The sequence below is a fragment of the Corythoichthys intestinalis genome, chromosome 3 (genome assembly GCF_030265065.1).
Source record: "Corythoichthys intestinalis isolate RoL2023-P3 chromosome 3, ASM3026506v1, whole genome shotgun sequence".
Lineage (NCBI taxonomy): Eukaryota > Metazoa > Chordata > Actinopteri > Syngnathiformes > Syngnathidae > Corythoichthys > Corythoichthys intestinalis.
This window is the reverse complement of record NC_080397.1, coordinates 12,359,659-12,829,560: the sequence shown is the minus strand read 5'-3', so window position 1 is coordinate 12,829,560 and position 469,902 is coordinate 12,359,659. Positions and strand designations below refer to the sequence as shown.

At 39.7% G+C, this 469,902-nt stretch overlaps 4 protein-coding genes across 7 annotated transcripts; 1 reads left to right on the top strand and 3 right to left on the bottom strand.

Annotated features, from left to right (window-relative positions):
• Nucleotides 1-23,050: 23,050 nt before the first annotated feature.
• On the bottom strand, nt 23,051-85,484 carry lzts1 (leucine zipper, putative tumor suppressor 1). Of its 4 annotated transcripts, none has more exons than XM_057831972.1 (9): nt 85,312-85,484; nt 50,160-50,394; nt 49,942-50,058; nt 38,913-39,075; nt 38,472-38,827; nt 33,213-33,386; nt 33,008-33,139; nt 30,020-30,214; nt 23,051-23,765 (listed from the first exon to the last, which is right to left on the bottom strand). In XM_057831972.1, exons 2-9 carry the CDS (start codon nt 50,388-50,390, stop codon nt 23,313-23,315), a joined length of 1,821 nt encoding a protein of 606 aa, XP_057687955.1. In that variant the 5' UTR covers nt 50,391-50,394; nt 85,312-85,484; the 3' UTR covers nt 23,051-23,312. The 4 variants fall into 4 exon arrangements, with proteins under 4 accessions (XP_057687955.1, XP_057687956.1, XP_057687954.1 ...); XM_057831973.1 differs by having other exon boundaries at nt 85,318-85,484; XM_057831971.1 differs by lacking the exon at nt 85,312-85,484 and adding an exon at nt 71,066-71,909 and having other exon boundaries at nt 38,472-38,815.
• A 121,860-nt stretch (nt 85,485-207,344) lies between these two features.
• LOC130913080 (GDNF family receptor alpha-2-like) lies at nt 207,345-387,733 on the bottom strand. Its single transcript, XM_057831387.1, has 8 exons — nt 387,220-387,733; nt 386,181-386,516; nt 352,428-352,514; nt 303,465-303,843; nt 247,857-247,969; nt 246,910-247,050; nt 230,147-230,292; nt 207,345-208,720 (listed from the first exon to the last, which is right to left on the bottom strand). Exons 1-8 carry the CDS (start codon nt 387,269-387,271, stop codon nt 208,583-208,585), a joined length of 1,392 nt encoding a protein of 463 aa, XP_057687370.1. The 5' UTR covers nt 387,272-387,733; the 3' UTR covers nt 207,345-208,582.
• A 13,661-nt stretch (nt 387,734-401,394) lies between these two features.
• Nucleotides 401,395-440,730, bottom strand: bco2l (beta-carotene 15, 15-dioxygenase 2, like). Its single transcript, XM_057831954.1, has 12 exons — nt 440,693-440,730; nt 432,821-432,998; nt 432,448-432,659; nt 428,375-428,490; nt 428,203-428,305; nt 423,085-423,225; nt 420,959-421,119; nt 417,194-417,364; nt 416,810-416,947; nt 414,206-414,388; nt 413,945-414,055; nt 401,395-402,404 (listed from the first exon to the last, which is right to left on the bottom strand). Exons 1-12 carry the CDS (start codon nt 440,718-440,720, stop codon nt 402,288-402,290), a joined length of 1,659 nt encoding a protein of 552 aa, XP_057687937.1. The 5' UTR covers nt 440,721-440,730; the 3' UTR covers nt 401,395-402,287.
• Nucleotides 440,731-451,970: 11,240 nt separating this feature from the next.
• On the top strand, nt 451,971-463,938 carry ela3l (elastase 3 like). Its single transcript, XM_057831895.1, has 8 exons — nt 451,971-452,015; nt 453,489-453,577; nt 453,752-453,849; nt 453,972-454,100; nt 455,523-455,659; nt 455,751-455,896; nt 463,654-463,806; nt 463,884-463,938. The coding sequence occupies exons 1-8, from the start codon at nt 451,976-451,978 to the stop codon at nt 463,899-463,901; spliced, it is 810 nt and encodes a 269-aa protein (XP_057687878.1). The 5' UTR covers nt 451,971-451,975; the 3' UTR covers nt 463,902-463,938.
• Nucleotides 463,939-469,902: the final 5,964 nt, after the last annotated feature.

Sequence of the window (469,902 nt, the reverse complement as noted above, 5' to 3'; positions counted from 1 at the left end):
TCAATTAGCATTAAGAACAATAGTAATAGCACTTATAGGCCCATTGTCAATGAAACATTATTATTTAGTAAGGCGACACCACCCTCTGGTGTACAAAAAATGAAAAAAAAAAAAATTACAAACTGCGTGAAGGCGCTTGAGGTTTTTATTCACGGCCAACGTGCAGCCAAGCTTGGCATTGAAGAGACAGGACATAAGAGTGTACTCTCCTTTGTTTCTTTGAAATAAGGCAATGTTTTGGACACTCTGGTGCGCTTTTTTTGGGCTTTGTGCCGCTTTCCCCGCTTGCAAACAGAGCATCCGACATTCTAACTTTCCACGCATATATTTTTTTAACCCTTCATTAACCGTCGACGGGATGTTGTGCTCGTCGACGGATTTACGTCATCGATGACGTCGACTATGTCGACTAGTCGGGACAGCTCTATTAATAATGTTAATGCCATCTTGTTGATTTACTGTTATAATAAACAAATACAGTACTTATGTACAGTATGTTGAATGTATATGCCTGTCTTGTGTCTTATCTTTCCATTCCAACAACAATTTACAGAAAAATATGGCATATTTTGTTGATGTCTTGAATTGCGATTAATTACAATCAATTTTTAAGCTGTGATTATCTCGATTAAAAATTTTAATCGTTTGACAGCCCTATTATTAATACCGGTGCAAAAATGACATTTCAATACGATCACCTTAGTACTGATTTGCAATGAAACTGTTTTGTATAAAAATTTTGTATTCTTTTCGTTTCAGAGCAACAAATTTTCGTTAAACAATTCGTTTGAACGAATCTTTTTACTGAATGAATTGTAATGGATTCGTTCCCTCAAGTGAACTGTTTACTGTCAGTAGTGTGTGTCGAGTAATGAAGCGACGTTTCCGCAAAGTGCGTACCGAGTAGTGTTGCACCGATACCATTTTTTGGCGAGTAGTGTTGCACCAATACGATTTTTTAGCCCCGATACCTGGCTGTACAGTATCGGCCGATACCGATACCATTACGATACCACTCAGTTTGAAAAAAAAAAAGATATATATATATATATATATATTTATATATATATATGTGTATATAAATTGTTTATATGAAGAGCTATATACTTGGAGGTGAAATCATTGCCATCATGGCTTTGTCAGGCTGCTGCTTACCTTTGTGAAACAGGAAAAAGACTAATACAAAGTGAATCCAGTTGAAATTTTTGTTGCATACCTGGTTTGGGTGACAAATAATATTAATAATAATTGATCACAGCATCCTGTCTCTCTATCATACACCTCTCCTCATACAGATTTTATATTTATATTTATCTAGATTTTATACTTAATACTTGCAAGTCACTTTTGAGATTTGAACTAATGCACACCGTAAAGGGAGATGCCCCACAATTTCAATGGACAACTGTATGAGAATAAAGAGCTATTCTATTCTATTCTATTCTAAGTGTACTTAGAATAGAATAGAATCACTTGTACTTGCTCACGCGAAGAAGAGCGTGCTTACACGCCAGAAGAAGATGCGCAGATGGAGCATCCGAGCGATTGAGCGAGCTAGTGAGAAAGGAAAACAGCTGCGAGCCTACGTGCATTTTTGATGCTTGTAAAATATCTACAGAGGCAACGCCTGTATGTGTCGTCTTTTGTATTATTGTTGTGTGTTTCCACTCACGATCGATCACTTAAAGTCAGTTGTGTAGTTGTTTGGATGATCATTTGGGAGTTTAGCTTGCTGTATACTCCCAAATGACGATTCAGGAAATTGGTATGATTTTTTTTTTTTACTTTATTTTGCTGTTGATCCTAACGTCATCACTTGAGGAATGAAACTAAAAATAGAAATGAAACAATCAACTTCGTCCTCAGTAACAAACATGTTCGCAACAACGCAAATCCGCGATGATTAGCTGCTATTACCGTTATGACATTCACAAACGGTTAGCATGCGTTCGCTAGCGTCCGCACATCATCCAAACAACTATACAACTGGCTTTAAGTGTCCGATCGCGAGTGAAAACACACAACAACAATACAAAAGACTAGACATTCAGGCGTTGCCGATGTAGATAGCATCCGAGAGTGAGAGAGGAAAACACAGCTGCGAGACTATGTGCATTTTTGATGCTTGCAAAATATCTAATATCAAATTTGCGTTGTTTCGAACATCTTTTTTTAATGAGGACGAAGTTGTTTGTTTCATTTCGATTTTTAGTTTAATTCTTTGGCAAAATAAAGTCAAATAATCATAGTGATGTCCTGCATCATCATTTGGGAGTTTAGCTCGCTGTATAGCCAGGACTGAGCCGTAGCGTCTTGGTGAGGACAGTACAGCTGCATTCAAGTGATTCCAGTATATGATATCGGCACGCTCTTTGTTGATACTCGCAGATACCAATACCACCATTACGGGCCGGATCAGCGCCTCCTGCAGATAATGGTATCGGTGCAACATTAGTACCGAGGCACGCTTTATTTAGGGCAGGTTCCCAAAACGATGACGTCCGAAGACTCACAGCCCAACTGTACCACGTGATTACTTCAGGGAGTGCTTTAGATTTTGCCGCGCAGTTTGACAGATCGCTACAGTATATAAACATTTCTGGCTACATTCAAAATGTGGGTGGTTGAGGGAGAGTTGTGATCAGGTGAGATTTAGTTAGTTGTAGTTTGGAGATTGAAAGATTTAGAAGTGAGGAGAGAAATAGTAGTACAGCAGTTGATAGGATGGAGCCAGCAAGAAAGAGGACTTCCTCTGTGTGGAAAAACCTGTTTTTGAATAAAACTAAATGAAAACCCCCACCATTATGTAGCTACATCAATGTCCAAATTACACAAGCATAATCTGTGTCCTTTTTCAATTTACACAAAAAAATTTACTGTCCTCTCCCTGATTACGCTCACACCATTTTCAGAAAAACATTGCACAACCTGCCATATTACAATAATACCATTTGAGAAATAATTTTCATGCATACACACACTACATTTAAAAAATATATATATCGTAGGTTTTACTTCATGAGTGACATACCTGTACTTTATGTGGCCGCTCCTCCTACTGTACCCAAAGTTCATAAGGTTATATGTTGATTTTTGGGGAGCTGCTTGGCACTGCTAACTTACAGGAGACATCGCCATATCATATATTTTTATGAATGTTGATGAGGTACTGTTTGTGTGTGGCATTTGTTTTGTACGTATAGGTCCTTATGTTTTTGTTTTTTTTGCTTCAGGGTGTACTGTCCCCTTATACATTAGGGTCACACAGGTTATGAGTTTGAGCCCTCTGCTGACGATGTATGCCAAATTTAACGTCTGTGACTGGAAAGCAATAAAAAGATGGAGAAAAAATATATATACATATGTGATCATCTACTGTATGTACATAGAGGATTTGGTCAGACAATATTTGGCAAAATTAATTCCCTCCCAACAGACACACAAAAATCAACGAATCACTCGTACTTGTGAGAGAAATGACTGTGATTATACACTTGGCCAGTAGGTGGTATTGTGCACACATGAAGCTCAGAGAAATTAACCCTTTCTCGAACCAATTTGCTCAAGTGGTTCAATGCCTTATTAGGCTTCATCTTTGTCAGAGGACGATGACACTGGCACAAAACAAAGTAGACGTTGACTATTTATACAAAGAAGGTAACAGAAAAAAGGTGGAAACAATTGGTGGTCAGTGAGAACATAAGGAAAGGCAAGTGCTCTGAAATGAGTAGGGTAACACCTTCAAAATAAAGCAGGTAATGACACCACAACACAACAGACCTCACCATGGTGTAACAATCATCAAGTAAGAACAATTTCATGACGTCTCACCTGTAGTGTTTCATCACACCAAAAGGACTTTCAAGTTGTTTTTGATATTGTAAAGTATGATTCAATTTGTTCAATGTTTCCCACTCGACATCATTGTTGCCTAGTCATTATGGAGTGGGGATCCCCTATCGGTGGCCTTTCCAAAGGTTGCCTATTTTCCCCTGTTGGAGTTTATGAGGTTTTCCTTGCTCTTTTTGGGTTACAATAAATGTCATTATTGTCTGTCAACTGTGGGACTCTTTCAGATATTTATTGTGATTAACGTCTGTCAAAAAAAAAAACGTCTTGTCTTGATTTGACCTAAGACCCTCTTTCCTTCCTCTCCCGGTTGATTTTCACGAAGGTCTAGCCTTTGAAGATTGTAGGGTTTTGACTTGAAAGCCTCGCCCAATGAAACGCATCCTTTCTCTGTGATCCTGCAGTCTGTCAGCCTGCAACAAAAGAGATAATTGCCTGAAATCAGGACATCTTTTTATCAGTCTTTTCCTTGGCTAATAACGGCCATGATTATTTGAATGGCCGATTGGAACCATAGATTTCTAGCTGGATGAGCTCCATACTCAAGAACTTGTATGGTGCAGTCTGGACTGGCTAGTCCGGCCGAGAGGATCAAGACCCCATCACGCAGTTTGTTGTAGCTCAGGTTAAGCTCTTGAAGATGGGAGGGGTTTAACTTGAGAGCTTTGCCCAATGAAACACATTCTTTCTCCATGATCCCACAGGATGACAGCCTGCAGTAAGGGAGAGAATTATCTGAAGTCAGCACGGGAACAAGATTGAAGCCATGAAGGTTCCACTGAGAGTGACATTTTGTCTGCCCTTTCCTGGGCTAATCACAGTGATTCTTTTGATTAGTTGACCGGAACCACAGATTTCTAACTGGAGAAGCTCCTTACCCGAGGATTCGCAAGTTGCAGAGTGGGCTGGCTAGTGCAGCCGACAGGCTCAAGACCCCATCCCGCAGGTTGATGTAGCTCAGCTCCAGTTCTTGAAGATGGGAGGGGTTTAACTTGAGAGCTTCGGCCAATGCAACACATCCTTGCTTCATGATCTTACAGTATGGTAGCCTGCAAGGAGATCATTGCCTGAAGTCAACACAGGAACATTGTTAAAGCTATGAAAGTTCCACCCAAAGTAGCTTTTTGTCTGCCTTTTCCTGGGCTAATTACAGTGATTCTTTTGATTGGTCGACCCGAACCACTGATTTCTAACTGGAGGAACCCCATACCTGAGGATTTTAAAGATGCAGTCTGGACTGGCCAGTCCAGCAGAGAGGAGCTCGATGCCCTCATCCATTAGGTCATTGCCGGTCAGGTCCATTTTTTGAAGATGGGAGGGGTTTGACTTGAGAGCCTCAGCCAATGAAAAACATCCTTTTTTTGTGATGCTGCAGTGTGACAGCCTGCAACAAAGGAGATCATTGGCTGAGGTCAGGACAGTGACATTGCTCAAGCTATCAGGATTTTACTAAAAGTAACTTTTTGTCTGTCTTTTCCTGGGGTAATATCAATGATTCATTTGATTGGTCCATCGGAACCACTAATTTCTAACTGTAAAATCACCTTACTTGAGGTCTTGTAAGATGCAGTCTGGCCTGGCCAGTCCTATTGAGAGCTTCTCGATTCCCTCGTCCATCAGCACATTGTTGCTGAGGTCCAGCTTTTGAAGACGGGAGGGGTTTAACTTAAGCGCCTCCGCCAATGAAACGCATCCTTCTTTCGTGATCCTGCAGTGTTTCAGCCTGCAACAAAGGGAATAATTGCCTGAAGTCAGGTCATTAACATTGCTAAAGCGGTGAAGGTTCCATTGGAAGTAACTTTTCGTCTCTTTTCCTGGGCTAATAACAGTTATTCTTTTGATTGGTAAATCAGAACCACATATTTTGTAACTGTAAAAGCGCCTTACATGAGGTCTTGTAAGTTGCACTCTGGGCTGGCCAGTGCTTTTGAAAGGGTCTCGACCCCCTCGTCCATCAGGACATTGCCGCTCAGGTCCATCGTTTGAAGTTGGGAGAGGTTTGACTTTAGAGCCTGCGCCAATGAAACGCATCCTTTCTTTGTGATCCTGCAATCTATCAGCCTGCAAAAAAAGGGGAAAATTGCCTGAAGTCAGCACAGGAACATGGTTAAAGCTACAAAGGTTCCACTAAAAGCATTGTATTATCTGCCTTTCCTTGGTTAATAACAGTGACTCTTTTGACACAACCGGAGCCACAAATTTATAAGTGTAAAAGCTCCTCACTCGAGAACATGTAAGATGCAGTGTGGGCTGGCCAACAGGATCAAGACCCCATCCCGCAGGTTGTTGTGGTTCAGGTGCAGCGCTTGAGATGGGAGGGGTTTAACTTGAGAGCCTCGATCAATGAAACGCATCCTTCCTCTGTGATCTTGCAGCGTGACAGACTGCAACAAAGGAGAAAAATTGCCTGAATTAAGGACAGCAACCTGGTTAAAGCTAAGACGTTTCCACTAAAAGTAATTTTTTTCCCGCCTGTTCCCTGGCTAATAACAGTGATTGTTTTGATTGGTCGACTGGAACTGTAGATTTCTAATTGGAGTAGCTCCATACTCAAGAACTTGTAAGATGCAGTGTGGACTGGCCAGTCCCTCGGATAGTATCTCAACCCCCTCATCGAACAGGTTGTTGTTGCGCAAATATAGCTTTTGAAGATGGGAAGCATTTGACTTGAGAGCCTTGGCCAATGAAATGCATCCTTTCTCTGTGATTCTGCAGTTTGACAGGCTGTAACAAAGGAGATAATTTCTTGAAGTCAGCAAAAGAACATGGTTAAAACTATCACTATTAACTAACTAATTAACTTATAAACTAAACTATTCAACTAAAAAGTATCTTTTTGTCTGACTTTTTCTGTGCTAATAACAATAATTCTTTTGATTGGTCGACTGAAACCACAGATTTCTAATTAGAGGAGCGCCATACTCAAGAACTTGTAAGATGCAGTGTGGGCTGGCCAGTCCTTCCAAGAGGATCTCGACTCCCTCGTCCAACAGGTTGTTGTTGCTCAGGTCCAGATGCCTCAGGTTTGATCGGGAGTTGAGAATGGAGGCCAGCAGGTGACAGCTGTTTTAATTTAGGTGACATCTGTTTAGCCTGGAACACAAACAGGAGGATGTTGTCATGCTGAGCTCAACATACTACCTGCTGACTTTAGAGCACATACAATGATTTTTGAGAACCCTTGACCACAGACTGTAGCATCTCAAGCCCCACCGCTGTTGCAGAGTACTTCTGAAGGTCAAAGGAATTCATGGCTTCATCGGAGGTTAGTAAGAAGAAGGCCAGGGCTGACCACATGACCACTGGCTTGTTGCGCCAGTTCAGATTTCCTTTACTTAGTTTCTGCTGGATCCGCTTTAGCAAGGAATTGTCATTCAGCTCGTTTAGACAATAGAACAAGTTGATGTTCTCTTCTGGAGATTTAAATGCCATACAATGCTTGATAAACCTTACTGTGTCCAAGTTGCTTTGACAACAGTTCTCTGGAGGCTTCAGCAGTTCCCTCACTATTTTCTGGTTGCACTGCAAGGAAAGGCCAATGAGGAAGCGGAGGAACAGGTCCAGGTTTCCTTCATTCTCCCAAGCTTTTTGAATAGCTAACTCATGGACCTGAGTGATTGGCATGAAAACACCTTCCAGTGATAGTTCTAAATAAGCCAGAATGTTTTTCTTGTCGTGGAAGAGGCTTATCATCACGTACAGTGCAGCCAAATATTCTTGGATGGTCAGATGGATAAACTGAAACATCTTGCCTTGTTGTTTTCTTACCTGACGCACCTCATTAAAAACCTCGGTGAACAAACCACAGTGTTTTGCGGCTTGGCGGTAATCAAACCCGCTCTTCTTCAGGTCTTCTTCGTAGAAGATCTGATGCTTTTTCATCGTGTGGTGAAAAGCCAGCTCTGCTAGCACTTTCATGTAATGGATGCTTTCAGAAGGAAGTCTCTCCTTGAACCTTTCCAGGTTGTAGGACAAGAGCACTGTGCATATCTCAGTCAGTGTTATGGGAAGCTCACCCTCCTCATCTTTGTCCAAATAACCCTGAATAACTCTGGTGGTGATCCAAGAGAAGATGGGAATGTGGCACATGGTGAATATGGTAGGAGATTTTTGGATGGCCATAATGACGCGCTTCTCATTTGGGAACCTTTTTTTGAAGTACTCCAGCGTCTGGGAATCGCTAAATACTCTCACCTCAGTTTTGCTGTCGATAAGAAGATAAATTTTCTACGCAACCCACTGCTTTACAAGACAAACAGGCTTTACAAATGCCGGTGCGCCTGGAGTAGTACTCCAGAAAAGAGGTTCAACAAAATCAATCCAACCTGAGTTTCATGAAGAGTGGCTCACTGTTGCGTGTACCTGTGCATGTTGAACATTTCCCTCATTACATAGTTTACTTTTATAGAGTGACCAAGGAGTTTGCATTCTAAAATATCTCCGGAAGCTACTTCAGTGTCCTGCGAGGTTGGACTAACCTTTTATTTCCAGCATGTTGCTGCGCAGCTGGTCGGCCAAGTTGTGGTTTCCGATCTTCTCCAGAACCTTGGTGGTCTCAACCAGAGCCTTCTTTCCATGCTTCTTCATCAGTTCATTGACGATGTCCTCCAGACTGGCATTTTGAAGTACACTTTGAAATATGTGCATATGGAACTTGAAGGCCTGGAACTCTTCCTCCTCCAGGTCCATCAGCGTTTTCCACAACAGCTCCTTCCGCTCGGCGTCCAGAGCCATCCTTCCCGCTTGTAAAAGCGTGGGTGAGGCAACTGATGATAGTGGATCTATTTACGACAACTTCGTTGACTTATTGGGACTTGAGATCGTAAACCCATTTGATTGACATGATGAAGATGTAAAGCAGATTTCCCATGAAAGCGTCACTACTGTTGAGGCACAACATGACCTGTTTTGATATAGAAAATATTTGAAATGAACAAAATACAAAATAACAGCACGGTTATACCATATATATTTTCTTTGTAAAGAAGTCAGATAGCATACAGAGTGAACAATCGCAATCACACCACTTGATAAAGGCTGTTGTATCATCAGCTCACACTTGGCACACCCTTCGCGCTCACGACAAAGGTCAACATGGTGACTATCGACTGTGTTTGTGAACACTCCAAGGTCATGGCTGTGTATGACCGAGCAGGTTTAGGTTTTCTACTGTAAGAAACCAACCAAGCAACTCGCCAGCCAAGTGAACTGACTGACCAAAACGTGACACTTTGTAGGACATTAATTTAAATACTATGAATTTAAAATAAAGTGAAAATAAAATGAAGAGTGTTCTTGGGAGGCATAATTAAGTTAATTTCTAACGTAAATGCCCCTAAATCAACGGGAAGTGACCTGGAAATAGCCAAAAATGAACAGGAAGTGACCTAAGTCTAACAGTAAGTGGTAATAGAAGTATTCGAAAATGCCCCGAAATGAACAGGAAGTCATCCAAAATCAGCAAGAGGTGACCTGGAAATGTCTCAAAATCACCAGGAAGTGATCTAAATAAACAGGAAGTTGACCAGGAATGGCACCAAAGCAACAGGAAATGACTCAGAAATACCCCAAACGCAATAGAAGTAGTTCACCAATGAGTGGAAAAAAGCATCGTCAGGCAGTTGTTTAAGAAATGCTATTTTCTAATTTAAAAAAAAATTTTTTTTTAATAAATTCATTAATGTATGTATTGTTTAGAAAAATTAAAAAATACAATATTTTTTGTCACGAAAAATAATGTAATAGTTAATGAGAAATATTTTTTTTTAATCACAAAACTTAAACATAGACGGTTAGAGAAGCAACCAAAATACACCTACTTGATGAACCAAATAATTGACTATACAACTGATCGACTAACAAACCAATTGAACTAAACTAAGTCAATTATCAGCTCAGCAACCAACAGCGCAACTGACCGACAAACTTATGAACAAACTGTCAAATTGCTACCCGACTCACTAACTATCCAACAACTGACAATGCACATTGTGCTTACCTGAACTTCTCGTCCTTGTAGTCGTCGTCATCTCTTTGCCATGTGAGTGAGTTAAATACTTTACGTTACTGGCCAGTCCTCAATGACCCAGCAACTGAAGGACACACCCACACCGTGCGCGTTTGAGTCATAAACATGTCCGCATGCAAATGTACAAACGGCTAAAGGCTGATTTAGGCTTCTGCGACGGACCTACTCTGAGGCAGACCCGACTTACGACCCTCCGCCGTAGCCTGACATGCAACTCCACAAAATCCTGACTGGGCGTCACGTCAACGCATGGTGACGTGACGCAAATGGACGGTGATTGGTCCGCTCAGACTGTTGTTTCCGGTTCAGCACGAAATCACCGCCATTTACAAACATTTTTGTGCTACACTAAAAAAATGGACCAAGCTCACGAGAGGATCATCGATGAGGTCCGCAAGTACGGCTACCTGTACAATGTTTCATCAAGGCATTATAAGGATTGCCAAATGGCAATCAATTTGAGGAAGGAGATTGCTGAAAATACGGAGCTGGAGGTCAGTGAAAGCATAAAAAAAAAAGAAAAATTCAAAAAAAAAAAAAAAAAAATGGAAGAACCTCCGAGACAAGTATTCGGAAGCAAACGAAGTGGTGACCCAACTGCCCAAAAACTGCCAGCTTTTCATCACTTTTTGTCATATTTTTGGTTGGTACACTTTATCATTCATTTTGTACACGTTTGCTGTGAGTCTGTAACTTATTTACATTGTACACTTCAAATATATGAAGAATAAAGCACAGGTTTGGTGTCAAAAAGAGTTGTTTTGATGTTTAATTTTCAACAACAGACAGTTTACACACTTGATACATTACATTATGATAACGTGTTTACCATCAAGGCTTCCAATGCAGTTTGGGAAGTTCCACAGCCGCCAGAAATCTGCTATGGCTTCCCACTGGCTGGCTGTAAGACACGGCAAAGAGCAAAACGCTAGACACTTTGCTCGACGCCAATTTGTAGCTAGCCGCCACAGCTTGCTGGGTTCCACCCGATGCTAGAATTCGTAGTGTGACTGCCAGTCTCAGACCAGACCACTTCCGCAACCGTCTTATGCGTCGCGTGCGCCTTAACATTTGTATGATTAACATTTGTTGTTCAATGTTGATGAGCTGAAGATCCACATTCCGTTGCCATTGTTGTCTAACTGGAAGAAAACTCAAGAAATTCGACAAGAGTCCCCCAAAACCTCACAAAGACAACGCAACACCCCTCTTGTGGCTTGGCGGTGAATTACAGAGCAATGCGTTCACTTGACGCAGAACTTCGAATGCAAACATTTGACGACGTAGGGTCTACGCCGTCGCTACTCCGTCACCGCAACGCAGAAGCCGAAATTAGGCTTGAGAAGGGTTCTGGTCCGAGCCCTGCCACCTATTGTGAAAATACCCGAATAGTTGATGCCCGGCTAAAATGATTTAAAGTTGACTGGAAGGTGCTAGTTTTGTCAAATGAAACTCCTCAACTCAATTCAACACTTAATCAGTAATACTTGCTTTGGTCTTAACACAAAAACGGCAAACTTGTGAGCACATTTTCAGCAAATATCTGAGCATGTGGGTATAAAACATACCAAAAGGCAAAGTTGTTATTTCTCATATCAGAAATTGTTTGATAACTAATATCGAACAGAGGAAATTATAATAAATACTATGTTGAATTGCGCTTAGGAGCTCATAATGACCAACAAAATACAATTTCTGTACAAATTGCATGGGGATGCGTTGCTCTTTCATGGGTTACTTCCTATGAGTTTGGGGTATTTATTGGTCACTTCCTTGTTAACCCATTGCTGGCACTAGACTTCTAAGCTTTAAATGAACAAATGTTTGGGGCAATTCGGGGTTATTTACTGTACAATTTGGGTCACTTTTTGTTTTGTCTTTTTAGTAAAAAAAATAATAATGATAATATAGAGATTTTTTAATTTTGCAGGTCTGAGTTGAAAATCAATAGGACTGCATGGTAGTGAAAGTTGAATGTGCTGTTGGAAATTAATGGGGCCATTGAAAATGTGTTTTTTCTTTGCCAAATTTAAATGGAACTGTACAAAAACTGACTGATTACTTGCTAAATAACAACAGGTTCCAGGTCTCACCCCTGAAATTTGACGCTGAGCAAGCCAATTTTAATCAGAATTGTACACCTCCAACTTTTGTTTGTGGCAAAAATGCTTTTTTTTTTTTTTTTTTGCAAAATAAGCCCCATTTATTTCCAGTGGCAAAAAAACCCATTCACATTAATTATATATATATCAGATTCACTTAAATAAAAAAAAAATCAGGAAATCAAGGCACAAAAAGGTGTTAGGTTTTTGCCAAAAATGTATTGGTCCACCAAAATCTGACAAAAACATCCTCATTTCCATTACGAAAAAAAAAGGTCACATATCAACATGAAGTGACATAAAAAAAAGCCCCAAAAGTAACAGGAAATGATCCGAAACGTACATGAAGTGACCTTGGAATGCTAAAAATATGCAGGTGGTGCCACAAAATAAAAGGAAGTTACCTGTAAGTACCCTAAAATAGTGGTCTCCAACCCGGTCCTCAAAGGCCCGCTGTGGGTGCAGGATTTAATTCCAACCAGACCAACGACAAAACCTTTTCATAAATCTGGTGTTTTACAAGTGCAATCAGTTGATTGCAATCAGGTGCTGCTTGTTTTAGCAGAAACCTCATTGGTTCAAGTATCAGTGCTGGATCGGCAGGAACAAAAACCACGAGGACCAGATTAGAGACCACTGCCCTAAAATTTACAAGGAAGTGACCAAAAAACTTAACTCATTGTCTGCCATTGACAATGATTGCGGTCGAATTAATTTTAAATGGGATGACTAGCTGTGAATGCTCATCTTTCAGTGCCACTGGCAGATTGGACATCTACCGTCGTCAATGGCAGCCGATGAGTTAACAAGGAAGTGACCCAAAATGAATAAGAAGATACCCATGGGAAAGCAAACTTCAGCACTGCACTTAAACACTGTTGCTGGCAAAAATCCGAAAACTATCATCGGCTAGTATTATACAATTTTTTGAGTGTACAAATACACAGAATTGGAAATACATATGACAGTTGACCATTGACGGTTATAGACGTCCAATCCATTTAAACTGGGAGCAAATGACGAATGTTCGTTCTCTATGTGGCATATCCATTTTCCACCTCCGCCAACCCAAATTAATTAAAAATATGGACTCACTAAAGAGACTTTTCATCGCGTTTTCATCTGTTTCTGCTAATTTGGCAAAGCTTCAGATAAAGAGCTGGCTTACATTGAATGGCACAAATACAAAGGGCATTTCTTTCTCACTCTCTCTAAGAGACACAGTTAATTAACTAATTTTCAGCTGGGGGGGCTTCGAATTGGCATGTGGACAGCCCCCTTCCCCATATTGACATCCCTATAGAAAAGGGGGCACCCCGGGTGATGCAACTGGAGGGATCCAGATGGTTTCCCAGCCAACCAGTAAGTCTCTAAAGACGGCAAAGCTATTCTCTTTAGCGCATGCATGCATGGACTCCCATCCTCCACACAGCCACACTCTACTCGCTCCTATCTCCCTCCGCCGCCATGTCATCTTATCAGGTTGAACATTGCGCGCGGACCCTTTGGGACTCCCTCCCCAATTACTTTGCTGACTGCAGAGGAGCTCAGGGATTTGCCGTAGCACAGCTCTTGGAATAAACCAATAAAAGTATAAAATACAAGACTAAATAACAAGCCCCCTGATATTTTAGGAGCAACTAATTGCTCAAGGGTATGGCCGCGATACAGCGCGTTGGAGTATGTGAGTGTAATGAGTAATGAGGGGAAGCTAGCGACTGATACACGGTTATTGACTCATCTATTATTTAGCACTATTTACAGTCACGGTAGGGCTTTGGTCATAAAATAGATAAGGATATTCTGCTTTACCGCTCTTGAAAATATGATTATGTTGCAGTGAATATGGTTTGCAAATGCACCGCCCCTCCGCTAATGAATTCAGGCTTCCACTTTTGTTCTTGACCGGCAGCCGATGAAGGGAATCACAGCAGGATATGAGTGTCATTATCATGTCACTGCAGGGCAGGCTTCAGTTATCAGCCGGTGTCTTCTCTGGGTTTTCTTAACGGCCGGCCAATGACACAAAGACGAGATCGATGGACCAAGACTAGTTCTAACACTAAGCATTATTAGCGGGGCGTATCCTGCTAAACCTTTGTAGGGTATTCATCGGCTCCCATTGATGGCACTAGACGTCGAATACATTTTTGACTGGGAGAGACCAGAGGGAGGTGACCATTCGTTACGCCTTAAATGGCGCTAAAATGTGATCATTTAAAGTTCCACGCCTCCTTATTTCGATAAATTGGACGTCTATCCTTGTCAATGGCAGCCAATGAGCTAACTTTTTAAGGGACAGTAGTCACCACACCCATTCAAAAGTTGGCACTTTAAAGTGCGTATGACACCAAAAAGCATGTTTATTTCATATTTCACGCGGTGTTTTATGCTCCTGAATGAAATGGACCGCTTGGATGTGTGTGGAAGCGATCGTTTTTTTATATTCAATTTTTGAATCCCGCGCCATGAATATGAGTGACTTCCGGCTTCAGTCTCGGGTTTAGGAGGAATGCGAATGTGACGTCACCCGGGTCAGCATCTCACAATACAGCATTGCAAATGGACTGCGGATTCAGCTGATTTTGCGGATTAATTCGTTTATTTTTTGCATCACGCCAGCCAAACGGCTGCAGAAAATTGTTGCTGCACCAGGGAGAGGTGTGTGAGCCTTTTTGGGTTTTGAAAGGTTCCCATTCACCGCGGATATTGGCCAAAACAAGCCCTACTACTGTGGGACCATTGGACTTACGAGGAAGTGAGTAACATCGTATTTTGTATTGTCAAATACTGGGATCATGGCACACTTTTTAATACGGAGGTGGCTTGCATTTTGTGGCTGACATTCTCCTTGTCCACCCGAGAATGCCACTCTGCCGACGACCGGTGGCTTGTCCCACATCCCCCCCGCTGGGAGAATGCTATACTCGGCTTATTGCCCTCCTCGTGTGCGCGGTGTTCTGTCAAATTTTCAAACCCATCAGAAATTGCAACTTTGTGTTAAAAATGGCCGCGATCATAGCGATTACAAAGTAAACACTACAAACTTTCTTTAATAAAGGACTATTTGCTTACGTTTGATCATGGACATGTAGAAAAGTTTTCAGGAGCATCCTGCGATGTTAGCTGCACAATAACTGCACGCCGCTCTCACACTGTTTACGTCCTTTGCCGTGTAGTAAAGCATTATTTTTCCCCATATTCGTGTTGACATTGTGGCAGCTACGCGCTCCTCCGACATCGGCCGGTTTGCCTTGCGGTACTCTCCAGCTGCTTCCCTGGCAAACTCTCCTGTCCGTAGCAAGGGAACGAGCTGTAACTTGCCCGCTGCCGGGCGGGTTGCCAATCGGCAAAGACAATCGACAACCCTGCCGCCTTGTGAAATGACCCGGGCTAGTTTTGTGTGATTTTTCATTTCGAAAAGCGAAAATAAGACTTTGAGATGTCACTCGGTTGAGGTTAGCATGTCAGCTAGCTGTCACGCCTCTTGGTTTGTTTACATTCTCTGAAGCTGGGGGGCAGGGAAATGACAAAAGCATGACTAACTATGGTGGCATAAAATATTGTTCGGGAGGTGCAACAGTAAAGGTGAAGTCGACAGTTTTGACCATTATGGAGTAATTTTGCCATGTCGTACTGAATAAATGCATTTTTATTATTTCATATTCCATTAAGCACAAGATTGTTAATTGTCATGACCATACCATTTATTTAGCAATTGGGGAAAAAAATACTTTGATAAAAATAATATCCTGTAAAAAAAATATTGGAGAAGAGAGACTGAAATGATGACATTCTGCGGCTCTCTTTGTCACATTTTCCTCTTTCTGAATCATTACCCCTCAATAGGCAGAATTCTAAATCAGATGAAACCATGACCCTCCTCCTGTTGGGGATGCTAGAGCCCTATAATGGTAGGCGTGGCTAAACGGCGCATTTAAAGACTAATTTATCGTCATCTGCACTTTGCCAAATTGTTGTATATATTCAAATCGTCTCAAAATATGATTCTAATTCACATAATAATACTATTTAAGATTTTTTTTTATCCTGTCGTACGCACTTTAAGACCTGTAACACTTCATAAGGCAAGTGATTTTTGATTATTTAAAAACAAATGTTCATATAATAATATATATTTTTTTTTTACAAAGATTAATCTTTATTATGTTTTTATAGTTCTAAATAACATTTTTAAATCAATACAATGTTAATAAAAACTACAAAATGGAGAAATTGCCATGTCTTTGCTGTGATGGTATTGGGTCACTTCCTTTAGATTTTGAAGCATTTCGGTGTCACTTCCTGTTAATATCACTTCCTTTTGATTTTGGGCATTTCAGGGTCTCTTGCTAATTGTGAAAATTGAATTAATGTGTCCAAAGATTTCATATGGTGAGTCAAAATCCATGTCATGTGCTAATGGCCGCCACTGGCACATAGGAACAATAGTCCATGCTGAATTTCTTCCGCTTACCGGTTACCTCTCTGGTTCTGGCAAGTGTCAAGAGGGGTGTCCCAGCAACAAGCGCAAATGTAGCACAAACGAATGGCACCACTTTGAGTACATTTTGCAGTAAATGGGGTGCTGCGAGTGCCCATTGCAGCAAAAACAAAATTTTTTACAGCACAAACCAGCACAAACGATTGACACAATTTTTAGCCATTTTTAATCAAAATGGGGGAAAAACGACAGCAGCATAAACTAAAGTTTTTACAGCACAAACATAGCACAAATGATTGACCTCATTTTTATATGAATTTGTGTGGGGCCAACCTTACGCAGGTGATCTTCCTATCCATCCAGATATTAGTGCACTCACTTTTTTATTGATGTTTATTTTTCTAAGTGACTTTACAGTAGGACCGGTTGTAGGCAGGCATGTATGAGGGGCCAGTTGGAAATGTGTAGGGGGCATCTTATGTACGCATCATGCTCGAGACCACCCCAACCCCTGTGCTTATAGTAACAGTGCTCTCTTAATTGAATTGGGATGTTAGCTGTGTCCTATCCCAACCTAGAGAAGTGAATTGCACTTAGGCAGGCCCCTACCTTCAGACCTGTCCAATTTGGTTGTCCCACCTGAGGACTACAGTAAGCTCCTGCTGGTATACTGTAGCTCTTAAGGTCACAGGGGCACGCAAACTCTCTGACCACAATAAGGTTGCAATCCCTCAAGGAAGGAAGCTGAAAAATAAAATAAATAAAATGTCCTTCATTCAGATTTTATAAACTATCAACATACCATATCTTAATTGGATGACTTAATTCTCAAAGAAATTGTAACCTGAGAACTGAAATGTAGTCTTATTAATAATAATGAAAAAAATACTTCTCATACTAATTTATGAAACACAACAAATAAAGAACAGAACATTTTATCTTTTTTTTGGGGCTTATTTACATTTTTAGCAACCAAACAGTTGAAAATCTCCCTTTACTCCACTCCACTCGACAACAACAGTCTCCTACTTCCCTTTGCAAAAACTGAAAAATTCATCCATGTCCAAGTTGTTATGGACTTCTCATGGGCCAAGATCATCATTTGTCTTCAGTCTGTCATGTGAAGTGGACGTGGATTTATTTCTGTGCTTGTTGTGACTGAGAAAACGCAGCTGCTTCTTCAAAGTCTTCTTACTGGGGGCTGTGCACGCTTTACTGTGCAAAGGGAGATGAAAGAGAACTGACACTATATGGTCTTCATGTCCCCTTTTTGGCGGATTATTTCCACTACTACAGATTAATCTTTTAACTTGTAATGTATCAATTTTGTGAATATATCAAAATGTGCTTTGTCAACTGCTAAAATTATGATTTGAAGGGGCATTGCCCCCTCTTGCCCCTGCGTAGAGCTGGCGTCACTTTACAGCATGAATGAACTACAACGTGCCTGTCGGCACTACAGCCCATGGGCCGGATTGGACCACCTGGCGGGCCATTTATAGCCCACGGACCGTACATCAGTTTCCCCTGCAGTAAAGCGTTAAGATTTAAAAATCTTTTGAACACACACTTGGGTTTGATTATTCCAACATCTCAACTAATTCTCTGCCAGTAAGAATGAATTGGACGTCCATATCGCGATCAATTGCAGTGAATGTGTCAAACAGACTTTAAATGTGGCCTTATCAGTGTTGAGTCGTCTTACATGCATGCTATTAACACAAGGGCAGCATGCTAGCAATGAGCCTTAATTTGATTTCACTACTGATTTTGTTCCAATCACCTCATTTCAAGACGATGATTCAACAAGAGGAAAACAATCTCATTTTGTCAAATCCAGGAAAAGAGGAGAATGATAATGAGAATTCGACAAAGGATTTGAGCTGAAACTTGTAATGTAAATCAATTTTTTTTTCATGATAAAATATCTATGAAGTAGTGCTTTTCTTATTTTTGTATTAAAATAATGTACAACGGTGGCTCAAAGTCAAGAGTTTAACTCATTTTTACACTTCTACGACAGATTGCTTAAAATGACATAATTAATGTTGAGTTTACTCAAAAGTTTAGTTTTAGTATAAGACTCATTAACTTTACACTTGAATGGTTTCCATTTTTATGTGTACCACAAGAAGAGTAGCATTGAATTTGAAAACAAAAAAGGTGTTAATAGAACCAAAGCTGGGATAAAACCGTAGCAAGGAAAAAAAACACATAATGGTAAAGCGTTTTTGTATATGAATAGTGTGGAATGAGATATATTTAATTCAATGAAACCGCAATTTAAATTTGACCCTGAGAAAGCACAAAAAAAATAAAAAAAATCCTTATGACTCTGGTATGCAGTAATGATGTGAGTCAACATTTTGTAATCAGAATAAACAGATTTTGCTTCTGTTTATATATTCCCTTTTGGCAATTATTATTTTTTTTCCATAAATGGAACTTTTAAAGAAGCAACAATAGCAGATGCATTTGAATTTGCCAACAAAGGTTTGGCAAACAGAATATGCCAGATTTTTACTGGCCCCCTGTTATGTTTTCCGTTTTTTTTTTTTTTTTTTTTTTTTACCAGCCATATCAGCTAATCGCTCTCCCTGTCGGCAAGCATCTCAAGTAACCTCAGAAAACATTTGAAAATATCCGCTTTTGCATATGACACACAGTCGTTCCCAAATTGAAACTGGTTTTTCATCATGTTTTTTTTTTTTTCTTCGTCCACAAATGATCCAAATGGAATCATTCCAAATAAGTTGAACCATAGACTTGGTTGAACAAAGTTGAATGTACAATATAGGAAAGGTTGAAGAGAATGGAGATGTAGGGAAAGATAGCACTTTTTCCATTTCTTCTCCACCACATCTCGAGAAGTTATTTCTTTTTATTCTCACTGGAACCCATTAATCAATTCTTTTACTCCCACACACACGCGCTCGCACACCTACACACACAGTATTTTATTGAAAATCCCTCTAAATTTGCATTATATACTGTACTATACTGCTATTCCATGCCACACCGCGTAGACATCGGGGACTGTGCCTCTGGATTGGAAGACCGCGGTGGTGGTGCTTGTTTTTAAAAAGAGGGATTGGAGGGTGAGTTCCGATTATAGGGGGATCACACTCCTCAGCCTCCCTGGGAAGATCTACTCGGGGGTACTGGAGAGGACGGTCTGCCGGGAAGTCGAATCTTGGATTCAGGAGGACTAGTGTGGTTTTCATCCAGGCTGCGGAACAGAGTATCAGCTCTATACCCTAAGCAAGGGTTCTCAGGGTGTCATGGGAGTTCGCCTGGAAAGTCTACATGTGTTTTGTGGACTTGGAGAAGGCGTTTGACCGTGTCCCCATATATTAAAGTTAAGTTAAATGATTTTTTTTTTTTTTTTTTAATTTATTTTAATTCCCGAGATTGGGGGGTGTGGGGGACAATATTGTTCAGGTAGTGCTCGAGGAACTTAATTCAGTTAAGGTAGATCTAGAATCTAAGAAAAATCTATTTTCATTAATTGGACATCTACAATAACATTTTCACTGTAAAGGCTAAGTCATGCTTCTGTGGCAGACCTATGCCGTCAAGGCAGACCCGATTTTCGACCCTCTGCCGTAGCCTGACGTGCACCGCCGCAAAGTCCTGACTAGGCGTCACGTCATGCAAATGGACTGTGATTGGTCCACTCAGACTGTTGTTTCAGGTTCAGCGCGAGACCACCGCCATATTCAAGAATTGTTGAGCTACATGCACACGAGAGTATCATCGAAGAGGTCCGCAAGTACGACAACCTCTACAATGTCTCGTCAAGACATTATAAAGATTGCCAAAAGGCAATCAATTTGTGGAAGGAGATTGCTGAAATTATGGGGCTGGAGGTCAGCGAATGCATAAAAAATGGAAGAACCTCCGAGACAAGTATCTGTGTGTTCGGAAGCGAATGGCCACACAAAGCGGTGACCCAGCCGGCCAAAAACTGCCATCTTTTTTATCACTTTGTTATATTTTTGGTTGGTGCACTTTATCATTTATTGTGTACATATGTTTGCTGTGAGTCTGTGACTTATTTACATTTTACACTTAAAGTACAGGAAGAATAAAGCACAGGTTTGGTGTCAAAAGAGTTGTTTTGATGTTTAATTTTCAAAGACAGTTCACAGACTTGATACATCATCACTGATGAGTGATGAGAGTGCCTCAGTGCTTTTATGATAATGTGTTTACCATCTAGGCTTCCAACGCAGTTTGGGAAGTTCCAAAGCTGCTATGGCTTCCCACTGGTTTTCCACCCGATGCTAGAATTCGTAATTTGACTGCCAGTCTATGTGCGGCATCAACAGTCGGACAGACCACCTCCGCAACAGTCTTCTGCAACGCCTGCACCTCAACATTTATATGATCAACATTTGTTGTTCAATGTTGATGAGATGAAGATCCGCATTCTCTGTTGGCATTGTTGTCTAACTGGAAGAAAACTCAAGGAATTCGACAAGAGTCCCCCAAAACCGCACAAACATGACATTCCCCTAGTGGCTTGGCGGTGCATTACAGAGCAACACATTCACTTGCCGCAGAACTATCTAATGCTCATTGATTCCGTAGGGTCTACATCGTTACTACGCCATCACCGCACTGCAGAAGCATAACTTAGGCTTAAATGTATATACTACAATAACAGTAATAAACAAGAAAGCGGGCTGTTGAAGATCACATCACTCGAATGTGTCTTCAGCCTCAAACTTGGAAGTTATCATTACGTTTGCTCCATTTCCAGACATCTTGAGGTGACCAGAACCTTCCTTCATGACTCCCAACACCGGTTTGCTTAAAATGGGGCTATTACAACCCGCATCATTTTTTTGCGAATAGGTGAAAATGTGTTGCCCAATATGAATTTGTAAATGAAGCTACAATCTAGCCCTGTCCATCTCAAAGACTAATGACAAAAATAAGAATTGTGAAGTGGGCAAACTGCATGCACATACTGGATTCTTTCCAATTGAATAGCTTAATCATGTCGGTTTATAATAATAAAGCCTAAATGATTAAGAGAAATTAGAAGCTAAAACCTAGTAGAGGGCTGTGACAGCACCAACAAACCTAATACTGTATATAGAAAAAAAGACAATACAGGATTCAAAAACAACTTTAATAATCACAAATGCTTATAAAATTTCTCATAGGCCTCTATTTCCTCATGCATTATCATCCACCAGTACCCCCTACTGAAAGATTTTCGTCACTTTAATCAATGTGTCCCCCAGGGAGTCCTGTGGGGGGTGCTACGGGAGTATGGGGCATCAAAATCCCTGAAACGGGGTGTCTGGTCCCTGAATGACCGGTATCAAGAATTTGGTCCGTGTTGTCGGTAGGAAGTCGGATCCGTTTCCAATGAAGGTTGGACTAAACCAAGGCCTCCCGGATCAGTTCATACCTTTTACGGACATGATATCAAGGCGCAGCCAAGGCGTTGAGAGGGTCCGGTTTGGTGGCCTCGGTATTGCATCTCTGCTTTTTGCAGATGACGTAGTTCTGTTGACTTTATCAAGCCACTAACTTCAACTCTCAGTGGAACGGGTCGGAACAAAGTAAAGCGGTCGGGATAAGAATCAGCACCTCCAAATCTAAGACCACGGTCCTTAGTCGAGAAAAGGTGGAATGCCCTCACCGTGTCAGGGATGAGGCCGTTCCCAAATTGGAAGAGTTCAAGTATCTTGGTGTCTTGTTCATGAGTGAAGGAAAAATGGAACGGGAGATCGACAGGCGGATCAGTGCAGGGTCTGCAGTGATATGACTTTGCATCGGTCTGTCGAGGTGAAGAGAGAGCTGAACCGAAAGGCGAAGCCTTTTATTTACCGGTCAGTCTACGTTCTTACCCTCACCTATGGTCACGAACTATGGGTCGTGACCGATAGAACAAGATCTCGGACATAAAATTACTAGTAGTTTCCTTGGGTTTCCAGGCTCCCCCTTAGGGATAAGGTTAGAAGCTCGGTCATCCAGGAGGGGCTCGCAGTAGCGCTGCTGCTCGTACGCATCGAGAGGAGCCAGATGAGGAGGCTCGGGCATCTGATTCAGATACCTCCTGGACGCCTCTCTGGTGAAGTGATCTGGGCACATTCCATTTGGAGGAGGCCGCGGGGCCCACCCAGGAAATGCCGGCTGGCCTGGAAAGGCCTTGGGATCATTCAAGAAGAGCTGAATGAAGCGCCTGGGGAGAGGGAAGTCTGGGCTTCTCTGCTGAAGCTGCTGCCCTATCGACCTGACCTCGGATAAGTGGGAGAAAATGGATGGATCAATGGAGTTGAATGAAAGAATTAATAAAACTCTGAATTGGACTGATTAACATTAAAACAATTAAGAAATGCATGTTAATCTTAATACAAGTAAAATACTGTCAAAATGCCTTTCAATGTAAAAAGAGATTATACTAAATTATGTAAATTAATGAAATTGACAGGGAATCTTGTCATTACTCATTGGCTGGCATTGATGGTGATAAGGCATCCAATCCAATCTGAATGGGAGTGCTGACAGCGATCTTTCGCTGGCAGCCTCTTCCAATCAAAATGGATTGGACGTCTATCCCCGTCAGTGGCACTGAAACACGAATCAAACACAAAATGTGCATTTCAATCATATTGTTCACACTTTTAATGATGAAAGATTCTGCAGAGTACAAAAACAAGTATTAAAAACACAACCTTCAATAAATTACCTTCAATAAATTAACATTTTTAGAGCACAAAATGACAAATTTTGTATGTTTGATTCCTTTAACTAAATGTCACAAAAACCCAAACCTTCTATTTGAAATGTTCAGTGCTACACTAACAGTAATTATCATTGGCAATGACCTCCCATGTCTGCATTGAATGCTTTTGTATTAAGTGGGCAATCATATTTCAGTAGCTATGACATCATCGTATGTCTTTAACCCTGAGCTGTACTTGAGATCCAAGCCCAGTTCCGCCCGGGCCTCCAGTTCAGCGGTCAACTTCTTCATGAGCCGCTCCAAGTCCTGGTTCTTCTTATGCACCTGCAGGTAGTTGATCTGGAGTTGCTTCTGGTACTTGATGACCTTGTCCTTCTCCTTGTTCCAAGTGCGTCTCTCCTGGTCAAAGCTTGACGCTAGCTTCGCCTGAGCTGCCTTTTCCTCGCTGAGTTGCTGACGTAGTCTCTCCACCTCTTTCTGGAGGAGATCTGTGGAGGTTTGTCTCTCGTGTTCCTCCTTTGTGGATCCGTAAGGTTCAAGTTGTGAAGTGCCGTCGATGTGTTTGGCCAGTTTGCCCACTTTTTCTCGGAGGAGGTTAGCTTCATTCATCTTGCGCTGGAGTTCATTTTGGCACACCTAAATTGGGGCAGAGGGAGAAAAAGCAGACTGGTAATAAATTATCATATATGACAATAATAAACGTCCGATCGATCTAAGATGTCTATTGCTGTCAATGGCAGAGAATGAGTTAAAATGTTGTTATCAATCGCTGTTTCCACTTTTTGCATAAACACTGTGTCACCTTCTTAAAATAATTGCCTAAGTTTTTTTTACAAACGTTATCAAAATTGTTTGTAAATATGAAAAAAAAAATCAAATGGGAGATGTTTCTGTTTCTTAAAACATAAAAAAAAAAATTACACGGGTTATTTTTTTTAAGAAGACGTCAATATGACCCAATCAGTTAAATAATCTGTCACTTTAAATGTATTGCCAATAAAATGTAAAAAATGACAACCTACTTGATACCCTCAGCATCACCATAGTTCTGACCTCTGTGACCTTTGACCTTTTCTCACCATATCACCTACCCTACAATTTTGAGTCAAATAGCCTAACCCATTACTAAATTATGGTAAAATTAACTGTCTGAACTCTTTGACCTTATGACCTCAAAATTTAATCACCTCTTCCATTTCATATTTCAAACATATCTTGCAAGTTGGATAAAAATCCCTTTATTCATTCTTGAGTTATCATGAACACAAACATATAAACAGACATATATATTAGGGCTGTCAAAATTATCGCGTTAACGCGCGTTAATTAATTTTTTAAATTAATCACGTTAAAATATTTGACGCAATTAACGCACTAGGCCCGCTCAGACAGATTTAAATGTCAGTACAGTGAAAGGCCAACTTGTTAATTGTGTTTTATGGAGTTTTTCCCGCCCTCTGCTGGCGCTTGGGTGTGACTTGCATATGTTATCTGGCGTAAAGTCGCCCTCTGCTGGCGATTCAGTGCAGCTGATTATTTGGGTTTCGGCGCGCTTTTCTGACGTGATTATATGTCGACGCGAACTCACACTAATAGACAGTGCTATTCAGACCAGCTAACGTCCGCATCCAGTATTCAGTGGCAGTTCTCATAGCCCCATCACACTGTTTCTGTCTAATACATGCATCGCTTGTGAGTTATATTCCTCCTTTGTTTATATTCATGAGCATTAGATAGTTATTGATGATGTGTATTTGAATTTGTTCACATATATGGTGAAATGCAGTTACATTGTTAGATGCTTGTGAGCTAATTGGCTAGTGCTACTGCTCAAATGGACACGTGTGTGTACATTTTATGTTATTTTGTGATTTATGCAAGTTATTGACACATTGCCTTGTTATTTTCAGTTTTACAAAAATACAAGAAACGTGCTCCTGTCAAAAAGAGATGACTTCAGTAAAGCCCATGCAACTTTGCCACACCGTCTGATTTCTTTTTGGAACTTATGTTCGCTATCTGTCAATTTGTGTACTCACACACATTGAGGACAGAATAGGGCTACTAGTTTATTTTTTGATTTGAAAATTTTACAAATTTTATTAAAACGAAAACATTAAGAGGCGTTTTAATATAACATTTCTATAACTTGTGCTAATATTCATCTTTTAAGAACTACAAGTCTTTCTATCCATGGATCACTTTACCAGAATGTTAATAATGTTAATGCCATCTTGTTGATTTATTGTTATAATAAACAAATACAGTCCTTATGTACTGTATGTTGAATGTATATATCCATCTTGTCTTATCTTTCCATTCCAACAATAATTTACAGAAAAATATGGCATATTTTATAGATGGTTTCAATTGCGATTAATTGCGATTAATTGCGATTAATTACGATTAATTAATTTTTAAGCTGTAATTAACTCGATTAAAAAATTTTAATCGTTTGACAGCCCTAATATATATATATGAAACGATAGGTTTCACCTACTAGTGGAGGTCAAAACCTAATTTGTCCCAGTGGGGTGATTAAGGAAATAATAAAATGATGCATCATTCCATGGCTTTGTTCACACTGGCAGCAGATTGAAACTAGAAGGCTTTGTAGTCTGAACAGTCACAAAGCACAGAAATAAAATTTTTACAAGACAGATTGAAACCACATATGGGAGGTAGTTTCATATCACATATGCACAAGATGGTTCTCCGTCTGAACAGCTCAGATGGGTTTTTACTGTCACTTTAAGATAGACCAAAGACGGTGATATGATATTGATGGGTCAGATTCGACCTTCACTGCGCCACGCCTTCAAGTAGAGGCTATCCCACAATCCGCTTCACTTATCCGCAGTCGGTCGCAGCTACTTATGCAGCAATCCAACGCCGGATTTATGTTGAAAAAGTATAAAAGCTATACCGCATACAAACCTGAAGGATTGTCTAAGGAGTGATTTGTTCGAGGATTTAAGGTAAATATTATATTTTTCGTTTTTTCACAAACGTTTTCAACGTAAAAAGCTCTTTGTTGTAAGGCTGCTGCCACATTGTCTAACAGACTAGCATAATTCTTTGACATATTTACGTAAAATAAATGCTAACTGCACGTTTTTTTTCTGCTTTGACCAAGAATCGAGACTGTTTTACGTAATATCTATAAAGAATTCAAGGATTTAAGCATTTATTCACAAGAATTTTCACCGGAAAAGCTCTGTTTACACAAGGCGGCTGCCACATTGACTAACAGACAAGCATCATACTTTGACATGTTGATGTCAAATAAATGCTAACTGCACGATTTTTTTTCTTTTAACCAAGAATAGAGACTGTCTTACATCCATATCTATAAAGAATTCAGGGATTTAAGCATTTATTCACAAGAATTTTCACCGGAAAGCTCTGTTTACATAAGGCGGCCGCTAGCTACATTGACTAACAGACTAGCATCATACTTCTGACAAATTTATGTAAAATAAATGCTAACTGCACGTTTTTTTTCCCTTTTAACCAAGAATAGAAAATGTCTTACGTCCATATCTACAAAGACTTCAGGGATTTAAGCATTTATTTACAAGTTTTCACCCGAAAAGCTCTGTTTACATAAGGCGGCCGCCACATTGACTAAAAGACAAGCATCATACTTTGACATGTTGATGTCAAATAAATGCTAACTGCACGATTTTTTTTCTTTTAACCAAGAATAGAGACTGTCTTACATCCATATCTATAAAGAATTCAGGGATTAAAGCATTTATTCACAAGAATTTTCAACGAAGAAAGCTCTTTGTCTGCTATTCCACTCGGTCAGCTTTGACGGCCACGCCAACAATGCAGGCTCCAAATTAATCGGCTCCGCGTCCCGTCAATATCATTATGAAGTCTATGGACGGATGATGCCTTTTTTGCAACAACAAATTGTCAGGTGTGTCAATAATGTGGCCCAGTCTGAACAGAACAAGATCTGATTCGGACAGTTGAACCACTGAAACCACTTAAAAAATCAGATTTGGGGAGGAATCTGATTGGAATCAGATATGCCTGCAGTCTGAACGCAGCCTTATTCATTCTTGAGTTATCTTGAACATAACCCTCTGTAACAGGGGTAGCTCATGTAAGCAAATATTTAATCTTTATGCTGTTACAATTACACAAAACATGGTTAATTTCTTATTTTCTCACATTTCGTTGCAGCACTATTTGCATATTGTTTATTTCCCCTATGTCATTTTTAATATGACACATTCTCCTTTAAGTTGGGTCCACTTTGTTATTCCTCCCCTTTTTTTTCTGTGGATGTTGATAGGGAGCTAGGCGCCGATTAACAACAGCAAAAAAAAAAAAAAAAAAAAAAAAAAAAAAAAAAAAAAGCCGAACAAAAAGGATTTTGATTAGGCATCTGTGTGGGCAACCCTGGCCACCGCTAACTGATGGTGCTACAGGAATCTTCAAGCTCGCCTGTTTTGTAAATACAGTGGTACTTCGACATACGACCGCTTCGACAAACGATCTTTTCGACATCCGACGTAAAATTTGACTCGCCATTTGTTACTACATCCGACGACATGCTCGAAATACCCTGATTTCTGACGGCACCACAGTTTTTTTGTTTTCCCGCAAGACGGACGCGTGGAGGATTTTCTTGTGAGAGAAATCAACACGGTTTCCAAAGAAGGGTAGTGCAAGTGGTGAAAAAAAGGAAAAAGGTGATGTTTACTATTGAAATAAAGATTGAAATAATAGAAAAATATGAGCGTGGTGTGTGCATCCATGAACTAGCGCGACAATACGGCCATAGAATGTCTACGATCTTGACGGTCCTCCACCGACCTCTGTTAGCCAGTCTTTATAAGTTAAGGTGAAAATCATTATTGTGTTAACATCGCCAAATAAATCGCCAGCTTTGTCAAATTTTCAATTATTTATTTCAGAACTTGTGCATTACAACGTACCTACAGTCCGCCGCAGTTGACGCCAGCAACAACAGAACGTTAAAAGAGAAAGTAAAATCTCAACCACACCTTTCTCTCTGTCACGTTAGCCACGCGGTGCGTTCAGGTACAGCACACAAAAGACGTCCGCCACATTAGAATGTGATTCGTTACATTATTACAGGAATTATTATTATTTTTTTATTATTATTATTCCAATTTTTATTTATAATTTATTTGTTTCGCTATGTGTTATTGCTAGTTGTAATAGCACCAGCAGTATTTATCAAGTGTAAGTTTTTGGGCTTTCGAACGAATTAATGGAACTATAATGTATTGTTAAGAGAAAATCCTGCTCGGCAAACAACCATTTCGACTTCCAAAGAAGGTCCTGGAACGAATTAACTTTGTATGTAGAGGTACCAATGTTTTGTAAGATTTAAAAAAAAAAAAAAAATCTTGCATGAGAGAATATGCAATGTTTCCTTAGCCTTTTAAGGTGTGAGTGATCCTTACACACTAACTTAACTCGTAGTGTTAGCATTAGCATTAGCGTTAGCATGGAAGCATTCTCTTAAACTCTTAGTCTCACTTGTTTACATCTTGTCGTGACATGTTGACATCATCATCAAATTAATCATTTTGTCTCTATGTGCTAAAAAAAAGTATATCGGACACAAATATCGGCTTACAAAATCTGCTTTGGATATCAGAAATCAGCAAATTTTTTTTTTTTTTTTTTTTTGATATCTGGATCGGTGTTTGAAAATCCTAAATCGGTCGACCTCTAGTCAGAACAATTAAAAGCTCATCGCAACAGCAGTCCTGGCCCCTTTCATTACTAATACACAACGCAGACGAACACCACCGGTTACTCGAGTTGTTTGATAATGACTTTTTAACGGATAACCGATATCCCGATATTGTCGATCTCCAGAAATTTGATACCGATATGAAAGCGATACCGATATATGCAGTCATGAACTTAACATATTCATTATTTTTTTAATCATTTAATTTTGCACCATCAATGCAAAAGGTCTATTCACACAACAAATCCCAAGCATCTTAGTTTGGAGACATCTAATGGTCAAAAAGCATAACTGCTATGCTATGTTGTGACCAGTCCTTTGACAAGGGCAGAAGGCAGAATGCTACATTCACTTTGAAGGCAACATGCATAATGGCCCAAAAACAATAATGAAAAACCGATGTTATTATTATCCGATATCATTTTAAAATGCTTTTATTGGCCGATATCGGGAAACTACTGGTTACACATATAAACAGACATACACAGACAACGAGACGCATGACTGTTTAAGTCGTAAAGGTCACAGCCAAGGAAAAGTAAAGCGGCTTATAGAGCAGAATTTATAGTAAATGCAAACATATCGAACGACTTCACTGTAGCAATACAATGTATTGTATTAGATGCTAGTGAATTCTACAAAAAAAAAACAAAAAAAACATTTGACATGCACACATGAGTGAATAGAAATTTCACAGTGCGGCTCCCATTTGAGTCTATGTAATGCTTTAAAATCACCTCTAGTGCCTCGTCTTACCTTTGTTTTCTAACTTTGCTAGAGTGCTCATGCCTGTCTAGTGTAGCAGCGCAGCTGACACTTCTGTCAGAAGTGATTTCAACTAAAAGGAAGGAAACTAGAAAACAATCAATTCTGCTTGAAAATGCAAGAACTCAGAATGTCAAATAATTCCAGCACAAATGGCCAACTTCTGATGTATTTAGGCATAATCCAGCTGCGGGGATTGTTTTGCTAAAGCACAGTCATGCAAATTAGCATTGTGACTTCAAGTGAACCTTTATATTAACAGCAAACTGGGCATTATTTTGAAGTTCTGTACAGTGCTTTCATCTTAAATTGTAATATGAGTACGTAGTGATTTTGTGTTTGATCCCGAGCGTGTAATGGGATTGGGTAGGAACCTCACCTCCACTTGGATGGTGCGGGAGCGTAGCCTGTCGCCGTTGTCTTTGTTCTCCTTGGCTAGCTTTTCTGCTTTCGCTGCGATTTCCTTCAGCTGTGCCCTGAGGCTGACTATTTCATTGAGCTTGTGGCTGACGTCCTCGTGGCTGTCTCGTAGCTGCTGCTTCAGAAGGGAGATCTCGCCCGCTTTCTGGCACACCTACATCGGGATGCAAAGATCACAGTCTTGAGTGTCTTCTAACCTACTGGGGTCTGTTCAAGCATTTTAGAAGTAAATGCTCCACTTTTGGGGAGAAAAACATTTTTTATTCACTGCTTGCTTTTCATTCTTTATATTTTACATTGATGGATTTTGCTGAGGGCTAATACGTGTCCTCTAATAATGACGGTGATGGAGGAAATGACCTTTCATTTCCCATTTGGAGCATATAGTGTCTCACGAATTCAAATAAATGTAGAATATCATTTATTTATGATGGAGGTAAATAAACTGTTACGTGATATTAAACGTTTTTTGAATGTCTGGCAACCAGTTCAGGGTGTACCCTGCTACTTCCCTTAGTTAGCTGGAATAGGCTCCAGCACCTCCGCGACCCCAAAATAGAACAGCATGATAATGTTGTATTTATTATGGCAAGGATATATTTGCACATATTTCTGTAGTAATAATAATAGTAAGCAATAGTAAGTAATAAATACACCTTTCATGAATTTCTAGAAAATAAACATGTAATAAACCATTTACAGGATATTATAAGATTAAAAAAAAAAAAATCAAATTAAAATAAGGAACAAATGTTTTATTAGTTGAGTGAATATGTCTTTCCATATTACTTTTTCTCAATATTATGATTTTTTGAAATCCTCCATTCTATTTTTATTTTTTTATAATCGAGTATAAGAGTATACATTTACAGTAGAAATTTTCAAATTATTGGAAATTCTAATGTTTTGGAGAGAGTTTATATATATACAGTGCTCTCCATAATTATTGGTACCCCTGAAAAAGATGTGTTTTTTAGCTTCAAAAAAAATTTTTTTATTCAAATAATATGGGACCTTAATTGAAAAAAAGAGAAAAATCCAACCTTCAATACAAGTGCATTCATTCAGTGGGGAAAAAATCCCACATAAAGAAAAACTATTTGACATCAAATATTGTGTGTCACAATTATTAGCACCCCTGGTGTTAATACTTTGTACAACCCCCTTTTGCCAACAAAACAAGGTCTGGGGACTGAGATGGCCATGGGAGGAGCTTGATTTTGTGTCTGGTGAACCATTTCTGTGTAGATTTGGCCAGATGTTTAGGGTCATTGTCTTGCTAAAAGACCTAGTGACGACCCATCTTCAGCTTTCGGGCAGAGGGCAACAGATTTTGATTTAAAATGTTCTGGTATTTCAAGCATTCATGATGCCATGCACCCTAACAAGGTTCCCAGGGCCTTTGGAAGCGAAACAGCCCCACAGCATCACTGACCCACTCCCATACTTCACAGTAGGTATGAGGTGCTTTTCAGCATGCACATCTTTCGTGTCACGCCAGACCCACTTAGATTGTTTGTTGCCAAAAAGCTTAATCTTGGTCTCATCTGACCAAAGCACACGGTCCAAGATGAAGCCTGGGACAGTGTGTATTTTTGTGTGAGTATGGGGGTGGGTCAGTGATGCTGTGGGGCTGTTTCGCTTCCAAAGGCCATGGGAACCTTGTTAGGGTTAAATAGAAAAAAACCCCACCAGAAATAGAACCTTGATTTTTCTAATTTATAATTGGACACACTAATAAACTACCTTCAAGTCAAACTGAATTGCGAGCTGAAGTGTCATGAAGTGCAGCCATCAAAAGACATGATAGAAATTGCCAAAAGTGCTGCATGCAATTATAACAAAAGTCACTGTTAAATTTTAGTAATCATGGTGTAGCTGAAGATATTGTTCTTTGATTGCATCAGTATATATGTTACAGTATTACTATTCTAAAAATTGAGTTTTATTTTTGTTTCATATTGCATGCTTTATACAATTTTGTAAGATTAGTCACCAATTTTTAAAGGCATACGTCACTATTTGTAAGATTGCCAACGGCCTTGGGGTGACAGGTATGGAGGGGCGTCCCAACAACTAGCACGATCATAACACAAACAAATTCGGGTCCATTTTGCAGTCGGGTGCTTGACATTTTAATTTCGAGTGATAAAGTCACTCTAACCCCATCATTTCCTGCAAAATAGTCCCGAAATGGTGCCATTCGTTTGTGCTATGTTCGCGCTAGTTGTTAGGACACCCCTCTGTTATTGAGAGAGCTGGTACGCTCCATTAGCCACAGGGAGCTAAACTAAGGAAAAGCTACGAGTGACGTCACCACTCGAAATTAATATCTTAATGAAAGCATAATACTCTCTACAAAACCTAGCTGACCTCAGATTTACTTATAAAAGAATTGTAAATATCTCTAAAACAAAAGCAGCACAAACAAAACTTTTACAGCACAAACGATTGACATCATTTTTATATGAATTTGCGTCTGATTGAGAGGTGATGGGGAGGGGGGTCAACTTCCCGGAAGTCCGTAGAGATGGTCACAAAGCACATATAGAAATATATGTAATATATAATGAAATATATATAAGTGTCGTCTTTTTTTTTTTTTCTTTTTCTTTTTTAACTTCCGGGTCATCCTCTTGCCGTCGTGCTGCGAGCCATTTGCTGTTGTGTTGTGGCAATTGGGGTTCGTGCTTTTGCCAATTCGCAATGGCGCTATATGAATTGGTGATCATGTTGTGGCAGTTTGCATTCGTGCTTTTTTCTTTTGCAAAGCGTTTGCAATTGGGGTTTGTTCTTTTTTCTATATGTAAAGTGTTTGGATTTTGCATTTCGCCTGAAACCTCTCGGCCACCGTAACAATGGCACTGAAACATGATCATTCTTTATAACCATTTAAATTTGACAACAAAATTTGATGTTTAGTATTGATGACCTCATAGTATCTCACCTCCCACTGAGTTTCCTCAAGCGTCGGAGCGAGTTGCGTACTCTCCTCTTCATAGGCCTTCAATTTCCGCTCCATGAGATCCCTTTCTCGGCTCAGATTGGCAAGGTCCTCCTTTAGCCTGGCGTTTTCTGCCTGCATAAAACAAATCCTTGTTTAGATTGCGCCATTAGATGAGTCATTGGAGAGGGGGCGGAGATGTTCTGACCTGGAGTTGGCCGACCTGAAGGTGCAGCGCTTGCTGGGTACTCGCCGCCATCTGCGAGGCTTGTTGTAACGTCGCGGAGCATCGCTGCTTCAGCGCTTGCATTTCGTTGGCGCAATTCTTTTGCCGTTCTTCGAATAACTGGCAAGTTGCTGCTTCTTTTACGTCATAGCTCACCTGTTGTTTCATAAAGAGGGATGTGGAAGTGTTTTTACATGATTTCTCAAGAAACAACAATTGAATGTACCATATTTTACGGATTAAGTCGCACCAGCCAAAAAAATGCACAGTGATGAGGACAAAACTAACAACATGTACACTGGAGTATAAATCGCATATTTGGGGCAATTTTATTTGATCAAAGTTGTATGATCAACATTTTGCACAATAATAATGTTATAAAGTAGAGAACAACATGCTAAACAGGCATCTGTTAACGTAATAGGGCACACATTAATACTATATCCAGTAGTCCCTCACTTATAGTTGTTAATGGGAACCAGAACCAACTGCCTAAAGCAAAAAAACCGCAAAGTAGTGTCCCGCCCCCTGCATTTTTAACATACATATTTTGTATATATGTATATAATATCAATAAGTTTACATAAAACCCTGTAAATGCATATGTTTTCCTTAGAACTTTATAGAATAGCTTGAAACATGAAAATAAAATATTAATATCAGAAAATACATAAAATAATGTGTTAATAATACATTCATTCTCTCACGCTCATATCATTGTGTGTGTGTGTGTGCAGGTATACAAAAATATGTAGATGTAAATAAAGTTTACATAAATATGTTTTCAGAACTCTTTTCTTTTTAAAACAAGATACAAACAACAAGATTAAAAAGGCCGCTATGAAATGAGGGCCCCAGAGTTGAGCCGCAAGCAGTGGCGGACTTGGCAATTTTGGGGCCTAAGGCGAACATATCCAGGGGCCCTCCTTCTGGGCCAGGGGTTAAAAGGTGAGAAGGGCGTAGAGGAAATATGGAAATATGTTCTGGGCTATCCTAAACGACAAATTTTCTCCTGATTAGTCAGCCGACTAGTTTTACGATTAATCGACTAATCTAATAATTTTCTTTTTCTTTTTTTTTTGCTAATTTAGCAATGAAATTTTTGTTGACGCTTATCAATTCACAAAACTATTTTGGAACACTTAAATTCCAAAGTCCAAAAAATCATGTACATAACAATAATTAATCACAAATAAACAATGAGGTTAAATGCTGATAGCATTTACTAGTGCAAAAGAATGGAAAGTAAACAGATTCAGAACACTGAAAAAAAATTCTAGCGATATTATTATAGTATACTACTATATATTATAGTAGTATAATAATTATAATAATTATTCATTGCCAATCATATTTGTCATGAAGAGCGTCATTTGTAAGCTATTCTTAGTGTAGAATCTGTATTATGTAGTATTTACTCAACATATTATAATATTAATTCTGAAGTATGTGAGATTAACTCCAGAAATCATTATTTATATGACAAACATGTCGTGCTTTTGCTGTTAACCGGCTGTTGAGTGTTACTGTATGACTGATTGGAACTGTACGACATTGTTTAGCCACAGGGTGTGCTGTCGTGTATTTTATGTTCGGGTGAAGAAGAAGAAAGTTAAAAGAGGCATTAGAGGCCTGTTCTCAACTTCTCCCTCACTGCACTTTGGCTCTCATGGAAAGCACGTTCGCTCATATGTTCGAAATAAATGATAGCCGACGTGCAAAGTAGCAAGTGAGCTGTAAAAATAGCGAGCTTAGTGGCGTGAAAACCACGGAAGAGCTAAGTGAAGCTAACGAACAGCTAAGCGGAGCTCAGTGATGCTAAACGGCGCTAAATGAAGTTAAGCGACTGATACTCTGTCCGTCGTCGAGGAACAGTCCATTGTAGTGCGTGTGTGGGGGGGAGAGATAATATAAATGCAGCATTCAAATGGCTTTCTTTTTTGTTTTGTTATTTGTTTGTTTGGTATGCTGACATAATTATACATGACGAATAGTTGGGGGTGCTGCTGGCTCCGGTGGCCCAAGCCGTTGCTCGTCGGGGCAAGGGCAGCTGGTTTGGGGCCCCCTACTGGTTGAGGGCCTAGGGTGATCGTCTACTTAGCCTGAATAGTGGCAGCATGGTGGCTGAGTGGTTAGCACGTCTGCCTTACAGTTCTGAGATCAAGGGTTCAATCACGGGCTTTGGCCTTCCTGTGTGGAGTTTGCATGTTCTCCCTGTGCCTGCGTGGGTTTCCTCCAGGAACTCTGGTTTCTTCCCAAAAACATGCATGGTAGGCTGATTGAACACTCTAAATCAGAGGTCACAGAACCGCGGACCTCGGGCTGGTTCTGGACCCCCAAGCCGTCTGGACCGGATCTCAAGCTGTCGCGACTAATAAACGTTGCAACAACCAAAATCATTTTTGTCTGCGGGTTTGCAGAGCGGAGGTGGGCAACAAAAAAAAAACCTTAGCCGTGACGCGTGTGAGCCAGCCAATGGGAGTGAAGCATTTGAAAGTTATTTTTAGAACAGCATGTCTCACACTCGCTTTCCAGACTCCGCGGAATGACAGCCAAATACTGAGCCGAATGAAGTTGGAGGAAGAGGCGAAAAAGGTACGGCAAATGGCGTGCTCAAAACTACGCAAGATTGATGCAGAAAACAGTGTTTAAGGAAGAGTGGACCAACACATTTTTGTTCATTTTACCTGGCGGCAGCACAAGACCGCTGTGGCTCATCTGTTCAGAGACGGTAGCGCTTGTAAAGAGCAGCAATTTCATTCATTCATTCACTGCACAGCAATGCGCAAATGAATGCTCCCTCAGAATAGCGTGGATATTGGGTCAAAACAAAAAGTCTTTCAGTGACGCACCGATTGTCAAAGATTGTATGAGTGCAGTTGCTGAAACTTTGCTTCATGGAAAGCAAAAAGAAGAGGTCTGTCAAAAAATAAAGCAAGTCCCCCTGTCAGCATCCACAATTTAAAAAAAAAGTCTTGAACATGCTTTTATGTTGCTATTTAATGATTCAATTAAAGCACTTTTTTAGTTTTATGCACCTTTTATATATTATTTACATTTTTGAATGTTGTAATGATCAGCATGGCCACGAAAAGATACGTTTGTATTTTTTGAAAAAAAAAGAAGCAATAAAAATATTTCCAGACCCGAGATTGCTGTAATTTTTAAATTTCGGACCCAGAGGATTTTTAATTCATGACCCCTGCTCTAAATTATCCGTAGGTATTAGTGTGTGCGTAAATAGTTGTATGTCTCCTTGTGCCCTGCTAGTGGCTGGCAACCAGTTCAGGGTGTCCCCTGCCTACTGCCCCTAGTGAGCTGGGATAGGCTCCAGCACCTCCGCGAGCCTCGTGAGGAAAAGCGGCATGGAAAATGAATGAATTAAAAAAAAAAAAAAATATATATATATATATATATATATATATATATATGTATATGTACATATGTGCGTGTGTCCTGATCACATATTTTTGCACCCGGAGAATCTGCCGATACAGAGTCCCGATTCGATACCGAAAAAAAAAGTTTTTTCAAATTTTGTTTTTATTTGAACAAAAGTTCCAAACATGTTTCAGTGCTGTACTTTTTACAGTACTTCCTCTTCCGCTTTTTCCAGGATTGTTGCGGAGTATATAGTATATAAACTAGGGCTGTCAAAATTATCGCGTTAACGGGCGTAAATTAATTTTTTAAATTAATCACGTTAAAATATTTGACGCAATTAACGCATGCAATGAATGACCCGCTGGCATATTGCCTCAAACAGATTACAATGAGGCCGTTTATGGACATTAAGAGTGAAGAGAATGCCACCGTCCGCTTGGGGGCAGCGCCGTTCCATACTCATGTTATTTCTTCTAAACGTGGGAGAATTAGTAGTTGTGAGACGTTTATGCTGTATTCACAATGCAATGCAAATTGCTATTTGTGCTCCACACGTATTTCGGTAAGTTTTCTTTCTTTAAGTGGCAGTTATGTGTCTCTTGTTGTATTTTGGGTAAGATATGTACAGATACAGTGGGGAGAACAAGTATTTGATACACTGCCAATGGGTTTTCCCATTATACAGTGGGGAGAACAAGTAGTTGATACACTGCCAATAGGAAAACCCATTGGCAGTGTATCAAATACTTGTTCTCCCCACTGTATGTTATACAGTAAAGGTGAGTGGACACAGGCGTTCTTTGGACCGCGCCGTTTATTGGCATAAGCTTCGGCAACTCCTTCACAACAAACATAAGTATCGTTTAGTGAAAGCACAACAAAAATAATATTCTTATCTCTCAAAAAAAAAAAATGTTCACAAAAAGAAAAGCACTTCAGTCTATAGTAATGAGGCCCTATTCTGACACACAGTTAAACAACAATGCAAAATGAACTGGCATTCCATATCAAAATAGCTATGCAAACACGTAAAACTTTTCACTCTATTTTTATTATTGTTATTTTTATTCTTCTTATTATTATATTATCTCTACTTTTGATTGAAAATTTAAAAATTTTATTAAAACGAAAACATGAGGGGTTTTAATATAAAATTACTCTAACTTGTAACTATAACATTTATCGTTTAAGAACTACAAGTCTTTCTATCCGTGGATCACTTTAACAGAAAGAATGTTAATAATGCCATTTGTGGATTTATTGTTACAATAAACAAATACAGTACTGATGTACAGTATGTTGTATGTATATATCTGTCGTGTGTCTTATCTTTCCATTCCAACAATAATTTACATAAAAATATGGCATATTTTAGAGATGGTTTGAATTGCGATTAATTACGATTAATTAATTTTTAAGCTGTAATTAACTCAATTAAAATTTTTAATCGTTTGACAGCCCTAATATAAACACATATTTTTGTATCTTTCAGCTTTGCCATTGCATTTCTGGATAATTTTTAATTATTTTTGGCCCTTAACACAAAAAAAAATATATATATACACACATAAATTAGGCCTGAATTATACTGGCAATAATAACACTGCGATATATATACAGTATTTCCAAGAACAAATTTTTTTGGCTGCCATAATGGATTAGACGCTTAGCGCCGTCAGTGACACTGAAAGATGAGTAAAATTTCAGACCCATTCCTCCATATTAAATGATTGTTGTAAAGAAGTTGAAGTTCTGGTCTTGACGAGAACCGCAAAAGCTAGTCTCGAAACCAAATTAAAAATCTAGCTGAAGTTGCACAGCGATGAGGTAGATAAGGTGACATGACAGTGAAGTTACCTGTAAGTCCTGCAGTTCATTCTCTCTTTCTAGCAGTCTCTGTTCCAACGTTTCAATCAGAGACTCATCTGTGGTCAGAGGGGTCCGACTGCCCCCTGCAGTTTCAGGAAAATGTTTGGACCCATCTGAAGATAGCGGGGAGCCGCCCTCACCGTGAGTCTTTGATGACAACCCCCCTGGGCTCAAACCAGCCCTGTAGCCGCTGTCTCGACCGCCGCTGTTCACCCAGGGGGACAAATTGGACTCATCTCCCTTGCGGGGATCGTTGTGACTGACGGGGCCAGTGGAAACACTTCCGCTGGTGCTGTGGGTGGGGAGGCTTGACATGGAGTTGCGTCCGGAGTCTGACAGATTCCCTGAAAGCAAAGGTGAGGATGAATCCTTTGAGGGTAACTTGGCATTCAACCCAAATGATAACATTTTTCAAGTTTAGATATAGACCAGGGGGGGTGTCTTGCTTGTGTCGAATATCTGGACTCTTTGGTTTGTCCAGCTGGCTGAGGATGTTGTCCAGGCTGTTGCGTTGTGCCTCTGTTGAGGACACACTCTTGGGAATTAAAGGCTTATATGCAGTGGATCGGACCAGCGACTTCTCAGCAGTAGTCTAGAAGAGTGAAATGACACGCTGTCAGAACTGCTCTCGCCACTTTCCGCCCCTCCTCCACCCCCACCAATACTCACTAACTCCCTTTAGCTGACAGTCGTACTAAAAGCAAGTCATCCTATGCCTCACTGAGTCGAGGACATGTCACACTGAAAAACTTGGGTATCACGGCAACTAACTTTAAAGGTGCTATGAAATGGTGACAATGTCAAAAAATGAAAATGTCTGCACTAATGTGATTTAAAATTGTACATGTATTGTATAAAACAAACTTGGCACTCAAATCTGCCAAAGTATTTATTTTTTCTCCAATAATGAATAACCCGATATTGTCCAACTCCAAAAATCTGATACCGATATCAAACCAATACCGATATATGCGGCCGTGGACTTATTATGGCTAATTGTATTGTGATGTCCCACTAGATCCTTTAATAATGATAAATGTAACAACTTCAAAGTCTTCCAAATAAAATAAACATTCTGTGAAAAAAAAAAGAGAAGAAAATGTCTATATTGCACCACTGGAAATGATGTCGAAATCGGAACAGTGCAAACATCAGATCAAGTGCAAGTGAAAGTGCCAATAAGACACTGCTATATCACAAATGGCTCACACAGTGTTTCTGGCTCAAAGTAAGAACAAAAAACACAGAGCTTCAGTCCAGTGAATGAGGTAAAAGGTTGGCATATGAAAAACAACTGGCAATAACTTTTCAAATAAGTGCAATAGCTTTATCGTGAACTGAAATCAATCAGCCCTGATCTCCTGAACCGAGCATCTTAGTTTGGAGACATCTAAAGGTTAATAAGCATAACTGCTGTGCTAAGCTGTGACCAGATCTTGTACAAAGCCAGAAGCCTTCTACATTCACTTTGAAGGAAATATGCATATTGGGCCAAAATTGACAATGAAAAACTGATGTCGACATTAACCGATATCATTTTAAAATGCTTTTGTCGCTGATATTATCAGCTACCTGACATTATCGGCTACCCGATATTATCGAACAACTCTAATTTTTTCTATTAAAAAACAATATGTATTGTAGCAATGGTGTACAGCACGCATGCTATTTTTAGACCGTGACGTCGCATCGTAAAGCGGAAGTAAAGCCGAAGTGGGACATTATAGACCCGCCCTCACATAGAAACAATGTTATTTGTGCTACTTTTACTCCGGTAATCTTTCAAAAACGAACATGCCGATCACACATTGCTTTTTTGGAACTTGTAGAAACGACTCTAGACTTTACGACATATGAAGGATGATTTCTTCATGCGTTTTCCGAAGCCAAAAACTCAGGAAAAAATGTGAAGAATGAATCAACTTGCGTGGACTTTAACACCAGCTTGGTGAATCCATTCACATTTCACATGCAGTAAAAATTTTGTTGGGTTGGCATGGTCTTTCAGAGGAAAAAGAGGTTAGCCATTTTTATATTTTAACTTATTTAACTTAATTTAACTTTTTTAGCATGACGGTGTGCCGTAATGCTTCTGTCTGACAATGAATGACCTGAAAAGAATTACAGTGGTATCTGACTGCCACTGTTACAGTTTCTGTTGTAAAAAAACTTTAGTAAGGGGGAAGTGTAAATAAATTATAGAATCAAGATTTGTTAATAACAAAAAAATTAAAAGTGTTCGTTCGCTGTCACTGAGTAGCATTTGCGATCGCTATACAAAATATAAATCCCCCCCAAACGGTCAAAGACGTAGGACAACCAGAGGATATAATGTATAGGAAAGACGGGGCTGGTGGTAAAGGATAGCTTGTTGAAAAAGGAGAATGTCATTGTCAGTCGCGTAAGAAAAAGGTGTTGATAAAAAAGCTAAGGCTATGCTAAGGTCGGCTCGTTTTTTTCATCTTTTCCAGCGCTCGACACTCAAGCCATCTCTTTAACTGAACATTTTTATGTACTTTCACATCTTTGCAAGTGAATTTGGCACCAGGGACATCATTTTCCGAGAGAATTAGTAGGTTTAGCTTTGTAAACATCTCTTTCGTACACGATTTCCATTCATTTCCTATTGGGGACAAACGGTGGCGTGTCCTCCCTTAGCTACAGTAGCTAACATCATGAATATTAATGAGCGGAAGTGACGTGTTGCTTGCGGTATGCCATTTTGGTTGTGACATCACAACCAGAAGTGAGGGTCATATATAGCTTTCTAGTGCTGTGTACATGTTGACAAAAAAATTAGTACATTCACACGGCAACAAAAAAATACTATATGGCTAGAATGCTTGTAAATTGCAAAAACCACTTACTATATTACAGTATTTCATAGCACTTTTGATGGATATTCTGGCACAATGCATCCTTTGCTCTTACCAGTCAAAATAAATTACACGAAATGGGTGGTTTTAAAATTTTATTGAGCAATCTTTGAAATACGAGACCTGGAAATCCCCCCAAAATTAACAGGAAGTGACATATCAACAGGCGGTCACCCAAAAATCCCTCAAAATTAACTAATTTTTGACAGGAAAAGACATCCGATCCATTTAAATTAGGAGGCCTGGCAGAAAATAATCAATTGTTCTTTCGCTGCCAGCCCTCCTAGTTGAAACAGATTAGATGTCTACAAGTGACAACCTCATTTCAATTCACAGCAGAAGGATGAAAACAAGCCACATGATTGGACGGTCTCATCCAATCGCTGTCAGCCCTTCCCAGTCAAAAGGGATTGGCCGTCTATAGACCCCAATCACGTGACGTCACAAAACCGGCCCCCCTGTCTGGTGCCGCCATATTGTCCGTCAGCTCATCGCGTTTACATATTACCGCTACATACATTCCTCCTATTACTGCGTGTTTTTCTGCTTGTCTAAGGAATCACCGCCTAGTAAACGACCCAAAAACCTTCCTGACAATCGTTAACATTGAATAATCAAAATGGTGAAGGGATGTGTGGCGGTTGGTTGCAGTAACAGAGAAGATAAACGGTCATTTTAGTAGTTGCTGTGTGCCCATTGTTAAAAAGGCAAATCTCGAAAGCAGCACGGTTTGTTTATCTCGTCCATGATGCGTTTGTGTCGACAGCCGTTAGACAGCGGTGAAAACATCAATATGATGCCAACATGATCGCAGACATCATCAGACGGAGACTACGAAGCTCGTCGCCACGGTCGCGCAGCAAGAAGGTGAGCGCAACAACAGGTGTTGTGCCGAAAAATAGCCGCCCTGCGTGAAATGTCCCCCCTGACGGGAGCGCCCAGACGGAAACGACTTTCTTGTACCGTGAATATGTATTATTTTACTCTGCTTGAACTAATAAATGTCATACCTGTGTGATTGTCATTGGGATATGGTCATGAAAACCTGTAGACTAATGCATTTCTGTTCAAAGATGGTTATGTGGCCCAGTCCACGATTTGTTACTAAAATACATTACTAATATTTTGTGTAATTTAATTATTTAAAACTGATCTTACAGTCGTAAATCCATTACTGTAATGCGTCCATGAAAACATTTGACGTTTTCACGTGAATAAAGTGTTATTAATAAGCGCTCCCGGCAGGGGGAACATTTCACGCGGGGCAGCTATTTTTCGGCACACACCGGCCCGTTGTCGATCAAATTTCATTTTACAATCGTGACAACGGTGACGCTCAGCTGACCAAATGTCGGTTTATATTCGGGCCGGTGCTGATTTTGGGTACCCGACTCCTCATCGTGACATAAACAGGAGTATGATTGGAAATTTTGTGATCTCAGGACGATCTCTGACCCACGGGACGGGACCGGACGGGAGGAAACATCGGTTTGGGCATCAAATATGGACCTGGCGACTGGACCGACCAAAGCTTTTCCAAATAACGGCTTTTATGCAACTCATCCAATGCGTTTACAGCGTCTGAAAGCACCGGGGCTTCCATAATTTGCAAGTGAATCCACCTTTACAAACTACGGTCATTGACAATACGACACACAATGACGGACAAAATCGCGGCACAATACAGCGATCACGTGATTGTGTGACGTTGGTGATTGGGGTCTAATGCAGTCAGCAGTTGTTTTTAAAATAAATTACCTTAACTTATACTATTTTAATAATATACATATACCTACACTTACCTGCATATATTTAACAAAATAAATCTTGAACAATGTATAACTTAACACCACATTTCCTCAAGTGGTACCGTTGAGTACCTCCTGTTCTTTTTCTGTCCTCTTCTCCTATAATCTGTATCCCACACCGCCCACTACTCATATGCTGCCACAGGGAAGATGAATAGCCCTTTACTGTGTGGTTAATAATATGGGATGCTTGTGAACTCGGCATTTCTTCTCACCGATTACATGACTGGGATATGGGATGCCTTTTTTGATTTCAGAAATATAAATCTCCCTGTTCCATCCCCCGTTTCTGCTTCCCATGCCCTCCACTTAAGGAACTATTGGCCCCCGAGGCATATAGAGCTTTTATAGAAGGTCATTTCACCTCCTTATTGTAGGCATTCTCGAATCACTTCCCTGAGTAGATCAAGGTATTTGTAGGTCATTCATTTGGAAAGAGGTAATTATGAAGACAGAGAAGTTCACAAGTGCCGATGAGAAATGGCTACTACCTGCTGAGAGACTTCTATCCTAACGTTGCGGGAAGTAATTTATTTATTTTTTTGAGTGCACTCTGAAGTCTGACTCATTAATGGAGCATAATGGAGCACTGGGATGTCACATCCAGAGGCAAGGCTACTTCCTGTCAATCCAGAGACACGCCAAAGCCAATTCTACATAGAACGTCACAAACACGGTAAAAATTAGCACAAACTAGGGGTGGGACAAAATATGGATATGGTGATTATATTACGGGGAAAAAATTAAGGAACCAAGAAGTTGCTTCTTCCACTAGAATAGTATTTCTGGTAACTCGATGGCTGCCATTGACGGCGCTAGACACTCAATTCATTTAGACTGGGACGGGCGAATGAATGTTTGTTCATTCGAAACCAGAGCATTCGCAGCGAGTCTTTCCATTTTTAGGGGCATTCATAGGTCACTCTGTTTATTTTAAGACAATTACAGGTATTTGATGAATATGCCTATTTATTTCCAGGTCACTTCCTGTTCAGTAACCCAACAGCACTTAACAGGAAGTGACTGAAAATCTACAGAAAATGACCTGAAATGCCCCCATCATTGCCCGATCGTGACGGGCTCCCTCATCGCGACGGATTGCTACTGCACACGCGCAAACCAACGCCTTTCTCTCCCGAAGGATGATGGGAGATATAGGCATTTACGTGATGGATTCAACAATCGAAATACATTTAATATATATTTTTTATTATTATTAACGTTTAAAGTTTTTCTTTTTAATTTTTACTAGTGTGAATGGTCTCTGAAGGGGTTACTTAGGGTTAGGGGAAAGGAAGACATTTAGGTATGTAAGGAAAGCACTTTTTAAATTCTTTAAAGATGCAATATTGATGTACAGACGCGTAGAGGAACAGGTGATGTACATTTCTGTACAGTAGATGGCAGTATGCACAAAAAGTTGTTTGCAATCCGCCATTATTAAAAATAAAACATTTGGCACGCATGCGCAAATAGCTACCCAATTGCGACGGTCTGTCACGTGACTGCGCTGCGTCACTTCCTTTGAAGGCTTTATGCTTATAAACAGGAGAGATACGGACATATAAAGTAATTATTCTTCGAATAGTCTGGCGTGTGGGTTGATTAATATTGTTTTTATACCTCTGAATCTACCACATAAATCACTCTTGGGCATCGCGGCTCCAGTGGGGTTGGTCCATTATGTGCATGCGCAGAGCCAATCCAGGCCTCTCTAAGATTTATTAATGATGAAATAAAGTCTTACGGTTTTCTTTTAATGTATAAACATGCGTTGTTTGGATCAGGGTGTACCTTAGATGCCCTAAAAATTTAAAAAATATACATTAAATGCATTTTGATCGTTGAATCTATGACGTATATGCATGCCTATATCTCGCGTCATCCTTTGGGAGAAAATGGCGTCGGTTTGCTCGTGTGCAGGAGCAATCCGTCGCAATGAGTCAGCCCATCACGATCGGGCTTTGACGCCCCCAAATTAAACTCATTGGTTGCCCATAAACGCCATAGATGTCCAATCTGTTTGAAGTGGGAGGGATGGCTTCAAAAAAAAAAAAAAAAGAATGGGGACGACAGATTGCTACCAAAATATTCCATTAAAATAGTGTTTACGCTAGCTCACTGGCTGCTATTGGCAGCGCTAGACATCCAATTATGACTGAATTTGACGTCTAGCTCCGTAAATGGCACTGAAACCAGAGTATTCATAGCCAGAATACGTCCTGTTGATATTCATTTGGGAACATTCTTGAGTCACTTCCTTTTCAGTAACGCAAAATCTACAGGAAGTGACAGGTAAATGCCCCCAGAATGAAAAGGAAGTGATCGAAAATCAACATGAAATGACGTGAAATGCCCCAAAATGGTATTGGCTACCACTGACGGCCATAGACGTCCAACCCATTTGAAGTGGGAGGGATGGAATGTTCATCCGCTGCCACTAGGCATGTGCCAGTATGAGATAACGATAACCTTGAAGAAAAATACAGCGGTTTCACGGTATTTGCCTGGTACACCAGACTCACCGCTGTTCCAGCTATTGAGTCTGGCCACCATTCAGCGGATACAATTTCCAGGGCGGAGCAAGCCACAGCAAACAGACAGCGGAGTGGACCAATCAGCGACGGGCAGACGTGACATTAGTAAAACGACGAGGGCAGGACGAGGGACTTGCGCGCGGAAGTAAACATACGAGGAGAGCGGAGTTTATTCAACATGGCTAGCGCAACACAGACTGCTGTCAATGACTCGTGTCGATGTGTTTTTGGTAATTTAAAACTGATTTTACCGTGGATTGGAACATATTCTCGGCTCTCCTGTCACCATCTGTGTTGTTGTGGAGTCGACTTCCGACGCGCAAGAGTGACCTTGCTCGTTAAGAACACGCCACGCAAATAAACGAATCTGATTTGTCGATTGATTTTGTACCTCCTCTAGAGGCCGTTTATGGGCTGGTTCCCAGACTTTTCTCTCGGTGTTTGAAAAATACAGGGAGAACGGTCTGGCCGTGCCAGGCAATCACGGTATTGCAATTATAGCTATGAAATGTGTTATTTTGAGATGTATGGGTTTAAAAAAAATATTTTTTCCGGAATTTTTAAATTTTTCAGAACATATTTGCAACTTGGAACATGAATATAATGTTAAAATAAATAAACAATAAAATAAATATTTTAAATAAAATTAAAATCAATAGAACTTATAGACTACCCACTGCCACAGCTCAGGTTGCTCAAAATAAGAGCAAAAACAAAAAGAATTGCTATAAAAAAGTAAAAACACTACTAAATAAAATACAAAAAAATATGTACTGTACGACTTTTTTTTTTGAGGTGGCAAAAAGCTAAAGTGGAGTTTTGCCATTTTCAGCCACTGTGTCAACTCTAGTCTACATGTCATGCCTTTGTGTTAAAAAGATATAAAGAATTTATAAGTTATTAGGTTAAAAATGTATAAGTTAAAATGTAAATATTGTTGTGTAAAGGTTTCATATAAAAAAAAAATTGGGAGTGAGACTTCTCCTTGCCCAGCGAACGTGCATTTGTGCTTAGAGTAGTACTTCTCAAATAGTGGGGCGCGCCCCCGATGCCAGGGGTGGCGCATGTGACCTCGGGCAACATGCTTTTTTTTTTTTTTTTTTTTGCCGTACTAGAATAAAGTGTACTTGCACACCCACTCAGTGGGTGGCTGTGGCGCTCACATTTTCAAAGTGCGCGCTGTATTTTTGAAGTAAGCAAGAGCACACAGAAGAGAGATATGAAGAGCTGTGCGCCGTTTTCGAAAGCCGTTTTCCGGCCGGACTCACGCAGCGACCCACTGTCTTCTCCGGTTCTCTCGTGTCCACCCGAGAAGTGCCATTTTCTTTGCCATTTGACTTCCAATCTGCTCGATCCTAGCTACCGGTAGTAGTCCTGACGCAGGAGGGTTGTGTCTCACGTCAAATAATAAACTCTGCAGTTCTTTTCGCGTGCGTCGTGTTAAGCCGCTTCTGGGACGCGTCTAACATGCGGCCGCGCTGCGACTGGTGTGCATTGGCTGATTGACTTTAATGCTTGCGTTTCACTGCGTTCTCGCGGCGGCCACATTGTCGCGCCGTTGACGTTTCTGGGTTATACTGTCCACATTTATTCACAAAAAATAATATTTCCACCTTGACCACTCTTCACTCGGGAGCTCAGCAGTACGCAAACACGCATTCCCTGACTAACTCCAACATTGTTGTAAGGTCCATGTCAGAGTCACTGTCATCACTGTAGCGTGCCATAGTGCTTTAATTATTTAGTATGATTTGGGGAAAACTCCCACGAAGAATAGTCAACTAAAAAGATAGCAATACTAATCCAAATCCGCGTTTTTTACTCACTCGAAGATCCAGGAATTAGACCGATCCCATGGCAATATCGCAGCTGCGATTAAGCCGTCAATTCCATAAAATAGACTGATCCAAAAAGCCGCTGTGGGACCGACGAATAGAAATAAATGGACAGATCCAAAACCATTATTGCAGACGCGATGGGACCCTTACTTGACTGAGGATCCAGGAAAATGTTCGGGCGCCAGTTGTAACGCGTGGTGGGTAGGATACATGCATACAGGAACCAGAAAGGGGGAGAAGCTTCCACTTATGCACATTTATTCACTAAAAATAATAATTCCACCTTGACCACTCACTTCACTCCCCTTTTTTCCATTTGACTGGAAATTGCATCCAAAAGCAGCACATCGTGGCATTTTACTTTGCGAGTTTAGGCAGCAATAAGCAATTGTTGAACACGCTACACATTCGGAAAGATACCAATTACGTCATCACTGCGAGCCCGCAAACCATGGCGCCAACTAACGGTCAAAATATGGACTAAATATTATAAAATATTGTCTCTGATTTAACATTTTATGTGTTTCTAACAACATATTTTAGTACAAGAGAACAATTGTGGTTTATTAGAGCCTACATGTATTTAAATCAGAGGATCACTTTAAAGAATTTATTTGCAAATCATGGTGGTAAATAGAATTTATTTGCAAATCATGGTGGAAAATAAGTATTTGGTCAATACCAAAAGTTCATCTTAATACATTGTTATGTACCCTTTGTTGGCAATAACGGAGGCCAAACGTTTTCTGTAACTCTTCACAAGCTTCTCACACACTCTTGCTGGTATTTTGGCCCATTCCTCCATGCAGCTCTCCTCTAGAGCAGTGATGTTTTGTGGCTGTCGTTGGGCAACACGGACTTTCACCTCCCTCCACAGATTTTATATGGGGTTGAGATCTGGAGACTGGCTAGGCCACTCCAGGACCTTAAAATGCTTCTTATAAAGCCACTCCTTTGTTGCCCGGGCTGTGTGTTTGGGATCATTGTCATGCTGAAAGACCCAGCCACGTCTCATCTTCAAGGCCCTTGCTGATGGAAGGAGATTTTCACTCAAAATCTCTCGATACATGGCCCCATTCATTCTTTCCTTTACACAGATCAGTCGTCCTGGTCTCTTTGCAGAAAAAAACAGCCCCAAAGCATGATGTTTCCACCTCCATGCTTCAGAGTGGGTATGGTGCAATTCAGTATTCTTACAACCTGTGTTTCTACCAAAAAGTTCTATTTTGGTTTCATCTGACAATACACCATTCTCCCAGTCCTCTTCTGGATCATTCAAATGCTCTCTAGTGAACTGCAGACGGGCCTGGACGTGTACTTTCTTCAGCAGGGAGACACGTCTGGCAGTGCAGGATTTGAGTCCCTGGCGGCGCATTGTGTACTGATAGTAGCTGTGTTACTGTGGTCCCAGCTCTCTGTAGGTCATTCACTAGGTCCCCCCGTGTGGTTCTGGGGTTGTTGGTCACCGTTCTTGTTATCATTTTGACGCCACGGGGTGAGGAGGGAGTTGAAAGTCCGTGTTGCCCAACGACAGCCCAAAAACATCACTGCTCTAGAGGAGATCTGCATGGAGGAATGGGCCAAAATACCAGCAACAGTGTGTGAAAAGCTTGTGAAGAGTACAGAAAACGCTTGGTCTCCGTTATTGCTAACAGAGGGTACATAACAAAGTATTGAGTTTAACTTTTGGTATTGACCAAATACTTATTTTCCACCATGATTTGCAAATACATTTTTTAAAAATCAAACAATGTGATTTTCTGTTTTTTTTTTTTCTTCCACATTCTGTCTCTCATGGTTGAGGTTTACCCATGTTGATAATTACAGCCCTCTCTAATATTTTCAAGTGAAAGAATTTGCCCCACTGTATAATCTACACAAAGAAACTATAACCCGATCGACTCACAGCCTCAAAAAGTAAGGGTTACATTACGTCAGAAACTCGTTCGGTACGCCTCCGTTTCGAACCGAGCACCATGTACCGAAACGGTTCAATACAAATACATGTACCGTTACACCCTTAATAGTAATATATTGCAGAATGATTTCCTGAAACACGTATCGATAATTGTTATATCGGCATATTGTGAGATAAGCGTTATTGCAGCCTTGTATTGCAAATCGTAACGATCATGAGGTACGCAGAGGTTCCTACCCGTAGCACAAACGTCTTCTGTTTGTAATTCCTATCTTTGAATGTTTCCATTAATCTGGATATGCTTTGGCACCATGCTGCCTCTAATAGATCAGTCTTGGTACGATGACAGACGTGACCTATCACAGCATTATGGGTTACGGTAACTGATCAAACGATCGTCGCTTTGGAAGCCAATGAGTAAATGCTAATGGAGCGATTGTAAACCTAACACTTCTTTTATTATAAAAAACACTAGTCTTACCCCATCAGTCCCGGACATCAGCATCAGTTTCGGCCGCTCGTCAGATTTCACCTCCACGCTCATGCTGTCTTCCATTGATCCTCTTCTGTGATGCACTGTCCTTGGTTTATGGCTCACCTGTAGAGCAAATCCAGCTTTCACTCCACAAGTGCATTCATTTCGATATTTTTATCTGACAATATCATGTATTCGTAATGGAATGCCGCATTTCAACCCACCTTAATGTAAAAAAAGTCCTCACTTCGCCCTGACGGGGAGTGAGAAAGGCCTTTGGCGGGATGGACGGGGGAGGAGGAAGCCTGAGTGAAGCTGCACTTTAGCAAGCCATCAAGGCTGCAACCTCCATTGCGTCTAGGCTGATTTGTTCTGTTTTTCAGCATCAACTCTGATGCCTTGCAGTGTTTACTGTTGAGTTGGTCGTTGGCAATGAGGCTGCTGACGCTCCCCATGTTCCTGCGGGCAAGTGAAGGGGTGATTCAGCTCACGACATAGAGAAGTTCATCTGGAACATAGCGCTTTCAAGTTGAGTAGTGAAGTCGTTTTTTTCTCTCCCCCTCATAAAATTCACGCCAGTTCTGCCGTTAAAGTAATTTTAACTGTTGTTTATTTAACTTCATTTCTTCCCGTTAGGTAAAGAGGCGACATATGGTGCAGGTGTGCTTTCATTTGCAAAATAAACACAGTGGAATAAAAAAGAAAAAAGGAAAAAGCTAATCTTGGCTCCGTGCCTTACTTTGTATGTCAAGATTTATGGCTTAACCGTCAGATTGGACTCAATAGGCCGTTGCACTCCAATTTTTGTACAAATTAGGATGTTGACTGACCACTTGTCAATGTTTGACTTCATTTTACTGGAAAAACATGCTTCTCTTCTCCATGTTTACACCTCATTTGTCATTTGCTAGGAATAATTCCACAGAGGTTGTTCAGCCACAGTGAAAGACAATGAGGCCCCAGATGTAGTGTGACATAATTTGGAGAGTGGTGGAGATCGGGCTCAGGGGCAAGCGGCCCCCTAACCAGCTGGTCCTCAGCCCCTCACCACTTTATAATGACCACAGCAACAAAGGCTCAGCCTAAAGTGTATTTAATCACATAGCATTTGACTTAAAAGGGTCATTTAGGATTACCGGATGCATGGTTGTGCTTGTATAGTTTGCACGGCCCAGACGCATATGTACACCTACACAATCGCTTCTGTGCCAATTCGTAATTAAAAAAAAAAAAAACTCTTTCAATACCATTGACGATGATAGACATCCAGTCATGTGGCTTTTTTTCTCCTTCTGTCTTTAATTTAAATTCATTTGTCACTAGTTTACATCCAGTCCATTTGAAATGGGAACGCTGGCAATGAATGAAGGAGTGAGAAGGATGTCTATCGCAGTCAGAATTAAAATCCTTTGAATACTTTTTCGATATCACCATTTACAAACCTCCATAGAATTTTTTTCTTTTAATGATTTTAGTCTGCGATTGGCAGGCAACCAATTCTGGGTGTACCCTGCCTACTGCCCATAGTTAGCTGGGATAGGCTCCAGCACCTCCGCGACCCTCGTGAGGAAAAGCGGCATGGAAAATGAATGAATGAATGAATGATTTTAGTCAAATAATTTGAATTGTGTGGGATAATTTTGACAAAAACGTGACTTGCCTTATTATTATTATTACTGTTTCTCAAAATATTTTTTTCTTATATTTTCTATTTTAAACCATTTCAAAACGAACCACAATGAAAGCTCATCTCTTGGCATTAGCACAGTCGAAAAACCATACTTTCTACTATACTTAGTAATATATACTTCTTGTTATTTTTATTAAAAAAATGAACAAGCCTTTATTAGAATATATTTTGTTTAATCTTAGTAAGGACTCTGTATATAAGTAAACGGATTACGTGTTATTACCACTGATGTTAACTTATTTTATAAATCTACTTTTTTGTTAATTTTATAAACATATTGAACGTACACTTATTGGAATATATTTATGAGGTATGTTTACATATAAATGAATGGATTATGTACAGTGGGGAGAACAAGTATTTGATACACTGCCGATTTTGCTGGTTTTCCCACTTGCAAGCCATGTAGAGGTCTGTAATTTGTATCATAAGTTCTCTTTAACTGTGAGGGATGGAATCTAATACAAAAATCCAGAAAATCGCATTGTATAATTTTTAAATAATAAATTTGTATTTAACTGCATGAAATAAGTATTTGATACAGTACCAACTAGTGAATATTTCGGCTCTTAGTTCTTTTTTAAGAACCCCTCCTGTTCTCCACTCATTACCGGAAGTAACTGCACCTGTTTGAACTTGTTACCTGTATAAAAGACACCTGTTGACATGCTCAAACAAACAAACTCCAACCTCTCCACAATGGCCAAGACCAAAGAGCTGTGTAAGGACATCAGGGATAAAATAATAGACCTGCACAAGGCTGGGATGGGCTACAGGAAAATAAGCAAGCAGCTTGGTGAGAAGGTTACAACTGTTGGAGCGATTATTAGAAAATGGAAGAAGTTCAAGTTGACGGTCAATCTGTCTCGTTCTGGGGCTCCATGAAAGATCTCACCTCGTGGGGCATCACTGATCATGAGGAAGGTGAGGGATCAGCCCAGAACTACACGGCAGGACCTGGTCAATGACCTGAAGAGAGCTGAAACCACAGTCTCGAAGAAAACCATCGGAAACACATTACGCCGTCATGGATTTAAATCCTACAGCGCACGCAAGGTCCCGCTGCTGAAGCCAGTGCATGTCCAGACACGTCTGAAGTTTGGGTACAGGACGACTGCACCGTATTGAGGGAAGGATGGATGGGGCTATGTATCGCCAGATCTTGGCTGACAACCTCCTTCCTTCAGTGAGAGCCCTGAAGATGGGTTGTGGCTGGGTCTTCCAGCATGACAACGACCCAAAGCACACAGCCAAGGCAACTAAAGAGTGGCTCTGTAAGAAGCATCTTAAGGTCCTAGAGTGGCCTAGCCAGTCACCAGATCTGAACCCGATAGAAAATCTATGGAGGGAGCTGAAAGTCCGTGTTGCCCGGCAGCAGTCCCGAAACCTGAAGGCTCTGGAGAAGATCTGCATGGAGGAGTGGGCCAAAATCCCTGCTGCAGTGTGTGCAAACCTTGTCAAGGACTACAGGGAACGTTTGGTATCTGTAATAGCAAACAAAGGTTTCTGTACCAAATATTAAGTTCGATTTTTGTGAAAATGCAAATTTATTATTTGAAAATCATACAACGTGATTTTCTGTTTTTTGTATTAGATTCCGTCCCTCACAGTTGAAGAAAACTTATGATACAAATTACAGACCTCTACATGCTTTGCAAGTGGGAAAACCAGCAAAATCGGCAGTGTATCAAATACTTGTTCTCCCCACTGTATCATCACCATAGAACTCATTCAATCGCTGCCACCCCTCCCAGTTCAAATGGATTGGACGTCTATCGCCGTCAATGGCACGGAAGCTTGATCATTCATTGCCAGCCTTCCTTTTCAAATGGACTGGACGTCTATCACTATCAATGAGTGCAAGTATACTTCTGTGACAATAGGTGAAAAATCGCTAGCCCAAAAGGTTATTGATATGCTCCGGCTAAGAATCGATATATCATTTTAAAAAGGTGTCACTGTTTAAAAAAAACAAAAAAACGAACAAACAAGTTGCTACCAAAATATTCCATTCGAATAGTGTTGACAATTCACTCACTACAATTGACTGTCAAGCGCCGTCAATGTAACTGAAACAGCCTGTCTTTTGTGGGCATTTACAGGGCACTTCAGCCAGTTTCATACTGCAGGTCTTAATGCACAATTCAGATTTTTTGTCATTTTTGTTTTCTGGCGTGCCTGTTCCGACAGCCTTTGTCTATAGACCCTACCCACGTGACGTCACAACTCCGCTCTCCTGACTGGTACCGCCCAATTGTCCGTCAACACATCGTGTTTACCTGTTACGGCTCCTATTTACGGCGTGTTTTTCTGCTCGTTAACATTAATAATCAAAATGGTGAAGGCGTGTGTGGCGGTCGGTTGCAATAACAGAGAAGATAGACGGAGAGACTTGAAGTTCTACCGGATTCCGAGAGACCCGGAGAGGAGAGAGCGAGATGTGCTGCTGCAATTCGACGAGAAAACTGGGCTCCAAACGATTACCACAGATTATGTAGTAGTCATTTTATATCTGGTAAGATGCATTTAATATATATTTAGAGGGTTTTGGGCTGACAACCACAATTAAGATCATTGCTAGGCTAATCGCCGACAACATACACGTATGTATGTAGTAAGAGTGCTATCGCTAAACCATATAAACATTAAAAGCCCTAGCTCCATTGACAAATGACATGAAATACATTAGACTTGAAAGCTGATGTTAGCAAGAACAAAAGATTTTGAATTGAAAATTTCGTAACTCACCTTTCCAAGCACAAGATAGATTCCTGCCGAATTTTCGTGGACGAGGACCTGTTTCACCCAACCAGCAACGAAGTATTTATAAGTATTTATAAGCCTCCAAGCTCTTAACGTTTTTTCAAACGTTTTTTCGTGAGAATAGGCTGATTTTGTGTGGACAAGGTAGTTGTACATATCAGGGTAGCTAGCAGATGTCAGGCAAATACGGCGGAGACAGTGGGTCGAAAAACATCGATTTAGGCATCAATTATGGATCTGGCGAATGGATAAACTGAAGCTTTTCCACATAACGCCTTTTATGCAACGCATCAAGTGAGTTTACGGCATCCGAAAGCACCGGGTCTTCCATGAAATGCATTATAAATTGCTCGATCAATTGAGACCATTGATAATACAGACACAAAATGATGGACAAGGGGGCGGAACAATACAGCGATCACGTAATTTTGTGACGTCGGTGGGTAGGGTCTATTGAGCCCGTTCAATTATAATGCATGCGCACTAATTCGCAATCCGACACACGCTGAGCAAACTGACCCGCATGCGCAAAAGCAACAAAACAAATGACTACACATGCTGACTGCACGTCATTCCAGGGTGATCTTATTTTGACCACACAAAAAACAGACATTAATAATCCCCGTTTAGTCTAATATTAAAAGTTTATATGGATTGATAAGCCCTACGTGTGTGCATCAGTTTGCCCTAACTCTGAAACATTGCTTATTTGGCGCACAGAGAGAAAACCGAGCATTATAGGGCTTATCTTTTTCTTCATTAAAATTTTTTATTTATTTATTTTTTTTTATGACAGAGTACATGCTAAGCCACAGACTTCATAATGATATTGACGGGACACATTCCCCAGACCACGCTTTCAAGTAGAGGGCTGTCCCACACTAAGCTTCTGTCGGTCGAAGTTGTTCTCAAACACGTGCAGCGATCCAACACCGGATTTAGGTTGAAAAAGTACGAAAGCTGTACCGCATACAAACAGGAAGGATTGTCTCAGGAGTGATTTGTTCGAGGATTCAAGGTAATTTTTATACTTTTTGTAACATGCATGGATTTTGAAATGTTGTGACAAAAATCAATGGGGGAAATTAACCGCTACGGCATTGACGTTATAATTCGCAATATTTACTTAAAATAGATGCTAACTGCCCGGTTCTTTGCTCTTTAACAAAGACTCGAGACTGTTTTACGTCCATATTTATAAAGACTTCAGGGATTTACGTATTTATTCACAAGAATTTTCAACGTAATAAGCTCTCTGTCTGTGTTTCCACTCGGTCAGCTTTGACGGATATAGGCCACCAATTAATCGGCCCCGCATCCTGTCAATATGAAGTCTATGGCTAGGTGCTAACGCTAATGCACAGCTATCGCTGCCGTAATTGCTGCATGAATTCCGATTTGAGAGACTTGACAGGTGAGACTGCCGCCACATTCTGGAGAAATGTGGCTCGGATGGAATTTAAACCACAAACGAAAGTGACCGAGATAGCATTTGAAATGGTCCACTTGTATGCGACTTGTCCCATTCGGACCGTTAACTTAATGCCTAACTCCAGCCGGAAAAACACGAAAAAAATCGGGATTCGTGTATTAAGACCTGCGGTGTGAACCTAGCCTTTTTGTTCATTTTAGGGCATTTAGAGGTTACTTCCTTATAATTTTGAGTCACTTCCTATTATTTGGGGAAATTCTTGAGCCACTTCTCTTTCAGTCACCCAATATCAACAGGAAGCGGCCTGCAAATGCCCCAAAATGAACAGGAAGAGACCCATAAATACCCCAAAAGGAAAAGGAAGTGGCTAAAAAAATTAACAGGATATGATGTGAAATGCCCCAAAATGAACTCATTGCCTGGCATTGACTACCATTGATGGCCATAGACGTCTAATCCATTTGAAGTGGGAGGAATGGAATGGACCTCCCAGTTCAAATGGATTGGAGGTCTATTCGTGATAAACTTATTCCAATTGATGGCAGAAGGATGAAAATAGTTTGTTTTTACGGTTATTAGTTTTGCAGAACATCGTAGAATGATTTCCTGACCCACGTAACGATAATTGCTCTATCGCCATCGTGAGATCATCGTTATCGTGAGCCTTGTATCGCAAATCGTATGTATCATATCTAGAGGTACCCCTTAGGTTTCCTCCCCAGTCGCAAGTGTCATTTAATTGTACTGTTTGATTATAAGCCAAAATCATGAATAGTGGTGTAATCGCTGATCGATTTTCATCATCCAATCCAAAGCAATTGAATGCCACGATGAAGAAAATAATGGGAACATCACAACAACTGGCATTGAAACCGTTACACTGAAAGAAAAAAAAAGTCTGATTGTTACAAAAATAAAAGGATTATCTTCAATTTCATCATCTAATCCATGAAAACAAGCGGACGTACGAAAAAAAAAGCATTGTTATAACCACGTTGCTCCCATTGTCTTCATCCAGCTTTCACTATCACACTGCCAACACTCCCATAGAAAGTGAAATAGCATTCTACTTACTAAGCATCCATCTCTAAGTAGGCCTCTCAAGAGTGACCATCCAGTCCTGCACGTGGAGTCCCAACCCTCACTCCCATGTACACGTATTACGCTCTTGAACACTAAAATGCTACTAGGCCAAAAGGGTCTGTTAAAGTGCGGTTGAAGGGTGGGGTCAGCTTTGCATTATAACTGACATGTAAATGGAAATTTGGTGTGTTTGCTTTGGGACCTCCCTCTTTTCACCCCCCCCGGCAACCCCGGGGGAGTAGGTGTACAACATGCGCACCCTCAGAATGGACGTGTGCCGCTCAAGAGATTAACTGGAGGCCTTGACAAAAGATCCGCCTCCCCACTGTCACCCAGACACCTCCTGCTCCCGCATCAACCTTGTATGTGATAAGCGCCCCTCCTTCGTGTATCCTGCCGATCACTCTTTGCCCTGCACCCACACCGAGCAAACAAGCCTTCTCTTCTTTGTGTGTTGAAGTGTGCCGCTCTTTGTGTTGGACTCCCGTTGACGTATTCTCCCCAAACGGCCCCCGTATTTGAGTGTTAAATAAAAGACTCCACCTCACAATGGAGAAAGGTTTGGAGAGCTTTACTTTTACTGTGATTTACCACCTCGCTGCCACAAGTATTCAAACGTGTTAGGTGTTCACACACACACACAAAAAACTAAATTGAAGATATACTGTATTTGATGGTCCCCGAGCGTTGCCGACAAAGCAGGTGTAAATCTAACAAGTCGTAGACGTCGCCAGCGGGCTTATATTTTCTCCCTAATGTGAAGAAAACAGACAGCTTTGCAACACATCTGCTGATTCAATGTCATGGCCACACATAAGAAAATCAATGATGAGTACATTTTGTGACATCATCTTATCTGAAAAGAACATTTTTATTTCACACTCCAACAATAAGGCACGCTATCTTGCCATGACTTCATTCTGTTAATGTTTTTCGCTTGATTACAGGCACACCTGCAGAATCTCATATCTGTACCATCAAAAAAGCTATCCAATACAATCTAAAATCAACCTATTTCACTTGAATTTTCAAATTCTTTTGGAATCCTTCCAAGTCATCGTGATAATGCAAAAAGTAAATCGGAATTAAGTGTTAAAGGGAACCTCGGATAGAAAGATTTGTAGTTCTTAAAAGATGAATGTTATCTTGATGTTTTCGTTTTCATACAATTTGTAAAATTAGTTTAACTAGTAGGTCGCCATCGTTGTTGACGTCGCAGGGCGGTGACGCCACTGGGTTCGCCGTCGGGCTTCCAGAGTATGACTCTAGCGACATAAAAATGTCATCTGTTCAGCCCTTTCAATTTGAACCCGAGAGGAACATTAATGAGCATGACAGCACTGACTATATATTTAACAAAACCAGCAGCAAAAGTAAAATGAACAGGAAAGACGGGATGAGACAAGAGTAAACAAAATGTGCTACACCGGCGAAACGTCCTACAAGAGACGAATTTGACGCCCAAAGTTCTACCGTGCGCTTTTAGCTTGTTTTGTTTAGAAGCATACAGACAGAACATACTAAGGATGCCTTAACGAAATACTTAAACGTAGTAATATCAAATAAGTGTGGTTTAAATACGCTACATGACTAATGTGGTCAACAGATCAACAATCTGCTCCAAAGCTACTACAAGAAAACACAGTCCTTAAAAGTATGAGAGGGTGACACATGCAAAAAGTATTTTGAAGCGATGAAAAGGTAATAAGACTAAATGAAAACACAAACTGTAAGTTCTCGCCGCTTTTAACTGATGTGCGCATGTGTTGGACGTCTCGCCGCATAGGAAGGAATGGCAGAACACCGGTAGTGTTCATCTATTGACAGTGACGAACTACATCATCACCCCGAGCGTCCATTGGGCACATAAAACATGGCGCCCTCCGTAGGTCAAAACATGTACTAAATATTATAGATTGTTAAATCAATGGCAATATTTTATGTGTTTCTAATAACATATTTTAGTAAAAGAGAACAATTGTGGCACAGACACAGACAAGGCTGAAACAGCAGTTTATGCTCTTGCACCCCTCTTTAAAATAAACTGCTGTATTTTAAGCCAAAAGAACTGTTGTGTTTGATCAAACAATATGTCATAGCAGATTCATGGCGCAATAAGCCCCCAAACTATTTTTAATTTGTCCGTTTTACCCTGGAAATCCCTGTTTACAGACATAGCGCAGCCGCTTTTGTTTCAACGTAGCCATAAAAAGAAGGTAATCATATTTATCATTCGAAATGTCTGTCATTTTTAGCTTAGAATCATTCATTGATGTCTAATATTTAGTTTTAAAAAAAAAACATTTTAAACTTTTAAACAAATTACGTCACAATGAAAAAATTGGTGTCTGTAAAAAAGTCACGGATATCTACCACATAACTATAGCCTAGTTGTATTTTTTTCCGTTACTGTCGCATTCTCCCCAATATTTTAGATGATAAATAATTGGTCAAAACAAAGAAAAATCGGCAAAAAAACGTTTAAAAGGGTAAATATATGGAAATGAAAATCTCGACCACTCCTTGATGTCTACGATTTCTGCATCGAGACCCTTGTTATATTACCAGGTTTCACCCATAAAATCCCCCCAAAATCCGGCTGTGGCCATTCACAGCTGTGTCTTGACACTCGGTGATACATGCTACATGGAGGTTTTGTATCGAAAAGAACTACGCCATAATATCTCGTTAAAATTATGACGTCTTAAATTATGTTATTGCATGTTCTCACCTCCACTTAAGGTTTTGCTGTTTAAAAAAAAAAAAATTTTTTCAAAAATGCCCTCCTGTTCAAAAATTTTCTTCCCCCAGAAAATTGAGATTTTAAGCTTTCCAATGATGTACCACACATGCATATTGGACAATTTTGAAAGTTGGGTAAATTGGGGGTCTCAGAGCAAGAGACTTCAAGTCACCTGAGTGTTTTCCGTCATATACATAACTAGAGGAGCACTCTTTTGGGCCGTTTACATAGTGACCCCGCGACACCAAGACACAACAATTGTGTTGCGGAATGGCGTCGCATTTACATGTTGACAGCGAAAACGGAAGGCGTTGACGCAAACTTTTGATCTGGGCCTCCAAAGCAGAAGGATTCGGTTTCAGGGATTGCCCCGCAACCATATGCTCTCACATTGATGACGTCAGCACTCGCACACGTCACTTTGGGCATGCGCAGTTGGTCCTAGCAAACGTGGCGGAACGGCGACTTAAATGGACTGTTTTTATAATATTTTTAATTTAAATATAATCTATTTTTGTGTTTTTGTGACTTTTAAAGCAAAAGAAAAAAAGTGCATGGATGCCATTGCTCGAGTTTATTTATTCATTGACAAGCAATGTTATACAATCATTTAAACTTGTAAAGGACGGCAAACATACAAGAAATACAAAAGAAAATTTAATTATACAGAAAAACCGTGGATAAAACTGCAAAATGAAATGTAGGTTGGAAAAAGAAAAGAGAGAGAAAAACAAAAGCCATTGTGGGAGTGGGCGGGGTATGTTGTCTTTAGGGCTGAGGAGGTTGTTGTCACGGAAATGCATCATTGGCTGTCGCCTTGTAAAACTGAACTGCCCTCTAGGGCCTGGCATGAATACTGCATCGTTTTCACGTGGAATTGCAACATTGTTCGAATGGAGACCGAACCATGTAAATGCAAACATGAAATTTGTCGTATTCTTGGAGCGTTACCATTCAAATGGCCCCTTAAAAGCCAAATTCAATTTGGCCCGGTGACCTTTGATCTCGTGACACCAAATTTTATTGTTTCATATTACAAACAATGGCTGTTTGTAATAGACATATATATATATATATATATATATATATATATATATATATATATATATATATATATATATATGTGTATATAATATGTAATATACAGTGGGGAGAACAAGTATTTGATACACTGCCAGTGGGTTTTCCCATTGACTGTGTATCAAATACTTGTTCTCCCCACTGTATATATACACAGGTATTTGTAATATATCGTAATATAGTTTGATAACCCTTTTCTTTGTTCTTGAGTTATTGAGTCTTCAAATAGACACAATAAATTTGTTCCTGTGACTTTTGACTCCAAAAGTTAACCGCCTCTTCCGTTTCATATTACAAACAGTTTGATAATAATCCCTTTCATCGTTCTTGAGTTATCCAACATATACATAATCAATCCAATAATCTTTGCTCCGTAGGTTTCACCTAGTAGTGGATGTAATAACTTGATCCAAGTAGAATTCGGACCTGGGCTATTTCAATGACAGCACAACACATAGACAACTGAGCTAGATAGCCTGGCTGACTTTACTAATGCCAACACACTCCTTTGAAGGCATCTATTCTAAAGTAAGGGCTAAGTTCACACAATTTACAGTAATATTTTAAGTTCAGAAAAAAAATCTTATTCAGAAATATAGGTTTTGTTCCAAAACTTGATAATTCATGTTTACCCACTCATTTTAGCAAGTTAAGCATTAACTTGATAAATTGAGCTAGTGAAGAAAACTTATAAATTTGAGTTGTCTTGTTAAAAATCTGAATTTTGCTGAGTTTTTAACCGAGCAAATCTTTGAGATTGAAGGAAAAAGCTTACTTTGCAATGTGAAACAACATCAAAGTGAATGTCCCAATGAAAGAGGCTGAATTTTAAAACGGTACTTCCTTTCTGATCAATGTTAGCAAAAGCTAATTTGAGTATGTTTATTTAAATACATAATTTGGACTTTTCCCCAAAATAAGCGCTACAACCCAATGACACCCCCCAAAATCCTTACATTTGCCGTGTAAAATTAGAACACAAGTGTGAATTAAAATGTGTCAAATACTTGGACTGGAGTTCATGAAATTGTGCAGTATTAACTAATTGCTTACCATTGACGGCGATAGCCGTCCAATACCTTTGGACTGTCCGAATGGATTGGACATCTATCACCGTCAATGACATTGAACAATTAACACTCACTGCCGACTTTCCCAGTTCAAATGAATTTGACGTCTTTAGTTATCTGTGACCAATCAGCCAACGAAGAATGATAGAAACATGTGTTCCTCCATTATCTGCTCAAAGTATTTGCGCTTCTTTTTCACATTTGTGGGGGGCATCTTAGCTTTTGAGCCCCCGCTGACCCGCCTGACACAAAGAAAGTCTCGGTCACAATGCACCCCCTCTCAACACCCTCCCGATCTCACAGCATAACCAATCGTTTTTAGCACAGCCAGTGGAAGGCAGCATTGTGCTACCATGTTGTGAGATTTATACCTGCTTCTCTTCCACAATAAGCATGAAACTTTGCACTGTACCTCAAAAATGCCAGATGGCACCGCTTTAATTCTCAATGTCTTTATGTTAATTTTGAACAGATGCATGTATAATCTATCTGGTTCACGCTGTCTGTTTTTTTAGGTCACTCTCGGCCGCCATATTGTTCTGAGGGTCGTCAGGGGTTTAGCAACTTACCATTGTGGCTGCTGCACTTTTACTGAATTATGATTTTATCAATGCTAGAAAAGGTATGGGTGTCTGTTTCTTATTTATTTGCGGTAATTCCATGGAGACTTATAGGAATTGAACGACTTCAGTTTTTTACTAGGAGCACTGTAGAATCTAACCTGAAATTTTAATCAAGTTTAAAATGTATTAAATGTAAATCATTTTTGCTACATTCATGATAAATACAGTAATTTAGCAGCTATTTTTTGCATTATTGCCATCAACAGGACTATTTTATGAAGCAGGTGTTTATCAGACAACAACAACAACAAATCAATAACAATAATAATGAACTCAAAAAAATGTAAAACAAATAAATCTGTTGAGTTTATAACTAGCAGATCCAATTCATTTGAACATCCCTCCCACTTCAAACGGATTGGATGTCTACGGCAGTCAATGGCAGCCAATGAGTTAGTTTTGGGGCATTTCAGGTCAATTGCTGTTGATTTTTTGTCACTTCCTGGGGTTTTTGTGGCATTTCTGGATCCCTTCATGTTTATTTGGGGCATTTATGGGTCCCTTTCTGTTGGTTTTGAGTGACAGTATAGAGAGTGACCCGGGAATCTCCCAAAATGCATAGGCAGTGACTCAAACTCAACAGAAAGTGTAAATATAATGTTGTAAATGCCCTAAAATGAACAAAAAGTGACCTGGTTTTTGTTGATCCAGAGCACTTCGGATGAATATTCATTCGCCCATCCTTGCCTAAATTGATTGGGCGTCTAGAGCCATCAATGGCAGCCATTGAGTTAGCAAAGACGCTATTTTAGTGGAAAATGTTTGTAGTAACTTGTTGGATCTTTTTGTCTTTTTCTAAAACAGTGACACCTTTTTAAAATGATATATCGATTCTTGGCAGGAGAATATCAATTACCTTTTGGGATACAAAGTAACACGATATATCAGCATTTCGATATTTTGTCAGACCTGTACTTTCGTGCATTTGCTAGCTTGTTCGTCTGCCACCCTTGTTTTGAAGTCCCCTACGTTGTGCTGGTATTTGAATGTATTTGTTTTGTTGTCTTATAGGCTCTCTGCCTACCGCTTAGGTTAGTACTATTGACCTCTGTCGACCTACTGTCATGGACCCATTGTGTTATTCCCCCTTTTCCGCAATCGTGTGTATTTTTGTTTGTATTTAATTCATTTGCTCCCACAAATGTATAAATACGTTTTATTTTTAAATGTTTCAGTGTCCCAAAGACGTATTTATGTCTTTTACGTTTAAAAATTTTTTTTTTTTTTTTACAAGCGACATCTCTGGGTTCTGATTCAATTTAGTGCCAATGCACAAAGCTGAAAATCCATTTTAAAGCAATAAAACTGGCCACTGGAGGGCAGTAGCTCATTTGATAAGACCCGCAACCCGAGTCAACGGCAACGAACGGCCGGGCTGCATGGCTGGGGCGCCGGCGGAAGACGACAGAATGGAGAACAACCTAGAGGACGCCCGGGATGCCAGGTGTTGGACAACCGGGCAGAACGACCAGGACCACCAGCGCAGTGGACGATGCCGTTGAGTCCGTGCTGTTCCCCCCGCAGAGACTCAAAAAATTCCATCTTTATGAGACAGGCGGCGATAAGGTAAATGTTTACACTGCTGTCGCGGCCACAACAGCGTCATCTCTCAGTTAGTTATGTGTAAATAAATTGTTACTTTGCTCTCAAAAGCTCTATTTGTCTTGTTGTTTATGTTATTTTGTAAAAGGAAATACATTATTCAGATGTTTGGGATATAACTAAAGCAAAAAATAGCTGTGTTAAAGTCAAAGTTATGTTTAAAACGTAAGCTTCCACAAAAAGCTCAATTTCTCTGTTTTTTCATCAGAAAATCTTCGCGTAATCTTCGTGTCAGTCGACCTGGGAAATTGCTTTCACACACAACGGCTACCCGTTTAAATCCCGGGATTTTGACGGTGTTCAGGTATATGTGAAAGGGGCTTCAGAGTGCTCCTCCAGTTCGGTTAGTTCAAGGTTTCTCTTTATCAGACATTATGATTCCATTTCTGAACAGCAGAACTACAGTATTTCAACTTTCCCTACATGCATATGAATGTATTCGGTGCATTCGATATGATGCAAAATGTGAACATACTGCTGCTAGTAATTTATGTAACATATTAGATAACCGGAATCAATCTGTGTTTCACGCAAAGTAACTGATGATGACTCCCGTGTAATGAAGCGGCCACTTCCCCTTATCACAGCCATGACACGGGGGAAATTAAACTCACAAATTAAAGCAGGAGCAAGAGGAAGACGAAGAGGAGGAGGACGGGGGAAACTCCCAATGATAGGTTGAATTATTGAGAAGTAATACTCCATCACTTTCTCTGTCATCCACTGTAGCCTGTCAGACACAGCCGGTGTGCGGATGACTAATGTGACCTCCGGCGGAAAATCAAACGGGAATGAAGCGTGCGGGACAGACAGCCATCAATCTTTCAGTCTCACCGCTAACACTGACCACGCACGCTCGTGCACTCACAATGACACCAAATAGCGTCTAATTGGCTAATCCTTTTAGCGCATTGTAAAAGGAGATTGAGCATGAATGGGCGCTTCAGCGCTGGAGAGCAGAATGGCAGAGAGTCATTACGGGCCCCACAGCTCGGACTGAAAGAGAAAGACGTGCGCCGGGTGCCTATGAGGCAGCTTTATGGCGCAAGAGTCTAACACTGCATAATCAGCTGATGACTGCTACATTGTCCCGCACGCAGTTCTTGTCTGTGGAAGGATTTTCGAAGCATAGGATGGGTGTTCTATTTTAATCAAATGCTTATCACATCATCTGCGCTCATTGTTGGCCTCCTCTTTGATAGTGGCCCAGCTTTTCATGACGTACCCCCTCTGGTGAAATGAGATTGCCTTCAGATGACGCATCCAAATGAGACTGCGGGTCAACCAAACAATCAAGCGCTTCACATATTAACAGATAAGGAAGTCGACTGGGTTTGTGTGGCTGGTTAAATACTAATAAGGCGCAATGCACATTTGCATATGATGAACAGCTGGGGATATAGAGAGGTAAATGTGTCTTTAATAGTTTCTAAACGGGAGCGTTTAGCACTAAATTGATGCTCAGTGTGACAATGAAATCATTGAAATTTCCTTTTGCTGCATCAACTCATGCCAATTACCATGAATTATGTCATTAAACTTTTTGCTGTGCTTTTTCAAATATTGTCACTGTCGAGATGCTGTAAAGACTAACAGTACACCTAAATACAACCAAACTTTAACCTTTAAAATAAGGATGATTAAAATGTTTGTAGTAGTAACTCAGATTGGCGGGTAGTGAATGAACATGTTTAGGGTGCCATTGACGGCGATAGACGTCCGATCCATTTCAACTGGGAGGGAGCAGGTTTAAATGGATCAGATGTCTATTACCGTGAATGGCAGTCATCGGTTTAAAGACAAGCTTTTTTCAAGAAACCAGGTTGGCTAAAAATACACCTGTTGAACTGAAATTCACAAGCAGTGTCTGATTATTCATTCATTCATTTTCCATGCCGCTTTTCCCCACGATTTTTACTTATTATTTTTTATTTAGAAAACACTTCAGAGAATGTTTTCGTCAAATAATTTCTTAACATTTAAATTGTTCAACTGCCATTGAAAGTGATAGACATCTAATCAAGGACGTAGGTTTGGTCTCAACATTGGTAGGGATGCTCTAACAGCAAAACCTGCATAACACTTTCTGCTGGGGACAGGACATTAATAAGAACAAATGGATTAGGTGAACAGAGGTCAGGGCTACATTTCCCACGAATATGCTGATGTGTTTCCTATGTAAAAATGAAAAAAGTTTAAATTAAATATTTTTCATATAAAGGAAATTTACAGTGTTTTTAGGGGGGGGCGGGGGGGGGGGGGGTTACTACTTAACCTGTACATGGAACTACATGATATCCTACATTGTCCTTTACCACAAGAGTAATACGTTGCTTCAATTGGTAGTCTCTTTCATCTTCTTTTCCCTTATTTTCATCTCTTTCATCTCATCAGTGGTTTCAGCAATTACGGTAAAAAAAAATTCTCAATCGGGATTATTCTATTGTATTCTAATTTATGATTACCTGTAAATAATGTCTGTATAAGCTGCAAATAAAAATATTTTAAAATAAATAATAGAAAATAAATGAATACATTTTAATTCATTAATGAATGCATTAATAGGTATTTGGTTTCAAAACTGTGAAGTCACAACATGCTCGAGCCTTCTTTCCTTCTAAACCAGGCCGTTTACAAGAAGAAGAGAAGCAGCATATGTTTTTTTTTTTGACTGTCAACAATTTCCTGTGAAACACAGACTGGATCCTGGGACCCCTCTCACTAAGTAGCTTCTTCCTTACGTTTTGCTGGTTCTATAGTTTCCAGCAGAGTTCACTACATTTCTTACAGAACAATTAAAGATAACAGTAGAAAACACACTGCAAATTTTTAATTAGCTTTCAAAAAAAAAATAGCTAGCTGAAAGCTAGCTATTTTTCTCATTTCAAGAAATCAGAGTAAAATTTACTTGAAGCACTGGCAGATAATTTCAATTATTTCTAATAGATTTACACTGAAAACAAGGGAATTTAACTAGTTTTAAGAAGATGTATTTTTGCAGTGTACTCGAGTTTTGCAGGTTAACAAGTTCATACAGTTTAATGCTATGCTAACTGTGAGGCAGGTCAGACTGTCAGTAGCAAAAATTAGTGGCGTGGTCACCACCGTCCACAACATTGACGTCATTTTACATTACTTACAGTGGCTGCTGCTGCTAGTGGGGGCCGAAAATAACTTCTAAAATAAGGAGGCGGCATGTATTTCTGTCGAGGTTGTGTGAGTGCGTTTGTGCTGGGAGGAGGAGTGTGGGGGGGGGGGTCTAGTCATCAGCCAATCAAACGTATGTTTGACGGGGAAAAATGGACCGGCACATTCAGCAAGAAAAAGGGGTAAATGTAAGTCTGGACGTAATGAGAATAATTCACTTAATAATGGTAGGGTCAGTTCTATCCATACAAAATATGGAAAGACAATCTAAATGACCTATATTGCTGAAGCCATTATATAATGCAAATAAGGTTGCGTAAAAGTTGGTGGGTACAATTTGAGAATCCTGAAAAGTTTGTAGTATTTTGTCCCTTCTACCGTCCCCATGCAAACCCACGCCCTTGCATCAAATCCAATTAAACGGGGATGGCTGGCATTGAGATATCATGTTTCACTGCCATTGACGGAGAGAGCCGTCCATTTATATTTGACTCCTTGAAAGGTGGAAAAGCGCTGTATAACACCATTTACCATTCCTAGCCATAAGCGGATTTTAAGGGGGGGGCGGGCCGCCCTGTTGGCCGAAAAGTGTCATTGCATGTAATTGACTTTCGCATGCATAAAAGTTGTAGAGCAATAAAGCTGCAACAAAAATGAATGAAATGAACAAAAAAATATATTTTTATAATGGGTCAAAATTATTTTTTGAACAGATCAGGTGACTAGCAACTTAGACGATCATTTGCTCTGCATATAATTTTCAAAAAAAAATAAAATTTTTTTTAATTAGGGGAGGGTCACTTTATTTTTCAAAAGATTTTTTTCTTTGAGAATTTTTTTTTTCGATTGAAGCAACTTTTTTGTGGATTAAATGATTTAGACACAAATGTCCTACCCATAATATGCCCCAAACACAAAAAGGATTGCTTCAAATTTAGAAAACTTTTTCAATGAAAAATTAACTGTTCAAATGCTAATTTTTCAATCTCAAATATTTTTTCGCATTCAAAAACTTTTTCCATGATTGAAATTTTTCTTTTTTTGATTGAATTGATTTTTCTTTTTGAAAATATATATTTTTAAGCTACTTATTTTTTGATTGAATAATAAAGACACAAATTTCCTAGCCAAAATGTGGCCCGAACACAAATCAACATTACTTCAATCAAAAAAACTGAAAGAACTTGACTTCAATCATAAAAAAAAAAAAAGGAAAAGAAAATCAAAGAAAAATAGCTTTCACATGCATTTTTTTGCGTTTCAAATTTATTTTTGCATTTAAACACATTTTTTTTGATTGAAGCGATCTTTTTTTGGTTGAAAATATATATTTTGATTGAAGCAACTTTTTTTTATTTTTATTGAAGCACCTTTTTTTGATTAAATAATAAAGAAACAAATCTATCTCCATCTGGCTCCGCCCAGCGGATACAATTTTTGACTGCGGTAACTACATTGGTGCGACACCGTTGGGCGTGCCATATTCAATGGATGACGATCTTGGCGAAAAGTATTGCCTAAGTAGCTTGATTTAGAATTCCCCTCAAGAATGATGGGAAATAAAAAAACGCTCATTGTTAACTTATTATTACAAATATTCTTGTAAGTTATTTTTATTGCTGACGCTGCGTTTCGGGGTCGTCAACATGTTGTGCCCCCCACTGCCCCAAAAGTCAAACTCCGCCTATGCTACCAGCCCTCCCAATCAAAATGGATTAGACATTTAGGGTCGTCAATGGCAGCCAACGAGTTAAATTACATTGTTCAACTTAAATCAATAGTTGTAATCCATTTCCTAAAACCATTTTAGTCAATCCTCATTTGGGTATACTGTACAGCAGGGGTCCCCAACGACTGGGCCGCGGACTGTCTGTCTGTGGGGCATTTTGAACCGGGCCGCGCAAAAATAATAAATAATTTATTAACCACTGCATTCTGCCAGATTGACTTTGGTCTGTGCCGCTTAACACACCAATATCCCTGTCTACTCTAGATATACAACTACAGAATGGGAGGTCGTCATAGAAATGCATTGATTGGACTGTTAGCAGTACATCTTGTTTTGTATATCTATGTGCGCTTGGCCTCAATAATAACGTATGACCTTGGTCATTTGTTCCCGGAAATAATTAGCCCCCACACGAGAATGACTGAAAAACATGTCTTTGGACAGATTTTTTACGGGGAAAAGGGAACCTCACGAGCCAGAAGATGAGCCTACAACCTCGACGAAAACAAAATATATGCTACTTCCCAGTCACTAAAGACACACGAACAGCGAAGGAGTGGATTCGTGACCCGTATGTGATTAAAACGAGTGATTCGAGCATGTCTGTACAACAGGAATATCAGCTTGTAGAGATCGCAAATCACGGCGACCTTAAACGTACATTTGAGACAACAACTCTACCGAGGTTCTGGATTAAAGTCATTTAGGAATATCCTGACATCGCTAGGAGAGCACTGAAACAAACGAAAGAAGCTCAGGCCTCCCACTGATTCAGCGGGTGAGTTGTATTTAACAAGCTTTTAACACAACAGGGCTAAAAAAAAATGTTATTTTTTTCTGCCGCACATTGCTGGTGTTCTGACAAATTTGGCATGCGTGTAACGTCAAAAATGACCGCGAATGCAGCTATTCCAAAGTGCACACTACAAACTTTCTTTAAAGAAAGAAATATTAACTTACGTTTGCCATGTTAGTTGCACACAACAACTGCACGGAGCTCTCTCACTTAAAAACTTCGCCGTGTCGTTAAGCAATCATTTACACCATTTTCGTGTTAAACATGTATATTTGTGATGTAAATAGTTTTTTAGCACACCAATGGATAACATTGAGGGTCCAACTGAATATAAAAGAGGGCTTTTTTCACCGCCACAAAAGCTTTGGGAGCAAAATTTATAAGGGTGCAAAATTTGACAGAACGCCGGTCCGTGAAAAAAAGACCCAAATCACATCAGTCCGTGGTGCAAAAAACGGTTGGGGACCTCTGCTGTACAGTATATCTTAATTATGGTTGTTATTTTGACATATTGTACTGTAGACCAAAACCTTAAAAGCCCCCCCACACACTTTCAGTGATAGTTCACCAGACATGATTGGGTACATCTGCACATTAAAATCACATCCATTACAAATGTTTTATCATAAAAACTGGCTCTGCAGTGATGGTCACTTTTTTTTTTTTTTAACATAACGACCCTCGTGAGGAAAAGCGGCATGGAAAATGAATGAATGAATATTCCGTTTTCAGGATAAGCGGTTCAGAAGATGAATGAAAGAATATTGTTTCATGTGCTAAGAAGAAAATTCAAATCCAACTCCTATGATAAAAGACATGAAACACTTTTTCTTTGCGTTTTGCTGCTTCAGTGAATCGAAGGCTGATTGGTCGCGACGAATTTCCAAGCATCCCGTCTTGTGGAATGCAACTAGCGTACGCACGTACGTACATAAGTCTCTGTTGTTGTTGTTATTCATTATTATTAATTTACCGTGCTATACAACGTCCTCGTTCAAAATCGTCCGCTGAACCAATTAGGAAGCAGAAGGTGATGACAATGGAAGAGAAAGCGAAATTTTTAGACATGTCTACCGTCCTCGCTAAGACGTTGGTGTTTGGTCTTAACAAGACAGCGAACTCAACTCCGAAAAGGATGATGGCAGCCAGCCGTCCGTGTTTTTCGAAATGAATCAGTCCCGTCTTCAATAACACAAACAAATACACGGCAACGAGATTTAAATTAGCTGTTATTAAAGCAGTAGCACCTACAAACGGTCCTAACCCTATGTAGCTATAAATCGGCGCTCACACATCGTAAAAAATAAGTCCAAAAAGTGTCTGATTACGAGTGCAAACATACAAGCAATATTAAAAAAAACAATGTACGTACCGGCGTTGCCTCTGTAGAAATTCCTCAAGCATCAAAAGGGTACTGGGTACTAATCAGCAAACAAAACTGAAGCTTCGAAGTTTGTCACTCTATTGAACCTGCGAGCTTGCTTCAAACGACAGCTATCACCTGACTGATGACATCCGAAGCTTCTTTCGTCCCGAAAATGCTTCGGACGTCATCAATCACGTAACAGTTTTTCCTCCTTGATGATGAAAGTTATAGACCCTACTCACGTGACGTCACAGCCACGCCCCCGCGCCATGTTGTCCGGATACTCGTCATGTTAATGCATTAGCGCTTCGTAAATTCCTCCTATTATGGCGTGTTTTTCTGCTCGTTAACATTAATAATCAAAATGGTGAAGTCGTGTGTGGCGGTCGGTTGCAAAAACAGAGAAGATAGACGGAGAGACTTGAATTTTTACCGTATTCCGAGAGACCCGAAGAGGAGACCGAGATTGACTGCTGCAATGCGACGAGAAAACTGGGCTCCAAACGACTACCACAGATTATGTAGTAGTCATTTTATATCTGGTAAGATGCATTTAATATATATTTAGAGGGTTTTGGGCTGACAACCACAATTAAGATCATTGCTAGGCTAATCGCCGACAACATACACTCAGACGTTGTGAATGAACTACTTGAAAATATATAATTATAAGGGGATAATCAGACAGTTGTCATACAATTAATTTACAATTTCACTATTGAGGTCAAAAGCCAAAAAATAAATTCAACTAGGGACAATGTGGAGTAGTGCTATCGCACTTCATATTTATTACATATTATATATGTATATAGTGAGAGTGCTATCGCTAAACCATATAAACATTAAAAGCCCTAGCTCCATTGACAAATGATATGAAATACATTAGACTTGACAGTGGATGTTAGCAAGGACAAAAGATTTTGAATTAAAAATTTCGTAACTCACCTTCCGAGCACAAGATTCCTGCCGAATTTTCGTGTACGAGGACCTGTTTCACCCAACCAGCAACGTAGCATTTATAAGCCTCCAAGCTCTTAAAGTTTTTCAAACTTTCTTGAGAATAGGCTGATTTTGTGTGGACAAGATAGTTGTAAATATCAGGATATCAGATGTCAGGCGAAGCCAGCGGGTCGAAAAACATCGATTTAGGCATCAAATACGGATCTGGCGAATGGATAAACGGAAGCTTTTCCACGTAACGCCTTTTATGCAACGCATCCAATGAGTTTACAGCGTCAGATAACACCGGGGCTTCCATGAATTGCTCTATAACTTGCTCGACTAATTGAAAACAATGAGAATAGGTCTAAAAAAAAAGGTACAATATGGCGGCCGGAAACAGCGACACGCCCATTTTGTGACGTAGGTGAGTAGGGTCTATAGCAGGGGTGTCCAAACTTTTTGCAAAGGGGGCCAGATTTGGTGTCGTAAAAATTTGGGGGGCCGACCTTGGCTGACGTTTTTTACGTAGAACAATTAGGGCTGTCAAAATCATTGCGTTAACGGGCGTTAATTAATTTCTTTAAATTAATCAAGTTAAAATATTTGACGCATTTAACGCACATGCCCCGCTCAATCAGATTAAAATGACAGCAAAGTGTCATTTTCACTTGTTACTTGTGTTTTTTGGTGTTTTTCCGCCCTCTGCTGGCGCTTGGGTGCGACTGATTTTATGGGTTTCAGCACTTTTAGGCTTCAGCACCATAATTATTATTGACATCAACAACTGCGAGCTACTAGTTTATTTTTTGATTGAAAATTTTACAAACTTTATTAAAACGAAAACATTAAGAGGGGTTTTAATATAAAATTTCTATGACTTGTACTAACATTTATATTTTAAGAACTACAAGTCTTTCTATCCCTGGATCGCTTTAACAGAATGTTAATAATGTTAATGCCATCTTGTTGATTTATTGTTATAATAAACAAATACAGTACTTATGTACAATATGTTGAATGTACTGTATGTGTCCGTCTTGTGTCTTAACTTTCCATTCCAACAATAATTTACATAAAAATATGGCATATTTTATAGATGGTTTGAATTGCGATTAATTACGATTAATTAATTTTTAAGCTGTGATTAACTCGATTAAAAATTTTAATCATTTGACAGCCCTAAGAACAATATATTTAAGCAAATTTTAGCAAGCCATTCCGTGCGTCACATTTGCTTCATTATTTTTTTTAATTATTTAATGAATAATTTCAACAATCTCACAACTAGCCTTTGTGGCGTTCTCTTTCGACTCTCAGACTCTTGCGAAATACTACAGTGAAATAAACTAGCTTCAAGTTGCTTCAATTTCTCACAACGTATCTTCCCTGTAATCTTGTCGTACATTTCAGCGTGTCTTGTTTGGTAATATCGCCTCACATTGAACTCTTTAAAAACAGTGACTGTCTCTTTGCAAATGAGGCGGACACAGTTGTTGCGTATTTTAGTGTAGAAATAGTCCAATTTCCACCTATCCTTGAAGCGTCGGCCGTCACAGTCAACTTTCTTTTTTTTTTTTTGTTGATTGTCGTCATTTTAGAAAATTGGGAGTAAAGGGACACATGGGGTAATGTTGCTTAGAGTGCTGCTGCCTTTTAGTGGGTAAATGATGACTAGCATTTAGTGTGTAAGCTACTTCATATGCTGGTAGCAGTACTGCTGACCAACTTATTAAGTCTGTGTGCGGGCCAGACGTTATTGATTTTAGGACAGAGGCTGGGGGCCGGATGAAATTTGACCACGGGCCGCATTTGGCCCCCGGGCCGGACTTTGGACATGTCTGGTCTATAGTATAGTAAAGTATAGCAGAATTCGAATTTGGTCAGAGGTGGGTAGAGAAGCCAAACATTTTACTCAAGTAAGATTAGCGTTACTTCAAAATAATATTACTCAAGTAAAAATTAAAGTAGTCATCCAAAAAATGTATTCAAGTGCAAGTAAAAAAGTATTTGGTGAAAATAATGCTCAGGTAATAAGCCAGATAGCAGACCGACATTGAATAAACGTTGATTTTCCATCAAAATCATCAGTATAGTTGACATCGAAATTTTCGATGTCAAGTGTCGTTGAAGCAACGTTGTTCGATGGTATGTCAGGCGATGTTTGGGTTAACATTGTTTTATAGTTGATGAATTAATGTTGACAATTAGTTGATTTACGATTGACCGGGAAACATGATTGAAAAGTCAGTGAATTATGGATGAGCGGGCATTTTGGTCGAAAACATAACATTGATTCAGCGTTGTTCCAATATTATTAATAATCAAAATGACGGTTAGGTTTTGTAAGGATTTCAACTTTGAAACAACAATAACTGAGGGTGCAAAAGTGACGTTTATTCAACGAAATAGCAGAATGCTGATCCAACATCTTTTCAATGTCGGTCTGCTATCTGGGAAGTAACATTGTGAGTAACAGCTTAAGACGTTAATGGTAGTTTTTTTTCAGCACAAAATTATCTATATGAACTGTTATTAGTATGCTGTGCTATATTACATAACCACATTAATTCAAAGAAATAAAAAACAAAAACAAAAAAGCATTGCTTTCCGGCGAGAGAAAACAAAAATCTATCGAAATTAAGCATTACTTGTCCAAAGAGCATGAAAGCCCTCTACTGGAGAAAACATTTCCTATTATGAAACTGAAGGGGCTTTGACATTAGCACCGTTTGGTCTGTTTTAAACGGACCAGATTTTTTTTTCTCAGATAGTGCGCTTTGTTCTGTTAATGTGAATGTGCATCTGAACTCTAGTTCGGACAAACAAACGCACGCTGGTCCGCTCCAAAATCGTGGGTTTCGGGCTGCACCCTGCTTCGCTTGTGAATGGAAGCGGACCAGGGTGCACTTACGTGGAGTGTTATGCTCCCTCCCCTCCGCTCCGCTCCAAGGGAGGTATTTCCCCTTCTATATTTGTCCAATCCATTCCTTTCGTCCACATGATGCTACTTTGAATGTTCAGTGCAGTGTGAATACTGAACCTTTTCAACAAGTCATTTGCAAGTGTTGTTGCGAGGAAGCTCTCCAATTGGACCCTGGTCCTCTTCGGCTAATGTGAAAGTAGTCCTAAAAGGATCATATCTCTGGTTTTCCGTGGTCAATTGGTGCAAATAAAAACTGAGACCTCGCTTTCAAGTCATGTTGACGGCTATGTCGAATACTTAATTTTTTTACGGTGCTTTAAAGACGCCATATGATTGAACAGGCTGGTGTGATCATATAACTGTAAGCTTGATTGTAAGCAAGATTGGTATATGGAGTCATGTGATTATTGTTGCGACATCTCATTGGTGAAACTCGTAGAGCCACTGTTGATGTCTCTGGCAAAAAAAAAAAAAGGAAAATCTAATATGTAGAATAAAGGCTGAGTTATGCTTCTGCGACAGACCTACGCCGTCAAGGCAGACCCGATTTACGACCCTTTGCCGTAGCCTGACATGCACCTTCACAGAATCCTGACTGGGCGTCACGTCAACACTTGGTGACGTGATGCAAATGGACTGTGACTGGTCAGCTCAGACTGTTGTTTTCGGTTCAGCAGGAAATCACCGCCCTTTTCACACATTGTTGTGTTACACGCAAAAATGGACCAAGCCGATGAGAGTGTCATCGAAGAGGTCCGCAAGTACGACAACCTCTACAATGTCTCGTGAAGACATTATAAAGATTGCCAAATGGCAAGCAATTCGTGGAAGGAGATTGCTGAAAATACGGGGGTTGAGGTCAGCGATTGCATAAAAGGCTTGGCTTTCACCCGATGCTAGAATTCGTAATGTGACTGCCTGTCTCTGTGCGACATTAACAGTCGGACAGACCACCTCTGCAACCGTCTTCTGCGTCGCCTGCGCCTTTGTATGATAACCATTTGTTGTTCAATATTGATGAGCTGAAGATCCACACTCAAGCGTTCCATCTCCGTTGGCATTGTTGTGTAACCAGAAGAAAACTAGAGAAAGTCGACAAGAGTCCTCCAAAACCGTACAAACACAACGCCACACCCCTCTAGAGGCTTGGCGGTGAATTACAGAGCAACGCGTTCCCTTGCGGCAGAACTATCGAATGCTCATTGACGCCGTAGGGTCGTCACTACGCCGTCACCGAAATAATGAAGCATAATTTATTTCTACCATAAGATGTCGCTGTTACTTTCCGCAGTGAAGTAAATAATTTTTGATACAAAAAGAAAGCCACAGTGTTTCAAAAGGCTTCATTCGCCCATCACTAATGTTGGGCTAAATGACACAGGGCTTGAAAGCTCAAATGTCCAGCAAAAGTGGGAATGTACAAGTGTTGTGTCATGGTTTGTGATGACAAATGAAGGCAGGGCGTGTCAACGCAGGAAAGGTCACGTGACCAGTGACCATGAAGCTTCGGTTTCAAACAATGTGTCCATGACGTACAAAAGGATGTCAATCTATCTGGCGCCCAAATTGTTGGGAGTCACAGTGTTTTCGTGGAGGCAGTTGACTGTTCGACAGTTAATTATCTAATATCTATTCAGTTTGGCAGACAGAGCAGTCAGTTTGCTCAACATAATAGTGTCTCACACGGTCAACATCGCACTCACAGGAAAACGAGTGAGAGAAAGCCAGCCGTGAAATAAAATTGGTCAATAATTAGCAACAAATCACAAGAGAACGTAAAACATGACGCACTATGTGGCACAACAACAAGAAGTTCTGACACGCCAAATGTTAACATGCAGCGAATCAGGATTTACTTCAGGCCTGTTTACTTTTTCAGATTACCCTGAAGAAGTATTTATTTACTATACCAATCGGGCCCATTTATCTGGAAGAGACCAGACTGAACAACAACACGTCCTCAATCATTTTTTTTTTTTTAATAATAATAATTTGCAGAAAATACATTACAGCCTTTGCTCAGCAACAGATGATGTTGGACCAACAGTGGTATGAAAATTTATCTGAACCTTTTGAAATTTCTCACATTTCCCGCATTAAATTGATCTGATCTTTGTCAAAATCACACAGATGTAAAAACAGTGTCTGCTTTAACTAAAACCACCCAAACATTTATAGGTTTTACTATTTTAATGAGGATATCATGGAAACAATGACAGAAGGGGGAAAAATGAGTAAGAGAACCCTCTGCCTAAGGAGAGTTAAAGAGCAATTGAAACCAATTTTTAGCCAACAAATAAGGTTAGGTGGGTGCCCAACCACTGATGAGTGGTTTAAAGTTTTCCTTCCCACTATAAAACACATACCTGGTAAGAATTGTCATGATGAGAAGCATTGTCTGATGTGCATCATGGCTCGGTCAAAAGAGCTGTCTGAAGACCTGCGATCAAGGATTGTTGATTTGGACAAAGCTGGGAAAGGATACAAAACCATCTCTAAACGTCTGGATCTGTCATCAATCGACAGTCAGAGAAGTTGTCTACAAATGGAGAGAGTCATTAAACCTTTGCTTCTCTCCCAAGGAGTGGCCGTCCACCAAAGATGACACCAAGAGTTCAGTGCAGAATACTCAGAGAGGTGAAAAAGAACCTTAGAGTGTCTGCTAAAGACTTACAGAAATCACTGGCACATTCCAGTGTCTCTGAACACGCATCATCTATACTGTATGTAAAATAATGGCCAAGAATGGTGTTCATGGGAGGACTCCAGGGAGGAAGCCACTACTGTCTAAAAAAACATTGTTGCTCGTTTAATGATTGCAAACAGGCACTTGGACATTCCACAGACGTTTTGGCTAAATATTTTGTGGACTGATGAAACCAAAGTTGAATTGTTTGGGAGTAACACACAACGTCTTGTGTGGAGGAAAAATGGAACAGCTCACCAACATCAACACCTCATTCCCACCGTGAAGCATGGTGGAGGGAGCATTATGATTTGGGGCGCTTTTGCTGCTTCAGGGCCTGGACAACTTGCAATCATTAATGGAAGAATGAATTCGAAAACCTGTCAGACAGTTGAAGCTAAAAACAGGATGGATGCTGCAACAAGACAATGATCCAAAACACAGAAGTAAAACAGGATGGATGCTGCAACAAGACAAAGATCCAAAACACAGAAGTAAATCAACTTCAGAATGGTTTCAGAAGAACAAAATGCACGTTCTGGAGTGGCAAAGTCAAAGTCCAGACTTGAACCCCATTGAGATGCTATGGCATGACCTAATGACAGCGATTCATGCCAGATATCCCAGGAATATGACTGAACTACAGCAGCTTTGTAGAGAAGAATGGACCAGGATTAGTCCTGATGGATGTGTCAGACTGATCTGCAGCTACAGGAAGCGTCTGATTGAAGTTGTTGCTGCCAAAGAGTAGGGGCACAAAATATTAAATGTGAATGTTCACTTACTTATTTTTCCCCTTTTTGTCATTGTTTGCATACTATCCTCATTAAAATATAATATAATATACTTAGTTAAAGCAGACAGTTTTTTCATTTGTGTGATTTTGACAAAGATCAGATAACATTTGATGGTGATTTTATGCAGAAATGTGAGAAATTCCAAAAGGTTCAGATACTTTTTCATACCACTGTAGGTTTGTTGTTTGTCAAATATTATTTCGTTTCAGGGTAAAGAAAATGAGGATTGTAGTGCAGCGGGCTGGCATTACATGATACCTACGTCATTAACCTCTGTTCCCTGAAGTGGAACATTGCCTGCTGCATTCAGACATAGCTCGAGCAGGTAATGTTCCGGACTTGTGACTACTGCAAGGCGACAATGTTCTAGCAAGTGTCCGTGTCAGCTGAGCTTTTACACTTTTAGCAGGGTAAATACCAGTACATTACCAGACTTCTTCATATGTCTATAAGTTTCTTGTTACATTATTCAAGGCGATCGGCTCGTCTGACCTCGAGGCATCAGCTATGGCAGTCAACATATCTCTACAATGCGTTTATCGGGCCAAAAATGGATTGCAAAAGTGTGGTCTGAAAAAATTGTACATCCAAATAAAAATCCATAACATGACACAACCATCTTTAATTTCACATGATGTGCCAACATGTATCTATTGAAGGTATGTACAGTATGTACGTATGTATTTACAGGTTGTGGAAGTAAATACAGTGGTACCTCTACATACGAATTTAATTCTGGTTTGTAAGTCAAAATGGTTCAATAGCGAGCAGGAGTTTCCCATAAGTATACATTCTAATTCGATAAATTTCTTCCACAGCCAAAAAAACCTAAGCTAAATCCTTCATAAATACTGCAGGTAAAATTACAAATACCTATTATACATAACAAAACAAATAATTATAAATACAAATCATGATATAATAATAATGTAACGAATCAGGTTTTAATGTTTTAATGTAATGTGTGGTTGTGTTTTGCATGCTGTTTCTGAACGCACTGTGTGTCTTGACGACAGAGTGAAAGAGGTGTGTTAGAGTGGGAAGCTTTTCCTCTCTCTTTTCATGTTCTGTTGTTATTGGCGTCAGATATGGCAGACAGTGTTGTGTTGCACAAGTTCTGAAAGGAATGATTAAAAACATGATGAATCTGACGACTTTCTTGCCGACGTTACAATAATAGTAATATTAATGAGAGTTGTCCTCGATATCGTAGTAGACATATTCAGCCGTATTTTTGAGCCAGTTCTCTGACGCGCACGCCACGCTCATATTTTTCTATCATTTCATTCTTAATTTCAATGGTAAGCATCACCGTTTTCCTTTTTTGCACTGCACTAAACTTCTTGGGAGCCATGCTGATTTCTCTCACAAGAAAATCAGCCGTGTGTCAGTCTTGCGGGAAAATGACGAAACTGCGACGCTGTCATAAACCGTTGTATTTCGTGCATGTCGTCATGCGTATGTCGAGACAAATGACGCATTGAATAATGAACATTAAACTAAAGCAAAATCCTAGGAGTTCAGGAGGTTTCATTTTGCCCATCACGAATGAAAAGGGACATGTACTGTAGATTTTGAAACAGTTTCTTTCTTTTTAGCGTTCTTGGTGTGTAAATTTGTTCTTCGCGTGTAAACACCTAAAGCACGTCGTGTTGTACACTGCTGTGTCATAATAAAAGCTTACATCGTAATAGACAACTTTATTAACAAATGCATATCGCGGCCAAAAGATAGAACAATATGATTACGGAAGGCTGCAGCTATGAGGGAATAGATAGTTTGCTACGTACATTTTTTATAGATATATTTTACTAGAGATACTAAGCGTCTTTACCGTAATGGATCATGGATCCCAGCTGAGGAAGACGATGAAGAAATCGAAACGCATAGCATTGAATATATAATTATTGATGTTATATACATATATGTACGTATAGTCAATGGCACTTGCAGAAATATTTCAGAGGGGTAGCCAGATGGGGCCGCTTAAAATCTTGGCGTGGCACACTACAACTAAAAGCTATAATTTCAGGTTTTTATGATGTTTTGGTAGTAAACAGGCCAGTAGGAAACAAATCAAAACACGCCTACAAATATACTTTGATCTGTTGTGTTATATTTCATGTCACTAATGATTTAATGTGCATAGAAATGCATAACACTATACATACACAACAAACACATACACAACACAATACAAGCTAACGTTTCACTGGTGTATATATTGCATCAGTCAGGCAGGGGTCATTCGTTTTTTTTTTTTTTTTGGTGGTGGTGGAGGGGTTTCACTTTTTTCCCACCTTTTGCTATCTTTTGCTTCCCATTAACTAGGATAAAAAAGGGGTTACTTTAGTTAATGGCTATAGTACAGTGATATGAAAAAGTATCTGAACCTTTTGGAATTTTTCACATTTCTGCATAAAATCACAATCAAATGTGATCTGAGCTTTGTCAAAATCACACAGATGAAAAGACTGTCTGCTTTAACTAAAACCATCTAAATATTTATAGAGCTTCATATTTTAATGAGGATAATATGCAAACAATGACAGAAAAGGGAAAAATAACTAGGTGAACCATCACATTTAATATTTTGTGCCCCCCATTTGCAGCAGTTACTTCAAGCAGACACTTCCTGTAGCTGCAGATCAGTCTGGCACATCAATCAGGACTAGTCTTCGCCCATTCTTCTCTACAAAACTACTGTAGTTCAGTCAGATTCCTGGGATGTCTGGCATGAATCGTTGTCTTTAGGTCATGCCACAGCATCTCAAGGGGGATCATGTCCGGACTTTGACTTGGCCACTCCAGATCGTGTATTTTGTTCTTCTGAAATTATTCTGAAGTTGATTTACTTCTGTGTTTTGGATCATTGTCTTGTTGCAGCATCCATCCTCTTTTTAGTTCCAAATGTCTGACAGACGGCCTCAGGTTTTCCTGCAAAACATCCTGATAAACGTCTGAATTAATTCTTCCATTAATGATTGCAAGTTGTCCAGGTCCTGAGGCAGCAAAACAGCCCCAAATCATGATGTTCCCTCCACCATGCTTCACGGTGGGGATGAGGTATTGATGTTGGTGAGCTGTTCCATTTTTCCTCCACACATGACGTTGTGTGTTACTCCCAAACAATTCAACTTTGGTTTCATCAGTCCACAAAATATTTTGCCAAAACTTCTTTGGAGTGCCCAAGTGCCTGTTTGCGAATATTAAACAATCAACAATGTTTTTTTTGGACAGCAGTGGCTTCCTCCGTGGAGTCCTCCCATAAACACCATTTTTGGCCATAGTTTTAGATATAGTTGATATATTGGGATATTGGACTGTGCCAGTGATTTCTTTAGCAGACACTCTATGGTTCTTTTTTTTTTTTTTTTTTTTACCTCTCTGAGTATTCTGCGCTAGACTCTTGACGTCATCTTTGGTGGACGGCCACTCCTTGGGAGAGAAGCCACAGTGCCAAACTCTCTCCATTTGTAGACAACTTTTCTGACTGTTGATTGATGAACATCCAGACTTTTACAGATGGTTTTGTATCCTTTCCCAGCCTTATACAAATTAACAATCCTTGATTGCAGGTCTTCAGACAGTTGTTTGAACGAGCCATGATACACATCAAACAATGCTTCTCATCAAGACAATTCTTACCACAGGTGTGTGTTTTATTGTGGGTAGGGCAGCTTTAAACTACTCATCAGTGATTGGGCACACACCCAACTTAAATTGTTTAGTAAAAATTGGTTTCAATTGCTCTTTATGTCTCCTTAGGCAGAGGGTTCACTTACTTATTTTTCCCTTTTCTGTCATTGTTTACATGCTATCCTCATTAAAATATGAAAATCTATAAATATTTGGGTGGTTTTAGTTAAAGCAGACACTGTTTTCACATCTGTGTGATTTTGACAGATGAGATCACATTTGATGGTGATTATATGCAAAAATGTAAGAAATTCCAAAAGGTTCAGATACTTTTTCATACCATTGTATATTGTCTTTAGTTACTATGATAACAAATGGAAGTAACCAATTACATCACATCACATCACATCACTACACATTACATGTAGGCCAGAACAATAACATTTTTAAGCCCTACATGGCCCCAAAATGTGATGTCCACGTTACTGTATGTGAATGACGAGTCTAAATTATCATTATATTATTTTTTTCATTCTTAATGAGTTTTAATGAATAATTACAAATATAAATTGATGTAACTGAAATGAATAAAATTAGTATATAATAGTTATGGCCGTTAATATTACTATTACTTATTAAGTTGATTTTTTTCTTTTCATGTTTTCGTGTTTAACTAATTTTCTGACACTGACAGCCATAGAAGTCCAATTCATTTAAACTGGGAGAACAGGCAGTAAATATTGATATTTCAATGCCACTGACGGCGCTAGACATCCAATCAATTTTGATAGTCAAACTAAATTGGACTTCTAGCACTGTTATTGACAACCAATGAGTTAAATGAGTGCAGTATAAAGGGTTAAGAAAGCACCGATCTAGTTCCAAAATCCCAAATAATTTTGATTATGATAGCTAAGCCTTGTTACCTAGGGGAATGCCGCCAGTCCCGCTATGTACATACTAGCTACATTCACGAATTAATCGTTAATTGTCGGAGGTAGAAGAAAAATGTCCACAGTTTTTCCATCTTTGAGGACTTGATTTGTAGTAGGTCACTGTGACCGAATGTAAAACTGGCAAATAGTTGGTGAAACGATGCTTGTTGTATGAGTACACAAAATACGCAAGCAAGTGTGAGTTGCATTTCCCATGGAGGAATATAAATGAGTATAACACATCATTTTTTAATTTATTAAGCTTAATGTTAACTCTCTTGTTTTGGATCTAATTTGATTGTTAATGGCTAATGCTTTGGCCAGTTGGTGTCCAAAGGGAGTTTTGTTCAATTCTTTTTAAGTCGTTCACTCCATAAAATATAATATTCAGCTTCCAGGCTTTTATCGCAGAGTAAATACAGATAAGTGGATTTTTTAGATGTGGATGTTTTTGGGACTTTTAATGTTATTACCCATCTCTTATCCTTTTAAAACCACCTTTCATGGCTTGTTTAATGCAGGCTGTCTTGCATGATTGTCCCTTTGAGGCACAAATTACACATTAAAATAAAAATATCCCCAAAAAAGCATGTAATACACACATTCGTGCGCACACACAGCGAGCCAGCCAGTCTTTTTGAAGCATTATATGTGCATAGCGAGGTAGAAAAGAATGAGGCCTTTCCTGGCACTGGGGCCCATTGACCCTGCAAGCTGAACAGCGAGTGATAAGGTTGTCATTCTGGAGCATAACCATCCTCCCACCTCTTAATCTGCTCGCGCTCCGTGTGTGTGCGTGTAGTAATGTGGGAGGAAAAGGACGAACAATGAGCTCACTTTTCGTGGGGGTCAAGATTTTACTTTCTTTTAAAGCTGCCCCAGGCGATACCTGTGCTCGACTCCAAAATAAAATCCGTTTGACCTTGTAGCGCTCGATAGATGACTACGAGGGGGAAGGCCGCATGTTTGATGGAGTAAGACGTACGAATGGAATGGCTCTGGTAATGGCTAGTTTGTTAAGATGAAAATCAAGAGATGGAGTAAAACTGCATGTCACTGACTCATAGGCTTCACTCACGAGGGGGATGCTCTATTTGGGACGGTTATTTTAAGATGTGTCTTCCTCAGTAGGTCGTAACAGCTCCAATGGTGCATCCTACATTTAGGGAGTGAGCTGGATTCAAAATAAAAAGGAATTATGTTTAAGGAGAGTTAACAGAAGCATAATCAGGTTTAATTTGAGCGCTACCAATGTCTTTAACTAATGAGTACAAGTAAAAAAAGAACTTTACTTCCTCAGTCTGCTTAAAAATGGACAGTAATAGGAATGTATATCACCAATTTCGTGACGGCTCAATTCTTTGGACAACAATATGTTATTTGCTGACAAAATCTGCCAGATTTCGATTTTTGATTAGATTCAAGGGACTTTAATCAGTTTACTACGAAATTCTGTACTCATTCAACTTTCAGTGCCATTGACGATGATAGATGTGCGACCATGTGGCTCTTTTCGTTCTTCTGCCGTGAATTTAAATGAGTTTGTCAATTGTAGATCTTCAATCCATTTGAACTATGAGGGCTGACGTTGAATGAACGTCCTCTACAATATCACAAATTTTTGCTTCTGGTGAACACAAACTTTGTTTCTTTTGAGATGTCTTCAAAATCATTCGCTACAATAGAAATGTTATCAATCTAGTGACCATGTGACACTGTGCTCAAAGTTTGGCCTTGGAACAACTACAGATCTGACTTATGTGTGCTGGCCTGTTGGGCATCTATAGTATACCTCACGCATACCAATTTTTGGGTCTCCCACATTTCTAAATCCATTCGTTTCCTGTTTCTTATCCTGTATATCATTCCAAAATCTGCCAAACATCTCATGTTCAGTTAGCTACGATGCACAGCAATGTTGTGCATGTTTGGACATGCCTGTTAGCCTTGTCACACCCCAAAAACGTCTTCATAATGTCTGTCACATAGGCTGCCTATTTCACTCCACAATGTTTGACCAGTAAAAAACTCTAGTGTAAACTATATTTGTTCCTTTTCTCCTTTACCCAGTGAAATTTTAAATTAATTTAATAAGGAACTTAGAATAATTGGTACTAGATGGATACCTTTAGGTCACTACTACAGCACCTTCATGCTAAAAACAGGTTTGTCCAGTAACGGTACATCCCGGTGGAAAAAAGCTGTACTTGTATAAAATTTGTATTTAAATTAACAACTTATGACAGATAAGGAATGCTGAAGTTGAAAGTTGCCAGATCAAACAGTGGACAAACTTGGACATGTAAAATTAGAGGAGAGTGAAAACTTACCTGTACCTCAGTCATGGACAGTTCTTCCCCAAAACGGTGTTTTGGATGACCGTTACTAAAGATGATAAAGATTTTGGTGTCTTTTTTTGTTGCCCCTCTCACCTCCTGTCAACAGCGGGCTATGGTGTTATCAGTCCATCCACTGAACACTCACATTCCTCCATAAAGTCGCTTCAGCTCTCTCTGCCCGCCCCCTCTTTACAGTGCGTCTTTGTAGCCTCCCCCCTGAATTCCCATCTCACTCCGCTCCGTCACTCATCGTCCAAACACCGCTCGACTAAATCCTCTTCCAGCATGCACTTCGCCTCTCTTCTACTCTCTTTCGACTTGGAGCTTTTTAGGAGGAAAAAGCTCATTGCTGTCTGGAGTGGCTGTTTGTGATTACACTAAAGTCGCACAAATCTATCAAGCTCAACCGAATATGTAGTCAGGAAACTTCAGAATTGGAATGTTCATACTGCATGACAATGTCTAAAATGTCAACATATGAGCAAAAAATTTTGAATTGACCTGCGATATAAACGCAACTATAGTTTCACTTGTGGTCCAGCATGACTGCGGACCCATTTAAATGTATAATATGTCTATTTTTAGATCAACATAACACAATCAAATAATAGCATGTTTTGAAATAAGAAGCCAATAGTAACCTTTTGTTAAAAAAATATTCAATTTATTCTAAAAAGAGGGTTGGTAACAACTTTCTTGTGATAGCTCAGTGTCTTTAAGTTACAACTCATGTCTTTTTAATACAGTATATGCTCGCGTATTGGTTGGCAATTTTTTAAATCAAAATGTTCGTCCTAAAATGCAGGTGCGACCTATACGCCCGATATGCTGTCCTCACTCTGAGCATTGCCCAATTTAGACCTTCGTAAATCAGAAAACGTATACAAGTTAGCATTAGCTACGTAAGCATATAAAAATACAACATCTCGTACAACAACAAAAATATGCACTGTAATTTAGACACACAGTAGTTACGAACAAAACTTTCCCAAGGAAGAAAGAAAGACCAACATCACGGCTGAAGCTGCAACTGTCTTTGCTTTCACAACGTCGATAAATGGCCTCAAAAGGGTTCTCTATGAGTATGCAAAAAAGAAATGAGAAAAATGTTTGAACGTGATAGCGATGATGAAGAGGAATATGAGGGCTTCCATCTTTGATGATGAGGAAGAGTTACTGTAAGACAGTTATGAAAGTTAAGACCGTTAAGAAACAAACACTAGAAACTTAATATATTTACCCTATTGGCATTGTTTGTGTTGTGTACTTAGTTGTTACTATGTATGTAAGTTGTTACAAAATAAAAACTAAGTCAATAAGTAATAAAATGTACCAAGGTTTACTTATTTCAGTCATATTGGTATTGAAAATTGGTCCAAAAATCTCCCATATTGTGATGCGACCTATACGAGGGTCAACATAAAATACCTACTTTTTAAACCGCAAACTAAGTGTGTGACCTATCTGCCGGAGCCACCTATACGTGAGTATATACGGTATGCATATTTTATTTGTTACAGTTAGGGTTGTTCTGATCATGTTTTTTTGCTCCTGATCCGATCGTTTTAGTTTGAGTATCTGTTGATCCCGATATTTCCTGATCCGATTGTTTTTTTTTTTTTTTGCTCCCGATTCAATTCCAATCATTCCCGATAATTTTTCCAGATCACATACATTTTGGCAATGCATTAAGAAAAAAATGAATAAAACTCGGACAAATATATACATTCAACATACAGTACATAAGTACTGTATTTGTTTATTATGACAATAAATCCTCAAGATGGCATTTACATTATTAACATTCTTTCTGTGAGAGGGATCCACGGATAGAAAGACTTGTGACTTTGTATATTGTGACTAAATATTGCCATCTAGTGTATTTGTTGAGCTTTCAGTAAATGATACTGTAGCCATGCCCAAATGCATGATGGGAAGTGGAACCATGACTGTGCGTAGTGCTACCAATTGATATATCTTCTCTGCGTTGGGAAATAACATATGGTGTTAAGAAAAAGATCATTTGCTACCTTGTTTCCCCACATTGCTTCCCATGATATTTCTAATCATAGGGAGAGGGATTGTAAGGCTTTAGCCAATTAAAAAAAAAGCTCCAAAGGCTGCCAAAATTCACTCTACTCATTTTACGCTGCCTTTTATCTGTCTATATAGGTAAAACGGTACCATTACAGATTGAGCGCGACAATGCGTGAGTGGGTCGTGCAGCGTATGCATTACATTTAAAAAAGAATGAATTACTGCCGTTATTTGGATACATTTGATAACCCTACCTTAAGCCTAAACTAAAGACTCTGGATGAGTGTAACATATTATGTCTGTAATGTTAAATACAATTAGAAAACGATTTAATTTAAAAAAAAATATATATTAAAAAAAAGGCATGGCCGATATTTTTTTGCCGATTCGGATACTTTGAAAATGACGTGATCGGACCCGGATGCCGATCGATCGGGACATCTCTAGTTACAATTTATATTTCTGATATTATTGTTATTAGTATGTTCTATTATTATTCATTTATTAACATTTTAATGTCAACTGTGGGTTTATGAAACCATTTAAGACCTTGTTGCAATTAACTCAACGACTGCCATTGACAGCAATACACTTTTGTTCATTCGCTACCAGGCCTCCCAGTTCAAATGAAACTGATGTCTACAAGTGACAAATTAGTTTAAAATTCACAGTACAAGGATAAAAACAGCCAAATAATTGGGCATTAGGCCTGAACGATATTAGAAAAAACTATTGTTGCAATTTTTTAGGGTTTGTGATACATTGCGATATTATATTGCGTAATTTTATATATATATAATATATATATATATATATAGACACTATATATATATATATATATATATATATATATATATATATAGACTATATATATCCTTTGGATGACTCACCGTGTCACCGTGACCACAGTGTACAGTGATTGACAGGCATGTGTGAAGTCCACTCTCCTGGCAAGATCAAACACAACCATCTGTCAACATCGTTAACTTTAATAAGCATGTGCTGGAGTGAATGAGGAAAAAAGAGCTGGGAGAGGGAGGGAGGGAGGCTGTGTGGAGAGCATGAAGTTTGTGGATAAAAAAAAAACAAAAAAAAAAAACAATCGCACATCCTTGCGATGGGCCTGTCGCGCATGTGCACATTGCAATGGCGATGTTTATACAATATATCGTTCAGGCTTATTGGACATCTATCATCGTCCCTGGCAATGAAAGCGATAGGGCTTAAGGGTGCAAAAAAATAAATGCTAATTTGGTATTTTTAGCAGAAACATGAAGTCGATGCACATAATTTGGATTTACGAGCCACACAAAATTATGTGGCGGGCCAAATCTGGCCCACAGGCCTTGAGTTTGAAACCTGTGCTCGATTTGTTGTCGTTAGGGATGTCCCGATCGCATATTTAAACACCAGAGTCCGAGTCACCTGATTTTGAGAATCTGCCGATGTCGAGTTCCGATTCAATACCGAGAAAAAGTTGTCCAAAAAAAGTTTGTTACATGTACAATATGAAGCAGAAAAACATAAATATATTTTTTAAAGCTAAAAACCCAATCTTTTTTGCACAATTCCGATCCTCTGAAAAAGGGGGTGATCGGCCCAATTTCTAATCACGTGATCGGATCGGGAGATCCCTAGTTCTAGTTCTCGTTACAGTAAAACATTTTCAACTGATCTAGCTCTTCTGTGTTAGTCAAGCAACTTCCCTTTTGTACAGTTGACCCTTTTGTGTGTGTGTGTTTTTTTTTTTTTTTTTTGTCGAAGTTTTTTAATATTTATACTGTAAATTTTTCTTTTTAAACCTCATCGGAATAAAACTTTTGGATGTTTTCTGAGCCTGCGCTTGGCTGCTTTGGATTCACCGGCTTTTGATGTCAATTCAGTCTTTCACTATTCAGTACCACAAATGTAAGTAGCCAAAACAACATGTTTTCATGTTCTTGCATTACAAGTTCAATAATCATATCTGAAATGGCAGCATAATAGACTGAACAAAGCAGTTTTACTGTCTGACACAAAGGCACACATATACCCTTTTTAATGGAGTTTGTACATTTTTTAAAAGTCTATTCATGAAAAACAATCACACTTTTATTGCTGGACTAAGCTTGGTTTTCTTGTCGAAGTTGCTAAACTACAAACTACTTTACAAAACAATATATTAATGAATTGAAATCTAGGACATAGGTTTGGTCTCAATATTGGTAGGGATAATATAACTGCATAACCTACATGTACACTTTTTGCTGGGGACGGGACATTAATAAGACCAAACAGATTGTGTGAACGGGGGTCAGGGCTACATTTGTCATGAATATGAATCTAATCATAGGCTAAATGATAAATGCAAAATGAATGTAGTAACTTATTCTAGCTTTCACTCTGCAGATTTATATCGTCTTAATCTGATAATTTTTCTTAAATCTAGTCAAATAATTTTCCCCATTTTGTTTTGAGTGTTAAAGACTATTCACCAGATTAGTACATAAGATTATTCCACTAAAATTAAGTAAATATTACTATTTCCCTCTTATCAAGCCCATAAATCCAAAAGTCATGCGAAAAGGTCACTTTTCACCTAAATCCAGAAAAATTAGCTTTAAAATAATGTTTTGAACAATGTTTGTTCTTGAATTAAGAACATTTCTAACAAGCAAACTTTTTTTTTTTTTTTTTAAGATTAAATATACTAACATTTCGCTTCAAATAAGTGTGATAAACTTATTTTCATTTTATTTTTGGTATTTCAAGAAATCTGAGTAAAATTTACATGAAGCACTGGCAGATCATTTCACTTATTTCTAATAGAATTACACTGAAAACAACGAATTTAATTAGTTTTAAGGAGGTGTGTTTTTGCAGTGCATGCAGTATGTATTGGTTCAGGTGATACACTGTTCGATTCCAACCTTTGTTTTGAAAAACTACTTAAGAAACCTTTTGAGAGCTTAACAGAATAAATGTCTGGATTGTATAAGCAAATTTAAATTGCAATATTTTAACACAAAGTATATTAAAATACACAATAAATACAAACTTGCTGATAAGCCTTCCTTCAGGTAAAACACTACTGCTTTTGTCGAAAGCACAGCAACAAAAAAATGAAAGCTGCTTTAAGACGACATCAGTAAAATAAAAAGGAAAATTGGGGAGAAAGGGGTAAACTTTGGTTCACTACATTTCTCACCATTAATTAACATCTACATTAGAAAACACATAAAGGGGGATATTTCTTTCAAAGCAGCTTCTTACTCGAGTTCGGGAAATTCACACGGATTAATGTTATGCTAACTCTGATGCAGGTCGGACTTTCAGTAGCAAAATTAGCGCGTGTATCCCACCTCCACAACATTTTTACATTACTTACAGTGATTGCTGCTGGCGGAAAACATCTTATATTTTCTCGCCTTCAAAGGGGGCGGAGGAGGCGGCAATTTGTGTCGGGGCTGTGATTCCGTATGTGTGTGGAGGGGGTCAAGTCATCAGTCAACCAAACGTCCAAAAAAGGGACTGGCACATTCAGCAAGTGAAAAGGGATCAATGTAAATCTGAACATAATATACAGTAAGTAAGTCACTCAATAATGGTAGAGTCAGTTCTATCCTTACAACATATGGGAAAGACATTCTAAATGACCTATATAACTGAAGTCATTATACAATGCAAATAAGGTTGCTTAAAAGTTGGTGGGGACAATTTGAGCATCCTGAAAAGTTGGTAGTGTTATTTCCCTACCGTCCCTATGCAAACCTACGCCCTTGATTGAAATCAAAGGATCTTACTACTGTCTTTTCAGTCACATACTGTTTATGTTCTCCACAATATAATTTCCACGAGTTGCAATAAAAGACTTGTCATTATACCTTGGCATGCATGGAAGAGAATAACTGATCTGTTTAAATACCTTTTAGCTTGATTTATTTAATATCTGTATGCAAGAGCCGGAAAAAGTAAATCATTTTTCGACATTTTAATGATTGTATAATGGTAGCAGAAATGTCAGACTTTTTTCCATTTCAATCAGGCACTATTTAGAATGAGCAGGATGTAGTTCTTTGTGACATTTGCGTGCGACTGACAATAATAAGGTAGGAGGAGGTCGGCTGTGCCTTGGTGTTTACTCAAGAAGCCCATGGGAATGAATGGCAGAGCATTTTTAAACCCCAGCGGAAAACCTTGGGCGGAAAATGATTTGAAACGTGACTACATCCTTTTTTTTCTTTTGTGTGCCCATCATTTTGCCTGTGCGCCTGCATATCTGTCTTGTTTATGTCACCTCTTTTCAACCGTCTATCCTCTTCAGCAGTCTCCCCTCCTCAATTCCCACTGCTAATCTTTCTCCCTAAAACGCTACACACAAGACTCCTGCATTGCAATTAGAAGTATCAAAGTTTGACTGCTGTCTCGCAGTGAATATCAAGCTTGGAATTAGTCAAATTTTCTGCTTGAAAAGTTTTCTTTTTCGCTTTTTTTTCTTGAAGGTCTTTGCTGTCTGGGCACGTTCGGGGTAATTGTTGCAGACTTCCTTCCATCATTGAACTCTGCCAATTTGCTTCAAAAATTACACGTAGCTCTTTTATTCTGGGGAGTGTTGAGCCTTAAAATTTGCAGTCGGGAATGTAGTGACAGGAATGCGTGACTGTATACTAATTGAGTATATCATGTGGTTCACCTACATGATCATCTGAAGTCCCACGTGAAAACTGTAACATAAATGCTGCCCACAGCTCACAATTTAACTCAATTTTTATCAAGCTAGCCCCTTTAATACGGGACATTTTTGACGATTTTGACTTCTTTCAAGGTCGAAAAAATATCGTGTTGAAGCTGAAACCTGCTAAAAATAAGGATTACACTCTCATCTTTGATCATATACTTTAGTCATCGGCAGTAGAACATGGTTAAAATTTACAGAGCTCTCAATCAAAGGCAAAAAACTGGGAAACAAGATACTAATATTTTATTTTTGTTGTATTTATGACCACCCTAAAATATACACAATTAAAGGCGCTTCACTCAAATTGGGGCCAATCACATAAATCATTGGGTTCTGTTGACCACTAAAAATAACCAGATTTTTCCCACCGATTGCGTTTAGGGTGATTTAGCCACATTAGCTTGCTAGAATTCAAATTTCATCATGTAAGTGCACTTGGTTAGTGTCATACCACCATGTTTTGATTGTAACTTTCTGCCGCTCTCTGCTACATTGTGTGAAGAATTGGAATTTGTATTGACCAGTGTTGGGAGTAACGCCGTTATAAATAACGCCGTTATGTAACGGCGTTATTTTTTTCAGTAACGGGGTAATCTAACTAATTACTTTTTCCGCCGTTACAACGCCGTTACCGTTACTGACGGTCAGAAGCGGTGCGTTATTTACTCTGAATAAATTGAAGAAACTACCAGCCGTGTCGAGTCGACTCTCTGCTCTGTTGATTTGTCATCCAAGACTTCGGGTCTGTTCAGGTTCGAGAATAGCGCACGTACTTCTGACTCCAAGCTGTTTGTCCCTGCTCATTCAATTAGACAATGCTTTCCAAAGTTTGGTAACGTTTCTGTGTTTGCTACACCTGATGCTAGCCTCGTTCCCATCTCCCACTGTCAGCCAGCAATAATTCTGCTTCCATCTTGAGGACGTCAGACGCTTTGAAGGTGACGTGAATTGTCGGGAAACTGGCCTACCTGAATAGATCCCCTCGAGAGATGCGATGGAAGTGATTGTGATTGGCTGAGGGTTAGAGTCATGTGTCGTGGTAAGCCAATCAGAGCCGGTGATTTCACAAGCAAACCGGAACAGCGCGTGCGGCAAACACACACACGCAAATCAGATGCACAGGGTCGGGATGGCAGAGCATTCAGAATAAAAACTGTCCTTTAAGAGGTGGCTATATAGACACTATTTCAAGTTTGTTGAAATTAAAGGAAAGAACCTGCATGTAATGTGTAATTTATGTCCCGGGGCAAAGCTTTTATCGACATCTGTGGTAAGCAATTCAAATCTGCTGAAGCACCTAACAAGTTAACTACCTGTCTGTTCTTCTCTATTCCACTGACTCGAATACTGCTCAGAAAATTTCTAATTCTTTGACATACAACAAGTTCTTTTTAAAGTAACGGAAATAGTTACTTTCCCTGGTAACTAATTACTTTTACTATAGAGTAATTCAGTTACTAACTCAGTTACTTTTTGGAAGAAGTAGTGAGTAATGTAACTAATTACTTTTTTAAAGTAACGTGCCCAACAGTGGTATTGACATACCATAGAGTCATTATGTTTTATTACTTTTAGGCCGCTAGATGGCCTCATTACGCTTACCTTAGTGAGTGAATTCAGTGAGATAATACCTGTTTAGTGAAGGCTCACATCTGGGTTACATTCAAAGTATTCCACTATTTAAAGATATTTATATGCTAAGTAAAAGACTACACAAATCTGATATAATTTAGCTATGCTATTTTTCAGAAAATTAATTGATTAATATCCCTAAACCTTGTGATTTTCATTTTGTAAAGCAAAAATGTTATTGGTGAATTAAATTATCATTTAGTAGTTTGGCAAGAAGGGGTTTTGACTTTTTTTTTTTAGTGGTGCATGTGCAGTTTAAAAAGTCTTTTTTAAGAGATAATGGTTAATTTTATTTCTATTTTTACAACAAAAGAAAAATTGATCGGAATATTGAAAGTGCATGCTGTTCATGGGGGGTCAGAAATAGCAGGTCAGGCTTTTCAGAAACAAGTAGGGATGTAACGATACATCAATCTAGATCAATACATTGATTTGGTTAAAAATGACCTAATCCAAAAATATGGATTAGCAGTGTCATCTTTAACATCTTGAACTCCTTGAGAGTGTCTCCTTTACACTCTACTGACAGTACTCTAGGTATTACATAGGTGCATTGGAATAATTGCTTATTTAAAAACGTGGCATCTTCTGCAGTTTTTGACTGTCTGCTGCTGAATGAACATCTGTTGTCAAAGCAGCATGCATACAACATGACTGTGTGTTTTCTTTTTGAAACCTCCGGATCTTGTGGGAAAGTATTTCAATGTGGCCAGTATGTAATTGCATGTTTTATGAATGCTTTGAATGTTTTGCTATTCCTCCTCACTTTAAAAATGTGCTGCACATTATGGTGAAGCTTTAAATATTGTGGTACTATGTATAATGACAAGAAACGCTTTCTATTGTATGTTAATTTATTCATGATTTAAAGATTGTTGTGAAGAAAAAGCAATTAATAGATTTATTTATCTGGGACCTGATTAAATAAGTAGGATTGTTTTTAACTACACTCCCCTTGACAGCAATATACATCCAATCTAATCTGACGATCGCTGCCAACCCTCCTTGTAAAAATACATTTGAAGTCTCCTGTCGTCAGTGGCAGCCACTAAGAGACTAGAAATTAACTGCATTTTTTTCATTGACTTATATGTCAAAGTGAGTAAACCAGAACATGCCTGTTATTCTTGGTCCAGTCTTGCCTTTCCCCATCAAGTAGGCGCTCACAGCCAATTGATCAATATCTCACTGAGTAAAAGAATCATGCATAATTTTGTTGAACCTGCCGGCCCAAGAAACTGCTCCACTCGATACGGATGCACACTCATGGGCAGCTGTAATCAAATATGACCTGATCTTAAACTAAAAAAATTCTGACTAGAATCAGTAATCGTGATTTTATACTGATGATGATGTCACATGAAGCTGTGTCTGTAATATACTTTTCGCCCTATAATTCACTTTGATACTGTTGAGTAGCTAACGTTATAAGCTTTTTTAGTTGGGAAGGTTCGACATGAGGACGTCTAAAACGTTCCATAAAACATTTATGAATATTTAGTAGGGCTGTCAAAATTATCACGTTAACGGGCGGTAATTAATTGTTTAAATTAATCACGTTAAATTATTTGACACATTTAACGCACATGCCCCGCTCAAACAGATTAAAATGACAGCACAGTGTCATTTCCACTTGTTACTTGTGTTTTTTGGTGTTTTGTCGCCCTCTGCTGGCGCTTGGGTGCGACTGATGGGTTTCAGCACCATGAGCATTGTGTAATTATTGACATCAACAATGACGAGCTACTAGTTTATTTTTTGATTGAAAATTTTAAAATTTTTATTAAAACGGAAACATTAAGAGGGGTTTTAATATAAAATTTCTATAACTTGTACTAACATTTATCTTTTAAGAACTACAAGTCTTTCTATCCATGGATCGCTTTAACAGAATGTTAATGTTAATGCCATCTTGTTGATTTATTGTTATAATAAACAAATACAGTACTTAGGTACAGTATGTTGAATGTATATATCCGTCTTGTGTCTTATCTTTCCATTCCAACAATAATTTACAGAAAAATATGGCATATTTTATAGATGGTTTGAATTGCGATTAATTATGATTAATTAATTTTTTAAGCTGTGATTAACTCGATTAAAAGTTTTATCGTTTGACAGCCCTAATATTTAGTTTTGTTGATTTTGTGCGTTTTACAACTACACGAGTTCTTTATTATCAGTTTTACTAATAAAAAATAATGTTTATTAGTAGGCCTATGCCAGGGGTCAGTTATATTGGACCAAACAAAAAACAAAAGTAAATAAAAGTCTAAAATAAACCTAATAATGAAGGCAACACATGCTGTATATATCTGTATTAGCTATATTAGCCTACCATCAAAATGACTAAGTCGGCTAAAAATACATAATGAGCCTTCGGGATTTAATGTTTATTTTCCCTGCAGTGCATCCAATGCACCACGTGACTACTCTGTTATATGATGCCACCTCAAGTTTGGCTTGATTACAATATTAATGAATTGCTTCATTGCTTTTATGAAATTATAGAAATGCAATAAAGAATGTCTGTGGCCATTCACAGCAGTGGCTTGACTCTCAGTGATACATGCTACATGGAGTTTTTGGATTGAAACAAGGTAAGTACGTGATAATATCTCGTTTAAAGTCATGGCGTCTTTAATTCTGCTCTTTCATGCTCTCACCTTCAGATAGGGTTTTGCTGTTTATTATTATAATAATTTAAAAAAAAAAGCCCACCTGTTCAAAATTTTTCTTCACCCAGAAAATTGAGATTTTAAGCTTTCCAATGATGTATCACACATGCGGATCGGACAATTTTGAAAGTTGGCCAAATTGGGGGTCTCAGAGCGGAACTTCAAGTCACTTGTGTTAGGAAAAGGGGAATCGTATAATATGGATCCAAACACAGACTTTGAAATTATAAGTATTTATTACAAAATACGAGAACAAAGGGAGCACGCAAAAACATGCGAGAGAAACAAAGGGAGCACGCAAAAACACGCGAGGTAAATGCAACGCAAAATGGGCACGAACCGAGTCGGCGAGAGAACTAAGGGGAAGGCAATAATGGCCAGAAAAAGCTGAATCAAATGACAGCAAAGTCCAACAAAAATACTACTAGCAATGAGATAACAAAAGATACAACCGTAACAGGCAAAAGATCTCCAGAAGACGCAAGCAAGCATGTAGAATGTAATAGTCCGACACTTGCAGGTGGTGACGGACTTCCTTAAATATTGCGCTTTCCTAATCAAGCAAAGGTGTGTCGCATTACCCTGCCAATCTGGCTCAATCAGGTGCTGCATAAAGAAAGAAGAACTGAGAACACACTCAAAACATGAAAACTTGAGTGTTTTCTGTCATGTATATATATATGTATGTATGTATACATATATCAGGGGTCGTGTTAACCGGAAATTTTCCGTCGTTGACCGGTTTTTTAAAACGGTGACGGAAAAAACTGAAGTCCGTCAGTCATTTTGACAGGTTGCAATTCACACCCCAGACCACAGGGTGGCGAGTTAGCATATTAATTAGCTATTGTCTCTCTTAATGCATGACGTCGTTGGCTATTCTGTCAGAATATTGTAGTGTAACCGGGGTCTGGCGGCGGCACCGTGATTGACACATCAACGCGAGGTTCTTATTGGTGCACCCGGTGTGCCAGCGCGTCATCCAATTGATGGACAAGATTGCCGCCTGTGTATAGACCCCAATCACATGACGTCACAACTCCGCCCCCCTGACCGGAGCCGCCATATTGTGTGTCAGCCCGTCATGTTTATACATTACCGCTACGTACATGCCTCCTATTACGGCGTGTTTTTCTGCTCGTTAATATTAATAATCAAAATGGTGAAGGCGTGTGTGGCGGTTGGTTGCTGTAACAGAGAAGATAGACGGAGAGACTTGAAGTTCTACCGTATTCTGAGAGACGCGAAGATGAGAGCGAGATGGACTCCTGTAATTCGACAAGAAATCTGGGCACCAAACGATCACCGCAGACTATGTAGTAGTCTTTTTATATCTGGTAAGATGCATTTAATATATATTTAGAAGATTTTGGGCTGACAACCACAATTAAGATCATTGTGTGACGTTGGTGATTGGGGTCTATATTTTTCTTTGGGGGCGGAGTTGTTGGCGGTAAGCAGAGTAAAAAGGGAGAAAAATACCACGACTTCCGTGTCTAATTTTTCGCCGCCAAGCAAGCGTTACAATATTAATTAAAAATGAATGAAAACTAAATACTATTGAATATGTCATCATTATCATTTTGAAAATTTAAGTGACGGGTAAAAATAGACTATGACCGGATTTTTATGACCCTGTCAGTCAAAATGACAGACAACGAAAATGTCTAGCGCAACCTCTGACATATATACACACATATGTATATATGTATATGTGTATATACACAGTACTGTATATATTTTTTTTTAATTATTAAATTTATTAGGATCATGGAAGCTTCCACTTGGGAAAAAAATATACATACAGTATATCCTGTATATACATAATATAAAAATATACAGTACTGTGCAAAAGTTATAGGCAGGTGTCCCGCCTAAAACTTTTGCACAGTACTGTATATGTATACAGTATGTATATATATATATATATATATATATATATGTATATATATACACTGTATTGTAATAAATGATTTTTAAGCACTTGAAATGCAATAATCATGATAAGTTTTAAACATGTTACTGTCCCACCGAATTATTTTTAAACAACAATAAAGTACTGTACTGTAGTCGAAAAATGCTTGGCTTTATGCTTCTGTTACCTTCCTTGCTCTGACTCTTGGAGTGACCTGTGGAAATTACAAACTACACAAAATCACTTTTAACATTTGGTGGCGTTAATTGTCGCGATCACAACACGTCCAGCTGCCTCGAACATCGCCACACACACTCATTCATTCCTACGCCCGCCCCCCGCAATGCGCACACAGCCTCGCATCAAATCCTCTCACATACACACAATGAGTTACCAAAATAAGTGTTTAACAAGTTCAACAATGATTGATGAGTGCGGTGCTTCAGAAGCGCGTGACTCTGAAAAGATCAAGCACAATCATCTGTCAATATCGTTAACTTTAATAAGCAACTCCAGTGCACGTGCACTGCTTTCCTGGGGAAACAAAGAGTAGGGAGAGAGAGGGAGGGAGGGAGATGGGAGCGAGAATGTTGCTGACTACACGGTCGGCGCTGGACAGCTCATCTGTATTTTCTTGTTTTTTTTTAATTGAAAAAAATCCACGATAGACTGAGGGCGTGAAGTTTGAAGCGCGAAGTAGCAAGGGATCACTGTATTGCTCGCTCAGAATAGAGGCAGCTCAGGTGTGCAGAAATTGAGCGATAGTTTCTGTGCTCAAATCCATCATTGCTTTCTCAGAATAGAGCCAGCAATATAACGCCATAGCATCCTGCTGATAGAAACGTGTCGCAGGCTATGACGCAAATCTTCGTTGACAGAAATGTTGAAATTTAAAATTTATTCTACACATTTTTACAGCATTGGAAAACATTGAGAATGTGTCATTTTTGTCCTACAGAAACCATATCAAAACAAAAAAAAATATTTCCCTCCCCTCTGTTTGTCCATTTTCAAACATTTTTGAAAATGCTCCAGGGAGCCACTAGGGCAGCGCTAAAGAGCCGCATGCGGCTCTCAGAACACGGGTTCCCAACCCTCGGCCTATACCAGTATTTCTCAAATAGTGCGGCGCGCCCCCCCAGGAGGGCGCAGAGCGATGCCAGGGGTGGCGCGTGTGACCTCGGGGAACATGCTTTTTTTGTTTTTTTTGCCGTACTAGAATAAAGTGTACTTGCACATCCACTCAGTGGGTGGCAGTGGCGCTCTCATTTTCAAAGTGCGCGCAGTATTTTTGAAGTAAGCAAGAGCACACGGAAGAGACTCATGAAGAGCTGGAGAGCTGTGCGCCATTTTCGAAAGCCGTTGTCCGGCCGGACTCACGCAGCGACCCACTGTCTTCTCCGGTTCCCACGTGTCCGCCCGAGAAGTGCCATTTTCGGGTTGGGATCGTCACGACGACCGCCCTCACCAACGGTTCTCCCTCGGCCGCCGAGAATGCGCTTTTTATGGGCCGTTTGCCTTCTGGCTTTGACATTTAATACAGCGGTAGATGAGGAAAGACCTCTGTTTACTGTGTCTAAAAATGATTATAGCGGACAGCCGGAAGCCAAATAAATTAAGACGCCACTTAAAGACATTAGACTCCAATCTCATTGATAAGCCGCTTGGTTGTTTTTCAGCAAAAACGTGCCGAATATTGCCAACAATCGTCCCGCTTTGTCAGTGTTACAGTATATCAGTAAACCAGTGAGCACCATTAGCATGCTAGTGCTAAATAACCCCACACCATTGCAAACTGGAGGTGATATTGTGAGCACCGCGCAGCGAAAATAAAAACTGTCCTTCTGTCCAAAGACACTATTTTTTCTTCTATTCAGTTTTGTTTTTTCAGTCAAATTTTTTGGCATATTGTCCTCATGAGTTAATGTTTCTAATCAATTTGAATTTGTTATTATTTACTGATTTTATTTTTCAGTATCAAATGGTAAAAAATACCTTGAGTGTATTTTTACAGTTTGGATGTGACTTTTTTTTTTTTTTAATTCAGGCAAAATGATGCGCATGAAGTCTTTTCTGTTACAAACAAAACAATGTTAATAAAGTTATACTTTACAAGTTGATCTCTGTTATTTTCTCTAATAGAAAAAAAAGGATACATGTGAGGCAGAGGCGTACTTATAATAGTAATATAGACAAATGATACTATTTACAGTGGCGGCAGAGTTTGGGGGGTGCGAAACATTTATGTCTTCCTTGGGGGGGCGTAACAGAAAATAACTGAGAAGCACTGGCCTATGCAAAGAGTTAGCCATGATAGCACTATGAGCTAATCTGGTAATATCTTGTCTTTACTCTTTGAGACATTTGATGCGATTAAGGGCCATAAAGATAAATGTGACTTGACTTGTGTCACCAAGTTGGCCTTTTTCCCTTTTATGCCGAAATAGTTGTTAACCTAAACATGATAATTATCAGGAAAGACGTGATATTTCCCAGGGAAATGTTTTCATGAGCATCTGTTTTTCTATATAAAAATCCAAAGCCTTTGTAAGTGAACTTCATGCTGTTAATCGACACTAATAAGTGAAAGGCGAGCCTCTGCGCCACACGAAAGTGCTTCTCTTTAGACTCGTAAACAGGTAGCAGTGACATTGATGCCCCAGTTTAATTACTTGCAACTACTCCCTGGTGCTTCCTCCGTCTCTCTAATAGCGTTCGTACCACTGTTCGAAGACTCTACGTCATTTCAACTGTATATTTGGCCAAAGCTCAGCCTTCCGCAGCGGGTAGCGCTCAGATGCTGTGAAAACAAAAAAGTATGCATTGGTGCGATAAAGGTGCGGCTTCACTAACAAGCTCAACGGCCTTCAGTAATCCTCACTCCACTGTTGTTTCTTTAGGTCTAAAGTGGGTCTTCTCCACTTTTTCAGTCAAGGCTGACAGCTCAGGCGTGGATCTTCACATTCACCCGAGACCGACTTTGGGCCCACTGAGATAACACCGCACAAGTTGGATGGAGATGAATGCATTACGGCAGGGGTGTCAAATATTTTGTTTGCCAATACTGGCTGCCACAATTACGTGACTCTTCGACGACAAATCGATTCTCAAACGAATTGTTTCGATAGCCGATTAATCATTTAGAGATTGACCTTTTTTAACCCTTTAACACCTAAGCTTATTTTGGCCGAATTAGCATGCATTTGATGTTGCCTTTATATTTCAAAGAAAAAAATGTTTACAGTGGCCAAATTGGGTCCCTTTTTTTCAGGACACCTTGAACTTCATGTCTAAACTGTTGTTTTCTTCACTGACCAATTATAATCCACATTTTGGACCCAAAAAGACAAAAAAAATCCCAAAATCTTTTTTCAAAATTTGTTATGTTGACGTCCCATTGACAACCAAACATGCTCGACCAACCATTTTGAAGCTTGATTATATTTATTCAACTTGTTAGGATAAACATTCAATAGAAAAAAATAAGATTGAATAGTTTTATGTTTGACAATTCAACACAAACAGCAGGTATGGTCATAAGCGTTTTTGGCCTTTACACATACTATTATCAAAACAGGTTATATACTCTGCAAAATAGTGAGAAAAAAATGTATATATATCATCTAACACAAAAAGGGTTTGGAAGATATCTCTTTGTGAAGTTAGGTGTTGTACCCATCACCTTATCAAAAGTATATACGTACATGCAATCAAGCTTCTCGAACACACATCTACATAAAAATTGAAAAGATTATAGTGAAGAAAAAAAAAATATAACATTGAAAAAAAAATTTTTTTTTAAAATATTGACAAGTAGTTCAATTCAAAATTTTCAGCCATGCGACCCAATAAAGTTTTTTTTTCTGCGCACTCAATAAAGCTTCTTGAACAGGTCACAGAGCTGCATCACACACAACGACACACAGCCTACTCTTTCGCCGTTTGCGCTCTACTGTCACTTCTACTTGCCGAGACGCCGATTCATCAGAGGAAAACAACGACAAATACGACTCATCTTCTTCCTTGAGTTAATGAAATAATGCATTAGCTTGTGCTAAATGTAGTTTTAGATTCATTCTGCACGTTTCAAAGTCGCTCGCTCAAACCAACCGATGTTGTGCATTTTTCGGCACAACACAGGCCGTTGCTTGCTTCGCATGCCTCCCTTTCGATAGTTGGCGCCTCGCTCGGAAATGTATTAAAAATGATCACATTCCGTTCGTCCTTCCTGACATCACAAGGACTCTTGGGATAAGTAGTCTTTTGTGCTGCTTTCGGTTTTGAAAAAGGACAAGAAATGATGGAAATATGGAGATGGATACATGATCCATGCAGCGTTTTAATGCATATTTATGAGTGCAATAAAACTATAAAACTCAAATGACATTATCTCCCGTTTTTCTTGGCCGATTGACTTCAAATAAAAACTGGTGTGGACATCAACTTCCGCACTTTCTAACGAGACCAACCAGCAGCACGTGGGTGATGTAATTACAGCGTGACGAAGCTTCAAAGACGATATGCGTAAACGCGTCGCTGCCGACAAGTTCGGTGTTAAAGGGTTAATAAAGATAAAAAAATATATATTTTTTTTAATTTTCAATTTTAAAAGGTGAATGTTCTCCCCTTGCTTGCATGGGTATTCCCTGGGTACTCCGGTTTACTCCTACATCCCAAAAACATGCATGCTATGTAATGAGTGTGTGCATGGATGGTTGTTCGTCTCTTTGTGCGCTGGCAACCAATTCAGGGTGAACCCCGCCTACTGCCCATTGTTAGCTGGGATATGCTGCGGCACCCACGCGACACTAGTGAGCATTGCGCCTCTGAAGATGAATGCATGACTGAATCTTAAATGGAAAAATATACAGTATTCTCATTTTCATTTTTAAAAAAAACATTGATTAGCATTTTTTTTAAATAAAAAAGGAGGAAAAAAAGATGTCTTAAAAAAAAAAAAAAAAAAGCTTTGTTTTTTAAATACCGTAAAACACTAAATGATATTTGTTTTTATCATATATTTGCGGTCCACACAAAATGATATGGCATGACGTATCTGGTGCCCCAAAATTTGAGTTAGACACTCATGCATTAAGGCTTACCAATGGCTTACTGGAAAGGTGATGCAGAATAGATGAGGAGTCATTAGGAGTGAGAAAAGGTCACGGAAGTGGCACTAAGACTGCTTTCGGTGGGCGGAGGTCGGCCTCTAGTTAAGACTTCATTGATTGTGTTAGCTTTTGTCTGTCACTGCCTCAGAGGAAACACTTGGCCCGATGATGTATGGCTGCTGTTGCCTCGGAGGGACACGAGTCATGGACTTGCACACTACAGAGACCTTCTGTTTGGCTGCCGCGAAATGAATGGGACTGCATTGCTGAGAGTACGTTCGTTTACAATAGCGCATAATATAGCAAGAGGCATTCACCTGCTTGTTGACCTCTAAGGACACTCGTTTTGCAGTGAGCACTTTCTATGTATGTGCTATTGACAAGAATAGCGCTCAGTACAGCTGTTTTGTAGTAGAAACATCTCAAAGCACAACATAAAATGTAAATGTTACGAACATATACACTAATTAACAATGCAACCTATAATTTTACAGCATTGCATTGATGAGCAAGGACTGCATTGTTGGTAGGAAATACATCATTTTTCAAACCAAATAATGAACAACCACAGCTCACCTGATGATTCCCCTCCGTGAAGGTCAAACTGTAAACAAATGCTGAGTATATATTGTAGACTGTTTGCCCAAACACACTATGGCATGCGGTGTTTTATGAAATTAAGAATAAGGTAGTAGACAGTAGTAGTACTTTGTAGATTAGATCATAGTGAAAGTCGAGACAGAGTTGGGACAAAGATCCTGAATAAAAAAAAAAAAAAACTTTTTTAGAAACTGTTAAAGCAACAGACAACAGCTAATATAAATGACCCTCATGTGAAAGAAGGTAATTCAAAGCAAAAAGACCTGATTATGGAGAAGATGTTTAATCATGAGTACAGCCATTTTATGACATTCGTTACTGTATCGACAAGTTTCCAGAGAGAAACATGGGCGGCACCATCTTTGAAATTTTCTGCTACGGACTTCGGGTTTAGACAAAACAACATGAAGTGCGGTTGAAGTAACTGGTGTGTTGATGGTGTAGTTAAACTGCAAAATGTAACCAGAGGGAACCCATGGAATCTCCAAAAAATTGATCCAGCACGACGTAGATGAGGCTCCGTGACTTTCTGTGCTGTGTGTGGTTGTGTGAAATCCTGGAAGCGCCTTCATAGACAGTATATATACATATGGTTGGAAGTGGAATGTTTTGACCAGCTACAGGATGTGGCTCGCTGATTGTATGTTTGTTCTTATCACTTCATTGATCATTCGTGGACAAAATACTAACAATCTGTGCAGCCAGTGTTAACATGAGTTGTAGGTTGGAATGCCGGCCACGTGAGTGACCAAAATGAGGCGAAATTACAAATAATATTACAGTAGCCGAATGCAGAAGTGCTGACATGGATTTTGTTGTTACAATGGAATACTACAAGGTATTTTTCACCTGGTTGTAGTTATGGTATTATGAGGTCATCACACATGTACATATAATCACAAATAGTATGTCATATATAGATATTGATGGCAATAAAACCTTTGGACAACATGATTCAGTTTCTTTTTTTTTATTTAAAACATTTGGTGCATGTGCAAAACATGTCAATAAATAATAATAATAATAATTGATAAAATTATTACAAAAATATTACCGAAGGTGGAGCATAAATCGAGCCTTTCATCATCAAAGTAGAATGCATGCAATCTTGGTATATGCCCATCAATAGGATTGGGCAGTGTTTGAAATTGAACGATTCCGATACCACGTTTCGATTCCGAACGATTCTCGATTCCGATTCTTTTAAGAGGCAGGGTTAAAAAAAAAAAAGGGGGGGGGGGGCAGGGTAAAAAAAAAAAAAAACATAGTTTATATTAATGTCTTCGCTTCTCGATGATTTTTTTGAATTATATGAACTTCTCACAGGGCTATTTTTGACTTGTATATAAACATTAAACGTATTTGAACTTGAATGTGATGAAGTTTCTTTCCACAGGAGTGCACTTTCACAAAGATGTTTATTTTTCAAAAGCTCACGGAGAATACATTTACATGTATTCTTTGGCCATAATTGTACCTCAGCTGGGAGCTACGACGAAGTATTAGTATAAATTCTTCTATTGATTGTAATTTGATGATCTTTTAACACTGTTCAATTTAACGGAGGCGGCAACGCGCTACATAAAGTACATAGCTGCTTAAATAGGTTTTATAGACTGAAAAGTCTACTGCTTTAAGATGGCGGCTGTTTAGTAATGCCGGCGAGTCTGTCATTTCGCATGTAGTTCTATATACATGTGATATCTGGCCCGACGTAATAATACGACTTATTCTCGTACTATTCCATTCATCCATCCATCATCTACTGCTTCATTCGGGATCGGGTCGCGGGACAGCAGAAGACAGACGTAATTTATTGTTTTTACTTACCTGGTTCTGACGGCGCAGCGTGTCAAATACACGGCACTCAGCTATGCATTTGGCACTCGGCACTTGTATTCCATGAAGCCGGAGGTGTTTAATCATATTGGTAGTACAGCCACTGTTGCATGATATACAGTGGGGCAAATAAGTATTTAGTCAACCACTAATTGTGCAAGTTCTCCCACTTCAAAATATTTGAGAAGCCTGTAATTGTCAACATGGGTAAACCTCAACCATGAGAGACAGAATGTGGACCCCCCCCCCCCCCCCCAAAAAAAAAAAATTACAGTTTGATTTTTAAAGAATTTATTTGCAAATCATGGTGGAAAATAAGTATTAGGTCAATACCAAAAGTTAATCTCAATACTTTGTTATGTACCCTTTGTTGGCAATAACAGAGGTTGTCGTTGGGCAACATGGACTTTCAACTCCCTCCACAGATTTTCTATGGGGTTGAGATCTGGAGACTGGCTAGGCCACCCCAGGACCTTGAAATGCTTCTTACAAAGCCACTCCTTTGTTGCCCTGGCTGTGTGTTTGGGGTCATTGTCATGCTGAAAGACCCAGCCAGGTCTCATCTTCAATGCCCCTGCGGATGGAAGGAGATTTTCACTCAAAATCTCTCGATACATGGCCCTATTAATTCTTTCCTTTACACAGATCAGTTGTCCTGGTCCCTTTGAAGAAAAACAGCTCCAAAGCATGATGTTTCCACCCCCATGCTTCACAGTGGGTATGGTGTTCTTCGGATGCAATTCAGTTTTCTTTCGGCTCCAAATACGAGAACCTGTGTTTCTACCAAAAAGTTCTATTTTAGTTTCATCTGACCATACCACATTCTCCCAGTCCTATTCTGGATCATCCAAATGCTCTCTAGCGAATGCTTCGACAGCTCTTTGGTCTTGGCCTTGGTGGAGTTTGTAGTGTGACTGACTGAGGTTATGGACAGATGTCTTTTGTACCGATTATGAGTTAAAACAGGTCCCGTTAACACAAGTAACGAGTGGAGCCTCGTTATACCTCGTTAGAAGAAGTTAGAGCTCTTTGACAGCCAGAAATCTTGCTTGTTTGTAGGTAACCACATACTTATCTTCCACTCTAATTTGGAAATAAATTCTTTAAAAATCAAACAATGTGTTTTTTTTTCACATTCTCTCTCTCATGGTTGAGGTTTAGCCATGGTGACAATTACAGGCCTCCCTAATCTTTTCAAGTAGGAGGACTTGCACAATTGGTGGTTGACTAAATACTTATTTGCCCCACTGTAGTTGTGTTGCAAATGTTACACTGAGCTAACTGGTCACTTTTTTTTGTAATGATGAGCCAAACTTTCGAGAGCTGCCGCACTGTGTCCATTGTTGTAATCAAGTTGCAACGCACAAACACACACTTCATGTGGCTTCTTCTTCAAAGTTTTTGGCAGCAATTTTTTTCCCGCTTGGCGGCCAAGGCATTGAAACATGGAATCGAAATTTAAAAATTCGAACGGTTCCCTAAGCATCGGAGTGTTAGAACCGGATCCCATTGATGCTCGATGCCCATCATAAATTACCTATAACATAAATTGTTGTGAGGCACATCAAGTTGTCTTCCCTTGCCTAACAGTGTTTCCACCTGTAAACAAACGAACAATTATTAGAGCATACAAGTCCGAGGTTCCCTTCAGACTTCATGTATGCAGATCAAACCCTATTCACTCTATATGGTTGATTTCAATCGGATTGAGGAAAACCGAAACACTGATGGCGATAGACTACCGATTAATCGTTGCCGGTCCAAACGGAGCGGACATCTATCGCCGTCAATGGTGGCCAACGAACAATTTTTCCCAGTTATATTGTAAAGTAGCAGCACTCTTACGCTCGTCCAATTTTTGGCTCCTCTCCCCACCTGTGTCAGGCACACAGATGCTCTCACTTCAAAGCAGCGATGGCTGTCTCTCTCTGTGCAAAGCCAATTTGCTCTCACTAAGTTGCTTCTCACCCCCAGCATATAAATAAGACCGGCCGCAAGCGGTCAGGGAGAGCAGCAAGCGCCTGTCAGATCGCATGAGGACAATGGAGTCGTCGGCCTGGCAAACAGTGTAACACCTCGCCAAGTACAAAGACACTGATGTTGACGAGACCCTGAGACTGATAGGAATACAAACATTTGGCTTGTAGTATTGATTCAACACGCTCGACTCCTTTAAGCCGCAGTTTGACGAGGCTTCCGCTCGTCAACATACGAGCATTGTCTTCAATGGTATAAGAGGATTAGGCCTGTCTTCACTTAATGCACGAACGTGATCATCAATGCTCATCTTGACCCCTCCAAGACGTCTTTGATTGCAGCTCCCAGCTACTGTTTCACCCTCGTTTTACCTCTCAGACTGGATTTTCCTCATAATCCTATTAAAGTCTCGCAGTTAATAGGGGAAGTGGTGAGCGGATGATTTAAGTTTTTGATGTGGGAGTGCACGGGCGTGGATTGAGGAGCGCCAAAGTCACCCTGATCTCGCCGCCTTGTCCTCCAGGTGTTGTCTGTCTCGCTGCGTGCGTGTGCGTGATGTAAATTTGACAAATAAAGCCATTCATCTCGCCATGTGGTTGGAACATCAGAGGCTAACAACAGCTAACTGCTTTGAGGAGTCTTAACATCTGTTAATAGGGATTATATGGAGTGTAGCTGAGCTATAAAGTGAAGTAGCGTGGATGGAATACAACGTAAACATCTCCTCTCTGCCTTGGAGGGGCGCAGTCGGGCAATGATGATCTTATTAGTTTCTGCTCAAGATGATTTGTGTACTATTTGGACTCGGACATACCAGCGTTTTCAACAAGTGCCCCCGTTTGAATAATGATGAGGTCCATAATCCACAAGTTATTATGTTCCGAAGGGGCCAGGTTGGTGAAAAATGACTATGATATAATTAAGCTGGTGTGAGCACTATGGTAACAGGCCAAACAAATGTGTTAATACCCGCAAAGCTAATTAAAACTCAGCCTCTGTTGCACTAATGCACTTTAAAAAAAAAAAAGGGGGGAAAAATCCCGCACCAGCTCGTGATTGCACTTTAATCGGGCCTGCTATTTTACCCATCTTCTAATTCCTTTACCGAACACGCTCATGAGCTGCTTCCATGAGATAACCTCGCTCTCTCCGCATGACCTCATTTTCTTTGACCGACCTCTCTCCCCACTTGCCCGCATGCAGCTTTTGACTGTGTGAACATGTCCAATGGGCTTTGGACAATTAGAATATTGCACTATCCTTCAATAAGCATGCAGATGAGTTGCATGTGGACTTCACAAGGGGGCACTGTTGACATTTCCATCACCTGACTCCAATTCCCCATTCATTTTTCTATAAAATGACTTCTTCTGGTGCTTATCGATCACATCACACATGCAATGAAATTATGTTATTCCTGGCAAGCAGGAGGAAAGTATTAACAACAACCTCCCCACTCCCCTCCCCTTGGTTAGAATTAGCTGAGCACTGACACTGGGGGCACCAGCTCCATTGTGGTCTAAGCGTGGAAGGGTCCCTGTTAATTTCCTAGCTCTGGAGCGAAGCTGTCATTATCTGTGGATGGGCATCTACAATGGATAATAACGCTGGGAAAAGAAAGGATTTCAAACTGTGCTGAAAATATTGCTTTCATCAAAATCACTTCATCATAGTCGCTTCTTTAAAAAAACAAACAAAAAACAAATATCCAATGTCCAGGTGTGTTTGCAACCAACTGCTAGCAAAACAATTAAAAGACAAAAACACCCTAGTATTAATTTAGTCTGTCGCACAATTTTTATATTAATTATTCATTGTAGATGTCATTACTAAAATGAGCTGGCTGACTGGGGAGACAAGATAATTGCGTGTTATTTGATTGTAGCACTAGGAAAAAAACAAGCGTGGACAAAAACACACTTTGGCACTGAGAAGTTGGAACGGTGCACAAATGCGACTTGTCTCACTCACCGTTGACTTGATAACAGTAATTACTTTCTTTGCAGCTTCTTTGGAGGTGCATTGCTTGCTTTAAATTGTTCTAGTTGGAGAAAAAAACATGACTTGGCCCAACTCAAACACGGAAAGTGTTGTCGACTTATCAGCTGATTCACATCGAACGAGGCACTTGGAATTTTTTGGGAAGGCGACGTAACCCGATAGGAATCATATTCAACTGTCAGTCACTTTCTCGTGCACTGAAAGGTAATTTTGCAGAAATAATGCTAGTATTATCTGTACCTCATGTGTGTGGATCAATGCAGCAGTCAATTTTCTGTTTTGCTTTAAAACTGGGGCCAAAGGTTCCATTGGATTCAGTATCAGGAGCAATCTAACTTATGAAGCATGAACCAGATGGGAATTTTATTTTTTGGTCTTTTGTCATACTGTAAAACGATGTTGCCTCAATTAACTAATTCACTGCCATGATGGCCATAGAAGTGCAATCCATTTGAACTGGGAGAAGCTGGCAGTGAATGATCGCTGCCAGCTTTTCCCAGTTAAAGGGCAGCTGAAGATCTTTTCGGATGAGCGTTTAACTCAGTTACCCTATTTTTCGGACTATAAGTCGCACCTGAGTATAAGTCGCACCAACCATAAAATGCACAACGAAGAGGAAAAAAACATATATAAGTCGCACCTGAGTTTAAGTCGCATTTTTGGGGGAAATTTACTTGCTAAAATCCAACACATAGAACAGATATTTCATCTTGAAAGGCAATTTAAAATAAAAATACAATAGAGAACAACATGCTGAATAAGTGTACAGTATGATAATGTTCCATGATGCATGAACAACGAAATGCGAACGTGGCCAGTACGTTAACGTAACACAGCTATTAAGAGTCATTCAGATAACTATAGCATTAAGAACATGCTAATAAGTTTACCAAACCATCAGTGTCACTCTAAAACACCAAAATAACATGTGAAATGATATAATAATTTGTGTTAACAATTTCACACATAAGTCGCTCCAGAGTATAAGTCGCACCCCCAGCCAAACTATGAAAAAAAACTGCGACTTATAGTCCGAAAAATACGGTAAATTGGCCTGAATGCATCATTCGCTCTCTCAAAATTCACTTTGCCAAAACATTTTTTGAATTGACAGTAGTTTTTGACTTACTGCCATAGTAACACCTTAGCAACGAGGGACGCGCTTTGCTGCAACCTGCTACCTGATGACGTCTTTTCCCCAAGACCTCGCAAACGCTCCATATGAATACCATGCTATCCCCGCCATATATTGCAAAAATTTTCTGGGTTTTACTCACAAGATTCGTCATGCCATCTCGATGTGTAGCCATAAATTGCTCACACGAAGTCACGAGACTCTTATGAGTGGCCCAAAAATTTCTTCTGCAAGGATTTGGACATCTTTTGTGAGAGTCAAGCGGAAGAACTTCTTTCCCGGATCCTCCATCGCGTCTTTGTTCACAACATTTCAGCGACGATGTTAGGGTGCGCTGGGAAGTGGACACCAAAGCAGACAAAGAGAATAACTGTGCTAGTATGCAACGTTCAGCGCACGTGCACGCCGGGTCATAGCTGTCAAAAGTTGCCGGGCGGTCAATCAGGCAACGGTACAGCTCGGAATCAGGCACAGGAGATTCTGGGATGGAACAAGAAGTCCAATTAGCCAGGTGTGATACAATATGAGAAATACCTGAATGCTGGACGTGACTGATGGGTATGCTGAAGGTGTTGGTCTGGTGACAAGCAGCAACGATGAGCAGGCTTATGAAGGCGGCTGATTGTGATAGGTCGCAGTTGTCATAGTTCCCCTGTCTGGCCTCCAGCCTGCAATCAGAGAGCCCTAACAGACTAGTCTAGGAGGATACAACCTAAGTAGACCCTTACTGACAATTTGATACGTTTATTACTTGATCGCGAACTGTTTTTTTTTTTTTTATGTTGTTGTTGCTTGCCTTTCATAAGACAGCTGACAGGTTGTCTATTCATGTAAATTTGATATAATTATTACTAGATCTATATAACTACTCGTCTTTTTTGCAATTACTGATAATTATATCACACAATGACTGGGGAAAGAAAGGCTCAGAGAGAAATCACGCTGCTAGATGCCTACCACTCTTTCGTGATGAGTGTCGACCTCCCAACCGGCGTCATCACCATTGTCTACTCTGCCAAATAAAACGTCATCATCTGAAGCCTTTAGGTTCAAACATGTAGGGATTAATTGTAGATCAACTTTACTGGGAGCCTTTGCCATCTTTAGCCTCAAGAAAGAGCGATCCTGAATGGTTACTTTTGGTGGAAATATCACTGATATCGTTGCTGCTGCTATGCTCGCTGTGGTTACTCTTCTGTTGTGTTGGTGAATTTAGGCCACATTTCCAGGTTTGGGAAGGGACTATTAACGGAGTGCACGAAACCTAAAAAAACGCAAATTTTCCTTGCAGTTACGCCTTAAAAATGACATGGTTGTTTTGACGAACTTGTCCAAAGTATATATCCGTAAAATTTCACAGAAATCCGAAACGCTCTTCAGCTGCTCTTTAAATTATAACGGAGGTCTATCACCTCGAATGGCAGCCTATGAGTTGTTCGGCAGGTCCGCTTGTGACTGGAAAATTACAAGGTGTAACGTGTGAGACGTGCATTCAATAGGCCAAAACAAGCATATGACTACATGCTTGATAACACACCCACTCATCTCAGGTTGAATGGCTTCAGTTTATTTTGGGAGAAAATCCTTACATTTGGGCCCATATAGCAAAGATTTCTTCATGAACTGTAGATTTTACACGGCATTTCCCGATTTAACCAAGCTGTACAAATATGACACAAATTTGCATACTTTGTAACTGTGGATTAAACAGCAATTTTTTAGTCATTGACACAAAATTATGCGCAAGAGATGAACATTGTTAAGCGATTAAATGTGAGCACTTTTCATATATCAATTTCAGTGATGTGCCCTCTGTTGGCTTATGTGTGGTGGTTGTAAGACTGCTACAACTTAATTAAACAAACGCAACTTTGTAAACTTTTGCCAACCAAGAACTTGCTAACAGCCAATCAGCGATAAGCAGTGTCTCGTATTTTAAAGGGATTCACGGATAGAAAGACTTGTAGTTCCTAAAAGATAAACGTTATTACGAGTTAAAACATTTTGACATTGAAACCCCTGTTGATGATTTTTGTTTTATACAATTTGTAATTTTAGTTTAACTAGTGGGTCGCCATTGTTGTTGACGTCGCAGGGCTGTGACGTCACATGGTTACACTGCCGGGTTCCAGAGTATGACTGTAGCGACATAAACATGTCATAGGTTCAACCCTTTCAATTTGAACCCGAGAGGAACATTAATGAGCATGACAGCACTGTCGATATTTCACAAAACGAGATGCAAAAGCAAAATGAACAGGAAAGACGGGATGAGACGAGGCAAAAGTAGACAAAACCGGTGTTTTGCCAAAATATGCGACACCGGCGAAACATCCAACAAGAAGCGAATTTAACACCCAAAGTACTACTGTGTGCTTCAAGCTTGTTTTGTTTTGATGCATAAGAGACAGGACATACTAAAGATATCTTAATACTTAAACTTAGTAATATCAAATAAGGGTGGTTTAAATATGCTACATGACTAATGTGGTCAACAGATCCACAATGTGCTTTAAAGTTACAACAATGCTTAAAGCACAATGCTTAAAAGTAGTGATGCACGATAATACATTTTTCAACCGATACCGATAACGGATAATTTCCTCCTCATTCCAACCGATAACCGATAATGTCAAGCCGATAATTCTATTAAACGATTTATGTAAAATTTTAAAGTATACACAAAAGAAAATATTATTGTGCAAAAATATAATTTATTGCTCTTTTTTTCAACATAAAATATGAGCAAGTCGTCAATTCAAATATCTAAATAATGACAGATTGTCTGACATTGTGTAATGGTAAACCTTTGGCAACAATTACTTACAGAGTAAATACCTAAGTTGCACAAAAATGCCTTTAAAAGTAAGCCATTCCTAACATATATAGCATTAATACTGTTAGGGCCTCTGCCCCTCCTTCCTAATTACAGGTCAGACGGGTGGAGTGGCCGCAGCTGTGAGCAGTTACAATCAGCCAGCTTTAAAAGCCCAGCGGACGCACCACCACGTCGCCAGATCAACTTGTCTTTCTTCTCAGTCAGTTGTATCCCGCACCCCTATTGTACACATTGATTTTGACTCTCGGCTCATGACCTCTTTATCTCGCTTCCAGGACCTGATCAGCGCGCCCCTCGTCGGATACCTCAGCTTATCTTCTGACCCGCTCAAGCCGACAGCCGCCGACATCTCACGTTGGCTTCAACTTGCAACAACTCCTCCTTCCGTCTGAGTAATCATCGTGTGTTCAATAAACTTGTCATCTCCCCACTCACGTTCCCTGTTGTCTGCGTTGGGATCCCCCACCACTTCCGCGATCCTTAACAGTTTGATCTGGCCAAATGGATCCCGCGGACAACGCCAGCTTCCCGCCCGCATGGCTGGACGGACACCATCAAGCCATCCAGCACCTCTACGAAATGGTAACGAATATCGGGCACACACTCCAAACAGTGCAGGCACGGCTTACGCCGCTCCCTCAACCGGATCGCCCGGTCGAACCACGCACACGCCTGTCAAACTTTCCTCCCGCCACAGCCGATCTCCGCGAGCCTTTCGTTCCCGCCCCGGCTCCCTATAGCGGCGACCTCGGAACCTGCCGGGCATTTCTCGTGCAATGTAGCTTGGTATTTGAACAACAGCCGTCTACTTACCGGGATGAAAAGGCGAGAATAGCCTATCTTATAGGCTGCCTTCGTGGTGTAGCTTTGGAATGGGCTTCCTCTGTCTGGGAGCAGGATTCCCCCGTGTGTAATTCCTACGTCGAGTTCACCGAGGAAATGAAGAAAGTTTTCGACCACCCCGTTCGTGGCAAGGAAGCTGCTAAGCGACTCATGTCGGTACGCCAGGGAGCCCGGAGCGTCGCCGAGTTTGCCATTGAATTCCGAACACTGGCGGCTGAAAGCCGTTTTAATGACCAGGCTCTACAGGAAGTGTTTACGCGTGCTCTCAGCGAGTCTCTCAAAGACGAACTGGCCACACAAGATGATTCCCTCTCGCTGGATCGTTTGATCGAGCTGTCGATCAAATTGGACAATCGGATTCGGGAACGCCAGCGACAGCGTCGGGAGCCTCCTCACGCCCGTGTCTCTTCCCCCCAGCCGTTTCCGCCTCTCGGCCAGGCACCCAGCACTGCGTGTGTGCGCGCAGGCGCACCTCCTGCTGACAACCCGGAGCCCATGCAACTGGGCCGAACCAGACTAACACCTGGAGAACGTCAGCGAAGATTCAATGGCAGATTATGCATCTACTGTGGAACTGGGGGACATTTCCTTCGCGATTGCCCAATACGCCCGGAAAGACCAACTGACTCACCAGTAGTCGAGGGGCGACTCATGAGCCATATGAATAATATTCCCTCTCGCCGACTTCAACTCTCAGCTACCCTCTCCTGGAAGAGCCAGTCACGCACAGTCACCGCCTTGGTGGACTGTGGCTCAGATGAGAACTTCATCGATGGGGAACTGGTCCATCAATTGGGGCTTGTGACACACCTTCTCTCGGCTCCTTTACATACCACCGCTTTGGACGGCCGAGTCCTGTTCCAGGTGACTCATCAGACGGAAGCCATCAACCTCCTCACATCAGGTAATCACCAGGAGGTGAGCTCTTTCCTCATTTTCAAGAGCCCTCGAACCCCCCTCGTCCTTGGGCTGCCGTGGTTGAAGAGACACAATCCGTCCATTGACTGGTCCCACCCCAAAATAACCGCCTGGAGCCCGTATTGCCATGCACACTGTCTCAAATCCTCCCTGACGCCGTCCTGCCCTGTCTGGAAAGTTGAACAACCGGACCTCTCCGCGGTACCCGAGTGTTACCATGATCTCGGACAGGTCTTCAGTAAGGAGCACGCAGCTTCGCTCCCTCCACACCGCCCATACGACTGCGCTATCGACCTCCTACCAGGAGCAGCCCTCCCCAGGGGGCGCCTGTTTTCCATCTCTCAACCTGAGAGGGAGGCGATGGAACAGTACATCAAGGAATCCCTGGCAACGGGAGTTATACGGCCGTCCTCTTCTCCGGTGGGTGCGGGGTTCTTCTTCGTGCCGAAAAAAGATGGCGGCTTACGTCCCTGCATCGATTACCGATCCCTGAACGATATCACTGTAAAGAATAAATATCCCCTACCGCTCCTCGATTCCGCCTTTACCCCCCTCCAGGGGGCCACTGTATTCTCCAAACTCGATCTCCGCAGCGCCTACCATCTTGTCCGCATTCGAGAGGGGGATGAGTGGAAGACTGCGTTTAACACACCCCTAGGTCACTACGAATACCTAGTCATGCCATTTGGTCTCACTAACGCCCCCGCGATCTTCCAGAACCTTGTGAATGATGTTCTCGGTGACATGATCAATCAGTTTGTGGTAGTCTACCTAGATGACATCCTGGTCTACTCTAACACCCAACTCGATCACGAGCGTCATGTCCGCCAGGTGCTCCAGCGTCTACTCGAGAATAAACTCTTCGTAAAGGCAGAAAAATGCGAATTCCACGTCCCCGAAACCACCTTTCTCGGCTACATAATCGGCAAAGGCCAGTTACGCATGGACCCAGCTAAGGTCTCAGCGGTTCAGGATTGGCCTCTTCCCACAGACCGTAAACAGCTCCAGCGCTTCTTGGGCTTTGCAAATTACTACCGTCGGTTCATTCGTAACTACAGTCGGATTGCTGCTCCTCTCACTGCCCTCACTTCCACAGCCACACCATTCCGCTGGTCTCACTCTGCCAGTATGGCTTTTCATGAACTCAAGACCCGTTTCACCTCAGCTCCTGTGTTAGCCAATCCTGACCCAGCACTTCAATTCATAGTGGAAGTGGATGCCTCTGAGGTAGGAGTTGGTGCTGTGCTGTCCCAGCGCGGGGCCGACGGCAAGGTGCATCCTTGCGCCTTTTTCTCCCGTAGGCTGTCTCCCGCCGAACGTAATTACACCATTGGCGATAGGGAACTCCTTGCGGTGAAGCTGGCCCTGGAGGAATGGCGCCATCACCTGGAGGGGGCATCATTACCGTTTGTCGTACTCACTGATCATAAAAACCTAGAGTACCTAAAATCCGCCAAACGCCTCAACCCACGTCAAGCACGGTGGGCCTTGTATTTTTCCCGGTTCAATTTCACCTTGTCCTATATTCCAGGTTCCAAGAACACAAAACCAGACGCCCTGTCCCGGCAATTCCAAAAGAACCAGTCCCAAGAAGAACCTCCGACTATCCTCCCGCCAACCTGCTTCCTCGCCTCGGTCGAGTGGGAAATCGAGGCTAAAGTTAAAGAAGCGCACGGAGCACACCCAGACCCTCGTGAGGGGGACCAGCCAAACCTCTTTGTGCCTCCAGACCTTCGTTCACAGGTACTGGACTGGGCGCATTCTTCACGCTTGTTTTGTCATCCTGGCATTAGGAGAACACTGGCGGTGCTACGCCAGCGGTTTTGGTGGCCCACCATGGCAACGGACACCCGAGCGTTCGTCCTTGCATGCACTGTCTGCGCCCGTAGCAAGACGACAACCAGACCCAGCGCTGGACTCCTACGCCCATTACCCATCCCGAGCCGCCCTTGGTCCCACATCGCCCTGGACTTTGTAACCGGTCTCCCGTCGTCCAAAGGCAACACGGTAATCCTCACAGTGGTAGACAGGTTTTCCAAAGCAGCCCACTTCATTCCTCTCCGCAAGCTTCCTACCGCCTCAGAGACTGCTGACCTCCTCACACAAAACGTCCTCCGTCTGCATGGCATTCCAGCAGATATAGTTTCAGACCGGGGACCGCAGTTCACCTCCCAGGTGTGGAAGGCCTTTTGCTCAGCATTGGGCATTGAGGTGAGTCTTTCCTCCGGTTATCACCCACAGTCAAATGGACAGTGCGAGCGCACCAACCAACAACTAGAAGCTGCCCTCCGATGCACCACGCAGGCCGATCCTGCCTCCTGGAGCGACCATTTGCCATGGATTGAGTACGCTCACAACTCCCTTCCGAACGCCTCATCCGGTATGTCCCCGTTCCTCTGCTCCCTTGGCTACCAGCCCCCGTTGTTCCCCACACAGGAACAGGACATCGCCGTGCCCTCGGTCCAGGCTCATGTCAACCGGTGCTCCCAGGTCTGGAACACGGCTCGCACTGCACTTCTACGTGCCTCACAGGATTCCTGCACCCAGTCTAACCGTCGCCGCACAGCAGCGCCAGTCTACACTGTGGGCCAGAAGGTTTGGCTCGCGTCAAAGTCTCTACCGGTGAAGTCGGGTACAGCTAAACTCACCCCCCGTTTTGTGGGCCCATATGAGATTGTTAAGGTGGTGAACCCGGCAGCCGTACGTCTCAGGCTCCCTCGGCATTTCCGCGTCCATCCCACATTCCACGTCTCCCAGGTCAAACCTGTTTCCTCGTGTCCTTTGTCCCCCCCTGTTCCGCCCCCTCCTCCTCCTCTGTCGGTCGATGGGGGCCCTGCGTACCAAGTGAGGCGGCTGTTGGACGTCCGCCGCCGCGGCAGGGGGCTTCAGTACCTCGTGGACTGGGAGGGCTATGGTCCTGAGGAACGCTCCTGGGTCCCGTCCCGGTGGGTGCTGTCTCGGGCCCTCATCCGGGATTTCCACCGCGCCCATCCCGATGCTCTCCGTCGGTCGCCAGGTGGCGCCCGTGGGAGGGGGGGTCCTGTTAGGGCCTCTGCCCCTCCTTCCTAATTACAGGTCAGACGGGTGGAGTGGCCGCAGCTGTGAGCAGTTACAATCAGCCAGCTTTAAAAGCCCAGCGGACGCACCACCACGTCGCCAGATCAACTTGTCTTTCTTCTCAGTCAGTTGTATCCCGCACCCCTATTGTACACATTGATTTTGACTCTCGGCTCATGACCTCTTTATCTCGCTTCCAGGACCTGATCAGCGCGCCCCTCGTCGGATACCTCAGCTTATCTTCTGACCCGCTCAAGCCGACAGCCGCCGACATCTCACGTTGGCTTCAACTTGCAACAACTCCTCCTTCCGTCTGAGTAATCATCGTGTGTTCAATAAACTTGTCATCTCCCCACTCACGTTCCCTGTTGTCTGCGTTGGGATCCCCCACCACTTCCGCGATCCTTAACAAATACATTGCAAAACACACCTCCTTAAAACTAGTCAGTTTTAAGTGTAAATCTATTGGCAATAAGTGAAATTATCTGCCATCGCTTCAAGTGTATTTCTCTCAGATTTCTTGGACGAAAAATAGCTAGCTGAAAATAATCTTACCAGCCTTGTTTTAAGCAATACATTATTATACTTAATCCTAAAAAAAAAAAAAAAAACTTGGAAGGAAAGATTTTGAATAATATTTGTGGCTACAGAATATTGATTTAAGAATTTGATTATCTACTGTGACTGTAATTGAGCAGAGAAATAAGTTAAATAATTTGAAAAGTGATTGCTAATGTTATATGCTTTGTTGCACACTGTGAAAATGATTAACTCAAAAGAGCGAGATGTCATGAACCCATTCTGCAGCGCTTTGTTTACATTTGCGGCTTTCACGACATTTGCTTTACAGCAGCTAAACTGCTACACGGCAGTACTATTTGGACGGAGTTGGAGCTCGCATCCGCGTGCGTGTTGTTTTGTGCCTGAGTTTTGTTAAGCCGAAAATAAAGGCAGCGTTACAAAGTCATCTGACCGCTCATCATTTTACATACTGAATGCATTATTGACTGGCTGACTTCATTTTCTCCATGTTTAAATTATCATCTAACCACTGTGCCGTCATGATAAGCATGCTTTCTGGACATCACTTTTTCATGAAGAATGGTGGTCGTATAAACTGCATCATTTTTTTATCCAGGGCTTTGGTTCTCGGGTCATTTAGGTAAAAAAAAAACCGTGTCTTGTCTTGGCGGCGGCGGCAGCTACGTTCATACCGGATAATCCGGCCGCCCCGGCCGGTTCGCCGCGGCGTATTCGGGTCCTGGCTCTGCTTGCACGCCGTGGGGGAACGCTCGAGAAACCGGGGTGTTCGCCGGAGGTCCCGAGGCCGGGGAACCGGGCTCGGCCAGTGGGGCGGCCTGCTGGACCGGCCAGAGTGGCGGGCTCCGTCGGAAGACGGCTACTTGGCAACTATCGGTCTCCAGTCGTTTAGCCTTAGATGCGACTTTACCACCCGCCTTGGGCTGCTTTCCCAAACAGCCCGACTCTGTATCGTCACGAGCCCTGTAGTTTAACTTAGCTAGTGTTTACAATAGCTTTAGCATTCCCGCTAGCAGCAGCCTCGTTTTCGTTCCAAAAATCTTTGTGATGCAGTTTTAAATGGCTGCTAGGTTAGTGGTTTTGAATCAGGACGCTTTCTTTCTGCCTCGTGGAACTTCTACGGTACATGTTTCGCAGATGGCGAGAGCGTCGTTTTTTTCAGGAACAGCCGCCATAATATTCAACTACTTCTTGTCGTGTCCTTCTCAACCCGTCCTCCCTCAGGGGCTTCAGAGAGGGGAGGGGTTGAGGAGGCGGCGTGCTGAATTCTTCGGTTGCGCACATTTGGAGGCTAAATCAAGTATATAATTATCGGATTGCATTATCGGTTGAATTTTTTTATTATCTGGATTATCTGTGTGACGTCATAATTGCCATTATCGGCCGATAATTATCGGCGACCGATATTATCGTGTATCTTTACTTAAAAGTATGAGAGGGAAACATGCAAAAAACATTTTTAGGCAATGAAAAGGTAAAGCACAAATAGTAAGTACTCGCCACTTTTAACCAATGAGCGCATTTGTTGGACGTCTCGCCGTTATGGAGGAATTGCAGTAACCCGGTAGTATTCGTCGAGTGCATTGTTATCACAGATTACTTGAAAAAGTAACTTAATTTCTGACTTCTGACTACACCTCAAAAAAGTAATCTAGTTACTTTACTGATTACTTTATTAGCAAACAAAGTTACTTTAAAAGTAACTTATCAGTTACTTTTTAACAATTCTCCTCCTTTTGCTGCCTCAACATAAAAAGGACAACAGAAAAATGTCATCGCATGTATTTGAATTTTTCACATAGGGCTTAATCTTCTTTCAACCACCATTGACTCGCGCTAGCTTAGCCACTTCGGAGCCCTGAAACTAAAAAATAACTGACAGACTGCACAGAATTTGTTCAAATGAACTCCAACGACTAAGTAAACCCTCGCAAACTCGAAGATTATGCCTATTGTCAAAAATTCTGCACTTCCCCTTTAAAATAAAAACCTAGCCGTTAAAATGATGTCTATAAAAGTGAGAGGAGTCTGGCTGCAGCCCGCCTCTCTCAGTACCCTGCGCCGCTCTTCTCAGTACCCATCCCGCAGACAGGAAATGACGCAATACCGCCGCTCTCAGTCCCCTCAGACCGGAAATGTCGTCAACCCTTGCGACGAAAACAAGTTACGTTATTTCACCTCTCGCGAAGAAAACACGGTAAGTGGCCGCACTGAAAAAAAGTTTTTAAAAGCGTATGCATGTTTAATAATGTTAAATAGTTAAACAACACTTGCGGTGAAAATATGAAGTGTTTATTCTGAGTTGAAAAGACCGTACTTATATCTAGTATTCTTAATGTAATTTAAATAATGTATTCCTTTACTAACTGCATGTGACTTTGCTCTACTTATATTGTTTAATACGTACTGATGAATTCAGCAGCGAATTGGCTAATGCTGCTAATGCTTTTTACATTTTTTTTTTCACAATGAACAGTCTTCTTTGTGTAGTTTTCATTATATTGCACTCTTATTTTTCATTATGTACATGCCTGCAATTCGCAGCTCGCTGTTTTTGTTGTTGTATGGTGTTGTTGTTTTGCCTTCATTTGTTTTGTCTGGTCCTTTGTCGTTTGAATGTTGTCACATGATCCAAATAGGACAAGGTTGTAATTTTTTCTTGATATTGTTACTCTGCTTAGCTATATATTTTTTCATTATTATTATTATTTTTTTTACTAGCTCCAAGATCACCACCCCATTGGGAAGAAACTAAATCACGACCCCCAAATGGTAGTCTTCCCATGCAGATACAGGGATGTCACACAGATCCAAATGGAAGTAAGTAGCATAAGTAGTAATGTACTTTAGATTTTGGACTGTGCTTAACACTTTTTTTTTGATAGACATCGAACACAGTAAAACCCACGTGGCAGACAGGACCAATGGTGACAATATAAGACCATGCCGAGCTTCATGGACGGTTCAAACTCATCCTGCCCAGGAACGGCTGGTATGTTTTTATGTCTGAGACAAATGTTGTGCTCAGTGGAAATCTGGATAGGCTTATTATTCCTTATATTAGTTAACAATTGGACATAATTGATTATTTACTCTTTGTTTATTTAACCAATCAACATTCTCATTAGCTTATGCAAATCTTGAATATAAAGAGGCCAGAAATGGTGTTGATTGTCTAAAAAAAGAAAGTTTGATTGACACGTGCTGACTTTTGGAACGTTGGCCTGAACAATGAAATGGAATCAACTGTGAATTTTGAGGATTTAGTTTCTCTAAAGAACATAATGTCACTTGTACAATTAAGTAAAATGTAACTTTTTGTGTTTGTTTTTTGCAGATATGAAATGCATATTTATAACTTGTCTAACAAGTAGCTCATTCAAAGGTATAAAAAAGTATTTTTTGGCGTGTATAGGGTATTTTAACTATGTAGCCTACAGAATGCTTGTATGGGCTCATGTAGGTGTCTGCGTACGTTTGTATTTATATAACATATGTCCGTGTGTATAGATTATGTATTTTTCAGGGAAGGACCATATTTGTGGCTGACCCCTATGTTGTTGCAACATGGTGAAAGCCTACAGGATGTGACCCACACATGCATTTGCCTGTAAGGCTGATTAGTAACAACTACAACTTGGAGCATTGGTTCATTTTCAAAGAACAGTCAAATCATAACAAATTAAATGATCCAAATTCCAATTATTTGTGGGAAGAAAAACAGATCCAATCATGAGATCAGGGAACTATTGTTATCTCTAATGAAATTCAGTATCCATTCATATTGGCATGGCGTTTCCATGATGATCCAGAATGGCCTTGTTTGGTTTTGAAGGTATGTTCCAGTCGATCCTTTTATGTTGCCCCTTCAATTAAAGCAGAATTGCACTCCAGATGATTCATCCAATCATTTGAAGCAAATTTCTAAAATGCCACTATAAAATTGCGAATGTTTTGTTTCAAGGGCGTTGGCCCGGTCTCAACATCGGTAGGGACGAATATAATGCAAGTAAGGTTGCTCAAAAGTTGGTGGGGACAACTTTAGCATCCTGAAAAGTTGGTCGTGTTATGTCCCTACCGTCCCTATGCAAACCTACGCCCTGGTTTTGTTTGCATGAATCATTTAAACCTGACTGGTTGGTGTTCTTATGCATGGAAACACGTTTGTAATTGTTTTAACTACTGTATTTAATATGAACCTATATTTTCAATTGCAGAAAACGTTGACAGTCAATCAACAGGGGGACATGGAAAGAGAGGATTGGAAGTGAAATAGAGGTATTTGTAAAAGTGTGTATATTCATTGATTCAAAACTTGAAGGAAGTGACTCGGTTAAATTCTTACGTTAGGGTTTTCCGGGACAGCCATAGGGGAAGGACTGTGGCATCTTCATGTTGATGGTAGGTGAGTTTAACTGTCCAATTTTGTCCTCTGTGATATTTGTATTCATTTATCCATTTGTAGTATGCTCTTTGCACTGTTCTGGATGCTCTCTTTGAGTTTACCCATTGTAAAATGAAGTTCACCGAATCATTCAAATTGGGCTACAAAATATCCTTGTCGTTATTCTTTATTTACACTTGTTTTTAATTTTTGTTAGACTGATATGCCAACTATGAGGAAGTGGTGGTGTATATTGCTAGCGGACAATTTCAAACTTGGGTGCATGGTAAGTCTTTGAAACTGTTGATATGGCATTCATAGGAAAGTAGGTGCACAGCACCTTAATTCTTTGTTGGAAAATGTGGAATACTTATTTTTGTATTTTTTCAACTTATGTGAGCCACAGGAAAGAGTTTGCCCATTGGACAGATGAGGCAAAAGCATTACTGCAGGGTGAAGTGCCACCAGTCCATCAGTTACAGAAGTGAAATTTGAATATAATTGCTGAGGTCAGCTTTTAAAGACTTTTTAGTGTCCATTACTCTGACGCACTTTTGAACATGCCCCCCTTTATTCACTGATTTATTTTTAGGAAGAGGTGCAACCACAGCTCCTTCAAGTTAGTGGTGGCCCACTCCAAAAAGATATGGCGGGAAAAAATGGTAAGATTGTTTATATACCTAGTTTAATGCAATGCCTGAAAAGAAAAATCAAGTATAAAATTAACAAAGCATCATTTTTATTTTACTTATGTAATATTCAAATAGCTCTTTTCTTTCTCTTTTCCAATGAACAGTTTTGGTAAAAGGATTGTGCAAGACAGCACAAAAGCCTCGGACAGGGCTAGGGGGGGGGGAAATCAATGCAGTAGGAGTTCCCAAGCATCCTGCAGATGGAAGAGGATGAGCACGAACTACAATGTCTTGGAGCCATTCAAGTTCTGTTTCAACCATCTGGAAGATGGATTTACCTTTTTTGAGGAGATTGTTGACTAAAGAAAATATCTATTCTCTCAATAATAATAAAAAATAATAAAACTAAAAAAATAAAGTTTACCACATCAGAACTGGTTGTATTGAGTTCATTTTTCTACACTTATAAATTAGTTGTTTTTTTTCTTTTATCCCAGATGTTAGTTGTAGGTAGTTTTAATTACCTGTGATGAAGGCGGGAGTGCTTGCCGAAAAAATGTCAGGTAATTAAAACAACCTACAACTATTGTCTGGGATAAAAGAAAAAAACAACTAACACATGACAACTTTTGTCATTTCTGTTTGAAATAAAGGTGCCTTTCCTGGAGCAGAAAGTTTAATATAGTTTCTGAATTAGTTAATTAGGATCTTCACCCACATGAATGAATTTAAGTAGCAAAATGAAAGACAAAATTGGTTTGGTTGCAACATTGAGAGAATATTACGTTTTTGATACATTAAATTGTAATGAAGCTATATTAATGTGTCCGTTCATAAAAATGTAAGGATGACAGCAATTTTGTAATAATTCTCAATTGGAGTATATTTTACAATTGACAAACTAAAGTACACACTGTGATAGGTCACAGGCGATCTTTCAGTCACTAATTAAACCTTTATTGCAGTAGTGTGTATTTTAATTTTGATGTACTGTAACCGTGTTTTTCATTTTGGTAAAATCAGCAGGCTTTAACAAACTGACCGCGCTTAAAGAGTTAATCTCCCGATTACACCAAATCAATTTAAGGAGCATGTAAATAAATTATTATTTAAATAATAATGAGTGATGCTGAAACCGAAAATAAAAGACGTGCGAAAAGAAAAGTAAACTAGTATTTACGTTCGAATGGACGCTAACTATTACGATAAAACCGGAAGGTCGGAGCTCGAGCGCTGCTTCATGTTGTCATTTCCGGTCTGAGAGCTGCGATATTGCGTCACTTCCTGTCTGCGGGATGGGTACTGAGACGAGCGGCGCAGGGTACTGAGAGAGGCGGGCTGCAGCCAGACTCTCTTGATAAAAGTTGTAAAGCAATAAAATAATAAAAATGAATGAAATGAACAAGAATCCTCCAAAGTATTTCAAATGGGTCCAAACTTTTGACTTTTGTTTTAGTCATCAACATGCCCCCCCCCCCCCAAAGTAAAACTCTGCCTATAGTTATAAACTGTAACGATAAAATGTACGTACAGGCTGGTTACAAACTGTAGAAATGCTGGCTGTCTCGGCACCTGTATGCTTTGTTTAGAGTTTTTTTTTCGTTTTGCTGTAATTCCAAATGGTTCCTTCAACTGGATGTCTAGTTTTTAGCAGTCTTTTTGATCCAGCACAAAGTTTGCAGTGTACGGAGGTATTTTTGTCATCTTTACTGGGCAGAAATGTTAAGTAATGGCTGTATTTCCAGTGAGAAAATGAAGCCGTTTGTGTCATCTCCTGCTTTTCAGTGCTAGCATCCTGACGATGTAGCCGGACTATGTTGTTGGCCTCACCGCAGACAGCGCTCACGATCGCACAGCATGGTAATACACGTGACCCGTTTTTTTTTTTCCGACGAGAAAATATGAGATGTGATGTCACTCCCAAACTCAAGAGCAACGTTTTCTATTTGAAATGCTCTTCGTACATGACTACAGTATTCTTCATTCTACAGACATTATGAGGCAACAACAAAATAGTAATGCAGAGGCACTAAGGAAACTAACTTTAATCAGATTACTGGTTTAGAAAAATGAACTTGTTAGATTACTCGTTACTGAAAAAAGTAATCAGATTACAGTAACGCCTTACTAAGTAACGCGTTATTGACAATACTGGTCACGTGACAGTGACAATCTACGTCGTCACCCCGAACGTCCATCGCGCGCTTAAAACATGCCGCCCTCCGTCGGTCATAACATGGAGTAAATATTATAGATTTTTAAATCAATGGCAATATTTCATGTGTTTCTAATAACATATTTTAGTAAAAGAGAACAATTGTGGCTTATAAGAAACTAAAGTCTTTAAGTCCGAGGTTCCCTTTAAATGTGATCCATTTAGGGCAAAGCTTATTGTTGACACTAGGGGTGGGAACCTCTTGGTACCTCACGATACGATACGATTTGCGATACAAAGCTCATGATAACGATGATCTGACGATATGGCGATACAACATTTATCGATATATTGGTCATGAAATCATTCTAGGATATTCTAGAAACAACTAATAAACAGAAAAACTAAGCTTCTGTTGTGAATTGGAATGAGTTTATCACAAGTAGACGTCCAGTTAATTTGAACTGGGAGGGTGGCAGCGAATGAACATTCATTCATTCGTTGCCATCCCTCCCACTTCAAACGGATTGAACGTCTATGGCCGTCAGTGGCAGCCAGTGCTAGGCAATGAGGTAATTTTGGCCCATTTAAGGTCACTTACCTGTTGATTTTCAGTTACTTCCTGTTGATATAGCGGTATTTTATGGGTCACTTCCTGTTTATTTTGAGTTACAGAACAGCAAGTGACATGGGAATCAGCCAAATGAATAGGCAGTGACTCAAACTCAACAGGAAATGACCTGTAAATACCCAAAAATGAACAGCAAGTGACCTGTAAATTCCCTGAAAATCGGACAGAATGACTGAATGCTCTGGTTTTGAATGACTGAATGTTCCCAGTCTAAATGGATTGGGCGTCGAGCATCATCAATGCAGCCTTAGAGTTAACTGAGACACTATTAAGATTTTGGTAGCAACTTGTTGGTTCCTTTTTATTTCATTTTATTTTTTAGACATTGACACCTTTTTAAAACGATATTTCCATTCTTGGCAGGAGCATATCGATAACCTTTTGGGATACAAACAGGGGTGAAAGTGGGCCAGAACGGTCAGGAACGCAGTTCCGGTATAAGATTCAGGGCCAGAACGCAGTTCCGGTATGAGAATCAGGGCCGGAATGCTATTCCGGTACACGGTGCTTTGATTCCGAAAATAGGATAACTGTCAAAACGCTATGTAAAAAAAAAAAAATTAAAAAAAAAAATTAAAAAATGCTAAGCTGCCACACATACATTTCATCTCCAAGAAGAAAACAATCTACCATTATTAGATTTAGATACACAAGTGTTAACAACAAGCATAATAAAGTGCTTATGTAGCGTAATCCGTTTCCACCAGTATTTATTATTTAATTAGTCCACGGACGGCACGGAGGTTTCCCCATCTAATGCAGTTATCTGAGTCTGACGATGAAGAGTCACGTCAATGTGCGAATGCACGCAGCAAAGAAAAACGCCTGGACTCATTTATCCGTTCAATTGGCTGACATACTGACATGTGATCAGCAGAGATAGTTAGCTCTGATTGGTTCAAATGTGCGTGTTTTCTGGAACAGCAAAAAAAAAACCCCAAAAAAGTTGTTGAATTAATGTGACAAAAAAAGGAAAATGTAACATAAAATGGATCAAATCTTTAAGAGCAACGGAAGAGTTGAGGAGGCTTATTTATCATATTTAGTTTTATTTGCTCTGATCGTGAGATTCAGAACATCCGAGCAGTCAACGTGCACTTTGGACTTATATTTGTTCATTTATGTTAGGCTACTTATTCATTTCTTTATAATTTAAAAAAGTCAAAGTTTGCGCGATCTTCAAAATATATTCCATTTCACCCTGCATAATATAAATCATTTGTACTTATTTTTCTGAATGTTACTTATATCTTTAAAAAAAAAAAAAAAAAAAAAAAAAAAAAAAAAGGTAAATAAGGGGAAATAAAAATTAGGAGATGGAGATTGAGGTTATTGCTGTTTTTGTTTTGTTAACTTTTATTTTGCAAATCATTAAAAAAAATACTATTTTGAATGAAAATCAGTTTTAGCATGTGTTATGGAAATAACTGTGCTAAAACAGTTTACTTTGCACTTTAGTAGTTTAAGAGGGTTGACCCCCCCAAAATGAAAGAATAAATAAATAAATACATACAATTTCTGGCTCTGTGGTGACCTTCACGTCGTGGAGTTCCGGCAAGAAATTCTCGCCACTTTCACCCCTGGATACGAAGTATCACGATATATATCACCATTTCGATATTTTTTCACACCCCTAGTTGGCACAATCTAGAAGAGCTTGAAAATGGACATTTTGTAAATTTGTAATGCAAATCAGCTTGCTAATATTAGGGAAAGGTATGCGAAGCCAATGCAGACCGAAGTGCGACCGGGAAGCAGATGGACAGTAAAGTGATTTTTATTGAACAATGACAATGTTTTTGGTGGCTGGCGGGGGAGATGTGTCGGTAGGTGGCTGTGGCAGGTGACTTCTTCAAAACAGGTGGCTTTGCTGAGTGGGTGTCCTGAAGGCAAAAACAGAATTAGTCGAAGGTAAAAAAACAAGAGAGTCAAAACCCGCAGGCTTAGTTGGCCAATGAACCAACGGTGACTGGCAGAATCATCTGGCACCCGCTTGCTGCCCAGGCCGCTCCTTAAAAGCAGTGATTACTGACGAGCTGCAGGTGCATTCCCAGGTATACACCACATCCAGCCTGCCAAGGTTGAACTAACCCCGAATTCACACCGTCTGTGGCTGCCACACAATTGCATGACGGCTATGTAAACATCGCAGGTCAATTTCTACTGGTTGCGTTTGCGCTACGAATGTCTGGGGCAATCAGAGACGAAATCATGAGGGCTCCCACGAGAATGCACAAATTCAGGCACAATATGTACTATGTACGTCCCAACATCAGACACTTGAGAAAAGTCGATGGATAATAAGTGCAACCTTTTTTAAAAATTGTTTTATCACGACACAAATAATAAAGTATAAATTATCAAATGAGTTTATTTTTTTTCTGCATGAGGACATTACAAGCTCGTGAAAAAAGCAAATAAATATTTTTTATGTTTATGATGATGAAAAGAACGGAAAATAAAATAGCTTTACAGAACATTTCACCTCGAAGTGAACATAATAACCATGATCCTCATTGACAAAAGTGCTTTATTTTGAACGGAAACTGGTAATTTTATTTTGTATCGGTGCTAAAGGTCCTTTCCAGCACGGTGGTATTGTTGTAACTTCATGCGGTCCGGCTACGCCGTTTGGAAAAAAAGACTTCTGTGTCAAGCCTACGATCACCTGCGGCACGTCGTAGACGATTCCGCAGTCGGTGGAAATTGTCATATTTATTACTATGCTTGCGAATTCCTACGACGTCGTGAACGCAGCCAATCTTGTCGCAGCCACAGGCGGTGTGAATTCGGGGTAAGGCCACAAATCAAAACAGGAAGTGTTACCAAAGTAAAAGTAAAGGTATAGGGGAGTCTGGGCAAGGACTGCCACAGCCAACTCTATAAAAGTACATTAAAAAAATACTCATAAATTATAAACTATTAAAGAAAAAAATGAATGAGGCTCTATAAGCCTTTATTGGGCAAGTGAATATTCATTATTGAATTGTTCATTATTGTATTTTATTACATACAATGCTGGCCAAAAATATTAGCACTCTTGAAATTCTGTCAGATAATGTTCAATTTCTCCCAGAAAATGATTGCAATTACAAATGCTTTGGTCGTAATATCTTCATTTATTTGCTTGCAATTTAAAAACACAAAAGAGAATGAACATTTTTTTGAATCATTATCATTTTACACAACACCACAAAAGTGGGCCGGACAAAAGTATTGGCACCCTCAGCCTAATACTTGGTCGCACAACTTTTCGACAAAATAACTGCGAACAACCGCTTCCGGTACCCGGCAGTGAGTTTCTTACAATGCTCTGCTCGAATTTTAGACCATTCTTCTTTGGGTAACTGCTCCAGTTCTCTGAGATTTGAAGGGTGCCTTTTCCAAACTGCCACTTTCAGATCTCTCCACAGGTGTTCTATTGGATTCAGGTCTGGACTCATTGTTGGCCACTTTAGAAGTCTCTAGTGCTTTCTCTCAAAACCATTGTGTAGTGCTTTTTGAAGTGTGTTATGGGTCTGTGTCCTGCTGGAAGACCCATGACCTCTGAGGGAGACCCAGCTTTCACACACTGGGCCCTACATTATGCTGCAAAATTTGTTGGTAGTCTTCAGACTTCATAATGCCATGCACAAGGTCAAGCAGTCCAGTGCCAGAGGTAGCAAAGCAACCCCAAAACATCAGGGAACCGCCATGTTTGACTCTGGTGACCGTGTTCTTTTCTTTGAAGACCCTGTTTTTTTTTTTCCTGTTCCTTAACTCTATGTTGATGCCTTTTCCCAAAAGATCTACTTTTGTCTCATCTGACAAGAGAACATTCTTCCAAAACGTTTTTGGGGTTTCTCGGTTTTTTGCAAACTCCAGGCTGGCTTTTTTATGTCTCTGGGTCAAAAGCGGGGTCTTCCTGGGTATCCTATCATAAAGTCCCTTTTCATTCAGACGCTGACGGATAGTACGGGTTGACACTGTTGTAACCTCGGACTGCAGGACAGTTTGAGCTTGTTTGGATGTTAGTCGAGGGTCTTTATCCACCATACGCACAATCTTTCATTGAAATCACTTGTCAATTTTTCTTTTCCGTCCACATCTAGGGAGGTTAGCCACAGTGCCATGGGCTTTACACTTATTGTCGACACTGTGCACGGTAGACACAGGAACATTCAGGAGATGGACTTGTAGCCTTGAGATTACCCATGCTTCCTCACAATTTTGCTTCTCAAGTCCTCAGACAGTTTTTTGGTCTTCTTTCTTTTATCCATGCTCAATGTGGTACATACAAGGACACAGGACAGAGGTTGAGTCAACTTTAATCCATTTTAACTGGCTGCACATGTGATTAAGTTATTGTCACCACCTGTTATGTGCCACAGGTAAGTAACAGGTACTGTTAATTACACAAATTAGAGAAGCATCACATGATTTTTCAAATGTGCCAATACTTTTGTCCGGGCCAATTCTGGAGTTTTGTGTAAAATGATAATGATTAAATTTTTTTCCCATTCTCTTTCGTGTTTTTTCATTGCAAACAAAATAAATGAAGGTATTACTTCCAAAGTATTTGTATATACAGTGGGGAACATAAGTATTTAGTCAACCACCAATTGCGCAAGTTCTTCTACTTGAAAAGATTAGAGAGGCCTGTAATTGTCAACATGGGTAAACCTCAACCATGAAAGACAGAATGTGGAAAAAAAACCTAGAAAATCACATTGTTTGATTTTTAAAGAATTTATTTCGAAATTAGAGTGGAAAATAAGTATTTGGTCGCCTACAAACAAGCAAGATTTCTGGCTGTCAAAGAGGTCTAACTTCTTCTAACAAGGTCTAACGAGGTCTACCGAGGCTCCACTCGTTACCTGTATTAATGGCACCTGTTTTAACTCATTATCGGTATAAAAGACACCTGTCCAGAATCTCAGTCAGTCACACTCCAAACTCCACTATGGCCAAGACCAAAGAGCTGTCCAAGGACACCAGAGACAAAATTGTAGACCTGCACCAGGCTGGGAAGACTGAATCTGCAATAGGTAAAACGCTTGGTGTAAAGAAATCAGCTGTGGGAGCAATTATTAGAAAATGGAAGACATACAAGACCACTGATAATCTTCCTCGATCCGGGGCTCCATGCAAGATCTCACCCCGCAGCGTCAAAATGATAACAAGAACGGTGAGCAAAAATCCCAGAACCATACGGGGGGACCTAGTGAATGACCTACAGAGAGCTGGGACCACAGTAGCAAAGGCTATTATCAGTAACACAATGCGCCGCCAGGGACTCAAATCCTGCACTGCCAGACGTGTCCCCCTGCTGAAGAAAGTACACGTCCAGGCCAGTCTGCGGTTCGCTAGAGAGCATTTGGCCCCCTGCTGAAGAAAGTACACGTCCAGGCCAGTCTGCGGTTCGCTAGAGAGCATTTGGATGATCCAGAAGAGGACTGGGAGAATGTGTTATGGTCAGATGAAACCAAAATAGAACTTTTTGGTAGAAACACAGGTTCTCGTGTTTGGAGGAGCAAGAATACTGCATTGCATCTGAAGAACACCATACCCACTGTGAAGCATGGGGGTGGAAACATCGTACTTTAGGGCTGTTTTTCTGCAAAGGGACCAGGATGACTGATCTGTGTAAAGGAAAGAATGAATGGGGCCATGTATCGAGAGATTTTGAGTGAAAATCTCCTTCCATCAGCAAGGGCATTGAAGATGAGACACGGCTGGGTCTTTCAGCATGACAATGATCCCAAACACACAGCCAGGGCAACAAAGGAGTGGCTTCGTAAGAAGCATTTCAAGGTCCTGGAGTGGCCTAGACAGTCTCCAGATCTCAACCCCTTAGAAAATCTGTGGAGGGAGTTGAAAGTCCATGTTGCCCAACGACAGCCCCAAAACATCAGTGCTCTAGAGGAGATCTGCATGGAGGAATGGGCCAAAATACCAGCAAGAGTGTGTGAAAAGCTTGTGAAGAGTTACAGAAAACGTTTGGCCTCCGTTATTGCCAACAAAGGATATATAACAAAGTATTGAGATGAACTTTTGGTATTGACCAAATACTTATTTTTCACCATGATTTGCAAATAAATTCTTTAAAAATCAAACAATGTGATTTTCTGTTTTTTTCCCCCCCACAATCTGTCTCTCATGGTTGAGGTTTACCCATGTTGACAATTACAGGCTTCTCTAATATTTTCAAGTGGGAGAACTTGCAGAATTAGTGGTTGACTAAATACTTATTTGCCCCACTGTATATATATACCGGTATATATAACTCCATGTTAATTAAATTATTTAATCAAATTAAAATGATTTTGGCAATTAAAAAAAAATAATAATCATTTAAAATTCAAAATGTTCAACTCATTGCCTTCCAATGACTCCCAATTCATTTAAACTGTGAGGTTTGGCTGTGAATGTTCATGTTTCAGTGCCATTGCCATTGACGACGCTTGATGAATGATTGCCGTCAGACCTCCCAGTCAAAATGGACTGGACATCTAGCTCCATCAAGGACTGTCAATAAATTCAATGAGTGCCCTATAAAGGCTTGAACTGATGATACCATGCAGTGTGCATGCAAACCGAAAATGAGTTAAATCACATTAGACCAAAAAGACCATGATTATAGATTTGGTTCAAAATACAGACAAGCACTTTGTTTCCTCTTTCGCAGCCTCAGTGGTTATTGACCCTGGTGGGTTCGTGATGAAGGAGGCACATCTTGTAAAATGCATTACATCCTAATGAGATTATCCCATAAACAGATAAAAGTTCAATAAAAGAACATCATTTCTTCCTAGTTCAGGAATAAGCAGATGACAGAGCTGATTTGTTTCTGCTGCTGGTTTAGCTCAACAGAAGCAGGGCCATTCACAGATAAGTGAGCCTGCGAGGCGGTCTGGTCCGGGCTAATGCTCATACACTAACATCAGTAGTTTACATCTGTGTGCTATGGGGTGTGAGTGCTAGGAATTGAAGAGGTGCAACTCATGGAGCCTCTTTTGCAAGTCTGCCGGTTCCCGGGGGTCTCTGTTCCGTCAGCTTTTATGCTCTGAGCCCTTGGAATAGCCTTCCTGATCACTCCAAAGCCAGCTGGAAACAGCACTTGGTAACTTTTTGACATCTTGTTTGATGTTCATTTATTTTAACATGAACAAATGTGTTTCATACAAAGTTGAAAAAGAAGAAATGTGTGTCCTCACAGCTGCATAATGGAAACAGAGAGCTGTTAAAATGATCCCTTTACAAAAATAATTCTCAGTTCTTTGCGATAGAGTTATTAGGGTATGTTTTTTATAGAAAAATGGTATCAATGAATTAAACATCACCACTTTTGTCAACCACAATTAGATTTCTTTTTTCTTAACTCGTTGGCTGCCATTGACGGTGATAGATGTCCAATGCATTTAAATTGGTAGGGTAGCAGTGGCTCATGACTGAACATCTATTGCCGTTCACATATATACTGTATATTTTTATTATATTATGTATATACAGGATATACTGTATGTATATATTTTCCCCAAGTGGAAGCTTCCATGATCCTAATAAATTTAATAATTAAAAAAATATATATACAGTACTATGCAAAAGTTTTAGGCAGGTGTCCTGCCTAAAACTTTTGCACAGTACTGTATATATATATATATATATATATATATATATATATATATATAATTTTAACCTTTTGGAATTTCTCACATTTCTGCATAAAATCCCCATCAAATGTGATCAGATCTTTGTCAAAATCACACAGATGTTAAAACAGTGTTTGCTTTAACTAATGTGAGAAAAATGTGAAAAAAAGCCTTTTTTTCTTTCCTGTTCTACTGAACCCGCACCAAACCATGATCTCCGTACCGAGGTACGTACTGAACCATGACTTTTGTTCATCGTAACACCCCTAATGCACACAGATATATTTTTCAATATGCAGGTGAGGCTCTGAATCTCCTGCCTCTCTTGTCTTTGCTCTAGTTGTTTTGATTAAAAAAACATCACACAAGGTTCACGGGTACGTCATCCAAGAAAAGTTTAGGGCAGGTCACTATTTTTGGAAATAAAAGAAACTATTATATTACAGAGTCTACAAGGACAACGACAATTTGGTGATGATAATGCACTCTCAGCAGGAAAACAGTACATTATTTTCAATTTCAATAAATTGTACCCAACTGGATGCCATAAACTGACAAAAAAAAAAAAAAGAGTTGCCTTTGTTTAGGTGAGTTGAGTTTATGATGACGCTCGCCATGCTAAATGCTAATGCTAATGAGAACGCAAATGCTATGCTAACGCTCATAGCCATTTAGCCATTCTTCATCGCATTTGCAATGGCAACACCACTCCTTTCTCTCCTCCCCCCTCCTGTTCTGCACTCTCCAGGGCAGGCAGGCAAGCAGATGTGTGACAAAATTAGACAACTTGCGCTTCATTCAACCAAATTGTAGTAACGCGCACCTTCACATCGTCAGTAACGGTAACACCATTGCAACGATGGTAAAAGTAACGAATTAGATTCCTCACGACAGAAAAAAAATTACGCTGCTAGAAACTGCGTTATTAACAACATTTTAATGAATGCTTATAACAAATGTCATTATGTGTCATCCGGCAAATTATTTCTCTTTTGACTGAATGTAAAAGTTGCGGACTGGAAATAAATGGATTTACTGACAAAATTTGCCAGATGACACTTAGGGCGCTTTCAAACTACCAATGTTTGGTCCATTTTAAACAGACCAAAGTTCTTTTTCTCGGATAGTTTTGTTTGTTGTTTGTTCGTTTTGTAAATGTGAACGCTCATCCGTAGTCTAGTCCGGACCAAACAAACGGACAAAAATCGTGGGTCTTGGTCCGCATTAAGCGCACCCGGCGTCGCTTGTAAATGTTACCGGAGCAGGGTGCACTTTTGCTAATAATGTGCAGCGTCACAGCCTGGAGCTGTGGTGCTCCAAGCTGTGATGCTACACGCAGGGGATCCTTTGAACCGGAGGTACAGCCGGCACGCTATTCAAAATCAACAATGGCAAGAAGACAGACTTGATTAACGATGGCTAAATAATGTTGTGCTGAGCTAGGCAGTTGCATTTGATACTCAGAATCGGGTTGCAATGTGGTCATTTTGTGTTTTGCATGCTGTTCTTGAACGGAGAGTGTGAGAATGACGGTGGCCGAGCCAGGCGGAGCCTCTCAGGGCGGCCGTTTCTTGAGTCTTGCTCTCCTGAAAGTGGCGAAAATTTGACAGTCCAAAAAGTCAAGAAAGTTAAAGCGATCATCCACCTGTGTGACTTGGGGTACCGCGCAGTGCCCTTTCATGGTTTAGTTTTCCCCATGCATGTTTTTATCTACTCCAGTTCGCTCTGCATCGAGTCAGGAAGGATAGACCCCGCTGCTGGCCGAGCGGCGACTTAATTTATGGTACATTACGTCCACGCTCTGTCCCCTCTCAGAGGGAGGTATTTCCCTCTTCTATTTGTCCAATCAATCTACGTGATGCTACTCGTAAAGTTTGGTTGGCGCAGTGTGAATGCTGAACCTTTTCAAGAAGTCATTTGCGAGGTAGCTCTCCAACTGGACCCTGGTCCTCTTGGTCTAATGTGAAAGCGCCCGTAATGACATCTGTCATAAGCAATCATTAATGCTTATGACAGTGTTGTGTCATAATTATGATGGTCTTCAAATGCCACTGTCTAAGTGTTACCTCAGATATTGTTTAGTATTTTTTTTTTTTTTAATAATTACATTTTTTTAATGTACTTTCTATTCCTCCAATGCTTTATGATATTTCTTAATTCTTTGGCTACCATCGATATTGCTAGAGCTCCAATCCATTTGTAGAGGGAGGATTGGTAGCGAATGAATCCATGTCCTATTTATTAGTAGAGGGAGTGTTGGTAGCGAATGAACGAATGTCACCCTCCCACTTTAAATGGATTGGACGTCTACTTGTAACAAACTCAATTCAAGTCACATGATTGGATGTCTAGCATCGTCAATGGCACTGAAAGAGTTAAATGTAAACTAGGGCATCAAGGTGTTAGCACTTAAGAAATCTGTTCTAAAATCTAAATCCTATTGCCGTTGAAATTTAGATGAATATTAAATCTGTCAACATTTTTGATTCCATTTGGCCAGGACTCGTACTAACATATTTGCATTTCAAATGATGTCACATTTTCGAAACTCAGCACAGTATCTATGTCTTGTAACGGAGGACCTAACTTCTAACTTGTATTTTGAAAGAGGCCCTCAGCTGTACTCACATGAGGCAAGTAGATACGAATTGAAAAATGAGAGAAGACAGTTAGTGGGAATGAATATTATATTGAATTTAAAGCTCTGTCACACAGAGCATGTCGCTGTCATTTGAATACACTACTTTGGGATTTTTGGATTTTCTCACCTTACTCACCCACATTCTTTCTGTTTACTTCCATTCAGTCTTGAGTTGCTTCACATAGTCTATCAATGGCGTGTCCCAGTTGTCTAAAGATGAAAGAAGATAGCCAAAAGAAACAACACTTCAGAATGTATACCCCAAATAGTATAGACACAGTGTTGCCTCCTACATGGGGTAAATCTTCCCTTCTGTGCATTCTGCTTATATCTAGAGGCTGTTTAGCTTTTAAAATGAATAATTGAGATCGGGAACCGACCAGGATTTGGGTGTTTGAAGGCCACGTGCTTTGATTGTTTGCTCCTTAAAGTACTATCTTGAAAACGCTTGAACGATACAAGATGGAGCCTTAATCCAACCCTCTGGTCAGAGCTTTAAAAGCAAACTCCCATGTAAAAAAAGCTCTCCTGTTGATAGCAAGCATTTGGCCATCTGCAGAACCAATCAAGTTTGTCCATTATGGTCTTATTAGCTTCCTCCATTAGCTGCAGCCATCAACAAGCAGTCCTCTTTTCTCTCAACATACTTGACCTCATCAATTAATCATATTTTCCATGACATGTTCACTCCTCTCCATGTGTTTCCTTTCCATCTTACGGATATTTCCGCTGATGTCTTTTTGATAACATGCACTCATCATGATGCGGAGATAGTCATTTCTGATAAATGCATCACTTGGTGACGTACAGTACATTGTGCATTTACTTTAAAGTGCCTGTGACATGAAAAAGCATGTTTATTTCATAATACACGTGGTATTTTATGCCCCTGAATGATATGGACCGCTTGGATGTGTGTGGAAGCGATCGCTATATTTATTTAGTTTTTTGAATCCCGCGCCAGGAAAATGAGTGACTTCCGGCTTCGGTCTTGCATTAAGGAGGAGGGCGCTGTGACGTGTACGGTAGAAGACGTCCTCTTCACGCTACAGTGTACTTGTTAGAACCCACTGCAGGCCTGTATGCTTTTTCCTTTTTTTTTCCCTCCCAGTCATCAACACTAATTCCACACACCTGTCCTGCACACCTGGTCATTACCTCAGCCTCCCTACATAAACACCCTCAGTCCTCTAAGCCATTGCGAGTTTGTTAGCCCTCACTGCAACTTACGAGCGTTCCTAGTTACCTTGTCTTGCCGGTTTTTTTGATACACTTTTTGACCTTGTGGATTTTTGCCTCTAGCCTGCTCCTCGTCTGTGCCTCTGCCTTTGATACAATTTTTGACCTTGTGGATTTTTGCCTCTAGCCTGCTCCTCGTCTGTGCCTCTGCCTTTTCTCTGTGACCTGAACCTTGCTACAGGACCGGCTCTAGACGCATCCTGCCTGGGCCTTCGCCTTGCTCGTCCCCCCCTGCTCGAACAGCCTTCCGTGCCTCTCCAAGGGCCAAGACTTCTTCCTCTCCGAACCCTTGTTAATAAATCTGCTCTGAGCACTGCATTATTGGGTCCGTTTGTTCTCTGATCCGTGTCAGAACAAACTCGCCATAACATGGACCCAGCAGGCTCTTCCCTGTATGAACAGGCAGTCAAAAACCAGGGCCAGCGTTTAGACGAGCATGAGCAGCTCCTGTCTCTTCTGACCCAGAGCGTGTCACAGCTTTCCCACATGGCTACTTCAATTCACAACCGACCTGCTGCCGAAGGGGAAACACCCGTGTGGCCTGAGCCAAATATCCCACCACCCACGAAATACTCAGGTGACCCGACAACATGCAGAATGTTTTTTAACCAGCTAAAGCTTATTTTTGTGTCTCAGCCCCGTCGCTTTTCCCAGGAAACAGCCAAGATTGCCTTTCTGGCCACTCTCCTGGAGGGGGCACCGTTGGGCTACTTCAACGCCCTAATGGAACAGAATTCCCCCCTTCTGGCCTCGTTTGATCATGTTGCAGCCAAGCTGAAAAAGATCTACGACCACCCACTACGCGAGCAGGAAGCCGGAACTCTCCTCCTTCAGATGAGGCAAGGTGGCGAATCCATCAGAGAGTACGTCAGCCGGTTTCGCTCCTTGGCGGTGGAATCCGGCTGGGAAAGCAAGGCCCTAATTTCATCATTTAAGACTGGGCTCAACCCAGAGATCGGCAGGGAGATAGCGCTCAGGTGCCGTTTTTCGACGCTGGACGAGGTCATTAGCACGGCCATAGAAGTGTCGGACCAATACAACCAGTGGAGGCCCCATTCCATCGGCCGATCCATTGGGCCCTCAGCCCACCGCGGTATCGCCGAAGCTGCTTCTCCCACCCAGGGAGAACCAATGCAGATCGGCAGAGCTAAGTTGTCTGCAGAGGAGCGCAGTCGCCGGGTTTCAGGAGGACTCTGTCTTTACTGTGGGGAGCCTGGGCATTTTGCTGTCAAATGCCCCAACAAGAGGCAAGGTTACGCACAAAAACATAAAGTGTCTGTCAGTCGAACCATCTCTCTCGGCATAGCCTCTCGGGTCCAACCCACCGTGGTCTTAAGTTCACCTGTCTTCTCTCTCCAGCAGAAAGCATTGATCGACTCGGGGTCAGACACCAATCTGTTGAACATAGACCTGGCTAATCGACTTGGATTGCAGCTCATCAAAATGCCCTCACCTTTGGAAGCCGTAGCCCTGGATGGAAGTCCACTATGGCGGGTAACACACCGCACACCTATTATCCAAATGGAATTCCCTGGTCGTCATACTGAGAGTATCAGTTTTCATGTTTACGCCTCACCCCACGAACCACTCGTTCTCGGATTGCCATGGCTGAAAAGGCACAACCCCCACATCAACTGGGACACCGGGAGGGTGGTCTCCTGGAGTCCGTCATGTGACTCAAAGTGTATAACGCACGACTTGGCGAAAACTCAAAGGACCCAGATTGCATCCACCACGTTAGTCACACCGAAAGACGAACAAGCGGAGTTTCCAGCCCTTGATAAGGTTCCAGTCTGCTACCATGACCTCAGACAGGTGTTCAACAAATCCAAAGCCACTAGCCTGCCTCCTCATCGCCCACACGATTGCGCCATAAACCTACACCCGGGCTCAATACCCCCCAGGGGTCGTCTGTACTCTCTATCAGGCCCGGAAACCCAGGCCATGACAAACTATGTAAATGAATCATTGGCATCAGGACTCATAAGGAGGTCCTCCTCTCCGGCAGGCGCAGGATTTTTCTTTGTCGAGAAGAAGGACAAGTCTCTCCGGCCTTGCATTGATTATAGGGGGCTTAACGAAATAACCGTCCGGGATCGGTACCCGCTTCCGTTAATGTCCTCTGCCTTTGAGATGCTCCAGGGAGCGCGGGTCTTCACGAAGCTTGACTTGCGCAATGCGTACCACCTTATCCGCATAAGGGAGGGGGATGAGTGGAAAACCGCATTTAATACTCCCATAGGCCATTTCGAATATCTGGTCATGCCTTTCGGCTTGACGAATGCCCCGGCTGTCTTCCAAGCATTGGTCAACGACGTTTTGAGGGAATTCCTGAACGTGTTTGTTTTTGTCTATTTGGATGACATTCTAATTTATTCGCCCGACCTGGAGACCCATATAAGTCATGTCCGCTCAGTCCTAGAAAAGTTACTTCAAAACAGCCTGTTCGTCAAAGCTGAGAAATGTGTTTTTCACCAACCATCTGTTCAGTTCCTAGGTTTTGTCATCGCTGAAGGAGAGATACGCATGGACCCAGAAAAGGTTCGAGCCGTCAAAGAATGGCCCAGGCCCAGTTCGCGAAAAGAGGTACAGCGCTTTTTGGGGTTCGCAAACTTCTACAGAAAATTCATAAGGGGATTCAGTTCAGTGGCGTCACCGCTGCACTCCTTGACCTCTCTCAAGTGTTGTTTTCAGTGGGATCCTAAGGCTGAGGCGGCCTTCTGCAGGCTCAAGCATCTTTTCACCTCCTCTCCGATCCTCCGCTTCCCTGATCCGACACTTCAGTTCATAGTCGAGGTTGACGCTTCCGACTCAGGAGTAGGTGCAGTCTTATCCCAACGATCTCCCCTCACCGGTAAGGTGCACCCATGTGCCTTCCTGTCAAAGAAACTCACATCCGCAGAAAGAAATTATGACATTGGAAACCGTGAACTTTTGGCCATCAAAGTAGCCCTAGAAGAATGGAGACATTGGCTGGAGGGAGCGGAACAGCAGTTTGTGGTGTGGACCGACCACCGGAATTTGGAGCATCTCAGAACCGCTAAGAGGCTCAACGCCCGACAAGCCAGGTGGTCCTTGTTTTTTACCCGCTTTGATTTTGTCGTGTCATACAGACCCGGCGCCAAGAACGCCAAACCGGACGCCCTTTCCCGGGTCTTTCCCTCAGAGGGATGTGCGGAGGACCCAGAACCCATCCTTCCGAAATCATGCTTGGCGGGGGGCTTCCAGTGGCAGATCATCAAGAAGGTCCAGGATGCCACCCAGGGAATGACCAGCCCACCTGGTACCCCGGCGGGGTTGCTGTTTGTGCCGCAAGGCCTCCGAGGGGAAGTCATTCACTGGATCCACACTTCCCGTTTTTCAGGCCATCCGGGGAGTAAACGCACCCTTGCACTCCTGGCTCAGAAATTTTGGTGGCCGCGCATGAGGAGTGACGTCAGAGATTACGTGGCAGCTTGTGTGGTTTGCTCCACCAACAAGACGCCTAGGAGGCCACCTGCAGGCAAGCTGCTTCCCTTGACGGTTCCAACGCGACCCTGGTCTCACATCTCTTTAGACTTTGTCACCGGACTGCCATCCTCACAGGGAAAGACCACCGTATTGACGGTGGTGGACAGGTTTTCGAAGATGGTCCGGTTCGTCACCTTCCCAAAACTGCCCACCGCTAAAGAAACGGCCAGCGCTCTGCTCACCGAGGTGTTTAAAGTCCACGGCTTTCCGTCAGATATAGTGTCCGATAGAGGGCCACAATTCGTGGCTTGTTTTTGGAAGGCGTTCTGTGGACTCATCGGTGCGACTGTCAGCCTATCGTCAGGGTACCATCCTCAGAGCAATGGGCAAGCGGAGAGGATGAACCAAGAGCTGGAAACAACTCTGCGCTGCTTGTGTTCCAAACGACCCACCACATGGGCGCAAAACATCATGTGGGTCGAGGTCGCCCACAACTGTCTGCCGTGCTCTTCCTCTGGATTTTCCCCGTTTCATGTTGTGTTTGGGTATCCAGCCCCTCTATTCCCACAGACGGAGACGCCCACCCAAGTACCCTCTGCTTTGTTGTGGATCCGCCGCAAGAAGAGGGTGTGGAACCAAGCCAGAGCCAGTCTCGTCAGAAGCGCTGCCCGTATGAAGAAGTTGGCAGATCGCCATCGGTCGAGCAACCCGACATACAAGGTGGGTCAAAAGGTGTGGCTGTCAACAAAACATCTCCCTCTCAAGGTCGGGAGCCGCAAACTGGCTCCCCGGTTCGTTGGCCCCTTCCCAGTCTCCAAGGTCGTCAACCCAGTGGCCGTACGGTTGCGACTCCCCAGGACCATGAGGGTCCATCCGACCTTCCATGTGGGACAACTCAAGCCGGTCTGTGTGAGCCCACTGGTTCCCCCCACGCCGCCTCCTCCACCTCCTCGATTGATTGACGGCGGTCCGGCCTATACGGTGAGGAGACTCATGAAATCCAGACCACGGGGTCGCGGGTTCCAGTACCTCGTGGACTGGGAGGGCTATAGCCCAGAGGAACGTTCGTGGGTTCCTTCCTTTCACATCCTGGACCCGGACCTCATTCGGGATTTCCATCGGCTCCACCCCGATGCGCCTGGTCCGTCCGGAGTCCGTCCCTAGGGGGGGGGTTCTGTTAGAACCCACTGCAGGCCTGTATGCTTTTTCCTTTTTTTTCCCTCCCAGTCATCAACACTAATTCCACACACCTGTCCTGCACACCTGGTCATTACCTCAGCCTCCCTACATAAACACCCACAGTCCTCTAAGCCATTGCGAGTTTGTTAGCCCTCACTGCAACTTACGAGCGTTCCTAGTTACCTTGTCTTGCCGGTTTTTTGATACACTTTTTGACCTTGTGGATTTTTGCCTCTAGCCTGCTCCTCGTCTGTGCCTCTGCCTTTGATACAATTTTTGACCTTGTGGATTTTTGCCTCTAGCCTGCTCCTCGTCTGTGCCTCTGCCTTTTCTCTGTGACCTGAACCTTGCTACAGGACCGGCTCTAGACGCATCCTGCCTGGGCCTTCGCCTTGCTCGTCCCCCCCTGCTCGAACAGCCTTCCGTGCCTCTCCAAGGGCCAAGACTTCTTCCTCTCCGAACCCTTGTTAATAAATCTGCTCTGAGCACTGCATTATTGGGTCCGTTTGTTCTCTGATCCGTGTCAGTACTGTTGTGTATGAGCACGAAGGATTCAGCTGATTTTGCGGATTAATACGTTTATTTTTCGCATCACGCCAGCCCAACGGCTGCAGAAAAATCATTCTGTATGAGGGAGAGGCGTATGCGCCTTTTTGGAGTTTCAAAAGGTTCCCATTCACCGTGGATATTTACTGTGGGACCATTGGACTTACGAGGAAGTGAGTAAACATCTTGTTTTGTATTATGTCAAATACGAATACAGCGATTACAAAGTAAACACTACAAACTTCCTTTAAATGAAGGGCTACTTACGTTTGATCATTGATAGGCATGTAAAAAGCTCTCCTAATGCATTAGCAGCAGCATGTTAGCTGCGTTAGCTCCAGCCACCATCCTCCGGGGAACGAACTGTAAATTGCTCTCCGCCGGGCGGTTTGCCGATCCGCTAAGACATTCGATAACCGGGTCGTCATGTCAAATAATCCAGGATAGCTATGTGTGATTTTCCGCTTTGAAGACTTTGAAACATCACTCGGTTTGGGTTAGCATGTCGGCTAGCTGTCACACCTTCTGGTTTGTTTACGTTCTCCGAAGCCAGGGAAAGGAAATGACATATGTCCGATTTAGGTGTCATAAAATATCGTTCGGGAGGTGCGACAGTAAAGGTGAAGTCGACAGTTTTGACCATTATGGAGCAATTTTGCCATGTCCTGAATAAATGCATTTTTATTATTTCATATTCCATTCAGCACAAGACTGTTATTTGTCATGACCATGCCATTTATTTAGAAATTGGGGAAAATACTTGGATAAAAAGAGTATCTTGTAAAAATATTGAAGTAAAGAGACAGAAACAATGACATTTTGCCGCTCTCTTCGTCGCGTTTTCCTCGTTGTGAATAGTTCCCCCTCAACGGGCTGACTGGTCCTTCTCAAGCCATTTATATAGCTATTGGGGAAAAATACTTGGGTAAAAAGAATATCCTGTAAAAATATTGGAGTAGAGAGACTGAAACAATGACATTTTGCGGCTCTCTTCGTCGCGTTTTCCTCGTTCTGAATAATTTCCCCTCAATGGGCTGAATAGTAAAATCGATGAGCCAAGTCTACCGCTGACGTCATCCACCTGTTGGGGACGCTAAAGCCCTATAATGGTAGGCGTGGCTAACCGGCAGATTAAAAGACTAATTTTTCGTCATCTGTGCTTTGCTAAATTGTTGTATATAGTCGAATCGTCTCAATATATGATTCTAATTCACATAATAATGACATTTTAGACTTTTTTTCTCGTGTCATATGCTCTTTTAATGAGAAGCTAGCTCTCATCTACAGCCTTTTTCAAGAATGTTATCACCGCTCCTAAGACAAAATGTGATCTGTTTTATTTTTATTTTGTTTATGCTTCCTCAAAAACTATTAATAGTAAATTCCTACCTTGTTTAATTTTAATTGTTGAAAAAAATTAAATTTATAAACATGGACTCCACTTCTTTTTTGGGATCTGTTGGAGTCTTTCACCTATATGTTACCTCAAGATTAACTCTTTAGCTGCCACACTGTAAAAATAGTGTTCCACCGATACCATTAATTTGGCCACTGATACCAATTCCGATACTCGGCTGTCTTGTATCAGCTGTATGTTTTTTTTTTCTTTTCTTTTTTTAAATATACTACATATTTATATAGTTTACCTTAATACACAGCAAAAACACACCTCCTTAGAGCTAGTTAAATTCCCTTGTTTTCAGCGTGCGACTTATAGTCTGGAAAAATCCGGTACTACATTTCTACATACTCACTTGAATGCAAAGTAATTCTATCATGGCTTGGTCAGACACTGCTTACAGTGCTGGCCAAAAGTACTGGCACCCCTGCATTTCTGTCAGCTAATGCTCAATTTCTCCCGGAATATGATTGCAATTACAAATGCTTTGGGAGTAATATCTTCATTTATTTTGCTTGTAATGAAAAACACAAAAGAGAATGGGAAAAAAAATTAAATCATGATCATTTTACACAAAACTCCAAAAATGGGCCGGACAAAAGTATCTGCACCCTTTGAAATATCATATGATGCTTCTCTAATTTGTGTAATTAACAGCACCTGTTACTTACCTGTGGCACATAACAGGTTTTAGAAATACTCTTGCAGCCAGTTAAAATGGATTAAAGTTGACTCAACCTCTGTCCTTGTGTGTACCACATTGAGAATGGAGAAAAGAAAGAAGACCAAAGAACTGTCTGAGCACTTGAGAAGCAAAATTGTGAGGAAGCATGGGCAATCTCAAGGCTACAAGTCCATCTCCAAACACCTGAATGTTCATGTGTCTACCATGCGCAGTCATCTATAAGTATAAAGCCCATGGCACTGTGGCTAACCTCCCTAAATGTGGACGGAAAAGAAAAGTTCACGAGAGATTTCAAAGAAAGATTGTGCGGATGGTGGCTAAAGAACCACGACTAACATCCAAACAAGTTCAAGCTGTCCTGCAATCCGAAGCTACAACAGTGTCGACCCGTACTATCCGTCGGCTTCTGAATGAAAGGGGACTCCATGGTAGGATACCCAGGAAGACCCCACTTCTGACCCAGAGACATAAAAAAGTCAGGCTAGAGTTTGCCAAAACTTACCTGAGAAAGTCAAAAACGTTTTGAAAGAAGGTTCTCTGGTCAGATGAGACAAAAGTAGAGCTTTTAGGGAAAAGGCATCAACATGGAGTTTACAGAAAAAAAACCTGAGGCCAGTCAAAATTGGCGGAGGTTCCCTGAGGTTTTGGGGTTTCTTTGCTGCCTCTGGCACTGGACTGCTTGACTGTGTGCATGGCATTATGAAGTCTGAGGACTACCAACAAATTTTGCATCATAATGTAAGAACCAGTGTGACAAAGCTGGGTCTCCCTCAGAGGTAACTGAAAGGTAAGTGAAATGGAGAATCGTCTTTGTGGATGTGGTCAATGCTTTAGCAAATAAAATATAATTTCCCTGTATGCTGATATGTTGCTGAGAAAACTACGATACTTCCCCTCCCGTTATGACAAAAGGAAGTTGCTCAAACTAATCCTCGACAGGTGATGAATGTACTTTTGAGGTTTCCTATATCACTTTCATGCATGGTAAATTGACATTTGAAATATGAGCAATGATAGGATGCACCTTGAAATGCCTGGTGGAGAGGTATGGAAATTAATCATAATTAGCCCCCTGTAAATTTTCACCAATCTGGCACAACCCAGACTTTGGAGTTAATAAAACTATTTATTTTAGCACATGGGATGATACGGGAATAAACCAGTTACAGCATTTGTTTAAACATAATACGTTCATGTCATCAAAAAAATACTACAAGATTTCCAAATCAAAGGGGTCAATTGCCTTCAATACAATAAAATCAGGGCAGCCATCAGAAGCAAATTCTTATCACTAACCGGTACGTTAGACCCACCACATTTCGTAAATAAAATAATAAACATCCAGCCTCAACAACAACAAAAAAAACCTTTCAAAAGAATATAAAGCTTTCCCATGTGGCAAATCTGCTTGTCTACCAATCGAAAAATGGAATAACGAACTTTCGGTAACATTAGATAATAACTATTGGTCCAAAATCTGTAAAAGTACATTCACAATGACAAAGAATAAGAACCTTCAACTTATACAGTTCAAATTACTGCACAGATGGCATAATACTCAATCTAAAATGTACAAAATGGGGCGCTCCCAATCAGATAAATGTACAAGCTGCAACGAAGATATTTCAGACACATACTTTCAATCCCTTTGGCAATGTAAACCAGTTCAAGAGTTTTGGTCACAGGTAACGAAGAAACTCTCTTCCCTATTGAACTGCAGGATGGCACATTCAATGGCAGCCAATGAATTAAAGGTCTATAATTTATGTGAGTCGTATGAATCTCTTGAAGGCGAAAGCTGAGTTATTAGTAAGATGTAAAATTTTGCCGCCATGCTCAAAATTTAGCGTTTTCTGTCTGTGTTAAATTGACTTCAATATCTTTGGACAGCAATTCCCTGCCAGGCTGCCGTGGCACATTAGTGTACTGTGAGAGATCATCAGGGGTGCCATGGGAAATTATTTAATTTCACTTTACAAAGTTCTCTATCTACAGGAGTGACAACTGCAGCCACATGCTGCCATTAGTGCAAAAAAAGCCGTGGATTTGTGAGTTTATCAAATTTGTGTTCAATTAAAAAAGGCCCAAATTTCACCCCCAGTTAGTCAATATGAGTTGATTGAGGTGAAAATATTAGTGATAAGATTATTGTAATGTTAAATAGGTACCCAAATCACCCTCCTAAAAGTCCATGCTCGTTTTAGATATTTAGCACTCATTTTCTCATTTGATTCCCTACTAAATTCCGAAAGTTCCAGTATTCAATTTTAGTACCAGAAAAGAGCTGTCCTCCCAGAGGGCATTCACTATTATGAAAATCGTATCTAAAAGTCAAGGCGGAATCCATTTTATTGGTTCTTTTTGGACTATTAAAATTCATCACTGTGAGCACTAAACAATGGCCCAGGTTTTGTTTTGACTTATCCTGATTGCCGCTTCTGAGGAGGATGTTAATTCAACATTTTTATTGTAGATATGATCAATTTTCAGTTCTGACAAATCCAACCCTAAAAGACTTGCTTTGAAGTGGTGCTTGTCATTTATACTCAACTTTATTTATATGATGGTTATGAAATGGAATGAATGAATGAATTGCATTGAATGATTACATTTCAATGCCATTAATGGTGAAAAACATCCATTGCATTTTGACTGGAAGAAGCTGGTAGATTCATCACTGCATCCAATGCATTTTGACTGGAAGAAGCAGGTAGATTCATCACTGCCAGGCTTCCCTGGCAAAATGAATTGGGTGTCTAGTGTCGTCAATGGCAGCTAGTTGCTGATTTATGACAGTTGGAAGGTTGTTGATAGGTTTCCTTAGGTTGAGTGTTTTAAAATTACTATGTGGTCAAGGCGGAAAAAAAATTGTGGAGCAACTGTAGTTTGTCCATCCACGTCAATGGCAGCCATTTTGTTAAACAATATATTTATTAACTCATTGGCTGCCAATGACCGCATTTGAGCTGGACGGGGCTTATGATGATTGAATACTTTTTTTTTCTCCAAAGATTAAAAAATATCAGACAAAAAAATAAATAACTGAAGAATACTTACATTGTGTGAACAAAATGAAAACTAAAATAAAAACTTTTGAAATTATATTAAAATAAATTTAGAAGCGATTTATATTTTTAGTAAAATAAAAAATGTGGATATAAAATTAAATAAAATAATTGTGGAAGTGATGTTTTTTTTAATTAAATAAAAAGTCAGGGAGAAATACTATTTTTAAAAATGATCCGAAAAATTAAGTGATTTAAAATAACAATACATCCAAAACCATTTAAAAATTGGAATTTGGTGTTTAGAATTCTTACTATGATTGCACAAAATTTCTCCTCATACAGTATGTTGATTTATTGTGACCATTTAAAAATTTAAGGAATGTGATAAAAGGTTCCCAAGATTTTAAAAATGAGCTGAACATTTCGAAATTTGAATGATTCGTTTTAAAACATGGGAGGAGTTTTATGAGATAAAACCTTTTTTGAGAATTTGACCGATATTTGTTAATTTTTCAAATATATACTCTCAAATTTCTAACTCATGGTTTGCCTTTGACAGCAATAGAGAGCAATAGAGATTGCTGCCAGTTCTCCCAGTCCAAATGAATTGGATGTCTGTTGCTGTCAGTGTTAGCGAATGAGTAAGTGAATGAGCCTGTTATTCACAAAACGACTTGTATGTTTTGGGATAAATGGGTCTTCTAAAAATTCTGATCAAATTGTGCAGGTGTACGTAATGTTGCGTCTCCGGAAAACGGCAATGAGAGAAGCAGAGCTCTGCAGACTGCTTTAGTGAAAAACAAAAACAAAAAAATAATGTGCAGGCCGGCTGTTATTTTTCACTTGTCGATTTCCTTATTGTCTTCTCTTTTAAATATACACATTATCTGCCTTGTGCTCCTAATAATCACACACACGCATACAAGCCCGTTTTAAGGCATCTCAATCACTGCAGCTAAAACAATCCACCCCCCACCCCCGTTCTTGTTTTCCTTTTCCACAGTTTTCACAATTCTCATTATGTCTCAGTATTCACATCTCCTCCTCCACCTGTCCTTTGTGCCTCCCTCATCTTTTATATTCTCCCTCCCTCTCGCTCTTTCCGTTTCCTCCCCCCATCACCTCGAGTGCTCGTAAGAGGAGATGTTTGGACCAGACATTGGATTTTTTTCAGCCCGCAAGTGCTGGGGAGGCCTGAGGGGTCCTGCGGGGTTGGCCCTTGTTGCTTGTGTGCATTGCAGTTCTCCTGCTAACAAGCTCATTGCACATACAAACCTGGAGCTTCACTCCGAGTAGGTTTGAGGTGAAAGGGGGCTTTGCTGCTGTTGTTTTTCTTTTGTACTCCCTTCATTCATCCAAACATTAGGTCCCTGGTTGCACAAACCCACACCCCTTCGCTGATCCCCCTCCTTGTTCTTCCATGCTTCAGTGCTTGTACAATGTACACAAGCTTGGGATCGTCCAAACGACACACGCTACGTGCGGCAACACACAAGTGGAAACAGATTAGCTTCTGCCTTATATTGCAGGTGGATCAGAGGTGATTGCTCTAAGACTTCAGGGGAAGCTGAGCTTCCCTCAAAATGTCAAACAATAAATGTATGCTGTTGTGTGTAGGGGAGACTGGGGTAGTGTGAGACACCCCCTGTATCTAAGTGTGGAGCATATCATGCAACCATCATGTTTTCAAGCCCCTAACAATTCACCTTGTCCATGAAGAAGCGATCGTCCTCCTACTTAAGAAATTAATTGGTTCTGGAAGTCTCGTAACCTGAAAATTCCTTAAGTAGAGACATGTTTTCCATGTAAATGCCCTAATCAGTTCCAAGCCCCTCAAAATTCAGACATAAATCTTTTATAAAGAATGAAAACTCCAAATAACACGATCGATCGCTGCCAACCCTCCCAGTCAAGATTGGATGTCCATCGCCACCAATGGTAGTGAATGTGACATGGATCAGCGTATTTTCTTCAAAACTATTTCAAAACGTTCATACTTCTAGTCAGCATAGATTTCACTAAAACATTACATCTGCATTTTGAGATCATAACTTAATAGCCACTCATTCATATCAATATAATATCCATTGCTGTGATGCCATTCAATCAATAACGTTTGATTTGCGTTGCTGTCATCTCAAACTTGTTCTCAGGAGACTCTCGGATGTATGTACAAATAATTCATTTGATTTTCACTTAGCCCTGATAGGACTGTTAACGGCAGCGAATAAATATGAGCACCCGTACAGTTGCAGCAAATGTGCTTGGACAGCAAAAAACTCAGTTTTAGAGTAATTGATATAGCACTGCATTAAACAGTATTTCATATGTGGGGGTAATTTTCTAATTGGTGGGGGGATGCAAGTTATTGTACGGCATTCACTGTGAGGGAAAGCTCTCTCTCACTGGAGTGGAGGTACATTGTGATTAAATTCTGAACCTCTCAAAACTCTGCACAACTTGAATTTATGAATTTTTGTGCCTAGCGCTGGCATCGGAATATCTGCTTCTCCAAAATTATCACTTTAAAAAATGATGGTGAGTTAGCATTTTGGCAAAAGTGGCTGTTTTCATTCTAAAGATTGGTGATTAAATTGTAAAAAATAATACATCAAAACAAAACATGCAGCTAAATTCAACTCTCATTATCAACATGTTGCCCACCTGTAGTGTACATTCATGACCTCTTTTATCTTGGACCTCATACCCTAAAATGTCGTCAATCGTTCTCTTCTCATAGGCTCATCAAAGTTATCGCGAGAATGCCTTGAACTCATGACCTCCATATTTAGGGGCCGTTTACATGGTGACGCTCCAAGAAAACGAGACATTTAATGTTTGCATTTACATGGTTCCGTCCATTCAAACGATGTCGCAATTCCGCATGAAAACGATGCAGTATTCATGCTAGGCCCGAGGGGGCAGTAGTTTTACAAGGCACCAGCTACCTTCACAACAACCTCCTCAGCACTGAAGACAACATACCCGCCAACTCGAAGCAATGGCGTCCACACGTTTTTTCTTGTTTTGCATCAAAAGGCACAAAAACGCGAACATAATATATATTTAAAATAAAAATATTATAAAAACAGTAAATTAAAACCGATATTCCACCGTGTTTGCTGTTTTTAATGTTTAGTAGCAGTGACTGCGAAGCCCAAAGTGACGTTTGCGAGTGCTGACATCATCAGAGCAAGAGCATTCTATTCATATACTGTAGTTGCGGACCAATTGCCGCAATCGAAACGTTCCGCTTTTGGAGGCCGGAATCAAAAGTTTGCATCTTCCCCTTCTGTTTTCGCCATCACGTTGTAAAGGCGAGGCCATTTCGCAACACAGACGTTGCGTCTTGGTGTCACAGTGTCACCATGTAAACGGCCCCTTAATCACCCTTTCAGTTTAATATTACAAAACATATCCTGCAAGATAATAATCCGTTATCGTTCTTGAACTATCTTGAAAACAAACATACAGACAGACGTACGGAACCAAATACATAATTTACATAACGCGCGCTTTTGTAGGTTTCGCCTGCTGTTAATAACGCACATGTGAGATCCAACTAATATATTTTTATGAAACAATATGAAATTGATCAAATTTTGACAGGATAAGTTTTACAACTTTGATTTATTTTTTTTCCTGCCGATACTCATCAATGCTCACTTTAGACTCGATTCGCCTGAATGTTTTTTTTTTTTTTTTAAACAAACATTGTTACTAAGATTTTAAATACACACATTCCACGCATACATGTATAGCAAGCGGGGCTGGGTATTACGATAAATATCCACTATTGCAATATGCATAGCAACATACTGGGCAATGCTTATTATTATTATTATTATTATTATTATTTAATGTTAACAGAATCACAAACCTAAAACAATGTTTAAGTAATTTTATTTGTTATATGCTACCGCAAACAATTTTCAGGGATTCTACGTAGCTAGCTAGAGCCATACAGCTAGGCCTAAATACAGTATATGACGTAACAACTACCGTATTTTCCACACGTTCAATGAATGGCCTATTAAAACTGTTTTCATATAGAGGGTGCACCGCATTATTAAAGCGAAGTAGTAATAGTAGTGGTTGGGTTCGTGTTATGTATCCACTAGATAGAGCTGTGCTAAAGGAAATGTCATGCCGTGATTAGCCAATATTGAGCTATATATGGTGCACCTTTTATTGCCGAAAATAAGGTATGTAACAATCAGTTTTATTGATAGATGATGATTGTAGCTGATGATACAGTGATCCCTTGCTATATTATGCTTCAAACTTTGCGCCGTCAGTCCATCACAGATTGTTTTCCATTAAAAAATAAAAATAAATAAATACAGCATTTTATTTAATAATGTTCAGATATATTTACAGTATGTATACGTGTACAAATCATTGTTATCTTTAATACATATATCATTTATATCGTAATTATTACATTTGCAGTGCTTAAAATATACATGTTATAAAAGAAAACACTCCTCCTTGAGTCATCACCTTATCGTGGTGGAGGGGTTTGCGTGTCCCAATGTTCCTAGGAGCTATGTTGTCTGGGGGCTTTAAGCCCCTGGCAGGGTCACCCATGGCAAACAGGTCCTAGGTGAGGGGCCAGACAAAGAATGGCTCACAAGACCCCTTATGATGGAAAAAATTACAGGATCCAAGTTTCCCTTGCCCGGACGCGGGTTACCGGGGCCCCCCTCTGGAGCCAGGCCTGGGGGTTGGGCTCGATGGCGAGCGTCTGGTGGCCGGGCCTTTTCCCATGGGGTCCGGCCGGGCACAGCCCGAATAGGCAACGTGGGTCCGCCTTCCCATGGGCTCACCACCTGTGGGAAGGGCCAAAGGGGTTGGGTGCGTAGCAATTTGGCAGTCCGACCCCCGGCTACAGAAGCTAACTCTTGGGACATGGAATGTCACCTCTCTGGCGGGGAAGGAGCCTGAGCTGGTGTGTGAGGCAGAGAAGTTCCAACTAGATATAGTTGGACTCTCCTCCACACACAGTTTGGGTTCTGATACTAGTCCTCTCGAGAGGGGTTGGACCCTCTTCCACTCTGGAATTGCCCACGGTGAGAGGCGCCGAGCAGGTGTGGGCATGCTTATTGCCCCCAGGCTTGGTGCCTGTACGCTGGGGTTTACCCCAGTAGACGAGAGGGTAGCCTCCCTCCGCCTTCGGGTGGGGGGACGGGTCCTGACTGTTGTTTGTGCTTATGCACCAAACAGCAGTTCAGAGTACCCACCCTTTTTGGAGTCCTTGGAGGGTGTGCTGGAGAGTGCCCCCTCTGGGGACTCCCTCGTTCTGCTGGGGGACTTCAACGCTCATGTGGGCAATGACAGTGAGACCTGGAGGGGCGTGATTGGGAGGAACGGCCCCCCCGATCAGAACCCGAGCGGTGTTCTGTTATTGGACTTCTGTGCTCGTCACAGATTGTCCATAACGAACACCATGTTCAAACATAAGGGTGTCCATATGTAGGGTGTCCATATGTGCACTTGGCACCAGGACACCCTAGGCCGCAGTTCGATGATCGACTTTGTGATCGTGTCATCGGACTTGCGACCGCATGTTTTGGACACTCGGGTGAAGAGAGGGGCGGAGCTGTCAACTGATCACCACCTGGTGGTGTGTTGGCTCCGATGGTGGGGGAAGATGCTGGTCAGACCTGGCAGGCCCAAACGTATTTTGAGGGTCTGCTGGGAACGTCTGGCAGAATCCCCTGTCAGAAAGGGCTTCAACACCCACCTCCGGCAGAACTTCTCCCTTGTCCCGGGGGAGGTGGGGGACATTGAGTCCGAGTGGACCATGTTCCGCACCTCCATTGTTGAGGCGGCCGATCGGAGCTGTGGCCGTAAGGTGGTTGGTGCCTGTCGTGGCGGCAATCCCCGAACCCGCTGGTGGACACCAGCGGTAAGGGATGCTGTCAAGCTGAAGAAGGAGGCCTATCGGGCCTTTTTGGCCTGTGGGACTCTGGAGGCAGCTGACAGGTACCGGCTGGCCAAGCGGACTGCGGCTTCGGCGGTCGCTGGGGCAAAAACTCGGACATGGGAGGAGTTCAGCGAGGCCATGGAAAACGACTTCCAGACGGCTTCGAGGAAATTCTGGTCCACCATCCGGCGTCTGAGGAGAGGAAAGCAGTGCACCATTAACACTGTGTATAGTGAAGATGGCGTACTGCTGACCTCGACTCCGGACATCGTGAGTCGGTGGGGAGAATACTTCGAAGCCCTCCTCAATTCCACCAACACGCCTTCCTTTGAGGAAGCAGAGTCTGGCGACTCTGAGGTGGGCTCTTCAATCTCTGGGGTTGAAGTCACTGAGGCGGTTGGTAAGCTCCTCGGTGGCAAGGCCCCGGGGGTAGATGAGATCCGCCCGGAGTTCCTGAAGCCTCTGGATGTTGTAGGGCTGTCATGGCTGACACGCCTCTACAACATTGCGTGGACATCGGGGACAGTGCCTCTGGATTGGCAGACCAGGGTGGTGGTCCCCCTTTTTAAAAAGGGGGACCGGAGGGTGTGTTCCAATTATAGAGGGATCACACTCCTCAGCCTCCCCAGGAAAGTCTATTCAGGGGTGCTGGAGAGGAGGGTCCGTCGGGAAGTCGAATCTCGGATTCAGGAGGAGCAGTGTGGTTTTCGTCCCGGCCGTGGAACAGTGGACCACTCTACACCCTTGGCAGGGTCCTCGAGGGTGCATGGGAGTTCGCCCAACCAGTCTACATGTGTTTTGTGGATTTGGAGAAGGCGTTCGACCGTGTGCCTAGGGGAGTCCTGTGGAGGGTGCTCCGGGAGTACAGGGTACTGAGCCCCTTGGTAAGGGCTGTTCGGTCCCTGTATGACCGGTGTCAGAGTCTGGTCCGCATTGCCGGCAGTAAGTCGAATTCGTTCCCAGTGAGGATTGGACTCCGCCAAGGCTGCCCTTTGTCACCGATTCTGTTCATAATTTATATGGATAGAATTTCTAGGCGCAGCCGAAGCGTTGAGGGTGTCCGGTTTGGTGGTCTCAGCATTGCATCTCTGCTTTTTTCAGATGATGTGGTGCTGTTGGCTTCATCAAGCCGTGACCTTCAACTCTCACTGGGGCGGTTTGCAGCCGAGTGTGAAGCGGTTGGGATGAAGATCAGCACCTCCAAATCCGAGACCATGGTCCTCAGCCGGAAAAGGGTGGCATGCCCTCTCCGGGTCGGGGATGAGATCCTGCCCCAAGTGGAGGAGTTCAAGTATCTTGGGGTCATGTTCACGAGTGAGGGTAGGAGGCAGCGGGAGATTGATAGGCGGATCGGTGCAGCGTCTGCAGTGATGCGGACTCTGCACCGGTCCGTTGTGGTGAAGAAGGAGCTGAGCCAAAAGGCGAAGTTCTCGATTTACCGGTCAATCTACGTTCCTACCCTCACCTATGGTCACGAGCTGTGGGTCGTGACCGAAAGAACAAGATCCCGGATACAAGCGGCCGAAATGAGTTTCCTCCGCAGGGTGTCCGGGCTCTCCCTTAGAGATCGGGTGAGAAGCTCGGTCATCCGGGAGGGGCTTGGTGTCGAGCTGCTACTCCTCCGCGTTGAGAGGAGCCAGTTGAGGTGGCTCGGGCATCTGGTTCGGATGCCTCCTGGACGCCTCCCTGGAGAGGTGTTCCGGGCATGTCCCACCGGCGGGAGGCCCCGGGGTCGACCCAGGACACACTGGAGAGACTATGTCGCTCGGCTGGCCTGGGAACGCCTTGGAATCCCGCCAGAGGAGCTGGCTGAAGTGGCTGGGGAGAGGGAAGTCTGGGCTTCCCTGCTAAAGCTGCTGCCCCCGCGACCCGACCCCGGAATAAGCGGAAGATAATGGATGGATGGATAAAAGAAAACATGAAAGAAACAAAGCATGTCTTATATACTGTATATCTCTTTCAATGCTCTTAAATCTGAATAAATACTTTGAACGCGCCCAAAAAAATTACATCAACATTTTCTATGTAAATAAGCTGCTCCTCTACTTCGCGGATTTTCGATTTTCGCAAGGGGGCGTCCCCATTAACTGCGAAAAACGAGGGATCACTGTAATAGTAGTTGCAACTGAGACCCCCAATTCAATGAGGCATCTAGTAACCATTGTCTCTGGTTGTGGCTTGTTGCAAATGAGAATCACGCATGTGTGTGACCATGACCTGTAATGGTAAGACGGCATCTGTAAAAAAATATTGACAAAGAAAATAAATGGAAAAATATTAAGTATTTCTCAAAACGATATTTACACAATTGACTGGAAACTCATTGTATTGCGATTTGTGAAGTGTGCCACTCCATATCACAATATTTTGATCCATCGATAATATTGCCCTGCTGCAATAGTCTTGTCACTACTATAAGAATCAGCCGTGCTTGAGTTTCAAGAACATCAACATGATACCAAAAAAAAAACAAACAAGCGTGGGGGCAAAAAAACAACTTTTCCTTAATTTTTGTTCCTGGAGTTGCTCTTTTAGATTCCTCCCAGATAATTTTTTGTCATGTGTTTTATTCACTTTAGGCAGAATCAAATTTTATCAAAGAAAATCATGTTAAAATGTAACCTAAAACAACGCACATTCAGTTAATGATAATTTTATGATGGAATCAATCACAAACTATCTACAATATGATTTTAACATATTTTTGTTAGCATTTCAAACAGTTTCTTCAAATTTAACTCATTGGCTTCCACTGACGGCAGGGGCGCTGCCAGGGATTTTAAGCCCCATGAAAAGATATCAGTTTGGGCCCCAACAAAAGTGACAGGACACACACACACATTTAGAGTATCAACTATGTAATTTCCTGCATTCTGGTGAATCTTTACACACTAATTTGTGCATTTTCTGCATAAATTTAAGATGGAAATATATTCATGTAAACATACAGCATATAGAACAAGAATGAATCGATTGATATCATCTATAAGAAATGTACTGAAGGCCATCTTTTACAATTTAAATATATTTTTATTAGAAATATTCTCAAAGCAAATACCATAATGAATGACTTAGAATAAATGTTTTGTTTGAACTTAACTACACTACAGTCAAGGGCGTAGGTTTGCGTAGGGACGGTTGGGACAAAACACTACCAACTTTTCAGTATGCTTAAATTGTCCCCACTAACTTTTAAGCAACCTTATTTGCGTTATGTAATGACTTCAGTTATATAGGTTATTTATATTGTCTTCCCATATGTTTTAATTGTTGTAATTGACCCCACCATTATTAAGTGAATAATTTTTATTATGTTTAGATTTACATGTACATCTTTTTACTTGCTGAATGTGCCGGTCCATTTTTTCATCCTAAACGCACATTTGATTGGCTGATGATCAAACCCTTACACACACCAACATTACACATTAGAGTTATGAGAAGTTTTTTTTTTCAGCCAGCAGCAGCCACTGTTAGAAATGTAAAAAGTAGGGCTGTCAAAATTATCGCGTTAACGGGCGTTAATTAATTTTTTAAATTAATCACGTTAAAATATTTGACGCAATTAACGCACTAGGCCCGCTCAGACAGATTTAAATGTCAGTACAGTGAAAGGCCAACTTGTTAATTGTGTTTTATGGAGTTTTTCCGCCCTCTGCTGGCGCTCGGGTGTGACTTGCATATGTTATATGGCGTAATGTCGCCCTCTGCTGGCGATTCAGTGCAGCTGATTATTTGGGTTTCGGCGCGCTTTTCTGACGTGATTATATGTAGACGCGAACTCACACTAATAGACAGTGCTATTCAGACCAGCTAACGTCCGCATCCAGTATTCAGTGGCAGTTCTCATAGCCCCATCACACTGTTTGTGTCTAATACATGCATCGCTTGTGAGTTATATTCCTCCTTTGTTTATATTCATGAGCATTAGATAGTTATTGATGATGTGTATTTGAATTTGTTCACATATATGGTGAAATGCAGTTACATTGTTAGATGCTTGTGAGCTAATTGGCTAGTGCTACTGCTCAAATGGACACGTGTGTGTACATTTTATGTTATTTTGTGATTTATGCAAGTTATTGACACATTGCCTTGTTATTTTCTGTTTTACAAAAATACAAGAAATGTGCTCCTGTCAAAAAGAGATGACTTCAGTAAAGCCCTTGCAACTTTGCCACACCGTCTGATTTCTTTTAGGAACTTATGTTCACTATCTGTCAATTTGTGTACTCACACACATTGAGGACAGAATAGGGCTACTAGTTTATTTTTTGATTGAAAATTTTACAAATTTTATTAAAACGAAAACATTAAGAGGCGTTTTAATATAACATTTCTATAACTTGTACTAATATTCATCTTTTAAGAACTACAAGTCTTTCTATTCATGGATCACTTTAACAGAATGTTAATAATGTTAATGCCATCTTGTTGATTTATTGTTATAATAAACAAATACAGTCCTTATGTACCGTATGTTGAATGCATATATCCATCTTGTCTTATCTTTCCATTCCAACAATAATTTACAGAAAAATATGGCATATTTTATAGATGGTTTGAATTGCGATTAATTGCGATTAATTACGATTAATTAATTTTGAAGCTGTAATTAACTCGATTAAAAATTTTAATCGTTTGACAGCCCTAGTAAAAAGACATCATTGTTTTGGAAGTGGGGAACACACCATTAATTTTGCTACTGTAGGTCCAACATGCATCAGTGTTAGCATAACATTAAACTGTGTGAACTTGCTAACCTGCAAAACTCAAGTAGGAAGCTGCTTCGAAAGAAATGTCCTTCTCTGTGTTTTCTACTGTTTACATTAAATAAACTGTGAGAAATGTAGTAACCTCTGCTGGCAACTATGGAACTAGAAAAATGTTAGCGAGAAGCTGCTTAGAGAGAGAGGTGCTGCACAACCTCGTACGTAGCTCACACAACACAACATTCACACAACAATCATAATTAATTATGTACATAAAAAATAAAAAATTTTGGGCGCGAGCTACCCACACTAGCTTTGTGATTGACTGGTCAATCGTGTTCAACGTTATGAGCACCCTGTATTTAGTATATCAATTAATTAGGTTCATATTCGTGAGAAATGTAGCCCTGACCCCCGTTCACCCAATCTGTTTGGTATTATTAATGTCCCATCCTGAGCAAAAAGTGTGCATGCAGGTTATGCTGTAATATCATCCCTACCAATGTTGAAACCAAACCTACGCCCTTGACTACAGTATTCATTACAGTATACAGTAGGCCTGAACGATATATCGTTTAAACATCGCCATCGCGATGTGCGCATGCGCAATAGTCCCATTGCAAGGACGTGCGATAGTTTTTTCATTTCATTTTTTTAAATCCACAAACGTTTGTTTTGAGGAAGGAGCGGGAAGGAGAGCGCACAGCCTCTCATCTCATTCCCTCCAACTCGCAGTCATCGGCTCCTCCCCCTCCCCTGCTACAGCGGAGTGGAGGGAGGAGGGGCCGAACAGCAGAGCGGAGGGAGGAGGGGCCGTTTTCAAAGTGAAAGCAAGCAACACGTTGAATAGGGAAGACTGTCTCCAAAAGGAGTTTTGGAAGTGTTTTGGCTATCGACAAGAATATAAGGAACAAAAAACGCCACGCCTCGCCATGGTTGCCTCAACAAGAAGTAATCCGTCGAACATGTGGGACCATTTAAAACGCAGGTATCTATGCATTCCTGCTACGAGCTTCCCATCAGAGGCTTTTTAGTACAGGTGGGAACATTGTTACGTGCCAACGTTGTTGTCTCAAGCCTGCAATGGTGGATAAACTAGTAGTCTTGGCCAAAAACCTATGAGACCCAGTTGAGAATTGCTGAGCAAGGAAGGTGGACGATATGCAGACAAATACATAACACAGCTGCAGGAATGTCTTTTCTTCTTTTTATTCATGTGACAGCTATCAGGAAGGCAGGAAATTTGGGAGTTAAAATGGTTCTGTTATTCATCAGTTATTTGTTGTTATTCAGTTCAATTATTTACAAGTTCAATTGAGTTTCTGTTTCTTTTATATTTAAATTAATTGTAAATCGTATTTTTCAAATAACTATAGTACAGCTGCACATAAAGTTTTGATACGTAATATTTTTTAAATATTTTTACAACTTTGTTGCAGTTTTGCAGTTTTATATTGTTATATTTTGTGTAAACAACTCAGGGGACTAATGCACTTGCACTTTTATTTGACAGATTTAATATTTAAGTTCAAATATGTTGACAACTTTATTGTTTTACTGAGGTTTTTATTTATTGTTATAGTTTGTGAACAACTCTTATTTGTCATATTTAATATTTTTGTTCAACTATGTTTACAACTTTGTTGTTATTTTACAGAAGTTTTTATTTATTGTTATATTTTGTCAAAAACTTAGGGGACGAATGCACCTGCTCTTTTATTTGTCATTTAATGTATTTGCTGCTGTTGAAGTGTCAAATATTGTGTTAAATAAATTATCTATTTTGTGCAGACATTGCTTCCTGGATCCCTTCATAATAATACAGCAATCTTAATCATTCACAAATGAAACGGTATTATATGAATACACTGTGGTCACGGTGTGTCATGCAAAGTATTTCCAAACAGCTACTCAAGTCATCTAGTGAAAATTTCTTTTTTTTTTTTACTATCGCAATATAATATCGCAATATATTGCACACCTCAAAAAAATCGCAACAATAGTTTTTTCCAATATCGTTCAGGCCTAGCATACAGTATACAACCGTTTTAGTATGAAGAGATTGCTAAGGATTGGCCTGCTGTACGGATTAAATGTAAGCTAAAAGTGGAGCAAACACTAGCTAGCAAACAGTTACAGTATTACATAATGGAGTAGGCTTAGCATCATCTGGAAACTCGCGATCTCCACTATAGGCTTCAGCTCCTAAGCGAGGTCCCTTGTTAACAAACTAAATTCAATTGATGACAAACTAAATTCAGTAAATTCTTGACAAACTGGATTCAAGCCGATTTAAAAAAAAGAAAATTTCCACACCAACTTTCAACATCTGTAGGATACCAAAAAAATGCCATCATGATTCGGAATTCATGTTTTTGAATATATGCATGTTGCTCATTGAGGCTGGGAAAATCCCATATTTCTACGGAGTGAGCTGGGACCTCGCTTCAAAGCTAAGATAACAGGTTAATTTTCAGCCTTACACTGTCACAAGACACCTATACTTCCTTTGTGAAGTACTTTGTCATATCCTGTTGGCCTTTTCTACCCATCTCCTGTTTTGCTTTCTCTTTTTTTTTCCTCTTTTGAAAACCCGATTTCTGTTTTGAAAACATTTCTGCACTACCGCGCTCTGCGCGCTTCGATTCATTGACTGGTGTAAGTGCGCATCGCTGCTCCCGTTTTGATCGAAAGAAGGGCGGACTAAACCATTTAATGAAAATACGGCGGTTGCGGGGGGGGGGGGGGGGGTGGCTGGCTGGCAATACATATGCTCTCTGGGTGTTTACTTTTTGCCAAAAACAAAGCAAGAAAACGAAACCCTTCGTTTTATTCCTATTAAAATTATAATGATGAATATTTGATTTGCAAATGATTAACCAATGTTCTAATTTTCTTTGTGGGCCCCCATCTGGGCATGAGCCCTTAGAATCAGTCTCACTTTTCCCCCCTATACGGCGCCAAATAGATTTGATTTCTATCACCGTCAATTTGACGGTGATAGAAATCAAATCTATTTGGACAGTGAGAGGGTGGGAGTGATCGAATGAATGCCGCCAGGCCCTCCCAATCCAAATGGATTCGACATGTATCGCCATCAATTGTGCTGAAACATTCACATACAGTCAACAAACTAAAAGTACAGTATTGGTCTTGACAAGCTCTTCTATAAAACTTTTGAAAATCAGATACAGAGTCAAACATCGCTTCTGCTCTGTGTTGTATTTAAAGCAGGCAACCTGATGGGTCACCCATTCTAAATTCAAATATTCGGACTTGCCAAGTTTTGCAAAGCTCCTGCACACTGGAAAAAAAATCCGCCCACAACATTTGAAGTCACCACAGGCTACATGAATGATGATTCTTTCACTCTGTATATATCATAAACATGCAAACGTGATGGCCCACGAGATTAATGTGACGTAAGACCAAAAAGTCAGTCTTGATCAGGAGCGCTTCCTTTAGCCAGGTTCCTGCAAAGTGTATGCACGTGTGATAATATAGCCTAGTTCTGCTCCATTTATCAATTAAAAAAAAAGCCATGTGTCACTCCAGCCAGCACACAGCCTGCATTAGCATGCAAGATAACCCAACCTGTCATGTGAATTTTCTACTCTGTCTCTGCTTTCTCGCTCTCTTGCTTTTCAGTTTTCCTCTTTTGGAAATTTGGATCTGTGCTCCTCCCGTGTCCACGGAGAATGTTCATGAACCCGAGTGCAATGAAATATTCAGTGACCGTCCTATATTTACAATAAATAATGCAGATATTTGTGTTGGATTATACACATTCTCGATTCTGTTTTATTAACTCACAGGCCTATTTTCCTGCCCCTTAGTAATATACTGCCTGCAGCAAGCAATTGCGGGTATGCACTTGTGGCCTTTTTGTTTGGGAACCCGTGTTCGTGTTTGACTCTGGGTCTCACTTTCTGAAGAATGTGAGTATTTTCAAAAAGTGTAAACAAAATTCACCTTCTGATCAAATTGACGGCCTTGACGGTTAAAACAAACAAAAAAAAAACTTATGGGAAAATATGGCTGCTGTGGTTGCCAGAATTGAATTGTTAAAAAGATGAGAAAGTCGTCAAATATTTACTGTTAATGTCAAATTAACAAACCATTGTAAAAAGAGCAAACAGCCGTCAAAACTACGTATGTGTAGTAAGTGTGGGGCCAGACAATCATGGATCAACCACATGTTGTTGAGGTGGCGCTATACTACTTATTCTAAATCACACAAACTATACGGAAACTGTAGACTTCATTACGTATTGACGTGGCACTTCGTCATTCTTTGCATAACGCCTTATAAGAGGGGGTAATAGCCGAAGACAGCACACGTTCATGTCGGATTTAAGCTCAGAATTTTGAATAACTACAAAGGCTGTACCGCATACAAACAGGAAGAATTGTCTCAGGAGTGATTTGTTCGAGTATTCAAGGTAAATATTATATTTTTCGCACCATGCATGCGTGATTGAAGCATTTATTCGCAGGGATTTTCTTCTTTGCTTACACATGGAGGCAGCTAATTTTTGTAACTGACTAGCCTCATAGCTGGCAATATTTATGTGAAATAAATGCTACCTTCGCATATTTTTGCTTTTAACCAAGAATCAAGACTGTTTTCTGTCCATATCTATAAAGAATTTAGGGATTGAAGCATTTATTCACAAGCATTTTTGCCAGAAAAGCTGTTCACACCAGACGGCCACTAGCCTCATTCACTAACAGAGTAGCATTTTACTTCGACAATATATGTAAAATAAACGCTAACTGCGCGTTAAGCATTTATTCACTTGAATTTTCGCCAGAAAAGCTCTGTTTATGTCAGGCGGCAGCTAGCCTTATTCGCTAACAGTATATAGTGTACAATGATTGTAAAGGGCTATTCTATTCTATAATAAGTTGTGATTGTATATAGAATTAATTGATAATCTATTTACATATTATTTATAATTCTGCATGTTTTCCTCAAGTATTAAGTTTCTGATGTTAAATTGAGTGATTTATTAGCTGTTGAAAACTTGCAGTGAATAATAAAAAATTAAGTTGCTATTTTGGTCAAAAACTTATATGATATGTTAAATATTGCTATTGATCCTGAAAATATAGGTAATCTCTGCATTTGGTGATTTTTGTGCATCTAGTGTAAAATTAGAGACTTTTGTAGCCATATTTAGTTGTACTTATATAAAAAATAATTAATCGGGATTTAATAAGGGAACGACTTTGAATTTTTTTATGCCGCTGCTCATGGAGACTCATATACAGTATGGCTAAGGTAGGTGCCTGTTTTGGTTTTAGGTTGTTAGCAGCTTTGGTTTTGAAAATATTTGAATTTGAAGTTTTTGAAAATACGCCCGCTACAAATCGGCCCCGTTTCCCGTGTCATGTCAGTAGGTTATGAAGTCTATGCGGAGACTCATGTCAATAAGACTGAGACATATTCCACGCTTGATGGCAATATGTCGGTACCTGATGCTCATCAGAATTATCAGTTTTGTATCCAATTTTTATTTGGGCAATTCATTATTTATTTATTTGTCTTGACCTTATGATTTAGTTGACATTAGTTTAAGTTTCAGTCCCTCCCAACGCCATTTGATTGACAGACCATTCCTTTCGTTAAAAGCACAATAGAAAAGGGAAGCGAAATGGAAAAGTCAATGACAAAGATTGTCAATGTTTTTCCCTTTCATGATATTTAATGGCAAAAGTGAAAGTCAATAACAAAATATACTTTTATATTTTCATTTATCCATTTATTTCTCTTTATATATTTATTTATTCATGTATATTTATATTTTGGCTCACACAGTGATTCCATAGGTCCTGCCATAAATAAATTAAAAATTGATTTATAATTTTTTTTTTTTTTTTTTCAGCTTAATTATCACTACCGAATGGACATATTTTCCGTGCACCACTGCAATGCATTGTGGGATAAAGGGAGCTCAGAAGTGACCATTGTTGTTGACTTGATCACTAAGCCCTCAAAGGGTCGATCTCACCAAGTTCACTTCAGCTGTTTAGAGAAATGGAACAGCCCTTAAAGGGATCCTCGACCTTAAATACATGTAGGCTCTAATAAACCACAATTGTTCTGTTGTACTAAAATATGTTGTTAGAAACACATAAAATGTTAAATCAATGGCAATATTTTCTAATATTTAGTACATATTTTGACCAATAGTTGGCGCCATGTTTTGCGGGCTCAGAATGATGACGTACCATATTTTTCGGATTGTAAGTTGCACTTTTTTTTCATAATTTGGCTGGGGGTGCGACTTATACTCTGGAGCGACTTATGTGTGAAATTATTAACACATTATTATATCATTTCACATGTTATTTTGGTGTTTTGGAGTGCCACTGATGGTTTGGTAAACTTGTTAGCATGTTGTTTATGCTAAAGTTATCTGAATAACTCTTAATAGCTATGTTACGTTAACATACCGGCCATGTTCGCATTTCATTGTTCATGCATCATGTAACATGATACTGTACACTAATTCAATATGTTGTTCTCTATTGTATTTTTATTTTAAATTGCCTTTCAAGATGACATATCTGTTCAATGTGTTGGATTTTATCAAGTAAATTTTCCCCAAACTGCGACTTATATTCCGGTGCGACTTATATGTTTTTTTCCTCTTTATTTTTTCCTCATTTTATGCCTGGTGCGACTTATACTCAGGTGCGACTTATAGTCAGAAAAATACCGTAAATGGGATGTTTCCAAATGTGTAGCGTGTACAACAATTGCATATTGCTGCCTAAACTCGCGAAGTAAAATGCCACAATGTGTTGCTTTTGGATGCAATTTCCAGTCAAATGGAAACAAGGGGAATGACGTGAGTCTCCACAGATTTCCTGTTAACATGAAGAGGAGAAAGGTTTGGGAAAATGCCAGCAGACTAGCAAAACTTTCCAAGGACCCAAGGCTTTGTTCTCGCCATTTTTCTCCTACCGCGTTCGAGGTTTTCAGTCGACGACAACTTATGAAAGAGCTCACCAGAGCGGCTGGATATAAGCGCAGACTAAAACCAAATGCTGTTCCAAGTTACTATTTTCCCTCACAAAAAGCCTCAACGTGCCTCGGATATCGAGTGAAATGCGTGCAAAAAAGCGCGAAAGAGAAAATACTCTGGCCGCACTCTTAACCAGCCAAGCTGCTCGTTTCGCTACAGCGGTAGGCGAACCTTCGAGCGTACCGCTAGTCACAGAGGAAGCTAATAATTCACTTCTACTGTCAGTTCATCAGGCAGTAAGTGTGTCTGTTCAGTATTCACCTAATATGAGTGATGCTGCTACTCAAACTGATCCAAACACATCTGATGCAATGGTACAGTGGCTAGTCGATGCTCGCCGAGCACTTAATATGGACCACACTCACGTAGCTAAACGTGAGTTGGATGTACAAGACATGGAGGACACTTGATCCCAGGATGACAATGACGTCAGATGACGAATTTAATGAGGACCTGACTATCACACGTGTGCATTCATAGTTTTATTACCTTCAATGAGAGTTTATGTTGTCAATAGACATGAAAATAAAAATGCACGAATGACAAGGTGCGTTCAAACTTTTGGCCTGTACTGTATTTAAAGCACACAACAAGTCCGGATGCTAACAATCAATATAATTTAAGTAAGTTAAGTTTGAAAGTTTGAAAATGCAATAGAAGATAAAGAATTGAAGATCTGCTTACAAAAACCGGAGTTCTCAACAGCATACACTCTCTCGCTCCGTTGTCATTGAGACGCATTTGCCGCGAGTACATCACCAGTTTTGCCCAACTCTTGTCTTATCAGGTACTGTATTTCCTGCTCTGCATTTGCCTTTGCTGCTCGTCTTGTGAAAGACCGACAGTGCTGTCCTGCTCTAACTTTTCCGATCTGGTTCAAATTGGAAGGGCAGGACCGACGACATGTTGGGGTAGCTAACGAGTGACACGCTGGAAGTTCGGCAACGGGCCCGGTGACATCACGTACTGCGACGTAACAAGATTGGCAACCTATCACTTGAAATAATTTTACAAACTTTATTAAAATGAAAACATTAAAAGGGGTTTTGATATCAAATTATAATAACTCATACTAACATTTATCTTTTAAGAATTACTTGTCTTAAAGATCGAGGATCCCTTAAATAATGGAGGCAGGGATTCCCCCAAGTGTAAGTGCCTAGGGCAAGTGAGCGAGGGCGCATAAAACCATTATTGGAAACGCAACCAGTGACCCAAACTCAATAGGAAGTGACCTGTAAATGCCCGAAAATGAACAGAAAGTGACCTGTAAATCGTCAAGACATGATGTGGATTGCCAAATGGCAAGCAGTTCGTGGGAGGAGATCGCTGAAAATGCAGGGCTGGAGGTCAACCAGCAATTGAATAAAAAAATGGAACCACCGAGAGAAGTATGTGTGTGTTCAAAATCGAATTGCCACACGAAGCGGTGACCCAGTCAGCCAAAAACTGCTGGCTTTTTATGACTATGTCGTATTTTTGGTTGGTGCACTTCATCATTTATTGTGTACATATAGTATGCTTGCTGTGAGTCTGTGACTTATTTACATGTCACACTTCAAATATATGAAGAATAAAGCACAGGTTTGGTGTCAAAAGAGTTGTTTTGATGTTTAATTTTCAACAACATACAGTTCACACTCGATACATGATCACTGATTGAGAGCGCCTCGGTGCTTTTATGATAACGTTGACATCAAGGCTTTAACGCAGTTCGGGAAGTTCCATAGCTGCCAGAAATATGCTATGGCTTCTCACTGGCTGGTTGTAGGACACGGCAAACAAATCGGGCTGGAGGGTTTTGCAGACCTCGGACAAAACGCTGGACGCATTGCTCGACGCTAGTTTGAAACTAGCCACCACAGCTTGCTGGTTTCCACCCGAGGCTAGAACTCTCTGTGCAGCATCAAAAGTCGGACAGAGCGCCTCAAAACCGTATTCTGCGTCGTCTGCGCCTCAACATTTGTATGATCAACATTTATTCAATGTTGATGAGCTGAAGATCCACATTCAAGCGTTCCATCTTGCATTGTTTATTTATTTTTTTTCTCCGTAAAACTAGACTAGAGGAAGTCAACAAGCATGCCCCAAACCGTACAAACACAACGCCACACCCCCCTAGTGGCTTGGCGGTAAATTACAGAGCAACGTGTTCCCTCACCACAGAACTATCGAATGCTCATTGACGCCGTAGTCACTTCGCCGTCACCGCAACGCAGGAGCATAACTCAGGCTTTACCGAATCTGCATTGTCACTGTGGCAGTTGAGTGTGCCACAAAAAGTGTATTCTAGTTTCAGTCGTCGGAACAATTGTGTTTTTTCTAAAGAAGTAAGTGTTTTCTCAACTTTTAATACACACAGTATTTCCTCCTACCGGTCTTCAGTAGTCTGGTGGTCAGCACGATCGCCTGCCAAGATAACAGTGTGGGTTTGAATTCCAGTTGGTATTAAATGATTACAAAATAAAGCAAAAAATAACCATAATTTTCAGTTTAAAAAAAAGCTATCATAAATTTTACTGTTATTGAAACACTATAGTTTCTATATGTGTATTTTATGATTTTTCACGTACTTTGTGCTTATGTTTTTTTAAACGTTAATATTCTATCAACCACAGCTGCCAGCATTTTATAATATTTTTTTTATGTGAGTTAACCCTTTACGAGGGTGAACCTTCATTCGCACCTCCCAGTCAAAATGGACTGGGCGTCTAGCCCTGTCAATGGCAGCCAATGAGTTAAGTGAGTGCCTTATCAAGGGTTAAATTAGGATGGAATGAAAACGCACTGTTGCTAAGTCTGTAAGTCTAATCGGCAAGAGCTGCATCCGTGGTGAGTAACGCATAGCATACATATAGTACCAATGTGCACGCACCATTTAATGGAGGGCTTGGATTTATGCGCAAAAACTGCGCATACTCACCATAGGGCATCCATGGTGGCTGTCCAATAAAGACCAGACTGCAGTAGCGCAAGAGACGGGATCCCATTGCCAAATTCAATAAGAAGAGAAGAATTTCATTACAGATGTTCAGACTGGATATGATGTCTCCATCTATAACCACAACATGAGCACGGCCCAGTCAAAGTCGCGCAGTCGCGGCCAAATCCGTATCGGATTGTTTGGCAGTTGCGGCAGCAAGTCTTGCTCTTCTCCAATGCTGCTTTGTTCCTGCCATTCCTCTTTTCTTTCATCACTCTGTCTGTTGTTTGCACCTTCACTTTTTCCCGACAATTGAAATGTCCGGCCTTGCCTCAATGGAGCAAGGAATTACATCTCAAGTGGTCTGCTGTCCTCTCTGCAGGCAGCACAAGCAAAACTGTTGCTTAAAAATATACATTTTGTCCCTCCCTTCGTTCTTCCCCATTTCCAATTATGGTGTCTTTCTGTGACTATTGCTCTCCATTTTAGTCTTCAATGATGTAACAGCATGTCAGGCCTACAACTGTTTGAGACAATAAAAGAGGAACATTATCCATCTATCTTGGGCAGCATGACTCAGTGGTGGAGTAGTCATTCCTCAACCCAAAGGTTGTGGGTTCGATTCCCTCAATCTGGCAGCTGTGTTGAATTGAGCAAGACACTGTGTGTTGCGGTTTGAGTACTGCATTGTCTTCACTATAAGGTGCACCTAAAAGCCTTCAATTTCAACTCAAAAGCTGACAGTGCGCCTTTTAATCTGACAGGCCTTATATATAAAGAAATATTGGTTAATCATGGAATGACATTCCCTTTAGCGCAGGTTTATCTAATGCAGTACTTCTCAAATAGTGGGGCGTGCCCCCCTAGGGGGGCATAGAGCGATGCTGGGGGTGGCGCATGTGACCTTGGGGAACATACTTTTTTGCTGTACCAGAATAAAGTGTAATTGCACATCCACTCAGTGGGTGGCAGTGCCGCTCTCGGTTTTTTTTTTTCTTTTTTTCGTGTGTGCACAGTATTTTTGAACCAAACAAGAGCACACAGCAAAGAGCACTTGACATATGAACAGCCAAGACAAGGAAATATGGCGAAGCGTAAGAGCATTTAGCTTTTAGCTTTGACTTTTAGTACATTGAGAGACGAGGAAAGACCAGTCTGTTTACTTTGTCTAAAAATGCGGACAGCAGGATTTTTTTTTTTTTAGCGAGTGCCAAATATTGCCAACAATCCTCCCGCTTTGTCAGTGTTACATCAGTAAACCAGCGAGCACTGTCAGCATCATATAAGGTGGCATACCAAGTTGCTCAGTGCAAAATAACCCCACACCATAGCAAAGGAGCTAAAATTCCCTGCAGCAAAAAAACGGTCCTTCTGTCCAATGACACTGTCGTTTTGTTCTATTAATTTTAGTTTTTTCGGTCTAATTGTTCGACATATTGTCCTCATGAGTTAATGTTGCTTATCAATTTGAATTTATTATTATTTATTGCTTTTATTAAATTTTATTTTTCAGTATCAAACAGTCAAAAAATGTATCTTGAGTGTATTTTTACAGAATGGATTTTTTTTTTACACTTTATACAATTTTTCTTTGATATTAAAAAGAACACAATGTTGTGCAGAGGTGTACTACTAATAACAATTTTATATATAAATGATACTACACTATATTTACAGTGGCGGCAGAGAATTGGGGGGGCACGGAACGTTTACAATCAGCTTCTAGTGGGCGTTTCAAAGCTCACTAGAAGCTGATTGTGATGATGTCCTCAATTATGGACATTATCATGGTTTCGGGGACACAGCAGAGGAGATATCTTACAGAGGCCACATTGGTCTCAAGTCCTCTCAAAATGCAGAAGCTGCCATGGATATGTCCCAGGACTCATAAGCCCAAGGCTGTAATTTATTATTTTTTTCCCCATATACTGTACATTTCATTAGGGTCATGATATGCAAGTTTTTTTGTTTTTTTTTTTAATTAAAAAAAAATCATTTGGGGGGCATAAAAAAATAATAATTGAGAAGCACTGATCTAGTGGATGCCTAACACAACCTAAATCACTATTACTACTACTACTATTGCGGCTTATAATGTGGTGCGCCCTATATGTGAAAACAGTTTTAAGCTACGTCTACACAAGGATGGATAATGGCCTTAAACGTGTAGTAGGCATGTCGGCTACACTAGTATGCCTATTATCCCGGATTAGTTAGACGGATAATGGAGGACGGAACTAATACTAGCCGCTTAATATGGACTGCTGTCTCCGTACGACAATCGGATACTAAAGGAAGTGACGTCAAGCCGTCGCCATTTTATGTGCAGCATGACGGCATCGTAAACAATGGAGGCGGACAATCACGATGTGGCAGTTCTGCTTCTCTTTTCATTTCCACACATTTTTCTTAAACCTTCAAACTACGTTGCAATAATATGTTTCAATTCAGTGCCCATTTGTGGTCCCCCCATCATGGATAATGCGGGGATGAGCGTTTTACAGAGCTCGTCTCCCACATTGTCTCCGATCAGCCTGCTGCGGGGCTGGCCCCTCCCAACTCAATGCCGACCGAACATGAGTATATAAAAATGCATAGAGGAAATTTAAAGTGACCTGCGTGGTACCCCAAGTCAAAGAGGCGCACGGTCAGTTTTTTTCCATGACATGTATTTCTGTCTAAACTTTCGCCACTTCCAGGATCGCCATTGTTATGCACAAGCACTCCTGGTTGCTTCTTCCAGGAAATATATGCAGCGCCACACCATATGCTTCAATCTGTTATCTTCCAAGTGGTGAGAGCGCAACTGATTGTAACATCCGAAGTAACGATGTCAGGCTTATTTCAATCACAACTCGGCAACTGCTCGTAAAAGCCGAGCGAGCTCTCCCTTCACTCTTGCTCTTGCGTGATGCGTTCAATTTTGTTCACAAAAAAAAAAAAAAAAACAGTGATCACAAAATAATGAGTCTAGAAGGTGTAGTAATTTCGAAATTTGCCGCCGGCGAGTAATGAGTTTCCGGTTCAGAGGTAAACTGCGCGGGCAATGACGTAACATATGAGGCTGCTCCTTTCTACGCAAGCGTAGTTTGCGCAAATGCAGGCGTACCTTGCAGAAGCGGGGGGGGCCTTAAACGCTCCTTAAACGTAAGTGTGTCCTAGTGTATATGTAGCCTTAAAATATGCCATTCATTGAAGGTGTGCCTTAAACTCCACTGTGCCTTATAGTGTGGAAAATATGGTACCTCGAAGGAAGAAAAGCATTAAACATACTGTACATAAGCTCATTTACAGTTTACTGTACAGGCTAAACTAATATTTTTGGCAATTTAAAATCAAACCTAATTTGATTACGGTATCACATTTTTTAATTATAATATTTTTATTGTGTTTTATGAATAAATACTCATCTAAATAAAATGTTAACAAAAACTAAATCAACTAGAGAATGTCATTTATGCAGGGTATTGCTTTGCTCTGCTGGTTGATAAACTCCCTCGGTTCTGTTAATTTTGAGGCATTTACAAGTCATTTGCTGTTGATTTTTCTACGCACCACAGTGATCCCTCGTTTTTTGCGGTCCGGCAAAAATCGAAATCCCGCAAAGTAGAAGCGGAGCATTTACAGTTAAAAATTGGTGTGTTCATTGTATTATTCTGATTTAACAGCATTGGAAAGAGATACATATAAGACAAAAACAAACAAACAAAAACCCATACATGTATATGTACTGTATATATTTATGCTTTTTAAGCATTGCAAATGTAAAAATTATGATATAGATATGATATGTATAAAAGAAGATAATGATTTGTATAGTATACATGCATATAGTTTAACATTTTTAAATAAAATAATGTATTTTTTATTTTTTTTTTTTTAATTGAAAAAAATCCGCGATGGACTGAGGGCATGACGTTTGAAGCGTGAAGTAGCAAGGGATCACTGCATTAATTTTGGTGCAGCTACAGGTCACTCTCTGTTGATTTTGTGTAACTTCCTATTGATTCTAGGTCATTCCAGTGTCCCTTTTGGTTTATTTCATGTAACTTCCTACTGATTTTAGAGCATTTTCATGATAAATAAACTCAGGGTATGTTGCCCATTACACTGTAATGCAGATTTTTATTTTATAAAACCTCAGTTTACTGTCGACTATTCCTAATTACCGGAATTATTAACTGTAACTCTTTTACCTAGCTTTTACCTGAACCCTTTGGCTTATAGTCCAGTGTAATTTATTTATGGAGTTTTACGGGCTAATTTCTTTTGATGTAAATATACCATAATACCATATGGAAACCTGCGCTTTATAGCTGAGTGTGGCTTAAATGTGAAAAAAAAGTTATCTTGTAAAATTTGGTGGGTGAGGTTTAAAGTCTGGTGTGCATTAAAAATTACAGTAAATTATTTTGTAATTTATAGTATTTAAATCAGTGCCCTGTTAAAGGGTGAGTCGGCAATAGTTATTAAATCATACAAATAGGTTAGAAATTAAAATTGGAATCGTGAACATGTTTAAAAAGAGCACTTATTGTTATGTGTACGTCACTGAGTTCAGTATCAGTGTCACTTTGTCTCAACACAAGGCTGTGACATCATTGCACAGCAGTTCAATCTACACACGCACTAATGTGCATTTAGGTTCATGGCTGGCAAGGCACTGACATTTATTAGATTGAAAAAATTATGAGCCAAACGGGCGTAGCATTAATTTAGTAGCCTGACATAAAACTGCTCCCCCTAAAACAATAAAGAAAAACAAAACATGTAGATTGGTAACTGAAAGAGCCTCGGGCAATTGCCTGTTTGCCTAATGGTAGTCTGAATAATGTCTACCTCATCTCGTTTACAAACGGCAAAACTATATATGTAACTGACTAATAGTAGATAATCAAGCCTGGCAGTGGAAAATCAGACTGCATATGAAAATTGTCTGTAAACATGAAGACTTGCCAATTACAAGCCTTTTAAATCTACTTTTTCTCTAGTACGCTGCAACACTGTACACCGATTTAAATCATGGACATTTTTTTCATTAATAAAAATAATTAAGTCATACTTTTTTTTTCTTTCAATATGCGGGTGAGGCTCTCCTGCCTCTCCTTCTTTGCTCTCGTTGTTCTGATTTAAAAAAAAAAAAAAAACACGCAAGGTCAATGAGTACGCCCTTCAAGAAAAGTTTAGGGTAAGTTACTATTTTTGGTATTAAAAAAAAGAAAGAAAAATAACTGCAATATTAACTCTTTCAGTGCCATCGACAATGATACAGTTTATCGCAAAAGTGAGTACACCCCTCGCATTTCTGCAGATATTCAAGTATATCTTTCTTTGGGACAACACTGACAAAATGTCACTTCAAGTAGTGGGCCGTCCCACAATCTGCTTCTGTCGGTCAAAGTCCGTCCGTCCGTTGGACCCGCTTTCTCCGGGGTCGGGTTGTGGGGGCAGTCGCAGATATTCTGAAGCATATGCAGCGATCCAACTCCGAATTTAGGTTGAAAAAGTATGAAAGCTGTACCGCATACAAACAGGAAAGATTGTCTCAGGAGTGATTTGTTCGAGAATTCAAGGTAATTATTATATTTTTTTGTACCATGCATGCATTTTAAAACATTGTGAAAAGAATCAATGGGAGAAATTAACCGCTACGGTATTGGCGTCATAATTCGCAATATTTACGTAAAATAAATGCTAACTGCCGTTTTTTTTGGCTTTTAACCAAGAATCGAGACTGTTTTACTGTCAGGTTTGCTGGCAGGCAGGTGGTGTGCGTACTCAAGTGCAGGGAAAGGGAAGTGAGGCAAAAAAGGCGGTGCAATAATGTTTTAATTAGTACCAACAAAATGACCGAGGAATCCACAAAGTCTTAACAAACAAAAGTCAGGCTAACAAATCAACTTACTTTAGAAGCAGGACGAGGAACACGAGGAACTGGGGGAAAATGAAATTGAAAGTGAAAGTGAAGTGACATTGAAAATGTCGCGACAAGACTCAACAAAACCGGGAGCTTATATAGACACAGAAAGGGTAACGAGTGAATGAGGAACAGGTGGGTGACACAGTAGGATGCAGGTTGGAGGATCACTAGGAGCAGGCACAACAGGTGAAATCAATGTGCAATCACAGGGACAAGTCACACTGGGAGAAAACAAACACAAAGCCTAACATTTACTTTCATATCTGTAAAGAATTCAGGGATTTAAGCATTTATTCACAATAATTTTCAACGGTAAAAGCTCTTTGTGGTGATATGGCAGCGCCACAGTGGCTTAAAGACTAGCAGCACATTCAAACTATTTATGTAAAAAAAAAGCTAACTGCCCGTTTTCTTGCTTTTAACCAAGAATCAAGACTGTTTTAGGTCCATATCTATAAAGAATTCAGGTATGAAAAGCGGTAAACATCGCAGTTATAAACATAGCAAGCTGGTAATAGCTAAGTTAAACTGAAAACATAACGAAATTAAAATGTCAATTATTACGTTCGGGTCGGACCGGGCCAGGGTTCTCGCTCGCTAACTTTTTAAAACAAATATATATTTCTGTATCTATACTAAAACGATGTATGGATGTTAAACTAAGGAATGCTTGTTATAAAATAAAAAATTTGGATAAAAAGAGTGGGCGCTTTATGGTCATTGCAGATCCAGAGCGTGCCGTGCGCCCTCTTTTTAATCTTCCCTTCTGCGAGTCCGCAAAACCGCATCTGGTAATTTATATTTAACAAACTTTTCCAGCTTTATTTCATCGAGCAAATGCATTTATAATGATCATAAAAATAAGTAGACTATGTAAACATTAAGAAACCTCGTTACAAAAGACAGGCTTTTATGCACAGGCATTATCACAAATGTGATCACACAAAACGCAACCAGTCCGTGTTCTCAGGCAACAAGCAGTGCTCTGTCCAGGTCTGACTGGCGCATCCCCTTCCTTTCCTCTGTCTACTGAGTCATCACAAATTAAACATAAAATTTTGGTGTGGTGGTGGTGGGGGGATTGGTGTTTGGGCCCACAAATAAAATATAGAATTTCGTTTTTCTTTTTTCGGGCTCGGGCCTACAAATAAAACAAAATTTGGGGGGGGTTTTCACTCTCGGGCCTGCAAAAAGTTAATTGATCGCGCCGGGCTGGATTTTTTAGGCCCAATCTTACCTCTAGCTTAAATACAGTCTTGAGTTTAAAATGGCTGCAGTTACGACATCGGGAAAGCTCCCTCTGGAACAAAACACGATTCAACCAACATTGTGACAGCCCATGCCGACCCAAAAAAATCCGGGTTATAAAACAGCCAGCAGCCCTCCCCGCACCGAGAGCGCCAGTAGGCAACACGGGTCAAGTCTGTGAAAGCCCCAACCCGCTTCATTCTCGGGACATCTTTTTGTGCGTGAAAGCAATGACGCGGGTAAATCCCGCGTCCCCTTACACGGGAATTTCCCTGGATATGTGTGTGAAAAGGGCTAATGACTCATTGTGTTGACACTGTGTTGATATTGTTTCTTTGAATACTGACAGGTGCTGGACATCAAACTTCTTTGCAGGCAACCCACTTGACAGACAGACACTGATTTGATGACCTGGCATGTAAAATAACAAAATTTAAGTCTTTGCATTCATATTGTATTATTACATATATTTAAATAAATAATAAGTTAATCTAAGTAATAATAAATGAATGAATAAGGATGCTTGTGGACTTTTTGTCCTTATGCATTTTTATTCAAAATTAAGTTTTTTGAAAGTAAAAAGTTTTTTTTTTTTTTCTTTTTTTTTATTTTTTATGAGCAATATTCCCTGCTGTGAAGAACATGTACTCGCATGGTACCAATGATGTTGGCGTGCACAAGAATTCCTTAGCCAGTTGAAAGGGGTTTGGATACCTCCAGTATTGAAGAGGATCTGCATTGCGTGCCATGTTCGGCTCAGCCATGTACAGTATTGCTGCATTACTGCAATTGCATTTGTTGCATTACCTTCTTGACTCCCCACTTTGTCATCTAAGTGACAATAAATAAATTATAGCTTAATTACCGATTTCTAATAAATTATCAACAAAGCTGCTGTGAGAAAGTAAGACAATGTCTATATACCTTGTTTATCTCGGATGTTGCATTGAGGTGGCTACTGTTTGTGTATGACAATTTGGAAGAACAAATGCGACATTTCACCTGCAAAAAATTGTGAATTAAAACTTTCCATGTTACCATGAAGTTAATTTTAATTTGAATGGAACATGACAAGTCGAAAATCTGAGACAAACTGGGTGAAGATTGAAATGAATATCAAAATGGTCCCACTCGGCAGACAAGTTGCATTTTCCCTGTGTTTGGTCCATTTCCACAACACGAAGACAACGAAGAAAGAACCCTGAGATATGGAGGGTTACAGCAGCTTCATTGCGTTGACAGATGCGCTTCCTTTTAAACACAATTTTCCGCTTCTCGGCTGGGTCGACGCAGTTCATGCATTGGTCACATGATTTTCTCAAAGTGGTACTCGCACCGACGCGGAGATTTCCCCATGAGCTCGACGTGCATTGGTGTTGCGGGACCCATCACTAGTATACATTGCCAAAGATCTTTTGTTGTTACTTTTGTTTTCTTTTGGACTTTGAAGCTGGCCTGTGTTACATGCCAGGAAAATAAAATTGTCATTGAAACCTTCATCTCTAACATCGTCTCGTGCATTTGGGTCCAGCTGTGTGCACCCCATCATGACAGAATAACTTAGCATTTTGTATACAACTGTGGACTACATAACCCAAAATTTGATGTCCACATACAGTACAGTCTGTATTATAATGTCTATTTTTATTTGTATTTTTACGATAATTCTTTATTATTTTTTTATTTTAAATTATATTCTTTAATAAATGTATAATTATATTGTTATTAATAATAATAATTATTGTACTTTTGTTCTTTCTAAATATTTTTTTATTTCTAAATAAATAAATTATGAATGAAATGAAATATTAAAAACTAAATTAATTATGACCTCCAATAACACTCTAAAGCTGATTATTTATTAATTTCTTTTTATATTTCATATTACAGTGATCCCCTGCTCGTTTGCGGCCCAACTTTTGTGCCCTCAGTGCATCGCAGATTTTAAAAAAATGTATGAGTTCTAAAAACATATTTATGCACACTTTATTTACATCTGCATTAGGGGCTGCAGCTAACGATTATTTTTTGTAATCGATTAATCCGATGATTAATTGGATTAATGTCGCTTTTTTCCAATACCTTCACATTTTAACTTGAAATTGTTTTAGCACTAGAAGACCCATGGGTTTTGGTGCTCCCTAATCCTTACCAATGGTGTCCCTTTTTGGGACGTTAGTCCAATGGGTTTTGGTGCTCCCTAATATTACTAATGGTGTCCCACTGTGGGATAGAGGGTAGCCTTTGTTTTGTAAATGGGGCCATTACTGATGCACTGCAGGGGGGCACGTGAGGAAGGCCCAATCCCATTTCTATTTTTCTACACCTCCCCCTCCCCCTTGCCCCTACCCTTTGGCCCTTCAAACGGAGCAATATGGGGTAGGGCTTGAAACGTCAGCCCTACGAATTGGTGCACCCCTTCACACTCATGTACGTCATAAGTCCATTCGGCCAGTTGTTACGTTACCAAAAGCGACGATAAAAAGTGCACAAGTGCACTTGTTCGTTTAACAAAATTGAAAAACAAAACAAACATTACAAATGAAGGAACACAATGAACTAACATTACAATTAATGGTGTCGATTTTTTATTTATTACACCCCTAATAAGTGCACTTTTTTATCATGATTAATCTTTTTTAACTATTACTTTTCTGACTGAAGAAAACACATTGAGAGTAGATAATACTGGTCATCAGCTGTTAGAATATTATTTGGATGTATCAAGCTTGTTTCATTTAATTCAAGCAAAGCAAACAAAACAAACACTTGTAACTAACGGAAGGGTCCACAACACATGCACATACTGTAGATGTGGAGCACTAGTTCAGTTTAATTTAATTTGGTTTCAAATTAAATGTAATATTTACACCATTGTATGAAACTTGAACTATAGTTTGTTTCTGAACCAGGAGTGATATTTACTAATCATGTGATGTGCTTTTCTTGTTAACACTACTCATACAATGGTGTAAATATTAGATTTAATTTGAAACCAAATTAAACTAAACTGAACTTCAAGACGGTTTAAAGCTTTAAAAATCTGAAAATAAGAAAAATACATATAACAATCGCAAAAAGGTGTGTCCTATCATATTTTTGCCAAATTTAAACAAGAGTGGTAAAATCCTGTACGAGCAATGCACTTGAGTGCATTATTTTTTGAATGCCCCTTGTATATATGTGTATACATACATACATACATATATACATAAAAGTTCTTTATTAAATTATACTTTGGGAAAAAGTGAGAAAAAAAAACATGTTTTATATGTGTCTTTCCAATGCTAAATCTATAAATACATTGAACACACAAAAACATTGCAGTTTTTCACTTATTGCAGCGGGCTCTGGTCCCCATTAAGCGCGAAAAACGAGGGACCACTATACTGTATACACAAAAAAAATGTATGTTAAAAATGGGGGGTGTGACACGACTTAACTGTTACTTCACTTTACAGGGTTGGCCCATTAACAGCGATAATTTAGGGATCACTGTATTTAACTCATTGGCTGCCATTGACAATGATATACATCCAATTTCTTTAAACTGGGAAGACTGGTTTTGAAACTGCCATTGGCGGCAGTTGACGGCCAATTCATTTTGACATGGAAAATGGATTGGAAGTTTCGCGCCGTCAATGAAGGACAATAATTTGAAGGGGTAAGGGAAGGATTATGAAAAGTTGTGGTAATTTGATAGAAATACCCCCAAAAAGACAAGTCTTTCACTGTTTGATAGAATTTGACGGTTATCATTTTATCTATTGGATGATTTGTTGCTTTAGTTGACATACTGACTTGTCAGCCACAAGATAATAGGCAATTCGTCTCGATGTGATAATAGTAACTGAACCTCGCGTTTGATAAATATGCCTGTGTTACCTTGCACCGTTTTAAGGGATAGTCAATCATACTCATTCTCTCAAAGGTTAACGCGACCTCCCTGGACAACAAAAAGGGGATTTTCTCGAAGAGGTGCAAACCACTCAGCATCTGTTTTGATTTATTTAATCAAACAAGCAAATCAAAAAACAGTACACATTTAAGAACAACTCTTGAACCATTTCATTTAAGGTTTTTCAAACCAATTCAGACATGTGAAGGATTATTGTTTTTTCTCTCCAAAGTAATGTTACTAAAACTTTTACGTTCTGAAGAATTCAAAGGCTTCAAGAACACCAATGTCAGAGATTTAACCTGCAATCCTGGAGTCTTGCTGTGAAGAGGCACCTTTTTTTATTTTTTTATTATATCATGGTATTTTTTCTTTATGCCACGAATGACCTCCAACCAGAGACCATTTATCAGATTTTGATTAAAATGTTGCTCAGGAGTGACAAGGACAACTGAATCATGAGTGCAGCTTCAGAGATGTTTCACCAATAAAACAGGCTTGTTAATGTGAAAATGAAATGAAAAAAATAAAGCAGCTTGAATGTATCATTTGCATTCATCAAATGCTTATTTTCACTGGGAATGTGTTGATTGCTTTGCATTGAATGAACCTCACCCTGTCACCTGTAACTATGATTTTTTGCTGCTTTGGCCAAATGTAGTGGGGTTCTCTAAGCTGTTAATTGAGCTAATTATTCTGAAAAGCCAATAAACCACATGTGCACTTTTTTAAAAGGTTACGTTTAATTTCCTTCCGGGCTGCCCCTGCTGTCATGAAGTGAGTTTGTATTTAAGTAAAAGTGGTACGAGTGGCAAATGTGTGCTAATTATGCTGACCATGAATAAAACTTTGCTGATCAAGTTTATTCAAAAAGTGCACAAAACTCAAAATTGTGGCTATTAAATCCTCGTGTGTTGTGGCGCACTTAAAGCAACACTAGGTAACTTTTCAACCTTTATAAAATGCAGTGGTACCTTGACATACGATCGCATCGATACGTGATCTTTTCGACATCTGACGTAAAATTTGACTCTCCATTCGTTTCTACATCCGACAACATGCTCTAAATACGACGATCTATGACAGCACCGCAGTTTCTTTTTTTTCCCGCAAGACAGACGCATAGCAGATTTTCTTGTGAGAGGAATCAACATGGGTTCGAACAATGCTAGTGCAGGTATTGAAAAAAAAGGAAAAAAAGGTGATGCTTACAGTTACCATTGACATGGAAATAGATATGATAGAAAAATATGAGTGTCCTGTGCGCATCCGTGATATGGCTCGCTCAACAATACAGCCGTAGACGGTCTATGACGGTCCTCCTCCGTTCGCCAGTCTTTACAAGTTAAGTTGGCAATTATTATTGTGGTGACATCACCAAAGAAATCGCCAGCTTCGTCAGGGTTCTAATAATTTATTCAGTCAACTTGTGCCTAGTGTCCCCCGCCCGCAGCAAGTAAACAAAGTTAAAGTGAAACTAAAAAGTCTCACTATCAAGTCAGTCATGCGATGCGTTCAGGTACACCACGCAAACACATTCGTCACTTTAGAACCCGGTTTGTTACATTATGACAGGCATTATTAGTATAACTGCTATTATTATATTATTATTCCGATTTTTATTCATAATGTATTTGTTTTGCTCTTTGTAATTCAAATTTGCAATAGTAACATCAATTTTTAATGTAGAATTCAGTGTAGGTTTTCGGGCTGTGGAACGAATTAATGAAATTATAATGTATTCTTATGGGAAAATCCTGCTCGACATATGACCATTTCGACTTACAAACAAGGTCCTGGAAAGAATTAGCTTCGTATGTTGAGGTACCACTGTATTTTCATATCATTTTGATAACATGTCAACTGACAACGAGTTGAATGACACCATTTTTATATCTGGAGGGGGCAACATCATACAGTATATACATCGCGAATGTATAAAAGCCATAATGCGCATACATAAACACATAAGCGACCACCCACGATAGTGACCCGTGGTAACATGCTAACGATGCTAAATGGTTCATGAGCGTAAGGCAAGGAAGGTTTATCACTTAATAGGGCTTTAGCTAACTCACTAACTGTAGTTGTGCCACAGCAAACATAGCAGGAAACACATGGAAAACAGCAGAATTATTTGCCAGAATTTAAAAAAATAATATCCGCGCCCCTCTCAAGGAAAAAGCGGCAAGGAAAATGAATGAATGAATGAATTAAAAAAAAAATATATATGCATTCTTGCTGTCAAATAACGAAAAAGGCTGTGCCTTTATTACATAAATATGCGGGGGGGAAAAAACACTTATACGGTTGAGTGTGAATAATATTTTTGGACGGGTAGGGCAAAATACTCATTTTTAAAAAGCCCTGCTACATGGCCTTAAGTGTTGTCAAGTAGGGTTTTTAGTTGGTGTTAAACCTGGGTTTGAGTTTCAAATAATGTAGGCTTTCAAACTAAGGTAAGGGTTTTAAACTAGGGTTAAATTTTATGATTAGGGTTTAGGGTTAGTGCTGTCAAGTAGGGTTTTTAGCTGGGTTAGGCTTTCAAAGTTGAGTTTAATACCAGCGTTTCAATGTAGGGTTTCAAACTTAGGTTAAGTTAAGGTTTTAAGGAGAGTTTCAACTCCTCCCTGGTATTCTGCCAAAATGTCTACATCGGCAAAACGTCTACAAGAGGCGAATTTGACACCTAGAGTACTCCTGTGTGCTTTCAACTTGTTCTGTTTAGATGCATACTGGTTTAGATGCATACTGGCAGAACTTACTAAAAAATGCCTGCAGAAAATACTTAAATGTAGTTATATCAAATAAAGATGGTTTAAATATGCTACGTAACGAATGTGGTCGACAAATCAACACTGCTTTAAAGCTACCACTAGAAAACACAATGGTTAAAAGTATGAGAGAGAAATGCAGTACATGAAAAAAGCATTTTTGAGGCAATCAAAAGGTAATAAAAAACTCAATAAAATCAAAAATAGTGAGAACAAGCGCACCGAGCATTGTGTAGGACGTCTCGCCGCGGAAAAGAATTGCAGAACAGCGGTCCAAATGGATTTGAAGTCTATCACCGTCAGTGGCAACCAATGTCTTAACCTTTTTATTTTTTTTTTGGTGATTAAAAAAAACAAAAACAAAACCTTTGATATCAGTTTTTATTACATAGATATGTTTTTATTTATAATATTCATGATTACTAGGGATGCAACGATACAGGTAAGTCACGGTTCGGTATTCACGATTTTCGATTCGATTCAATACATTTAATGCTCTGAAACAAAAAAATACAAGCGTTTTTTTGTTTTTTTGTTTTTTTTAATTTGCTAACAAGCAAAAATAACAATGCCATCATATAAACGTATTACAGTGCATAGTATTTATGTGGTTACTTCTTACTGATCGGAAGAACTTTTGTATAAAAGCTCTGAGAACAATCTTAAATGTTCGTAAAGTGAGTCGGGGCACACTGTTGTTTGCTATTACTCTCTTAGTCAAAGTCAAAGTCAAAGTTTGCTTTATTGTCAATTCTACCACATGTGCAAGGACAGACAGAGAATTGAAATTGCGTGACTCTCTAACCTCAGTGGCAGTAAAGATGAAATAAAAGAAATAAATATATATAAAAATAGACAACTGTACAATCTGACAATGTGAAACACACGAAATAAAAACAGGTACTGGAAAAGTAGCAGACTGCAATAGTGCAAATGTTTTGTCCTATACACACACACGCGCGCACACACACACACGTATACATACATACATACATACCAACATGTATGATTGTGCAAAAAGGGTTATATAAAGTGACTAGATGACTATTTATAAATGACTATTATAAAGTGAGTATAAAGTAACTGTTTTAAGGTGCCTATTGTAAAGTGACTGCGTGCAAAATGACTGTTGCTTGTGAAGTGGGACTGGGAAGTCAGAGTCCAGATGGAGCGGATGTGAGGAGCGAGGGCAGAGCAGGGAGAGAGTTGAGAATCCTGACAGCCTGGTGGATGAAACTGTCCCTCAGTCTGCTGGTTCTGGCTCGCAGACTCCGCAGTCTCCTGCCTGATGGCAGCAGGCTGAAGAGGCTGTGTGATGGATGGGTGGAGTCTCTCGCAATGCAGAGGGCTTTGCGGGTGAGGCGAGAGGTATACAGTTCTCCAAGAGAGGGGAGAGAGGTACCCATGATCTTTTCAGCGGCTCTCACCATGCGCTGGAGGACCTTCTTACAGGAGCTGGAACAGGCTCCGTACCACACGGTGATGCCGCTGGTCAGGATGCTCTCAATAGTACCTCTGTAGAAGGTCCGCATGATGTGGGCCGGGGCCCTGGCTCTCCTCAATTTGCGGAGGAAGTAGAGGCGCTGGTTGGCTTTCTTGGCCAGTGATGCGGTGTTGGTGGTCCAGGAGAGGTCTTCAGTGACATGCACCCCCAGAAACTTGGTGCTGCTCACCCTCTCGACCACCGCACCGTTGATGGTCAGGGGTGCATGCTGAGGGCGTGTTCTCCTGAAGTCCACAACAATCTCTTTTGTCTTCTCCACGTTTAGAGAGAGATTGTTGCGGTCACACCACAGGGCCAGGCGGCTCACCTCGCTCCGATATTTGGTCTCGTCGTTGTTGCTGATGAGGCCCGCCACAGTCGTGTCATCTGCGAACTTGACGAGAAGGTTGGAGCTGTGCAGTGCTGTGCAGTCGTGTGTCAGCAAGGTGAAGAGGAGGGGGCTTAGCACACACCCTTGGGGTGCCCCAGTGTTCAATATGGTGGTGCTGGATGTGTTCCTGCCGACCCGGACTGCCTGAGGTCTCCCAGTCAGGAAGTCCAGCAGCCAGTTGCAAAGTGAGGTGTGGATCCCCAGCTGGTCCAGTTTAATGATGAGCTGTTGGGGAATGATTGTGTTGAATGCTGAACTGAAATCAATGAACAGCATTCTGACGTAGGCATTCTTATTGTCCAGATGGGTGAGGGCTGAGTGGAGGGTGGTGGTGATGGTGTCGTCGGTCGAGCGGTTTGACCGATACGCGAACTGGAGGGGGTCCATGGAAGGTGGGAGGACAGTTTTGATGTGTTTCAGCACTAGCCGTTCAAAGCACTTCATAAGGATGGGAGTAAGTGCTACCGGACGGTAGTCGTTGAAACTTGAGGGCGATGACTTCTTCGGCACCGGGATGATAGTGGTGGTTTTGAGGCAGGTGGGAACAACAGCTTGGCTCAGGGAGATGTTAAAAATGTCTGTGAAGACATCTGTGAGCTCACCAGCACAGTCCCTCAGAACACGTCCCGGGATGTTGTCAGGACCAGAGGCTTTGCGGGCGTTGACTCTGCTAAGTGTCCTTCTCACGGCGTCAGGGCACAGTGTTAACACCTGTTCGCCAGGAGGAGTTGGTGTTTTCTGTGCCGGCGTGTTGTTTTGTGCCTCAAAGCGAGCGAAGAAGTCATTTAGAGCATTTAGCAGAGAAGTGGAGCTGTCACAGGTCTGTGATGGGGGCTTGTAGTCCGTGATCATCTGTATCCCCTGCCACAGGCTCCGTGCATCCCTGCTTTCACTGAAGTGATGAGCTATCCTCCTGGCATACTGTTTCTTGGCTTCTCTGATTCCACGTGACAGGTTAGCCCTAGTTGTCCTCAGGCCTTCCTCGTCCCCTCCTCTGAAGGCAGCATTACGAGCCTTCAGCAGCCTGTGGACCGCTCCTGTCAGCCATGGTTTTTGATTGGCCCGAACAGAGATGGTCTTTGTCACTGTCACATCGTCAATGCATTTTGTGATGTAAGCAGTGACAACGTCAGTGTACTCCTGGAGGTCTGTGATGTTGTTGTAAGTGGCACCCTGTTTAAACACATCCCAGTCTGTGGTGTTAAAACAGTCCTGGAGCTCCTCCACTGCCTCCTCTGGCCAGACACGCACCGCTTTCCGGACTGGTTTGGTGATTTTAACCAGTGGTCTGTATGCTGGAATTAGCATCACAGTTATGTGGTCAGAGGCACCGAGGTGGGGGAGGGGGAGGGCCTTGTAAGCTCCTTTCTGGGTGGTGTAAACCTGGTCCAAGATGTTATTGCCACGAGTTGGAAAGTCTATGTTTTTGTGTATTTTCGGAAATACACTCTTGGGGTTCACGTGGTTGAAATCCCCGGCCAGGATGAGGAAGGCATCTGGGTGTGCTGTCTGCTGCTCACTGATGTGATGATAGAGTTCATTCAATGCCTCGCTCCTGATGTTCTCGCTTGAGCTGGGAGGGATATAGACAGCCACAAGCAGTATGGCTGTTATCTCTCTTGGCAGATAGAAGGGTCGGCATTTAATGATCATAAACTCCACGGACAGAGAGCAGTGTTTAAAGACCACAGCAACGTCACGGCACCAGTTCTTATTGATGTAAACGCAGAGCCCGCTGCCGCGCGTCTTCCCCTCCTCAGCGAGGGCTCTGTCTGCTCGATAGCATGTTAGCCCCTCGAGCTGAATGGCGTGATCCGCTACGCCGCTGTTGAGCCAGGTCTCGGTAAACACGTACGTGCAGCACTCACCAGCGGTCTTCTGTGTTGTCCGCAGAAGGCGTATATAGTCCAGTTTATTGTCTAACGAGCGTACGTTGGCCAGCAAGATGGTGGGGATAGCCGGCCTGTGCGGGCTAGCTGCTAGCCTAGCTCGGATACCTCCGCGCTTCCCCCGCCGTTGTTTACGCCGGCGGCGCTTATGTCGCTTCCACTGTGGGCGAGCAGCAGTACTGGGGGGCGGTGATGAAACAGGCCTCCGTAGCAGACCGCAGCCTCGTAGCTCTTCTTCGTGCACGGGATTTAATTGATGAAAACGAGTCCTGGCGAGACTCAGAAGAAACTCCCGATTGTATTTGCGTTTAGAGACGGGAAAACGCAAGGAAGACGTACAAAAACACTGTGACAAACATGACGAAAGACACGACAACGTAGCCACACTCGGAGAGAGAGAAGCCGCAGCGTGTGCACGCGCCGCCATAGCAGATATGTTTACCACATTAGCAAAAAATCCTATTTGTGGTCCGAGTCCATCTGTGTTACGTACCGAATTAACAATATTTGCAGCATTATCTATAGTCGCTGGTATGGATTGATTTGGCCAGCTTAACTTCCATTCAGTCATGGCGGTTTTTAATTCATTGATGTAGTATTTGGACTGCTCGTCCTATGATCACCTGTCTTTTGTCAAAGTGAGGTTATTTGTAGCAGCAAAGTCGGCAACAGTTTATAGGCGGACTTTGTTGTACGTATCCGTAACAGCAGTCTTTGTTTAATATGTACGAGTGGGGATAGCATATCAGCTCATCCAAAATGCTGCCAAACAACGGATCAGTACAATATAGAAGTCGACAAGCCGCCTCCTTACGTATCTGTCTTTCCTCACAAACAATGATCCTTGTGCGCCACAGCTCCAAACTTTTATGCAGTTTGGGGGAGGAGTGGAGGAGGGGGGTGTTAGCGGCAGAGTTTGTTTTTTCAAGGCAAAGCTGCGCCGCACATTTTAGCAAGAGAGACGACAAAAATTAATTTGGAAAATACATTTTGCGAGCTTTTCATTTGGAGCGAATGTTTTTGCGTATTGAGTCAAAGAGGGCGTATCAAACGGTTTAATATGAAACCAAGTATTGTTGCATCCTTAATAATTACTATATATTTTTTTTTTATTAAATACATTTATAAGTATTATTAATATTATATTATAAATATTGTTAATTTAATATAAAATGCGTGGGGAATAATTACTCGACTCGTTAACTTCCTGTTTATTTGGAGTATAGTTAACTTTCTGTTAATTATGGAGCATTTGCGGGTCAGTTCCCGTTGACTTTGGAGCTTATCCAGGTCACTTCCGGTTCATTTTAGGCCATTTCCTACTGATTTAGGTTGAGTTATAAGTCAGTTCCTGTTGACTTTGAGGCATTTCCTGTTGAACCCTGTTCAATTAAGGCTACATGTTAATTTAGCTTCAGTCATAGGTTACTTCCTGTTGATTTTGGAACTCTTCCTAGTGACTTCCTATTTTGGATTATTTCCTGTTTATTTTGGAGCGATTTTGAGCCACTTCACGTTGTTTTTGGGACACTTCCTGTTGATTTTTTGTCATTTCCCGGTTTCTGCCTATTTTCTGACATTCCTAGGTCACTCCCAGCTCATTTCAGGCCACTTTGAATTTAAGTTGAATTACTTTCTGTTGATTTTAGGGCAACTTCGTGTTGATTTTGTGTAAATTGTTGTTGATATTGGGGCATTTCTGGGTCACTTCCTATTGATCTTGGGGCTTTACCGTTTCACTTCGTATTTATTTTGGGGTATTTCCATTTCACTTTTTGTTGATATTTGGTCATTTTTTTTTTTTTTTTTTTTTTGGGGGGGGGGGGTCATTTTCAGTCCATTCCTGTTAATTTTGTGTCACTTTCTATTGATTTTTAAGCATTTCTGGTTCACCTGTTAATTCGGGGGCATTTCCATGAGAAATGAACTCTTATGGCGGCTCATAAATAGTAAATGTTTATTTTAAATTAGAGTTAGTTTTTCAAATTCATAGTATTTAAATGAGTGCCCTATAAAGGGTTAAAGACAAGCCCATCTTCAGGAAACTGGCAGAAAATTAGTTGTTTAATTTCACACCTGCTGGGAGGAAGGCGCTCAAGTGTCACCACTATTTTTATACAAGCAAATTACTAAGCCAATTTTTCATAATACGTCCTATTAACAACTATTGTCACTTTTGCTATGGAACTGCTTGTTGGTAAGCCACAAATCCTACCCAAAACTGCTCCCTGTCGTGCAATAAATCCAACCATTCTCTAGTGGGTGCTTCATGTTCACGATGATGATGGAACTACAGAAAACACATTTTGTTAATAGTGGGAATTAATGACAATGAAAATTATGATTCTTTTACTGTCATGCCATGCTCGTGTCACAGTGGTTAAGCGAGCCAATGAAGCAAGGCATCCATATTTATTAAAAAGCAACATATCCACATAGCGTATCAAACTGGATCAATCTAAGCTGCTCTCAAACATTCAGCTGTGTCCGCTGTGAATGGGATGTATTTTTAAGCACATCCATCACTAAATATTTTAGCCAGGATGTTTGCCAGCTGTCAACATGCATGCGGCACTTTCCCGCCATGAGAACTTAATAATTATTGAATAATTATTAAAGTGCTCGTGACACAAAAAAAGGATTACGTGAATGAAATGGACAGCTTGGATGTGTGTGAAAGTGATCGATATATTTAGTCAATTTTTTAAATCCCGCGCCATGTAAATGAGTGACTTCCGGCCGGAGTCTGGATTGAGGAAGAATGTGAATGTGACGTCAGAGGAGTAATCATTTTCATAATACAGCTGTTACTATAGTATGCAGAAGGACTGTGGATCCAGCTGATTTTGCAGATTAATTTGTTCATTTTTTGCGTCACGCCAGCCAAATGTGCTGCAGGCTTTTGTTGCTACACCAGGGAGAGTGGTGTGAGGCTTTTTGGATTTCCAAAGGATCCTGTTCATCGTAAAGAATGGGCATAACAAGTCCGACAATCTAGAGACCATTGGACGGATGACGAAGTGAGTAAGCTACGTGTTTTATGTTATGTCAAAATACTGCGGTCATGCCAAACGTTTTAATAAGGAGATGGCTTACATTTTGTGGGTGACAATGCTCCCTGTCCATCGAGAAGTCCACTCGACCGGCGGCTTGTCACACACTATGGTCGCCGGCAGATAAAGGCGTGCCCGCCTAAACAGCACTATCCTCGGCTTGGGCCTGGGGAGCACCCCGCTCTTGTCTCCGGTTCTCGGTTGTGTAGACTTCCACCCCCTCGGTTCTCTTTGCGTGCCCGCCCATAGAGCGCTATACTCGGCTTGGGCTCGGGCAGCCACGCGCTCCGACGTCGGCTGGTTTGTACATCAAGAATGCGCTATTTTCGGAATTCATTCCCTTCTGCGTTCCCGCCGACGAACACTGCCTGCCTGCCGGGGCCGCAGCAGAACAACAAGCCGAAACCAAGCTTGCCGCTTGGGGCTGGCCGATCGGTGAAGACAATCACCCCCGCTGCCGTGTGTAACATTAGTTGGGGTAGTTTTGTGTGATTTTTTTGTTTTTGATTTCGAAAGGCGAGAAAGAGACTTGGAAGAGCCGCTCGGTTCGGGTTAGCATATACAGTAGCATAGCTCTCACTCTTTTATTTACACTCTTTCCTTGTCTCCGAGTACCCGCAGGGAAATAGCAAGAGTCGACTAACTCCGGTGGCATGAAATACCGTTCAGGAGGTTTAAGAAGTCAGCAGTTTTGACCACTATGCAGTAATTTAGCCCCGTTGTACTGAATAAATGCATTTGTAATATTTCTTATTCCATTTAGGACAAGACTATTACTTGTCATGACCATACAATTTATTTACCAATTGGGGAAAAATACTTGGATAAAAAAAAAAAAAAAAAAAATCAAAAAATATCCTGTAAAAATATTAGCCAAATCGTTGTATATAGTCGAATCAAAATATGATTTTAATTCACATAATAATACTATTTCATTTTTTTTATGGTGTCAAAGGCACTTTAACGTCTCATTAGGAGTGTTTCCATCATTTCCGGTGCTAATTTAAAAAAACAACAACAACAACAGCAAAAATCAGATTTGCCATTCAGCTAGAGAAGTTTCATGATCTGTCAAACGTTTTCCAGACAAAACTATTTGGCGCTCCATTCGACCCGGGGTAGAGGGCTCAATTGCATCAGGGTAAAAGCAGTTACTGTGGCATTTAAAGACGACGAGAAACCCCACTGTGAGAAACCCCACAAAAAAAAAAAAAAAAAAAACAGAATGCAATGATGGGATTTCCGATGGAAGCCGCGTGTGATTGCAGTATTCCCAGCCTTGGTGAACCACCTCTCACCAGCATGTGCAGAATGTTGATAAGCGACATTATCCCACTGACTCATTAATCAATTGTGAAGCTACAGCTACCTGACGCTTATTCTTATTCCCAAAATAATCCCCTCCCCCCGACTTCTTTCTCCCACCAGTCAGTGTTTGGAAATGGGAGAAAAAAAAACTCCACGAGGAGTTTAACATAGGGCAAGATGTCAGGGTAAGCCAATCAGAGACAGTCTGACAGAGTAGGGTCTTACTAGTATGGCTGTCCTAAACACGAATTTTCGGTGGAGGCTTTCAGGCTGGAAATACAAGCATTTAAAATTTTTAAAAATCCTTTTTTATATCATTATCTTTTAAAAGTAAAGTAACTTAAAGTGTTACTTTCATAACAGAATAACTGTTAAATTGCATTAATACAATGAATGAATGATTTGAATAATTACTTTTTCAGAGAAGTAATGACAGTGGTGCCTCTACTGACGAACGTCTCTACAAACGGAATTTTCAGGTTACGACACGCCTCAACGGGAAATTATTGCCTTTTTGAAATTTCTGGATACGAGAGGCAAAAATACATTACAGTAAGTAAAAGATACGTATGCACTCCCAGCTTTCTGCTTTTCAATGTCGCGCCATAAGATCCTGCTGCCCTATTGGTCATATTAACACCGAGCTTCATTATCGCGATTCTACTTTCCTATTGGCTTATTGTTGATGACGTTTAAATTTGGGTGTCGAAGTAAAATGATGTGCACAACTGCGATGGTGTTGTTGTTGGTATAGCGGGCTCGACGTCTTCGCCAAATGGGCACAATTCACCTCGCGTTTTTGTCTCATTAAGAGTTTTTGATTGACTTGATTTTACTTGGGGTTAGCCCACGTTAACCCTCGTCGTTCAGGTATAAAATTCGGGGAGGAGCGGTGCATTGATCCCGAAAATGTGACGGCAACTGTCAAGCCTCCTTATTAAAAAACAAAAAACAAACAAACAAAAAAAAAAATACTACCAGGCTGCCACACAAGCATCTCCAAGAAGAAAACAATCTATTGTGATAAAAAAGGCAATGCAACAGAAAACTGATCAAATCTTTAAGGGAAAGGAACACATTGAAGAGGCTTATTTTATTTTATATAAATTTAATTTTATTTTATTTGCTGTTATGGGGAGGTTCAGAACATCTTCCATATTATAATCCCTGACCTCAGAAATAATGAAGAGAAGTTTTGTTTTAGAGGCATTATGTGGTCTTTAAACATAATATAATAATTAAAAAAAAAAAAATCAAACAATTAATAAAATAATATACATATTCTCTAATTTGTATCATTAAGCATTACATGCAGTTTTTATGGTAAAACAAATATTTTTTTTACTGCAATGAGGTTCGGAAATGCTTGTGTCAAATGTGATACATTTGGCAATATAGTTAATGTGCACATTAGATCTATTTTTGTTCATTTACCTATGTTAGGCTCCTTATTTCTTTATAATATAAAAAAAGTCAATTTTTGCGTTATCTTCAAAATATATTCAATTTCACTGTGCATAGTGTTAATCATTTGTACTTATTTTTGTTAATGTATGTTATTATTTTTTTGACAATATATCGTATACTTCAATGTTTACATATCTTCCATTTAATGTACTGTACATCCTGTGTTCTTATGTAGTTAAAATTGAGGTTTTGCATTTAGATGTGAGGAAATTAGGGAAAATAAAAATGAGGAGATGGAGGTTGGGGTTACTGTATGGTGTTTTGATAACTGTTATTTTGCACATCATTGAAAAAAATACCAATTTTGAATGAAAATCAGTTTCTCATGTATACCTTGTTACGGTAAGTGTAACATAGTAGCCTAATGCATGTTTAAAACCTGTTATGTTTTATTTTGTGTTATAGGTATAACTGCCAGTTTTTTAAAATTCATTTCTGTGGTTTTAGGAGGTTTGACCCCTCCCTCCACTCCCAATAAGATGTCGCAACAACAACCACATGACTCCATCAGAGGTAACAATGTTTTATTCTCCACTGGAGGGCACTCATGGTCTTAGAATGGGTGATGTTTCATTCATAGTACAGTATAATAATAACAATTTATATAGATGAAGTGTGTTGAGAAAACCAATTTTACCATTATCTCAGTGCTGCAGCTATCGGATATTTTAGTAATCTTTAGTAATCTACTGAAAATTCCATCGAATAATCGAGTAATCGGATAAAACATATATTTAGGTAAAGAGCAATTATAAATATGCATTAGAAAACAAGACATTTAGCCTAATATTGAACCAATTGTGGACAATCAATGTCTTTATTTTAGATGTGCATTGTTGACAACAGCCAACAATTGCATCTCAGATGTGACAAAAAAAAAAAAAAAAAAAATCACTGCTCTTAGTCAAAGAAACATAAGATTTTATATAAAAAAAAAATTCATTTCTTATCTGAAAATGTCATTATGCTTAAAAACACACATCACTTAAAAATTATGGCAGGTGTTTTCCCCACGTGTTTACTGCAAAGTTGCATGGGCTGTTCGGTACCTGTACAACCAGTGTCAGAGTTTGGTCCGCATTGCCGGCAGTAAGTCGAATTCATTCCCAGTGAGGCTTGGACAAGGCTGCCCTTTGTCACCGATTCTGTTTATAATTTTTATTTTACAGAATTTTTAGACGCAGCCGAAGCATTGAGAGGGTTGGGTTTGGTGACCTCAGCATTGCATCTCTGCCTTTTGCAGATGATGTGGTGCTGTTGGCTTCATCAGGCCATGACCTCCAACTCTCACTGGAACGGTTCGCAGCCGAGTGTGTTGCGGTTGGGATGAAGATCAGCAGCTCCAAATCCGAGACCATGGTCCTCAGTCGGAAAAGCGTGAAGTGCCCTCTCCGGGTCGGGGATGAGATCCTGCCCCAAGTGGAGGAGTTCAAGTATCTTGGGGTCTTGTTCACGAGTAAGGGTGGGAGGGAGTGGGATATCGACAGGCGGATCGGTGCAGCGCCTGCAGTAATGCGGACTCTGCACCGGTCCGTAGTGGTGAAGAAGGAGCTGAGCCGAAAGGCGAAGCTCTCGATTTACCATTCGATCTACATTTCTACCCATACCTATGGTCACGAGCTGTGGGTCGTGAACGAAAGAACAAGATCCCGGATACAAACGGTTGAAATTAGTTTTCTCCGCAGGGTGTCCGGGCTCTCCCTTAGAGATAGGGTGAAAAGCTCGGTCATCCGGGAGTGACTCCGCGTCGAGCTGCTACTCCTCTGCGTTGAGAGGAGCCAGCTGAGGTGGCTCGAGCATCTGGTTTGGATGCTTCCTGGATGCCTCCCTGGTGAGGTGTTCCGGGCATGTCCCACCAGCGGGAGGCCCCAGGTGTGACCCAGGACACGCTGGAGAGACCATGTCTCTTGGCTGGCCTGGGAAGAGGAGGAGCTGGTTGAAGTGGCTGGGGAGAGGGAAGTCTGGGCTTCCCTGCTAAAGCTGCTGCCCCCACGATCTGAGCTCGGAGCAAGCGGAAAAATGATTGTACGGTACGGTACGGTATGGTATGGTGTGGTACGGTATGCATGGGATCACTGTATATGTACTGTATAATTTAATTACTATACATATCATATTATTATGATAATTATTCTATAATTATACTGATGATTTACCCTTCATGGGCTGAACAAAAACACGAGGCAAGCTGTATCTGGGTCCTGCGTTTTACCCACGTGCTTTTACCGGTATAAAGAAGTTGAAATGAATTAAATTCCCTTACAAATTGCCTGTTTCAAGATCCCCTTTTCAATCGTATCCACATGCGCAGCTGTTTCCACACAAGAGATCACGTGCCGGGAGAAGAGCGTAAACAGTGGCTTGGAGTTTGAACAGAGGAAGCGATGCAAGGACAGTTCCACAAAAAGAGCGTCCACAAGTTTGTGCTTTAAAGTTTATGCGCACCAGCCACAAACGCAGATGCATGTCCTACGCATTTCTATCTGGGGAGCTTAAATCGTGCAGACGTGCAACGCTATCACTTTGGCTGTACATCTAACAAGCATAGCCAGCCGCCACCGAGCACTTCTCTCTGCTATAAAAGCACTTTACTTGCCTTTTCAAGCCGTCTCACCACTGCGTTGCCGCGCGGTGTTAAAATGTCGGAAATGTGCCTAAATTGTATTGCTTGTTGTGTAACTCCTTCTGCATAAGAACCCTCTTGAGTCGTGTTAAGGAAGTGCTGATCCGCAATGTTTTTCACCTCCAACTTAGGCAGAGGAGAAGGCCGCCATGAATATTTGATTAATTTGTTTTCCGAAGGTCGGGACCCTTAATTCAGCTGCTATTTTAATTGCCTGTTTTTAAAGGTGAGACAAACAAATGTATTGTTCCCAAAATTAGGATTCATGGTTAGTGGCATAGAGTCAAACAAAGTCAGAGTGTGTAGACATCTTAGACTGAAGTGGTGAGCACACTTTTTTCTTCGTAAACTTCTTTTCAAGCGACCAACCCAAAATGATCTACCTACAGTTTATGTGTAGTTTATATGCAGGTATGAATTTTGGCTCACTGAACGCTCATTTTTGGTCATTACCTTACTCTGACAACTTGCTTTTTAGAAACTTACTCTGAATGTAGCCCTTTTAAAAAAGCCAGCCCAGGAAAAAAGATTGATTTCTGTCAGGAACTGTGGAATATTCACTCCCTCACCTTTCATTTATTTAATATTTATTTATTTAACATCTAATAGTTAGTAGTTAGTGTCGTAGTAGGGATGAATAACTTTAAATATATTAAATTGGGATTTTTCTGGTTGACACTGTAATTTTGAGTCGATTCATGTTTCTTTTTTCTTCAAATAAAGCTGGGATTTTTCTGGTTGACACTGTAATTTTGAGTCGATTCATGTTTCTTTTTTCTTCAAATAAAGCTTCAGTGCAAAAGTAATGAAAGAAAAATGACATCTTACGATCAAAACATTAGAAGCTCTGACTAATAATGCACGTGTTATGCAGTGCTTTTTAAGCAAAAGACAACACCTAGTATAAATGGTGAGCACCTACTAGTATATACAGGTCTCGTGAGAGTCATTAAAAAGCATAAAAAGTCATTAAATGGATTTTGTCAAAATTCGGCCTTAAAAAGCATTAAATATAGGAAGTTTTTCCTTAACTTCACTTCAAGCTGTTATCTTATTTTTCACAGAATTTTTGCAAAACCTTAATGTTGTCACATTTACCATTATTAAGGTATGGCGGAAAACACACATACGGCTGAAATTGCAGTTTCTGCTTGTGCAACCGACTTTTAAATAAACTACTGTATTTTAAGACAAAACATTTGTTGTGTTTGATGGAACAATATGTCTAGATGCTGTCATAGCATTTTCTTCGCGCAATATGCCCCCTGACTATCTTTACTTTGTCCATTTATCCGCTGAGACCCTGTTTAAGGACACATCGCAACTGCTTTTGTTTCGACCAAGCTATAAAAACAAGATAAGTACTTACATTTACTATTCCATTTTCTATCATTTTTAGAATGTGAAAGTGAAGATGAGTCAGTCGTAACAATAATAATGTTATTCACTCTCATGTCTTTAACTTAACAAATCTTGTCACAATGAAAAAAAATTGTGTCTGTAAATAGGTCACAGATATCTACCTCATAACTAGCGCATTATTGGATTTTTTTGTTTTTGTTTGTTTCTGTCACATTTTCCTGATATTTTAGGTAATTCATCGATCCAAACAATTAAAATAATATGTAGTAAAAATAATATAAATAACAAAACTTTTAAAAGCAGAAAATATTTGAAAAGGAAAATCTCGACCACTCATTTTGGCTGCGCTCCATGCAAAATAACCGTTTTTAAGATATAAAAGACAAAGCTCAGTTGTGCCCATTCACAGCTGTGACTTTACACTTGGTGATACATGCTACACAGAGTTTTTGGATCGAAACAAGTTAAGTACACGATAATATCCAGTTAAAATCAGTGTGCCTTTAGTTTGTACTGCTTATTATGGGATGATATCGATGTATTAGATACATTATATGCTTAAATTATAACACCTAGGTCCAAGGCTTCGCGGCTAAACACAATAGATGGCTGGATCAATCTTTTTTATTGGGAATTCTCCATTCAAGTTCACATTATTGACTGCATTACTTTTCAGAAGTCACCATGCCACATAGCAACAGAGTAAAGAAATGAAGCAGATTTACCCGGATAAATATGAGATGCTGAGGGATGCTATTATACAGTGGGGCAAATAAATATTTAGTCAACCACTAATTGTGCAAGTTCTCCCACTTGAAAATATTAGAGAGGCCTGTAATTGTCAACATGGGTAAACCTCAACCATGAGAGACAGATTGTGTGGGGGGGGAAAAACAGAAAATCACATTGTTTGATTTTTAAAGGATTTATTTGCAAATCATGGTGGAAAATAAGTATTTGGTCTATCTCAATACTTTGTTATGTACCCTTTGTTGGCAATAACTGAGGCCAAACGTTTTCTGTAACTCTTCACAAGCTTTTCACACACTGTTGCTGGTATTTTGGCCCATTCCTCCATGCAGATCTCTAGAGCAGTGATGTTTTGGGGATGTCGGTGGGCAACACGGACTTTCAACTCCCTCCATACCCTGTGGTGTCAAAATGATTAAAGGAACGGTGAGCAAAAATCCCAGAACCACACAGGGTGACCTAGTAAATGACCTACAGAGAGCTGGGACCACAGTAACAAAGGCTACTATCAGTAACACAATGCGCCGCCTGGGGCTCAAATCTTGCACTGCCAGACATGTCCCCCTGATGAAGAAAGTACATGTCCAGGCCATAACACATTCTCCCAGTCCTCTTCTGGAACATCCAAATGCTCTCTAGCGAACCGGTGGACGGGCCTGGACGTGTACTTTCTTCAGCAGGGGGACGCATCTGGCAGTGCAGGATTTGAGTCCCTGGCGGCGCATTGTGTTACTAATAGCAAAATTGCCCAATATGCATGTATCACACATGCAAATTGGCCAGTTTTGAAATTTGGAAATATTGGGGGTCTCATAGCGGAACTTCAAGCACCTGAATGTTGTCCGCCGTATGCCGTGGGGCATCACAATACAATTAGAGATAACATGTTAAGTTCACGACCACATATATCGGTATCGGTTTAATATTGGTATCATACTCTTGGAGTTGAACAATATCGGGGTACAGGTTATCAGTTAAAAAGTCCTTGTCGGACTTAAAAATCTTGTGTGTGAAACTATCTGCAGTTGAGCATGGGCATTAAGAAGCATTAAATGAGATGTGCTGATACCTGTGGAAACCCTGTATATAGTAGATTTATCTACACACTTTTCACATGCCCTAAGTGCCTTACATTAGCTCACATTCACACACCAATGTTTTGCTGCCATGCTAGGACCTGCCAACCCACTGAGGGTAAATTGGGGTTCAGTGCTTTGGCCAAGGGCACTTGTAGTAGGGAATCGAGCCGCTGACCTTTCGGTCCCAGGACAAAGCGTGCTACCAACTGTGCCATTGCCACCCTCATAAATAATCTTATATACAGGTTTTGCCATAAGTAACACTATATCTTCTATTGCTTGTAATTTGTTCACATTTTCTCTTTAATGTCCTTTGAAAGATGAAATCTTATTTATTGAAGATATACCATTATATTGATGTCCAGCCAATTGACAAAAGAGCAAAAGATTGCCGTTTTGAAGGGGTTCTGAAAAGCCAAGCATGTGACATCTGTCCAATGAGAATTTCGATATCAATTTCAATCCACACCTCAAACCTATCCATCTAGTATGTGTCTTCTGGAAAAAGTTTGACAAGGTCGATATGATGGCTGAGCATCGAACTGAACTGTTGGCTTATACAGCCACTCAAAGATTAGCAAAGTATGTTGAGCTCCATGGAGAGAAAACTGAGCTTTGACAAACACAACATTTTATGTTGCAAAAGATAAAGGATTTCAGCTTTCAAATGACATATAAAAGAGAGGAATTGAATAAGTATCAGCAAAATTACAAGAGAAAATATGTACCGTAGTTAGTTAAGGTGGACATTAATGACCTTCATATGAAACACGGTTGCACAAGGTATGTAAAGATGCTTAAAGTTACCTAAGCAAATAGGCACACACTCTTTATAGTTTCTGTACCTTTTAAATCTGTCACTGTCTTTCACCTTTCTCTGTTTGAGATTGAGAAAATGCTTCACTTCCCGGGTGCATTAAAGCTTATTACTCCAATAGTTGTAAATACTACAGTGGGTAGCCAATGAACAATGTAAAACGAATGATAACTGCCTGTTTTGGTTTTTTTGCTTTTAACCAAGAATCTAGACTGTTCTATGTTCATATCTATGGAAATTCCGGGATGTACGAATCTATTTACAAGAAACAACTAACTTAAAAAGCTTTTTGTTTTGTGATGGCTGTCATGTTGTATCCATTCACAGTAGTGTAACTTTAAATTCAAATGATAGGTAATTTTTGGCCAAGTGCCCATTTTTTGGCAAAAGAAAAGTAGTAATTTAGACATTTCTGCGTCCACACAAAAACAAATTCGCTTTTTAATTTTTTTTTTTTTTAATGTAACATTTCAATCTAAAAACGACGAGGGCCAGATAGCCGGCAAGACGTGCCTCCGTGCTGAGGCAACAGTAACATCAGAATTCCACCTAAATAAGTTGTAATTGTATATAGACAAATGCAAATTTAGCTTTTGTTGTGTAAAATTATGATGATTTGCATGCTTTTCTCAAGTATTAAGTTTCTGATGTGAAAACTGTGTTTATTTATTAGCCGTTGAAGACTTATAAAAAACATTTAAGTTGCTATTTTGGGCAAAAACTTATATGATATGTAAGCTATTGTTATTGATCCTGAAAATATAAGTGATTATCTCTGCATTTGGTTATTTTTGTGCATCTAGCTTAAAATTTGAGAATTTTATAGTCATTTAAATTTTGTTATACTTGTATAAAAAAATAATTAATCGGGATTTTATTAGGGAACGACTTTGAACTTTTTGACATTGCTGCTCATGGAGACTCATATATGCCAAAGTGAGGGGCCTGTTTTGGTTTTAGGTTACTAGCGGCTTTGTTTTGAAAATATTTGAATTTTAAGTTTTTGAAAATAGGCCCCTTACAGATCGGCCCAGTGTCCCCTCAACTGATAGTAAAGTCTATGGCTTGCTGCTATGTATATCTTATTGAAGTTATTCTGAATGTAGAAACTATTTCTAACCAAGCGTTGTAATTTTTTTTTTAAGGTAAACATGGTTTTACAGTTGTTCTAATGTGCAGTAGCTGTTTATTGTACACAAATTTTATGTAAATATACATACATTTTTCATAATTACTGCATTAAACATAAACTGGAGGCTGAACATATGAGCAATATGGCATACCATTATTATTATAGGATAAATTTAAATCCTTCAAGGTAACGTTAGTGTGATTTTGTGTATTGTACAGTGTGAATTTTGAATTAAGCATGTAAATATTTCTTGTTAAGAGGACCATAAATAAACAGATTTATTAGTTAGTACAACAGATCTTTGGTTTGTCAAGCGCACATGAAATTGTGATGTCTAAATTCATGATTTTCATTTAAAATCGATCTATCTTTCAACCCTGCCACAGTGTTATGAAAGTCGAAAAGTGCTCCTATGATATCCATAAGTCTGGATCCCTCACATTTGGGAAACGTTCAGGGAAAATGACGCTTCTCCAAAGCTTAACTAGTTTACGTGTATGTCATATACAATATATATGATTTTTTCCCTTTTTTTTAAAAAAAAAAATAACAATGCAATCGACCAACACCAACTTTTAGGCACCTATGTTAGACCATATATTTTATGAACTCACTGGGTGCTGTTTGAACCGGGAGGAGCGGCCTCTCTGAGTTCAAATGGATTGGACGTTTATGGCCGCCAATGGCACTGCAACATGTTAATCCACTGCCATCCGTCTCAGTTCAAACGCACTAAACACTTATCAGTCTGAATCCACTGTTTATGAACAATAAGAATCGATAATTTCCAGAGACGGAGCTAGACACAGCCAGAAAAGCAATTATTTTCACGACTGCAATATTGGAAAATCAAAAGCAGGAATATAAATAATAATCACAAGCAGTTAAAAGCACATAATTTATGAATTCCTGAACAGACACTCATCCAAAGCACCGCCATGCATCAGATACTTGTGTACAAGAAAGCTTTTTGCTTCTGTACGAGATGCAGCAGGCTGTTAATTAACTCCAATTTAATTCGGATGCGAGTCGCTCGCAGCCACTGTGTGAGCGCAGTTGAGCTCCAATGTTTATAAACTATGACTATTTAACAGTTGGCCACAGCGTTCAAATTGGAATCAAACACCGGAGCCTGTTTAGGTTGCCTCAGCACGCAACTTGCACTGTATGTTGACATCAAAACTCAAATTCTTCTTAAGCAGACATAAAACGATGAAGTTGAAAGCGTCCTGCAAAGGATGTGCATTGCCAGCACATGCGGGCACTGTGAGAAAGGGAGGCTGTTGGACGACTGAGCAGCATCATTAGTTGGTGTCGTGAGATGAGTGTGGCCACAACAACCCTCATGGGGAAACAGCCATTACTTGGCTTTAAACAGCAATTCTTTCCTCCCACGTGTTTCAACCCTTGTCTTTGAATGACCGTGCCGTTAACGGGAACTTTAGCAAGCGTGCGCCTTTCTCTTTCCACATCCTTATTAAGATGTTAGGTATGAAAGTGCAAATCTTTTAATGTATAGTTAGCTTTCATACATAATGGAGGGGGGTCTATATAATGATTTGCAGCTATCACAGCTCGTTATTACTGGATTACTAGGAATTTTTATAATGTGCCTACAGAGATACAGCAATGTTCATTTTGTGAATATATAGGACATTTTAGAACACATACAGTATAAGGGATTGTTGGTTTTCTGAGCTATTTTCTTGTGGTGGCAATGTAATCTGAATTTGCACACAAGCCTGAACATGATTACACTGGTCAACAAAAAATGTGTTACATTGATACAAACACTGAAGTTCTGAAGTTATTTTGGGGTACTGAATGCAATTATGATGTGTGTTAATTAATTCATTTTTTGGGCAATTTCAAATTATTGCAAAGCAATATTTTTAACAGAGTGGGTATATTGCTGGCCCTTAAAGTGCATGTGACACGAAAAAGCATGTTTATTTCATAATTCACGCGGTATTTTATGCTCCTGAATGATATGGACCGCTTGGATGCGTGTGCAAGCGATCGCTATATTTATTTAGTTTTTTAAAATCCTGCGCCATGAAAATGAGTGACTTCCGGCTTCGGTCTTGCATTGAGGAGGAGGGCGCTGTGACGTGTAGGGGCGAAGGCGTCCTCTTCGCTATACAGCCGTACTGTTGTGTATGAGGACTAAGGATTCAGCTGATTTTGCGGATTAATACGTTTATTTTTCGCATCACGCCAGCCAAACGGCTGCAGAAAAATCTTGCTGTATGAGGGAGAGGCGTGTGCGCCTTTTTAGAGTTTCAAAAGGTTCCCATTCACCGTGGATATTGGCCAAAACAAGCCCTACTACTGTGGGAACATTGGACTTAAGAGGAAGTGAGTAAACATTGTATTTTGTATTATGTCAAATACTGGGATCATTTTAATATGTAGTTGGCTTGCATTTTGTGGCTGACATGCATGCGGGGCGGCTATTTTTCGGCACAACACCGGCGGCTTGTTGCACATCCATCCGCCGGGAGAGCACTATATTCGGCTTATTGTGCTCATGTGCCCGGTGTTCTGTCAAATTTTCCGACCGATCAGAAATTGCAACTTTGAGTTAAAAATAGCCGCGAATACAGCGATTACAAAGTAAACACTACAAACTTTCTTTAAATTAAGGACTACTTACGTTTGATCATTGATAGGCATGTAAAAAGCTCTCCTCATGCACATTAGCTGCACGTTAGCTGAACAACAACTGCAGCCACCCTCCTCCGGGGAACGAGCTGTAAATTGCTCTCCGGCGAATACAATCGACAACCCAGTCGTCATGTCAAAACATCCGAGCAAGTTATGTGTGATTTTCCGCTTCGAAGACTTTGAAACATCACTCGGTTCGGGTTAGCATGTCGGCTAGCTGTCACGCCTCTTGGTTTGTTTACATTCTCTGAAGCCGGGGCAGGGAAATGACATATGTTCGATTTAGGTGTCATAAAATATCGTTCGGGAGGTGTGACAGTGAAGGTGAAGTCGACAGTTTTGACCATTATGGAGTAATTTTGCCATGTTGTCCTGAATAAGTGCATTTTTATTATTTCATATTCCATTTAGCACAAGACTGTTATTTGTCATGACCATGTCATTTATTTAGCAATTGGGGAAAATACTTGGATAAAAAGAATATCCTGTGAAAATAATGAAGTAAAGAGACTAAAACAATGACATTTTGCAGCTCTCTTCGTCGCGTTTTCCTCGTTGTGAATAGTTCCCCCTCGACGGGCTGACTGGTCCTTCTCAAGCCATTTATTTAGCTATTGGGGAAAAATACTTGGATAAAAAGAATATCCTGTAAAAATATTGAGTAAAGAGACTGAAACAATAAAATTTTGCGGGTCTCTTCGTCGCGTTTTCCTCGTTCTGAATAATTCCCCCTGAATAGTAAAACCGATTAGCCCAGTCTCCCGCTGACGTCATCCACCTGTTGGGGACGCTGGAGCCCTATAATGGTAGGCGTGGCTAACCGGCAGATTAAAAGACTAATTTCTCGTCATCTGCGCTTTGCTAAATTGTCTTCTGTGCTTTGCTAAATTGTTGTATATAGTCGAATCGTCTCAAAATATGATTCTAATTCACATAATAATGCTATTTAAAACTTTTTTTCTCCTGTCGTATGCTCTTTAAAGAACGGCCCAAAAGTAACTATGTGACTACTAAACACATGAGACCAACAATAGGAGCAGTGTATCATGTGTTATACTGCGCTGCTGTCAAGGTGCTGCAATATGTAAAAATCAGTCTACTATAACCAGTGTTGTTAATCTTGCTTCAAAAAAGTAATTAGTTACAGTTACATATTACTTCTCCTATAAAAGTAATTGAGTTAGTAACTCAGTTACCTCAATGTAAGAGTAATTAGTTACTCAGCAAAATAACTGACATTATGTTTCATATTCTACACGTTATTACATTATACTTTCTATAACATCTTTCAGTGAGGCTCTGAATCTCTCATGCCTCTCCTGTATTTGCTCTAGTTGTTTTGATTAAAAAGCATCACACAAGGTTCATGGATAAGTCATTCAAAAAAAGTTTAGAGCAAGTGACTATTTTTGGTAATATATAAAAAAATATATATTTTATGGTTGCATTTACAAGGACAATGCCAACTTGGTGATGATAATGCTCACTCAGTAGGAAAACAGTACATTATTTGCGCCACGAACTCTATGTAAAAGGTAGTTTCCCGAGAGTTTGATATAATGCTCACCCTGCTAAATTCTAATGCTAACCAGAACGCGAACGCTATGCTAACGCTCTGAGCCACCTAGCCAATCATCATCGCGTTTGCAACGGCATCACCACCCCCTTCCCTCCTCCCCCCTCCCGCTCTGCGCTCTTCAGGGCAGGCAGGCAGGCATGCGGATGTGTGACAAAATCAGACAACTTACGCTTTATTCAACCAAATTGTGGTAATGCGCCCCTTCACATCCTGAGTAACGGTATGCGTTGCAAAAATGAAAAAGTAATTAATTAGATTACTCACTACTGAAAAAATAACACCGTTAGAAAACACAGTTATACTCTAACGCCGTTATAAACAATGCTGGCTATAACAAGCATTTTTGACAATGATTAAAAAAAATCAGGGCCATGAATATTTAGAGCAATTAATTTAGACACAACGAAGAGATTTAAAAAATATATGTGCCCTTTTACAAAAAACAAACAAACAATCAAACAAAAAAACACCCTATACCTTTAAAAAACCAATAATGCTAAGCTGGCAAGCTATAATCTAATCGAATTCCCGTTCAAATTTCTTCTTATTTTAACAGCTTGTTAAATGTAATAAAGCCTATAAAATTCAGGCAAACCAGTCCATAAACTGGTCTAAAACGGCACTTTGGGTAGATTTAGAGGTCGTTTGTGTTGCGGCATGTCCTCGCCTTTGCACAGTGAAGACGAAGGCGAAGACGCAAACTTTTGATTCGGGCCTCCAAAGCGGAATGATTCATTTGCGGGGATTGCTACGCAACTATAGACCCTACCCACGTGACGTCACAACTCCGCTCTCCTGAATGGTACCGCCCACTTGTCCGTCAAAACATAGTGTTAACCTGTTACGGCTACGTACATTTCTCCTATTTACGGCGTGTTTTTCTGCTCCTTAACATTAATAATCAAAATGGTGAAGGCGTGTGTGGCTGTTGGTTGCACTAACAGAGAAGATGGAAGGAGAGACTTGAAGTTTTACCGTATTCCGAGGGATCCAAAGAGGAGAGCGAAATGGACGGCTGCAATTCGACGTGAAAACTGGGCACCAAAAAATCACCACAGACTATGTAGTAGTCATTTTATATCCGGTAAGATGCATTTAAGATATACTTAGAGGGTTTTGGGCTGACAAATAACCACAATTAAGATCATTGCGAGGCTAATCGCCGACAACATACGACGTAGTACGACATAGTTTCAAATTCAAGATGTTTGTGACTTCCCTTTCTTCCACCATCGTTATTTTTTGAATAATATTTAGCTGGTACCAAGTGAAAGAAACTGGCCTCGTCTACGAAGCTGACAAAAACCACAATTAAGATCATTGCGAGGCTAATCGCCGACAACATACGACGTAGTACGACATAGTTTCAAATTCAAGATGTTTGTGACTTCCCTTTCTTCCACCATCGTTATTTTTTGAATAATATTTAGCTGGTACCAAGTGAAAGAAACTGGCCTCGTCTACGGGGCTGACAAATAACCACAATTAAGATCATTGCTAGGCTAATCGCCGACAACATACACATATGTATGTAGTGAGAGTGCTATCGCTAAACCATATAAACATTAAAAGCCTTAACTCCATTGACAAACGACATGAAATACATTAGACTTGACAGTGGATGTTAGCAATAACAAAAGATTTTGAATTGAAAATTTCGTAACTCACCTTTCCAAGCACAAGATAGATTCCTGCCGAACGAGGACCTGTTTCACTCAACCAGCAACGAAGTATTTATAAGCCTCCAAGCTCTTGAAGTTTTTCAAATTTTCGTGGGAATAGGCTGATTTTGTGTGGACAAGATAATTGTAAATATCAGCGTAGCAGATGTCAGGCAGACAGGGCGAAGACAGTGGGTCGAAAAACATCGATTTGGGCATCAAATATGGATCTGGCGACTGTATAGAACGAAGCTTTTCCACATAACGCCTTTTTTGCAACACATCCAGTGAGTTTACGGCATCAGAAAGCACCGGGTCTTCCATGAAATGCATTTTAAATTCCTCGATCAATTGAAAACAATGCTAATACAGAGACAAAATGACGGACAAGTGGGCGGAACCACACAGCGAGCACGTGGTTTTGTGACGTCGGTGGGTAGGGTATATATGAATGGAAAGCTCTTGCTCCGATGACGTCAACACTCGCACATGTCACTTTGAGCATCCGCAGTCGCTGCAACTAAACATTCAAAACAGCAAACATGTCGGAACATCAGCTTTACTTGACTGTTTTTATGATATTTTTAATTTAAATATGTTTGATGTTCGTGTTTTTGTGCCTTTTGAAGCAAAATAACAAACACGTGGACGCCATTGCTTCGAGTGGGCAGGTATGTTGTCTTCCGGGCTGAGAGGGTCGATGTCGAGGAAATGCATCATTGGCTGTCTTGTAAAACTACTGCACCGCAGGGCCTGGCATGAGTACTACAACCAAGATGGAACCATGTAGATGCAAACATAAAATGTGTTATAATGTCGGAGCAACACCAGGTAAACAGCCAGGTAAACGCTGCGTCTCAACTATCAACGAACCCCTGGGGTTCAAGCGAACCCAAGTTAAGAACTGCTGTGCTGAAGTTAGTTGTGTATGACCAGCTGTTGAGTTCAAATACAAAACAAAAAAAAAAAAAAATAAATAAAGTGGACATTTTAGAGATTGACGTGAAAAAACAGACAAACAATTTTCTCATTTCCAATCTTTATACGCAGCTAAGATCAGTAGCAACTACACTTTGCAGTTTAGCATAGAGATAAAACAGTCCATCAAACTGGGCAAATAAAACTACTTTTTGCAAAATACTTTACTACCCTTAGCAATAAAATTCTGCACAAACAGATTGAAGTGGACAGAGAAAAATAGATCCGATTCTGCCTTAGAGATGAAAAGCCTACACAAGCCAGCGACTGATCCCATTGACATTTTATCCACTTTGAACACACTGCGATGATTGTCTTGATGAACTCATGAAGTCAAGCACACATTTTGTAGCTTTCTAAGCAGACGTAGTTCATTTAATCTCATTCCATTCCAGTGTACATTCTTTGTCATCATTCCTTATACAGACACAAACACAGATAAAGGCTTTCCATAAGTAGCAAATCCAAAGTTAATATACGGTCATCAGAGTTTGACGGTACTGCAGATATCATTTTGGCTGACAGAAGGAAAGCAATGTGTTTGTTTTCTTCCATTTTTTTTCATGTAATACATAGAGACAGATATTCATATGTCCAAGTGGATGTCAACACCAACATCTCAAATGAGTAAAGAACCACGAACAAAGTTTGACCGACTTCATCAAACTGCACTGGAGCACCCGAAATGAATCAGCCTCTTGTTTTTTTGTTTTTTAATTCTTCATTTTTTTTTTAATGTTCACGGATACGGATACTATACCAACACATAGAACACTGAGTAAATTTTACAGATTAGAGTTTATAATAGACACGCTGTAATCATCATGTTTGTGATCCCCTCAAGTCAAGAACCCATTCAAACACGATAAAAAGCAGACCGATAGCAGAAATGCGTTTGTTTCTAAACCTCTGTCAGTCTTTGATCATCTTTGTAGAAGGTTGGCCCTCATGTTAGCGAAGGTCCTTTTGTAAAGCCATGTGTTCCATCCGTGTGGTAAAATTCAAGCATTACAGCTTTTATTTTTTTGTTGCGTTCTCCTGTTGGATGTTTTGTTCATGTCAGATGTCCAGCATTCTGCCTTCCTAATATCAGTCAGAGAAATAACACCTTCTGCTTTTGGGTTCAGCTCATGGGAGGGTGACCTCTTTTCCCCCTCCTGGCACTTCTATAAGGCATGTTGAGCCCGGAGCAGAGCCAAAGCCAGGCCGGGAAGCAAAGCCCAGACGTTGGCACGCACACAGGCGCAGTGATCCTCTGGCAGGCCCTGGGGTTTGCCGGGTCCGCCGTCTCTCGGTTCGGGATACTGACACACACACACGGAAAGAGAGAGAGTTAGACGCGTAAAAGGTTAGACGTGACTCACTCTCTGTCTCATCTAGTGGCATTTGATCCGGGCAGGAGGTGACAGCGTCCGAAGTAGAGAAAGATGGTTAAAAAAAATGATTAGTCAGACAGTTAAAATCTTCACTTTGGCACAAACTTGAAATCTTTGCTGGAGCAAATGTGTTGATGCATGCATATTTGTAGCCTGCGCCGCTTTGTGTGTCGTCTCTTTCAGGACGAGCCAACTCGTTTTTTTCTTTTTTTTCTTTTTAAAGCTATCATTATAGAGTTTATTTACAAGAAAAACACTCTAGCATGCCAAGCTAGTGAAGTTCGTAGCGACCGGGGATTCGCTTCAATATTTCATTTGGAATAAATTACCACGGGAGGAGGTCAGAATGACACTCTTGAAAGGGGACTCGTCATTTGTGGTTTTGAAAACAAAAGGAAAACAATACTCACACAACTTTTGCATAGTGTGCAAAATGAGAAAAATGTACCACATTGATTCCATTAGCAGTCCAGATATGAACCCATTCACTGCAATTGACAGCAATAGGATTCCATTTGAACGGGGCCGGCAGACATTGATCGAGTTTCACTTTTAACTAGGAGCAAATGATAACTGCCAACTTCTCCCAGTTAAAAATTAAAAACACAATTTTATTTATTTATTTTTTTTAAACTAAACCTTTATCACTATTTGTGCAAATCCCGGTATACTAATTACACTGTCAGACATCTGAAAAAAAAAAAAACTATTGACTCAAGATGTTTATTACACTCCACTTGGTGTAGTTCAACTCGAAAAACACTTGGCATGGCGACACAGAGAGTTTAAATTCAAAATATGTTTCATTTTCAGGACGTGCCAGCTAGCTTAATGCCAATATACAATGGATTACGCTAGTCAAGTGCTAACGAAACGCATCGATTTGTCTTATTTTGCTCAAAAAAATAAACACATAAAGAAATGTCACCACATCTCTTGTCAAAGACAAGAAATATAACTCTAGGAATATGCTCTTTATAATTTTTTATTAAAAAGAAATAAAAATTAAGAACATGTTCTTCTTCCACTAGTAAAACAATACAGACACTGTGCTGGATAGTGCTGCATCCCAGTGGCCATAGTGGACACACAAAGCTTTTCCCTTAATACCTTTATAACAATTTTTATTAGGGCTGCCAAACGATTAAAAATTTTAATCGAGTTAATCACAGATTAAAAATGAATTAATCGTAATTAATTGCAATTCAAACCATCTCTAAAATATGCCTTATTTTTCTGTAAAATATTGTTGGAATGGAAAGATAAGACACAACACGGATATATACATTCAATATACTGTACATAAGTACTGTAGTTGTTTATTATAACAATAAATCCTCAAGATGGCATTAACATTCTTTCTGTTAAAATGATCCACGGATAGAAAGACTTATAGATCTTCAAAGATCAACGTTAGTGCAAGTTATAGTAATTTTATATTAAAACCCCTCTTAATGTTTTCGTTTGAATAAAATTTGTAAAATTTTCAATCCAAAAAATAAACTAGTAGTTCACCATTGTTGACGTCGTCGAGTGATGACGTCAGATTGGCTCCCTGCCGTTCTTCCACAGTGTCTTTAACTACGTAAATTAGCTATTGAAATATACCACAAGGTGTCAATGGCGAGTTTTAAATTACTTAGAAATCAAGCCAATGAGTGTGTTTTGTCCCTCGACTGACGCCATAGTTCTCTGTTTACTGGTCCATACATTGCACACGGTCATTTGAGTGCTGGCTTCACAACGTACGAGACCTCTGATAGTTTGTATATTGTGACTAAATACTGCTATCCAATGTATTTGTTGAGCCAAACGAAATGTTTGAATAGAGTTTGACCAAAGTCGGAGAAAGTTTTATGTGTATTTTGCATAGCTATTTTGATTGGGAATGAACATTTTTTTTGAGAGATAGGAATATTATTTTTGTTGTGCTTTCACTAAATGATACTCATGTTTGTTGTGAAGGAGTTGCCGAAGCTTATGCCAATATACGGTGCGGTTCAATGAACGCCTGCGTCCACTCGCCTTTCTCTGCCTCTTAGCTCTCAATGTGCAAAAAACAGCGTCACTGTAATCTGTTTGAGGCAATGCAGGAGCGGGTCATTCCACGCATGCGTTAAATGCGTCAAATATTTTAACGTAATTAATAAAAAAATAATAATACTGCCTGTTAACGCGATAAATTTGACAGCACTAATTTTTGTTATTATTATTTTAATTTATACCACTTAGCAATAATATTCTGTGAGAAAAAAGGGTACTGCAATTTAGCAAGGGATATTTTGTTTATTTTTTATTTTTATGGCTGTATATCTGATAAAATGCATTTTTGATATTTATAATATTCACACCTCCATGTGTATTGATTCAGTATAGTATTCAGCTAGTGTTGTCCGATTAAAACATGACTAATCCAAAACAAACCCAAAGTCGTTAATTCTTTATATATTTTTTTCGAGTACCCGGTAAAATCGGCTGATAAAACCAATTTAAAATGATATCGGATATTTTTTTATTTTTATTGGTTTGGACCAATATATGCATGTTGCCTTCAAAATGAATGTAGAAGCCTTCTGCCTTTGTACAAGGGTTTGTCACAACTTAGCATAGCAGTTATGGTTGGGATTTGTTATGTGAGTGGAGCATTTGCATTCACTGTGCAAACATTAAATGAACAATAAATGATTGAAAAATAATGAAACTTTTCTCCATAAGTTCAATTGACGTTGTTTTTTATTTTCACAGAATGTTAATTTGGAAAACCTTGAAGTTGTTACATTTATCATTATTAAAGGGGGCATGAGAACACAATTAGCCATAATCTGTTGAGACCACGACTGCATACGGCGGAAAACACAGACAAAACTGAAAAATCAGTTTCTGCTCTTGCACTCCTCTTTAACATAAACTGCTGTATTTTAAGCCAAAACAACTGTTGTTTGATAGAACAATATGTCTATATGCTGCCATAGCAGATTCATAGTGCATTAAGCCCCCGAACTATTTTTAATTTGTCAGTTTTACCCTGAAAACCCACGTTTACAGACGTCGCACAACTGCTTTTGTTTCAACCCAGCCTTAAAAGGAAGGTAATAAATTATATTTATTATTCAAAATGTGTGCCGTTTTTAGCTTAAAATCATTCATTGATCTCATATTTCATTAAAAAAAAAAGAAAAAAAAACTCTTTAAAAAATTATTCACTCACATATTTTAAAATTTTAAACAAATTATGTCACAATGAAAGAAATGGTGTCTGTAAAAAAGTCACAGATATCTACCTCATATCTATCGCTTAATTGTATTTTTTTGCTACTGCCGCATTTTGTCCGATATGTTAGATGATAAATAATCGATCAAAACAAAGAAAAATATTTTAAAAAATGTTTAAAAGGGTAAATATATGAAAAAGAAAATCTCGACCACTCCTTAATGTCTGCGATTTCTGCATCGCGACCCTTGTTATATTACCATGTTTCACCTATAAAATCCCCCAAAAATCCAGCTGTGGCCATTCACAGCTGTGTCTTGACACTCAGTGATACATGCTACATGGAGTATTTGGACCGAAACAAGGTAATTACGCGATAATATCTCATTAAAGTGGGATAACACTTTGGTGCTCAACCATGCAAGTTCTTCCATGTTGCGGATTACACTTTTGTTTAGGAATAATTTATTTATTCGGAACTTTAAGTCACCTGAGTGTTTTCCGCCATATAACGGTATCGGTTATCGATTAAAATGTCATTATCGGTCAATCTTTTTTTTTTTTTTTTTTTTAAATCGAGTCACACCCCGAGAAATAACATTTAAAGTGCGTATGACACCAAAAAGCATGTTTATTTCATATTTCATGCGGTGATTTATGCTCCTGACTGATATGTACCGCTTGGATGTGAGTGGAAGCGAGCGTTTTACATATTCAATTTTTGAATCCTGCGCCATAAAAATGAGTTACTTCTGGCTCCAGTCCCGGGTTTAGGATGAATGCAAATGTGACGTCACACGGGTCAGCATCTCACAATACAGCACTGCTTTATAGCATGCAGATGGACTGCAGATTCAGCTGATTTGCAGATTCATTCGTTTATTTTTCGCATCACGCCAGCCAATCGGCTGCAGGCTTTTGTAGCTACACCAGGAAGAGGCGTGTGAGCCTTTTTGGGTTTCTGAAAGTTCCCGTTCATCCCGAGATCGGCCAAAACAAGTGTGAGACAGCTGTGGGACCAATGGACTTACAAGGAAGTAAGTAAACATCGTGTTTTGTATTATGTCAAATACTGGGATCATGGCACACGTTTAAATACGGAAGTAGCTTGCATTTTGTGGCTGAAATGCTCCTTGTCCACCGAAAATGTCACTTGGCTGACAACCTGTGCTTGTCGCACATCCCCCCGCCGGGAAAGCGCCATACTTGGTTTATTGCCCTCTTCGTGTGCCCAGGGTTCTGTCAAATTTTCCACCTGATCAGAAATTGCAACTTTGTGTTAAAAATGGCAGCGAATACAGCAATTACAAAGTAAACACTACAAATGTTGGTAACACTTTATAATAACTATCCATTTTACTAGTCAATAGATCATTAGTAAACTGTTGATAAATTATTTATTGTTGATTTGTGAAGTATTTGTTAACAGTTTATTAAGCATTTACAGGGTGTTCCAATATGGTTGACCCCATTCTAAATGACCATGCTAGTTGATGGATCTTAATAAAACTATATGCACTTTATGTTGAATGTCATAAGTTTTATTGGTTAAATATACAAAGAAAAGTACAAATATTTGTTGGTTCTATGGCAGATTTTCATAAATGTGCAACATGAGCGCTGCCTGCAAAATGCCTTATCAAAATGCCTTGTCTTTTGAAGTGAACGGCATTTTTTAAACTAAAAAGATAGAAATGCCAAATGTTACACACAAAACTTGAAACGTTTCTACACAAAATGTGTTTCATTTAGAATGGCATTTAGAATGTGGTCAACTATATTGGAACACCCTGTAAATGCTTAACAAACTGTTAACAAATATTTCACAAATCAACAATGAATCATTTATCAACAGTTTACTAATGATCTATTAACTAGTAAAACGGATAGTTATTATAAAGTGTTACCGAAACTTTCTTTAAATAAAGGACTATTTACTTACATTAGATCAAGGACGGACATGGAGAAAAGCTCTCCTCAGACACATCCTGCCATGTTACTGTAGCTGTACTGTAGATATTCGTGTTGACCATGTGGCAGCTACGCTGTCTTCCGACATCGGCCAGTTTGTCCAACAGTAATTCTTCAGCTGTTTCCCCGACAAACATGCGCTCCTACCCGCAGCAGGGGATGAGCCGTAACTTGCCTGTCGCCGGGAGGGTTGCTGATCGGCGAAGACAATCGACAACCCCGCCGCCGTGTGATATGATGCCGGGTAGTTTTGAGTGATTTTTCGCTTCGAAAGCCGAGAATAGACTTTGAAACATCACTCGGTTCTGGTTAACTGTCACGCCTCCTGGTTTGTTTATGCTCTCCTAATCCGGGGCTGGGAAATGACGAATAACTCCGGTGGCATAAAATATAATTTGGGAAGTGCAAGAAGCTGACAGTTTTGACCATTATGAAGTAATTTTTCCACGTTGTACTGAATAAATGCATTTTTAATATTTCATATTACATTTAAGCACAAGACTGTTATTTGTCTCGACCATACCATTTATTTAGCAACTGTGGACAAATACTTAGATAAAAAAAATATCCTGTAAAATAATGGAGTAGAGCGACTGAAACAATGACATTTTGCGGCTCTCTTCGTCGCATTTTCCTCGTTCTGAATATTTCCCCCTCAATGGGCTGAATTGTAAATCAGATGAAACCGTGACCCTGCCGACGTCATCCTCCTGTTAGGGACACGAGAGCCCTATAATGGTAGGCGTGGCTAAACGGCAAATTAAAAGACTAATTTCTCGTCATATGCTCTTTGCCAAATTGTTGTATATGTGGAATCGTTTCAAAATATGATTCTAATTCACATAATAATGCTATTTAAGACTTTTTTTTATCCTGTCATACACACTTTAAGCCGTTAGAACAGTAGGAAGGTTGTTGATTAAAAAAACGGCTCATTATTAAGCAACCCTGGTTGGTTTATCACTGTCAATTGCGGCCAATGAGCTCAAATGTGTAGCTTCTAGAATTGCAGTTACTGCTACACAGTACACCACAATGGCCTTATGTGTTTTTTTTCCTTTTAGAATCCTGAACAATTGTTGGCATTTGGAGAACTTTTTCAATTTTCTTCCCTCCTCTTAGTACAAAAGCGTAACAGTTTGCCTCCAAGTTAAAACAGTCACGCTCAATTTGCAGGAGGCATCATTTTCAGTGTGGCGCTGCCGTACAGAAACATTTTCTACTCCACCGTCCTCTCGACTCATCTCCTTCAATGTAACCTTTGCAGAAATTGCACTTCATGCCATTTTCCCAAATGTAGAGTGGAAAAAAGGTTATCTCCTAGCAATTCATCTCTCATTGAATGAAGTATGAGGAAAATATAAATAATGGAAAAATTGTAGTGAATTATCATTGCAGGTGATGGAAAAAAAAATGTTTTTCGAGAAAGGACCGACAGCCTGCCACCCAAAAATAAATGGTACACTAAAGACTGCCAAAAAATGAAGAGCGTGTGGAGAAAAAAACAGCCATTGGTAGCTTTGACAATGCACCAGACACATCTGCAACTAAAAGCCAATTAATTAGCAGGGGCAGCGATGTGTGGCAGCAGCCTGTTGACATGAGTCCAGATCTGCGGCGGCAGCCAATAGCCACACATACACCGAGGCCTTTGAGGAGGCACAAACACACCCACGCATTTAGACACCGTGACGGAGCCGACAATGTCCAAACGCGCACTTGTTTACTCAAGCTACCGCACCAACGTGAGCATGGGCAAAGCTCGCCAACTTTGGCCAGGAAATAAATTGATGACAAAGGCGCGTCCTCCTTGTTTTTCAGCAGGTCACTACACAGATAGACGATGGCGCTTTTTCGGAATTAATCACGACATTGGAATTGTGATACTATTTATTTCGAGCAAGTCTGTCACGGGCCACATCCTAGTTTTGGTTTTCCGTCTGACAATTACAGCTGCCGTGATGAATTGGCTATTTTGATAGTCAATCGTTTAATAGTGACATTGCTAACCGAAAAAATTGTCACATTTTTTGACCAAATAGGAAAAAGCGGCATGGAAAATGAATGAATGTATTCTTTTATTTTTCTTTTAAAAAATATGTTTTAATTATGAACAAAAATTCCCCCCCCCATTATTTTTTTCTTTTAATTAAAAAATGCTAAATTATTTTATTTAAATTTGTATTTAGTTTTCAATTATTTACTTAAAAATTATTTGTTTCATTTTAAAAAAAAAATAAAACCATATTACAGAAGCATATTGCTGACACCCCAAAAAAGACCAGTATCTCATTTTTACATTTTACTTCTATGATGTACCATGATGCTTATGAATCATGCAAAAGTATCATGGTACATTATAGTATCATATAAAATTATGATAGTACTATCATGTATCATGACGCTTTTACACCATGTAGAAGTATCATGATACATTATAATAGTACTTTATACAATACATGATAGGATCATGTAAAAACGAGATACCGGACTTTTTGGGGTGGGGGTGGGGGGGTGGGGGTCAGCTTTAGGCAATACAGTGGTACCTCTACATACAAGTTTAATGCGTTCTAGGACTTGGCTTGTAAGTCGAAATGGTTATATGTCGAGTGGGATTTTCCAATAAAAAAACATTATAATTCGATTAATTCGTTCCACAGCCCAAAAACCTATGCTAAATTTTTCATGAATAATGTAGGTACAATTCTGAATAGCAATTACACCTAGCAACACAAATGAATTATAAATACAAATCGGAATAATGATAAGATAATAAATTTAAATTTTGAAAAGCGTTTTCATTGTCACCTTAACTTATAGAGAGTGGCGAACAGAGGTGGGACGAGACGGCAGGTGCATGCGGATACTGTGAGCCGTGTTCTGTTTTCATTTAACAAATGCATTCAATAAGAAACATGTAGAAAAAATAAATTACGAAAAAATAAATAACAATAGCGTTTTTATTGTCACCTTAACTTGCTGGCAAACAGAGGTCTGAGGGAGGAGACAGTTGATCACTTTAAAAAACAACTTTTGTGGGTAGTAATTATTATTCATATAAATTGTATAAATTATACTAAAGGCATTTATGTGAGCAAGTGAACTGTATTAAATTGGTTACAATTTTCTCTCTTTACTTAATTTTGATCAGTAAAAAAATCAACTGGAACAAACAAGATAATATCTACCCAAAAACATTAGGTGTGAGTGCTCAAGGATGCGCATGCACCAACACCTTCTTTGAAACTGAAAGGAGTACCGTTTCATTTGGTGGACACTCCAACTTGGATGGCATCATAGAGTAGCAGCTGTGTTTGAACTTAGTGTTTCTTTTAAAATTGACAATGCGAAATTATTAACAAGCCTGGTATGCGGTGTGTCAAATTAAGAAGCCCCTATAGTAAAAGTTTTTACATTTTACTCCTGGCTTTCGACAGTCATTCCTGAAAGCTAGCTAACAACAATGAGTTGCCGGTAATAATGTGGCTTAATTTGAACAATTAACCTCATTTTTTTAAATTAACTTTTCAGTTACGGCGTGCAGTACTTTTCTGAGTGGGTCCTCACAGTCCCCTCTTCCTGGTCTGTTTTTTTTTTTTTCTTTTCTTTTTAAAGTCTGACATGGGAGGTGGGGTGAGTCCATGTAATACCTTGTACATTAGAAAAGCCATGTTAATATATATATATATTTGTTTTTAATTCTCAAGGCTCAATAAGTAGTACATTTTTAAAATGTTACAAACATGGAATGACATTGTTTTTTGTTAGCAAAGACCTTTAAACATTTTTTTTTTTTTTTAAATAGAGTGATTCTATGTTACTGCATGTATTGACACCTGCTAGTTGCCAACATTCATTCCTTCATTCATTCATTTTCCAAGCCGCTCATCCTCACTGGCGCCTCTCCCAGCTAACTATGGGCAGTAGGCAGGGTACACCCTGAATCGGTTGCCAGCCAATCACAGGGTACAAGGAGACGAACAATCAATCATGCACACACTCACACCTATGGACAATTTAGAGTGTTCAATCAGCCTACAATGCATGTTTTTGGGATGTGGAAGTAAACCAGAGTACCCGGAGAAAACCCACACAGGCAAGGGGAGAACATGCAAACTCCACACAGGTAGGCCAGAGCCCGGGATTGAACCCTTGATCTCAGAACTGTGAGGCGGATGTGCTAACCACTCGACCACCATGCTGTCCATTTGCCAGCATTTATGCAATATTTAATGTGTGATAGAAACATTCTAGAAGCCCCAAGTGTTATGAAAGATAGTATTTGTTTAAAATTGTTCAGGTTGATTATCACTGTATTACATATTATTTTAATATGGCTTTTAAAATACAGTGTGTAATCAAGTGTCACTCCACAGATACTTGAATTCAGAGACAATTTGTAGTTCCTGTCCTCCCAAAAATACATCTGAACATTTGATGTCCAAAGGTTTCTTTGTGAACACCATACAAACAGTTTTAGTTGAGTTTTGTAGAAGGCAAGATTTGTGGAGCCATTCATTTATAGGAACATTTATAGAATAATTGACTGCCACATCCCCTAGCCCAACGGTGTTCTGTGGGGCACATATACATGATGCACAACAGTTTGATTGAATGCGTTGCATGTCATGGAAAGGAGAACGATGGGAGGAGCCTTTAAATAGATATTTATTGACTAATTTGAGCAAAACGACTGGAAGTACCCCGTCTGCCATTGCTGAGGTGGGCTGCCCGCAGCAGCTAACGGCTGCCGTTACTGTTTATATTGACTGACGTTGGGCTGCTCCTGAGGTGTGTAAACACCCAGTAATGGCGGCAACCACCAGGGACCACCACAACTTATTGAGATTAGTCAATATGTAATAAGAATCAACTCATCACCAAGTTATCCTATAGCCTGAAAATGATCCTGATGATTTGATTCAGTTGTGTTGGAGAAGTGAGAGATGGAAAACTGACTGGACAGCATGGGGGATGGCGTGGCTCAGTGGTAGAGTAGTTGTCCCCCCAACCCAGAGGTTGTGGGTTCGATTCTCTGCCCTGATGAACTTGCCTAAGTATCCTTGAGCAAGATACTGAACCCCACATTGCTCCTGGTGCTGCGTCACCAGTGGGTAGATGCTAATGTAGTATAAAGCGCTTTGAGCACCTTGATAGGTGGAAAAGCGCTATACAAGTATAACACCATTTACCATAGGTGCCCTCAAGAACGAATTGGTGACCCCTGCTGTAGGGAGTCTTTTCTGCTAATAATGTATTTCATTTACATTTATTTCTTACATTTGCACACTAATTTCATGAAATTATTTTGCACTGTAGTTTAACATGTTACAACATAACACTCCTGTGGGGTTCAAACATCCATGTTACAGCATTTTTGTCTTATTTGTATCTCAAACTGAAAGATGATTGATGTATTTATGTTGTTCACTGGTCAGTTAAAACTGTTCTTAAACTCATGCTGTTTGCATATTACTTATTTTGGACTGATGCCCTCGTGTTAATACTGTATTTGGATTCATACTATGAGGGAAAAGTGCATGCAATTTATACTGGGCAAACAATTTGTTAAATGTCATACTTAATGAGCAATTTGTCAATAAAAACAGTTGACAATCAAATGTTTCTCTTTTGTGTGCAAGGGCTTAAAGGTAAAAAAACATATTTACAATAGCAACAATTAAGTTGATATTTAAATTAATATTTATTAAAGAGCATTTAGTAAAATATACAATACAAATACACTACTACTCAATTTTAATAGGTATTAAGTGATATAATCTGTTTCAAAAGGTTAGGCAAACCTTGCCCAAATTATTTGAGTATATTATTGTTGACACATTTAGTTAATGTTTACTCAGTAAAATTGGCTAAACTTTACACAATCAAACTGAATGTAAATTGTTACCTCAATTTTATTAGGTAAATTGTATAGGTTGTTTTTATAGTGTAGGTAGGTAAGGCGGGGGGCCGGGTGAACGGACCAGTGAGCCGTATTGTCGAGCCAGTTCACTCACACGCACACCATGCTCATATTTTTCCGTCATTTTCTTCTAAATTTCAATGGTGAGTGTCACCCTTTTTCCTTTTCACCACTTGCACTGACCTTCTTTTGACCTATGTTGATTTCTCAAGAAAATCCAACGTGTGTCCGTCCGTTGTGACGCTGTCATAAATCGTCGTATTTCGAGCATGTCTTCATATATCGAAACAAATGACGGGTCACGTTTTACGTCGAATGTCGAAAGGATCGACTGTCGAGGTACCATTGTATAGTTTTATCTTTAAAAGAAAATGAAACAAATACCAATAAAAATAAATAAAATCATGATACATAATATTATTTATCAAGTAAAAATGTCATAACTATCAGGTACTGTAAAAATGTGATAGTGAACAATTTTTTTTGGTGGCAGTAATACACTTCCGTAGTAATATACTGTATATCATTAAATCCAAAAGAGAGAAAAAAACAGCATATATAGTCCCTTAAAAAAAAAAAGAAAAAAAAAAAGCAAACACCTTCATCGAGAACTACAGACATTTTATTTAAATGTAAATACTGTTTTAGCATGAAACATGAAGTCAATGTACATGATTTACCTTTGTGGGCCACACATGATCTGAAGTGAGTGTTTGTAAGTTTTGTGGTGAGTTGCCAACCTGTGACTTAGCAGCTCGAACTTGCATAGTGTCTGTTCATGATAATTAAAATTCAATTGAGCATTGTGGATTAAAGTAGCAAATAAAAAGTCTCCACAACCTTGTTCAAATGTCAAGGTTTTGTGATATAAAAAATGGAGACACAGATAAATTATTAAGACACTTTTTCAAAGCAAGCCTCCAGCTGGAGAAAGTTATTTTGCGTCAAATACCTTTTGGAATGAGGGCCAAAAAGTGCAATATTTTCAACCCAACACCCACAGAGTCCCCAATAGCATGTGACTGTGCACCAGATCCGGCGTCAGCTTGCCAGATCTGCATAGGAATCATGCCCGCTGAACGCCTCAGTGCACCAGATGCGGTGGGGATCATCAATCTGACTGTCCAAACCCAATAGCAGGTGACTGTGCGCCAGATCCGGCGTCAGCTCGCCAGGTTCACATAGCAATCACATCTGCTGAACGCCTCAGTTGCGCCAGGATCATCAATCTGACAGTCCAAATGATAGGTTACGTAATGGTCTGGGCAGACCGTGCAGACCGGACACGCTAAAAACCTGAAATTTAACGTTCGGCGTGTGACGTCACAACAAAGGCGCTGCGATACGGAGAAGCTACGGCGTAGACCCGACCCTACTCCATCATGGAGCATTCAAAGTTCTGCGTCAAAGGAACGCGTTGCTCTTTAATTCACCGCCATGCCACAAGAGGGGTGTGGCTCTTTGTATGATTTTGGGGGACTCTTGTTGAATTCCTTTAGTTTGCCACCGGTCATTGACAGCAATGGCAACTAAGATGAAACGTGTGTATTTGCAGCTGCAGCTAATCAATATTGAACAAACAAATGTTGTTAATACCAATTCTGAAGCGTAAGCGAAACAGAAAACGTTTGCAAATGTTTGAAAACGGCGGTGTTGTTGTCCTGAACCAGAAATGTTCTGAGCGGACCAATCACAGCCCTTTGATGTTCCCGTTACGCACATTCAGGATTTTTTGGAAGTGCACGTCAAGCATGTAGGGTCGTAATCGGGTCTGCGGTAAAGGTGTAGGTCCACCATCACCGCAGAAGCATAAATCAGTCTTAACTCATTTGCTCCCAAAAACTTATAAATACGTTCTATTTTTAATTGTTTCAGTGTCCCAAAAAAGTATTTATACGCCTTTTACGTTTTTTTTTCGCAAGAGACATCCCTAGGTTCTGATGCAACTTCGCTCCAAAGCACAATGCTGAAAATCCATTTTAAAGCAATACAACTGGCAAATGGAGGGCAGTAGCGCATTTGGTAAGACCCGCAACCCGATTCAATGGAACGAATGGCCGGGCCGGGCCGCATGGCGGAAGGGGACCGAATGAACGTCCGGGAGGATGTACGGGACGCCAGGCGACAAACGACCAACTGCGATGACCAGGAGAATGTTCAGGATGCCAGGCGGTGGACGACCGAACAGAACAAGTGGGAGGACGCCCGGGATGCCAGGCGCTGGATGACCGAGCGTCAGGACTGAAATGGAGCCATTCCATTTTTTTTTTAATATTAAAGAACAAATTAAATCAAACAAAACCATAATTTTGCTGGTAGTTCATGATTTCCTTTTCTCATAAAAACGCGTGATGAGAGGGCATAAAACACATGATTGCTTATAACGTCTACCCCTGAGAGTTGCAAAGCTCACAGGACCGAGTTTTTCCGCCCACACGTTTACTCACTGAGCCCGGGATAAAGCACACAGTCAGAAGTGGAAGTGACGTGTGGAATAATTACGCATCTAAATGAGCTGTAAGGACTCTGTATGACTGACCTGAGTGGGCTTAGTCACACACGCTTTGTGTAGTCGACCGCACCTTGCATCATCGGTTATCAATTCTCTCCATATGTACACACAATGCATTTAAACGTGCATCAATCCATTCGTCAGTCAATTCTTCCAGCCGTGACTGCACGCGCACAATCATTCATGTATTGATTTATACCCGTAGCTATCCTTTGGCTCATGCAGTGCTGTGCAAGTATTAAGCTACCGGTGGTGGTTTGTCTATTTTTTTCCTTTTTAAATTTGTCAAATAAGACAGTTTGCTCGACTTAATACCTGTAACTGAGACCGATATTTGACAATAACAAAGCATTGTGAAAATTTAAATAGTTAAATAATGACTCATTGGTACCATTAATGGCAATAGATTTCCAGTCAAAATGGTCTGGATGTCTGTCACCGTAAATGATTATACTTGATATGAATTTTTACTAACTACCACAACACATATTCTGTGAAGACTACATTTACCTGGTCCGACAGTGACTTAAGTTTTGACTCGGCTCAGGCATTGTTTTAATATGTCAAAATGATAAGTTATCTAAGCCACAAAAATGAGACCAACACAATGATTCAGATCTTCCAAATTGCTTTTCATTCGTCAAATGCCACTTAAATAAAAAGAGTGCTTTATTTTGAGGAGAAAATTACATGTGCTACATATTTGTTGTTGTTTTTTTGGGGGGGGATGGGGCAGATTGCTTCCAGAAGTGCTCGTATTGTTTTTTTTTTTTTTTTCCCTTAAGTGAAATAGACTCTCAACTACATAAATAAAAGAAATCTGTTTTTCTGTTAACATTGGTTGAGCATATCAATATGAACAATTACACTTAATGCACTCATGTAGGCCTATGTCTTTTTTTTTTCTTTCTTTTTTTTCTAAAAAGTCCTAAAAGCAATTATGGGTGACCGGGCCACTTAAAAAACAAAACATTTATTAATCTAGTAAGTGGATTTCAAATCTTTTCACAATTAAAAAAAACAAAACAAAACATTTATTAATCTAGTAAGTGGATTTCAAATCTTTTCACATTTAAAAACAAACAAAAAAAAAACCATTTAAATGTTTTTTTTTTTTACCCTCATCTGATAGTGTTCATACAATGGCCTTACGATAGCGTGCGTGCAAAAAAATATGCATTGCATTTTGTATTTTTTAGTGGACAATTACAGTATATGCAATTTTCTTTTTATGTTTATCTTAGTGCAGACATGTCCAAAATCCAGCCCGGGGGCCAAATGCGGCCCGTGGTCAAATTTCATCCGGACCTCAGCCTCTGTCATAAAATCAATAAAGTCTGGCCCGCACACAGACTTAATAAATTGGTCAGCAGTACTGCTACCAGCATATGAGGTAGCTTACACACTAAATGCTGCTCCTCATTTACCCACTAAAAAGCAACATTACTCTAAGCAACATTACCCCGTGTGACCTTTTACTACCAATTTTCTAAAATGGAGACAATAAACAAAAGAAAAGAAAGTTGACCTTGACGGCCGACGCTTCAAGGATAGGTGGAAATGGACTATTTCTTCACTAAAATACGCAACAACTGTGTCTGCCTCATTTGCAAAGAGACAGTCGCTGTTTTTAAAGAGTTCAATATATGGCGATTTTACCAAACAAGACACATGTACGACAAGATTACAGGGAAGATACATAGCGAGAAATTGAAGCAACTTGAAGCTAGTTTAATGTTACAGCAGCAGTGTTTCCTAAGAGCCCGAGTGTCGAAGGTTTAGCCACAAAGGCTAGTTGCGAGATTGTTGAAATTATTAATTAAAAAAAAAATAATAAAGCAAATGTGACACACATAATGGCTGCTAAAATTTGCTTAAATATATTGTTCAACATAAAGGATGTCAGCTAAGGTCGGCCCCCCACATGTTTACCACACCAAATCTGGCCCCCTTTGCAAAAAGTTTGGACACCCCTGTCTTAGTGTGATCTGCCCCCCCCCCCCAAAAAAAAAGACAGATCAAACAGTGCTAGTGTGAAAGGTCCCTAAAATTATTTTTATATTGTTGTTTAATTGGTAGTTTTTATATAATGGCCATAATACATTACCATTAAGATGGCGTATTTGCAAAAAATGAAATGTATTGTGCATTTTAGTGTACAATATGTGTAGTTTTCCTTTTTTTCCCTCGATTTTTTTCATGATTTATTTTCATCTTTGGTTTTAAAGTTGTTGTTTTTATACAGTGCAACGTCCATTGTATATTATCATTAGGCTAGCAAATACAAAAACAATTAAAGGTATTTTCGTGCACAATATGTGCAATTTAGTTAGGAGCTAGGCAATCTGGCCAGACCGAAAGGAACACAATTTTTTTCCTCCATATTGTCCATTTTCGAATGTTCTCCCTTTTTTTTAGTTTGTTTTTATTTTGTTTGTTTTTAACTTGTAGTTTTTATACAATCGCCTTTGCTTATTAGCATTCAGCAAAAAATAGAATGCATTTTTTATTTTAGTCCACAATGACTAATTTTCTTTGCGTGTTTAGTTTTAAGTACACAGCGTTCAGACCAGATGCGTTTGTCGTGTGACATTGCATAACTCGCCCTATCTCCGTTGCCAAATGCTGTTTTGTGTTCACATCGACCTTTACGTCACCAAAAGTTGGAAGTCCCCGTACCCTGAACAACTCTTGGTTCATGTACCGTCAACGTAAGTGAAATAATGACTTTAATCACAGAGTTTACTACTTTTTCTCTTAATATTACTTATATCTCCTAATATTACGCCAAAATCACTTTTGTGTTAATAAAAACCTTGCGTTGGTTTGAGTTTCAGCCTGTTACACCAAACAACTTCTTGTTCATGTCAAGTTAAAATCAGCAACAAAACGACTTACTTCTCGTAATATAACGACAATCTAATAATTTGCCTACTTTTTTCTTATAATAATATTTCAGTCTCCTAATATTACGGCAAAAGCAGATTTGCGTTGATGAAAACCTTATGTTGGTAAAAGTGTCAGACCATGGAACAAAACAACTTCTTGTTCACGTAACGTTAAAATGAGCAAGAAAACGACTTTAACCTCATAACATTATAATTTTAATCCTTTAATTATAAAATGTATAATTTCATTCTTGTAGTATGGCGACTTTGATCTCCTAATACTTTGGATGTTGAGGAATTTTCCGGGCCGGCTCTTGCAACTGAAGACACGTGAAAGAGAAAGCGCATTTGATTGGCTACTTCCTCATTGTCATTGAAATATGCGGTGCAAAACTGGACCGTGTGACACTGCGGGGCGCGGCCCATCTGGTCGAAATGGCGCCTGTCGCCTATTGCTTGACTGTGTTTCGGACTGCAACGTGCAATTACATTGACTTTGAATGGGAATCCATCATGCAACAAGGAAAGAATACATCCGGTCAGCACGCAGCTTTACAGTTATCTCACCTGGAGTGAAATAAATCACCTGAAAATGATCAATATTAATCTTTTTGAAGGACTTCTCAAAATCTGTCGAACTTGTCAGTTTGCATCTGCACATGCATGTACTCAATTAATCTAAAAATGTTTGCGATCCTAAAATCGCCAGGCCCTAATCAATGACTATACGCTGGTACGGATTTAATTCCTTCCAGGACCAGGTTTGCAAGTCAAATTGGTCTTATGTCGAGCTGGATTTTCCCATAAGAATACATTATAATTTGATTAATTCATTCCACAGCCCAAAAACCTACGCTAAATCCTTAATAAATACTGCAGGTACAATTACTAATAGCAATTGCACATAGCAAAACAGATAAGTTATTAATACAAATTGGAATAATATTATAATAATATAACGCATCTGGTTTTAATGTGGTAGTTGTGTTTTGCAAGCTGTTCCTGAACACACCGTGTGACTGACGAAAGTGACAGAGGTGTGGAAGAGTGGAAAGTTTTAACTTTCTCTTTTCATGTTCTGTTGTTGTTTGGCGGGGGTGGGGGGGACCAGTGAGCTGCGTTGTCTGGACAATTCATTCACACGGACACGACGCTCATAATTTTCAATTATTTCCCCTCTAAATTTCAATGTTAAGCATCAGCTTTTTCCTTTTTTCACCACCTGCACTAAGCTTCTTAGGACCCATGTTGATTTCTCTCACAAGATAATCCGCCGGGCGTACGTCTCACGGGAAAACAATGAAATTGCGATGCTGTCATAAATCGTCATACTTCGGGAATGTCGTCGTATGTCCAGATGAATGACGAGCAGGGGCGGACTGGTAATCTGTGGCTTCTGGAGGATCACAGAACGGCCGGTACCCTGGACGGCCGGCGGCCGTCATTCATTATACATCATTGTTTTTATCCCCACTATCCTCTGATTAGCTACAGTTCGCATCCAATCCGACAGGTAGCAGCAATGCGCCTTGCTGTTCACTGCCAATCTGATAGAAGAACTAAGAAAGCACAGAGTAGCCTTCATTGGTTCCTTGTGGAAGCAAAATAACTAAGAGCGTTAATGCACATTATGGATGGTGGTGGGGAAAAAAAAGAAAAGAGATGGGTGGCGTGGAGAAGGTTAGGGAGAAAAAAATTAAAGAAAATGGAGAGCGAAGCATTAAAATGTCATAAGTTGACAAATATTTTCGCAAGCAGCAGTCTGGCTGCAACGGCCACGTCGGGTATCAACTGCCCAACCCCCAGCGACGGTGAGAGTGGGAGCGGCAGCCGCTCTGACGTGCAGACGGTGCAGGGAGAGAGAAAAGAAGAGGGAGGGGGTAATGATAAGTTGGTGGAAGTTCCCCAGACAAGCGCAGAGCAAGTAAGTGATGAAGAGGGTTACTTGCTCGGTATACTGGCAATTGTTATCCACCAGGTAGCTACATTTTAAATGAAATAAATGACAGTTACAGGGTTAGTGCCAGCTAGTCCATGTACCCGTTTGAAAAGCATGTCAAGTTACAGTATGCTAGTCCTACTATCCCTCTCCTAAGAAAAAAATATTTTAGCTGTAAAACAATGTATGCACACGCAGCAGCAATATTAATTCAGAAGAAATATAAAATATTAATAAAATTAATGGTTTTACTTTAAAGTTTAGGTAGCTAAATTGATATATTTTTTTTAATCATGTACATATCGTTTTATTTTCTGGTTAATCCTTTCCTATGAAGGTTATATATAAAGCATTTGTCTTGAAATGTTTATTGTATTTTCATTGACATTTATTATTTGTGTGGCAAGATTAATTATGGCATGAACAATGAAGTCATTTTATAGACAGTGGGGATAGGTGCTATTATAATTAATTGGATACATAAAATTTGTTTTAAAAAATAAATTCTTTAATGTGTTTATTCAGGTTGATCATAGAGCTAGGGCAGAAGATGAATCCAATTCCAGTTCAGCCTTGCAGTACTTTGAGCGCCCCAAGTCAGACAGTCACAGTCTAGACATATTTTTTACTTACCACCCTCAGAAGACAAAACACCTGACTGTACAAAGAGTATTCATACGCAAAGATGGCACAGATAGAAAATGGCTAACATACTGCGAAGAAAATCATAAACTATATTGTACATGTGTAATAATGCAATGTGTAGTTCTTCATAGCCGCATCATTTCTCTCTTTCTCTAAGTGCACGAAATTGATGCATTTTACAATAAAATTTAAGAAAAACAAATTCTCCCAGGCGGCATGGTGGCTGAGTGGATAGCACGTCTGCCTCACAGTTCTGAGATCAAGGGTTCAATCCCGGGCTTCTCCCCGTGCCTACGTGGGTTTCCTCCGGGAACTCCGGTTTCCTCCCACATCCCAAAAACATGCATGGTAGGCTGATTGCACACTCTAAATTGTCCGTAGGTATGAGTGTGTGCGTGAATGGTTGTATGTCTCCTTGTGCCCTGCGATTGGCTGGCAACCAGTTCAGGGTGTCCCCTGCCTACTGCCCGTAGTTAGCTGGGATAGGCTCCAGCACCTCCGCGACCCTCGTGAGGAAAAGCGGCATGGAAAATGAATGAATGAATGAAAATTCTCCCCGGGGGGCATGCCCCCGGACCCCCCTAGAGGGTCTGTGTTTCCCTTCGTACAGCGATTCTTGTGAGCTGGGCTGAGTCAAAGTCCAGGGCTGCTTTTTGGTCCCAGTCCGCCCCTGATGACGAGTCAATTTATACGCCGGATGTCAATAGGGTCGATGTGATCCTATATCGAGGTACCACTGTACATGGTTTTCATACCATTTTTATTTTAGTTATGAAATCAGGACTGTGGTAATGATATGTTTTGTTATGTACCGTATTGGTTCATTAGCATTTTGAAAACAACAAATCTAAGACTTTTGCTCTGTAACGGACCAAGCATCCATGCATGTCATGTAAGTATCCATTCAAGCATGCACGCATCCGTCCCCTAGGATGCCCTCCATGTTACGCGCTAGCTTGGACGTTTATTACCAAGCTCTGCCAACAATAGTCAAACAACCTTCTCCCAATTTATCTGTCATTGGAGTTTGACAAGTTTTAATTGCCGGGTGTGGAACGCGGGGCCGCCCAAAATGTCCCTGTAGCTCGCTCACTAATTATAGACTTCCTGCTTGAGTAATCACATGTCTTATTGTTTCCTAATTACCATTTTTACAATAAATTAAATGCCCCACTGCTGTTCAACAGCCATGGATCGGCACATCGATACTGTCATGTATACACAAATGTAAAAGAGAAACCAATTCTTCCCGTCCATACACGTTTTTCACCGATGGAGCTCATTATTTTTATTAGTCCTCATTACAACCATAGCTCAGGTTAAAATGCCTTCTCTGAGTGGCAGCTGAATACAATACCGCTTGACTCTAAAGTCTCAAAATAGATGATAATAATGGACATTCGTTGCGCGTGCAAATTTGCGATCCGAAACACTGCATACACATAATCAGAATTAACATCACAATCAGCAGCAGAATTATTGAACTCAAATTTAGCCAAGATTTGTAAGCAGGTCTCCTGCAAAGGTGAGAAGACATCATTAGTCTTTTCGTAGAAGGCTGCAAGGATGGGAAAAAAAGAGAAAAATGCAGCCCAGCCAAAACCACAGCGTGAAATATTTCTTCCCTCTACCAGAGAGACAGAGGAGGAGTTTTTGGCAGTACGCTTCTGTCATTTCTGTCACACTTTATTTGAACACGGGAACTGATGCGTCGTCCTATTAAAAGACAAACATTTGTGCATTTTTCCCGCACCAGACGTTGAACCCAGTTCCAGTCGACTTGACTGTGGTGTTCCGATGAGACGGTATTCAGCGGGAAAGGCCCTGGGCCAGTATTTTAGAATCTTTAATCCAGATTAAATCCCCCACCTTCAATTTTCTTTCACCGTTCCATTCTGTGCCGGAGAAATATATAATTTCAACAAATGTCATCAGCTTGGGTGTTGCCCAAAATGTCTTATCACCAAGCGTCGGATCTGATGTGCCAATTGCTTTAAGAGGCGTAGAGATTGAATTTGATGTGAATTTGGACGGCCGCAAAATCCTCCTTTCATGCTTTCCGAGTTGAGGGGTGATTTTGTGGTTCTTCAAGTAATAGGCCTATTTCAACAAATGTATGCAAAGACTACTGGGATGTACCCACTGATACGCACACAGACTAACCTTTATTTTACCCGTTTGTGACAAGATAAACTCTGCACAATACATCTTGCATATGAATGCGAGGCTTAAATGCTTGTGGCGCTTTAGAAAGAAGTGTTTTACCTTCACAATGGTCACAAAGGGAGGCTCGGTGGTCGATTCCGCCAACTGATCCAGCCCAGTCTTCGGCGTGGCGGCCGGGTCGGCGAGGGACCCGTTCTTACCGACCATGTAGTCCAGCCCGTAACCGAACGCCTGGATGGCATTTCCTGTAAGAAAAGCATAGTTTGCAAGTGGTGGTTCAGCAAAAAAGCTATTGATAGACATCCATTGTTGCTCTTTTCATTCTTCTCTCGCAAATTTTGAATTAGTTTCTCACTAATAGATGTCCAATACATTTGTATTGGAAGGATTCTTTGTCAATTCTTTGTCAATGGCAGCCAATGAGTTAATCGACGCATTAATTGCCATGGTGATAGATGAAGCAGATCTGATTTTCGAATTAACTGTTTAACTCTGAAATGTAATTTTTTAATTAAGATTAAGAAGAATTTAAGATAGCCTAATTATTATTATTGTTATTATTAGTTTTTTTTTTTTTTTTTTTTTTTTAAACCTGTCCTGTTCAGCTGTTTGACACGGAGAGTGGAAGTCTGAGTGTCCGGTTGGTTTGAACAGTTTAAATGTTTCACATTGGAGTATGACCTACTCCCATTGTGGTCATTCAAAGAGGTGAACAGGAAGGGGTTATGGGGGAACAGAAGAAAAGAAGGGGAGAGAGAGACAGAAGAAACACAAACAACAACAAGAAATACATTGAACGCCTACACTAACTATGAATATGTTGGTGCTATTGTCAGCTAGATGTATTTCCGGTTGACACCATGAGTGGGGCCTGTTAACCAGGGAAAGAGAGGGGGGGAAGGTCTAGAAGATAAGTGATTGGGAGAGGTGGAGTGTTCTGTACACAAATCAGCCCTGTGATCTAGAACCCAGTAAGATAGCCTAACTAATAATATTACATGAATTACATGAACTACGACTGAATTAAGGTATTAAGTTGAAGCTAATTTACCAAGTTAAATACTTTGAAAATTGTTAAAGGCTAAATACAAAAAAATGTGACTGTTCTTGTTACTTCCCTTTAATGATGTCCCCAATCTGATCCCATGATCAGAAATCGGGCCGATCCTTTTTCAGAGGATCGGAATCGGGTGAATAGGATAAGTGTTTTCATTAAATACAAAAAAAATGTTTTATACTCCGCAACACTCCCGGAAGTACACAGTAAACAGTACAGTAGTTCAAATAATACTAAAAAAATATATATATCGGACATCCCTGCTTCTAGTTTTGGTGAGAAGGTGAATTATTACTAATATTAGTGAACTACTGTCCACACAAATGTACACCGAGATATCGTTTAGTTTAGCAAGGAGAGGTTTGAGAGTCCCAGAGCTAGCTAAACTTAAAAAAAAAAAGGACCTTAACAAAGTTTCCTCTGCTTCCTCATGATGTGTCTGCCAAAACAGCCAGATAGCACAGATATTAATACGCCTGCCACTCTGCTATTGGATACATTGTTGACCTCAACGTGGCAACGCTGTAAAAATAGAACACATTTCTATTTTGCGAAAATTCACTCAAGACTTGCCGCTCCATCCAAAACGGCCACCAAAACTTTTGCCTAGAAGCCCCTTCCCACATACACAATGAATGGATTGCCGCTAGTGTAAAACACCAGCGCTTTCTTTACGCATGCCATCTTACATGTCTGTAACTTTGTGATGACATCACTCATGCATTTGCGGTACCCCTCATTCGAAAGTGCGTTAGTGGAACTTCAACTTGGGTTTTACTAGAATTCAATAGAGCAAGTAAAACGGGAGATAATGCCCTTTATTTTATTGCCCTCAAAAATAAGGGTTACAACACTGCATGGACCATGTGTCTATGTCCATAATTTTGTCATTTCTTGTCCTTTTTCCAATCGCAAAGGACCATAGAGGACCACATATTCCATAATTCGATTCTGACGTCACACCGAACATGACTATTATTACACGTGAGATAGAGGGCGAGTGTTGAGAGAAGGAAGAAGAGAAGGCTCGCGAATCACCAACTTTGGAGAGTTTATTTGGAGATGATCTGTAAACTGATTTTTTCTTTATTTCAACAACTTGATGAAAAGGACGACTCAATTGTAACTTCTTCTTTGGATGAGTCAGAGAGTGCTGATGTTTATATAAATATGCGTGTGTTCGAGAAGCTTGATTGTATGTATATACTTTTGAATTGAATAGAAAAGAACCTCCAAACAATTTTTGTGTTAGATTTTATATTGTTTTATTATATTATATGTTCACTGTTTTGCACTATTTTGCATACAGTAATTGCTCTACTGTGTATAACCTGTTTTGACCATAGTGCAGTCATGGAAGAAATTATTGGCACCCCTGGAATTTTTTCAGAAAATACAGCATTTCTCACAGAAATTAATGCAATGACAAATGTTTTCAGTATGAATGTTTTATTTCTTGGATGTGCATTGGAAAAACACAAAAAAGCTGAAGAGAAAAGCCAAAATGTACACATTTTTACACAGAATGCAAAAAATGGGCTGGACAAAATTGTTGGCACACTCAACTCAATATTTGGTTGCGTATCCTTTAGAAGAAATGACAGAAAGGAATCACTTCATATAACCATGAACAAGTTTCGTGCACCTCACAGATGGAATTTTGGACCACTCATCTTTTGCGAACTGTTACAGGTCTCTCAGACTTGAAGGGTACCTTCTTGCAACAGCAATTTTGAGATTTCTCAATATGATTTAGATCCGGACTCATCGATGGCCACATCAGAATTCTCCAGCGCTTTGTATCCAATCATTTGTTGGTGCTATTGGAGGTATGTTTTGGGTCATTGTCCTGTTGGAACACCCATGACCTCTGATGCAGACCCAGTTTTCTGACACGACACCCTACATTCCAGCCCAAAACATTTTGATAGTCTCCGTATTTTATGACTCCTTGCACACTATCAGGGCACCCAGTGCCAGAGGCAACAAAACATCCCAAAAACTTTGTTGGACCTCCACCATGTTTGACTATAGGCGCTGTGTTCTTTTCTTGGTAGGCCTCATTGCTTTTTCTGGGACTGGGCACAGGTCTGCAACCATTTCTTGGTGCTATTTGAGGTGTGTTTTGGGTCAATGTCCTGTTGGAACACCCATGACAAGCCCAAAAATACTTTGATAGTCTCCATATTTCATGACTCCTTGCACACTGTCAAGGCACCCAGGCCCAAAGGATGTGCAACCAAATACTGAGTTGAGGGTGCCAACAATTTTGGTCCAGCCCATTTTTTGCATTCTGTGTAAAATTGTATACATTTTGGCTTGTCTTTTCAGCTTTTTCATGTTTTTTCCAATGTACATCCAAGAAATAAACACATTCATGCTGAAAACATTTGTAATTGCATTAATTTCAGTGAAAAATGCTGGATTTTCTGGAAAGATTCCTGGGGTGCCAGTTATTTTGTCCATGACTGCATGTAAAAAGACCAATAAAGCCTATGAGCATAAATGCTCTTTCTGTGGAATTCTCCAATATAAAACTATTCAGTCTCATTTTTCCTGTTGAATGTTCATCCTCGCAAGTTGATTAAATATTATCAAGCTTTAAAACAGTTTGTTGAGCATGTTTGGTTGTCAATCGGACATCAAGAAGAAATTTTGACTACCGATGATTTTTTTGTCTTTATGGGCCCAAAGTGTTGATATAATTCATCGGACTGAAGAAAACAACAGTTTGCACATGAAGGTTATTTTGTTGTGGAAAAAAGGGACCAAAACAGGTCATTGTGAACAATTCTTTCTTTGCAGGCAACATCAAAGGCATGTGAAATGGGACAAAACCTGCCCAGACCTTAACAATGATAACATTTTTCAGTGGTGTCAAACCGATTCCACAAAGGGCCGCAGTGGGTCCTGGTCTTTGTTCCAACAGATCCAGCATAGACTGTTCAACCAATGAGGTTTCTGCTAAAATAAGCAGCACCTGACAGGAATCAACTGATTAAACTTGTAAAACACCAGATTGGTGAAAAGGTATTCATCTCGTTTGGTTGGAATGAAATCCAGTACCCACTGCGGCCCTTTGAGGACCGGTTTGACACCTGTGATTTAAATAAATGGCCACTGCAGTAACCACTGTCCCTGAAAGGGTTAATGTTATTTATAAATAATGACTGCCACTGACGTTTGTTATTAACAATGGCACTGAAACATGACCAATGCAACACATTTCAGTTTTATGCCTTTGACGTGTATCACTGTCTAAGCCGGTGAATGAGTTATCGCGCAAGCCAACCGCTTGGTCGCCCGCCCAATCTTTGGCAAGCGTAGCAACGAGGGAGGCGTTGGACTAGGAAGCCACGAGCCAAAACGTTTTGATTCGTCGGTGGGATTAAGAGACGTATGCCAAACTAATCAAAAACAATCTGAGATTTGTGTTTTAAAATCTGTCACCAGGGAGGCCGCTCGGGATTTTCGTCTCGCAGAATAGCAAGCGTTGGCCTGTCTTCAATAATCAAAGATGGGCTCCTTATGGAAGTGCCGCTTGTTCATGTAGTCAATTTAACTTTCTGCAAGAAAATCCTCAGGGATTCAATAGACATCCTCATCAAATCTTTGCTTCGTGTCCTCCGCTCAATAAGAGAGCTTTCATATCCCCCTTTAGACAGCAAACGGACACAATCGCGACAACGCGCCCACACTTTGAGATGATGAACCCCAATTTGCTTTTGCGATCAATGCGCGCGCCGAGAAATTGGATCTTTTAAAACAATCCCGTCATTCGTCTCTAACGGGGCAGCATTAGTGCGTGAATACATATGAGCCGCTTCACTTCGCTTTGGGTGCATTTGTTGTGTCTAAGCACATGTGCGAGCCTCTGCAGAAATGTGATAAACCCCCGTTCAGTCGGCTTTTCAGACACGTGGCAAAATAGTGGCGGCATACCTTTTTGCTTCTCTAAAACACGAGCCTTGTGTCTCTTTGCTCAACCCGGGAGGAGAGAAGCCTGATAATTGCTTGGCAACCATCTCCATTATAAAATCAGCATACAGCGATGACTGAATAGATTTTATACCACTGGCCAAATTCAGTTTACACCTACGCAGTACCGTATAGCTGCGTACTTCACATCTTTACGTGCAATAAAAACATGACCAATGAAGGCCGGTGCAAGAGTTGCATAGCAAAAATATGCGTTTCATAATGGATATCACGCAAAGCTATTTTAATGTTAACTCAATGGCTGACATTGATGGCCATAGTCCAATCCATTTGAAGTAGGAGGCTGGCCTCAGGGGTGGATCCACAACGGTGGCATGGGGTGGCACTTACCACTAGGGGTGTGACAAAATATCGAAATGGTGATATATTGATGGTGCACAATGCCCAATCCTTTTAGACTGGGGGTTTTCAGGGCATTTACAGGTCACTTGCGGTTCATTTTAGGGCATTTATAGGTCATTTCCTGTTGAGTTTGAGTCACTGCCTATTCATTTGGGTGATTCCCAGGTCATTTCCTGTTCTGTAACTCAAACAGTAAGTGACCCATAAAATACTCCAAAATCAACAGGAAGTAACTGAAGATCGACAGGGAAATGACCTTAAATGGCCCAAAATTACCTCACTGCCTGGCATTGGCTGCCACTGACGGCCATAACCGTTCAATCCGTTTGAAGTGGGAGGGATGGCAGCGAAAGTACGATTCGTTCATTCGCTGCCATCCCTCCCATTTTAAATCGATTGGGCGTCCACTAGTGATAAACTCATTCCAATTCACAGCAGAAGCTTGTTTTTCGGTTTATTAGTTGTTGGTTAGAAAATCATTCTAGAATATCGTTGTATCGCCATATCGTCAGATCATCGTTATCGTGAGCTTTGCATCGCAAATCGTATCGTATCGTGAGGTACCAAGAGGTTCCCACTCCTACTTGCCACCCCTAAGAGACAGGCTTGCCAGTTAAGTTGAACGATATTTTCGGCCGATAAAAGCATATTAAAATGATATCAGATAATATCCACATTGGTTTTTCATGATCAGTTTTAGGCCAATATGCATATGGTAGTGCTGTCATGCCCACTTATTTTTTTGCCTGTGTTTCTTGTGTTTTGACGTACCAGGTGGCACTTGGATGTAATAGTTTTAAGAACTTCCAGCACTTTATGCTGACATAATCATATGTCAACAAGCTCATTGTGATGGACAAGCTAACATCTGCAGCCAATGTACCATAGCAGTTCTTGGCATGTCACCACATTCTTTGTGCTTTATGCAAGCATCGCTTGTAAGTTATGTTCTTCCGAAGATAAGTACATTTAGTTTTGTTTCCATTTGTGGTAAAATGAGATTACATTATTTTATTGCTTGCAGCTGTACTACCACTTGCTATTAAAATTGACATGCGGTGTGTACTTTGCTTTATTTTTTTACGTCATTTCATTCTACTGACACAATGTTTTGTTGTTTTTAGTTTTACAAAAAGTGCTCAGTGCTCCTGTCAAGAGAAAGATGACCACAAGTTATTGTCAGACAACTCTATTTGACACCTAGTTGCCACCCAAATCAGTACCAAAGAAAAAAAAAACCGCTCCAGTCAATTTGGCATTTAATGCCATCAATTAAGTGGTGGTGTCAGTGATGATCTTTACAATACTAATACAGTGGTACCTCTACATACGAAGTTAATTCGTTTCGTGAGCTTGTTTGTAACTCGAAATGGTTGTATGTCGAGCAGGATTTTCCCATAAGAATACATTATAATTCTATTAATTCATTCCACAGCCCAAAAACCTACACTAAATCCTTAATAAATACTGCTGTTACTATTGCAAATAGCAATTACAAGGAGCAAAACAAAAAAATTATGAATAAAAATCAGAATAACAATAATATAATAATAGCAATAATAACAATACTAATAATAATACCTCTAATAATGTAACGAATCGGGTTCTAATTTGGCAGACTTTTTTCTTTCTGTACCTGAACGCACCGCGGGGCTGACGTGACGGTGAGCAAGAGAGCGCTATTTTACTTTCTGTTTCAATCGTGGCGTCAACAGCAGCGGACACTGGGTGAGTTAATAGAATGAATGATTTGAAACCTGATGAAGCTGGCGAATTCTTTGGCGATGTTACCACAATAAGAATTGTCACCTTAACTTATAAAGACTGGCGAACGGAGGAGGACCGCCGCCCGAGATCGACATTCACTATTGTCGACTCAGTTCATGGATGCACACACCATGCCTATACTTCGCTATCATTCACATCTTCATTTCAATGGTAAGCTTTTTTTTTTTTCTCCACCTGCACTAACCTTTTTTGCTCCAGTGTTGATTTCTCTCACAAGAGAAATCTCGTTGCCGTCTTCCGGCAACAAACAAACAAACAAACAAACTGCGGCACAGTCAAAAATTGTCGTATTTCAAGCATGTCGTCGGATGTAGAAACAAATTGTGACTCAAATATTACGTCGGTTGTCGAAAAGATCGTATGTCGAAGCGATCGTATGTCGAGGTACCACTGTATAAATAAACATTGTATGAAGCTAAGTTTCTCTATATGAGCCTTTTTTATAGTGTCTATATATGATGTTTTTAGCAGACTGATTCAATACGTGTACACCTGTGCCATATGTGACACTAGGAGTGTAACAATCGATGGGGAGCAAATATCAAATTGAATGTAGTTCGATCAAAGTTCAAAATGATTATACTGTAATTATGATAGGCCGTTTTGTAAAAAAAAATGTTTTTTATAAAAAAATGTTTCCTCAACAAAATTGTCATGCACATCAATATTGATTTGTATTTTTTATTGCTTTAGGTAAATTGGAACTGATAGTGTTAAATGTTTTCATAATTTTGTATAAAATCGATCGAAGGCCCTTGAATCAAATCATTGCAGAATATCATATTATCGTCCAAAGAATCGATGATGTATTATACAATCATGTAATATTTGCCACCTTCAAAAAGTCCCTGTGCCCCCCACCACCCAATAAGTATTTTTCAAGATTTGCCCCTGGCTGGCGTTCATATTTGTAGTGGACATATGGAACAATCAATCTGACAATCCAAGTTATTATTGCCCAGCACTTTGTGCAAATATACAGTGGGGAGAACAAGTATTTGATACACTGCCGATTTTGCTGGTTTTCCCACTTGCAAGCCATGTAGAGGTCTGTAATTTGTATCATAAGTTCTCTTCAACTGTGAGGGATGGAATCTAATACAAAAATCCAGAAAATCACATTGTATAATTTTTAAATAATAAATTTGTATTTAACTGCATGAAATAAGTATTTGATACATTATCAACTATATTTTGGCTCTCAGTTCTTTTTCAAGAACCCCTCCTGTTCTCCACTCATTACCGGAAGTAACTGCACCTGTTTAACTTGTTACCTGTATAAAAGACACCTGTTCACATGCTCAAACAAACAAACTCCAACTCTCCACAATAGCCAAGACCAAAGAGCTGTGTAAGGACATCAGGGATAAAATAATAGACCTGCACAAGGCTGGGATGGGCTACAGGAAAATAAGCAAGCAGCTTGGTGAGAAAGTAACAACTGTTGGAGCGATTATTAGAAAATGGAAGAAGTTCAAGTTGACGGTCTATCTGCCTCGTTCTGGGGCTCCATGCAAGATCTCACCTCGTGGGGCATCATTGATCATGAGGAAGGTGAGGGATCAGCCCAGAACTACACGGCAGGACCTGGTCAATGACCTGAAGAGAGCTGGAACCACAGTCTCGAAGAAAACCATCGGACCCACATTACGCCGTCATGGATTAAAATCCTACAGCACACGCAAAGTCCCGCTGCTGAAGCCAGTGCATGTCCAGACACGTCTGAAGTTTGCCACTGAACATCTGGATGATCCAGAGGAGCAATGGGAGAAGGTCATGTGGTCGGATGAGACCAAAATTGAACTTTTTGGTCTAAACTCGGCTCGTCGTGTTTGGAGGAAAAACAAGGATGAGTACAACCCCAAGAACACCATCCCAACTGTGAAACATGGAGGAGGAAACATCATTTTTTGGGGCTGCTTCTCTGCCAAGGGTAAAGGACGACTGCACCGTATTGAGGGGAGGATGGATGGGACTATGTACCGCCAGATCTTGGCTGACAACCTTCTTCCTTCAGTGAGGGCCCTGAAGATGGGTCGTGGCTGGGTCTTCCAGCATGACAACGACCCAAAGCACACAGCCAAGAAAACTAAAGAGTAGCTCCGTAAGAAGCATCTTAAGGTGCTGGAGTGGCCTAGCCAGTCACCAGATCTGAACCCGATAGAAAATCTATGGAGGGAGCTGAAAGTCCGTGTTGCCCGGCAGCAGCCCCGAAACCTGAAGGCTCTGGAGAAGATCTGCATGGAGGAGTGGGCCAAAATCCCTGCTGCAGTGTGTGCAAACCTTATCAAGGACTACAGGAAACGTTTGGTATCTGGAATAGCAAAGTTTTCTGTACCAAATATTAAGTTCGATTTTTGTGATGTATCAAATACTTATTTCATGCAATAAATGCAAATGTATTATTTAAAAATCATACAGCGTGATTTTCTGTTTTTTTGTATTAGATTCCGTCCCTCACAGTTGAAGAGAACTTATGATGCAACTTACAGACCTCTACATGCTTTGCAAGTGGGAAAACCAGCAAAATCGGCAGTGTATCAAATACTTGTTCTCCCCACTGTATGTATACTGGAAGTGGGAATCTTTGGGCACGTAACGATTCGATTACGATTATGATTCAGAGGCTACGATTCGATTATAAAACAATTATTGATGAACCCCCCCCCCCAACTATTAGTTGTTTTGAATGTTTCGTACATTACTTAAAAAAATTGTACAAAAATCCTCTCAGGCTTAAATAAACGACTATTTCAGTATCAAGTTAACAGTTGGAAAGAGTAAAAAAAAAATACTCAAGTCCCCATTCTGTATCAGCAGCTTTAAACTACATTCGATTCATTTAATGTTGAGAATCAACCGTTAAAGTTGTTAAAATTGCTCCCGTAATTCCATAATTTCCCTTCTGTCTACTTTCGAAATGTGAAAGTTTTAAAACCGTTTCATCATTTAAAAATAGATTCAAGTCAAGATTTTGCCGATTTAGAAGTATTTTACATAAATAGTTAATTAAGTTTGCTCTGAAGGTTCTGTACAACAGCCTTCCATAGAAGTCCACTGCTTTAAGATGGCGGCAGTTTACTAACGCTGGCAAGTCTGTAATTTCGCATCTAGTTCTTTCTACATGTGATATCTATCGTAGCATTATGTGGCCGTTACCCAGGTAATGACAACATTGATGTTTGCTTTTGGTCCGTTCCTCATTGCGTACCGAAGACGGCGCTGACTATGTTTTAGTTCCGCTTCATTTGGCATATTTCAATCATCGGAATTTGGATGTTTTTTGGGAATCGTTCTCGAATCTTCCACGGCCGAATTGAGAATAATCCAAGAATCGGAAATTTCTCACACCTCCAATGTATACTACTGTGCTGACTGACATTTCACATTTGTCACAGGTCTCTCTGTCACGTCAAAATAAATTTAGGAAGGGACAATCTCACAATTGTTGTATAATTTTTGTACAATGTACAATACATGATAAATATTTTCCCAATACTACCCAGCACTGTGCAGAGATACGTAAATTTGTGACATCATTTAGTCAAATATTCACCCTTTAAAGGGAAAGTGAATTTTTTTGTAATTAAAAAACAAAACAAAAAAAACCTAACCCTGCTCATCTGTCAGTGCGATTGACGACGCTAGATTTTTTATCAAATAACATTCCCTGACAGATCTCACAGTCAAAAAGCAATCGACGTCTCGTGCAGTTAATGGGTTGGCAGCCAATGAGTGCCCTAGAAAGGGTTAAGAGCTCCTTCTGTTACACAATTAATTCTATTCTACACCATCCCCAACAAGCGCATAAATACACATTTTGAATTAATATTTCTTCAGAGTAACTGTGTTTTATTGCATGTGCATGCAAATATTTTAGTTTTAAATCACAACCTCCTTAATAAACAAGAGCATTACTATCACGGTTAAAGCAGTTTTTTATTTTTATAATGACGTACCTAATGAATTATCCAATGTGTTTGTCCTTGGACTATGTAAATATACATGTGGCATTGATGCACGTTTCAAAAAAAAAAAAAAAAAAAAAAAAAAAAAAAAACATCAACTATATATTGGATAGTAGCATATCCCTGCTTGATTAATTCACCACTATTGACGACGAAAGACGTCTAATCAATTTGCAAAGGGAGGTCACAGCCCTTCTCTGTCCAAATGAATTGGACGTCTATCGCTGTCAATGGCAGCCAATGAGTCAAAGATTCAGCATTCTGGATTACTACTTCTTTAAAATTCACCCTCTCCTCCCCAGTGTGTGGAAGTTTATCACCCTCGACTGCAGAGCAGAGAGAAGCTGCATTTTGGTTATTTTTCAAGACGCCTCTTCAGCTCCGAGCCTCATCCCTCATCCTGCACATTCAGCTAAAACAGAACCCCTGCAATCTATTGAAATGGTCTGAAAGCATTTATCCACACGGTGGAACATGTTAAAGGCGTAGCGTAGTACGAAAGAAGGATTTTCCGCTTGCGATTTAAGGAAAAACCAGAATGTTTTAACAGCAGCTTCCGTCTACTTGAGCAAGAGATGTCCAGAAGATATGCATTATTTAATTTTGCGGCAGATTTTTATGACACTCAATAAGCCTGAGATTACTGGTGAAAATGACATGCAAATGGTTTCTTTTGTGTTAAGGTCTGGGCAGACGTGGCCCGAAGGAAGGATGAACGCAGAAAATAAATGTCTCATTTCTGACAAATTTAATTCACTAATTCCGACTTCATAAGCTGGCAGGTCTGTTGAAGTTGAATAAAAGTGTAGAGCTGACAAATTTTATTACAGTTTGATGTTACGTTAATCCTTTCCTAGACTTTATTTTCACTTAGCCTTTTCAACGTTCTGAATGGTTGTTCGTCTATACTGTATGTGACTTGGCAGAGCAAAGAGATCAAACGTTAAAATGGTTCACTTAGCGAAAATATTTGAAATCAACATTTTTATAAGTACCTTTTTTTTTTTATCAATTCAAAGTCCGTTATCATGAAAAAAAAAGTAAAGTTTGAAGAATCATATTATGTAAAAACTACTCCACTAAAATGTCAGAAATTCTCTTGAAATTGCCCATTTTCTAACAAATTTGGTAAATATCCAAAGATGGAATCCCTAATTTACAGTTATCAATATATAGATGAAGATTCCCTCTTGCAAGTTTTGTATACTGTATATACTAATAATTCTGTTACTGTTAGCTCAAATTTGCCGATACAGTACTTAATTCCAAGGGCTGACAGGCCTAAAGCCATGCCCCAACGTGGAACTACGGTTAAAAAATGTCATCAAAACAGTGTATTTCAAGACGATCCCCGAATCATAGAAGAGAAGGACTAATTCACTAACCAGGCCAGGAGTGGCTAATTAGGAGGATGTTGTTTGAGCCGTGAGGGCTGGTCTTAAATGACATTTCAAATGAAGCTGTCACTTAAACTCATTAATAACGTCATCAACGCCGTCCTTTTTTTTTTTTTAAACGCACAACAAATTATGGCCCTTCCCGCACCCGTAGTTTGTAATTCAAGACCCCATGGCGTGCTACCATTGCCGGCATTGCTGAGAGAGACTATCATTCTCTCTGGGGATCTTGGTCAAACTTCATTTTGGGTTTTAATGGCCAAAATAGGGCACATTTAGGCAGCATGACAAGCGTCAACCCGCCTGGCTGCTTGGCATACCCATTTTGGCTGTTTTCAGGAACGTTTGGATGAAAATACAGTGATGAACCTACCGCCGCTTTGGACAGCGGTCGTGGCCGCTCCAGATGCACTATAGGTGGGCAAAAGCACATGGAGACTTGAAGTGAAATCCCCTTGTCATGCAAAACTTTAGCCCAAAATGTGGCACTCTTGTAATCTATTACCGCAATGCACAGATAAACTGTGAATGAACGTGTGGAATAAAACAATATGAAGGCTTTTGAGCACCACTAGAACCTCCAGTATGGAGGCTCCAGGGACTTTGCGCCTATGTCGCGGCCGCCCAGAGCTCACTATTTTTGGGCACAAAGACACGGAGGATTGGGGTGAAATCCACGTTCTCAGGCAAAACGTAACTTTTCACGTTTAAACCCAAAATATGGCACTCTCATGCGGCTTGATGGGCGCGAACTCTGAAATGCACAGATGTTCTAATTGTATATCTGATTTGGGAGACAGTGGTTGTGGTGAGTTCAATCATTTTGTCTTTCACACTTCATTTTTTCGGGTAATTTTATGTCATAAATAATATGAATCCATGATGATGATACACAGTAAACCGTGCTACGTACGTAGGTACGTAAATACCCAAAGATTTAGATTGTCAAGTAAAAGTTGTTTCATTTTTGCAATTTAACATAAAAGATTAAACCCACAAAATTGTATTGAGCCATTATCTGCAAATCGACATATTTCAAGCAGTTCCTTGTAACTTTTCTGATTAAAGATTTGAAATGAATATGGTGAAAAGCTTCAGTTTTGTACACAGTTGCCATATTTGTTCAAATTCAAAACACCTGCAAAAGGTTCCTGAGCCTTAAAAAAGTCAGTCTAAGGTTGGCTCAGAAGAGATCAGACATCAATGGGGAATACTGCTGATCTACATACAGTGGGGAGAACAAGTATTTGATACACTGCCAATTTTGCTGGTTTTCCCACTTACAAAGCATGTAGAGGTCTGTAATTTGTATCATAAGTTCTCTTCAACTGTGAGGGACGGAATCTAATACAAAAAAACAGAAAATCACGTTGTATGATTTTTAAATCATAAATTTGCATTTAATTGCATGAAATAAGTATTTGATACATCACAAAAATGGAAGTTACTATTTGGTACAGAAACCTTTGTTTGCTATTACAGATACCAAACGTTTCCTGTAGTCCTTGTTAAGGTTTGCACACACTGTAGCAGGGATTTTGGCCCACTACTCCATGCAGATCTTCTCTAGCGCCTTCAGGTTTCGGGGCTGCTGCTGGGCAACACGGACTTTCAGCTCCCTCCATAGATTTTCTATCGGGTTCAGATCTGGTGACTGGCTAGGCCACTCCAGGACCTTAAGATGCTTCTTACGAAGCCACTCTTTAGTTGCCTTGGCTGTGTGCTTTGGGTCGTTGTCATGCTGGAAGACCCAGCCATGACCCATCTTCAGGGCTCTCACTGAAGGAAGGAGGTTGTCAGCCAAGATCTGGCGATACATAGCTCCATCCATCCTCCCCTCAATACGGTGCAGTCGTCCTGTTTCCCCTGGCAGAGAAGCAGCCCCAAAAAATTATGTTTCCTCCTCCATGTTTCACGGTTGGGATGGTGTTCTTGGGGTTGTAGTCATCCTTCTTTTTCCTCCAAACACGACGAGCCGAGTTTAGACCAAAAAGTTCAATTTTGGTCTCATCCGACCACACGACCTTCTCCCATTGCTCCTCTGGATCATCCAGATGGTTAGTGGCAAACTTCAGACGTGTCTGGACATGCACTGGCTTCAGCAGCGGGACCTTGCGTGCGCTGTATGATTTTAATTCATGACGGCGTAATGTGTTTCCAATGGTTTTCTTCGAGACTGTGGTTCCAGCTCTCTTCAGGTCATTGACCAGGTCCTGCCGTGTAGTTCTGGGCTGATCCCTCACCTTCCTCATGATCAGTGATGCCCCACGAGGTGAGATCTTGCATGGAGCACCAGAACGAGGCTGATTGACCGTCAACTTGAACTTCTTCCATTTTCTAATAATCGCTCCAACAGTTGTTACCTTCTCACCAAGTTGCTTGGTTATTTTGCTGTAGCCCATCCCAGCCTTGTGCAGGTCTATTATGTTATCCCTGATGTCCTTACACAGCTCTTTGGTCTTGGCCATTGTGGAGAGGTTGGAGTTTGTTTGTTTGAGCATGTGAACAGGTGTCTTTTATACAGGTAACAAGTTCAAACAGGTGCAGTTACTTCCGGTAATGAGTGGAGAACAGCAGGGGTTCTTAAAAAAGAACTAAGAGCCGAAATATTTACTAGTTGGTAATGTATCATCTGGATTTTTGTATTAGATTCTGTCCCTCACAGTTGAAGAGAACTTATGATACAAATTACAGACCTGTATACCAGGGGTCGTGTTAACCGGATATTGTTCGTCGTTGACCAGTTTTTTAAAACGGTGACGGAAAAAACTGAAGTCCGTCCGTCATTTTGACAGGTTGCAATTCACACCCCAGACCACAGGGTGGCGAGTTAGCATATTAATTAGCTATTGTCTTTCTCAATGCATGACGTCGTTGGCTTTTCTGTCAGAGTATTGTAGCGTCACCGGGGTCTGGCGGCGGCACAGTGATTGACACATCAACGCGAGGTTCTTATTGGTGCACCCGGTGTGCCAGCGCGTCATCCAATTGATGGACAAGATTGTCGCCTGTGTATAGACCCCAATCACATGACGTCACAACTCCGCCCCCCTGACTGGAGCCGCCATATTGTGTGTCAGCTCGTCATGTTTACACATTACCGCTACGTACATGCCTCCTATTACGGCGTGTTTTTCTGCTCGTTAATATTAATAATCAAAATGGTGAAGGCGTGTGTGGCGGTTGGTTGCTGTAACAGAGAAGATAGACGAAGAGACTTGAAGTTCTACCGTATTCTGAGAGACCCGAAGATGAGAGCGAGATGGACTGCTGTAATTCGACAAGAAATCTGGGCACCAAACAATCACCACAGACTATGTAGTAGTCATTTTATATCTGGTAAGATGCATTTAATATATATTTAGAAGATTTTGGGCTGACAACCACAATTAAGATCATTGTGTGACGTTGGTGATTGGGGTCTATATCGTTGCCTCTTTTTCTTTGGGGGCGGAGTTGTTGGCGGTAAGCAGAGTAAAAAGGGAGAAAAATACCACGACTTCCGTGTCTAATTTTTCGCCGCCAAGCAAGCGTTACAATATTGATTAAAAATGAATGAAAACTAAATACTATTGAATATGTCATCATTATCATTTTAAAAATTTAAGTGACGTGTAAAAATAGGCTATGACCGTATTTTTATGACCCTGTCAGTCAAAATGACAGACAACAAAAATGTCTAGCGCAACCTCTGCTGTATACAGTATAAAATGGGGGGCCAGTTGATCTCCGATTAACCTATGAAAGAATTGTAAATATCTCAAAAACAATAGCAGCAAAAACAGAATTTTTACAGCACAAACCGGCTCAAACGTAGCACAAATGAATGAAATTATTTTTTAATATAAATTTGCGTCTGATTGGGGGGGCAACTTCACAGAGGTTAAAAACATTCCCGTTTTTTCGGGTCACCTTGTAAATTTTTAATTATTATCTTAAAAATTATTTTTACATAATTTTAAATGAATAAATAAATGCATTATGTTATGGTCCCAAGTAACAATCAAGTTTTTTTTTGTTTGTTCATAGTATTTAATTCATTGCATGCCATTGACGGAGATAGACGCCAAATTCTTTTAAACTGGGAGAACTGGCCATGAATGCTCATCTTTAAGTGTCACTGACAGCAATAGACGTCCAATCCATTTTGACTAGGGGGGCGAGTGAAGGAACGTTCATTTTAGCACCATCAAAGGCAGCCAATGATTTTGAATGAGTCCCCACTAAGGGTAAAAAAAAATGAAAGGGTTAATTTTCCCATTTACTACATTACTATAGTACTAATAAAAAATCCATTAGAACGTGGCTCACTCAGGCAAGTGTTGTCGGTGAAGCTCCCCAGAAAGTTGGTACATTCCTCTTCCTGATTTCCGCTGCCTTTACAGGTGCACCAGGGCGAGACGGTCCAGTGAGTGAAGCTGCTGTCCACATAGTTGGGCGTCATGTCCGTCCCTGCGAGGACATCCACAGGCACATTATAAAGAGCATCTACGGGTCACTAATGGACAGCATTTATTCCAAATAGTTTCTCGAAAACACTGCAACGCGGGAATGACATTGCACTGTTTTAGTTTTTATGGGAGGCGAGCGCTCGTCATAATACTTCATTTTCCTTGTAAAGAGGCCATTATGCTTATGAATATTTTCGCAAAGCAGGCGCTTTAGGATGTCGGCCTAGAACGGCGGCGCGGCAAAACACTTCACTTTTTGAAAGGTCTGTCAGCTGGAGTCAGCCATGTCATCCACTTTGTGTGAGCAGCGTGACTTATCTCCTCGCTGTGTGCAATCTATGCAACTCGCGTGCGAAAAATGAATTCCAATTTCGCACCGCGTATAATCTCCGACGAGGCCGGACGTCGACGCCGAGGTGCCGTTATCAAAATATGTATGCATTAGCCTGTGCACATTGTTGGAGCAACATTTAATATGAGCAAACAGATGGTCATCAAGTCTTTTAATTAAGTAAACACTCTCTCCGTGCCTCCCTAATTACTTCTAGTAGTAAACCGATGGCCAGGCCGCTGGGGGAGATATCTGAGCCGCCGGGGAAAAGCTGACAGCCTTACTCCACAGGATAAAAAAAAATTAAATAAACCCAAGGCTAGAAGACTGCAGCACTGTTACTTCCTCTCTTGACCACGAACCATCTTCTGTAATCTTGCAGTGCTGCTGACATTTGTGAAAAACATTGTGAGATGTCCTACCAGGTCCCCCCCTCCCTCTTTCAAACACTCTTGCGCCGCGGCGGTGATACTGACCGATGAGCCTTGTGTAGGAGGCCAGGCAGGCTTGGTGATTGTCTTGGTTGGGACAGGTGCTCACCGTGGGTGGCATGCTGCGGCAGTTTGCCATGAAATCGGCCAGCCTGGACCTGCGCAACAAGCGTATCAAGCGGACAAGCCATAAGAAAGACAGCGAGGGGTGACAAAATGGCATAAAAAAAAAAAGAAGCGTAAACATACAGTATCTTGAATCACAAAGACAGAAGCCAAAAATGTCAGTTGATTCTGTTTTTTTTCCATCAAGTGACATCTCAACAATTTGTCCTGTATTTAGAAAAGTATCATATAAAACACTATTTTTGTTGTTTTTGTTATTTTCCGCAAGACAACACCCTTCAGTACCCGCCAATTACAATTTTGACGGATCTTTCAAGACCCACAGAATATTGTTTTCCAAGGCTATTACAGTAGGGGTGTGACAATATATCGAAAAGGTGATACAGTGCCTTGCAAAAGTATTCGGCCCCCTTGAATCTTGCAACCTTTCGCCACATTACAGGCTTCAAACATAAAGATAGGAAATTTAATTTTTTTGTCAAGAATCAACAACAAGTGGGACACAATCGTGAAGTGGAACAACATTTATTGGATAATTTAAACTTTTTTAACAAATAAAAAACTGAAAAGTGGGGCGTGCAATATTATTCGGCCCCTTTACTTTCAGTGCAGCAAACTCACTCCAGAAGTTCAGTGAGGATCTCTGAATGATCCAATGTTGTCCTAAATGACCGATGATGATAAATAGAATCCACCTGTGTGTAATCAAGTCTCCGTATAAATGCACCTGCTCTGTGATAGTCTCAGGGTTCTGTTTAAAGTGCAGAGAGCATTATGAAAACCAAGGAACACACCAGGCAGGTCCGAGATACTGTTGTGGAGAAGTTTAAAGCCGGATTTGGATACAAAAAGATTTCCCAAGCTTTAAACATCTCAAGGAGCACTGTGCAAGCCATCATTTTGAAATGGAAGGAGCATCAGACCACTGCAAATCTACCAAGACCCGGCCGTCCTTCCAAACTTTCTTCTCAAACAAAGAGAAAACTGATCAGAGATGCAGCCAAGAGGCCCATGATCACTCTGGATGAACTGCAGAGATCTACAGCTGAGGTGGGAGAGTCTGTCCATAGGACAACAATCAGTCGTGCACTGCACAAATCTGGCCTTTATGGAAGAGTGGCAAGAAGAAAGCCATTTCTCAAAGATATCCATAAAAAGCCTCATTTAAAGTTTGCCACAAGCCACCTGGGAGACACACCAAACATGTGGAAGAAGGTGCTCTGGTCAGATGAAACCAAAATTGAACTTTTTGGCCACAATGCAAAACGATATGTTTGGCGTAAAAGCAACACAGCTCATCACCCTGAACACACCATCCCCACTGTCAAACATGGTGGTGGCAGCATCATGGTTTGGGCCTGCTTTTCTTCAGCAGGGACAGGGAAGATGGTTCAAATTGACGGGAAGATGGATGCAGCCAAATACAGGAACATTCTGGAAGAAAACCTGTTGGTATTCGCACAAGACCTTAGACTGGGACGGAGATTTATCTTCCAACAGGACAATGATCCAAAACATAAAGCCAAATCTACAATGGAATGGTTCAAAAATAAACGTATCCAGGTGTTAGAATGGCCAAGTCAAAGTCCAGACTTGAATCCAATTGAGAATATGTGGAAAGAGCTGAAGACTGCTGTTCACAAACACTCTCCATCCAACCTCACTGAGCCCGAGCTGTTTTGCAAGGAAGAATGGGCAAGAACGTCAGTCTCTCGATGTGCAAAACTGATAGAAACATACCCCAAGCGACTTGCAGCTGTAATTGGAGCAAAAGGTGGCGCTACAAAGTATTAACGCAAGGGGGCCGAATAATATTGCACGCCCCACTTTTCAGTTTTTTATTTGTTAATAAAGTTTAAATTATGCAATAAATTTTGTTCCACTTCACGATTGTGTTCCACTTGTTGTTGATTCTTGACAAAAAACTAAAATTTTATATCTTTATGTTTGAAGCCTGAAATGTGGCGAAAGGTTGCAAGGTTCAAGGGGGCCGAATACTTTTGCAAGGCACTGTATATCGCGATACTTTGTAGCCCAAAAGGTCATTGACATGCTCCCACCAAGAATTGATATATAGTTTTAAAATGGTCCCCAATAGCAGGCGACTGCATGCTGGAGCCGGCCTCAGCACGCCAGATCCACATAGCAATCGGACCCGCTTAACGTCAGTGCACCAGATGCGACCCGGATCAGCACTGTGACAGTCCAAATGATAGGTTACGCACTGTTCCGGGGCGGACCTTGCAGACCGGACGTGGTCAAACTCCCGCTTAACTACAGTGCGCCAGATGTGGCCCGGATCAGCACTATGACACTTTTGCCTTAATTGTCGCCTTGATTGCACAGATGGGTGAGCCTAGGACCGGGTGCCGCTGATCATCGTCAGCAGCTTACTTAAACCGGTCCTTGGCCTCACATCATTGCCAGATCAACAACTCACCTACTGGTATGTGACTTTCAGCTAACAAAGAATCTTGTAATCCTGAAACTGAGCTCATTTTTGTGTTTTTCCCTCCAAGATCCTGCGCTGCTTGCCTGGCAAAACGCCTGCCTGCCCGTTCACCTGTTCTATCACCAAACTGCCCACCGGATTCTTCGGGCACTATCTACCACTCACTCTCATCGTCAATGGATTAGGTCCCCCGTTACCTCAGAACCTTGACAAATATAATATGTTGGTTAAAGTCTAAAAATTGGTCATCTTTAATGTGGAGTCGCTTGTTCCAATTAAAATATTTTGTGAAAAAACAATGTTGTATTGTTGTATGTTGCATTAATATGTCAGCTTTAATACATGGCATGAAAAAGAAGTGTTGTCATTATTGCTTTTAATACATTTGCAATATAAACACATTAAAGTATGATACATTGCAAAATGGACCCAAAATTTTAATACTGAAAACGGTTTTGATACAAATCTGGCCCAGATTGGGTAACGTGTGCCATATCCGGGCCATACATTAATGTAGTGTCTGCTACTTTGGACCAGTTCTGGCCCCAAACTGTTGCTGATCCGGCAAGTGACTCCTTACTGAATTTGGGCCATATCTCAAAAAGACACGGATCTGTTTTACGAAGTTGAGCCGAAATTTGCAGTACATCTGGCCCATGTCCTATCAGTTATATTTTGCTATCTGGGGTGTCACTGTTCCAAAAACAAAAACTAAAAGGAAGCTGCCGGTTACTGCCAAAATCTTTCATAGAATAGTTTGTACGTTTGCTCACTGTTTGCCCTTGATGGCGCTAGACATACAATTCATTTTGATTGGATTGTACTTCTAGCGCCGTCAATGGAACTGAAACCAGAGCATTCACAGTCAGTCTTGTTGGCATTTACAGGTCACTTCCTGTTCAGTTAAAGGCATTTACAGGTTACTTTCTGCTCATTTTAGTCACTTCCTTTTCATTTGGGGATATTCTTGAGTAACATCCTTTTCAATAACCCCAAATCAACAGGATGTGAAATGTAAATTCCCCAAAATCAACGGGAAGTGACCTGTAAATGCTCCAAAGGGAAAAGGAAGTGACCGAAAATCAACAGGAATTGACCTGAAATGCCCCAGAATGAACTCATTGCATGGCATTGGCTGCCACTGACGTCCATTCAGTTTGCAGTAAGAGGAATTAACAATATGATTGAACATTCGTTCATTCGCTGCCACAATCCCAGTTCAGATTGATTGGACGTCTTCTAGTGATGAAATCATTCCAATTCACAGCAGAAGGATGAAAATGAAAGCTTGTTTTTCTGTTCATTAGTTGTTATGAAGAATATCCTATAGGATGATTTCCTAATAATTGTTTTATCACCATATTGAGAGATCATCGTTATCAGGGTCTTTTTTTTTTTTTTCCCCGCAAATTGTATTGTATCTTGAGGTACCCAGAGGTTTCCACCCCTAATGGCTATATCTACATACAACCTGCCCAAATAAAAATGACTCCCATTTTTCATCAGGAAAGTTTGTTCATATTATTTTTACGTTCTTTAGTTATCAGCAATAGAATAGGGGTAAGTCCTACAAAAATCCCGATCTTTGGCCATAAAACACAACACATTTCAAACATAATTTGACTTTGAAACTTTTGTGAATTCATGGTTTGCTTCATTTATTTATATTTAATTAAAAAACGCAAATAATATTAATAATAATAATAAATAAATAAATAAATAAATAAAATAAAAATAAGCGAATTTTAATTAGAAAAAAATATTTTTTAAATTAAAAAAAAAGTATGTTATTAAAAGGAATGTTTACAGCATATTCCTTAGTATTGTTTTTAAAGAAATGTATAAAGAAATATTGAAATTAAATAATTACTGTTTAGAGACACACAGAATAGGATTTTGACATTTTGGTCAAATCAAAAATCTCTCTATTAATACTTGATTCATCATAGCTATGCTGGTGCGATCAAAAAATATTAGCAGTACTAAACATTGCAAAATGAAACTGTAATTTGGTATTTTAGCAAGGAACATGAATTCGATTCAAATGATTTGCCTTTCTTGGTAAAAAAAATTGCAGATTGGGCCCACAAGCCTTGAGTTTGATACCTACAATCTAAAGAATTTTACAAAAAGGGCGTTAGACATCACAAAGATGTTTCCTATTGTTTTTATTGTTTTTTTTTTTCATTCAAATATAACCACCTATTCACAAATTTTACATTTGGAACTCAATAACATGAGTTTGAACTTAAATATGTGCATGTGTATGTGCATGCCTGCTTGTTAAAATGTCTCGATATCACATTAGAGGAACATTAACTCTTTGGCTACCATTGAGTGCAGAAGACATCAAATCCATTTGAACCAGGGAGCCCCTCCTAGTTCAATTGGATTGGATGTCTATCAATGGTGGTCAATGGTGCTGAAACATGATTCGATGGAATTCATATAAAAGATTATATCCAACTGAATCTTTGTTGACAGATGGCACCATTTTTCCAGCATCAAAAGCAGACATATGCAATATGGACATCTGTTTTGTGGCAGTCAAACAGGTGGACTGAATGGACTCGGAACCCGCTTTCATTTTCCTTTTTTCTTTTCGCTATCTTGACAACATGCACAACAAACCCAGCCGTAATTAATTAATGTAGCATGAGAGCGTCATGCTCCTTTTGACCTATTCTTCCACGATTATCCCTCACATCTCAGCCGTTACCCAAAATTCACTTTGGGCGCCAACCTTGGGTGCCGATGAAAGTGGTGTGTTTTTTTTTTTGTTTTTCACTGTGTTTGCGATAAGAGCTTTAAGTTTGCCGAGGCCCCCAGGGTGGCATTGCTAATCCACTTAAGTAGGTTTATTGGGAGGAGCGTGTGCAAAGTTACTCTGTCTGTGCTGTTCACATCATTGGTGCCCACTATGTGAATCACATTTAACTCTCCTCGCACAGGCTCCTTCGGACCACTTTGTCAAGGCTCCAAAGTAGAGTTTAAGCTGCTGTTAATATCACAGGTGGTTAAGTTGAATTTTGAAGTATTTAACCCCCCCACCCCCAAAATGTCTGATTAATTATGGTGAAATATGATTGTGTAGCCAAATTTTGCAAGGCTAATTCAATATTACAGAAAGGGTTTCGGGACACATTTTTGGGTGAACATTGCCGTGGGTTTGTGTATGCAAAAGGAAGTTCACGCAAGCACAGAGTAGCTTTGGGGAAGAGTCCAGTTTGAATTTTATTTAGCGCTCAAAAATGGATTCACATGCATCAAAACTTGAAATAGCCTGTGTGCGTGACATCGGATAATCTTGAGAGATTTTTTAAAATGTCATGAGACTCAAGTCAGTCTGTGTCTAAAATAGATAAACTTCACTAGTGAATTGTTTTTCTTCATTGACTTTGAAAAAAGGCTGGCAAAGATGACAAAGAATAAAGATCACTTTGGACTTTTACAGCAAGTTTCAACTCATAAAAAATGTCACACCAGCCCTCCAAGTCCAAATGGTTTGAACATCTAGCGGTGTAAATGGTCGGGTTAGTGTTTTAGGTCAAAATATTCCGAAAAAAGGCTGAGGTTTATTTCATTTTTAAAGCCACCATTACAATTTCTTTGCACACATACTAGTATGACATTTATCCACTATTTTCATGCAGTATGAAAAGTCCAATTACGATCTTTTCACATCCGACCTGAGTCTCTTTCTTATGACGATATACATGGATTGTAGGGGTGAAACAAAATATCGAAATGGTGATATATCGTGATACTCTGTATCCCAAAAGGTTATCGATATGCTCCTGTCAAGAATCGAGATATCATTTTGAAAAGGTGTCAATGTCTAAAAAAAAATAAATAAAAATGAACCGACAAGTTGCTACCAAAATTTTCCACCATAATAGTGTCTCAGTTAATTCTAAGGCTGCATTGACGGTGCTCGACGCCCAATCCATTTAGACTGGGAACGTTCGTTCATTTGAAACCAGAGCATTCACAGTCATTCTGTCTGATTTTCAGGGCATTTACAGGTCACCTGTTGTTCATTTTAGGGCATTTACAGGTCATTTTCTGTTGAGTTTGAGTCACTGCCTATTCATTTGGGTGATTCCCAGGTCATTTCCTGTTCTGTAACTCAAAATAAACAGGAAGAGATCCATAAAATACCCCCAAATCAACAGGAAGTAACTGAAAATCAACAGGTAAATGACCTTAAATGGCCCAAAATTGCCTAATTGCCTGGCTGCCACTACTGGCCATAGACGTTCAATCTGTTTGAAGTGGGAGGGATGGCAGCGAATGAACGAATGTTCATTCGCTGACACCCTCCCAGTTCAAATGGATTGGATGTCTACTAATGATAAACTCATTCCAATTCACAGCAGAAGCTTGCTTTTCTGTTTATTAGTTGTTTGTAGAATATCCTAGAATGATTTCCTGACCGTTGTATCGTCAGATCATCGTTATCGTGAGCTTTGTATCGCAAATCGTATCGTATCGTGAGGTACCAAGAGTTTCCCACTCATAATGGATTGGACAAAATAATGGAAACACCCAACATTTTGGAATCATGATCAATGAACAAAATTTTGAAGGAATGGCATGAGGAACATTTTAATGAAGTTTAGCATCTCGTATGGCCGGCACAATCCCCAGACCTCAAAATTATTGAGCATTTATGGTCAGTTTTAGAGATTCAATTAAGATGTCGATTGCCATCGCCATCATCTCTAAAAGAATTTAAGGGTATTCTAACTGAGGAATGGCTTAAAATTCCTTTGGAAACAATGCACAAGTTGTATGAAACAATACGTTACAGAAGTGAGACTATAATGGCCGTAAAAGGCGGACCAACGCCATATTAAATTAGTTTTAGTTAATTTTTTAAGACGTTTACATTATTTTGTCCAACCCCTGTAAATCAGATATATAACCGATACCTCTGCATCCGGGGCGGAACTTAGAGGGTGCTGGGGGTGCACCCGGGCCCAGGCTTCTAAGGGCCTGTTTTGTAGGTGTTGTAAAGTTGGTCGAGGGGAGGGTCCAACGGAAAGGCAAGAAGAAGCGCGGAGCTGAGGGGTCCACTAGCTTTCCACTAGCACCCCCCTGCCGAACGGTCCCCTCAGGGGGTCCCATTCATGCCCTGTTCACGTTTGTTCCGTCACTGATCTGCACTATAAACGCTCATCCAAACCGTACATCAATAAGTGAAATACGTCACCACAGTTCGACAAAAATAAAACAGCAGATGCGAAGGAGCAATGGAGGATAATGCCTAAAAAATACCTTTTGTTGCTTGATATCGCATGTGAAGATATCAGGCTAAAATAATGTTGGCTCCGAACCAGGGGCATAAAGTCCGCAAAAACTTCCACCAAGGTGTAACAGCCGAGACCTCCCGGAGGGACCGTATTTATTATTTACTTCCGTAAACACTGCGACACGTGATGACATGTCACAATGTGCATTTGTGTGACGTCACGGAAGTGTTCACTGCGAGTCATGTATGTTTGTACAATATGAATGGCTACACCAGGGGCGTCACTAGGTTTTAAGAACGAGGGGGGGGGGCTTAGCCCCCAGGAGTTGCACAGGATGTAAGTGAACGTAGCGTGCAAGCACAATATTTGTAAATTGCACATATTACATTTTGGCCACATACAGGGTGACCCAAAAAAAAGTTTACACTGCCATAATACAACTTAAATGCCATGTTTATTCAGCTTAGAATTAGAATGTAATCACAAATTATACATTATTGTAAAGAACATGTACAGTACACTCTATTTTTCAATGTGTCCTCCCTTAAGTGTCACAACAGCCTCCAGGCGCCTGCGGAACGCTTGACAGGTCTTCTTTATGTAGGATGCTGTCATCTTTTCCCAAGATCTAACAATGGACTTCTCCAAGGCTGCCACAGAAGTTTGTGGCTTCTTACAGGCACTGTCCTCCACAGTTGCCCATATGCTATAATCCAGGGGATTGAGATCTGGACTCTGGGTGGCCACATATCACCTTGTCAATCAACTTTTTGGTCCCCACAGATCGGGCACTTCCAGACCCAGGTTTTCGTGAGGCTGTTCCAGTATCTTTCAGCTTCTTTTTAACTTTGTAGACTGCACATCTGGATATTCTCAGATTTGCTGCAATCTCAGTAGGTGTCAGACCGGCACGCAGCAATTCAGGTACAGCTAAAGTTTTCTTCATTTTCAGCAGAAGCACAGGAATTGTAGAGACGAGAGATTACCAGCTGCATTGAGTGACCTTAATGAATCACTTAAGCATGACAACCTATTTAGATATGTTTAAGTGGCTTTTAAACAAGCAGTCAACTGAGTGTAAACTTTTTTTGGGTCACCCTGTATGTGACAAAAACGGCTGTAATTTCAAACCCTGAAAAATACTACTAATTACTTGAATTTAGGTAATATCTGGGTCAGGCTAATTTGCCTTACACATACACACGCACACGAACGTATATCCAAACACTATACATACATACAGTACAGGCCAAAAGTTTGGACACATGTTCTCATGCATGGGTTTTCTTTATTTTCAGACCTTTTACATTGTAAATTCTCAATGAAGGTAATAAAACTATGAATGAATATGTGTGGAATTATGTACTCAAGCAAAAAAAAAAAAAAAAAAGTTAAATAACTAAGAACATGTATAATATTAAAGTAGCCACCCTTTGCTCTGATTACTTTTTTGCACACTCTTGCCATTTGGGGTTGGGACCATCATTTGTGATGCATTAAATGAGGTGTGTCAAATATTTTGGCCTGTACTGTACGTGAATGAACTAAGCTCCTGTACTCATCTATGCGTAAAGTGAGAAAAACAGTTGATGCTCCATAAGGAAATCACCCCAAAGATAGTGGTAAAAAGACTGAACGCTATAAACAACCTGGACCTTCACAATGCAATTCAGACTAACTAGCTAGCAGCAGTTAAGTAGCAGCGTTATTTTAGAGCTGGAATGTAACATTTGACCGCAAAACACAGAGCATTTGCTTAATTACTGGGGACTTTCTGCTGTTAGCTGGGGGCTGGAGCTAACTAACTGTTATTACCAGCAAAAAATATATATAATTACATAATATAATATAATATAATATAATATAATATAATATAATATAATATAATATAATATAATATAATATAATATAATATAATATAATATAATAATGGCATGTTCAGAGGTTGCGCTAGACTTTTTCGTTGTCTGTCATTTTGACTGACAGGGTCATAAAAATCCGGTCATAATCTATTTTTACCCGTCACTTAAATTTTTAAAATGATGATAATGACATTGTGGTGACGCTTTGTTTGGCATAATTCACCTTCCGTACTTGTGTGTCCATTTGGCCGAGCGCGTTAGCGGCTACGACACAGTCACGTAACAGTGACACTTAAGAGCCGCGCGCGTTTCGGCTTGAATAGAGAGTTCACAGAGAGCAGCAGAGCTACAGCGGCTGGACACAGCAATTCGAGCTAACAAGACTCTTAACATTGCATACCGCTTCAACATATTCAATAGTATTTAGTTTTCATTCATTTTAAATTAATATTCTGTCCGAACAAGCTTAACAGAGAATCCACACCGTGCCATCACACATCAAGCAGATGAATAAGTAACTTTTTCTCCGCAGTGACAAAAACAGTTCACAGTTCATCTGCTGTGGCCTGAACGGAGTCTTACACCTTCCTCCTGGTGCACATGGACTTGAATTGTGTGCCCGCTTGTGCAGTCCCTGTTTTTTCACCTCTTTTATCAACACCATCATCGTTTTGGGGCTTTTTGAAGAAACTTCGGATACTCAGTTTCCTTGACATTTTTCAGAGTAAGGCCAACGACGTCATGCATCAAGAGAGACAATAGCTAATTAATATGCTCACTCGCCACCCTGTGGTCTGGGGTGTGAATTGCAACCTGTCAAAATGACAGATGGACTTCAGTTTTTTCCGTCACCGTTTTAAAAAATCGGTCAACGATGGAAAATATTTGGTTAACGCGACCCCTGGGCATGTTATATGATTATTGATTTCAACTAATATTCTGGCAAGTTCATAGTGAATATGTCAGTTTTTGTGTGTGTATTTATTTTGATAAAACAGCACCAAATTATTTAGGGGCGGCTTTTGAATATTTTAGGGGGGCCTAAAATAGGCCTGACAACCACTGGGCTACACAAAAAAAAAAAAAAAAAAAAAAAAAAAAAAGAAATAATTTGAATTGGGTATCGCACCAGGCAGTGTGAACGTAGCATATGTTGTTCCAAAATATTTGAAAAGAAACACCTCTAAAGCATTGAATCTTTTTTTAGTTTAAGTTTAATACAATTTATCTCCACTTGATCTATGCACTGTCGTAGACTAAAAAAAAGAAACATTTCAGTCAATCTTTCACATATCATTGATGATACGCATGCCAAATCACTTGTGTGACAGTAAGAAAAAAATGAGACAATTGCTCCCGCTTACATTTCCCAGTTAAGAGGCGAGCATCAGAATATTGGATCAAAAATAATTATTTAAATAATCAAGTGAAGACGAAATTTCTGTAAATGTTAAATTGAGTGGTTGTATATTACAGTATATGTGTGCTGCTGTTGCCGGACAAAAACTGTATTCATGGTCAGCTCCTGTGGGATAGGCTCCATCTGACATGCGAACATAATCAGGACAAGCGCTACCGGAAATTGATGGATGGGCTATTTCCTTCCTTATATTGTTCCTGAAATATGACCAATTTGAAGAAAAACAACATGCTGATTGTGTTTGACTTGTATTTTCTGCTAAATTATCATGAGATCATGCTGTTCGCTTCGATTACCAAAATACAAATGACTTTTTTCGTTACAAAACCCTGCTGTCTTTACTGAGCTTTTTAACTAGCACGGCCATCCGAGCCGAACGTTTTATGCTCTACTTATGGATGATTTTTTATTTTCTGCAGGCTCATTTGTTTTGCTGTGCAGCCAGTGTACGCAAATTGAGCCTCATGTGTGTTGAGGGGACAATATCTTCTTTGTTGATGTATTTTACCAAGCCTTCAATGAAGCTCACCTCACAAAAGGGAAATCTTATCATGATGATGGTCTTCTTCGGGGCGCTTAATCATCTTAATGCCTCAAAACGAATGTGAAAATAATCACCTCGTGTGCAGATACTGTTTCTACCCCCTGCAGATACCTTGCTTTTTAACAAATGTGATGAGTTCATTAGCAAAAGCGAATAAAGGAGATGAACAAACTAAATGATGTGTTTCAACATCCTGACCACACTGTGTGATCTATTTGTGGGATCATACAATCCCATAATCTTGTGAGACTCAGAGGCCATGTTTACATGCCGCAGATAACCCTTTTTAGTTTTATTTGGCAATTATGCAAGGCCACATAATGCTCAAAAATCCGAAAATGCTCATATTTTATGTTTTTAAAACCTGAATACTCCCGAGTTAACCCTCTTTTAACCAGAATGTCTGGACATGTGAACCCGCTATCGGCATGGCTTCTGCACGTGCTACATTTGCAAAGGATCTTGGTCTATAAGTATAGCAAGTAGTTGTTGCTCTCCAATACAATAGGTTAAAGGCTTTTGGAGTGAAGAGGAAAATCATGGCTTCATGAGTGTAGCGAAAGACTTGACCATTGTATTTTGTTGGCAGTAAAAAGTACCGGGATAGCAAAATTTACAGGAAAGGTGCATTTATTTATGTTCTGCACATGTCCATTGGCAAAAAAAAAAATTCTGTCTTTTGTAGAGTTAGCCAATAATGACTTTTTAACCGATAACTGATAACACTTGTCTATCAGATAGATTTCTGAACCTGAAAGACCTGTTAGTCCACCTATTAAAAGTCCACCTCCATGTATTATTCTGAATCAGATGCTCCTGTTTGAGGTCGTTAGAACCTGTCCACCCCATATGATCAGTAAGACGCAAACTTGTAACATGGCCAAGACCAAAGAGCTGTCCAAAGACACTAGAGACAAAATTGTACACCTCCACAAGGCTGGAAAGGGCTACGAAGCAATTGCCAAGCAGCTTGGTGAAAAAAGTTCCACTGTTGGAGCAATCATTAGAAAATGGAAGAATCTAAATATGAGAGTCAATCTCATTTGGAGTGGAAATGCAAAATATCCCCTCGTGGGGTCTCAATGATCCTTAGAAAGGTTAGGAATCAGCCCAAAACTACACGACAGGAGTTAATCAATGACCTTAAAAGAGCTGGGACCACCGTTTCCAAGGTTACCGTTGCTAATACACTAAGACGTTTTGGTTTGAAATCATGCATGGCACGGAAGGTTCCCCTGCTTAAATCAGCACATGTCAAGGCCGTCTTAACTTTGCTATTATATAGGACAACTCTCATCTTTTGAGTAGCCTAAAGGAAGTAGTTCTTACTAATGATGTCTACATCGCAGTTCTTTGCGACCGAGTCACCTGATTTTGAGGATCTTCAGTTACCAGAGACCAGATTCAAGACCTCGGGAACATATTGAGGGAAAGAAAAGCACATCTAAATGTAAAATAATTCTATCTGCAGACATTATCACTCTTGCATGACGTTATCTTAATGTTAGCATTCTACGATAGGTATTGGAATGTTGTATTGGTTTGGAACGTTCTATTTTTCTTTCTTATTGCAGTATCTTTGTATTTGTGGATTTATTTTGCTGCTTGGTAGCCTTGAAAAATTAGATTGGATTTTTAGGACTTATTCATTTATGATTTTTTACCCATTCCAATCCTCGGAAAATGACCTGATCAAAGTCTACAACATAGTTTATTATTGGCTGTAGGAGTTTGCAGATTAGCAAGATTTACAAAAAAATGAATGAAAATGTTCTCGATTTAATGGAATGCAAAAATGACAATTTGCATCTTCACATTCTCTGTGCGTGATGAAAGACATATGCTAATTGATTTACAACTGTAGCGCATGTAAATCGATAGTTCTGAATCGGTACATTGAATTTAACTCTAATATTGGCTGCATGACACTGACAGATGAAGTTGGACACAAACAAATCAAATCAGGATCTTAGAACCCACTCGACACTCGCTCCGTCACCTTTTTAAATATGCACAGTCTCTCTATCACCTTCACGCAGTGCCAAAGTGCTACTCGATCACGAATGCATTACCGTGTGGCTTTTCTGTACATTTCTGAAGCAGCTGGACTTGCTTTGATGAATAATGAGTGTTCTTGTGCTGACAGTGAGGCTGCTGCCATCAGCGCAGGGAATATTGTCATTCATGGAAGTCTGACAGGAGGATTCAAGCAGAAATACGGCGGGGCATTTAAAGGTAAAGCCAATGTGTTGTGTTCAAGACAAAGTGTATGCAGTATTATGCCATATCCTGTGGGTAGAGTGGACACAGATGGATTTGTTTAGGAGGGATTATGAGGGTGAGGACGTGAAAGTCTGTTCTTCTGGCCTTTCACCAGAGTGTGACATGATGACATTGATGTCGGAAAGCTACAAAAATCAAAGGAAAAAAAATTACTCCAATACCTCCATTACGACTGAAGGAGAGGAGGGTCTGCCAGTCAAAATGGATTGGACGTCTATTGCCATTAACAGTAGTGAATGAATTAAAATAACGCTAAAATAATTAGAGTTGTCTGATAATGACTTTTTAAACGATATCCCAGTATTGTCCAACTCCAAAAATCAGATCCTGATATCAAACCAATATCGATATACGCGGTCGTGGACTTAACATATTATGGCTGATTCATGAGTTAATTCATTATTTTTCAATTATTTATTGTTCATTTTATTTTTGCACCATGAAAGCAAATGGTCTGCTAACATAACAAAGCCCAACCATCTTAGGCTACGTCTACACTAGGACGGATAATGGCCTTAAACGTGTAAATTAGTTAGACTATATGGCATTTTGGCTACACTAGTATGCCTATTATCCGGATTAGTTGTTACACCGATAATGTAGGTAATGTCGCCATTTTTAGTGCGGCATGACGGCATCGTAAACAATGGAGGCGGAGGATCAAGACGTGGCATTCCCGCTACTCTTTTCTTTTTCACGTTTTTCTGGAACCTTCAAACTACGTCGCAATAATATGCTTCAATTCAGCGCCCATTTGTGGTCCTTCCATCGCGGATGACGCAGAGATGAGCGTTTTTTACAGAGCTCGACTCCCGCATTGTCTCCAATCAGCCAGCAGTGGGGCTGGCCTCTCCCAACTCAATGCCGACCGAACAAGAGTATGTGTATAAAAATGCGTAGAGGAAAATAAAACCCTGAAAAAAAAAACTGTGTGTACCCCCAGTCAAAGAGACACACAAACAGTTTTTTCCATGACATTTCTGCCTGTCAAAACTGTCGCCACTTCCAGGATCGCCACTGTTATGCACAAGCATTCCTGGTTGCGGCTTCCAGGAAATATATGCAGCGCCAAACCATATGTTTCTATTTGTTATTTTCCAAGTGGTGAGAGCAAAACTGAGCATCGATTGTAACATCCCAAGTAACGATGTCAGACTTTCGTTGTTTTCTAAATATTTAAGTCGCAACTCGGCGACTGCTCGTAAAAGCCGAGAGTGCTCTCCCTTCAGTCTTGCTCCCGCGTGATGCGTTCAATTGCGTTCACGACAAAGACAGTGATCACAAAACAGAGTTCCCGACCCCTGGTCTAAAAGGTGTAGTAATTTCGAAATTTCACGCTGGCGAGTAACGAGTTTCCGGTTCAGAGGTAAAGCGTGCGGGCGATGACGTAACATATGAGGCAGCTCCTTTCAATGCATGCGTAGTTTGCGCATATGCAGGCCTTGAAGAAGCGCGGGGGTGGCTTAAACGCACCTTAAACGTAAGTGCGCACAGGTATAAGAATAGTTGGCAAAATACCCTTGAGAAAATTAGCAGTCTAGTGTAGTCCTAGCCTTAGTTTGGAGACATCTAATAGTCGTTGAGCATAACTGCTGTGCTAAGCTGTGACCAGCCCTTGCACAAAGACAGAGGGCTTTTACATTCACTTTAACGTCAACATGCATATTGGCCCAAAACCGATAATGAAAACCCGGTGTCGATATTATCCAATATCATTTTAAAATGTTTTCATCTGCTGATATTATCGGCTACCTGATAATATCTGACATCTCTAGTAATAAATTAACATTACTGTGTGGTCAATATAAAAACACTGCCAATGACCTAGATTAGTTTCAAAGATTTTACATTAAAATGGAGTGTGAGGGCATATTAATTTGTGTTGGAAAAAATAAAGTTATGTTTGTGTAAATGCTGACATCATGAGAGCACAAAAACATCAATGGTGTTTGTTTTATGTTTGTACTTAACACTTATTCAGCTAAGTGTACATGGACTGTTTTTCACCTCATTTTAAATGCAAATAATCCCTCATAAAGGGTATTCAAATAATGCTTTTGTTGGTCTATTTGCAGGGGCTGGTTTGAAAACCTTCTGTTCTGCTTGTGATACAAAAAACACAAAGAGGAATCCTTCCTTAATTAAGTGCTTGATACACCACATCTTTCTATTCAAAAACACACTTGCTGTTTGTTTTGTCGCCTTAAGTCACCTGCGTTTTTAAAAAAATTTTTAAAAAACCCTTTAATGCCAAACATATCACATTTGATACACTAGTATTTAAGTTTATCTTTTCATGGGACAACACTGACAAAATGACACTTTGACACAATGAAAAGTAGTCTGTGTGCAGCTTATATAAAAGAGTTAATTTATTTTCCCCTCAAAATAACTCAAAATATAACCAGTAATATCTAAACCCCTGGCAACAAAAGTGAGTACACCCCATAGAAACTACGTACATCCCTAAATGTCCAAATTGAGTACTGCTTGTCATTTTCCCTCCAAAATGCCATGTGACTTGTTACAGAAGTGCTGTCAGCATTGCTGCAGAGATTGAAGAGGTGGGGTGGGGGGTGGGTGGGGGGATCAGCCTGTTATTGCTCAGACCATACGCCGCACTCTACATCAACTTGGTGTGCATGGCTGTCATCCCAGGAGGAAGCCTGAAGACGGTACACAATTTCGTTTTTTTGATTCGTAATACTGGAGAAAAACGATATGTGGGCAGACATTTTCATATATACTGGTAATATTTTAGCCAATCAAATGAGTATTCCTAATTCCTTGTTGTCATTCCTACCCATTATCACATGCACTTTTGCTCGAATCTTTAAGTATGTGTGCGGGTATAACTGACATCCCAAAATGGCGGCGCCCACAAGCCATTTTTTAGGGTGTCCAAACACATTTTCCCCATAGTAGGTGATGGTGTTTTTTTGTTCTTAAACTGAATTTTCATGTTTCATTACCACTGACGGTGCCAAACGTCCCATGTTGACTGGGAGAACTGGTAGCGATCAAATGAGTCAACATGAATTGGACGTCTGACGTCGTCAATGGCAGCCAGTGAGTTAAATGACTTTGCTATAAAGGGTTATTGGTTTGGGCTTTAAATAATAATAATAATAATAATACATTTTATTTCTAGAGCGCTTTTCAGATACACAAAGACGCTTCACAAGAGGCATGGAATTACAGTACGATAAAAAGGTATAAAAGGATTAAAAACTTAAAAGCACAATAAAAAGAGGTAAAAAATATGACAGCTAGGGGTTATGGTGGGTAAGATAGAGTGAAAAGGTGTGTTTTCAGTCGAGATTTGAAAAGTGATAGAGTAGATATGTTGCGGAGATCAGGGGGTAGGGAGTTCCAGAGCTGGGGGGGCGCAATGACTAAAAGCTCTGGAACCAAAGGTGGAGAGGCGGACACGGGGGACGGAGAGGGGGGGAAAAGTGATAGGGCGAAGTGAACGGGTTGGATTGTTTGGATGGAGAAGATCGCAAAGGTAGGGAGGGGCCAAGGCATGGAGTATTTTGAAGGTGATGATGAGGATTTTGTAATTGATTCTTTGTTTGACGGGAAGCCAGTGAAGTTGACGGAGGATGGGGGTAATGTGGTGTGTTGCGGGGGTTCGTGTGATGAGGCGTGCTGCTGAGTTCTGGAGGAGCTGCAGTTTCTGGAGGGACTTATTAGGGAGACCGAAGAGCAGTGAGTTACAATAATCGAGCCGGGAGGTTATTAGATTACAGACCAGGGTGGAAGCGGTATGGCGGGTGAGAGAAGGGAGGAGGCGAGAAATGTTGCGAAAGTGGAGATAGGCTGATCTGGTGATGCTGTTGATATGTGACTGGAAGGAAAGTGTGCTGTCGAGGATGACACCCAGACTCTTAACCTGAGATGAAGGAGAGATCGGTAAATTGTTGATTGTAATAGAGAACTTATGGACATTAGAGAGTGTTGCGGTGGTACCAACCAAGAGGACTTCTGTTTTGGAGCTGTTAAGTAGGAGGAAGTTGGAGGAGAACCAGGAGTTAATGTCATCTAAGCAGAGGGTGAGGGAGGAAGGTGGGAGGGAGGCGGTTGGTTTTGAGGATATGTAGAGCTGGGTGTCATCCGCGTAACAGTGAAAGTGAATGTTGTGTTTGCAGAAAATGGAACCGAGGGGTAGAATGTAGATGATGAAGAGAAGCGGCCCCAGGACCGAGCCCTGGGGCACGCCAGAGGAGACAGGGAGGGAACTGGATTGATGGGGGCCAAGTTTGACGAATTGTGTGCGGTTGGACAGGTAGGAAGTGAACCAGGAAAGGGGTGTGTGGGTGATACCAATGGAGGAGAGTCGGTCGAGAAGGATTGTATGGGAAATTGTGTCGAAGGCGGCAGTGAGGTCGAGGAAGACGAGAATTGATAATAAACTGGAGTCGGATGCTGTGAGGAGGTCGTTTGTAATTCTAAGTAGGGCTGTTTCGGTGCTATGGAGGGGGCGGAAACCGGATTGAAAGTGCTCGTAAATGTCATTGGTAATTAGGTGGTTATGAAGTTGGGATGCAACAGTTTTTTCAAGAATTTTTGAAATGAAAGGTAGGTTGGAGATTGGGCGGAGGTTATTGAAATTGGTGGGATCCAGGTTAGGTTTCTTTAGAATGGGTGTGATGGAAGCAGTTTTGAGGGATGGAGGGACTACACCGGATGTAAGTGAAGAGTGAATGATGGTGGTGATGAGGGGGGCTATTGAGGGAAGACAAGTTTTTATGAGGGCAGTGGGAAGAGGATCAAGGTGACAGGTAGTGGATTTGGATTTGGTGATGATGTCAGAGATAGCCGGGATTGAAGGAAGGATAAATGAAGAGAGGGTGCTAATGAGGGGAACATGAAAGGGAACAGGGTCAGTCCCAGAAACTGCAGCTCCGGAGTGGGTCAGGGATTGGTGAATGTCAGTGATTTTCGTGGAGAAGAATGTCAGGATGGCTTCACAAAAATTAGCAGAAAATATGTGACGAGGGAGTGGATCGGGAGGCTTAGTGAGTTTGGCTAGAAGTGAGTACAGGCCTTTAGAGTTGTGTTGATTAGCTGAGATGAGACTGGAATAGTAAGTTGATTTGGCTGCATTGATTTGGTCCTTGTATAAACTGAGTTGTGCACAGTACATTTCTTTGTGTATTGATAGTCCAGTTTTCTTGTACAGGCGTTCGAGCTGACGGTTTCGTGACTTAAACAGGCGGAGAGCAGGGGTGAACCAGGGCGCGGATTGGGTGAAAGAAACAGAACGGGTTTTTAGGGGGGCGTGTTAGTTCAGGAGTGAGTGGAGATGGGTATTGTAGTGGGACACTAAATCGGCAGGTGAAATGGTGGAGTTTGTGGGAGGGAGGTTGTCAATGTCACAAGAGAGTGCTTGCGAAATGAAATTGATCTGGGGAGGATAATTTTTGAATAGGGGATCTTGAGACTGAAAGTAACTAGGGAGTGGTCAGAGTATAGTAATGGGTGGGGGGTGCAGTCAGAAGGGGTGGAGCCAGAGCAGCAAACCAAGTCCAAAATGTGTCCTTTGTTGTGAGTGGGAAAGTTGATGCATTGTGTTAAACCGAGGCTGTCAAGGCAAGAGATGAAATCTTTTGTGAAGGGATTATTTTGATTGTCAAGATGAATGTTGAAGTCGCCAAGGATGATAATAGTTTGACAGAGGGAAAAAAGATGGATGACCAGTTGTGAAAAATCAAGTAGAAAATCCTTGTTAGGTTTAGGCGGCCGGTATATAGTGGTAATTGTTGTGGGAGAACGACCAGGCAAGAGTGAGGCGGAGTATTCAAAAGATGTGAGAATGGGGCTATCAGGTACAGGTAGCAACCTCCAGTTATCACGGTAGATGGATGCAATACCGCCACCACGACCAAAGTGACGTGGTTGACACGTGTAGGTGAATCCAGGTGGAGTAGACTGATTTAGTGGGGTGAAATCCTTGGGCTGCTGCCATGTTTCGGTTAGACAGAGAATATCCAGTTTATGGTCACTTATGAGGTCATGAATAAGATGGTCTTTATTTGAGAGAGAGCGAATGTTGAGCAAGCCGAATTTAATACTGGTATCAGTGTGCTTATGAGGAAGGATCGGAGGCATTAATTTAATATGGGATAGGTTGTTGATGTTTGCTCTTTTGCGGGTAGGATGGGCACGCGTGGGTCTTACACTAATAATGGTTGGAATTGGAAAAACAATAGTGTGGGAGTGTAATGGCGAAAAGTTCCAGGTGGGGGAGCTAGGGCCAGTGGTATGCTGTGACGGTGCAGCGAAAGAGAGAGAGGGAGAATTCGAAGGCAATGGGGTCGGAAAGGGAGGGGCAGGGGCAGCAGCGCATTGAGAGGAGAGAGGAGGAGAGCGAGTGGGAGAAAAGCCGCAAAAATGGGTGGGGCAGTGGAGCGCACAGTTGGCCAATTGTCATGCATGGTCGGGATGGGATTTCTGATTAGCGGTCTGAACGAAGTAGTGAAAGTTAGCTGCGAGCACGCCGGTGCCCAGCGTACTCAAATGTAGGCCATCGGAAAGATAAAAAGAAGGGCGGTTTTGAAATGTATTAAAATTGTCAATAAAAATAAAGTCATAAAAAGTGCAAGCGGCTAGCAGCCATGAGTGCAGCTGTAAAAGACTGTTAAAACGCTGCACGCCGAGTCCAAGAGTGGGGATAGGTCCGCTAATATAGATAGATTTACCGCAGTTTTTAAGGTTATTGAACAGCTCGATAAAGTCACGCCGGAGCGAATCGAACGCGCCCCGAGCTGTGTCGTTGCTTCCGACGTGTAGGATGAGGCGACTGATGGATTGAGGGAGACTACAAATTAAATTTGGCATGACGTCGTTGATTTTTGCGATCTTTGCGCCGGGGTAGCAGTAAGTCGTGGAGTTTAGAAAACGGGTATGTTTAATAAGAGAGTCTCCAATGATAGCAGTGGTTGGCGGAAAAAGTGTGCGGGGTCGAGAGGGAGGCGAGCGCTGTTTCTCTAGGTGGGGTAGCCGTCGTGGGGGCGAGGGGCGAGGAGATGTCGCGTCAGAGGACGTTATCAACTGAGTGTTGTGAGGGTTTGGAGGTTGGTAAGTAATATTGGAAGTAGGAATTTCAGTGCGGCGTGGAGAACGGCAGATTGGAGTAATGGAAAGCGGGGGGAAATCGACGGAGCTGAGGATGTCGAATCTATTTTTTAGTTCAATCGTGGGTGCAGGTCGGTTTGGCTGGACTGGGGACCGAGATTTTTGGGAAGGGGTAGAACTTTTTGTGGTTTTATGGTTTGGGTTGCGGATAAGTGTGGGCTTCTTGGTCGCTCGTTTTGGCCTGGCCCCACGCACTAGCCAAAAGTCGTCGTCTGGGGGGTAGAGCGGAGCCGGGTGAGGCAAAGGTAGCCGAGAAGCAGTTGAGACGGATGGAGCAGTCAGGGGTTTAGGAGAAATGCAGGGCTGCTGGATCGGAGCTGGGGGGGAGGTGGGATGGATGGCGGAGATCACCGGGCCGGAGACGACGTATTGTTTTGCGGTTGCTGGTGGGGTTACATGGATGGTGGAGCTGACAGTAGAAAGGCGAGGCAGTGGGATCGTGGAGTTTAGGTCGACAGAAGATCCGGGGGGACCAGGGCCGAACGCGATCACCGAATCAAGGCGATCCTCTTCTTTCCTGATCCAGTGAAGATCGGAGATACGGCGTTCGAGTTCGGCGATCATCTTGGATTTCAGAAGACAGTTGCTGCAATCGGGAGGCGAGGTAAGCGGACCCATTGGAGAGATGAGATCTGAGGAGAGGGGAAAAACAGGCTCCGGCAGAAACGACGTAGAGGATGACGCAGAGTGACGTAAGCTAGCAGTGTGGTTGCTAGCTAAGTGGGAAGGGGCAAAACTTACGCGCGAGGACCCCAAACAAGGGGTCCACGGCGCCGAGAGGGTGAACGCCGCTGGGGCTAACTCGGGTCGACAGGAGACAGCACTTACCGGCGTGGGCCCATAAAAGATGGGCCCGATGAGATTGGAAAGGCGTCTGGAGGATTGAAGCTAGCAGCCGGGTGGGCTAGCCGGGCAAGCTAGCAGCTTGGCTTAGCCGCAGGGGCTAGGGTTTGGATGAGTGTTTTTGGGCACAAAGGAGAAAACCACTTTGCCAGTTTAATGTTAAAAGTAGATTACGTCGGTAATGTATCGCAGGTAGATGGGGATTTGGTTCGTGGGAGGGCGACTGGATAAAAATAAATAAAGTCAGGCGGGAGCGGGAGCAGCACACACATCGGCAATGCATTAAGAAAGAATTTAGAAAGAAAGAATTTAGAAAGAATTTAGAAAGAATTTTTTTTTTACAGGGTTTAAAAAAAAAAACAACCACATTCCAGGCAGAAAACGAAAAAGTAAGTTTTCTACTTCTTACAGGCAAAGGTTCTTTTAAAGTGGCGATGCTGTGTTTATATAAGGTAAAGCAAGATTAGAGAAAGCTCCGTGTTTCTTTTTAGAAGCAGAATTGTTTGAGACAATGATGGCTTAAAGACAGTAATTTAACGTTTATAGAGGTGTGCTGAGTGTTCACACAATGGTGTTTCAACAACGGGATGCGGCACATCTCAAGGTTTCCACAGGATTTCCATTACAGCGCCAGCCAACGCCACTCGCTTCTGAAATTACAGGCTGTCTAGCTCAACAGAGTTTTTCTGGTCATTTCAAACACTCAGCCCCCCATGGAAGTGGCAGGGGAGCCCCCACAGAGGTAGACTTTTCACAGCCAACCTGACACTTTAAACACAGTCATTCAGCCCGCCGCCGAGTGCATGTCCGTCCAGCATGACAGTAAGAGAAAACTAATGGCTTTTTATATAGATTCTTATTCCGATCACTTGACGGTGGTGACAAACAATGCGAGTCCAATCAGATGAGTGTCAGTCTGAAAAACTATTTCCTGACGGAAGAAACAAAATAGCTATCACACTCCCCAAATCCTCTAATAGCATGGAAAGGATGATTATTTCTCTTCAAATGAGAAATAAGCGCTCTTCTCCCTTATCACTCGTCTTCAGCATATTGAGGCTGTCAGCGTTATCTCTCGATCATCCACACAAAGCATAACAACAGCTACGACAATGGCGGCCACTTAATGGGACAGCATAATAGCACTTGGATGAGGCAAATGAAAAAACAAAGGAGGTGCTTTCTGTCCTTTATCTCTTTCATATCCTCCGCACTCAACCTCGAGCGTGCCGATTTGCAAAGTCACCATTAAGGAATTCGGAATTCAAAGCAAAATCCGCAGTCCTGCATGTGCGACAATGTCGCTTTGATTAAAATCGGCGGCAAACAATGGGCAACATTCATCACGGATGCTCACCCGCATTGTGATGCTTGGCTCATTACGTCAACTATTATTAAAAAGGCAAACAAAGCACGGTGACCTTGCGTGGGGAGCTGAAACGCTATGTTGATAGAAAGCCCTCGCGTCCGTGTGGTTTCATTCGACTCATTTTCACTTTTCAATGTGCTTTCATTTAGTCTGCTGCCTCACTTTCTTCAGTGACCTTGAGGGAAGTTCTTTGCTTTGGTCCATAAGTGGTAGGCCACAAGTTTAGATAAACTTGTGGATGCTAAGGCTAGGTTCATAACACAGGTATTAATGCGCAAATCCCATGTTTTGTCATATCTGGTGTTTTTGTATAACCGTTCAGACAACCATTTTAAATGTGTCGTGAAAAGTGTTACGCATGCGTAGAAGACCAATAATAGACACATCACAAAATCACGCGAAGTGACCCGCATGCACAGATGTAGAGAAATACGTCAAAAGAAAGAAGCTCCAACATATGCCAGCATAATTAACATGGATGTCCATGGATTTATGTTGAAACTCTTCAGCTATGGATGTAGCTGAATGCTTACTTCACTCTCCCTCCACTACACATCACCGTCCATCCATTCTGTCTCCATATTTGTTTTTATTTCCCACGCTACTTCATTGCGCGAATTCACCTGTTGTTTAGCAATCCAAATTAACGTCATCAGGAAGGCGCCCAAAGTCTGATTTGGGAGACTTGAGAGTTCAGACCACAGCAACATTCTGGAAAAAGTGGCCTAGATCAGATTGAAAACCACATACATGTGAAAGTGAGCTGTCCCATTCAGACACTCAAGTTAATGCCTCACTCGAGTCAGAAAAAAAAAAATAAAAATAATAATTTGTGCATTAAGACCTGCGGTATAAACCTAGCTAAAGGCTACTAGGTTCACACTGCAGGGTGTGATGCCTATAGAGATATGTATTTTTCCCTTATATTTGTTCATTTTACTGAATATATTAATTTCTATATTCTTTTATCTTCTTTCTGACTTCTGACTTTATAAGAGCTATCAGCTTCTTCTCTGAAGCAATGTCAAAGCACAAAACATAATATAGCCGCTAGTAAAATTCCACTCTCTTGTAAGCCACTTTATGGGTTAACATGGAGGCCTGCCTATTTGCATTTGGAATAACAAAAAGTGTACACATTGGAAGGTCGAACAGTACTCGAAAGCACCTGGGGAACTCGAGGACATTTTTCCTGGCTGGCAAGCTTTTAATTGTTCTTATTTAACCCTTGAGAGTCGAAGGACGCACCGGCGCGTCCTCAGCGCACGTCGTCTTTGAAGCGCCCTCGCGTTTTAATTACGTCACCCACATGCCGTTGGTTGGTCTCGTTTTAAAGTGCGGAAGTTGCGGTTTACTCTCGTTGTTATTTGAAGTCAATCGACCAACTAAAACGTGAGATATTGTCATTTAAGTTTTATAGTTTTATTGTCCTCTCAAAAAAACATTAAAACGCTGCATGGATAATTTGTTTATGTCTATATTTCCATCATTTCTTGTCCTTTTTCAAAACGGAAGCTCCATGAAAAAAACACAAATCAAACGAACCCTTTCGAAGTCACAGTGGAAGCACAACATGCGTTTTTTTTATTTTTTTTTAAAAAATAAATATAACTGCCGTGCGAGGTTCCACCGAACGAGAGGGAGGGGTGTTCTGAAGCAGCGAGGTGGCGTTTGAATCGAGCGAGCGAGCGACTTTGTGTGACTTTGAGAATGAACGGATAACTAAATTTAGCGCAAGCAATTGTGCTTTTTGATCAACGTGAGGAAGAGGATGGTCCAAATTCGTCATCATCGTCTTCTTCGGAAGAGTCCTCGAGTGAAGATAGTGACGGATTTGAACACGTGGGTGACGCCATCGACGAGCAGAGGTAAGCCAACCCACTTTTTTTTTTTTTTATGCTGCTGAAAAAGTTTCTTTTGAAAGTTTCTTTTGATATTGCAAGACAAAGTTAATTTTGATGCAATATAAGTGTGTGTTTGTGTATATAATAATAAAATGTGCATATCGGATCAAAGTATAATTTGTGGTCTTCCTTCTATATGAAGATTAGGGATGTAGCACATATTCAGCTATGGTATTCTTTCTATTGTCATACATATAGATTTCCATTATTATTTATTTCTGTATATATTTTTATTTTATACTTTATTATTTTCATAAATACTGACTTTTTTTTCATGTACATTCATAAAATTATAGACCAATATCACTATTACCACAATTTTCTAAAATCTTGGAAAAACTATTTACCTGCCGATTTAATAATTTTCTTGATAAACATAACATAATTAACCAGGGCCAGTATGGATTTAGAACAAAAACAACCACCTCAATGGCAATTACAGATGCAGTAGAAGAAATCACAAATGCATTGGATGAAAAAAAACATGCAGTTGGAATTTTTATTGATCTAAAGAAAGCTTTTGACACAATTGATCACACAATTTTACTCAAGAAACTACATCTGTATGGTATCAGGGGGGTTGCTGGGGAGTGGTTGAGAAGTTATTTAACAGGAAGGGTACAATATGTGAAAATGGGGAAATGGTCATCAGAACATCTCAGTATCTCTCATGGGGTCCCTCAGGGGTCTGTTTTGGGACCAAAATTATTTAATATTTATATCAACGATATATATACTGTATCTCAGTTATTGAAATTTATACTTTTTGCAGATGACACAAACATATTCTATAGTAGTGAAAACCAAAATGAATTGGTAACTACCGTTAATGAGGAATTAAGTAAATTAAAGAGGTGGATGGATATAAATAAATTATCACTTAACTTAAATAAGACAAAGGTAATGATATTTAGTAACCTAAAATATAACGCAGAACTACAAATAAAGATTGATGGGGTCCCAATCGGGAATGTAAATGAATTCAAATTTCTAGGAGTTATTGTAGATAGTAAATTATCATGGAAACCCCACATCAGACATATCAAAACCAAGATCTCCAAAAGCCTGTCACTAATAAACAAAGTGAAATCATACCTTGATGACAGTGCACTCCGCACTTTGTACTGTTCTCTAGTGCTCCCATATTTCACATATTGCATTGAAGTGTGGGGAAACACTTACAAATCTACCATCAATTCATTAGTCACATTGCAGAAACGTGCGGTACGAATCATACATAAGGTTGGATTTCTCGATCACACCCACCGTTTATTTGCTCTCTCAAAACTATTAAAAATCAAAGATCTTGTAAACTATCATACAGCTATAATGCTATTTAAAGCAAAAAATGAATTACTGCCCCAAAATTTACAAAACCTATTTAAGGTTCGTGAGAATATCCATAGTCTGCGAGGCTCTGGAGATTTTATGTTGCCAAGATTTCGAACCACTTGCAAACGTTTTCGTGTGTCTGTATGTGGAGTGAAACTCTGGAACAATTTAGACAATCATTTCAAGCAGTGTCAGAATATGCAAAAATTTAAATCGCTGTATAAAAATATGGTCTGGTCACAATATAATGACATTTGCTGACAATGTGTGTTGCTGTTTATGTCAGTTGGTGTAAATATTGTAATTTTTGGGAATGAGCCAACATTAGTTGGTTGTCTGTTGGTTTAGTTGTTTTTGTCTGTTTTTCCTTTTTTCTTCTTTTCATTGTGTGGACATGAGTATCCCACAAGTAAGGATGCCGGACAATGAGATCAGGGGTGGGACAAAATAAGTTTTTTTCTTCTTCCCACTCCCTTTCGAGTACAATTATTTTTGTTGAATTATATTGTATGTTTTTTGTTTCTTTTGTGTGTGCATGCTCGAAATAAAAAAGTATCATCATCATCATCATAGTGACAATGAAAGTAAAGTGAAATGAAAATGGAAGGGTGGAAAGAGGACCGACACCCCATGGAAGTGTGGGCTGTTTGATGTAGCCCTGTGTCTAATTCCAGGACGAAACTGCTTTTCGGAGTGGCATGCCTGAAAAAAATTTAACTTATTTATTGTAAATATTTTTGAAAATACTTTTTTTCCCAATGTTATATATATTTTTTTTCCCACAATCAGTCTTCTCAATTTGTGTATATAAATGTGTGTTCAAGAAGCTTGATTGTGTGTACATAGTTTTCATCAGGTGATGGGCCGCAATACCTAAACTCATATAGAGATGGCCTCTAAACACTTTTTGTGTTAGATGGTATATTTTTTTACTGTTCTTCACTGTTTGGTCTGCTGTATATAACCTGTTTTGACTCGAGCATGTATAAAGGCAAAAAACGCCTATGGCTATACCTGTTGTTTATGTTGAATTGTCAAATATAAGACTATTTATTCTAAGTTTTTTTGGTTGAATGTTCATCCTAACATGTTGAATAAATATTACAAAGTTTCAAAACGGTTCGTTACGCATGTTTGGTTGTCAATTGGACATCAATATTAAAAATTTTGACAAAACGATTTTGGAATTTTTGGTCTTTTTGGGCCCAAAATTATGATTTATAATTGGTCAGTGAAGGAAACAACAATTTGGACATGAAGTTCAAGGTGTCACAAAAAAAGGGACCAAACCAGGCCATCGTAAACAATTCTTTCTTTGAAATGTAAAGGCAACTTCAAAGGCATGCAAAATAAGACAAAATAGGCCCAGACCTTAAAGGGTTAATAAATGTATTTAGCTTAGTTTATGACTGCTTTCTTTTTGATCCTGAGTTGTGTGTCGTCATCTTCTGTTCATTAAGAGAATTAAGAACACGTGAAAAGAGAAAATCAACTTTTTTGTTCATGCTTATTTGGGATTTTTTTATTCATCCTGATATTCTGATTCGTGTAGCTGCTCAAATTGCATAAACAGATGCAACGTCCATCACGTGCATGAGCACTGTGACATATATGATACTTTTGTGTCAATTATCAAGGATTTTATGCTACTGGAGCTGACTTTCTTTTCAAACCTGATATCTAAACGTTTAGTATCAAGAAGCTCTTTGTTTACCATTGCTCGTTAGCGTGCGTTGTTCATTTTATCGAACAGTTGTGACCATTTTCAGTTGTTGATGATGTATCTAGATCACATGTGTTCGGTTGATCGTTCATCATGCAGAGGCATCGGATACGTATGGAGTTTATATGCACATCTGGAAAGGCTGACGTTGGATTTGAAATTATTGGAATTTGACTTTTTGTACTGCATGGGAATTTCAGGTACTGTATAGGCAAAAAAAGGCCTATGGTGTGAATGACCTAAATGAATACAAAATTTACTGTTTAAGCAACGCATTTTGAAAAAATTTAACAAAAGAGTCAGACCGCATGAAAGCCTCGTGGTTAGCAGATCAACCTCACTGCTCTGAGGTTCTGGGTTCGAATCTCTGCTCTGACTTTTCGGCTACAATGCTTACTTTCATGCGGTTGGCCTTTACTACCAATTGTTTATATTACTGTTTTCCTTATACTTTGTATTTTGTAGGAGCATAACTGTACTATACTGCTTCAGTAAAGTGGTCAAGATCCACATTCATCATTCACCAAACCCATAAATACAGCATTAAAACAAATAATTCATAAATTAATAAATAAAAGTAATACAACGTTAAAAGATAAAGAACAAATGACAAATGCACGTCTACTAGAGATAAAGTCATTTAGAGAGTTTTAATTTAGTTTTTAAGATCCACACGATTGTACGTCTGTCTGCACTGAAAGAGTTAATAAATAATACAAATATTAAATTTGGGTTTTTTACTTATGTACTGGTACTATCAAAAATAGTATTGAGTATTTTGTCCATAATTGATATTGCGTTTATTATCGTGACAACATTGTTGCAATATGGTGTTCTCAGTTGTTGTGTGTTCAGTGTGCCAAAATTCATTATATTTTTGTGTCTACTCTGTGGGTTTGAGCAGAACTCATACATAAGGCAAACTGTCAATTCTTAGGAAAAATAAAAGGATTTTAAATGCACCTTCTAGTCTGAAAAATATGATATTTTTGATCATGACCTTGCGCTGACAACTTGAACTGAATATTACTCACTCTGAATGAAGCTTTTTCTTTAGCCCTTTTCCTGGGTGACGTTTAAAGGCGGCGGGTGACATGGTTGACTGCACATGTATTGTGACTCATGCAAAAACATGATCTGACTTGCTTTCATGAGTGTCAGTCAAAGGCAAGACGCTTGGGAGGATGGTTGATAGGCTAAAGAGGTTCTGACATTAGTCCCTCTGCTAAACTAAACTGATTTACTTGTATGTTTATAGAAAGACAAATCAATAGAAAGGAAAGAATAACTAGCACTGATTTTTTTTTTTCTTTAAAAAAATTGGAATGAATTTTGAGATCTACCAGTCAATTGGATTTGTCCCTTATTAAGAAACAAAAGTACGCATCCCGCATTGAGCTTTCAAAGGACGCTCTTAGTCCCGTATTGTCATGAAACTCGAAAATAGTGTCTTATTTGTAGAAAGAACGAATACTGGTATTGTACTTTACAAGAATATGCAGGGAAATGCATACCGCAAATGCATACCTCCTGCTATTTTTGACCAATACGAAATCCCACTCTTCTCATTGGTTGAGGTACTGTTGCTTGCCATGATGATAACGGAAGACAACATAAGAGTGTGGGAGATAAAAGTTTTGAGTGAAGCTTGAAAAGAAAAACATTTGTTTTCGTGTTCTTCTCTGTGTACTTTATTTTCACTAATTGTATTATATATATGTGTTCTGTCAATTTCATTTGTATTTTCACATTATACTTGGAGTGATCATTTTTCAAAAAATGTTACAGCTGAGGGTACATTGAACGCACCTGTTTTTTTTTTTTTTTTTTTTTTTTTTTTTTTTTTTTGTTAAATACAAAAACTTCAGAGTTTGTTTGCATTTTTAGAAAAGGTATCTTAAACCCCCCCCCACCCCCCCCCCCCAACACACACACAAAAAGGCTCTGGACCATCCATCCATCATCTTCCGTTTGCTCCGGTGTCGGGTCGTGGGGGCAGCGGCTTTAACAGGGAAGCCCAGACTTCCCTCTCCCCAGCTACTTCAAACAGCTCCTCCGGTGGGATCCCATGGCATTCTCAGGCCAGCTGAGAGACATAGTCTCTCCAGCGTGTCCTGGGTCATCCTCGGGGCCTCCCGCCGGTGGGAAATGCCCGAAACACCTCTCCGGGGAGGCGTCCAGGAGGCATCCGAACCAGGTGCCCGAGCCACCTCGCTGGCTCCTCTCGACACGGAGGAGTAGCGGCTCGACGCAGAGTTCCTCCCGGATGACCGAATTTCTCACCCTATCTCTAAGGGAGAGCCCAGACACCCTGCGGAGGAAACTCATTTCGTCTGCTTGTATCCGGGATCCTGTTCTTTCGGTCACGACCCACAGCTCATAAGGTAGGTAGGTAAGGTAGGTAGCTCGTAAGGTGAGGGTAGGAATGTAGATCGAGAGCTTCACCTTACGGCTCAGCTCCTTCTTCACCACTACGGACCAATGCAGAGTCCGCATTACTGCAGACGCTGCACTGATCCGTCTGTCTATCTCCCGCTCCCTCCTACCCTCGCTCGTGAACAAGACCCCAAGATACTTGAACTCCTCCACTTGGGGCAGGAGCTCATCCCCAACCCGGAGAGGGCACTCCACCCTTTTCCGACTGAGGACCATGGTCTCGGATTCAGAGGTGCTGATCTTCATCCCAAACGCTTCACACTCGGCTGCAAACCACTCGAGTGAGAGTTGGAGGTCACGTCTTGATGAAGCCAACAGCACCACATCATCTGCAAAAAGCAGAGATTCATTGCTGAGGTCACCAAACCGGACCCCCTCAACGCTTCGGCTGCGCCTAGAAATTTTGTCCATAAAAATTATGAACAGAATTGGTGACAAAGGGCAGACTTGGTGGAGTCCAACCCTCACTGGGAATGAATTTAACTTACTGCCGGCAATGCAGACCAAACTCTGACACTGATCGTACAGGAACCGAACAGCCCTTACCAAGGGGCTCGGTACCCCGTACTCCCGGAGCACTCCCAACAGGATCCCCGAGGCAAACGGTGGAACGCTTTCTCCAGATCCACAAAACACATGAAGACTGGTTGGGCAAACTCCCATGCATCCTTGAGGACTCTGCCGAGGGTGTAGAGCTGGTCCAGTGTTCCACAGTCGGGACGAAACCCACACTGCTCCTCCTGAATCTGAGATTCGCGACGGACCCTCCTCTCCAGCACCCCTGAATAGACTTTACCGGGGAGGCTGATGAGTGCGATCCCTCTATAATTGGAACACACCCTCATAACACATGTAGACTGGTTGGGCGAACTCCCATGCACCCTCAAGGACCCTGTCGAAGGTATAGAGCTGGTAGGCTCTGGACCTCAAGGGTTAATTGTATATAGTTTTACATTTAGCAGGAACTATGTTAATTTTATTCCAGTATGTTTTACATTAAAAATATTGACCTGATAATTTTTTTCCCCATGTGCTTATATAACTCAAATTTGTACCTACCGTAATTTCCCGAATATAAGGTGCACCCGTGTAAACGCGCACCCCAAATTTACTTGTAAAATCTAGGGAAAATTATTGTACCCGTGTATAACGCCGACCCAAATTTTAGCACCAATAAATAGAAGAATACAAGAAAACAAAGCTCGTGTACAGATACAGAAATGTCATTTTAGTGACTGGTGAAACACAGCACAAGCATAGCACATTGGTAGTTCAAACATTACCGTAAACTTACAATATGTATAGTAATAATTAGCGCTGTCAAAATTATCGTGTTAACGAGCGGTAATTAATTTTTTAAATTAATCCCGTTAAAATATTTGACGCAATTAACGCACAAATGCACCGCTCAAACAGATTAAAATGACAGCACAGTGAAAGGTGTACTTGTTGTGTTTTTCGGAGTTTTGCCGCCCTCTGCTGGCGCTTGGGTGCGACTGATTTTATAGGCTTTAGCACCCATGAGCATTGTGTAAGTAATTATTGACATCAACAATGGCGGGCTAGTAGTTTATTTTTTGATTGAACATTTTACAAATGTTATTAAAACGAAAATATGAAGAGGGGTTTTGTGGTGGCTTCCACTACCACCACAATTTAGTGTTTTAAGATTTAATTAATTATTTATGTGATATTTTTTTTGGGACATGTATTTTCTAATGGGTGCACACTTTAGTTAATATGTCTGAATGCCTATTAGATTTTATTTGCCAATTTGAGTTAATGACCACAGCTGTGTAAGATCTGGCACCTACCATACTGAAGGGGGTTAAGTTGATTTAGTTTTCATTGTTTGGAGTAAAGTTTACACTGTTTGTTTAAATGCACATTAGTTAATTATTGTTTGAATATATGTATATTTTCTATCTGTTGTTGTTTAGTAAGTTGGAAATGTTTGGTTAATTTGTCATACCTCCTTCAGGTGGTCGTTAGTGGAGTCCGCCCTGATTTAAACAGCCACACGGATGTGTCTAGAGGTCAGGTCGGGTTTTGGTTGAAGACTTTTTGTTATGTTGGGCCCAAGATATTTTGTTAAACTGTTTGTTTTATGACTTTATTTAATTGAATTTTTACCTATGTTGAAACACCAGTGTCCATGTGTATGTTGTTCCGCTACATTTGGTGGCAGTGGTGGGACCTTTCTAGTTGGACACTGGTGTATTTTTTTTCCCTCTGTTTTTCCCTTTTTTGATGATTTTTGTGCCATTCACCCTCAACTATGCCCGTAAGAGGAAGAGGACGCAATGACTGTACCAGCCCAGAACCAGGGTCATCTGGAAGTGGGAGAAATGGCCATGACGAGGAAGGGGCTGTTGGTGGACTACCGGTTATGGAAGAGGAGGCAAGTGAACCCACATTAACCGAATTCTCCAACCTTCTCAAAGCCCATATAGGCCAACAGAAAGCAATTGAGGCCCATTGGGACGGGGAGGCGGTTGGACTGGTGGTAACTCTGGAGAGCTAGAAGAGCAGGTTACGTTACTCAAAATGGAGGTCCGGACTCGAACCACGCCCAGAGTGCGGCGGTCATCGTCATCAGAACCTGAATTGGCCACACCGGTGCGGAGGCAATCTGATGACTTCCCTCCTGCTTCCTCATCTTTGCCTCAGTTGCCGAAGCTGCAGAAGCTGAGTGAGGACGATGGTCAAAGTAGCTGTTTTGCTGAAATATGAGAGCAACAGCGGAACTGACAGGCAGAGGTCCTGCTCGCTGCGGGTAGGCCCAGAGGAAACTCAGAGCTTTACTTCAGGCTGGAGGAGCTGGATGGGAGATGGGTCCAACCAAGAGCACTTCAGGTATGGATCAGGGAACATGATCCGGGGTTTGGCAGATGAGGCTGCCACATTGGCGACTGTGTGTGTAGCTGCAAGAGGGAAGAACCAGCCATGGGCACATAAAAGCTGGAGTAAGGATGGCTTTGGGCAGGCCCCCCCCAGGTACCAAGTGTTGCAAGGGAAAAGGGGCACTCATCCAAACGACACGGAGGTGAGAGAAGTTTCGTGGGACGGTGGTGACCCACCCTGGCGTTGTCCAGGAGTGCCAGATAACATCAGCCGGATGTCCTTGCGAAGCTCCCCTCCACCCTCTGCCAGTTGTGAGTACACCATTTCGGCAACTTGGTATGGATATGGTGGGACCTGTGGAACCGGACTTTCCGACGAGGGGGAGTGTGTGGTGGCTTCCACTACCACCACAATTTAGTGTTTTAAGATTTAATTAATTATTTATGTGATATTTTTTTTGGGACATGTATTTTCTAATGGGTGCACACTTTAGTTAATATGTCTGAATGCCTATTAGATTTTATTTGCCAATTTGAGTTAATGACCACAGCTGTGTAAGATCTGGCACCTACCATACTGAAGGGGGTTAAGTTGATTTAGTTTTCATTGTTTGGAGTAAAGTTTACACTGTTTGTTTAAATGCACATTAGTTAATTATTGTTTGAATATATGTATATTTTCTATCTGTTGTTGTTTAGTAAGTTGGAAATGTTTGGTTAATTTGTCATACCTCCTTCAGGTGGTCGTTAGTGGAGTCCGCCCTGATTTAAACAGCCACACGGATGTGTCTAGAGGTCAGGTCGGGTTTTGGTTGAAGACTTTCTTTTATGTTGGGCCCAAGGTTTGTGTTAACTGTTTATTTTGTGACTTTATTAAATTGAATTTTTACCTAAGTTGAAACACCAGTGTCCGCGTGTATGTCGGTCCACTACAGGTTTTAATATAAAATGTCTATAACTTGTACTAACATTTATCTTTTAAGAACTACAAGTCTTTCTATCCATGGATCGCTTTAACAGAATGTTAATAATGGTAATGCCATCTTGTTGATTTATTGTTATAATAAAGAAATGCAGTACTTATGTACCGTATGTTGAATGTATATATCCATCTTGTGTCTTATCTTTCCATTCCAACAATAATTTACAGAAAAATATGGCATATTTTACAGATGGTTTGAATTATTACGATTAATGAATTAATGAATTATGATTAATTAATTTTTAAGCTGTAATTAACTCGATTAAAAATTTTAATCGTTTGACACCCCTAGTAATAATATGATCTGATAACTTCTTGAACTTACCAGAATCCAGGAGAAAACAAAACAGATGTGACTTTTCTTTTAAAGGCTGCTGTATAACTTGCTCGTTTCATCATGATGAATAAATATTTCGTCCATGGATTGATACGGTAAACTGAAAGTGAGAACGTAAGTCGGAAATCTGAGAGAGCTCATCGCTGTCGACACGACAGTAACAATAGGAACTATTGTTATTTGGGTTTGAGTTTCCCAAGGGACAGATATAGTTGACGGACACAGGAAGTCTGTGTTGTGTTATGTTTGTTATGTTCCGAGTTGCGGAGCTGCAATAAACGTTGACTCAAATGAGTTCAAAAAACTAAATTCTGTGCTTTATGAAGAGTGAAAAAAGCAGAATTTAACACAGAGAAATCATTCGGCCGATCAGAGTGAAGTATGACCGAAACAAAATGGTGACGTCACGTACCGTAATGGTCAGCAACAGATCGCTGCATACGTTTCTTCAACACAACATGGCCGTGTCAAAAAAAAAAAAAAAAAAAAATCGTTAACTTCTGATAACTGATTTTTTTTTGTCTCCATCCATGTAACCGTGTATGATGCGTACCATGATTTTACAAGTTGATTTTGGGGGAAAAAAAGTGTGCATTATATTTGGGAAATTACGATAATTAATTTACACTTTTCACATACAAAAATAATAATAATAATAATAATAATTCAAGGGTGTCGGTTATCGGGCCGGCCGGCTCTACCATTGAAGGGTCCCTAATTTTTTTTTTTCAGGGTGTTGGCAACACTAAGAGAACCCAGAACCGGTGCTCTGCCAAAATGTGCTACATCGGCGAAACGTCTACATGAGGTGAATTTGACACCCAAAGTACTACCGTGCGTTTTCAAGTTGTTGTTTTTTTAGATATATACAGGAAGAACATATTTAAAAAATGCCTTAAGAAAATACTTAAATGTAGTTATGTCAATTAAGGATAGTTTAAATATGCTACATGACTAATGTGGATAATAGATCAACGCTGATTACAAGAAAATCCAAGGGTTACAAGTATGAAAGGGAAATACATGCAAAAAGTATTTTTAAAACAAAGAAAAGGTAATAAAAAACTCACTAAAAAACAAAATAGTGAGTACTTGCTGCTTTTAACCGATATGCCCATGCGTCTCGCAGCCCAGGAAGGAACTGCAGGACACCGGCTCACAACGCACCGCAGCACAACTTTACATATAATGCACACAATTTGCATTGTTGTTGTGTGTTTTTTTTTTTTTTAATCTCTGTAGAAGCAGACTTTTCATATTTCACTTGCTTGTGCAGGTATTTCTCATTGTGTGGCTTGTAGATTTTTTTTCTATTGACTGTGCTAGCACCTGCTATTTTTGGCCACTCCACACTCATCGGGATTCCCAGTCGATCTGAAACGAGCCATGTGGACAGATGGTATTCAATAAAAACACAGGGAAGAGTCGCCACCGCATTTTTCTTGCCCATTTTGTTTGATTTTTTAATGGTTTATTTTGAAAACATTTACCACAACTTAGTGGTCGCATTACTTGCAGTGAATTCTACACCAGTAGCTGCAAAATTACTTCGAACCCCATACTGAGTGTTATGTCATTAGGAAGAATGCTAAATCAAGCACTAAGAAGTGAGCAGATTATTCAAGGTTATCTTAACTCTCTAAATATTGTCTAAACATTGCAACAAGACCTCCCTCATGCCAACAAATGTGCTTGAAAAAAAGTGAGAGTGAGTTAATAGTGCGCTACAGAGTTCTTATCACCAGTAATTAAATAACCATTAGCTGCACATTAAAGCTACACATTTTTTAGAAGGTCTAGGACAAACTAATGCTTCATATTTTATACACAAAATTAGGAAACACCCAATTAGGAAGTACAGTGGAAGCTTAACGGTTGAACAAAATTTCATCATGGATTTTGGAATATTTTTTAAAGGGGAAGTTCAGAATGTTGGACATTAGGCTTAATTGTTCCAGTTAGTGTGGGTTTAATTAGTCGGTGGAGTTGTTTTCAACAAATTCTGTGCGGTTTGTTAGTTATTTGTTAGTTGCAGGGCTCCAGATTGGCTAAACTAGTGCAAGTCAATGGCGTTTGCTAGCATGCCAATATAAAATGATATTAAAAGATCCAAAATAGTCAAATAAATTCAAAATGCAGATCATTGCTCAAAATACCCATGCGGCCAAAACAATGTCACACCAAACTGCTGTAATTAATTTAATTCTAAACTAGTGTGATATCACTCCGCACTGCTTGCCTAGACAGCTTGTTCCCTGCAAAGATGCTGAACTAAAAATTTTGCTGTGCATACTACAATTATTGACATGCAATGGGAAATTTTAATCACTTCATCCTTAAAACATAGCCAACACTCAGGGGTGCCCTATAGGGGTGAAAACTGAGACTGATTCTAAGGGCCCATGCCCTGATGGGGGCCCACAAAGAAACTTTGAACATTAGTTAATCGTTTGCAACTTTAAATATTTATCATTATAATTTTAATAGGAATAAAACAAAGGGTTTCGTTTTCTTGTTTTGTTTTTGGCAAAAAGTAAACACCCAGAGGGCATATGTATTGCCAGCCACCCCTACCAAAACCCCCGTATTTTCATTAAATGGTTTGGTCCGCCCTTCCTTTGATCAGAACGTGAGCACCAGTCAATGACTTGAAGCGCGCAGAGCACGGTAGAGCAGAAATGTTTTCAAAACAAAAATCGGGTTTTCAAAAGAGGAAAGAAAATAAAGCAAAACAGGAGATGGGTAGCCCAACAGGATGTGACAAAGTACTTCACAAAGGAAGGTTGGTGTCTTGTGTCAGTGTAGTGCTGAAAATTAATGTGTTATTTTAGCTCCGAAGCGAAGTCCCAGCTCACTCCGCAAGAAATATGGGATTTTCCCGGTCTCAATGTGCGACATGCACCTATTCAAAAATATAAATTTCAAATAATGACGAAATTTTTTTGTTATCCTACAGATGTCGAAAATTGGTGTGGAAATTTTCTTTTTTAAAATCGGCTTGAATCCAGTTTGTCAAGAATTTATTGAATTTAGTTTGTTATCAATTGAATTTAGTTTGTTAACAAGGGACGTCGCTTCGGAGCAGTAGCCTATAGTGGAGATCGCGAGTTTCCAGATGAGGCTAAGCCTACTCCATAATGAAATACTGTAATTGTTAGCTAGTGTTTGCTCAACTTTTAGCTTACATTTAATCAGTACAGCAGGCAAATCCTTAGAAATCTCTTCATACTAAAACAGTTATATACTTACACTGTAATGTATACTGTAGTCAAGGGCGTAGGTTTGGTCTTAACATTGGTAGGGATGATATTACAGCATAACCTGTGTGTACACTTTTTGCTCAGGATGGGACATTAATAATACCAAACAGATTGGGTGAACGGGGGTCAGGGCTACATTTATCACGAATACAAACCTAATTAATTGATATACTAAATCAGGGGTGCTCATGACGTTGATCACGATCGACCAGTCAATCACAAAGCTAGTGTAGGTAGCTCGAGGCACCCCCACCAAAATACTTTTTTAAAAAATGTACATAATTAATTATGATTGTTGTGTGGATGTTGTGCTGGGTGAGCTACGTACGAGGTTATGCAGCACCCCTCTCTCTTTAAGCAGCTTATTGTTAACGTTTTTCTAGTTCCATAGCTGCCAGTAGAGGTCACTACATTTCTCACAGTTTATTTAATGTTAACAGAAGGACACTTCTCTCGAAGCAGCTTCCTACTTGAGTTTTGTAGGTTAGTTCACAGAGTTTAATGTTATGCTAACACTGATGCAGGTTGGACCTACAGTAGCAAAATTAATGGTGTGTTCCCCACTTCCAAAACAATGATGTCTTTTTACATCTCTAACAATGGCTGCTGCTGGCTGAAAAAAAAACTTCTCATATCTCTAATATCTAATGTGTGTGTGTGTGTGTGAGTTTAAATCATCAGCCAATCAAATGTGCGTTTAGGAGGAAAAAATGGACCGGCACATTCAGGAAGTGAAAAGATGTACATGTAAATCTAAACATAATAAAAATAATCCACTTAATAATGGTGGTGTCAATTACAACAATTAAAACATATGGGAAGACAATATAAATAACCTATGTAACTCAAGTCATTACATAACGCAAATAAGGTTGCTTAAAAGTTGGTGGGGACAATTTAAGCATCCGTAAAAGTTGGTAGAGTTTTGTCCCAACCGTCCCTATGCAAACTTAAGCCCTTGACAGTAGAATAGTTAAGTTCAAACAAAACATTTATTCTAAGTCATTAATTATGGTATTTGCTTTGAGAATATTTCAAATAAAAATATATTTAGATTGTAAAAGATGGCCTTCAGTACATTTCTTATAGATGATATCAGTGTATTCATTATTGCTCTATACGCTGTATGTTTTCATAAATATATTTTCATCTTCAATTAATGCAGAAAATGCACAAATTAGTGTGTAAAGATCCACCAGAATGCAGTAAATTATTTAGTTGATACTCTAAATGTGTGTGCGTCCCCCGGCACTAGTGGTGGGGCCCAAAGTGATATATTTTCATGGGGCCCAAAATCCCTGGCAGCGCCCCTGCCAACACTATTGATTTCATGGGTCATCGGTGATTCTCATGTCTGCGTATGTTAGGGTGACATATTTTGATTTCTAAAAAATGAACACACTCGGCCCGGCCTCGTGATACACAAATTTCACTCAAAGATGCCTTATCACTTTGATACATGTAAAGTGTGCCTCCTCCGTCTGGATAGAAAATTCAGTTTTATAACAAAATAATCGCTATATAACTTATGACATCAATTCAGATTCTCAGAGGTTACTCAACAGGCTATATTATTCCTAAAATAATAGAACAATAATAACGTTTAAAAAAAAAAAAAAAACTGGAACGTAATATTGATTAAAAAAAAAAAAGCCTCTTCTATATTAGCGAATCATCCTTGAACAAAATAATAGCTGTCTTTTCAATTCTTACTGTACAAATAATTAATGTGAAGTAATGTTCTAATAATACGTCTTCTGTAGAAAATCATGCTTTAACAATAATGTAAATCAAACCGGAGCCTCACAACAATACTAATTTAATTAAAAAAAAAAAACCTTCACTTTAGTCTTTAGTTGTTTTTTTTTTCTTAGCACTTTGGGGGACAATGGAAACTTGCTTCGGCGTCTGTTTTCTCTGTTGGTGAGCACAGCAGAACCAACCAATGGGCAGGCTCTCTGGGAACACGTCACAGACAGCACAGTACCATAGTATTCTTTACAAAGCATCAGTCAATTTTAACACGCCCTAATATTGGTCCCGTGAAAAATAATGAAAACCGAACATTTTCATGAATTTATAAAACCCTGCCGGACGCCCTGGACAGGATGTAAAATGTGGCAAAAGAGGACGTTTGATCACCCTAGCATATGTTGTTTTTTATCAGCATGCCAGCAAGCCCCATTGACTCGCAGTAGCTTAGCCACTCCAGAGCCCTGCAACGAACAAATAACTAACAAACTGCACGGAATATGTTGAAACCAACTCCACCGAATAAATAAACCCCGGCTACCACAAAAATTGAGCCTACATCAAAAATTCTGAACTTCCCTTTAGAATCCTTGAATTTGTGTAACAGAGACTATAATTTGAGTGCCGGTGAAAATCCATTTGGATTGGGAGGGCTATCAGCGATTGAATGACGGCGAAGGACTAATGTGACTGTAAAGCTGCGAAAAAAACGTTTGCACTCCAGCTCATTTAGTTTAGATGAACACAAAATATTTTTGGTGTCTCATTTTACTCGTAGTCATTCTTATCTTTTTTTATACTAACACCTAGAAGCCTGAATTTATATTTAACAAATATACATAAAAAAAACATTGGGTGAATACATAAGTACATAATCATAATAACAAATAAAAAATATATATTGAAAATTCAACTGAATAATACAACTAGAAATAGGAAAATCTTAATCAAAAATAGATAAATTAAAAGAAAAATATATTGAAAATTTATAAAAAACAAAAATAATTCAAATAATTCTTAAAAAATTAGAAGGAAATTAAAGAAAATATAGAAAATTAATTCAAAAATATTTTTTTAGATAAAACATTTTTTTTAAATATAAAAGATTAACAATAATGAAAAAATATCTATAAATTCCTTTAAAAATACATATCATTTAAAAATTTTTAATTACATTTTCTATATTTACTTTTTGTATATATTTTGAATTTTTTGATATTTCGACATTCTTATTTTTAGCTGTATTGTTCAATTAAATTTCCAATATTTAGCATTCATATTTTTATCAATACGAGAAGAAAGATGAAGACTATTTCTATGTACTTATGTATTCCTCCAATGCTTTATGATCTTTTTACCTGCCATTGACAGAACTAGTCCAATCCATTTGAAGTGGGAGAATTGGCAGTTAATTCTCTGCCAACCTTACCACTTAAATGGATTGGACGTCTACAAGGGAAAAACTGTTTTCAGTTCTTCCACCATTACCTCGTTGTGTGCCATTGATGAGGATGGCTGTGAGTGGGCTGACAGCGATAGTTTAGTCATTTGATCGCTCGCTGCCTCCCACTCAAAAGGTATTGGACGTCTATCACCGTCAGTGGCAGTCAATGAGATAAATTTAAGAAGTAAGATGGTTAAATATCAGGCATGTTCCAAAACACACACATACGCACGTACTGTACATAAAAAAAGATGATGCGTCCTTTTTGCATTAATAATAAATATGATACCGCCAGAGGAAGCGAATGTGAAAGAAATAGCGATGCGTCATCAGTAATGCCCGCAGTTTACATCTATCCATATTTCTTTTGATAGCGCAGTTAAAACCGTCAGTCTTACTCACGCAGCCGTATCCCATGAATTGGAAGAGCTTCCTCTGTTTTCGTCCCTCTTGCTTGACTTTCATCGTGTTTGCAAGCCTCTTGTGCAGCCAGCATGTCTCACACAGCCAAAAGCAAAGGCCTGATCACTACAAAACATCACTCAAAAACTCTACACACCAGGCAAAGGTCACCAGTTGACACATGATTCACTTTCAAAATCTGAACTTTCCACTTCTGGAATATAGATTTGACTTGATAGTTTAGGGAGAAAAATAGTATTTTTTTTTTCATATAAAAGGAAGACCTTCAGCAACTCACCAAAGGAGAAAATCTATGCTAGGATCTGGTTGGATAAATTGATTTGATAAATTTCAAATCCTTTGCCCTTTAGGTCCAGGCCTATTTTGTCAGATTTTGCATGCCTTTGATGTTGCCTTTATATTTCAAAGAAAGAATTGTTTTCTAATATTGATGTCTTATTGACAACCAACAAACTGTTTTGGAGCCTGATAATATTTATTCATCTTATTAGGATAAACATTCAACAGAAACAAATGAGACAATAGTTTTATATTTGATAATTCAACAGGCATTTTTGGCCTTTATACATACTATGGTCAAAACAAGTTATATACAGTAGACCAAACGTGCAAAAGAGTGAAAGTATATATATTTATATATACACCATCTAATAGAAAATGAGTTAGGATGATATCTCTCTCTGAGGTCTAGCATTGCACCCATAACCTTATCAATCAGGCTTCTCGTACACACACATCCATATACAAATTAAAAATATTGATTGTGGGAAAAGTATAAATTCAAATATTGGAGAAAAAAAAAAAGGATTTTCAAAAATATTAAAAACAAACCAGTTCAGTTCAAGTTTTTTCAGGCATGCCACTCAGTTTCGTCCAGGAACAAGAGACAGCCCACACTTCCCGGGGGGGGTTTGTTTCTCCTTCCGCTCTTTGCACACTGCTGTCAATCTTCTCACTCGCCAACTCATCCGGAAAAATAAACGAGGACAAATCTGGCCTATCCTCTTCATTGAGTTGATGAAATAACGAAATTCCTTGTGCTAAATCTTCCACAGATTTCACAAAGTCGCTCGCTCAATCCCTCCGGCCGTCGCTCACTACCTCGCCTCCCTCTCGTTAGGTATATTAAAATTTTTCGCATTACTTCCTTCCTTTGCGACCTAACAATGGCTCCTGGTAGTAGTTTTTCGGAGTGCTTTCCATTTTGAAAAAGGATAAGAAATGATGGAAATTTGAGCCTAAACACATGGTACATGCAGCGTTTTAAGGTTTATTTATGAGGGCAATAAAACTATAAAACTCATGACATAATCTCCCGTTTTACGTGGTCGATTGACTTAAAGTTAAAACGAGTGCAGACGTCAACTTCTGCACTTTCAAACGAGACCAACCAGTGGCACACGGGCAACGTAATTACAACATGCCAAGGCTTCAAAGATGATATGCACTCAGGATGCTCTTTTAAGGGTCAATAAGGCTGCAACAACTAGACGATTAAATATATAAATTGATTAATACATTTGTTGCCCAAAAATTTTATTAGCGATTTTTTGCCAGCACCTATGAGCAGTCCCGTCTGGGTCCTTATTTGGGAGGGTGTGCGCAAGCAGTGATTAGACCACGAGAGAAAGTTCACTTCTACATCCAGGTTGAGTTGCTGAATAATAATATTTACTGCGTGTCCAGAGTTATATTATCTTCAGTCGTGTGTGTTGTTAGATCCAGTGTGCCTCCTTCAGGGGTGAGTAAATGAAGCCAATTTTATCGTTTGCATTCTTTATTGAGAAGACTTTACTACTTAGCATGAAGCGCTAAGCAGAGGTGTGTATACTAGTAACGTGTTACATGTACTCAGTTACATTTACTTGAGTAACTTTTTGAGAAAAATGTACTTCTAATAGTAGTTTTACTAAGCCATACTTTTATTTTGTGAAGAAAAAACGCTGCTCTTACTCCGCTACTTTGGGCTACACAAGAGTCGTTACATTTTTACTCTTTATTCTACATATTAGATTCATTTTTTTTTTTTTTTTGCCCGGGATGCTATTGCCAAGATAGCGCTACTAATTTCACCAATGAAATGTCGCAACAGTAATCACATGACTCCATTACACCAATCAGACGCAAGCTTGCCGTTCTATGATCACGCAAGGCTGTTCAATCACACGTCTTTAAAGCATCGTAACAAAAGAAGTATTTGGCACAAAGCGCTGCCCTCACCATGAATTGAAACCGCGGATATATAACTCTCTCCCAGTTGTAACATGACACCGATTGACCAGAGATATGATCCTTTTAATTTCATAATAGTAACTATGAAGGAACAAAAGTATTCACAACTCAAACTAGGAAGTATTTTCTCCACTAGAGGGCAGGGCACCCATGCTCTTTGGATGAATAATGCTTCATTATTGTTTCTTTTGTTTTTTTCCTCTTTAATATTTTTTTTGTTAAATTTCATTGGCTTAATGTGGTTATGCAATGGGTTTTTGTACAGTATCATTATAACAATAGTTCATATAGATAAGTTTGTGCTGAGAGAGAGAGAGAGAGAAAAAAAAACATTGTTTCAAAAAAAAAAAAAAAAAAAAAATCACAAAAATAAGCAGTTACTCAAAATGTTACTCATTACTAGTATTCTTTTCACTAGATAATTTTTACTTGTACTTGAGTACATTTTTTAGAAGAATACTTTTATTCTTACTTGAGTAGTATTATTTTGAAGTAACACTACTCTTACTTGAGTAAAATTTTTGGCTACTCAACCCACCTCTTGTGGTAAGCTAGTTAGCTATCATGCTAATCAGTATCTTAAGTGTCCGTTTTGTCTTGGTGAAGCATGTTAGCACTTAAGTAATTGTTAGATAGTAAAGTTGAATCATTTCTCTTCATAAAGAAACCACACACATAAACCGATTCATATAACAACTTAGTCTCCTTTCGACACAAACTCCTATTCAAACTGTAACTTGTCATACAAGAGAGTGGGCTTTGAAACTGGATTTGGATTGTACTTATGAACAACTGTTGGGTAAAGAAAATTGATTCATTACAGCCTGCCTCCTCCTTATTTGATTTTGTTGCTTAGTTTTTTTCAAGAAAATAAACGAGTCACTGACACAATATATACAGTGGGGACAAAACATTTTTAGTCAACCACTAACTGTGCAAGTTCTCCCACTTGAAAATATTAGAGAGGCCTGTAATTGCCACCATGGGTAAACCTCAACCATGAGAGACAGAATATGTAATTAAAAAACAAAAAACAAACAGAAAATCACATTGTTTGATTTTTAAAGAATTTATTTGCAAATCATGGTGGAAAATAAGTATTTGGTTAATACCAAAAGTTAATCTCAATACTTTGTTATGTACCCTTTGTTGGCAATAACGGAGGCCAAAAGTTTTCTGTAACTCTTCACAAGCTTTTCACACACTGTTGCTGGTATTTTGGCCCATTCCTCCACGCAGATCTCCTCTTGAGCAGTGATGTTTTGGGGCTGTCGTTGGGCAACACAGACTTTCAAGTCCCTCCACAGATTTTCTATGGGGTTGAGATCTGGACACTGGCTAGGCCACTCCAGGACCTTGAAATGCGTCTTAAGAAGCCACTCCTTTGTTGCCCTGGCTGTGTGTTTTGGATCATTGTCATGCTGAAAGACCCAGCCACGTCTCATCTTCAATGCCCTTGCTGATGGAAGGAGATTTTCACTCAAAATCTCTCGATACATGGCCACATTCATTCTTTCCTTTACACAGATCAGTCGTCCTGGTCCCTTTGCAGAAAAACAGCCCCAAAGCATGATGTTTCCACCCCCATGCTTCACAGTGGGGTGCAATTCAGTATTCTTGCTCCTCCAAACACGAGAACCTGTGTTTCTACCAAAAAGTTCTATATTTGGTTTCATCTGACCATAACACATTCTTCCAGTCCTCTTCTGGATCATCCAAATGCTCTCTAGCGAACCGCAGACGGGCCTGGACGTGTACTTTCTTCAGCAGGGGGACACGTCTGGCAGTGCAGGATTTGAGTCCCTGGCGGCGCATTGTGTTACTGATAGCAGCCTTTGTTACTGTGGTCCCAGCTCTCTGTAGGTCATTCACTAGGTCCCTCCGTGTGGTTCTGGAATTTTTGCTCACCGTTCTTGCTATCATTTTGACGCCACGGGGTGAGATCTTGCATGGAGCCCAGTTCGAGGGAGATTATCAGTGGTCTAATATGTCTTCCATTTTCTAATAATTGTTCCAACAGTTGATTTCTTTACACTAAGCATTTTACCTATTGCAGATTCAGTCTTCGCAGCCTGGTGCAGGTCTGCAATTTTGTCTCTGGTGTCCTTTGACAGCTCTTTGGTCTTGGCCATAGTGAAGTTTGGAGTGTGACTGACTGAGGTTGTGGACAGGTTTCTTTTATACCGATAATGAGTTAAAACAGGTGCCATTAATACAGGTAACGAGTGGAGCCTCGTTAGACCTCGTTAGAAGAAGTTAGACCTGACAGCCAGAAATCTTGCTTGTTTGTAGGCGACCAAATACTTATTTTCCACCATGATTTGCAAATAAATTCTTTTAAAATCAAACAATGTGATTTTCTGTTTTTTTTTTTTTTTTTTTTTCACATTCTGTCTCTCATTGTTGAGGTTTACCCATGTTGACAATTACAGGCCTCTCTAATCTTTTCAATTAGGAGAACTTGCACAATTGCTGGTTGACTAAATACGTATTTGCCCCACTGTATCAGCACATTACCTTCATGAAAATTGTCCTGTAGGTAGCTAGTAGGATGTACGTTTAACGATGCATGGAATTTCCATTTGGGTTGGTCACTCTGTCCACTGTTGTTTATCATGAAGCTCCTTGTGCATGTGCCCGTTTATCTTTACCTGTTGGGTGATCGATTGTCGCTAAGCGCTCCGCTCCAAAAAGCAGTAGGCAAAGCATTCAATGAACAAGCGGCCCCCAGTGAACGTGGCGATGGCTGGGATTTAATCAAATGCAAAAGTGTTGCATTGATCCTACCGCCTATCAATACACTTCATATTCACTGTAGACTCAAAGCTCCCTGGATTCAGGCCAACATAGAAATGGATTGGGACTTTCTTTGGTTAGAAACATGCACGCAGCTCTCGGGCAGACACAATAGGACGTCCAAATTGAGCCTGCTGTCACCGTTGGACTCTGCGGTTCTCAAAGGAGCGCATTCATTTGAAGGTTGAAAAGCAAAGGGCGAGAGGGATGTGTGTTTTTGTTTTTTTGTGCTGGATTATGGAACAAAATAACATCGTTGCAAAGTGCGGCAGAAGTACAGCCGAGTGGAAGAAATGAGTGCTGCTCCATTTAACGCGTGCCCGTCGTCCAGTCCCCAGATCTCCACTGAATATCAACAATTGGCTCCACAGAGAGCAGGTAGAGAATGAAATCTTTGTGCACAATGCCACCACAAACACAGCCAATATTATATGTTTGAACTTTTCTCAAATATCTATTTTCTGTTTGGAAGGACTCTGGGCTCCTCATGGAAACACTACCAATATGAATTGACATGAAATAAAGAAAAAAACAGGGATTGTCACACTGCAAAGTTCCAACTCCTGAAGAGAATCGGGATTTTTACATAACTTTTGACTTGTGTAACTTTGAACTAGAGCTGTTGGTTTTTTGCAAGCCAATCAAAATATAAAACTACAACTGCCATTAAGGGCAAAATTGGAGGTCACCTTTTGACTTTACCTGACATTTACTTACATTGCTACATGACTTTAAACTTCAAGTTTGGTTTTGTTTGCCTTATTTTAGGTTTTCCGTCACCATACAAGAGTGATGAAAAGGTGTAATGATACAACTGAGGTAACACTTTATTTGAACTATCTACTATCAATAGCTATGACACTGTCATGAACATTAATGAATGCTTATGAGTGACAGATATCATTAGGTGTTCTAACCCTAACACAGTTCCTAAACTCTAATCCCAACCCAAAGATGTTTGAAAAAAAAAAAAAATCTCAATATTGCATCAAAAGTGCCATAAAGTACTAAATGACACATCTGTCATAAGCCCTCATTCATCTTCATGACAGATGTCATGTCGTCAGTATGACAGTCTTATGACACTGAGTTAAAATAAATAAAGTGTAACCTACAACTGACAATATTGCAGTACAGGAAAATGGTACACGTTTGACATCGATGGGCGTCTCATCCTTTTTAACGCAATGGCTGCCATTAACAGTGATAGACAAACCAGATCTAATCTAATAATAAACTGTTTTTATATTGGCCAAACAGTAACATTGGCAAATGACACCTTACAACTCTCAAACTAAAGAAATACTACTGTGACTGATTTCATTTCATTTCATAAATTAACTCATTGGCTGGTGATAGACAGCTAAATCACTGGTGTCAAACTCAGGGCCAGTTCCAGCTCACCACACCATTTATGCTCCTGTGTTGCAGTGACAGCGGACTTAAGCCATTAAAACAGACCCGGTTTACGACACTAGGCCCTAGCCTTACATGCGCCTCCAAAACATCCTGACTGAATAGTCTGCTCAGAACATTGTTTCCGGTTTAGCACAACAACACTGGCATTTTCAAACATTCGCAAACGTCTTCTGTGTCGCAAACGCTTCAATATTTTTATCAACAACATTTGTTGTTCAACATTGATTAGCTGCAGCTGCAAATACACACATTCCATCTCCATTACCATTTCCATCTATGACTGAAGAAAAACTAAGGGAATTCGACAAGAGTCCCACAAAACCGTACAAAGACAAAGCCACACTCCTCTAGTGGCTTGGCGGTGAATTACAGAGCAACGCGTTCCCTTGACGCAGAACTTCGAATGCCTAATAACGACTTAGGTCAACGGAAGAGAGAAACATAACTCAGGCCTTAGTCTGGCCTGCATAGACTTCATAATTATATATTGATGGGACAGATTCCCCAGACACTGCGCCACGCCTTCAAGTAGGGGGCCGTCGTACACTCCGCTTCAGTCGGTCGCATTATTCTCAAAACACATGCAGCGATCCAACACCGGATTATCGTTGAAAAAAGGAAGGATTCTTTCAGGAGTGGTTTGTTCAAGGATTCAAGGTAATTATTATATTTTTCGTATCATGCATGCATTTTGAAACGTTATGAAAAAAAAATCAATGGGAGAAATTAGCCGCTACGGCATTGGCGTCGTAGTTCACAATATTTATGTCAAATAAAAGCTGACTGCACTTTTTTTTTCTAATTTGCTTTTAACCAAGAATCGAGACTGTTTTACGTCCAAATCTATAAAGAATTCAGGGATTTAAGCATTTATTCACAAGAATTTTCAACGGAAAAAGCTCTTTGTTTACATAAGGCGGCCGCTACATTTGCTTGCTGACTAGCATCATAGTTCGCAATATTTACATAAAATAAATGCTGCACATTTTTTTTGTTTTTAACCATTAATCAAGACTGTTTTACATCCATATCTATAAAGAATTCACGGATTTAAGCATTTATTCACAATAATTTTCAATGGAAAAAGCTCTTTGTCTGTGATTCCACACAGTCAGCTTTGACGAATACACCATCAATGCAGGCCCCCTATTAATCGGCCCCATGTCCTGTGTCCCGTCAATATATTATGAAGTCTATGGTTTTTGTTTTGTTTTTTTCGCTAAGAGGAAATTTTGATTAACTTTCTGTTGTCCTCAATGAAAGATTGTAGACATCAAAGAAAATTTTGATTTTATGTCTTAAAAAATAATAATAACAATAATTCAACATTTTTATATAAAATTATGAGATTTTCCATTTCCCTTTTTTTATTTTAATAAAAAGAATAAAAATTAAATACAAATGGAATATTTCGTGTCGTTTCATTTTCTAAATTAAAAACAACATAAAATAAACAGAATATTTGTTGTTCATTCCCCTTTTTGTTTTTGTTTTTTTAAATAATAATAATTATTATTTACATGTTACATAATGTAATGTTCTGGCTCCATCACACAGAGACCTCCAGTTCTCGCTGGGACAGTTCGCAGCCGAGTGTCAAGCGGCTGGGATGAGAATCAGCACCTCCAAGTCTGAGGCCATGGTTCTCAGCCGGAAAAGGGTGGATTGCTCGCTCCAGGTCAGGGGAGAGGTCCTGCCCCAGGTGGAGGAGTTTAATTATTAAGTATCTCGGAATCTTGTTCACGAGTGAGGGTAGGTCAGAGCGTGAGGCGGATTGGGGCGGGGTCCGCAGTGTTGCGGGCGCTTAACCAGTTTGTCGTGGTGAAGAGGGAGCTGAGCAGGAAGGCGAAGCTCTCGATTTACCGGTCAATCTACGTTCCCACCCTCACCTATGGCCATGAACTTTGGGTAATGACCGAAAGAACAAGTTCGCGGATACAAGCGGCTGAAATGAGTTTCCTTCTGAGAGTGGCCCGGCTCAGCCTTTGAGATAGGGTGAGGAGCTCGGTCATCCGGGAGGGATTCGGAGTAGAGCCGCTGCTGCTCCATGTCGAGTGGAGCCAGTTGAGCTCTGGGAGCTAGGAGGAGACCCTGGCGCTGACCCAGGACCCGCTGGAGAGATTATATCTCTCGGCTGGCCTGGGAACACCTTGGGATTCTCCCAGACGAGCTGGTGGAAGTGGCTAGGGAGAGGGCTGTCTGGGCTTCTTTGCTGAGGCTGCTGCGCCCACGACCCGGATCGAATAAGCCGGAGACGACGACGATAATGTGATATAAATAGATTTTAAAAAACAACAACAACAACACCAAGCATGAAAGTGCCACAGCAGGCTGGAGGCTGTGTGCAGATGCCCTCTACTGGCTCATATACAGTATATATATATGTATATATATATTCGGGGCACTGAGGATCGACATATACTGACCCATGCCACATACTGTTGCTACCAAGTTTCAAGACAATCTGTTCATGAATGACGGAGGAGTAGGACTTCAAGGTTAGATTCCACAAGATGAAGAACTACTTGAGTGGTGCCTTGACAGGCCTGCAGCATGTAAAATATATCAAAATTATGAAAATATTTGCTATCAAGAAGCTCAAAAGGAGGACTCTTACCGTATTTTTCGGACTATAAGTCGCAGTTTTTTTTCATAGTTTGGCTGGGGGTGCGACTTATACTCTGGCGTGACTTATGTGTGAAATCATTAACACAATATTATATCATTTCACATGTTATTTTGGTGTTTTGGAGTGACACTGATGATTTGGTAAACATGTTAGCATCTTCTTTATGCTATAGTTATCTGAATAACTCTTAATAGCTATGTTATGTTAACATACCGGCCATGTTCGCATTTCGTTTTTCTTGCATCATGTAACATTATCATACTGTACACTTATTCAGCGTGTTGTTCTCTATTGTATTTTTATTTTAAATTGCCTTTCAAGATGACATATTTGTTCTATGTGTTGGATTTTATCATGTAAAATTTCTCCCAAAAATGCGACTTATACTCCGGTGCGACTTATATATATTTTTTTTCCTCTTCGTTTGGCATTTTATGGCTGGTGCGACTTATAATCAGGTGCGACTTATAGTCCGAAAAATACGGTACTCTTTTTAGGTAAATAATTTCAACAAAGTACTGACTCGATGTAAAATCGACTCAAAAAATAGTTTCAATTGATCATTGATTAGTTTTTCATTAGTCAATCAGGGGTGGCAGCCCTAGTTGGCATTTGTAATCACACTTTGAAGACAAACTACAATGTCGCCCGCGACAAAGATGACTTGGACACCCCCAGTTCAAATGGTTTTAACGTCAATCGCTGTCAATGGTGCTGAAGCACTTCCAGCTATCGCCATCCATCTCAGGAAGGCCGCCATTTTTTCCAATCATAAAAATAAATAACATCTAATTGAATCCCCTTTGGAATGGCAATTATAACTTCCCTTTTCCTAGTTTGTCCTTTGTTTGCTACTCCATCGTCAAAGTTTGATGGATCTCAAGAGACTTTCTTCATTCTTTTCCTTGTCTTTCTGTCACATTATCAACACATTCCCTCTCCTCTCCAAAGCTAGCCCCGTATTTGGAATAAAAGAGGCTCGGGCGGGTGAGCTGTGTATCCTGTTTGGAGGTGGATGTCCCCAAGGGGAGACAGGCCTGTCGTTGAATGATCATCCCTTGCTTTAATCAAAACATCTCCCAGAGGGAAGAGCAAGAAAAAATAGTTTCCCCTGGCATTTTTCTGATGTGTATTGTTGAGAGTTAACTTTTTTTTTTTTTTTTTTTTTTAAGTTGAGATAGTGTTGGCTCTAATTTTAAGGTTTCTTGGCAGGGTTTTTTCGCATGGAGCCACAAAATAACACTCTTATGCCTCTTTATTAGCATGACAAATGAGTTAAAATTCAATTTCCGTCTAGAATATAGTGGGGGTAAAGCACAGATTAAACCCAATGCTGCAGCGTCAATAAACGATTCGATTAAATTAAATCAATTTTGATGTTTTCATGGACATATATTCTTTTGGTAATGCTTCATGTCACATTGAGGACATCATCGCACAGGTCTGCCATTTTGTCGAATGTGTGCAAAGGTAAGGGACTGTAAGGCTGAGTGCCAGCAAGTGAGTGGAGCGTACAATTACGTGTAGCTACGTGCTCATCAAGCTGCTGACCTTGCGTGGCCACAGATAATAAGCTTTTATGTTCTATTACATCTCTTTCAATGCGCAGGTGAACCCCTGACACCGATGGGTCATCAGGTCAAAGAAATAATCTCGGTCTGAAAACAGATTACACTCTTCACACACACACACATGCAATTATCAGGACAATCGTAAATTGGGAGAAGGTTTCGCAACTTTGGATGGCTTGAATGTGAAAAAGTGGCTTTTGAGATTTAGTTTCTTTAAAATGATGAAGAGTAGACTAAGAAAAGGTCCCAAAACTGTAGCATGGTGTGTGTCACATTTTCTTCTATTTATTTTGCACTATAATGGGAGCGGCTATTTAGTTTTAGCCATCAGAACAAACTTAACTTTCAAAGGCTGTGATTGAAAAAAAGCCTTGTTTTCCCTGTTGTACTGAACTCATACTGAACCGTGATCAAGGCACGTACCGAACCGTGATTTGTGTGTACATAACACTCCTAATGGTTACCATTTCATACCACCTTTAATTAATAAAGTTTATCAAGATAATGTGGCGCCACACTTTAAAACATTTGTTTCCTGTTAACTTTCTTTTGCTGCTTCAATGAGTTCCAGGCAATTGTCCAGTTCATTTGAGTTCAGTTGTGTGGGCCCAAGATTACTGTGATTTCACAAAAAGAATGTTACAGAGTGTTCAAAGAGCGCTGCAAAATGTAATTACACATGGATTATGTTGTTCATATGGTACAAGATGTAATCCATTTAAAGTGCAGGAGAAATGAGACTGTTGGGAGTTTGCAGTTGCAGCTCCCACAACTAACCATTTGAAAATCGCTACATGAAAGGCAAGGGCAAGGCAAGATATACCGGGGGGAATGGGTGGGACACGTTCCCCTCCTCAACTAAGCTTTCCCCCCCAATAATTCCAATAATTTCCATCTATCCATCCATCCATCCATCCATGCTGCTTTTTCCTCAGGAGGGTTAGGGAGGTGCTGGAACCAATCCCAGCTAACTTTGGCCAATAGGCGGGGTACACCCTGAATTGGTTGCCAGCCAATCGCAGGGCACAATGAGATGTACAACCATTCACGCACACACTCATACCTACGGACAATTTAGAGTGTTATATCAGCCTACCACACATGTTTTTGGGATGTGGGAGGAAACCAGAGTCCCCGGAGAAAACCCACGCAGGCACGGGGAGAATATGCAAACTCCACACAGGACGGCCAAAGCCTGTGATTGATGGCAGGCGTGCTAACCACTTGGCCACGGCCCCCACCCCCCCAAATAATTTGCGACACAATAAGTATTTTTGGAGCTGTAGTCTAAATTTAAAGTAAAATTGATCAAGTTCTCATTTTAGTCACGGAATAATGTACCATTTAAATATTAGAATCTTTCACCCCTTCCTTTTCTGAAAATAGTTTAGCCCACTCCACATGGTAGAGGCTGAACTCTGTATCGTCTGCCTCTGCGTAAGTGTCTGTAGCGCACTGATGCAGGATCGGGTGAGGCATTCACTCACAAATGCACAGTCAAGCAAGTTCTAAAACATCCCATGAAGTAAAACCTCGAGATTCAGACTATCTGCATCATTTCTCCAGCCTTGTTGCAAGTTCTAGTCGCCATTACTGATTGCTGTTAAACAAATCTAATAGTTAATAATAGCTAATCATAAGGTGACAGTCACAGAAAGAGAGGAGCTGCCAGTAATAATTTATTTCTGTCACTTTAAACGGATAACTGTCCGGATATCGATATCAGAAATATTTCAGATTTTAAAGACAATATAGATTTATTTCCAGGAAGAATTTATTATTATCGGTGGTTTTTGTCTCCAATATAGCTATAGTGAATACTAATACAATATAATGAAAGTATATTTTTTTATTATCATAACACTGCAAGAGAGGATTAGAGTGAGTGAGAAACAACAGCATAATATGATACTATTCTTTGAGAAAAAGAGTTATTTACTTATGAGAAATTGATAAACGAACTTAGATTTGGCGTGATAATTAGTTGATTTATTGCATGTTTACATGTTCATTTGATTTCAAACATTTGGTTCTAAATCTGGACTCAGCTAGTGCTAACATACTAGTATCCCTGTTCAAAGATTAATGCAACACAAGATGTTGTAGGCTATAACTCAAACGTTTATCATTGCCCCCTTCAATAATTATTCTCTAAAATCTTTTTATTGCTCCTCCCCCAGCTTTGAAATCTGATCTTCGCTCCTGATGAAATTTGTCTCTTGTGGAGTTTAGTCAATATTTAAACATTAAAAAAATAAATAAAAATAAAAATGCTGTCATTAGTAGTATGTGGACATTTTGAGGCTACTTGAAACATATTTTTATTGGTGTTCTGTAGGTTTTAAGTTTATTCAGCTAATTTTACAAAATTTTAGAGAGGAATGCCTTGCTCGGAAATCAATTGTATATTTTTCAGTAAAAAGCTTTGGTTGCTCACCCCAACTTGCTGTATTCAACATATACTGTAAATACTGCCGAAACACTGCACTAATAGTCGTATAAGCTGCCTAATCATCTGTCACAGTGGGAAAATGGGAAATTAGCCGATAACCGTTTTTTCCCTCCCCCTTCTTCTTATGCTTCTCACTGAGTGGATTTTTATTTTTAGCGATGGACGTTGAAGGGTCTAGCGCTCGGTCGAACTTCATTAGGCCTTCAAATGAGCTTTTAAATACTTGAAATTATTCAAATGTCCCACAGTTTTTATGCTATTAGTCTAATGAACTGGCTGGACACACACAGTTCGGAAAAGTATGAAGATTCTTACAGTTGATTAGGTGAACAGCATATTGAGCGTGTTTTGCCTGTTCTGGGCACAAGTAGACATGTCACGGCTGGCTAGGTGTGAATTGAACGTGGCCGTCTGGATCCAACAGAGTTACCGTGGACTCAAAGTGAGCCACTAATGTTTTTTTTCTGCTTAATTAAGCACCATCTCATCAAGTTTGCTTTACAAGTTCGTCTTGTAATGAGGACTAAGTGATATTTTTGGCTCTCTATACCAATTCAGACCAGACCACTTTGAGAATTTTCATCTTTCCTCTCAATTATATATTTTTTTAGATTTATTTTTACGTTGCCAGAAGCAAAAAAAAATATATTTTTGCAAAATGATTTTAAAGGGTTTAATTAATCCTGCTCTGGAACTAGGGAGCATCCATTGATTAGAGGACGTTAATACCAGACTGGCTGCAGGCCCTGACAAGCCGCGCAAACCACTGCTTCAGACATTAAAAGAGATCATTTCCTATTGGCATTTGCTTAATTCGCACACACCTGCAGAGAGAGTCTTGGCGGCAGAGCGTCCTCAGCTCCAGGCAGTTGGGTTTTTCTCTCTCTTTATAGGAGCAATCGGGCACGATGGTCTGGCGGCGTCGCTCGGCGCAGCCCTCCGTCTGGCAGGGGCAGAAAAGCAGGCGGTGGCTGAACTCAGTGGGGACGCGGTCCAGGAAGAGCCGCAGCGCTTTGTGGCAGCGTTTTTTGCTGCAGGTTTCCCCCTTGTTGGGGTCCTCCTTGCTGCAGGTGGCGATGTAGGCCGAGCGGTGTCTCTTGCAGGTGCCATTTAGATTGCAGGCTTTGGCCGCGTCAAGGCAAGGGTTGCACGTTCGCTCGGCGTCGGCACAGTGGAAACCCTTCGGGGCCACTGTCAGCATCCCTAGGCAAAGAGAGACATATTTTATTAGTTTAACTATTTCAGACGTCCAATCGTGTGGCTTGTTTCATCCTTCTGCTGTGAATTAGAGTTGTCAGATTTTTTTTTAACCAATAATCGATATTCCGGTATTGTCCGACTCCAAAAATCTGATATGATATCGGCCAAATCATTACAAATACAGGTAAGCAAACGTAGGACATGCTAATGCATTGAAATTTCCTACGATGCATTTTGCTGGGCTATTGCACAAATTTTGTATTTTATTGTTTTTCTACTAGGTGACAATTTCTTTCTGGTTACGTGGTATTTATATGTAATGAGTTTATAATACCGTATTTTTCTGACTATAAGTCTCACCTGTGAATACGTTGCACCAGCCCAAAAATGCACAATGAAGAGGAAAAAAAATACATATAAGTCTCACCGGAGTATAAGTCACATTTTCGGGGGAAATTTACTTGATTAAATCCAACACATAGAATAGATATGTCATCTTGAAAGGCAATTTAAGATAAAAATACAATAGAGAACAACATGCTCAATAAGTGTACAGTATGATAATGTTACATGATGCATGAACAATGAAATGTGAACGTGGCCGGTATGTTAACGAAATATGCTATTAAGAGTTATTCACATAACTATAGCATAAAGAACATGCTAACAAGTTTACCAAACCATCAGTGTGACTCCAAAACAACATATGAAATGATATCATAATGTGTTAATAATTTCACACATAAGTCGCTCTTGAGTATAAGTCGCACCTCCAGCCAAACTATTAAAAAAACAGACTTATAGTTCGAAAAATACGGTACATTATTTTTCAGTCATTTATTGTTCATTTAATTTTTACACCGTGAATGCAAATGGTTACGGTGGCCGAGAGGTGTCAGGCGAAATGCAAAGTCCAAACACTTTGCAAATTGGCAAAAGCACGAACCCCAATTGCCACAAGACCGCAGCAAATGGCTCGCTGCACGAATGCAAATTGCCACAACACAATCCCCAATTCCTAAAGCACGATTGCAAATTGGCAAAAGCACGAACACCAATTGCCACAACACGACATCAAATGGCTCGCAGCACGACAGCAAAAGACTCGCAAGACAATTGCAAAGACGACGACGCAGAAGTTAAAAAATAATAATAATAATAAAAAAGACGTCACTTTGTATATTGCTATACATATTATGTTAATGGAGCGTACCAACTCTCTCCCTCTGTTATTTTAATGATGCGTACCAACTCTCTCAATAACAGAGGGGTGTCCTAACAACTAGAACAAACGAATGGCACCAATTCGGAACCATTTTTCTTTTGCAGTAAATGAGGGGCTTAGAGGGACGTCATCACTTGAAATACATACAATATACTAAGTGAGGTCTTTTTTATTATTATTATTATTATTTTTTTAAACTTCTGGGTCATCGTTTTTGCAATTGTCTTGCGAGCCTTTTGCGGTCGTGCTGCGAGCCATTTGCTGCGGTGTTGTGGCAATTGCGGTTCGTGATTTTGCCAATTTGCGATCGCGCTTTAGGAATTGGGGATCGTGTTGTGGCAGTTTGCATTCGTGCTTTTTTTCTTTTACAAAGCGTTTGCAATTGGGGTTCGTGCTTTTTCTATTTGCAAAGTGTTTGGATTTTGCATTTCGCCTGACACCTCTCGGGCACCTTAAATGGTCAGCTCACATAACAATCCCAGGTGACAACTAACGGTCAGTAAGCCTAACTGCTGTGTTAAGATGTTTTTAGTTGACTTCTTTGAACAGAACATACACATTTTGAAGAAAAAATACAGTAAAAGTTTTTAAACAATGAAAAAAATGTTTAAAATTTTAAAAATACGTGGAAAACATTATTGAATATTTGAAAATAACGTTTGATGTGTAGACTTTAAAAACAAATTTTTTCAAATGAGGGCGTGCTTAAAAGGACATATTTTTTACCAAAACATTTGACAATTTCAAAACTGAAATTGTGCTACCATTTTTTTTGCACAAACCCATGTCATTCACTGCCATTGAACGCAATAGACGTCAAATTCATTTCAACTGAGATGGTTGGGATTTAATGATCATGTTTCAGTGCCATTGACGGTCATTGATTTCAATCCATCCATAGAAATCTGTCACACTTAATGGCAGCCAATTAGTTTACCATTATGATTTCATAGAGAAAAGTGGCTCATTATTTATTAGTGAAATCTCTCAGCACACAACCAAATAAGGATATCACCAAAAGTATAAATCGTGAAATAATGATAATTTTGATTTACTTAGTGGAATATCTAGTCCTTTTTAGTCCTGTTTTGAGCAAAAAGCTATTTTTCAGCTGTGCCAATGGCATCAAGGGAATACCAGGTATTAACTGTACAGGCAACCATCTTTAAGAACAGCGTTTCATTGTTCTGGCTTAAACAATATTTTGACTGCATAAATACCGTAGATAATGACACATTATTTGAATCCTTAAAAAATTTTCAACCAATGCAAAAACCTGAAAAACTCAAGGGAAATTTCTGATCAGTCCATCATTCGTCCGGCTCCACTACAGTCTGGTCAATCTCACTTTAGCTGATTATATCATGAATTTCAAGTGGAATTGATCGCACTTCACATGCATAAGCCACAATGCTTGTGATTTTGTCCATCCATTATCTAATTGCGCGATTCTGAGACAGATCATTAAAATCACATTAAACTACTTCAGTGAACATGACGTGCATGTACATGTTTTTAAACTGTGGAAGGAAATTGAAATATTGGGAACCCCGCAGTGAATGCCAGAAATGATTCAAGGTGGATTTTCAATAACAGCATGGTTGACTTGCAGTTAGCACATCTGGCTGACAGTCCTTCCTGTGTCGACTTTGCATGCTCTCCCCATGTTTAAAATGGCTGTTTTAAGGCCCTTCGGCTTGCCAAAAAAAAAAACAAAAAAAAACAACAACAAAAAAAAACAACGCTTTTTTTCAGTTGATTGAAGACTCCAAACCATCCATAATCTTTTTGTATTCTGCAATTGAACGTGGTCACTTCCAGGTATACGTAAAATCAGAAGGCTCCCTGCAACCCTAATGGGCAGGGGCGGAACTAGAAAAATATTGATGGCGTGGCGAGAGGGGCGCAGTATCTTTTTGAAGGTTGCAAATATTTCATGACGATATAATACATCATCGATACTTTTGTCAATGATACGATATTCTGCAACGATTGAAGAGCCTTCGATCGGTTTATTACAAAATTATAAAGACATTTTACACAATCAGTTCCAAGTTACCTAAAGCAATAAAAAATGCAAATCAGTTTTGATGTGTAGAACAAATTTGTTGATGAAACATCAGACTTTTTTTAAAATGGACAAAAATATATTTAACAAAACAGCATATCGAAGTTTGCATTTTGGTCAAATTACATTCAATTGTGCTTAAGAAATCGATATATTGAGCCACCTCCTTTGTTACACCCCTAGAGTCGACATCTGGCAGATGTGTATACATATTGAATTAGAGTTTGTTAAGAAACTGTATGTAGACACAACAAAAAAAGCACACGTTCGTTCCATACAATATTATTATTTTTTTCTTAAATTACTATTATAAGGATCCTCACTGACACCACTAGTTTTGACATCAATTGATGGCAGTAAATGTTAAATTGACTAGAGCTATTATTATTTTTCATCCATGCCGACAAGGGTGGCAACTGGTTTGGCAATTTTTTTCAGGTGGCAGTTGATACCCCAGCTACCCTGGTGGATCCGCCCCTGCCTTTGAGAACAAGCAATAAAGAAACTGGCTAAGATTGTCAGTTTAAATACGTACAATACATGTTTTCCTCCACTGCTACAAAACAAAAGAAAGCCTGTCCAAAACATCTATAATAACAAACAAGAGATACACATCGATACTGGGTCAACATCAACAAATCTATATTGCTCACACGAGGCTTGGCACTAAAGTATGATCAACAAACAAAGCACTGATCCTTGCGGTTCTGGTCAACAGGAAGTTCATTCCTCAATATCATCTGAGATTGTCTCTGAGAGTCACTGGAGAAGCAACTTGCTGTACATCCGTTCCAGCTGAAATATCGATTTCATGTGTGGAAAGCCTTGATTAATTTCATCTACATTTGAAATGAGATGTTCATCAACAACTTATTAAAAAAAAAAAAAAAAAAAAAAAAAACGTACATAAATACTTCAAACACTGTGTATATTTGATCATTTTAAAAAATATTTTCTTTAAGAAAAAACTCTAACCTCAGAAAATTTCATGCCAAGATCCACAAACAAGAGCAGTGGAGAAACTAGAGCAAATGTGAACACTGCCCGGGTGCGATGAGTATAAACAGAAGCCCTCCAAGTGGACCATCCAACAGGGGTGCTAGTGGACAATTATTAATTGGCCTCTCCACACTTTCGCAGGCCCCTCAACACGATCGTCCAGTGTGTGTGGGGTGCAATAGCTTACCGCACGAATGCTATTTTTAGACCATGACGACGCCCTCGCATACAATTCATGTTATTATTGCTTGTTAATCTTTCAAAAAAGAACATGCCCATTAAACACTGCTGCTATGGAACTTGTAGAAATGACTCTAGACATTACGACATATGAAGGACGTTTTCTTCATATGTTTCCCGAAGCCAAAAACTCAGAGGAAAAAATGTGAAAAATGGATCAACATGTGCGCGGACGTCCAATAGACCAGTTTAACACCAGCAAGGTAAAGCCATTCACCTTCAAATGCAGTAAACATTTTTTTGGGGGCCATGGTCCTACAGAGGATGATGAGGTAAGCCATTTTGATATTTTTACTTTTTTTTTTTTTGGCATGGCATTTTTGCGTGCTGCTACTGTCTGTCAATGAATGACCTGAAAAAAATGTAAATGCTATCTGACTGCCACTGTTGTTTCCTTTTCTGTTGTAAAAAAAAACAACTTTAGTAAGGGGAATGTGTAAATAAATTATCAAATTAAGATTTGTTATTAACGAAAAAATTGAAAGTGTTCGTTGGCTGTCACTGACTAGCATTTGCGATCGCAACACAAAAATAGCAATGTAAATTACCCCCAAGAATGGTCAGTGACGTAACACAACAAAAGGATACAATATATTAGAAAGATAGGGCATACGGTGGTAGAGGATAGATTGTTGAAACGGGAGAATGTCATTGTCAGTGGCGTAAGGCAATGCACAAAAGAAAAAGGTGTCGATAAAAAAGCTACCTCTGCATCAGGTTGGCTCTTTTTCAAGTCTTTATCAGCTTTCGGCACTCAAGCCATCTCTTTAACCGAACATTTGTATGTTCTGCCACATCTTTACCAGTGACTTTGGCACCAGGGACATAATTTTCGGACAGAATTGATAGGTTTAGCTCGTTAAACATCTTATTCTACATTAGTGACAAACGTGAGCCTGACCCGCCTAGCAACAATTGCTAACGTCATGAATATTAATGAGCAAAAGTGAAGTGTTGCGTGCGGCACGCCATTAGAATTTTTTTTTGCGTGCCCCTCCCGACAACCGGCCAAGCGACTGGCAGAGATATTTTAACGCTGAAACCCTATATTACAGCTCCGCAGCAAGTTTCACCCCTGGGTTTGAGTGTGTTTTTCTAAGTGGACCAATCATTAGTGTTGAGAAAACAGTGAAACCCCCACTAATTTTACCCGTTTTTTTCCCAAAAGCACAATTCTTTTTGGATGACCCCTTTGACGGAGTTATTGTGAGTTCGGCATAAAAAAAGTTTGAACTAGCACTCCGTTATTAGCCTCTTGTAGCTTTTCATTTAAATGTCCTATGTTGACATGCTAAATGAAGACTCGAGATAACTAAATATCACAGTACTCAAAATACCAGCCTCAAACCCCCATATTTTAATTTTAATCTCCTGCTTTGTTGTCAACCTTTGAATGGTAAACGATTAAACTCCTCGCCGTTTTTCAAGTGTAATGACAGGCCGAAACACTGTAATTAACCCCGATATTTGTAGATAACAGACGATGCCATTAGGTGTGCTGCATCCTAGCACAGGGCAGTCAGAAAAAAAGATACACCTTTTGTACCCCATTCACTTGCATTCAAGCAATATTAGAGAATTTAACCTCCCTCCCCTGTAGATAATGATATTTCGGAGGTCACAGCGCCATGGCGACACCCAGAGAGATTCATCTCTTATTCAACACAACCAATCTCACACTGTGTCTATCAGACAGCCTGCAGCAGGAAGAAGACCATTTGTTTTTGGAGGGGTGCGCCATGGATGCCACATTGTTTCTAAGCGGCGTATCACGCAATATCAATCCCGCAAATGGGGTTACATACAACGCCAGTTCATTGCAACGGGAAAGCGAAAAGGAAGACACTCAAAATTAATTATTTTCTGGTTTCAGATCCAGAGTAGATAAAAACCAACCCTTTTCTCTTGAGAAACTGCAAAAGGGCGTCTGAGTATTTCATCACAGGCAGTGGAACATTGTAAATCTTTCTTTCTATTAACTAACTTTCATTTAGAAGTATCAAGGTTAAATAGAGAAGGTAGTCTAGAGATCCAAAACGTTACAGTATGCGGCTCGCTCTGAGTCACCATTGAGGGCCATTAAACTACTTTGACACCAGGAGACGTCCAATCCATTTGAACTGGGAGGGCTCACAGCAAATGAACATTCTGCTAGCCCTCTCACTTCAAATGGACGTCTATCATCGTCAGTGGCACCCGATGAGTTACAGTAAATCGACTATTTGTCTGACTTTTAGCCTTAACTTCTACATTTGAAAACAAATGACTAAGGCTTGGAAAAAAGTTGGAAAAAATTACCTACCGTAATTTTCGAATTATAAGCCGCTACTTTTTTCCCCTCATTTTGAATCCTGTGGCTTATTTCTTGATTTATTTAAGTATTAGTCATAAGACTGTCATTAGACCGTCATAATTATTACATGACACTGTCATTGCAATTAATGAATGCTTATGACAGATATCAATAAGTGTCATCGGGCAAATGTTGTCAATAACTCCATTAATGTCCCGTCCAGAGACTCGACTCGCTTGAATCAACAAGCTGACTCGAAAAACTGGACTGGTTCCTCTCTGCCAGTGATCCGCTTGGTCGCCTTGGCTTCTCTTGCCATATCCTCATAGAACATCATGGCAATAAAAAAAAATTATCAAATAATCTGCAGATTTGTTTACAGATTTGTTTTGTGGGTGAGCTAGGGGACAATGGTGAAGGCCTTGACTGAGACCTGTGACTCGATCTGTGACTCGACTTGACTCGACTCGACAACCTTTGACTTGATACAGCTCATCTTTACAACCGTGTGACTTGGGTTGACTGGACATTACCTTATGACTCTACTCGACTTGACTCTATATAACCTTGTGACTCAACTCAACTTGACTCGACATAACCTTGTCATAGGCAGAGTTTGACTTTTGGGGCGGGGGGGCACAACATGTTGATGACCCCGAAACGCAGGGTCAGCAATAAAATTAACTTACAAGAATATTCATAAAAATAAGTTGAAGATGAGCATTTTTTGTCTCCCATCATTTTTGAGGGGAATTCTAAATCAGGCTGGACAGCTATAATTTTTGCCAAGATCGTCATCCGTTGAATATGGTACGCCCGCTGGTGGTGGCTCTGTTGAACAATTAGCGTCTTTAGTGGCGCAAATTGAAACTCTGCTCACCATTTGGGCGTCGCTTTCTGGCGTTTCATGGTCCACATTTTCAATCCTTGGTTCTTGCTCAATAGTTGTTGTCGCTTTTGAAAGCTTAGGTTTGAAAAAATTATGTATATCCATCTTGCCTCTTCGGTCCTCAGGTGGTTTTGGCTAACCAAAGCAAATGACCGTCTAAGGTGCTAGTCACATGATCTGTTCGAAAAATAATTTTAACCCATCAAAGACAATATTTTAACGGAGAACTCTTAATTTTAAAATCATATATAGGAAATTCAGTTACATGCAATGAAACTTTTCGGCCACCAGGCGGGGGGGGTTGGGGGGAGCATGCCCTCTGCATATGAACCTCGTGACCCGACTCACCTTGACTTGCCCACAACAGGTAAGACTCGGGGCTTACTTGTGTCTTCGATCATAGTGACTCGTGCAATTGTCTGCTACATAGTACAGTGGTACCTGGACATACGATCGCTTCAACAAACGGTCTTTTCGACATCCGGCATAAAATTTGACTCGTCATTTGTTTCTACATCCGGCGATGTGCTCGAAGTATGATGATTTTTGACAGCGCCGCAGCTTCTTTGTTTTGCCAGAAGACGGACGCACGGCTGATTAACTTGTGAGAGAAATCGACACTGGATCCAAAAAGGTTAGTGCAGGTGGAGAAAAAAAGAAAAGGTGAAGCTTACCATTGAAATGAAATGTAAATGATAGCAAAATATAAGCATGGTCTGTCCATCAATGAACTGGGTCGACAATAGGGCCGTAGGAGGTCGATCTCGGCCGGCGGTTCTCCTCCGTTCACCAGTCTTCATAAGTTAAGGTGACAATTGTTATTGTGGTAACATCGCCAAAGAAATCGCCAGCTTCGCCAGGTTTCTAGTCATTTATTCCATCAACTTGTGCAACACAACATCCTAGTGTCGGCTGTTGACGCCAGCATCAAAACAGATAGTAAAATAGAACAGCACTCTCCGTCACATCAGCCCCGCGGTGCATTCAGGTACAGCAAAAAAAGTGTGCCACATTAGAACCCGATTTGTTACATTATTACAGGTATTATTATTATTACTATTATTATTATTATCATTATTATTATTATTATTATGTTGTTGTTTTTCATTCATAATTTATTTGTTTTGCTCTTTGTAATTGCTATAGACCCTACCCACGTGACGTCACAACTCCGTCCTCCTGACTGGTACCGCCCAATTGTCCGTCAACACATCGTGTTTACCTGTTACGGCTACGTACATTCCTCCTATTTACGGCGTGTTTTTCTGCTCGTTAACATTAATAATCAAAATGGTGAAGGCGTGTGTGGCGGTCGGTTGCAATAACAGAGAAGATAGACGGAGAGACTTGAAGTTCTACCGGATTCCGAGAGACCCGGAGAGGAGAGAGCGAAATGTGCTGCTGCAATTCGACGAGAAAACTGGGCTCCAAACGATTACCACAGATTATGTAGTAGTCATTTTATATCTGGTAAGATGCATTTAATATATATTTAGAGGGTTTTGGGCTGACAACCACAATTAAGATCATTGCTAGGCTAATCGCCGACAACATACACGTACGTATGTAGTGAGAGTGCTATCGCTAAACCATATAAACATTAAAAGCCCTAGCTCCATTGACAAATGACATGAAATACATTAAACTTGACAGTGGATGTTAGCAAGAACAAAAGATTTTGAATTGAAAATTTCGTAACTCACCTTTCCAAGCACAAGATAGATTCCTGCCGAATTTTCGTGGACGAGGACCTGTTTCACCCAACCAGCAACGAAGTATTTATAAGCCTCCAAGCTCTTAAAGTTTTTCAAACTTTCGTGAGAATAGGCTGATTTTGTGTGGACAAGATAGTTGTACATATCAGGGTAGCTAGCAGATGTCAGGCAAATACGGCGGAGACAGCGGGTCGAAAAACATCGATTTAGGCATCAAATATGGATCTGGCGAATGGATAAACTGAAGCTTTTCCACATAACGCCTTTTATGCAACGCATCAAGTGAGTTTACGGCATCCGAAAGCACCGGGTCTTCCATGAAATGCATTATAAGTTGCTCGATCAATTGGGATCATTGATAATACAGACACAAAATGACGGACAAGGGGGCGGAACAATACAGCGATCGCGTGATTTTGTGACGTCGGTGGGTAGGGTCTATTTGCAATAGTAACAGCAGTATTTATTAAGGATTTAGTGAAGGTTTTGGGGCTGTGGAACAAATTAATGGAATTATAATGTATTCTTATGGGAAAATCCTGCTCGACATACGACCATTTCAACTTAGAAACAAGGTCATGGAACGAATTATGTAAGTCCGTATGTAGAGGTACCACTGTACTTTTTCTAATTGATTATTAGTTTGTTTGTATGACAATCCGAATTATGGCAATAAACATGATTGCCATAATTATTACTAATTATTAAAAAAAAAATGAATCATTGCACAGCCCCACTAATTCCACAAAAAGTATTGTCTCATTGACACTACAAGAGCTAGCTGTACTATGCGCTAGCTAGGAAATATGCTGGTTCAGACCTCAGTCACAGGGCAAAGTAGGGTTTAGTAACATCATTTAGATTTAACCTGTACTCAGGGTTTTAGTGCAAATTTCAAGAAAGTTGAACATTCAGCACCAACCTAACTTTGGTATTGTAATAGGAAGAGGTGGGAAGAAAAGAGCAACTTTTTCTCTATTTGCTGCAAGGCAGCTTCATCCAGTACAGTATGTACAGTATGCATTTAGCACATTTCTTACACAAGGTAAACTTAAGTGAAACATTGTGATAAGTTGTACTTGTCATAGTAGTTTTTTTTTCAACTTGAGCAGTGTATTTTTTTTGTATGTACATGCTGTACCTTCAGCAGACAACTAGTAAAAAACGAGGAGAGATTGTTCCACAGACTGTTGGTTCGTCTTCAGGGTGTGTTTCAGCTGCAGGGCTGACTTGTCATTGGGCTGCTTTAACGTGTTGACATGCTCATTTTTGTCAATAAGAGTCAAGTAAGTTAAGTTTAGAGAAACTGAGTGTGAAGAGTAACAGCTTCTCAAACTTGCTGTTCCAAGTTCGTACCCTGGCTGTCTGAGCTCTATATGTACTGTCGACATATACTATACTGGACAGTGCTAACACTGTATTTAAAAAAAATAAAAATAAAAATAAAAAAAATAAAAAATGTTCTACTAGTCAATGCTCACTAAGGATTTTAAGTAGACATACAGTACTTCAAATTCTTTAGTTCTCAAAAGTAACTTATTCAGACTATTCATAACTTATTTAGTCAAGTTAATGTCGTGAAATTCCTTAAATGAGTTTAATTAATTTGCATGATCAAGTGTGTAGGTCATACTTAAATTTCTGAGTAAAATGAATGAGGACATTACATTACATTAAACTCAAATTCAGTTTACTTCAAACATTGAGTTCCGCATACTCAACTGGGGTCCATTTTACGTATTGTATTGTGTTTACGATACTTTTTGTTTGTTTGTTTGTTTGTTTTCCATCAAACTTTAACATTGCTTGAAATTCCAAGTTCATTTTTTAAACTGTGCAGTAAGAATACATATGCTGGAAAGTGTTGGTTCAAATCTGGTGATGGAAACAAATTCAAAATAAGCTAGGACTGCCTGGCTCGCTCTCAAAATGTTTCATCAGCCCACAGATACTGAAAAGCACTACTGGAAAGCACGCATGCCTTTTTCTGGCTAACAAGTGACCTACAGGCAATAATAAATCAAAGATTAGTTAATGGAATTAATCGGTGCTGAGACAAAAAACTTAAAAATTCAGTTTCCAAAGATCACTGCTTATACTGTACAGTAGAATATACCTATCAATCTTCATCATGATCCATCTATTAATAACTGAGGTGTAGGAATTTTAGTGAGTGTCCTCTCTAAGAAGAAGAAGAAGAACAACAACAAAAGCACAACAGTGGTTAGAGAAACAGACTAGAATTGCGAGGGTTTCGAGAGCACATTTTGAGGCTCTTGGTCTTGTTTCGCGTTTTGGTCTCAGATAGTGTGTATTATAACATTAACTGATACAGTTGTTTCCTCAGATTCCTGATCAAGAAATCTTCCAAAAGTTCCATCCCTAGTCCAGTCAAAAGGCAAACAAAATAAGGTAATCAGACAGTATATGACACCCAAAAAGTATCGGGGAGGGGGGGGGGGGCAGAGAGAAGCCAGGCTGAGTGAGGTGCGCCCACGGGGGACAGTGGTCCAGCTGGACGAAAGCTTTCCAGGGCCCTTGTCCAGTTACATTGATGAATTGCGGCTCCTAAATCTCCACTGACCATCTGCAGGCTCTAATGTTGGCCACTGGGGGTCCAGGAGGAGACGGATGAACTACAAAGATTATTCCGGGTTGAAGCCGCTTCAACTTGTTTTTCTTCCGCGACTACCGCTGACTGCCGAGCCCAGATTGAATTTGGTGCTCAAATGAAAAAAATGTCCTGGGGTGAACATAAGACACAAAGCTCACTTCCTGGCAGTGTTGTGGCTTCGCACACTCCCAAATACACACGCAGGATGCACTGGAAACAACAGGAGGGAAAAGGGAAGGAAGCAAAGACTGCATATGGGAGGGGAAAAGTGCAGTATTGTGTTACTAATTGATTTTCTGAGTGCATTTCAAAGAAGGTTTGTTTTGCTCTAGCGCAAGAGGGAAGCGGTTGATAAGCTAATGATAAAAGACATATAAAATGGAAAAAGCTTTCAGTAGGAAGATGGTGGTTGGTCATGACAGATGAGGAATGTGATGAGAGGATTGCCACTTAGGCGCACACACATGGTGGGGAGAGCGTTCAATTAATCCCGACTAATTCAGGAAAGATGTGCGACTCCTGCTCCTAGTAATTAACCCGGCCCATCAGCAGTGCAATCAACAGCTCTCATCGCTACACTCTACACATACCTATTAACTTACCTAGCTGGCAGCGCTACTAAACATTAGTCAGAAAGTGTGTGAAGCTGCCGGAATAAATGAACGGCAGCTTGACGTGCTGAATCGTTAATGAATGCTCTCATTACTCCTCCATACAAAAAAGCCTCCATAACCATTTCTAGGGCACTCATTTGAAAAGCAACCATATGCTCAAGCTATACCTAAAAGCGATCAGCTTCTCAGATATACAGTGATAAACCGCAAAGTAATGTCAACACTCCCCATTTTTAATATTTCTTTGTGTATACAGGTAGTCCCCGTGTTACAACGAACCTGACTAATGTGATTTTGACTTTCCGACGCCTGAGTCTCGCCTGCCGTTTTGTCTCTAGTGTTTTTTCTAAAGTCACGTAACAGTGTCTCCTCCGCCAACACCACGCATTGATGGTGAGTACCGTGTTTTATTTGTCATTTAATGTCGTTTAATTTCGTTTCATTTAATGCTTGATTTCTAATTGCTATACATATCTGGTATTTCAACATTTTATTTTAGTGCGGTCCACTTTCCTTTTTTGCTCTCTGATTTGTTTGGCGTCACACCAGAGCTACTTTCTGTTCGTTTTGAGCTTTGCTTTCAAGTTGGGAAGTGGGGGTGGATTCCATTTAACATTTCAAGAAGGCAGAGGAACGGTAAAAGGCATAGGCATGGCGATGTAACCACATTAGCTCGCCATTAGCATTGGAATTCCAGGTTGTTGTTTTTTTACTATAATGAAAGACCAGAAGGGCGTCAGATGACCCCGATACCAAACTGACTACTTGGATTTGTCAAACAATAGACCACTCAAACAAGCAATCAAGCAGACAAACCCCTCCGCACTCTCCTGTGGAGTCCCTGCCTAGGTGTGAAGGCGGGAGGGGGTTCACTCTGGATAGCTGCAATTAGCATCTTGAATATTTGCAAATCCAGGGCTCCCTTGGCTTTGTCAAACACAGAGGAACACGGAGATGGCCAGTCACCGTTCTACAATGTGATTGACATGGCATCACTGAATGCATATGTGTTGTATCAGGCATGCACCGGAAAGCAAGAGAGACGTGTGGACTTCTTGGTGGGTCTTGCAAAGGAATTGGTTCACTCTCATGTGTGCGCAAAGAAGGTGCAGAAGGAAATATTGCTTCAGCAACAACCTCCAACACCTAGCCCCGGGAAAAGGGCGAAGTATCATATGTCACCACATAAAAATGTTTTGTTTTGTTTTTTATTACACCATCCCTTGTATATACTTTCTTTTGTTGTCTTTTTCACATATGTTTCTTTATTGAATAAAAAGCTTTTTTTTATTATTATTATTATTATTATTTTTTTTTTTGCAAAAAATGACTTGTGTTGTGCATCATCAGCAATATGACAATTATAGCTCCCTACACAAAAGAAACAGTGCAACTAAATTAGGGCTGGAGCTATCGAATATTTTAGTAATCGAGTAATCAACTGAAAATTCTATCGATTAATGGAGTAATCGGATAAAACTTTTTTTTTTTTTTTTTTTTTTTTTTTAAGTAAAGAGCAATTATAAATATACATGACAAAAAAAAAGACATTTAATCCAATATTGAACCATTTTCAGTCAATCAATGTCTTTATTTTCGATGTACATTGTTGAAAACAGCCAACAATTGCATCTCAGATGTGACTAGAAAAAAAAAATCACTGCTTTCACTCAAAAATCTTCTAGATCTTATATAAAACAAAAAAACAAAAAAACATATTTCTTACCTAAAAATGTAATTACGCTTGATAACACACAACACTTGAAAGCTACGTGTTTTCCCCACGTGTTTCAATTTAATTTCCATTTGTTTCAAGCTATTTTTAAGTTCTTGTTAAGTTTTAGGTTTGTCTAAACTGTAAGTACTGATAAGATTTTGAGTTTTTGCTGTGTTCAAAAGAAATGTATGATACCTGCTGTATTGGAGCACATTAGGGACCAGTGCTACTTGGTGTTTTATTCAGCAATGACTACTGAGCTAAAACTGACAGTTAGCTTTATTATATTTTTATTTTACACCCTCATCACTCTACTGCGCTGTGTTTTCACAGATTAAATAAAGGCTGTATGTTAGACACATTAGCCACGCATCGTCAGTGGTCATAATCAATAGAAACCTAGCCCTCCGAAGGGCTAACGTTACGTGAGCGAGTGACAGTAACCTTATATTTATTAGCGATGAGAAGTCTACTGCTTAAGGATGGCGGCTGTTTACCAACGCTGCCCAGACGTGGCCGAGTCTGTCATCTCGCATCTAGTCCTAAATGCATGCGATATCTATGAGACGCATCGGACACTACCTGCTACCACACTAGCATCATGCGGGCGTAGTTTTTAGCAACGTCGGCGTAGTTTGTAGCGGCTGTCGGCTGCAGTAAGTTTTTATTTATTTATTTATTTATTTTTAATTGCGTCTTCCTCTACACACGTGATGTCAGTGCATTGTTGTCCCGCATTAAAAGTAGTCCGTGCAAAACGTGATGCTTAGAGCTGGCAAAATTAAATGATTCCTCGAGGTGAATAAAATTACTCGAAACAGTTTTTAAACTCGAGTTACTCGAGTTGCTCGAGTATTCGTTTCAGCTCTAAACTAAATATTCAGAGAGATTGAGACAGATGTTCTTTCTCAATGCTGTAATGTCAGACAGTCCTCCACAACAAATCCCCAGCGAAAAAAGTGCTCTGATATCTTCCCAATTTTGTCAAATCGTACACAATTCGATCACATTAGACAACCATACTGAGCAGTTACCAAAAACCAAAACATACTGAAAAGGTTGTCCCCCTGATTGCGGCCTGAGCAGTCCACTGTCTGACAAAGCCAAGGCAGCCCTGCCCTGCAAACACTCAAGATGCTAATTGGAACAATCCAATCCTGTGGTTTTGCAAGTGTGAATGGGATTGACTAATGAGGACCTAAATGCTCACAAAATATGTGCTGATTAGAGTAGGATGACTCTTCTCTGGTAACAAAAGTGATTTGTATCAACTGATTCACTGTTGGTGTTAGACCGCTAGCTTTATTGAGCAATGTTCGGTTTCAACGCTGGACCGGTGCCACTAATAGCTGCCATTTTCCTTGATGAACTGACCAAGATTTTGACCTTATTTCCCTCGGTATTATTGTGCAGCTATTTTTTTGTGTATATATAATACCAATAAGTGTATATACTGTAAAACCCTATAAATACATATGTGATCATTAGAACATCATAAGAATAGTTTGCGAATAAAAATAATATACTCTAAATAACATCCACAAAATAATGTATAAATAGTATAAATAATACGTACTGTACATTCATTCTCTCACATGTCAGCCAATCAGCTTGGGAGATTTCCGAGTCTTGATGATCTCTTAGTGGGGAATGCTGGCCAGTGAGTCACAGCCTTGAGTTGTGTGGGTTCTCCCTGCCTTCTGCTAGCATGGGCAACTTTCGCGCCATATTTTCTCAATTTTGAATTTTTGATGACTGTTTTTTTCTCAATTTTGAATTTTTGATTAATATTTTTTCTCAATTTGAATTTTTGATGAATATTCCTTTTTTTTCAATCTTAATTACACGGGAGATGCAAAGGTTGAACGGCAAAGTATCGAGGGATCACTGTGTCATTTTTTCGAAGTCTACTTATTTCTTCAGGTTTGGCTTTAGTGCGAGTTCTTACATTTCTATGCCCCCCAAAAATGCATCACTGGGTCCACTAGCGAGTGTGACAGTGCACAAATCTATACTGTTTCAAATGTCCACAAAATATTAAATACCGGGTGATCAATGTGATATTTTGAGCATAAGATACAAAATTTGGGTGCAATTTTGGAAGTCAAGACAGGTATCAACACCCAAACGCATCAATAATAGTCTAATTTACAGTGAGTAGCGGGAAAATTAATTACCTCCACCAGTAAGCGAAACCCATGGAAGGTGTAGTTTATGTGTTCGCTTCCGTATGTCTGTTTGTCTGTATGTTTGCGTACAACTCAAGAACGAATTAAAGAATTTCTATCAAACTTGCAGGATATGTTTGTTTTATGAAATGGAAGACGTGACTAAAATTTTGGGGTGATAAGACCAAAGGCCAGAGAGATCAGAAAAGGAATTTCATAATAACATAAATAACGGTTTAGCTTATTTAACGCAAATTCACAGGATAGGTCATATAATAAGAGAGGCTCAAAGGTTACAGAGGTCAAAAATGGCCGCTTAGTTAGAGCTTGTCAGGAGCGAAACTTAAGGTGACCGCGCCCGCCCGGGCCTCTAACGTCCCTGGTTTGTGGGCATAAAGTAGGTGTTGTTAGGAAAGGGGAGGGTCAAACAAGAATGTAAGATGATGCGCGGAGCTGTAATATAGTGTTTAAGTGTTATAATATCTCTGCCAGCCGCTTGGCCAGTTGACTGGAGGGGCCTGCAAAAGTGTGGAGGGGCCAGCGAATAATTGTCCACTAGCACCCCAGCTACCACCCCATTGGCTGCTTCTAGTTCTATATATATTTATAACATTAGAAATTCAGAATATAAGTACCGTATTTTCCGCACTAAAAGGCCTTCAGTTTTCTCAAAAGCCGATAATGTGCCTTATAATCCGATACCTTATATATGGATCAATATCAGTTAATCATGGCATGACATTCCCTTTAAGGTAGCTTCATCAGGTGGATGCATAATGCAACCCCAACAACTACTATGACTGCGCATTGTAATGCAGTGCGCCTTATACAGGTAGTCCCCTGGTTACGACGGACCCAACTTTCGCGATTTTACTTTACAGCGCCTGAGTCTCGTTGTTTTATTTATTTATTTTTTTAATGTTGACTTTTGTTTTATGATGCATGCTTTTATTTCGGCACAGGAAGTGTAGAACAGGAAGCGAGGGCATGTACAAACGCACCGCTAACCCCTCACATGCACAAACAGCGGAGCTGAGTGACAGAGGTGACAGCCTGAACGCACATTTGTTGCTCGTGAAGCATCCAAAGGTGACGGCTGTATATAACCCCTTTTGAACTGTTTATTGTGTGTTTTCAATTGTGGTCGGATACGTTTTTGATGATGTGTGGACGTTAACTGATACATGCAAATTGTTTGTTATTGCTGTATCAGCAGCTACTTGTAAACTGCTGTTATTGAAGATGAGACTGATTTAATTTCATTTTATTTTAGTTTCATTCTGCAAGTGTTGATGTCATGAGCAGCTGAATAAAGTCAGCAAACCACGCGGACGTCCGACATTGTAATTTCGGAGCTTAGCTCACCGTCTGGCTATTTATACATGTTTTATATATATATGTTATATATATATATATATATATATATATATATATGTATATATGTATATATTTATATATATGTTTTATATTTATATATATACGTTTTATTATACGTGTTTTGGATATATATGGCGGAAAACACTCAGGTGACTTGGCGTTCCGCTCCGAGACCCCAAATTTGGCCAAATTTCAAAATTGTCCGATATGCATGTGTGATATTTCTTTGGAAAGCTTAAAATCTCAATTTTCTGGGGGAAGAAAATTTTTGAACAGGAGGGCATTTAAAAAAAAATGTAAACAGCAAAACCCTAACTGGAGGTGAGAGCATGAATGAGCACAATTAAAGATGCCATGATTTTAACAAGATAGTAACACGTACTTACCTTGTTTCGATCCAAAAACTCCATGTAGGATGTATCACCAAGTGTCAAGACAAAGCTGTGAATGGCCACAGCCGGATTTTTGGGGGATTTTATGTGTGAAATATGGTAATATAACAAGGGTCGCGATGCCAAAATCGCAGACATCAAGGAGTGGTTGAGATTTTCTTTCAATATATTTACCCTTTTAAACGTTTTTTCCAATTTTTCTTTGTTTGGATCGATTATTTATCGTATAACATATCAGGGAAAATGCGACAGTAACAAAAAAAAAAATACAGTTAAGCGATAGTTATGAGGTACATATCCGAGACTTATTTCCAGACACCATTTTTTTCATTGTGACATTTGTTTAAAAGTTTAAAATATGCGAATGAATAATTTAGGGCTGTCAAAATTATCATGTTAACGGGCGGTAATTATTTTTTTTAATTAATCACATTAAAATGTTTGACGCAATTAACGCACATGTCCCGCTCAGACAGATTTAAATGACAGTACAGTAAAATGCCCACTTGTTAATTGTGTTTTATGGAGTTTTGCCGCCCTCTGCTGGCGCTTGGGTGCGACTGATTTTATAGGCTTCAGCACCCATGAACATTGTGTAAGTAATTATTGACATCAACAATGGCGGGCTACTAGTTTATTTTTTTATTCAAAATTTTACAAATTTTATTAAAACGAAAACATTAGGAGGGGTTTTAATATAAAATTTCTATAACTTGTACTAACATTTATCTTTTAAGAACTACAAGTCTTTCTATCCATGGATCGCTTTAACAGAATGTTAATAATGTTAATGCCATCTTGTTATAATAAACAAATACAGTCCTTATGTACCGTATGTTGAATGTATATATCCATCTTGTGTCTTATCTTTCCATTCCAACAATAATTTACAGAAAAATATGGCATATTTTATAGATGGTTTGAATTGCGATTAATTGCGATTAATTAAGATTAGTTAATTTTTAAGCTGTAATTAACTTGATTAAGAATGTTAATTGTTTGACAGCCCTAGAATAATTTTTTAAAGTCGTTTTTTTAAACGATATATTAGACATCGATTAATGATTCGAAGCTAAAAATGAGAGACATTTTGAATAATGAGTATAATGACTTACCTTGTTTTTATGGCTGGGTTGAAACGAAAGCGGCTGTGCGACGTCTGTTAACGGGGGTTTCCAGGGTAAAACGGACAAATTAAAAATAGTTTGGGGGTTTAATGCGCCATAAATCTCCTATGGCAGCATATAGATATATTGTTCTATCAAACACAACAGTTCTTTTGGCTTAAAATACAGCAGTTTATTTTAAACAGGGGTGCAAGAGCAGAAACTGCTTTTCCAGTCTTGTCTGTGTTTTCCGCCATATATATATATTTTAAATTACCGGGTTACATCGCCAGCACAGGAATGGAATGCGTTCGTAAAAAGGGGACTACCTGTATATGAAAACAGTTTTCAAATAGGCTATTAATTGAAGGTGCGCCTTATATTCTAATGCGCCTTATAGTGCGGAAAATACGGTACACCTTTTTTTGCAAATTCAACTATGAAATGGAAACAAGACCGTTGGAAATCAATTTTTAAAAATTCACACGAGTTCTAAATGCAAGTCAACACATCGGAGTAGGCTTTGAAAGCCTTCAGTGTTGGCCACTGTTGTAATGCTTGTATTAACTTTGCTCAAAAGGCAATGTGTGATTAGCAATGTTTATTACTGTTTATTCAAGGCTCTGGTCGTTTTGACTCTAACTAGGATTTTAATGGGCATCATGCCAGCATAGTGGAAATCAGCCTCATTTGCACACTCGGGGAGAGAAAGCAAGACATGTAGAACAGTTTTGAATGTGACCGGAGAGCTCTATAGGGATAGAGAAGCGGGGCAGCTGAAAATAAAGCAAGATAACAGTGAACTCTACTCAAGAGGAGGTGGAGAAAATGTACACTATCTGGAATTTGATGTTTTTCCTTCCACACCATTTCCCAAAGAGAACAATCTTCTTTCCCAAGTAATTGCTTTCCGTCAGCCTAATTTGAATTGTGCATTTCATATATCATCCCTTACTCAAGGGACGCAGCGCCGCCGAGGGGGAGGGCTTCATCCCAAGTTTGGAAAGAGGCTTTCAGTTATGTGTATGTTCTCAGTAATTAGGAAAGGTGCCAAAGTTTGGATTTAATATGGCCCTGGGTGAGTGTGAGAGAGCTTGTTAGGGAAGTCTTTAGTCCGGACCCTGAGGAGCATGTCAAGCATGGCTGTGTCAAAGGGCTCATCAGTCATTAGCGATGTACTCGCCCTTGCAGCGGGGTCCGCATTAGGCACAAAGAGGGGTTACAATATCAGCCTCAGATGGCAAATCTTTCAAACAGGCATCCTCACAGGAAGAGTTCAAGAGCAAGGACCAGCTGAACTGTACCTCAGAGCAGGAAATGATTGCCATCCACGTCTGATGAGAACATTTTCAAGTGTGAGTGCGTGCAGAGCGGCGGGGGGGCACGGCTGAGCTAGATGGAATTTAAATTCATTGTAAGCACACTTGACAACACTCACACTATTTAGAAGCATCAGTAGTCTTCTAACATTCGCATCTGCCAAAGCGCTTCTGTTTCCTTTGTGTGGCGTCAAAACGTCTAGTGTCCCGTTTTTTTTTTGTTCTTGTTTTTGTTGTTTTTTAATCAGAGACTTTCAACAAATACCCTTAAAGGAACATAAAGCAGCTACTGTAAATGACTTCATGTGAAAGACATTTGCTCAAAGTATTTAAGCATGCAAATGTCCAATTTCTTAGAAGCATGGCCATTTTGTATCAACAGTTACACCCACGCACATACACACTGATAGACCTGAGCACAGGTGCATGGGAGTCTGAGTATTGGTGATGTCACGAGAAGCGGGGAGGGCCATCGAGGATACTCGCATTTGATTGGCTAAAATAGTATCGGCATTGATAAAATGTCTGCACCCATGTAAGACGGCTACTTCCGGGAAATACCGGCTACTCTACATGTTTTTCTCCACTATTAAACATCAGAAAAATGCTTTCTGCATTCTACATTCTTTCTGCTGGAATGCACAAGATAAAAGTGTCTGTGTACTTCTATGTTTACATCTTTTTACACTTTTATACACTTTAACACTTCAACTGTTGTGTGTTCCAATACAGTGGTACCACTACTTGCGAAATTAATTGCTTCTGGGAGTAGTTTCGTAAACTGAAAATTTCATAGAGATGCGTGTTCCAAGTAAATGCCCTAATCTGTTGCAAGCCCCCCCCAAATTCAGACTTAAATCTTTTAAAAAGTATAAAAATGCATTAAAATATGAACAATGAGAGTTGTGCATAATGTAAAAAAACAAAGAATGAAGAATAAAAGTTAATACACTCCCGCAAAGCAGTCAGAACAACAATACCTGAGGAGAGAATGAAGAGGACACTGGGATACACACATACACATACAGTAGAGGTCCCTCTTAGCCAAATGGATCCCAGGAAGATGCTTGGCAATAGTCAATGGCAAAGCAGCTATAATTATGTTTCGCTCAGTAAACGCTGAGAGCTGCGAGTAGCAGACCATGCTGTATTTTTGCCATTCGTATCCTGAAATTTCTTGGTAACAAAAGGCATTATTTTCCCCATTGAGACGTCTTGTAACTTGAAAATTCCGTATGTAGAGACGTTCGTAAGTAGAAGTACCACTGAATGACACATCAAAAAATGAAACTATGACACATCAAAAAATGAAAATGAAATTTTTGGGGGGAGTTTGATGAACACCAGTCTCTCTGCTGGGATGCACATGCACATGCATTGCCTTTATCATGCATCCCTTTATATTAATCTGCTTATGTGCAAGTATTTCTATTGTAACATCTTTTTATATTTTGTCATTGACTTCATAATATATTGACGGGACACGGGGCACGGGGCCGATTAATAGGGGGCCTATTTCCGTCAAAGCTAACCGAGTGGAAACACGAAGAGCTTTTTACGTTAAAAATTCTTGTGAATAAATGCTTAAATCCCTTAATTCTTTATAGATAAGGAAATAAAACAGTCTTGATTCTTGGTTAAAAGCAAAAGAAAACGGGCAGTTAGCATTTTTTTACGTAAAGATGTTGAATGTGCTGCTAGTCTTTAAGCCACTGTGGCGCCGCCTTATCACCACAAAGAGCTTTTTACGTTGAAAAATATTTTTAATAAATACTTAAATCCCTGAATTTTTTATAGATATGGACGTAAAATAGTCTCGAGTCTTGGTTAAAAGCAAAAAACCGGGCAGTTAGCATTTATTTTACGTAAATATTCCGAATTATGACGCCAATGCCGTAGCGGTTCATTTCTCCCATTGATTTTTTTTAACGTTTCAAAATGCATGCATGGTACGAAAAATATAATAAGTAACTTGAATCCTTGAACAAATCACTCCTGAGACGATGAAGCAGCTTACGTACGTTTTCAAACTAAATACGACATTGGATCGCTGCATGTGTTTGAGAATAACTGTGACCAACTTTGACCGACTAAAGCAGAGTATGGGACGGCCCCCTACTTGAAAGCGTGGTGCAGTGTCTGGGGATTGTGTCCCGTCAATATCATTATGAAGTCTATGATTTTATACACTTTTCATCACTAACTGTAGTGTGTTCCAATATAAGTGATTTACAATAGTGTAAACCTCTCCAAAAATCTTACAAATAGAGTTCAAAGCGACATTTGCAATAAAAAAAAACTAGTCCCAATTGGATATTCTGTGAGAGGTTAACTCTTTCGGGGCCACTGACGGCGATAGACATCCAGTCTATATGAACAGGGGCTGGCAGCGGGCACTGAAATGTTTATGTAAAATGCTAGGATAAGCAAGTTCCTGAATCAAATAAATCACAGGTTTAGCTTAAGTAAGCTTTAAAAAGCACAAGCTGTAGCAAAGATACAAAAAAATATGCAGTATAATAAACGCACACGAGCTTTACAGTATGCAAAGCCAATCACATACAGCCGAACACATGCCGAGATCCCTTCAAAGCCCTAATGACAAAAAAGCCATGTTTGCCGCATGTCTGAAAAGACCTCCGTGTTTGCCTAAGTAATTGTACGGAGGACAATGTGAAAATGTCAAATATTTCAGCTATTATGTTTCCTACCCTCCTACATTTCATTCCGCCATCCGTGGTAGCTCTGGGTATTTAATTGGATAGGAGACACACTGAGCTGAGATGAGAAGCTTAGTAGCGAGAGTTAGTGGCTCGCTCTTATAAGATGTGCAACTTAATTCCTGGAGCGAACTCACTAGTCGTCATTCTTAAGCTACCCTCTGCCCCTATTAAGTTCATTAGCTCAGTGTTGGGTCAAAAGACGACAATGCATTTCTCCTGCTGGAAATTAACAATTAAATTTAATGAAAATCTAATAACTATGCTGTATGGAATTCACCTTTTCAGTTGGGTTTTGATGAGGTTCTGCTTTCATTGCAAAATCATATTGGTCACATTTATTTGAAAACAGGGTTAAAGTCAATAATTTTTTTATTTTTTTTTAAATCCACATTCTTAATTATCTGTTTATGCGCACAACTGAACAGAGTTGTAAATCAAACAGCATATTTCTTTTGTTTTGACAATGACTTCACATTTTCTTGTTAATTTCACTTATGTTAGTAGTTTCTACTGCCAGCAAAATTCGGAATTTGTAAGTCTTTCACAACACCAATGACATCATGAGTTTATGCAATTTTTTTTAAACAGAAAATGCAGCTGTATAGAAAATAGTGATAAAATAGTGGTACAAAAACAATTATAAAATAATATTTTTTTTATTTGGAATATTTTGGAGATAAATGTGAATATAACAAACATGAAAAAAAAATTAAATTTGAACAAGGTTAACAAAACAAAAACAGAACAATAACAATAATAACTAATAATACATTTTATTTCAAAGCACCTTTCACGGCACTCAAACACATTTTAGAAGCAAATATATAAGAGATAAAAATACAGTAAACAAAAATGATTAAAAGTCAGAGTAGATCAAAATAGCAGGTAAGAAATCAAAACAAAACAGTATCAAGATGGATATGATAATTAAAACATATATGTTTTGAGTCTGGAGTTGAAATGTGGGAAAGAGGTTGTATTAATTATTAATTATTAATATTGTAAAAGCTTAGCCATTCCAAACTACTATTACAAAAAAAGAGCCAATGCAGTGGTATAATAATAAAAAAGGTAATATGATAGAAAAAAATGAAAATTCCTACCCACACACCATCATGTAATCCTAAAACATACAATTACTAAATCTTTAAACCAGTAATATCTAAGGGTGTTCCTTAGTTTCAACTGCAAATTGTCGTTGTGGGTTGTACTATACATACAGTGAAGAAAATAAGTATTTGAACACCCTGCTATTTTGCAAGTTCTTCCACTTAGAAATCATGGAGGAGTCTGAAATTTTCATCGTAGGTGCATGCCGGCAGTGAGAGAGATAATCTAAAAAGAAAAATCCAGAAGTCACAATGCATGATTTTTTTTTTTTTACAATTTATTTGTGTGATACAGCTGCAAATAAAGATTTGAACACCTGTCTATCAGCTAGAATTCTGACCCTGAAAGACCTATTAGTCCGCCTATTAAAAGTTCACCTCCACTCAATGCATTATCTTGAATCAGATGCACTTGTTTGAGGTCAAAAGCTGCATAAAGACACCTGTCCACCCCATACAATTAGAACTTGTAACATGGTTTAAACTAAACAGCTGTCCAAAGACACCAGAGACAAAATTGTACACCTCCACAAGGCTAGAATGGGCTACGGAGCATTTACCAATCAGCTTGGTGGAAAAAATGTCCACTGTTGGAGCAATCATTAGAAAATGGAAGAATCTAAACATGACGGCCATTCTCAATCGGAGTGGAGCCCCATGTAGGCTATCCCCTCGTGAGTTCACAATGATCCTAAAAAAGGTGAAGAATCAGCCCAGAACTGCACGACAGGAGTTGGTCAATGACCTGAAAAGGGCTAGAACCACTGTTTCCAAGGTTACTGTTGGTAATGCACTAAGACGTCATGGTTTGAAATCATGCATGGCACAGAAGGTTACACCGCTTAAACCAGCACATGTCAAGGCCAGTCTTAAGTCTGCCTAGGACCATTTGGATGATGCAGAGTAATCAGGGGAGCAAGGTTTGTGGTCACATGAGAGAAAAATAGAACTTTTTGGTCGTAATTCCACTAACCGTGCTTGGAGGAAGAAGAATAGTGAGTACCATCCCAAGAACACCATCTCTATACTGTAAAGCATTGGGGTGGTAGCATCATGGGGGGTGGGGGGATTATGCAAATGGTACAGGATGAGTGTACTGTATTAAAGAGAGGATGACTGGTGCCCTGTTTTGTGAGATTTTGGGGAAAAACCTCCTTCCCTCAGTCAACGCGTGGAACATTGGTCATGGCTGGGTCTTCCAACATGACAATGAACCTATGCACACAGCTAGGAAAACCAAGAAGTGGCTCCATAAGAAGCATATCAAGGTTCTAGCATGGTCTAGCCAGTCTCCAGACCGAAACTCAACAGAAAACCTTAGGAGGGAGCTCAAATTCCGTGTTTTTCAGCAACAGCCCAGAAACCTGACTATTCTAGAGAAGATCTGTGTGGAGGAGTGGGCCAAGATCCCCTGTAGTGTGTGCAAACCTGGTGAAAAACTACTGTACATGAAAGGTTTGAACACTGTAATTTAAAACAAAGGTTACTGTAGCAAATATTAACATTCGTTTTCTCAGGTGTTAAAATATGTATTTGCAGCTGTATCACACAAATATATCACTAAAAAAAATCATAAATTGCGATTTCTGGATTTTTCTTTTTCGGTGATCTCTCCCATAGTGGACTTCCACCTACGATGAAAATTTCCAAACCCTCCATGATTTCTAAGTGGGAGAACTTGCACATTAGCAGAGTGTTCAAATACTTATTTTCCTCTCTGTATTTAAAATGTAAACAGTACGTTTTTGTCAAATACAGAAGATAACAGTATTATAAGGCAGAGTAAATAATAATGATGACAATAAAAGTCTATACTGGATGGCAACCAGTTCAGGGTGTACCCTGCCTCCTGCCTGTTATTAGTTGGGATAGGCTCCAGCACCCCTGACACCCTTGGGGAGATAAGCGGTTAAGAAGATGAATGAATGAATGAATAAGTATCATTGTATGCTTTATTAGGGTTACATCATATAATCAATACGATAGAAAGTGGGAAGATAGGACTATTTTGGATGTGACAGGACAGCGTGAGTGGGTTTGAAGAGATAGACAAGAACAAGTGTAAATAACCTTCATGTGAAGTTGGGGTGTGACAAAATAGTGAAATATATTGTGAAAAAACACACCATAATCTTCCACTAGAATAGTGTCTCTGTTAACCCAATGGCTGCCACTGACGCAGCTAGTCGCCTAATCCACTTGGACCGGGAACCAGAGAATTCGCAGCCAGCCTTTCCCATTTTTGAAGCATTTACAGGTCACATTCTGTTAATTTTAGGGCATTTGGAGGTCACTTCCTATTCATTTTGGGAGATTCCAGGGTCACTTCATGTTCTGTAACCCAATATCAACAGGAAGTGACCCAGGAATGCCCCAAAATCAACAGGAAGTGATTGAAAATCAACAGCAAACAACCTTAAATTAATTGGACTAGTGATAACCTCAATTCAATTCACAGCAGCAGGGCAAAAAAAGCTTGTTTTTCCTGTTTATTAATTCTATAGTAAAATATTGTAGAATTAGTTCCTGACCCATGTATCGATAATTGTTATATCGCCATATTGTGAGATAATTGTTAATTGTTGATATACCCAGAGGTTACCACCCCTAATATGAAGATGGTTCCTCGTTTTTAATTTTGTTTTTAAGTATATAAAAGGTGAATTTCTTCTATCTCTAATAATGGTGTTTAAGCACAAAAATTGACACCGACCTACGAGAGCGCAGCCTTTTTGTGAGATCAGTTAGGCCCACACCACACAATGTCTGCCACAGCCTACAATGGCCAATTCCTGGATATATTGTTTTATTTTCTTCACTCATACACATCAGAAAAAAATATTTCCCTGTTTTTTCAATTTACTTCCATAGAGAGTGCACCTTTTTAAAAGTTATTATTGATCTATAAATAAACAAAAAAGAGCTAATTTGGGGTTTTATAACGTGTTTTCCTCAAATAACCAGGTACTGCCAAAGATCTGATCACAAAAGAGATATTGCTGCATGTAAATGTCGGCATTAATTGAAAGGGAGATTTTATTACCACATCGAAGGCAAAGTAAATAATATAAGACATAAGATGCTATGGCGTTTGTCGTCTTTGGTGGGTGAGGAGTAAAATCGGTTATTCCACACCAGAATGCTTTCCTGGTCCACACCTGCAGTCCAACTCCACCCGTGTGCGAACTAACCAACCAAAATTATAGCGGCAGATGCGATGTTATTTGCAGCCTTTATCGCAAAAGCACAAAACGATATAAATGCATCAAAGAAGCAGTGGAGCTGCAGTAGGAAGCGTAGATGATTCATCTTTAGAGGTAACTAAACTCAGTGGGGTGAGACGCTGTCTGCCAACGCTACGTGCGGGATTGTAAATAAGACAAATGTTCCTTCCTATTGCACTCACGTGTTTCAGCTTTTTGTTTGACTTCGTTGACATGTCGATTGTGTGGTACACAGGAAATGAACAAAATATATTTATGATTAGTATGAGCAGTGAGTAAGTCTTTGTAGTGCTGGCTGATATGGGGAAAGATCATGTTATACCATAATTTATGCCCCAATTTCATATATTGTTAATTATTTGATGGAAAAAAGTGTTTTAGTGGCTGATTGCTTCCCATTGTACAGTGGTACCTCTACTTATGAAATTAATTGGTACTGGAAGTAGTTTCGTAACTTGAAAATTCTGTAAGAAGAGACGTGTTTTCAATGCAAATGCCCTAATCTGTTCCAAGCCCCCCAAAATTCAGACATAAATCATTTATAATGCATAAAAATGCATCATAATATGAAACAAATACATTTTACAATTAGCGTATCGCACAAAAAACATAAAACCAGAATTGTGCAAATTAAAAAAAAACACGAATAAAGAATAAAAGCTAATACACTCATGTAAAGCTGTCGGAAAATGAGGAGCGAATGAAGAGGACGCTGGGATACACACATACACATACAGTAGAGGTCCCCATTAGCCAACTGAATGCCAGGAATGCTAGGCAATAGCCGAAGGCAGAGCAGCTATAAGTAAGTAACGTTCAGAAAACTCTGGGAGCTGCGAGTACCAGCCATACTGTATTTCTGCCTTTTGTATCCTGAAATTTCTTTCGTGACAAGAGGCAATATTTTCCAGTTGAGGCCCGTGTTCCCTCTAAGCTGCGCGCGTGCGCAATCGCACACTGCTTGCACAAATTCAGCGCACAAGAATATCTATGCAGTGCACGAAATAAAATTCAACAGAAACGTATTGTACGTCGAACGTAGTGATGTGGTGGACCGACACTCCTTTTGGTGCGGTTAATACAGCAACGCGAAACTCCTATTGGTGTGTTCGATATGGCAACGCGACGCTCCCATTGATGGAGAAAAGTGGGCTTGACTCCTGGGCTGATTTACTGAAGCAACATTCCTTTGCCAATCTTTGCAAGTGCTACAGTATTAATTATTATCCGTTATCTATAATGATCTATTTACACTAGAAACAAAGGAATTTAACTAGTTTTAAGGAGGTGTGTTTTTGCAGTGTAGCCGCTCAGACACAGAGAATAGGAATTATTGTCTAAACAGTTCTAATGTTTGAGTTTGATAAAAATTATTTTATATTTTATTTAATTATATTTTTGCTCTGCTTTTTAGCACTGACACGACCTCATGCTGCTGTTGAATCTTTGCTGTACATATGTCCAAAACTGTGTCAATGTTTACACTTGGTACTGATGGGTATTTATTTTATGGGTTTGCACTTTGCACTTTACCAACTTAGCTGTATGAGCTGGATGGATGCTCCAAACAAAGTTTCGTTGTGCTTTTTTGTTGCAATGACAATAAATATTCTGAATCTGAATCTGAAATATTATCAAATGGTGTTGTTTTACATCCTGCTATTGTGGTTGTTCATTATCTTTTATTTATCAACTAACTTACCCATGCCAAAGCAGGACTCTTCCTATGTTTAAAGCAGGACTCTCACATATAATATAGTCCATATCTCATGAACAACGAGATTTTGGTCTTTTTTTATTTTAAGTAGGCCAAATCAATTAAATTAAAAGTAAACTAATGAAAAATGCTGCTGTAATTTGATTCTTTAAATAAGCCATGTAACTTGCTCTGATCCAAGGTTTTGAACAGGCATGATATTGGTGTGTGGCCACCCTGTACACATCTGATGTTGCTCACCATTGTCCACGGTGTACTCAGGGAGCTTGTGTGTCTGCTAGGACACATGAAAAATTAGAGGGAACATTGGTTGAAGCGTGTCTTAACCTGAAAATTCTGTATGTAGAGACGTTCGTAAGTAGCTGTACCACTGTACAAGATACATTGTTAGACATACAGTACTGTGCAAAAGTCTTAGGCAGGACACCTGCCTAAAACTTTTGCACAGTACTGTGTATTTTTATTATATTATGTATACACAGGATATACTGTATGTATATATTTTCCTCAAGTGGAAGCTTCCATGATCCTAATAAATTTAATAATTAAAAATATATATATACAGTACTGTGCAAAAGTTTTAGGCAGGTGTCCTGCCTAAGACTTTTGCACAGTACTGTACATAGATAGAGTCCACTCCATTTGAACTGAGAGGGACTGGCAACATTTGAATGAATGCTGCAGGCCCTCCTGTTTTATTTCTGCATCATATATTTGTACACCATATTTAGTGGCTGTTTCACATCATTGATTTAAAAAGTATCAATGTTTTGATAAAAAGCGTAAAAATTAATACATTCAGATTAATATATTGATTGCTTAAGCACAACAGGATCCATAGCAATCAAAACACAAAATATTGATCAGCATAGTGATCCCTTATTACTTCACGGCTCAACTGTCTCTGCGTTGTGGATTTTAGAATGTATCCTTATATAAAAGAGCTCCAATAACATTTATTTACACTTTTACATCAATGTATGTATGTACACTTGCGCAGATACACACACGTATCATATGAGAGACTGATTGAATGAATGGACAGTATGTGGTATTTATACATTATTTTATGTAATTTATAATATTATTTTATTTAGATGTTTCAAACTGTTGTTTATTGTTCTAATGATAGCATGCATTTATTGTGTTTCATATGCACTTAAAAATGGGGGGGGGGGGGGTGACACTACTTCGTGTTTTTTCACTTTACGCGGTTGGTTCTGGTCTCCATTAACAGCCATAATTGAGGGATCACTGTATTGTTGTTGTTTTGTTTAAAAAGTTATCTGAAATGTTTCTTTTAAATGTTTTTTTTTTTCAAATTACTTTGTATTCACAATAGCCGAAGTTTCCATGGCAATCAAAACAGTCCGTGGAATACAGGGCGAGGTGCAGATTGTTACATTTTACTTGTAGTTGTCATCCTGGCCGCTAGATGTCATGGTATAATAGAGCCTTCTACTGTCCCTGCTGGTATTAGAAACAGAAATTGTATTGCTTGTACATGAAGTTAAATGCATTGTTCTGCAAATTATATGTTTTTTTGTTTCATGATACATGGTGTAGACCTATGTTTACAATATCGAGGTAAAGCAACTGGCTTGCACCTTATTTGAATATTTCCTTCAATATCACTTCTATCTCAAATCCATCTTTTAGTAAGAAATTAGGTAATGTATTAACAATGATACATTAACAAATTTTTCATATTGCATATAATTTCATTAGAAAATTCTTCATCGTGTGCCTTATAACTGGTCTTTTTTTTTTTTTTTTTTTTATGCCTACAGAAAACCCCCCTGCAGAATTAAGAAATTCTCAGAATCAGGATTGTTCTCGGCGGAATCAACGCTTTGTCACCGCTGATTCGTGGGGGATGATTTTATTAGGTCAGGGGTTGGCAACCCAAAATGTTGGAAGAGTACATTGGTAAATAAATCCGTATTGGAAAAATAAATATGTATGGAGCCGCAAAAAATTAAGCTCTATATAAGCCTTATAATGACGGCAACACATGCTGTATGTATCTATATTAGCTATATTCGCCTATTATCAAAATGACCGCCGGTAAATTGGCTACAAGTACATAATGAGCCTTCAGGATTACTATATTTTCTGCACTATAAGGCACACAGCATTTATAAAGATCACCTTCAATAAATGGCCTATTTTAAAAGTTTTTTCATATATAAAGCGCACCTCATTATAAGGCGCATAGAATAGACACTAGAGTAGAGGCTGGGGTTATGGTGTTATGCATCCGTTAGATGGAGCTGCACACCGAGTTGCGGTGAGACCTTTTGCGGCTCAATATTGCCATTTATTTATTTATATTATTTATTTATTTTCATATATAAGGCGCACAGGATTATAAGGTGCACTGTCGGCTTTTAGGTTTATCACGGTTTATTTTCCCTGCAGTGCATCCTATAGAGCAGGGGTCGGGAACCTTTTTGGCTAAGAGAGCCATTAACTCTACATATTTTTAAATGTAATTCTGTAGGAGCCATACAATACGTTTAAAACTAAAAATACAAGTAATGTGTGCATTTTATGTAATTTCAACACTTTTAAAGTACAATAAATCTCTGAATTCTTTTTAATAACTTATAATAATAATAATAATTAAATTAAATAAATAATAAATAATAATTAAACAATAATAAAAGTTATTTTGATATTTTGTTGTGTCCACAGATAGATTCACCGTCCGCTTAAAATGTTTCATCTTATTTCGTTGTTCGTGGAAAATATACACAAGTTTCAGCCTGAAAAGACTGTTGTACTTATGGTTTTAAACCAGCAGGGGAAAGTGTTCGCTTCTTGGCGTGCATGGGTAATAAGTGTTCGCATTTTAGAGCAAATAAAAAAATGAGCCATCTGTGCAGCAATGCGAGACGGATGTTGTTGTTAAAAGTATTTTTTTTTTCTTTTTTTTTTTTCTTGTTTCAGGTGAGAAAAAGTATCATTTGAATGTGTATATTGTGGATTGCTTTTTTTTTTTAGGAGGATTGTGATGTGTACTGTGTGTTAATATAGTTCAGAAATATGTTAATCGTTAAGTATGTTTATGTATGACTGCAGATGTGTGGCGAGCGGACGACGAGTGAACGCTAGTAGTGTCTAAAATGCAGAAGTTAAATGTTTTGTCACAAAAACTTGTATTTGTTTATTAATATAATTATATAAGAATTCACATTTTAGAGAGAATAACAAATGAGGCATCTGTGCAGCAATGCGATACGGACGCTGTTGTTTTTTTCTTGTTTCAGCTGTACAAGAAAAATGAAAATAAAATTAAATATGTAGCAACAGACTGAAGCATTTAATCTCTGTCTGCACCACGCAACAGATGCATAGCTATTATTTCAACCGACTGCCACACGCATCAGCAGACTTTTGCGTTCTCCACCGCCGCACCTGTCCTGAATGTCACCTGATCACTGGCTCTGGCACTGGATCACTGATCGCCCGCCAGGTTTTCCCCAAGGTCCTAGCGCCCTTCACATTACATAGCGAAACTTTTTTTTTTTTTTTTTTTTTTAAATAATTGAAGATTTTTCTGCGAGCCACATGCAACCGTCAATCGAGCCATATCTGGCTCGCGAGCCATAAGTTCCCGACCCCTCCTATAGAGAATGACACACCAAGTGACAACTCTGTTGTATGATGCTGCCTCAACTTCATTACAATATTAATGAATTAGAATCGTTTTTGTCCTCCTCAGAAACCACATTAAAAAATATATATATATTTCCCTCCTCCATGTTTTTCCATTTTCATACATTCTTGAAAAAGTTTCAGGAGCTTTTGCCACTCAGGCAACGCTAAAGAGCCGCATGCGGCTCCAGAGCTGTGGGTTGCTGACCCCAGCTTTAGGTGAACTAAAAGTTATTGTGATAATGTGTACATAATATCGTATTATATAGATCATAGGCCCTTGTATTGGAACTAAATGTGGCAGACTTTGTAGTATTGGCAAATGTTGTACAGTATCACCCAAAGAACTTATATTGTATCATCATAAAGCTAGTGACTTACACCCCTAATTGTTTTTTTTTTTTTAAATCAAAACTGACAATTCCGAGAATTTATATGTATATATCCATGTAAAGTGGGGCAAATAAGTATTTAGTCAACCACTAATTGTGTAAGTTCTCCCACTTGAAAATATTAGAGAGGCCTGTAACTGTCAACATGGGTAAACCTCAACCATGAGAGACAGAATGTGGAAAAAAAACAAAACAGAAAATCTCATTGTTGGATTTTTAAAGAATTTATTTGCAAATCATGCTGGAAAATAAGTATTTGGTCAATACCAAAAGTTCATCTCAATACTTTGTTATATACCCTTTGTTGGCAATAGCGGAGGCCAAGCGTTTTCTGTAACTCTTCACAAGCTTTTCACACACTGTTGCTGGTATTTTGGCTAATCCCTAATGCAGATCTCCTCTAGAGCAGTGATGTTTTGGGGCTGTCGTTGGGCAACACGGACTTTCAACTCCCTCCACAGATTTTCTATGTGGTTGAGATCTGGAGATTGCCTAGGCCACTCCAGGACCTTGAAATGCTTCTTACGAAGCCACTTCTTTGTTGCCCTGGCTGTGTGTTTGGGATCATTGTCATGCTGAAAGACCCAGCCACGTCTCATCTTCAATGCCCTTGCTGATGGAAGGAGATTTTCACTCAAAATCTCTCGATACATGGCCCCATTAATTTTTTCCTTTACACAGATCAGTCGTCCTGGTCCCTTTGCAGAAAAACAGCCCCAAGGCATGATGTTTCCACCCCAATGCTTCACAGTGGGTATGGTGTTCTTTCGGATGCAATTCAGTATTCTTTCTTCTCCTAACACGAGAACCTGTGTTTCCACCAAAAGGTTCTATTTTGGTTTCATCTGACCATAACACATTCTCCCAGTCCTCTTCTGGATCATCCAAATGCTCTCTAGCGAACCACAGATGGGCCTAGACGTGTACTGGCTTCAGCAGGGGGACACGTCTGGCAGTGCAGGATTTGAGTCCCTGGCGGCACATTGTGTTACTGATAGTAGCCTTTGTTACTGTGGTCCCAGCTCTCTGTAGGTCATTTACTAGATCCCTCCTGTGTGGTTCTGGGATTTTTGCTCACCGTTCTTGTTATCATTTTGACGCCACGGGGTGAGATCTTGCATGGAGCCCCAGATCGAGGGAGATTATCAGTGGTCTTGTATGTCTTCCATTTTCTAATAATTGCTCCCACAGTTGATTTCTTTACATCAAGCGTTTTTCCTATTTCAAATTCAGTCTTCCCAGCCTTGTGCAGGTCTACAATTTTGTCTCTGGTGTCCTTCTTTGGTCTTGGCCATAGTGGAGTTTGGAGTGTCACTGCCTGAGTTTGTGGACATGTGTCTTTTATACCGATAATGAGTTAAAACAGGTGCCATTAATACAGGTAACGAGTGGGACCTCGTTAGATCTCGCTAGAAGAAGTTAGACCTCTTTGACAGCCAGAAATCTTGCTTGTTTTTAGGTGACCAAATACTTATTTTCCACTCTAATTTGAAAATAAATTCTTTAAAAATCAAACAATGTGATTTTCTATTTTTTTCCACATTCTGTCTCTCATGGTTGAGGTTTACCCATGTTGACAGTTACAGGCCTCTCTAATTTTTTCCAGTAGGAGAACTTGCACAATTGTTGGTTGACTAAATACTTATTTGCCCCACTGTATATCGTTCTGACTATATACTGTACAGTATACTGTCATATCGGCCAGCACTACTGTACATCTTTGTACCTGAATTAGTACATGAAATTGATGTTTATTGTAGATCCAATCTACTTGTCAAACTCCACTTTAATGATTGTACAGTAACTTCATTACAAAGTGGAAATTTTCAAAGCGTAGGGTGTTGGCCAGTGCAGGAAACATAATGAACATTGATGCTCTCGCGCTTTGTGCTGCTGTCAAGAAATTTCATACACCCCCTAATTTGTTACAACATCCTTGGCATTCTTCATAGGAGTGGTCATCAATTGGTTGATATGACCGGTTGTGAAATAATGATGGAGGGATTAAGTTGTCACATGGCTTTCTCTCAATCACTTGCATACACGTGCTCAGCTGCTGGTCGTGAAGAGAGACACATTAAGCTTTTAGTGCATATTTTACTTTTTGCTGTAAAATTCAGCGCCGTGCTTTTAGTGTTTTGAGCGGCAGCAGTTTTCAAGGCGCTGCACAAAGCGTGTATAAAACTGTTGATGAACGAACTGTCAGATTGATTGCGCTGGCTTTATGTCTCTTGGAAGACGCCAAGGTGGGATTTGAAAGGAAGTGAGATTAGAGAACACATTTAATAGGCTACCATGTAGTTTTATTGTATATCAATTTAGACTATTAAACCAGCTTTTACTACAGGTATGTTCACATTTTTATCTCCAAACTGTTTTTTTTCCTTCATTTTATTTCTAGTTCAATTAAAAATTAATACAGTGATAATAGGAATGCATGGCACCAGATGGTGTGAATGTAATTTAAATCAGAAAGTAATGAAACTGTAGTGGGTTTTTAACCACAGGTACTGGTAAAATTATAGCTAAGGTAAAGTATTATCAGCTCTCTGGTCTATTTCGTGTATGTTTGTGTTCAAGATAACTCAAGAATGAATGGAGGGATTATTCTCAAACTTGCAGGATGGGTTTGTAATATGAAACAGAAGAGGTCATTGATTTTATCTGTAATGAGGTCAAAAGTCAGAAACACATCACTTTTTTACTATCTTGCACTTTATACTTTTATCTTTGCTGCTGTGGTCTTATGGGTGCTGGAAAACTAACTTCCCTAGGGGAACCCTCCCAATGGATTAATAAAGTGTACTGAATTGAATTGAATTTAAAAGAAATTTCCTGTGCACTCAAGAACGAAGAAAGGGATGATTGCATGATGCGTTTGTAATATCAAGATTACATCTTGGGGTCATGACATTAAAGGTTATAGAGGTCAGAAAAGGAATTTTGTGATAATATGTTTCATACCTAATAGGAGTGCTTACTCTGTCATATACGGTGATGCTTTCAATTTGGCTGCTCAGGCAGAAGTTTGCTCTAATTAGTAAACACTCTCTGCACTCTATTGCAGTGTTTTTCAGCCGGTGTGTGTGCCGTTAGAGATTATCCAATATCGCCAGAAATTATCCAGTATTGCATTTTTTAATTTTTTTAAGCCGTCAGGCAGAGTTGCAGTCGGAAGGAAGGAGTAGGTACTATAAGGTTTTTTTCATGTGCAGATGAGTGAGGTATTGCTCGTGTCGTCTTGAAGAACTGCTTGGATTTCTAGCAATCAGCCATCATGCTGTCCACGACAATGTGGAACCCGGCACGTCTACTTTATATCATTTAATTAGACTCGTCAAGTGTCGATGTACACAAAAGTGTACCTTCCGTTTTATCCATACGTGACGACTGTCAATCCTCCCCCTGGGTTTTATTCTAACACATTGTCAAGGACAGCAAGGTGGCTGGTGGCTAGAAATCTGAGCAGTTCTTGAACACGACACGAGCAGCTATCCAATGGCGCCACGGTGCCAAGCAAGCTTAAACGAAAGTTCCAAACGATACATCGTCACTTAAAAACAAGTCGATTGACTATTTTGTTTGCCTTTGTGAAAACACAGAGAAACAGGCAACTTTTTTGAGAAAAGCTACAAAGGTAAATGAAAAAGCCCGAAAAGCCAGTAACCTTGTTGCTGAACTTGTTGCTAAATCCAAAAAGTCCCACACTGTGGCAGAGACATTAATACTACCTGCCTGCAAAGCCACTGTCAGCGAGATGTTCGGCCCTGATGCGGTTAAAGTCCGCCAAAGTGTCCGCCTGTCTGATAATTCTGAGTTTTTCAAGCCTAACTCCAATAAAAAATAAAAAAATAAAAACAGACTGAGAGCTGTTGAAGAAGAGCTTCAAGTGTGACTTTCTTCCATTCCTGCCAGGATATCGGCTTTGTGTTCATCTAAGCAGGCTCAAGTTTCACACTGAGTAAGTATACATATTGATAATTTTTTTAAATAATTAAATGTACTGTACAGAAAGTAATTTTGGAACGTTTGTGGTGTGCCGCGAGATTTTTTCCAATGTAAAAACGTGCCGTGACTCAGAAAAGGTTGAAAAACACTGCTCTATTGGTATAGGATGTCACTTAATAACATTCTTTCTTTCATCTTCTGTACCGCTTATCCTCACGACGGTCGTGGGAGTGCTTGAGCCTATGTCAGCTACCCATGGACAGGGGTACACCCTGAACTATTTGCCAACCAATTGCAGGGCACACATATAGACAAACAACCATTTTCACAAACACAATCTGAGGAATTTAGAGTGTACAATCAGCCTACTATGCATGTTTTTGGGATGTGGGAGGAGGTCTGAGGGAAAACACACGCATGCAGGGGGAGAACATGTCAACTCCACACAGGAAGGCTGGAGCCGGGAATTGAACCATTGACCTCAGAACTGTGAGGCAGATGTGCTAACTCTTTCATCGTGCTATAACGTGATTCCTGTAAAAACTTAAGAAAGAATTTTTGATCGGCTGCTACAAATGCCATTTTTTGACATTGCTTACTTTGCTGATTATTGCACACTACATGTGAGTTCTTTCATGTTTTACCACATCGCTCTGTGAACAGCAGGCTTGGGCAACGGATGTTCATAAAAACACAAAGTCTCATATGTTCTGATCAAATGACAATTCTTTTGACATTTTGGAACCAAACGTCTCAACGGGAAATGTCCAACCTTTGCTAAAGGCAGGAGTCTCAAAGTTTTTTCTGTAGGATATGTGTCGTCATGTGTAGGAAAAACATGACACCAAAGTATTATCTCTCAGGACCAAGGCTCCTAAATTGTCCTGAAGAGATTTATATATTAAAAACCAAAAATAACATTCTTTTTTTTCCACATTTTTCCCGCAAGTCGTACTAAACTCTATTAAAACAGGTTACGTGAAAATGTTCCTCCAGTCTCCCAACACTTAATTGTATGAGAGGCATGCACAGTGTACAAGTGAATTGCACGTACAATGAAAATCATAATTAGGCACTCAGAGCTGTGTTACATGCCGTGCACATGCAAAATAGTGCACAGCGGTGTCCGGTATCATCAACTCAAACTGCTTATAAAAATAACATGCATTCAATTAGGTCAAGAAAAAATAAAAATGGCGCCACTAAATAGAATTCTGCATTAATTAGTTAACATTTTGTGAAGTCGTGATGCCAGCCGACAACACATCAACTTGGCGTAATTAGCAATTAAATGTATTTAGTGAAATATCAAATAGAGTGGAAGGAAATGGAATGTGATTGCTTGTGATTCAAATGATGAGGTGCTGATTAATTTCCATATAATAAGTGAGTGCCAAACGTTTGTAAAGCCTGAAACTCAAACCCAATTCAAAGCGCATTTAACCATAGGAGGAGTTTGTGTTTTCTGTGTGTGTGTGTGGAGGGGGGGGGGCAAAACATGTTGATGACAGGCTGTGTCAGCAATCAAATTAACTTACAACATAGCAAATAAAGGTGAAATAACTAAAAAAGTATAATATTCTAGTATCTTCAAAGTTTCCACCTTTGCTCTGATTACTTTTTTGCACACTCTTGCCATTCTCTTGATGAGCTTCAAGAGGGAGTCACCTAAAAAGGCTTTTGAATTCACAGATATGCCTTTTTAGGGTTATTTCGTGGAATTTATTGCTTTGCCAATAGGGTTGGGACTTTCATTTGTGTCGCATTGAATGAGGTATGTCCAAACATTTGGCCTGTACTGTAGATATACTTACAATATATATAGACACGTTTCCGAGGTACTTCTGCTTTACTACATGCATGTCTGCAAGTAACTTTGGTTTCAGAATTTCTCCATCCAAAACAACAGTGGAGCTGGAGTAACATTACTCATCAAAATCCCTTAAAAAAGACAATTTAGAAACATCGCATAAATCTGCCATCATCACGAGAGGAGAGGACAACATGTTCATATGTGGAACTAAGCTCGTGCCACCACAAAGACCGAGTGTTTTTGTAGCCTTGTTGCCCCTGTGTTATGGAAGGTATGTTCTTCCTATCCCTGCATTTTTATGTATCAAGTGCTCAAAAAATACTAAAGCTAAAATCTTGCGCATGAAAAAACTTGTTGTCTTTGCTATTGTTACTACGATGATGATTGTAATTAAGATGATCTTTAATTTTATTTACTACAACTACTGTATCTGCTGCTAGCCTCTTGCTAATCAGTAGCCTACGTTTAGATGGCACAATTATGTGAACGCATATTGTAGATGCAACAGTTGCAGCTATTTTGTTCGTTTGTTTGCAGATGGAAAATGCTGTTAGGCAAGGGAAGACAAGCTGATGTGCCTCACATTCACAACAACACTTACTGTACATTGATGAACATATATCGAGACTACGTGCGTTCTACTTTGATGATGGAAGGCTCGATCCCGGGGACGCCCGAGAGGCAGGGGCTAGGACAGACGGTGGCTTGCCTCATGGCAGACCGTCAGCTTGATCCCGATAACCAAACTCCGAGCTTTTTAACTACAGCAACAAAAAAAGACGGTATTGGGGCTGGAATTACTGAGGACAGCAGGAGAAAGCCCGTCAGGAGTCCACTGATGGTCTCCGTAATGTCGGGTGAAAGTTTGGCGAGGCTCTGGAGCTGTGCTGTCTGATCACGTTCTCGTGTGCTATTTATCTGATAAATTTATAAATTGTAATTTATTGACCTGTTTTGCGCATGCACCAATCGTTTTAAATAAAACAAGAAGGCAAGGCAAGGCAAGGCAAATTTATTTATATAGCACAATTCAACACAAGGCAATTCAAAGTGCTTTACATCACATGAAGACCATAAAAATCACATTTAAATCAACACAACGTAAAAACCAAGACAAAAGATTGCATTTAATCACAGATTAAAAATAAATAAATAAAAATAAAACAAAAATAAAAATAAAGCAAAAACTACTACTAATAATAATCATTGAAATCAGCAATAGAGATAAGCACAAGAGGAATAGAAGGCAGGTAGATTGAAATATATAGACAGTTATGTATATAAAGTGCTAAACAAAAGCGTTTTTAGCCCTGATTTAAAGGAGCTAACAGTTTGAGCATACTTCAGACGTTCGGGTAACTTGTTCCAGAGGTGAGGAGCATAATAACTAAATGCTGCCTCACCCTGCTTGGTTCTTGTTCTTGGAACATGCAGAAGACCCGTTCCAGACGACCTTAGGGGTCTAGATGTCTCATAGGAATCTAACAAGTCAAGCATGTATTTTGGTCCAAGGCCATTAAGTGTTTTGTAGACGAGCAGTAGTATTTTATAGTCTATCCTTTGACTCACTGGAAGCCAGTGTAGCGATTTCAAAACCGGTGTAATGTGGTCCAGCTTCCTTGTATTTGTGAGGACTCTGGCTGCAGTACTGTACTAGCTGCAGCTTCCTGACTGATTTTTTATCAAGACCTGTAAATATACCGTTGCAGTAGTCCAATCTGCTGAAAATGAATGCATGCATAAGTTTTTCCATGTCTTGTTGAGTCAGAAGCCCCTTAATTCTGGTTATATTTTTTAGGTGGTAATAAGCGGATTTAGTGACGGACTTTAGATGAAATAGAATCATGTTGTCGCGATCAATATCTGCAATAAAAAAATGACATACTATTTTTGTTTATATTTACATACTACCTTGTAGTATTTCCTTGTAACAACAAAATCCGTGTCAGCTCTTCTGCATTCGGCAAATGTAATATTGTTTGTAATGTCACCTCATTTTTGTCACTCAAGTGGCCGGCGTATCAATCTACACCTCACGTCAACACAGGCTGAAAGGTTATTATAATTCTGTCCACCTCTCAGAGTCTTGTCTACGTCATGCTGAATCCATTTTTGAAGTTTCCTTGGGTTCCTCTGGTTTGATTTTGCAGTTTTAACTTCGTCAACACACTGCTAACTTCAACCGCAACTCATGAGGTTTTTTCTAAACCGGAAGTTCGAAGCAGAAATTTTCCAAGATGGCGCGAGCCATGTTTCGCTCAGGAAACTCTTCTATATAACAATATATACAGTATATATACTGTGTACGAACACACAACTTGACACAGTTTGTGTTTTATCCTCGGTTCAAGCTCAGTTGTTGTTGAAGCTTTTGAAAGCTTAGGTTTAAAGAAATTCTAAATATCCATCTTGCCTCCTCAGGTATAATTTTGGCTAAGCAACCGTCTCTAAGGTGTTAGTGACATAATCTGTTCAAAAAATTGATTCTTGATAATTTGATTTATTTTTGTTTATTTTATTACTTTGCAACCTTTAACGACAACAATTTAACTGCTTGGTCTTTATTTTAAAGGGGAAGCTCAGAATTTTTGTCATAAGGCTTAATCTTTGAGGGGGGGTTAATTAGTCGGTGGAGTTGATTTCAACAAGTCCCGTGCAGTTTGTCAGTTATTTGTTGGTTTCAGGGCTCCGGAGTACCTAAGCTAACGTGAGTCAATGGTGCGTGCTTATCATACCAAAAAAAAAAAAAAAAAAACGATATTAATAGATCTAACATTGTCAAATAAATTCAAAATGCAGATCATTGTTCAAAAGATCCATGCGGCCAAAACAATGTCACACTCAACTGCCGTAATTAATATCATTCTGCAGGACTATTTTTTAAAGATGCGGAATGCGACCACAATAGAGAGGAGTGCTTCGGCCACTCACATTCAGTCTGCTGGGGAGTCCCTTTTGTTCCCACAAAAAACAATCAGCGGTGAAAAAAACGATGTGATATCACTCAGCCCTGCTTTCCTACACAGCCTGCAAAACTGATGGATTATAGATGTTGCTGATCATACTACAATTATTGACATGCAATGGTAAATTTTAATAACTTAATAACTGAAAACATAGCCAACACTATTGATTGCATGGGTCATCGCTGATTCTCATGTGTGCATATGTTGCTTTTTATTGGTATGCTAAGCAGGCACCATTGACTCGCGCTAGTCAAGCGATTCTGGAGCCCTGAAACTAACAAATAACTAACAAACTGCATGGAGTTTGTTCAAATCAAGTCCACCAACTAATTAAACCCCCACTAATGCAAAGATTAAGCCTTATGTCAAGAATTCTGAACTTCCCATTTAAATTAAATTAATAGGAAAGTCAGTTACATCCAATGATATCTTTTGGCCACCGGGAGGGGGCAAGGGGGACATGTCCCCCTTGCCCCCTTCAATCTCCACCTATGCGTTTAACTTGTCAATTAATCTGTCCGTTAATGCGCGCATGACATGGGCAAACCACCCAGCAGTCTTGTAGCTGATACTAATTAATATTCAACAAATACACAAAAGAGATTTTATACAAAAAGTGTGTGTTCATCAAAACTGTTCATCTTTAAAAAAAAAAAAAAAAAAAAAAAAGTCCATCCTTGATTTTAAATCAACTTTTTTAAGAGTTGTATGTTGTTATTCCCTTAATATTAGAGAATTGTGTACAACAGTTATGCGAAAAAACATTTTTCTCTTAATGTAGCTGAAAAAATTGATTATTTTTCATAAAAAATGTTTTTCAGGAGGTTGCTAGAGCAACAACACAATTGACTAATACATATTTATCACTCTGTGTGGTACATTTAATGTCGTAGAATCAGTTCAAGCTGACTCGGAAGTACACAGCAGGTTGCCTTTTTGTTTCACTCAGCTATTAATGTTATAAAACTGAAAGGATGTTCGCACAAAGATAAGGTTATGAAACCCTTTTGCCTTCGTCTCAACATTCAAAGAATGGCAAACTTACCTGATTTGGACTTGTATGCATCAGACTGCATTACGTTCATACTCAAGGTTGTCCACATTGGTTTATGAAATTGAATTCTTTCTTTTATGTCACTCTTTCACTGCCATTGACAGGGATAGATGTCACATCCGTTTTGACTGGGAGGGCTGTCAGCGCTGCCAACCCCTCCCAGTCAAAACAGATGGGACGTCTATCCTGGTCAATGGCAGCCAATGCAACAAGGAAGCATTTGTCAGTCCAAACATCAAGCAAAGACGCAGCAGCAATCATTCTAGCACTTGTGGTGAAGTCATCTGTGGGCATGTTGCAGCTAATCCAGATGAAGTCATTGAGGGCGACCAGTGTTCTTGTTAGGGAGATGAACCCCGCAGCTTCAAGTGACTCATTGCCTCATTGTCTGAGTGCATATGAAAATAACCGGCGACAACAGAAGACAAGGTCTAAGTAGAACAGATTTAAAGTCTACCTGCGGCATTGCTGGCCATGTTTACATCAACCCATTCAAAAGCTTTTTTTTTTTTTTTTTTTTTTATGCTTTACCTGCTGATGGCCATGTAAACCCACCTATCGGGGTAGTTTCTGTGCACGCTGCATTAGCAACAAATCTTGGTCTTTTGAGTACAAGAAGTAGTGCTTATCACAATAGAGGCAATTTTATATTACGATATTGATATGCCACGATACAATATACTGTAATACAGGTTTAATTATTTGTTGAAAAAATATGCAACAATTATGAAAGCTTGCAAATTTGAAATACATCAAGTAGTGCTGTAAACTAAAACTATCCAGTGTAAGCGGAAGCAACACAATAGCATACATATACAGGTAGTTCCCAGGCTACGAACGAGTTGCGTTCCTACACTGGCGACGTAACCCGAATTTCAGTGTAAATCAGAATTGACCCTTTAAATACTCTTTAGCAACCCCTAAATCTCAAAATAACTGTCCAAAAACATGTGTTATATGTCATATTAACAAAATTAAAAATGAGATATCTGAACTTACCACCATGGTGGATGGGGAAAAAGGTAACACTGAGTATGCCAGCTTGTTCACCATTGAAGACATGGCTTCTTGTTTCACTGATGTTTACTGTAGTTTTACTTTTAAACCACAGAAACACCATAGAACACTTAGGCCTGCTACTGAACAAACAGGTAAGTAGATGTGACTTATGAAGCTTATTTAGAACTTGATTTCAGCAACTTAGACGAGGTCGGGCTGCCTATGCTACACTGTTGCTTGCTACATTGGATTATTTTCCTTAGTACTGTAGAAAACATAAAGCGACTCTATAGTGTGCGCTCACTGTAATTCAACTTATAAATGTTACCATTTTAATTTAACTAGTAAACAAATAATTATGAACAAAAAAACAAAACAAAAACAATGCACACAAAAAAATAAAGTTGCGCATCATGTAAATTTTTAATTAACCTTAGTGAAACAACAGCTCTTATTGGCGAAACAAATATTTGCAGGGAAACTTGAGAGCTGTTACACTGAGAAAAATACGGAGTGCAAACACACACTCTACACCGTTACTCAACCAAAAATTTTTCACTTTACGTGCTAGGTTCCGGTCCTAATTTACAGCGATAAGTGAGGGATCACTGTACAGTATTTGCCTGAATGTAAAAATATCTGAATTAGCATACCATAGCAACATAATTACCAATAAATTAACAGCGATAAGTGAGGGATCACTGAACAGTATTTGCCCAACTGTAAAATATCTGAATTAGCACAGCATAGCAACATAAGAAGATTAACAATAAATAAATTAGTACTGATTATGGAACAAACAATGTTCTGTGTGAATTGTGTGCCTTGCTATTTTCAATTGTCCTGCATGAATTACTCACGGCAGGGGGAGTCAACTGGCCAATTATAGTCAGAAATGTTAGTTTGGTTGGACCCCCCTACATGCGAAGCCATTTTGTAGGTTTGCCTTTGCAACGGCGGGTAGTCATCGCTCCAAACTGGCAAGCATTGTTTACATCATATTCGTGTTGCACATTTATGCCGTGTGGTGACATGTTCGTTTAGCATCTTTGGGATGTGTTGTAAATCCGATTGAGGGTAAAGTGCTTCGTCGCCGCCACGTTTTGTGGCTAAGCTGACCGCGTTTGTGTACGGCTTACTTCTGGGTTACGCGCCCGCCTCCATCTTTGTGTTTATTGCACTGTGCAATTCATTTGTGTGTTGTTGATTATTGTGCAGTAAATTTGCATTGTTTAACATTGGAACTGATATGCTGTTAACCCTAACCCCTAACCCGAAATTCAAAATTTTTGACATTATGATTAATCTTCGAGTTAGCAGGGTTTAATTAGTCTGTGGAGTTGATTTCAACAAACTCCTTTCAGTTTTTCAGTTATTTGTTAGTTTCAAGGCTCCAGAGTGGCTAAGCTAACGTGAGTCAATGGTGCCTGCTTAGCAAATTCCATGCAGTTTGTCAGTTATTTGTTCTCCGGAATGGCTAAGCTAGCGTGAGCCAATGGTGGTTGAAATCAACTCCATTGGCTAATTAAACCTCTGCTAACTTGAAGATTAAGCTTTAAGTGAAAAATTCTGATCTTCCCCTTTAAATTCAATTATTGGAATGTCAATTACATGCGATGACATTTTTCTGTTGTCATTCTTGTGTTGAGGTGGCAAAGGAAGAAAAATTGGTAAAAAGTAACTGATGTAATGTAACTAATGTAAGTTAGTTACTTTGATAATAAAGTAATCAGTAAAGTAACTACATTACTTTTTTTGAGCCATAATCAGTAATCTGTAATTTAATTACTTTTTTCAAGTAATCTGTGACAACACTGCTAATAGAAAGTTTTCTTTTTTATTTTTTACAGTGCAGAAATATGCTGATTGTTTTACAGCTTTGTATACTTGCAAAGGGAAAACTCTAAGTCTAAAAAAAATGATATTAATATTGACGTTAACCCTAATATAGGCTGTATGTTTAGTAAATGTCACTTGAAAACAAAACAAAATGCATTCTTTTGTTTTCAGAGGAGATCAGTAAAATAGTAGAAACAATGTGTTTGTTTTTCTGTGGTTTTCTTTCAGGCCCACATTCAATTACTCTGTGAGCTCAGAAATGATAAATAATGAGGTAAGCTGGCAGCGTAGCAGATTCCTGAGAGCAAATCCGATATTTCACCTTTGGGAAAATGATGGAAAACAGCTGAATGAAAATGGCTGGGTTAATGACTCCCCTGTTACATCTTAATCAACTAAGTGGAATGTAGCATATGCTTAGTTTTAAACTGGGGGGACTAGAAATTGCCAAGCAATTATTACACATTTGGCTTGAATTGACAAATTGCAACTTCTTTACTTTGATTATCAATCATAAGGGATTTTTCATTCATCAAAAATTACAAATGCTACCCTGTCATTGAGGGCGATTCCATTTAAATGATGTCTATCGCCATCAATGCTAGCAAATAAATTAAGGTTTGGAAATTTTTTATCCTCTTTTGAAAAAAATAAAAATAAAAAATAAATCAGAAACATCAATTTAAGAAACTTTGAAAGCGCTTCGAATTGTCCTCACAAACAAAACGCATCAGATTTTTGCTCTTCTTCTTTTGAGCCACATTTGACTGAGCCGCCACGTCAAAGATGCGCGCGTGTGCCACTTTCCTAAATTGCAATCAGTCGCCACACTGTTTCTATGGTGATCGTCTGATGAGCATACTTTTCATCTTTGCCATCACTCACGGTTTTATGTAGTGACAAGAAAAGACAAAAAAACTCCAAACATCTGTGGAATTAATCTTCCTCAAAATGTTTACTCAAATGTGGTTCAATGTAAAATTAACCCCGTAATTCCTAAAGTCCCCAATTTGTTTACAACGTTTCTATTCAGAACGCACGTCTTTAGTTTTGTTACTGCATCGTTCCGGAAATTTGTCTCGTGCTCCAAATTGTAAAACTTCAAGGCCAATCAACATTCCACCTAATTCCAAAATAATCAATATTTTGACATGCAAACATTAAATGCGAGACCAAGTGATGCACCGCTGATTCCGAGCTAAGGGGATTATGCAAAAAGCGTGCCTTTGTGGTACATCCCTACAAAGCGAGAAACAAGCAAGGAAAAAAAATATGCTGTCTTTAGTGTTTCTAGATTGCTTTTGGCAAAACAAAAAACAAAACAAAACAAACAACAACAACAAAAACGGATAAAAAAGTAAAAGAACATCCTCTGGTAATGTCTTAACGGAAGAGGATGAAAGTGAACCACTGGATGTGCATTTGTAGCTCCTTGTTGGCCTCCAAACATGGCTAAACCTATTGAACAGCAGCATCCAACTCATGCGGCTTTGTTTGAAAGTTAGATCTGCATTGATTTGCGGCGCCGTGATGGTAATAACCGGTAAATTAAATCATTAGCTCTATGGCGCCTGCTGAGCCCAAGCTGTTTAATTAGTAAAGAGGAAATCAAACTGGAAGCCAAATCAATACAATATGGGCTTGCTCTCTAGTTTACCTCACGTGCCCACAATCCACAAGACACACAAGCATCATAAACACTAAAATGACCTTACGCACTCTTAGGCCTATTCTTTCATTACTAAGGATTTCAGACATACGAAAAGTAACCAATTGCCTTTAACCATTAACAACCCAACAACTAGGACTTTATAGATTGCTACCTTGTAATTTTGTACAAACAGTTTGGGGAATACCATTTTTGTATGGGGATTTGGGAGTGGACTAAATAGCACAGAAGCAAGGTCTATAAAGCCCTGTTGGGTAATTTAATGCAGAGGAACTTTATAGTTTTGACACCAATGGAATAGCCACTGATGCTAGTTTCTGAGAAAAGTCAATAGAGGGTCCATTAACTAGTGGACTCCAATCTAACACTTGAATTTTCCTTGTTTTTATTTTACGCTTTCAAGGCCATCATAGTTCTGGCAGGGGCAGATCCACTAGTGTGGCATGGGGGTGGCAACTGCGACCCTAAAAGATAGGCTTGCCACCCCAGTTGCTACCCCAATCAGCACTGATGAAAACTTACATTTTACATTTACTGCTATTAGTTACATAGTGGTGTCAGTGAGGATCCTTATAATTAATACATGTTATGTTGTACTTCATCGTTTTCACGTGGAATTCTGACATCGTTCAAATGGAGATGGAAAACCATATAAATGCAAACATGAAATTCTTCGTATTCTTGAAGCGTCACCATGGAAGCGGCCCCTAAATTAGTCTGTTAGTGTACAAGGCCTACCTGAGGAGATGGAAGCCAAGCGAAATGCATCCTGCTGTCGGCCCAGGGCCACTGGTTCATATGGGGACGAGTCGTCCACGTCGCTGCCTGAAAAGACACAAGTGTTTATTTTTCTTCATTCCAGCCACTTCTGCAGTATGTCATTGGTCGCCATGAAGGCCCGTTTTACCTTGACGTTCCATTTTCCTGATCAAAAGGTTATCGCGTTCTGCCATCTGCATTTAGTGAAAGAGTACAGTATGTTCATGGTCATGTTCCTTCTTTTTTGCACCTCGAGGTTTTATGTAAGTTATCATTGTAGGCAAAAGCATATTTTTCTTTGATTATGAGGTAGATGCACTTTACAAAAGAAAAAAAAAAAAAAAAAAAGAATTCTAAGAATCGATTTAGCACTGCGATGAGCCTCCTCTGCTCATCTGCCGTCTATAATCCGTGTATAACAAAATTACTGCCATTGACGAAGATAGACGTCCAATCCATTATGACTGGGAGGAAGTCTATTACTGTCAATGGCAGCCTGAGTTAATGTATGAAATAACATTAAAGCAGTTACAACAATAGTGTTGTAAATGGTAATATGTAAGTTATTGTTAGTCAATATAAAAATTGTCCATTTTAAAGCAGATCTGATTGGTCTAATCACCAAATCGTTAACATCCACTACTACGAACTGATCTTTTTGTTGTTGTTTTTTTCACCCACCATAACAAATTTTGAAGCCAATCAGCGTCGAGTTCCGTTTCTTTTCACCCGACGCGTACAACAAATTGAGTTAGAATCCAATGAATGTAAATGACAACTTCCTGTTTATTTCCCAGCATGTTTTGGGGTGTTTGGAAACTACAAGATATGCTTCCTGCACAATCAGAGAAGCAATCAGTTGATACAGAATATTTCAGTATTTTATTTCCAGGCGTTTTACCTTTTTACGTCTCTTGTGTGAATGCCTAATCACCAAATCAGAAAGCAGAAGGCAATGATGGCGTGAGTTGATATTCAACAAAAATATGATTTGCATTAAAAAGTGATGAAAAGCCAAATGAAAACCCTCGCGCATGCGTAGACTGGCATAATGTAAAAGCAAATGTTCAATACTGCATCCGGAGGGGAAAGAAAACAAATCTTTGGCATATGTTCATCTAAAGTCACTGCTTTACGTGAAGCTCCCGAACCCCTTTCCATCAATATTGACAATCATGACAAGATAGAGAAACTCTCATGGAGCCTCTGGCAGCTGAGCACGGTGTGTGTGTGTGTGTCGAGAGAGGAAGAAATGGAAGAGAAAATGTAATCCTCTAATCCTCAAAGTTTGGAGTGTATGCACTTTTCTTGTTTTCTCCTTTTTTGTTTGTACGCGCTGATCAAATTATACATCTGAGCTTGTTTGAAAGCGTATGTTGGCTGCCTTGCTCGCCTGCTTGCCGGAGACATGGGGACACCCCACAGTGTGTTTAATTACACTTGCTTTCCAAAGTCGTGCTCCTTCAGAAGCTTTTCGAGAGGTTGGAAAGCAGCAAGCCAAACCTTTACCACTATTCTATGTCCAGTTTCTCAGCAGTGGACACAGTTATTGTGTATTCCATAAAGATGTACAGTACAAGCTTTTCAGTGTGCGCTGCAAAATGCTTTTTGTATAACATCTAGAACACGCTGTGCTGTGCCTAGCAATCTGGAACAAAGGCCGATAAATACTCGCTCCTGCTGAGATTGAGAGTCAACACTAGATGGATGGAATAGCTGGTAAAATTATTTCAAATGAAAAAGGGCTGTAATTTCACTTTTCCAGGGACAGTGGTCACTACAGTAGACATCTATTCAAGAGTTGTCACTCAAGACCTTTTATAGAGCAACTGAATATTTTTGGTAATTTATTATTTTTTGGGGACACTTAAGGCCGTTTCACACTTGCGGATGCCCGGTGTGAAAGGGTGCGCGGCAAACCATTCATTGTGTTTGTGGGAGGGGACTTCTCAGCGAAAGTGAGCGGTAGCTGCCATTTTGGATGAAGCGGCAAGACTTGAGCGAATTTTCGCTAAGGGGCGGAAATTTGTTCCATGTTTACAGCGTTGCTGTGCTGAAATCGACAACCCATCCTTTTTTTTAAGTTTAACAAGCTCTGGGACACCCGAAAAATGTCTCTAAAACTGCGCCATGCTAAGCTAAACTTTATCTCGATGTGCGTTTGTGTAGAAATGCAGTTTACAAATAACAAAAGTTATTATAGTTATATATTATATATAGTTGTCTGATAATGACTCTTTATCTGATAGCAAATATGCCGATATTGTTCAACTCCAAAAATCTGACAATGATATCAAACTGATACAGATACAGTCTTAAAGTAGACTTAATATATTATGGCTAATTGTGGTGTGATGCCCTACTGGATGCTTTAATAATTATATTGCTCACATAACAAATCCCAACCATCTTAGTTTGGAGACATCTAATGGTCAATAAGCATAAATGCTGTGCTTAGTTGTGACCAGCCCTTGTAAAAAGGCAGAAGGCTTCCACATTCACTTTGAGGCAACATGCATATTGGCCCAATACCGATATTCAGTATACAGTACATGTTGATATTATCTGATATAATTTTTTAAATCCTTTGATAGGCCGATCTTATCAGAAACCCAATAATATCAGGTAATCTAAAAAAAAAAAAAAAATACTATTCACCTTCTCACCAAAACAAGTAACTCTTTACATGGCTATCATATTACATATATATATATATATATATATATATATATATATATATATATATATATATATATATATATATATATATATATATATATATATATATATATATATATATATATATATATATTCTCCCCTACTCCTTGAAATAGGAACAGTCACTGTTTTCTTGTATAGTATGGTATAGTATCGTATAGTATAATATATAAATGCACGTTTGATTAGCTGATGACTTGACCCACCCCCGACGCACACAAGCACGCTCACACTCACACAGCCCCGACAGAAATACATGTCCACAAAATGCCGCCTCCTCCGCCCTCTTAAAGAAAAGGGATATTAGAAGTTTTTTTTTTTTTTTTTTTTCTGGCCAGCAGCAGCCAATGTATAAGACATCAATGTAGTGGAGAGTGGGGAACACACCACAAATTTTGCTACTGAAAGTCTGACCTGCATCAGAGTTAGCATTATATTAAACAGTGTGAATTTGCTAACCTGCAAAACTCGAGTAGGAAGCTGCTTAGAAAGAAGTGTCCTTCTGGTTGTGTTTTTACTGTTGACGTTAATTAAACTATGGGAAATGTAGCGAACTCTGCTGGAAACTGTAGAAGCAGAAAAACGTGAGCAAGAAGCTGTTCGGAGAGAGAGAGAGAGACGGGTGCTGCATGACCTCATATGTTGCTCCCACAACACAACATGCACAAAACATAATCAGAATTAAACATGTACAAAAAAACTAAACAAAAAAACACTAGCGTTGCGATCGACTGGTCAATCGCAATGCTAGTGTTTGTGTAGTGTAGTGTGAGTGTGAGCGTGCTTGTGTGCGTCGGGGGTGGGTCAACGCTAGTGATCAACCTAATGATGTTAAGATAAGATGCTAAGATAAGAAGACCTTTATTGATCCCACCATGGGGAAATTCTCGGTGTTAAGCAGCAAAGATATAGGTCACACAGAGGCGATGTAGCCGTTAATGTATAACATTAGCAGCAAACATTCGAAAACACACTAATAGTCTGTACATAGTACAGAGGGAAAAAAAAAATATTAATTAGGTTCATATTTGTGAGAAATGTAGCCCTGACCCGCATTCATCCAATCTGTTTGGTCTTATTAATGTCCCATCCCGAGCAAAAACTGTACATGCAGTTTATGCTGTTATATCGTCCCTACCAATCTTGAGACCGAAACTACGCCCTAGAGTATAGTATAGACCCTACCCACGTGACGTCACAACTCCGCTCTCCTGACTGGTGCCGCCCACTTGTCCGGCAACACATCGTGTTGACCTGTTACGGCTACGTACATTCCTCCTATTTACGACGTGTTTTTCTGCTCGTTAACATTAATAATCAAAATGGTGAAGGTGTGTGTGGCGGTCGGTTGCAATAACAGAGAAGATAGACGGAGAGACTTGAAGTTCTACCGGATTCCGAGAGACACGGAGAGGAGAGAGCGAGATGGGCTGCTGCAATTCGAAGAGAAAACTGGGCTCCAAACGATTACCACAGATTATGTAGTAGTCATTTTATATCTGGTAAGATGCATTTAATATATATTTAGAGGGTTTTGGGCTGACAACCACAATTAAGATCATTGCTAGGCTAATCGCCGACAACATACACGTATGTATGTAGTGAGTGCTATCGCTAAACCATATAAACATTAAAAGCCCTAGCTCCATTGACAAATGACATGAAATACATTAGACTTGACAGTGGATGTTAGCAAGAACAAAAGATTTTGAATTGAAAATTTCGTAACTCACCTTCCGAGCACAAGATTCCTGCCGAATTTTTGTGTACGAGGACCTGTTTCACCCAACCAGCAACGTAGCATTTATGAGCCTCCAAGCTCTTAAAGTTTTTCAAACTTTCGTGAGAATAGGCTGATTTTGTGTGGACAAGATATCAGGGTCAGGCAGAGACGGTGAAGGCAGCCGGTCAAAAATCATCGATTTAGGCATCAAATATGGATCTGGCGACTGTATAGAACGAAGCTTTTCCACATAACGCCTTTTATGCAACACATCCAGTGAGTTTACGGCATCAGAAAGCACCGGGTCTTCCATGAAATGCATTTTAAATTCCTCGATCAATTGAAACCAATGCTAATACAGAGACAAAATGACGGACAAGTGGGCGGAACCATACAGCGAGCACGTGGTTTTATGACGTCGGTGGGTAGGCTCTATAGTATAGTATAGTATAGTATAGTATAGCCTAGCCTAGCCTAGCATAGCCTAGCCTAGCATAGCCTAGCATAGCATAGCATGGTATACTAGTAGTATAGTAAATATTCTTGCTGGAGTCCACCAGATTTTCACTTCCTGACTAGGTCTACGTCAGCCCACGTGACTCCTCCCACTTTTCACACAGGGCTGCTGCTAGTGTGTAGCAACCTTTAAGACAAACCCTTTATCGAGGAAATGACTATTTTAGTTATTTAAAATAACTGATTTTTAGCACTTATTATAGCTATGTATATATATATATATTTTTTCTTTTTCTTAATTATAAATAAGTATTGTATTTTAAGTCATATAGTACCAAATGAATTTGATAAGTAATTAATTAATATTATTAGTATGTATATTATATATATGTATAATATTATTTGACCTCGTAACAACGAAATTTTAATGACCCCTTCCGATGCATATCCCACAAGTTTGTTAATAATCCCTTCGTCCGTTGTTATTTTGTACACAAATATATGGAATCAGATATACTATAAACTCCGCTTTCCACAGGTTTCACCTATTGACAATGTATCAATCTTTATTAACCCGATGATAAATGAACAGTTAGTCACCAAAAGTTAGCATTTCTTTTTCAAATAAGACTCCTGTAAAAGTCAAATGTAACATTGCAATTAGTCTGAAAAATACAATTGAAAAATACAAACTGCCAAAAAATGTACTTATACTGATTGTACAGAATAAATGTAGCACATTACAACCCACCTCTTCTTCCACAAATAATGTGTACTGTGTGTGTGTAATGATGTTTTTCGTGCCATGACCCCAAAAAAAGTTGCAACTTAATCATCTTTTAGCATGGCAGTACACCGAGAGAAAACCCAAGCAAGAGTTGCTATTTCTTATAAAATGGCATACAAAAATGATTTTGAGCAGTTCTTTCATGTCGCAATACCAATGCTGCATTTTGCCACAATTTCCAAGCTGTGAGCTTCGTTAGTTAGCTCACTTTTTCAAGTCATCCAAAAATATGTCACCTAATTACAGCGCATTTGCAACAATCTGACGGAATTCTTATCAAAGGGAGGTTTCTTCAAATTAAGCCCAACAGATTCCTTCAGAAAAGGATTCAAAAAGCATGTTTAGTCCAAACACCCGATGAATCGCGTTTCCCATCCTTAACGCGTGTGATGAAATTAATCACACGCACTCCAATATCACTGCTCTTTGACCTGCAGCCAATCATGCGTCATCATCATCATCGTCATCATCAAGCAATAGAAAGTCTCCCCAGCTGTTTTGTGATATGTTTTTAGCTGCGGGGCAACGATTTATTGCTGTAATTAAGCCTCCATTTGCCTTCATTTTCTCTGCCAGAGCAGAGCATGACAGACCATCAGGCCCTCGCGCCCGCCCGCTGCATCCGTCATCGTCGCGCATGCATTATCAATGAAGCTCAACTCCCGAGGTGATGGAGATTGTCCTTTTGATTTTCCGCGGCATTCTTGGCAACCTCCTAATGGCTGCCAGCAAAGTCAATTTTAATAACTGTCATTCACAGCTCCCTTATTGTGCTCCTGTTTGATTGATTTCTCATTCCCTGTTTTTCTGCAGGCTAATGTTGGGGAAAAGTCACAACACGGCCCGATCGTAAAAATGACACTAGTGTTAAACTGTAGTATAATGGAAGCCGGCCTGTGAGACGCGCAAAGACTAGCTTCTCGTGGCACTCACTTCAAGGGAAAACAACAAACAAAAGTGACAAACTTTTGCTGTCAGAGCTCCAAAGAGCTCGCAAAATGAGCTGTCAGAGATCTGGAGAGTCAAATTGCTTTCGAGGAGGCGACGCCGCTAAACGTCAACTTCATTACACTAGCATGAGTCGCAAACACGCAGCGAACGTGCGTCTTTCTTTGAATTCCGCTCCCACGGACGCATCGGAGAGAATAAATTCCGTTTACAGCTTTTGAAGTGATATTGACATTTTAAACTCAATTTCAAACCTGACAAATAGAATATTGGATTAGCCCGTGATAATATTTCAAGTCACATATCCGAATGCGGTGGCGTGCGTGCGTGCTAGCGAGCGGGCGGGTGGGTCTACCTGCAAATAGAAGCACTTTCCCTTACATTTCCTTGGGCTATGTGTAATGGCAATATGAATAGTTACACACTCACTTAGCTGAAATCACCATTTTTATGTATGCCTGGCAATTGGTGATTGAAAACTGCTTTCCTTCTGAAAACTTTCAGTTAAAAAAAAAAAAAGGAAAAATCCTTTTATTGCGTCGCCGCAGGTCAGAGGGATCATTAAAAGCAGCTCTGCGGCCTTGTCGTATCAGCCTCCAAATTTCCTCATTTTTTAAATCAAAACCAAAGGCGGAATTTGGGTTGTCATAAAAGTAAAACGGCTTTAAACGTTGCTATCGAGCGCTTCAATATTTCATGTAAAAACATGATTAGTGCTTCTTTATGGTTGCGTTGCTTACCCGCAGGAAAGGCAGCCAAATAATTAATCTGCCAGACAAAGTATTTACAAAATAATTCAACCCCTCCATGAGGAGAGGGGAGGCCTCCGCTGACAACGTGCGGCAATTTCAATTAACGATGCTGAGCGATGCTCGTATAGAGACGTGCTGTGATGTTAGCCTGTGGCTCTGGAAGTTGACTCGGGAAATGCACATTCATTTAGTGGCGCCGTGACGATTCAGCCTTTAGGGGGCACTAGACCAACATTACAATTTTTTTTCATGAATAATTTATTAGAACCCCATTAAACCATATGGGCAAGCAGCTAGAAAGGTGCCAGATGCATACAGGTGACTGGTAGAGGTGGTTTTCACTATATGTATTTGCTTTTGTTCAACATTTAAGAATGCTTTCAATCCTCAAAAAAGATCTTGTGTCAACATACAGTATGTGGCAGTGGCGATTTCTCCAAGACTGTAGGGAAGCACAGCTTCCCCCAAAATGTCCAAAAATAAGTGACCAAATGTAACCTGTTGTGCGGCTTGTCATTAACTAAGTATGCGCTACAATGTGCTCAACTTTTGTTGAGATTTGACTTCTTATCACTGGTTACGATGTGGCTTGCTTTTCATTCATTCGCACAGCTTCAGAGCCCTTTAAACAGTGACAAAAAATAAAACAAAACAAAAAAAAAAGATACAATGCTCAAGTAGGTCAAAATCCAGCGTAGGGCTACTGCACCTTAAAACAAACTGTTTGTTTTCTCCTTGAGATAACTGTTGTTGTGATTTGGTCTAAACAAATAAAAGTTGATTTGATTTTATTTGACTTAGAGCACATCCATAACTGAACAGTATGGACATGCACGTGACATTGTTTTTTTTTTTAGGTAACCTATTGTGGTTCCTCGGTTTTATTATTATTACTATAGTTAGTCTTTGTTCCGCAGCCCTTTTGAGCTCAATTTGACCCCCTTCGAATGATTCAAAATGCACCAAAATCGGCAGGCAGGTCAAGACAGGTGCAATCTTTGATACCGTGTAAAGACAAATTCCAAATACACTATGTATCGCCCCCTAGCAGTCATTCTTTGTCCCGCCGACGCTTTGATCCCTACTTTGACCCCCTCAGAATGCTTCAAACCTCAACAAACTCAACAGCCAGGTGAACACAGGTGTAAACTTTGATAAAATGTAGAAAAAAAAAAGAAAAATCAAAATATGTGTAAATGTGTGTAGCGCCCCCTAGGAACAAAGCCAACATTTCATTTCATTTTTTATTTATTTATTTATTTATTTATTTATTTATTTATTCTAAGGTGAAAGAGGTAACAACGCAAAGGTTAAAACTTCATCACATCAGTACTATATGAATGGGATACCATACGCGGTGCCCAGACTGCCGTTAGTACTACATCCAGTTTTCTTTGGGTGGGCAGAGCGTGTCCGTGGGTGGGCACTGCCCCCCCCCCAGGCAATGGCCCTGATTGGACCACACTGCACCGGTTTTGAAATCGTTACACTGGCTTCCACTGAGTCAAAGGATAGACTATAAAATACAACTGTCTACAAAACCCTTAATGGTCTTGGACCAAAGTACATGGTTGATTTGTTGGATCCCTATGAAACATCCAGACTCCTAAGGTCTTCTCGAACCGGTCTCCTATATGTTCCAAGAACAAGAACCAAGCAGCGTGAGGCAGCATTTAGTTATTATGGTCCTCACCTCTGGAACAAATTACCTGAAGGTCTGAAGTGTGCTAAAACTGTTAGCTCCTTTTAAATCAGGGCTAAAAACGCTTTTGTTTACCACAGCATATCCATAACTGTCTACATATTTCAAACTTCAAGCTGTTTGCTTTTTATTCCTTTTCTGCTTTATTTCCATTTCTGATTTCAATTTAATGTGATTTTCATGTATAATATTATTTCCTGTTTCGATTGCCTTTGTTTTAACATGCTTTTGATTTAATGTGATTTTTATGACCTTCATGTGATGTAAAGCACTTTGAATTGCCTTGTGTTGAATTGTGCTATACAAATAAATTTGCCTTGCCTTGCCTTGCCGGTGCCTAAAGGCTGGGTTTAGCCCGCCAATCGGACGCTGAGCGTCCCTGGGGGTCTATGGGCAGAGGGCGGGCTCGTCTTACCACAATGCTGTGTTTTTCTGCATGATGATTGGATGATCTGTCTGAGGCTGAATCCCTTTTTGATTGACAGCGAAATGAGCGAATCAGTGATCTTGTCGTAGTAACGTCCATGGGACGCATTTTTCAATTTTCATTCCGTTGTTCTGAATTGAAACAGAGACTATCATAATCATCATAGCGACACTTGATTTGTTAAAAACAACTAGCGAAAAATTGGGCTTCTATATCTGGTGTTTTTTTAGATCCTTGTCTTTGGAGACTTGACTTCTGGCACTCTAGTTTCTTTCCCAACTGAGCAGCGGGTGCGGCTCAGCCCTTCCAGCGTCACGAAGCACTCACAGGCGGACACACATTCCTTCATTAAAAGACTAGCATCTGACACTCGTATGTGGGTATCACATTTAAGGCATGTCGGAAACAATTTCAACATTTGTATTACAAGTGAAGTGTCACAAGCTCTAAATTAAAATCATATATATTTTATTTATGATTAATCATTATGTTTATATTTTTGTTAAATAAAATTATAAATTGAAAAAAATAATTAAGACTAATTCCATATGAACAAAAACTAATAATATCACTCTAGTTATGGCCCCACTAATAATACGTTTTTTTGTTGTTTTTTTCAAAATATTAAACTCATTGCTTGCCGTTGACAACAATGACTTCCAATTCATTTAAACTGGGATAAATGGCTGTGAATGCTCATCTTTTAGTGCCATTGACGTGACAGTAACGCTCCAATCTGTTTTGACTGGGAGCAACGTCAAGCAGCCAGTGAGTTCAATGTATGCCCTGTGAAGGGTTAAACATGTTTTGAGATTTCTTTCCTTTAGAAATAAAAAAGTACAAGGGGCGTATAATTTTTGGTGGGGAAAAAAAACGGATATTTTCATTTGTTCGACCAGCCCTAACTATCATGACCACATTTAAAGTGGCCAAGTTATTCACCTTTCACTAAGAAAGGGAAAGGAGGTGTGCAAGATCTTCAAATTCAAGGATGAAAGCGGAAAAGGTGGCCTGTCAAAAAAGAGAGAACTTATTGATCATGCAACGGAAAAAAAGCTATCGGCAGGTTCTTTCTTATGATGATGAAGCAGCTGGCTGTGTCGGCAGTGAGAGGCTTAGGGGAGGGAGGTGAGGGTGCAGGTGGGAGTATGTATTCAGCATGCAAGAGGCTGCTTCCCCTCCTGATCCGCCTGACATGAGGGGCAGCCTGGAAAAATGTTCTGCTTATGACAGTGGATGGCTAAGGTAATGGCCGGTGACTGCTACCATTGCTCATAGTAATGATGGTTTCACCCAGGAATACTATGTACCTTTGTAAAACCTCCTCCTCCTCCTTACTCTTTCTTTTCTCTTCTCCTCCCTCATTATTTCTTTTCTCTGTCTCTAACCGAGCCACTGCCTCATAGCATCCTCATAAGCTGGCGGCAGCAGCATGTGATATTAACATGATATCACACGTCATAAGCAACTTGTGATATTAACATGATGTAATGGCCTACTCGCTGGGTGACCTTGCAACGATGACATTTAAGAAAAAGATGAAAATAAACCAAATGCCCACCCCAAAAAAAACAAAAGTCAACACACTTGGTTTTTGTTTTGTGTGTTTCAATGTAGAATATTTATTCGTTTAGAATACTGCAGTAAATCATTAGCTGCAGTTGACAGCAATAGACGTCCAATCCATTTTGATGATAAGGCATAAACATAAAAATCTTAATTTCACCAAATATTATACAGTGGGGCAAATAAGTATTTAGTCAACCATTAATTCTGCAAGTTCTCCCACTTGAAAATATTAGAGAGGCCTGTAATTGTCAACATGGGTAAACCTCAACCATGAGAAACAGAATGTGGAAAAACAAACAAAACAAAAAAAACCGAAAATCACATTGTTTGATTTTCAAAGAATTTTTTTGCAAATTGTGGTGGAAAATAAGTATTTGGTCAATGCCAAAAGTTCATCTAAATACCTTATTATGTACCCTTTGTTGGCAATAGCGGAGGCCAAACGTTTTCTGTAACTCTTCATATGCTTTTCACACACTGTTGCTAGTATTTTGGCCCATTCCTCCATGCAGATCTCCTCTAGAACAGTGATGTTTTGGGACCGTCGTTGGGCAACACGGACTTTCAACTCCTCCAAAGATTTTCTATGAGTTTGAGATCTGGAGACTGGCTAGGCCACTCCAGGACCTTGAAATGCTTCTTACAAAGCCACTCCTTTGTTGCCCTGGCTGTGTGTTTGGGATCATTGTCATGCTGAAAGACCCAGCCACGTCTCATCTTCAATGCCCTTGCTAATGGAAGGAGATTTTCACTCAAAATCTCTCAAAACACTGGCCCCATTCATTCTTTCCTTTACACAGATCAGTCGTCCTGGTCCCTTTGCAGAAAAACAGCCCCAAAGCATGATGTTTCCACCCCCATGCTTCCACATGGTGTTCTTCAGATGCAATTCAGTATGCTTTCTCCTGCAAACACGAGAACCTGTGTTTCTACCAAAAAGTTCTATTTTGGTTTCATCTGACCATAACACATTCTTCCAGTCCTCTTCTGGATCATCCAAATGCCCTCTAGTGAACCGCAGACGGGCCTGGACGTGTACTGGCTTCAGCAGGGGGACATGTCTGGTAGTGCAGGATTTGAGTCCCTGGCGGCGCATTGTGTTACTGATAGTAGCCTTTGTTGCTTTGGTCCCAGCTCTCTGTACATCATTCACTAGGTCCCCCCGTGTGGTTCTGGGATTTTTGCTCACCGTTCTTGTTATCATTTTGATGCCACAGGGTGAGATTTTGCATGGAGCCCCAGATTGAGGGAGATTATCAGTGGTCTTGCTTGTCTTGAAAATGTCTTCCATTTTCTAATAATTGCTCCCACAGTTTATTTTTTTTACACCAGGCGTTTTACCTATTGCAGATTCAGTCTTTCCAGCCTGGTCCAGGTCTAAAATTTTGTCTCTTGTGTCCTTGGACAGCTCTTTGGTCTTGGCTATAGTGGAGTTTGGAGTGTGACTGACTGAGGTTGTGGACAGGTGTCTTTTACACCGATGAGTTAAAACAGGTGCCATTAATACAAACGAGTGGAGCCTCGTTAGACCTCGTTAGAAGAAGTTAGACCTCTTTGACAGCCAGAAATCTTGCTTGTTTGTAGGTGACCGAATACTTATTTTACACTCTAATTTGGAAATAAATTCTTTAAAAATCAAACAATGTGATTTTCTTTTTTTTTCCACAGTCTGTCTCTCATGGTTGAGGTTTACCCATGTTGACAATTACAGGCCTCGCTAATCTTTTCAAGTAGGAGAACTTGCACAATTGGTGGTTGACTAAATACTTATTTGTCCCACTGCATATACAGTATATATTTTCCACCCCGACTTATTCTTAAGATAGGGAAAGCTCAAAACAAGTTTAACATTTATAGGGCACTTAATGAAGTCATTGGCTGCCATTGAAAATCCATTTTGTGTATGAACGTATTTGTTCCTCCCTTTGAAAATGGATTGGCAGTGGCAATGGCAGTGAAACACCAGTGATTTACAGTGAAGGCCTTCAAAGCCTCCTCTGCTTCTCCGACCCGCATTTAGAATTTACATAAATTGGGATGCACCGAAATTAAAAAGAAAATTATATGAAAAAAACTGAGAAACTAAAAGGAAACCAAAAGTTTGGACACACCTTCGCATTCGTGCGTTTCCTTTCATTTCATGAATCCCACAGAAGGTACTAAAACTATGAATGAAGACATGTGGAATATGCTTAGCCAAAAAGGAGAAATAACTGAAAACGTACAGTATAATATTCTTTAAAGTAGCCACCCTTTGCTCTGATTACTAAAATGGTTTTTGACTTCACAGGTATGGCTTTTCAGGGTTGATTAGTGGAATTTATTGCTTTATCATTGGGATTGGGACCTTCAGAGGGTGGGCTACTTTAAAGATAAGCTTTTCTATTGCCATGCTAGAACCTTTTTATGCTTGTTACAAAGCCACTCCTTGGTTTTCTTGGCTGTGTGCATCAGGCCATTGTCATATTGGAAAACCCAGGCACGACCCATCTTCAGTGCTCTGACTGAAGGAAGGCGGTTGTTTCCCAAAATCTCAGAATCAAGGGCCCCAGTCATCCTCTCTTTAATACAGTACACCTGTCCTCCCATGTGCAGAAAAACACCCCTAAAGCATTATGCTCCCACCCCCACGCTTCACAGTAGGGATGGTGTTCTTGAGATAGTACTCATCATTCTTCTTCCTCCAAACAGGGTTAGTGGAATTTTGACCAAAAAAGTTCTATTTTACTCTCATCTGACCACAAAACTTGCTCCGATGACTCCTCTGCATCATCCAAATGGTGATAGGCAAACCTGGAATGATGGGCCTTGACATGTGCCGGTTTAAGCAGAGGAACCTTCCGTGCCATGCATGATTTCAAACCATGACGTCTAGTGTATTACCAACAGTAACCTTGGAAACGGTGGTCCCAGCTCTTTTCAGGTCATTGACCAACTCCTGTCGTGTAGTTCTGAGCTGATTCCTCACCTTAGGATCACTGAGACCCCACGAGGTGATATAGTACATGGGGCTCCACTCCGATTGAAATTGACCGTCATGTTTCGCTTCTTCCATTTTCTAAGATTGCTCCAACATTGGACCCTTTTTCACCAAGCCGCTTGGCAATTTCTCCATAGCCATTTCCAGCCTTGTGGAGACAAACTATTTTGTCTCCGGTGTCTTTGGACAGCTCTTTCGTCTTGACCATGTTACAAGTTTGATTCTTTCTGATTGTATGGGGTGGACAGGTGTCTTGATGCTGCCATCGACTTCAAACAAGTGCATCTGATTCAGGATAATACATGGAGTGGAGGTGGACTTTTAATAGGCGGACTAACAGGTTTTTCAGGGTCAGAATTCTAGCTGATAGACAGGTGTTCAAATACTTATTTGCAGCTGTATTACACAAATAGATTGATTAAAAAATTATGTATTGTGATTTCTGGATTTTTCTTTTTAGATTATCTCTCTCACAGTGGACATGCACTTACGACTAAAATCTAATCCGCCCTATTTGTATTATATTTTGGCATTCTGTGGCTTTCATTTGTGTTTCTGGATAGTAATTGAAGAGATCTTTTTTAAACTCTTTTCTCGGAGAGGCGATTGAACACACCCTTTAGTTATGATTACTTACAGTCGAGTCATCATGAGAAAAGAAAAGTTTCCAAAGCTGGAAAGACAACCTGGTAGCTGCTCAAAGAGGACAAGAAAATTGTCCATGGACATCTATCGCTGTCAGTGACAAATAAGCATGATCATTCCAAATTTAAATTGACTGGGCATCTATGGCATATAGGACTTAAGTCAGTTTTTCTAAGAGCACATTTGTGAAGTTCAACCAGTGGCGCATGCATGCTAATTTGCTTTTGAACAATTTCCAGCTAAATTGTCATGTGGATGATTGGGGTTAGTGTATGTGGGTGGCGGTAGTGTCTGTTCTTGCGCTGCAGAGGAAGCTGGCTCAGCTAATTAAAGCGCTCTGAAAGGTCCTCATGAAAGCTCTTTCGCAGCTAAGCCCAGGAAATAATGTATGTCGGAGGTGTATGAGTGATCTGTTGAATGTTCTACTTCCGCGAGGCCACACGCTCAAACCAAGGGTGCTAATGAAATATCCTATAGATGCTTGAGCCTATGTGTGTGTGTGTTTTTTATCACTGCTGTTTTACATGTAGAACAGGAACTACTCACCATTTGTTGATGACTACTGCATTGACGCAATATATTTAGCTGCCATTTTCTGATGGAACACATTGTTAATAAGTTGCCATTAGCACCGTTGCAGATGGTTTCTACAGTTATATTACTTAGGTCAGAATTGAGAAAAGAATAACCACAAGCTGGATTCTTCTGCCTGTCAGGCATAATCTCATTTGAAACTCATGCAGCTATACTGCTGTATGTACGGTATAATACCACAATATTCAGGGTTTTCGTGAGGTCTTAAAAAGTCTAAAACATTTTTTAAAATCCAATAATTAGAATTCAAGGCCTTAAAATGTCTAAAAATCTCCTGAAATCTCACAAAAGTTCTTAAATACGATTTTGAAAAGTCTTAAAAATTTATTGATGTTACTTTTATTAACTTGCAAGAACTTCAGTCTTGCTTTTAAATGTTTTGATTTTGGAGGACACCAAAACGTAACTACAAAGCGGAACTACCTGTGCTGCCCAGTCATTTTCCTCTACGTTTTTCATACGTTTGTTGTCGGTACCGATGTCAAATGGTCTTAAATTGTATTAATATGGTCTTTAAAAGGCTTAAATTTGGCTTGTTGAAACTTGCAAACTGCCAATGGGTTTTCCCATTGACTGTGTATCAAATACTTGTTCTCCCCACTGTATATATATGTGTGTGTGTGTATATGTGTGTGTGTATATGTGTGTGTATATATTTGAATGTATATATATATATATATATATGTATGTATCTGGGAAAACCCATTGGCAGTGTATCAAATGCTTGTCCTCCCCCACTGTATATGTGTGTGTGTCTATATATATATATATATATATATATATATATATATATATATATATATATATATATATATATATATATATATATATATGTACAGTGCCTTGCAAAAGTATTCGGCCCCCTTGAATCTTGCAACCTTTCGCCACATTTCAGGCTTCAAACATAAAGATATGAAATTTATTTTTTTGTCAAGAATCAACAACAAGTGGGACACAATCGTGAAGTAGAACAACATTTATTGGATAATTTAAACTTTTTTAACAAATAAAAAACTGAAAAGTGGGGCGTGCAATATTATTCGGCCCCTTTACTTTCAGTGCAGCAAACTCACTCCAGAAGTTCAGTGAGGATCTCTGAATGATCCAATGTTGTCCTAAATGACCGATGATGATAAATAGAATCCACCTGTGTGTAATCAAGTCTCCGTATAAATGCACTTGCCCTGTGATAGTCTCAGGGTTCTGTTTAAAGTGCAGAGAGCATTATGAAAACCAAGGAACACACCAGGCAGGTCCGAGATACTGTTGTGGAGAAGTTTAAAGCCGGATTTGGATACAAAAAGATTTCCCAAGCTTTAAACATCTCAAGGAGCACTGTGCAAGCCATCATATTGAAATGGAAGGAGCATCAGACCACTGCAAATCTACCAAGACCCGGCCGTCCTTCCAAACTTTCTTCTCAAACAAAGAGAAAACTGATCAGAGATGCAGCCAAGAGGCCCATGATCACTCTTGATGAACTGCAGAGATCTACAGCTGAGGTGGGAAAGTCTGTCCATAGGACAACAATCAGTTGTTCACTGCACAAATCTGGTCTTTATGGAAGAGTGGCAAGAAGAAAGCCATTTCTCAAAGATATCCATAAAAAGTCTCGTTTAAAGTTTGCCACAAGCCACCAAGGAGACACACCAAACATGTGGAAGAAGGTGCTCTGGTCAGATGAAACCAAAATTGAACTTTTTGGCCACAATGCAAAACGATATGTTTGGCGTAAAAGCAACACAGCTCATCACCCTGAACACACCATCCCCACTGTCAAACATTTGTTCCACTTCACGATTGTGTCCCACTTGTTGTTGATTCTTGACAAAAAATTAAAATTTTATATCTTTATGTTTGAAGCCTGAAATGTGGCGAAAGGTTGCAAGGTTCAAGGGGGCCGAATACTTTTGCAAGGCACTGTACATACACATATATATATACATACACACACACACATATATATATATGTATCAGAGGTTGCGCTAGACATTTTCGTTGTCTGTCATTTTGACTGACAGGGTCATAAACATCCGTTCATAGTCTATTTTTACCCGTCACTTAAATTTTTAAAATGATATTGATGACATATTCAATAGTATTTAGTATTCATTCATTTTTAATTAATATTGTAACGCTTGCTTGGCGGCGAAAAATTAGACACGGAAGTCGTGCTTTTTTTCTCCCTTTTTACTCTGCTTACCGCCAACAACTCCGCCCCCAAAGAAAAAGAGGCAACGATATAGACCCCAATCACCAACGTCACACAATGATCTTAATTGTGGTTGTCAGCCCAAAATCTTCTAAATATATATTAAATGCATCTTACCAGATATAAAAAGACTACTACATAGTCTGTGGTGATCGTTTGGTGCCCAGATTTCTTTTTGAATTACAGCAGTCCATCTCGCTCTCATCTTCGGGTCTCTCAGAATACGGTAGAACTTCAAGTCTCTCCATCTATCTTCTCTGTTACAGCAACCAACCGCCACACACGCCTTCACCATTTTGATTATTAATATTAACGAGCAGAAAAACACGCCGTAATAGGAGGCATGTACGTAGCGGTAATGTGTAAACATGACGAGCTGACACACAATATGGCGACTCCGGTCAGGGGGGCGGAGTTGTGACGTCATGTGATTGGGGTCTATACACAGGCGGCAATCTTGTCCATCAATTGGATGACGCGCTGGCACACCGGGTGCACCAATAAGAACCTCGCGTTGATGTGTCAATCACGGTGCCGCCGCCAGACCCCGGTGACGCTACAATATTCTGACAGAAGAGCCAACGACGTCATGCATTAAGAGAGACAATAGCTAATTAATATGCTAACTCGCCACCCTGTGGTCTGGGGTGTGAATTGCAACCTGTCAAAATGACGGACGGACTTCAGTTTTTTTCCGTCACCGTTTTAAAAAACCGGTCAACGACGGAAAATATCCGGTTAACGCGACCCGTGATATGTATGTATATGGGAAAACCCATTGGCAGTGTATCAAATACTTGTCCTCCCCTACTGTATATGTGTGTGTGTATATATATATATATATATATATATATATATATATATATATATATATATATATATATATATATATATATATATGTATGTATGTATATAGATAGATATAGATAGATGCTTGTCTAAAATTTGTTTTTGAAGTTTCGCAATTCCTAAAATATTTCTGTTTATTATATGATAAGTCATTCGAGGTTAGTCCATTAAGATTTTAAAGTTGGAAATGGACATTTACACCAATTTAATTCAAATTATTTTAAGATTAGTTTAAGTTTTATAAAATAAAATAAAAAACAAAAAAATAATAATACACACTGTAAACAGGTTATACCCCTGTAAACTACACTTTTAAATAAAACCCTGATTCTAATATTTTAAAACTGTACTAAGATTCCCCCCAACACCCCCCAAAAATATTGCTCATATTATTTGAAACAAGCTTTGCAACAGCATAATAAGTGATTTTCTTTTCTTTTTTTCCCTCCAAAATGACCTTTCATTATTTGCACACAAAAAATCGGGGCAATTTTAAATCGTGGCTTGGCTTATGAAACCACCAATATACTGGTGTGGGCAACGTGAGATCACATTTCATATTGTTACAAAATACATTTAAAAGTACATCCACATGGTTTCTATGAATACATGAATTTTTATTGAACACAACTGAAGTTGTTGTGTTAATGTGGCCTCCTAGTTTCTTACATGGCCTCTTTGAAAATTGAATTTCCCACGCCTGATGGGAAGAGCGATCAAAAGAATCTTTTTATATTCTTTTGTTTTATATTCAGCTCCTCCTACACCTTTAAGAGCATATTAAACACAGTCTTTTCAAGTTAAAAAGTCAACAAGCAATACTACCAGGCAGATGCTGCAATCTCTATGCTTTGTAGGCCAGCATATGTGTTGTTTATGATAGTGTTGACTGATCAACAAACAAAAAGTACAATTCAACTTTCCAGGGACAGCCAGTTTTGCTAGACGTTTGATAGCTTTGGTCATAGCAAGGCGTCTCCAATATGTTTTATTGAATCTCCTTTCATGAAAAAGGATATTTGCTAATTTGGCACAACAGACTGATTGTTCTATACAGTATATCCGCCATGAATATATTCCACATATCAAACTGGAAAAGAGCCAATCGAGACCTGTTTCATGGTAGGAATTAGTGATGCACGATAATACGTGCAATAATTTTTCAACCGATACTGATAACCGATAATTTCCTACTCGTTCCAGCCAATAACCGATAATGTCGAGCCATTAATTGTATTAAAAGATATAAAAGATGTACAAATTTAAAGTCCAAACAAGAGCTAATACTACAGTTCAAAAATAGGATTTATTGCTCTTTTTTTCCACATCAAATGTGAACAAATAGTAAATTCCAACATCTAAACAATTGTCTGACATTGTGTAATGGTAAACATTTGGCAACAATTACTTACAAAGTCAATACCTAAGTTGCACAAAAATGCCTTTAAAAGTAAGCCATTCCTAACATATATTACATTACTACACTACAAAAACACACCTCTTTAAAACTACGTCAGATTTTTTGAAATAAGAAAAATAGCTAGCTGAAAATAAGCTTAACAGCATTATTTTAAGCAATTTAATCCTAAAAAAAAAACTTGTTTGTCAGAAATGTTCTTTATTCAAGAAGAGATGTGGCTCAAAACATTATTTGAAAGCATTTTTTTCTTGATTTAGGTGAAAAATGACCAATTTCTTTTTAGATGTATGGCATTAATAAGAACAAATAGTAATACAGTGGTATCTCTACATACAAAATTAATTCGTTCCAGGACCTTGTTTGTAAGCCGAAATGGTCGTATGTCGAGTAGGATATTCCAATAGGACTACATTATAATTCCATTAATTCGTTCCACAGCCCAAAAACCTACACTAAATCCTTAATATATACTGCTGGTACTATTACAAATGGCAATTACACATAGCGAAACACATTAATTATAAATAAAAATCAGAATAACAATATAATAATAATAATTCCTATAACAATGTAACAAATCGGGTTCTAATGTGGCGGAGGTTTTTTTCTGTACCTGAACGCACCGCGTGACTGACGTGACAAGAGAGAGGAGCAGTGCAATTGAGTTTACTTTCGCTTTCAATGTTTTACTGATTACACAGTCAAGTGCGGCGGACAGCAGGCGTTTTGTGTTGGATAACTTCTGAAATAAATAATAAAAACCTGACAAAGCTGGTGATTTCTTTGACGATGTAACCACAATAGTAATTGTCAACTTAACTTAAAGAGCATACGACATGGGAAAAAAAGTCTTAAATGGCATTATTATGTGAATTAGAATCATATTTTGAGACGATTCGATTATATACAACAATTTAGCAAAGCGCAGATGACGAGAAATTAGTCTTTTAATCTGCTGATTAGCCACGCCTACCATTATAGGGCTTTAGCGTCCCCAACAGGTGGATGACGTCAGCGGTAGACTGGCTCATCGGTTTTACTATTCAGCCCATTGAGGGAGAATTATTCAGAACGAGGAAAACGCGACGAAGAGAGCCGCAAAACGTCATTGTTTCAGTCTCTCTACTCCAATATTTTTACAGGATATTCTTTTTATCCAAGCATTTATCCCCAATAGCTATATAAATGGCTTGAGAAGGACCAGTCAGCCTGTCGAGGGGGAACTATTCACAACAAGGAAAACGCGACGAAGAGAGCTGCAAAATGTCATTGTTTCTGTCTCTTTACTTCAATATTTTTACAAGATATTCTTTTTATCCAAGTATTTTCCCCAGTTGCTAAATAAACGGCATGGTCATGACAAATAACAGTCTTGTGCTAAATGGAATATGAAATAATAAAAATGCATTTATTCAGGACGACATGGCAAAATTACTCCATCATGGTCACAACTGTTGACTTCACCTTTACTGTCGCACCTCCCGAACGATATTTTATGACACCTAAATCGGACATACTGTATGTCATTTCCCTTCCCCGGCTTCGGAGAATGTAAACAAACCAAAAGGCGTGACAGCTAGCCGACATGCTAACACGAACCAAGTGATGTTTCAAAGTCTTCGAAGCGGAAAATCACACATAACTCGCCTGGATTATTTGACATGATGACTGAGTTGTCGATTGTCTTCACGGATCGGCAAACCGCCTGGCGGAGAGCAATTTACAGTTCGTTCCCCGGAGGAGGGTGGCTGCAGTTGTTGTGCAGCTAACGTGCTAATGTACATGAGGAGAGCTTTTTACATGCCTATCAATGATCAAACGTAAGTAGTCCTTTATTTGTAGAAAGTTTGTAGTGTTTACTTTGTAATAGCTGTATTAATATTTGACATAATACTAAACAAGATGTTTACTCACTTCCTCGTAAGTCCAATGGTCCCACTGTAGTCGGGCATGTTTTGGCCAATATCCACAGTGAATGGGAACCTTTTGAAACTCCAAAAAGGCGCATACGCCTCTCCCTCATCCAGAATGATTTTTCTGCAGCCGTTTGGCTGGCGTGATGCGAAAAATAAACGTATTAATCAGCAAAATCAGCTGAATCCTTCGTCCTCATACACAACAGTACGCTGTATAGTGAAGAGGACGTCTTCTACCGTACACGTCACAGCGGCCTCCTCCTCAATGCAAGACCGAAGCCGGAAGTCACTCATTTTCATGGCGCGGGATTCAAAAAACTAAATAAATATAGCGATCGCTTCCACACACATCCAAGCGGTCCATATCATCCAGGAGCATAAAATACCGCGTGTATTATGAAATAAACATGCTTTTTCGTGTCACATGCACTTTAAAGACTGCCGAACGGTGGTCGGAGGAGAACCGTGGAGATGTATTGTTGAGCAAGTTCACGGATGCGCACCACACGCTCATATTTCTCTATAATTTGCATCTTCATTTAGAAGGTAAGCGTCACCTTTTTCCTTGTTTCACCACCTGTACCAACCTTTTTGAAACCTGTGTTGATTTCTGTCACAAGAAAGTCAGCCATGCGTCTGTCTGCGGTGATGTCATGTCGTCGTATTTCGTGCATGTCGTCGGATGTAGAAACAAATGGCGAGTCAAATTTTATGTCGGATGTCGAAAACATCGATGAACCACTGCTAACTAGTCTTTAACGCTCAAAACAAGATGGAATTTTTTTTGACAAGATATAGAAATATAATGTGATTAAGACGTTATAAATTTGCAGTGTAGTGAATGCATTATTGACCCAGGCAGTCCTTATGAGTGTGTTTTGGTGCATGTTGAAATTATCATCTAACCACTGTGCCGTCATGATAAGCATGCTTACTTGACTGACATCACTTGTCCAAATGTCTGTGGTGTAACTGATGTGATGGCCATGTTTTTCACGAAGAATGGTGGTTGCATAAACAAGTTTCCGAGGTACTTCTGCTTTACTTCCCAATGTCTGCAAGCAACTTCCATTTTAGAATTTCTCCATCCAAAACAACAGTGGAGCTGGAGTAACACTACTCATAAAAATCCCTTAAAAAAGACAACTTGGAAATACTGCATCCATCTGCCATCATCACGACAGGGGAAGACAACATGTTCATGAAGGCAGATGTGGAACCAAGCTCGTGCCACCACAAAGACCCGGTGTTTTTGTAGCCATGTTGCTGCTGTGTTATGGAAGGTATGTACTTCCTGTCCCTGCATTTTCATGTGTCCGGTGCTCAGAAAATACTACAACTAAAATCTTGAGCATGAAACGACTTTTTGCCTTTGATATTGTTATTAAGATGATGATTGTAATTATGATGATCTTGATATTGTTATTAAGATGATGATTGTAATTATGATGATCTTTAATAGTATTTACTACAACTATTGTATCTGCTGCTAGCCTGTTGCTAATCAGTACGTGTAGATGACAGAATTATGTCCATGCTAAATGCAAGTGTTACAAGTTTTTTGTTCGTTTATTTACAAGTGGAAAACACTGTTAGGCAAGGGAAGATAATATGATGTGCCACGCAGCAACACTTACTGTATGTTGATGGATATATATCGAGACTACGTCGTTCTACCCTGTGGCGGCAGAGAGGCTAAGGCTGGAGGCGGTGGCTCGCCTCGCGGTGGACCGTCAGCTTGATCCCGAGATCCACCTATGAGCTTTTTAACTACAAAAACTTTAAGATATGCTATTGGAGCTGGAATTACCGAGGACAGCGGGAGAAAGCCCATCTGGATGCTGCCAAGGGTCTCTGTAATGTCAGGAGCTCTGCTGTCTGATAAGACATTCCTCGTATGCTCAACCTTCGTTAATATTTTTCTAATACTTTTATAAATTTCTTAAATATATTGACCTGTTTTGCTCAAGCACCAATCGTTTTAAATAAAAAAAGGAATGGAATCATGTTGTCCAAATGTTTTATTGCGATCAATGTCTGGATTAAAAAAAAAAACTGACGATTTTTGTTTATATGTACATACCTTGTAGTATTTCCTTGTAACAACAAAATCCGTGACAGCCCTTCTGCATTTACAAATGTAATATAATATGTAATTTCACCTCATTTTGGTCACTAAAGTACCCGGCGTATCAATCTATACCTCACGACAACACAGGCTGACAGGTTGTTATAATTTTGTCCACGAATGATCAACAAAGTCTTAAGAACAATCATACAATCTCATTTAAGTCTCATCTACGTCGTGCTGAATCCATTTTTGGAGATCCAAATAACGCTCGCGCCATCTGTTTCATAAATGGAAAAGTCAACCCACAATGCTACCATGCTGTCCTCTTTCTTTAAGCATGTCGTGCATCACGTCACACATGCGACAGGAGCTTCAGAGGGAGGAGGGGCTGAGGTAGCAGTGCGGAATTGGACAAAACTGCGTCGATTGCGCACATTTGGAGGGTAAATCAAGTATATAATTATCGAATTGCATCATCGGTTAAATTTTTGTTTATCTAGGTTATCTGTGTGAGGTCATAATTGCCATTATCAGCCGATAATTATAGGTAACTGATATTATCGTGCATCTTTAGTTGGAACATTCAAAAAATATACAGCTGCTGATTGGACGATGGCTTTTTTCATCACACTCAATCAAATCTTTTAGTGACATTCTTTGCTTCCCTTATAAAGAGGAAATTAAGTGTATTTCAGACAAAACCTTTTGGAAATTGACCAATCCAGAAAAAAACTCTTTTCATTCCACCATAGCATTTAAGCAGAGAGTCGCTTCTTGGGCATGTCTGTAGCTCCCGCCTCTTTCCCCTGTTTGGCTCGCTATCATAAGGCAAACAAAACAATCCAAATTAGAGTACAGTATGATGGATGTATAGGTTCACAGAAGCATCGTTTTCCATCAAGAATTTTTTTTTTTTAACCCCCAGTGCTTTTATAAGCCCGATGGCCCATCAGGCTTCTGTTAGCCAGGTTATTAACATTGCTCCCCAAAGAGGAATAAAATCAGGCAGCATAGAATAGGAAGTCAACATATCCACACTTACGAGTGATTCACATAATACTGGGTTCTACACCTCATATTCCTGATTTGTGTACTCTCCACCCCACGTCATCACTTCTCTTTTCGACTCATACTCCCCCCCAATCCTTTTTCTTCGCGGTCTTCAGCCCCCCCACATGGTGTCAACAGGAAATACAGTGGTACCTCTACATACGAAGTCAATTCGTTCTAGGACCTTGTTTGTAAGTCGAAATGGTCATATGTCGAGAAGGATTTTGCCATAAGAATACATTATAATTCCATTAATTCGTTCCACAGCCCAAAAACCTACACTAAATCCTTAAAAAATACTGCTGGTACTATTGCAAATGGCAATTACACATAGCAAAATAAATAAATTATAAATAACAATCGGAATAATAATATAATAATAATAATTCCTGTAATAATGTAATGACTCAGGTTCTAATGTGGCGGACGTTTTTAGCTGTACCTGAATGCACCGCGCGGTTGACGTGTCAGAGAGAGGGAGCGGTGGAGGTTGAGAGTTTCACTTTCACTTTCAATGCTTTCTTGAGAACGCAGTCAACTTTTGTGTTGGATAAGTTCTGAAATAAATTATGAAAACCTGACGAAGCTGGCGATATCTTTGGCGATGTTACCACAATCATAATTGTCACCTTAAAGGGATCCTCGATCTTAAAGACATGTAGGCTCTAATAAACCACAATTGTTCTCTTGTACTAAAATATTTTGTTAGAAACACATAAAATGTTAAATCAATGGTAATATTTTATAATATTTAGGACATATGTTGACCGATAATTGGCACCATGTTTTGCGGGCTCAGAGTGATGACGTAATTGAGACGTTTCCACTTGTGTACAACAATTGGGTATTGCTGCCTAAATTCGCTAAGTAAAATGCCACGATGTGCTGGTTTTGGATGCAATTTCCAGTCAAATGGAATCAAGGGGATTGATGTGAGTTTCTACAGATTTCCTATTGACAAGAAGAGGAGAAAGTTTTGGGAAAATGCCCGTAGACTGACAAAACTTCCCAAAGACCCAAGGCTTTGTTCTCGCCATTTTTCTCCGACTGCGTTTAAGGCTTTTAGTCGACGACAACTTCTGAAAGAGCTCACCGGAGCGGCTGGATATAAGCGAAGACTAAAATCAAATGCTGTTCTAAATATTTTCCCTCACAAGGAGCCTCAACGCACTCGGATAGCGAGTGGAATGCATGCAATAAAGCGCCAAAGACAAGAAAATGCTGGCCGCTCTCTTAAGCATGCAAGATGCTCCTGTCGCTACAGCGGTAGGCGAACCTTCGGGCGTACCGCTAGTCACAGAGGAAGCTAAAATTCACCTCTACTGTCAGTTCATCAGGCAGTAAGTGTGTCTGTTCAGTATTCACCTAATATATGTGATGCTGCCACTCAAACTGATACAGACACGTCCGATGCAGCGATACAGTGGCCAGCTGATGCGCGCCCAGCACTTATAAATTAAAGTCAGTTATAATTACAGTAATAATTACAGTCAGCCACGACGCGACTCCGATCCTGACTATCACATGTGGGCATTCATAGTTTTATTCCCTTCAGTGAGAGTTTATAATGTCAATAGTTGTGAAAATAAAAATGCACGAATGACAAGGTGTGTTCAAACTTTTGGCCTGTACTGTATGTAAAGCACACGACAGCTCTGGATGCTAACAGTCTTCATATTTATATTGGAATAAGTTTGATCACAGAGTAGCTCACCTTGAAGATCTGCTAACAAAAACCGGAGTTCTCACCAGCATACGCTCTCTCGCTCCGTTGTCATTAAGACGCACTTGCCGTAAGTACATCACCAGTTTTGCCCAACTCTTGTCTTATCAGGTATTTCATGCTCTGCATTTTGCCTTTGTTGCTCGTCTTGTGAACGACCGACAGTGCTGTCCTGCTCTTCACTTTTCCGCTCTAGTTCAAATTGGAAGGGACCGACGACATGTTGGGGTAGCTAACGAGTGACACGCTGGAAGTTCGGCAGCGGGCCAGGTGACGTCACCACACTGTGACGTCAAAAAGAATGGCGACCTGTCACTTAAAATAATTTTACAGATTTTATTGAAACGAAAACATTAAGAGGGGTTTTAATATCAAATTATTATAACTCATACTAACATTTATCTTTTAAAAATTACTTTTCTTTAAGCTCGAGGATCCCTTTAAGATGCTAAACACATTCCCTCTTCACAAATGTGCAACGCGAATATAATGTAAGCAATGCTCTCCTCGACGCACCGAGGACGAGCGGGAGAAACAGCGAAGACGAGCGGGAGCAATCAGCCGACATAACAGTAAAAACACAAAACAGTTGCGCGAATAACAGCTCTAACATATTATAAGAACTTTATGACATGAAGACGAAATACTTACATTTGTGCATGGACGCACACAGATTAACATTTCCTCACACAAATCTTAACAGGTGGCCGCACTCTGGTCGAAATGCGCACCTTACGCCTATTCTCGGTCCCAAAATATGCATAGCATGTGACAAAGGACAATAACAGGAAGTAACTGACTGGTACCTATGGAAACGAACGCATACCCAAGCAACGTTTCAAACAGGAGTATTAAAATTGCTAATAAAATCGTTTAGGATTATTTTAGATTCATATATATTATATTTTTCTTATAGAGTATTCGACGGGGAATTTGATAGACCCATTAATAGACTTTTTTGGAAAAATCACCATCATCATCATGGCAATTTCTTTAAATAGTCTCATGAATAATGACCCGGCCTTTGAAAATCAATGCAAAGTCACTTGGCGACGACTCTTCAGATTATACTTGGTGAGTGGTCCCTCTCTGAGTAATCATGTAGTCTAACTTGCTGAACCGAATGTGAGTAACATGCGTAAGTTAATTGACGTAAATCGTAATGCTTGGAATCTATAAGAGAATCGTTAGGTAAAATGCCAAACGATTCCATGGAATTTAAACAAACGGAACGGGTTCTCTTTGGGAACTGGTTCCCATCCCTAGTCGTCACCATCTAAGCAGTTGACAACGCAAAAGTGAGTTTTGGGTGACAACTGACTTCCTTAGTCCGGAACAGTAGGTGGCAATAAGGCTCCAATATATTTGCCAGTGAATGGGGTTAAGATACTGATGACGTCAGTGCGCGCGGACAGCCCGACAGTGTATGAAAACATGTCTTCAAATAGCAACCTTGTACATGGTCTAACTCCATTCAACATTATTCAAGAATCTAGTCAACTATCCAAGACGGTAATTACAGAAACTCATTTATTACTCTGCCTGATGCACTTCGCCATGTTGTTATGTGACCAGGATGGACGAGGAATCAGCAGAAGGGAAGGGTTACATGTCGGAATCAACTTTTGGTGGTGTTGCTACCTACACATTGGGAATGCATACTACATCAGCAAATTTGAGGTTTCATGCACTTTTGCGCTTCCTTGTGCACGCAGTTTTCCCCACACATAATGGTGGTGGAATTAAAATAACTGCAAAACGCAGCTTTAGCGTTATTGTGTAAGATCGTTGCCGTGTAAATGAGGCCTCAAATGAATACCTGTCTTTCCAGGATTATTAATGTGGTAAAGCAACAAGCATCTGATGTTCAATATTTCTTTCAAACATTTATAATAGTACAGTTAATTCCTCTTATGCAACTCCTACTCCAAATATGCAAAAGTTTTGTTTGTAAAAGTGAAGCGAAAAGTCTTGCGTGTCACCCAGCATTTAAGTCTCAATGTTATCTTGGGGTCATTTCAAATAAGGAAGAGCTGCAGAAAATTGTAGCGTTTGAGGACGCAGACTTTATCAAGGTCTTCACAAATGTCTCTCTGTGTGTGAACTGATGTGCAAGATGCTTTTATGTTTTGCACTCCTTTAGATGGTAAAGTAATTTTGTTCGGAAGAAGAAAGACAATCATGATGAGGTTACTGGCTCATTCTAAATATCTTTTCTGCTTTAAGAACTAATCCGCCGCACTCTCTTTTGCTGCTAAACTGTTCGTTTCAAGTATCTTTTTATTGTTTCAAGTGTTCATGTGTCTTTATACAAGATTGCTAATCTGTAAACAACTCACCAAAGTGACCGTATGTCCTTGAGTATGTATTTAACGAAACTGACATCCTGGACTGCTTAAAGACAATCATTCACAGTCACATTCAGACCAACCAGCAAATATAATAGGGCCCGGGTTTGTCCAATGGTGGTGGTGGTGGTGGTGGTAGTGGAGGGGGGGGGGGGGGGGGGGGGTTAGTGGACAGTTATTCGCAGGCCCCTCAAGGCTACGTCTACACTAGGACAGATGATTTTCTCAAGGGTATTTTGCCGACTATTTTTATGCCTGTCCACACTTAAGTTTAAGGTGCGTTTAAGGCCCCTCCCCGCTTCTGCAAGGTAAGCCTGCATTTGCGCAAACTGCGCATGCGTAGAAAGGAGCAGCCTTATATGTTACGTCACTGCCCGCGCGGTTTACCTTTGAATCAGAAACTCATTACTCGCCAGTAGGGCCAGCCCAGGCCATTTGGGGGCCCTAAGCAAAATAATGCAAAGGGGCCCATATTTTTGGCCCACCATTTCGTCACAGTGTACTGTGAAACCCATACATGCAATCCAACCCATACGTCCATATTTTGTATATTAATCAGATTTTGCTGCACTGCATACTTCAAACTTCTCACCCCAAATGATTGTCAGTACTTAAGGTAGATAGCGCCAAACCTTTTTCGAATAGAGGAAAGAAAGAAGTTAAGGAAGAACTTTTATTTTTTAAGCTTGTAATCAAGTCTCAAAACTCACAAAAGTCAAATAAAGCAAACTGTAGTAAACAAAATAGAATACAAATTAAACAATTGCCAGATTGGGGGGCCCCTTGTGGTCAGGGGCCCTAAGCAGCTGCATAGTCTGCATATTGGCTGGGCCGGCCCTGCTCTCCGGCGGCAAATTTCGAAATTACTAAACCTTCTAGACTGTCATTTTTTTGTGATCACTGTTTTTTTTTTTTTTTTTTTGTGATTTTTTTGTGCAGTTGAACGCGTCACGCAGGAGTGAGAGCTCGCTCGGCTTTTACAAGCAGTCGCCGAGTTCTGATTGAAATAAGCCTGACATCGTTACTTGGGATGTTACAATCAGTTGCGCTCTCACCACTTGGAAGGTAACAAATTGAAGCATATGGTGTGGCGCTGCGTGTATTTCCTGGAAGCCACAACCAGGAGTGCTTGTGCATAAAGTGGAGATCTTGAAAATGGTGACAGTTTTGACAAGCAGATATGTCATGGAAAAAAACTGATCGCGCGCCTCTTTGACTGGGGGTCCACGCAGGTCACTATTCGGGGTTAAAGTTTCCTCTACGCATTTTTATATACTCGTGTTCAGTCGGCATTGAGTTGGGAGGGGCCAGCTACACAGTTGGCTGATTGGAGACAATGCGGGAGATGAGTTCTGTAAAAAACGCTCATCTCCGCGTCATCCGCAATAAGAGGACCACAAATGGGCACTGAATTGAAGCATATTATTGCGATGTAGTTTGAAGGTTCAAGAAAAATTTGTGGAAAAGAAAACAGCAGGAATACAACGTCGTGATCATCCGCCTCATTGGTTTACGATGCCGTCATGCTGAACTAAAAATGGCTACGGCATGACGTCACTTCCTTAGTATCCACTTGTTGTACGAAGACAGCAGTCCATTTTAAGTGGCGTGTAATATTACCCGCCTACATTATCCGTCTAGCAACTAATATAGTCCAACTAATTGCACGTTTATGGCCATTATCATCCTAGTGTAGACGTAACCCGTAGCCCCAGGGAGTGGGGGGGGGGCTGCAAGCGGATTTTTTTTTTTTTTTTTGCGAGCCCTCCAGACAACTGGACAAGCGGAGGTCTGGCAGAGATATTTTAACACGTAAAAAAATATACTACAGCTCCGCGCATCATCTTACCTTTCTGTTTGACCCTCCCCTCGCCCAACCACGCCCACTTTACACCTGCAACTGCAAACCAGGCCCCTTAGAGGCCCGGGCCCGTGTGCGGTTGCATCCCCTGAGTTCCGCCCCTGTTAAGGAGTAAAAATCACTTGAGAAACAATAATCTATATTACAATGGAGGATTAACAGCTAATGTATCAAAAGTTGGTGTAAAAATGCCTACGTGTCAACAAATTGCAAAAAGGCAATCACTGCAAGACGAACGCTAGATTTTTGCTGTTTGATGTCAACTGTATGAGTGTGATCACTGCAATAAATAATAATATAGTGCTATGGATATTATTTTTCATTGTTTTTGTTTTGCTCTATTATCTATGTTAGTCAAATTTATTTATGATTATTTATATCAACAAATAACACTGGCCAACATTTTTTCATTTTTCTGTTGCGTGAGTCTTTTTTTTTTTTTTTTTAACTATTATTCTACACCATTTTTGTCATCGATTTCAGATCTGCCAACAGATTTTATTTTTTTATATATTCCTGTCTTATTTCATACCGATTCTTCATATTTCCTTCCAATACCGGTTTAATTTTTTGGTCACTTGCATAGTTATACTGTATACATTGTTCTGAATCATTGTCAACATTAGCTTGTCATAGTTGACAAAATTTTACATATTTGAGCACTTTGCCAACAGTACAGTATACTGTATGTCACATTATCCCTGTTGGCTAAGTCATGGCATGATAGGTATTTTTTTGCAGCATACTGTTACTTTTGAGCTATAATATAAAGAAATTAGAAGTTACAGAAGAAAATAAGGTCATGTTATGATGCAACACCCCAAAATTCCAGAAGAAAAATTGTTTGGATCAGTGCAACACATTTTTTGTTGACCAGTGTATTTTTTATACGAACATAAAAAAGATATTTACATATATGATTTTTTTTTTTTTTTTTTTTTTTTTTTGCGCAACGCAAGCCCTATTAACAACAAAGTTTTGCATATTTTTCAGGAAAATTATGGCCCTCAATGGTTCAAAAACCTTATGTGATCAGGAAACAGATTAGTTTTGATTTCCACACCCATAAATGAGTTAAACAGCTGTCACACCTAACAACAAAAAAATATTATTACATTATTTATATATGTAATGGCAGCACATGTGACATTTATGCCAGAATTTCACTCAGACAAGTGTGCATCAAAAATGTCCTTTTCCTGACCTTGCATCTTTGAGATTTTCCAATTCCTATTACATACAGTAAAATCCACATGACATGATTTCATGACTGCTCCAACTAGAATTCCCAACAAACACACTCGAGTGCACAATCTATGAACAAAAAGGAGCCACTGCTGAGGGGCGGACTCTGCAATGAAACACAACCTCTGCGAAGGGCACACGGAGACAGCAGGACAACTCGTGTGACGAATTCCAAAACAAGAAAAAAGTCTCGGAAAGACCGAAAACAAGGCGCGAAGAGAACATCATTGAGCGGATAGAAAGACAGGAGGCCCGGGGCGCGTCGGCGTCATTCAATTTGCCTTGAACTCATGACAGGGACCCTCTGCTGCCATCAGTGTGATGAAGTGAAGCCGGCCGGTGCTGTAAGCGCTCCAGCTGGAGAATCGCTTCACGGATCACCACGCAAAAGTCCACAGTCCTCAAAGACGTTCCCACCATTAGCCTGTATGTCACAACAGCTGAGTGCATCATGTTCTTGCTAAGTCAAACCCCCTTCAGCCTCATCTATAGGACACCAGCAGATGTTTTAGTCTTAACACCAGATGACTTTTTCACCCTCCAAACGTGTTTTGGTGTAAAAGCCAGGGGTTACAACAAGAGTGCTATTTTATGTGCTGCGTAAGTGGACACATAAGGGCCATTGGGCTATACAAGCGTAACCTAATTACATGGTAATATGGAACACTTTAGGTGAAAAACAATAAGTCTACCATAACAGGTCCTCCTAATGTAATCCCATTATGGCTCCATTACCTTGGAGAGGATGGAGCGAGCAGGAAAAGCATGTATTTTTCATCCGCACCTCCTTAAGAGGACACCAGGGTACAAAGCATCAGCAAATAGCGAACCGGTGTACGTCTTCCAAGCCGTTAACTCGTTGACTGCCATTGATTGACCTCGGAAGGATGAATGAACATTTGTTCATTTGAGAAAATACTGATATTATAGATATTTCCTTTTTTCAGATTTAACATTTGTTACATCATGCACTGCTGGTTACACAACAGCAAGTTGTGTCACAGAGGATATAAAGTCAAGTCAATACCGAGGTTAACAGTATAGAAATCTATGTTTCAAATAGTGTTGAAATTGTATGATCAAAGTTGGAACACATCAATATTCATGCTTCTGTTCGTGTTGCTTCATGACGAGACGATATACAGTGGGGAGAACAAGTATTTGATACACAGTCAATGGAAAAACTCATTGACAGTGTATCAAATACTTGTTCTCCCTACTGTACATTCTTTGGGGGTTACACTATTTGCAGGTATTACAAATTCTGCCACGATTCGATTAGATATCAAGAGCTTTCGATTATATGTATACACCTTTACACATTCAGTTATGAAACCATTTTTGGTTTTTGCCAATTTTGCAACTGAAACATTGCGGCCACTTTATCGACTGCACATAACCAATTGATATATCGATCCACTTTGTTAATTCTTACACTTCTAGTTGCTTTTGGAACGAAAAAAATCGATTTGTTATGAAGACTCAAACTCGGCTAGAACCTCAAATGGAAAAGAGCAGCTAAATATATTGTTTGACATCACAGCGTTCTGTGAAAAGAGCCCATTTGCAGCATCGGCCCTAAAATAGAATTTTTCTCCTTACAAAGGGCCTCTAATGTCTTGCAGAGAAAAGTAGCATAGGTAATCTAGGATAGACAGCATTATAGAAAATGGCTTGATGAATGGTCTTCCATCAATATACTGTAAAACGGTGACAACCATCCACGTGCCTCTTACCTTCAGAAATTCCCATGTGGATGGTCCAGTAGTTTTGCAGACACTGCAGCTCCTTCTTCATGCCCCTCTTGCAGCGACAGTCGTTGAGAGGACTGTCCAGCAGCACCCCGAGGGCCGCTTGGCACTCCCGGTTGTTGTCCAGCATGGCTTCTTTCTCCTTGCCCACCAAGCACTGGCGCATCACACGGTATCGAGAACTGCAGCGGGGATCCTGGTTGCACATGTCGCTCGCCTGGATGCAGTCCACCCATTGCGACGGCGTTCCGGCAACTTCGGGCCCGTCGGCCTGGAGCGCCGACAATGCCGAGGAGCCGTCCCATGAACTCGCTGTCTCATCTACCGGGGAGACAAAAAGGGTTAGGTCATTTTTACTATAAGTAATTGTGTTTAGGCAACATGTTGAACACAGTGACAACAAATAGTGTTGATGGCCAGTGCGTGCTCAAACCTTTCATGGTCCACTGGAGTTTTTTTTTGCAATTTTTCTGCTATTTGTCATGGAAATGTGAATTGTTTGCAACACACATTATATTAAATCTCTACTGAATATATCACACATTCACTCCAGCATGTCCTGTCTGTTTGTGAACCATATGTTTCAATCTATCTTTAATGTAATAGGGTGGCATTTCAGGGGCATGAAGTCTCAAGATCACACTCCCACTGTTGTGCGGTGGAAAAGGAGAAGGACAAGAGTGACCCCTTGTGGAGAAATTAATAAACCAACTTTCCGCTGAATGAGACAGTATCAAATATGTGGTGATTAACTAATTAGCACCATTGACGGCGAGAGGCGTCCAATCTATTTGGACTGGGAGGTATGGCAGCGATCGTTGATAGCCCTCCCAGTCCAAATGGATTGGACGCTTGTCGCCGTCAATGGCATCCGATTAGTTACATTGGCAGTAATAACATGACCATTTAAAAATAAATATCTAAACATTTTCACTTATAACCACATTGAAAAGCTTTTAAAAGTGTACTCCTGCAACCTAACAGTGATGGTATGAGACATGAATTTGTACTGTTCACCTCTCACCTAAGCGCAGAAGAAAGCTGCACACGCAAATCCACGCAGTGAGGGTCCTCATATTGGAGCGAGGAGCTGCTTTCCAATTTGGATTTTTAAGATTTTTTTCAAATATTATTCCAAAGGTTAATCCGTGTTTTAAAAGGAGGGGGGCAAAATATCCTCATTCAACTCCTAATTACCGTCCCACGGATGCCATAATAATCCACTGTTATAATTTTTTAGAGGAAATATTCTAATCACGCTTGCTGAAAAATGAAAATTTTTAAAAATGGGAGACGCGAAAAAGTCAAATGCCAGTCAATCCATGAACGCAGCTTGTCAAGGTCCGTGCGAGCTCACAACGACCACCAACTAGTAAGACTTCCTCATCTGTCAGCATTCTAAAGCTCCGAGATACTCTTTTGCTCCCTCGTGGAATTGTGAGCGTGTAAGCAACGCGATTAGAGACTCACGGCAGTGAGTGAAAAGTCCGTGCGAAAATTGAGCTCTGGAAGGGGAAGTGTCAGCCTCACAGTGAACGCAGCTCCGACTGCGCGCGTGTGGAGGCATCGCGAACGTTTTATGGGAGGGGGGTGAGGTGTTGAGTTGAGGTAAACGCTAGAGGGCGCTGCGTGCGATGTGGTAGTGGGGGGTGTCTGACCTCATTGGAGTAGCTACGTGTGGAATGTGAGAGATTTGTTTTGCCTGCATAGTATATAGTAGGGTTTGGAAGGAAGAATGCTCCTGGGGGGCATGACATCAAGTGACCTACCTGAGTCACTCTTATACTTAAAGTCACTATATTAGGTACACATTCCTTCCAGAACATAGTTTGTCTTCATACTAGGCTACCATAAATGAATTGGTTTTGTCTCAAATCACCAATTAGACTGGTCAACAAAAAAATATGCAAAAGCTTGTTCTAGGGTTCTTTTTCTGTAAGCTACAGTTTTTTCAGTGTATTTACGATACAAAGAACTGAAAAAAAACTTATGCAACATAAATATATATATATATATATATATATATATATATATATATATATATATATATAGTGCCTTGCTAAAGTATTCGGCCCCCTTGAACCTTGCAACCTTTCGCCACATTTCAGGCTTCAAACATAAAGATATAAAATTTTAATTTTTTGTCAAGAATCAACAACAAGTGGGACACAATCGTGAAGTGGAACACAATTTATTGGATAATTTAAACTTTTTTAACAAATAAACTGAAAAGTGGGGCGTGCAATATTATTCGGCCCCCTTGCGTTAATACTTTGTAGCGCCACCTTTTGCTCCAATTACAGCTGCAAGTCGCCTGGGGTATGTTTCTATCAGTTTTGCACATCGAGAGACTGACATTCTTGCCCATTCTTCCTTGCAAAACAGCTCGAGCTCAGTGAGGTTGGATGGAGAGTGTTTGTGAACAGCAGTCCTCAGCTCTTTCCACAGATTCTCGATTGGATTCAGGTCTGGACTTTGACTTGGCCATTCTAACACCTGGATACGTTTATTTTTGAACTATTCCATTGTAGAGTTGGCTTTATGTTTTGGATCATTGTCCTGTTGAAAGATAAATCTCCGTCCCAGTCTCAGGTCTTGTGCAGATACCAACAGGTTTTCTTCTAGAATGTTCCTGTATTTGGCTGCATCCATCTTCCCGTCAATTTTAACCATCTTCCCTGTCCCTGCTGAAGAAAAGCAGGCCCAAACCATGATGCTGCCACCACCATGTTTGACAATGGGGATGGTGTGTTCAGGGTGATGAGCTGTGTTGCTTTTACGCCAAACATATCGTTTTGCATTGTGGCCAAAAAGTTCAATTTTGGTTTCATCTGACCAGAGCACCTTCTTCCACATGTTTGGTGTGTCTCCCAGGTGGCTTGTGGCAAACTTTAAATGAGACTTTTTATGGATATCTTTGAGAAATGGCTTTCTTCTTGCCACTCTTCCATAAAGGCCAGATTTGTGCAGTGTACGACTGATTGTTGTCCTATGGACAGACTCTCCCACCTCAGCTGTAGATCTCTGCAGTTCATCCAGAGTGATCATGGGCCTCTTGGCTGCATCTCTGATCAGTTTTCTCCTTGTTTGAGAAGAAAGTTTGGAAGGACGGCCGGGTCTTGGTAGATTTGCAGTGGTCTGATGCTCCTTCCATTTCAATATGATGGCTTGCACAGTGCTCCTTGAGATGTTTAAAGCTTGGGAAATCTTTTTGTATCCAAATCCGTCTTTAAACTTCTCCACAACAGTATCTCGGACCTGCCTGGTGTGTTCCTTGGTTTTCATAATGCTCTCTGCACTTTAAACAGAACCCTGAGACTATCACAGAGCAGGTGCATTTATACGGAGACTTGATTACACACAGGTGGATTCTATTTATCATCATCGGTCATTTCGGACAACATTGGATCATTCAGAGATCCTCACTGAACTTCTGGAGTGAGTTTGCTGCACTGAAAGTAAAGGGCCGAATAATATTGCACGCCCCACTTTTCAGTTTTTTATTTGTTAAAAAAGTTTAAATAATCCAATAAATGTTGTTCCACTTCACGATTGTGTCCCACTTGTTGTTGATTCTTGACAAAAAAATTTAATTTCATATCTTTATGTTTGAAGCCTGAAATGTGGCGAAAGGTTGCAAGATTCAAGGGGGCCGAATACTTTTGCAAGGCACTGTATATTTGTGGACATGAAAAGAAATGTAAAAAAACAATGTTGGCAAGAGTAATTGATTAATCTTTGTTTTATTTTTCTTTCTTTTTTTGCAAAGAGTTGATTTATTGTCTCGTACATAAATTATTTATTGTTATATTACTCTGAACTTTACATTATAGCAGGAAATGTATATTGGATTAAGCGTTAGTTAGTGGATGTATGGAAATAAATGTGCTTTGAAAAGTTGGACTATTATTATTAAGTACTGCTACTGTTTAAAGCAACACTTAGTAACTTTTCAGTTTTGGTTGATCTTAGCGACGACGGTGGACAAAATTCTTAAAGTGCCTATGACAGGATTTTAAAAAAAGTCTTAAATAGCATTATTATGTGAATTAGAATCATATTTTGAGACTATTTGACTACATACAACAATTTGGCAAAGTGCAGATGACGAGAAATTAGTCTTTTAATGTGCCGTTTAGCCCCTGCCTGTCATTATAGCGCTCAAGCGTCCCCAACAGGAGGAGGACGTCAGCAGGGTCATGGTTTCATCTGATTTACAATTCAGCCCATTGAGGGGGAATTATTCAGAATGAGGAAAATGTGATGAAGAGAGACGAAAAATGTCATTGTTTCAATCTCTCTACTTCAACATTTTACAGGATACTCTTTTTCTCGTAGTATTTTTCTCCAATTGCTAAATAAATATTATGGCCATGAGAAATAACAGTCTTGTGCTAACTGGAATATGAAATATTAATAATACATTTATTTAGTACGACATGGAAAAATTACTCTATAACGGTCAAAACTGTCGTTTTCTTGCACATTTATTTGCCACGGGAGTTAGTCTGGCTTTTGTCATTTCCCTGCCCTGGCTTCGGAGAGCATATGCAAACCAGGAGGCGTGACAGCTAGCTGAAATGCTAACCTGAACCGAGGGATGTTTCAGAGTCTTTGAAGCGAAAAATCACACAAAAATACCCCAGATCATTTCACACGGCGGCGGGGTTGTCGATTGTCTTTGCCAATCAGCAACCCGCCCAGCGGCAAGCAAGTTACAGCTTGTTGTTCTCCTGCTGCGGGCAGGAGAGCTCTTTTCTCGGGAAGATGTTGGAGAATGACAGGACAAACCGGCCGACGTCAGAGGAGCGCGTGGACATGGTCAACACGAATATGGTATTAATAATTGCTTAACTACACAGCGAAGGCGTGCAGTTGTCGTGCAGCTAACATGGCAGGATGTGTCCAATGAGAACTTTTCTACATGTCCGTCCATAATCAAAGGTAAGTAAATAGTCCTTTATTTAAAGAAAGTTTGTAGTGTTTACTTTGTAATCGCTGTATTCGTGGCCATTTTTAACAAGGAGTTTTCTGATTTCTGATGGGGTGGAAAATTGGATGGAACACCGGGTACACGAAGATGGCAATAAGCCAAGTATAGCGGTCTCCTGGTGGGCACGCGAAGGACCAAGAGGGGGTGCGACAAGTCGCCGGTCGTCGGCCGAGTAGCATTCTCGGAGGACAAGAAGCATTGTCAGCCACAATATGCAAGCCACATTCGTATTAAAACGTGAACCATGATCCCAGTATTCGACATTATACAAAATACGATGTTTACTCACTTCCTCGAAAGTCCAATTGTCCCTCAGTTGTCTCCGAGGGTGAACGGGAACTTTTTGAAACCCAAAACGGTTCACACGCCTCTCCCTGGTGCAGCAACAAATCCCTGCAGCACATTTGACTGGCGTGATGCAAAAAATAAACAAATTAATCTGCAAAATCAGCTAAATCCGCAGTCGTTCAGCATACTGTTGTTTTGGCTGTATATTGAAGATGTTTATCCCACTGCTGTCATATTCAACGTCTTCGTAAATCCAGGAAATCATTCATTTTCATGGCGCGGGATTCAAAAATTGAATAAATAAAACGATCGCTTCCACACACATCCAAGCGGTCCATTTCATTCAGGAGCATAAAATACCGCGTGAAATATGAAATAAACAATCATTTTGGTGTCATAGGCACTTTAAGGAAGACTGCGTTTCCCATGAGGATCAGCGCTGCTTTTCCCATCAGGACCAGCACACACCCGCATAGTGCTTTAAAATCATGATGGGTGCCTGCAGATGGATTTAAAAAACATTTCTGTTCCCCGCAGCCGTGTGAAGGATGAAAAGTAATAAGGTGATGAATCCATTTGTAGCTAAACAATAGCATGTGACGGTTGGCAATTGTGTGGCTTAATGTGGCCCCCGCAGGGGTTCGGTTGGGGGGGTGTCACTCCAATGTTTTTTCTGCCTCCTTTCTTTTTCCTCCTCAGACAAAACTTTAAGTCTCTTTTGTTGCTCTGCCATCTTTGCAGAATTAACACGAAAGCGTTAGCATCAACTTCCGTCTTTATAATGAATGGGGAAAGGGGCAAGTAACGTATGCCGTAAAGCAGTCAGCACATTTGTAGTTTTTTTTGTGTGTAGCAGGGCTCCTGCCACCCTCCTCACAGTTAATTTGCGCCGGTGAAAGCGATACAGACCCCCTCAAGATAGAGAGAAGGCGTCATTCAACTATTTGTCAGTCGGCATATAATCACAAATGTTATGAATATTTTTTATAAAGGTTGAAAAATAACCTAGTTTTGCTTTAAGTATCATTTTTTTTCCCCAAAACAAAAGTATTTTTTAAATAAACTTAATTCAGTAATTTAAAAAGATAATTATCTGTCTCTATCAATGATTACATAAGTAAGATTTTTTTTGTTTTTCCCCTAAATTTCAAAGAATAATAAAAGAAACAAAAAAATCCAAAATGTTGTTTTTTTTAAATTAAACGAAAAAGAGGATTTAAAACTCATTGCTTTTTTTGTTGTATTTGTTCATTTTTAAAAAATTACATTTTAAAAATTACAAAAAAGAAAAAAATGAAAAATGGAACAATAAGATTGCTGTTTTTATGAAAAAAAAAAATAGAAATAAGAATATTTCCGAATTAGAGCCTCCTAAAAGAGTCTAAAACCATTTTTAGGTCAAAAGTGTCTTACAATTGTCAAAAAGTAGACATTTGCACATTTTGACATATTCAAGTATATCGAAATTTAGCCACTTTGGCTGTGCTTTTCGTGCTACTTTCCATTTGAATTGCTTCATTTGCTTGGGAGCAAATCTGACGCGTGCAAACGTTGTCATTCACATCCAGTTAGATCTTTGCCTTATTTGAATGAGTTGACATGTTGCTTTGTTACCGTGTGCTGCATTAGAACCAACTGGCAGTATGATGCAGTGCACTGCTGCGGCACAATAATGATCTTACTGCTGAATGAATACTCCTCTGACAGCGTCAATGAAGCATACGGCTCTGTCCACTATAGTTGACTACAGACTTCCTCCGCACCAAATTTATTTCAGATTGACAGAAAGAAATCAAAGTGATTCGGAGAAGAATTGTTCCAGTGGATTCCAAGTCGGCCCGACCAAATGACATCATTCATTTCAGCAATATCCTGGCAATGGCATCCATGTTTCCCTTGACTGAAAGGGAGATTAAAGCCATAGCACAATGCATGGTATTATACTGTATTTGTTCTCCGAGAACGGACAAGCGGGCAGAATGTGCCATTTCTCAAAGCGCTTTCACATTAAACAAAATGACTTTGTTGTACATCATCGCTCAAATAGCAGTGAGAATGTCATAAATCTTTACCAATCTTGAAAACAAAAGTCTCCATTTAAAGACAGTGACAGTGACAAAGTGCCGGCCGACTGACTCATATAATGATGCTTGACTGTCAGCCCAAACGGCAAATTTTTCATCCCGTTCGTGTTGGTCTCAGCTTCTTGTCATCTTCCCCAAGAGTTTAGGGCTCCGTCATTACAACTTGGGCTTAACCCGCCATCTGCTCTCCGCTATTCCGCTACATAATGGCCTTTTTTAGCGGCTTCCACCCAAAAGGACACTGTTATTCTTTTATTTCAGCAGGAAGCATAATTTCTCACTGATGAACTGTTGCCTAAGCAACAGCGAGAGGACATTTTTATTACCTAGCATTATGAAAGAAGTTATTTTACAGATATTTATGTCCATCTTTTTCATTTGAGCTGAAGTATGAATAATCAAGATTTGAATTTATAGCCTCAGAACTGTGACGCGAGGTCACACAAATCATTGCCAGCCATTGACGGCAATACATGTCCAGTCCATTTTGACTGGAAGGGGCCTTGTCAACGGCACTGAAAAATGAGCGGTCAGAGAGAGTACTCTCAGTTTAAATGAATCGGACGTCTATTGTTGTCAATGGCAGGCAATGAGTTAAATAATGTGGGGGGAAAAAAGAGAAAACAGTGTAAGTGGAAGCTTTACACAAGTTTCCTGAGCAAAATATGAGCGGCGCCATCTTGGAAAATGTCTGCTCTGAACTTCCGGTTTAGAAAGAACAACAGGAATTGTGTTTGAAGTAAGCAGTGTGTTGAAAAAGTTTAAACTGCAAAAATAAACCAGAGGAACCCACTGAATCTCTAAAAATGGATTCAGCACGACGTAGATGACACTCCGAGACTTTCTGTGTTGTGTGTCAACTCCTGGAAGCGCCTATATATACAGTATGGTTTGAAGTGGAATGTTTTGAATGGCCTCCAGCTTCAAAGCGCCAGTGTGGATCTACGTAAAAGATTGTATGATTGTTCTTATCACTTCGTTCATCATTCGTGGACAAAATCATAACAACCTGTCAGCCTGTGCTGACGTGAGGTGTAGATTGATACGCCGGCCACTTGAGTGACCAAAATGAGGGGAAATTACAAATAATATTACATTTATTACATTATCGAATGCAGAAAGGCAGACACAGATTTTGTTGTTACAAGGAAATCCTACAAGGTATGTACATATAAACAAAAATAATATGTCATTCTTTTTTATTGCAGATATTGATCGCAATAAAACATTTGGACAACATGATTCCATTTCTTGTTTTATTTGAAGTATTGGTGCATGTGCAAAACAGGTCAATAAATCACAATTCATAGTATTGGTGGATGTGCAAAACAGGTCAATAAATCACAATTCATAAAATTATTAGAAAAATGTTAATGAAGGTGGAGCATAAGTCCATCCTTCTGTCATCAAAGTAGAACGCACATAGTTTCTATATATGTCCATCAATGTAGAGAAAGTGTTGTTGTGAGCACATCAACTTGTCTTCCATTGCCTAACAGCGTTTTCCACCCGTAAACAAACGAACAAAAAACTTGTAACTAGAGATGTCCCGATTGATCGGCATCCCGATCGATCAGGTCCGATCACGTCATTTTCAAAGTATCGGAATCGGCAAAAAAATATCGGCCATGCCTTTTTTTAATATATATATATTTTTTAATTAAATCGTTTTCTAATTGTATTTAACGTTACAGACATAATATGTTACACTCATCCAGAGTCTTTAGTTTAGGCTTAAGGTAGGGTTATCAAATTTATCCCGATAGCGGTGGCAATTAATTTTTTAAAAAATGTGTCACGTTAAAATATTTAACGCAATTAATGCATGTGCTGCACGACCCTCTCACTCATTGACGCACTCAATCCGTAATGACGCCGTTTTACCTATATAGAGAGATAACAGGCAGCGCAATATGAGTAGAGTGAATTTTGGCAGCCTTTGGAGCCTTTTTTTAATTGGTTAAAACCTTGCAATCCCTCTCTCTATGATTAGAAATATCATGGGAAGCAATGTGGGGAAGAAAGGATTGATCTTTGTCTTAACACCTTGTGTTATTTCCAAACGCAGAGAAGATATATCAGTTGGTAGCACTACGCACAGTCATGGTTCCACTTCCCATCATGCATTTGGGATGGCCACAGTGTCATTTACTGAAAGCTCAACAAATACACTAGATGGCAATATTTAGTCACAATATACAAAGTCACAAGTCTTTCTATCCGTGGATCCCTCTCACAGAAAGAATGTTAATAATGTAAATGCCATCTTGAGGATTTATTGTCATAATAAACAAATACAGTACTTATGTACTGTATGTTGAATGTATATATTTGTCCGAGTTTTATTCATTTTTTTTCTTAATACATTGCCAAAATGTATATGACCGGGAAAAATTATCGGGAATGATTGGAATTGAATCGGGAGCAAAAAAAAAAGCAATTGGATTGGAAAATATTGGGATCGGCAGATACTCAAACTAAAACGATCGGGATCGGATCGGGAGCAAAAAAACATGATCGGAACAACCCTACTTGTAACACTTACATTTATACATTAGCAAAAGGGTAGCAACCTGCATGTACAGTATTGCAGCCACAGCAGTACACTAGTTGTAGTAAATATTATTAAAGATCATCATAATTACAATCATTATCGCAATAACAATATCAAAGGCAAGTCGTTTCATGCACAACATTTTAGCTGTAGTATTTTTTTGAGCACCGGACACATGAGAATGCAGGGAAGAACATACTTTCCATAACACAGCGGTAACATGGCTACAAAAACACCCTGTCTTTGTGGTGGCACGAGCTTGGTTCCACATCTGCCTTCATGAACATGTTGTCCTCTCCTGTTGTGATGATGGCAGTTGGATGCGATATTTACAAATTGTCTTTTTTAAGGGATTTTGATGAGCAATGTTACTCCAGCTCCACTGCTGTTTTGGATGGAAGTTGCGAGCAGACATGTGGAAGTAAAGTGGAAGTACCTCGGAAACTTGTCTATAACTAGAGTGTATTTCAGGTTTTATTCATGTAAAACATTTTTCGAATATATAAATTAATCCTAAAAAAAATACATATCATTAGAATTGAGAGCCGGCGTCAATTTACTTGCATTTAAAATGTTAATAATGTAGCCGATGATCCAAAATGTGATGCCCATGTCCACATTCACTTTATGTGGATGGCAGGTCTTTATGGTGAGCTTTTGTTTTAATGCTCCCCGATATTTTTTAAAAATTTTATGTGATACTGTCCATTGGGAAATTAAGGAGAGTACTAAAATTTCGCATACAGTGTTGTACTTTTACATAAATTGAAGAAAATATATTGGGTGAAATGTGCTTTACGTTAGTAACGTTGTTATTAATTTAATTCATTAACTGGCATTGACTGGTTACGTTTACATGTACACATTTATTTGGATTAAACGCCTAAATGGAATAAATTCGGAATATTCTGACCCGATCAAAGACTTTATGCCGTATGAGACGGGGGGTTTATGTCAATATATAATCCGATCCGCATGCACATAAACACCTATTCCAACATTATTTGGAAAAGTCTTTACCACGCACGTCTGCGATGCAGTGGCGAATGGCGGTCTTTCAATGAGCGGAAGCTCAAAGAGTGACAGTGGAGGGGCTGCTAGGGGTAGAAAGAAACTAGAGAGCCAGAAGTCAAGTCTCCAAACACAAGCAGCTACAAGGAAAAAAAATGCCACCAGTAATAAAAGCTTTTTTTTTTTTTTTAATTTGTCATTTTTAACAAAGCATGTGTCACTTGGATGATTATGAAAGTCTCCGTTTCCACTAAGAACATTCACTCATTCATTCACTTTTCCTCACGAGGGTCGCGGAGGTGCCGGAGCCTGTCCCAGCTGACTACGGGCAGTAGGCAGGGTACACCCTGAACTTGTTGCCAGCCAATCGCAGGGCACAAGGAGACATACAACCATTCACGCACACACTCATACCTACAGACAATTTAGAGTGCTCAACTTAGAACAATGGAATGAAAATTGAAAAAATCTTCCTGTGGATGTTGCTACGACAAGATCACTGATTCGCTAATTTCACTGTCAATCAAAAAGGGATTTAGCCTCAGACAGCTCATCCAATCATTATTCAGAGAAGGAGAGCATCCAGGCCAGACGAGCCACGCCCACCGCATATAGGGCCCCAAAAATGCCCAGCGTTTGATGGGCGGGATAAACCTTTAGCCAATGACCCGTCTCGTTTCGCTGTAGTGGAACAATGCACTTTCAACTCTGGAGACGCACGGTGTCCACGCAGCTTAAAGGACTTTGCAACTGCTCGAATAAATTAAAAGCAAGCCGCATCGCAAACAGTGATAAGAAGCTAATTCTGAACAAAGGTTGAGCGCATTGTAGCGCATATTTAGTCAGTGACATGTACAAACAAAAGTGTATACTACATTTGATCACTTTTTTGCCTTTTCTTAAGGGAAACTGAATTTCCCTTTCCATTTCTGTTATTCCTGGAAGCTGGGAGAAGCAGAGCGAGCGAAAGACAGGAGGGGGGCAAACTGAACTGGCATGGGCGTCATAGTTTGGAATATTTACATAAAATAAATGCTAACTGCACGTTTTTTTTTTTTTTTGCTTTTAACCAAGAATCGAGACTGTTTTACGTCCATATCCATAAAGAATTCAGGGATTTAAGCATTTGTTCACAAGAATTTCAACAAAAAAAGGTCTCTGTGGTGATAAGGCGGCGCTACAGTGGCTTAAAGACTAGCAGCACATTTGACATATTTACGCAAAATAAATGTTAACTGCCCGGTTCTTTGCTCTTTTAACAAAAAATCGAGACAGTTTTACGTCCCTATTAGGGCTGTCAAAATTATCGCGTTAACGGGCGTTAATTAATTTTTTAAATTAATAACGTTAAAATAGTTGACGCAATTAACGCATGCACTGAATGAGCCGCTCTCGCATTGCCTCAAACAGATTTCAATGACGCCGTTTATGGACATTAAGAGTGAAGAGAATGCCACCGGCTGCTTGGGGGCAGCGCAGCGCCGTTCCATACTAATGTTATTCCTTCTAATAGTGGGAGAATTAGTAGTTGTGAGATGTTTATGTTCTTGCTTTGTGCTCCACACATATTTCGGTAAGTTTGCTTTCTTTTAGTGTCAATTATGTTTCTCTTGTTGTATTTTGGGTATGATATGCACAGAGATATATCTGTTATAAAGGCGAGTGGACACAGGCGTTCTTTGGGCTGCGCCGTTTATTGGCATAAGCTTCTGCAACTCCTTCACAACAAACAGAAGTATCATTTAGTGAATGCACAACAAAATAATATTGCTAACCCTCCCAAAAAAATAATGTTCACAAAAAGAAAAGCACTTCAGTCTGTAGTAATGAGGCCCTATTCTCACACAGCTAAACAAAATTGCAAAGTGAACTGGCATTACTCAGAGTTTGGTCACTCAATTCTTATTATTGTTAGTTTTATTGTTCTTATTATTATATTAACTCTACTTTTGATTGAAAATTGTACAAATTCTATTAAAACGAAAATATGAAGAGGGGTTTTAATATAAAATTACTATAACTTGTAACTATAACATTGATCTTTTATGAACTACAAGTCTTACTATCCGTGGATCACTTAAACAGAAAGAATGTTAATAATGCCATTTGTGGGTTTATTGTTATAATAAACAAATACAGCACTTATGTACATATATGTATGTTGTATGTATATATCCGTCATGTGTCTTCTTTCCATTCCAACAATAATTTACAGAAAAATATGGCATATTTTAGAGATCGTTTGAATTGCGATTAATTGCAATTAATTACGATTAATTAATTTTGAAGCTGTAATTAACTCGATTAAAAATTTTAATCGTTTGACAGCCCTAGTCCATATATATATTTATATATACAGAATTGAAGGATTTCCGCATTTATTCACACGCATTTTCAACGTACAAAGCTCTTTGTCTGCGTTTCCACTAGGTCAGCTTTGACCTTTTAATCTGCCCAGTGTCCCGTCAATATCATTATGAAGTCTATGTTTAGGGTTATTTATTTATTTTTGACTGAATAATGCATTGATTCAATTGACCAATGTGAAACCATACAGGTCCAATTCATGAAAGATTTTTGCCAAGGTAGAATTTTGTGGTACCACTCGTTTTGGGATCTCATGTATACCTAAAATTGTGGCTGATAAACATATGGCTCCCTAAAAACATATTGTCACTGCTGAAATATGCTCAGAAATTCATCTTCATGCATGCCTCTGCGCTACTATATCCTATTGTAGAAGAGGGACAACAATCTCACAATTGTAAGAATAAGCACTTGCACACACACGAAGTAATCAGCACGTCAGTTGATGCCGATGACGGCTAAGATAAGTATGGCGCTTGAACAAAGAGCACATCGCTGGCGTCAGCATCCAGAGGCGATGATACCACTGACAAGTGTGACTAATACGCTGAATATGGAACATATCATGATGCATTTGTAGGGAAATAATGATGGAGACAACAGTTAAGACCTCTTGTGGGTCAGATGAGATGAGTGTCAGCTTCAAATCAGGCGAGACGAGGCAGCATGCAAATACAGTAACCCCTTGCGCGTTAATCCTTCAGAAAATCCTCCCTCAAATTTATCGTCAACACCTCGGATTGACCGCTGATTCTCAGTGCCCGTAGTTCAAATGAAATGTCAGTACCGCTCCCTTGATAAGGTGTTGCTTGCGGTTAACTGAGGGCAAAGGTCACCTGGATGGGTCTGTCTTCTCGCACAACTAAAGTGAACGCACACACAGAGGCAGACTCTCAAAGGGAGGTTAAGCATGACTGATTAGATTAAGAATTATGAGCTAATTAATGCGTATCTTGGGAGACCCTTGCAGCATGCTTATTAGGTGGCAGCAGAGAACACTGAACTGTTGTTAAGTCCTCATATATTAAATGTGGCCTTGCATTAACTGGAGCAATATGCCGCCTTTCAGACCTTTCTGAGTGAGGAGGAAATGACATGTGAAAAGGAATCATCTGAGTGGAAACAGTCATGAACTATAATGGCACTTAATTTAGTGTAGATTGTGGTCAATCTAAACCCTTTAACAGGCAAGTAAATATTTTTGGGTCATTTCGGCGTCAAGCTTTTATATTGTCTCTGCAGCAATGCTAACAACACTCTTGTAACGTCTTGTCACATGACATTTTGGAGGGAAAATGACAAGCAGTACTCAATTTTGACATTTAGGGATGTACGTACTGTAGTTCCCATCCGGTGTACTCACTTTTGTTGTCAGGGGTTTAGATATTGATGGCTATATTTTGAGTTATTTTGAGGGGAAAATAAATTAACTCTTTTATATAAGCTGCACAGTGCACACAGACTACTTTTCATTGTGTCAAAGTGTCATTTTGTCAGTGTTGTCCTATTAAAAGATATACTTAAATATCTGCAGAAATGCGAGGGGTGTACTCACTTTTGTGATACACTGTATATGGCAAACTTGTTCAGAAGTAATACAAAAAAATGAAGACTTAAATTAATTTGGTAGTGATTTGGAGTGAGATGAAGAGTTAGGCAAAGAAGTAATCTCAATTTTGGAAAAAAAAAATCCCAGTAATATCAGAGCTAAAAAAAAATGCATGAAATCTAAAGCGTGAAGGGAAAAAATTGATGGCAGATTTGAAATCAGCATACCAACAATTATACAGACTTAGTTACAAAAAAAAAAAACATGCAACAGAAACTTTTGATCAATTGTTTTAATTGTGCTTAACACATCAACATCGATCCAGATCGAGGAATTACTGCAAGTACTGTATTTCTATGAGTGCCCTGTGAGGTCTTGAGTTTCCTTTGACTGCCAGTGAATGAACATTTATTCATTCACCCCTCTCAGTCGTAATGAATTGGACGTCTTACGCCGTCAATGGCAGCCAGCATGTTAAATGCACTTCTAATTACTAATGATGTAACTTTTAAAGACACACTTTGACACCTGTGTTCAGGTTATCCACTGAAACCGATGGCGTCAATGGAGGACTTGACAAGCTACTTCATATTCAGCCCATGCTTCGAGCAGCCTTGGACATTCCCTATTATGGTTGTTTTTGTTGTTATGTCGACATCAAAGTGCTCCGGTTCCCTCATCTGCTCTAACACGTCGGCGTTTAAGTGAATGTCAACGTTGTTTTGCTCATTTCAACAACAGCAAATTTGTGACGCGACCTCTGGCAGACTCTCAGGAGGCTATCGACCACTCGGATCCATTTGTTTTCCAGCCATTTCTCCACCATGTCCATTTCTATCACATTACTTTGACAGAAATTGAATTTGCTCTGATGCATTTTGATGTCTCCTAAGTGCATGCTCCGCCGGCGCTGGGAGTGTCACGTTTCAAGTGGCGCGCTGATGTGAAAACACTTCAGATTTAAACAAAAAAGAGATTTTTTATTGTCTTCTGCTGGCATTTGTTCATGTGATTTTCAAAAGGATTGTCCTTCAAATCCTTCCATTTGGGCTTTAGTTAAATGCACTTTTAAGACGTGTTTGCTTCCCAATCATTGTGACACTTTTCCACGAGCCCTAATCCAATCATGGGAAGCCATCAACAGCATTCCACCACATATTTCCTCTCTTTTTCAGTTGGACAGTTCATCAATGTTATAGGCTAGTGTTTCTTTGGGCAGGTTGACAGGTCCCTAAAAGTGGAACTTCTAGGCCAGGTGGTTAAAGATACCGTGGGTTCCGTATGGGATATTGACAGGGACTTCTGCTCTGCCCAGTTCAGTGAAGGTCTTCGCATCCAGAACGAGAAGGAAAGTACTTTTGTCCTAGAAAGAAGACATTTAGCTCACAGTAATCATTGATGGAACATAAAAGTACAACAACAAAAATAGCTATGACTTTGAAATTTTAAATCCATCAAATGAGGCATGGGCAAAATACTGCACAGGGACCACATACGTCCGTAGTCTCTGATTGGTCCACGCAAATTGAAAAAGTGCTGCATTCCTTTTTTGTGCTTATGCATGTGAATGGTATACCCAACAAAAAAGTGATGAGGTATGTGTTGTGTCTACAATGCTATCGACAGTGACTTTTATTCTTCATCTCTTTGTCCCCCGTATGCAGAGGCGTCGCGTCCCATTAGGCAAACCAGCCAGCAGGGGGCCCCAGAGGAGCAACAGATATAGCACACGCATCTTTACTTCACTGTCACAGCGACAAGTGCAACAGTGTCAGTGAAAGCCATGTGTCTGAGTTTCCTGAAGGGGCCCCTTCACTCGCTCTACACTACCCCCCCCCCCCCCCCCCCCCACACGTGACCCAGAGTGAGAGTGAGCGGCGATTTGGCTTTTTTTAAATTGGTGTATATCCAAAATGAAGAGAAGTTATCCTTCTGGAAGCGACAAAAGAAAGAAAAAAAAGCAGAAGAGGAGAAAAGGAAGCAAGACAGCGGGGAGTGTACTATGTTATTGTAGTTTTATGGTACTGTAGTTTTATGTCCTAATGTAGTAGAAGCCGGACCCTTTGAGTGTCCTAAAAAGCGCTCTATGAGACCGAGGCGTTATTATACTTTTATTAAATATGCTATTGCTCCAAGTCCAACTGTCCCCCTTACTTGCACACGCTCGAAGGGCCCCATGTTGCTTGTTGCCTGGGGCCGCTGGGGACCCTTGCTACGCCTCTGCCTGTATGCATCTTACTACTTTCAGTTCTTGAGCATTTACCATTTTTTCGGACTATTAGTTGCACCTGAATGTAAGTCGCACCAGCCCAAAAATGCGCAATGACGAGGAAAAAAAACATATAAGTTGCATTTAACTACATGCAGCTTGTAATTTGGAGAATATGATTTTCTTTCTGTGCCATTTTGTTCAGCCCTTCTCAGTTGTTTTTATTTTTTTACACCGTAAGTTACCATTTAAACACAGGCCTTGAATGCCCTCATGCCAGAAGCTCATCAGACTTACTCCAAAACCCAGGATTTCATTGGTCAATATGGCTCCATCTGATGCTATATAGTGCTACGAACCATTTTAAATGGATGGGCATCCACGATTTGCTATGACAAGAGAATGCGATGCAAGTGTTGATTAGCTGTTTTTAACTGGCACTCGGAGGACTTTATTGCCACAGTATGCTACAACAAAGCTGCTATATATTTTTGATCAATTAAATATTTCTGTGTAACATCTATGCAAATATCCAATGTTAAAATATGGACACCTGCGGCTTATAGTGAAGTACGGCATGTATGCAGATTTTTTTTCTAAAATTTTTAGAAATTTGGCCTGTGCAGCTTATAATCAGGTGTGCTTTATAGTCCAGAAATTACTAAGAATTTTACAAAGCCATACTTTTAAATTATACTTGATTAGATTTGTGACGAAGAAACGCTACTTGTTGCGTCCGCTGGGTTAAACGTGTTTAAATTGTGCCTCACCTGCTATCTTGTCCGGGAAAGGGTTAATTCACTGTCAATCGGAAAGGGGTGTGGATTCTCATTTAAGCGGAAGCTGGGTCGGCGTGGCTGTCATTCACGTTCACGTTGCCGAAAGAGACACGCACCGCCGGTGAGTTTGCGCTCATTTGCTTGTGTTTGTATTATGTATTTGCACCTACTGCATTGCTTTTAGATGGCTTGGCGTTTTTTTTTCACGGTGATCGCTCGATGGCCTTCAAGTTTTGTGTCCGCTGAGTTTGACAGTTGATGACTAGCGTTGGGTTAGAGTAGCCACTGAGTCAATCTCACAGCGAATCAGCGAGCGGCGTGGGTCGCGCGGTGAGTCATGGGAGATGTAGTGCCGGGACATCACTGTCTTGGTGCTTCGTAATCTGTTCACTTGTGTGAAAAAACTACATTTCCTCATACTGTTAGACGTCACTTCTTCCTAGTAATTTAAAGCATTGGGCAGCGTTCGTAACGTGAAGTGTTTAATGATTCTACTACTACCTTAATGAAATGATGGGAAATTTGATTTTAAAATAATGCATAATATTTGGTTATTGCAATCTGTGCAACTTAATTGTGAATGAATTATATATATTATGCACAGTATTATTTATTCATTTATATATAAGAAGCTTTGTATATATTTGTATTTCGCATTAGCATTATTTTAATATTTATATACATATATACATTTTGTTTGCATTTATAGGTTTATAACCTGCTTGGTGTTTGCTATTTACTACTCCAAACAAATCAACAATAAAAAACCAACAATATACTGTGAGCACAAGCCGAGTTATCCAGTGTGTTCTCTTTCGGATCCCTTTCGGCGGGGAAAACGCCACAAAAAAGCGTAAACGGCCGAACAGTTATAAACCGGCGCGCTGCACTGGGCTAGTGTAGCCGCAGCTTGCTAACCAGGAGGCAAAACCAATCCAGCCCTGGTCAACCTAACACTCCAGTAATTTATTGGAGCTGACAGGGACCTAAACCTGGACAAACAATTGTGCCATCCTGGGAAGCGTTCTGTAGCCGGATATTGGACGGCACCTGAAGCCAATCAAGTCAAATCACCTGCTTGAATTCCTGTTGAGCTCGGGCAAAGGAGCCAGTCACCAACAAAGTGGAGAATGGTCCCCAGCACGGACCCCATTGGTTGAACAGTCGGCTCTCCGGCCAACAAAAAAGGGAATTGAGATGGACGACTTGAAAAAACTTAAAAGTGCTCGTTCAAAAGCGCAGGCGTCATTCACAAGAAAAGGAAATGCACTTACTACTTATTTGGCGGCTGAACTTCTGGATCCAAGTGAGGTTCCAAAAGAATGGAGGAGTCTCAAACTGGACTTCTCTAAAGTTGTTGATACAGGGCTTGAGTACGCCCACGCCTTGAGAGAGTCAGATGATGAAAGGGTTAAAGAGTCCGCGGTGGACGTTGACATGCTGACTGCTGAGTGCGAGGCAAAGTTCCTAGAGGTGAAACGAGCCACCCAAGAAGCCTTTTGGAATGGCTACGCCGAGGAAATGTTTTCCGCCCAGGCTAAAGTCGCTGAGTCTGCAGTTACTCAGGCTGAAGAGGACGAAGTCAGCCCTCAACAACCAATTAAGGACCGCAGGCTTAGGAATAAAGGTCTGGACAGAGAGGTCTCGGAACTCGGTGACATGCTGGTGGAGTGGAAGGAATTGGTTCCTGCCTCTAGGTTGATTGATCTGAGGTTATGCTACCGAACATTGAGGAAGAGGCTCCTGGCTTTGTCAGACAAGCTGGAAGAGGAGGAAATGGAAGAGCAAAGTGGTGAACCACTGGCCCCAAATTCCGGAGTGGGAGCGTCCAGGATGGACAGGCCGTCTCCCCCAGTCGAGTCTGTTAAACTAAAACCAGGACCTGACACCTGGAAAACATTTACTCCAAACCTTGGAGTGGGGACCCCAAACACAATCACCCAGCCTTTCTCACCACAAATCGACAACAGTAATGTTCAGGGAGCTATCGCTATAAAGCCCCAAATCAGTCTTGAAAGGGCAAGACTACCCACTTTTTCTGGTGATATGAGGACTACTACAGGTGGAAGGCCGAATGGGTGAGCCTGGAGTTATTAGGCAACCCATATGGAGCTGAATCTGTGAAAAAGTTCCACCTTCTAAGCAGCCTGCATGAAAAGGTTAAAAGGGAACTTGTTCTATCCAGCTGTGGTTCAGCCGATGATGTATTCAGGCTGCTGGATAACAAGTATAGAAACAAGCAGAAGATCGTTTGGTTGATCACCAACGAGGTCCTGGCTCTTCCCCCTCTGAAAAGTAACAACCCCAGAAAAACCATTGAACTAATACAGGCTGTGGAAAGAACACTTTGCAACCTTCAGATTCTTGGAGAAGATGATGCTGTAAAAAATCTGGTGGTCTGCCAGTCTCTCGAGAGCAAGCTTCCCAGCACACTGAAAAAGGAACGGATCATGCATAAGTCCAACCCTGCTTCTGGATTCTGTCCAACAAACCACTTTGATTGCCTCTTGGAGTTCCTGAAAAAACAAGAGGAGATTCTGGAAGAATTGGACCAATTAGAGCCAAGCTCAGTGGAAAAGGATGCAATGGAGAAAAGTTTATCAGTTGTTAAGGTGAAGAAAGCTTTAACTAAATCCACAGCAGGTCAACAAGATGTTCAACCAAAATGCACTATGTGCGGCGACAACAAGCATGCTGGCAGGCTATTTGCGTGCAAAACCTTCAGAGAACAAGACCTTGCTGGTAAGAAGGCTCATCTGAAGAAGACTGGGTCATGGATCAAATGCTTGCGGCCTCACACCAAGGATGGCAACGGCTGTACCCAGAGATTCCTCTGCCCAAAGTCAACCTGCAGGGGATCAGGGGTTTCGGACCACAACTATCTCCTCTGTCCCAAGCCACCTACTCCAAAACAGGATGAGAGTGAGGACCGGAACAGCACACAAGCTGAAGGAAAGAGCCTTGGCTTGACCAAGAGACAGGAGGAGTTTCTGGCAGAACTCACTCCAGCACAAAGAGAAAGGTGCAAGAAGGTTTTCTCAAACAAAATCTCATCAACTGTATGCAGCAACACTGGAGATGAACTGAAGGAACACCCAGTAGTGATGATGCTCCTGAAAGCAACAACAAACTCAGGCTGTCTAATTGGCACCCTCATCGACCTCGCCTCCGATACAAACTACATCACTCATGAAGCAGCCAACCGCCTTGGTCTATCTGGCGACAACATCAAGCTGATAGTCCATGGGGTGGGGGGTATGAGGAAGACTGTCCTGACAAAGAGATATTCCTTTCGGCTGAGGGTGAAATCACCCAAAGGTAACGTAGCAGACCACAAGATACTCTGTTACGGCCTGGAGAAAATTGCTGAGGTGAATCAGCCAGTCTCACCCAAGCAATTACAAAAATTCTTCCCTGATGTTCCTGCTGATGAGCTGGTACGGCCAAGGAAGATAGACCTTCTTGTCAGTCACCGCGAGGGTCGGCTTGTTCCTCAGCCAACCAGGATTGTGGGAGACCTTGTGCTCTGGGATGGCCCGCTGGGCAAGACCGTCAGAAGAACCCACCCCAACCTCATTGAGGCTGTCGACCTTGCCGTGTACCGCTCTGACACCCACCTTGCAAGGAGCATGAGGTCTGCCTCGGTGGCATACAAAGAGGCCGTCTTTGACCAAGCAGCAGAGGAGAACACAGTTTCCCAGAGCTTCACGGCCACAAACAAGAAGGTCCTTGAATGGTTCAAGTGGGATAGTATCGGAGCAGCCTGCAGTCCCGTGTGTGGTGGCTGCAGGTGTGGCAAATGTTCCCCAGGTGGGAAGGAAATGACTCTCAGTGAAGAGAAAGACCTGGAGAGGATAAAAGCCTGCATCACTTACGTGCTGGCTGACAAACACAGCGATTCCCCCCACTGGGACGCAGCGTATCCCTGGAAGGGTAACCCAGCAACACTTCCGGACAACCGTCAAGCAGTTGAGGCGACCTTCAGGAGCACTGAAAAACGCTTAGAAAAGGAACCTGTGTGGAAATCAGCGTACAAAGAACAAATCCATGAAATGGTTGCCAGAGGAGCTGCAGTCAAACTCACCAAAGAGGAACTCGACAGCTGGACTGGACCAACATGGTACATAAGTCATCTAATAGCACCAAACCCTCACTCCACTTCAACCCCTGTGTGGATTGTATGGAACAGCAGCCAAGAGTTCCGAGGGATGAGCATCAACAATCTCCTGTACAAGGGCTCCGATGTTCTCAACCCAATACGGGGAGTGCTTTTGAGGTTCAGAAGTGGCCAACATGCTGCACTGGGCGATGTAACAAAAATGTATAACTCAGTGTGGCTGAAGGAAAAGGAAGTCCATCTACATCGCTTCCTCTGGAGGGATAACCTGGAGGATGAGATAGAGGTCTTCGCTGTTGTCAGGGTAAACATCGGTGACAAACCCGCTGGTTGCATCGCCCAGGTTGCCATGAGGGAGACGGCCAACCTTCCCCAGTTTGCTGACAGGGTTGAAGAACGTCAGGTTCTGACCGAGGATAGCTACGTTGACGACATCTTGACCTCTCATAATGACCTCGAAACCCTGCAAAAGATCACCAGAGGGGTGGTGGACATTCTGAAAGCAGGAGGTTTCCACCTCAAGCCTTGGGTCCTGTCACACCAAAGTGGGAGGAGTGGTAAACCTTCTGACATCAGGACTGAAACAAAAACTCCCAGGACCTTAGTGCTGCCAAACCAAATGAAGGATGAGGAGAACAAAGCTTTGGGTGTCGGCTACGAACCCGAGACAGACAAGCTTCGCCTCCTGACTTCCATCAACTTCTCCAAGAAAATGGGGAAAATGAGAACTGGACTCGATCTGAGTGAAGAGCTGGTCAGGGACTGCACACCAACACCCTTGACACGGCGTATCCTGCTCAGCCAGATCGCAGGTTTCTACGACCCAATTGGTCTCGCCTCACCAGCCAAGCAAAAGGGAGTCATGCTAGTGCGGGAGTCATTCCAAGAGGCTGGCAAAGACAACCCTGCCAAGGACACATGGGACATCCCTCTCTCGCCCAGACTCCGAGAAGCAGCAATAACACTCTTTGAAGAGTATGTAAGACTTAGCCAAGTCAGATTCGAGAGAAGCCTGACACCACCTGACGCTCTAGGCCCACCAATGGGAATTACATTTTCAGACGGGAGCGAATCCTCTTATGGAGCAGTGCTCTACCTTTGGTGGACAACCCCAAATGGGGTCATCGTAAAGTTGGTGGAGTCCAAAGCAAAACTCACTCCCCTAGACCAAAAGGGGGACATGATCAAGGCGGAACTCTGCGGCACAGTCTTTGCTACCTGCCTAAGGCAATACTTTGAAAAGCACTGTCACATTAAAGTACAGCGCTGGATCCACTTCGTTGACAGTCAAACGATCCTGGCAGCCATCCAAAAGGAAAGTTATGGCTACCAAACATTTTTTGCCAATCGAATTGGTGAGATTCAGAAAGCTGGACAAGTGGAGGATTGGAGGTGGATTGAGGGCAGCCGAAATATCGCAGACATCCTCACCAGAGGAGCTTCCCCTGAGGAACTCGGCGAAGGTTCAATGTGGCAGAAAGGCCCCGAGTTCCTACAGTTGCCAGAGGAGGACTGGGCCATGAAAATGGCTAGCGAAATAACAAGCTCAGCTGCTGAAAATGTAGGAAAACTGCAACGGAAGGGGTTCTCCGCGGTAGTCACCAGGGTCCAACCAGAACATAGAGCAAAGACCAGCCCCAAAGACGAAACAACCCCTCCAAGAGCCAGAGGAACCAGCGCCAGTACTAGGCAAACAAAGAACTTGGAGCACTGGACTGGTGCACCTTGTGGAGCCTCAGCGTTTCAGTTCCCTGTTGAAGTTGTGTGGAACTTTGGCCTGGGCTTGACGATCCGCTGAGACCTGGCTTAGGAGGCTCAAGACACCAGATCTACTAAAGTGGGAGGAAACCAACTCCATACTGAGTGCTAAGGAAAGAGCTGGAGCCTTCCAAGATCTGGCCCTCGCAGCTCAAGATGGAGTTGAGTTCAATGACTCTACACTGAATCGCTTGGTGGTCCACAAGGAAAAGGACACTGGACTCCTTCTCTGTGGAGGCAGAATCCAGTCCTGGAAGGCAGGTGGGACAGCTGTTCCACTTATCCCATTCCATTCATGGTTGGCGACCTTGCTGACGAGAGATGCCCATGAAAAGAACCACGAAGGCATTGCTACCACACTGCTGCGGACGAGGAAGAAGGCATGGATAGTACAAGGTCGGACAATAGTGAAGAAAATCCTGAATGATTGCGTTCCCTGCCGTAAACTGAAAGGGAGAATGTGCCAGCAGATCATGAGCGACTTGCCACCAGAGCGCTCGGAGCGTGCCAGTCCATTTGAGTACACTACACTTGACCTCTTCGGCCCTTTTGAAATCAAGGATGCCGTCAAGAAAAGAACCAGTAAGAAGATCTGGGGCATAGTGTTTTGTTGCATGGCATCAAGAGCAGTTCATGCAGATCTTGTTGATGACCAATCGTCTGAAAGCTTCCTGCAAGCCTACTCTCGTTTTGTAGCTCTGAGAGGCCATCCAAAAAGACTTTGGTCTGACAGGGGAACAAACTTCGTTGGCGCTAAACCAGCCTTGCAGGAACTGCACGAACACCTGGCCAGCCTGCAGGAGGCTTCCATCAAGAATGAAGCCGCTAAGAATGGAACAGAGTGGTCATGGGACTTTCATCCGGCTGACACACCTCATCGTAACGGAGCTGCTGAAGCCGCAGTAAAGCTCCTGAAAAGAGCCCTTATGAGTCTTGGAGGGACAGAAGGCTCATTCACCTGGAGTGAACTCCAAACCCTTTTCTATCAAGCAGCTAACCTCACAAATGAAAGGCCAATTGATGCCAGAGCACAAATCCAGGAAGACTCAGTCGAGTACATCACACCCAACAGTCTACTCCTCGGACGAACCGGACTTGGAGGCGACACGGATGGCCTTGAGCTTTGCATCCATCCCTGGCGCCATCTGAGAGCCATACAAATCAGTGTGGACATGTTCTGGTCGAAATGGAGTGAGCTTGCTGGACCTAATCTATTCATTCGGCCAAAGTGGCACCACACGAAGAGGAACGTTGAAGTTGGCGACATCGTGTGGATCGCTGACCAGAATGCCTTGCGAGCACAATTCCGTCTTGGACGGATTCAAGCAGTCTACCCAGACAAGAAAGGACTTGTTCGAGACGCTGATGTAAAGATGTGTGCTGGCCTGCCTGCAGCGCTAGCAGTCAGGCAACGCAGAAAGGACCTACAACAACTGACGACAGTCATCCTCCGGAGAGACATCAGGAGATTGGTTGTCCTCATTCCCACTGAAGAACAGAATGGTTCTGCTAGGCAAGGCACAAGCTGACTGGCTGATGTCATCCATCGCCTGGTTCTGGAGGTACCGCATCATGACATAATTGTCCTGACACCCTTAAGGGTTGGTGGTGCAAGCCAAGCGCTGCCACACCATGACACACACTTGCACATACACGAAGATAGAAGTTGAGTACACACATAATTGTGCCCTGACAGTACACACCCCTGTCAGCGTAGGTGCCCGAACAGTGACAGTGGTATCATCATCTTCGTTGGCCAGTAAGACTGAACTTTTACTCAATACCAAAAAAAAAAAAAAATGTGATGTGGTGTTAGAGTGGGTGACCTCTCTGAATTATCAGTCGGTCAAGTGGGAGGTGTTGCGTCTGCTGGGTTAAACGTGTTTAAATTGTGCCTCACCTGCTATCTTGTCCGGGAAAGGGTTAATTCACTGTCAATCGGAAAGGGGTGTGGATTCGCATTTAAGCGGAAGCTGGGTCGGCGTGGCTGTCATTCACGTTCACGTTGCCGAAAGAGACACGCACCGCCGGTGAGTTTGCGCTCATTTGCTTGTGTTTGTATTATGTATTTGCACCTACTGCATTGCTTTTAGATGGCTTGGCGTTTTTTTTTTCACGGTGATCGCTCGATGGCCTTCAGGTTTTGTGTCCGCTGAGTTTGACAGTTGATGACTAGCGTTGGGTTAGCGTAGCCACTGAGTCAATCTCACACCGAATCAGCGAGCGGCGTGGGTCGCTTGGTGAGTCATGGGAGATGTAGTGCCGGGACAGCACTGCATTGGTGCTTCGTAATCTGTTCACTTGTGTGAAAAAACTACATTTCCTCATACTGTTAGACGTCACTTCTTCCTAGTAATTCAAAGCATTGGGCAGCGTTCGTAACGTGAAGTGTTTAATGATTCTACTACTACCTTAATGAAATGATGGGAAATGTGATTTTAAAATATTGCATAATATTTGGTTATTGCAATCTGTGCAACTTAATTGTGAATGAATTATATATATTATGCACAGTATTATTTATTCATTTATATATAAGAAGCTTTGTATATATTTGTATTTAGCATTATCATTATTTTAATATTTATACACATATATACATTTTGTTTGCATTTATAGATTTATAACCTGCTTGGTGTTTGCTATTTACTACTCCAAACAAATCAACAATAAAAAACCAATAATATACTGTGAGCACAAGCCGAGTTATCCAGTGTGTTCTCTTTCGGATCCCTTTCGGCGGGGAAAACGCCACAAAAAAGCGTAAACGGCCGAACACTACTCTTACTCCGCTACTTTGGGCTGCACTACATTTTCTTCTTCATTCTATATATTAGATTTTACTTTAAATTTTTTTTAGAGATGTCAACAATGGCTCCACCAGTTTAATCAATGAGACGTCGCAACAGTAATCATATGACTCTATTATACCAATCAGACTCGAGCTTGCCTTTAAAGAACCATTTAAAATTAGTATTTGAAATAAAGCACTGCCGTCAGCATTAATCAAAAGCGTGGATTTTGACCTCTAATAAAAGAAGATCATATAGTCAATTTTGTGTTGAGAAAAAAAAATACCTTTGTTTAAAAAAACATCTTAAGCAGTTACTCACAATGTTACTCTTTACTTGAGTATTTTACTTTTAATTGAATAATATTATTTTGAGGTAATGTTAGTCTTACTTGAGTTAAATTTTTGGCTACTCGCCCCACCTCTGTTCACTTGTAACGTGTCCTTGAATGTTGTCAAAGGCGCTTTGAAATAATAAAATTTATTAATAATGTTAAGAGAAAATATTATTATTATTATCTCTTAACCCTTTAATGAGGCACATAACTATTTTGGGTCATTTAAAAAAAAAAAAAAAAAACCTGGACTCCATAAAGGCCTCGCGCCCACATACGTGGAAATTACATTTTTGATCAAGTGTGGCCTATATGACTGGGAATATCAAGTTCTCGTATGTGTATGCCAGGTTTCGATATCTATACTTACAGTTTTTTAATGAATTCATAAAATAAATTCATAAAATGTTAATAAAACCAAAATTCATAAAATGCATAAAACCGGAAATACACTCCTGTAGTGGTCCCCAATAATTGAGTACAATCCTAAAGTGAATTTAATGATGATAAGGATAATGAAAAAATTATAAATGTTTTTTTTCAGTGTCAAAAGAGTAATATGTTATAGTGTACCTCACTGCAAATACTTCTGTTTGAAATTAATATTTTCTATTTTTAACACTATACAGGTATAAAAGCTTCACAAGCAGCAGCATGTAATTAGGTATATAAATGCATTAAATTAAATTGGAACACAGTTGAGGTGGTTCCATTTTCTCAAATGGCGCTTAACGAAAGTTGATTGCACAACCGTAATCAAGATCATGTGCAGTATGATGGAATTTAGTAATGGGCATGGCCCTGCAACAAGTTCAAATTTTTAAGGTGAGATGCCACTGAGTAATATGTAGCATTGGACAGTAAGACTAAAAAAAAATCCACAGTTTGCCTTGTTTCTGCAGATATTTACTCACTTCTCGTGGTGTTATAATGACTGACAGCACAACTCCATCATCTTCCTCGGTTGCCTCAGGCGAAGCAACAAAGACAGGCTCAGACGGGAACAAACCAGCGTACCGCCACACCTAAAAAAACCAAAAAATAAATAAACTCTGATTCTACTGCTTTCCGGTAACAATCAATAAAATTGCCGTATCTCAAAGTGCAACGGCTATTTATTCTGTTACGCTTTCGTGAAAAGACGTCATCACAAATATTGTCAAGTTTGTGGAGACCTTGAGCTCTTTGGTGTGCACGTCCATTTTGAGCAGAGAGTCGCTGAAGACGTGGCCAAAACCACATGAGTAGAAGTAGCGGTAAGGTCGTCCATTGTAGTGCTCGTAATTGATCTGAGGAAACTCCAGGCCACCGTACTGCAGCAGTTCGTCATCATGAAGTTCCTCGTGGGTCAGGTGAACCTGGAAGAGGCCGAATTTCATTCACAAAAGATTTCTATTTGGTAAGATAATTTGATTATACTGACCTGAACATCCAACAAACCTTTTTAATTCAGTTTCACAGTGTGATGGAGAAACATATGGGAGGCGACGTCGCTCACGTTCAATACATTTTCAATGGAACAAGCGCGACGAGGCAAAAATCTCCAACCCTCTTGCGGCGAAGCGACACGCGACATTCATGCATGTGAAATTTCGCGCTCGTACACGCTGATACACACTGATACACACTGATCACATGTCAGCCAATTAAACAATTTCTGGGTGGTTTGCTAAGCCCATGGGTACATCGAAGCAACTCGTCAGACTCAGATAAACTGCAGCTGGGGAGAGCTCCGTGGAATAAATGAATAATAAATATCATCGGAAACGGATTACGCTACACAAGCACTTTATTATGCTTGTTGTTGACACTTGTGTATGTAAATATGACGTTGGTATATTGTTTTTTTTTTTTTTTTGGTAGATGAGATGCATTTGTGGCAACCTGGCAGGATTTTTTTTTATGTAGGGTTTTGACAGTTGGCGTCAAAGCACCGTTCCGCCCTGTTCCGACCCCAAATCTTATTCCGGAACAGCGTTCGGGTCTGTTCCGGCCCACTTTCCCCTCTGCTTATGACGCCATTGTCAAATAAAGTGCTAACCAACTTTATATGCTTCTGGTAACACATTTTAAAAACTATCTGTTATACTGTAACTAGTCAATACATCATTACTAAACTGTTAATAGATGATTTATTGTTCAATTGTTAAGTGTTTGTTCACCGTTTGCTGTGATGTATCGACATTAAATGCCCCCCTTAAATTTAATTTATTATTTTATTTATTTTATACACAAAAAGTGTCCCAAACTCATGGGTTTGTACTATACTGTTGTATTTTGTTGTTCTGCCATGTGATGGGTCAGTATGTATTTTTCTCTGCATTAAACAAAATGTTCAACATTTCATCTGTGGTGTTTCTTTGGTAAAGTACACAGAAAGTCCCATGGGGGGAACAACCTTGAGGGGAAAAAAAAAAAAAGATATTTTAAAAATCACATCATATTTCTGTACCGTGACCCTCTTCAACCTATTTTCTATTCTTCAAAGTTTAGTAGATGTTTAGCTAATTATGAAGAAGTTAATAAGTTAATAGTCATTGGTAAGTAAGTAATTAATAGCTTGTTAATTGTACATTACTAATAAGGTGTAAGTATAAATCATTGACATACAGCTTACAAGTTATTTATTACTCATTAATCATTAGTTTATGACATATTAACTATCAATAAGACATTATTATAAATACTTAACAAACTGTTAACAAACCCTTAACAAATCAACAATTAATCATTAATTAACAATTTACTAATGATCTACTAACTGTATATAACGTATAATTATTATGAAGTGTTACCATTGTTTTCTCTACTGGGCTCAATGTAGTAATGCTAACCTGTAGTGTAATATATGTATGTATTTTCTTATTTTAAACGTTTGAACTTTAGTTCTACGGTGTGGTGTTTTAATAAGCATTAAAACAAAGGCGTAGGTTGAACTTGCTAACTTGCAAAACTACTGCTGTCAAGCCAGCCTCAACAAGGACCAACGAAGTCAAGCTAGCTGTCCCTCATTTGGATAATTGTTTGCATTACGTGCATTACGATAATGCAACGCGGTGGGTTCAGAGTGCAAGTCCCTTTATTAAAAAAAAACAACAACAAAAAACGGGCCGCTATCCAAGAATGGGTCCACTTCAGGGGGACACCGACATGAACATGAATTGACCTGAAAAAAAAAAATCTGTGAAATGAAATTACACATTAGAATTTCATGAGAGTACTTTGGTTCAGATCTTGGGGTTGTTTAGTATGCCTCAGATGTAGATGCTGTTATATCGTTCTTAACAATGTTGAGACCAAACCTACGCCCTTGCATTAAACATCTGTGAAGGAACTGGAGTCTCGTACTCTATCAACGGGTGGTATAACTCACATCTGAGTGGCTAAAATATTAACGGCATTGATAAAGTTGCTGCCACCACTAACAATGGCCACTTCCTGCAAATACTGGCTTTCACTCATGTTTTTCTTTACTACTAGGCGTCAGAAAAATGAAATTCTCGTGTTTTTTCAGTTTATGAAAAAAGATTCTTTTCACTTGGATGGATGTGATAAAGGTTTTGTCTTTCCGCTTTAAATTGTAGAGTTCACTTTAACTCATAGACGTCCAATTCATTTGAACTGGGTCAACCCTCCCACTACTACTAGTGATAAACTAATTGAAATTCATAGCAAAAGAATAAAAACACACATGCATGATTCATTCATGCATTCATTCACCCTTTCCAGGGAAAAAGGATTGAAAGTCTATTTAAAATTAAAGACTGGTTTTAGGGTACCTCTCCAGGCTTGGTCATCTTGGCTGTGGCTGTATAGTTGGGCAAGGTCACAAAGTTCTGGTTCAGAGGAGTTTGCTTATCCACGTTCAATGGGAGGACATATCTTCTTGGCAGGTTTCTGCAAAGGGTATTGTAGAACTGAAAAAAGACAACACAACATTTGAGTTAAATGTAAATGTGTTCAAAACTGAATGATCTAACCCTTATCACAAATAAAACTAAGATCACGGTAAAATAATAAATGAATAAATAAATAAAAAATAAAAAAAATAATAAATAAAGGAGAAAAAGGTATCAGTTTAGGGAGCAAAACTTACATTAGTGATTAGCTATTTTCTACTAATGCATATTCTCCGAGAGGATATCTACAAATAAAAATGACACCTTGTCCATCTCCTCTCCAGGGCCTCGACGGAGGTTCTCCAGGGTAAAGTCTCCGATAACCTCGCCGTCATCACCGCAGCACATGTCCATAACCAGCAGGCCGTTGTCCTCAAAGGCGTTGATCTGATGCAGCGTGAACATGGGAGCCGCGCGGTACTTCACTTCACTCTCCTGTTCATAGATGTCATATCGCATCCATCACGAACACCGCACGACACACACCAGGTTATTTTGAATCCTTCTTCACACTACAGGCCCTATTTTCAAATGATGAATTGAGTATTTAGCAGATTATGCTTCCAAATATTTTTTTTAATCACATTTAACCCCAATGTAATCGCAACCCTGAACCCTGGATTGAAAACCACAAAACCATTATAGGGTTCCCGCAGGTCCTTAAAAAGTCTTAAATTTAAAATCCGGATAATCAAGCTCTTAAATTGTCCTAAATTTAATGGAAATTTGCTATAGTTATTAAATTTCCAAACAATGTGTTTAATTCCAGGGAAATCCTAGCAGTCTGGCGTTATAAGTAAGAACGATATGTTCTCCGCAACCTCGGGGTACGTCAGCGACTCATGGCCCAAAAGGTCACAATATGCTCCCACCAAGAATCGATATGTCGTTTTACAAAGAAGGTCCTGTTTAAAATAAAGAAAAGAAATACAAGGAACCAACAAGTTTCTACCAAAATCTTCGATTAGAATAGTGTCTACATTAGCTCAGTGGCTGCCATTGAAGGCACTAGACATCCATTTCATATTGACTGGATTGGACGTCTATGCCGTCAGTGGCACTGAAACCAAAGCAATCACAGTCTTTTGGAGGCACTTCCTGTTCATTTTAGGGCATTTACAGATTACTTCCTTTTAATTTTGAGTCACTTCCTATTCATTTGTAAGGTGCACAATAATTATCGGTCCAATAATAGGAATTATGACATCATTTCAGTGAATCCATTAACATTATTAATAGGCCCGATAATATATAATATTTTTGGCACGGTGTCGGTGGATTGGGATGTGTGCGTTTGTTTCCACTCCTGTTTTGTCAGTATGCAAAGTTTTGTCCATCACTGAGTGATAAACCTTACAATGGCAAATTAGCAAATGTTTGATTTTACTGGGTTATGTTTACAAGTTCTTGGGAGGCCTTTTGGTAATTGATAGGCTTGCTGTCCTATAAATTTCTAGGTTAAGAAAGTTGTTTCATGGACCAAGACCATAAAAATTTCCTCTCCTGTTGCACCAAAATGTTTAATCTACTGACAAAGCACAATACCTGTTGGGTTTATGTTTGTTTCAGTTCAGTGCTCATATTTCAGGGGAACACATCGACAATGATATTGACTGATTGATTGTGATTGACTCAAATTAAATTTATTTGAAAAAAATGAATCCATCCATCCATCCATCCATCCATCCATCTATATATATATATACATATAGATATATATAGATATACATATACATATATGCACTAGGGCTGTCAAACGATTAAATTTTTTAATCGAGTTAATCACAACTTAAAAATTAATTAATCATAATTAATTGCAATTCAAACCATCTCTAAAATATGTAATATTTTTCTGTAAATTATTGTTGGAATGGAAATATGAGACACAAGACGGATATATACATTCAACATACTGTACATAAGTACTGTATTTGTTTGTCATAACAATAAATCCACAAATTATTATTATTAAAATTCTTTCTTTCGTAGCTCTCAATGTGCAAAAAACGGCGCCATTGTAATCTGTTTGAGGCAATGCATGAGCGGGTCATTCCGCGCATGCGTTAAGTGCGTTAAATATTTTAATATGATTAATTAAAAAAAATAATTACCGCCCGTTAAGGCAATACATTTGACACCACTAATATACACACACACGCATATATACATATACACAGTATATATGCATATATGTATATATAGATGAGGGTTGGAACATACAGTAGATCGACTGGTAAATCGAGAGCTCCGTCTTTTGGCTAAGCTCCTTCTTCTCTACAGTGGACAGGTACAGAGTCCACATCACTGCAGACGCTGCACCAATCCACCTGTCAATCTCCCGCAGGGCAGGATATCATCCTTGACCGGAGAGGGCACATCACCCTTTCCCTACTGAAGACCGTGGTCTTGGATTTGGAGGTGCTGATCTACATTCCAACCGCTTCACATACAGCTGCGAACCGCAGTCACTTTTCAGTAGCCCAAAAGCATCAGAAAATGACGTGTAAATGCCTCAACAGAAAAAGGAACTGATCGAAAATCAACAGGAAAAGACGTCAAATGCCCCCAAATTAACTTGTTGCCTGGAATTGGCTGCCACTGACATCTCGTAGTGATAAACTCATTGCACAGGTTCCCACCCTTAGTGCAAAGTCTGCAAAAAGACTTTTTCATTTGGGACAATTAGGGTGAAAGCTGTCGTGTGGCACATGAGAGGAGAAAAACACCAGTTACAGTGAAATGAAAAGTTTTTTTCATCATAATAAATTGTTGCGGCATGTTTTGGCCTTAAATTATATTTTTAAACGCTTAAAAATGTCTTGAAAAGTATTAAATTTGACGTTAAACCCTTTATTACCACATGTATCATATTTCATACACTTAGTATGTCATGATTTTGAGACTAATCTGAATTTTGAAATTTTTCTTAAAAAAAAAAAAAAAAAAAGTCAACACATGCATCTGCAGGTTCCATGAGAAAAAAAATCAGGATTTAGCCAGGGTTGACTTCATTGACTTCATTTTGGTTTGTTGTGTGGGCAAAACTGACGTAGACCTATTAATTCATCTACTACAATCAGAAGCGAATGCATGAAAAAAGCAAAGAATGAAGTTTTGTTTGTTAATTAAAATTTTTGCAAACATTAGGTTGTAAAATAAGAATTTAATTTATATGTAGACTAGTTTTTTACCATTCACAACTTGTTATTCGCGTGATGTCATTTTGAAAAGTAAAAGGTCTTCCCATCTCAGACACTGGGGTATTATAATAAAATCCCAGTTCTCCAGTCGAAAGTATGACATGAGGGGCCATTCATATGCAATTTTCGACTCGACGAGTGGTATTTTGCATAATTATGACATCACATGAACGCAGCATTAATCCTAACCTGATTTTTACCTATGTCTGTTTGTCCATTGGGTAAGGTTTTCAACTAGCAATAATCGCGCCAAACCTGAGACTGTGTTCAAGATAATTTAAGTACAAATAAAGGGATTATCATTAAACTTGCGGGATATGTTCATAATATGAAATGGAAGAGGTAATTAAATTTTAGGGTCATGAGGTCACAGGTCACGGAGATCAGAAAATGAAATTGGCAACAACTCAAGAACAAATTAAAGGATTATTATCAGATTTGCAGGCAGGATGTGTTTTTAAGTCGTTGGTTGCCATTGATGAATGAACATCCATTCATTCGTTGGCAGCCCTCCCACTTCAAATGGATTTGATGTCTATCGCCATCAACATGAGATTTTATTAAAACTGGTGAATTTTCTCTTTTTTCGCATTACCACAACACAAACTCTGTTTGTGAATACTGTGGATACTACACATATAACATGGTCTGGGCAGAGTTAATATGAAATTTACGAGGTGATTAAATTTTGTAAGGTAATGTCATGATGTCAAAGGTAAAAGAGTTCAAGATAAAAAGTTATTTCTGGTGGAGATCTGCTGTCTCAGAGTGCTTCTTTAGTCTATTATATATGTTTTGTCCATGTAACATCTTGTGCCGTCTGACTCACTTTGCCAGTGTGCCGGTCGACCAGGTGGAAGATTGTATCGTACTGGGGCTCCCAGGTCATGACTTTGTGAAAACTTTTTCCCTGAATGCGGTACAGCATGAATTTGAGAAGATCCAGCTTGATGGGCTGCTCCACAAACACTATGTAGTTTTCTGACATTACTGTAAAAGACATAAACATAAACACAACAAAGTATTTCACTTTGTATGACACTTATTTCAAGAGAAGAGACAGGTTCCTTGAGATGCAAACGACCCGATTGTCACATTTTAGGAGAAACAATATTAGTTTTGTCATTTTTTATTAATTATTAAATCATGTGTGTCGGCTTAACGTTGTACACTAAAAAAAATGTATTAAAATTGAAATAAATTTTAAATAAATTAAAATGTATTTATTTTATTTAAATTTTAAATAAATTAAAATGTATTTAGACCCCGATGAAAGATTGAGGACTCCATAAATTGGAGAATTTTTTTAAAACATTTTTTTTATTTGAAATAAATGATGAAAAATATTTTGTTTTAATCAAAATAAAGGAGTGAATATTTGCATTTTCCTGTGTTTGTTTTTATCTTTTACTAAAAAGTAAAATAAATAAATAAAAACTATTAAAACTGTCAAACAGTGAGTTTAAAAAAAATCTAAATGTAATACTTCCTGCGTTTTCCTTTTTTTCTAATTTTTTTAAAAGTTAAAAAAAATATAAAGGATTTTATTTATTTTTTGTGCTTTTTTTAAATAAAAAAAATATAAAGGAATACATTTAATTTAAAATATTAAAATAAGAGAATATTTGCAATAAAAAGGCTAAAAAAAGGATTTAGAAAATTTGTTGGGAAAAACAAAAAGTCTGTAAATGTACTGTATTACTCTACAGTGGTTTGAAAAGGATCTAAAGCTTTTGGAATTTCTCGCATTTTTGCATAAAACCCCCTTCTGTCATTGTTTGCAATTAATCATTTAAATCTGAAAACCTATAAATGTTTGGATGATTTTAGTTAAAGCAGACAATTTTTTCATCTGTGTGGTTTTGACAAAGATCACATCACATTCGATGGTGATTTTGTGCAGGAATGTGAGAAATTCCAAAAGGTTCTGATAGGCTGCCATACAACTGTAGTGCTTCTGTCTCTCCTTCTTTTCTTCTGTCCCCTCATAACCCTTCCTGTTCACTACTTTCTATTAATAAAAGAGGCATGTTGAATGATCACAATGAGAGTATGTCATACTCCTATGGGATACATTAAAATTGTTCAGACAAATCAGGCACTCAGATTTCCATTCTTCGTGTCAAGCAGCTGAACAGGACAGGTTTGTAAAAAAATTAATTTAAAAAAAAAAAAAAAAAGCTGTAAATGATTCACAATTGTTATTTGCCGATCCACGTGATAATTGATTAGTCACTATTAATTCTGGCAGCCCTAGTTGGAAGACATAATGGCCCTCCAAAAGAAACCAAATTATGATGCGTCCTACATCATAGATGAGTCTGACACCCCTGTTCTAGAGGAATGCAAGGGTTTTCCAATTGGACAGCCCAATTTTTTAAGCATAATAATACAAATCAATCACAAGGGAATTTGGAGACTGAAATATGTGTATTTGTACAACCAAGTAAAATGTGGGAATAAACAAATCCTCTGGTTCTACTGCTAATCTACCAAGGCATGCAAGTGGGCGCCTTGGCACGCTTTGCAATGCTTCACGGAGCCATCCAGGAATAGCATGGAGGTCTGATTCAAAATTGCATTGACTAAGTCGACGACCAAACCAGTGAAGGAACACTTGCTGGTGCTCCCTCTTGACTTTGATTATCAATATTTCTCAGTACATTTTTTGTTTTTTCGAAGAGTATATAAGTGCAGGATAAAAACTGTTATATGTAATTGGGAGGAATAAAGACAGTCAAATGCGCAGCTGGTGAGAGCTGAACACAATACAAAGGCACTGTGATTGACAAAAGGAAGCGGGGTGAGACTAGAATTTAAATGAGTAATTAATAAGAGTAGGGGAAAAAACAGTCAAGTGTAGGCTCAAGCCTGTCAAAGCAGGCAGGCGCCAAAGCGTTTCCCATAGAATACATTCATTCGACTTTATCCCTTTGGCGACGTGCCTCATCTCACCGAAGCTGTGATAGTAGGAGGGTTTTCTGGGTTCACTGGCTCGGATGGAGCATATCACTTTGGCTCCGTAGAGGTCTGCGCAGTCCTCGCTCGCCCCCGTCTCCTCGGGTGGGGGCACGCGGATGATGTTGTAGAAGAAACCTGAGGTGGACCGCAAACGCATCAAGCTGTGTGGAGGTGGATTCAATAATGTGTAGGGAAGGCAGGGATTGAGTTAAACACATGAATAAATAATTATATGAATAATTAATATTATTATTATTAAATACTGTAAATGAACAGAGAAAATTAAAAATGTGCACTGGTTTGGTATATCTGCATAATCCAAGAGAAGTATTAAATACAATTTGGCTTCTTTGCACAGAAATATAAAGGATAAGACAACACCAAGTACAAATAACCTTCATATATGAGAGACGGTTGCTCCAAGTATTGCGCTATGCAAACACGCGTTCCTTAAACCTCTCAAAAAAATGCCACCGCTTACGAGCAGTACATTGTGACGTCAATTATACACACGTGCGTACAGCACATAAATGATGATTCAATTGAAACAGGTACAATATTGCTAAAAAAAAACATTTTTTTAAAACAGGCAGAAACACTCTATCGTTCCCTGTACCTCTTTAATCCGTCGCTGTCTTTCTCTTTTCTCCATTTGAGACAAAATCCATATATAAAACACAACTCATTTTGTCTACTTCTGGAAAATATTGACTTTGGTGCATTGGCAGAAGTGCGAACAGGGCCCAGGTGCAATAAGCATCTATGAGCTCCTTGAGCCAAGCGGGGGGGGGGGGGGGGGGGGGGGTGCTTAAGGTTCAGGATAGGGATATGACAAAACATCGAAAAGGTGATGTATTACAATGCTTTGTAGCCCAAAAAGATATTGCTTTGCTCCCACCAAAAATCGATATTAAAACTGTGTCACTGTTTAAAAAAAAAAAAAAAAAAATTAAAGAACCATCAGATTGCTACCAAAATCTTCCATGAAAATAGTGTCTACGTTAGCTCACTGGCTGCCATTGACAACGCTAGACATCCAATTCATTTTGATTGGCTTGGACATCTAACACCATCAATGGCACTGAAACCCAAGTCTTGCAGGCATTTACAGGTTACTTCATGTTGATTTTAGGGCATTTATAGGTTACATCCTGTTGATTTTGAGTCACTTCCTATTCATTTGGGGGCATTCTTGAGTCACTTCCTTTTCAGTAACCCAAAATCAACAGGAAGTGACCCGTAAAGGCCCCAAAAGGAAAAGTAATTGACCGAAAAATCAACAGGAAATGATGTGAGATGCCTTAAAATTGTGGTGTTCCTTGCCCACACTCCACTCTTCTGACTTTTATTGTTGTAGCACTTCCTGTTTTGACGTATGGTATCAGTTAAAACTTGGCAGACCTGAGAGTGCACCTGCAGCTCATCAGCAATCAACACTGCTTTTAAGGAGCGGCCTGGGTAGTAAGCAGGTGCCAGATGATTCTGCCTGTTGACATTGGTACATCGGCCAACTAAAGCCTGTGGTTTTTGATTCTTGTTTTTGAACGCTTCATTGATTCTGTCTTTTGCCTTGAGGACACCCACTCAGCTAAGCCTCCTGTCAGAACAACGCCGCCTGCCACAGCCATTCACTGGATCATCAACCCCACCAGCCATCCAACACCTTGCCTGTCTTTAATAAATACCACTTTACTCTACATCAGCTTCCGGGTCACAGTTCGCCCAGCCTGCCATAACAAAAATTAACTAATTGCTTGCCATTGGCTGCCACCGACAGCCATAGGTGGTGGCAACTAGGATTAGAACTAGGTGGGAGGGTTGGCAGCGAATGAATGTTCATTCGCTGCCAACCCTCCCACTTCAGACAGATTTGACGTCTACTAGTGATGAAGGAATGAAGGATGAAAAGAACTTGTTTTTCTGTTATCAAATGTGTAGTGAAATATTGTAGAATGATTTCCTGACCCATGTATCGATAATTGTTGTATCGCCATGTCGTGATATCGTTATCGTGAGTCTTGTATCGCAAATCGTATCGTATCGGAGCTACTCGGAGATTCCCACCCTTAGTTCAGAATCCCATGAGTTTCACAAGTGCATTCACTTTGGAATTCAATAAAAACTGCATATCATAAATCATAAATAATGAGTAGGTATTTTTTTCTTCAAATTCAAAACTGATATCGGTTAGGTAGCAAGCTAATATCTAGATGAATTTGCATTCAATTTTCTACAAATTTCAAATTTACTTCATTAGTTTTACTATTTGCTATTGATTTTCAAGTTGGAAAATAAAACTCATTTCACTTCACTTATTCCTTTTTTGTTTGTATGCCTACGTTCTCATTTTATTGTTGCATCCATACATTTCATACTATTTTCATGGCGTAAAATTATGCAAAAATTTTTTTTTTTAATTATTATGTGCACGGTCCTCGCTGCCTGTAGTTTTTCAGCTGCAGCCTCCTGACTGTCCGGACCCCTGGCTGGATAGACGTCCTCGCTGCTACCCCCGTCTCATCTGACTAGAGGGACCTCTTTTTGCTCCTTTACTCCACTGTATTTTTACGGACTATGACTTCGCTTGCTAATTCCCATTAGCAGTTCTAGGGTTCCTGTCTATCCGTCCTGGGAGTGGATCTCTCCTGACTGTGGTACTCCCCAAGGTTTCTCATTTTTCTCCCAATTGACTCTGGAGTTTTGGGAGTTTTTCCTTGCCGGCATGGAGGGTCTTAAGGATAGGGGATACCCAGGACTTGAACTGTATCTATTCATCTTTGTTGCTTCATTTCTAATTGTGTATCATATTGCCTCTGTAAAGCCCTTTGAGACTTCTGTTGTGATTGAGGGCTATACAAATAAAATTGAATTGAAAATTGAATTGAATAGTTCTGCTAAACTACTTCATACCAAGAGCGAGTCAACCTTCCACTGAGCAAACCAGTTCCTTCTCCCATTAGAGGGCTAGCAGTTCAAAGAAATGGAATAAAGAATGTTAACGAGTCCAAAATCTAGTCTAAAACAACACATTGCCTTTAGTCAGCGTATGAGAATAGGGCCCTGTTACCTTCGCCGACCTTCGGTCGAGTTATACTTCTGCGTCAGACCTGCGCCGTCAAGGAAGACCCGAGTTACGCCCCTGCGCCGTAGCCTGACGCGCTCCTCTCGAATTTTCTAACCTTCGCGTCGCGTAGACGGCAGAAACAGACTGCGATTGGTCCGCTCAGACTGTTGTTTCCGGTTCAGCGCGAGATCACCGCCATTGCAGAATAGAATCAAACATTATTTTCTACACGCAAAAATGGACCAAGCCGACGCGAGTATCATCGAAAAACAAGTCTCGTTAAGACATCATTGTGATTGCCAAATGGCAAGGTCGCCGATTGAAAAAAAAAAACATTTTTTTAAATGGAAGAACCACCGAGACGTGTGTGTTCGGAATCGAGTGGCCACACGAAGCGGTGACCCAGTCGGCCAAAAACTGCCAACTTTTTATCACTTTATGTCGTAGTTTTGGTTGGTGCACTTCATCATTTATTGTGTACATACAGTGGGGAGAACAAGTATTTGATACACTGTCAATGGGTTTTCCCATTGTCAGTGTATCAAATACTTGTTCTCCCCACTGTATGTTTGCTGTGAGTCTGTGACTTATTTACGTGTCACACTTCAAGTATATGAAGAATAAAGCACAGATTTGGTGTCAAAAGAGTTGTTTTTATCTTTAATTTTTAATAAAAGACAGTTCACTCACGATACATCATCACTGATTGAGAGTGCCTCGGTGCTTTTTATGATAACGTTAAAATCAAGGCTCCCAACGCAGCTTGGGAAGTTTCATAGACGCCAGAAATCTGCTATGGCTTCCCACTGGCTGTTTGTAGGACACGGCAAACAAATCGGGCTGGAGGGCTTTGCAGACCTTGAACGCAGTGCTCGACGGCAGTTTGAAGCTAGCCGCCACAGCTAGCTCTCTCCACCCGAGTCTCTGTGCGGCATCAAAAGTCGGCCAGACCGCCTCGAAACCTTCCTCTGCGTCGCCTGCCCCTCAACATTTGTATGTTCAATATTTATTCAATGTTGATGAGCAGAATATTTACTTTCAAGAGTTCCATCTTTGCATTGTTTATTTTTTCTCCCTTAAACTAGACTAGCGGAAGTCAACAAGCATGCCCCAAAACTGTACAAACATAACGCCACACCCCTCTAGTGGCTTGGCGGTGAATTACAGAGCAAGGCGTTCCCTCACCGCAGAACTATCGAATGTCGAATGACGCCGTAGTCGCTGCGCCGTCATCGCAACGTGGGAGTATAACTCGGGTTTAAGATTTACTCACCAAACCCCTGGGGTTCCATCCAACCCAGGTTAAGAACCACTGACTTAAAAACTATATTATTGCTCCGCACATCATCTCACCTTTGTTTTAGACACTCCCCTTGCCCAACCCTGCCCCCTTAAAGCCTGCCAATCAGGTTCCCTACAGGCCCGAACCTGGGGGCAGCCGCACCCTGAGCAGCCTCCTAAGCTCTGCCCCTGCTTTGATGTTTTTCTCCGCTGTTATACATCAGAAAAAAATAAAAATAAAAATCCAATTTATTAACCAGTATTCTTTCTGCTGATGATTTCACATGATAAAGGTTTTTTCTTTCAATTTTTAAACAATTTTTTTTTACCACTGATGACAATTAATATCCAATCCTTTTGAACTAATAATACGATCGCTGCCGACCTCCCAATTCAAATGGATTGTACGGCAATTGCTGTCAATGGCAACTGTTAAGTACATTTGGCGTGTTGTGATCGTCAGACGACCAATCCGAAGTATGACATTTCTTTCGCTCAAAGTCAGCAGAGATGGACTCCAGCTCGCCCTTGACCCTGAAGAGAACGCGATAAAAAATGGATGGATGGATGTTTTTATTATGGGCTGTCATTTCTGTGATTGACTGGTCACCACTTTAGAGGAAAAAGGTTGTAAAAATAAAAAAGAGGGTGTAGTATACGTCATAATGTAATGCAGGGACAGCAAAAGGCTATAAATGCACAATGTAAGGTCTCAGTGGTGGTCAGTCGCTTAGTGTGCTGTGCATTTAAATGTTGAGGTGTGCTACCTCCTTTTCCATAAGAGTTGCCCATGTTGTATGTGGCACCTTGGCGGTCATAATGTGGGTGAGCTGTTGCTGCATTGATCGCAATGTACTGACTCCAGTCCACCTAAGATTGACATGCACAAAATTTGCATCTTTGTGGTTAAACCATGGCGAGAGTGTGCTGTCTGGCTACCTTTTCTTTCGTGTCCAGGGTTTGAGGGTCAATTCTTCTCATGTAATTTGTTTCTGTGCTCACGTAAAAGTCTCCCTTGTACTTGACAAAATGCACGCTTGCGTTGTCTGTGGCCTCTGTTGACGAAACAAAATTACAATTTATACAGCTGTGTTTATAACAATAGTAGTGTTTTTAAAAGGTGAGTTACAATCTTACTTACCTTACTTACTCTATGAAAAAGCACAATAAAACAGTCTGAAAACTACTCCCTGTCACCAAATATTTTAAAAGAAGCTGCACTAAAAGATTTATAGATTCAAGAAATTCCCAACAGCAAGGAATTTCAGAAAAAGGAAAGTTTTAGATTAGACATTCATGTGCTTGCTGAGTTCTGGACTAAAACTCCATAGGGAGAATGCATTTCACCTTTTAAAGAGGAGACTCGCAAGCTGATTATCATTACTGAAAAGGAACAAAATCATGAAAATGGTAATAGTAAAAAAAAAAAAATCAGTTGAAATAAGTAAAAACTAATTAAAAGAAGATACAGTATGTATGTATGTATGTATGTATGTATGTATGTATGTATGTTCATTAAACTGGCTAAAATATATTTGAACACCCTGCGATTTTGCAAGTTCTACCACTTAGAAATGATGAGCAGATTTGAAATTTTCATGGTAGGTGCTTGTCCAGTGACAATTTAGACACTCTAAAGAAAAAAATCCAGAAATCACTGCGTTTTTTTAACAATGTATTTGTATTATACTGCTGCATTTGAACACCTGTCTATTATCTAGAATTGTGAGCCTCAAAGACCTGTTAGTCGCCTTTAAAAAGTCCAACGAATAAGTAGAGTGTAGGTGGACTTTTTTGAGTCTGACTTTTTGACCTGTTTGAGGCAGTTAGCTTCGTATAAAAACCTGTCCACCCCATACAATCAGAAAGACTCCAATTCCTGAAATGGTTAAAGACCAAAGAGCTGTCCAAAGACACCAAGGCTGGACAGGGTTACGGGGCAATTGCCAAGCAGCTTGGTGTTATAAAATCCACCACTGGAGCAATTATTAGAAGATGGAAGAAGACTGTCAATCTCCCTCGTAATGCGGCTCCATGCAAGATCTACCTCGCAGGGTCTGAATGATGAAAGAATGGTGAGGAATCAGCTAAGAACAATACAGGAGGAGCTGGTCAATGACCTGAAAGGAGCTGGGACCAACATTTCCAAGGTTATTATTGGTAATACACTAAGACGTCATGGTTTAAAATCATGCATGGCATGGAACCTTCCCCTGCTCAAACCAGCACATGTCCAGGCCCGTTTGGATGATCCAGAGGAGTCATGGGAGAAATTCATGTGATCACACGGGATCAAAATTGAACTTTTTAGTCTTAATTCCACTAATAGTGTTTGGAGAAAGAAGAATGATGATTACCATCCCAAGAACACCATCCCTACTGTGAAGCATGGAGTTTGTAAAATCATGCTTTGGAGGTAATTTTCTGCATATGGGACTAAACGACTGTGCTGTATTAAGGAGAGGATGACTAGAGCCATGTATTGTGAATTTTTCGGGAATAACCTCCTTCCTTCGGTTAGAGCATTGAAAATGGGTCGTGACTGGGTCTTCCAAAATGACAACGGCCCGAAGCACACAGCCAGAATAACCAAGGTTCTGCCGTGGCCCAGCCAGTCCCCAGACCTAAACCCAATAGAAAATCTTTGGAGTAAATCCAAACTCAGTGTTTCTCAGTGACAGCCCAGAAACATGATTGATCTAGAGAAGATCTGTGTGGAGCATTGGTGAAAAATCCCTGCTTCAGTCTATGCAAACCTGGTGAAAAGTTACAGGAAACATTTGACCTCTGTAATTGTAATCAAAGGCTACTGTACCAAATGACTACTTTACACGACACTACACTGTACTCAGTGGACAAGCATCTACCATGAAAATTTCAAACCCGCCTGTCATTTCTAAGTGGGAGAACTTGCAAAATTGCAAGGTGTTCAAATACTTATTTTCATCACCATATGCTATGGACTCTGAATGACTGAATAAATTTCTTTAAAAATGTCATCTTTTGTTGAGTTTTATGAGTTTGTTCTTTTTGAATCCTGCACCTGCCAAATAACCCAATGCATTAAAAGCTAAGAACTGTAAATAGTCATTTCAATAAAAATGGAAACTAACAAAAACTAGCAAATCCATATGTTGTGTTTCACATTCAGATTAGGATTTCGAATGCAAACGATTGAAGTGTACTGCACAGCGAATATGAAATAATTGGCCTCAGGGCAGTGCGCATCAGGAACTCCATTCATTCTAATCTAGATCAAACCATGAAGAGCAATGCATCTATGATATAATGTATAAAGAAAGTAGATTATTAAATTTTTCAATAAACAGCACTGCCTGAATGAACCTTTTTAACATCGGTTTGTAGATTGAACTAGAAATAGTTTGGTATAAAATTTGCAGTCCTTTCGACTGGGTATATGTATGCAGTTAAATAACATTAAGGCCTCATCACTATTAAGAATTTAGAACAAAATAATACGTGATTCAGGTAAGTTATCCCTGCACAGGAGGTTATGGATTATGATTTTGATTGTTATGCAATGCTTGGCCGTGGTTGGGTCAAATCCGCTGTATTTAATATTGTTAAACTTTAGGTCAAGGTGAAAGGTCGTTGAACTGTCCATTATTGTCTGTGATAAACTAGAAAATGCATTTTCTGGAGAAAATGAGTGGGGATGATTTGCTTTTTGTACCATGGGAGACTTCCTGTAGATTTTCAGTCACTTTCTATTAGTTTGGGGGCATTATTGGGTCACTTCCTTGTTAACTCATTGGCTGCCATTGACAGCATTAGACGTGCAATCCATTTTGACTGTAAGGGGTGACTGGACGGCAACTGGATTGGACGCCTGGTGCTGTCAATGGCACTGAAAGATAAGCATTTACTGCCAGTCCATTTTCAAATCCAATCTGGGTCACTTTCGTATGTGGTTTAAATCCGATCTGGACTACATTTTTCCAGATTGTGGCTCGGTCTGAACTGTAAGGTCTCCCAAATCGGAATTCATGCAGCAATTATGTCAGCAAAGAGCGAGAGCAGCACGCAAGACGCCAGCGATGTACTGTAGCTGTTCATTAGCCTAAGCGCCTAGCGTGAACTCGGCCTTTACTACGCAGAAGACAAGCTTGACCACAGTCACAACAAACTACAATGAATAAAAGGATAAGCCTGAAAATGCTCCGTTTCTTACTGTGCGCCAAATGAATGAATATTTCAGAAGTGCTTACAGGGGCCGAGTCGAGGCAAACTGACGCACACACATGAGGCTTGTGTTTGTGCATCATACACGCACAGTGCTTAGTTTTTTGTTTTGATGCTTCTGCATATGCGGGTCAGTTTGCTCAGTGCGTCTTGGACTGCGAATTCGTGCGCATGCGTAATACTTGAAGGGGCTCAATGGACAAAGGCAGTCTGAACGGGCACACCAAAAAAACAAATGACAAAAAATCGGAATTGTGCATTGGGAGCTGCACTATGTACCTAGCCAAAGTTTCCTGATTTTTAATTATGTGAATCCGAATCGAAAGAGAGCAATTTTTTTTTAATTTTTTTTTTTCATTTCTAAGTGTGAGAATCGGTCAAGTGTGGGGCTGTGCGGTGCGATGAGAAATGGACCAGGAAAATAATACGAATATTATATTCAGGGCTTTGCTTTGTAACAACAACCATGTTTTCTTAAATGCTGCAGTTCTATAACAGGATACAAACTCCATGTTTCACAGTAGGGATAGTGTACATTTCTGTAGTAACTGGTGGTTTAAGAGAGGGTTCTTTTTGTTTCCTTTGACATATAAATCTTGACTTTTTTTCATTACGATGCACCTGTCACAATTGTGTAAACTGCCTATTCAATGCACACAAACTCCGAAAGACAAGCTTTTGCTCTTCATCTGTTTTACGTTGCCTGCAGCCATGTGGCACATCTGCTTTTGTGCTCATGCTTCATTGGTATATATAATGTATTCAGTAATGCCATTAGGCTACACTAAAGGCATTTAAATTGCTCATACTTGGGATCTGAAAACGTGAGAAGAAGCGAGCGAAGATATTCTTGCAAGGATCGGGCATGGCCAGCGTTCCGAACTCTGATACCACGATACGATTCTTGGCTGAGTTCTGCACGTACGAGTCGCTTCGCAGGAAGCGGCTAGTGTACGTCACTTTGCCGTCGCTGATGTGAAATCTGTGCATCATGGCCATGCCGTCGAACCAGTGGGTGTATCTGAGAGGGGAAAGATTTTTGAGTTTAAGTGATCGATCATGTTTCAACACTATTGACGACAATAGACGTCCATTTCATTTGAACTGGGAGTCCCAGGGAGCCCAGTTCAAACGAAATGGACGCCTATCGTCTACAATGGCAGACAATGAATGACACAGTACTTGTCTTGGCCAAATTCAAACTTTCCTGGACCGTTCCTCAAGAAGCTCCCATTGATCCATGTTGGGATCGTTCCCTTGATGGTGGTGGCGATGGGGTCAGGGCTTTCCTCCACAGTGCTCACCAGAGGGGCCACGCTCTCCAAACCTTTGGCCTGGGGGCATCTCTGCCTGCTGGACACTGTATTAAAACGGTCATCACAATAACTGTAATTGCTATTCCAACAATCCTCTTTATGTCACCCAATGAGTACAATTAAAAAAAAAAAAAAATCACAGAAGACGGCAAGTACAATAAACACTGTGCAAAGCATGAAGAATGAAAAATATTGATGGGGTGGCGAGAGGGTGGCTGGCACTTTTTGAGGGTGGCAAATATTTCATGATGGTATAATACATTAACAATTCTTTGGACAATGATACAATATTCTACGACGATTCGATTCAAGAGCCTTCAATTCATTTAACATAATATTATGAAGACATTTAGCACCATCAGTTCCAATTTATCAAAAGCAATAAAAAGTACGTATTAGGGTTGTTCCGATCATGTTTTTTTGCTCCCGATCCGATCCCGATTGTTTTAGTTAGAGTATCTGCCGATCCCGATATTTCCCAATCCGATTACTTTTTTTTTGCTCCCGATTCAATTCCAATCATTCCCAATTATTTTTCCCGATCATATACATTTTGGCAATGCATTAAGAAAAAAATGAATAAAACTCGGACGAATATATACATTCAACATACAGTACATAAGTACTGTATTTGTTTATTTTGACAATAAATCCTCAAGATGGCATTTACATTATTAATATTCTTTCTGTGAGAGGGATCCACGGATAGAAACACTTGTAATTCTTAAAGGAGAAATGTGACTTTGTATATTGTGACTAAATATTGCCATCTAGTGGAGTTTTATGAGCTTTCAGTAAATGATAATTCAGCCATTTAACTTCTGCCCAAATGCATGATGGGAAGTGCAACCATGACTATGCGTAATGGTGCCAATTGATATATCTTCTCAGCGCTGGGAATTATAATAGGGTGTTAAGAAAAAGATCAACTACTACCTTTCTTTCCTGCATTGCTTCCCACAATATTTCTGATCATTGAGAGAGGGATTGTAAGGCATTAGCCGATTAAAAAAAGGCTTCAAAGGCTGCCAAAATTCTCTCTACTCATTTTACGTTGCCTTGTAGTTCTATGTATACTTAATACGGTGCCATTACAGATTGAACGCGTCAATGCGTGAGTGGGTAGTGCAGCGCATGCGTTAATTGCGTTAAATATTTTAATGTTATTACCTCCGTTGATGCAAAATTTGACAGCCCCACTTTAAGCCAAAATTAAACACTCTGGATGAGTGTAAGACATTTTGTCTGTAACGTTAAATACAATTAGAAAACGCTTTAATAAATAAAAAAAAAAATATATATATATATATATATATATATATATATATATATATATATATATATATTATATATATATATATAAATTTTTAATCAAGTTAATTACAGCTTAAAAATTAATTAATCGTAATTAATCGCAATGAATCTCAATTCAAACCATCTCTAAAATATGCCATATTTTTATGTAAATTATTGTTGGAATGGAAAGATAAGACACACGACGGATATATACATACAACATACTGTACATCAGTACTGTATTTGTTTATTGTAACAATAAATCCACAAATGGCATTATTAACATTCTTTCTGTTAAAGTGATCCATGGAGAGAAAGACTTGTAGTTCTTAAACGATAAATGTTATAGTTACAAGTTATAGTAATTTTATATTAAAACTAGGGCTGTCAAACGATTAAAATTTTTAATCGAGTTAATTACAGCTTAAAAATTAATTAATCGTAATTAATAGCAATTAATTGAAATTCAAACCATCTATAAAATATGCCATATTTTTCTGTAAATTATATAAATATATTCTGTAAAATAATTTGTTGGAATGGAAAGATAAGACACAAGATGGATATATACATTCAACATACGGTACATAAGGACTGTAGTGGGCATTTCACTCTACTGTCATTTAAATCTGTCTATGCTGTCCTCATTCCGAAGCGTCTACTTTTTCCAAAGCTAGACAGCTAGTCAACGACGCCTTAATAATCAGACTTCTTCCTTTTTCATCTGATATATTAATAAAATTGCCTCAAACCACTGTCCTCTTTAGACCGTAGTGAAACTACAAAAAAAAGTACAAAAGCATTGCATTAGTAACAACGTTAGCTTAGCACGCTATACAGGTTCACTAAACATAAACAAAAAGCGTCTCATACAAAAAATATAACATTTCGCTTACTAACATAATATGTACATTCTTCACAACAACCATACTTACGGACAAATCTTGTCCAAGGATCATATAAGCACAACATTACAACGTAGGCGTCAGCCCGAGACGTCGTGCAGCCATATTGAACTGGCAAGAAATCAATAAACCATGTCGCAAAGCGACCACAAGAGTTCACTGTTAGACAGCACAAAAAACCTTGCTGTAAAACTTACCAAAAGGCAGAATACTGTCTGAGCGGGACATGTGCGTTAATTGCGTCAAATATTTTAACGTGATTAATTAAAAAAATTAATTACCGCGCGTTAACGCGATAATTTTGACAGCCCAAATATATATATATATATATATATAATATATATATATATATATATATATATATATATATATATAATATATATAATATATATAATATATATATATATATATATATATATATATATATATATATATATATATATATATATATATATATATATATATATATATATTAAAAAAGGCATGTCCGAATTTTTTTTGCCGATTCCAATACTTTGAAAATGACGTGATCGGACCCACATATCAGTTTTGATGTTTATGACAATTTTGTTGATGAAACATTTTCTAATGATTTTTTTTTTTTTTTTTTTTTTACGAAACAGCATATCGAATCTATAATCATTTATCATTTTGATCAAATTACATTCAATTAATATATTGATCCACAATGATTAATTGTGACACCTCCAGTGTCAACAAATGGCAGATGTATACACGTATAGGAATCAGGAGTTTGCTAAGAAATCGTTTGTACACACTACAAAAACGTCCAAGTGTTATAAGGATCCTTACTAACACCACCACCTGCAAAATATGCAGAACGGACTTGGTTGTAGGCTCCTCTTCTGGCTCATCAGGTGGCCTTTTCGCCATAAAAAATGCTGTCCCGCAGCACACAGCCTACAGCAGCTGATGTTACTGTTTACATTGACTGACGATGGGCTGATATAGGTGTGCAAACCCAGTAATGGCGGCCAACCACTAGTGAGTGACATACACAAATTTCTACTCGGATTAGTCAATACAGTAGACAGGCATATTGATCTATAGGAGGCACAGGCCAGATTGTGGTGGTTAACAAATTATTTATTATTTCTCTACCGTCCGGTAGCAAATGCGCCAGCCCGGTGGTTGGGCATCACTGTTTTAGGGTGCCAGTTGCTACCCCATGCCACCCTGGTAGCTCCGCCCCTGGAAGCGTGACAAGCATATTGCAATTGCCTGAGGAATGATAATTATTTTAAACTTTTTACGTGATAAATTGCATAATTGTGGGAAGTTTTGCCTTTAAAAGTGAAATAATAAGAAATGCTGTTAATTTTCGAACTACAAGCAGCTGCTTTTTCCCGTTTTCGCACCCTGCAGCTTATTTATGGATTTTACAGGCAACAGAGCTGCATGTCTTTTGGTGTAAATATCCTATGCTACATATATGGTGGCTGCCACTTATAGTTTCGATACACTTTATAGTCGGAATTTTGCAGTATATTAGATCATTTTTTTCATCAAAGAGGACCATAGGCTAATGTGGAATCTATCATACATTTTAATTATCTAATTAATGTAATAATGTGTTAATAATAAATAGTAATAATGTGTTCTACCAATACTACAAAACTATAATTATTATTACTATAAGGACTCCGGATATTATGATTGTTGTATATTAAGGTTGATGATAAGGGTAAGTGGTTAGGATAAGGAATAAAAAATTATTAACAATATTATTTAAAATATTGATAATAATAAAACAGATTAAGTTATTTATAGTTTGATAACATTTCTATTATAAAAATCTGATCATTCACAGCTCTATGGCTCTTGTAGAATTTCAATAAACAACAATAACCACAATAATATACGCAAAGTTAAAAACTTAAGTATATAAAATAATAACAATGGATCTAAATTATATCAACTAAATCCATTATGTTCATGTATTTTATTTTTAATGCTGTTGTGGAATTATAATCGTTACGAAAAATACATATTACATTTGAGCACAAAAATGTATTTTTACTGTCGTACTGCTACTACTAAAGTGCTCTAGTGCCAGCACTCTTAAATGAAGTGTCCAAAAAATTGTGAGAAAAGTGAGAAAATCTTTATCTATTGTGTCCTTTGTGAGATTATATAACACTTCGTGCTCCTGTGGCATGGATCCCAGGGCTGTGACACCAGCTCATTCTCCTGCATTATCTGCCATCAATAAGCAATTCCTATACTTTGCGCGCTATGGCCACCCGCTGCTTCAGATTCATGCGATAAACAAAAAGCTAATCATTGTTGCCGTTAGTGTGATGTGTGCTGAGCTCAGGATTACACAGTTCTAAATATGCCCGACAATAGAGTGAAGGGAATAAATGTTTGTTGTTGTGATGCTAATAACACAGACAATTGTAATAACAAATTGTGCAGCGATAAATGCTGGAGGCTTTGCTAGACTCTTAGAATGTCAACAAGGTAATGTTTCATTGCAATTACCGCAGCATTTATTGAGGAAGTAGCATATTTGCCTGATCAAAATGGCTTGTTGCAGTGCCGTTGGTGGCAATAGACGTTCCTTTATAAGGCAAGTGATTATTTTGGGTAATTTCCGCAGTTAACCTTAATATTATTATTTATTACCTCTGCCAGTAGACTAAACCTTAAGTGCGGAGGTTATGTATTTTGTTATGTCTGCCTGCCTGCCTGCCTGTCCGTCCGTCCGTCCGTCCGTCTGTTTTTTTTTGTTTTTTTTAAATATATGTACAGTGAAGAAAACGAGTATTTGAACACCCTGCTATTTCGCAAGTTCTCCCACTTAGAAATCATTGAAATTTTCATCATAGGTGCATGTCCACTGTGAGAGAGATCATGTAAAAGAAAAATCCAGATATCACACTGTATGATTTTTTAAAAACCATTTATTTGTGTGATACAGCTGCAAATAAGTATTTGAACACCTGAGAAAATGAATGTTAATATTTGGTACCATAGCCTTTGTCTGCAATTACAGAGGTCAAACATTTCCTGTAGTTTTTCGCTGGGTTTGCACACAATGCAGGGGGATCTTGGCCCAACGTTCAGTCAGTTTTCTGGGCTGTCGCTGAGAAACTTAGAGTTTGAGCTCCCTCCAAAGGTTTTCTATTGGGTTTAGGTCTGGAGACCGGCTAGGCCATGCTACAACCTTGTTGTGCTTCTTATGGTGACACTACTTGGTTTTCCTGGTTGTGTGCTTCTGTTCATTAATAAGTTGGAAGACCCAGGCACGACCCATCTTCAATGCTCTGACTGAAGGAAGGAGGTTGTTCCCCAAAATCTCACAATACAGGGCCCCAGTGATCCTCTGTTTAATACAATGCACTTGTCCTGTCCCATGTGCGGAAAAACACCCCCAAAGCATGATGCTACCACCCCCATGCTTCACAGTAGGCATGGTGTTCTTGAGATAGAACTCATCATTCTTCTTCCTCCAAACATGGTTAGTGGAATTTAAAAAAGTTCTATTTTACTCTCATCTGACCACAAAACTTGCTCCCATGACTACTCTGCATCATCCAAATGGTCATAGGCAAACTTAAGACGGGCCTTGACATGTGCTGGTTTAAGCAGGGGAAACTTCCATGCCTTGTATGATTTCAAAACATGACATCTAGTCTACCAACAGTAACCTTGGAAACAGTGGTCTCCGCTCTTTTCAGGTCATTGACCAACTCCTGTAGTGTAGTTCTGGGCTGATTCCTCATCATCCAGGATCATTGAGACCCCACGAGGTGATGTCTTACATGGGGCTCCACTTCGATTGAGATTGACTGTCATGTTTAGCTTCTTCCGTTTCTAATGATTGCTCGAACAGTGGACCTTTTTTCACCAACCTGCTTGGCAATTGCTCCGTAGCCCTTTCCAGCCTTGTGGAGGTGAACAATTTTGTCTCTGGTGTCTATGGACAGCTCTTTGGTCTTGACCATGTTACATGAGTCTTTCTGATTGTGTGGGGTGGAAGTGGACTTTTAATAGGCTGACTTTCAGGGTCAGAATTCTAGCTGATAGACAGTTGTTCAAATTCTTATTCGTAGCTGTATTACACCAATAAATTGTTTAAAAACTCATGCATTGTGATTTCTGGATTTTTCTTTTTAGATTATCTCTCTCACAGTATACAGGACTGTCTCAAAAAATTAGAATATTGTGTATTCTAATTTTCTGAGACAGTCCAGTAAATGCACCTAAAAAAAAATCATATTCCTCCATGATTCTAAGTGGAGGAACTTGCAAAATAGGGTGTTCATATACACATTTTTTTCCCGGTATGTTTACATTCAAGATAACTCAAGAACGTATAAAGGGATTTTCGAACTTGCAGGATATGTTTGTAATATGAAACGGAAGAGTGTAGGGTAGGTAGGTAATAGGAGGGTAGGTAATATGACAGGAAGAGAAAGGGTTTAAGGTCAGAAATTAGAATTAGGCTTCTTAAGCGGAAGTCCGCTCTCTGTGCGCTCCTCTAGTTTTTTTTTTTTTTTTTTTAAATTTGTGAAAATACTACTATTATTATCGTATTAAAGTATTTTTACTTCTTATTTTTCCTAAATTTATGAATTAATTACATTTTAAAAACAAATTTAATGAAATGTAATCTGAAAATCTGAATGAAAACAGACATAATCCCTGTCAATAACAATCTAAAGTTAACGGTAATAATTTTAGGTTAAAGGGTTGAGTTCCATTTGGCTGATAGTAAATGATCTTGTTTTAGTCCCACTGACGTCCAATCAATTTGACTGGGAGGTTTGGGAGCGATCATTCGCTGCCAGCCTTGTGGACTGGACGTTATTGCTGTCAATGCGTTAAAGCAGTAATCGCAACCACCACATTACAATAACATTGAGTAATGTAATTTGACCTGATTTTTGAACAAGGGTGTGTACACTTGTATCCAGTGTCTATATTTATTGGACGTTTTTTTTCTGGTATTGTGTCATGATTGTTCCTAATATAGAAAACAGGCACAATGGTTGGATACATGTTGGAACACTCTTAAAAAACTTAAAAGTAAATTAGATTACAAACCTTTCCTACTTCGGTTGAACACTATAAACTTCAGTTCCCTGACAGCGCACATTGGCAAATAAAGTAGTGATTTGACAATTTCGGTCATTCGATTTTTCTTTAGTTAGGACATCACAACAATCATTTGAAAGATGTTGATGTTTTTCTTTCATGATAAAAACCCACATTTCACCCAGTAGAGACAATTAGATTTGTGATTCTACGCCCCATGAAGTGCTTCCAAGTATATGATTTTGTGTACGCGTAGTAATAAAAGTCGACAGGTACCCTTTGACCAGTGATATTGTTATTCTGATTTATCCTAAATGTCAAGTGAATACCTTTATGCGTTTTCCCCTTTTTTTGTCGAAATGAAGCTCTAAATGAATTAAATCTGCCCCGAGAAAAATGCCAAGCCTCTGCTCAAATCTTTCATTCACAAATTGCCAATTCCATCACGCTGATATACAATGGTGTCTACTCACTTGGCTTGGGCTCTGTGGTCTTGGACATGCTTGGCCGCTTTCTGTGCGCACTGAAAGAGACTTAACGCTGCACCTTTATTACAGAATCTCTGAAGAGGAGAGCCTTTGGACTCTGGGATCCGAGCCAAGTTCAAGAGTTGTTCAGTGGATATAAACTAAGGTACATCAGTCACGCTATCAAATCACTGCTCATAAAAATGTCTCAAGTCTCTTCCTACTGTTTCCCTTGAATGACATAATACAGTACATTATAAATGATTTTTTTTTTTTTTTTTTTTTTTTTTAATGGACGGAATGGTTGAGATCCACATGACTAGCCGTAATGCTTTATAGGGTACTGATTTAACTCGGTAGCTTTCATTGATGGCAAGAGACGTCCATTCCATTGCGAACATTTGTTCATTCACCCCCCCAGTCAAAACAGATTGGACGTCTAGCGCTGTCAATGGTACTGAAAGATGAGCATTCACAGCCAGTCCCATTAGCTTGAATTAATTGGATGTCTATCATTAGCCACGTTTACATGCTGACTTTTGTTCATACCGATTCAAATCATTCCGAATGGAAATGTTCAGATCAGCTGTTTACATGTCACTTCATCTAATCCGATCCAGCGTTTACATGTGTCTGCCTTTATTCCGAAAGGACGTTTGACAACTGCCGTCTGACATGCGCAGAATAATCAAAACAAAGCGTCACGTTGCAAAACATGGAGATCGATCGTCAGATCAGCTGCTGTTTTAACTTTTCGAGTGGAAACAAAACTTCAGAATGACACGCCGTTCATTTAAAAAGTTGTGTGGGTGCGCTGTGCGTGTGCTTGGAAGCCATGTTGCAAGAGACGTTACTTACGTCACCGAGTGACGTCACCACGTCAGTACGGAGCATGTGCAGAAAGAACGCAACCAGACACCATTCCGCTTCCCTGTTTACATGATATAATTTTACTTCTAATCGGTTTGGGAAAAGGAATATTCCACCCCTGTGAAACGGAATGAAATTCCATTCGGTTTGGGCCTGTTCATTCCGAAGGAGGTGTTTATATGGAACACATTTATTCGGTTTGAACAAATATTCCGATTGTAATTGGAATATTTGGCTCCCTGTAAACATGGCAACTGTGAGTGACGGGCGATGAGTTAAATACTATGAAATTTTAAAAAGTAATAAAGAAAAAAAAATCAGCTTGGTAACCATAACCAAAGTGTTTGTAATGTTGTTTTCATTTTAATTCGATTAATTATGTTTTTATGAACATGTTATTAATTTATTATTGTACTTATTAATTAGAAAATATGTTTTAAAATGATTGTTTACTTGAGTTTGATGATATAATTGTCAATGGCAGGCAAAAAATTTAATACATGGAAATCAAAAATAATAAAAACAAACATAAAAAAAAATCAACTTGGAGCCATCATAACATTCAGCCTTTATGTTTTTGTTTTTATTTTCTAAATTATATATATTTTTTATTGTTTATTTGTTTGTATTAGGGTTGTTTGTATTAGGGTTAGGGTTAGGGTTAGTTATAATATGGTTAGGGTTAGTTATAACATGGACACACCTTCTCATTCGTGTGTTTTCTTTATTTTCATTTCTATTTTCATTTTGGATTCTCAATCAACGTATCATACTATGAAAGCACATGTGAAAGTATGTACTTGGCAAAAAGGTGAAATAACTGAAACGTGTTTTATATTCTAATATCTTTGACATAGGCACCCTCTGATAGGCTCTGATTACATTTTTGCAGTCTTGACATTCTCTCAATGAGCTTCAAGAGGTAGTGAAATGGTTTTCAATTCACAGGTATTCCTTATAAGGGTTAATTAGTTGAATGTCTTGCTTTTAACAATGGGACCATCATTTTTAGTTAATTTTTTCTTTTATCCCAGACAATTTACCTGACATGTTTCGGCGACTACTTCCCTCTGGACACTCTGGACACTCTGATGAAGGCGGAAGTGATTATTGGACTATTGGATTATTGGACCTCCAACATGTTGGACTATAGGCACTGAGTTCTTTTCTTTGTAGGCCTTCTGGCACTGGGTGCCTTGACAGTGTGCAAGGAGTCATGAAATATTGACACTATTTTGGGCCTCTCATGGGTGTTCCGACAGGACATTGGCCCAAAACATACCTAAAATAGCACCAAGAAATGTTTGCAGACCAGTGACCAGTGCCAGAAAAAAGAATGAGGCCTACAAGCAAAGAACACATTGCCTATAGTCAAACATGGTTGAGGTCCATTAATGTTTTGGGGTTGTTTTGCTGCCTCTGGCACTTGGTGGCTTGACAGTGTGCAAGAGTCATGAAATATGGAGACTATCAAAATGTTTTGGGCTGGAATGTAGGCTATAGTGTCAGAAAACTGGGTCTTCGTCAGAGGTCATGGGTGTTCCAACAGGACAATGACCCAAAACATACCTCCAATAGCACCAAGAAATCATTGGAGACAAAGTGGTGGAGAATTTCGAGGTGGCCATTGATGAGTCCGGATCTAAATCATATTGAACACTATCGAGAGATCTCAAAATTACTGTTGCAAGAAGGCACCCTTCAAATCTGAGAGACCTGGAACAGTTCGCAATAGAAGAGTGGTCTAAAATTCCATCTGAGAAGTTCACGAAACATATTGAGTGATTGAGTTGAGGGTGAATTTTGTTCAGCCCATTTTGTGTACATTTTGGCTTTTCTCTTCAGCTTTTTTGTGTTTTTCCAATGCACATCCAAGAAATAAACAAATTCATACAGAAAGCTTTTGTAATTGCATTCATTTCTGTGAGAAATGCTGTATTATCTGGAAAAAATTCCAGGGGTGCCAATAATTTTGTCAATGACAAAATTATATATTGTATATATATGTATATATTGACCTTGCTGCATTATTATTGCTGCTACTACAATTATCGGGGTCTGCTGCTATTAATGATTTGTGGTTATCAATCTAGTTATTCATTTCATCATCAACACTCTACCTCCTTTGTACACTGTGTAGTGGTTTTATTATCATGAATTCATTGTGCGATGCTCTGAAACAGAGTTGCTACTCTTAATCTCATTGTAATATGTATAATAACGAATAAATTCTATTGTATTCTATTGTAATCTATTCTATTCTATTGTATTATACTCTATTTGAATAAAAAAAAAAAAAATAATAATAATTAAAGTCTTAGTGATATACAAGTGTAGCCCACATGTTTGTAATGTCATGTCTGTGTTTGTAGACGCCAGGTTTTTGTTTATTTTCTTTTTTCTTTTTTTTAATTACTAAAAATACTCACTTGCCTTATAAAGGGTTTGTCTCAAAAGTAGTGAAGCTAAAGATCAGCTTGTTTGTTTTGCTAGAATGTGCAGGTGTCGAATCCTCATTGCAATGTTAAAACCGGCAATTTATAAAGTGACATTTTAAAGCCTGTGCGTATTTCCCCCAAAGAGCCATACAGGATTTTATTATACCAACAAGTAATTGTAAAAAGAAATAATCAGTGCAGAGTTAAGAGTGGCATCCCGCCACATACTGTACATTCTTTGTGTGATATATGAGTTCAGGTTGTTGTTTGAGAATCACATATTTTGTGTGGAGAAACGTCTTGCCTGCAGCTCTCACGTCAGAATAAAGATTTAATGTCTTTTTTTTTGTAAGGTGTGGGAGGAGGCGGTTTGTTTTTGTACATTGTTCAGATGTATCTTATTTTTAAATGAATAAAAATTCCAACGGAAAAGAAAAGATAGAGGTTCATAACTCATTAGCTGCAATTGACGGTGATGAACGTGCAATCCATTTGAACTGTCAGCAATCGTTAACTGCCAAATGGACTAGAAATCAATCGCCGTCAATGGCGGACAATGAGTTAATGGTCTTCAGGTTATATCTGTAACACGTAACCAAGTTACTGTTGCTTTTTATCTTATCTAAACACACTGTGTCATCTCTTTGCAATCAATTTTGCGACACAAAATAGGTCTTTGCTTATTCCACAAACTGTCATGAAAGACAGCAGAAAGAACAGATTTTTGCTGAGGTTCATTCATATTAAATGTAGCAGCACGTCCCGGCGTAGGAAATCAAAAATAAATAATAACTCCTCATAGCAGAACGTCTTCACGCGGCATTGCTGCACTCTCTTGACATGAGTCAAGAGGAAATCTGGCAAGTAAGAACAAGACCTGCCTGAAGACCAGTCGGAGCACGAGGCGCATATGAAGATTTAATTAAACGGCTTATTCCTTGCTGCGTGTACTTTCAAGGTCCAAAATGCCAGGAAATGTCGAGCTGTAATTAAATAACAAAAGCAAAAATGTGGATTGGTGGAAAAGATGATCCATTTGAACTGGGAGAAGGGCTCCACAAACATTTTCAATAAATTATTCAATATACTGTAGTATCTTCCTAATCAATTCAGTCCAATCAAAATCTAATGTTATACTAAATAATACATGGTGTTACACTTGTATAGCGCCTTTCCACCTTTTTAAGGCCCTCAAAGCGCTTTCTCCTCATCTACCTACTGGTGATGCAGCACCAGGAGCAACGTGGGGTTCAGTATCTTGCTTAAGGATACTTAGACGAGTTCATCAGGGGGGAGAATCGAATCCACAACCTCTGGGTTGGGCAACGACTATTTGTAGGGACTCTGGCAGCAGCATTATGTACTAGCTGGAGCTTCCTGACTGATTCTTTATTAAGACATGTATATATACCGCTGCAATCGAGGTTTGCCTGTATTTTTTTTCTTTTTTTTTTTTCTTATGGTTAATAAAATGGACCACGTGTCTGGAACAAAGTTTTAATTGAATCATGACGTCCCCTGATCTAAATCCTATTGGGCAATGAAAACTAAAGAAAAACACGAAAAGTAATAAATGTAAAATATTAATTACTTACAAATAATAAAAACCATCATGCTCTTTCTGTTGGGTTACCTGCCTAGGCACTGCAGATGTGAATTAGCATTTTTGCAATGATCCGGCATTTATCAAACTTTTATTTATTTTATTTTTTTTTACGCCAGCATCAAAACGTCGTGTACACATTTATAAAACTCTTAGTTTTGTTAACCAGGTGGTAGTTAAAATGTTCAGGTAGACACACAACAAACCAAAATGAAATCCATGTCAATTTTTTTGTTTTGTTTTTTTGTTACAACAGCAAAAGCACATGAACAGGATTTACTCATAACTACCAATTAGCAAGCGGTAAGAATCCTCTTTTCCAGAGCATGTGAAGGCTTTTGGGTATCTTCTTGGCCCTTTAACACCTGACCCTATTTTGTCGGAATTTGCATGCCTTTGATGTTGCCTTTATATTTTAAAGAAAAAATTGTTCACAATGGCCAGATTGGGTCCCTTTTTTCAGGACACCATAACCTTCATGTTTAAACTGTTGTTTTCTTCATTGGCCAATAATAATCAACATTTTGGACCGAGAAAAAAAAAAAAAAAAGAAACATTTTTTTGTCAAAATTTTGAAGATGTATGACCCATTGACAACCAAACATGCTAAACAAAATGTTTTGAAGCGTGATAATATTTATTCAACTTGTTAGGATACACATTCAACAGAAAAAAAATGAGACTGAATCGTTTTATATTTGAAAATTCAACAAAAACAGCAGGTATGGTGATAGGCGGCTTTGTCCTTTCTACATACTATGGTCAAAACAGGTTATATACAGGAGACGAACAGTGCAAAATAGTGAATATACATACATACATACATACATATATATATATATATATATATATATGTATATATATATATATATATATATATATATATATATATATATATATATATATATATACATACATACATATATATGTGTGTGTGTGTGTGTGTATACATACATATATACATGTATACACATACATATATATATATATGTACACATTTTTTATTTATATACAGTATATACCTGTATATAATAACCATTTACAATAAAGTAGCTTACTTTTCCTCTGAATGTGCAAAACAGGCCATAAAATGAAAACTATATACACAGTAAATATTTTTAGTCTTTGATTCCTCAGAGGCCTTGGTGGAACTTCCAGTAGTAGTTCTTCTCTGGCTGGAGATACAGGTCCACATTGCATGTCTCACAAATCCAGGCAGTGCTCCTTTGACAGAGTTTGCAGCATTGGCGCCTTATGTTGGATCCGGGAGGGACTTTGCGTCGAACCGTTAGTCCTCCGCGTAGAGAGGAGCCAGCTGAGGTGGCTCAGGCATCTGGTTCGGATGCCTCCTGGACGCCTCCCTGGAGAGGTGTTCCGGGCATGTCCCACCGGCAGGAGGCCCCGGGGACGACCCAGGACACGCTGGAGAGACTATGTCTCTCAGCTGGCCTGGGAACGCCTTGGGATCCCGCTGGTTGAAGTGGCTGGGGAGAGGGAAGTCTGGGCTTCCCTGTTAAAGCTGCTGCCCCTGCGACCCGACCCCGGAACAAGTGGAAGATGATGGATTGATTGAAAAAACTTGCATAGAAAATGACAATTTTCACTTTTTCACTCGAGCAATGCCATACTGCTCGATAAATCCATCCAGCATACATTAAAATAATAATAATAATATTAATTAGAGATGCCGATCGATCAGGTCCGATCACGTCATTTTCAAAGTATCGGAATCGGCAAAAAAATATCGGCCATGCCTTTTTTAAATATATATACTGTATATTTTTTAATTAAATCATTTTCTAATTGTATTTAACGTTACAGACATAATATGTTACACTCATCCAGAGTCTTTAGTTTAGGCTTAAGGTAGGGTTATCAAATTTATCCCAATAACGGCGGTAATTAAATTTTTTTTTTGAATGTATCATGTTAAAATATCTAACGCAATTAATGCATGCGTTGCACGACCCACTCACGCATTGTCGCGCTCAATCTGTAATGCCGCCATTTTACCTATATAGAGAGATAGAAGGCAGCGTAAATTGAGTAGAGTGAATTTTGGCAGCCTTTGGAGCCTTTTTTTAATTGGCTAAAGCCTTACAATCCCTCTCCCTATGAAATATCATGGGAAGCAATGTGGCGAAGCAATGTAACAATTGATCTTTTTCTTAACACCTTATGTTATTTGCAAACGCAGAGAAGATATATCAATTGGTAGCACTACGCACAGTCATGGTTCCACTTCCCATCATGCATTTGGGCATGGCTACAGTATCATTTACTGAAAGCTCAACAAATACACTAGATGACAATATTTAGTCACAATATACAAAGTCACAAGTCTTTCTATCCGTGGATCCCTCTCACAGAAAGAATGCTAATAATGTAAATGCCATCTTGAGGATTTATTGTCATAATAAACAAATACAGTACTTATGTACTGTATGTTGAATGTATATATTCGTCCGAGTTTTATTCATTTTTTTCTTAATGCATTGCCAAAATGTATATGATCGGGAAAACTTATCGGGAATGATTGGAATTGAATCGGGAGCAAAAAAAAAAAGCAATCGGATCGGGAAATATCGGGATCGGCAGATACTCAAACTAAAATGATCGAGATCGGATCGGTAGCAAAAAAACATGATCGGAACAACCCTAATAATAATAATAGAGAAGCCCTAATTTTGAGGTTCCTTGTATGTTGATTTAACAAGCATTGGCCCCAACGACCCAGCAAAAGTAGTATGCGCTGCCATACCGCTAGTAATGATTAAGAGCAGGTGAAGTAAAATTCTAATTACAGAAAAAAAAAAAATCCCAGATAGCCTACAGTTTAGTTATATTCAGCCTTTTAGTGAACCTAAGGAGTGGCCAAGAACATACTGATACGCCGCACAATGTGCTGAAGCGCTTACTCATGATATTTGTTGATACCAATCCCTTTGCCCTGTATGAGGAGCTATCATTGAAAGGCAATCCTTGCTGCCACAAATAGATAGAAAGCAACCATAAACACTGAGAGTCACAGAGAGTTCAGCAGTAGTTCCTGACAGGTAAAACAGGCTGAGACCAAGCTGCTACAAAAGCCCAGAGGGGGCCTTCCAAAGGTTGGCCAGGACTGCGGTAGATCCATCACATGCTCCGTGCTGCAGGTAGCTCTTCTGCCCACCGACAATGTCATGAATACAAGAGGTTTAATCATCATCACACAGTGAGGTGGAAAGTAGTGGGGGGGGGGGGGGGGGGGGGGGGTCATGTATTGTGGACACAGAACAGCGATAAGCACAACAATGTCTGGCAGATTTGATGAAGAATTTTAATTAGCTTTCAATTAATTGCATATCAGGGCTGCTGAGGAACTCACAGAGGGATGCGGACTATCTCGGCTTATTCTCTTGTTGTCGTGATTCATCTGTTTCCACGCAGCCAAAAAAAGAGGGTCGCCTGAGTCCAACATGGCAAATGAAACGGGAAAATGTCAGACTTTCTTTGGCATTTTCCAGTAATAATTCTGTTTTCTTCTCAACTCGAAGAAAAAGGAAACAAAACTACACAGACAAATTGTCCCATCTAGTGGTGAGCTGATTGAATGCTCAGCTTGTTTTCAGTTATTGATGATAATTAGATCATGACATTTATGGAGAAGTCGTGTGGCAATGCAATCACGCTGATGGTGACATTTCAGTCCAAAATGTGCGCACGTGAAAAGCATTTTGCTAATATGTTGAATTATATAATATGTGAATGGATAAGGATGAACCTTGTATTTGAATGTGTCTAAGGTGGTTATAATGGAATTTTTTTATTTAAAAAAAAAAAATTGTGTAAATATGTTCAAATGCAAACGTGGCAATTGAATGTAACTGAAAAAGGAATTATATGAATTTGTGATGTTGCATGTGTCAGTGGGATTTAGTGGGATTTTTAAAGTTCAAATTTTAAATGCTTAGTGAAGATGTTCAAAAGCAAATTCGTCATTCAAACATAAAATGAACTATATGAAAGAGTGATGTTGAACGTGTCGATATAATTTAATGGGACTTTATCATTTAAATCAAATCAAATTTGATCAAACATTTGTTTGATATGTGAAACATTTGGCAATATGTGAATGCTTCAATCAAATTTATCAACAATAGGAATTAGGGATGTCCCGATCTCATATTTTTGCACCCGAGTCAGAGTCACCTGATTTTTATAATCTGCCGATACAAAGTCCCGAGCCGATACTGAAAAAAAAAAAGTTTTCTTTTGTTTTTTTTTAACAAAAGTTCCAAACACGTGACTGTAACACTATGAATTATTTTAAAACAAGAATAATATAGAAAAATGCTTGTCTTTATTGAGTGTGTCCACTCAAATCCACTCACGGTTTGATGTTCATGCTGCTGAAAACAGCCTCTCATTTACACAATGAGTTCCACAGCACACTTATACAAGTTTAACCATGATTGAGACATTTTGGCCTTTGATAAAGCTACCAAGCTTCTCTGGCAAGATGAAGCTACAACCACTGTTAATGTTAAGTACCAAACGCAAGATGGACGGTTTGGCCAGTGCTTAGCAGAAGGGAGGTTGAGGGACTGTACGAGCATGAAGCAGAAAAACGTATAATTATATTTTTTGTAATTAAAAACCCAATCCTCTCCACTCGATTACGAAAATTCATCTGAAAAATGGCGCGATCAGCCCAATTTACGATCACGTGATCGGATAAGGACAGCCCCAATAGGAATGATACGAATGTTCAATGACTGATATTCAATGAGTCAATTTAACTGGAAGTTTTTGGTAAAAAATTTTCAATTTCGGTTAAAAAATTTATGGGGGAAAAGATGTAAATATGTTCAAAGTAACCTTATTCAAAGTTACCATAATTTTCGGACTATAAACTGCCATTTTTTCCTTCATTTTGAATACTGCAGCTTATAGTTCAATGCGGCTTATTTGTCGATTTACAGTATTTGGTTTAATAGTTAACACCAACTCTATTTATGTCCAGCTCGTTTCTTTTACATCCATTCAAAAGTGAGATAATTTGGCGGAAACACTAAATGCCATCTGTTATAAGCATTCATTAATGCTATCAATTAATGAAACAACTGGAACAGTAACTGAAGAAATAATTAGCACACAACATAAATTTTGATTGTTATTTACAGTCAGCACTGCAAAGCATGCTAGGAGGCATGTTGGACAACAACAAAGGTGTACTGGATATGTTCAAATGTGAATGTGTCAATTAAATATTTTACTTGTCAATTTTTTTTTTAATAAAAAGGATGGAGCCTATTTAAAATGAGATGCTGTGTACAAAATATGACCGGTTCCTGCAGTTTGTGGCAGGATACCTGACTGTCAATATTAGCTACACCAATGACACCATCTGGGTATTTATTATTCTAATGCTCCCTTGCTTGGATTTTCATTTTGCGTTTCAGAACAACACGCCGTGTGCCAGCAATCCAGATGTTGGTTTCTCATGCTCTTATGCAAGCATTTAATTCCAGGTTAGAGTGAATTGAATTCAACCCTTGAAAGGGCAAGTGACTATTTTGGGTAATTTAACACACTACTCTAATATAATGAATTAAAATTATATAATTATTTTTATTATTAGTTATTATTGTTTATATATATATATATATATATATATTTTTTTTTTTTTTTTTTTTTTTATTTATTTATTTTTTTTCATTTCCTGTTGATTTTGGGGCATTTACGGGTCACTTCCTGTAGATTTTGATTCACCTCCTATTGATTTTGGGGTATTTGCAGGTCACTTTCATATGATTTTCTGTCAGTTACTGTTATTATTTTACAGATTTATGGGTCACTTCCTCTTCATTTTGCTTCTCTGCCTGTTGATTTTGGGGTACTTTTGGGTCTCTGTTCATTTTGGGTCATCTACAGGTACCTTCCTGTTCCTTTTGGGTTACTTTATTGATGTTTGTTCAAATCCACTGATGATGTCAGTGCCTGTTGAATTTCGGATATTTCTAGGTCACTTCTGGTTCATTTTTGAGTGAATGAATGCCCTATAAAGGATTAACTCGTTCACTGCCATTGACGGCAATAGACGTCCAATTCATTCGGGACGCCAGCACCATCCCAGTCCAAATGAATTGGACCTCTATGGCCGTCAGTAGAATCTAACGAGAAAAAAATACTAAATAGACATGACTTGTGTATTCCAGATGAAGGTCATGAGAAATTTTCCACAGGAGCCACCTGTGCGTGCTGCTTTGCCATTGGCACATTTTATTACACCAATAGCATGTACCACTGAATTCCCAAACGGGGGGGGTTGCCTGCGAAAGAACGTTTAAAAGTGAGCAAGTGTTGAGTGGCCTCTTTAGAGACGCATCAATCAACATGATCCCCATTGTGTTGGCCTCAGTTCTCATTGCTACCGGTAAGAACATCTGGCCTTCTGCACTCCTGTATGCGTGTGTGTGTTGGGGGGGTTGCCTCAGGTAAAGCAATGACTCAACATTAAGGACAGGGGGATGCACTGCCTCGCAGTCTGGCAGATGGCCCTTGATGGTCTTCTTTTTCTTTGCATGGTTCATGTTTTATTTTTCAGGGCAGAATTGGAAAATAGTACAGGTTGGATTTTGAATCTCCGCCCCAGTTTCCCCCTACATTCTTTTTTGGTTGCTTTTTGGCTTCCTCTCAAGTGGGAAAATTTTTTGTAGGTTAATTGCACTGTAATAAAATAAAATAAAAAGTATTCCTAACCCAAGAAGTCAGGTAGTAATCAAGTTAATAATATGAATAAAACCCTTTCATGTATGAATAATGATTTTTTTTTTTAATGTTTTTTTTAATTTTTTTATCATTCATATTCATACAGTACAGGGGTCACAAACTTGCAGCCCAGGGGTCAATTGCGCTCTACTGTGCAATATTTGCAGCTCCCATTTGACATTTAGTTGTAGTATTAGCGCTGTCCACATGTGTGGTTTTTTTTGGTGTGTTTTTTGTTTTTTGTTTTTTGTTTTTTTTTTTGCGATGGGCAATTTTTGAAAAATCTATAAATTATTGAGAGTGAAATGAATTTAATTTTTAAGGGATTGATTTAGAGAGAAAAAAAACAATTATTTAAATAGTAAAAATGAAAAATTTTACAAAAAAAGCCATAAGTAATTAAAAAAAAAAAAAAAAAAAAAAAAAAAAAATTCATTCATACATTTTCCAAGAAAAAGTTTTTACAAAAAGTGGGCAGCTGTGGGTGCAAAAAAAGGTATAAAAAATAAAGTCAAATTGTAAAAACATTCACAGATAAAACTGTTTGTACAGTTTTAACTGGAATAATTAATTCAGTAAAACATTTTAATTTTGTAACTTGAACAGACCTTTCTGTTTAATTAGCATGGAGATGCTGCCTCACCAGCCATTTCTACATTCAGTTGATGTTAATTGTTCTAAGAAATAATGAACAAAACATAACTTTTTTCTTTGATAACAACAGAACACAATGCATCTTCCAAACTACTTAAAGTCTTTATTTTAGTGATCAAACAGTTCGAGAACATTAAGACATCCTCATCATTTCTTTACAAATAAAAGCACTTATTTTATTGTTTTTATTTGACCACTATCATATTGTAAATTTTACAGAATTGTCCAATTGTTTCTTCCACAGTTTTTCTATGTCCGAAGTAAAGTATTTTGTCAAGGCTACAGTTATATTCAGTTGCAGTTTCCATTTTACATATTTTTCTGTCATAGTTTTACAATATTTTTCTGTCATATTTACAACCTTTTTTAACCTCAGGCGTCTTATGATGATCCATATCAGAGAGATTGGTCTGACAATGTGATGCAAAATGTTAAAAGATAATGTTATTCCACCTGTTGCCCTTCACGCGTCCTCTCCCATCAGCCCTCGGGTGCGGCACGCCACCCGTCGAGCCGCAGACTTCCCGCGTGGTCAACGGCGAAGACGCCAGGCCTCACAGCTGGCCTTGGCAGGTAACGCCGACACGTGTGCATCACACATCTGTCTGCCTTTTCAAATGCGCTGGCATGCGTCACGGGCCTGGCATCTGCTTCTTAGCTGACGCACTCAAAGGCTGCCGAAAGTGCAGTAATTAGATGTTTGCTGGGAAAATGAGCTCGCCAAACCTTTTTTCTTTCCACGTGCAGATTTCTCTTCAGTATGAGAGGAATGGAGAGTGGAGGCACACTTGTGGGGGATCTCTGATTGCCGACAACTGGGTCATGACTGCTGCTCATTGCATCAAGTAGGAGCGGGAATGATGACCATTCTTGCGACAGCAAATTCACATTGCTGTAAATGAATCAAATGAGTTGGCATTTCAATGGAATACTCAAGCTGCATTTACGTACGTTTGTGCTCCTGTAGCAAGAAGCTCTCGTACAGGGTGTTTGTGGGCAAACACAACCTAGTGGAGGAAGAGGCCGCCTCCAAGGCCATACTGCCTGAGAAGATCATTGTGCATGAGAAATGGAACCCCATCTTTGTGGCTTTGGGGTAAGACGAACATAAGAAGTCCTGAGCCATGTTATTGATTCTTAGGAGCCAAACAATGCTAAACAGCATTCTGTTGTTCAACAATAGTAAGGCTAAAATGCAAACATTTGAGGACAGGTCTCAAACTGTGTGCTGTTGAAAGCTGCACTGTTTAAAAAAAACACACGTGAAAACTTAAATGCACGTAAAAAATGTAGTTATTCACCCTCATACTCTGTTGGGGTCAGAATTGACCTGTTTTTATGTTTTCGTATGCAAAAATCAATGGTACTTTGACACGTCCAAACTTGAAAACGGGTCAATCTTCACCTGAAAACAATATACTGCAACAAGTGTGATCCACTCGCAAAAATATGGGCAGATTTCTAACACAATACAAGGGTTCAGTAACTGTAAATTTTACAGAAGATCCTTGTATATTGTAGATAAACTAAAAATCATGGGAGTAAAAATGTTTTATTATTATGTTTTACGTTGAAATTGACAACCAGCCTTGATAGCGGTGACATTATGTTGCACCTTCTCTTATTGTCCCCACTCTCCAGTCTTGACCTTTATCTTGGCAATCAAACATACTAAACACTTAGCTACTGCAGAACAGACGGATGAAGTCCTATGAATGTACAAGGTTATTCCTTGTATTGTGTTGGAAATCCACATTCAGTTGGTGGATCAAATGTGATCTGTGATTTAACTCAGGCTGAAAACACTCAACCCTTGCAGTATTTTGTGTTCGGTCATGATTGACCCTTTTTCAAGTTTCAAGTTTGATTAGAGAAAAATTCCTATTGATGTTTGCAAACCCAAACTTAAAAACGGGTCAGTGTTGACCTGAAGACCACAAGGAGGCTAGAAAAACTTGAAGAGTGTACTTGCATGTGAAGCTGTATTGTGCTATTGGCTCAGAAGTCAGCACATCTGACTGCCACAGAGACACTGTGTGATCAAACTGTGGAATAAGAAAGGGAGCACATAAACATAACAAGCATCTTCCCGGTTACAGATATGTACTTTTTATGTAATTTAATGTAAAACAAGTTTTATGTCTATTGCTGTCAATGGCAGTGAATGAGTTAAACACCTAGGAATACAGGCAGAAAACACTTATTTCCGTACTTGGCACACTTTCTATTCCAAAAATTTAGTGGCTGAACTGATTGTTGAATCCAACGGTCATGAACGGGAATAATTCATACTATAAATATTTGAGTTTGTAAAGTTTTCGGCAGCCTGATCTTCCCTTTCAAAGAAGAATTCATCTTCTGAATGCACGTGTTGGAAGAAAAGCTACTCAATCTTGACTCCTTTTTAAACAGTATTCTTTTCTCATCACAAGTGTAAGCTTTGTGTGCTTTGTACGCTCACTGTCTGCTTCTAAATCAGCCTCCAGTACAAACAATAGACTTTCCATATGTCCTGCAGAAATGACATTGCCATGATCAAGCTGTCTGAGCCGGTGACTTTGAGCGATCAGGTTCAGCTGGCATGCGTGCCCCCAGCTGGCACCCTGCTGACCAATCTCTACCCCTGCTTCATCACTGGCTGGGGTCGACTGTACAGTAAGTGTTTTTTTCCTTGTTTTATAGAGCTACTGAATTGAGCATTTGTCATCAGATGTGGTTGTTCACACGGTGGGCCTTGGTTTTCTAGCCGGAGGCCCCATTGCTGATAAGCTGCAGCAGGCTTTGATGCCGGTGGCTGACCACTCCACTTGCTCACAGCCTGACTGGTGGGGCATCGCCGTAAGGACCACTATGGTGTGCGCCGGTGGCGATGGAGTCGTGGCTGGATGTAATGTAAGGACCACGTTCTTCATTAGAACTCTTTTTAGGGTAATTCCAGAATGGAGGACTCTCTTAGCCTTCACTTTTCAGGTTTTCTGCTACATATTCATCAATAATAGGTAATAAACTATCAAAAACCTGATTAGCTTAGCATACAGATACAATTTTTCTTTAGTTTTTTTAATGAACGCATTATATTACAATTAGGGTTGCCAACTCCCTGAAAAAAACAATAAGGGACACCTTGTTGGTAGAGTCAGTCGCGCCTTTAACAGTCACCCTGTAATTATTTCTTTTTGTACGTGAAAAGTGATTTTTTTAATTAACAATTATAGTAAAAAAACGGTTTCGGTTGAAATTGGGAAATTGTGTAAATTGTAAATAAAAACAAAATACAATGATTTGAAAATCGTTCTCAACCTATATTCAATTGAATACACTACAAAGGCAACATATTTAATGTTCAAACTCATAAACTGTATTTTATTTTTCAAATAATAATTAACATAGAATTTCATGGCTGCAACACGTGCAGGATAGTTGGGAAAGGGCATGTTTACCACTTTGTCACATCACCTTTCCTTTTAATAACACTCAATAAATGTTTTGAAAGAGTGGAAACTAATTCTCTTAGCTTCTCATGAGGAATTATTTCCCATTCTTGCTTGATGAACCGCTTAAGTTATTCAACAGTCTTCTCTGTCGTATTTTACGCTTCATAATGCCCTACACATTTTCAATGGGAGATAGGTCTGGACTGCAAGCGGGCCAGGGGAAAACCTGGACTCTTTTACTTAGTAGCCACGCTGTTGTAACACGTGCAGAATGTGGCTTGGCATTATCTTGCTGAAATAAGCAGCGGCGTCCAGTGTTGTTAATCTTACTTTAAAAAAGTAATTAAATTACAGTTACAAATTACTTCTCCCAAAAAGTAATTGCGTTAGTAACTCAGTTACCTGAATGTAAGAGTAATTTGTTACTTGGCAAAGTAACTAGTGATCATTTTCATGTTTTTTTTTTTCCCAAAAAAAAAAACAAAAACACAAAAAAAACAGGTCACACAATTTGAAGTTTAAAGGGTTTTTGGGACAATTGGCCTTTGCCCAATTCTTTACCCTCCACTTAACTAGACACAGGGGTATTGCGATAACTAGATAGTAACCTTTGCTATGTGTGGAAGTCATTTAATGTTGTGAATCAACCGTTAAAGTTGTTAAAATTGCTCCCGTTATTGCCTCAGTTCCCTTCTGTCTACTTTCAATATGTATGAGTTTTAAAACTGTTTCATCATTTAAAGATAGATTTAATCAAGATTTTGCCGATTTAGGAGCATTTTAGATAAAAAAGTTACTTAGGGTCGCTAGGAAGGTTCTCTACAACAGAGCCTTCCTTAGAGGTCTACTGCTTTAAGATGGCGGCTGTTTACTAACGCATGTAGTCCTTAAAACATGCTGCCAATGCAGCCGTGTCTGTCATTTGCATCTAGTTCTATAATATGTGATATCTACCATATCATGTGGGCGTAGTTTGTAGGCTATCGGCTATAGTCAGGTATTATTGGGGAAACCTAGCATCGCGTTTGCAACGGCGTCTTCCCCACTCCTGCTCTGCTCTCTCTCAGACTTTTTTTATTCAACCAACTTAGTAACGCATAGTAACGCACGCCTTTCCCGCCTCAGTAACGTTGCCAAGATGAGAAAAGTAATTAATTAGATTACTCACTACTGAAAAAAATAACACGGTTAGTAACGCCTTTATATTCTAATGCCGTTATTAACAACACTGGCGGCGTCCATGAAAAAGATGTCGCTTGGATGGCAACATATTTTATCTCCAAAATCTGTATGTACTTTTCAGCCTTTATGTTGCCTTCACAGAAATGTAAGTCACCCATGCCATGGGAACTAATGCACCCCATACCATCACAGATGCTGGATTTTGAAATTTGTGTTGATAACAGTCCAGATGGTCCGCTTCCTCTTTGGTCCGGAGGACACGATGTCCAGTGTTTCCAAAAACAATTTGAAAAGTAGACTCATCAGACCACAAAACTCTTTTCCATTGTGCATCAGTCCATTTCACATGAGCTCGGGCCCAGAGAACCCGGCAGCATTTCTGGATGTTGTTCAAACAAACGGCTTTTGCTTTGCACGGTAGAGTTTTAACCCGCACTTACTGATGTAGTGACGAACTGTATTTACTGACAGTGGTTTTCTGAAGTTTTCCTGAGTCCATTTGGTGATATCCTATACACACTCATGTCGGTTTTTAAGGCAATGCCGTCTGAGGGATCGGAGGTCACGGTCATTCAGTTTTGGTTTCCGGCCGTGGAGCTTATGTGCATTGATTTCACCAGATTCTCTGACCCTTTTGATGATATTATGGACCGTAGATGTTAAAATCCCTAAATTCCTTGCAATTTTTCTTTAAAAAATGTTGTTCTTAAACTGTTCAACTATTTTGTCATGCAGTTGTGGACAAAGTGGTGAACCTCGCCCCATCCTTGCTTGTGAATGACTGAGCATGTTTGGGGAGGCTCCTTTTATGGTACCCACCTGTTCCCAATTAGCCTGATCACATGTGGGATGTTCCAAATAGGTGTTTGATGTGCTTTTCTCAGCTTTCTCAGTATTTTTTGCCGCCACCTTTCCCAACTTCTACTGGACGTGTTGCAGCCATGAAATTCGAAGTTAATTATTATTTGGCAAAAAACATTTACGTTTATCAGTTTAAACATTAAATGTGTTGTCTTTGTAGTGTACTCAATTGAATATGGGTTGAGAAGGATTTTCAAATGTTGTATTTTGTTTTTATTTACATTTTACAAAATTTCCCAACTTCAACCGAATCTGGTTTGTATTATAATAGTTGTACTCAAACCTGAATTAATTAGGTACATATTTCTCATTTTTTATATAATCTTTATTTTATCAGGCAGTCTGATTGAGATTAATATCTCTTCTACAAGAGAGGCCTGAGCACAAAGAAACATTCACAAATATCAGATAACACAAGATACACTAACGGAAACAGTTACAATGATCAGTAAAAACATCAGACAAAAGAGATTTAAAATCACCAAGATGAATGACTGACTGTAGTCTAAGAGTAGATTGCAATTCGTTCCACTTAAGAGGAGCATAATAGCTAAAGCCAGTTCTGGCAACATTAGTGCGTGTGAGTAATGTTTAGGGTTAAGTAGTTAGTTGATCGTGTTTTGTAGTTACTGGGTTTGAATGACAGGAGAGATGTGAGGTAGTTAGGAAGTTTGCATAGTAAAGCCTTATAAATGAATAACATGAGGTGGATATTTCTTCTTTGTAGTGAAGACCATCCAACGTTTTGATAAAGGGTACAATGATGAGTGCAGAAATTTTCATTGGTGATGAAACGTAGTGCACTGTGATAGACCGGGTTTGACCGATGAAGAGTTGATGGAGCTGCATGACAATACAGGATGTCCCCATAATCAAGAACAGAAACAAAAGAAGATAACACAATGATTTTTTTTTATTATAAATTGACAGACAGCCTTTGCTTCTATACAGGAAGCTAAATTTGAATTTAAATTTACGGATTAGATGATGAATATGGGTTTTGAATGATAAATTAATGTCAATCCAAATTCCCAAGTATTTGTATGAGTCAGTGAGAGTAATTTGAGTACCATTTAAGGATTTGATTCCGGATAAATCATTGTCAGTAATGGTGGAAGTGGAGAAAATTATGTATTTAGCATTTAAAACTAATCTGTGGTTATGAAGAGATATTTGTAAAGAATCAAAAGCAGTCTGTAAATGAATCAGAGCTAGAGCTGGGGAAGAACCGGGAACTATATAGAATGCAATCATCAGCAAAAAAAAGTGGACATTACAATGTTGATTAGGAAGAATAATATTATTAATGTATCACGTCAAAAGGAGTGGTCCAAGGACAGACCCCTGCGGCAAACCATTTGTAATAGTAAGTGGACTTGATTGAACACCGTCAGCAGCAACAGTTTGTATTCTGTAAGGTAGGACAGGAACCAGTTGAGAGCATTCACATCTAAACCTATGGCCTGCAGTTTATGAAGAATAATTTTATGATCAACGGTATCAAATTCTTTTGAATTATCAATGAAAAGAGCAGCACAAAACTGTTTATTATCAAGAAAGGAGACAAGATTATTTAAGACAGAAAACTGGAATTGTACTGTGACCTGGACGAAAACCAGACTCTTGCGGCTGAAGTATGTTAGATGAGTCAATAAAGGAACGTAGTTGAGAATTGGTCAAAGATTCAAGAATTTTGGATAAAAACGGAAGCCTTGATATTGGACGGTTATTATTGAAGTCAGAGATGTCACCGTTTTTATGTAGCGGGATTACATTAGCAGTTTTCAAAGAGGTTGGGATGATGCCAGATAGAAGGGTTTGGTTAAAAATATGAGTTAAATATGGACTGATAAAATGAGCACTTCATTGAAGAAGATATGGATGTAGATATTAGATATATCTATCTATATATAGATATATAGATAGATATATCTAGATATTTGAGTGATATAAGCACATGGAAAAAGAAAAAGAAAGTTTTGTTTCGGCCAGTTGCAGCCACTGTAAGTAATGTAAAAAGATATTGTGGAGGTGGGAAACACACCACTAATTTTGCTACTGAAAGTCCGACCCACATCAGAGTTAGCACTACATTAAACTGTGTCAACTTGTTGCTTGCTGCTGAGAGAGGAGTGTCCTCCTGTATGTGTTTTCTACTGTTAATGTTAATTAAACTGTGAGAAATGCAGTGAACTCTGCCGGAAACTATCGCACCAGAAAAACATGAACAAGATGCTGCTTAGAGAGAGGGCACGCAGTCTTTGTTTCACAGGAAAGTGTTGACAGTCCAAAAAAAAACAAATAATAATAATAATAAACACATGCTGATGCTTTTCTTGTAAACTGCCTGGTTTAGAAAGAAAGAAGGCTAGAGCGTGTTGTGACTTTTTCACTTTTGAAACTAAATACGTATTAGGGCATTTCATTAATTAATCAAAATGTATGTATTTATTTTCTAAATCATTTATTCATTTTTTTTTTTATTTGCAGCCTATGCCAACATTTTTTCAGATAATCATACAATGATCTCAGTCAAGGTAAAATGTTTTCATTCATCCCGATATAGATTTTTTTCCATAATTGTTCAACCCACTGATGTACTTTGGAAATGCTTGTGGACAAAAACAGTGGTGTTTTAGTTGAAGGAAGGCTCCATTTGTTATTTTTGCTAATCCCTAACCAAGAGGTTTTTTCAGTTATAATTAAGATATTTTATTAGACGGACAATGTTGAGTGGTTTTAACACATTTTTTTTTTTCATTCCTGGATATTTCAGAGATTATTAACATTAACAAGTTTGTATTTATTGTGTATGCTAATATAATTTATGTTAAAATACAGTACTGCAATTTAAATTTGCTAATAAATTCCAGACATTTATTCTGGAAGTTTTAAAAATGTTTTTTGAGTAGTTTTTTAAAACAAAGGTTGGAAACAAACGGTTTATCACTTGAACCAGTACACATAAAAGTTAGTATAAGTCAATACAGATTTAATATGTATTGATCATTTAGCCTATCAATTCATTAGGTTCATATCCGTGTAAAATGTAGCCCTGACCCCCTTTCACCCAATCTGTTTGGTCTTATTAATGCCCCGTCCCCAACAAAAAGTGGACATGCAGGTTATGGCGTTATATCGTCCCTATCAGTGCTCAGACCAAACCTATGCCCTTGCTCATACCTCATACATCCCACACTCCTATGTTGTCTTACGTTATTATCATGGCAAGCGACAGTACCTAGACCAATGAGATGAGTGAGATTTCGTATTGTCATTATTTTGTCAGATCATTGGTCAATAAGCGGGATATGTGGGCAATGCGTTTCCCTGCATATTTTTGTAAAGCACCATACTATTTTTCGTTCGTCCTACAAATAAGACACTATTTTTAAGTTTCACGATAATACGTGAAAAAGCACGTCCCTTGGAAGCTCAATACGGGACTGGTACTTCTTAATACGGGACGAATCCGTTTGTCAAGGGGCGTTTGGCAATCCTAAATCACAGTAACACATAGCTAGATATCAGTAGAAGCTAACTGTTTAGCTAGCTGTTAAAGTTGACGAAGAGAACAAACTCACTTATACTATAAGTGAAGAAAAATCAAAACAACAAAAAAATAGGTCCTATTCTGATCATATGCATAACGTGGTTGCATGAGGTAAGACATATCTAACTATGTTATGAAAATATGAAAAAAATAGAGGGGCATAGTAATTCTTTTGCAGGACTGTTTGATTGTATGATTCACTGTTATATAAACGTCCCATTAATAATAATATGTATTTGAAATACAGTGTTGGTAATCTTACTTTAAAAAGAGTAATTTGTTACAGTTAAAAATTGCTTTTCCCAAAAAGTAATTGAGATAGTAACTCGGTTACCTCATTGTAAGGGTAATTAGTTATTCAGCAAAGTAACTGACCTAAATTTTAATCTTCTACATTTTATTACATTACACATTATAGAACATATTTCACATCAAAGATGTTTAAATGATTTGGTTGAAGAATAAAAAAACTATACACCGTATTTTACTATATTTTGGTCTTTATTTGGATCAAATATATTACTAAGTCTGCTAAGAAGACACAAATGTACCATTAACCACTCCACATCTCTGAAAATGTATATTAGGCCTACTGCACAATAAGCAGAACACTATCCTTGAATGTTCCATAAAATAACAATATTATATATGATTCAAGTTTGAGAACACTACCTTTTAAATTCCCTGGCCCATCACTAGTATAGCTGTCTTTTTGTGTTTGCCAGAGCTTGCAGTGAAGCAGGGCATGATATCCATCCTAGTCAATCATCACTGCATTTTTAACTGCATCAACACCCCCAGCTGATGTGTGAAAATCAGACAACTTGCGCTTTGTTCAATCAAATTGTGTAAACGCGCCCCTTCGCATCCTCATGCTAAATATTACTTTTGAATTCTTTATCAGATCATGTGTCTGTTAATCCATCATGATTATTAATATGTGTAATAATTGCCCTGATCAATTTTTTAGATTTGGTCTCAGGACAAGTAAATTTACTCAACTGCATGTTTTAGTATTTTATGTGTTGATTATCTGAAATTTGAAGGGTGGGACATAAAACTCCCTCCAAATCTGGAATTACCCTTTAACTCACAGGCAACAACTGACGGCAATAGACGTCCAACCTATTTGGACTGAATGGTGCTAGCAGCAGATGTTAAGCGATTGAACACTTGGGCAAAAGTATTGGAATGCAGTTAAATCTTATTGCCTTAGGTAGACAGTGTTCTTCATTTCTTAACACCCTTGTCAAGGCAAGTCCTTTTGGAATAGGTTTTGTATAAAAGATTTAAAAAGCCAGACAAAAAGTGAGTCAGTCATTTCACGCTTGCGCAACCAAGGTCTCAAGTGATATGCCGATTCCGAGCATGACGACAGTAAGTTTTGTCATTTAGATGCATATTTTCCCTTAAAATGATGGTCAAGTTTCAAATGTTACACTTTTCATGCACTTACAGAGAAGTTATGTGCCTTTCCATTTTTGAGGGAATCAACATTTTCAGTCACTGATCCTTATTTTTGGTCAGGAACTCATTTTCACTGCAAGGTGTCCTAGAGCTTGTCAGTGCTGTGTGTCTCTAACCACCAGTAGAATAAAACATCATGTCCTGCTTCTCAGGGTGACTCTGGAGGCCCTCTGAACTGTAAGAACATGGAGGGAGCCTGGGAGGTGCACGGCATCGCTAGCTTCGTCTCTGGCCTGGGCTGCAACTACGTGAAGAAGCCTACTGTCTTCACCCGTGTGTCCGCCTTCAACGACTGGATTGATCAGGTCTGCGTGCACAAAAAATGTTTTTTTTTTTTCTTTCCATTTTTTAACAACTAATTGTCAAAATCTTTGTCTTTTAGGTTATGATGAACAACTAAAGATAATGAATTGTCAATAAAACTACCTACTGGCTGTATTTGTCTTGTGTGATGATGTTACATGTAAAAAAATGACATGAGGGAACTCACTGAAACGTGGTCATTCACTGCGTGCCCACCCCTTGCTCTCAATGGCAGCCAATGAGTTAATGTTGGCATATGGATGGGCGAGGGGTTTATTTGAAACATTTTTATTTGCCGCTGTGGAGTGAGATTTTACAGATGCATAAGATGATGCAATTAACCTGGGATGCGATCATGCCGATGCGTCAATTTTTTGTTTTAGTAATATCATAGACTTCATAATACTTGACAGGACACAGGAAACGGCTGATCCTTAGGGCAGGGGTTCCCAACCTATTCCACTAAGGCACACTGTGGGTGCAGGATTTCATTCTTACCAAACAAGATGACAACACTTTTTCCCCAATCTGGTGTTTTACAAGTGCAATCAGTTGATTGCAGTCAGGTGTGGCTTGTTTTAGCAGAAGCCTCATTGGTTCAACTGTCTCTGCTGGATCGGCTGGAACAAAAACCAGGACCCACAGTGTGCCTTGAGGACTGGGTTGAAAACCCCTGCCTTAGGGGACCTATTTTCAAAAACTTCAAAATCAAATATTTTCAAAACCAAAGCTGCTACCGACCTAAAACCTAAACAAGCACCTATACCTTAACCATATATGAGTCTCCATGAGCAGCTGCATCAAATAATTCAAAATCGTTCCCTTATAAAATCCTGATTTTTATTTTATTTTTTATTTTATTTATTATTATTATTTTTTTAATAGTATAACAAAACTTAAAATGGCTATAAAAGTCTCTGATTTTACACTAGATGCACAAAAATCACCAAATACAGAGATAATCACCTATATTTTCAGGATCAATAGCAATATTTTACATATCACAGAAGTTTTTGACCAAAATAGCAACTTGTTATTATTATTATTTTTTTTAATTTACTGCAAGTTTTCAACAGCTAATAAATCACTCACTTTAACATCAGAAACGTAATACTTGAGGAAAACATGCAGAATCAATTATAAATAATATGTAAATAGATTATTAATAAATTCGATATGCAATCAATACTTATTATAGAACAGAATAGCCCTTCATTATGATTATACAGTTATACAATGAAATTGTGGAGCATCCCTTTACAGTGCATAAGTTAAAATCTCAAAAGTGACGTGCAAGTATGAAATTTAAATATACATGAATCTAAAATGCGTATGAGGTCATAATAATATTATTATGCCTATAATTCAGGCAGTGCAAATAATCGATGTGGTGTTAATAGGATGTGAGCCTCGTCTTTCAACAATCACATAGCCTTTTTCTATGCCTTGCGTTTTCCGGTCACCTCGACTTGTACAAGTCCCTGTTCCTCGCCGTCTACCTCCTGCCCTCCTTGACTCTGCTCCTTTTCTTGCCGGCTGGCCACTCCAAGGCCTTGTTATTCCTCGCGTCTAAAGTCACATCCTTGGAGAAGTTTGCACCAAAACAGTTGAAGAGGGACTGCCAGGAACTCCAGCAGATGGTCTTGTGCTTCCTGCACATCAGGGAGTCCCACAGCGACATTCCGAAGGACGCCATGTGGGACATGGGGAGAGATGGCCGCTTGAGGATCGCCCGGCCTGTCTCCAGGTCTCCCTTGTCTTCTGGAACATCTCGAGGATGTAGGCCCTGTGTGTCCCTATGTTCCTCCTTCCCCGTGCAACCATGTTGGGGTTGACGACCACAATGATGAGCCCAACGCTCTGCTTCTCAATCAAAGAGCGCGCCAGCATCTTCTGGGTTAACTTGTAGCCGGCCTTGACAGACTTGTAGTCCTCCCACCTGGCCAGCACCTTCCGGTTTGAGAATCGGGCCGTCCTCATCCTCTCAGCCTCCTAAAAAACATGTTTGTTTCCAGTGTTGTTAATAACGACATTAGAATATAACGCCGTTACTAACAGTGTTATTTTTTTCAGTAGTGAGTAATCTAATTAATTACTTTTCTCATCTTGGCAACGCCGCTACCGTTACTGAGGCGGGAAAGGCGTGCGTTACTAAGTTGGTTGAATAAAAAAAGTCTGAGAGGGACGGACTCACGGAGACGAGAGAGCAGAGCAGGAGTGGGGAAGACGCCGTTGCAAACGCGATGCTAGGTGGCTCCAATAATACCTGACTGTAACCGATAGCCTACAAACTACGCCCACATGATACGGTAGATATCACATATTATAGAACTAGATGCAAATAACAGACACGGCTGCATTGGCAACATGTTTTAAGGACTACATGCATTAGTAAACAGCCGCCATCTTAAAGCAGTAGACCTCAAAGGAAGGCTCTGTTGTAGAGATCCTTCCTAGCGAACCTAAGTAACTTTTTTTTTTAATCTAAAATGCTCCTAAATCGGCAAAATCTTGACTTAAATCTATCTTTAAATGATGAAATAGTTACAAAAACTTACACATGTTGAAAGTAGACAGAAGGAAACTAATGCATTAACGGGAGCAATTTTAACAACTTTAATGGTTGATTCACAACTTTAAATGACTTCCACACATAGCAAAGGTTACTATCTAGTTATCGCAATACCCTTGTGTCTGGTTAAGTGGAGGGTAAAGAATTGGGCTAGGGCCATTTGTCCCCAAAACCCTTTAAGCTTCACATTGTGTAACCTGTTTTTTTTTTTGGTTGTTTTGTTTTTTGAGAAAAAAAAACATGAAAATTATCACTAGTTACTTTGTCAAGTAACTAATTACTCTTACATTCAGGTAACTGAGTTACAAACGCAATTACTTTTTGGGAGAAGTAATTTGTAACTGTAATTAATTACTTTTTTAAAGTAAAATTAACAACACTGTTTGTTTCAGAAAAATAGGTGTTTTGACTCATCTTTTTTATTAAGTGAATAAGGCTGGCCACTTACTTCAGCCCCAGGACACCTGGGCAGCACCATACAGCCGTTGTTGTGGAAGCTGCTGTAGATGTTCTTCGAAAGGCGCGCAGGGTCAAAGTAGATGAAGATCTGCTTGTTGCCGTTGGGGTAGGGGTTGGTTTAGGACCATAGTGTTTCACTGTAAGTTATTAGACTGAAATATTACATTAAATACAACATGCAAAAGCTGACTGTTTCTTTAATATGGATGCAGAAATTTCTAAAATAAAATCTAGAGATACAAAATCCAACATGGCCGCCGTAGCAAAACAATGAGCTTTTCCGTTGAAAATTCTTGTGAATAAATGCTTAAATCCCTGAATTCTTGATGGATATGCACATAAAACTGTCTCGATTCTTGATTAAAAGCAAAAGAAACCTTGCAGGTAGCATTTATTTTACGTAAATGTTGCAAATGTGCAGCTTGTCTTTAAGTTCACCGTGGCGCCGACTTACCACAAGTCCATAACAAAGAGCTTTTTACGTTGAAATTCATCATGATAAATGCTTAAATCCCTGAATTCTTTATAGATATGGACGTAAAACAGTCTCGATTCTTGGTTAAAAGCAAAACAAAAGGGCATTTTGAATTTACTTTACGTAAATACTGTATGTCGAAGAATGATACTAGTCTGATACTGTCTCTTTGTTATGACAAGGGGGTTTCAAAAATGGCTTTTTCCATTGAAATTCTTGTGAATAAATGCTGAAATAACTGAATCCCTTATAGATATGGACGTAAAACAGTCTCGATTCTGGGTTTAAAGCAAAATCCGGGCAGTTGGCAGTTATTTTTCTTAAATACTGCTAGGTATGGAGCGGCTAATTTCTGCGATTGATTTTTTTCACGTTTCAAAATGTATGCATGGCACGAAAAATATGATAATTACCTTGAATCCTCGAACAAATCACTCCTGAGACATTCCTTCTTGTTAGTATGCGGTCCAGATTTCGTACTTTGTACTTTTTTTTCTATTATCTATTTCTATTCATCTAATAAATGAAACTGAGTCACACAGCCCCCTACAGGCAGGTGGGCGCAGAGAATGACGAAGGATACCAGTCAAGTATCTTGATGTCTATGGTAATATGCTGAAATGCTGTAGTATATTAATGATGTAAATAGGCAAGGATGTGAACCTAGTATTTGAATGTGTCAAATGAATTTAAAGGGATTTGGGGGGCAAGGGTAAAAGATAAGCACATGGTAGTCAAAAAATGAGAATTAGTGGAAATTTGTGAAATCTTTTGAATGTGTCAAAGGAATTTAACGTGAATGGGAATTACTGTATTAATATGAAATGAATATAAGTTGTATTTAATGATTTTTTGGGGGTCAAAAATGGTACATTTTGGGTGAAATTAAATGAAATGTCTCGTGAATACGTCCAAATTTCAATAATTTTATTGAATGTAACGTGACTAGGAATGTTGAATGTGTCAATAGGATCCAATGTCATTTTTTTTTCTTTTTTTTTTTTTCTTAAGAAGGGTTTATTTTATTTGGTGAATGAAAGAAAGAAAAGAAAGGAAAAAATGAAAATTGGCAAACGTTTTTAAATAAGCGCGAACAAGAATGTGTGAATTGAAAGTAGCGTGAATAGAAATGATGTGAAAGTGGCGGTCCTACTGCCCTAAGCTAGGCTCTCCTATTTTAATGCATACAATGCACTACCCTCCCCACACAATACCATCACGGTGCTGGGTGATGGCTGCCAGCCGGGGACCTAAGGGCCGTTGGGGGTTGTTGCGCGTCCCATCATCCCATCCCTGAAGGCCGGTTCATGGGGACGCGAATGGCCTGGGGGCCCACCCTGGATCCCAGGGGGATTGCTGGGCTGCGGGGAAGGGATGGGCTACGCTGGCCGCCCCCCCGATTGGCTGGGAAAGGGACGTGGCCCTGGCGCCACGCCCACCCCACCTCCCACCCCGATTACCGATGGCCCTGGGGCGGCTCCTGCGTGGCATTTTTACTCATCTGCAGGAGTATCACATGTATGATGGGATTCACGCATGATTAGGTGCAATTAAACACACTCAAGTAGGAAAACTCGGTGTCAGGATTGGCGATCAGGCACCATATAATAGGATGCCAACATACTTACACTCACAAGGGATTCACACAAATACTGGGTTCCACACAACACATGGCTGATTTGGGTACACTCCACCCCTCCCAATCACTTATCTTTCTGACTCCCCCACCCACGTCCTCTTTCTACTTGGTCATCAGCCCCCCCATATGGTGTCGACTGGAAATACAACTAGCTAACAATATTACTATCATATTTATAGTTAGTGTAGGCGTTCAATGTATTTCTTGTTGTTGTTTCTGCTTCTTCTGTCTCTCTCTCGTTCTCTCTTTCCTTCTGTCCCCCAACAACTCCTTTCTGTTCGCTGCTTCCTCCTAATAAACGAGGCACATTGAATGATACCAATGGAAGTATGTAATAATCGGACACTCAGATTTCCATTCTCCATGTCAATCAACTGAACAGGACAGTTTAAAAAATGATGTGAAAGTATTACGCAGAATTATAATGAAATTGGAAGATTTTTTTGTGGGGGGGGCGGTAAAAAATTGGGAATTGTGGCAAATAAACATAAAGAATACCACACCGCATACGTTTCTGAAACGTATTGAAGTTGAAACGGTGTGAATCAGATGTCAAATGTGGGAGGGAAAATTATTCTGACTTGACGAGACGCAATGTCAACAATTATCCAGCAGGTGTCCTTACACGCTCGTGTTGTAGAATTGGGCCTGACAGCTTCACACTGTGCAAGATGAACCGTAGTGAAAAGATGAGAGACAGCCAACAAACAGAAGTGACATGCTGAAAATAGCTTCCAAAAACCAGCCTGGCGCTACAATAGCATCAGTGAATGGCGTCAGCCCCGTTATGAAATATGAAATTAATATCCCTCCATAATGTTCAGCTAGGGAATCCGCCCTCATATTCTTGTGATAACAAAGAATGAAGAGAGTGACAATTGGAAAGCTGAGATTAACACTTCTCTCATTTGTGTGCTTCACTGTAATTAGAGGGCCTTTTGTGAGAGTCACGA

Excerpts from the sequence above, each read along its gene's own strand:
- lzts1 (XM_057831970.1), bottom strand. The coding sequence starts at position 71,097 with ATGCTTGAGGAATTTCTACAGAGGCAACGCCG. Across the intron at positions 33,387-38,471 it reads ATGAACTGCAGGACTTACAG|GTGAGCTATGACGTAAAAGA; the intron begins GTAACTTCACTG and ends ATGAAACAACAG. Across the intron at positions 23,766-30,019 it reads CCCGCACCATCCAAGTGGAG|GTGTGCCAAAATGAACTCCA; the intron begins GTGAGGTTCCTA and ends GCCCCAATTTAG.
- LOC130913080 (XM_057831387.1), bottom strand. The coding sequence starts at position 387,271 with ATGAGGACCCTCACTGCGTGGATTTGCGTGTGCAGCTTTCTTCTGCGC. Across the intron at positions 352,515-386,180 it reads CCACATGGGAATTTCTGAAG|GCAGCGACGTGGACGACTCG; the intron begins GTAAGAGGCACG and ends GTGTCTTTTCAG. Across the intron at positions 230,293-246,909 it reads CACCGACAACACTTGCCTGA|GAAATGCCATCCAGGCGTTC; the intron begins GTGAGCCACGTT and ends CTTTTCTTACAG.
- bco2l (XM_057831954.1), bottom strand. The coding sequence starts at position 440,720 with ATGTCCAAGACCACAGAGCCCAAGCCAA. Across the intron at positions 432,999-440,692 it reads GACCACAGAGCCCAAGCCAA|TGTCCAGCAGGCAGAGATGC; the intron begins GTGAGTAGACAC and ends GTTTTAATACAG. Across the intron at positions 414,389-416,809 it reads AGATGACCAAGCCTGGAGAG|GTTCACCTGACCCACGAGGA; the intron begins GTACCCTAAAAC and ends GGCCTCTTCCAG.
- ela3l (XM_057831895.1), top strand. The coding sequence starts at position 451,976 with ATGATCCCCATTGTGTTGGCCTCAGTTCTCATTGCTACCG. Across the intron at positions 453,850-453,971 it reads ACTGCTGCTCATTGCATCAA|CAAGAAGCTCTCGTACAGGG; the intron begins GTAGGAGCGGGA and ends GTGCTCCTGTAG. Across the intron at positions 455,660-455,750 it reads TGGCTGGGGTCGACTGTACA|CCGGAGGCCCCATTGCTGAT; the intron begins GTAAGTGTTTTT and ends TTGGTTTTCTAG.